Source organism: Schistocerca serialis, chromosome 1 (assembly GCF_023864345.2).
Source record: "Schistocerca serialis cubense isolate TAMUIC-IGC-003099 chromosome 1, iqSchSeri2.2, whole genome shotgun sequence".
In the NCBI taxonomy this organism is placed as follows: Eukaryota; Metazoa; Arthropoda; class Insecta; order Orthoptera; family Acrididae; genus Schistocerca; species Schistocerca serialis.
This window is the reverse complement of record NC_064638.1, coordinates 320,998,671-321,501,148: the sequence shown is the minus strand read 5'-3', so window position 1 is coordinate 321,501,148 and position 502,478 is coordinate 320,998,671. Positions and strand designations below refer to the sequence as shown.

Below are 502,478 nucleotides of genomic sequence, written 5' to 3'. Positions count from 1 at the left end.
CAAACCTACGTTTACTTCTCACTTAGTTTCAGAGAGACACAGTGCCATTCATATTGCCAACAAGCTCAGAATTTTTCTCAAAATGGAGAAATTTACCGGTATGGACATTTTTGAGGAAATCGAAATCTACAACATCGTGACCATATCTGTTGGACCCTAGACTATTGGAAAACAGTGGCCTGGTCAGATGAGTCTCGATTTCAGTCGATAAGGGCTAGTAGTGGGGTTCGAGTAGGCGCAGACCCCACGAAGCCATGGACTCAAGTTGTCAACAAGACACTGTGCAAGCTGGTGGCACCTCCACAATAGTGTGGGCTGTGATTACAAGGAATGGACTGGGTACTATAGTCCAACTGAACCAGCCATTGACGGGAAATTTTTATGTTCAGCTACCTGGAGACCATTTGCAGCCATTCATGGAATTTTTATGGATGACAATGCAATGTGGCACCGGGCCACACTTGTTTACATTTGTTTGAAGGACATCTGGACATTGCTAGCGAATGACTCGAACACCCAGATCGCCATACACGGGAATTAATCGAAACGTCACTTCGTGCACAAAATCCTGCACCGATAACACTTCCGCAGTTACGAACGGCTACAGAGACATCATGGCTAAATATTTCAGGAGGGGACTTCCAACGACTTGTTGAGTCCATGTCACGTCGAGTTGCTGCACTACCCTGGACAAAATGTCAGACACGGTAATAACAACTTAAACTGGAACACATAGAAAATGTTGTGGGGATGGCTAACCAAAGACTGCGTTTTATTGGCAGGACACTTAGAAAATGTAACAGACCTACTAACGAGACTGCCTACACTACGCTTGACCTTCCACTTTCAGAATACTGCTGCACCGTGTGGGATCCTGACCAGATAGGACTGACGGAGAACATCGAAAAAGTTCAAAAAAGGTGGCACGTTTTGGATTATCGCGAAATATGGGCGAGAGTGTCACAGAAATGATACAGGATTTGGGCTGGACATCATTAAAAGAAAGACCTTTTTCGTTGCAACGGAGTCTTCTCACGAAATTCCAATCACCAACTTTCTTCTCTGAATGTAAAAATATTTTGTTGACACCGACCTACATAGGGAGGAACGATCACCACGATAAAATAAGGGAAATCAGAGCTCGTACGGAAAGATTTCCGCGCGCTTTACGAAATTGGAATAATAGAGAATTGTGAAAGTGGTTCGATGAACCCTCTGCCAGGCACTTAAATGTGATTTCCAGAGTATCCATGTAGATGTAGATGAAGTGGTATTCCTCAGAATAAATTCTTTGTTTATTTGCAGATATACGCTGAAATCTTCACCCCATTCTACCGTTGCACGTCTACATCTACATCTACATTTATACTCCGCAAGCCACCCAACGGTGTGTGGCGGAGGGCACTTTACGTGCCACTGTCATTACCTCCCTTTCCTGTTCCAGTCGCGCATGGTTCGCGGGAAGAACGACTGTCTGAAAGCCTCCGTGTGCGTTCTAATCTCTCTAATTTTACATTCGTGATCTCCTCGGGAGGTATACGTAGGGGGAAGCAATATATTCGATACCTCATCCAGAAACGCACCCTCTCGAAACCTGGCGTGCAAGCTACACAGCGGTGCAGAGCGCCTCTCTTGCAGAGTCTGCCACTTGAGTTTGCTAAACAGCTCCGTAACGCTATCACGGTTACCAAATAACCCTGTGACGAAACGCGCCGCTCTTCTTTGGATCTTCTCTATCTCCTCCGTCAAACCGATCTGGTACGGATCCCACACTGATGAGCATTACTCAAGTATAGGTCGAACGAGTGTTTTGTAAGCCACCTCCTTTGTTGATGGACTACATTTTCTAAGCACTCTCCCAATGAATCTCAACCTGGTACCCGCCTTACCAACAATTAATTTTATATGATCATTCCACTTCAAATCGTTCCGCACGCATACTCCCAGGTATTTTGCAGAAGTAACTGCTACCAGTGTTTGTTCCGCTATCATATAATCATACAATAAAGGATCCTTCTTTCTATGTATTCGCAATACATTACATTTGTCTATGTTAAGGGACAGTTGCCACTCCCTGCACCAAGTGCCTATCCGCTGCAGATCTTCCTGCATTTCGCTACAATTTTCTAAAGCTGCAACTTCTCTGTATACTACAGCATCATCCGCGAGAAGCCGCATGGAACTTCCGACACTATCTACTAGGTCATTTATATATATTGTGAAAAGCAATGGTCCCATAACACTCCCCTGTGGCACGCCAGAGGTTACTTTAACGTCTGTAGACGTCTCTCCATTGATAACAACATGCTGTGTTCTGTTTGCTAAAAACTCTTCAATCCGGCCACACAGCTGGTCTGATATTCCATAGGCTCTTACTTTGTTTATCAGGCGACAGTGCGGAACTGTATCGAACGCCTTCCGGAAGTCAAGAAAAGTAGCATCTACCTGGGAGCCTGCATCTAATATTTTCTGGGTCTCATGAACAAATAAAGCGAGTTGGATCTCACACGATCGCTGTTTCCGGAATCCATGTTGATTCCTACATAGTAGATTCTGGGTTTCCAAAAACGATATGATACTCAAGCAAAAAACATGTTCTAAAATTCTACAACAGATCGACGTCAGAGATATAGGTCTATAGTTTTGCGCATCTGCTCGACGACCCTTCTTGAAGACTGGGACTACCTGTGCTCTTTTCCAATCATTTGGAACCCTCCGTTCCTCTAGAGACTTGCGGTACACGGCAGTTAGAAGGGGGGCAAGTTCTTTCGCGTACTCTGTGTAGAATCGAATTGGTATCCCGTCAGGTCCAGTGGACTTTCCTCTATTGAGTGATTCCAGTTGCTTTTCTATTCCTTGGACACTTATTTCGATGTCAGCCATTTTTCTGTTTGTGCGAGGATTTAGAGAAGGAACTGCAGTGCGGTCTTCCTCTGTGAAACAGCTTTGGAAAAAGGTGTTTAGTATTTCAGCTTTACGCGTGTCATCCTCTGTTTCAATGCCATAATCATCCCGGAGTGTCTGGATATGCTGTTTCGAGCGACTTACTGATTTAACGTAAGACCAGAACTTCCTAGGATTTTCTGTCAAGTCGGTACATAGAATTTTACTTTCCAATTCAATGAACGCTTCACGCATAGCCCTCCTTACGCTAACTTTGACATCGTTTAGCTTCTGTTTGTCTGAGAGGTTTTGGCAGCGTTTAAACTTGGAGTGAAACTCTCTTTTCTTTCGCAGTAGTTTCCTAACTTTGTTGTTGTACCACGGTGGATTTTTCCCGTCCCTCACAGTTTTACTCGGCACGTACCTGTCTAAAACGCATTTTACGATTGCCTTGAACTTTTTCCATAAACACTCAACATTGACAGTGTCGGAACAGAAATTTTTGTTTTGATCTGTTAGGTAGTCTGAAATCTGCCTTCTATTACTCTTGCTAAACAGATAAACCTTCCTCCCTTTTTTTTATATTCCTATTAACTTCCATATTCAGGGATGCTGCAACGGCCTTATGATCACTGATTCCCTGTTCTGTACATACAGAGTCGAAAAGTTCGGGTCTGTTTGTTATCAGTAGGTCCAGGATGTTATCTCCACGAGTCGGTTCTCTGTTTAATTGCTCGAGGTAATTTTCGGATAGAGCACTCAGTATAATGTCACTCGATGCTCTGTCCCTACCACCCGTCCTAAACATCTGAGTGTCCCAGTCTATATCTGGTAAATTGAAATCTCCACCTAAGACTATAACATGCTGAGAAAATTTATGTGAAATGTATTCCAAATTTTCTCTCAGTTGTTCTGCCACTAATGCTGCTGAGTCGGGAGGTCGGTAAAAGGAGCCAATTATTAACCTAGCTCGGTTGTTGAGTGTAACCTCCACCCATAATAATTCACAGGAACTATCCACTTCTACTACAATACAGGATAAACTACTACTAACAGCGTCGAACACTCCACCACCGGTTGCATGCAATCTATCCTTTCAAAACACCGTCTGTACCTTTGTAAAAATTTCGGCAGAATTTATCTCTGGCTTAGGCCAGCTTTCCGTACCTATAACGATTTCAGCTTCGGTGCTTTCTATCAGCGCTTGAGGTTCTGGTACTTTACCAACGCAGCTTCGACAGTTGACAATTACAATACCGATTGCTGCTTGGTCCCCGCATGTCCTGACTTTGCCCCGCACCCGTTGAGGCTGTTGCCCTTTCTGTACTTGCCCAAGGCCATCTAACCTAAAAAACCGCCCAGCCCACGCCACACAACCCCTGCTACCCGTGTAGCCGCTTGTTGCGTGTAGTGGACTCCTGACCTATCCAGCGGAACCCGAAACCCTACCACCCTATGGCGCAAGTCGAGGAATCTGCAGCCCACACGGTCGCAGAACCGTCTCAGCCTCTGATTCAGACCCTCCACTCGGCTCTGTACCAAAGGTCCGCAGTCAGTCCTGTCGACGATGCTGCAGATGGTGAGCTCTGCTTTCATCCCGCTAGCGAGACTGGCAGTCTTCACCAAATCGACAGAGGAGACTAAAGAAACTTTATCCATGTGTCCCGCCATTTTGTTTTGGCTCCTCTGTCGGTGTGGTACGATACTGGAGCGGGGATTTCAATGTGCACCAGAACTGCAGATACGTAATTGTAAACACACTAGTAATTTATTACGTAACTTTACTTTTTGGAGGAGTCGACAAAACTTTCACTAGTCTGCGTCATGAGCTGCAAACCCGAGACGAGCCGCAAATCGAAGGAAATAAAAGAAAATGTGTCCACGGCGTTGTACAAGGCGAGGTCCTCACGCTCTCTCCCCCGAATTCGTTTCGCATGCCGGACTGAAATCAGTCGCAGGCCCGCCAGTTGCACACCCATTTCATATGTGAATGGAGATAGAAAGTTGCTGTACAAACTTTAATGTACCCACGTAAACTAAAAGTTTCCCTTTGCGTCAATAGCAACCGGTGGCAGGCGAAGGTCGGTAGAGGTCTCCCTGAAGCAGCTATATCTAGTTGCTGCATTGTGACAGCATGAACACCTTGCCGGCGGCCGAAGTGTTGGGCCCATGGTTTTGCTACTCATAAACTGTGCCAGATTGCCTCAAAAAATGGCTACCATTCTTCCATAGTTGATAAGGTTCTTCATAACAAAGGCAACGTACTTACTGAGGATGTGTCAGAATAAATAAAATTCGTCACGTTTCCTTTTTTTTTGGGGGGGGGGGGCTGTTTCTTATAAACTCTGTACTTTCTTTCGCAGATTTCATGTTAGAATTACGTTCAAAACGATAACATATTATGCTAACTACATGTGCATAATATTAAAACTGTTGTTGTTGTGGTCTACAGTCCTGAGACTGGTTTGATGCAGCTCTCTGTGCTACTCTATCCTGTGCAAGCTTTTTCATCTCCCAGTACTTACTGCAACCTACATCCTTCTGAATCTGCTTAGTGTATTCATCTCTTGGTCTCCCTCTGCGATTTTTACCCTCCACGCTGCCCTCCAACACTAAATTGGTGATCCCTTGATGCCTCAGAACATGTCCTACCTACCGATCCCTTCTTATAGTCAAGTTGTGCCACAAACCTCTCTTCTCCCCATTTCTATTCAATACATCCTCATCAGTTATGTGATCTACCCATCTAATCTTCAGCATTCTTCTGTAGCACCACATTTCGAAAGCTTCTATTCTCTTCTTGTCTAAACTATTTATCGTCCACGTTTCACTTCCATACATGGCTACACTTCATACCAATACTTTCAGAAACGACTTCCTGACACTTAAATCTATACTCGATGTTAACAAATTTCTCTTCTTCAGAAACGCTTTCACGGCCATTGACAATCTTCATTTTATATCCTCTACGACCATCATCAGTTATTTTGCTCCACAAATAGCAAAATTCATTTACTACTTTAAGCGTCTCATTTCCTAATCTAATTCCCGCAGCATCACCCGATTTAATTCGACTACATTCCATTATCCTCGTTTTGCTTTTGTTGGTGTTCATCTTATATCCTCCTTTCAAGACACTGTCCATTCCGTTCAGCTGCTCTTCCAGGTCCTTTGCTGTCTCTGACAGAATTACAATGTCATCGGCGAACCTCAAAGTTATATTTCTTCTCCATAGATTTTAATTCCTACTCCAAATTTTTCCTTTGATTCCTTTACTGCCTGCTCAATATAAGATTGAGTAACATCGGGGATAGGCTACAACCCTGTCTCACTCCCTCCCCAACCACTGCTTCCCTTTCATGCCCCTCGAGTCTTATAACTGCTTATTAAAACTAACAACAACAAATTTACAGATGCAGGCGTTTATAAAATCTGCTGCGTTGATTGTAACACCTTTTATGTTGGCCTGATAGTCAGAAACTTTAAAAATAAATTCAAAAATAATGCAGAAGTAGGGAGGAAGAATGCCGAAGACAAATCTACGTTTGCTTCTCACTTAGTTTCAGAGTTACACAGTGCCACTCATATCGCTAACAAGCTCAGAATTTTGCACAAAATTTACCGGCATGGACATTTTTGAGTAAATTGAAATCTACAACTATGTGTAGCACAACAAGAGCGAGATTCATGACGTACAGAAGAGCCTGGAAACATTGTTTTTGTCGATGTCTTCCATACTGTGTTTGATGTATTATAAAGTCATTAATTTTGCCGCTATTACGTCTCATTACTTAGAACAGTAGGCCTCTTTATTTTAAACAGCAGTCTATGGTCAGTTCCTTACACCTACGTGTCGTGTTAGCATAGTGTTTGCATGCAGAGATATTCTTTGCTACTACCGTTGATTTCCAGATCGACATTTCGTTCATCATACGGCTTCTGAGCGACGTCTGCTGTGCTTCCACCTTACATAATAATACGATTTACACGTCTTTTTTTATGAGTCCTTTTTAGTCTCTTAAATTTCAACTTGTATTGTTTTTATTTAACTTTCATAGCATTTTATCAGCTTTTATCGCATCACTTTCCTCCATCTGCCTACGTAACTGCCCCCTATCGGCCCTAATCGTGACACGCCTCTCCCCTGATCAACTACCGCTTCTGGTACTCCTCCTGTATCCTCTCAGGGCGCTTGGCATGGCGTGTAAGAGACATATGTCGATTCTCTATTTGTAACAATATCTATGTTATCGCGGTGTTTTGTGATGTTTGTTAACAAGTTGGTTTTCAATATTATTTCCTTTAAGTAACATACAACTAAATTCTTCACCATTTGACTAATTCTATTGTGCTTTATTGTTTGCAGATACCACTAGATAATGGCTATGAGGATTGAAACCGGTCATGGTTTCAAGCGTAAAGGAAAAAAGTGCAACTGGTGCTGACATTTTCTTCAAAACTCATAAGTTCACCGCTCAGTATATTTGGCCGTTTATGGTAAAGAAACAAGCTCAACTTCCCTATTACTAAAGCCGAGCGCTCATTTCAAAGCGAATTTCTCGAATAATCAGAACCAAGAAAATTCAGTAATATCTGTCAAAAACTATCTTTTGTGACAAGATTCATCCAGTATAACATGATTACATCTTGCATGTGAATGAAGATAGAAATTTAGATTAAATTTTAAGTAGCGAAACTAAAAGTTTACCTTGCCGCCCGCCAACTGTAAAATGCAAGCTCATCTTGTGCCAGTAGGGGGTCCTTCCTGTTGCAGATCGCTCGCTCGGTCACTAGTTTATTGGACAATTGTAGGAGCAAGCGAAATTTGCATTTTTCAACAGGACGGACCGCCAATTCAGTGCCACCTACATGTAAGAACACTTCCTAATAATGAGTTTCCTCGGTGATGGATCAGCATTGCGTTATTGGCTTCCGAGGTCACCTGCTATCACTATATGTGATTTTTTTGTGTTCTTTGTGTGGGTTTGTGAAAGACTTCGTCAATTTGCTTCCCATTCCAACGCCTCTGAGTGAATTGCGACACCCAGAACAATAGCAGTAAATGAAGCGATGCCAGAGAAGCTCGCAAAAGTGTGGGGCGAGCGTGACTATCATTTGGATGTTTATCACGCGTCCGGTGGAGGGAATAAATCAGAAGTTTATTTTGGAAATAAAAAAGGTTGTAAGCCTATATGTAACTTAAATTCTCACCACGTTTTTATCATCATTCACGTATAAGATACAGTCTTATGAAATCGTATATATATTTTTGAAACATATTGTGCTTCTCGCATAGTCTTGAAGAAATCAAGAAATGAAAATTTACAATAGTTTCGTATTTCTTCTGCAAATGTCAATCACAAAACATTTTTCCAAAATAAAGCAACACACACAAATAAATGTAGCGTGAGACAGAGATCATTTCAAGCACAGTTTTCATATACGATCAGCTTAGAATGATCAAATAAACGATCCCACTTTACAGCAGCACGAATGCTTCTTAGTAAGACTACCTGATTTGATATAATTTTTGTCTTTATCGAGCGGGATGGCTCACTGAAAAAGACACTGTGGTACGCTGTCTCAAATGGTTCAAATGGCTCTGAGCACTATGCGACTTAACTTCTGAGGTCATCAGTCGCCTAGAACTTAGAACTAATTAAACCTAACTAACCTAAGGACATCACACACATCCATGCCCGAGGCAGGATTCGAACCTGCGACCGTAGCGGTCACGCGGTTCCAGACTGAAGCGCCTAGAACCGCACGGCCACACCGGCCGGCTACGCTGTCTCATTCACCCTCGTTTCCTTCGATGTGAAACAGTCTGTCTAGAGTCGCGTTATTAACGTTGTAAATACATAGACTTACGGCTATTAAAACTGCAACATTATGAAGGCAGTATGCAAAAACTGCAAAACTGGCATCCTTGGATATGAAAATGATTAGCATTTATTGCGCAACCTATGTACAGTACCTTATGGAAGCTCAGTCATCACACGCTATGTTTAAAAAGGAAGCAAAATGCGGAAAGTGAGATACTAGAAAACTAAAAGACAAACGAAACTAACTTCCTTACAATTAATAAAAGAAACATGGTTCGTAGCAGGTTCTAATATAGACGATCTTTATTTAAGTCGTGTGATTAGCCAATTTTCAAGAACATACGTAATATTACGTATTACATGTCGTAATTGCCGATTTTTTTCACTACAAATAATAAACAGACGTTACATTTCATCCTTACGTTGTGTGTATAATGTCTACTTTTTACATGATGTAAAAATAATTTGGCAATTGCGACTTGTAACTCATAATATTACATATGTTCTTGAAAACGATAGGTCGTGAAAATTAGCTAATCGCAGGATTTAAATAAAGATTGTCTACATTACAGCCTACTACGGACCATGTTTTATTTCATTAAGCATTTGGAGGCCGTGGATCCCCACAAAAACGAAATTCCAACTATTTTTTACGTACACACATATGTTCCGTAGTGACTCGTCGGATAAATTCTAATGTCCGATACCACTCTTCGACTATGAGCTATGACGTCATACCTAAGGCAAAGACGTTACGTAAAGGCAATCTAAGAAAGCAACGGATCATACTCGTAAACAAACGAATGTAGCACACGATAAAATTAGATTAGATTAGATTAATACTAGTTCCATGGATCATGAATACGATATTTCGTAATGATGTGGAACGAGTCAAATTTTCCAGTACATGACATAATTAAGTTAATTTACCAACATACTTTACCGAGCGAGGTGGCGCAGTGGTTCGACACTGGACTCGCATACGGGAGGACGACGGTTCAATCCCGCGCCCGGCCATCCTGATTTATGTTTTCCGTGATTTCCCTAAATCACTCCAGGCAAATGCCGGGATGGTTCCTCTGAAAGGGCACGGCCGACTTCCTTCCCCATCCTTCCCTAATCCGATGAGACGCTGTCTGGTCTCCTTCCCCAAAACCAACCAACCAACCAACAACATACTTAAGTTAATATAACAACTTTTTTATTTTATTTTTTTTCTTAATTAATATCTAAAAATTCCTCTATGGAGTAGAAGGAGTTGTCATTCAGAAATTCTTTTAATTTCTTCTTAAATACTTGTTGGTTATCTGCCAGACTTTTGATACTATTTGGTAAGTGACCAAAGACTTTAGTGGCAGAGTAATTCACCCCTTTCTGTGCCAACGTTAGATTTAATCTTGAATAGTGAAGATCATCCTTTCTCCTAGTATTGTAGTTATGCACACTGCTATTACTTTTGAATTGGGTTTGGTTGTTAATAACAAATTTCATAAGAGAGTATATATACTGAGAAGCTACTGTGAATATCCCCAGATCCTTAAATAAATGTCTGCAGGATGATCTTGGGTGGACTCCAGCTATTATTCTGATTACACGCTTTTGTCCAATAAATACTTTATTCCTCAGTGATGAATTACCCCAAAATATGATGCCATATGAAAGCAATGAGTGAAAATAGGTGTAGTAAGCTAATTTACTAAGATGTTTATCACCAAAATTTGCAATGACCCTTATTGCATAAGTAGCTGAACTCAAACGTTTCAGCAGATCATCAATGTGTTTCTTCCAATTTAATGTCTCATCAATGGACACACCTAAAAATTTGGAATATTCTACCTTAGCTATATGCTTCTGATTAAAGTCTATATTTATTAATGGCGTCATACCATTCACTGTACGAAACTGTATGTACTGTGTCTTATCAAAATTCAGTGAGAGTCCGTTTACAAGGAACCACTTAGTAATTTTCTGAAAGACAGTATTGACAATTTCGTCAGTTAATTCTTGTTTGTCAAGTGTGATTACTATACTTGTATCATCAGCAAAGAGAACTAACTTTGCCTCTTCATGAATATAGAATGGCAAGTCATTAATATATATTAAGAACAACAAAGGACCCAAGACTGACCCTTGTGGAACCACATTCTTGATAGTTCCCCAGTTTGAAGAATGTGCTGATCTTTGCATGTTATGAGAACTGCTTATTTCAACTTTCTGCACTCGTCGAGTTAGGTACAAATTGAACCATTTGTGCACTGTCCCACGCATGCCACAATATTTGAGCTTGTCTAGAAGAATTTCATGATTTACACAATCAAAAGCCTTTGAGAGATCACCAAAAATCCCAATGGGCGGTGTTCAGTTATTCGGATCATTCAAAATTTGATTGGTGAAAGCATATATGGCATTTTCTGTTGAAAAACCTTTCTGGAAACCAAACTGACATTTTGTTAGTACTTCATTTTTACAGATATGTGAAGCTTCTCTTGAATACATTACTTTCTCAAAAATTTTGGATAAAGCTGTTAGAAGGGAGATTGGATGGTAATTGTTGACATCAGATCTATCCCCCTTTTTATGCAAAGGTATAACAATAGCATATTTCAGTCTATCAGGGAAAATGCCCTGTCCCAGAGAGCTATTACACAGGTGGCTGAGAATCCTACTTATCTGTTGAGAACAAGCTTTTAGTATTTTGCTGGAAATGCCATCAATTCCATGTGAGTTTTTGCTTTTAAGCAAGTTTATTATTTTCCTAATTTCAGAGGGAGAGTGGGTGAGATTTCAATTGTATCAAATTGCATAGGCATGGCGTCTTCCATTAACAGCCTAGCATCTTCTAATGAACACCTGGATCCTACTATATCCACAACATTTAGAAAATGATTATTAAAAATATTTTCAACTTCTGACATTCTGTTCATAAAGTTTTCATTCAATTTGATGGTAATACTGTCTTCCTGTGCTCTTGGTTGACCTGTTTGTCTTTTAATAATATTCCAAATTGTTTTAATTTTATTATGAGAGTTGCTGATTTCAGACATGATACACATACTTCTGGATTTTTAATAACTTTTCTTAATATAACACAGTAGTTTTTATAATGTTTGATAGTTTCTGGGTCACTACTCTTTCTTGCTGTCAGATACATTTCTCTTTTCCGGTTACAAGATATTTTTATACCCTTAGTAAGCCATGGTTTGTTACAAGGTTTCTTACGAGCATATTTAACTATTTTCTTGGGGAAGCAGTTTTCAAATGCATTTACGAAAATTTCATGAAATAAATTATATTTTAAATTGGCATCAGGTTCACGGTACACCTCATCCCAGTCGAACTGCTGTAGGCTTTCGCCGAAATTTGCAATTGTTAAATCGTTGACTGAACCTACTACTTTGGAGGACTTGTTAGTATTGCTGAATGGAGCTGTGTCATATATTGTAACTAGCTGTGCACCATGATCAGAAAGACCATTCTCAACAGGCTGAGCATTTATCTGGTTAAACTTATCTTGGTCTATAAAGAAGTTATCTATCAGTGAGCTGCTATCCTTTACCACCCGAGTAGGAAAATCAACAATGAGTGTCAAATTGAAAGAACCGAGTAATACTTCAAGGTCATTTATCTTATTACCCTCTTTCAGAGAATCTACATTGAAGTCCCCACAAATAATAATTTGCTTCCCCCTGTCTGACAGATAGGACAACAAGGAGTCCAAATTTTTCAGAAATAGATGAAAATTTCCTGATGGGGACCTACATACAGTTACAATTATAAATGTGCCTTAATTTAATTTAAGCTTACAGGCACATGCTTCTATATGTTTCTCTACACAAAACTTTTTTGTTTCTATACTTTTTGCACAATGATAACTTTTGACATATATGGCAACTCCTCCTTTCTCCATACTTTCTCTCATTACATGCGCAGAGAGCTCATATCCACTTACATTTACCTTATCCATATCAGTAACAATGTGATGCTCAGACAGGCATAGTATATCTATTTCATCCTCAGCTTCTAAATCTTCTAAACAAACCAGAAGCTCATCTATTTTATTCTTTAAACTCCCAATATTTTGATGAAATACACTTACATTATTTTTAATTATACTTTTATGAGAACCTTTCCTTATTCTAACATTTGCAGTACTCTCCTGTCTGAGTTTCTCATTGTGCTTAGGCCTAGTTCCTATACCAGTGGTCACATGGTGTTCAGAGAGGCGGATTATGTCAACTGGGTTGGGTGACTTTAATTCATCAATGCAATTACCTAGGACTGAGATACAACTTGGTGGAGATAAAATTTCTGGTGATTGGTGAAAATTTATAATTGACAGCTGTGATTGGTGATCCAATGTGCTAGAATTGTGCTGTTAAATTTCTTTCCTAAACTGCGCTGTTTAATTTCTTTCCTAAACAATCATATTCACGCAGCTATTTGCTTGGTCATGAATTATATCCAAACGGATTGAAGATAATGAAAATAATTAAGAACAAGAATTAAAAACAAATTTTTATGTCTGATAAGAAGTATTCGCATAAGTTGTTCGAGTGGAAAAGCACAGAGAACCTTTAAATTGCATTATAGTAAAGCGCATGGTGAAATCATAGCTATAAAAGAGCATTAATTTTACTATTAATTACTGAACCTAACGGGAGAAGCTCACGAAAGTTGGGGTTTAGAGTGGGGAGAAACTAAAGTGTAACAAAAAAACTGAAAATGAAGTGAATGACATCAAATACAAAACAGTAGCATGAAATGTGGAGAAACCAACACACTAAATTTTAAAAGAAAAACCAGTACGTGGCTAACGAATATCTACAAAAAAATAAAGTATATTGGAATCGATAACTAGAATTAACCTATGTAGGTAACTTCCAGTTACAGACTCCATCCGCTCCATGATTCATATGTAAATTATTTTTGCTGTTGTACGCACTGTTGTATGCACTGAAAAGACGATCTAATAAATGCATCATCAAATGCCTCGAATCGGTAGCTAGAACTGACCTATATAGGAGGTCAATTCTAGTTAATGATTCCAACTATTAGATGGTTCATAATTCTGGACATATTTGCAGTAAATCTGTGGACTATGTTTTTGTGGGGTTTCTAGATTTCTTATTGATCTCAGAACTACTACGAAAAAGTAATAAATATTGTAGGTGCAGGTTTCAAATTTTTCTCTTTTTCAGAAATACCATATGTAGGAATCCTGTAACACTTTAGCGCACATTCTTGTTGTTAAAACGGTCTAAATAACGAACCGTGGACTTGTTGGAATCGGTAACTAGAATCTACCTGTTTAAGTCAATTCCAGTTACCGATTCCAGTATTTGATAGACCCTACTTTTGTCAATTTTCGTCACTTGTGTACTTGGCTGCGGAGGGGTAGAAGGTGTGGGAATCATCATTATGGATGGTAACACGGGAGGGACGGTGGGAGAGGAAGGAGGCAATCAGATGGACATAGTTGATAGGAAGAGCATAGGTCAGGAGACCGGGATGTCAGACATGGTCATAGGCCTTTTCGAGGTCGACACAAAAATGGTGGAGCAACAGGAGTTAAGCTGGAGGGAGAGGAGATTAGTGAGACAAGGGAGTTGGTCATCAATAGAGAAGGAAAGTCGAAAGCCACATTGGGTGTTGGGGAAGAGGTGGTGGCAGTGGAGGTGTGATGGATGCGCCGAGTAAGGATGGATTCCAAGAGCTTGCTGAACACCAAGGCGAGACATATATGGCCATAGGAAGAGGCATCAGATTGAGGCTTGTTGGATTTGGTGAACATCAGGATAATGGAGGTTTTCCACAGGTCAGGGTAGAAGCCGGTGGCAAGGATTACGTTGTAGAGGGTGGCAAGGACTACAAGGAAGGAGGGAGGGTAGTGTTTGAGATAGCGGTAGGTAACACATCATGGACAGGAGCAGTGTTGCGTTTAGTGCGGAGTGTAAGCTGATGTCCTGTGTAGTGATGGGAGTGTTAAGTTCAGATGGTGGCGTTTTGCCCAAGTACTGGAAGCTAGGAGAAAGGGGAGGAACAGAGGTATCTGTATGGTAAAATGACATCAGGGAAGAGGGAATAATCAAATTGGGGATCATCTGGGATGGGAAAAACATCGGCTGGGTGGAAGGCAAAGTGGTTGGCCTTACTGAGGTGGTCAGGAAAGGGGCAGTCATCAAGGAGGAGAGGGCACTGGGAGGTAGGGTGGTTCCCTGTAAGGTGGTGGAAACCAGACCAATACTTGGAAGAGTTTATTGGGAGCACGGTGTTGAGTTGTGTACATGTCTGTCGCCAAGCACGGCGCTTCTTTGCAGTAAGCATGTTGCGGACGTGTCGTTGTAATTGCCAGTGGCAAGTGAGTGTGTCCTGTTCACGAGTGTGGAGAAAGAGCAGTAGAGGCGGAGGGTTTCGAGAAGGAGAAGGACAGCCTGTGGGGGCAGGGCTGGGCGGTGAGGGTTAATGGCTTTGGTAGGGATATGGGTGGCGACAGCACAAGACAAGGTCTGGTGCAGGAAGGCAGCAGTGCGGGAGACGTCATCAGGAGATTGGAGGGTAAGGTCGTGGCGTTCGACCTGGGTGTGTATGGAGTCCCAGTAGCATCCCAGTTGGCGCAGGAGTAATCGTGAACAAGTTTAGGAGGGATGTCAGGGTGAGGAGCAGGTCATAGATGGCGACTGATATAGTGAGGACGGGAGCATGGTCACTGCCAATGAAGTCAAGTACATCCACGGCGATGCGCCCAAGGAGGTTGGGAGAGGCGAGGATCACGTCGAGAGTGGTGTTGGATACGGGTCGAGTGCTGGGGGGTGGGAGGGGCGGGGGAGGAAACCAGGCCTCCCTGGAGGGTGGTGATAAACTGAAGCCACAACTGGAGTTCGGCAGGAGCACGGCTGTGGATATTGAGGTCAGCGGCAATCACGTAGGTGGAGAAGGTGCAGTCAACGTTGGCCAGGAAATCTTATGGGATGGGGGTACTAGGGCGGACATAAATGGTTCAAATGGCTCTGAGCACTATAGGACTTAACTTCTGAGGTCATCAGTCCCCTAGAACTTAGAACTACTTAAACCTAACTAACCTAAGGACATGAGACACAGCCATCCCTGAGGCAGGATTCGAACCTGCGACCGTAGAGGTCGCGCGGTTCCAGACTGTAGCACCTATAACCGCTCGGCCACCCTGGCCGGCAGACATAAATGGTGGCACAGGTGACGGTAAGGATGGGGAAGAAGAGACTGAGGGTGAGATGTTCGGTAGGATTGTTGAAGAGTAATATTCGGCTAAATGATGCGCTACCCGTGGTTTACTGGCAAATTGCACTATGAGAACGAACCTCTTATGATTGTGAAACAAGTTTTCTTTTTCCGTAGAAACTTTACGACAACCAAGTAATTTTTAAAATGCGATGTTTATAGCGTGTGCAAGAATGTAATGACATGTGTGCAGGCAATAAACAGTGCGCTGGAGCCGCTATCTGTTCTATGTCTGAATGATAAGTGCACTCCAGTCGCAATGTACAGCCAGTGATGATACCTCGTAGTTCGCTATATGGCCACGGTGGCGCCTTGAGTAGTTTCCTGTCCGATATGTTGGAGCAATACAACATTGCGAATGGGGTTTCCAATTAGAAGTTATGAAATACTGGCCTGTTCTACCCTCGCAGGATTGAGGTGAGGTCCCACATACCATTGGATATTCAAGGGCCATTGAGTACAATGTCAGTTCGAGTTAGTATTCCGTTGTGAGCAGACGCGTGACGCTTGCGCTGCGATGATTATGGGCGGTAACTCGGCGAAGGGTGTGGCGGATCGCCGTCCGGCGAAGCTCGCTTCGTCGGCGGCCCCATTCGACCCCCCAATGATGACGAACAGGCGCCTTGAGTAGTTTCCTGTCCGATATGTTGGAGCAATACAACATTGCGAATGGGGTTTCCAATTAGAAGTTATGAAATACTGGCCTGTTCTACCCTCGCAGGATTGAGGTGAGGTCCCACATACCATTGGATATTCAAGGGCCATTGAGTACAATGTCAGTTCGAGTTAGTATTCCGTTGTGAGCAGACGCGTGACGCTTGCGCTGCGATGATTACGGGCGGTAACTCGGCGAAGGGTGTGGCGGATCGCCGTCCGGCGAAGCTCGCTTCGTCGGCGGCCCCATTCGACCCCCCAATGATGACGAACAGGCGCCTTGAGTAGTTTCCTGTCCGATATGTTGGAGTAATACAACATTGCGAATGGGGTTTCCAATTAGAAGTTATGAAATACTGGCCTGTTCTACCCTCGCAGGATTGAGGTGAGGTCCCACATACCATTGGATATTCAAGGGCCATTGAGTACAATGTCAGTTCGAGTTAGTATTCCGTTGTGAGCAGACGCGTGACGCTTGCGCTGCGATGATTATGGGCGGTAACTCGGCGAAGGGTGTGGCGGATCGCCGTCCGGCGAAGCTCGCTTCGTCGGCGGCCACATTCGACCCCCCAATGATGACGAACAGGCGCCTTGAGTAGTTTCCTGTCCGATATGTTGGAGTAATACAACATTGCGAATGGGGTTTCCAATTAGAAGTTATGAAATACTGGCCTGTTCTACCCTCGCAGGATTGAGGTGAGGTCCCACGTACCATTGGATATTCAAGGGCCATTGAGTACAATGTCAGTTCGAGTTAGTATTCCGTTCCGAGCAGACGCGTGACGCTTGCGCTGCGATGATTACGGGCGGTAACTCGGCGAAGGGTGTGGCGGATCGCCGTCCGGCGAAGCTCGCTTCGTCGGCGGCCCCATTCGACCCCCCAATGATGACGAACAGGCAAAGGAGGCGGGACAACGAGCATATGACGACACAGCAATCGACAAGGTCATCGTGCGGTAGCATTCTCGCTTCCCGCGCCCGGGTTCCCAGGTTCGATTCCCGGCGGGGTCAGGGATTTTCTCTGCCTCGTGATGACTGGGTGTTGTGTGATGTCCTTAGGTTAGCTAGGATTAAGTAGTTCTATGTTCTAGGGGACTGATGACCATAGATGTTAAGTCCCATAGTGCTCAGAGCCATTTGAACCACTTTTTTGACAAGGTCAAGAGCATGGCAACCGTTTCCGGAATTGTTTGTACCCGCGTAGACTGCATCTCAACAGCAAGAAGAACTGGCAGCATCTCAAATAGCTGAAGAGAGTATGGAGATTGAAGATGTTTCCATCACTCACAACACGTCGAACAGGGACGGCAGCATGACACAGCGGCCGACTCACGAAAAGTCATGAAACACGACAATGCAAATGGCGGCAGTTGCACGAGCCGCAAAAGAGGCGACTATAGCCGCCCCTCACAGCAGCAACCTTTGATGGACGACGGTCTCCGCAACCCGCCGAGGAAGCGGCAAGCTAAGCAGCAGGAATTGCCTACGCCGCCGCAAGGGCTCGAAACCAGCAACAGATACGACGTCATCGCGGACGCGACTACAGCAGCGGACGGCAGCATGACGTCACAGCCGCAGCAACCTCCACGACCGGTACAGAAAATTTCATCTATCGTGATGCAGTTCCCCGACACCTAAAGCAACTTTACGACTGGCTAAAGGAAAACATGAAGCAGTCGTTTTCTGCCAAACAGGCTGGAGAGGACAAATTGAAACTAACTGTCTCCTCTACTGAAGATTACGTCCGCGTGATGGAGCTTGTCGGCGCCAGGGGTATACCCATGTATGCCTTCCCAGCTGTTCAGTCACCCACACTGAAGGTGGTACTATGAGGAGTCGTCGCTTCACTCAAAAATGCGGAAGTCAAAGAAGAATTGCAGCGTCTGGGCTACACCGTTCACGTAGTAGACTTTCACAGGATGCCTGGCACCAATCAGAAGTCTGGCCTAAGGGTGGTCGCCCTTCCCGAATACCCAGACAGCTGAAAAATCTTCCAGATCAACAGACTCTTCGCTCTGGAAGTCTCTGAGGAAATTTTAGTGTTTCCGCTGTCAAGGCTTCAACCACGTCGCCAGACTATGCACAATGGACTGGGTGTGCGTTAAAAATGGCGGACCCCACGACAGCAGGCAGTGCACGGTTCCTAAGAAGCAACCTGCGAAATGTGGACTTTGCGGGGGTAACCGCCCTGCAAGCTACAAGTCTTGTCCGAAGCATAAAGATGCTAGTCGACAGATGAGAGTCCTGCCTCCACTCACCTCCAGGGAAAGAATCAGAAGAACAACTGTCGTCAGAGGCACCCCAGCCAGCCAGCCAGCGCTATGCAGAAGAACAGCAAAATGGAAAGCCACCTCTGACGCAACGACGCATCGCCTGTATGCAGCAACAACAGCAACGGCCTGCACCATGGGCACAACAAGGTACTAATAGATGGATGTCACGAGAGGAGGAGTCGCTTTCTTGTCCATGAGTATCTGGACACTAACTTTGGTAATTAACGGCCTTTACATACGACCAGATTTTCTTTGGTTTTTGTGGGGGATTCTTCGACAATATTCTGCTACGGTAGTCGTTGAAGGCTTTGTTCATTGCCCTCTTCGGACATAATGCGTTTTATTCAGCATCGCCCTATCCGTAGCCCTACGTTTTGTTTTACATCTATGATACAGTAGTCTCTGTTTCCTTGCAGTGACTGTATACAAAGGAGGGCCCCCTCCTTCATGAAGTGTTCTACCAGGTACATGTCTGTAAAGTGCATGGTCTTCTTCTAAATCTGAGCCTCAGTTCTACATACTCCTCCCCAGAGTCAAATGTTTCGAGTTCCTTGCTGAGATATGTCGTTATTGCCTCTTTATCTAGCTTACTGAACATATAAAACGTCCTACTTGTTTCAGTTGACCTTTGCACTTTAATAATCATTGTTGTCATAGTTATGCTCATATACCTCTACCGTTGTTGCCCGGTCACTGATATCAGTTTATATGCGGACAATCTCAAAGAGGTCAGGTCTGTTTGTTGATACTGGCTCCATTACACATCCATCTGTTCTAGCTGGTTCTGAGCGAACGTGTTCAGTAATGCTTCACGCGGCACCCACCACTTAAATAACTATAATTTTCCCAACTGATTGTTGGGCGATTATAGTTTCTTCCAATGATGGTCGTATGATTGGACAACTTCCTACTACTGACTAATCTTAGGTTTTCTCTAAAGTTCCGATTGCAACTAGAGGTGAGTCTGATGGTCGATGAAAGGATCCGATTGCTTATGCCCTCACTGAACAGTGAGTCTTGTCCAAGCAATCTCGCACGCAGTTTCAATTCCATCTCGATGGATTTGAGTTTCTTGCTTACTACGACAAATACACCACCCCCATTTACCATTAGCCTATCCTTTCCGTATACGAGTATACTTAAACTTTCCCCAAGTGTCTCACTGCTACCAATTTCGGGTTTTAACCGTCTTTCTGTGCCTCACACAAAGTGAGCTCCGCAGCCTTTTTAGGATCGCGGCACTCTGTTGCGAATCAGTCAGCAGTTAATTACTAGGATTTCGATACTCTTTATCAACTGGCTAATTACACCAGAAGCAGATATACAGGGTGTTACAAATAGGTACGGCCAAACTTTCAGGAAACATTCCTCACACACAAATAAAGAAAAAATGTTATGTGAACATGTGTCCAGAAACGCTTAATTTCTATGTTAGAGCTCATTTTAGTTTCGTCAGTATGTACTGTACTTCCTCGATTCACAGCCAGTTGGCCCAATTGAAGGAAGGTAATGTTGACTTCGGTGCTTGTGTTGACATGCGACTCATTGCTCTGTAGTACTAGCATCAAGCATATCAGTACGTAGCATCAACAGGTTAGTGTTAATCGCGAACGTGGTTTTGCAGTCAGTGCAATGTTTACAAATGCGGAGTTGGCAGATGCCCATTTGATGTATGGATTAGCACAGGGCAATAGTCGTGGCGCCGTACGTTTGTATCGAGACAGATTTCCAGAACGAAGGTGTCCCGACAGGAAGACGTTCGAAGCAATTGATCGGCGTCTTAGGGAGCACGGAACATTCCAGCCTATGACTCACGACTAGCGAAGACCTAGAACGACGAGGACACCTGCAATGGACGAGGGAATTCTTCGTGCAGTTGACGATAACCGTAATGTCAGCGTCAGAGAAGTTGCTGCTGTACAAGGTAACGTTGACCACGTCACTGTATGGAGAGTGCTACGGGAGAACCAATTGTTCCCGTACCATGTACAGCGTGTGCAGGCACTATCAGCAGCTGTTTGGCCTCCATGGGTACACTTCTCCGAATGGTTCATCCAACAATGTGTCAATCCTTATTTCAGTGCAAATGTTCTCTTTACGGATGAGGCTTCATTCCAACGTGATCAAATTGTAAATTTTCACAATCAACATGTGTTGGCTGACGAGAATCCGCACGCAATTGTGCAATCACATCATCAACACAGATTTTCTGTGAACCTTTGGGCAGGCATTGTTGGTGATGTCTTGATTGGGCCCCATGTTCTTCCGCCTACGCTCAATGGAGCACGTTATCTGTAGTGGTGGCAGAAGCGCCAACACTGTGTTGCTAGAGGAGGCCGAAATGCACGCGTTTAATTACACGCTGACTGGCGTGAGGTCTGGAACAGGACAATATCTTGAGAATTGCAAATAAAGTACGTAGATGATGTAATACTTAACTTAAATCCACAATTGAACATCGCTCATGATGATACGTGCTTCACATAATAAATATCAATTGAATACGGTGCCTTGCTAGGTCGTAGCAAATGTAGCTGAAGGCTGTGCTAACTATCGTCTCGGCAAATGAGAGCGTATTTGTCAGTGAACCATTGCTATGAACGTCGGCTGTACAACTGGGCCGAGTGCTAGTACGTCTCTCTAGACCTGCCGTGTGGTGGCGCTCGGTCTGCTATCACTGACAGTGGCGACACGCGGGTCCGACGTATACTAATGGACCGCGGCCGATTTAAAGGCTACCACCTAGCAAGTGTTGTGTCTGGCGGTGACACCACATTATCATTATTTCATACAGGATACTCTACCTGTGCTGCTAGAACATGTGCCTTTACAAGTACGACACAACATGTGGTTCATGCACGATGGAGCTCCTGCACATTTCAGTCGAAGTGTTCGTACGCTTCTCAACAACAGATTCGGTGACCGATGGATTGGTAGAGGCGGACCAATTCCATGGCCTCCACGCTCTCCTGACCTCAACCCTCTTGACTTTCATTTATGGGGGCATTTGAAAGCACTTGTCTACGCAACCCCGGTACCAAATGTAGAGACTCCTCGTGCTCGTATTGTGGACGGTTGTGATACAATACGCCATTCTCCAGGGCTGCATCAGCGCATCAGGGATTCCATGCGACGGAGGGTGGATGCATGTATCCTCGCTAACGGACGGCATTTTGAACATTTCCTGTAACGAAGTGTTTGAAGTCACGCTGGTACGTTCTGTTGCTCTGTGTTTCCATTCCATAATTAATGTGATTTGAAGAGAAGTAATAAAATGAGCTCTAACATGGAAAGTAAGCATTTCCGGACACATGTCCACATAACATATTTTCTTTCATTGTGTGTGAGGAATGTTTCCTGAAAGTTTGGCCGTACCTTTTTGTAACACCCTGTAGATTCAGATCAGAATTTAGTAATGATGAGGAGTCGACCGAAGTTTAAGAGAATCGACCGGAAAATCAATGTGGAAAGAAACGAGGTACTAAAGTAGTGAGCAGTGATGAGGCGGATTTCAAGTTCTGTAAAGTTGTCCGTTCTGCTACAACGAATATCACAGTAGGTTGTTCAACTGATAAGAAATAGACATCTCCGAAAAAGAGCAGAAGTTGGAAAGAAAACTGTGAAGAAACATTCGGTGAAAGAAGAAACGCGAAAGAAGGAAGCACAATTGATGTCTGGAAATCGGAAACGCTGAAAGTGCCAAAATTGTGCAATATCACATTTTAGTTGGAAACCGTTGCATGTCCCAAGGCGTGTTACATAGAAAACGTCGAAAGTATCGAAAAGGTTTCCTTTTAGTTCACAAGACGTCTGAGAGGTGCAGGAGAATGGATGTTCCATCGGCAGCGGCACGATGAATACTGAACGTGCCACGCGCCTAATGGCAGTGATTGTTGTAAGCCGTGCCTCTGTGAGCACCTACCGTAGCAGTACTTTGAATATTGTATAAACTCATTTTGTGGTGTGATAGCTGTGTCGGACAGAACAAAAATCGTATGTTGTTGATAGCTTTAATGTTTCTTGTTGCAGAAGTTATCTTTGACAGCGTTGAAATCACGTTTTTAATGTCTGTTCATAGTTACATTCTTTCGAGACTTTATTAATACAGAGAAAAGGAAAAAGAATGTCAAATTATGGTTTCTGAAGAACTGGAAAATATGGTGGCCACAACTAGAGTAAAAAAAGCTTTAGTGTGACCAATATGGCTCCTCTAGATACTACCTATGTTAACACCAGCAAACTAAAGATAACCAAAGCTTCATAATACATTTTACAGCAGTTTAGAAAGTCAAGCTTCTAATGAAAACTCATGTTGATGAAGCACAGATGTGAAGAAATCGAGAAAGAAGTGTTCTAGAAAAGTCAAAACAACCTCTGGTGAAATAAAGGATAAGTGGAAAGAGCACCCTGAAGTCCTTTACAAGGAGGGAGAAACTATAGACGAAGATGTGAGGCAATATAGGTTTATAGGTTCGATGAGGAATTCCGCATTTTGCAAGACACCTTTGGAGTTTTGCTATACCCAGGCTCGTTTCAACACTTTTTGTGCTATCTTCAGTGAGTTACTTTATTTCCTTTCTGTAAAATTATTATTGCATATTAACGTTTAGACAAAACATTTGATACAAAATACATTTGTCAATGAAATGATTGTTGTCAAGTATTGTACATGGTTTGTTTACAGCTCACAGTTGAGATAAGTATTGCTGGACTGATGCATTGTACGAGGGTAATCCCAAAAGTAAGGTCTTATTTTTTTATATATAAGTACAGAACTCCGTTTGTGTGGCAGTTGGTCACACTGTTATGAAGAGTGCTTCATGCGCTGTGTGCTACCTTGCGCACGCCCCGCGGGGGCGCTCAGTCTTGGCTTGGCAGCCGTTGAGAACGGAGCTCCCGTTGGATGTTACCGCCAAGTGTGAATTGTGCGCAGTTATTCGGTTTTTGACCGCAAAGGGCACTGCCCCGATTGAAATCCATCGCCAATTGACGGAAGTGTATGGTGAGTCGTGCATGGATGTCAAAAATGTTCGTAAATGGTGTAGAGAGTTTGCAGCTGATCGGACCGAATATTCACGACGAACAAAGGAGCGGGAGACCGTCAGTTCCTGAGGAGACAGTGTTGAAGGTTGAGCAAAGCATTCGTGAAGATCAGCGGATCACCCTGGATGATTTCTGCACGTTGCTTCCAAAGGCTTCTCGAAGCACCACTCACAGAATTTTAACGGAAACATTCAACTACCAGAAGGTGTGCGCAAGATAGGTGCCACGCATGCTGACTGAGGACCACATGCGGCAACGAGTTGATGCTTCCCGCGCATTTCTTCACCGCCTTGCAGCTGAACAGGACAACTTTCTGGACTCAATTGTCACGGGTGACTAAACCTGGGCATAACACTTTACACCTGAGACCAAGCAACAATCTCGCCAGTGGCGACATCCTTCTTCGCCAAAGCAGCGGAAATTCAAACAGAGTCTGCCGGTAAAGTCATGACAACCGTTTATTGGGATCGGAAAGGGGTATTGTTTGTCCACTTTATGCCCACTGGTACTACAATTAAAGCTGACAGGTGCTGTAAGACTCTGAAAAAACTCTAATGGGTTGTCTCCATGACAACGCTCGCCCACACATCGCTCGGCAAACCATTGCTATCCTGTAACCGTTTCGGTGGAACATAATCACCCACCCACCCTATAAGCCTGACTTGGTACCCAGTGACCATCACCTGTTCCGTAGGTTAAAAGAACATTTGGTCGGAAAGCGATTCAGCTCCGACGGTTGTTGTTGTTGTGGTCTTCAGTCCTGAGACTGGTTTGATGCAGCTCTCCATGCTACTCTATCCTGTGCAAGCTTCTTCATCTCCCAGTACCTACTGCAACCTACATCCTTCTGAATCTGCTTAGTGTATTCATCTCTTGGTCTACCTATACGATTTTTACCCTCCATGCTGCCCTCCAATGCTAAATTTGTGATCCCTTGATGCCTCAAAACATGTCCTACCAACCGACCTCTTCTTCTAATCAAGTTGTGCCACAAACTTCTCTTCTCCCCAATCCTATTCAATACCTCCTCATTAGTTACGTGATCTACCCACCTTATCTTCAGCATTCTTCTGTAGCACCACATTTCGAAAGCTTCTATTCTCATTCTATTGCTTCATGTAAGGTATGTAAACTAATGCGTAGATACACCTTCTTTTCCAAAGAAGCTAAAAAACCATAACTTTAGATATATTGAAATAACCAACATACAATGCATCAGCCCACAATACATATCTCAAAGCGAACTGTAAACAAACCATGTACAATATTTTTCAACAATCACTTCATTTACAAATATAAATATTTTGTGCCAAATGTTTACTCTAAATGTTAATGTGTAATAACAAATTTACAGAAAGGAAATAAAGTAACCCATTGAAGATAGTACAAAAAGTATTGAAAGAAGCCTGGGTACAACAAAACTTCAAAGGTGTCTTGCATAAGACGGAGTTCCTCATCAAATTTTCTTAGCAAGCACGGATATATGAAGAACTGCAACACCACAAGATGAATATTTATGGGTTGTTGTTTGTGTCGAAATCCACTCAAGCGAGTGATGAAACCAGCACTGCAGTGAATGACAAGAGAAAAAGATCGTCAACCATTTTTACTCGAGAGCAAATACTGACTTTGAGGGGCAGCACCTCGGGCAGTATACGCCCCCATCTTATTATTGACTTGTAATCTATTATGTAATGAGCCCCCAGTACACTAGCTATAGTAAGGGCGCGATAAGTTGACCTGTCTCCCCCCTCCCCTCTTTAAAAGTCGGCACTATGACTATTAGGAACATTTTGTGTCTACTGTTCCCTGTTTCAGATATTGCCAACCTCATCGACTTCAGAGCTGCGACATTGTAATTGCTTGACGAAGAGTTGTTGCCTGAGCGAGCACATGATTAACTGATTAATAACAGTAACTGCTCTTATATTTAAATGCAATGTCAGAGACAATCACTAATGTTTACCAAATATTTAGAATGCCATTTTTCTTCAACTCATTGCGTTTTATTACAACACCCTTAATTTAATTTCGTATTCCTCCCTATAAGTAAGTATCACATCTGCTAAAAAGGACATCAATCCACATATTAAAAACAAAGATGTAACAGTAGGTAACCCCAAAAAAAAATTAGCTGATTTTGTAAACTCATATTTTAGTAGTATTGCAAAAAAATTACAGCACAAATCTCCAGATACGTATGATTTACCTACTCAGAACCGGCCAACAAACTCAATGGTGCTCTTGCCAACTACAGAAAGGGAAGTGGCACTAGTAGTACACCAAATTAAAAATAAAACTTCATTAGGACTTGATGAAATCCAAGTCTGCGTAATTAAAGAATGTATAGACTCCATAAAGGGCCCATTAACAGACATAATTAATGAATCTTGCGAATCTGGATTCTTTCCAGAGTACCTAAAACAAGCAAAAGTTATATCTATCCTTAAAAACGGAGATGTGGAAAATGTAGAGAACTACAGGCCGATTTCTATACTGTCTATCATTTCTAAAATAATAGAAATACTAGTCAAAAAGAGACTGTTAAATTACCTGAATAAATATAACCTTCTTTCCAATGACCAATTTGGTTTTTGGAGCGGAAAAGGCACACAATCTACTATAGCACAATTCACTAAAGTAATTTTAGAAGCACTGGACAAAGGTGAAAATGTAAGTGGTATCTTTTTAGACTTGTCAAAGGCCTTTGATACAGTTGACCACAAAATCTTACTTCATAAATTAGGGCAAATAGGAATAAGAGGTGTGACAAAGAAGTGGTTCAAATCATACTTTGAAAACAGAGTTAAAAGAGTTGAGACATGACAAGTTTCAAACAATTCCCTTGTAAAACACCTGTCTGACCCAGAACATGTGAATATAGGCGTCCCACAGGGAAGTGTATTAGGCCCAATATTGTTTCTTATATACATTAACGACATCCCACAAAGTATAAGACATGGAGAAAAAATACTTTTTGCTGATGACAGCGCCATAGTAACAGGTGAAAATCCAGCACAACTGTCAGAAAGAGCAAATGAGGCTCTCAATGATGTCCACAACTGGTCATTAAAAAATAAAGTAACCCTAAATGTAAAGAAAACTAACTATATTAACTTCCAATTGAACAAAAAACACAATGCCACTAGAATAAAAGTTAATAATAATGAATCAGAATGTGTAACAAGTAGCAAATTCTTAGGGATGAATGTAGACAGCCAACTGAAATGGACAAACCATGCCAACATTTTGGCAAAGAAATTATCCACAGCACGCTACGCTCTTAGAATCCTTGCACCGGTATGCAATAATACCTGTCTTAAAGTAACATATTACGGATATCTACACCCGTCCTCAGCTATGGGATCATGTTTCGGGGAACAAGTGCCAGTAACATACAAACTGTGTTCAAAGTACAAAAAAGAGCAATAAGGATAATAACAAACAGCAACAACAGGGCCCACTGTCTAGAATTATTTAGAAAGCTAGACATTCTAACTGTTTCTTGTGAGTATATCTTTCAGAACATAATGTTCATTAAGAAAAGTCTCAATGTGGATAACACAAACAGACTAATACACGAGAATGAAACAAGATCTCGTCACCACCTCCATCTAGATAAAAAGAACAAGGCAAAGACGTAAAAAAGTATATTTTATAATGGGATAAAACTATATAACAAATTACCACAGGAAATTAAAGAAATAAATGAGCCCCTCACTTTCAGACAAAAGCTTAAAACCTTCTTAGTAAGTAAAAGTTGTTATGCTGTAAAAGAATATTTAACATAGATGTAGATTATTAGCAACATATGACATTATAACCAAATTACGATGTAATTATAAATGTGTGTATGACTAGTTATCAAAATTACACAAAATATGAGAAATCTCTTTCATTGTAAATGTAAATGTGTGCTCATGTATTATAAACTGATGGCATCCATACAATATATATTGTTACACGGATGAATAAATAAATAAATAATAAAAATATTAAAATAAATAGGTCGCTGTCCCAATGGCACGCATTCCAGGATCCATGTTATTTTCGTTTGAAATTTATAGAACAGCAGCAGATCGGTATGAAACACACATTCCCACGAACTATCAGCAGTGGAAGACAATCAAAAAACACTCCTCACCGCCCTCACCCTCCCCCCAACTCCCACATCTTCTGACCTCTCAGTTGGCTCAAGGTCGAGTTCACCAACATCAGATAAAATTAAGCACTTCACAAATATTATTGTTTCTATAAGTATTACTGAGCAGGAATACTACAATCTGAAGAAGCTTTTAATGTTAGTTGACTTTTATAGTTTCGGCTGTTAGTTGCTATGTCTGAATCAGATGACATTATTGGGTGCAGCTTTATATGTCCACAAAAGTATAACAGGAAATGTTAAAGAATGTAAACCCACCTCAGAAAGAGTAACTCTCCTATCAGTTAAATGCAAAAACAAGATATACACACTTGTTAATTGCCATGCACCAGTAAAAGAAGACAACCGGAAATCCCTCAAAAAAACTGAGAAACTAAAATACCTAAAATTCCAAAGATGAACACCATATTACTATTAGGCGTCTTCAATGCTCAAATAGGCAGAGGAAAGAAATTTAGAAATGTTGTAGGCCGCTATCCAGCTCTTGGAAGAACCGACACAAATGGTGTGAAGCTAATCAGCTTGTATCAAATCTCTCATCTGAAACTAATGCCAAACTTCTTTAGGAAGCTCCCAAGAAAAGCTAAAACGTGGCTATCTCCCAACCCAATGTTAGACAATTTAAGTTAGGTCACATGGCTATTTCGCAAAAAGTACATTGGAAATTATGACTGTGAAAGTAGTAAGGAATGATGAATTTGATTCAGATCATGACCTCTCTAAAATTAAAGTCAAACTCTTACCTAATAAAGAACAAAGAAAGTCACAAAGCTTAATAAAATATAATACAGATGGGATTACTATACGAAAAGAATGAGTTAAAAACTATCAAAACTAAATTAAAGTGGCTAAACATAGCAACAGGCAAGAAATACCCCAAACAATTAATAATGCTGCACAGAAAATATTTGGGCCAGTAAAAAAATAAAAGGAAAATATGGTGGAATGAAATATGTGAAGAAGCCATAGCACAAAGAACTAAAAATGGGGAACAATTGAAATGCTCAAAGAAAATTGAAGATTATGATCAGCTTAAACAACAAAGAAAGGAAACAGCCAGGTTAATCAGATATACCAAACAAGCCTTTGAAAAGGAGAAATTTTTGGATATATACAAAAAAATTAAGAATAAAAATAATACTTCTGACTTTTATCAAACTTTTAAGAACAAATTAAAGGAGTACCAACCTCCAAACATCTGTTTCAAAAATGAGAATCGCAATAATGAAAATTGTGAAATATTAGAAAGATATTTCCATCAGCCTCTGAACTGACTTTAATTTACATTAATTCCTTCCATTTCAGCATTTCTTCACAGTAGCTACTCTGTTCTTCATTTTAGTTTTCTACATCTTTCATTTTCTGACTCATGTATTGCTCACTGTCCCACCTCCCACCTCCGTTGCATACAATTCATTTAGCTTTTCACTTTTGTTAGCTCATGCATGATGTTTTAGTAGTAATCACTATCTAGCATATTACCCTGTCTTCCACCTTTAAGCTCACAGATTTTCAAATCACATATGGTTCAGTCCCCAACAATCCATCTTTCCTTCTCATTCCCTCTGATAAGTCCCACCTGACCTGGGATTCTGGGTGACTGTTCTGAGCTGTACTCCTTTCCCTAAACCTCTCCGGTCCTTTTCCTTCACACTTCTTCCTTCCTTTTCAACTCTTCTGCCAGATGAAGAAGCCATTGGTTCCGAAAGCTTGTAAGAGTTAAAACCTTTTGTATGTGTGTGGTGGGTGTGTTACTTTATATTATCAATAATAGATTGTTTTCATTGATATATATAGTTAGCAGTTCTAATGATATTTTTTAAGTATTTGGCATGTCCTTGGGTCCAAAATTACCTAAGGGCCTCGAACATGCATGTGTAGTTGCATATTAAGCATTTATGAATGCCTGTGACTTACTTACTTACAGGATTAGTTGAAGCTTTTGTGTAAAAAGAAAAACATAGATTGAAATCAAATGCTGTTGTTGCCACCAGTGTGGCCAAGTGGTTCTAGGCGCTTCCATCTGGAACCGCATGGCTGCTACGGTCGCAGGTTCGAATCCTGCCTCAGGCATGGATGTGAGTGATGTCCTTAGTTTAGTTAGGTTTAAGTAGTTCTAAGTTCTAGGGGACTGATGACCTCAGATGTTAAGTCCCATAGTGCTCAGAGCCATTTGAACCATTTTTTGCTGTTGTTAGTAAATGAAGAGCACAGGAAAAGAATGTGGTTTGTCCATACTATCAAATTGTTCAGGAGAATAATTTTAAAGTTTGAAACCAAATTTCATGAGTAGTAATGGATAAAATTATTAATATTAAAGTCATTTGGAAGTGATGTTAAACATATTAAATTTAATATAGACTGATAACTTAAATATTGAATTTGTAGTTTTATTGGCATGATATTTAAACTATTGTTATGTGTTACAAGTGAAAAATGCACTACTTTTATGTTATGGAATAGAAGATATTGTGAGTAAAACTGTACTTGTTGCTAATCTTTATGTGTCAGAGTATTTTGTAATGAAAACAGTGACTGAACCAATAAAAATACTTCTTGTTAAAAAAAATTTTCTTTGTTATTTTAACTTCATGTGATAAAGTGGCAAGAAAAATAAAACATGATATCACTTTTTACTAACATGCACTTCTCAGCCTAGTGTAAACACTTTGTGTCAAACTCTTGAGCTCTTTGTTCACAGTAATCTTTTAAAACCTAGAGGTCCTGACTTTTCTTTCAGTATTGCCAGAGAACATGTAAAAACTAATTATTATTATTATTATTATTATTATCTTTCCTTTCTCAGACCTTAGGTCTGGTTCGGAATGAAAGTGACGCGGACCTTGATCAAGCGTCACTTTCTTTTAACTGTACGGTATATGTTACATTGCGTTTAGGAACTTTCGGGTAATTGAACATGTATCAATAATTACGGATTTCTGAAGTTGTATATATAAGTTTGGATGTAGCTGTATTGCATTGATGTACTGGTGGATATTGTGTGGTATGACTCCTGTAGTTGAAAGTATAATTGGTATAATGTCAACTTTATCCTGATGCCACATGTCCTTGACTTCCTCAGCCAGTTGGATGTATTTTTCAATTTTTTCTCCTGTTTTCTTCTGTATATTTGCTGTATTGGGTATGGATATTTCAATTAGTTGTGTTAATTTCTTCTTTTTATTGGTGAGTATGATGTCAGGTTTATTATGTGGCGTTGTTTTATCTGTTATAATGGTTCTGTTCCAGTATAATTTGTATTCATCATTCTCCAGTACGTTTTGTGGTGTATACTTGTATGTAGGAACGTGTTGTTTTAAAAGTTTATGTTGTAAGGCAAGCTGTTGATGTATTATTTTTGCGACATTGTCATGTCTTCTGGGGTATTCTGTATTTGCTAGTATTGTACATCCGCTTGTGATGTGATCTACTGTTTCTATTTGTTGTTTGCAAAGTCTGCATTTATCTGTTGTGGTATTGGGATCTTTAATAATATGCTTGCTGTAATATCTGGTGTTTATTGTTTGATCCTGTATTGAAATCATGAATCCTTCTGTCTCACTGTATATATTGCCTCTTCTTAGCCATGTGTTGGATGCGTCTTGATCGATGTGTGGCTGTGTTAGATGATACGGGTGCTTGCCATGTAGTGTTTTCTTTTTCCAATTTACTTTCTTTGTATCTGTTGATGTTATGTGATCTAAAGGGTTGTAGAGGTGGTTATGAAATTGTAGTGGTGTAGCCGATGTATTTATGTGGGTGATTGCTTTGTGTATTTTGCTAGTTTCTGCTCGTTCTAGAAAGAATTTTCTTAAATTGTCTACCTGTCCATAATGTAGGTTTTTTATGTCGATAAATCCCCTTCCTCCTTCCTTTCTGCTTAATGTGAATCTTTCTGTTGCTGAATGTATGTGATGTATTCTATATTTGTGGCATTGTGATCGTGTAAGTGTATTGAGTGCTTCTAGGTCTGTGTTACTCCATTTCACTACTCCAAATGAGTAGGTCAATATTGGTATAGCATAGGTATTTATAGCTTTTGTCTTGTTTCTTGCTGTCAATTCTGTTTTCAGTATTTTTGTTAGTCTTTGTCTATATTTTTCTTTTAGCTCTTCCTTAATATTTCTATCATCTATTCCTATTTTTTGTCTGTATCCTAGATATTTATAGGCATCCGTTTTTTCCATCGCTTCTATGCAGTCGCTGTGGTTATCCAATATGTAATCTTCTTGTTTAGTGTGTTTTCCCTTGACTATGCTATTTTTCTTACATTTGTCTGTTCCAAAAGCCATATTTATATCATTGCTAAATACTTCTGTTATCTTTAGTAATTGGTTGAGTTGTTGATTTGTTGCTGCCAGTAGTTTCAGATCATCCATGTATAGCAAATGTGTGATTTTGTGTGGGTATGTTCCAGTAATATTGTAACCATAATTTGTATTATTTAGCATGTTGGATAGTGGGTTCAGAGCAAGGCAGAACCAGAAAGGACTTAATGAATCTCCTTGGTATATTCCACGCTTAATCTGTATTGGCTGTGATGTGATATTATTTGAATTTGTTTGGATGTTAAGTGTGGTTTTCCAGTTTTTCATTACTATGTTTAGGAACTGTATCAATTTAGGATCTACTTTATATATTTCCAATATTTGTAGTAACCATGAGTGGGGTACACTATCAAAAGCTTTTTGGTAATCGATGTATGCGTAGTGTAGCGACCTTTGTTTAGTTTTAGCTTGATATGTCACCTCTGCATCTATTATCAGTTGCTCTTTACATCCTCGTGCTCCTTTGCAACAGCCTTTTTGTTCTTCATTTATAATTTTGTTCTGTGTTGTATGTGTCACTAGTTTCTGTTTAATGACTGAAGTTAATATTTTGTATATTGTTGGTAGGCATGTTATGGGGCGATATTTAGCTGGGTTCGCTGTGTCTGCTTGATCTTTAGGTTTCAGATAAGTTATTCCATGTGTAAGTGTATCAGGGAATGTGTATGGGTCTGCAATGTAACTGTTAGATAATTTAGTTAGATGTGAATGTGTTGAGGTGAACTTCTTTAACCAGAAATTTGCTATTTTATCATTTCCAGGGGCTTTCCAATTGTGAGTAGAATTAATTGCTTGAATGACTTCATGTTGCAAAATTGTCACTTCAGGCATTTGTGGTATCATCTTGTATGTGTCTGTTTCTGCTTGTATCCACCGTGCATGCCTGTTATGTTGTACCTGGTTTGACCATATGTTGCTCCAGAAGTGTTCCATGTCTGTTATGTTTGGTGGATTGTTTATTTCAATGTGTGTGTTATCTATTGTCTGGTAAAATTTCTTTTGGTTTGTGTTGAATGTTTGGTTTTGTTTCCTTCTATTTTCACTTTTTTTGTATCTTCTGAGTTGTTTGGCGAATGCTTGTAATTTCTGCTTCTTTTCGTCTAATTGCTCTGTCGCTTCTTGTTGTGAGATTTTACCTAACATTTTTCGTTTTTTTTCGGAGATTTCATTTCTTATAAATTGTGTTAGCTGTCCGATGTCTTTTCTCAGTTTTTCTATTTTGATCTGTAGCCTGTGTTGTCGTGCTGGTTTTGTGGGTTTCTTCTGTGTGTTGGTTGGTTCTGATCTCTGGCTAGTGTGTATATTTAGTGTAGTGAGTGCTCCTATATATACCAGTAGTTGTAACTCTTCCATAGTTGTGTTTTCATTTATTTTGTTGTGTATGATTGTGTTGATAGTTTTTATTGTTGTTTCGACTTGTGGGTTATTTGGTGGTCTATGCAAGAATGGTCTAATGTCTGTATTTGTGTCTTTGTATTCTATATATGTTAGCTGAAATTTTTCTTCTATATCTAATATCTGTGTCACTTTGTGTTCTAATTGTGCTTGTTCTGGTGGCTGCCTTAAGATTTCGTTTTCCTCTGATTGTTTAATTGGTGCGTGTTGTTCTTTGTTTGTTTGCTCTGGGATGTTTGAGTCCATTACTGTATTTTCTTCTTCTTCTGATTGCACATTATTTTGTTCCAGTATTTGTTGTACTTGTTGTTTGATGTTATCTAATTCTGACTGGGATATCCTGTTATTTTTTATTATTACACAGATCTGATCAGCTAGTCGTTGTTCTGTTAAAAATTTTAATTCTGGGTATCTGGTAATAAATGTTGTGTATACTTGTGATCTGTATCCAGTTGTGTTGGTTCCTAGGTTTGTTGCTTGGTAATAATAATAATAATAATTATTATTATTATTATTATTATTATTATTATGTTTAGCAAGATATATTATTATTCAGAAATAATATTTTATTAAATTTTTATATTCTACCTTTGTAAGCAGGAGTTGAGTATTCTCCAGATTGCTGCTTTTCAAGTCACTGTGAAGCTCTCACCATCTGTGAAATGCAAGCTTCATTATAAGTTTTTTGATGGCTACCACTCTGGTGACCTTTGTTAGCAATGGACATTTCCTCTAATATTTCTTCTCCAGAAAAGACTCCAAATTTTGTATCATAAATTATCTTGATTGACCACCACAACATTAGAATCCTTAGGTTTGCATCAAACTTTAATCATGATCTACATGCAATCCATTGGAACTTCTGCTACTGCCTTTGTGTTAATCAGTCCCACATGCATATTACACTACATAAAAAGAGTGTATACTAATAGAGAATGTTCGTTACACTGTCTCTGAAAGTTTCAGTTCACTCACAGGATAATTAAGATACCTTACAATAGCGTAATTCTTGTTCTGGTCTGAACATGAATAATAAAACTTTCAAGATGTTTGGCTTTCTTGTTCAATACTTCCATGAAAGCACGATTTAAAAAGAAAACCATTGCACTGACTCTGTTTCTTCCAGAGTCTTCAGTGTAAGTGTAGAACACTGAAGTTGAATTTGAACCCTGATGAATATTGAAAGAGTAAACAGGCAACTGCCTTTTATAATAGACATCATTAGTACATGTGTTTGGGAAGTATAAATGTTTTTGGTAGTCCATGAGGACTGCTTCTTTTTCAGTAGACCTTTGGCTAAGTAAACAAGCATTTATTTTCCTGAAATAATACGTTATGGCTTTCACTTTGTGTACTTTGTGGTCAACAGTGATATTAATTTCTTTGAAGGCTTGTTTCTTCATGTCATCATCTAAATTTTCAGATAAACTTGCATTCAGTACTTTCATCTCAGCTGTGTACTTATCACAGGTTGAGCATATACCACTCCTTGGATACCCAAAAATCATATTGAATTTGGTGTTGAATGCTGTTGTATATGATCTATATGAACTGTCCAATTTCCGGTATATTTCCTGGAACATTTCATGCATTTTTTCATCAAAAGTTCCTCTAGGAGATGCAGCTTCTTTGTGTTGCTGTAATATGTTGATCTACCCTTAAATGAATCACTGTGATTGTAAATTACCTCTTCTACTTCTTGCATAACTTTCCATGGCCTATTTCCATGCTTATCTCTTTATAAATTTATCACCTATCATTAACCACTGTCTTATCATTTCATGTACTGCCACTAAGGCTTTTGTGCATATAGGAACGTTGTCACATTTGACCCTCACTCTGTAGTTGAAATTACACTCTCAAAGCTGTCTTTCATCTTCATTCTTGTTTGATCCAGAAGTATTGTAATGAGACTTGTCAAATACAATTGTTATTCATTCCAGTCTCCCATATCATTCAATTTTCTTATAATATATGATCATTCTTCAGCACTTACTTCCTCAAAGCACATTAACTTACTGTTGCAGTCTTCTCCTAATTCATATGACTAACTGTGTGCATTCACCCTTGTAGGAAGCATTAATTAGACATAATATAATTAATAATGATGTTATTAATACAAACATGATAGAATCCTTGAATGTAAAATATGGGTGGAACGGAATTTTTTTGATGTCTCCCTAACACAGTTAGAATCTGAAGGTATTAATCTTTCATCCTCAGATGAAGTACTCATCATCCAGTATAAATAACAAATTATTAAAACTGAAATTAATCACTTACAACACCTGCATTTCTAAATCAAATGCCTCAAACTAAAGCAAAGGTTTTCACTAGTAATAACAATGCACAATGAAGGAAAGTTCTCTGTTTCTTACTTTAATGTTGTTTGCCAACCCACAAGGAATTTAAAAATTAATACAAAACGTTGGACAAAGTACATTTATTCCCTGTAGTAAGAGACATTAGCGCATTCTTTCTCTGCATACCTAATCTAAAATGGATTGTAGAACATGGATTATTCGTATAATCACACTGGTCAGTTAACAATATTAAAGATCACAGAATCCTACATCTCATAGCACATGTAACTCATTTTTGAAAAAAACATAGTCAAAGAATGTTCCTTTCCTGTACTCTTCAAATATCAGTGTCTTCTGAGATGAAGTTGAATTATCTTGCCATCATTGTTACTTAAAGCCTGTGGTACCTTTTGAATTGTTAATTGTCTTTCTCCAGTGAAGTGTAGCTTTTTAACTGTTTGATGTAATAAATTTTATTTATCATATGTCCAGTCTGAGCACCAGAACATTCCATATACCATCCCCATGGTCTCTACCATTCCAAATACATTTTATAACAGTGCTGTCATTAAATTTTATCTGAATAGTATTAGCTGTTAACTACTCTGTAAATATCCATCAAGGCTCCTGACTTTTGAGAGCGGCACTGTAGCATACCAGGTGCCAGCGAGCGCCACTGTGAACATTTTGTGAAGAAATGTTACATTACAGTCAATATGGACATATGTAAAAGTGCACTATGTGACTGATGTAATGTCGCACAAGCTTTATGTTAATGTTTATGTAACCAGTAGTTAACTTTGAAATTCAACCAGGAAATGATGTTCCCATTGCTGAACATTTTCTCAAGCCATTGGCACATAAAAGTCAAGCAATGAAGTTGTGTTGTTTTATTCAGTTTCATACTAACCAATAAAACTACTACAAGTCTTATTTGTCTTTATTGAGGCAACTAAATTTGCATCATAAATTTTTGTACATATGTTCCATTTAACACTAAATAAATTTTCGACGATCTATTTAATGTGACACTCTTTTGCTTCACATTAATCAATTTTATACTTACCACTTTTGTTGTAGCGACTATCTGAGGGGATTCGAATGGTTTGTTAGTATCACAACCTTTTAACGAGGTTTCCAATAATCAACAAAATTTCAGTCACTTCTCTGATTCTAATCTGTTGATAATATTCCTGGTCTCTGAAGGCAATCTAGGTCATCTTTGTAGGTACCATGAATTGACCTACACAAGGAAAATTCACCAGGTGTTATTATAAATCACGCATCATGTTAGCTGACCTCAGTTGCATTACCACCATCTCCATGCTTCAACATGTCCATCCTATCAACAGACACTGCTCTTCCACTTTCATAGTTTCCATTGTTAATTACTGCTTTTTGTAAGTGTTGACTTTCATGCAAGAATGTTGACAAGCTACAGAAATAAACAAGTAAACTTATAATTTGTTTCTCACTGTTATACTATCAATGGGAAACCAAAGCTTATTTCCTGTGTCACCTCAGCCTGTCTCAGAAATTGTCACTCCTCAGATAAGAAAAAAATGTTTTGCTTCTCACACAAAGTGCTATGCTTGCTTTCCTTACCATGTATCAACCAACTCTTCCCCTGCGTTATGAGTTTCTGAAGTTATAGTATGAAATAACACACATCTTGCCAATTATACTCACTACACTGTACTCAAACAACTGCCATACCAAAATGGTTAGACACTGTTTCTCTTCAGCCTATTTTCTTTCAGTATGGTTCATAGTCTTCAGATTGTCCCCACTTGTCTTAGTTATCTTCTGAAAGTACCTATTCCATTTTCCTCATAACACAAACTCCATTAACTATGTAACCACTGCACTTCTTTTTTGCTTGACATAAGAACCTCTAAGTTATCATTTAGATCAAATGGACATATACAGCAAACTATTTATCGTGTGCTTGAAAAGTTCTCAGACATTTCTTCAAATAGTGTTGCAAAAACTAACAAGTACTGCTACAAGGCAGCTGCTCATCTTCATGTGTCACAGTCACACCTGAAATGACAAGTAACTGCCTCATAGATATATTGTGCAGTTTTCATAGCACCAGCCTTTGCAATGCCTGAGAAACTATTTAAGCAGCTATTACATTGGGAAAGCATGCAGCAGCATATTTATGAGCCATCACTGTATATGAATACAATATTATGAAAATAATAGTTGCTGCTCACCATATGGCAAAGATACTGAGTCACAAATAGGCATAATAAAAAGACTGTCACAAAATAAGCCTTCGGCCAACAAGATCTTTCTGAAAAATATAAGATTGACACACACACTCACTCACGCAAACTCAGTTCACGCACACGACTGTAGTCTCTGGGAGCTGAAGCGACGCTGCAAGCAGCAGCAGCAGCAGTGCATGATAGGAGAGGCAACAGGATGGGAGTAAGAAGGGGGCTGGGGCAGGGAAGGGGAAGGACAGCAGGGTAGGAGTGAGGGATGGTGAAGTGCTGTTGGGAAGCATCCAAGGATGAAGTGGAGATAGGATAGGGCAGCTAGGTGCAGTCAGGAGGTTAGATGGGGGGCAGGGGAGAGTTGGAGGGGGGGGGGGGGGGGTAGCAGTAAAGGAGAGAAGTAAAAAGACTGGATGCAATGGTGGAATAGATGGCTGTGTAGTGCCAGAATGGGAACAGGGAAAGGGCTGGATGGGTGAGGACAATGTTTAACGAAGATTGAGACTGGGAGGATTACAGGAACGTAGGATATATTGCAGGGAGAGTTCTCACCTGCATAATTTGGAAAAGCTGGTGTTGGTGAGAATGGAACAGGCTGTGAAGCAGTCATTGAAATGAAGAATGTCGTGTTGGGTGGAGTGTTTAGCAACGGGCTGGTTCAGATGTTTCCTGGCCACATTTTGTCGGTGGCTATTCATGTGGACAGACAGCTTGTTGGTTGTCATGCCCACATAGAGTGCAGCACAGTGGTTGCATCTTAGCTTATAAATCACATTACTGGTTTCACAGGCAGCCCTACCTTTGATGAGGATAAGTGATGTTTGTGCCAGACCGGAATAGGTGGCAGTGGGAGGATGTATGGGACAGATCTTGCATATAGGTCTGTTATAGGGATATGAGCCATGAGGTAAAGGATTGGGAGCAGGGGTGTGTAGGGATGGACAAGTATATTTTTTAGGTCAGATGGCCAATGGAATACCATTGTGGGAGGGGTGGGAAGGATGATGGGCAGGACATTTCTCATTTCAGGTCATGACGAGAGGTAGTCGAGAACCTGGCAGAGAATGTAATTAAGTTGCTCCAGTCCTGAGTCATACTGAATTATGAGGGAACTACTTCTCTGTGGCTGGACGGTGAGACTTTGGGAGGTGGTGGGAGACTGGAAAGATAAGGCACAGGAGATTCATTTTTGTACAAGGTTGGGAGGATCATTACAGTCTGTGAAGGCCTCAGAGAGACCCCCATTATATTTTAAGAGGATGCAGATGTGATGACCATGGGCGGCTAGGCCTTATAGAAGGGACTTCTTGGTATGTAATAGGTGGACGCTGTCGAAGTGGAGGTATTGCTGGTGGTTAGTAGGTTTGATTTGGACAGAGGTACTGATGTAATCATCTTTGAGGCGGAGGTCAACAACTAGGAAGGTGGCTTGTTGGTCTGAATAGGACCAGGTGAAGCAAGTGAGAGAGAAGCTGTGAGGTTCTGGAGGAATGTGAATAGGGCGTCCTCACCCTAGATCCAGATCGCGAAGATGTCATCAGTGAATCTGAACCAGGTGAGAGGTTTAGGATTATGGGTGTTTAGGAAGGATTCCTCTAGATGGCCCATGAGTAGGTTGGCAGATGATGATGCCATGCAGGTGCCCATTGCCAAATCCCGGATTTGTTTGTAGGTAGTTCTTTCAAAGGAGAAGTAATTGTGGGTGAGGATATAGTTTGTCATGATGATTAGGAAGTAGATTGTTGGTTTGGAATCCATTGAGCACTAGGAAAGGTAGTGTTCATAGTGATAATAAGGCCATGGGAATTATGAATGTTAGTGTAAAGGGAGATGACACCAACAGTGATGGGCAGGCACCATGTGGTAAAGGGACAGGAACTGGAAATTGGAAATTTGTGGTAAGGACTATGGGACCAAACTGTCGAGGACATTGGTCTCTAGGCTTACGCACTGCTTAATCTAACTTAAACTAACTTATGCTAAGGACAACACGCACCCCCATGCCCAAGGGAGCACTCGAATCTCCAACAGGAGAGCCACATGAACCGTGACAAGATGCCTCAACCACACGGCTACCCCATGCAGCCAACAGGAACTGTGGACAGTCTGTGGAGGAAACGATTGATATCGTTTGCATAGGGGAATAGATTCTGGGTAATAGGCTGAAGGTGATGATCTACAAGAGCAGAGATCCCCTCAGTGGGGCAGAGTAACTGTCCACAGTGGAGCATCCAGGGTGGTAGGGTTTATGGACCTTAGGAGTCATGTAGGAGGTCGGAGAGTGGGGAGTGGTAGAGCTGAGCAGAGAGATGAACTCTGTGGAGACATTCTGGGATGGGCCTAAGGATTTGAGGAGAGACTGGAGATCCTGCTAGATTTCTGGAATGGGGTCACTGTGGCAAGATTTGTAGGTGGGTGTATCTGATGGCTGGAGGAGTCCTTCTGCCAGGTAATCCTTGTGGTTCAAAACAACAGTGGTGGAGCCTTTGTACACAGGAAAGATTATAAGATCAAACAAGGTTTTAGATGGTGGACTGTAGTTCTTTCTGCAGATGTAAGGTTAGTTTGCATGTTGAGGGGTTTGGGGAATGATGGTGAGGTAAGATTTGAGGTTAAGAAATTTTGGAAAGTTAACAGGGGGTGGTTTGGGGGCAATGGGGTGGATCTCAGTTGGATGGAGGAGTGAACTAAGTCAGGCAGGGTTTGATGGTCTTTGGTTGAGTCTAATTGGTAGGTTTGGTGGCGACAAAGTGTTTCCACTGTAAGGACGGGAGGAAGGAGGGAAGGTCTTTAACAAGTCCTGCATGACTGAATTTGGGAGTGGGGCAAAAAGTGAATCCTTTGGAAAGGATTGATGTTTCTGTGGGGCTAAGGCTTCTGGAGGGAAGTTTCATGACTGTGGTTTGGGTCTTTTTAGGTTCTGGATTCTGTGTGGCTGTGGTAGAGAGTTTTGGAGGGCTAGGTAAATGTAGTAGGGCTGCAAGACAGGGCTTGTCAGCTATGAGGGGATGTGGGGGAGGTTTTGAGGTTGTTGTAGAGGTGGTGGACAATTGTACTGAAATGCAGAAGCAGGAAGCGAGCAGAGTGGAGAGTTTTTCAAGGTGACATTGTGCATGTTGCTCTAGTTCCTGGAGAGCAAGAATTTCAGTGTGTGCTATGGTTTCCAGGAATTTGGGATTGCATAGCAGGAGAATTTTACATGTGGAGAGAAGGTATTGCAAGGTGATTTGGGATTGGTTTATAAGCTTTTGCAGGACTATGTTGGTGAGGACTAAGGATTGGCAGAATATGAACAGATAGAGGTCGTTGTGGAATGAGCGGTGGCAGCTGGAGATGGCTAATTTGATGGTGAGGCCAATTGGGGGGATTCCATGAGCCAAGCAAAAACACAGGAACAGTGTGTGGGACTGAGTTCTAGCTAGGGATAAGGAAACTTTTTGATAATGATGCAGATGGAAGGAACAAGGACCCATGGTGGTGGAAAAACACAAGAAATTACATAAATAATGTAGAATTATGTCCGAAAATTTCGCAAAAATACACCCAAATGAATGGGAAAAATAATGAGAAGGCAGGACTACCTGTAACACCAGTCATGTGATCTATGAGCTAAGCTGCAACCACTGTGCTGCATTCTATGTGAGCATGACAACCAAAAAGCTGACTGTCTGCATGAATGGCCACTGGCAAACTGTGGTCAAGAAATAACTGGACCATCCCATTGCTGAGCTCACTATCCAACATGACATTCTTCATTTTAATGACTGCTTCACAGCCTGTGGGATATGGATCCTTCCCACCAACAACAGCTTTTCCAAATTGCACGGTGGGAAATCTCCCTGCAATAAGTCTTACATTCCCATAGCCCTCCTGGCCTCAACCTTCCTTAGTCATTGTCCTCATCCATCCAGTGCCTTCCCAGTTCCCATTTTGGCATTACACAGCCCTCTATTCCACCAATGCACCCAGTCTTTTTACTTCTCTCGTTTTCCACTATCCCCTCCCCCACTCACCTCTCCCCAGCCCTCTGTCTAATCTCCTGATCACACCTAGCTGCCCTACCCTCTCTTCACCTCATCTGTCCCCCACCCCTCCCCTACTATTCTTGCCTCTCCCCACTCCAGTCTCCTCCTGACTCCCGGCCAGTTGCCTCTCTCATTGTGCACTGCTGCTGCTCACAGTGTCGCTTCAGCTGCCAGAGACTGCAGACATATGTGTGTGTGTGTGTGTGTGTGTGTGTGTGTGTGTGTGTGTGTGTGTGTGTGTGTGTGTGTGTGATCTAATTTTGACAAAGGCTTGGTGGCCAAAAGCTTATTTTGTGACATTTTGTTTTGCCTATCTGTGTCTCATCATCTCCACTGTCCTTTTCATAATATTGTTACATTCCATCCCGGATTTCACATTGTTTGCATATGAAGCTATTGTGTTCTCGCTCTTGATCAAAAAGCTCATGTCATAACCAGGCATTACAATCATTTAAAGTATCCTGTATATTATGTATAAATTTAGTGACAAATATTGAGCCATGAAGGATGATGTAAGCTATAATTGTCTAATGTTAGCTTAGTATATTTCCCATCTCAGAGTTTGCTATTAACTAAGCCTATGTGTTTTTTATTAGACAGACACAATTCCATCAAAGCCTGGAGAGCAATTGGTCTCATAATGGTTGGTCCCCCAAATACTATTTCATTTTCAGCATAACTGAATGCCTTCATCGTATCCCAGGAATCCATGAAGGCAAATTATCTGGCTTACCTTGAAAAGACATTACTTACACAAGCACATTTTGATGATTATTCCAAAAGATTTTTACCCTTGACACTTATGATCTGTTCACATTTTGTACATGACTCTACTTAAGCGTAGTAATAAAATGAATATGTAGTTAGTAATTTTATAATGAAAAATTTTATTACAATCATTTCATTCCTTCGCATATTCATTAACATTACTAAAAATTAACACATTATCAGAAAGTTAACATACTGTATTACTCTTATTAATACTAAAGACTATATATATTATTGTCAGGTACATTCTAAATTAATAGCAATACATTGTAGTGACATAATACAACTGTTGTTCTAAATGTGTTACAATTTCTGTTATACACACTAAAATGCAGTTATTGTCACCACAACAGTGTCTATTGCAATCCTTTCTTTTTTTTTTTTTTTTTTTTTTTTTTTTTTACTTTGTTAGATGGTTTATTCTTCAGCTTCTCCTGTAAAAGAAAAATTATAAATGAAGCACTACAACATTTACTTTATTAGTGTTGAATAAACAATAAAATGAGATGTAGTCTCATGCTTTTGTAACATATAATGACATCTGGTATTAATTACCTTGATGCAATTTCATTTCAAATTACAAATAAATTGATACAACACTATGTGTCACTAAAGATGTGGCTATTCATATAAACGAATGAACAATAAAATGTTTTATCGTCAATCAAGATACACATGGCATTATGAATGGTAATTTTTAAAAACTGAGTGAAGTAGATGTTTTACTGCAAATATTAATTTTCCCCATTTCGCAGTCAAACATTAAAGCTACAAAAATTTCTGTAAAGAAACTTATTTTGCATTTTTACTTCTATTCAGTTCTCTTTTTTTGCTGTTTTTAACATTAATTCTTGTACAGGTGACTGCATATGTTCACTTTCACACAGTCATGAGCTTAGTATATATCTGGTAGCATTATACTCATAGACCTTAAATCTAAGCATGTGTATTGTGTTCCCTCATTTTTTTATAAAGTAATAACTAAATTTCTAAAGTTTTATCATTGCTTAAAACCAATTTATTAAAGAGAGTAATCTATTGTTAATTTCTGTAGTTAATGATGAGAGTAGATTAGCAGTAGTTGTAACTGGTTCCTAAGATGCTCAGAAGTAGCCTTTAATGGCTTCTTCTGCATGATAACATTTAACTTGAAGCTGCAGATAGACACATTTGAAAGCAAAAAAATGCATACGTTGGCAGTACTTTGAATTGAAGGCTAGTGAGGGCCAACCAATCTGGCATCTCATAATTGTAAAGTTTTCTCGAGCAAATTTTCCTTTTGATACAATTTTTAATCTCACTCATCACTCTTTACTCAGGCTTCTCTCCTGATGGTCACTGTGGAGGATGGTGTGTCTATAACTAATATGTTCATTACTTGAGTCTGAAGAGATACCAGTAAAGACAAAAGAATGTGTATCTAGTTTTCTGTATGTCATAGCACTTGAATCATGTTATCAGTTATGCATCTCTTTATTTTAGCATTTAGTTGAACAGATAATTTAATTTTCTAGTATTGCTATAAATATAAAGTGTCTGTTTGACTTGCACCAAACCCTTAAATACTATAATTTATTATGGCGAACAGTGGAAACTTCAGGTACGAATATCAACAGTGTAGGAAAAGACAGATTGCTAATTACCGTAAAGAAGGCATGTCAAGTTTCAGACAGGCATCATAAAAAGACACTTACCCATAGCTTTTGGTCAGAGCTTTCAAGCCTTTATCAGTAAAAGACACACACACACACACACACACACACACACACACACACACACACACACACACACACACACACACCTAAAGAAAGCAAAAAACTTCGGAATGTTAGGATCTGAACCCAGATCATTCAGACGACTGTCACAGATGATGGCCACACAGTAATGGATTGTTTGTGGTGGTCTAACAGGTAGAGAACTAGATTCAGGCCCTGGAAGACCCAAGTTCAATCTCAGACAGCAGAAGAGATTTTTCCTCATTTCAGTCCCTCCAGAGTGGCTCCCATTGCATTCATCCTGCTGCCAAATGTGTACAGGGGATTTTTCCCAGGATAAAGGGTGGCCAGGGTGATGGGCCCACCACCCACTCCTTCTTAGTGCCACAGCAAAAAAAGGTTGCACTCTACCTGCAGTCAGGTCAGTAGCCCCATTACTGGCTTTTACCACAGAGTTAGGCATTCAGTAATGGAGATAGACTGAACTAACTACAATTCATTACTCTTCTCTGACTCATTTATATATAAAGAAGCAGACATCAAGCAACAAAGTGTCAACTTATACACATACCCAGTGTATCCTTGTAATTGATGTCCCAATCTATAAGCACTGTAAGCTCTGACACATTTTTATATTCTGAGAATCAGCATTTCAAAACAGTTGACTCTAAAATACACACATTTTGCACATGAATTTAGCCGTCTCGTCACATCTGAGAACATCAGTGTACTTTTTGTCATAAGGTACAAGTGCCAAATTTCAAATTATGGAGCAACAAATAAAATAATTCCACTTAAGTAGTGAAATGCACCACAGTGATACAGTAAAGTCTATTCTAGATGTTTCAATTGTGGTACAGGCTTCTGTATACATTATCCAAGCCAGACTTCACTTCTACTATGTGCCACATATACTGAAAAATCAAAACATTTCGACTATCTTCTTAATAGTATGTTTGTCCAGTTTTGGGATATAACACAGTGGCAATTCCACATGGTGTGACATTAAATTAAAGGCTATTGTGTTGTGGGCTTGGATTTGGCACCAAGTGGCATCCCAGAAGTGTTCAGTTGGGTTCAGATCATGCAAATTTGGTAGCTAAGGCATCATGTAAGTTTAGTGTCACACTTTCTAAACCCCTATATCATGATTCTGCCCTTTTCACATGTAGATGGAGATGGCATTACTAGGGGGAACACATAAAACACGAAGGGATGCAGGTTGCCCATAATAATGTTCGTGTAGTCCACAGCAGTCATGGTGTCTTTGATTACTACTACAGATCCCATGGAACCCCAGGTAAATGTCCACCGTAGCTTAATACTGCCTCCATCAGACTGCAACCATGGCATGGAACATGTTTTGAGCATCTGTTTGTTGACCTGCTTTTTATTAAATCCACAGTCCAATCTCCATGTTCTCATGCCCAATGCAGTCATAACTGATGATACTATTGGGTCAGCATGAAGACATGCAGGGATTATCTGCTATGGAGCCCCAAGTTCAACACTGTGCACTGAAAGATGAACTCCAAAACACTCATGCCTGCACCTGCACTGTACTTTGTGATCAGATCTGCTATAGATCATCACCTGTCCTGGTTTACAGAGTGCACACACCTCTGTTGTATTGTGATGAGGCACGGATGTCTAACACTTTGTTGCTTACTTTTGGTTCTTCAGTCTTCAGCCACTTTTCGTATATGCTCACAACACTAGCACACAAACAGCCAACCAGATTCAACATTTATGAGATGCTTGTTTTGAGCTGCCAGTCCAGACTAATCTGTTCTTTGTCAAAATCACTTATGTCAATTGATTTACTCGTATGCAAATTGTGTCATTTCTAGAATGATTCCATAGTTATCTTTGTCCCACTTACATACTTTCCTGACTGTGCTATGTGTCATAGTGCCATCAGGTGGCAGTCAGTCTCATTGCAGATAGTAATTGTAATATTTTCACTCAGAGGTGTATTTAGTTTGATTTACTTTCTCATTAGCTACAGCCAATGAAGCTTGGCTTAAAATTTAAGATGCTATAACTTTTCTGTGTGTATACTACACGAATCTCCAATACTATTTCTGAAAGTCAAAATGAATGCCTCACAAAAAGATTTATATCAGTTGCACATCTGTAAAACTTTGTGGTTTTAGATTCTAGGAAAGCAGAAAATGAAAAAAATAAGCCTCATGAAACTGAAAATAGAACTTTACTGTGAACTAAAAAATTAAACAATAATCTAAATAAAGGCAACTAGTTCCAAAGTATACACTTCTACATAATTATGAAATGAAATCTGTTGCTACATTGCTTAACCCTGCACACTGAAAAATGCTTGGGTCTTCCTTGGCAAGTAATCATCAAGGTGATTGAGATGTTGCTGCTGATGCATGTTGCATCCTTTGACAGCAGCCCTTCTTAGGTGATCCAGTGTCTGAGGAAGATTCCTGCAGAAATCAACTGCTAGCTTCAACTGGTTCCAAGCATGCTCAATTTGTTTTATGACAGAAGATACGATAGGTCATTCTATTTAGTTGATCGCTTGAGGACGATATTGATGAGGTGGGCACAGTGTAATCAAGCATTTTCAACTTGAAAGGTGAACTCACCACTAAAATTTTGACTGCATCTCTGAACAGAACTTTGGAGGATACTTTCCCAGGACAGTACAGTTCTAAAATTATGCTTGATACCAATGAGAGGCATCTGACATTTGTACATGATACCAGCTCAAAGCATGGCTGGACCACATCCATACCAAAGAGTGGAACAACATTCCTGAGACATATATCAGTACAAGGATGACAGCACACTCTTTATGACAACCATCAGATGCCAGAAAAACCCTGCAATCGCTGGTGAAGAGATCCAAACACCAGAGCCAGTTTCCGTTACCCACTTTCTTCACACATCATGGCTCTGGGGAACTTGTATAGTGTCTTCTTCAATATCCCTAGCTCCATAAAGCAGATATTTCTTCCTTTTATTTGTTTTAAATGTTCATATACTTGTTCTGAGGAGTCATAGACTATATGTCTAATCTAGGAGTGCAAGAAGCAAATTAGCTAAAACATTCACAGAGAAAGAATGTTTAATAGCTTTTGATCTGTTAATAAAGGATGGTATGTGCCTCTAGATCTTGTGTTACATGTGTTTAAATTATTTACTTCTGCAACAATAATATTTTTGACACATTACTTGCATGTTCTCATATGATGGCTGAATATATCAAACTAATTCAAAATATGGGTGATATACTACCTTTCTTGTGTGTGTTAGTTGTGTTGGAGAGTACAGCTACTGCCCATGCTAAACTATTCAGCCTATTTACTAGATAGTTTTTGTGTGTGTGTGTGTGTGTGTGTGTGTGTGTGTGTGTGTGTGTGTGTGTGTGTCTTTTGTCCACAAACATGCCTAGGAATAATTTATTGTGATATGTGTCTGACAGTTCCAGGTTTTCATTAATAATTTGGAGGCAGTTTGTTAGTGTGTATTTAATCTTAAACTGCATAATTTAGATTTTCTTGAAGTTCAGCTTTAAGCTATTTAGATGAAACAAGGTACCCAAATTATTTGGAGGATTTATAAATTTATGTCACTAAGTACAGATATTTTGAAGAAGTAAAAGAGGAATGCCAATGAGGTATTATTTTACTTTGTTTTTAAATATCTTAGTATTTTCAGTTTCCTGCCCAATGTCTCCTAGAAACCTATTATAGACTTTGCCAGCAAAATATAAAACTCCATTCTGAACTACAACAGGGATTCATACTCAATATGTAATTTATTTTTGCCACTAGTCCTGTGGTTGTGAATTGAATAGTTCATCCTAAATTCATTCTATTTGTTAATTATAAACATCATTAGAGGTATATGTGTTGACATATAAGTTTCAACTAATGAGATATCCAAAAAATGGCCTAAAACACAATTTTTGTGCTAAAAAAAATGCAAATTGAGTGAAAAGATTTTTGCACCAGATGTTTCTTGAGTGTGTTCTTAAATTTTGGTGTTCCAAGAGCAAGAATATTTTGCCTGTAGTATGGCATTGAACACTTTCATGATTGAGTAATTTATTTGTTTCAGTGCAATTTAAATCTTGTTTGGATGATGTGCAAGTCCTATTTTGACTTCATATTGTGTGTGCTATTCATTTTGATGAGAGAGCAGATTTTATCAACAAAACATACAAGGTATAGGATATACTGTCATGTAATTGTCAGATCTGTAGTTTTCAGAAAAGATTAGTACAAGAGTGTTTTTGATGGACAAAACTCAAAATTTGGATTTCTCACTGCTGAGCAATTTACAGTTTGTCTTGACATGAGCTTGGAAGCCAAAAGTTGAAGCAATTTCTGTTTCTTAATTCATATTTTTTATAATAATCAGTTGAGTATACAAAGGAAGACTTGGTAAACAGATGTTCTTCCAGTGCAATTTTATTTTCTAACACCATGATTGATTTCAGCCACCAAGGCAATTTTCAAGTGGTTATGAGCCTACTGTCATGGCAGTACACAGACGGACTCAGAGTCAGTCAGTAAGCCTGCCTGTCTGTCTGTCTGTGTGCCACCATAATCTTAGGTTCATAAACAATTGAAAATAGCCTAGCAGGCTGAAACTGCTCCTGGTATTAAAAAACAAAATTGCAACTGCTGCTGTAATTTGTTTCTGAGATGATAAACTTGGTCTTGGTAATATAAAAGATTGGGAGGTCCTTTACTGATGTAAGAAACAGCAACGGTCTCTTCTGGAACTCCTATATCCACTGCACCTAGCTCTGATGTAGCTTGAATTCCATTATCAGTAACAATTAAAATAATTAATTTTGACCACATCATGTAACTGGACAGATAAAAAATCTACTCATCAAGTGATGGCAATAGAACACACATATAAAAAGATTTTACTTATGTAAGCTTCTGGAGCCAGTGGCTCCTTCTTCTGCAGAAGGGTTGAAGGGGAAGGAAGAGGGGTGAAGGGAAAGGAAGTGGAGAGGAGTAGGAATTGGGGTAGAGTTTGGGTAAGTCACCCAGGAGTCTGGGTCAGTGGAGACTTACCAGACGTAAGGCTGGTAAGTCTCAATTGGCCTGGTTTCTGGGTGACTTTTCTGAACTCTACCACTTTTCCTGATCACCTCCAGTTCATCTCCCTTCATCCTTCTTCCTTCCCCTTCAACCCTTCTATCAGAAAAAGGCGCCACTGGCTCTGAAATTTTTTATCTGTCCAGTTATCATCAGTATGTATTTCCTGCCTGTTAAATGAAACTTAGTCCATGCCCACACTATTCTGCTCAAACTATGGAATTATGCTCTCTTTAGAAGAATTTCATGGTTCATGCAGCAAAAGGCTTTGGACAGCTCACCCAGGATTCTGACTGGTACCATTTTGCTGTTTACAGATTTCAGAATACGATCACTAAAGGATAACATAATGTTATGTGTTAACAGCACTTGCTGAATACCTATACTGAGTAAGGTGGTGCAGTGGTTAGGCCACTGGACTCGGGTTTGGGGAAAAACAGTCAAATCTCCATCTGGACATCCGCATTTAGGATTCCATTATCTATCTAAATCACTCCAGACGAATTCTGAGATTAGAAACGGCATGGCCAATTTCGTTCCCCATCCTTGAATCAATGCATGTTGGTGCTCTGTTTCTGCTGACCTTGATGTCAATTTGACATTAAATCCTAACCTTCTTTTTTGGGAACCAAACTGAAATTGAGGTGACATTCAAGCAATCAACAGTTCTTCTGAACATCAGTTCTTCTGGGAACTTGGCAGAATTTGTTAGCTGAGGGAATGAGCATTGGGAATGAGCATTAGTTTGATATGTCAGCTGTATCACCCTTTCTTAGAAGTTTTTTTACACAAGCTTATTTTAATCTCTCTGTTATATTACTTTCTTGTGGAGATTAATTAAAAAACAACTGAAGGTAAAAAATTGCTGTAACCAGTATACAAGGGTCACCCCAAAAGAAATGCACACTACTTTTGTAAAAGTACGGTTTTCATTGTGCATGTGTGAAAGTTTTACAGTGTGTAGATACATCCTTCCTGCTTATTTTCAAACTTAGTTCAACCTGTTCCCATGAGTGGCATCATCACAGCATGTCTTCAAGATGCCTGCTGCACTTGACGTTCGTCAGATGGAACGTGCTGTCATATAATTCCTGTGCTGTGAAAAGGAGACAGTGGGAAACATCCACAAGAGATTGAAAATGGTGTATGGAGATGCTGCTGTCGATCGCAGTACAGTTAGTTAGTGGGCAAGAAGGTTATGTGATGTAAGCAGGCACGGCAATATTGAGGATAGTCCTCACAGCGGCTGGCCACGTACTTCACACAGTCCAGAAGATGCGCAGTGTGTTAACGAATTGGTCACTGCTGACAGACGCATCACAGTGAACAAATTATCATGCTACGTTGGGATAGGGGAAGAAAGTGTTTGCAGAATACTGAAAGTGTTGGCGTTAAAAAAGGTTTGTGCCAGGTGGGTTCCCAGGATGTTGACAGTGGCTCACAAAGAAACAAGAAAAACGGTATGCAGCAAACTTTTGGAACAGTATGAGAATGGTGGAGATTAATTTCTTGGAAGAATTGTGACAGGTGATGAAACATGGCTCCATCATTTTTCACCAGAGACAAAGAGGCAATCAATGGAGTGGCATCATGCAAATTCCTCCAAGAAAAAAAAATCAAAACTACACCTTCTGCTGGAAAAGTTATGGCTACAGTGTTTTTCGATTCTGAAGGACTCTTGCTTGTGGACATCATGCCAAGTGGAACCACCATAAATTCTGATGCATCTGTGACGACACTGAAGAAACTTCAAGCTCGACTGAGTCGTGTTCAACCACATCGGCAAAAGCAGGATGTTTTGCTATTGCACGACAATGCTTGGCCACATGTCAGTCAAAAAACCATGGAACCGATCACAAAACTCGGATGGACAACACTGAAACATCTGCCTTACAGTCCTGACCTAGCTCCATGTGACTATCATCTCTTTGGGAAACTGAAAGAGCCTCTTCATGGAACAAGGTTTGAAGATGATGACTCCCTTGTGCATGCTGCCAAACTGTGGTTCCAACAGGTTGGTCCAGAATTTTACTGTGTGGGTATACAGGTGCTGGTTCCAAGATGGCATAAGGCAGTTGAGAGGGATGGAAATTATGTGGAGAAGTGAAAATATTGTTCCTAAATGATGTATCTACACACTGTAAAGCTTTCAAACATGTAGAATAAAAGATGGATTTTTAAAAAAATAGTGTGCATTTCTTTTGGAGTAATCCTCATACATTATAATTTCTACTATGAGTTTTGGCAGATTATACATCCATCACTAGGTGGATTTATGTCAGTTGATAATGAGTGGACATACTAGATGCACAGCTTTTAGGTAACTTGTGGCACTGTCTTTCACTGGTTGCTGATGACCAATCCTTGTAGGATCCTAAATGTTCTGTTCTCTCTTTCTGTGTTTAATTTTATGTCTGTGACACGTCTATCAATAAAACACTCTGTTTTCTGTTATGAAGGTATGGCTCCTTCCATGTAAGAAGGATGTCTGTTTAGGAGAATTTTGTGATTCAAACACTCAAAGGTTTTGGCAAAATCACAGAACATACCAACAAGTTAATTTTTCTTGTTTAGCTCAGCCAGCACTTCATTTCTGAGATAATATATCACTTTCTCTGTGGATAATCCTTCTGAAAAACTCGGAGGCAGTTCACAACTTTTGCTCATTTAAATAAGTCAATATTCTATAAAAGACTCCTTCCTCAAGCACTTTTAAGAGCTCTGAAAGCAGTGAAGTAAGTCTATAATTGGAGGAAGTCTGCTTATATCACCTGTTTTACAGATGATTCTTTCTGTAGCATATTTAAGTCTCATTATAGGTAACCAGGGTTGCCACAAGTTCTGGAAATCAGGGAATATCAGGGAATTTAAAATGCTCCAGAGAAGGAAAGTATCAGGGATATTCAAAAAAAAAAATAAAAAAAAACACTGCAAATCTGTGTTTTTGTCTCAGTAGATGAAGAGGTTTGTTTACTGAGATATCATGCATCATTGCTGGCTGGGCACAGCTGAGTATGTGCACCATTTCCCTACTCCCTCATTCCTACTGATTCTCCCCCTCCTACCACTTCCCTCAGCTTGCAGTCAGTGCTGCCACCACTTCTTGCCACTAGCCTAGCAGCTGACAACAAGAGGTAGGGAGGCATGAGGAGCGGTTTGTTTGGATCTGATTCTCAGAGACTGTAGACGCAGTGGCAAGAGGCAGCATTCATGAGTGCATGACTTGTGTCTGGGTAATTGTGTGAAAGTGTGTGCGCTCTCTTTTTCTGACAAAGACTATGGCCAAAATTTTAGTTATGAGGGTGTGAATCTCTTTTCTAGATGTCTGCATATGGCTCAGTGATCATCTTCATGGTAAGTTGCTATCGATCCTCATTATTATTGATTCTCAGACTATATGCACAAGTTATCTATTATGTGGATTGATCACTGTGGTCTCATTTCATCAACATGCTGTCCATGACTCGTGAATAGAGGCCACATGAATGGATTTCCTTAGCGGGCCAAAACGACAGGCCATTTTCGTGGCTCTAATGGATCAGGCCTGCCAATTTGAAGCCTGTCTTTCCCCACTAATGTTCAGGCCCTGTCCACCAGACCTAGTGTCACCAATCTTCCCACAGACCGGGTCTGTTTGTGTGTAGGGTAATGCAGTGGATTTTCCATGGACCCAGGACTGCGGTGCTTTTTGGCAGTCCAGAGGCCATGGACAATGGATTTCAGGAATTGCAACTGTCTCACCACAAGTACATTGAACAGTGCAGCATTTTACAAACATTTTATTTATTCTGTATATTTTGGCACTTCAAAAGTAGATTATAAATTAGAAAGCATGAAAAATAAGGAAAAAAATTGTGTCAGTTGCTGGTAGCTTGTATGCTGTGTACTCATACATTTCTCAAAAGAAAAATCACACAATACCTGCAAAATAACAGACATTGGTCCAAACCCTTTATTATATTTGTAGCAACTAAAGCTTGCTGTCTCTTGAAAACCACTCACTCAAAAGTGGCACATTTCATGTAACAGCTACATTTCTCTCATTTCCTTGTTAAAATTTACTTTCTTTGGCAAAATAAAGTGGAATTTGCACAATGCCAACTCACTAACATCCCAATGCACTTGCAGTTGTGACAGACTCCTAAAACAGTGGATGTATTGTGTATGTTGTGTATGAATTTAGGCAGGTAAACTTCCGTTATTTGCTGAAAGTTAACTTCAAGTACAATTTTTAAATTTCCTACACCTGCACCTAATAAAACCTGTGATAGGCCTTGTATACAAAGGATGAAGAAATGTGCTGTAATTATTTTTATATGTATATATTGTTACATTACTTTAGCACTTGTACATAGTTGTTCCATTCGCTTAGCCCTCCATTCTCAGATGGAAATTATTGTGACTGCTGGTAATTATCAGGACTGCAGCCATGCAAAATTATAACACTATCATTTAAGACTGAATATAATGCCTGAATCATTTGACTGCTCATTTTATGCATACAGTGTGCTTTCTCACAGCTTACAATTTGTTCGAATTTTACATGAAAGGGCTGAAAGTGTGCCTAATTTGCTGAAAATTACTGCATTTTCACATATTGCAACACCTAATGAAAAGGCAAAACATCTGTTTAATTTTCATTTAATCATAAGATTGTCAGAGATGTAGATATAAAAGCAGTTTTCACAAACTTCAAATTTGTTATTGATTTTAATCTGATGAACAGTTTTCTGTTCCTATTAAATTCTTGCACTTTGATTCAAACAATTTGCATCATGACTTTATGCCATCACATATATTTAAAAGGTTTGATTCCATGTAAAACATGTTTTATCTTTAAAATCTTTCATGGAAGCGATCAGATGGTCTTAATAAAAACACAAAATTCAAGTATTCAACATAATGTATGACATTTTGGAGTGATAAACTGTAATTAAATACTGGGTTCTGCCAAAAGAGTTTCTTTTAAATGATGCTTTCCAAATATGTCACTGTCATAGCTTTTAGATGAAAAAAAATTTTAGCCGAGTAAAATTTTCTCTACACACTTTAATTCTTTGCCCTGATAAATTTGTGTTTTCAAGGATACATCATAGACATACAGATGTGTGTCAATATCTGTTCTGCAATTGAAGAGCACTGATATTTTTGTAGCATTTTTACCTTTACAATATAATGTTCACCATCTGTGTATTTAACTTTCTTGCCCTTGAGACAATATACCCTGTAAAGGGGATAATTTACTGTTCATTCAGAATGAGAGGCTTAATAATATGTTTAGAAATACAAAAGCCCTTACATTTTTTGTCAACTTACATCTTTATTTACGCTTAAGATCTAAAAATTTGTCAGGTAAAATGCATAATGCAAAAAATTGTCTGAAAATCAGGGAAATATCAGGGAATTTCACTTGGGGAAACTTCTGGCAACCCTGGTGACATTCATCATGAGATTGTGTTATAATGTATAGTTCTGAGAGCTGCATGATGGGTTGCTGTTCAAAGCAGCTACATACATTAGATGATGATCCAAAGAAATCAAAATTAGTTACATTGAAAAATATACAACTGAGACTGGAAAATAAATTACATAAATATTTTTTTATTACTAAGTCAGCCAGGAAATATCCCCCAGGTTATTGATTGGTTACAAAAATAGATGAAGGGTGATTCCGTTAAGTCAGCACAAGATTTTAATATTCTGTTAGAAACACCATTGTAGTTGGTAGATTGTTACAGTATAATGTCCCAATAAATTTTGTTATCCTCTCAAGGTTTTTATTTCTGAAACTAACATCTGTTGGTGATCCCTGCAGTATCTACACAAATAAATGTGATGCCTATGTATTTGGTTGTTTATTAATGTGTGCAATGTTTGCTGCCACTTTCAGGAAGTAATCACTGAACTTTGTGGCCAATTATTTGAAAATGTCATAATTTCTGTCAGAGCTATTCTCTGTGACTTAGTTTCATTTGGGACACTTTTTTGTTTGTATATTATTTAATAATGCTCCAGGCAGTTTCTACCTTATTCTTTGAGGGAAGGCTTGCACAGGGCATGTGTTGCATTTGCTTAATTACTGGGTTACACAATACTTGTTGTAATCAAGCTTGATTACAGCTTGTTCTCTGAATTAGGTAGAGTTCTCTCTTACAATCATAAGATACTTCAGTTCCAGGAGTTAAACAATGGCAACTCCAGGTAGGAATATCAACAATGTAGGAAAAGACATGTCAAGTTGCAGACAGGCGCAATTAAGACATTTACATAAAGCTTTTGGCCACAGCCTTTGTCAGTAAAAGAGAGACACACACACACGCCACTCTCTCTCTCTCTCTCTCTCTCTCTCTCTCTCTCTCTCTCTCTCTCTCTTACACACACACACACACACACACACACACACACACACACACACACACAGAAAGCACACCACACACACATGACCACCAACTCCAGCATATCGGGCTGGCCTGAGAAGCTGGAGTTGGCACTCATGTGTGCATGAGGGATGCTTGCTTGTGTGTGTGTGTGTGTGTGTGTGTGTGTGTGTGTGTGTGTGTGTGTGTGTGTGCACAAATGATGTGTGTGTCTCTCTCTTTTACTGATGAAGGCTGGGGGCAAAAGCTTTATATGAGTGTCTTTTAATTGTGCCAGTCTGCAACTTGACGTGTCTTCTTTACTGCAATTAGCAATCTATCTTTTCCTACATTGTTAATTGCAGAAGTCAATCATCCTTTATCCTTCTTGTATATCAACTATATCCCTACATACTGCTGCAGTAGACTAAAGCAAAGTGACAATAAACAATATCAATAGCAGTCGATTGAGACCACGCATAATCTGACAGACAGTTCATGCAGTGGCTTCAAGCAGTGCTGATGTTCCTCTGTTGTACCAACTTTGTGAAAGTAAATTGTGCACTTACTCAGATATAGATCATGTTGTTAGTCATTCTACATGCCATCTATAGCAGAGCACTACATTTATGACCTACAATGACCATTTTTGCTTTCAGTTTGCGACATCTACGATTATTGCACACTACAATGCTGTCATCATCCCATGATTGTGCTACACATTTCACACATTCAGACAGCAGTTCTCAAGTTATGATATCTGTGGTCATGGATAGACCCCCCACCCCCAGGCATCTCAGATTATCCACAGTGGTAGTAAAATATTTCATGATGGTGCTCAAGCAGTGAACAATGGAGTGCATCATACAACCTACTCGGTGATATCACAATAGATGCTGCTAAACTTACAAACTGGGCTACTTCAAAGCCACATTAATCCAATGGTCAGATTTGCATTCGCTCACTTTGGCTGAGAGGTCACCTGCAATGCAAACAAGATCATCTGCTCCAGGCCTAAGGCAGATGGCAGTATTGTCTTCCACTCACCTACTATGCATCAAGTTGTGCCACTTATGCTGTCTAATTGCACACCTGTTCTTGCTCTATGAACATGACAGTCACAACCTACTGGACAGGGTACACATCTTCAGCTGCCACCTTTTTGGCTGGATCAGCGAAGCCTGTGGTTTGCCACTGTGTAAAGCATTTTTGCTGCAGGTTATGTCATCAGTGACAACATGAAATTCTTCACAGTGCTTTGTCATTTGTTAATACAACCAGCAAAGTAATCCTCCCCCCAGTGCTGGACAAGAAATACAAGACTGTAAAAACTGAAGTCCTCCATCGCCACACCCACTCCCAGGAGAATTGTTGCACCACATCTTCTAAGATGAACATTTAAAGTGCAACTATGGCATCAGTTACATATTCAGATTGACTTGCACCTCATGCCAAATCATACACCATAGACATTATTGACTGTCAAGCTTTGCCTTCAAGTTTAACTGGCCACCAGTCTCCTGTGAGTAAGACTCACTAGAGGCTCACCACAAACTAGTGGACAGAACATTTTCCATCAGTCAACATTGACAATGTGTAAATAATGCAGACAAAAATGGCATTGAATGGTACCTCCTGCCCAATATGAGCCAAGCTGATCTTGCCCGACTTCTGCCAACCATGATGTCACCACTGCTGGCTGGAGGGATGACCTACATGCTACCACAACAAACCCCTACACACTCACCAACTGCACTGCACCTGTGCCTGCACAGAACTGCTTCTGTTGGTACCACACATGATTCAATGACTCTGCCTACAACTGTCATTCACCTTGTGACTTCCTAAACTCAGTGTATGTTTTGCAGGAGACACACTAAACCATGCAGTATATCTAAGCTGCCTAGACACAATGATGACATCGGCCTTGCCCCCAAGGCAGTCTGGTGCAATGGAGTCACCCACTTTACACAACGTTCCCACCACTCACCAGGAAGTCACACAGCCATCAATACCTTCAGGAGTGACTTCCCAACACTGATCACTGTCAGACAGAAAGAACTCCAACTGGCATGGTGACATTTTGACCAGCTTCGTCAATTGCCTCGACCCAATTTTAGTGTACCCTCTGTCCTCCTTCACTGACCTGACCCCAAAGTCATCTTGTCATCTGCGGATACACCTACAGTATCACCACTATCTGCTGATACAAAGTACAAAGGTCAGTACCATGCTTTTCACTTGCCCTTCCCCAGACATGTCTTTTGGCTTTCCCTACAAGACCAGTTTGTGCAGTGAGCTACTAAAATGAAACAATTCATAAGATAATCACTGGTGCATCACAGACCATGTAGACTACTCCCATATCTACTCAGGGTCACAAGGCAGTAGTAGATAAAGTACGCCACTCTGACAGTTCCTGGACTTCACTCATCAAATTAGTTCCCACAAAAGATGGTTCTGTGGCAATTACATAGTTCTCAATGTTTGTACTGTACTGGACAGTTATCCAGTTCCAAACATCCAGGATTTCACTTGTTATCTGGTGGATGTCTCCTTCTTCACAACTTGCCCATGAATCTATGGATCAAACTTCAGCCTATTCCTGGTGCAACCCGTCCCATCACTTGTGACATCACACAATAACAGCCATTCCTGCTTGTTCCTTGACCATTTCACCATGTCATCTTCGACCAGTTACATAAATTGGCATGACCCAGCATGCATCTGACTTCATTCCTGGTGCCAGACCATTTTGTATGGCCTAATGTGAAGGACTGTAAGCTTTGGACTCATACATGCATTCTGTGCCAAAGGAGCAAGGTATCACACCATGCTCAGCCACCACTGGTTTGCTTTGAAGTCCCAAAAGAACGTTTTTGGCGTTACATGTCTACCTTGTAGGGCCACTACCCACGTCTTACAACTATTGGTACATCCTGTCGGTGATCAAGCACATCACTCAATGAGTAGAAGCTGTACCACTTATATTATGGCTGAATCCACAGCCATAACTTTTGTGAACACATGGATTTCATGCTTCAGTTGTCTCATATCCATTATGACTGACCAAGGTCAGCACTCTGAACCGGCTCCATTCCTTGATTTGTGCAACCTGCTGAGCAGCAGTCAATTTAGAATGACAGTGTGTCATCCACAGAGTAACAGGCTCATCAAGCAGTGGCATCACACCTTAAAGGTGGCTCTAATATGCCATATCACACTCTGGACAGAGGCTTACCATGGGTACTCCTGGGAGTGTGTGCAGACCATAAATGTGACCTTTGTTCACTGAAATTTTGTATGGTGTAGTGCTCTCCCTGAACGGTGACTTTGTGTTCCAAAAACCTTTGATTCCTGATCTGCCTGGCCTGGCTTCATGAGTAAAATGCTGTATCGCCCAGCTCCACATTTCTACCCTTTTCCTTACACAGCACCTAAAGTATTCCTTCACGTGACTCTAAAAGATTATAAGTTTGTGATGTTGTGTAATGATACAATCTGACCAGCTTTGCAGCCCCCATACTCAGGTCCACACAAGATACTTTGATGGGCTGACTGTGCCTTTGACATACTGTTACATAGGAAACCTACAACAGTTACTGTCAGTCACCTTAAGCCAGTGGGATTGTACAAGAAGATTTACCTAGAAATGATCCCTGATAATCTCACTCCACTGCTCTGTTAGGTGGCCTGGTGATGGATGTACCACTGACTTTTCAGTTGTGCCTCAATGTCCATGACTTTCTTCCTGAAGGCCTTGACATCAGATTGATCTATAATGACCTCCTAATTGAGAGGCAGCATGCACATTGCAGATGGCTCTATTACCTGTTGCTTGAAGGAAACCTTTAAGATACCACATGAGATCAATACCACCACTCTCCCTTTCTGCTTCTCTGCTATGGTCTTCTCACCATTATGCTTCCCCACCTGCCCTCTTCTGATCATGCAGCCGCACCAGTGCCATATCTCCCCATTGACCTTTCCACTACCCCTCCAAACTTTGATATCACCACACAGTCATGCTTCAACTAGCTTCACCATGTACCAGCACAACTTCATGACTACCACCTGTATGCTGTTTAGAATACACTGCCTCTCCTCCCCAAACCAACTTGCAGAGATGACAATACTCCTGTCCTGCCACACAGTGCCCTGATGACCTCTCTACTGCCATTCTGTCTCTTCGCCTCTACACTCTTCATATCTATGCTCACAGTCCTCTGCACTATGGGGAGAGGGAGCTTCTATGGGAACTCCGTGATGATAAATAATATCACTGGTGGTCAACTGAGACTGTGTACAAGTTATTTGTCTCAGACAGTTCATGTAATAGCTTCAAACAGTGCAGATGTATCCCTGTTGTACCATCTTTGTGAGAATAACATTTGCACTTATACAGATACAGATCATGTTATTATATATTCTACAGACCTACTATGGTAGAGCACTACAGTATAAATTACCTCCAGATATTCAAAAATAAGAACCATTTCCCTGTATTATAGTGGCTTGGAAATGATGATAGGTAGTTTTCAGAATGAAATAATGTCACTCAAATGCAGTCAACATGATCAGTCCCTCAAATATCACATCTGGTACTTGAATTCATGGTAGTACCAAAACATTAGCTGTCTTCAACTATAAGCTCAAACCATCCTATCATTTCACAGGTATATTACGTGTGGCATTATTATACCTTAACATCTTCACAATGTGTATAGTACCGAGTTTAATACACTATTTTATTTTATGAAGTGACCAATGCAGCTAAGACATCTGTGTTACTAAGCGTTTCAGACTTCTAATGAGCTCAAAACTACTTCCACAACTTATATATATACTCACCTATCCATGAATTGTAACTTTTGCTGAAGCACTGGCCATTCCTTCAGAATTGACTGCAATGCAGGTGTATGTCCCAGCATCTGATTTACGTAGATCAACAATTTGTACCCAAGATGTTTCCATGTAAGATTCTGGACCACCACGTACTTGTACTGCTACATACAGGTCATCACCTATAATGTAAGGATTTTTGTAAAAAAGGAATATCCAAAAATTAAATTATAACAAAAGGAAACTAGAAAAGAAATATCAGACTAAGGTGACAGCAACCTGATAGTCATATACAAAAGGTGGTCTATCTTCAGTTCTTGTAATACAGAGTTCCTTTGATAAAAAAAGGATTGGAGATAATGAAATTTTAGGACTATGCACAGAAGTCACTGAGTACTACAGGTCAAAGAATAAATAAAGTAAGAGTATGAGACATTAATTAATCAGGAGATTTCAGAAAACAATCAAGTTACAAAATATCGAAAAGTTAAAAGTGATGATAACTAAATCAGAGATAACAGAAGAGACTTCAGTATTCAAATAACAGTTCATTCAAACATGGACACAGATGAAGAAAAGAACAACAGTCATATAATAAAATAACAAAAGGAAACAATAGGAAAGAAAATACAGCAATAAATATTATAAGTCATTAATTGTGTTACACTGATCTGACTGTGAAGGAGACCTTTCTAGGATGTAGAAAAAGTCAGAGAATCCATAAACAATGCGAAGCTGATTTTATAATCAGCATTACTAATTAACTATTTTTAAATTGTTATGAAATATTTAGTCTTACTCAAACTAAATTTAAATAGGAAAAAGAAAGCTTAAGTTGTACTAGTACTGACTGACTGGAAGAGGGAGTTTTCTTAAATTTTATAAGCTGGTTAATTAATTCATTTATCAGAAAACTGATTTATAGGAAGTGAGGTAAAGAAACACTAAAATACAGTTCAGAAGCAGACTGAAGATTAAGGTTCAACACAGTGGCATGCTGTTCTCTTGATCACCAAATTGAAGGGTGAGGGGGAGGGATGGGGGCAGGGAGATTTCCAGAGGTGAGGGATGGAGTGAGGTGGTGCAGCAGTTAGCATTCTGATCCAGTATTTGGGAGGATGATGGTTCAAGTCCATGTTCAGCCATTCAGGTTTAGGTTTTCTCTAATTTTCCGAAATCTCTCAGGGCAGGTGCTGGAATGGTCCCTTTGAAAGCACATGGCTGATTTCCTTCCCCATTCTGGAAACATTCTTAACTTGTGCTCATTCTCTAATGACCTTGATATTGACAGGACATTAAACCCTAATCTTCCTTCCTTCCAGGGGACAGTCTGTAAAAGTTATGCTGAGCTCCTCTCAGTAGGGTTTGTGAGGAGAGAGGAAGAAGCATAGTGATTTCTACAGGAAGGGCACTGCTGGGGGTGGGGGGAAGAGACAATCACTCCCCTACAATGATTAGAAGAAACCGTAAAAAAAACTGGCTTTCTTAACAAATTATATTTTGGACAGTGAGCCTGCTCTGTGGCCTTTTTTTTTTCAGTAACTATTTCATAAACCAGATTAGTCTCTTTGGCTACTAGGAATGGACAATAAGTCACACGCTCTTCTGTGAGTAAGGCTTTATAAGTTTGAAGCTCTGACAGTTCAGCTGTATTAGTCATGATGCATCTCATGCCCCAATTGTTATCTCCATTATCCCTGCTGCAGCCCCTGCAATGATTTGCAAGTACTTTGCAATGACATTGCAACTTCTCCTTGCTTCAACAGTGCCTGTTAATCCATTGACATGTGGTAATTACATATGAATTCCAGTTAACTTGCTTGCTATTTTGTGTATTAGCCATAATGTTCACAAAAATTATTTTTGAAAGAAAATGTATTATGAGACTGTTGTAACTACCAATTTTGTGTGTCTGTCACTTCCTAGTTCAGCAGCAATAGCGTGCACAGCCTGCCAGCTGTGCTTCCTGTTGGAACTAATTAGTACATAGGCCAGAGTTCCAGGCTCTGCTGGCCACTTGTATATTGTTAATTATAGTGTACCTTGCCCTCCATGTGTGTGTGTACTGTTCGAGCAATAAATTACAGTGTTGTTGGGTTAGAACAGAACCATCAGCACTTTTTAAATGTAAATTATTAGTCAGATTGTTTAGTTATATTTTTAAAGTTAACTTTCTTTTAAGTAAGTTTTTTAATAGCAAAAACAGTTTTATTTCATTTAGTTGAAAACAAATACCAAATAATAAATTCTTTTAGCAAATAACCACATTTCGGGATAGAAGTTAAAAAGCATACACTTTGAGAACTGGCATCTACCATTAAAATGAGGATTGTGTTGCAGAAGGATGGTGAAAGAAATTGCTCATCCCCTTCAAAGCGCCCAGTCTGACATTCACCTTAAGTGATTTAGGAAAATCACAGAAAACCTAGATCTGGATGGCCAAATTAAGTTGTGACCACATTCCTCCCCACTATGAATCCAGTGTCTTACCACTGCACCACTCATTCACTGTGAAGTGGTACAGTACCTCTTTAAAATTCATGCTAATGGAAAAGAAGCAGTAATCTTATGTACAAATACTCAACACTTCTCACACAGATAAATGCATGGTTTGTTATAGATTGTAACAGTACAAGTGTATTCTTTCAGATGTTTTAGTATCAAATTATCCTTTCTTCCTTTCTTCCAAGTTTACTTTATTACAGTCTTCTATAATAATACATCAGCTTCCAGTATGGTAGCAGTGAAAACATTGACAAAAATCATGAAATAATTAATTTGAACATCACACCTGTGTGAGCTTACTCCTTTTACCCATTAATTTATAATAAACATTTCTCTCACACAGAAAACGACACCTTCCTTTTTTTCATGTAACTTATACAGAATATAATTCAGTATTAGCTCCTTCTAGAATTTATAAAAATACATTTAATATACACAAAACAAGTATTGTACTGCTGGAATGGAATATCATACGGGTAGTGGGGTATAACTACGACCTAACGACCTAAACGGACATTTACTGTTAGCAGCACTTGCAGTTTAAAATCATGTTTGATAGACCCCATCAAGGAGGAGAATCTTCATTTATGTGGAGTCAAGATATACATTCACAAAAGACAAAGACATCATTAATACTTAATCTATATACTGTATTAACAACATATTATCACTACACTTCCTAATGCTGCTCACACTAATGCCATCTAAGGAAACCAAGTAAATTAGAAATGAAATTCGTACTTTGGGAACAGCTGCTGGTTTCTGAGTTTTAGAACACAGTTGCTGTTTACCTCCCATTGGTATGTTAATATATACTTAATTACAATGGTATCTTACAAACAAAATATTTTTTGCATGCATAAATACTGAGGCCTATTTATAGTATGTTACTGCTTGTCATTCATCTTTATAAAACAAACATTTCTGATTGTCATGTAGCTAACAGAACCTTTCAGTCCTTGAATCCACATATTCAGATAGTTTGTAAAAAGAATGAGTAATAAGTTATGTTTTTAACTTTCTTTTGTGTTGCTAAGGATTACTAATCTCTTGCTTTATGTTAGATAGGATCTTATTGAATGTCTTACCACTAGACTGCATAACTCCATTGCAAATAGTCTGCTGAAATATGAAATGAGGAGGTTCTCCACAGAATCAGTGAGAAAGGAATAGGTGGGAAGCTAAAAGAAGTGACTGGGAGATAGGATATGTATTAAAACAGTGGGGAGCAATTTCCATGGTACTAGACCAGGGCTGGCCACAGCATGGAAAATTTCATACATGCAGAATGTGCAGACCACAGGCAGGCCATTTGTTGTTCTGTCTTGGCTTCTCTCATTTCTTCCTAGAAGTAATCATTACAACATTTCATTTGGTATTTTCGTGCGACATTTTTCAGCCAACACGACTCTCTTCAGTTCACATCACTGTTTGTTCATCATATGAAAGACATTCACAGGTCCATAGGCTGTTTTCACAGAAAGAGGCAGTCTACAATTTTACTGTCATAAACCTTAAAAATGAATGTGAATGACAGAAGAGAGGGCTGAGAATTCTCAATAACTATAATGCACTTGCATAATTGACATGTACTACAAATTTACTATGAAATGACATTCTAACACTGTGCAGAAAAAATTAAAAGACTTATTTCATAATGAAAGAGCAAAAATTTGCCATTATAAACAGATGGGGTTTATTGTTCTGTACCTCAAGAAGCACTTTGTGCTAAATTTGCAGGCAGGGAGCATGTGTCGAAATTGAACTGAATTTCTGAAGTTACATTCATCATTCTATTGTCTGTTGCAACAGTTTTTGATGGAACAGAATGAAGAGTATGGAGACTTTACATACAACTATAAAGTATGTTGCTTAAGTCAAGGGGCAGGCTGGAATGATTCTTCAATATAAAGCCTGCTATTATTGGATTTGTGAAGGAAAAAAGTGTGCAGGAATGAAAATTAGAACATGTGGAATGGATTGCAGACCTCGCATTTTATATGGACTAGGCTGCACACTGCCCACGGTAAGACACTGTAAGGGGAGAAACAACTTATTTCTGATTGATGTGGATGCATTTACAAAGAAAAATCGCATTGTAAAAGGGACAAATTGTAACAAAAGGCAGAGTCCAGTCCCTTAAGCTCACAGATGTTAAAGAAGATGTGAGATTTCAAGAATTCGTAGTTGACTTGAAAGAATTACAAGGATAACTTAAACATTTTTGAGGATGCTGCCAATCCTATGTCTGTTTTCAAGACCACTTTCAGTTCAAAGTGCCCCTATGCATATGCAAATGTAACTGATTGATCTGCAGTTTAAGTCCCATTTTAAAGACAAATCCTTTTTCATTAATAATGCCTGGCATATCTAACGTGTTTTCTTCAGGGAGAGTTTCCACATCTTCAAATGAGTTTGCATATGTGATAAAATAATTCAGTCAGAATATGTGTGTGGAAGGCTTTTTTTCTATTATGAAACTAAATAAGTCAAGATTATATGGATACCTGAGTGCAAAAACTTGTGAAATAGTCTCTGTCTGTCTGTATTCCAACAGTTTGTACCAAATAAAAATTGTACTATGTCATCAGTGTGACAAAAATAATTAAGTAATACTGATGATTTGTTCCGTTTGTGATCTATGTTGTTAAGAGATATGAAACCAAGTCATATGCAGTACAACTGCATTGCCAAATATAGTATGTCCACAATGTATCCCTCCTCCCACTCATAGAATGTGGCATGTTGGTGGAAGAAACATGCAGTTTCACTTAGGACTATGGCATACAGCCCATTGCTTGGCCTGTGAGCTGAATTCTTAGCCACCCTTGTACTTGATGGAGATATAAAACCTGGGAGACAGAAATTGAAATACATTCAACAAATGACTGTTGAATGTAAGTGTTGCTCTCAGATGTAGAGATTAGCACAGTGGAGGAAATCATGGTGAACCACATTAGATCAGTCATAAGACTGAACAGGATTACCTTTTATTGGACCTTTCCAGGCTTGGGTCACACAAATCATTATTATTTCTTCTAATCCTCATCAGATTTGCATACGATTCCACTCTGTATTTTTAAGAGCATGCTTCACATATACAATTTTTTTTCACAAGACTTCACAGTTCTTACTTCAACTACAGAATAACTTGTCATTGAGTGGTACAGTTTGTGGTAACTCTGGTACCACATAAACATCCACTTCTTTGTTTGATATTAAATACTGGGTTGGCCTACAGGGTGTATGTAATTCTATCAAACATATATTCAATAACCCATGATCTAGTGGTGGCACCCTTGACTAGTAAAAAAAATGCCCTGAGTCCTAACCCAAGCACTGCTTAAATTATGAGTAATGGCATGATAGGATAGTTCTCATCAGCAATTAGAGCCAAGAACTTCTGGTTTATGAAGTCACCCCTATTCTGTCTACAGCCTTCTCAAGTAGGGCAGAGGAGCAGGGCAATCTCTTGCCCTTGGTATGGGAAACTGCCCCTAAAAGGTGGAAGAATCACCAACGATCAATAAAATGAATACTCAGAAGACATTTTAAATCACTGCATTAAAGGCACACAATGTGTATCTACAGGATATGTTGCCGGTAACTGAAAAAGTGTCATGATGATCTCCCCATTGGCAAAAGATTCCAGATAAGCCTCCAATCTGGATCGCTGGGAAGGGCCTGCCAAGAGACATCTCTAAAAAAGACAGTCACACGTTGGACTGACAAACACAGGTACAAGGCAGATAACTGAGAAGAAATTCTGGGAAACAGAAGGAAAACTTCATTTGACCTGCAAAGGAAGGAAGTACAAAAATGTTCAGGGAAAGACAGGAATACAGCAATATAAGCTCCTTAGGAATGCAATAAATAGTAAGAGCAGGACAGCCAAGGTGAAATGGTTGCAGAAAAGACATGGACAAATTGAAAAAGCAAGGACTGGCTCAACACATAGAAAACTCAGAACACCCTTTGGGGAAATTAAGAGCAAAACTGATAATATTAGGAGTGCAGTGACAATTCCTTTGTTAGTCACAGAGGAGAATGGATGGAAAGAGTAAATTGAAGGCTTATATGAGGAGAAGGGCATGTCTGGTGATGTTATAGAAGAAGAAATTGGAGTCTATATGGAAGACATAAGGTTTCCAGAGTCAGAAGTTAAAAGAGCTCTGGAAGACTTGAGATCAAATAAGGCAGAAATGATAGCTAACATCTAACAGAATTTCTAAAATGAATAGGGGAAGTGAGAACTTAACAACTATTCAAGCTGGTGGGTAGAATATACGAGACTGGCAATATATGATTAGACTTTTGGAAAAATGCCATCTACACAATTCCAAAGATAACAAGGACGGATAAGTGTGGGAGTATCACACAATCAGCTTAACAGCTCATGCGTTCAAGTTGCTGACAAGAATAATATAAAGAAGAATGGAAAAGCTAATTGTGGAACTATTAGATGATGATCAGTTCTGACATTGCACTTGATTAACAAGAGGAAGACTAAAGGAAAATCAAGACACATTCATAGGACCTGTCAACTCAGAAAAAGCACTTGACAAGTCAAATGGTGAGATATGTTCGAAATTCTGAGAAAATAGGAGTAAACCATAGAGGAAGATGGTTGATATACATTATGTAACAGAACCAGGGTGCAACTATAAGACAGGAAAACTAAGAATGAAACAGGACACAGATGCAGCCTTTCATCCCTACTGTTCAATCTATACAGTGATGAAGCAATGATAGGAATAAAAGAAAGATTGAAGAGTGGGATTAAAATTCAGGGTGAAGGATATCAATGACAAGATTTGCGGATGATGTCATTGCCATCCTCACTGAAAGTTATGAAGGATTACGGGATCTGTTGGATGGAATGAACAGTGTAATGAGTACAGAATATGGATTGGGACTAAACCAGAAAAGGATAAAAGTAATGAGAAGTAGCAAAAATGGGAACAGTGAAAAACTTAACATTAAAATTGGTGATCATGAAGTAAACTAAGTGAAGGAATTCTGCTACCTTAGAAGCAAAGTAACTTTTGACATACAAAGCAAAGAGGACATAGAAAGCAGGCTAACACAGGCAAAGTGGGTATTATTGGCCAAGAGAAGTCTACTGGTATCATACACAGGACTTTTTTGAGAAAAAAATCCTGAGAATGTATGTTTGAAGCACAGCGCTGTATGGAAGTGAATCACAGATACTGGGAAGGCTGGAATATAAGATAACTGAAGCATATCAGACATGGTGCTATGGAGAAATGTTAAAATTTTGGTGGATTGATAAAATAAGGGATGACAAAGTTCACCACAGACTGAGCTAAGAAAGGAGCATATGGAAAACATTAACAAGATGAAGGAACAGGATGAACATGTGTTCAGACATCATTACTTACACTTGTACCTTTTCATATTTTCTTCTTTAGTGCATTAACTGGTGCATTTTTCATTAAATTTGACATTTTCATCATTTATAAGCTAAATAATTTTATTTTGATCTAATCTGCATTCTGTCAGGCAGGGTACTACCAGTCATCAATTCTGAATTTTGCACAACTTCGTGTCCCTCATGAGTTTCTCGTGATACACAGTATATATTCCAATTTCTTAGTCTCTTTTACACTCACAAACAAATTTCTCTGCTTGATTTGCCTTCTATTCAGATAATTTCTCTCATTTTTTTATACTTATAAAGTAAAATTGCTGACAGATACCTATAGATACATTATTATCCACTCTATGCAAACGTAACGGTATACTCTTTTATGACTGACTTGAGCTGCCATTTTGACTGCATTCTGTTCTATTAACAGCTTCATTTCTTTTGCCCAAACCTTGAATTAATCCATGATAGCCTCTACTGTACTTGGTGATATATTTTCTTTTTCTCCCGATTCTGAAGCATGTGTTCTGGTTATACTTAGCAGTGTCTATTTCTGTTGGTGATATTGTAACTCTATAAAGTATCTGTCTTACACTCATTTAACTCCCATTTATATTTCCAGTGCCCTCAACTTTTAGGTTGCTCTGCACATATCTGCTGCAAAGTCCTGAATGACCAACACCTAAAAGACTGTGCTCTCCAGTGGCAGTAGACCACTACCTACTGTGCCACAAGCATCAGTATGTGTGCAGTTGTTGGAAGTACGTTACATGAAATAGCCAGTATTTCATTAATAGTGCATGTGGTAGTAGTTGTACACTTCAAATAAAAATGTAAAAAAAAGAAGGGGGGGGGGGGGGGGGGGTAGCGTTTCATAATCAAAACGTCTTCAGTCCTGGGTTCGATCCCCGCCACTGCCTAAATTTTGATAAATAATCAGCATTGGCGGCCGAAGACTTCCGGCATAAGAAGTCAGCCTCATTCTGCCAACGGCCTTACCAAAGAGAGCGGAGGAGCGGACAGAGGTTCGGGGCACTCTCTTGTCTATGGGTGGGAAATTGCCCCTAAAGGTGGAAGAATCAGCAATGATCAACGACATGAGGATGCAGAAGGCAATGGAAACCACTGCATTAAAGACACGTAACGTGTATCCACAGGACATGTGGCCTGTAATTGAAGAAGTGTCATGATGATCTCTCCATTGGCAAAAGATTCTGGAATAGTCCCCCATTCGGATCTCCGGGAGGGGACTGCCAGGGGGGAGGTTACCATGAGAAAAAGATTGAATAATCAACGAAAGGATAAAGTTCTATGAGTCGGGGCATGGAATGTCACAAGCTTGAACATGGTAGGGAAACTAGAAAATCTGAAAAGGGAAATGCAAAGGCTCAATCTAGATATAGTAGGGGTCAGTGAAGTGAAGTGGAAGGATGACAAGGATTTCTGGTCAGATGAGTATCGGGTAATATCAACAGTAATATCAACAGCAGCAGAAAATGGTATAACAGGTGTAGGATTCGTTATGAATAGGAAGGTAGGGCAGAAGGTGTGTTACTGTGAACAGTTCAGTGACAGGGTTGCTCTAATCAGAATCGGCAGCAGACCAACACTGACAACAATAGTTCAGGTATACATGCCGACGTCTCAAACTGAAGATGAACAGATAGAGAAAGTGTATGAGGATATTGAAAGGGTAATGCAATATGTAAAGGGGGACGAAAATCTAATAGTCATGGGCGACTGGAATGCAGTTGTAGGGGAAGGAGTAGAAGAAAAGGTTACAGGAGAATATGGGCTTGGGACAAGGAATGAAAGAGGAGAAAGACTAATGGAGTTCTGTAACAAGTTTCAGCTAGTAATAGCGAATACCCTGTTCAAGAATCACAAGAGGAGGAGGTATACTTGGAAAAGGCCGGGAGATATGGGAAGATTTCAATTAGATTACATCATGGTCAGACAGAGATTCCGAAATCAGATACTGGATTGTAAGGCGTACCCAGGAGCAGATATAGACTCAGATCACAATATAGTAGTGATGAAGAGTAGGCTGAAGTTCAAGACATTAGTCAGGAAGAATCAATACACAAAGAAGTGGGATATGGAAGTACTAAGGAATGACGAGATACGTTTGAAGTTCTCTAACGCTATAGATACAGCAATAAGGAATAGCGCAGTAGGCAGTACAGTTGAAGAGGAATGGACATCTCTAAAAAGGGCCATCACAGAAGTTGGGAAGGAAAACATAGGTACAAAGAAGGTAGCTGCGAAGAAACCATGGGTAACAGAAGAAATACTTCAGTTGATTGATGAAAGGAGGAAGTACAAACATGTTCCGGGAAAACCAGGAATACAGAAATACAAGTCACTGAGGAATGAAATAAATAGGAAGTGCAGGGAAGCTAAGACGAAATGGCTGCAGGAAAAATGTGAAGACATCGAAAAAGATATGACTGTCGGAAGGACAGACTCAGCATACAGGAAAGTAAAAACAACCTTTGGTGACATTAAAAGCAATGGAGGTAACACTAAGAGTGCAGCGGGAATTCCACTGTTAAATGCAGAGGATAGAGCAGATAGATGGAAAGAATACATTGAAAGCCACTATGAGGGGGAAGATTTGTCTGATGTGATAGAAGAAGAAACAGGAGTCGATTTAGAAGAGATAGGGGATCCAGTATTAGAATCGGAATTTAAAAGAGCTTTGGAGGACTTACAGTCAAATAAGGCAGAAGGGATAGATAACATTCCATCAGAATTTCTAAAATCATTGGGGGAAGTGGCAACAAAACGACTATTCACGTTGGTGTGTAGAATATATGAGTCTGGTGATATACCATCTGACTTTCGGAAAAGCATCATCCACACAATTTTGAAGACGGCAAGAGCTGACAAGTGCGAGAATTATCGCACAATCAGCTTAACAGCTCATGCATCGAAGCTGCTTACAAGAATAATATACAGAAGAATGGAAAAGAAAATTGAGAATGCGCTAGGTGATGATCGGTTTGGCTTTAGGAAAAGTAAAGGGACGAGAGAGGCAATTCTGACGTTACGGCTAATAATGGAAGCAAGGCTAAAGAAAAATCAAGACACTTTCATAGGATTTGTTGACCTGGAAAAAGCATTTGACAATATAAAATGGTGCAAGCTGTTCAAGATTCTGAAAAAAGTAGGGGTAAGCTATAGGGAGAGACGGGTCATATACAATATGTACAACAACCAAATGGGGATAATAAGAGTGGACGATCAAGAATGAAGTGCTCATATTAAGAAGGGTGTAAGACAAGGCTGTAGCCTTTCGCCCCTACTCTTCAATCTGTACGTCGAGGAAGCAATGATGAAAATAAAAGAAAGGTTCAGGAGTGGAATTAAAATACAAGGTGAAAGGATATCAATGATACAATTCGCTGATGACATTGCTATCCTGAGTGAAAGTGAAGAAGAATTAAATGATCTGCTGAACGGAGTGAACAGACTAATGAGTACACAGTATGGTCTGAGAGTAAATCAGAGAAAGACGAAGGTAATGAGAAGTGGTAGAAATGAGAACAGTGAGAAACTTAACATCAGGATTGATGGTCACGAAGTCGATGAAGTTAAGGAATTCTGCTACCTAGGCAGTAAAATAACCAATGACGGACGGAGCAAGGAGGACATCAAAAGCAGACTCGCTATGGCAAATAAGGCATTTCTAGCCAAGAGAAGTCTACTAATATCAAATACTGGCCTTAATTTGAGGAAGAAATTTCTGAGGATGTACGTCTGGAGTACAGCATTGTACAGTAGTGAAACATGGACTGTGGGAAAACCGGAACAGAAGAGAATCGAAGCATTTGAGATGTGGTGCTATAGACGAATGTTGAAAATTAGGTGGACTGATAAGGTAAGGAATGAGGAGGTTCTACGCAGAATCGGAGAGGAAAGGAATATGTGGAAAACACTGATAAGGAGAAGGGACAGGCTGATAGGACATCTGCTAAGACATAGGGGAATGACTTCCATGGTACTAGAGGGAGCTGTAGAGGACAAAAACTGTAGAGGAAGACAGAGATTGGAATATGTCAAGCAAATAATTGAAGACGTAGGTTGCAAGTGCTACTCTGAGATGAAGAGGTTAGCACAGGAAAGGGATTCGTGGCGGGCCACATCAAACCAGTCAGTAGACTGATGACAAAAAAAAGAAAGTACTGACAAAATGATGTATTGTGGAACATTTACAACAATAAGAACAGATGTAACATCTACAGCAACAATTACAGTACCAGCAGCAACTGATACAACAGCAGTAGCAGCTACTGTCTGATCAGCAGTGGCAGCACGTGGAAAAGATGGCTGTGCTGCAACAGCAATACCAGCAGCAGCTACAAACATGGCTGGAAGCAGAGGGCTATCTGCAGTGGAACAACAGATGTTGCCACATTCACACAAACCTGAAAGTGAATGACCAGGCACTAGACTGCCAACCACAGCAGGTGCATCTTCCCATTACCAGATTGGGATATGTGTTTTTACCACCATCATTTTTACAACAGAGTAAGTAGGTGTTCCTGGACAGGAAACACAAATTGAAGCTTCCCACATCTGGCAGGCAGGCAATTGCTATGGAACAATTACTACATACAAATTATGACATAGTAGCTGTAAATACAAGCTTTGGTTTCTGAAGTATTGGTTTCTGAAGGCCATTCAATTGGTGATTTATCATTGCAGACGGACCCACACCATCATTGAGCAGAATTAGCTGTCCTCCTATGACCTTATCCTACATGAGAGGAATACTTCCATTTTGAACCAGGTCAAATATGACTGAAGGCCGTATGCAAGCCTACACAGCACATTGAACCATTGGTATGCTTCCTCACTGTAAGCTGCCACCACTGGCGTCCCTACTAAACCAGTTCTCATTGATCGTGTAACCTGCCAGAATGCTGTCATCACCTCACCAGTTAACAGTTCATCACATCAGGATCATTCCAGGATCCTCATGTTTTCCTGCAGCCCAGCCATTTACTGCCCCATAAACTTTGCCTTGTAAAACATAATTCCATGTAGTGATCCAAGCAGGCACAGTATAACCCTCATAAAGAAACTGGGATCCCCTCCCCCCCTCTTCATCTGGTACCAAAGAAACTAGACAGTTTGCACCCCTTTAGTGATTGTAGAGGACTCTTAGCTTGGACAGTTGCCAACCGGCATGTCACATTAGATATTTTGCTTGTCACTTGGTGTGACACACTGTTCTCTCAAAGTGTGACAATAGAGTACCTCCAGAAAACTGAAATAACTATGCCCTTTGGACTGTTTGAATTCCCATACTCACTGTATAATGTATAGAATGTGGCAAAAACTTTTCAATACTTTATCAATGAAGTTTTGTGGGAACTGGACTCCTTCTTTGGTATATTGGTGAGATGTTGCTGGCATCATTGTCATCAGAAGAATGCAAAAGACATCTGTGCATACTTTTCTAAAGGTTTGATGACTACATAATCCACCTACATCTAGCTAAATTTGTCATCAGTGTTAACTAAATGAAATTTCTGGGTTTCATGTTTCTGTGACTGGTACACATCCAGCAGCTGAACTGAACACATTACCTCTCCTACAACATACCAATCCTGAAAATAGTATGCAATGAGGCATCAGTACCTGGGGTGGTTAAGCTCTTACCACAGTTTGTTAACTCAAGCTGCTGAATCCCATGTGCCACTCCATTCTGTCCTCACAGGTTCCAAAGTGCATGGTTGCACATCTATCATAGGACTGACAAACTACAGGCAGCATCTGGAGCACTCCAGACAAGCCTCATGCTAACCATCCTCCTTGTATACCTATTTGCCAACACCCCATTACATACTATCTGGACTCAGTCATCTGGGAACCTGTGTTATGTGAGCCATTACTGTGACCCCTCCAACTATCATTCTCTGAGAAATATTGCGGCTAGCACTGGAATCAGCAAGCAATTTCTTTGACCAATGGCTAAGCAAGGCATGTGCATCAAGCTGGTGGACAATGAGGAATGAGCCAACAAGAAAGCAAGACAGTGGAGTGGGAACAGGGACAGTTATTGTTTGCTGGTCATTGGTCATACAGCATTGGATCCTCTCTCTCTCTCTCTCTCTCTCTCTCTCTCTCTCTCTTTCTTTCTCTGGGCTGTGTACCAAGCACGGCATGCTACTGCAGGCAACATTGGTGAATTCCGATAAGGTTCCATGTAATTTGTCTAGAATAACTCCAGCACTTGCCACATACCATACCATAACCACTACAATCTCACTGTGGAGGCACTACTAATGCTGCATTTGTGTGATCCAATATACAGGACTGCCATACATGGTCTCAGATCTGCATGTCCTGCCAGATGTGCAAAGTAGCACAGCACATACAAGTTCCACTTAGAAGTTTTGACATCCCAGAAGCACAATTCTCGCTCCAGGTCACACAAATCTACCGGTACCACCCCACGATGATTGACGTTTATATCAGATGATGAGATATTCTCACTAAAAAAACAAACTTCTGAGAAAGTGTGTGTTCACTTTGAAGTTGGATTTCATGTTTTGGCAGCCCGAGCAAGTGACTTTCAACCAGCGTCAGCAGTGGAGGCAGAAATATTTTGCACAGTGGCCTGACACTATGGAATACACATGAAAAAACTTCATGATTTCATGCAGTTGTAAATGTCACTGGGGAATGCTTAAAATATTCCTTGAATGCCTCTGTAATAGGCCACATGACAAATTTGTGTATATGCCTTCCCAGTAGTGCTGCTGGAACTGCACAGTGCATTAAAAGTAGGTGTGAAGGCCTCCCCAGCAGAGCTGGTGTATGGCAAACCTTTCTGTCTACCAGAAAAGTTTTTTCAAACCGAATCTCACCCCCTTGTCTTCTACTCAAAATTACACAGCAAAACTCTAGAGGCAAACTGGAGCTATTCAACTAGTGGAAGTACATGGCACATAAAGTAGACCAGTTTGGTTTCCAGAGTCTTGGCAATGATGAAGGACATCTTCCTCCAATGCAACCCACTGTGCAGATCATTGGAATTTCCCTTCAAAAACTCATACACAATTATGGGACAAAATGATAGGACACTCACTCTCTGCAGATACAGTAGTGTATCAACCACAGCAAGCCAGCCTACCAAAGTGCAGAAGTTGCCATGGAAACACAATGCATCAACTGGACACAGAACACCCACCACACCACAGCCACCTGCATTGCAGTATCGTTCAGAGCAATGCCACTCACCTGGAAATTGACTTACTGCTGCCCACCCAGATGAGCTGACGCACCAGCATCCAGCCCCAGTGGAAACTCATTATGAATAAAAGTTTTGATCCAGCATATATTCCCTAGCTCACACCAGTTAAATTTATTATTATTATTATTATTATTATTTGTGTGTGTGTGTGTGTGTGTGTGTGTGTGTGTGTGTGTGTGTGTGTGTGTGTGTGTGTGATATGTAGTGACCTCAGCTTGCAGGTAACTCCAGGTAGGACACTCTGTTGGCAGTGTCATGAATAAATGTCATGAATAATCGACACTGGAAATACCACATGCTCTCGTTGTGGTAGCTCATCTATGTCTACATCATATTTTGCAAGCCACCTAACAGTGTGTGGCAGAAGGTACTTTTGTACCACTAATTGATCCCCCCTTCCTTGTTCCACTCGTGAATGGTACATGGGAAGAATGATTGTCTGTAAGCCTCCACATTAGCTCCAATTTCTAGTCGTGGTCATTCCACAGGATGTATGTGGGAGGAAGTAATATGTTGTCTCATTCTTCCTGGAAAGTGTTCTCTTGAAATTTTTATAGTAAACCTTTATGGAGCACAACATGTCTGTCACAAAATCTGTCTCTGGAGCTTGTTATGCATCTCAGTAATGCTCTCATGCTGACCACACAGTCGCGCCTCTTTTCATTGGGTCTTCCCGAGCTCTTTCATCAGTCCTACCTGGTGAGGTTCCCATATTGATTAACAGTATTCAATAATCAGTTGAACAAATGCCTTACAAGCCACTCCCTTCATGGATGAGTTTCTTTAAGATTCTTTCTATGAATCTCAGTCTGGTGTCTGATTTTCCTGCTATTTGTTTTATGTGGTTGTTCCACTTAAGTTCACTCTGGATAGTTACTCCTAGATATTATACAGTGATACTGTTTCCAGCATTTTCTCATAAATAGTCTAGTTACACAGCACTGGATTTCTTTTCATATGTATGCATTATATGTTGCATTTACATACATCAGAGCCTGCACCATTCATCAATCATCTGCAGGTTATTCTATGATTCAGTGCTGTGTTCTGGTATTGTTAATTTTCTACAGACAATAGTCTTAAAGAGCTTTTAATACTTTCTACTAGATCATTTACATACATTCTAAAGAGTATCTAATCTAATCTGTAATCTATTCTAAAGAGTAATGGCCTATCACACTTCTTTGGGGTAATCTGTAAATTACCTTTATGTCCACCAATTTTTTTCTGTTAAGACCAACATGTTGAGTTTTATCTGAAAGTAGGTCTTGAATTCAGTCACAAATCTCATCTGGCATTTGATAAGCTTCTATTTTTTTCAGTAATTATTAGTGCGGTATGGTGTCAAATGCACCACTGTCTACAGTGCTATGGATATCATGGAGGAACAGAGAAAACTGTGTTTGGCAAGATCTCTGTTTGCAGAACCTATGTTGATTTTTATATAGGAGACTTTTGTTCTCTGAAAACATCATAATTCTTGAGCATAAAATATGTTCTATAACTCTACAATAGATGTCAGTGATATAGGCCTGTAATTATCTGCATCTATCTTATGACCCTTCTTGAATATTGAATGACCTGCACTTTTTTCCAATCACTAGGTACCCTTCATTGCTTGAGTGATCTCTGATAATCTTCTGTTAGACAGGGGGCAAGTTCTTTTGCATAATCTTTGTAGAATCTTATAGGTATCTCATCTGCTCCTGATACCATTCCATTAGTAAGTAATTTTAGTTGCTTTTCTGTGCAACTATCAGTTATCAATATCTTCCATTTTGACATTGGTACAGTGATTAGAAGGAGGGACTGTGCTACAATATTCTGTGGTGAAACAATTTCGGAATGCTGATTTCAGTACTTTGGCCTTCTATCTATTATCTTCCATTTTGGTGCCAGTATGGTCCCTAAGTAAACAAATAGAGGATTTTGAACCACTTAGTGATTTTACATAAGACCAAAACCTCTTAAGGTCTTTATACAGATTGGTTGAAAAAAATTTACTTTCAAAGTCATTGAACACTTCTCCCATTGCTCTCCTTACACTTGTTTTCATGTCATTCAGCTTTTGTTTGTCAGCTATGTTTTGACTTTTCTGGAATATGTGATGAAGTTCTTTTTGTTTATGTAACTGTTTTCTAACATGGCTATTAAATCACAGTGGGTCTTTCTCATCCCTTAATACCTTCCTCTGAACTTACATTTCTAATGTGTATTGAACAGTGTTTTCAAAATGTTTCCAGTTGTGCTCCACATCTTTGTCCTCAGCATTGAATATTTGACTTTGACTATTCAGGTACTCTGCAATTAGTATTCTGTCACTATTGCTAAGCAAAAATGTCTTCCTACTTTTCTTAACACCCCTTGTAACACCCATGGTCATAGCTGCTATCACAGCCTTATGATCATTCATACATTCCTCTATGTTAAATGATCCGATAAGCTCAGATCTGTTAGTTGTTAGGAAGAATAAGATGTTACCTTCACAAGTTGGTTCTCTAACCATCTGCTCAAAATAAATCAAACAATAGAAAATCCAGGATGGAATAGTGCCAATATTATTATCAAAGGATAGATTGGTACTCACCATATAGGAAAGATGTTGAGTTGCAGACAGACACAAAAAAAGATTCCATTCCAGAAATCGAACAGAATCTCCAGTCTCCCCTCACATCCTTAGGCCCATCCCAGAACCTATCCCTGGAGTCTCTCTCTCTCTCTTCTCACCGAGCGAGGTGGCGCAGTGGTTAGCACACTGGACTCGCATTCGGGAGGACGACGGTTCAATCCTACGTCCGGCCATCCTGATTTAGGTTTTCCATGATTTTCCTAAATCGATCCAAGCAAATGCTGGGATGGTACCTTTGAAAGGGCACGGCCGACTTCCTTCCCCATCCTTCCCTCATCCGATGAGACCGATGACCTCGCTGTTTGGTCTCTTCCCTCCAAACAAACAACAAACAATCTCTCTTCTCACCCCCTACCACTCCATGCACTTCTACCTTCTAAATGCTTCCTAAAGTCTATAAATCCAGCTGATGAGAATTCTTCCGGGTTATATGGCTATGGTCCATGGAACTCTTCAATCCCTAACACTTCATCCAAGGCTACGCTGGACATCTTCGCAGGTGCTCCTAGTTGTGCTGAGTCTTGCACAACCAGGAGCACCTCCGAAGATGTCCAACATAGTTTTGGACAAAACATTAGGGATTGAAGAGTTCCATGGAACATGAGCATACAACCCAGAAGAATTCTCAGCAGCTGAAACATCTGGTCATGAAAGCCTTCATTGTATCTATAAACCCAACCATACAGGACACTGTGCCCCTACTGAGAGGATCTCTGCTGTCACAGACCAACACCATCAGACTGTAATCCACAACCTACCCTCCTATACAAAATATACCAACCATTTCCTCCACTGACTCTCCACAGTTCCTGTTCCTTTACCACATGGTGCCTTGCTCATCCCTAATGCTGCTATTGAACACTATCCTCCCAAGCACCCAACTGATTTCAAACCAACAACTTCCTTCCTGGTCACTATGACCATCTATATCCTCACCCACAATTACTTCTCCTTTCAAGACATCACCTACAAACAAATCCATGGTATGACAACAGGCACCTGCATAACTACATCCAGTGCCAACCTACTCATGGGCCATCTAGAGGAATGCCAGAATCCCAAACCTCTCACCTGGCTGAGATTCACTGATGACATCTTTGTCATCTGGATCAAGGGCGAGGACATCTTATCCACATTCCTACAGAGCCCTAACACCTTCTCCCCCCTTCACTTACCTGATTGTCCTCAGCCCACCAAGTCACCTTCCTTGATGTTGAGCTCCACCTCACAGATGGCTACATCAGTACCTCTGTCCATACTGAACTTACCAACCACCCCCAATACCTTCACTTTGACAGCTGCCAGCCACACCAAAAAGTTCCTTCCACACAGCCTAGCTACCCGTGGTCTTTGGACCTGTAGTGATGAGCATCCCCTCTCAAAATACACCAAGAGTCTCACTGAGGCCTTCACATATTGAAATTACCCTTCCAACCTTGTATGGAAACAGATTTTCCATGCCTTATCTCTCCAGTCATCCATTACCTACTGAAGTGTCACCATGCAGCCACAAAGGAAAATTCATTTCATGAATAAGTACCAACAAGGACATAAGTAATTGAATCACATTCTCTGCTAGGGTTTCAACTATCTCTCATCATACCCTGAAATGAGGAATGTTACATACTATCCTCCCCACCCTGCTCTTACCCCATGGTAGTATTCTGCCACCCACCGAACCTACACAATATCCTCATCCATCCCTACTCCACCTCTGCTCCCAACTGTAATGTAACGGACTACTGAAACTACCGATACCACCGGTTGGCGAGGTGTGCGGTGCTATCAATCAACTTGAAGGAGCCAGTGAACTTTAACTACATAAACTGAAATATTATTATTGTGTTACAAAACTGTTAATATGAGGACAAACATGAGGTATATTGCCACAGAGCTATATTATTAACACTTTTCATTTTTCATACTATGTTCTTCATATATGTATATGTGCGATGTGTAAAATATCGATATACAACCAAGGTTGGCAGTACTGCACAGTTTGTAAGCTCTGTGAACAGAAGCCGGTGGTTGGCGGGTGTAGAGACAATGGGCAGTTGGTGTTGAGATGTCTTGTAATAAGCTTGATTTGAGAAGGTCAAGGATAGAGAGAACGAAATGATGTATTGGAAAAGCTGTTACATTGAAAATTATTGAATATCATCACGATCAGCATTTATAAAATAAAAGCTGGAAGTTTAAATATGAGTCAGTTCTTACACAGCAGAATACACACCCTGGACCTCAAATTGATTTAACAAACAGTGGATGGCGAGATTCATCACTGGACCACGAGCGTGCAACAACGACCAATAAAGGTAAGAAAGTTATATTACTCTAAATTTAAATTGTGATGATACCTTATTTTCTCCATGTCTTCAACCCTGTATGTACTCTGTTGTTAAAGTGAACAGCGTGACAGGGACTTGTGGTTGTCTAGGCACACCAGGGAGACCACACAGGTTTAAAATGATAATTTGTAGCTTAATATACTACTACTGATAATAATTAATATTTGTCTCGCAGAGAAAGAGGTGCATTACACAACCCATTGCCTCACGGCTCAAATTCCTGTAATAGACTTAGATGCAAGACCTGTCACATACATCCTCCCACCACCACTTACTCCATTCTGGTCACAACCATCATCTATACCATTAAATGCAGGGCCACCTGTGAAAGTAGTCATGTGTTCTACAAGCTATGCTGTAACCACTGTGTTGCGTTATGTGGGTGTGACAGCCAACAAACTGTCTGTCTGCATGAATGTCCATTGACTAACTGTGTCTAAGGAAAAGCTGGACCAACCAGTTGCTGAGCTCACTGCCCAACACAATATTCTTCACTTCAATGGCTGCTTCACAGTCTGCACCATCTGGATCCTTCCTACCAACACCAGCTTTTCTGAATTGCACAGGTAGGAACTCTCCCTGCTACCTTGCAGAGTAGCCAAGTGGACCTTAGAATAAAATGATAGGGCTGTTCAAATTATCATCAAATCCCTGTCATACTTCACTCTTGGGATGTAAACTGAGACATAAGTTGGAAACAGTGTGGATCAAGACTCATCCAACCAAATGACTTCCTTCCATTGCTCCATAGTCCAAGTTTTATGGCTTCAGCAGCTTGTTTTCCTGTTATCATAATTTACATAATTGAAAACTGGTTTTGTAACTCATGCTCACCCTGCAATTTCCTGCCTATGGAACTCACATCATGTTGTTTTGGTGCTAAAAGAGTTCATGAGTGTGGCAATCAGTTCTGCAATGACTTTTGCAGCTGTTGGCCCCTTATTTTTTGTCACAGTCCTCTTCAGTGAACATAGGTCATGATCATTCAGCACCCACTTTCACTCATGCTCTGACTTAGTGAATGACATTTTTCTGTGTTTCCTGTATGTGCAGTATAAACCTTAGATACAATGCCTCTTCCAACATCAAACACTTTGGCTACTTATGTTATAGAAGCAACCACCATACAAGCACCAACAATTTGCCCACAACGGAATTTACTTAGCTCCAGCATAATGCACTCGTAACTGTGCAGAATACTGTTCTGACCATGACTAACACTTACAACATATTGAGGATGTTGCATAGGTGCCATTAGCAGTCAAATACAATAGCCTGTAGGGTTGTCTAGCATTTGTATTTATGGTTAAGCAGGCATCCCTTGCAGTGGCTCTGTATTTTTGTCCAACCCCTGTGTGTGTGTATACAAATATGTTAGGAGGAAAGCAAATACTTTGAAAAAAAGCTATTGTTTTTCCTTAAAGTGTTGTATTTAGCTGTTCTTACATTTTATCTTTGAGAATAAAATGCATCAGTGACAGTTATAACATTTTTTTAAAAAAATCAGCTGAAGAGCACCAAACGAATATACCTGAGTACAGAGTGAGGGCACTGAGTAATCATTTTCAATCTTTTCCTGCCCTTGTTTCTTATGTAAAGTACTTTTAATTAAATTAAGTTTATGTGACATAGGAATATCTTAATACACATTTAGATGACACACTGGAACTGTTCCATAACATCATCATCTGATAATGAGTAACTGTTAACTACAAGCCGTAGCAGTCATAATTTTATGTACATTAAAATGAAGAAACTACTTACTTGGCAGTAGCCTGACCGAGCCATTTTCAGCCTTGAATTCCCAGTGGATAGATGGTACCGGATAACCTTTAGCTTCACAGTCAAGTGATAAGCCAGAGTTTAATGGCACTACTACATCTTCAGGTCCTGAAGTGATCCATGGAGCTGAAATTGAGACAAAAGAAAAAAATGTTGTAATTTGTATCTACTTTGAGAATATAAAAATCAGTAAGTCACTTTTAATTGTATAAATTAACTAAACTCCAAGCACTTTTAGCAGTAGTTGCGATAGGGTCGTCCACTTACAAGTCCTGAAACAGGAAAACCTGAAGTATAGTGACAGATGCATAAACTCAGAAATTGCTCTTTTGTCTGAGATGTTTCCATTATATTTAAGAGTATTTTAATTCATTCTGACTTTCATTTCTTATTTCTTCTGTACTACAGGTGACTTCCATTTCATTGATGCACAATAAAACAGATATACTAAAATATCAAATAAAATTTGTATTCTATTGGTGATGAGATAAAGGTAATTGCAGTGTTAATATCTTGCTCTAGAGAATTAGCTCATGTTTTATTAGCATTAACGCTTGTAAGTGGATTTAATTGAACCTTGAAAATATGTTTAACAGTAAAATTACATCATGAGATAAATTATACAATACAATGAATTGGCATACTCTATTCCTTCAAGAGTGTGGTACATATGCTACTAATAAAATCTTACTTTAAGTGAGCTGTATCAGTTTTCATACATTACAATGCAGTACTATTTCTGAAAACTTTATAGTTAAAATTTATTGTATATGACACTACTTCAAGGTGCCTAAAATGTATGAGCTATAGATAGTATTAACGTTATTTAATTTTGTAGTATTTTTTACATCAAGCCCAAATGCCTTCAGAAAAAATTGTATAAAATTTCTTTTTGCAATACGACACACAGTAATGCACTTGATGATAGCTAATGAATGATATTTGCACTGTCAGTTTTTCACTTGCCAGAAAAGACACAGCAGTCTTACTTGGAAGAAATCAAATGCTTAGTATGGGTGATGAACTGGTAACTAACAAACTTAAATGGTTTTGTTGACTTGTGAAGAACTTCTGCTGAAAAGTTAGTAGCCAGTAATTAAATTTTCCACTGGAGTCGACAGTTTCCTAATATAATGTGCTCTTTCCCAAACCTCTATAGCACCATGATCAGACCCGGCAATCCTCTTCATGCCAAAGCCTTCACTCATGGTTTCCATCCTTGTTTTATTGCTTTACGCTTTATTTTAAGAAATACAGCAATCAGCCATTTTTTGTATATTTTTATTTATGCCAATGGGTGTTTCAGGCTTTTGTTCATCTTTGACTGTCCTAACTCATATTTATTCTTCAGTTAGCACATCATTAAAAACATTGAGTGTAATTTGGATGTGCAGCTGCCTTTCTGTTCTGCTTGTTTGTTGTTCCAGTTTTTGCACAATGCACTGGGTTTGTGCAGCATATGAATGAAAAAGTGCTTGTGCCATGAATATAAATGTGAAAATTGGTACAACAACAATAATTACAGAAAGACAGCTATAGAATCCAAGTTTCAGTCAGTGTTTCTGACAATGAGCTAACTGAGGATTAAATACTCATATGTATTATGCCTTCTCCCAATCCCTACAATAGAAGCACTTCTTTGCCACCAATCCCTCCAACAAAAACCACCGTAACTCCAAAATTGAACCCTGCCTCTTCCAGTTCATAGCACCATCCAACTGTGATCCTCCCCCCCCCCCCCCCCATCCCACATAACCACCTGCTGGTCACCTTTCAGGAATTCCTTTCCTCCAACTTAGCCTCACCATCCTTCACCAAGTCCTTTCATCAGAACACCAACCTTTCAGTAGAAGAAAGAAAAGCCATAAGCAACCTCAAAACAAATCCTGACCTAATCATCCTACCTGCAGACAAAGGTCTCACCAACGTTATTATGAATTGTCGTGACTGCCTAGCAGAAGGCCTCCGTCCACTATCTAACTCATCCACCTACAAACTCTGCCAAGTGATCCCATCCCAGAAGCCCAACAAAAACTCCAATCCCCATTTAAAGCCTTAGGCTGAACTGGTTCCAGCTGCCATCTGGTGAGCCCAGAGTTGAACTGAGGCCCTCCTAGTCTCCGAACTGATTGGTCACTCACCAGTGCCGGTCATTGCCAGCCAAATGCAGGTCTGAGATTCATATGCAGAAGCCTCTTTCCTCCCAACAGGCTGACTGCCAGCTAGCCTCACATGCAGCTGATCACTGCCTTACCACTTCATGCTGCAGCTGACCTAGCATTGCCCACCACCTGAAGCATGCAGACCTCATAAGATCCAAGCACCGATGTGGCCAGAGGGAATGCTGCACTAGCCTCAGCTAACCACTAGCTACTGCCTCAACTCCCAGTGGGTCAGTCCTACAGAATCACTGCACTGTCACCCAGCAGCAGTCCAGCATCACTTCACATGAGTCAGAGACCACCTGACTATACCTATTGAACACAAATGCTGTGGGTCAGTGTCAGAAAAATGTGTCGCCTGAGGAGTGTGCATACATGTAGCTGCTCTCAGCTTGTTGGAACAGTGAAGAGTTTTCATGAGTAGCATCCATCTTACTGCAGCGAAGTCACTGCTCTGACAGTACCGTGTAGCCCTCATGAATCTATCAAAGCCTCCAGTACACAGGTGGGAGAGCTGAATGTCATCTTGACAGACCAGAGGAACAGATCACCAACAAACTGTAGCAATTTTTGCCCACAGGTCCATTACATTTCTGTGTCAACATCTTTTGCTCCCCACTTTAGTCTTTCTTTCCTTTTTCCCCTTTGTTACTGTTCATTTTAGTATCACCCATGGTTCTGTTTTCTGCCTTCCCCTTCCTCCCTCTCTATCTTTTTCAATTTGCACTTTCCAAGTGCTTATACTTTCTTTTTACTCAGGTTATCAGAATTTAGATATTCCCAGTATCTATCTCAGTCTCAAATCACAGAGAATTTTTATAATTATTCTCTGATTTGTCTCCATTTCGTAATCATTTTCTTACTAGAGGAAGAAGTTTTTGTTTCTGAAATCCTTCGGTGATGTGTTTGTGCATGCCTGAGATAGAAAACCAAGTCCCATTCCTTCTCTATAAAAACTGGAACATTTGGTATCAAATGCAAAGTGTATGATACAATATTGTTTTTAATTTCATCCTTATATTTGTCCTTTGCAAACATTTTCCACTAATTTGTTTTAGACTGTTTGCCAAATTTGTTAGTGTTGTTACCTGTGTCATCAGTGTTCTACAGAGCCATATCGACACTTTAAGTGTATGTTATTGTTGTTGCAGTCTTCAATCCAAAGACTGGGGTGAAGCAGCTCTCCATGCTACTCTAGTCTGTGCAAGCCTGCCTGATGTCACAGAATACATCCTACCAACATATCCCTTCTTTTAGTCAAGTTGTGCCACAGATTTCTTGTCTCCCCAATTCCACACAGTACCTGCTCATTAGTTACATGAGCTACCTGTCTAATCTTCTGCATTCTTCTGTAGCACCACATTTCAAAAGCTTCTGTTTTCTTCTTGGCTGAAATGTTTATCATCTACATTTCACTTCCATGCATGTCTACACAAATACCTTCAGAAAAGTCATCCTAACACTTAAGCATATATTAAACCTTAAGAAATTTCTCTTCTCCAGAAATGCTCTTCTTTCCATTGGATTTTATATCCTCTCTACTTTGAATATCATCAGTTATTTTGCTGCCCAAATAAGCAAAACCGATCTACTACTTTAGCTGTCCCATTTTCTAATCTAATTTCCTCAGCTTCATCTGATTCTTGTCATGTTTTGTTGATTTTCCTCTTTATCCTTCTTTCGAGACACTGCCCACTCTGTTCAGCAGCTCTTCCAAGTCTTTTGCTGTCTCTGACAGAATTACAATGTCATCAGCAGACCTCAAGGTTTCTATTTCTTTTCCCTGAACTTCAAGACCTACTCCTTTTTTGTGCTTGCTCAGGATACAGATTGAATAAAATAGGGGATATTCTGTAACTCTGTCTCACTCCCTCCCCAACAACTGAATCCCTTTCATATCCCTTGAATATTATAAGTGTTTACTCCTACTATCTTCAGAATTTCAAAGAGTATTCCAGTTAACAATGTCAAAAGCTTTCTCTTAGTCTACCAATGCTATGAATGTAGATTTGCCTTTCCTTAACCTATCTTACAAGATAGATATTGCTCATGTGTTCCTACATTTCTCTGAAAATCTTACTGATTTTCTGTGATGTTCACTTCTACCAGTTTTTCCATTCTTCTGTAAAGAATTTGTGTTAGTATTTTGCAACTATGACTTATTAACTGACAGTTTGGTAATTGCCACACTTGTCAGCAACTGCTTTCTTTGGAATTGGAATTACTGCATTCTTTTTGAAGTCTGAGAGTATTTCGCACATCTCATGTATCTTTCAGACCAGATGGAAGAGTTTTCTCATGGCTAGCTCTCCCAGGGCTATCAGTAGTTCTGGTGTAGTCTTGTCTACTCCAGGGGCCTTGTGTGATCTTAGCACTTTCAGTGCTTTCTCAAATTCGTTTTGCAGTATCATATCTTCCATCGCATCTTCATCTATGTCCTCTTCCATTTCTATAATCCATTCATGTTCATCTTCCCTTTATAGATCCTCTACATACTCCTTCCACCTTTCAGCTTTCCCTTCTTTGCTTATTATTAGTTTCCCATCTGAGCTCTTGATATTGATATACTACTTCTCTGTTCTCCAAAAGTCTGTTTAATTTTTCTGTATATGTTATCTATTTTTCACCTAGTGAAATATGCTTCTAAATCCTCACATTTGTCCTCTAGCCACTCCTGCTAAGCCATTTTGCCCTTCCTATCAGTCTCATTTTTTAGACATTTGTATTCCCTTTCATCTGTTTCACTTGCTGCATTTTTATATTCTCTCCTTTCATCAGTTAAATTCAGTATCTGCTATGTTATCAAAAGATTTCTAGTAGGCCTCATCTTTTTACCTTTTTGATCTTTTGCTGCATTAACTATTTCATCTCTTAAAGCTACCCATTCATCTTCTACTACATTCCTTTTCCCACTTGTAGTCAACCATTGCCTAATGCAAACTCCCAACAACCTCTGGTTCTTTCAACTTATCCACATCCCATCTCCTTAATTTCCTGCCTTTTTGCAATGTTTTCAGTTTTAATCTACAGTTCATAACCAATAAATTGTAGTCAAGAGTCCACATATGCCCCTAGAAATGTCTTACAATTTAAAATCTGGTTCAGAAATCTCTGTCTTACCATTATATCATCAATCTGAAATCTTCTGGTGTCTCCATGTCTTACATGTATACAGCATTTTTTCATGATTCCTAAAACAAGTGTCAGTAATGATTAAATTACGTTCTGAGCAAAATTCTACCAGGCAGCTTTCTCTTTCATTAATTTTCTCCAGTCCATATTGACCTACTATTTTTCCTTCTCTTCCTTTTCCTACTATCATATTCCAGTCCCTCACTGATATAAAAGTTTTGTTTCTCTTAACAATCTGAATAATTTCTTTTATCTAATCATATATTTCTTTACTTTCTTCATAGTCTATGGAGCTAATTGACATATAAACTTGTGCTACTGTGGTGGGTGTGGGCTTCATGTCTATCTTTGCTACAATAATGTGTTCACTATGCTGTTTACAGTAGCTTAACCCACATTCCTATTTTATTATTCATTGTTAAACCCATTCATGCATTATCTGTTTGTGACTTTGTATTTATGGCCCTGTATTCACCTGGCCCGACGTCCTGTTCCTCCTGCCACTGAACTTCACTAATTCCCACTACATCTAACTTGAACCTATCAATTATGCTTTTCAAATTAAGTGATCCAGCTGATCAGTAGAATGCCAGTTTTGTTTCACCTGATGACAACATCCTCCTGGACACTCCCCTCCAGGAGATCCAAATGGGGAACTATTGTACTTTCAGCATATTTTACCCAATGGGATGCCATCATTTAACCTAAAGTAGAGCTGCTTGCCCTTGGAAAAAATTATGGCTGTAGTTTCCCCTCGCTTTCTGCCATTCACAGTACCAACATAGAAAGGATGTTTTGGTTGGTGTTACGAGGCCAAATTAGTCAATTATCGAGACACTTGCTTCTGCAACTACTGAAAAGGCTGCTTCCTCTCTTCAGGAACCACACTTTTGTTTGGCCTCTCAACAGATACCCCTTTGCTGTGGTAGCACCTATGGTACAGCTATCTGTATCACTGAGGTACACAAGCAATACCACCAATGGCAAGGCCTGAGATTCAGTGTACATCACACTTCTATTGGAAAATTCTGAAACAATTAGAAAACAGCCTGGAACATCAGATTTCATTGAATCAATTGCCCACCAATACAGTTCACTGCACATGTTATTCCCCCTCTGAATGTCATTCACTAGAATGATGCCTGATTCTGTCAGTCTGTGTCAGATCTCACTTATCAACATATTCTTCCACAGTCCTAGAGACCAATGTTTGCAAAGCTGAAAAGATGTCACACATAAGCAAGATCAGTGGCTTCTTCATAGCTGTAAGGCCAAGCATTTACTCCTGGGATTGTCCTTGGGAGCAACATTAGTTGTAATACAGTCCCTTGCTGCTGTTGAAGATACTTTCTAATCAGTTAACTAACGCAACATGATATAGACTGACTTTGCCTACTTACAGGCGCTGGTATACTTAAGTGATGGCTGATTTTACTGAGTTCCTGGCATTTCTTATTAACAGTAACAACAACAACAACATCAAATTGAGTTCATATTGATAACTGATTAATTTGCCTTTTTGTGCCTACCTACTTGGCACACAACTTACATGTAATACTGTCACACTGAGCAAATGGAACTGAAAGTCATAACTTCTAGCAACATAGTCTGTGTATTTGTGACACTCAGTGTGTAAAACAAAAAGAGATCCCTCTCAACATAAACAGATAAGTTTCACAAATTTTCAGTATGTAATTGACTTGCAGGCAGGTTTTTTTCAAATTTCTGTTGTTACAGGTAGTTAATTACATATATATGACGTGGATCTAATAGAGGTCTTTCTAATGAGGCATGAGTCTGTATGCAACACACTTTCTCAGTGAACCATCTTCATGATTGTCATAAATTAATATACTTAATGTTTTACATGCAATGATTTATACTTAACTACATTCAATCTCACAAATACATTTTGTTATATTATTACGCTTTCAGAAATTATTTTACTGCATAAAAGTGTTCTTGAGCTCTTACCACTTTCACAAGGTCCCCAGTGTTTTAGTCGAATTGAGGGTTGCTCTTCAAATTTACTAGCATCTGCTTTCAACTGACAAATGGAGTCATATGTCCTGTTATTTGTCCCGCATGCTTCACGTGAATCTTTACACATGCACAGAGACTCAGGCTCATCCTGTGAAAAGAATTTTGTAATTATAAATCAGATCTTTTATCCAGTGAAAGCCAATAGATGATTTAGAAAATTTAACAGAAAAGTCATATGCATTGCTAAGTGTACCTTTTTACAAAAGGCATTTTTAGTTCATTGTCAAGGTACAATAGAAGTGCTTGAGCAAAGACAGAAAGAATGAGTATTTATATCAATGTTTTAGCACTTAATAGCATGAAAGCATAAATCTCTGAGTTTCACTTTCTTCTTAGGAGAGATACAAAAGAATTTAATTAATGAATGGCAATCCTGCAGATTGACGTCATCATGCTGACAGATTTTCTATGTGAAATGTTTTTCAATTGTGTTTCCACATGATCAAAATAATAATTGACAGTTACTTCAAATATACACACATGTGACTGCACAGAATGTCTTTAGCAGAACATTGAGACAAAATCTCATGGCTGTTCAAACTGTCTCAGCCCCATTTCTTTCCAGACTTTTGGCAAACTGTTATTCTCTCTTACCTTTTTAGTCAAGATTAGCCACAATGATAAATCATAATGCAATTCAGAAGTTGTCATAGGAAGTTCATCAGGACATTAATTTAAAAACACTGAAATTGCAGTTCATGATAGAGAGCTGAGACTACGAACATACAGGAAATAAATTGAGGAGGAAAAGTGACAGTAAGAGATGAAGAGAAAGGTACAACAAAAGGTTGTGTATCAATACTGAAAATAATTAAACATTTATGATATTAAGGAAAAAAATGAATGAAAATCAGAGACAAATGGAGATGTTTGCCTAGACCTAGTGACACCATTTATTAATTGGACAGGATGATGATGGCTAAAATAAAATATTAAAATATTGTGAAATTTTCGGTGTAAAATTATTGTGTAGCAGAAACAAAACGTGTCTCATTAGATTTATTGCACAAGGTCTTTTGCATAACTTCCCAAAAAAGGCAGCTGAGATAATCAAGTCTTTCTCCCCTCTCACTAGATGAGCATTCTCGACAAGAGTCAAGAAACATTTTAGGACAGTGATTCAGGATTAAATTTGTGCACAGTAACTACAAAATAAATCATGAGCTTATTGAAAACTTGAGAATTCATTTATTGTTTTTCTTTTGATCTGGCTTTCAGTCAGTCTACACTGTGGAAGCTGCTGGTCTGATAGCACATTCCAAATGTGCAAGGCTCATCTTTTCTTCATTTCTCCACTTGTAGTGGTATTACCATGACTTAGGCTTTTGATGTGGAGTCATTAGCACTTCTTATTGCAAAAATTAATTGAATAAATTCTAGGCTCTACTTGTTCCTTCTCAGTGATGATTCATACTAGCCTCTTTATATTGCCATGCTACTGCAAATTTTCGGCAGTTGCTATCCTTTATGTGTTGATCACAGTTCTACTTTGCACTGCACATCATTTCAGCTTTTCTGTGACTTTTTAAATATGGAACTGGTCTGTACAAAATAATTGTATAACACTGTTTTACAAATTTTATGTACGGAAACCATTTGTATACTGATTATGTTTCATGTAAGAATAAAATCTGTGGCCTCGTATATTTGAATTATCAACTTTCTCAAAAAGGCAAATGTTTACAAACAAGGATGGTAGATTTGTCAGTTTGTTTATTGCAGCTGCTCTTGAAAGCCAATGTACAGCAGCCTTACAATGCATCACAAAAAAGTAATAATACAATTTTTGAGAAGAAAGTAGAAATTATAGTCTTCTGTTACATTCTGTAACTCAAACAGCTGTTGGTGTAGTTAATCTTGAATCAAATATCTGAATGTCTGTAAACATTATTGCCAGCATAAGCCAATCGTTATTCACATTAATATTATAATCCAGTTCTATGCTTTTTTACAGTTCTTAAACATCTTCATGTTTCTTCATCTTTCTTCTTTTAGTTTTGGTCATCTGAGAACCACGTTAACACTCCTTTACATGCGTCACCCAACACCGGTACATGCCTTGTGTCTGTGAGATACACATTTAGTTAACTGAAGAAAGTTATGTTTCTGATTTCCCAGGTGAAAAAGTACACATACATCAAATTAAGAACGTTATTAATTAGGTAAATTAGGTACAAACTTTTAGTATAATCTAGTTCATAGAAATTCAGTCCAAAGAGTTAAACCTGGCTAGTACTACTAGGACTAGTAAAAAAGAAACAAACAGAAAAAATGTCCCTAACAACACCTACTTTTAAGAAATGTCAACCTGTATTACTTTCATCATCGTCATGATGAATTTTACAGTAACTTGTACAAAAATAGTCACAGTGTTGTAGGCATAAATATTGGCCACATCATTTGCTTGCATATTTGGTTTTAGTTTCATCGCCCCAGCATGGTTGGCAGTGCTTTCATTTGTCGGCTTCTGTATCTGATGTTGCAGAGTTGCTTGAAGTTTGTGGTACTTGATCTTGAAGAAGCTCTCGAAGATGTAAGACCATAGGGCATGACAAGCGTGTGAGCTGTGATCACCTAATCTAGTGATTCGTTATGAGGTTGTGGGGATGTAGAATCACTGGTTCTTCCCCCCAATAATATCACTGCCCTACTGCAACAAGAACAACTGTATCTTTGCCAGATCAGTTCTCTTAGTAAGTGCTCTATGCTACACACATTGTGGATACTCTGTGAGAATAAAAGTATTCATAGTAAGTGCAACTGATTATTCATCGTCGCAATTACCATGCCCACTCCCCTCTACCTAAAAGCTCTTTTCCCAGCGCACTCAGGGAGTTGGCACGTTTTGTCCATTCCCCAGGCAAATGACTAGGCTGTTTGTACCAGCTACGTATAGAATGATGTGAAAACACGGCCATCGGCCATCTTCTCGTGCCTCTTTGGACACTGTAAGCAGAACATATTTTGTCAAACGATGTCCATACCAAGTTTATGTTACTATAATATGTAATCATGTCTGGTTTTCTTTTCTCCCCACTTCCTTCATCAATTGCTTCCTCCAAATCTATATTGGACATCAAGAGTACATTCGTTTTCTTATGTGGCACATATGAAACCATAGTGCACTCTTTATTGAAAGTGGAGGTTTGCGTCCTCCCTCGGGCATGGGTGTGTGTGTTTGTCCTTAGGATAATTTAGGTTAAGTAGTGTGTAAGCTTAGGGACTGATGACCATAGCAGTTAAGTCCCATAAGATTTCACACATATTTTTTTATTGAAAGCAAAAACTAATGGAGAATGCCTCTCTCTTTCTCAAATCCTTATTTCTCTTGGAATTTGCATTTGTTCTTTTTCAAAGTCCCCACATAGGATAGGCCGTATTTTGTCAACAAGGTATAAAGCAGAGTAACATCACTGAACCAGTTGTTAGCTGACATACACTGAAGCACCAAAGAAACTGTGTATAGGCTCGTTTCAAATTCTATCGGGCAGATGGATGTGTACGGGTATGGAGACAACCTCGTGAATCCATGGACCCTGCATATCAGCAGGGGACAGTTCAGGCTGGTGGAGGCTCTGTAATGGTGTGGGGCGTGTGCAGATGGAGTGATATGGGACCCCTGATGTATCTAGATATGACTGACAGGTGACACGTACGTAAGCACCCTGTCTGATCACCTGCATCCATTGATGTCCATTGTGCATTCCGATGGACTTGAGCAATTCCAGCAGGACAACGCAACACCCCAAACATCCAGAATTGCTATAGAGTGGCTTCACGAACACTTCCACTGGCAACCAAACTTCCCAGTCATGAACATGACAGAGCCTATCTGGGATGCCTTGCAACATGCTGTTCAGGACTGATCTCCACTCCCTAGTATCCTTACGGATTTATGGACAGCCCTGCAGGATTCACGGTGTCAGTTCCCTCCAATACTATTTCAGACATTAGTAGAGTCCATGCCACATCGTGTTGCAGCACTTCTGCGTGCTCATTTGCGCCCTACACAATATTAAGCAAGTGCACCCGTTTCTTTGGCTCTTCAGCGTATCGCGTCTTGACTTACTAAGTGGGGCAACCAGGCATTGAACAAAATCCACAGACCTGGGAAGGGCCATAAGGTTGCGTGCTTGCGTAGATTTTGATGTAAAATACACGCTTGAATCGACATCAGCAAATATTTTATCTCCATATTTAGCTGGCTTCGAACAGATGTATTGAATAAAGTTGTACCTACCTCTAAAGGCCTACAATTTCTCATCTATGGCGACATCTTCTACTACTTGATAACTCACTTTCCGTCCTTGACGAATTTTTCAAAAATGTCGCTGATAGTGGCAAGGCGATGGAGTGTCTTTCGCTCTTCCCAGTTTGCCTGTCATGGAATCTTAGAGTTTGAAGTCAGAAACGAAACCTTTTGATGCCCATGGTGAAACGGAATATCTCAATCTCGAATCCATCACCAGCCCAATAAATATTAAAGTTACAGTTTCCCTGCTTTATAAATTACAGCAACGTAGAGAAGTCTCATAAATGCTTTTATCTCGGGTTCGTCGGTGTTTGTAGCGTCTCTGATACGTCAATAATTGTGTCAGATGCTATTAGTATATTGGTTAGTGAGTATTACAACTATTTCTAACATGCCGCCATCGTATCAACAGAGTCTGTTTTCCAGTATGGTCTGTGACTCTTTTTGCCTTTGCTACTGGACCTGGGAGCTGTCTTATCAGATTGTGTTTACCTGTCCTCTTTTGTGGGTAAGATGTATTTCTCCATGTAACTGAATCCAGTGTTTATCTTTCTTGGTTTTTGAGGTAAGCATAAGAGGTCTCATCGTCTTCACAATCAGGTGACGTGTTTGAATCACTTTGTTCAGTGTCAAGAGTTCTCCTCGCGTTCTTGAACGCCTTCTTTGGCATCAGTGTCGGCTTCCTTTTGTGGAACCTCTGGAATGAGGTTTCATTTTTCTTCAGGAAATGAAGCTAAAGAAGGTAGACTTACTTCGTCATCACTCTGGTCAAAGTCATCAAACAGATGTTGGTGAATTTGCCAGATGTCTGCGGGGTTACTGAAAGCATACTGTACTGATTTGTCGCCATTTTGAACCTAAAAATGAAAAATACTGGGTTTCGGAAAAACGAATTATGTGCGAGTAGCTTGGAGAAAATAGGAGCGTAATATTTAAAAGCACTTACTTAAAAACACACGAAGTATCTGTCACATACAGAAGTAAATTAATCGCCTTTCGTGGGTGAAACGCAAGGCAGCGCTTGACTAACTAGTTGAGGAACAAATGCTTGAGGAATAGGAAAGAGGAAGACAACGTCGCCCTCGCGCGGCTAAACCTGTAATCAGACACGCTCAGCCGTGTAGTGAGATCCATAGCGTGTAATGGAGCGTTAATTTGGATCTCCTTTTTTCTGATATTCACCCCTTTCCAATATTATTTCATTTTCATTCACTGCAGCCTTCTTCACTATTATTTTTTTGTGGCAGGCTCACTTTTTTATTTAAACGTTGTCCTGTCGTAAATCTCTGTTCTTTATTCCCATCTAGTGTAGTTCCCATTACAGCTCGTGGGTCCAGTGTACTTAGGTTCTCTTGTTCACTAGCAAATTAAGTACCAGTACCTGATAGTCAACTTCCAATGGTCTATTCTAATGAGGTAGTGCAAGACTTTCTTTTCCTGACTGTGTGTGAGATCCTCCCTGTCTGGCTGCGTAGTTCCTGGTTCACCCATTTTCTATACTGATGGTCTTCTGTTCTTTGAGGTCCCAATATCCTTGTGAAAATCTTTCATTCCATGTGTTGCAGTGACTTTATGTAATGCTGTTATTATAAGTTTCAGACTTCCTTCTGTGTATAAGGCCTCAAGGTGGATCATTGTCTGGTCATGTCTTAATTTTGCATTGATCACAAGATTCTTCTTACTTTATTTGTTCATAAAATGTTACAAAATTAGTGACCTAAAATAATGTTATTGTATACTACCATTAAGCTTCTTGAAGTAGTATCCTCTGGACTCCCGGATTCAAATTTGTGTCTTGAAGAGTTTGTGCAATACAGTACATCTTTAAAAAAGTTTGGATTCCTATCCATGAAGTCTTAAGATCAAAACGAAGTTAACTGTTTATGCTGAATAACGATACAAATAAGAATATTTTTCAACATACAAGTGAAGGTATTGTATCTATCAGCCGTTAGCAGCAATTCTGTGTGTTGTGTAACATACGAGTGAAAAAGTGCTTGTGCCACGATTATAAATGCGAAAATTGGAACAAGGAGCAGAATAAAAAGGCAGCTGCAGCATCCAAATTACAGTCAATGTTTTTAACGATTTACTAACTAAAGATCAAATATGTGTTATGATGTGTTGGCAAATGTGCCAACACCTTGTAGATAGAGGACGCCGAAATCTAACGCAGACGGGCGTGAATTCTAGAACAGGATAAGTAGTGAATTCTCATAAGAAAAGTATGCAGCTCCTCGAATACTTAACTTTTATTTATCCTTGTTGTGAATACAGCATTCTGGATGAGACATTTCATACGATAACTATCAAACTATGTATGGCTAATGGCGCCTTGCTAGGTCGTAGCCATGGACGTAGCTGAAGGCTATTCTAACTGTCTCTCGGCAAATGAGAGAAAGGCTTCGTCAGTGTAGTCGCTAGCAAAGTCGTGGTACAACTGGGGCGAGTGCTAGTCCGTATCTCGAGACCTGCCTTGTGGTGGCGCTCGGTCTGCGATCACACAGTGGCGACACGCGGGTCCGACATGTACTAAATGGACCGCGGCCGATTTAAGCTACCACCTAGCAAGCGTGGTGTCTGGCGGTGACACCACATGTTAGGCCAGTCGAAACTGGACTAAAGCCCCGAAATGCCTGTTGTCATAAACAAAAATATATATTAGCTGAGGAAGCTGAGTGGTACACAAAATAAGAAACGAGCTACTGAACGATAAAAGGAAGATGTCGTTCAAGCTATATCAGGTAAGGAACATTTTGTTAAGTCTGGAAATGCAGATCTGAACCAGCCGATCGCCAGCAGTAAAATTAACAGTCAGGATAAAATTTTAACACAATTTATTGAAAGCGTTAACAAGGGTGAATCGTGTGGCGACAGTGGTGGTAGTATTAGAAATGGAAGTGACATTGTCGTTGGTGTTGATGCTGAAGTCGCATTAACCCTTTCAGACCCTCAAGCCGTAATCGCGATAGGCTACAATCCGACCTTTATCAAAGTCGGAAACGTGATGGTACGCATTTCTCCTCCTTACACGAGGCATCACAACAACGTTTCACAAGGCAACGCCGGTCAACTGCTGTTTGTGTACGAGAAATCGGTTGGAAACTTTCCTCATATCGGCACGTTGTAGGTGTCACAACCGGCGCCAGCCTTGTATGAATGCTCTGAAAAGCTAATCATTTGCATATCACAGCATCTTCTTCCTGTCGGTTAAATTTCGCGTCTGTAGCACATCTTCGTGGTGTAGCGATTTTAATGGCCAGTAGTGTACATAAACGATCTGGCAGAAAGGTTGGGGAGCAATCTGCCGTTGTTTGCTAATGATCCTGTGGTATACTGGAAGACATCTTCGTTGAGTGACTGTAGGAGGATACAAGATGACACAGACAAAATTTCTGTTTGTTTTGATAAATGGCAGCTAGCTCTAAAACCAAAAAAATGTAATTTAATGCGGGTGATTATGACAAACCACCTGTAACATTAGGATACAACTTTAGTAGTGTCCTGCTCGATACAGTCACGTCGGTTAAATATCTGGGAGTAGCGCTGCAAAGCGATATGAGATGGAACAAGCATGTCAGGACTGTGGTTGGGAAGGTGAATGGTCGACTTTCGTTTATTGGCAGAATGTTAGGAAAACGTAGTTCATCTATAAAGCACAACGTACACAGGACTCTAGTGCGCCCTATTATTTAGAACTACTCGAGTGTTTGGGATCTGCTCCAGGTCGCATTAGAGAAAGCATCGAGGCTATTCAGAGGCTGACTGCGAAATTTTTTCGGTAGGTTCGAACAACACGCAACTATACATATATGCTTCGGGAATCCCTCGAGGGAACGCGACGTTCTTTTCGAGGAATACTACTGAGAAAATTTAGAGTACCAGCGTATGAAGCTGACTGGAGAACGATTCTACTGCCACCAACATACATTTCTCATATGGATCACGAAGATAGGATATGAGAAATTATGGGTCATACGGGGGCATATACAGAGGGGTCCAAAAAAGTGTATCCACTGTTTAAAAGTCCATAACTGGCAAACTAATTAACGGAGTTGTCTCATCTTTGGTAGTGTAATAGTTTGTAGTTCCGGCAATCGCCACACAAGCGTTGTACTGCGTTGTTTTGTTTTGTCAGATGACAGTCGCCAGATACTGTTTTGTTCTTAGTTGCACCTAGTTACTCGAGTAAACGTGGCTAGCGCAAGGCTTACATTCGATGAAAGGAAGTCTGTTTTGAAGTGGTATTTTACGTACGAAAACATTAATGAGATTCAACGGCAATGGCGAAATGAGTATCAAACAGAGCCACCGTCACGTTTAACGATTCGTCGCATTGGAGACAAATTTGAGGCCGAAGGCTGTGTTAAAGATGTACACGAACAAAGATCTGGACGACCTGTTACAGTAACAAGTCCAGCTAACTCCCGTCGTGTGTTACAGCAATTCACTCGCTCGCCACAGAAGTCTGTGAGACAGTGTACCCGTGAAACTGGAGTGAGTCGCTCAAGTGTTCGGCGAATTTTGAAGAGAGCAAAGTGGAAGTGGGACCGATGACCGTAGCAGTCTGGTCCCTTCAATCCCACAAACCAACCAACCAAAGTGCAAGTGCTACATCCCACGATTGCTACACGCAGTGAACGAGGACGACCCAGATCGTAGAATGGGGTACTGCGAGTGGTTTACTAACATGGTGTACAACGAACAAGAGTTTGCAGAGATGATTGTGTGGTCTGATGAGGCACAGTTCATACTCAATGGTACAGTAAATCGCCACAATTGCATCTACTGGGCCGCCGAAAATCCGAACGTCCATGTAGACAAAGCCGTGAATTTGCCAAGAGTAAATGTGTGGTGTGGATTGTCTTACCGGGGCTCGATTGGGCCATTCTTCTTTGACGGCACAGTTACCGGTGAGGTGTACCTTCAGAAGCTTCAGATATCCATTTTACCTGCCATGCGAGACTTGTATGGAGACTGAAGAGTTTACTTTCAACAAGATGGTGTCCCAGCCCACTACCAAAATCGTGTTAGGACGTATCTCGGCGAAAAACTACCAGGAAGATGGATAGGCCGTAGAGTTGCTGTGGAGTATCCACCACGTTCCCCAGACCTAACTCCTCTGGAATTTTACCTGTGGGGAACACTAAAGGACGTCGTTTATCGACAAAAGCCACGCACATTGGATGAACTTCGAGAATCCATCGTACATTCATGTGCAAATATCCAACTGAACACGTTGCAGTCAGTAGTTCGTGCTGCAGTTCGGCGGCATCGTTTGTGTATGGATGTTAATGCTGACCATTTCGAACACCTACAGTGATATCTTTAAGTTGGACTTTAAGCTACACTTTCACCAAAAATGAGACAACTCCGTCAATTATTTTACAAGTTATGGACTTTTAAACAGTGGATACATTTTTTTGGACCCCTCTGTCGATAGTCGTTTTTTCCTCGCTGTCTTTGCCAGTGGAACAGGAAAGTTAACGACTAGTAGTGATAAGGGGTACCCTCCGCCAAGCACCGTATGGCTGCATACGGCGTATGTATGTAGTTGTAGATGGGCTTTGTATGCAATTTCGTTTACAGGTGCACTGCGCTTTCCCAAACCCTTCCCACAAACTTAAGTCTTCCACAAACGACGTCGGCACCACAGAATGCGTGAACCGATTGCCGGCAGCTAAATTGTCGCTGACGTAAGCTCCCACCTGCTATTTCCGCCCACGACAGTGGCGCGCCGTTTTGAGACGCACTCTCCGCTTTTAACTGGAGTCGAGCGAATGGGTTTGTCGGAAGTGGGCGGAGCATGCGCGCCAAGTCACCAGGCGTGGACTGGAAGCAGCTGGCACCAGTGTTGCATATAGCTCCTCCAACACGTTTCTTTACGCATCATTTTCTTTCTCGACTATACTATGTATACTTTCACGCCAGGCATTTTCTTCACATGTAACTGCCATTTATTGAGTAGTGTCTCATAAATTTACAGTGGTTGTCTCCCGAAGCAGCAGACATAAAGTCTTATGTTTGTGTGTAATCAAACCGTGGTCAAAAATTCAACTATCACATTTGCCAGAAAAACCTGAACTGTTATACGCTTGAAGATGGACGTCATCTGTCCCACGAACGTCTAGTTAAGAAGTTTAAAGAATCAGTATTAAATGAGGAATCTACGAATATACACTACTGGCCATTAAAATTACTACACCGCGAAGATGACGTGCTACAGACGCGAAATTTAACCGACAGGAAGAAGATGCTGTGATATGCAAATGATTAGCTTTTCAGAGTATTCACACTAGGTTGGCGCCGGTGGCGACACCTACAACCCGCTGACATGAGGAAAGTTTCCAACCGATTTCTCATACACAAACAGCAGTTGACCGGCGTTGCCTCGTGAAACGTTGTTGTGATGCCTCATGTAAGGAGGAGAAACAAGTACCATCACGTTTCCGACTTTGATAAAGCCGGCCGGTGTGGCCGAGCGGTTCTAGGCGCTTCAGTTTGCAACCGCGCGACCGGAACGGTCGCAGGTTCGAATCCTGCCTCGGGAATGGATGTGTGGGATGTCCTTAGGTTAGTTAGGTTTAAGTAGTTCTAAGTTCTAGGGGACTGATGACCTCAGATGTTAAGTCCCATAGTGCTCAGAACCATTTTATTTCGACTTTGATACAGGTCGGATTGTAGCCTATCGCGATTGCAGTTTATCGTATCGCGACATTGCTGCACGCGTTGGTCGAGATCCAATGACTGTTAGCAGAATATGGAGTCAGTGGGTTCAGGAGGCTAATACAGAACGCCGTGCTGGATCCCAGCGGCCTCGTATCACTACCAGTCGAGATGACAGGCATCTTATCCACATGGCTGTAACGGATCGTGCAGCCACGTCTCGATCCCTGAGTCAACAGATGGGGACGTTTGCAAGACAACAACCATCTCCACGAACAGTTCGACGACGTTTGCAGCAGCATGGACTATCAGCTCGGAGACCATGGCTGCGGTTACCCTTGACGCTGCATCACAGACAGGAGCGCCTGCGATGGTGTACTCAACGACGAACCTGCCTCCACGAATGGCAAAACGTCACTTTTTCGGATGAATGCAGGTTCTGTTTACAGAATCATGATTGTCGCACCAGTGTTTGGTGGCATCGCGGTGACCGCACATTGGGAGCGTATATTCGTCATCGCCATACTGGCGTATCACCTCTTGTTCGCATTGACGGCACTTTGAACAGTGGACGTGACATTTCAGATGTGCTACGACCCGTGGCTCTACCCTTCATTCGATCCCTGCGAAACCCTACATTTCAGCAGGATAATGCACGACCGCATGTTGCAGGTCCTGTACGGGCCTTTCTGGATACAGAAAATGTTCGAGTGCTGCCCTGGCCAGCACATTCTCCAGATTTCTCACCAACAGAAAACGTCTGGTCAATGGTGGCCGAGCAACTGGCCCCTCACAATACGCCAGTCACTACTCTTGATGAACTGTGGTATCGTGTTGAAGTTGCATAGGCAGCTGTACCTGTACACGCCATCCAAGCGTATCAAGGCCGTTATTACGGCCAGAGGTGGTTGTTCTGGGTATTGATTTCTCAGGATCTATGCACCCAAATTGCGTGAAAATTTTATCACATGTCAGTTCTAGAATAACATATTTTTCCAATGAATACCCGTATATCATCTGCATTTCTTCTTGGTGTAGCAATTTTAATGGCCAGGAGTGTATTACAGTTCCCAACGCATCGCTCCCGTAGGGAGAAAGGACGAAACTAGGCTAATTACAGCTCGCTTAGAGGCGTTTAAGGTATCACTCTTCCCGCTTTCCATAGGGAAGAAAGCCTGAGTCACAGAAATATCTTCTGCCATGCATTTTACAGTGGTTTGCGCAGTATAGAGGAAGATACTCTTTTTAAGGCAGTCTTCTTTGTACAGTTTTCTTTCCTTTTTATATTACCCCTGTTGAAAAAAATACTGATATACCGAATTACATTGTATGCCAAAGCAAACTGCCTGGAGCTATCGTGTCCTTCGTGTTCATTTTTGATCAGCTCGCGCATCAGAAAAAGGACAGCAAATGACTTTACTCGGTTTTATGTTATTTTGAAGCCAAAAAATGTCCCATCCAGCCGGCATACTGCCTTTTCTCAGTCTTTGAGTCATACTTCATTACGTGCTCTAGGCTCCGGCCGAGGTTGCTGTATGAGGCGTTTACGAGGAAACACATGCAGCTCCGTTAACATGAGACATGAAATGACATACACGTAGACTGTAGAGTGTAATACAGAGGTTAGATTAGACTCAGTTTTCGTTCTATAGATCCAAAAATGAGATGATTCTCGTGGGTGTGGAACGAGTCAGAAAGTATGACATAAAAACATACAACATTTGAATATACCTCCCTCGGGTATGGGTGTCTGTGTTGTTTTTAGCGTAAGTTAGTTTAAGTAGTGTGTAAGTCTAGGGACCGATGACCTCAGCAGTTTGATTCCTTAGGAATTCACACACATTTGAATAGAATACTCACTTACCCGATCATTTGTCAGGAGATTGACAAAATATGTGAGTACATAACAGTAAACTGGAACTGGTGATATTTACAGAATTAATACACTGTCAGAATGAAACATCGATTTGCTGTTTTAATAAAATTATCATACTCAAAATTCCGTATCTTGACTGTTGTGACCTAGTGCTGTCAAAGCTGAAATCCAGCAGCCCTCAGCAGTTTGATCCCTTAGGAATTCACACACGTTTGAATAGAATACTCACTTACCCGATCATTTGTCAGGAGATTGACAAAATATGTGAGTACATAACAGTAAACTGGAACTGGTAATATTTACAGAATTAACACACTGTCAGAATGAAACATCGCTTTGCTGTTTCAATAAAATTATCATACTCAAAATTCCGTATCTTGACTGTTGTGACCTAGTGCTGTCAAAGCTGAAATCTAGCAGATATTTTTACTTAAGTTGGTGTAGCAGTCCTAGTTAATATACTCATCTATAGAGTAGAAGGAGGTGCCTATCAAAAAACCTTTAAGACTCTGTTTAAACTGTACTTTATCTGAAACCAATTTTTTAATAATTGCTGGAAGAAGCAGAAACCTCTAACAGTCGTCTTAACTTTCTAATTGCACTCGATTGCGTTTGTCACCTGTAGTCCTACATCAAATTACGATTTCGTCTCAAAACCTTATGTGTAGAGCATTCAAAAGGAATTTTCAGAGTAGCAGACGGGAGACATTTCTAAAATTCTGTAAAGCAATGGCAACGCCATTATTTGTTTATGGAAGTGAATACTAAAGAAATTACAGACCAGAGTAGAAAGTGCAGAAAAGATAGTTCTTTAGAAACATGGCCCAAGGGCGTGCCCAGTAGGGAGCAAACCCCCGGTATATATACGATGAAGGGCCAAAGAAACTTGTATAGGTATGCGTATTCAAACACAGATATATGTAAACAGGCAGCATACGGCGCTGTGGTCGCCAATGACTTTGAAAGACAACAAGTGTCTGGCGCAGTTGTTAGATTGGTCACTGCTGCTACAATTGCAGGGTATCAAGATTTAAGTGTGCTTGAACGTGGTATTACAGCCAGCGCACGAGCGGTGGAATACAGCATCTCCAAGGTAGCGATGAAGTGGGATTTTCCCGTACGACCATTTCACGAGTGTACCGTGAATATCAGGAATCCGGTAAAACATCAAATCTCCGACATCGCTGCTGCCGGAAAAAGATCCTGCAAGAACGGAACCAACAGCGAGAGAAGAGAACCGTTCAACGTGACAGAAATGCAACCCTTCCGCAAATTGCTACAGATTTCAGTGATGGGCCATCAACAAGTATCTGCGTACGAACTATTCTACGAAACATCATCGATATGGGCTTTCGGAGCGGAAGGCCCACTCGTGTACCCTTGGTGGCTGTACGACACAAAGCTTTGCGACTCTCCTGGGCCCGTCAACATCAACACTGGACTTCTGATGACTGGAAATATGTTGCCTAGTCGAATGAGTCTTGTTTCAAATTGTATCGAGTGGACGGACGTGTACGGGTATGGAGATAACCTCATAAATCCATAGACTCTGCATGTCAGTAGGGCCGCGCGCGGTAGCCGCGTGGTCTTAGGCGCCTTGCCACGGTTCTCGCGGCTCTCCCCGTCAGAGGCTCGAGTCCTCTCTCCTGCATGGGTGTGTGTGTTGTCCTTAGCGTAAGATAGTTTAAATTAAATAGTGTATAAGCCTAGAGACCGAGAACCTCAGCTTTTGGTCCCATAGAAACTTACCACCGCCATGTCAGCAGGGGACTGTTCAAGCTGGTGTAACGGTGTGCGGCGTGTGCAGTTGGAGTGATATGGAATCCCTGATATGTCTAGATACGACTCTGACAGGTGACTCGTTCGTAAGCATCGTGTCTGATCAACTGCATCCATTCATGTCCACTGTGCGTTCCTGAACAATTCCAGCAGGACACTGCGACACCCCACACGTCCACAATTGCTACAGAGTGGCTTCTGAGTTTAAACACTCCCGCTGGTCACCAAACTCCTCAGACATGAACATTATTGAGCATATCTGGGATGCCTTGCAACGTGCTGTTCAGAAGAGATCTCCACCCCCTCATACTGTTACGGATTTATGGACATCCCTGCAGGATTCATGGTGTCAGTTCCCTCCAGCACTACTTTAGACATTAGTCGAGTCCATGCCATGTCGTGTTGCGGCACTTCTGCGTGCTCGCGGGGGTCCTACACGATTTTAGGCAGGTGTACCGGTTTCTTTGGCTCTTCAGTGTATATGAATGATCTTCGCATACTGAGTTCGCATCCTGAGCCCCACTACACACACACACACACACACACACACACACACACACACACACACACACACACACCAATCAATTACTGCATCAGAAGAAAACAAGGACACGTAATTTATCATGACTAGTGGCAAGTACGAGGGTTGGAACTTAAATAGTGGCAACTATTTATTCACAACCGACACAAAAGAGTTACATGTTTGCACCTGTTACTGTCCTTCAAAGTAGTCACCAGCGTTGTGTATAACCCATTGCCAGCGATGTGGAAGGCGTAGTATACCGTTAGCAGAGCCTGTTCTGTTGATGGTGCGAATGGAGCGGTCTAAAGTTATGGTGATTCTCGTGTACGACTGTGATGGTGTTATAGTAACGTATTAGTTCCTCCACGGCAGACCGTCAGTGCACAGTATTACTGTTTGTTTTTGCTAATTCATGATAGAAATCTGCCAAGGACAGTACTTCTACTTATGGCATGTATCGGTTACAAAAATGCACCGATGACGACTGACATCAGTCGAAATCGATTTGCAACAAGATAAATAAATTATGTTTCCGCGACTGGTTGCTACATCCTTTATAATATTAATTGGTATTCAGCTGGACTGGAAGACTTGCTTTTATTAAGTGATTTAAGTTACTTCACTAATCCGGGTATATCTACTTCTAAGTTACTGATGGTGTTCTGGGTTCGAATTCCGGCATATTTACTTCGTCTTCTTTGGTGAAGGAATTTCGGAATGCTTTGGTTAGTAACTTTGCTTTAGTAGCACTGTCATCGACCGCAGCGCCATTGATATCGCGCAGAGAAGGCACTGATTATTTCTTGCCGCTACCATACTTTACATACGACCAGACTCTCTTTGGTTTTTCTGCCAGGTTTCGAGACAAAGTTTCTCTGTGGAAACTATTATAATCAACGCACATTGACGTCGGCGCTAAATTTCGAGCTTCCAACGCCATTCTTGAAGATTCTACGTTCGTTTAAATTTGGCATGCTTTTTCGTTATTTCTGAAATAGTGTTTTGACCCATTTTATGTACCATGGGGGATCAGCTCGGTCGTTTGTTAATTTATTTAGTATAAAACTCTCAATTTCTATCGGTAATATTTCTTTGATTTCAAACTACATCTGGTTTACACTTACGGGACATTGTTAATTTGGAAGAAATCGAGATTGTCACTCAAGAAGACATCAAGCGAATTTTTATCTTATTTTTTGAATAGGTATATTTTTCTTTTATTCTTGGAGGATTTTGGAGTTACAACATTCAGTCTCGCTGCGACAACACTGTGGTCACTAAACCTTATACGTTTTGATGCTCCAAAGATGTTGGTAAACTAAATGCCGAAACACTGAATAAGGAACGTAAGACGGCCGAGGAAAGATGACCAACCCAGACTTTTGAGGTCGAAACTAACAACGAATTGCTTACTGTTTGGTGATGTTGATGACGATGCTGACGATTATGACATTCCATGACCTGCAAGAGTAAGGCAAAGCGTTCTCGTTGTGGAAGTGAAAGATGGGATTTTAATTCAAGAATGTACCTATTTTTATCATATTCTGACGCTGAGTCGTTGCAGTATTACCAACGCTTTTTTCGCCAGTAGTAAATTCCATCTCTGCATTACGAACGTGACATGTCTTCAAAATATCAGTCTATAGATGCCATTACATTTTCAGTGGTCTCAGAACATTTTCTCAGCACTAATTTCTTTCGCTATTAGGGATATTTGGGAACATCACAATTAAATTTCCAATTTTTAGATTTGTTGATTAAAACACTTCGATTACCTGAGTATCCTACAGCTAAATGTTTTTTAACGACAAAGACAATACATTTGGAAACTCCTCTTCGTTCTGTCGTCTGGGCACCACTTGTCATAATCAGTCAAAAACTACGCCCGTCCCACCACGAAACAGAAAATATTGCCAAGTCATGTGTGAAGTATCATCTAAGAATTGCTCGCAACAACCTCTCTAAGTTTATATATATTCTGAATTCTAAATAGTTAATTTGTGTTGTATCCAGGAATGAGCTAAATCCCATCTATGTATAACTTGTGGACACACAAAAATAAAATTTATTTACTCCTTAAGCCACTGCAGTGAATGTCAGTGTTTAGGGGAGGGATATAGAGGAGCAGAGAGTACATCTTCTTTTCCTTCAACATTTGTCCCCTACTAATGGGTAGCAAACATCTATCCTTAATCTGAAAATTATTTTACTTTAATTTTGGGGGTGATATGATGTCTTTTCTGTAGTCGCACAAGTCACTTACCTAATATAGGGTGTCGTGAGTGCCTTCTCTCTGTGAATGTGGTATACTTCGTTTTGTTTTTCTTTTCTTTTTCGTGTTTATGAAGCGAAGGCGGGTAAGTATCTCAAGATTTGCGCAGAAAAGTCGCCCAAAAACCCCTTCATGCATACCAGACCAACGATGGTTAATCCAGATGTCTATTCGACCTGGAAAGGCTGACATCTCTGGTTCCACAAGCTAATTTGCTTCGCGAGAAGGTCTGACGGAAGGCAGTTGGGGTTCCAACGAGATTACCCTGTCGCCTGTTTTGTTCACGGTAGATCGGCTGTTCGTATGTGTCGATATAAGCCCGAGTTCTCTAATTTACCACCTGATCATCACGCCAGATATTAGTGGGAGGAAGTAATACGTTTCTCGATTCATCTTGGGACAGACGCTATCTGCATTTCTAACAGTAAACATTTTCGAAATGAATTTCATCCATCTTGTAGCGTCTCCCACTTGAGTGTTTTGGTTGTTCTATGATGCTCCTGCAGTGACTTAAATACCTGACGAATATTCGCAGCCGGCCAGGGTGGCCGAGCGGTTCTAGGCGCTTCAGTCAGGAACCGCGCGGCCGCTACGGTCGCAGGTTCGAATGCTGCCTCGGGCATGGATGTGTGTGATGTCCTTAGGTTAGTTAGGTTTAAGTAGTTCTAAGTTCTAGGGGACTGATGACCTCAGATGTTAAGTCCCATAGTGCTCAGAGCCATTTGAACCATTTGAATATTCGCAACTCTTCATTAAGCCTTCTCTATATCATCCTTTAGTCCAACTTTGTAAGGATGGCAGCTTCATAAGTAATATTCATGAATCGAGCGGATGAGTTTCACAGCGTCCATCCAAAAATTTCTGGGACTGATTTTACTCCTGAGTTATAGCGCAGTAACTATGGTGGCAGCTTGAACTAACAAGTGTAAGCAGCAGATGTAAAGTCGACTAGTCAGTTGTGGTCAGGTAGTGTTAGCAGGGAACATGCTGGCATCGTGAACCAGCGTTCTTGTCTCACAAATCACAATGGGGCAACTTCTCTAAATGGAGTGTTCAAGGCATTCTCCAGAATGTTCTGAAGAAGAGAAAAGTATGTGCAAAGTTTTTCGTGCACAACTTGACTCCCGAACACAAATGACGACGCTTGTACGCCTGCTGCGCCTTTATCGAAATACAGAGTGCAGACAATTCTTTTCTCGAAAAAAATCATCACCGGTTATCAATACGAACCTGCCACGAAACGACAAAGTGCAAAACGTCTTTCGCGATATAACCGTCATTGAAGCTAACGTGACGCGCGAGTTCAACAACATCCCAAAGAAGGATTTCTGTGACAGTTTCCACATGGTTGTATGAACCTTCAGTGGGTTGTATTCAAGTAAGGGTACGCTTTATAAAACACCTAAAGCAGTAAAACCACCATCGTAACTTTTCTCTACTTTTTAGTAATTCGGAATAAACCTTATGGACCGACGGTGTATATGGTCGTCAACAACCCACTTTTGACGTTCTGTTTTAAAAGTAAAAAATACGGTCTACCTCTGTATTTGGAACGTCATGGAATGACGCGATTATAGCTCTATGAAGCTCCTATTGCGTCAATGTTTCACAAAGAAATGCACAATGGTGTCAATACCCCATCACAATGTGCAATGAAATTACCTCCAGAGAATGTGTGTGGTTCTGTGGTTTTCGCTTTTATGCCAAAGTAGTAAAAAAGGTGTCTGTTTATTTCCATTGACATAATTATACTGCAGCGATCGAAAGCTGGTTAGCGAGGCCAGGAGGGAACTTCAATTTCTCTACAAGAGCCGTATCATTGATGGTGTGGTGGTTTTATTGAAAGTTACTGGCAGATTAAAACTGCGTAGTGTGACTCGGACCCGGCAACTTGCCGTTGGCGACCAACGCTCGCACTTACTGAGCTGCCCAGATGCGACCCACGATCTGCTAGGACCTCTCTGCTCATTTCCAGATTTCACAGTTCTTTGCAATGCCTTATTAGCACTCCTGGAAAAAGGACATTGCGGAGAAGAGGCATAATTACAGCATAGAGGATTGTTTCCAGAAAGAATATTTCGATCTGCAGGGGAGAGCGCTCTGTTATGAAATTTTCTGGAAGATAACGTATCGGTCGTGAACATGGGAATTCTACAACAGCCCTCACACCACTGCAGAGTGAAAGATTCGTTTCGGAAACAATCCTCAAACTTTGAGCCGTGGGTACGCCATTCTCCGCGGTACCCTTTCCTTCAGGAGACCAAGAGCGGTACGGAGTGTTGAAGCTGTGGCTTATGAGTCGCAGTTCTATTATTCAATAAGTAAAAACATTGGCGGAAAAGGGCAAAGGCATGAGCTCGAGTCCCTATTCGGTCCACAGTTCTAATTTCTCAGAAAGTTAGCCATCTTTAAATTTTTGTGCAGGACCCGCACAGAGCATTGCAACGTACTGGCGGACAGATGTAAATACCAACATAAACTGGAAGGAACATTCTACGGGAAGGATTGAAGTGCATCCCGGATAACCTGAAGCAGATACACAAACTGCTGCCTAATGTTTCCCTAAAGAGTTATGTGTACAGTGAAAAATTTATTCTTATTCTCGAATAACGTTAGGGCGTCCAGAGTGAACCACTATGAGTTGTAACATTTCATGTATCTGTAAAAGTCAGTAGCTACAATGCTCCGATGCAGTGTTGGGAAAAACCGCACGCTGTCATTGACATCGAACGTGACAGCAAATGTGTTTTGCGCCTTTTCTCCACAACATCGTATCTTCCAGGAGTTCTATTCCTGCGAGGTACGCATAATTCCTTCAGTGAAATTGGGAAGCGGGAGAGAGGTAGTGGCACAGGTGAAGTTCTGGGAGGAGGGAGATCGTCCTTGGATAGATCAGTTAGTAAGAGTATCGGCTGCGATAGGTAAAGTTTCAGTTACGAATCTCGGTCCGTCACACAGTTTTAATCTGTCGGGAAGTTTCGTGACAGCACACACTCGACTACAGAACGAAAGATTCATTTTTGATGACTGTTATTCCTTATCATTATGCTTGGTGCTTTACCCAATACGTATATCTATTGAGTACCGCACGGCAAAGTTTTGACTGAAAGCGGACAAAGCAGTCACAATGAAAAACTGTATGTAAACTGAAGGGGGATCACTGCTATCAGCTGCAGCGGAACATAAAGCGGAATCAGCGGCGACGAGCGAAAATGTGTATCGGACCGGGATTCGAACCCGGGATATCTTGCCTACTAGTACCTGGCGTTCGGTGGGAGTATGCATTGCCCGTGAGGCATACCGGGGTAGTCCATGCAGTTGCAATAACACTGTGTCTAGGATGACGCAGTGGTTACCGCACCTGCCTAGTAAGCAGGAGATCCTGTGTTCGAATTCTGGTCCGGTACACATTTTTGCTCGTCGCCGTTGTTTCTTCTTAATTTGCCGCTGTAGCTGACAGCAGTGATCCCCCTTCTGTTTACATATAGTGTTTCACAGCTGCGGAATCTGCGTGGTGTCTGTTCTTTCGAAGGAACAGACACCAAATAACAGTGAGAAACCTCTTAAGAGAGGAAATACATGCCCTGACAAAACTCAAAACCTGGCCAGTGAATTTATGGCAAAAGGAGTGGTGCAGCTGCAAAAAGTTTCGTGAGATATGCATTCTGCCTCAGCATCGGGGAGTGATTGAGAATGAAACATATCAACGGCAGCCGGCACTTGATTCATTTATTAACCGGCTATGGGCTATACCCCACTTGTTTTCTCCGTGTAAATCTCGGTCAGAAGACTGATTGTGCCTGCGGGGAGAGAGAGAGAGAGAGAGAGAGAGAGAGAGAGAGAGAGAGAGAGAGGAGCCCCCCCCCCCCTTGGAACACATACTTTTTACTACTATCGTTTGTCGCAGGTAAGGCGACTAACACGCTCACACAACGATATAATACAACCATTTAGCGATGAGATCTTGTGGACTAACGTCAACGACTGTGCGGACAAAATATATAGAGCGCTGCATAATGAGTATTTTCAGCGATGAGAGTACAGGCGGCAAGGCAATAAGCATAGACGGCGAATGACTTTCCTAAAATACTAGCGAGACAGAAGAAAGCTGCAGTGGTGGTAGATCGGATGACGGACTAAATGTACTAGGGCAGTTCAATAAGTAATGCAACACATTTTTTTTTCTGAAACAGGGGTTGTTTTATTCAGCATTGAAATACACCAGGTTATTCCCCAATCTTTTAGCTACACAACACTATTTTTCAACGTAATCTCCATTCAATGCTACAGCCTTACGCCACCTTGAAATGAGGGCCTGTATGCCTGCACGGTACCATTCCACTGGTCGATGTCGGAGCCAACGTCGTACTGCATCAATAACTTCTTCATCATCCGCGTAGTGCCTCCCACGGATTGCGTCCTTCATTGGGCCAAACATATGGAAATCCGACGGTGCGAGATCGGGGCTGTAGGGTGCATGAGGAAGAACAGTCCACTGAAGTTTTGTGAGCTCCTCTCGGGTGCGAAGACTTGTGTGAGGTCTTGCGTTGTCATGAAGAAGGAGAAGTTCGTTCAGATTTTTGTGCCTACGAACACGCTGAAGTCGTTTCTTCAATTTCTGAAGAGTAGCACAATACACTTCAGAGTTGATCGTTTGACCATGGGGAAGGACATCGAACAGAATAACCCCTTCAGCATCCCAGAAGACTGTAACCATGACTTTACCGGCTGAGGGTATGGCTTTAAACTTTTTCTTGGTAGGGGAGTGGGTGTGGCGCCACTCCATTGATTGCCGTTTTGTTTCAGGTTCGAAGTGATGAACCCATGTTTCATCGCCTGTAACAATCTTTGAAAAGAAATTGTCACCCTCAGCCACATGACGAGCAAGCAATTCCGCACAGATGGTTCTCCTTTGCTCTTTATGGTGTTCGGTTAGACAACGAGGGACCCAGCGGGAACAAACCTTTGAATATCCCAACTGGTGAACAATTGTGACAGCACTACCAACAGAGACGTCAAGTTGAGCACTGAGTTGTTTGGTGGTGATCCGTCGATCATCTCGAACGAGTGTGTTCGCACGCTCCCCCATTGCAGGAGTCACAGCTGTGCACGGCCGGCCCGCACGCGGGAGATCAGACAGTCTTGCTTGACCTTGCGGCGATGATGACACACGCTTTGCCCAACGACTCACCGTGCTTTTGTCCACTGCCAGATCACCGTAGACATTCTGCAAGCGCCTATGAATATCTGAGATGCCCTGGTTTTCCGCTAAAAGAAACTCGATCACTGCCCGTTGTTTGCAACGCACATCCGTTACAGACGCCATTTTAACAGCTCCGTACAGCGCTGCCACCTGTCGGAAGCCAGTGAAACTATACGAGACGAAGCGGGAATGTTTGAAAATATTCCACAAGAAATTTCCAGTTTTTTCAACCAAAACTGGCCGAGAAAAAAAATGTGTTGCATTACTTATTGAACTGCCCTCGTACTATCATCGGAGTGTCACGAAAACAAGTGTCCGTGAGACGTAATATGAGATTGTAAGAGAACTGTAGAAACAGAGGACTGCACACGCTGCTATGTACAGTAACCTAATCTAGACGCAGGATCACGCCATCTAAGGGTGAGAGGCTCTAAGTATTGCTGAGATCCTCGCCCTCAGATGACAAGCAGTGTTGGAACGGGCGGTGCCTGGAGGTAGAGACTCATCGTCCTTCGAAGGTTCTTTTACGTGGACGACATCGTTTGTGGCATCCCATAAACTCTTTCATGTTTACTTAATAAGGAAATCGTTAATTTTAAGCAATTCTGTTTCCTCATTAGGTTTTAGTGCAGAAATACTTATAGCTGCAACACTGTTAGAACTTTGTTCAAATAATGAGAAATCAAATAAGCTTCACGTTATGCATATCTAAAATTTAATACTGTTAGTCACTAGGTGGCCGGTCATTTGTGACTGGTAGCAAATGAAATAAAAATTGAAAAAATCATCATTCCGCTGTGACGGTTGCGGTTAATCTTGTGCATAATTATCTCTGTTGTGTACCTCTTCCTTCACTCAAGTGCTGCAAGCGTTGTGTCATACGCGCGAGAATGTTTTGTTGCTGCAGCATAAGGCAGGATGCGAATGCCCTAGGGGCGCTGACTCAGCCTGCGTCTGCTGACAGACGCCCTGCCCCTTCCTGACAGATGCGCGTCTGTGTGTACACCACACCGCCGGCTTCTGCGCAGTTCTCGGCGACTCACTGAAATTCGCAGGCAGCTGTTTCTGTCTCGCACGCAGATGCATAGTTCCCAGCACAGATCGTTTCTTAGCGTTTAAGGTCCACTATGCCAACAGGGAAATGCAGAGGCTTAATCTAGATACAGTAGGGGTCAGTGAAGTGAAATGGAAAGAAGATAAGTACTTCCGGTCAGATGAGTATAGAGCAATATCAACAGCAACAGAAAATAGTACAACGGGAGTAGAATTCGTAATGAACAGGAAAGTAGGGCAGAGATTGTGTTACTGTGAACAGTTAAGTGATAGGGTTGTTCTTGCCAGAATCGACAACGATAGTACAGGTATACATGCCGACGTCGCAAGCTGAAGATGAACAGATAGAGACAGTATATCAGGTTACTGAAAGGGTAACAGTACGTAAAGGGAGATGAAAATCTAATAACCGTGGATGACTGGTATGCAGTAGTAGGTGAAGGAGCAGAAGAAAAGGTTACAGGAGGATATGGGCTTGGAACAAGGAATAAGAGAGGAGAAAGACCAATTGAGTTCTGTAAGAGATTTTAGCGAGTAATGGCGAATACTCTGTTCAAGAATCACATGCCGACGTCGCAAGCTGAAGATGAACAGATAGAGACAGTATATCAGGTTACTGAAAGGGTAACACAGTACGTAAAGGGAGATGAAAATCTAATAACCGTGGATGACTGGTATGCAGTAGTAGGTGAAGGAGCAGAAGAAAAGGTTACAGGAGGATATGGGCTTGGAACAAGGAATAAGAGAGGAGAAAGACCAATTGAGTTCTGTAAGAGATTTTAGCGAGTAATGGCGAATACTCCGTTCAAGAATCACAAGAGGAGGAGATATACTTGGAAAAGGCCCGAGTGATACGGGAAGGTTTCAGTTGGATTACATCGTGGTCAGACAGAGATTGAGAAATCTGATACTAGATTGTAAGGTGTACCTAGGAGCAGATATAGACTCAGATCAAAATATAATAATGATAGAAAGTATGCTGTAGTTTGCCGGCCGGGGTGGCCGAGCGGTTCTAGGCGCTACAGTCTGGAACCGCGCGACTGCTACGGTCGCAGGTTTCAATCCTGCCTCGGGCATGTATGTGTGTGATGTCCTTAGGTTAGTTAGGTTTAAATAGTTCTAAGTTCTAGGGGACTGATGACCTCAGATGTTAAGTCCCATAGTGCTCAGAGCCATTTGAACCATTTTTTGTAATAGAAGAAGAAACAGAAGAGAAGACGTAGGCGATCCAGTATAAGAATCATAATTTAAAAGAGGTTTGGAGGACTTAATACCAAATAAGGCAGAAGAGATAGATAACACTCTGTCAGAATTTCTAAAATCAGAACTTCTAAAGGGGAAGTGGCAACAAACCGATTATTCACGCTGGTGTGTAGAATGAATGAGTCTGGCGAGAGTCCATCTGACTTTCAGAAAAATATCATCCGCACAATTTCGAAGACTGCAAGAGCCGAGAAGTGCAATAATTATCACACCATCAGCGTAACAGCTCATGCATCCAAATTACTGACAAGAATATACAGAAGAATGAAAAAGAAAACTGAGGATGAGCTAGATGACGATCAGTTGGGCTTTAGAAAAGGTAAAGGCACGAGAGATGCAATTCTGACGTTGCAATTGATAACGGTAGCAAGATTAAAGAAAAATCAAGACACGTTCAAAGGATTTGTCGACCTGAAAAAAGTGTTCAACAATGTAAAATGGTCCAAAATGTTCGAAATTCTGAGAAAAATAGGGGTAAGCTATAGGGAGAGACGAATAATATACTATATATACAAGAGCTAAGAGGGAATAATAAGAGTGGACGACCAAGTACGAAGTGCTCGTATTAGAAAGGTTATAAGACAGGGATGTAGTCTTTCGCCCCTACTGCTCAATCTGTACATCTAATAAGCAATGATGGAAATAAAAGAAAGGTTTAGTAGTGAAATTACAATTCAAGGTGACAGCATATAAATGATACGATTTGCTGATGACATTGGTATCCTGAGTGAAAGTGAAGAATTGTATGATATGATGAATGGAATGAACAGTTTAATGAGTACAGAATATGGATTGAGAGTAGATCGAAGAAAGTCGAAAAGTAATGAGAAGCAGCAGAAATGAGAGCAGGGAGAAACTTAACATCAGGATTGATGATCACGAAGTAGATGAAGTTAAGGGATTCTGCTACCTAGGCAGTAAAATAACCAATGACGGACAGAGCAAGGACGACATCAAAAGCAGACTAGCACTGGAAAAAAGGGCATTCCTGGCCAAGAGAAACCAGTACCAAACAGAGGCCTTAACTTGAGGAATAAATTTCTGAGAATGTACATCTGACGTACAGCAACGTATGGTAGTGAAACATGGGCTGTGGGAAAGCTTCAACAGAAGAGAATAGAAGCATTTGAGATGTGGTGCTACAGACGAATATTGAGGGTTAGGAATGAGCAGGTTCTACGCAGAATCGGAGAGGAAACGAGTATGTGGAAAACACTGATAAGGAGAAGGGACAGGATGATAGGGCATCTGTTAAGCCATGAGGGAATGACTTCCGCGGTACTAGAGGGAGCTGTAGAGGCCAAAAATTGCAGAGGAAGACCGAGATTGGAATACATCCAGCAGATAATTGAGGACATAGGTTGTAAGTGCTACTCGGAAATGAAGAGGTTTGCACAGGAGAGAAATTCGTGGCGGGCCGCATCAAACCAGTCTAAAGACTGATGACCCCCACCAAAAAAAATGTCAACATCACAATCAAAAAATCAGCCCATATTTATACTTTTCCTGCCAAGAAAATTTTGGGTTTAGACTATGATGAAAAATAAGAAAATTTGTTAAACCCTCGCATACCATTAGGATCAAGATCATTCGAGACAAGGCAGCTGGGATTGGACAAAAAGTGAGAAGGAAACTAGCTGTGAATTTTTCAAAGGAACTGTCCGATAATTTGTCTCAACTGATTTAGGGAAACCTAAATGAGTGTTGGTGGACAGATATTACACATAGTAGATTTTTTCTTTTTCTGAGTAACATTACTGAATTCACTCTGTTGACGTATGATATTTCCTATTTGCTGCCAACCTTGATTTCATCCGTGAGTTCCCGGCCTTGCCGTCCACTTCACTTTCTTCACTCCATCGTTCCTTCGATCAGACAGTGAACTGACATGAATGGCACTGGAGTAGATGGATATCCAGTCTCCCTAGGGTTGGCTGTGTCGAGGGCGCTCCTGGTCTCTTCCACGCTTTTCAGCGCTTCTGCGAGACACTGACTCCGTGATCTCAAGCATTCTCCTCTAACTTGGCATCTCGAAAGTCTGAATGTTTATCACTGTCCTCGGTGACCATGTGTATCTGTTTACGAAACGTTTCGTAGTGTATGGTGAAGTAGTTGCACCACATTCCTTTTAAATGTGAAACCAGTGTTATAAACTGGAGGAAACAATTGGAGTACTTCTAACAACTCTTCGGGACGGAACGAAATTGATGCTCCACATGACAGGCAGTGATAAAAGTAAATGAATAAAATTTGAGAATAACGTGGTCACATCACTGCCACCGATTAATTAATTCGAGAAGTCTGTCTCTTTACTCATTCGCAAATGTCCTGATTGTATTTGATGTATTTTAATTGACCATATTTCTGGGAGTCGAAGTTGGGATCAATTTTATATCAGCACACTGTTCAGTATGCAGCAATGCTCTGTAACTGTTATACATTATCAAAGCTTACAGTAAAATGAGTATAGGCACCAAATGATAATATGACAGACCCATTCTTAGCTAGCGTATAATTATAGTACAATTAAATCTTAAAAGTCGTAACCAGGACACAACACTTGCTTGGGTAACTACAAAAAGCTTTTAACATTCAGCTGTTTATGCCCCCCTACTTCTGTGACGACTGAGTTTGATTCAGCAGATGTTTGCTCCCCTTTATGTTTAAGACGTCATGGAATTCCGAACGACTGTACTTGAGAATTGACTTCCACCACCAGTATTTCTTTCGAAGTCTCTAGTTTCATATGAATGTGTTCTACGTCCTCCAGTACTCACGCCAACGTAATCACGCGAAGGAATTAGCGTCACCGGTTAAAATATCCAGTTCAGTAATAGCATCTTCAGCGCAAGAATTATTGAAGATCTCGAACTTGAACGCATCGTCAGGTAGGCTGTGTGAACGCATTTAATAATACTGTCTATCGTGATATGTTAAGTTATGGATAAGATATGGAAATATAGTATAGATACTTTTATAAATAAATGTAAAAAGTTATGTGCTGAAACCTCTCAAGACCAAGAATTTGATTTGGTTTTTAAAAACCAGAACATTTAGGCGCCCCGGTAGACTTCATGGGAACAAAAGGACTGAACTCCAAAAATCAAAACTGTCCCAGCCATACCAGGACGTTTGAGCAGTTTATGTGTGCATAATTGGTAACTAGTGTATTTATAACAGTTAAATAGTATCGACTCTAATGAGTCACCATCAAAACCATTGTGTTGTTACGAAAGCAGCACGTCAAGTCGTCGTTTGTCACTCGTCGTAATCACTTACTATCAACTTGACTGTAACTGACTTTGATGAGCGCTAAACTCTATAGTTATTGCCTCCAAACCTTTAGGAATGATATCCCTTACACTACAGAAAACATCTTCGTCGTGAGAGAATTCAGCAACAGTACTGATGGTTTTAAAAAGTTCTTTGTGTCGATTATTTTCCAGTCTCAGTTACATACTTTTATGGTGTGACTACTTTCGATCTACCTGGATCATCTTCAGCTCTATGTAGTCTAAAGTAATCACACCATAAATATATGCAACTGAGATTGGCAAATAATCAATTCTGGCACATAATTTTTTTTCAGATACCTCGTCACTATATTAATACAACGAGCGGTCAAAAGTCATGAGAGAGAATTTGATCTGATGTCAGTGATAGGGTGCTGGAGCCTATGAGCTATATTTGTCTCCGTACAGTCCTGACGCCAAACAATCAAATTGGCAGCAGCATGACTCACACTATTGCGTATATTGCATTGCACAGTACATCTTCAAATGGGCTCACCGTTTCTGTAACATTTGACCATTCAGTTTTGCATGCGAATTAACCGTTACAAGAAATCACATAAACAAGATATAGGGTTAGAATAACGAAAATGTTATTCATACACTATGTGATCAAAAGTACTTGGAAACAGCCAAAAACACACATTTTTCATATTAGATGCAGTGTGCTGCCACCTACTGCCAGGTAGTCCATATCAGCAACCTCAGTAGTCATTAGACGTCGTGAGAGAGCAGAATGGAGCGCTCCGCGGAACTCACGGACTTCGAACGTGGTCAAGTGTTTGGGTGTAACTTGCCACATACGTCTGTAAGCGAGATTTGCACTCTCCTAAACATACCTATGTCCACTGTTTCCGATGTGATAGTGAATTGGAAACTTGAAGGGACACGTTCAGCACAAAAGCGTACAGGCCGTCCTCGTCTATTGACTGACGACTGTTGAATAGGGTCGTAATGTGTAATAGGCTGGCATCTTTCGAGACCATCACACAGGAATTCCAAACTACATCAAGATTCACTGCAAGTACTATGACAGTTAGGCGGGAGGCGAGAAAACTTGGATTTCATGGTGGAGCGGCTGCTCATAAGCCTTACATAACGCTGGTAATTGCCATACGAAGCCTCACTTGGTGTAAGGAGCAGAAACATTGGACGATTGAACAGTGGAAAAACGCTGTGAGGAGTGACGAATCACGGTACACAATGTGGCAATCCGATGGCAGGGCGTGGGTATGACGAATGTCCGGTGAACATCATCTGCCAGCGGTGGTGTTATGGCGTGGTCGTGTTTGTCATGGAGGGGGCTTCCACCCCATGTTGTTTTGCGTAGCACTATCACAGCACAGGCTTACATTGATGTTTTAAGCACCTTCTTGCTTCCCACTGCAAGCAATTCGGGCATGGCGACTGCATCTATCAACATGATCGAGCACCTGTTCGTAAAGCACGGCCTGTGGCGGAGTGGTTACACGACAACAACATGCCTGTAATGGACTGGCCTGCACAGAATCCTGGCGTGAGTCCTATGGAACCCTTTTGGGATGTTTTGTAACGCCGACTTCGTGCCAGGCCTCACCGACCGACATCGACACCTCTACTCAGTGCAGCATCCCGTAAAGAATGGGCTACCATTCCCCAAGAAACGTTCCAGCACCTGATTGAACGTATGCCTGCGAGAGTGGAAACTGTCATCAAGGCTAAGGGTGGGCCAACAAAATACTGAATTTCAGCATTACCGATTGGGGGGGGGGGGGGGGGGGGGAAGCCACGAACTTGTAAGTCATTTTCAGCCAGGTGTCCTGATACTTTTGATCACATGATGTACTTTTATCTTAGCGTATCTATGGCATTCGTTCAACCTGCTTCAGACTTGAAAAAGGACTGCGGTGATGCAATGACTGAGGCAGCAGTCTGGTGTTCGGAGAAAGTGGGACTCGGTCCCTGTCCAGCCTCCAAGGTTTGCGCTTTCCGTTGACATTATAAATGGCTTAAGGCGAATTACGGGTAGCGGACTTTGAAAACAACATGGCTGGTCAACTTCCTTCAAGAAGATCAAATAGAGTCTCAGACTGGCAAAGAACAACTGTCGAGAGTATACCGTATACCGTGTACACGTCGAAAAGTCATTTTCTGGAATGACTGTACAATCCATCACTCTCAGGATCATCTAACAAAAATAATGTTGCGCGCGTGTATTGTGTATGGAACCGGGGACCTAGAAACAACGTAGAGACTTCGTCCTGCCATAGCCCTCAGTGGCCCACAATCCCACAGTAGGCCACAGCAGTCCACCCACCCTGCCGCCGTCCCACGCAGAACCCAGGGTTATTGCGTGGTTCGTTCCCCAGTGGACCTACCGCCACCCCCCCCCCTTCCCCCTCCGGGGGATATCTCATACCAGGTAAGTGTAACCCCTGTTCGAGGGTAGAGTAATGATGGCGTACACGTACGTGGAGTAACAAAATGGTTCAAATGGCTCTGAGCACTATGGGACTCAACATCTTAGGTCATAAGTCCCCTAGAACTTAGAACTACTTAAACCTAACTAACCTAAGGACATCACACACACCCATGCCCGAGGCAGGATTCGAACCTGCGACCGTAGCAATCCCGCGGTTCCGGACTGCAGCGCCAGAACCGCTAGACCACCGCGGCCGGCCGTGGAGTAACAGTGTTGGCGCAGTGTTACATAGTGTAACTGAGGCGTAATAAGGGGAACCAGCCCGCATTCGCCGAGGGAGATGGAAAACAGCCTTAAAAACCATCCACAGGCTATCCAGCACACTAGACCTCGACACCAATCCGCCGGGCGGATCTGTGCTGTGGACCTGCACGCCTTCCCGCTCTGGAAGCAGCACGTTAGACCGTGCGGCTAGCCAGGCGGGCATGTTGCATGTACTTATATTATCTAGCCACCGCCACAACTCGAGTTCGTATCCAGCAGTGGAGGCAGAATCTTTGACAATGTCAGCCATTCGTACTGGCTAAACGTCAGGGAAAGTGTTAAACAAACGTCGGTCAAAGATCCCTAAACAAAAGTCAACAGACAATATAACAAGTATATACGTGAGGCGCCTGTTCTTTCGGACATGATCCAGCGGCCACTATGAATTGAGACGCAAAGTAATTACGAGCAATGGCTCTGAGCGGAAACTGATTGAAATCAATGGGAAAATTTGTGCCAGACCGGGATTCGAAACCAGGTCTCCTGCTTAATAGGCAGGTGCTCTGAACTCTTAGCCTTCCGGACAGAGTGGTCATTACAACTGCACTGACTACCCCCTAGCACGCCTCCTGTCAGACCCAAGTTCTCAACTGATCCACACACTACTAACGTAGTGCCCCTTGCCCGTTAACATTACTGGTGTCATTTCGCCATTCCCATTCGGAAAGAAAGACACCACATAACAAGTAGCCATGAAAGCTTAGTCCTGTCTCAGCTTGTGATCAGTTTCCAATTACTTCATCGTCGACAGAGTCCGCCCCCGGTAGCTGAGTGGTCAGCGTGACAGAATGTCGCTCCTAAGGGCCCGGGTTCGATTCCCGGCTGGATCGGAGATTTTCTCCGCTCAGGGACTGGGTGTTGTGTTGTCCTAATCATCATCATTTCATCCCCATCAACGCGAAGTCGCCGAAGTGGCGTCAAATGTAAAGACGTGCACCCGGCAAACCCGACGGGTGGCCCTAGTCGCACGATCCTTCTTCCAGTTCATTTTCACTTAATGTGAGGAGCAAGAACAGGTTCCCAGTGACTTATAACCCATTCCCACTCTGAACTTCTGCTTCCTGGTGCGGAGCTTCTAGCTGTGTGGCGAATGACGTCTGCCGGAAGACGCTGCTAGCCATAAATATTACAACACCATGAAGACGTCATGCAGCAAACAGAAAATTGTCCTGAAGAGTACTATACACAAAAGATTTGCATTTCAGCACAACTTCACGAAGTGTTTAGAAGTTGTGCCATCTAGATTCTGGAAATATGGAAAGATTACGTAGCGGGTTTCTCGTGCGGAAATTTCATTTGAATGTTAGAAGTTTCTGAGAAGTTTTTATACCTCATCTAAGAAGGTGAAACATCTTCCAGTACGCGTCTGAATTCAAGAGCGGTGGGACTGTGGCGTATTAGGACTTTGGTTTATCGTTCCCCAACATCGCTGCTCTAGTTGATCGAAATCCCAAAGTTGTCGAGTGAACATGGAATCAATAGAATCAGGAGAGTCATAATCGGCACATGGTAGACCGCAACGGCACTATGTCTCTAGCGCCCGAGGGGGCAGACATATTGCTCGCTCAGTTTTGCAGGATCGTGCAGGAACGTCGCGTGCCTGACGCAGGAAATGGACTCGTTTGCTGCAAGACAAGTAAGCACACGACCACTACGATGCCATATGGAGCACCATTGGCTGTTAGCAAAGGATGGCACTGTGGTTCACCGAGAAATAACACTGGACACAGAAGGGTCTTTTCATATGAGTCTCGATTCTACATGTAGTATCATGATGGGCATATCTTTACGTGGCGGCTCCGAGGAGAACGAACGTTGCCAAACTGTATTCGCCATTGTCATTAGCGCCTAGTAGTTGGCGTGGATAGGAGTTGGACTGAGCACACAAGATGTTCATCCGGAAATTTGCTCAGCAGCCGCTACATTTCTGACGTGTTAAGGCCAGATCTTTGGAGGTCTCAAGGACGTTATCTGTAAAGAAGATATGTCAAGACCGTACGTTGGCTGTGTTGTTCCTAGCCATTATACACTTCAGAACTCTCACTCATTGGGAACAACTGGCCATGGATTAGCCGATAGAGTAGCTCGCCATCACTCGTTAACCAGTACGAGTGATGAGCTCTGGCACAGTAGTGAATGATGTACCCATAGCTGCCATTCAACCTCATTTCGCCTCGATGCGTAACAGATTACAACCATTGTTTCCACTGGGGATGGCAGCCCTGTTTACTGAATTTCACACTCTTATATGCCCCAAAAATCACGTAAAAAGTAATAATGTATTGTTCCTCCTATTTTGCATACAAATAATAACTAAAATTTCAAATGTTTAAATGTGTGTGTATTCCTAAGGGACCGAGGTCATCGGTCCCTAGACTTTCACACTACTTAATCTAAATTATCCTAAGGACAAACACACACACCCATGCCCGAGGGAGGACTCGAACCTCCGGCGGGAGGGCCCGCGCAATCCGTGACATGGCGCAGCAACTAAAATTTCATTGTTCACCGTACTCACTGGTGTTACGATTATAACAACCATCAGTGCAGGTTACTTGAACAAGTCTACATCTTCGTCTGTACCTCGTAAGCAACCTTACGGTCGCCGGCCGCGGTGGTCTCGCGGTTCTAGGCGCGCAGTCCGGAACCGTGCGACTGCTACGGTCGCAGGTTCGAATCCTGCCTCGGGCATGGATGTGTGTGATGTCCTTAGGTTAGTTAGGTTTAATTAGTTCTAAGTTCTAGGCGACTGATGACCTCAGTAGTTAAGTCGCATAGTGCTCACAGCCATTTGAACCATTTTGAACCTTACGGTCGAGGATATTTCGGATACCACCTAAATTTCCCTTCTTCCCTGTTCCATTCGTCAACGATGCGCTACAAGAGCAATTGTCGGTAAGATCCGTATGATCTCAAATATCTCTGATTTTCCCGTCGTGGACATTTCGCAAGTTGTATAAGGGAGGAAGTAATATTTTTCCAGGCAATACGTTGTCATGCTCCAAACCTCTCCGGGATGCACGAGGCTTCTCTGTAGCGTCTGCCAGTGGAGTCTGTTGACCATCTCCGTAACACTCTGAGTTTATCACGCAAACCTATGAAGAAATGCGGCGCTCTTCTTTTAATTTTCTCTATCCCATCTGTTAATACAAGCTTGTAAGGATCACAGACCAACGATAAACAGTGAAAAACTGGTGAAAAAAGGATTTTCCGAGGCACTCCTTTCATAAGGAGATTACATTTTGTCACTACTCTTTCAATGAATCTCAGTCTGGAATTTGCGTTTCTAGGAAGTACTTTTACGTTGTCGTTCCCTTTAAATAGCTGCAGACGCATACCTCTACATTTCAACGCACTGTTTCGACGAACGATTGCATATGTAGATAGTAGCGGTCCGTTTAATCATCTAGGTATATTTGAAACAAATTGAATGTAAATAAATTATAACGTTTCCAAAACCGATTTATGCTCTCCGAGTCGATCAAATATCAAATACTCAAATACATCGAGATAGATATTAATTATTTTCGCAGGAAATTATCCCCTACCGTTAATTCTTTCATCGCATGTGCAACTTTAATATCTGTGTATACAATATGCAACTGCTAACAATTCATATGTTCACTATAAGCGTGATACTCCCTGCCGTGTTTCGCTTCCTAAAAACTTAAGCGTTATGAAACCCTGTGTGCATATCCGGTCGACGAGACGCAACATACATTTCCTCTTAAATATATACGGACAAATAACCGAGAAATATTTTCATAATACTATTTTACTTTGTCAAATAATCTCGTCGTGAGCGGTTAAACTTGAGATGCCTTTTTTTCCGTTTTTACTATTGTTGAATGCTTACTCTTTACTTACTTCGCCAAGATCATTTTATCTCTAAATTGTTTATATTTCCTTACTTCAAGAAATATACCGTTTAGTCTACATCTGCAATACACTTTACTTGTTAATGCTTCGTATCTCACGCTATGGCATGTATTTTGCAAATAGAGCATTTCTCTGTGTCTGATTCCACAATGCTATGAAATAATTCCTGTCAGCATAGTGATGGCAACTATCAAGAAATCAAGAGCACTTGGCTGACAGCTTGTCTGCTTGTTGTGTTTCCGAGACGCTTTCTCAGCGAAAATTCTGAAAAATTGTGTGGTCTTTGCTCATGTCATCCGACTTCTGGAGATCCAGTTCCGTTCAGATAGATCCTGACAAACTGAGGCACGACTGCCATTTTACGAATGCCCCTTGAAAAGCTATGTATTGATATTGTACTTGGAAGGCATAGGCAGTGATTACCCTCTTGATGAGTTGATATTTAATATTCTGTTAATTACAAATACATGATGACATTATAATGCCCGGAAACTTTTGGGAAATATCGTAACATTGATACTTTTGTTGTTTTGGACAGATTCGTTGACCAGAAACAGATTGCGGAGTGGCCTCTGGCACGATGAGCCTATGGTCAGGGAGGACAAGGACGCGGTATAGCCAGATAGCACTACTTCGGTTTCAAAACAATCCCTGCCGAGATGTGGCACGAAAAAAACTGAGAGCCAGTTATAAAACAAACAGGCAGATTTTATGCTTCACATCTACTACGCAGTTCAACTACACCTGATGTTTATGTCACCAAAACTGGGATAATCATGAACTGATTTTAGCACGCTCTGAAGACTATTCCAGACTTGGAGAACTGTCACGACTGACTTATTGATTTGGATAGTTAAGGTCATGTCATCGTTTCATCGCCTTAATGAAATGACAAGGCTTGCACAAGACAGAGAAGCCCACTTTTTCAGGTTGCATGGAACTGAATTTTGTTGACTTTTGTTTCACATAAAGATGAAGTTTCAATGACATGTTACTTCTACGTAGAAAGATTCTGAAGCGCTTCGTGAGACACGCACACAGCAGTTCTTTGTCGGGCGAAGCGGTGTGCTTTCACGGTAGTGGCGACAGTCTCCTGGGAGCGAATCGGCGTCCCTTGTCCCCAACGCTGTTTCCTCCACGTGTCGATTGCGCCGCTGGCTGTCAATTTGTTTAAGTGACCGCCGCTGTCAGGGACCACCCAAGGTGCGGCAGAGAAGCAGCGCGTTTATCCCGCGTGGCAAGTCCATATCAGTACCACGTTCAGTTGCTAGATCTACAACTCGTCCGTAATCCATCGACTGGAAGATTCCAAGCTAACTTGGGGCGGTGCGGAACTGTGAGTATTTGTGCGGAAATATATATGGCAAAATTTACGGTTGAGACAATCTACACGTGCCATTGTTACATGCTACGCTATTCAGCTCACTTTTTTAAAACAAGCTGGAATACAGTAATTGTTATAACTATGTCCTCTTTTATTTACGCCTGTTCTGCGAAGTATATTAAGTTATACAGAATTTTTCTTTTGCACTGTTTTTTTCCTTTTTTGTGACTTTCCTGTTTGTGTATTATTCCGAATATATGTAGTACTTCAGTATTTTTAACACTATTCATTCCGTGACCTAATGGTCAGTTAGGGGTGTTTCAGGATTCGGTCCACTGTTTGTGTGTTTTATTGTGTATTAAACCGGAGACCTAGGAGGCTTCGTCCCGCCGGAGCCTTCAGTGGTTTACAACCCCACAACAGGTCACAGCAGTCCCCCCCCCCCCGTACTCCCCCACCCCCCCCATCCCACCAGTGGACCCCCCTCCAGCGAACGCCTCATACCAGACGACTGTAGCCCCAAATGTTTGCATGGTAGAATAATTATGGTGTACGCATACGTGGAGACAGTGTCTACGCAGCAATGACCGACATAGGTAACTGAGGCGGAATAAGGGGAAACCCGCTAGCATTCGCCGAGGAAGATGGAAAACAGCCTTAAGAACTATCAACAGGCTGGCCGGGAAGATGGAAAACAGCCTTAAGAACTATCAACAGGCTGGCCGGGAACCCGGACCTCGACACTAATACGCCGGGCGGATTCGTGCCGGGGACCGCACACCTTCCCGCTCGGGAAGCAGCGCTTTAGACCGCGTGGCTAGCCGTAGGGGATTTCGAATTGGAAATATTTATGAGGATATTTCCAATTCTGACATTTGTGTCACAACCAAAGAAAACTACCAAACCCCAGTAGGAAACGACAGACTGAAAATATTTTGGTGGAACATTATCATTCTAATCAAAACTGTGCAGTAGCTGATCGTGTACCTTAAGCTCTGAAATCCATGATTTGCTCGACGTGTTCTGCCCTTTACTTGATGCATGTTTTCATTTCTTTTTTGGTTTTGTCCGTCCGTACCATGAAGGATGGAATGGTATGTTCGATATCCGACCTATTGTAGAGTCCTGTCCTTTTTAGCGAATACTAGACCACCTGTAAGTGGGGCACATGGAGTCCTAATTTGGAATATGTGATATTAGAATACCATTTCCGCCATTTTCTATCTTTAATTTATTTTAGGACAGTAAGTCCAGTGAAAGATGAGACCCGGTGCACATTTGAGTAGTAGTTTAAGTGCATGACGTAGTAAGGTCGATGTGTCCATTGTACCTACCCACCCCATGGACTGCGCACATCGAGTGCGATGTTGAATATTAATATTTTTGGCCTAAAATACATAGTATCTTCCAGAATACGTTACTGTTGTTGTTGTTAATGCCTTTCAACAACAAATAAACATGTATGCTTTAACTTTCTAAACAGACTGTGCTGAATGACACCATGAAATACTCTGTTTTCTCGTCCAAAATGATTTTCTTTGACAGAGACACACGTGTTCCTGACATACAAGTTCAATGTTCAAGAAACTGCGTAGTATCAGACTGTCTTGGTGGAACGACTGAACAGCAGCAACGTGGAAGCAGTTGTGTTTGCCTATGACCGTAGTATATTCGTCATTTCTTGGTGTTTGTTGATGACGTCTCTGTCATAGTTAAGTGAAACAGGCAGGTCCGGCAGTTAGGCACTCCGTCTTCAGGCGACAAGTGGCCCATCGGGACCATCCGACCGCCGTGTCATCCTCAGTGGGGATGTGTATAGGAGGGCGTGTGGTCAGCACATCTTTCTCCCAGTCGTTACGATGGTTCTCTTTGACCGGAGCCGCTACTGTTCGGTCGAGTAGCTCCTCAATTGGCATCACGAGGCTGACGGCACCTCGGAAAATGGCAACAGCGCATGGCGGCCCGGATGATCACCCATCCAAGTGTCGGCCATGCCCGACAGAGGTTAACTTCTGTGATCTGATGGGAACTGTTGTACCCACTGCGGCCAGGCCGTTTATGTGAAACACCGAACAGGAAAATATTTTTCACAACAAGAAAATAAGGAAATGCACAGACAACAAAGCAAGTGATTATATTGTGGCAAAAAGTACAGTCGGGCCTCCTAGTATAGCGGCAGTGTGCGTGCCTGGAAAGCGAGAGGTAGCAGGACCGAATCCCGACTGCGTAACGGAAATTTTCAGTCTGACTTTATTCAAGACTTGAAGTCTGAACGACGTGAGGAGTCGCCACGATCAACGCGTGGTTCCAAGTCGAACGGCAGATCCCCGTTCTCTGGTTGCATAACAGATAGATTAGTTAGCTCTAAGCACTATGGGACTTAACTGCTGAGGTCATCAGTCCCCTAGACTTAGAACTACTTAAACCTAACTAAGGACATCACACACATCCATTCCCGAGGCACGATTCGAATCTGCGACCGTAGCAGCAGCGCGGTGCCGGACTGAAGCGCCTTGAACCGCTCGGTCGCAGGGGCCGGCGATAGATTAGTGACACATGATTTGCCGAAGTGACGGCCAGTTTTAAGACTTGCACCCGGCTATTGAGTCAGGCGCAATAGTAATAAAATGGTAAAAACTACTAATAATTCAGTCATAAAACTTTTAGTTATCTTCTTTTCTGAGGGGAAGAAACACTATTCCATCGCTATTTTAGCGGTGACTAGATGTGAGTTCTTACATTCCACCACAGAATATCATCCTGTACGTCAAAATATAAATGCGACGAATTATCGTAAACGACAGAGAAATAGGGTCGTATCTAATAATTCGTATGCAGTAGATATTAACGAGCGAAATGAGATTAAACGCTCAGTATTTTTACAGCAGTTCGTCACTACAGAAGGCTTCAAAACGTTTCCAGAAGACTAAAAGTAATAAAATAGTTTTCAAAAGGCAGATTTCCAACAAAAAAAGAGAGGAATTATACAGGTACGAAAAAAATAAAATTCTGGACATCATAGACTTATAGAGAACTAAGGAACCGCTAACTACGGCTTAGAGTTGGGTCCTGTCGTGAAGGTTTTGTTTCTCTCTGATCTTTGTGCTTTGTGTTTCAAATTTAAATCTATGGATTAAGTGGCTACTCTGAATTAGCTGTGCATTTGTCGAAAAGATGTTGGTTTACAGGATGGGTAAAGATGATTGGTGTTAACATTAATGAAAACATTATCATTTTATTCCTAGTCATCCAACTGCACTTTTAAAAGTCTTTCTTTCCTGTTTCGCTAGCTATCAGATATTTATTGCTTCATTTTGAACTGCTCTCTGAGCTACCGACAGCTTTAATACTGGGGAGTCAAGGTCATTTTCCCTCTAGTATTTTCCATACGTACATCACTGTTCTTTTCAAGTTCTGATGGGATATTTATGGCGAATTTCACTACCGAAGCCGACCGCGGTGGTCTCGCGGTTCTAGGCGCTCAGTCAGGAACCGCGCGACTGCTACGGTCGCAGGTTCGAATCCTGCCTCGGGCATGGATGTGTGTGATGTCCTTAGGTTAGTTAGGTTTAAGTAGTTCTAAGTTCTAGGGGACTTATGACCACAGATGTTGAGTCCCATAGTGCTCAGACCCATTTGAACCATTTTTTTCACTACCGAAAATGCAAGGAGATATGCAGTAATCTCTTGGATTGTAAGAGGCTATACGAATCAACAATTACTCCTTGTATCTAACACTTTCTGGAAAGAGGTTTAAATTTTAGGATGGTATACTGGTCATGAAATTACGAATCAGGTATTTCAGTCTGGCATGTTGTCGATAAAGTCCGTCAGGCATCACAGTAACCTTATTTTCCCATTGGATTTCACAATACCAGCTTCAATCGAGTCTTGTGGTGTGGCTCTGGCAAGCAAACTATATCAGTTAACTTGAATTTTCTCTAACGCCATAGTGTCTATCCGAAGAAATACGCTACCGACCCAGTCATTGCCGGCCGCGGTGACCGAGCGGTTCTAGGCGCTTCAGTCCGGAAACGCGCGACTGCTACGGTCGCAGGTTCGAATCCTGCCTCGGGAATGGATGTGTGTGTTGTCATTAGGCTAGTTAGGTTTAAGTAGTTCTAAGTTCTAGGTGACTGATGACCTCAGATGTTAAGTCCTATAGTGCTCAGAGCCATTTGAACCATTTGAACCCAGTCATTGCGTAAGGTTATCGTTGTGTGAGTTTGTGGATTTAGGGCGCTCAGGAGTAAGATTGTTAGCGTCCTAGGAATACACATAGCAAAAAAATATTTACTGTTATCTTCCACGACAGAAGGAGCCTGCAACTAAGTGAATTGTGTTTGTATCTCAAATTAATTCTGTCGATTGCCGGTATGAACTGTGCAACAAAGTCATGGCCGATTCCTTCAGCCTTCCTTGGTCAGCCCACCAAATAGTCGAACTCTTATGGCATCGATATCAACGGGACATTTAAATTCTGAAACTCCCTTGCTTCCTCCCTTCCTTCCTTCCTTCCTTCACTTCCTTCTTCTGCTCCACGGAACAGAGCGGGATGTCTGAGTGAAGGGGACTTCCATTTCCGGAAACCTTTGTCGGAACTGGAAGATTGAGGTTACTTTAATTTACATCTGGGAAAATGTTATCAATTGTTCCATACAAAAATTAAAATTTATTGTACATGTTTGTTGTGTGTGTGAATGCGTGTCAGTGTGAGTTGTTTCCTTTCTTTTGCAACTAGCGCACATTTGGAGCTAAGACTGGCTGTAGGCGCACGCCTGTGCGAGTCAACAGAACTATTTGTAACCGAAGTCCTTACTGGACATCGTCTCGGTAATTACTGTAATTGTTAAGTGGCATCCTAGGCTTTCTTGTGACTCCCCAATTGAAGAGACGCATTTAAGTTGCGGCCCACACAGCAAGTACCACATGGACATCATGAAGAAAGCAGAATCACAAGAGAGATGCTTGAAGCAATCAATACAGGTAAGTGGCTAGAATGCATTCCCTGATCGCAAACCAAGTACAGTATCTCTCGATGCACATGAACCACGTTGACGAGTGGGCCGGGATACGAACGTGGATGTCACAAAATTTCCGGTTTTACAATCTCCCAATCAAAAACGAAGCCTAAAGCACCAAGTTACAACATTAGTATACAATCTCGCCATTCACTGTAAATGTGAAATGCGGGGTGATCCCAGTGGTGCAAGTGGAGTGTTGGAGTTGCGTGGGAACCAGTACTCTTTCAGGTTGCGATCATCACATAACACGCCACCTTGTTACTCAGGCATTGTGCGAGGTGGTGTGTCGGTTTTGGCCGAGATGTTAAGGGAGAGACAGGAATAGAGCAATATATATTACCCAAGAATGAAATAAATGGAAAGTGCAAGCAAGCCAAGGCGAAATGGCTATAGAAAAATGTGAAAAAAATCGAGAAACAAATGACCGTCGGACTCAGAATACAGATAAGTCAAAACAATCTTAGCCGAAATCAAAACCAAGGGCGGCAACACTTAAGAGTGCAAAGGGAATGACACTATTAAATGCAGAGGAGAGAGCGGATAGGTGGAGAGAGTACGTTGAAGGTCCCTGTGACTATGAGAATTTACCTGATGACGTAATAGATGAAGAAATTGGAGTCGATATGGAAGAGATACGAGATCCAGTATTAGAGTCAGAATTTAAGATCGCTCTGGAACACATGAGACAAAATAAGGCAAAATGGATAGACAACATTTCATCGGAATTCGTAAAATCATTGGGGGAATGGCAAACAAAAGATTATTCAAGTTGGTGAATAGAATCTATAAGACTGGCGACGTACCCGTTTTCTCGAAAAAATATTATCCGTTCAATTTCGAAGATAGCAAGAGCCGACAAGTGCGAGAATTACACACAATCAGCTTGACAGCTCACGCATCCAAGTTACTGGCAAGAATAATATACAGAAGAATGGAAAACACAACTGGGGCACTGTTAGATGGCGATTAGTTTGACTTTAGGAAAGGTAAAGGCATCAAAGAGGCAGTTCTGACGTTGCACACATGATAATGGAAGCATGACATCCATGGGATTTGTCAACCTGGAAAGAGCGTTCATAGTTTAAAATTGTGCAAGATATTGGAAATTCTGAGAAAAGCAGGAGTAAGATTTAGGAAAAGAAGAGTATTATACAATATGTAGAAGAAACATGAGGAAGCAATAAGATTGGAAAACCAAGAACGAAGTGCTCGAATTAAAAAGGGAGTAAGACAGGAGCGCAGTCTTTCGTCCTACTGTTCACTCTGTATTTCGCAGAAGCAATGAAAGAAATAAAAGTAAGGTTCAAGAGTGGGATGAAAATTTAAGGTGAATAGATATCACTGATAAGATTCCCTGACGACATTGCAAACCTCAGTGAAGATAAAGAAGAATTACAACATCTATTGAATGGAATGAACAGTCCAATAAGTATAGAATATGGACTGAGAGTAAACCGAAGAAAGATGGAATTAATGAGAATAACGATAAACTTAACATCAAAATTGGTGGCCATGATGTAGACGAAGTTAAGGAATTGTGCTACCTAGGAAGCAAAACAACCCATGACAGACGAAGCAAAGAGGACCTTAGCATAAGCCAAGAGTGCATTCCTGGCCAAAATAATTCGATTAATATTAAGCAAAGGCATTAATTTCGGGAAGAAATTTCTGAGAATGTACGTATGGAGCACCACACTTTACCGTAGTTAATCACGGACAGTCGGAAAAACGAAACAGAATAGGGTGGAAGCTTTTGAGATAAGGTGCTAAGAGGGATGTTAAAAACAGGTAGCTTGTTACAGTAAGGAACGAGGAAGTTCTTCACATAATCGGCGAAGAAAAGAACACAGGGAAAACGCTGACAAGAAGAAGGGAGAGGATGATAGGACATGTGTTTAGACAGAATATTGATTACCTTCTTATCTTCTTTCTGCGTAATTTATGACTGGTAAAGTCACTTTGATAATTGCCAGTACTATTTTGTTTTTATCCTCAATCAATTCACGATACAGAGATATCGTAAAGAAACTCTTTTTCGCTGAACATGCTCGGCGAACATCAATACAAACAACGTTCGCCGTCTTGCCAGACCTAGCGAGGTGGCGCAGTGGTTAGCACACTGGACTCGCATTCTCGCATTCGGGAGGACGACTGTTCAATTCCGTATCCGACCATCCTGATTCAGGTTTTCCATGACTTCCCTAAATGGCTTCAGGCATATGCCGGGATGGTTCCTTTCAAAGGGCATTGCCGACTTCCTTTCCCATCCTTCCCTAATCCGATGAGATCGATGACCTCGCTGTTTGGTCTCTTCCACCTAATCAACCCCCCCCCCCCCCCAAACCCTATCTTGTCAAATCGGCAAACATACAAAACTTCTCTCAAACTTATCAGACACAGCCTATTTTGACAAACACGTGAAATAAAGCTGCACACTGCCAAATGATTTGAGAAACTAGTAAAGTTTGACAAATTGTTTGACCTTCTAGAGTGGCGTTGAGACTCCAGTTTGAGTTTGTGCACAACTCTGTCAGCAGATGTCACCGACATACTAGTCTGCTGAAGTGCAGAAAGCCGCAGCCATTTTCTCCGAATTCTCAAGTCCACATCCAACTGGTCTTGTGTATTCTCGCTTAAAACTTACACACCTCCTGCTTCAGTCAGAGGGGAGAGCCAAAGCGTCGTGCGGTGATGACAGCCTGCCTACAGCGCTTGCGTCGTACGTGAAGCATCCTGTAGAACCCATCTGCAGTGAACTACAAGACCTGTTATAGACGATAAAGATTATTCTCTTATTACTTTGTCTCCACTCAGCTATTTGTATTGGTTTTTGTTTATTTGTTATAGGTTTCTAAGCTTTACGGCTTCATCTTCAAATAATTTATCTCTTTGATCGATGTTATAATACGTGACAGGTACATCTGATGAATGTAATCCAGCGTCATCAAGTGTGTTGTCCTAACTACACCCAAAGGATGCTGGAGGTGGTGGTGGTGGTGGTTAGTGTTTAACACCCCGTCGACAACGAGGTCATTAGAGACGGAGCGCAAGCTCGGGTTAGGAAAGGATTGGGAAGGAAATCGGCCGTGCCCTTTCAAAGGAACCATCCCGGCATTTGCCTGAAACGATTTAGGGAAATCACGGAAAACCTAAATCAGGATGGTTGGAGACAGGATTGAACCGTCCTCCTCCCGAATGCGAATCCAGTGTGCTAACCACTGCGCCACTTCGCTCGGTAAGGACGCTGGATTCCATTAATCAGATGTACTAGCGGTGGCATATGACGTCGATCAAAGAGTTAAAGTACTTGAACATGAAGTTGTGACGCTTAGAAATCTATACCACATACACAAGACACAATAAATATGACTGAGCGGAGATCAACTAAGAAGAGAATGGTCTTTATTGTGCATAATAAAACACTGAACACCTGTCCTCACAGTTCCCAACACTGTGGAGACACCGACAGTAGAAGTTTAACAACGGTGTAATGTTACACTTCAGGTATTGTTCTACTAAATAAAACGCTTTAAGGCGTTACGAATTTAGTACTACTGGGTGTGACTTTGTACGAGGAATTGCTTGCCTACGGTATCCTTTCTCCCTTGATCTTCTCAAAGAATACCTAATCTTGAGAGGGAAAGACAGTTTCGCAAGTCCAGATCATAACGTATTTGCTTGCTTTGCATCTGAGACGTGCAGCCGTTTGACCCCTTTCAGCCAAAAGTGTGCAAGATGTGGTAAGTGCATCTAGTTAAACACTGGAGAGAACAACCGCAGCCACTCATCTGGTTTATTTAGGAGGTCGCGTCAGCAGAGGCGCGGCTGCGTTGGGGTGACGCAACGCCAATCGACCTCAAACGCTGCACGTAGCGTTCTGCAGCCTAGTGGCGCCGTCTTTCCCCATTAATGGTAATGACATTGGTAACGTTACTGTTGCATCCTCTGAAAAACGCTCTGTTCAAAAAATGGTTCAAATGGCTCTGAGCACTATGGGACTTAACTACTGAGGTCATCAGTCCCCTAGAACTTAGAACTACTTAAACCTAACTAACCTAAGGACATCACACACATCCATGCCCGAGGCAGGATTCGAACCTGCGACCGTAGCGGTCACGCGGTTCCAAACTGACGCGCTTAGAACCGCACGGCCACACCGGCCGGCAAACGCTCTGTTACTCGAGATCTCTTACGTAATCAAACATTTTCCATTTTTCAGTTTCAAACCATCGACAAATTTGCGACGATCCACCCGTTGCTTCATCCACGAACGCACAAATTTGTGCACAAAGTCTCAATACCAAAAAGATGTCACGCATAATTTTCAAGAATGAAATCCATTCCGAGGCCGAATTCGAACCCACAATATCGACTTTGTGTGACATCAAAGCTTGCAATGCAATGTAAAATTGTAATCGTACACCAATAGGCAATACGAGTCGTGGCATTTTATCGCGAGCTTATCAGCCGTGCTAGACGCACGTAAGGTGCTGGTCGTTACAGTTATGAAACCTTAACCAGCTACCACGTGAAATCATCTCTTTACAGATGAAATTGCTGCTACAATGCTCAAGAACAAGTAGATCCAAGGTTCAACGTCGGCTAACTCGGATTGCAAGAATGGACTACAGCGCAGCGGATCTTAGGCATCCGCAAGAGAGGTGGGAGTGACGGAGGAGGGAGGGGTTGGGGGCAATTCTCAGACTCTTCTAGAAGTGAGTGGACAAGCATCACCTTTCTGGGATATAATAAGTTCTGAGTACCCTATAAAATATCGCTCTTGTCGAATGACATCTCTCGTAACTGACCAACTCGTTTTTGTACTATCGCGAAATAGGGAAGGGAGTTCCACGGATATGATACGAGAATTGGAGTGGCAATCACCAAAACAAAAACGTTTTTTTTTTTTTTTTTGGCCACAGGATCTTCTTATGAAATGTCAATCACCAAGTTTCGCCTCATAGAGCGAAAATATTTTGTTGACGCCCACTACATACGGAGAAATGGTTCAAATGGCTCTAAGCACTATGGGACTTAACATCTCAGGTCATCAGTCCCTTAGAAATACTTAAACCTAACTAACCTAATGACATCACACACATACATGACCGAGGCAGGATTCGAACCTGCGACCGTAGCAGCAGCGCGGTTCCGGACTAAAACGCCTAGAACCGCTCGGCCACAGCGGCCGGCTACGGAGAAATGATCATTATTGTTGTTGTGGTCTTCAGACCAGAGACTGGTTTGATGCATCTCTCCATGCTACTCTATCCTGTGCAAGCTTCTTCATCTCCCAGTACCGACTGCAGCCTACATCCTTCTGAATCTGTGTAGTGTATTCATCTCTTGGTCTCCCTCTACGATTTTTATCCTGCGCGCTGCCCTCCAATTCTAAATTGGTGATCCCTTGATGTCTCAGAATATGTCCTACCAACCGTTCCCTTCTTCTAGTCAAGTTGTGCCACAAATTTCTCTTCTCCCTAACTCTATTCAATACCTCCTCATTAGTTGTGTGATCTACCCATCTAATCTTCAGCATTCTTCTGTAGCACCACATTTCTAAAGCTTCTATTCTCTTTTTGTCTAAACTATTTATCGTCCACATTTCAGTTCCATACATGGCTACACTCCATACAATACTATCTGACACTTAAAACTATACTCGATGTTAACAAATTTCTCTTCTTCAGAAATACTTTCCTTGCCATTGCCAGTCTACATTTTATATCCCCTCTACTTCGACCATCATCAGTTATTTTGCTCCCCAAATAGCTAAACTCCTTTACTACTTTAAGTGTCTCATTTCATAATCTAATTCCCTCAGCGTCACCCGACTTAATTCAACTACATTCCATTATCCTCGTTTTGCTTTTGTTGATGTTCATCTTATATCCTCCTTTCAAGACCATGTCCATTCCGTTCAGCTGCTCTTCCAGGTCCTTTGCTGTCTCTGACAGAATTACAGTGTCATCAGCGAACCTCAAAGTTTTTATTTCTTCTCCATGGATTTTGATTCCTACTCCAAATTTTTCTTTTGTTTCCTTTACTGCTTGCTCAATATACTAATTGAATAACATCGGGGACAGGCTACAGCCCTGTCTCACTCCCTTCCCAACCACTGTTTCCCTTTCATGCCCCTCGACTCTGATACCTGACATATAGTTTCTGTACAAATTGTAAATAGGCTTTCGCTCTCTGTATTTTACCCCTGCCACCTTCAAAATTTGAAAGAGAGTATTCCAGTCAACATTGTCAAAAGCTTTCTCTAAGTCTACAAATGTTAGAAACGTATGTTTGCCTTTCCTTAGTCTATTTTCTGAGATAAGTCGTAGGGTCAGTATTGCCTCACGTGTTCCAACATTTCTACGGAATCCAAACTGATCTTCCCCGAGGTCGGCTTCTACCCGTTTTTCCATTCGTCTGTAAAGAATTCGTGTTAGTATTTTGCAGCTGTGGCTTATTAAATTGATAGTTCGGTAATTTTCACATGTGTCAACACCTGCTTTCTTTGGGATTGGAATTATTATATTCTTCTTGAAGTCTGAGGGTATTTCGCCTGTCTCATACATCTTGCTTACCAGGTGGTAGAGTTTTGTCAGGACTGGCTCTCCCAAGGCTGTCAGCAGTTCTAATGGAATGTTGTCTACTCCCGAGGCCTTGTTTCGACTTAGGTCTTTCAGTACTCTGTCAAACTCTTCACGCAGTATCATATCTCCCATTTCATATTCATCTACATTCTCTTCCATTTCTATAATATTGTCCTTAAGAACATCGCCCTTGTATAGACCCTCAATATACTCCTTCCACCTTTCTGCTTTCCCTTCTTTGCTTAGAACTGGGTTTCCATCTGAGCTCTTGATATTCATGCAAGTGGTTCTATTTTCTCCAAAGGTCTCTTTAATTTTCCTGTAGGCAGTATCTAGTGAGATAAGCCTCTATATCCTTACATTTGTTCTCTAGCCATCCCTGCTTTGCCATTTTGGACATCCTGTCGATCTCATTTTTGAGACGTTTGTATTTCTTTTTGCCTGCTTCATTTACCGCATTTTTATATTTTCTCCTTTCGTCAATTAAATTCATTATTTCTTCTGTTACCCAAGGATTTCTATTAGCCCTCGTCTTTTACCTACTTGATCCTCTGCTACCATCACTATTTCGTCTCTCAAAGCTACTCATTCTTCTACTACTGTATTTCTCTCCCCCATTCTTGTCAAAAAAATAAATCAGAGCTCGTACCAAAAGATTTAAGCGTTCGTTTTTTCGAGCGCTGTTAGACGGCGGAACGGTAGAGAAATAGCTTGAAATTGGTTCAATTAACCCTCTTCCAGACAATTAACTGTGAAATGTAGAGTAATCACGTAAACGTAGATTTAGATACAGAAATGGCACTTATAGAGTCTCGCCCCCCTCTGGATAAATTTCCGCGGACGCCCATTCAGCAAATCACTCGTTATTCCAACGTTGAATATCAACATGCGACTAGTGTTGTCATCCAGAATCCTTTACTTTCTGTGGTCACTGTTTCATACTGTGATCGCTCTTACTACATTGGGAAGAGAAATACATCGTTGGTGCACGAATATTACCACTGATCGTTCAAGATATAGAAAATTGTTACCTGGAATAATGACTACATATCATTATTTGTTGATAACACGGTAAGAACGTTTGGACACACGCACGATAGGTATCATCACTCGGTGGCAGTGCCCTCATATACAGAATCCTTTAGCAGCATGAAGTGGGATATTTGGTACCATTTTCATCATTACATAAGTAGAGGGTTAGTCATAAGTAAGTCCTGGATTTCACAAGACTACTACGTAAAAACTACAAGACAGACAGAAAACAGACAAACGTCAGTGGATAGAGCATCTCTCCACATTTCCAACTCAAATTACGGGTGTTCAGCGTGGGTACCATTAATGATGTGAGAAATGGCAATCCCGCTAACACGAATCGCCTAGAAAGACTCGACAGCAGCCCACTTTGGAAATCTCTCGATTGGATTGCTTATCTTCAGGCACGACTAATTCGATGCGACAGTACAGAGTGGGTGGTATGTCTACATGTTCAGCTACACCATGTCCCAAAGCCACGGCACACATTACGATTTGAAACTTGGACAGATGCTATGTTCACTGATATGTGTCATTTTTCTGTATGCCTCGTAGCTTTCTTCCAGTCGTCTTCTGAGACCCCGGACATAATTATGAATAATCCTATACTTGCTTACAATACACACTGCACAACGGAATTAAAGGATAGCTTTTCCGAAATCTTGAAATTATTTCCCGTTTCACGCATGTAACCCATATTTCACCCCTTCTTTTGATGCGTCCGCAAGGGATATTTGAATTGCCGAGCGTTGGAATTCCCGGTATTCTTATTTGTACCCAAGGAAAACGTTTCAGACACACCGCCGCTCGGAATCCACATGAAAACGTCTCAGGGGGTGGCATAGAGGGCGTCAATTAAACCACCAGTTCCCTTTAGGTGTTGCTTTCCTCACTTTTGCAGTCGAAAACGACAGTTCAAGATCGATCAGCAACAAGACGACGTTCTTGACAACGATTGACACTGCTGACAACCCACAGACGCTTCAACCATTCTCTAAAGACGTCGTGGGCCAGCAAACGCATTGAGCACGGTAGCATCTCTTTGGAGTGCAGCATCCCTTTGGATTACAGTACAACCGCAATTTTTTTCTCTGGTGTACAGCGTGGAACCACAGGGCACCGTTGAAAACCATTAGACGGAATCTGAACGTGATCCGAAACGGTAAAGGGTGATTATGCCTTTTCAGCCCTCCTGATTCTGCGCCTTCCAGCTGCGTGAGCATTGAGGGGTATCATGTCGATACATGCGTAAATGAAACAGGAAAGGCTCCCTCTGAGACCCTCCAGTTCGGCAACACCCTCAGTTTACTGAGCACTTTAAAAATGTACCTGTACAGAAAGACTGGAAATGAGCGTATGGCATCGTTGGCTGGGAGGCCCCTATTCGGGGAAGTTCACCCGCCAAGTGCAAGTCTTACTTCATTCGACTCCACAATGGGTGACTTGCGCGCCGGTGATGAGGATGAAATGATGATAAGGACAACGTAACACCCGGTCCACGAGCGGAGAAAATCTCCAACCCGGCCGGGAATCTAACCCGGGCCCTCTTGCATGGGAGGCGAGCACGTTCCCACCCAGCCAATCAGGTGGACACCTGTACAGACAAAAAATGAGACGAGAGTCCTAGGTGCCTGCAGATAGGCAACCACTCGACATCTATCCGTTCGTAGAGGGGCACTTTGCCGTGTTATTCATGCATGCGTTAATGTCTCACCCCTTCAGGATCACACCACAGGACGGCGCAAAATAGGAAGTCTGAAAATGCATAAGCACCCTTCGCTGCTTCGGATCGCGTTCAGAGCGAAAATTGTGGTCGCACTGCACTCCAAAGGAGTGATATTCAGTATCGTTGCTAGTCCACTATGTCCTACCAGAAAGGCTGAAGCGTCTGTGGGGTGTCAGCAGTGCGTCTGAAACGTTTTCCTCCGTCACACATAAGAAAAACGCGTGAATTAAACGCTGGGAGCAGCGGTTCTAATCTCATCGTGGAAGAGTTTAAAAAAGGGGTAAATCGTGGGTAAGATGTGACAAGTTCACGGTGGAGTTGGGCTGAATTGTCGTGACGTTTTGTGCCAATGTGACCTTACGGCTCTCTTGCACCTCCAAGCTGTGGCCTTTCTTTCGCATGTATCGACACCTTACAGTTGAGGCGTCATCTTGCCCAACAGTGACGTCGCAGCGTGACACGCTATTGCACCATTACAGAGGAAATTGTAGACATATTTGAGGCAGATTTCAATGGGAAATAATTACGGGGTGTTGAAAATTAATTGTGTTACGGAATGCGTTACCAACAAAGTTAGCAAACTGGTATAACTGTAGTCAGGAGTACTGAAATGTTCGTCAAATACACTAACTTTAGCCCAGTACTAAAAAATTTCCGACACGTTTCAGTAAAAGTTAAAGAAGTACACTACTGGCCATTAAAATTACTACACCAAGAAGAAATGCAGATGATAAACGAGTATTCGGGGACAAATACATTATACTAGAACTGACATGTGATTACATTTTCACGCAATTTGGGTGCATAGATCCTGAGAAATCAGTACCCAGAACAACGACCTCTGGCCGTAATAACGGCCTTGATACGCCTGGGCATTGAGTCAAACAGAGCTTGGATGGCGTGTACAGGTACAGCTGCCCATGCAGCTTCAACACGATACCACAGTTCATCAAGAGTAGTGACTGGCGTATTGTGACGAGCCAGTTGCTCGGCCACCATTAACCAGACATTTTCAGTTGGTGAGAGATCTGAAGAATGTGGTGGCCAGGGCAGCAGTCGAACATTTTCTGTATCCAGAAACGCCCGTACAGAACCTGCAACATGTGGTCGTGCATTATCCTGCTGAAATGTAGGGTTTCGCAGGGATCGAATGAAGGGTAGAGCCACGGGTCGTAACACATCTGAAATGTGACGTCCACTGTTCAAAGTGCCGTCAATGCGAACAAGAGGTGACCGAGACGTATAACCAATGGCACCCCATACCATCACGCCGAGTGATAACGCCAGTATGGCGATGACGAATACACGCTTCCAATATGCGGTCACCGCGATGTTGCCAAACACGGATGCGACCATCATCATGCTGTAAACAGAACCTGGATTCATCCGAAAAAATGACGTTTTTCCATTCGTACACCCAGGTTCGTCGTTGAGTACGCCATCACAGGCGCTCCTGTCTGTGATGCAGCTTCAAGGGTAACTGCAGCCATGGTCTCCGAGCTGAAGGTCCATGCTGCTGCATACGTCGTCGAACTGTTCGTGCAGATGGTTGTTGTCTTGCAAACGTCCCCATCTGTTGACCCAGGGACCGAGACGTGGCTGAACGATCCGTTACAGCCATGCGGATAAGATGCCCGTTGGGATCCAGCACGTCGTTCCGTATTACCCTCCTGAACCCACCGACTCCAAATTCTGCTAACAGTCATTGGAGCTAGACCAACGCGAGCAGCAATGTCGCGATACGATAAACCGCAATCGCGATAGACTACAATCCGACCTTTATCAAAGTTGGAAACGTAATGGTACGCATTTCTCCTCCTTACACGAGGCATCACAACAACGTTTCACCAGGGAACGCCGATCAACTGCTGTTTGTGTATGAGAAATCGGTTGGAAACTATCCTCAAGTCAGCACGTTGTAGGTGTCGCTCTGAAAAGCTAATCATTTGCATATCACAGCTTCTTCCTATCGGTTAAATTTCGCGTCTGTAGCACGTCATCTTCGTGGTGCAGCAATTTTAATGGCCAGTAGTGTATTAAAGGAAGTGACAAAACTGTTTAGACAGTAGCGGCGTGGTGGTAGTAATACAACAATGAAAGCTATGCGGCTGAGTGTTTTCGAAAGGTGCATTTCGGGTTTATGCTGAGGTGTCCCTTTAGATTTCCAACTGCTTGCAATCCCCTGGGACGCCATATTCTAAATTTCGTGGTTACTTCTATCGATGCTTTCAGAGATTCATTTCAGAACTTTGACATACATACTCGACCATTTTTGAAGTGAATACGCATTTTATTCCAGTTACCAGTGGCCAAATGTCAGGATATAAGGCATGACACATAAGGTACACGCGGGAAGCGTCATGACAATCCTAAAAATCGGGATATCCCGCAAAAAAACCGGACCATCTGGCCATACTAGCTGCAAGTGACGCTGTCATGACGAACTGTAAATGCAGCTCGAAAGCCATAACAGGGTATCGGAGTACACACATCTCGGGTTAACTTACAAGCGCCTGCGAGTTGTGCGGGCCAGAGGCAGACACTGCGGCGGCCAGCGGCTGCGCGTGTCTGGCGATCCGTGATTTACGCGCCTGACGCAGAACCCGGCCGGCCCGTGTGCCGTGGTGTGCGTGTAGTGCAGCGCAGGCGCCGCGTGCACTGAGCACCCGCCAGCCACAAAGGCCGGATTAATCTCCCGCGAAGAGGACCGTGGCGGAGGGGAGCCCAGCCACGCCGAGCGGCCGCATTTGCATCACAATTGCACATCCTGCCCGCTAGATAATAGGCCTGATGTAATGCCGATCGCTCTCGATCTACTACGAAATTACTCGCAGCCCTGCCCGTGTCTTTCCTCCCGAAAAAATGATATCCGACGTTCGCTCTCATTGTCTTCTGACGTCTGAATAGCTCTGTTTGTACGGTGTGTGAGCATTACATTGCAGAAATGGATGTTATTGCGCTGCAGAACGTAGCAGTACTGTCATTCTAACTGGCTTCGTTGTCGTATTTTAGTCACAACAATTCAGCCACCTGTCAGTACCATTCCAGTAAGCTGCAATAACCATAATACCTCTCTCGAATGAAAACATTGGCTGAGCGTTCGGCTCATTGACCGCCTTCGTGTCTGAGTAACCATCGTGTTCCAGCATCGCAAAAAAAGGTTCAGATGGCTCTGAGCACTATGGTACCTAACATCTGAGGTCACCAGTCCCCTAGAACTTAGAACTACTTAAACCTAACAAACCTCAGAACATCACACACATCCATGCCCAAGGCAGGATTCGAACCTGCGATCGTAGCGGTCTCGCGGTTCCAGACCGAAGCGCCTAGGGCCGCTCGGCCACACCAGCCGGCACAACATCGCAATAATATCTTTAACTGCGTGATTAACTTCTGTCTTACACCACCCCTAGAGATTCTGACGGTATCAAAGATACTGGTAGTGCACGCCAGTTGTCTCCATCGGAAATTCTGATTTCTTAGGCATTGTGAACGCCATACTTCCCACACGCAAACCATTATTGAAATTGGATAGAAAATAATAACTGTATTTCTAAAATAAGTTGTAAGTAGGCTGTTTAGGTTTTTATGTTGGTGACGCCACGTAGCGCTCTGTATTAAAATCGCTGACTTTGCTGTGTGTAGTCTCTGGCTGGTTGGATTCATTGTTGGATTATTCGTTAGTGTAGTGTTGGTCAGCTGGATGTGAACAGCGCGTAGCGTTGGGCTGTCGGATGTGAGCTGGCAGCAGTGGTGGATGTGGGGAGAGAGACGCCAGAGTTTTGAGATGTTAATATGAGCGGACGATCTGGACGTGTGTCCGTCAGAAAAAGGAAATTTGTCAAGATAGATGCCAAGTGAACACTATTAAGGTACATACATTGTTTGTTCTCTTTCAAAATCTTTCATTTGCTAACTATATGCCTATCAGTAGTTAGTGCCTTCAGTAGTTAGAATCTTTTATTTAGCTGGCAGTATTTCCGATCGCTGTATTGCAGTAGTTCGAGTAACGAAGATTTCTGTGAGGTAAGTGATTCATGAAGGGTATAGGTTATTGTTAGTCAGGACTATTCTTTTTCTAGGGATTATTAAAAGGCAGATTGCGTTTCGCTAAAATGTTGTGTGTCAGTTAATAAATGATCAGAATAAGTAAACAGAAAACTGTCTCAGTACGTTCAGTTTTACTCAGCTGTTTCTGTTATAACGTAGAAGTTTACCAGCACAGTCATTCATTACATTCAAAGGGAAAGTTTCAGAGTTTTAGATTTAGCATTTATGATAAATCTTAAAAAGCCAGAATGTGTGAAAATTGTACGTTAATTGTATTTCGTAGGAAAACAATTTCTGTAACTTAACAGCGCAAGTAGCGTGGGTTTGGAGGAAAGTAGGCACATGCTGTTCGTGGTCTTTCAACTGTAAGCAGTCCAGAAGCGTTATCGTGATAGAAATAAAGTATTTATTTTAACAATGATTTTCTTTTTGCCAGGCTAGCTGCATGGGCACAAAAAAGCGTGAAGCAACTCGATAACTGATACCGAACATTTGATCATTTCTTAGACAACATGAATCTGAGTCAGTGAACCTATCACTTTTTTTCTTTTATGTGGAAGTTCACCGGTAGATTGCTGCAGGTAGCGCTGTGATGGCTGCTAAATGATGGACTTATGTTCTGCCGTCAGTACTTTCGGGTATTTTTCATTGCCTGAAAGACTGGAAATGAGTTCACTCTGTTTCGCAAAAATAAATAAAGAGGTAGTTGTAGAACAAGTAACAGTCCCCGCTTCAAAAGTCGACTTTAACGGACGAGAGATCAATTTTTTCATCACAGCTAAGGATTCACCTATTGTCATTCATAAAATAAGAATAATACATAAAATCTTAGCAAGTGGCAGTTGTCGTATATGCACCACTAGGACCTCGTAAAGAACACAATATTGAAGCTCAGTATTATTGTCACATAGATTAATGAGTTGAAGAATATAGTCAATCATTTCTTCAAAGAATGGTACGACTTTGGCCAGACATTACGCTTAACGCTGTAATGGAATGTCGATTCTTGCACATGATGATTGACAAAATGTATAAGATAACGAAAAATAATTAGGTGGGGACTTCAAAAGTAAGTTATACATTATTATAGTGGGCGAAGTTACTTTTACTGAATACTGCGCTAACTTCAAAGCGACACAAATGACACTATTTTTCAACATAGTTCAAAATGGTTCAAATGGCTCTGAGCACTATGGGACTTCACTTCTGAAGTCATCAGTCCCCTAGAACTTAGAACTACTTAAACCTAACTAACCCAAGGACATCACACACATCCATGCCCGAAGCAGGATTCGAACCTTCGACCTTAGCGGTCACACGGTTCCAGACTGTAGCACCTAGAACCGCTCGGCCACTCCGGCCGGCTTTCAACATAGTCACCAGTTTTCTGTATACAACGATCGGCGGGTTCTACAAACCTCAGAGACCCTCAATGACAGACATTCGCTCCTTCCTCAGAGGGCCATTCGAGAACCGCGTGTGAATCTGCGATTGCTGCGAATCAATTCCTCGAGTGCCTGGATATCGTCGTCTGTGATCGATATCGACAGCCTTCCTTCCCGAATAGCATCACCCAAGTCTGTGCGGCCTTAGTGAAACTGTTGGTACCATTTCGCTACGGCTGGACGCGACACTGTATAGGGATCACACACTGCCAGAATTTCACGGGGAATCTGTGTGCAGCTTCGACGTTTTGCCCACAATAATCGTACTTCCTGCGATTTCAAGTTTGGAGTAAGTTACCAGTCGCTGCGGCATTTCACTCCCACAATGTGATGTGTTATCCGTACCGCAGCAGAACTGCGTCTGTAGGAAATCCAGAACGTGTACCCTCTTCCGACAATGCGCCACTCTCCTTGCGTTATGGTTTTAACGTGGGACGACATGTATAACTTACATTTGGAACCCCCCCCCCCCCCCCACCGCCTCTTAAGTATTTCATGTCACAAAAAGTTACACGTAATGTACCGTTAAAGCGCGGCTTGAAGATGGCCACGGTATTCAACAGCTTCCATGATGCAGTTCTTCGAATTTATGTAATTTGGGCTGGAGCATATTCAGGTAATATACTTACACAAGGTGAAAGATTTTCGGCCTGATATAGCTATGCCATCGGTCAGCATTAAATTTTATTTTTTGTAGTATTAATGCATGTTGCGGGATACAGTAAACCAAAAGAGAACTTCAGCCGGTGGAAGTTTATAGTATTTTTAAAGTGTTATGTCTGTCCTTTTAAAAACTGGGCAAACTGGGCTTCGTGTTTTCAAATCATTTGGGGCTTTCTTTCGCCAGCCGAGACTTGCCAAAATTAGTGTACCCTGCAGACGAGGCCGTTAAGAGACGAAGCACTATTCTGGATTGCGGTAGGATCGGCAAGGAAATCGCACGTATCCTTCCCAAAGGAAACATCCCAGAATTTGCTTTAACCGGTTTACGGAAATCACTGAAAACTTAAATCTATGCAGGTAGACGGCGACTGCAACCCTGATCCTCCCAAATATCGAACTCCGTGCTGTTCGCAGCCATACACAGCGAGGGCGCCACATGATGGGGTCAACGTCAAGAGGCGCAGCATAGTTATGGCGAGACGCCATAGGGAGCACACACAGTACGTTGTATTATGTTTCTGTGTATCTATCCTTTTGACTGGAGGTCTTTGGGACCACGGCCGTTCGATATTGTAAGAAAATGAAGCACCTACAGCCGTCCTGTGATCTTATTTATTGTGCAGCTACCAGTTTCGGCCCTTCGATGGGCCATGTTCAGGCCTTAGTTGATATAGAAGGCAGTTCATGGTTGGACTGCTGACGTCACAGTTACAGATAGTCTGCATAAACCAGTTATATTGGCCACTGATGCAGCGTATACATGGATCGTGATAACCTCTTCAGCATCAACTAAGGCCTGAAGATGGCGCACTGAAGCGCCAAAAACGGTAGCAACAGAACAAATAAGATCCTAAGGACTGCTGTCCGGGTTTCGTTGACTTACAATATTATGTTTCCTCTTTACGTCAATCAAACGTTTCCGAAGTTGGCATCCATCCACCAAACATGAATATAAGCGGACACACGGCTCCACTCGTCCATTTAAGGGTTGGAACCCCTCTTCCCTTTGGAAATAAGAAATGCCTGGGCTGCTCTGAAGTTTGGAATCTCAATAGGGAAAAGTTTCCAGCCGTCGTCCTATATGTCGTCACCCTTACTAGCAGTCCTTGCTACCCATCATTCTAAACGTCATCAACTCCACCGTCAGTCCTTGTCTTATCTGCCAGTCCTCGCTACCAGTCATCATCACATTCGCTACCAGACCTCGCCCTCGCCGTTTATATCGACAGTCGTCACCAGCCCACGTCATCGCTGCCAGTCTTTCCTCCATCAGCTAGTCACCACCATTTCATTGCCTGCTTGCATCACCATCGCTATCCTCATACAACAATGTATCAAACTAGAGCTGCTCTTCCCTCTTTTCCCTCCTTTCCCACTACTCGGATTTCATCCATCTCCCCACTCTCACACACTGCAGCCTCAGACTCAATTAACTCTTCATCTTCATATGTCAAAATTCCAACATGCACTGCACATCCGTTGCCACCGCCGCTGCGGCCACCACCGCCATCCCCGCCACCATTGTCAGAACGGCACCAACTAGTAGCACCATCAGCCCCTACTGCTTCTCAAGTGCCAAGACTATCATCACTACTTTTGGGTACAGAAGTACAAGCACCAGCCTCACCTTCAGCAACAACTCGACCTACACCAACATATGTTACAGCTGTGATCACATCAGCCATATCTGCATCAGCTGCAGTCCATACCCCATCCCCCCCCCCGCCCCCACCCCCCACCCCGCTCCAGGTAAAAAAAAAAAAGAAACCTCATCCCTCGACCACCGTCAATTTTACTCTGACACATCCTCAAACGATCCTTGCAACCCATCTAGAACACAGATACCACAGTTATTTCTGACAACCAACTTCCCTACCCCCTCCGCCACTGTCCCCACACACCAAAACCTATGGAGTTCTCTTCCTCCCCCTTCCCCCTCATATCTCCTCCAACACATTCCTTCATCTTATCACATCCCAACACCAGATTCCTCAGTCCTAAAACACTTTCCCTCGAAATAAAAAAGTACCTTCCAGACCTCAACATATCACAACTCACACCCCACAAAGAATATGTAATCATCAAATCATCTGATCCTGATCTCCAAACCCTCATTCTGCAACAAATATCTTCCAACAGCTATGGTCTACATGCCTACCTACTCCCACTCAGTCCACCACGACACAGACAACCCCACCATCCCCTCCCCCCTCCACAGATGTCGACTCTTTCTCCCGTGATCAAGGGGGGGGGGGGGGGGGCGGACCCTGAGATCTCACTGGGAGAAGTTGGGTGAGAGCTTAATTCCAATACTGACTCTAAAATCTGGTCCTGCATTCCTCATTCACGTCTTTCTGAAGATCCCTCAGCCATAGATCACCTTCTTCAGAATGGGCCTTCATCTATTACCTTAAACAAAAAGCTGAGCCTTCCCAATCCCAGGCCCATGTCTCATCTGCAATGATTATTTAATTCTTGACTGCAAAAACTTTCCTTCTTGCTACCACTTCAAAGCCAGCCACCTGAACCAACGCTGTTCCAATCTCCAGTCCCCACCCACCTGCAACATTTGCAACCAATCCCATCCCACCTCTTCCTATAAGAGTACAGTTAACTGAACTGGCCGTCCCAATCCGCCCCATCGACAGACCACTTCACTAAAACAACTCCCTATGTCCTACTCCTATAACTGAAGACATCATCAGCTTCATTACCACTGCCCTCAAAAACATACACCCATTCAGGTGTTCACACACCCACTATCAGGTCACCCTGGCGGCCCATTCCATCTTTCATTTAAATGCCATTACCACGTAATTCCAAACCCATTCCCACTTCTTCATTCCACAAATAGACACTTTCGTCTAGTACATTACCACGCAACTTTGAGCAGCCCCTCCAACCCTAAAGCACCCTCTTCTCTTCCGCCACCCTCCCTCTGACAACCACACCAACAAACTTTTCTTCTTCTCCTCAGCTTCAGTGCCAACTCTGTGTCCACATCTTTTGTTTCACTTTCTACCATACTACTGCGATCTCTTCCATCTACCTCTTACCTGGAGCTGGTTATCAAGCAGATGACACACCAGCATTACCGCCTACAACTCACCACGCCTTAGCAGCTCTCCATGAAACGCCAACTCCACTGCATCAACATCGCCAAGAAATATTGAATACTCACATTTTTTTCACGTTTCTAAATTTTAATACAACTAATATGTTTCAAAACTTCAGGCTGAATATCGGCTACATCTGTGCTGTCAGCCCGCCCTCGTAAGGGGGAATGAAACGACAAGAAAGGCAATCAATTCCACTCATCAGTTAGTATCAGCGACAGCGTATCAGATTCAGGACCGTGTCTTTAGTAGCTGCCAAGAAGAGCCCAACTGGACATTCTGCTCCTTCTGTTAGGCGTCGTTCACTGGATTCAGGACTATACCACTGTTCAAATGAACATTTAATTATTGCCACATATCATCTTCACGCTCAACTTAAGTAATGTGTAATTTATTTTAATGAACTGTTGTACGTTGCTGCTAATATTTGCTGTCAAATATTTTTGTTTAACGCTTTCCTGGCTAACATAGTCATATAGAGAAGCGTGGCTGTTGCACAGTTATATGATTTATATTTTAAACAACAACCAGCCGCAAGTATGGTTTAAAAAGGATTATTTACAGCAAACCATTACTGGTGTCAGATTTATTACAAATCCATCTTCAGGCGACTTCTGCAGATTTCCATGCTGTCCTGCTGGGATCTTGTTTTGTACTCGTTACTGGTTTTGCGCTCTAACAACAAGATAAACTAAAAGTTTTTCCTACATGCATGTCTGAAAAAACAGACATTGTTAGCGAAACACAGCTGTATGAAACCCTTCCAATCCGCTGAGTAAGAATTCCCCGACACCATCTCTGTTAGGTCTAGATCTACTACCCAATTAGATACATACGAAAATTTGTGCCGGGTCGGGATTCGAAACCAGATTTCCTGCATAACCACTTCGGCTGCCCATGAACGCTCTTCGGACCAACCAACTCTTCCATATGTCGTATTGACCACATCCTCATATCGTAGTCCCCTAAATTCATCACGTAATGCTTGCAACATTACTTGGACTCCACCAACTGGGATAATCGAGACCAGTGTTGTTTTCGTCGTATGACCGCCTAGGGTTGCAATACTTACATGCATATGTGAAAGGACAGACACTGTAATGACGTAGAAAGTGCGATCTATAGAAGTCTGGCTCAGTTCCAGGAGCTTACAAGGATAACTGAAATAGTTAAGACAATTGCCCGCGATAAGAGGGAAATCCGCGTTCAGGTTCCCCTCCGGCACACTGCTGTGTAGCAGACCCATACCTAATACGGCTGATGTCTACGAATACGCAGTCAGTGAATGAATTTCGACAGAGTTCTTCGTTCAAGATTAGATAAACTCACACGAGTATTTTTATCCTCACATGAACATTCTTGAAATGGTTTTAAACGTCACATCTCATATTTTATTACCTTTAAAATCGTTTCAAGAATGTTTCTCTGAAGGTAGAAAACAGTAATTTTACCGAATCTTGAAGAACAAACGTGTTGTTCATCTTAGATCACAAAATCAGTAGTTAGTACAAAGCTAGGTCTCATAAGGACAGCAGGGAAATCAGCAAGAGCCATCTGAAAATGGATTTGTAATAAATCCGAAGCCGGTAATGGTTAGATTTAAATAAATTTTTTAAACCATACTTGCGAGTTAGCCGGCCGGAGTGGCCGAGCGGTTCTAGCCACTACAGTCTGGAACCGCGCGACTGCTACGGTCGCAGGTTCGAATCCTGCCTCTGGCATGGATGTGTGTGATGTCTTTAGGTTAGTTAGGTTTAAGTAGTTCTAAGTTCTAGGGAACTGATGACTTCAGAAGTCCCATAGTGCTCAGAGCCATTTGAACCATTTTGAACTTGTGAGTCGTTGCTGCTTAAATTATAAACCTTATATTTTTATTTAGCTGTTGCCTGATCGTATTGCACCCTGTAACGAAGCTGTAAGGTTGCTGCGTGCAAGCAAACCAATTCGTAAAGGCAATAATTTCGGTTGTTAGGTGGTTCTTTTCCTGTCATCGATTTATGTTTGACATCAGGTATTGGGAAGAAGCTAACACTCTCCCCTTGCCCCTTTGATAATGCAAACTTTTGCTCTTTCTAGAAACATCCCTCAACAGGATAGTTAAAGGTGGAAACCATTGGAATAAGTGAGTGATTTGAATTCTGTTTAATAGATATGGGATCCCCTAATTTCAACCTCACTTGGATGGGTGACCATCCAGGCTGCCATGCGCTGTTCCCTTTTTCTGGGGTGCACTCAGCCTCATGATGACACTTGAGGAGCTACACGAACGAATAGTAGCGGCTTCGGTCAAGAATATCATCATAACGACCGGGAGAGCGGTGTGCTGACCCCACGCCCCTCCTATCCGCATCCTCCACTGAGGATGACACGGCGGTCGGATGGTCCCGGTAAGTCACTCGTGGCCTGAAGATGAAGTGCTTTTAATTTGAACCTACTCGGGCATCTAAGAAAATTGATGAGTCGAAAACGTTTTGGGTCAAATTGTGTGGTTTTGGCAACTGCAGGTTTGCATGTTTAGGCTTTCCAGGATTGGACTACATGGATGGAATCAACCCGCTAGAAACTCTTTGGATGGAGTGCACTGACCTAAAAGAAGGAACGCTAGAGTTCAATTCTGACAAATAAAAACTGTGTATCGCTGCCGGGTGGAGAATTATTAACTTGCGGAGGCGTCACAAGTAACAAGAAGAGCAGTGGTATCGACAAGTTGTTACTGACGAGCAGTGATATCGTTAGTCCTTCCTGTGTTGGGTGTCATGAAATGTCAGCGACTCCTATCGGCAACAGCGCGTCGCTCTGGACGCCAAGACAAATTTAAATCTGTCCGACGGCTGTTGCAAAAAAGAAGGTGACGGCGGACGACATGCTAGAGCAGACAAAGAAGCGGTGCCTGCGGCCGACACGCCGGCCAGCCGTAAGTCAGGGGGGCGCTAATGGCCGCCACTCCAGATAGCCGGCGCTCGCAGACAGGCGCGCACGGCACGCGTGTGCTGGCTGCAGCCGTGGCGCCATTGCGGGTGCGCGCACAACTTTCTGCGCCTCCCAACCTCCATTAGCTACAGACTTTTCAGCAAAATCTGCCAGAATAGCAGCCCACAGGAAGACCGACTCACAAGAATCAAAGCGCGAGAGATACGTACTGGATGAATCATAATTAATGGCGGAAACTGACACAGTGAATGTAAAGCAGAGCAACAGTTACCCGTACTAGTCAGGAACAGCACCATGGCTACGTTTCATGATTAAACATAAATACAGGGTGGTCCATTGACCATGACCGGGCCAAATATCTCACGAAATAAGCGTCAAACGAAAAAACTACAAAGGACGAAACTTGTCTAGCTTGAAGAGGGAAACCAGATGGCGCTATGGTTGCCCTGCTAGATGGCGCTGTCATACGTCAAACGGATATCACATGCGGGTTTTTTTTTAATAGGAACCCCCTATTTTTATTGCATATTCGAGTAGTACGTAAAGAAAAATGATTCTTTTAGTTGGACCACTTTTTTCGCTTTGTGATAGATAGCGCTGTAATAGTCACTCTCTCTCCCACCGTGTCTGTTGACTACTGGAGTACCGGGCACTAGGTGGCAGCGCAATGCATCTAATATGAAAAACGTATGTTTTTGTGGGCGTCTGGATGCTTTTGGTCACATAGTGTACATACTCTAGTTTCAAAAGTTAAAAACAGGCATTAATGTAGGGCTACAATTTAGGGGAAGTATCCCAAAATTTGTTTTAGCCTGAGAGTTGAGACTACTTTCTTTTTGACACTAAATCTCGCAAACGTTTTCAAGGCAGCGATTGGACAACACCACACGTTCTTCTTCTTATTCTAAGTACTTCATAGCCATCCCAATGCTCTGTAAAGCTGGATAGTTCCTAAGGAACTTCTTGGCAGATTGAAAGTGTGTGTCGAATTGAGAATCGAACTCGGAACCTTTGCCTTCCGCAGGCAAGTGCCCCACCACTTTTTTTTTCCCCCTTAAGCCCCTTTCCACTGAGCTCCGCTAGCACGACTCATGAATCGTCCTCGCAGCGGTACTTCCGCCAGTACCTAATCGCCTACCTTCCAAAATTTTGTGAAGTTTCCCGCGGGAGGTAAAGGTCCGGAGTTTCAGTCTCTCTCCGGTACACAGTTATAATCTGCCGGGAAGTTTCATATCAGCGCGCGCTCGGCTGCAGAGGGAAAATATAATTCCGCATAGGTCTTTATCAGCATAATAGTCGTCACTACAGCCATCCTCGTCGTCGCAAGCGAAGGCCCAGATGTCAACACGCAACACGACTAATGACGGTTGATTGGTACGAGAAAATCGCTGAAACTGTCAGTCCATGCCAACGGAACTTTTGCATGGTGCACGAGCAAATTTGAATTTGACGACAGGAATGCTTTTGGTCAATTCACGTTTCAGGCTGATCGGCATTCAAATAATCCATATTATTCTGTAAATGATAACAGAAGAATGAACGCTCTAGTAAACAAGGAGCTGCAAACGAGTGATGGATGTGTGGTTACGAGCCGCCACTGACTTCAGTACAACATATTGCCCTATCAAGTACAAATGTAACTGAAATGTAAATTTTTCGATTAAATCCCAAACTAACTGGGCTCCAGTATCAGCTATGGCCTTTGGTTGGGGAATGTGGTACATTCGTCACAGGACACCGGCACATTTTGCCAATGATTTAGACGACATCTAACACGCCGGTATGGTGCAAGATATATAGTCCTCCAAGATGACCCGACCTGATCTTACAAGTGAATTGCACAGCATTTCGTTTGATACGGTTGAAGAAGTGGAGCCTTGCAAAGTACTGTCAAGATTAATAGATGATCCATGTGTCTTTGAAACAATTCAAATTCACCGCAGAAATGAGCACAGTATTACGTCAAAATGCCACAACGACAGACTGAACTGCTCTCGTAACAGGTATTAGTGTAAAGTAAATTGTAAGATGTAACGTGCTGAAGCACTCTTTCATTTCTTGTTAAGGTAGAGCACGTGTGAAATTTGAGCCCGATTAGGTGGTTAGTCAGTCGACAAGCTTAAATTTTATTTTAAGTAGAACGATATTTCAATCAATGCTTGAAATAAGAATAATTCTCATAAAGATTGAAAATCATTTATTTTACACCAGAGTGATGTCCGTTATTCAGGAACACACATTTTCATTAACTTTCCAGCAACCATAATACCTTTAACTGTTCAGCGTAAGAGGTGCCTAAAGGATTTATTAGTTAGTAGAACCGACTGATGTGTACATATTACGAATAATATCAAGCAGTGTGCGTATTACGTAGAGTAATGTGACCATTGTAAATGAGTCTTGTAAAGTAATTTTTCTTTTTGACCACTCGTGGCTGCAATAGCCTAAGAATTATCATATTCACCTCAATGTATTCTACGTGTAACTGTTTTACGACAGATTTGTTATTACCTCTTAAATGAAAATATGTTTAAATCTTTTTTACTTATTCCACAATTACGACGACCATTTCACTTGGGATCTGTGGAAGGTGCATTAGCATATCGTTCAAATGGCTCTAAGCACTATGGGACTTAACATCTGAGGTCATCAGTCCCGTAGACTTAGAACCACTTAAACCTAACCAACCTAAGGACGTCACACACACATCAGTGCCCGAGGCAGGATGCAAACCAGCGACCGTAGCAGCAGCGCGGTTCCGGGCTGAAGCGGCCGGCTGCATTAGCATATCTATTTTTCTTGTTGTATGTATATGTACTGTGTATTCTTGTTTTATGACACAACAATTTGGAGGATCTACTCACTAAGGATCAATGGAACGAAAAGCACATCCAATCTGATCTGATGGCATGCTGAAGTCAGCGGCCGCTCGCAACCACACACAGTCGTTTATGGGCTCATATTTAGTGGCACTTTTCTGCTTCTCCTATCGTATATTTTCACCCATGTCTACTTTCAATATTAATGATGATACACCCTATACGTGCTAACACATTGTTTATTTTGCAGCATCGTTAGCCATCCACACCAACCCATATCTACGCCTCTTTACTTGTTGAAGAATTTGTCAACTGTCTTTCCTGCGTAGCCTCTGCAGCTCCTGCGTTGCGGTGCTTTCTAGGTCTCCATCTCCACTCTTCCTGAGGCATTCTGTTTCGCAGTTCTAGTTGTTTTTCATCTGTCCACTGTATCAAAGTTGCAGTCATATCCAGTATTCGCTTCATGTCTCCATTCCTTGTCCTATCCATTACTGTGGACTCAAATATCTTCTCCAAAATATTTTCATTGCTTGCAGTATTTCTTTCAGTTCCTTCCTCAGTGGCCGTACTTCTGAACTAAATGACACAGTGCTTTCCAAAATACCCTTAGGCAGTCTCTTTTTTGTAACCTTGATAAAACTATCATTCCATAGTACTGGGCGTAGCTCTTTAAGTATGAAACTGGATTTTCTTATATCATCAAGGCATCAAGGTTACAAAGACATGGCGGACACGACATGTCAGCTGCGTCCTTTCTTGTGTAATAAGGAAGATCTAGGCTACGTCCCGTTCGCGATCACTACAAGATCGGTACGAAGGGAGCTGTAGTGTACTCTTAGGTTCCTAACTTAATACTGGTGACTGATACGTTGTGAGCACTCTTTCGTGAGATAGTTTTCGTCTAACATAAAGCATTTTCCAGTTTAGGTTTGACTGCATCCTCTCAATGAGTCCGCTATACTGAGGCAATAATGTCTTGAGAATTAAAAGTGATGATTTTAAACCGCACATATTTCAGCAGTTTTAGGACGCAAAGCTGCTTGAGACAGAGGGCATAAAGATCATCATACCCCTTCGTGATGGGTAACACTAGGTGTAATAATGTTCCGAAATTAATTCCTCTCTTTCTTTCGTTAGAATATCAACACGAAAATCAACAAGTAGAAGATATAGTATATGAAGTAAATGTGGATAAAAACTGACGAAATATTATCTCAGACTGAGTAAGCATACGAATTGCTCTTCAAGAAAAATTACTTTAATAACTTTTGGTCGCATCTTCATACCTTAAATTACTCTGGCTCAATAATGTTTAAAATACACCGGAAAATTTGTTAGGAAATTTGCAACTGTCTGAAGGACTGCTATGGATTATTTTTCAAGGTTGTTAGAAATGGGATAGGTATCTGCAGTGAGGACGATCTACATTCAATGGGTGCGTCCGTACCTCTCTTTCTCTCTCGTCGCGTGAACCATACACCGTTATTGGCATCAGATAACGCATAGAACATAGTTTTTGCTTCACACACTGCAAGTAATCCAGTCAACTTGCGATGTAAACAGTCCCAGGGTAAAGGTTATCGTAGAGAAGCGAGATGCCTGGCAGACCAGCGAACAGCGATGTGCCATGAGCGAGGCTGCGGCGTGAACGTACCCTCAAAATAGCGGTCACCAACGTGTTAGACATTGCCGTAGTGACATATACCCGGTAGCCTGCACTGTCGAGTGGCGAAGCTAGCGACGTCAAATGTAAATCTTTGAGGGTTACTGGAGAGAGCGTCAGATTCCGATTTCTGCGTATTGACGGCACCTAAATTACAATTCTTCCACCGGTGATGTTTTGGAGCACACAGTACTGTTCGTTTTTAGACAAACCTGTGTCCAATGTTTTAGTTGGACAACGATCAGCCACATGAGCACATCGATATGTACCACTTTTTCCTTGAAATTCCATCATTTGCGTGTGATCCATCAAACATTGCTGGGATATGGTTAATCTGCAATTTGTTCATCACTGTGCTCCAGCAGCTGACAGCGTTGAGCCTTTTTGGCGTCGTAAACATATCACGTGGGATTTCTCATAAGTATATCCACGCACTCTTTTGAGTCCACGCCACGTACAGCAAAGGGGAGCTTCTCATCTCAGGTACCTATAATTTACTATGGTCAGTTCTGTAATATTAATCGTTTGTTTACAGTCGTGAATTATTGGTGCTGCACTTTTAACAAATGTCTTTGTACATAGATAGCTACCAAATCGGTATGCCTGATGCACTGTTGTTAGCATGGTTTGTTTGATAAGAGCCAGAAGCGTTAGAGGTCGGACTGAGCCCCTTCTATTTTTTTAACTGGTATTTAACACAACATTACCGTTGTTTCTAGCATCCTAGCCTCCGAAATCTCATTTCTTTTCAATCTTCTGTCTGCAAATTCTTCTCTGATGTAGTTCTTCCGACTCCCTCTTCCCATGTTGTTCTCGGACGCCCTCTGTTCTCCTCGTCTTCTCCTTCTTTTTCTTCTAAAGTTGGAATCCATTCCATTATATCCCTAGGATCTATGGTCAACCAAACGACCCACATGCCTATACCGTCTCAATTGTTATGCTTCGACTGTATCCACTACGTAATACCCAGATTCATTCTCTTATGTGTGTCTTCATTTTTAACTTTAGCCTACAGCAACACTTCCAAAGCCGGCCGCGGTGGCCGTGCGGTTCTAGGCGCTACAGTCCGGAACCGCGGGACTGCTACGGTCGCGGGTTCGAATCCTGCCTCGGTCATGGATGTGTGTGATGTCCTTAGGTTAGTTAGGTTTAAGCAGTTCTACGTTCTAGGGGACTGATGACCTCAGATGTTAAGTCCCATAGTGCTCAGAGCCATTTGAACCATTTGAACACTTCCAAAATCCCCTCTCCATTGAGAAGAAGTTCCTCTTCACTATTTCCGTTATTTCCCATGGTACTGTTCCATACGTTGCTATACCTTCTACAGTATTTTTAAATGCCCTAATCTTCGCTTCTGATCTGTTTGCTACACAAAACTTAATTTAAATGTTTAGTTGATTGTCTACCTTGGCCAATGCAGTTATTAATTTCGCTTTTACTCGATACAACTTTGTTAATAATGGCTCCCAAATATCAATTCCTGTTTTTACGAGGTGAAATACACATTTGGCATCACGGGACTGTCTAGTCTACACTGAAGCCGTGGCGGGCAACGATGGTAGTAGAATTCGACAATGACAGCACCATCTTAAGAGCAGATGGAAGTAGTGCTGGTGAATATCAAAATTAATGTGGGTGGGTAGGTTTCCAACCCAGTTTCATTCCGTTTCGAATTCAGTGCTTAACCGTTTCGACATTCCACTCTTTTAAGAAGGAAGCTGTCTAGAACTTATGACTGCAGGATGCGACTGGCAGAGTGTTATAGCTATGCGACGGACATGGCCCTGATTTAGAGTATTAGGTGCTTGTGACTGTATTTGTTTTCAGTAAGCAGCAACACCCCCACGCAACTGACTAGTGAAGTTATTGTTACAGCCCTACTGGCTGTCATACTACCGGAAACATTTCCTGTAAGAACCATTTCGTCTTTATGTCAACACTAAAGTAGCAGTAGACGTGTGTTACAATACTCAACGCTCATCACTTTGAGTATACTCTGATTAAAATCATTGCACATTTTTTTCTATTGCCTAAATAACAAACAGTGACTGCTTATAATATTCCTCTAATGCGCCATTATAACGTTTATCCCGTTTAATCTTTAGAAAACCAGATTTGTTGCATTGCTCTTGTATATGTTAATTTCTTTGATACAGAATAGAAGTTTCTCACAGGAGTGCGACTCTTGGCGGAAGACCAAATGCGCACCTCCGCACTGAAGGACCCTTGAGTTTTCGCAGCTTCGGCCATCACGATAGTTGGCACGTTTCCCTGGCTTCTGTGATTCAGGTTTCTGGGCTTGTCATTAACTTGGTCATTAGGGTTGTCTATAGTCGACCGAGCGATAAATCGCTTCCTTATTCCAAATGCTGGCGTACCTCCAACGGACGAAGTTAAAAAAATACTATACAATTCAACATTAAACGACAGACAGCGGGCAGACACACGGTGCTTTAAAAGATACTCAAGACGAAACAGTTTCGGTAATGGAATTTCTTTGAGAGGTATGCTGGCAAGTTTAGGTGCATCAGAGGAAATTTAGGTCAGCTTTCTGCGATTCTGCGTCGTCCATAGAACAGATATTATAAGAATCATTTAGCCCGTGTTGTGGCAGATCACAACAAGAGCCAAGTTAATAAAATGGTTCAAATGGCTCTGAGCACTATGGGACTTAACATCTATGGTCATCAGTCCCCTAGAACTTGGAACTAGTTAAACCTAACTAACCTGAGGACATCACACTCATCCATGCCCGAGGCAGGATTCGAACCTGCGACCGTAGTGGCCGCGCGGCTCCGGACTGAGCGCCTAGAACCGCTAGACCACCGCGGCCGGCCTAAGTTAATACAGCAGTTATGAAACCAAAGGAAATTGGTAGATTTCAAAACTAACTTTCTACGCTTTTTAAATACTTTTGTCTAGCAAAAGGACAGTAGAGAGATATACTTTCTACATTTTTCGTAATTTAGAAATCTGCAGCGTGTTATCTCGTTGAGAACAATATCATTTAACAACATCAAACACCACGAACTTCCAGACAAAATTCGAGGCACATATTCCTTGTGTTACTACAGTGGAACAGCTAATCTCCATGTTGTGTGAGCAGGCGAGAAGTATCTGCCTGTCTGACTGCGTGTCACAGGTCACTGTGCCACTGGCCGTGTTGTTTGGTGGGATTATAAACACTTCGTTCAGATTATTCCTCCAAAGGCCTTCGCTTCAAACTGTTACTCGTTCTACACGTTCTCGCTAGCCAGAGCAGCCTGAATACATGGAACGAAATTATCTCATCTACAATTTGAACAGAATTAAATGCCTTATAACATTTAGTTTCGTAAGCTGCATTTGAACACAGTTAAACTTGAATCGAAAGTGCTTTAACCAACATTATCGATTTTGAAGTATTTAAAACAAATGACGACGCGATATTAATTCACATATTTGTTCGAAAGAAACATTAGAAATGAAGGAAACATGCAGTTAGTGGAAACGAAATTTATGGTGGATCTGTTTTTGAAAAACAGTTGGTCGGCATGCAATCGAAACTCTCTACTCATAGACCGAAGGAGTGTAGACAGAGAAGCTTTGTACGAGGAGACTTGAAAAACTAACCTACAGATGTCGTTCCACGCTACGACCATTCCGCAACAATAATGTCCCATTATCATAAGAGAGTACACGTCCTGGGGTTCCTGCAGATACATTTGTGCTGAGGTACGGACAGAAGATGCATCACAGAGGGCGAGCGAAATGATCCGGCAACTGGAAACGTACTACGAAGTTGAAATAGGCAGGACAGTGTGATACTTGTAGGATACTTGTAGGCAAGGCGTCTAAATTGCTTACAGGCTTATGAGACATACGCAATGTCGCGTTCAGCCGTACTCAAATGCAGTCTGGTGAAGATGGCACCTCATTTTCGAGAAACAAATATTTTTTCACAGTTCTTGATAGGCATACCATAGATATAGAGCTCTCTGTACAAAATTTCAATAGATCCGCAGAATTTCGTGAAGGAAACAATAATAGCTGGAAAAATTTTAATCTTGAAGAAAAAACAATGGCCGCATTTACGAAAGCAAAATAATAATCAAAATTCTGAACGACGCTCCAAGAGTTCTGCAGAAAACACTAATGATATTTTTGTGTAGATAATTCTATATGAAATAAATGCAATAATTAGGTACCCATTTCCACTACAGAAAATGTACGAAATCCCACTAGGGTTCTGGTGACACTTCCGATCGCAGTTCTAGGTAACACCCCAAGAGTTTTAACGACAACCTTAATGCAGTTTCTTGTGAAGATACTCGCTTATAACGGTAATAACGAGGGATCCACTTCACTAACATATAAATTTTCGATCGGAAGCTGAGCTTCGCTACCCTTGTTGGGAATAAAGCATGTAGGTACAAGTCGGCACATATCGTGCCGACTGTCGTTATATACCCGAGTGTTGACAACTGAGCACTCTAACGGTAGTAGCCATTTTTGCGTCTACTTATTGGTAACATTAAGAATGCAATGGGCACTCCATTGTTAAGTGCAGAGGAGAGAGCGGATAGGTGGAAAGAGTACATTGAAGGCCTTTATATGACAGGAAAGATTTGTCTGATGTGATAGAAGAAGAAACAGGGGTCGATTTAGAAGATATAATGGATCCAGTGCTAGAATCAGAATTCAAGACAGCTTTGGATGACTTACGATCAAATAAGGCAGAAGCGATAGACCAAATTCTGTCACAATTTCTAAAATCACTGCGGGAAGTGGAAACAAAACGACTATTCCGGTTGGTGTGTAGAATGTATGAGTCTAGCGACGTATCATCTGGCTTTCGGAAAAATATCATCCACACAGTTTCGAAGACTGTAAGAGCCGACAAGTGCGAGAATTCTCGCACAATCAGATTAACAGCTCTTGCATCCAAGTTACTGACAAGAATAATATACATAAGATTGAAAAAGAAAATTTAGTATGTGTTAAATGAGATCTGTTTGGCTTTAGGAAAGGTAAAGGCACTTGAGACGCAATTCTAACGATGACGTTGATAATGGAAGTAAGACTAAGGGAAAAATCAAGACATGTTCATAGGATTTGTCGGCCTGGAAAAAGCGCTCACAGTGTAAAATGGTGCAAGATGTTCGAAATTCGGAGAGAAATAGGCGTAAGCTGTAGGGAGAGACGGATAATACACAATATGTACAAGAGCCAAAAGGGAATAATAAGAGTGACGACCAAGAAAGGTCTTATAAAAAAGGTTGTAAGTTAGGGATTTAGTCTTTCACCCCTATTGTTCAATCTGTACAGCGAAGAAGCAATGATGGAAATAAAAGGAAGTTCAGGAGTGGAATTAAAATTCAAAGTAAAATGATATCAATGATACGATTCGCTGATGACATTGCTACCCTGAGTGAAATTGCAGAAAAATTGCATAATCTACTGAATGAAATGAACAATCTAATGAGAGCAGAATATGGATTGAGATTAAAAGAAAGACGAAAGTAATGAGAACTAGCAGAAATGAGAACCGCGAGGAATTTAACGTTAGGATTGATGGTCACGAAGTAAATGAAGTTAAGGAATTCTGCTACCAAGGTAGCAAAATAACCGATGACGCAAGGAGAAAGGAGGACATCAAAAGCAGACTAGCACTGGCAAAAAGAGCATTACTGGCCGAGAGAAGTCTACTACTAACAAATATAGGCCTTAATTTGAGGAAGAAATTTCCGAGAATGTACATTTGGAGCACAGCCTTTGTACGATAGTGAAACATGGACTGTGGGAAAACCGGAATAGAAAAGAATCGAAACATTTAAGATGTGTTCTGCAGATAAATGTTGAATGTTAGATGGATTGATAAGGTAAGGAATGAGGAGAGGAAAGGAATGTGTGGAAAACACGGACAAGGAGAAGGGACAGGGTGATAGAACATCTGTTAAGACTTCAGTTAATGCCTTCCATGGTACTAGAGGGAACTGTAGAGAGCAAAAACCATAGAGGAAGACGCAGATCGGAATACATCCAGCAAATAATTGGGAATGTTGGTTGCAACTGCTACTCTGAGATGAAGAGGTTGGCACAGGAGAGGAATTCGTGGCGGGCCGCATCAAACCAGTCAGAAGAATAATGACTCAAACAAAATTGCATTGCATTACAACAACTTTAATTTAATTTGATATTCTTTGCTACAAAATTTAATTTGGTATTCTTTGCTACAAGTAAGTACCGGATTTGAAGACAGCTGTCTCCATAATGTGTTTTCATGAACTCCTGTCACTTCATTGTTGGATACTTACGGGATTTTTCAACATTTAGCAAGACGAAGACACTTTTTTTTTCATGGAGGAGTTCAGATACGTCATACAATTCAAGCACCTTTTGTACCTTCATACGTCGATTGACGGGATTGGAAAACAGAGATAGGGATAGGATCTTGTTCGCTTAGTGCTACTACAAGAATAACTGACCCACTCATTTAAATCAGTTAATGCCAGTTCAGAACACATACGCCTAATGGAGCATGTTCGTAGACCTAATTAAAGTTTTTAAAATATTTAATTAATGTATTTAAACAACATATGTTACGGGACAGGAACATTACATACCATGCGCAAATGTTCTTACTTCTAGAAAATGTTCACTACATAATGAATGCAAGAAATTAATTATGGCAGAATCATTTTGATGTAAAAACGCTTGTCAGATTCCGTTTTCAACAATGAAATTATTTTTAAACTAAACAGCTCTATTACTTTGTCACTAGAAATCTGCATCAGAGCTTTCTCACTAATTGAAAATGGGTTTTTAATTTGTGAAAACAACTTTCAAATGACCGTTGTAATATTTACGTTTTTAAATGTGCTTGCTAATATTGCTGTTACCCGCAGTACATTCACTCTTTTCTTTCAGTTATGGAAATTGACTCAAATCTTCGTTTTTACTTGAGAGACGATCAGTTTTAATATGATTTTGAATGGACTGATGCTTTTGACTTCTAGTTTTAAATTTAGGCTTTGAGATGCCAGCTAACTGCAACTAAAAATGCCAAATCAAACTGGTAGTTGTCACTTCATAGGATTCTTTTTCAGGTAGTGTATATTCTGTTCTAAAAGTATCAGAAACAGCGTTTTTTATTTACAAAATGTATTCACAAACTTTCCTTTAAACATACTGGGCCTCAAAATGTACGACAAGTGCACGATACTCCAAATCCAACAATTCACAGTGCCCTCAGAATTCTCGTGGAGTTGTGCCATAGTTCTAGATTTACTCACATGTTTTAGGTTTCAAGGATTTTCCACACATTAACACTTAGTGTTTAATGCAGTGTTATTTTAGTACACGGTGATTTAAAAGGTTTTCGAGCAAACTTGCAGTGACATTCATCCCACCTATAACTAAGGGCTCTCTGTCAGTACACACATCGGTGACTTTACTATAATCTGCTTTTAAATTTTATAGGTATAATTTTACTTTTTAGAATACTTCTGATCCCCTTGTTTTAGCATGCAGTGCATCCAGACTGGCGAGCTCTTCAAAGACATTAAAACTAACATCAGTTCCAGTTAAAAAATTGGTAAACTGGGCAACATCGCGTACGTCCATTGATCCATCCAAAGAAAAGGAAGTACAAGACTGGACAAGGTCTTCAGTTGCTGAGTTACGTCCTGAGAGTTCCTCGTCTCGTCTCATAATTGTCTGTCTTGATATAGCATTTTATTTCGCTTTCATTTCAATACCCTTATTACTAAGATAGCGTGCAAACATTTGGAGACCGAGTATAACAGTCGAGAGGTGATATCCGTCTATCAATTACTGGTACTCCAATAAGCATGTATCTTCTGAACTGACGTAAATTAATTGATTTAAATGCATGAATCAGTTATTCCGCCTCGACAGCTGAGTGGTCAGCGCGACGAAATGCCACGCGCGGGGCAGGGTTCTATTCCAGGCTGGGTAGGACTTTTACTCCACTCAGGGACTGGGTGTTGTGTTGTCCTCATTATCATGTCATCCCCATCGACACGCAAGTCGCCAGACGATCGGCCTACCCGACGGGAGGCCCTAGTCACGCGACATTTCATTTCATTCCTGTACCACGTCTAAGCGAACAAGATCCTACCCCTAACTCTGTTTTCCAACCCCGGCAATGAACGTTTGATATAGAAAAGTGCTTGAATTGTATGATGCATCTGAACTCGTCTCTGAAAAAAAAGTAGTGTACGTCTTGCTAAATGTTGGAAAATCCTAGTATGCGTATGTATCCAACACTGAAGTAAGAGAAGTTCGTGAAAGCACTTTATAGAGACATCTATCTTCAAATCCGGTTCTTAATTGTAGCAAAGAATATCAAATTAAATTAAAGTTGGGTAATACAGCGCAATAAGTAGACGAAAAACTGGCAACCACCGTTAGATTGCTGAGGTTGTCAGCACTCGGATACATAACGACAGTCGGCACGATGTGTGCCGACTTGTACCTACAAGTATCGTTCACAACTGGGACAGTTCCTGTCATATAGAGGCCTTCAATGTACTCTTTCCACCTATCCGCTCTCTCCTCTGCACTTATCAATGGAGTGCCCATTGCATTCTTAATGTTACCAATAAGTAGACGCAAAAATGGCTACTACCGTTAGAGTGCTGAGTTGTCAACACTCGGGTATATAACGACAGTCGGCACGATATGTGCCGACTTGTACTTACATGCTTTATTCCCAACAAGGGCAGCGAAGCTCAGCTTTCGATCGAAAATTTATCTGTTAGTGAAGTGGGTTCCGCGCTATTGCCGTTATAAATCATTATCTTCAAAAAAATTACGTTAAGTCTTTCTATAAAACTCTTGGGGTTGCTGTCCAGAACTGTGAACGGAACTGTCATCAGAACTCAAGTGCGATTTCGTATATTTTCGGTAGTGAAAATGGGTCCCCCATTATTTCAGTTATCTCATATACTAGTACCTGCACGAAAAATTTCATTGGAGTTTTCTGTAGAACTCTTGGAGAACTATTGAGAATTGTGATGAAAAATTTACTTTCGCAATCTGATAAATAATTTTTTACGGCATTAAAATTTCACGATTACTAGCATTTTTTCGTGAAATTCTGCTGAACTATTCAAAATTTGCACAGAGAACTCTAGAATTATGATATACCTATCAAGAACTCTGAAAAAAATTATATTTCTCGAAAGTTGAGTGCCAACTTCACATGACTTTGAAATGGTGCCAAGAATTCGATGCAGGTCGCACGTACGTGGGTGACGTTGATCGGGAATGAAAGACACCAACGTGGACCACAGATATTATGTCCAAGCAATCGAGGAACTGAATCGGAGCAATCGTAGACTTCGCGATAGATTTTTCGACGCTGAGGTCGTTCACACAGCGATTCTCGGATATCACTGTGAGCAAGAAGTGGATTCCTACCATCGAGGAACCAAACGACTGGTTGAACATTCCGATCCGATAGAGAATTTGTGACTATGATGAAAAGTAGTATATGTAAATGTGTCAGTGTGAAGCGTTGTGCAGTATTCAGTGAACATCACTTGGCTTTCCATAATAATGTGTAACGTACTTTTTGAAGTCTCCTCGTATTTACTCGACGGTATTTTAAGTTGCTCTCATGAATGGCAACGGGTAACACTCTGTGATGCGACTTTTACTCTGTGATGCAACTTTTACTCGTGTATGGTAGTTATTGGCATTAGAACAGAACATGACGGAAAATGCGAAATGGGGTTTGTTTGACGACGACAGTATATGCAGATTTCTGTGACATATTTGACATATGTTGAGGGATTGTATATTCAACTTGACAATGGCTCCAAAGCCAAAACTGCAGTGCTTGCATAATAAACTTAACGAAAACTCCATCCAAAAGCGCTGGCGGGCCCAGCGGCACCGACCGACCGCCGTGTCATCCTCCGCCAATGACTTCACTGGATGCGGTATGGAGGGACGTGGGGTCAGCACACCGCTCTCGGTCGCTGTCAGTTTTCGTGACCGGAACCGCTACTACTCGGTCAAGTAGCTCCTCAACTTACATCACGAGGCTAATTACACCCCGTTCCAGTCCTCACGCCAGATCCCTGGCAGTACTGGGAATCCAACCCGGGTCCTGCGCATGACAGTCAGCCGCGCAGACCACTCAGCTATGGAGGCGGCCCGCGTAATCAACATAATTACCGTCAAATGTCGAAAATTCTGTAATTTAGAAATTTGTGGCACTGTTACCGCCGTCTAGTGGACAGTGTGAGTCTGTCTGGCTCCCCTCAACATCTGTAGCATTGCGCCAAATAACCTTCTCTGATTGAGAAACTTCTCGGAGCTCGTTTAGGCAGGAAGAAGGAAGAGAAAGCGAGGTTCCACATCTAACCCACAACGATATTATTAGAGGCGAAACACAAGCTCTGACTGTGGAAGCAAATGAACTGTTTCCTTTTTCGGAGGAACTATTGCGACATATGCCGTAAGTGATTTAGAGAAACCACGGGAAACCTAAATCTGAGTTGTATGAATGAAATCAAATCAATCTTCGGGCCTCCAACGAAAATCCGTCAATTACTGAGACCAGTTAAAGACGCAGTAGGTCTCAGAACACTTGGAGTCTACGAAATACCTTGTGAGTGTGGCCAGAAGTACATCGGACGAACAGTGCGCACTGTGGAACGCAGGAAAGAACATGAGAGGTATTATCGCCTACGCTATCCAGAGAAATCTGCGTTAGCTGAGCATGCGTTAGAAAACGGTCACCACATTAAATTTGACGATACCTCTGTCGTGGCTCGCACTAGCGGCTTCTGGGACAGTTTAATGAAGGAAGCTATTGAAATAAAAATTACCGCAAACACCCTGAATAGAGACGGTGGCTTACAGCTCAGCGCTGCGTGTGATCCAGCTATGGCACGGTTGAAGAGGGGACACCGAACGCCGACTCAAAACATGCCCATATATGGCAATGTCACGGGCACCAGTGACGTCACAGCCGGCAGCTAGCGTATATAAGGGCACACCAACAGCCCACTGGCAGTCATAACACTTGTCAATGGCCAAGGAGTGCTTGGTCGAAAGCTCGTGTAGTTTTAAGCAATTGGCGCGGTTGGAAACCCGAGAACATTTTATTAAATCTGGGTTGCCGGACGGGGATTTGAACTTCCGTCCTCCGAAATGCATGGCTACTGTCCTAACCAGTGCATCACCTCGATCAGTCTGGCTGGCCTTGATGTTTCATTCGGCGCAAAGGGCAGTTACAACGGAAACGCTCACACGGCTACTTTTCTGTAAGAATAACTGCAATGCCTGAAGTAACTGCGTTTGCGACGACGCTGATTATGGGGCTCTGCATGGGAAAGAATTGCGCAGAAAGAGAACGTGGAGCGTCGTGTGAAGAGCACGGGCAGCGCAGCCGGAACACGCGGCTCGGTATTGTGCGCGGCGTCAGCGTGGCGCCCACGTGTGCAGCAGGACATTCCGCGCGTGCTGCGTCCACTAGCGCGCCGGCCCACAGAGTCACTGACCCAGGCGTCGCGGGACTGCAGAGCGCGCGCACAGTGCAAAGGGCGGCCACCGAGCAGCCGCACACTTCCCGCTTCAGAAGTGGACGTAACGGAGTGCACAGTCCTATGCCTTATCATCGACTGAATTACGTTGGCGCAACAAGTCAAGGAAAGATCTCAAGAGTCACTAAACCAAAAAACTGTGAGTCGAATAATGTGGAACATTGCCCTGACATAGAACACATCTACATCCATACTCTGCAAGGCAGCTCACGGTGTGCGGCGGAAGGTATTTCTGCTGTCATTAAAGTTTCTTTCGCTTCCTCATTCCATTAGCGAATGGTAGGGCGGAATGTCGACTGTCGGTGAGCCTCCGCATTAGCTGTAATTTCTCGAATTTTCTCATTGTGCCCATTTCGCGAGACGTATGTGAGAGGAAGTGATATGACGTGGCCCCTTCCTCTCGAAAGCTACTCTCTCGGAATTTCAACAGTGAGTCTCTCCGTGGTGCAAACTCGCCTCTTGTAGCGTCTACCTACGGCGTTCGTTGAGGATCTTCGTAACGCTCTTGCGCCGACTACACCATCCCGTGACAAGCTGTGCCGCTCGTCTTCGGATGGTCCGCATCTCTTCTATTAATCCACCCAGTAGATCGTCACAAAATGAATGCCAGTACTCAAGAATGTGTCTTACAAGCGTCAGTACTCAAAAACCAGCGTTACGACCGTTTTGTAAGCCACTTATTTCGTGGATAAATTACATTTCCTTAAGAGTCTTCTAATGAATTTCAGACATCTGCAATTCCTGCAGTCTGGTTTATGTAATCGTTCCCCTGTAAGTTCTAGGAACACTATGTGATCAAAAGTATCCGGACACCACCAAAAACATACGTTTTTCATATTAGGGGCATTTTGCTGCTACTTACTGCCAGGTGCTCCATATCAGCGACCTCACTAGTCATTAGACATCGTGAGAGAGCAGAATGGGGCGCATCGCGGAACTCACGGACTTCGAACGTGGTCAGGTGATCCGGTGTCACTTGTGCCATACGAGATTTCCACACTCCTAAACATCCCTAGGTCAACTGTTTTCGATATGATAGTGAAGTAGAAACGTGAAGGGACACGCACAGCACAAAAGCGTACAGGCCGACCTCTTCTGTTCACTGACAGAGGCCACCGACGATTGAAGACTGTCGTAATGTCTAATAGGCAGACATCTATCCGCACAATCATACAGGAATTCCAAACCGCATCATGATCCACTGCCAGTACTATGACAGTTAGGTGGGACGTGAGAAAATTTGGATTTCATGGTCGAGCGCCTGCTCATAAGCCACACATCACGCCTGTAAGTGCAAAACGACACCTCGCTTGGTGTAAGGAGCGTAAACATTGGACGATTGAACAGTGGGAAAACGTTGTGTGGAGTGACGAATCACGCTACACAATGTGGCGATCCGATTGCAGGGTTTGGGATATGGCGAATGCCCGGTGAACGTCATCTGCCAGCGTGTGTAGTGCCAACAGTAAAATTCGGAGGCGGTGGTGTTATGGTGTGGTCGTGTTTCTCATGGAGGTTTCCTGCACCCCTTGTTGTTTTGCGTGGCACTATTACAGCACAGGCTTACATTGATGTTTTAAGCACCTTCTTGCTTCCCACTGTTGAAGAGCAATTAGAGGATGGCGATTGTATCTTTCAACACGATCGAGCACCTATTCATAATGCACGGCCTGTAGTGTAGTGCTTACACGACAATAACGTCCCTGTAATGAACTGTCCTGCACAGAGTCCTGGCCTGAATCACACAGAACACCTTTGGGATGTTTTGGAACGCCGACTTCGTGCCAGGCCTCACCGACCGACATCGATACCTGTCCTCAGTTCAGCACTCCGTGAAGAATGGGCTGTCATTCCCCAAGGAACCTTCCAGCACCCGATTGAACGTATGCCTACGAGAGTAGAAGCTGTCATCATGACCAAGGGTAGGTCAACACCATATTGCATTCCAGTATTACCGATCGAGGGCGCCACGAACTTGTAAGTCATTTTCAGCCAGGTGTCCGGATACTTTTGATCACACAGTATATGATTTCCATCCTTGACTCGTACATAACGTCTGTTTTACTGATTATCGTTCCTCCAACAGACAGTGAAAAAGGAGACTTCTGCAAGAAAACATTATGCAGAATGTGTATAAGATAGTGTTATTCAAAAAGTGCTAGAAACCAAAGGATCACTAATGTCTCAGAACCAGTCATATCTGAAACTAAACCGGTTCTCACTTCTTAACTACCATCACATCATACCAGCGATTGGAATGAAATAGCTGCGCCGAGTGGCCGCGTGGTTAGAGGCGCCATGTCACGGATTGCGCGCCCCCTCTCGCCGGAGGTTCGACTCCTTCCCGGGCACGGGTGTCTGTGTGTGTTGTTCTTGTCATAAGTTAGTTTAAGTAGTGTGTAAGCCTAGGGACCGATGACCTCAGCAGTCTGGTCTCTTAGGAATTCACACAGATTTGAGCATTTTTTGAAATGAAATAACGAACACGCATAATTATTGCTAGCATGTGGCTACAACTTTCTAAAAATAAGATGAAAGAAAAATTTCATGCATTAAATCTGCTCCATTATAGAGTGAAAGTGATAGTAGGGTCATAGTCAGAGCCTAAATTTGTTTCTCACGTCCAGCCGTAACGTCCAAGTTACTGTGTGCCACCAAGGCCAAAAATAAACGTTTATCTCTGAACGCCTGATAGTGCTGTATTCTACAAAAGCGAAAAATTTGTCATAATGCAGTTTGCTTCAAAATGCGTAATGTCTAAATAATCGCAGGTGAGAATTTGCCATTCCACGAAGCGCTGATCTAAATAACTGAGAAAAATCGCAAAAAAGCCTTCGTGATTTTGATCGGCAAATCTGGAGGCAAATCACAATCAAATGAGAACGAAACTGACCGGAAAAAGTGAGTAAAACGTTTATTATTTCAAAAATAATCGCCATAACTACTCATACCTTTATTGCACTGTGAGACAACATGATCAATACGTTTATGAAAAACGTTTATGGTTGCCTAAGGAACCATAATTCTAGCGAGATGTGAACCGCTTGATCCGATGTAAATAGGCGTCACTGCCGTCTTTCTTTAGGGCTCTAAAAATATGGAAATCGCATGAGGAGAGATGGAAACTGTATAAACGATATGTAAGGGCTTCCCTACTTAATGTATGCAGCTTAATCGAAACAATCTTGGCAACATGTGGGCGGGGATTATCTTGCAACAGAACGATGGCATCCGTCAACATTCTTGGGCGTTTGGACTTCATGGCGCTCTTCAGTTTTTGCAAAATGTACACCGTCTTCCAGAAATTCAGTGAACAACGGGCCCTTGTAGTCAAAGAGAAAGGTCATCACGACTTTCCCGGAGATGGGGTGCCTGTTGTTTCGACTACACTGCAGAAGTTTCTCGGGAAATCCCTTACACATCCTCCACATTTTCAGAGCCCTGAAGAAAGTCATTCGTGGCCGTCGATTTGTGTCAGACGAAGAGGTGCGCGCCTGGATGCAATCATGGTTCCGTAGGCATCTGCAGACATTTTTGCATGAATTCATCCACCATCTTGGCTCACAGTTATGATATGAAATGAAATGATCGTATGGCATTGTTGGCCGGGATGCCCTATTTGGGGCAGTTCGGCCGCCGTATTGCAAGTTCTTTTTAGTTGACGTGATGAAGGACAGAAACACCCAATCCCCTGCCTGGAATCGAACCCGGGCCCTCTGCGTGGTAAGTGGTAACGCTACCACTACGCTACGGAGGCGGACACATTTATGGTGATTACTTTTGAAATTTTAGTAATAAACAGTTTATTTATTTTCTTGTCTGTCTCGTTTTCATTTAACTACCCCTTACGCATATACGAGGGTGAGTCAAATGAAAATCTTAAATGTTTTTTTTTAAATATTACTTATTGTGCAGAAGTGGTACAAAGCTGAATCACTTTTCAACATAATCTCCCCCACGCTCAATGCAAATCCTCCAACGCTTACAAAGTGCATAAATTCCTTTAGAAAAAAATTCTTTTGGTAGTCCGCGCAACCACTCATGCACCGCGTGGCGTAACTCTTCATCAGAACGGAATTTCTTTCCCCCCATTGCGCCTTTGAGTGGTCCAAACATATGAAAATCACTTGGGGCAAGGTCTGGTGAGTATGGTGGATGAGGAAGACACTCAAAATGCATGCCTGTGATTGTTGCAACTGTTGTAGGGGCAGTGTGGGGCCTTGCATTGTCATGTTGCAAAAGGACACCTGCTGACAGCAATCCACATCGCTTTGATTTGATTGCAAGCCGTAGATGATTTTTTAGGAGCTCTGTGTATGATGCACTGGTAACAGTGGTCCCTCTAGGCATGTAATGCTCCAAAATGACGCCTTTTTCGTCCCAAAAGAGAGTCAGTATAACCTTCCCTGCTGATGGTTCTGTTCGAAACGTCTTTGGTTTCGGTGATGAGGAATGGCGCCATTCCTTGCTCGCTCTCTTAGTTCCCGGTTGATGGAAGTGAAGCCATCACCCTCTCTTTGGAGGCGCCGAAGAAGTTCTTCACAAGCATCAACACGTCGTTCTCTCATTTCAGTAGTCAGCTGCCGTGGCATCCATCTTGTAGACACTTTGTGAAACTGAATCACATCATGCACACTGCGGTGTACTGACCCATGACTAATCTGTAAACATGCTGCAATGTCATTCAGTGACACTCGGCGGTTTTCCTTCACTATTGCTTCAACTGCTGCAATGTTCTGTGGAGTCACAACTCGTTGTGCCTGACCTGGACGAGGAGCATCTTCCACTGAAGTCACAGCATTTGCGAACTTCCTGCTCCATTCGTAGACTTGCTGCTGTGACAAACATGCATCGCCGTATTGAACCTTCATTCGTCGATGGATTTCACACCTTCACCACGCAAAAACCGAATAACAAACACTGTTCTTCCCTGGTGCAAGTCGCAAGTGGGGCGGCCATCCTTATACTGATACTGCGACGGTATGTGTGCATCTGCACTATGCTGCCACCTACAGGCCATTCTGCACGCTGTTTGTACCATGCTTACCAACGTACAGGATAACGGCGCGAAATTTCGATTTGTTATTACAAATTTAAGGTTTTTATTTGACTCACCCTCGTAGATGTTCGAATCTTGGACCAGCACACAATTTCAGCTTGTCACATATAATGAAAGCACCAAATGCCATTCATAGAATAAAACAATTCATTCTCCATGCTTTAACTAGTTTGTAGGTTACTATATTTGCGTAGATAACATTCTAGAATTTCACAGGATGTCATTTGTTTTAAATGAAACAATATACACTGTTGATATTTGTCATTTTGCTAGAGAGCTCATTATGCGAGTAACCTTCAACGGCGTCTGACGGCTGTTGATCGGTAATCCAGTCTTGCGTTTTTTTCCAAATAAGGAATTTACCCCTGTGGGTTTTTGTGTCGCGAGGCACTGGAAGACAGATGGCAGCGTTGACGGACAACTGAACAGCAGAACATTTATATTCAGCTTTCCGGGTGAGATAAAATGTCCTGGCCCGGATATCTGGTGCCGTAAAAAGATGACCTCTCCGCCATGTTTACAGATGTGTCGGCGAGTTTTAAAGCTTCTCTGACTAATCGATACAAAAACGCCCGAGTTGCAACCACGTGGCTGCAAAACAGACTTGAAATGAAGGAGTGAAAGTGAAAAAAAAGAATATTCGTGCTAATGGAGAATGACATAACAAGAACTTTTCGCTACGTTCTCGCGTGGCCGTCCCGTGTCATTAGCTTGCCTTCTTGACGAGTTCCTTTCACATCTGGTGCTTGCAAAACGTCCATTAGTGGGATGGCACTAGCTTTGTCCTAATGCAAGACTGTTTTTCGTTGACCATTGTCAGATACACAAGCGATACTGCTCTCCCGCATACGTGCCGTAAAAAACTGTATTGCATTACTCCGAGCAGCACGGAAAGCGGGAGTGTCGAGTATTTTAGCGTTTAATGGTATTACGAGGGAGTGAAGCGTCTCTCAGGCATAAAGTCTGTCTTTCGCGTCTCAGGCTATTAGGTTTAACTTAATAACGTTAACATGTATCACCTCAAGCATCAACGAAGCTTTAAATTTTCCCGCTTCGTTAATGTAGTGAAGTTATAAATTAAAGAGAGGTGTTATTTCTTATGTTAACGAGGATAGACCGTAAAGCAACAAAAATACGTTAAACTAAAGAAAATTGTTACTGGAGACGCCATGCATGCGCAGTGTATGTATGCGTGTGTGTGCGTGTGTACTATTCGTGTGCGAGAGAGAGAGAAAGAGAAAGAGATACAGAGACAGAGAGAGACAGATAGAGAGGATGGGGGGAGAGGGGATGGAGGCAGATAGTTGGAGGGCGGGGTTATGTAAACGGTAAGGGTTCTGAGTAGATCCGGTCTAGTGTTTATGTCCACGAATGGTTGAACGAAGACGAAGTAAAATGTACCAATCCAAAAAGAGGAACCGGTCAATCTAATTTTTTTTTTTTTTTTAGATTGGATAGATAAACTTTGGAAGTATACCTAAAGATACCTGTACAGTATGTAGATTGGTAAAGATTGGAGGCACAGTTGTAGCCAACGAACTGGTACGGTAAAGAAAATGATTTCATCCGAAACGTAGTGTTTGAGAGATGAGGTGTAGAAATTCACGGTTTGTAGTGCACAAATGATTCAACAGTGTGCAATTTGTCTTAATTTTATGAAGAACGTGCAGAACATGTATACTGCACCTGAAGCGAAACTATTGTACAAACTAAACCCCTTCCAGCTGCAAATGTACATAATACCATGAAGATGCGGGATACTAATTCCGTACGACCTACGCTTTGAGATACAAATAGTCTCTAACGAAATTACTTTTAGACAGAAGTGTGTGATGAAATCAAAGAGGTTCCAGTTTAATGCTAAAACAACACTGAAACCCGAGAATGACTTACACAAACAACGAACACCCACACTGTAACCAAATGAAAGTCATTTGAGTGCTCATTTGATCACTAGCCACACTGTTATGGATCTGGAATAGCACAGTCAGATATGATTAATTTAACGCTTATGACGCTGTAGAAGATACCTGAATGGGTCAAATTTTCAAGAAAGAGAAAATCTTTGAAAGTAATGACCCATCACGAACGAACACTGGCCTGCATTCTTTCAAAGGAAACCGCAAAAATCTTCTCAGTATGATCAGATCTGTAGTTGAAGTCCATTCTTACCGAAAACGATTGCCCTCTCTCTCTCTCCGTGAACGACCTAAAAGCACGCGCGTAATGCCCGCTGAAGCCACTTTCGGTCCTGCATAATTTTCCGCCGACACAGAAGTCTGATCAATAGCTAAAAGCCCACCTTCCATCATTTACAGTGTATAATGTCGGGGAACTGGAAATGATAAATAAGTTGAAACTGTATTCAGCCACTTAGACTTAACTCTTCAACAGATTTACGTGACTGAAATATTGCACATCGCCCTTAGAATTGTTTGGTTCCTTCTACCACAAGCATCATGGCAATGAATTTCGCTAGTTATATACCTCATTTATTTATTTATTACATTGTAGCATGTTTCCTGTAATTTAAACACAGCTGTATTCATTCTCACACAAATCATTCCTATCAACGTCCGCCTGCTTAGTTGGGTGGTAACGCACTTGCCTCCCATGCTCTGGGCCCGAGTTCGATTCCAGGCCGGCTTGGAGATTTTATCCGCACATGGACTGGGTGCTGTGTTGTCCTCCTCATTATTTCATCATCGGCCGCAAGTCGCCCAATATGGCGCCGACTACGTAAAGTAAGACTTGCACTAGCGGCCGAACCCAAATGGGACTTCCCGGCCAAAAATCCCATACGATCATTTCATTTCATTATTATCAACAACACTTTTTCCTACACATCGACAGCAAAAGATTCAACATAACATACAACGCAGTATTTCGTCTCATCACCATAAATATTCCTATTATTAATAAGAGCTACACCCACTTCCAAATCTATGTCTATCACTAATTATTGCCTTACAACTCCTGTCGCTCCTATCCATTACTAATGTGCACTATAACTAACTGAAACAGATTAAAAATAACATCAGTTCCTATCTGCACGTTCCACAATGCACTCCATCGCTCACTGGTCCAAAGGCATGTACATCTCATTTTAGAAAGATATTTACTTTTAATTTTCCGTCACCGAAACGTTGACCTCAAAGAAAATTACCAACGACAAAAATGAAATCTCTTTTTTTTCGCGAATACTGCCGTCTAGATCGCGTAATATACTTTCCATTTTTTTTAAATTTTTGGCACGTTTCGCCTATAGCCATACCAGATCAAAACTTAGGGCTCTTAATGGTAAGTTCAGTGTCAGCTGCAATAAAACCTTTACCCAAACGTTGCCTGAACATCATAATAAGTGACAATATATTACACAATCTGGATGGATTTATTCCCAAAAATGCATAGTAATAGCATGCTCATTTGCCGTGTGCATTTGCTTGAATTAAAAATGAAAACTTTCCGCTGCACGGATGTGGCAAATTGTACAGCGGCAAATATCTTCTAAAGTACCGAACTGATTGGTGAAATAAATGAGACACTGGATTCTGGACACATACTCGAAAAGAGTGGAGTAAATCCTCATTCAGGACCGTAGTTTTGTGTACCTCACGGTTTGATTAAATCACGAGGCGAACATCAAGAGGGTATCATAAAAAAGGCCACAAGTTTTCTTGCCCATCATTATCGAAAAACGATTTCGTGTTCCATCCCTATTGAGAATGACATCAGCTTGCCTTTCCCGATTTTGCGTTCCATCCCTATTGAGAATGACATCAGCTTGCCTTTCCATCGTCTTAGGAACAATGGAACCCAAATCCTCGTCCCACCATTTCGCATTACATTTACACTGTGTTTTCTAAACACCTCGGGGGAGTGACGGGCATTCCGAAAAACCGAAAGCGAGCACTTCTTAGTTCCTGAGTGATCACGGTTTTCTCGAGAGTCGATGTCTGAATGGCACATAAGAAGTTACTGAACCTGCCGGACACAGTGAAGCGACGCCAACCAACATTTCGATGATCAAACCAATGGGGTGGCGGACGTTTCGCGTCCACTGTCCGTCCAGGGGGAGACGACAGAAGCGACGTCACGGTCCCGGGCCACTAGCAAATCGCGGCGGATCAGCAAACCGTTGGCAGCACTTCTCTGCCCAACAGCAGCCATCAACAGGCAGTTCAGTTCCTGCTCTCGTGACGCTGCAATCTCTGAGCTTCCTGTTACGCAGTGCAATCAGCGACGCGTGCCTACCACTCGGACTTTTCTTCTGGACAGCCTTGCTATCTGTGTTGAATGCCCTACCTCGAATGTTAAACTGGCCACCGGACGGCCCAGCTGTATGCTATCGTATTAACTATTGCACGTTGTACGCGTGCTCACGCTACGCCAATGAAGTGTCAGTTGCCCGCACACATCTGCGAAGGGCATTCTTAAAGCCTTAATTATCTCCTCCAGAATCTATATTCTGTAATTAGTACCTTTTTGTTTGCAGTTTCATGTCTGCAGTTCTGGTGCACATTGAAATACCAGCACCAGGGTAACATAGCACCCCTCTACAGCAGCCAAAACAAACTGGCGCAGCCCATCTCAAACTTCAGCAACAGGCGTTTTGTTTCGACTTCTCTATCGGCGTGCTACGATAATTTCATGAGGGATTTTCATATGATTTCGCGCACCCAGATAAACAATAGTGCGAGGAAGTCAACACAATCTGGGTCTACCTGTTCTCTGTAGCCGGCCGCGGTGGCCGAGCGATTCTAGGCGCTTCAGTCTGGAAACACGCGGCTGCAGGTTAGTTAGGTTTAAGTCGAACCTGCGACCGTAGCGGTCGCGCGGTTCTCGACTGTAGCGCCTAAAACCGCTCGGCCACTGTTGTCGGTTCCAACCGACAGTTGCGGTAGGTGCGTTTGAAGAAAGCATGTATCCTGCAAATTATTCCTCCCGCGTCCTTCTATAGAATTTGTCTCTTACAACCACCGTCAGCCAGGACAACTCGCAACAAATGGAATAAAAGTTCACAGAATATCTCGATACGGTCACGTTTAATGCTTGCATTTGGTATGACGTTCACAGCAGGGCGCCCAGAACACTACTGAATGCTCATTGGCTGTCGGAGAATGCGTAAACTAGGTGCGCAGAATAAGCCTAAACTCGACCGCCATCGTTCGTAACTCTAGCTATAACAAGAAACACTAAGGCAAGAAGAAGTGGTGGGGATGGACAAATGAGAGGGCAGCATCGTGCGCCGGGAGTTTCAAATTGAAAGTATGTAGTTTGTTATAATTTACATATACGTAATTTTACTTTTTTCTTTTTACTTATCGTGTGATACATGCTCATTTCTTGGGTCGCATTGATATTTATTGATACTTGCTTTGGGCCGCTGCCCCCTGGGGCCGCGGGTTGGAGACCCTTGCTGCAAAGGATGCGTGGTTTTCCTTAGGGTAAGCTCCTATTGGACAGACAGCTAACGAAATCATCAGATTGCACCAAAATGCAAGTAACGGTTCCTCTGTCCCTCGGGTAGATGAAATGAAATGAGCGTGTGGCATTGATGACCGGGAGGCCCCACCTGGGGAAGTTCGGCAGCAGACTGCAACGCTTATTTCATTCAACCCCACGTTGGGCGATTCGAGTGCTGGTGATGAGGATGAAACGATGATGAGGACGTAACAGCCATCAACAGAGGCTGGTCTTGCAGGACCAGTGCTTGAGACAGGCAGTCTGTGAAAGTAACGGGCCGGTTGCTGAGGTGTGCCGATGAGTTGGGTAACGCGAGGGAGGTGGGCAGGAGCCGTGGGTGCAGTAGCCACCGCCGACAGAACGGAGACCAGTTCGCCCACCAGTACAGCTGCAACGCTGTATCCTTCGTTTCCTTCATATCGCCAGGTGACTGGCGATTCAGTAATATTGGTTTGAAGAACTGTGTGATGACCGTGTATTCAGTGATTTCTCCAGCACTGGACAAACAGACATGATATTTAGCATCATCTGAAATAGGGATGTTCCGAAGTAAGTATTTCTACATCTACATCTATGATCTGCAAGCCTCCTTACGGTGTGTGGCGGAGGGTACTTTTGGTAGTGGATCTCTTGCCCTATTTATGCCCCGTGTGTTATTACTACCAGTCCCTGCCCCAATAGTCGCTCCCCTGCAGCTCTTCCTCCTGCAATTCGCTGCAGTCTTCTTTGATTGCTTATGTCAGTCTAGTGGAAATTGTTGTGTTATTGTCAGATCCGATGTCTGTTACAGACCGATCGTAGCTGAAGTACACTATGTGATAAAAAGTATCCTAACACTTGGCTGAAAATGACTTACAAGTTCGTGGCGCCTTCCATCGGTAATGCTGGAATGACAACTTCCACTCTCTCAGGCATACGTTCAATCCGATGTTGGAAGGTGTCTTGGGGAATGGCAGCCCATTCTTCACTGAGTGCTGCTCTGAGTGGAGGTATCGATGTCAGACGGTGAGGCCTCGCATGAAACATCCCAAAGGTTTTCTATAGTATACAGGTCAGGACTCTGTGCAGGCCAGTCTATTACAGGGATGTTATTGTCGAGTAACCTCTCCGCTACAGGTCGTGCATTATGAGCAGGTGGTCGATCGTGTTGAAAGATACAATCGCCATCCACGAATTGCTCTTCTACAGTGGGAAGCAAGAAGGTGCTTAAAACATTAAAGCCGGCCGGGGTGGCCGAGCGGTTCTAGGCGCTACAGTCTGGAACCGCGCGACCGCTACGGTCGCAGGTTTGAATCCTGCCTTGGGCATGGATGTGTGTGATGTCCTTAGGTTAGTTAGGTTTAATTAGTTCTAAGTTCTAGGGGACTGCTGACCTTAGATGCCCCATAGTGCTCAGAACCATTTGAACCAAACATTAAAGTAGGCCCTTGCTCTGATAGTGCCACGCAAAACAACAAGGGTGCAAGCCCCGTCCATGAAAAACGCCACCACACCGTAGCACACCGCCTCTGCATTTTACAGTTGCCACCGCCGTGTCATCCTCAGCTCGTAGGCGGCACTGGATGTGGATATAGAGGGGCATGTGGTCAGCACACCGCTCTCCCGGCCGTATGTCAGTTTCCGAGACCGGAGCCGCTACTTTTCAGTCAAGTAGTTCCTCATTTTGCCACACAAGGGACCCCCGCTTGGCAACAGCGCTCGGTAGACTGTATGGTCACCCATCCAAGTGCTAGCCCAGCCCAACCACGCTTAACTGCGGTGATCTGACGTGAGCCGGTGTTACCACTGCGGCAAGACCGTTGGCCTTTCTGTAAAATATTTCAATAGAAATTTTATTTAAACATTAAGGCATGCTGTATAACACGCGAGTTATTTATGATCTTTGTGTTGCTGAAATTTCCATATGGTCTGATGCTACCGTAGCTCGACGCATGTGAGCAGCCCATAGTGGCTTGCCTTTTATGTATTCTATTTTACCTATTTTGTGACTAAAGCTTTATCGCTTGATTTTTAGTTTACAAGTGACATGCAAATTTGAGAATTCTATTTCTGATGAAGGCACTCATAGACGCGTCGAAACCTAGGTCAAAAACTCCTTTTTTGCGACGGAGTGCTGCTTTCACTGTTTATTTACTTTGTAAACGGTCGCTGACCACGCAGCCATGTTCAAAACTTTAAGCTGTAGGTATCTTTAGAAACCTGACGAACAGTGTAAACAAAATGTGAAAGTTAACTTCAGTGGGTGATGTTATGCACAAAATGAATCAGCAAAATTCACAGATACACTGTACCGAGTAAAATGGGGTAAAGCGGATCACAGGGGGTAAAGTGGATGCATGATACGTTAGTGTACTGAATCACTGACTGAATCACTGCCACCTGATTGACAGGAGAGAGAAACACGAAAATTGACTTATTTAGAAAGCTATGATCTGTACGTTCGTTATCTGTGTCATCAGTAACACGAGAAACGAAAATTGTGGCAACCATCAGCTGTTATTATCAAGGGTGCCTTTAAAGCTTTGTGATATCGACGAAAACAGACTGGCACAGTGCCCATAGGTGAGAAGCTACACCTTTCTTTTAGCTAATTGCATCAAAGCACTACTGTACCTGCAATATATGTGAAACTCACTTTTTAACGTACTTTTTTCTTTTTGGTATTGTGCCAAAAATGACTTCCTTTGTAATTTCAGGGATAAAGTGGATCAAGCCCCAGAAACAAATACGGAAGTGTGGAGCACAGGAAAAAAATATTATAGTAAACTTCATTTTCGCGAAGCATGAGAAAAGTAAAGAACAATAAATGGCTTTACCAAATGCTTCTGAATTTCATTATGACAAATGAAGCCATGTCTTCGCTTGCTTCAATACTGACGAAAAAGGTAGATGTCAGGTAGGAAAAGTTATGGAGGCGTATAAAGACATTGCGCTGATCAATTTTTAAGAAAAAAAATATGGCAAGAAACAGATATTTTGTGCATCCAATGTTGCTGACATTCGAACATTTTCGATATCAAACATTATTTGTAAGGTAAAGGTGAAAGATTTCAGGACGGGCCCATATGATGTCGCAGACATTAATGTGAACAAAGTGGAATAATAGAATTGCGATATCTGATTTTATTACATTGCCATGTAGTTTTGTGTTTAAATTCTCAAAAATATTGGTAATTTAAGTGTTTTTCCGATTGTAATTTGAATGTTAAAGTTATTTTTACTTAAAGATGTACGATTATTTTTTCTATAAAATCTTACAGTGATTCACTTTCCTCCTCGAATGGGTTAACTTGGCTTAAGTACACTACTGACAATTAAAATTGCTATACCACGAAGATGACGTGCTACAGACGCGAAATTTAACCGACAGGAAGAAGATGCTGGGATATGGAAATGATTAGCTTTTCAGAGCATTCACACAAGGTTGGCGCCGGTTGCGACACCTACAGCGTGCTGCCATTAGAAAAGTTTCCAACCGATTTCTCATACACAAACAGCAGTTGACCGGCGTTGCTTGGTGAAACGTTGTTGTGATGCCTCGTGTAAGGAGGAGAAATGCGTACCATAACGTTTCCGACTTTGATAAAGGTCGGATTGTGGCCTATCGCGATTGCGGTTTATCGTATCGCGACATTGCTGCTCGCGTTGGTCGAGATCCAATGACTATTAGCAGAACATGGAATCGGAGGGTTCAGGAGGGTAATACGGAACGCCGTACTGAATCCCAATGGCCTCGTTTCACTAGCAGTCGAGATGACAGGCATCTTATCTGCATGGCTGTAACGGATCGTGCAGCCACGTCTCGATCCCTGAATCAGCAAATGGGGACGTTTGCAAGACAACAACCATCTGCACGAACAGTTCGACGACGTTTGCAGCAGCATTGACTATCAGCTCGGAGACCATGGCTGCGGTGACCCATGACGCTGCATCACAGACAGCGCCTGCCGCGGTGGTCTAGCGGTTCTGGCGCTGCTGTCCGGAACCGCGGGACTGCTACGGTCGCAGGTTCGAATCCTGCCTCGGGCATGGGTGTGTGTGATGTCCTTAGGTTAGTTAGGTTTAAATAGTTCTAAGTTCTAGGGGACTTATGACCTAAGATGTTGAGTCCCATAGTGCTCAGAGCCATTTGAACCATCACAGACAGGAGCGCCTGCGATGGTGTACTCAACGACGAACCTTAGTGCACAAATGGCAAAACGTCATTTTTTCGGATGAATGCAGGTTCTGTTTGCAGCATCATGATGGTCGCATCCGTGTTTGGCGACATCGCGGTGAACGCACATTGGAAGCGTGTATTCGTCATCGTCATACTGGCGTATCACCCGGTGTGATGGTATGGAGTGCCATTGGCTACACGTCTCGGTCACCTCTTGTTCGCATTGACGGCACTTTGAGCGGTGGACGTTACATTTCAGATGTGTTACGACCCGTGGCACTACCCCTCATTCGATCCCTGCGAAACCCTACATTTCAGCAGGATAATGCACGATCGCATGTTGCAGATCCTGTACTGGCCTTTCTGGATACAGAAAATGTTCGACTGCTGCCCTGGCCAGCACATTCTCCAGATCTCTCACCAATTTAAAACGTCTGGTCATTGGTGGCCGAGCATACTAGCTCGTCACAATACGCCAGTCACTACTCTTGATGAACTGTGGTATCGTGTTGAAGCTGCATCGGCAGCTGTACTTGTGCACGCCATTCAAGCTCTGTTTGACTCAATGCCCAGGAGTATGAAGGCCGTTATTACGGCCAGAGGTGGTTGTCCTGGGTACTGATTTCTCAGGATCTATGCACCCAAATTGCGTGAAAATGTAATCACATGTCAGTTCTAGTATAATATATTTGTCCAATGAATACCCGTTTATCATCTGCATTTCTTCTTGGTGTAGCAATTTTAATGGCCAGTAGTGTACGAAAATATATAGATGTTCCCCTTTACCGAAAGTAGTAGGTTACAGCGGATCAGAATTTTCTGTATGCTGGTAACCGTGTACAGTAAAAAGAATGTTAGTGGCATCTGAAAGATCCTAAATGTAAAGTACCAGCAAATATTTTTGCTGAGTCTCATTAACCGTCGAAGACCTTATTTCTTAAGAAAACTTGAAATTTTGATTTACTTTACCCTGTTTTACGATAAATACTCTACATATATTTCACTGTAACTGTGTGTAGGTTCTATGAGAACTTGTAAAATTTCAGGTAAGATAGAACTGTAGGTTGTTCGATAAGCAACAGAAGTCCTGATGATGAAGCTGCACTTGAGAATGTGCACTGTCGAAGTAAAAATGCTGTTGAAAAGCCAGTAAACCGACTTGTTTACTAACTATGCACATCGCTGTGACAAGGAGCGCATGTCAAAAAAATGTTCAAATATGTGCGAAATCTTATGGGACTTAACTGTTAAGGTCATCAGTCCCTAAGCTTACACACTACTTAACCTAAATTATCCTGAGGACAAACACACACACCCATGCCCGAGGGAGGACTCGAACCTCCGCCGTGACCAGCCGCACAGTCCGTGACTGCAGCGCCCTAGACCGCTCGGCTAATCACGCGCGGCGAGCGCATGTCTGCGCTGCTGACAGACAGCGCCGCCTGCTCCCGTACCTCGCAGCAGCCAACCGTCAACAGATCGAGTGTCGGCGATGACACAACGCGCACTTCGCTTCTCACGCCTGGCGCTCCCGAGGTCACGCTGGCGAGCTTCCTCGTGGGGTGGGCGCTGTACCGCGTGGTACACTACAGTGCGGAGGATAGCGACTGCCGTCTGATGCAGTCGTAAGAGGCGTCAGTCTGCACTCATAACAAACTTGTTTTACAAATCTGATTATGTATTAGCTTCGTTCATTCAAGTAACTGTACGTGCATCACGTACAGGCGATGAATTCCTAAGAAGCGTGCTGGAGAAGTGAGGTAGCTTTCCGTTAATGTTAATCGTCTCTTCCCTCATTTTCTATACAAATGTATGCACGCCCCCAGGATCCGCTCCGTCACCGCTCTTAGAGAAGCCTAAATGATTTATTGGTGGCCAACTCCTTCTACTCCATTGATGAATTTCTCAGTAGAACCAACTGATTTGTATAAGTGCAATATAACTTCTGCGCAATTTCAGTGCAGTTCAAATGGTTCAAATGGCTCTATGGGACTTAACATCTGTGCTCATCAGTTCCCTAGAACTTAGAACTACTTAAACCTAACTAACCTAAGGACATCACACACATCCATGCCCGAGGCAGGATTCGAACCTGCGACCGTAGCAGTCGCGCGGTTCCAGACTGTAGCGCCTAGAACCGCTCGGCCGGCTTTCAGTGCAGTAATGTGTTCATTGTAAATAAGTGTGTGTGTGTGTGTGTGTGTGTGTGTGTGTGTGAGTGAGTGAGTGTGTGTGTGAAAGTACAATCTAACTTCTGCACCATTTCAGTGCAGTAATGTGTTCATTGTAAGTAAGTATTATAGTAGTTCCATTCAATATTTATTACTTTATAAATAAAAAAATACTTATTTTATTTTAAATTCAGTGCATTAGTGTTTGTAAAATGATTCTTTCATATAGTGTTCATTAAAAAAAAAGTGACCATCATTCCACTTCAGACCTGTGGAAGGTACATTAGCTTATTTGTTTCAGCTGTAAATATTTGTCATGTATTATTGTTTTCTGATATGTTCTACATCCTGGAGGATCACCTCACCACGGATCAATTGGAATAAAAGTAAATCTAATCTTATCTAATCTATGTCCTAAACGCAGCCCGTGTTCCTAAACCACCTGTCCGCAGCTCGTGGTCGTGCGGTAGCGTTCTCGCTTCCCGCGCCCGGGTTCCCGGGTTCGATTCCCGGCGGGGTCAGGGATTTTCTCTGCCTCGTGATGACTGGGTGTTGTGTGATGTCCTTAGGTTAGTTAGGTTTAAGTAGTTCTCAGTTCTAGGGGACTGATGACCATAGTGCTCAGAGCCATTTGAACCATTTGAACCATCATCGAGATCAGCAAATGTATCAACTTGAGCAGGGGATCCCTGATCGGTAAGTGACTGAGTAGGATGCAATATGTGAAATGAAAAATGTTATATTTACTATTCGTCTGCTGACGGTGATAAAAATTCAAAAATCCTTTTTTGTAATAATTTTATTTATCGGAACATTTACATAAGTACTATATTCGCAACGCTTCAGAGTAATGTTCCCTAGCTTCTATGCAAGCTTGACATTCTCGCACAGACTTCCTCTGTATCCATTCGAACAATGAGCTGGTCTCGAAACAAATCCTCTACTTTCTACACATATTTCAACGAAATCGTGACGTAGGTGTTCGCGAGCGAGATGTACAAATTAAGCTGGAGCCCCATCACGATGAAACCACGAAGAATGAGTGGGATATCGTCCAATAACAAAGTATGCCTCTCAGAAACACAGAGTGCACCACTGAATTTACATGAGAGCAGGTAGTCGCTATTTTGTTAATGAATCATTGACAGAATCCACTCGTATGTTCATTGTAACTCTGTGTTAACAACTCCACCAAGCTGTAGCGTGGTAATCCTCAGAACCTCATACACGACTATTAGCATTACTGAGCATCCCGTTTCTGGGGTCGATATAATTTCATTCCTGAAATGTTTGTAACTACATGATAAATCATTTTATTACGTCACCTTCGGCATTCCAGGGACATAATTAACCCACAACACGTTTGGATTTGTAACCTTTGACTTTCTCGTTTGTGGATCGGGCTCCTTTATTTCAAACTGATACATTTGCCCTTCTCTACCATCGCTGAAAGTTTCTCTCTTCGCGAGGGGAACGCCCTTTGAAAAGGAAGTGTCTGTGGCTGCCTCTAAACTAAGTGAACATGGTCTACCTGACGTGTTCTGCAGGGTACGCTACAATGTGCGTAACACCAAGATTACGACCGAGCGAGGTGGTTAGTACAACAGATACGCATCCGGGAGGATGACTGTTCAAACCCGCGACCGGTCGTTCCGATTTCGGTTTTCCGTGATTTCCCTAAATCGGTTCAGGCATATATCTGGATCGTTCCTTTGACTTCCTTCCCCATCCTTCCCTAATCCGATGGGACCGGTGACCTCGCTGTTTGGTCCCCTTCCCAAACCAACCAATCCAGGATTACGTGTCGGGCGAGAGAGTTGATTTACAGAAAAATTGTGCTCACTCCAAGATTTGAACAGCAGTGTGTCGGTGACACATTATTGACTCTCCCAGTTGCGTGAATGTTAAGTGCCTGACCGAAACTCGAACTTACACATATTTTCCCGCAATACACTAATATTTTTGAGATACAAATCAGACACATCTCCAAACAAACAAATATACAATTCTACATTCACGACTGTGGCATCTGTGGTGGTAAACGTATCAATTGGTTGTCAAGTCGTCACTGAAGTGTTCATAGCAAACAAAGTACAGAGAACAAGGCATCATAACGACAAGACAACAATATGAAAGGAAATATGCCGAAGATATAACCAAATAAAGGACAGTAGCGACCTTCGTCAGTACACCTAAAAATTACTGGAAGTACAATATCACGCCATGTAAAAAAACGAAGGAAGTGCACTTTTTTAGAACTGTAATTAATATGTGTAACGCCAAAACTACATCACATTTCAGAATATCCACTGAAGATGCCCCTCACATAGTAGACGAATCGCATCTGGGATAATAACTATCAACATTAGAGCACGCTAAGGAGTTTTTGTTGTAAACGAGTATTTGCGTAAATGCTGCGGAAAATGAGAACTGCCACAAAATATTTTTGAGTTAATTACACATTTTATAGGATTTTAATTGAATATCGTAAATTATTATCATCAACTGAAATATTATCAAAATGAGTTATTTGGGTATGTTTTTATGCTCATGGACCATAAACTTCTATAAACAGGTCTATTTGCTAGACATCTGTAAACAGACGTAATAACACTGTCCAACAGTACAACGGCGTGAAACACAAATGTTGAAGTACTCGTCATATTATTTTTAATAGCACAAAAAGAAAACTTTCAAACAAAAATAAGTTTTCTAATGCTAATAGGGAATTTATCTCAAAAAGTATTTCAGGCCATATTATCAACGATGAGCTCCATCACGAATCAGACTTGTCCGACTAAAGCCAGTTGGAGTTTGTGACAAATACATTCCAACCATAATTATTTAAAATGAGCAGTTCATTCGACATCTATATGTAACCTATAGGGCAACGTCCGTCTCTTGAGGTATTGTGTGTAGTTACAGTTATCAAATTCTGGAAACGGGAGCCGTCGTGATGTTCAAGGACTTTTCAGGATAACCTACAAAGTAATGTTTGCTGCTCTCAGTGTTATGAACAAACGATTCGTCCATTATCTTTCAGTGAGTTTCTTCATGTAACTGAACAGTCGACAACACCATAACAACAACCAACGAGCACAAATGTATTTTTCAAAAAATGACGGGAAGTAGAATTGCTGGAACGAAGATGTTACATTCTATGCCTCTCGCTCCTCCTCTCAACCTCAAATCCCTGTCCCCCGAACTTATTCCCACCTTCGATCAAATGACAGTATCGTCTCATCTTATTTAAGTAGAATTACAAAAAGTTACTTGTATTATTTTTGAGTTATAACTGAGGAGACAGCAGCCTCTGTCATATTAGACGTTGTACACAACACGTTCAATGAATTCCTGAAGAGAGTAGGAATTCTGAACTTCCCATATAGCACATTCTTGAAAAGACCGGAAACATACGTTGACAACTTGTTTGAATCAATGTGCGAGAAAATACAAACTGTGTTTCTTATCACTATTATTTAACTACGTGAACTATCAAACGGTCACAAACAAAGAAAATTTTTAATGAAATTTTGAGACGCTGTTGTATATTAAGGAAATTCTAAATCATTATGAAGGTAATTACCTATTTGCTACGATTCAGAGACTTGTGCACAATACAATTACTGCCACTTTTATTGTATACCTCAAACATGTTTCAATACAGCTGTAGCATCGTCCCGTTGGTGTGCTACACGCAGGTAACTGAAATTTTGTTCGAAAAAGTTATTTAACAATGTAACTTACATTTTATTAATGCGAGAAATACTTTGGAGGCTCATTGAGAGATACATTACACAGACTAGTGAAAGATAAATCTCATAACCGACTTCAAATTGTAAGCTAAAAATACTTGCCTTTATCTTACAAACCATTTTCGAACAAATTTTTAGATCATTGAATAAAGAGCACACACTGTGGGTGACGAATTGCATTGAATGTGTATAAATGTTAGGACACAATTTACGGATAAATGACTGTTAAAGTAAGATAGAATTAACTTGAAAATCATAATTTGCCTGTTCATTATTCGATTTGATACGGTAACTAGAACTGACTGATGTGGGCTCCATGAAGAATTGCACTGTTAGTAGTTTTATCACTTGTAAATCTATTAATTATTTCGCTACATGTAAAGTGTAACTTATATTAGGTTTTTGGTCTCGTCTATCCCTCGTTCTTTATAACTGACCAGCGATGGACTATAAATGTCTGGTTCAGAACCTTAGTTCTTGCTCGTTGTATTTCATCATGTAGCTAACCAAAATGTATATACAATCCGCAAAGAATATTTTGGAATGAAATACTAAGGACTCAAGATTCTATGTAGATTGGTAGAAATCTAAAGGCCAATAAATAAATTTTAAAGAATAATTACACCGAAATATGTTTTAGGCATAAAAATAATAAATTATTGTGTTTTGCAAGGGTGAACGTTCACCAATATATTTCTCTTTCGTGATTAGCGCAAATGAGAAATACCTACCCTGTCTTGTGCTGAAGCGACGCATTTTACTCATATCCATTAGAAATGCTTGCCGCTGTAAAAAGAAGTTTTGTTTGTTACAAAATAACATCTACTGGTACTAATCACAATACGTTTCGGGAAATAATTCTCGTTCTCAAGGACGTTGTTCTTTGTACGAGGATACTTTCAAATGTGATGTTTGCTATGTATGAACTCCTGCATTTCGCTGGTGTCTTTATTGTAATGTAAACGCGCACAGTTTTGTAATTACTGGCGTATCTTTATAGACACATTTGAAAATAAATCTTTACTTATGAATGAACCTGTCAGGAACGTTGTAAACATGTTCCATAGGATTCAGTTCGAGAGGTCGAGCTTTGAGATCCATTCTATAAGTTTGTTACTGACGAATATGTTCGTCCACTCCCAACGTTTCTGTCACTATTTCCCATAATCGAGACTATGCCTCGAAAAAAGTCTTACACACGTCTCGCCTTCTGCAGAAGCGATGTACCTTCCCAGAAAATTGCCAACATACTCTGTGAGATTCACACCGGGAAATTTGTTGAATATATTCGTCCACCATACCAGTGTATACATTTGCTACTTCCACAGCATGATTTTCTCCATAAAAACCATGCTTTGGAAGTAGGAAATTTATCTGGAATATGACCAGACAGCAGAGATAACCCCCAGAGAATCGCCCTCACCTCGGTGGCATTTGGCAAACTCGGTTCATTCTCCGCCATAAATCCAAACAGGCTTATGACACATGCATCCTGCCAGTAACAACATAATTGCTCGAAAAAATGACACAACAAACAGCGCAGATCGTCTCCGGGTTCGTCAAAGGGCAATTGAGCGAGCAATGCTCGGATTGAATCTGCGAGGAAGGATCAAGATAAAGAGAAGAATAGCAGTCCACGAATTTCTCGAGAGGGCAGGAAACTGAAGTGGCTTTGGGCAGGAAATATGTCCAGGAGCAACTTCAGATGGAGCAAAAACACTGATACAGTGGCGTCCGAGAGAGTCAAAGAGAAATGTCGGACGTCCTCTGGCGAGATGGGGGACGACGTCCACCGACATGCAGGAAGAAACTGAATCCAAACAGTCCATCAAAGATCGACACGGAAGTCTTTGAAAGGGGCCTGTGTCCACTAGTGGATATCTAGGGGCTGAAAAGGAAGATGTTTAGCAGAAAATGGTTCAAATGGCTCTGAGCAGTTGGGACATAACATCTGAGGTCATCAGTCCCCTAGAACTTAGAACTACTTAAACCTAAGTAACCTAAGGACATCACACACATCCATGCCCGAGGCAGGATTCGAACCTGCGACCGTAGCGGTCGCGCAGTTCCAGACTGAAGCGCCTTGAACCGCTCGGCCACACCGGCCGGCGATGTTTAGCAAGGGTCTTGTCATGTGCAGAAGTGATTCTCTTCCGAAATAGAAAATGGAAATGAGCGTTTGTCGTCATTGGCCGGGAGGCCCCTTACTGGGCAGGTCCGGCCGCCTTGATGTAGGTCTTATACATTCGACGACACCTTGGGCGACCTGCGCACCGGATGGGGAAGAAATGGTGATGAAAACAACAACCAGTCCCTGAGCGACGGAAATCCCCGACCCAGCCGAGAATCGAATCCTGGCCCCTTAAGACAGCACTCCGTTATGTTACCGCTCAGCTATCGGGGCGGACATTCTATTTCGACAACATGGCAATCATACTCTATGAGATTCGCACTGAGAGATCTTGTCACTATACCAACGACTATCGGGTCGGATTGAGGGAGGACATAGAAGCAATTCAGAGGCGGGCTGCTAGATTTGTTACTGGTAGGTTTGATCATCACGCGAGTATTACGGAAATGCTTCAGGAACTCGGGTGGGAGTCACTACAGGAAGGAGGCGTTCTTTTCGTGAATTGCTGCTGAGGAAATTTAGAGAACGAGCATTTGAGGCTGACTGCAGTACAATTTTACTGCCGCCAACTTACATTTCGCGGAAAGACCACAAAGATAAGATAAGAGACATTAGGGCTCGTACAGAGGCATATAGGCAGTCATTTTTCCCTCGTTCTGCTTGGGAGTGGAACTGGGAGAGAAGATGCTAGTTGTGGTATGAGGTACCCTCCGCCACGCACCGTATGGTGGATTGCGGAGTATGTATGTAGATGTAGACTCCCAACATTGCTGAAGCTGTAACCCACGAGCAAGACTACATGTCAGCCAATGCCCCCAGCAAAGTTTAGCACGCGTCCTGCCTTCTACAGCTGCAGCAGACGCCGAGGTACTCACCCGGAAGGTGAGGTCGTGGCGGGACTTGCAGACGAGCCCGTCGCCGCACTGGCCGAACCTGTCGAACTTCTTTGGCGTGACCCGAGGGTCGAAGCAGCGCTCGCCCTCCTCGAGGCCGCAGAGCCCGGAGGGGCAGCAGGCGCACGGGTCGGGCACCAGCCCCCGGGGGCAGGCCGCCTCCGACCGGGGGCACAGCGCCGTGTCGCATTTGTCCGGGCAGCGGTCGCCGTCGTGCACCGGCGCCGCCCCCGCCCCCGCCGTGGCCACCAGGAGCACCACCAGCGCCGTCGCCTTCACCAGGAGCTGCATCGTCGGTGCGTCGCGCGTGCTGCTGCTGCTGCTGCTGTTGCCGCTGCTGCTGCCGGCGCCCGTCTGTCGCGTGGGCGCGCCCGCCTCGTATATATAGCGGCGCGGCTCGGGCTGTGTGTGTGTGTGTGTGTGTGTGTGTGCGAGGGAGGGCGCGTGGGGGCCGCCTCTCGTCGGCGCGCTGACAGCCGAGCGGTAGCGTTTTTCCCTCGCCGCTCCGCCACGGATTCCGTATTTACGTCGCGGAGGCTTCACTCCGGGGAGATCCGTCTTTTCTGTTGCGACGCGGCAACTGCGCCGCTTGTTTATAGCGACGAACGCAGGATCTGTTCGGACAGTTTCCAAGAGGCAGAGAGAGAGAAAAAAAAAACGATTTCCTATGCCGGCGCTGTAGTCGAGTTCTCCAGCGATACAGCCACAGTGGATTACCACATAGAGGCAACCCTTCTGCTTCTCTTGTTGCAGAGTAGCGTCTCGTTCGGTTCAAATCCGGATAGCTACCACCTTTCCACCAAGTAATACACAAAATTCAATGTGTTTTCCACAGATGTCCTCTTCTAATCTAAACCATTTCCCTCTGGAATTTACAGTAGAAGAGCAAGACGTGAGATATTACTACTGTGAAAACTTTTTCCAGTACGTCACGGAAATAAAAAATTTTTTTCACGGTAAATGATGACAGCCAAAACAGTTGCAGCATAAAGATTTATTAAAATTCATGACCACGGTTTCGGTATATCTATATATACCTTCATCAGAAGTACAATACACTAAAATCACGTCCTGCGGTGGAGATTCGTAAAACAATTGTGCCAAAGGCGTCGTCAGTAGTTAAAATATCATCTCCATTTATACAAGATAATTGTGGACAGGGGGTCGATGCGAACACAAAGGTATATTCAGATATACCGAAACCGCGGTCAAGAATTTCAATAAATCTTTATCCTGCAACTGTTTTGGCTGTCATCTTTTACCGTGAAGAATTTCAACAGTTGCTGTTTCAGCCATGTTTAAAATCTTGAAATAAAAATATTGATTACTATGCATTTGCGTGACGGGTGAGAGAAACATTCAAAGACGGCAAACTTGAAACGAAAACATATATAAATTAAACCACGTATTTGCGTAATTATGCGTATACCGACTATTAATATCGTGAGGCACTATACATCAAACGATTCAAGCGACTGCCGATGTCATTGATAGAAGGTAACTGACCTACCAATCTAACATGATTCTTACTAAGAAATACGCCTAAGTAATGGAAATAAAAGGTCGGCAATTCGATCTCAGGGTGGTTCTGTTTAGTGATATTCGTGACATTTCTGTTTAAGTCTTATATGTGTCACGGCAAGAAAGTAAGAAACAGTGTCGTATTGTTAAAATATGGTGAAGTGTGAAGCGTAAGCCAATACAGTGCATCCACAACATATAAAACATATGAAGAATAGCAGATGACAATGTTTGCTTTTTGATAAACTCATCACACTCTCTGGCGTAATAAGCATATAATGCACCGACAGAGAGAAAATTGACTAACTCTTGTCTCGCTGTACAAGAAGGACGCTGTTGTATAATACCACCTCCGATGCTTACTACTTGTAAAACGAAAACGTATGTATTGTAAATGTATTACTTTGTGCTTAATTTCAGAATATAATACGATAGTTAAAATATTAACCTACTTTGTTCCTTTCCGAAAAGCTCCTATACTCTAATTAGTAAGTAAGTACGTAAGAGTTTTCTAATGGCCATAAGCCATTGCAGATCATTGGTAGATCGCAGCTATAAACCGCTAATAGCTTCATATTTATGTAATAATTTGCGGGCTTCACCTGTCTTCTTGAATAATATTACGGGTCTTCTTGAATAATATTACAGGAATAAAAATCAGTAGAATATTTAGTCTTTTAATTATACCAAAAAATGTGACTACTCGGGAATAATTCTTTCTTCGTCTTTTTGCTTACATGATAAAATCCTCTGACTTCATCGATTTCCTTCACGAAATCTGATGGCAGTGAATGTTTTATTAAGGAAATAAGTTCAAGACAAATACTGAAAGGATAATCGAAGTCGAGTTTTTTTCATTCCGGATGCTCAAATAATAAGGATTACTTCATCAGAATTATTTTTCGTTACTTGAGTATTTGTATTGGCAATCCCTGTCGATAGTGTACCTTGTATGCCGGGTAAACCTAAACAGTTTCATATTGTTGACGTCATGTTAACGAAGCTTTATCAGATATATCGGTCCGAAAGATTAATTTTAACAACATCTCAAAACATTTTGTTCAGGTAATGTGAAATCATTAGCAGTGACAAACGCAAAGCAATTTTCTGTGCTTTGTCGTTGTATTCATTTCATTGTTCTCACACGCCCAGCAGCTGCGGCGCGCGTCTATGTAAATCATTAAGGCAATTCCCATCGCGTAACCGCCGACCAAGTAAGATCAATACGATCTTCCATTCTTAAAAATTACATGCAAAAAAATCAAATAAAAATGCGCACTGAGAGAGGGAAGATTGAATCGGTAACGAAAGACAACACAACGTGTTCGATCGTTCAACCCTCGAACAATTCGTCGTCAATCCTTACTTTACGGCCTCTGAAAAGAAAGATGCAAATATTGTCACAAATTTATGGTTATTATGATTGGGTACTGTAATACTATACTATAATTAAATTTGATACTATAATTCTAGTTTCACATTTAAAAAAAATATATGTTTTATCTAATAACAAAGCACACAGAAACGTTGCTTGCTCTGCAACAGCCAGGCAAAAAAGACGCCACAGAATGCCGAGAAGAAATAAAGCCCATTGCATTAGTTTTGCAGCATGAGATATACAGATTTCGTTTCAGTTTGGCCTTTTTTCGTAAGTCCCTGACCAAATGATTTTATTGGGATTTTAATTACAAAACGTGTTTTTAAATAGAAAAACAAAAATAGAAGTCACATGGGGACAATGTATATACGGTACGTAAATCACCGCTGGCATAAAGAACGTTACAGATCTTCTTACCAAGTCCCGTCACACCTAATCTGCTTACAAACTCGAAGAAGATACTAGCTTCATAACTCTTGCATGAATCATTGAAATAAGGGTACCTCAGTAGGATGTCAAGCTTAATAATCAGCTAAAATGCAGAACACGTAACATGGTATATAAATAAAACGAAAAGGTATGTTTACAAGCAAAGAATGAATGTTCCATTTTCGAAGATATTTTAGGTTTGCAGTGGATTTATTAGTGTAGTACTAGTAAACCCTCCAATCCTGATTCTTTAAAGAATCTAATTCCCATGTATAAAATGTTGTATCTACCTAACTATGTGTCGTAAAATGATATAATTTTGGAGACACATTGAATTGTATATGTGAGTCCTATCTGCAAAGTGTGTTGCTAATGGAATTAGTAGTATGGAAATAATAAATTACTTTAGGCCTGATTCTGGCTGGACAGCGAAAAAGTGGCAAGGGATAAGCTTTTTCCTTTCATCATTTTGGGGGGTAGGAGCAGGGGGGGGGGGGTCAAAGAATAAAAGTTAATAAAAGTTTTAAATTATGTGTAAAGTTTGTTGGAAGTGACTAAGTATTCTCAAATTCTGGATGGATATGGTCTGGGTAACGAGTTTGTTTGCGTGGCCATTCTCAGCAGCAAGAACAGAAATATTTGTTTTGTAAATAAAAAATACGCCTTCTCTTGGTGCAGTGCATTTTATTCTCCCAGACGCATTTCGACTTTTTTTCAGTTTAAGGCATCTAGTGAGATCTACACAGAAGTGGCAAAGAAACTGGTATAGGCATGCGTATACAAATACAGAGATATAGAAACAGCTAGAACACGACGCTGCGGTCGGCAACGCCTATATAAGACAACAAGTGTCGGTGCAGATGTTAGATTGGCTACTGCTGCTACAGTGGCAGGTTATCGAGATTTAAGTGAGTTTAAACGTGGTGTTATAGTCAGCGCACGAGCGATGGGACACAGCATATCCGAGGCAACGATAAAGTGGGGATTTTCCCGTACGACCATTTCACGAGTATGCCATGAATATCAGGAAGCCAGTAAAATACCAAATCTCCGACATCGCTGCTACCGGAAAAAGATCCTGCTAGGACGGGACCAACTACGACTGACGAGAATCGTTCAATGTGACAGAAGTGCAACCCTCCCGCAAATTGCTGCAGATTTCAATGCTGGGCCATCGACAGGTGTCAGAGTGTGAACCATTCAACGAAACATCATCGATATTGGCTTTCTGAGCCGATTGCCCTCTCGTGTACCCTTGATGAATGCACTACACAAAACTTTACGCCTTGCCTGGGCCCGTCAACACCATTAGATTGTTCATGACTGGAAACGTGTTGCCTGGTCGGACGAGTCTCGTTTCAAATTGTATCAAGCGGAAGGACGTGTACGGGTATGGAGACAACCTCATGAATCCATGGACCTTGCACGCTAGTGGCAAATTCGGCTGGAAGTTGGAAACAGTGTGAAACAAATGTCATCCGACCAAATGACTCTTGTATTGCTCCACAATCCTAAAGTTTATGGTTTCGACATCAAGTTTTCCTGTTACGAACATTTCAGTCATTGGTGAGTAGTTTGGAGTCCCAGATTATCCGGCGGTTTCCTGCTCATGAAACGCTATTCGTGTCTTTTTGGTGCTGATAAGGTTCGCAAGAGCGACATTCAGTTATGCAGTGACTTTTGCAGCTGTTGCCCCTTTATTTTTCTCATACCCCCATTCCGTGACCGTCTGTCACGATCACTCAAAACAGGCTTGCGTTATGCAGCGGATGATGTTATTCAGCTTCCCCCTTATGGGATATATCACTTCGCTACGTTGACTCTGGAAAAACCAAACGCTTCGACTCCCTTGGTTGCAGAAGTATCCACCATACGAGCACCAGCAGTTCACTTTGCTCCAATATAATGCAATCACAACTACACATAACACAGTTGTGACCACGACTGACACTCACAACGCATTGAGAACATTGCACAGGTGGCGTTGGTGGTCAAGTACAACAGGACCACTTGCAGGTGTGGCTATCCTCTGCGTTTATGTAAGTCTGCAGGCTTTCGTGGCCGTTGTCACTGAAGTTAAAATCTTCTGGGTTGTTAGACCGCGCCATATTTCTTCAAAAAAATGTTCAAATATGTATGGGAATTAACTGCTAAGGTCATCAGTCGCTAAGCTTACACACTACTTAACCTAAATTATCCTAATGACAGACACACACATCCATGCTTGAGGGATGACTCGAACCTCCGCCGGGACCAGCCGCACAGTCCATGACTGCAGCGTCCCAGACGGCTCGGCTAATCCCGCGTGGCATTTCTTCAAACAAATGATGTTTCAACCCCTCTGCTGGAATCTTCTTCAGGATCATGTGGTGTCATCTGTAGATTGTCCACAGAATTGTGAAACGACTACGGTTTGAAGAAATGTGGTAAGGCCTAAGAACCCAGAAGATTTTAACTTCAGCTGCCTCGCGGGATTGGCCGAGCGGTCTCAGGCTCTGCAGTCATGGACTTGTGGCTGGACCCATTGGAGGTTCGAGTTCCCCCTCGGGCATGGGTGTGTGTTTTTGTCCTTAGGATAATTTAGGTTAAGTAGTGTGTAAGCTTAGGGACTGGCGACCTTAGCAGTTAAGTCCCGTAAGATTTCACACACATTTGAACTTTTTTTTTTTTTTAACTTCAACTGCATTTATGTACAAGCCTGCATTTCTCGCAGTGTTTCCATATTTTTGTCCGAGACCAACATAACTGGGACTCTGCACCATGATCCATGAACCAGAACCGGGTTAGGCGTTTAGCTCATAGATAAGTCATTACGAACAGTGACTCCCCAGAAGGCAGTACATCTAGGGGAAGGTAGGGTAGTACAGGACAGCAGAATGTATCGGATAAGATCTGTTTCTAAACTCTGGCGCTAGTGACAGCGCCTATCACGCTAGTGCAGCGTGAAGTATAGAAGAACAAAGCCACATACCTCATTTTGAATCAATATAACAGTACATTTCGGAGAGCAGAAAGTTATCTGTTCCAAGTCAATTTCTCGACCCATGAAATTAATTTTCCAGAGTTTGATCTTTGTTGCAAGTAAGTAATAAAACATTTTTAATATTCTCTATATTGTATGTTAAGGCAATACCTAGCCCAAGTAGTAACAAAAGGAATGTTAAATTACCACAATAGTACGTACCCCTTGTACACTATGTGATAAAAAATATCCGGAGACCTGACTGAAAATGACTTACAAGTTGGTGGCGCCCTCCATCAGTAATGCTGGAATTCAATATAGTGTTGGCCCACCCTTAGCCTTGATGACAGCTTCCACTCTCGCAGGCATACGTTCAATCAGGTGGTGGAAGGTTTCTTGGGGAATGGCAGCCCATTCTTCACTGAGTGGTACACTAAGGAGAGGTATCGATGTCGGTCGGTGAGGCCTGGCACTAAGTCGGCGTTGCAAAACAAAACACCCCAAATGTGTTCTTTAGGGTTCAGGTCAGGACTCTATGCAGGCCAGTCCATTATAGGGAAGTTATTGCCGTGAAACCACTCCGCCACAGGCCATGTATTATGAACAGGTGCTAGATCGTGTTGAAAGATGTAGTCGCCATCCCCTAATTGCTCTTCAACAATAGGAAACAAGAAGGTGCTTAAAACATCAATGTAGGCCTGTGCTGTGATAGTGTCACGCAAAACAACAAGGGGTGTAAGCCCCCTCCATGAAAAACACGACCACACCGTAACAAGATCACCTCCGAATTTTCCTGTTGGCACTTCACATGCTGGCAGACGACGTTCCCCGGGCATTCTCCATGCCCACACCCTGCCATCGGATCGCCACATTGTGTACATTCGTCACTACACACAACGTTTTTCCACTGTTCAATCGTCCAATGCTTACGCTCCTTACACCAAGCGAGGCGTCGTTTGACATTTACCGGCGTGATGCGTGGCTTTTGAGCAGCCTCTCGACCATGAAATCCAAGTTCTCACCTCCCGCCTGACTTTCATAGCATTTGCAGTAGATCCTGATGCAGCCTGAAATTCTTGTGTGATAGTCTCGATAGCTGTCTGCCTATCACACATAACGACCGTCTTCAACTGTCAGCGGTCTCTGTCAGTGAACAGACGAGATCGGCCTATACGCTTTTGTGCTGTACGTGAACCTTTACGTTTCCACTTCACTATCACATTGGAAACAGTGCACCTAGGGATGTTTAGGAGTGTGGAAATCTCGCGTGCAGACGTATGACCTAAGTTGAACCCAATCACCTGAAGTCCGTGAGTTCCGCGGAGCGCCCCATTGTCATCTCTCACAATGTCTAATGACTACTCAGGTCGCTGATATGCGGTACCTGGCAGTAGGTGGCAGCACAGGGCACCTCATATGAAAAACGTGTGTTTTGGGGGGGGAGGTGTTCGGGTACTTTTGATCATATAGTGTATCAGACAAATCATTTGGCGTAGACACATTTTTGCAGTGTTTTTTTAACAACAAAAGATGGAAAATTCATGAAGGAAAATTTATGTAGGAAGTAGTAGGATAAGTCAGGCTTCTTGAGATGACAATATGAGAAGCGAGTTCAGCCGGTTCAAATGGCTCTAAGCACTATGGGACTTAACATCTGAGGTCATCAGTCCCCGAGGCTTAGAACTACTTAAACCTAACTGACCTAAGGACATCACACACATCCGCGCCCGAGCAGGATTCGATCCTGCGACCGTAGCAGCAGCGCGGTTCCGGACTGAAGCGCCTAGAACCGCTTTTATTTTTCATTTTGTTCGTTGGTGATCGTTGTGTTTGGTCGTTGTGGACGTCACATGACATACGGTCAAGTTCGTTTGTTGATCCTTGGACTCAGTTTTTTTATTCCAGAGGCCAAACAGTTCTCTGACCGAACACGCTGAGGTACCGTGCCGGCTAGAACCGCTCGGCTACAGTCGCCAGCGAGAAGCGAGTGAAAAATAATCAGTTTGAAGAAGTACAGGGGAACTGTAAATGATTTCTTCGGTTTCAAAACTCTATATTTTCCAAAGTATCACATGTACAAATATGACTGGTGCAGGAATAGTACCGTAAACCAATGCAAAAATATGATTGACTAATAAACAGAACTGTAAACTCTCGGAGTTTGCATTGCATCCACCAGCTGTCGTTACGAATGCAGTACCTTGACATAATGACGACAGATCCAGAAAAGAGTTTTTGTATTTTGGAATATGCGAGATGTTTATTTGCTCTTTTCATTTATGTGGAAAGGGTAATCGTCAGAATGTGAGAGTGCGTGGTGAAGATGATGTAGGTCTATTCCCTTGGATCCCAGATCAACTAATCTATAGTAAAGACCGTGTCTGTGTACTTCCACTGCCAAGAAAACTGGAGCAGCTCAGAGAACACATCAATGCTGCTGTGCTGGCCACTGATAGACAGTTACTACAAACGGTATGAAACGAACTTAGCTACCGCTTGGACGTGTGTCGTGTTGCCAGAAGAGCACACATACAGCAGTTGTGGTATGCAAAACGCAAACTTGATGTACATTTTCTCAGCTCTAAACTTGATGAGTTTTCGGTTCTATTCCCGCATTAGTCATATTTGTACATATTATACTTTGTAAAATACGTATTTTTGAAAACGAGTGAATCATTTATAGAAACCTGATACTATGAAAAGGGTAGATTGCTATTAACCAATAAGGCAGAGATGTTGAGTAGCAGGCGGGCACAACAAAAAGACTACTAAACGCTTAAGCTTTCGGCCAGAAGGCCTTCTTCTGAAACAGACAAAACACAAACACACATTCACCCAAACGCAGCACACACACACATGACCACCGTCGCTGCGTTAGTGTGAATGTGTGTGTGTGTGTGTGTGTGTGTGTGTTTCAGAAGAAGGCCTTCTGGCCGAAAGCTTAAGCGTTTAGTAGTCTTTTTGTTGTGCCCGGCTGCTACTCAACATCTCCGCTATATGGCGAGTAGCAATCTATCCTTTTCATAATATTGTCATTATACCATCCAGAATTTTTCATTGTTTGATTTATGGAATACCCGTATGTTAGGTAACAACTTTACGAGAAAACAGCGAGGAAGCCATGAATCCTGCTTCAGTAAATAATAATTAATTTCCGAGAACATTCAGTGATGAACTGGAAACAGTATCGTGTGATCATGTTAAAAGTTTACTTAACCAGCTTATGCTTTTGAGTAAAAATTGGATCTTATTTCTACTATAGAAATATGGAGAGCAACTGCAAATAAACATCGGTTAAATAAGACAAAATGATAGCGGGTAAAGATTTTACTACTGTTTGATGAAATGTAGTCTTAAGGCTAAAGACATCTGAATCCGCAATTTGTAACGAGCAAGGGGACTTAGCAAGAAACAAGTCGGCAGATTCTTTGACATTTGTAAGAAGATGAAACACATACAGCCGTCTTTGTGATGCCATTTATTGTGTAGCTACCAATTTCGGCGCTTCAGTGCACCATCTTCAGGCCTTAGTTAATGATCAAGGAGTTATCAATATCCACATATTTACGATGCATCAGTGGCCGTCATAACTAGTTTACGCAGACTATCTGTAACTGATGTCGTCTCTTCGGCCATCAACTGTCAACTTTTTGCCGGCCGGTGTGGCCGAGCGGTTCTAGGCACTACAGTCTGGAACCACGCGACCGCTACGGTCGCAGGTTCGAATCCTGCCTCGGGCATGGATGTGTGTGATGTCCGTAGGTTAGTTAGGTTTAAGTAGTTTTAAGTTCTAGGGGACTGATGACCGCAGAAGTTAAGTCCCATAGTACTCAGAGCCATTTGTCAACTTGTTGCCAAGCTGGGTGAGCTGATGGGCAAGTTTTTCACCATTTACGATTCAATTAAAACTTTTTTGCAACAAAAATTTCATTTTTGCACATTACAATTTAACGTCGGAGAACCCTCCAAAAATTTAAATGACCAAATTGCAAAATGAGGAAAAAATATTAAATTCAATGAACGTGTATTTTTATGGCATAGGAGTTCTGTAATTCTGCTGAGTAACGTATCACAGAATTTTTTTTAATGTGAAGAATGTTCCAATAGAGCCTTCAGAAAATAATATAATTTCGAAAAAGCTTTCGTGGCCGATACTAACCGACCTTCCCCTACATCTATACTCTGCAAATCACTGTAAAGTGCATGGCAAAGTGTACATCCCTTTTTGTCATGTATCGGGGTTTCTTCAGATGCCAATCGCGTATGCAGAGCGGGAAGAACGATTGCGGAAATACTTCCGTGCGCGCCGTTACTCATCTTGCCCTCGCGGTCCTTCGGGAGCGAAAGTAGGCTTTCAAGGGACTGTTGGCTTTAGCTCCAAACGTTTCCGCTTCAGATTTCTCAGCTTTTCCGTGAATGCCCTTCCATGATGCAAACAAGTCTGTGACTATTCGTTCTGCCCTTCTGTGCATATGTCCAGTGTCCCCTATTTATCCTATTTGGTATGCAGCCCATCTCCTAAGCAATATTCTGGTATGAGTCGTACTAGTTTTTTTCCAAACGATCTCCTTTATAGGCTGACTGCAACTTTGCGGCATCTCACCAGCGAACCGAAATTTACACCTGCTTTATCTACGACTGAGCCTATCTCATCATTTCATTTCATATCCCAGCAAATTGTTATAGCTCCGTATTCGTACGAATTGCCACCGTAGACATAGGCTATCACATTTTTCCGTTTTCTGAAGTACATAATTGTACATTTCTAAACTTTTGAACCAAGTTATCACTCTTTGAACCACTCTGAAATCTTTTCAACAACTGTCTCCATTTTTATTTTTTCAGATAGTACTTCGTTACGGATAACTGCATCAAGGTCTGGTACTATTAGTACAGTGTGACATGTCATTAGTGCAAAACTTGAATATAAGTTTCCTTTGGCACACGTGAAGACAATTCTACATCTGTCGACGACTCCCCAACAAAGAAAATAAGCTGTGTTCTCCCTGTCTAGGAATCCACAGTACAGTCACAGATTTCATTTGATGTCTTATATGATCGTACGTTTCTTAATAAATTTTTGTGTTCTATCGAGTTAAATGCTCTACAGAAGTCAAGAAATACTGCATCTACCGGATTACCTTGAATGATTGTTTTCAAGTTCGATGTACGACAGTACTGTAAGAAGCGATACATCTGCCGAGAACAGCTCGGATCGAGTTATCGAGCTGGCCACTCGAATCGTTTTTTACTGGTGAAGGCAAGGGAAGATGAGTGGTTCTCAACCTTTCTGGACCGTCACCCAAGAACTAGACTAGATGTCATCCAGTGCATCATCTCCAACAATGTTTGGCACTAAATTTGCTTTTGTACTGAAAATAAAGATCTATTATTTTAAAATAACTTACGACAAATAATTTTTCGTTACTGTTCAAACACTCAAGAGATAATGCGATAATGAGACGGTTGCTACCGCTGATTTTTGACAATGTTTTATTCTGCATTTTCTGGCTATTAAAACTGTTCGCTGAATAGGGAATCGAATCTGGGTCATTCGCCTTTCGAGGACACGTGTTCTATCGCCTGATGCATCCAAGCATGATTCACCACCCGCCGTCACAGTTTTTCTTCCTCGAGATTTCATTTCCTAACTTCCAAACGTCACAGACGCTCTGCTACATACCTTACGGGATTAGTACTCCTGGAAGAATGGTCCCAGGTTTCAGTACCGGTATGGCACACATTTTTAATAAGTCAGAAAGTTTCAGATCAGCGCACTCTCCAATGCAGAGTGAAAACTGTCTTTGGAAAATAACTCTGACATTCGTTTTGGTCTCGATCAGTGCACATATTACGTCGTGATAGAAGTCCACTTTGTTCCTTGCTTTTGCTTGCATTGATACCACAGTCTAAAATCTACATTCACAGTGTCGCCAAAATGTCGGCACTTTTGGTTTATCAAAACCTTCCGTGAGTTGAGTTCGAGGTGTCCAAGAAATTGTGTTTTGACTGGAATATCACTATCTTAAAATATTCCTTCCTTAACTGGAAAGAAATTTACTTGTCGATTTACAAAATCAGAAAAACAGTTGCTAACATAATTTATTACTGATTACAAGTGCTGACTTACCTCAGCCGTGAAAAATCATTGCACATTGCTTGCGTTGGGCATAATTGGCAGTTCTGAGGCCATCGAAACGTACTCGGCTTCAGTCCTGCTCTTCTGAAGCTTTAATTTCAAAAACCAGTGGCAACTCTGTCTTGTACCGACAAAATCTTTACCATAATTCCTTGAAAACCGAGGTTCAGAGAATTTATTCAGCAAAGAAATCGTCAGGGCAAGTTCACTGTGGTAATAAATGCATTATCTGTTATTTTGGCTCGGTCCGCGAGAGAAGAGCTGATCGGCGAAACGCTGGAGACAAAAACTCGGTCGAAGCACCGTTGCAGTAAAATGTGGTGTAGCTGAATGCTGCGGCATCGAGCAACCACTAACCGCCCACACCACCACCGCTACAAACACACACACACACACACACACACACACACACACACACACACACACACATAAATACAAACATGGTTATGGTCAACGACAACTGCTCGCGAACTGGAAATAACGTCGTTCGTATGTTTGTTTCACATGCTGTGGCTTTTGTTAATGCTTGTATTTGAAAATTATATGCAGTAAATATTAGAGTGCAACTAAAATTTTTTTGAAAAAAATTCAGTGGGCGAACCTTTATCGGACAGTTTTGTTCTTTTACCAGTCAGAAAATTTTATTTCCGTCCCAGTGCTCCCAGCCCCCATCCAGGAATAATCAACCCCAGGTTGTGAACCAATCTATCATATAAATCAAATATCAGATAAATGAAATATGGCAGTGTGTTGTCAACAAGTTAGACAAAAAATCATAAAAAATTATCAGCTGTTTAAGATTTGTAATGAAGAATGTAAGCATCTAAGATTCTATAGCTCAGCATAGCCACCGTTCCCCATGGAAAGAAAACTACCACTTGGAGCCCAGCTAAAGATACACTGGTGTGCCGAAGCAATATGACCACTTTCAATAAAATTCTTGTGGGTTTGAGGCCGCATTGCCAACTATAAAATTTCGACGTTTCGGCGACTGTTGCAAGGCGCCTTCCTCAGGCGGAACGTCGGAATTTTATAGTTGACAATGTGGCCTCAAACCCAAAAGAATTTTATTGACTGTGACAACGGCCGCGGAAGCCTACGTTTACAATATGACCACTTGTTTAATAGTGTGTATGTCAACCTTTGAAATGCATTAGAGTAGAGATTCTGCGTGGTTTGGGTTCGAGAAGCCCTTACTAGGTTTTCGGAGGTATGTGGCGTCTAATGTCCTGCGCACGGGTAATGCAATTCACGTAAATTACGGGCCGGTATTGTGGGCGCGGAGCTGGCTCCAGATGTGCTCCACCTCAGGGTCAGGCGAATTCGGAGGCCTAGAGATCAGCTTGAGTTCACTATCAAATACCTCAAACCACTGTAGCACAATTTTTGCCTTCTGACACGGACAGTTAACGTAGTGGAAAATGCTGTCGCCTTCGGGAAAGACATCCAGCATGGAGGGATGCAGGTCTGGGTAGCCCACAGCTTCCTTCGATTACTGCGGCAGGTTCCATGGAAGCACAGGGCACGGTTAGCCGTAGCATGATACTGCCTCCAATTGACTGCGTGGATGGTGCGGTGCGTACAAGGAGCAACCATTCACCTGGATGAGGTGAATCCGGACCCAGTGTAACAAGAAACGTGATTCATCGGATCAGGCGTCCCGTTTCCATTGATCGACGATCGAATCTCTATGAGCCCATGTTCACTACAGTCGTAATTGACGATGTAGCTGTGTCAAAACAGGAACATTAGGGGTCGACTGCTACGGACATCCATGCACGCTGAACGGCCCCTGCACCGGTAGTGTTCTCTGTTGTCAGTTCTGCCACAGACTGACTCCTATCCTGCATCCGGCCTCCACGTTCTGAGATGAGGCGTGAACTCCTTGTCGCCTTCTCGTGCTTTCACAGTCCTTTAACTACTTTACATAGATGCTCACACCAGTAACATGCGACCATCCGATCACCTACACTCATCATGCTCACATGCTCATTCCCAGACGCCGATCCATAACAATCGGCCCGTATCGTCGCTAGAATGATTCCGCATTCACCTCTGATCCACTTTCCAGACCGCGTCTGGTGCTCACAACGCCACCAAGCCGTATTCACTCTCTTGTGAGCAGTGGTCATAATGTGTTGACTCATTCGTATACACCATCCAAGACGATGACGCTGCTAAGTTTGAAGACATCCCTTTCACAAATGTTTAACAGCACTCCGGCTTATCGTCAAGTAAAAACATGTCTACTGAAATGGGATTAATTAGACAAGTGGACATTACTCCATTGGTCTACAGACCATCGTACAAGTTTCTGTCTCCATAGCAAATGATTCCTCCTGCGCCACCTGCTGGCCATTACACATAAGTCTGATAGTCCCGCATACGTACGATGAACCTGTGGCCTACGATGAAAGATCTACATCACCTATCGTGTGGCTGCAGTGAGGCAGAGTAGTCGCAGTTTTTCCTGTTGAGTCGATAACAGCAAACAACTACCCATCGATGTAGCCATCGGCCAGCTGAAAGTGACTGATGCCGTACCTGCAGCTAGAAGCCCTTGCCACAGTTCATAAACAAGACAAGGACAAAGTGACTGATACTCATCTAAATTGCCAAAGACCAACCATCACAATTCGTGCGTTAAATAAACCAGGCTGGCTTTCCGGATATAATTTTGGAGATACATTCAATGGTATATACGAGGGCAGTTCAATAAGTAATGCAACACATTTTTTTTCTGAAACAGGGGTTGTTTTATTCAGCATTGAAATACACCAGGTTATTCCCCAATCTTTTAGCTACACAACACTATTTTTCAACGTAATCTCCATTCAATGCTACGGCCTTACGCCACCTTGAAATGAGGGCCTGTATGCCTGCGCGGTACCATTCCACTGGTCGATGTCGGAGCCAACGTCGTACTGCATCAATAACTTCTTCATCATCCGCGTAGTGCCTCCCACGGATTGCGTCCTTCATTGGGCCAAACATATGGAAATCCGACGGTGCTAGATCGGGGCTGTAGGGTGCATGAGGAAGGACAGTCCACTGAAGTTTTGTGAGCTCCTCTCGGGTGCGAAGACTTGTGTGAGGTCTTGCGTTGTCATGAAGAAGGAGAAGTTCGTTCAGATTTTTGTGCCTACGAACACGCTGAAGTCGTTTCTTCAATTTCTGAAGAGTAGCACAATACACTTCAGAGTTGATCGTTCGACCATGGGGAAGGACATCGAACAGAATAACCCCTTCAGCGTCCCAGAAGACTGTAACCATGACTTTACCGGCTGAGAGTATGGCTTTAAACTTTTTCTTGGTAGGGGAGTGGGTGTGGCGCCACTCCATTGATTGCCGTTTTGTTTCAGGTTCGAAATGATGAACCCATGTTTCATCGCCTGTAACAATCTTTGACAAGAAATTGTCACCCTCAGCCACATGACGAGCAAGCAATTCCGCACAGATGGTTCTCCTTTGCTCTTTATGGTGTTCCGTTAGACAACGAGGGACGCAGCGGGAACAAACCTTCGAATATCCCAACTGGTGAACAATTGTGACTGCACTACCAACAGAGATGTCAAGTTGAGCACTCAGTTGTTTGATGGTGATCCGTCGATCATCTCGAACGAGTGTGTTCGCACGCTCGGCCATTGCAGGAGTCACAATGTGCACGGCCGGCCCGCACGCAGGAGATCAGACAGTCATGCTTGACCTTGCGGCGATGATGACACACGCTTTGCCCAACGACTCACCGTGCTTTTGTCCACTGCCAGATCACCGCGGACATTCTGCAAGCGCCTATGAATATCTGAGATGCCCTGGTTTTCCGCCAAAAGAAACTCGATCACTGCCCGTTGTTTGCAACGCACATCCGTTACAGACGCCATTTTAACAGCTCCGTACGGCGCTGCCACCTGTCGGAAGTCAATGAAACTATACGAGATGAAGCGGGAGTGTTTGAAAATATTCCACAAGAAATTTCCGGTTTTTTCAACCAAAATTGGCCGAGAAAAAAGATGTGTTGCATTACTTATTGAACTGCCCTCGTATGAATGCCATCTGCAAAGTGTGTTGGGAATGGAATTATTAGTATGCTGTATGCAATAATGCCTGTAGACCTTCCCCTCAAACATGTATGTTTTGTTTATTTATGTAGATAAAGCAAGATAATAGCAGCGCTGCTTGTTTGCACATGATGATTCAGTGGCTCGCTACTGCTGTTAGACACAATTTATGCTTCTATTGCTTTATGTTTTCCACAGTCGTGACTGCTTTTTTACATTTATCTAGCTTACAGCAGAAACGTGAATGTGTGCATCTGCAACATAGCATTATAGCCATATATTTAAAACAAAAGGCAGCTACCGCCGGAATGCGGTTAGTGACTCTGTGAAGTGCTGATGGGTTATCATAAGTACTAGCACGCACGCTGCGCACATCATGTAATAGCTGTTAATTGGTGCGGTGGAAATTTTGAACGGAACGATGGTATGAACATAATGGACTTGCCTTTTTTGCGTGGAATCCGATACGGACCCGAGGAATACAATCAGCGTGGATAGCAGTACGCAGTTACTAAGAAACTGATAAGAATACTTAGTTCTTAGGGTTCTGTCGATATCGGGGTCATCGAGGATGTAGGACGACCGCGGATTGTAGGGCAGAATTTCTATTTACTTTCACCATAGTTTCATTGTAATTTGATGTTAGCAGCCATTAGTCATATGGCTGAACTTGATTACGTGAGCCTAACAATTGTGTGACTTACTGAATGCTTCTGAAATGATAGGGGGCTGGTTGGGGGCTGGTAAGGTGCTGGTTAACAAAGTTGCTTATACTTAAACACTGTTTATAATCAAAAAACAATTGTACACTTGATAATAAATACAGAATTTAATAACGGTAGCACTTACGAATAGTAAATAAGGCAGTTAAACCAAAGGCTCACCACTTCATTGAATACAATCCTAAACGCACATTGGTGCTAGGTGATAACAAAAGAAACAATATAACAAAGATAGAAGCACATTTCTTTCCTTATCAAAATATTTAAAGTACTAAGCAACCACAACAAAAGAGATTGACTGCCAGAAGACGTTGCTGGTTAACAGACAGTTACAGATCACGAACTTCAACTGATCAAGACAAGTAACTACACTTAGGAAACTTCACAGACGGCTTAAGGCCCAGTGACATATACCCACCACGGCGAAGCCCTTTCACGTAATTAAATTTTATGTACAAATTTCAATAAAGAACAAGATTTCTCCCCAGTAAAAACCAGCGTTTGGCAAGTCTCACCAGCCATAAGTGAACAAAGTTTCACTACTCAAAAACCTTAATAACATTTGAAAGAGGTATACGGTAACGGAACCAGCAGCTGGCGGCCATGCGAAAAGGATTTACAATGGACGAAGATGCTTTAGGATTTACACGAAATCTGTTAACAATACAAGATGCTCATTAGTAATTATTTTTAAGGGTACTTAAGCTTACGGCGAAACACGCATCCACGGGCAGGTAGGCTTTCAGGCTTATGAAGACAGTGAGCCTTGCGGCGCTATGACCGACCAGAAACGCCACGTACAAGCCGCGAAGTTCGTGACACCTTCACGGCAAATACCTAGAACATATAAATCATAAGGGAAACTAATTATAAATATGAATGTTCCCCGGGCGATGTCATATATAATTGAAATACGGAACGCCAAACTAAGGCAAACACTTAATCTCGGGAGGTTTCAGGCAAGCAAACGACGCAGCATCCAATCAAATGTACAGAAAGAATTAGCTAAGCCTGGCAGGCAGAAAAGGCAAACAAATAAATCGCAATAGAATTATGACACAGTTGGTTAGTCCGGCAAATAGCTTATAACAAGTAATACAGATTTACTAGAATCAGCTTGTCAGCTGTCTTACAAAAATGGATACCTTTCCCATAGATTTACAAGGAATTTACGATAAATGATCTGATGAAAGCCACCAGACCAACTATAGCATACAGTGATACCCGATTCTGGGATCGCTGTCGAATTCAATAAATAAGATATTAAATAATGGCTAATCTGTTTTGCAACACACACACATGTAAGCAGGATTAAACACCGTTCTAAGGAAATACAAAAATCAATAAATAAAACAATGCTGGCAAGCACTGAATCGTTAATATGCGAGACAAGTAGCTCACAGAAAAATTTTAATAGTAACCACAGTCAACCAAGCCGTGCTACTCAGTAACATGGGACGCAGGGATCAAAATCCAAACTACAATCCACATTCGCTACAAATCGCGTATACATGCCCAGAAAATCGACTGAACACTGCCTGGTAGAAAAATACAAACGAGCACCTTCGCTCAAAATAAATAATGGAACAACGACCACAAATCCCACCTAGATCCGAAAGAAAGCAGGATGCAGTAGGTCAGACGCCAATTAACAACAACATTATTGTCTGTTACAGAAAAGGGCTCTCCTTGAAATCCACAATATAGGCACGCAATGGTTCCCCAAACTGGTGCGCATCTATCAATGGTCCAGTAGCTGACAGTTGAACTCCAACCGGCGAGATGGCTCCTATAACACTCCTGAAGCTATGCCGTCACGTTCCAACAGAGCATTCACACAACCGAGATAAAACCGGACCTCTAACCTCCAACTCTCCACACTGATGGCAGTATGTGCCCCTACTTCTGCTTGTTGCACACGCCCCGATACCCACCCCCCCCCCACCCCCTCCCTCCCCGCCAATGCTCAGCTCATGCGTCCTGTTGCTGATAGGCGTCCTCCAGTTTCTCAGCAACGGGGCAGAGACATACACAGCACAGATACTATTGATAACTGAGCACACATGATGTTGCGCATGCATGACACAAGTTCAGGAAACAATTAAAAACCGTCTAATAGTAGGACAACTTCCTTAAGTTTATGTAGGATGACATTGCTCTAAGAACAAATTCTAATTTTATCCATAATCAATTAACGTAAACAATAAATATTGCACCATAAAGTTAACACCACTGTGCATTGTGGCTCACTTACTCCGAAGGTGAGAGGAAGAAAAGCAATTTGTTTAGGATGTACGGAAAGATCATTAGGATTTAACATTCTGTCGAAATGGGACACAAGCTCGGATACGACAAGAGCGGTAGAGACAGCCAATCGTCTCCTTTTCAAACCAGTTATCCTTGCGTTCACTGTAACAGATATAGGACACCCACACAAAACTAAATCTGATTCCTCATTAATTTGAATCCTGTTCCTCATTAAATCGACTCTTAGTGCGTCACTCAGTCAAAAACCAGAGTTCCCCCGCGAGTTCAACGCATGTAATGAATCCCCTCATGGTGCCGTCTGTTTTTATTGTAATCCATTGTGGCATAGTGGTACAGCAACCTTGTATTGTAATAAACATTAAAAACAGTCCTAGGTTGCATAATATTGTTTACTGATTCAAAACCGGCACGTTTCACACGGACAGTGCATCATCAAGTTATCTCGTGTGATGTGATTCATTATTCATAGCAGCATAGAACAAGACCACGCTCATAGACTGTAAACATTGCCCCGGAAAAAACTGCCGGGGGCCGATCCAAGCTCACTTAGTGTATACACAGTACACATATAATGAAGCTATGTACACAGTGCTCGTATAAATTGTTTACACTGTGTAAGCGCTGATTGGCCCTCGGCACTTTGTTCTGGGGCCATGGTCTTGTTCTACGCTGCTGTGAATGACTCACTTCACACGAGACAACCTGATACCCTACCTGGATGAAACGCGGCGTTTTTGAACCTCTTTTTGATAAAATGGGCACCTACCTGCCTTACAGCTTCCTGTCCTAATCGGGACACAAGTAATCAACTCCCTTTGATACTTGCAGACATAGTTAATCTTGGCCTCATGGTTAATCACTGTGCTTATGATCAACCTACTAATAGAAACGGAAGACAGGTGAACATATGAATGGGAGTTGTAGTGAGAGCGGAAGAAATAAATAATAGAATAAAGCCTTCAGTGAGAGATACAAGAAGCCTACTTAATCAGTTAATGTGATATTCCTGAAATGGGTGGCAAAGTGTGCTGGACTGTCCACGTTTTACAGGTTATTGGTCGAGAAATTACTGCTCGGTCAACACGAGAAAATCACCCTCAATAATCATCGAAATACACAAGAAAATAAAGGCGAGTGCCAGAGAGAGATTCTGCGATGCCAGCAGACATTTGCTGTTAGCTGAGAGGCAGCAACGATGACTGAGTGGTTTGGCTGTTATCCTACTTTCGAGCTGTCATCTTCATACCTGTCAAAAGAGTTTTCGAAACTAGCAAGCAACAAAGTGCTTAAAAGATTGTTTGTCGAAAACTGACATTCTTCACCAGAAGTCTAAGGCTTCAGCACCCGGGAAGACATTCACCACACTGCGCCGAAACTGTAGGTCTAAGTGGTTGGGAGGCTGACTGTACCTATAGTAAAAGCGCATGTTGACCTCTCGAAGGCAGTACAAAAAGTGAGAGCCACGGCTGTTTTTGGGTGCTATTTAAAATATCTGTTCCCAGGCAAAACTGTCGACAAACCAAAGTTGCATTACTTTTTTGGCCTCTTGTGTCTCTTGCACTGGTTCTGGAATGACCAAGCTGGAATAGTAAGTAGCCAGGTATTCGCATGAGAGTGTTCAAGTTCGTACCGACTGTTTGTTTATTATAAAACGCCAATATAGCGATAGTAACTTTTTAACACAACTGAAACTCGCATCAAAAAAAATCAGGACGAATATACGTCTATACCTCTCGATCATCTTTGCATAATACACGAAACTGATATACAAAGTTTTACACTCATTTTCCGTGTAACATTTGTTTCATGGTGTAGTTGAGTTCCCACCTTGGTCATCAGATCGCACCAGCACGGGTCAGGCGACCCAGTCGCACCAGAGGGTGTGGGGATCAGCAAGCTGGTGGATGTAGCACCATGCCAAGGTTTGCTGTGGTAGTGAGGAACAGCGAAGGGCAGCCTGATGTCTGAGGTACAGATCTGGAGCGGCAACTTGGTCTGGGAAACTATGTCTGGCCGCTATAGGCAGTGGCTGAAAAATCTGAGGCCTTGCATAGTACGCTGACCTAGTTTGTTTTGCATCAGCGCGGCTGGACCAGGAAGTTGCTCTAATGAACGCAGCTCGATGTCAAGTTGCACAACGGGAAAGGAATAGACCATATCTTCCTGAGGTCAGTGCTGAGTCACCGTGGTAAGTGCCTCACAGGTCTGCAGTTCGTAGCCAGGGCCTCGGCATCAACGCGACTGCCGAGCTTGTTTGGTATCAGTGGGGCCACTCCAGGATGTGCCGGTGATTGGACGGCTACAGGTGACCACTGGCAGGGGTGAGGCAGCCGTCGCAGAACAACAGTTAAACCCGCTGACGAAAGTGAAGACGTTGAACCGTGATTCATTTTCAAAGAATATTCTTAAGAATTTATTTTATTTACTAGCAATTCATCAAGAACATTAACACATTTAATCAAAAAATGGTTCAAATGGCTCTGAGCACTATGGGACTCAACTGCTGAGGTCATTAGTCCCCTAGAACTTAGAACTAGTTAAACCTAACTAACCTAAGGACATCACAAACATCCATGCCCGAGGCAGGATTCGAACCTGCGACCGTAGCGGTCTTGCGGTTCCAGACTGCAGCGCCTTTAACCGCACGGCCACTTCAGCCGGCACATTTAATCACACTATGTAAGCACGGAAGTAGTTGCCAGGGAGTAACTGATGAAATCATAACCAAATTCCTTTTAACAAATGGGAATTTTATTCACTTTAATAGTGCCTAAAAGCATTTTTTAAAAGAAACAGATTTAAAATTATAATCAGAAAGCACTCTCTAAATATCAAAGTTACAATTTATTCAGAGGCAGAAAGAAACAAGTTTTGACTGTATGAGCTTTCGGGCAGAGAACCTTGCCGCTCCCTTTTGACACGGCCGTAGTTACGACCGCACACAACAGCCTGTGAAAGACTACACTGGTGCAAATCTGCAACTCACCAGATTACTTTAAACTAAGAGCGTTAACAATTTACACAAGCACACAAACTATGCGCCCTCCGTAGGATGGATGGAAATGGTACAAAACACTAACAATAAAATTATTAACCTTACCACCGAAGGTGCAACTTGATTTTAACTTCTAAGAAAAGTCTTACGGTGAAAGGGTGGCAACTTTATATACTAAAATGATCATTTAAATAAAAGCCCATGAAATGTAATCTTATATAAAATTCTACAAGGTTGGCCAAACAATAGATAAGATGCTCTACAGTACACAGATACCGCCTCTCAAGATCATGGGCAATAATATCAAAGTTTCCAAAGATCAAAACATATTACAGGTATTAGGCCAGTGCACTCCAAGCAACACACCATATCTGAACAAACATGACAGAGGCATCTACTAACGTACGGTAGATTAATAGGGAGATTACCGAACAACCCGAACCGCAGGTTGCTCTAACCCGCCCCTACTCCACAAGGGAAAAACGGACCACCCAGTTTATTAACAACCACCTTCCCGCGGGTGGGCAAACGGAGAAGAACAGTTGGACGACCCCAAAGCAAAACAAGCAAAGAAAACAAGTGGAATTTAACAAGAGTAAATAAAACAAGATATCACCAATCACTTAACTTCTAATAAACTGTGATTTCTCGAGAACACCTGGCGCAGCACCCCCAAATCGCTCTCTCGAACCGTCCGCTGCCAGCCGCTTCAACGGACGCGGGAAGGCGCGCCGCTCTCCCGTCTCATGGCGTCGCAGCTCGCACCCGCCAGACCAACGTCGTGGTTTGACTCCTGTTGCTCTCGTGTCGACCGCGAAGCCACCACCCCTCTCTATACGCCGCGGCCCACTGGACTCACGTGGCGACCTCACATGCGCCGACGCTCAAGACGGACAAGTCATCTTGCGCCTCAGTGCGCGACGGACCAACCGATCGATCCAACCGCCAATGACCATTGCCTGAGCAAACTCGAGCAGACTGGCGGCCTAACGCGCAGACTCAGATGCAGGAACTAAGTCCCGACCGGGTGACCACTCGCTGAGTTCTCTTACTGGCGGAGTGGAAAGACTCTCATTTTGCCGGCTTTGAAGGTTGATCCGAACGACACTCATACCAGCATTCCGAACGACAGACAGACACTAACTGCCTAAAAATGCAGACAAGAGACAGACTAGCAAGCTGGGAACGAGAGACTGACCCAGACTGACCGACTGGAGAGCTCATAGCGCCCCTTAAATGCACGTGAACAGGCAACCTTTCCCCTTGCCCACCAGAGGGAGACACCAAAGCTGCGATTGCCACAGCGGCGCCACCGCCAGAAACGGAGGGCGACTGCTTCACACTACGCGCTACGGCGCGCTCTTCAAAACAGAAATTTTTACCACGGCTCAGACGTCTTGGAAGAAGTTCAACAATACCGCCAAGAGTCAGAACGGATAGTGAGGAGTTAGCAAGGCGGCGTAATGGCTGACCGTCAACACTAGGGGTGGACTGGTGCCAAAGCGAGGCGTCGTTCTTCTGGAGCAGCAAATGGTGTTTTCCTCCGCACGTCCAGTGAATACTGCAGGTGGGGGGGGGGGGGGGGGGGGGGGGCAGGAAACGTTTGCGAAGGAAAGATTTTCTTTGTGACGAGTGGAGGGCTGGAGTGGCTTGTGCCATTTTGCTGTGCTGGCTTTTGAGTCTGTGGTGGCATTAGTGCATTGCCAAGGTATCGAATTGATGAACTGGCCAGGTCGCTCTTGGGTCTGTAGTTTTATGTACAGTGACTTGTATAAGTTTATTGTATTCTAATGAAACGTAGTGAGGCCATCTGGAGGCTGGATATTGAGAAGCAGTGAATTATGTGTGGATTTGTATTTTAGCAACAAGCTTTTAGTGCTTCAAGTTACGTTTCTGTGATCCATGATATTTGAGGACCTACTTTTCGTTATTGTGTGACTATAAATGGTGTATATTGTCCAGGTTGTCTGTCTGTCTTGGTTTAAAGTGTTTTTCATAGTAATGTGTCATTGTGTTGCCTTGTTGACAATTGTACTTTGCAGCAGGTTACACTGAGAGTATGGGGGAAGAACTGTATTGGGTAATATATGAGGGTATGCTGAAAACTGATACCTCCGAATTATTTGCGTGAAATCTGTTAAGGCTTTTTAACAATAAATTTTATTAACATTCTACATCTTTATTCTTCATGTCTATGTATTTGTTTCTCAACAAAGTGACCCTGGCGACAATGACTTTTCTCCCAACGAGGGACAAGTTTGTTGTTGGCGCCACTGTAGAATGTTTGACTTTGTTGACGGACCTACACCCTTACCTCTGCTTCCGCCGCTTCATCACGGTCAACTTGAAGTCCTTTGCGGTGTTTTTTACGTTTTGGAAAGAGATGAAAATTGGATGAAGCCAAGTCGCGGCTATGTTTCTCCAGGTGCGGACGAACTCTTCGAATTCGCTCTTTCACTTTTCTGAGGGCCTCGCAGTACTTGGCAGAGATTTTATATAATTTATTTTTACTTTAGCGTTACTTTAACTGGTGATGGTATGGCCTTGAAATTTTTGGAGTCGGCGATCCTTCCGCTCCCGGTAGCTGAGTGCTCAGCGCGACAGAATGTCAATCCTAAGGGCCCGGATTCGATTCCCGGCTGGGTCGGAGATTTTCTCCGCTCAGGGACTGGGTTTTGTGTTGTTCTAATCATCATCATTTCATCCCCATCGACGCGCAAGTCGCCGAAGTGGTGTCAAATCGAAAGACTTGCACCCGGCGAACGGTCTACCCGACGGGAGGCCCTAGTCATACGACATTTACATTTACCCTCAAAACGCAAAAGAAATTGTTGAAAAGTGTTCGATATCCTCTGGCTCACGCCAGGTATGAGCATTCGAGGTACCTACGGTGCATACAGTTTAATGTACCGCAGTTTTGCAGTGATGGCCTGTACACGTTCTCGTGATATGTCAAACTGACAAGGGGAGGCCGCCAATTGTGAAATTCATATTCGATTCATACTGCGCATAATAAAAGCTCATGGCCAGAGGCGTAATGTGGCAAAGCACCAAGATGCACTTCTCAGCCGTTGTCGAGAAAATCGACAGTTAAAAGAAGCCGTTGCGGTGAAATACTCTCTACGATTGGTAATTTTCTACAGCGTCGTGGCGCAGCGGTAAGCGCTCGGGTTTGTAATCCGAAGGTCGCCGGATCGAATCTCGCGCCATGTAACTTTTTTTTTTTAGTAATTCAAATGTGTGTGTGTGTATATATATTTTTTAGTATTTGTTTTTTGTAATTCATATATATATATATATATATATATATATATATATATATATATATATATATATATATATATAATTCCCGGCAATCAGTTGCAACAATTATGCATATAATAAGTTGTTGAAAGTCGTTTGTCGTGGAAAAACTGGCGACTTCGAACATCATTATGTTTTCCGCAAACAAAGTTGTATTTCACAAATGTTATTAATTGTCTTCATAATGTTAACCACGTATAGTTAACGGAAGACGTAGAGACGATATTCCGAAATGAATACTTATAGCGTAAGTTCGAATTAGAATAGAGACCCCACGAACACAAATTTGCCGTGGCGGGTATGAAATATAAACTCCGTTACTCGCTCGTTACACTTGAAGGACAGATGTTGAATGGGCCGAAACGAGCCGCCGCATAACAGCGTAGTTACCTGCTAGCTTCGAAAGAAGGTAGATGCGGTCCCCAGCGCAACTTATAACATCGTCGAAAATCAGTGCGGACGGGAGAGCTTTGGTACAACCTATTAAAAAACGTAAAACTGGAGGCGGTACAATTGGAGAGCGATCCGCCTTCACCGACATGCATAAGCAATTCATTAATATATATATATATATATATATATATATATATATATATATATATATATATATATATATGAATTACAAAAAACTAATAATAAAAAAAAATTGCATGACGTGAGATTCGATCCGGCGACCTTCGTATTACAAACCCGAGCGCTTACCACTGCGCCACGACGCTGTAGAAGATTATTAATAGTAGAGAGTATTTCACCGCAACGGTTTCTTTTAGCTATCGATTTTCTCGACATCGGCTGAGAAGTGCATCTTGGTGCTTTGCCACATTACACCTCTGGCCATGAGCTTTTATTATGCGCAGTATGAATCGAATCTGAATTTCACAATTGGCGGCCTCCCCTTTTGAGCTGAGTCTGCGTTATCCGATGCGTTCATCAACCCGATTCCGATGACTCTTGTCGGTTGCGACATGCGGTCATCCACTCCGAGCTCTATCACAAACGTTGAAGTTTACAAATTCGGGTCAAATTTAGAAAGCAAATGGCAGCAAGAGTCTACTAATCAGTATGACATAGCCCGCTCCCGTGGCTGAATGCACACACTGATTCGGTTGGAAAGGGTCTTTAAAGCCGTTGTGAGTGGTCCGTGATATCTGGGATATTGGCACTGGGAAAGAATTGACGTTCGAGCTGGTCCAACACATGTTTTATCGCGGACATATCTGAATGTCATGCTGGCCACAGGAGTACCTCATCAAGCAGACAGTTCACAGAGACACTAGCTATGTGTGACCGAGAATTTGCTTGTTGGACGCGATGCTGTAGCGTGAGGAGTATCACACGAGGACGCAGGATGACCCTGGCGTACCGTTATGCCATCAGAGGTCCCTCAAGCACTACCAGCCATGACCTAGTCATACCAGATGTCTTCCAACATCATACCTCTCCAAAACATCGAAAAAATATAACCTCTCTCCATGTTGCCGCCATACTCGCCAACGATGGTCATCCGAGTAGTCCAGAATCTCGATTCATCACTGAACACGATTTATCTGCAGCCCACGCTTCCCAGTCATGGCACCACTCTAAACCCGCTTGTGATAGTGCTTCACCTTTTGTCAGGCTGTGTAAATAATTATGATTTTTTATCTTGTTGTCTCCGTCCCTTGAGGATTTGGTACCGTAGCCTCTGCATGAGAATTCCGGCGAAGGATGTCGCAAGATACGTGTCATTTGTGTAATAAACCCTAATTCAAGCCAAACCAGCAGCAAGAAGTACCAACTGTAGGACGAAAACTGCAAGCAACTGTCGCCTAACTCACCCCAGAAAGGCGTAAGCTTCAGCGATCCTCTGAAAAAGTCAACAATAGGGCCATAGACAGAAAGCCCCCATTCCTCCCTCTGTCTCGCTCACGTATACATGGACCCTATTCCTAGACGCGAGAAATGACATCCAGCAGATTACGCTACTTAGGAAGATTCTCAGTCGCTGTAAAAAATGAAGGATCCTCAGTGTTACCTACAGGAAAGTGTCTACATACTTAAGCATATTCAGACTGGGAATAAGTTAGCGACGTGTGGGTAAATGAGGAATCACCGAATAACGTGGCTACGGGAAAGAATTGCGATTGTTTTTCGAAAAAACCTTACTGTCGTTGGAACTACAGAAAACTTGTAACAAATGGAAAAAAATCATGACACAGGTACTTGAAACAATACAGAAGAGTGGAACCTAAACAGTTAAAAGGAAGGGAGCTTTGTGGGTCTCGTTCCTTTGGCATTCATTACGTCAGATGACAGTTATTGAGCAGATCCTCAGATGCATCTGGTACGATGATCACCTTGGGCAGCCACCAATTCTTTCCGCTGCAGTCATCTATTCATCAAGGATGCTCTATTATACAGAGGCCAGTTCCTGACAGCACAACTGCAGATTTGTTGAAGCTGAATCTGCAATGGCTACCAGTTCTGACGCAGTTTGAATGTCGCTGACTGATACTGTCATATGCCAAGGAATCACAGTTCCCTAACAATGACGCATTGCATACAGTCATGAGACAGCTACCTGATTCATCATGTATCATAACAATACTTCTGCTACTCCAGACTGTTTGACATCAAAGTAACCAAGGCACACAGCCAGTAACGCTCAACCCCTAATAGCACATAACCAACAATGTCACACGATCATTTCATTTCGTATAAATAATGTAGTCCTGTGTGTGATATCGATAGCTACGATGCCACGGCATAACGCTGCTCCAGATTCTACCCATTTGATTCAAAGTAGAAGACCAAGCAACATTGTTTCTATTTCATAGTGGGCGAGCCACTACAGATTTTGCCTTTGTAACTCCTAGCCGATGTTAGATTTGATTGACGTACAGCTTCAGACCTACGTGCTCATCTCAGCCAAAGTTAAGTTGCAATTTATGTATTCCTATTCTTCCTATAGTAAAGGTGCTTTAAATTTACACGAAGTACCGAAGTACTTCACCTTTTCCTGCTCCTACTCGCGTCCTTCACTCTCGGCCTACTCTGCAGAAGCAGTTCACAGGAGCAGAGCCAAGCGCCGCTTACCAGGCGAGATATAAAACTATGCATAGTCACCCTAATATTACTTTGCTTGCAATGTTCAACTTTGAGTTTTCGTTTTTGTTTGATTTCATTTTCATCTCTAATTCTTACAATATATACGAGATTACTACATTATACAATAAATGCTTCTGTGCGAAGTCGAGTACTCCGCTGCAAAGTTCTTTGTTTGGGCATAGAAGTTAACAAATGTAACAACGACTGTTCGAAAATTGGGTCAAATGAGAATACGATTTAGACTCTTCTAAAAATGTAATTCATCGTCTAGATAATGGTGTCATCTTGCTTGGTAAGCGCTTTAAGGAGCACCCTATCACCATTCTGGCCTAAGGTGTCCTCCTCTGAAGACAGCAAACGAAATTTTGGTCCAAGTTTATGTAAACAGAAAGTAAGCTAAGAGGATCATCCAGAAGCAACACTTTCATCTGTAACCTTTCTTTACCCCCAGAGCTACGCTGCTACAATCAGTTTGCAGATTATATAACATTGTTGTGAAACCGAACAAAGAAGCACCAACTAGGAAAACGGCAAATTACGAGTTTGTGAAAGTTATCGACTGGTAATAAACAATAAACATGATAGCTTTGTCTTAAGTTCTTAGATCTTAGTTGTGCATATTGATGAACATTTAAATGGATAAACCATATAGTAGCCCTGCTAAAACGTTTCTGTTCGGCTTCTTTTACCGTAACAGTAATTGCTAACACTGGGAATAAAGAAGTCTGTAAGTTAACGTATTTTGCACGTTATCATTCGCTGTTGTCTTATATGATAATATTTAAGCAAAAAGGATTTATTGCACGACACTAAGTAACAAGAATTATGTATGGGGTTCACACACGTACACCTCGCAGGCATCTCTTTAAGCGACTGGGAGCATTAATTACAGCCGCACAGGACACTGCTAATCAGGTGCTCTCCCCATTGCAGCCTGCCATGTCCCTCGCCGATGGAGTGGAAGGTAGTAAAAAAAGATAGAAAAGAAACACGAAATTTGTTATAATGAATCCGTCTCAGTCTAAGAACAACAGAGATTTCTCAAGTGCAACTCTAAAAGGAAGAAGGATTGTCACTCTTTTATGAATCTAACTTTGGTACGGGAAGGGGTGAAATACGCAGCTGTAAAAATAATTGAAATGTACGCATGGAAATAAAATGTCTGATAGGTAGAGGACAGATTAAGTACAGTTCTCCTTACCAACTACTACACCAAAGAGGAATTCTTTAGTGGGAATAAGTACACATTTCTACAGAAAATACTTCCAATGGCAATAAATAATTTGTTCATCTTAACATACATTATTCGATCACAAGCAACCGGCCACCCCTACGTAATGCGAAACTGATCACTAGATGTCATGAGAGGCGGTCGCGCCGGTGTAATAGCAGCGAGGGAGTTTTCTGTTGTCAGCAGAGAACCAATAACAGTAGCATGATTCGGTCGGGAGAGGTCAGCGACTTCGAACGTGGTTTAGTCGTTGGATGTCCGTCACAGACATTTCAACTCTTGTAACGTTACCTAGAACGACTGTCGTTAATGCGCTTGTGAAATGGAAATGGGAAGGAAGAACCATAGCTAAAGTAAAATGAAGCAGACCTCATGTACTGAAGGACGGGGACCGTCGAGCATTGCGGGAAATAGCTGCAACACTTTGTGCGCACTAAGCGTGAGATCCAAAGCGTTGCCAGCACTCCAGCAAGCACAGCGATTTTGCGTAGGGAATTAAAAAGAATAGTGTACAGTAGAATGAGATTTCCACTCTGCAGCGGAGTGTGCGCTGATATGAAACTTCCTGGCAGATTAAAACTGTGTGCCCGACCGAGACTCGAACTCAGGACCTTTGCCCTTCGCGGGCAAGTGCTCTACCATCTGAGCTACCGAAGCACGACTCACGCCCCGTACTCACAGCTTCACTTCTGCCAGTATCTCGTCTCCTACCTTCCAAACTATACAGAAGCTCTCCTGCGAACCTCGCAGAACTAGCACTCCTGAAAGAAAGGATATAGCGGAGACATGGCTTAGCCACAGCCTAGGGGATGTTTCCAGAATGAGATTTTCACTCTGCAGCGGAGTTTGTGGTGATATGAAACTTCCTGGCAGATTAAAACTGTGTGCCCGACCGAGACTCGAACTCGGGACCTTTGCTTTTACTGGCAGAAGTGAAGCTGTGAGTACCGGGCGTGAGTCGTGCTTCGGTAGCTCAGATGGTAGAGCACTTGCCCGCGAAAGGCAAAGGTCTCGAGTTCGAGTCTCGGTCGGGCACACAGTTTTAATCTGCCAGGAAGTTTCATATCAGCGCACACTCCGCTGCAGAGTGAAAATCTCATTCTGGAAACATCCCCCAGGCTGTGGCTAAGCCATGTCTCCGTTCTATCCTTTCTTTCAGGAGTGCTAGTTCTGCAAGGTTCGCAGGAGAGCTTCTGTAAAGTTTGGAAGGTAGGAGACGAGATACTGGCAGAAGTGAAGCTGTGAGTACCGGGCGTGAGTCGTGCTTCAGTAGCTCAGATGGTAGAGCACTTGCCCGCTAAAGGCAAAGGTCCCGAGTTCGAGTCTCGGTCGGGCACATAGTTTTAATCTGCCAGGAAGTTTCATATCAGCGCACACTCCGCTGCAGAGTGAAAATCTCATTCTGGAAACATCCCTTAGGCTGTGGCTAAGCCATGTCTCCGCTATATCCTTTCTTTCAGGAGTGCTAGTTCTGCAAGGTTCGCAGGAGAGCTTCTGTAAAGTTTGGAAGGTAGGAGACGAGATACTGGCAGAAGTGAAGCTGTGAGTACCGGGCGTGAGTCGTGCTTCGGTAGCTCAGATGGTAGAGCACTTGCCCGCGAAAGGCAAAGGTCCCGAGTTCGAGTCTCGGTCGGGCACACAGTTTTAATCTGCCAGGAAGTTTCAATAGTGTACAGTAGTTGAGCAGCTCCTCATGAGTCACACATTTCTGTGCACAGACACTGGACAGTGGACAACTGGAAACAAGTGATTTGGAGTGACGAATCACGCTATACCCTGTGGCAGTGCGATAGAAAAGCTTGTGAATGACGAATGCCTAGACAACGTTACTTGCCATCATGCGTGGTGACAGCAATGAAGTACAGAAGAGGTGGTGTTACGGTATAGCGATATTTTTCATTAGTGGCTCATTCCCATACTGCGCTTAAGAAAACGCTAAATGCGGGTGGATATGATCGCATTCTACAAAATGGCTCTGAGCACTATGGAACTTAACGGCTGAGGTCATCAGTCCCCTAGAACTTAGAACTACTTAAACCTAACTAACCTAAGGACATCACGCACATCCATGCCCGAGGCAGGGTTCGAACCTGCGACAGTAGCGGTTGCGCTGTTCCAGACTGTAGCACCTAGAACCGCTCGGCCACTCTGGCCGGCTCGCATTGTACAGCCTTGTGAGCCGGCCGGTGTGATCGAGCGGTTCTCGGCGCTTCAGTCTGGACCCGCACGACCGGTACGGTCGCAGGTTCGAATCCTGCCTCGGACATGGATGTGTGTGATGTCCTTAAGTTAGTTAGGTTTAAGTAGTTCTAAGTTCTAGGGGACTGATGACATCAGATGCTAACTCCCACAGTGATCAGAGCCATTTGAACCATTTGAACAGCCTTGTGTGCTGCGTACAGTAGAGAAACAGTTCGTAACAGAATGACAGTGCAACATGCCGTAAAACAACATCTGCGAAGCAATGATTTGTGGACAATAACGTTCCTGTACGGGATTGGCCTGCCTACAGTCCCAACCTGAACCCAATGGAACACCTTAGGGATAAATTAGAAAGTCTGCTTCGCTCCAGACTCCAGCGTCCTATATCGCCACCTTCTTTGGTTTTGGCTCTGGAGGAAGAATGGACTGCTGTTCCTCCACCGACATTCTGACAGATCACTGAAAGCGTGCCCGGCACAGCTCAGTCCAATAATAAAGGCGAAGGGTGCAACACACGCCTCGTGAAAGTCCACCAATAGGTGGACTACTGCTAGACGAGGTGTCTCTCCTAAGAATCGCCACGCGCATTTTCTCTCGTATTTAATCAGATATTTGCAGTTTCGTTCTTGCATTGTGTATCTGGAGTCAGCCCAAACAAATACTCCTTGTCACGTCTTTCATGCGACGCACAGTGTCGACGGAAAGCGTCGTTTTGTTATCCGTTGTAAAAAAAATGATTTTTTCAAGCGGAATTTGAAGTGCCCGTTCAATAGAGAGGTCCCTGATTAGTCTAGTCCGATATCCGTTTTATCGGCATGTATTAACTCGAATAATAACCAGTACTGCAATAGCGGCAGCGCTGGCCCGGTCCACGCCCACTGCTACCGCCAAGCTTACAGCTCTATTGAGTCGTGTATTTGTGTGTGTGTGAGTGTGTTGTATGTGTGTGCGTGCCTTGTATGTTTGTTCTATCGTCACAGTGAATATGATCTATGGAACAAGTAACTCACTTACTACACACATGCTCATAAATTGAGGATAATGCTGATACATGGTGAAACAACGCTCTGGTGGGCGGTTTGCGGGTTTAAATCACCTCGAGGTATGACCATGCGGTGCATTTGAGCTGCGGTCTACGCACGGTGGCTCTGGCACAGTCCACATACGCAGAGGTGTGTTGGTGCATTTCAGAGTACAGTGCAGCGAGTAAGTGTGCAGACGTTTTCACACGTGCTAATGACCGAGCGAGGTGGCGCAGTGGTTCCACACTGGACTCGCATTCGGGAGGACGACGGTTCAATCCCGCGTCCGGCCATCCTGATTTAGGTTTTCCGTGATTTCCCTAAATCATTCCAGGCAAATGCCGGGATGGTTCCTCTGAAAGGGCACGGCCGACTTCCTTCCCCATCCTTCCCTAATCCGATGAGACCGATGACCACGCTGTCTGGTCTCCTTCCCCAAGCAACCAACCAACGTGCTAATGGTGACTGTGTGTTGAAAATGGCTCAAAGAAGACACATTAATGACGTTATGAGGGGTAGAACACTAGAGCGACTGGAGGCTGGCCGAACACAGCAGGTCGTAGCACGGGCCCTCCGTGTGCCACAAAGTGTGACCTCAAGATTATGACAACGATTCCAGCAGGCAGGAAACGTGTGCAGGCGCTACAGTACGGGACGTCCACAGTGTACAACACCACAAGAAGACAGATATCTCACCGTCAGTGCCAGCAGACGGCCACGGAGTACTGCAGGTACCTTACCGCAGCCACTGGAACAATTGGCTGCAGACACACAGTCTACAGACGACTGAACAGATACGGTTTATCGCCCGGAGACCTGCAAGGTGCATTCCACTAACCCCTGGTCACAGGAGAGCCCGTAAAGCCTGGTGTCAAGAACACAGTACATGGTCATTGGAACAGTGGTCACAGGTTATGTTCACGGACGAGTCCAGGCATAGTCTGAGCAGTGATTCTCGCCGGGTTTTCATCTGGCGTGAACGAGGAGCCAGATACCAACCCCTTAATGTCCTTGAGAGGGGCCTGTATGGAGGTCGTGGTTTGATGGTGTGGTGTGGGCTTATGATTGATGCACGTACACCCTTGCATGTCCTTGACAGAGGAACTGTAACAGGTCAGGTGTGTCGGGACGTCATTTTGCACCAGTATGCCCGCCTTTTCACGGGTGCAGTGAGTCCCACCTTCCTCCTGATGGATGATAACGCATGGCCCCACCGAGCTGCCATCGTGGAGGAGTACCTTGAAACAGAAGATATCAAGCGAATGGAGTGGCCTGCCTGCTCTCCAGACCTAAACCCCATCGAGCACGTCTGGGATGCTCTCGCTCGACGTATCGCTGCACGTCATCAAACCCCTAGGACACTTCAGGAGCTCCGACAGGCACTGGTGCAAGAATGGGAGACTATACCCCAACAGCTGCTCGACCACCTGATCAAGAGTATGCCAACCCGTTGTGCGGCCTGTGTACATGTGCATGGTGATCATATCCCATATTGCTGTCGCGGTACATGCGCAGAAAATAGTGGCGTTTTGTAGCACATGTGTTTCGGGACGGTTTTCTCAATTTATGACCAATACCGTCCACTTACAGATCTGTGTCGTGTGTGTTCCCTATGTGGCTATGCCATTAGCACCAGTTTTGTGTAGTGCCACGTGGTGTGGCACCACATTCTGCAATTATCCTTAATTTATGAGCATGAGTGTAGATTCATCTGAGTTCAAAGTCACTGAACTGTAACCTAAAATGGACGCCGCGTGAATTTTGCGAGACGCGATGAAAACAGGCTTCCGAAGCTATTCAGCGCAACAGCACAAAACCAGTATCATCGTGGTCAGGCAAAGGTTTGAGAACTGTCTCTTTACATGATTAGTTGAATATCTTAACTAATGCGCTATCTCGTTTGATATAAACGAAACTGATATTTTCCGGGCATTTTTTTTTCAGGGTGACGTGCCCACTAAACCTCAGAAGTCAAGCGCATTAGTAAAATATGTGAACTAGATGGTGATAGCTTATGATGTGAGATATTTGAATGATTTCAATAAACCTTGCAGCAAAAACTACAGAATTTATATTACAAAATTGTCTTTTAATTGTTTCCTTTGCATTGATAATAATGATCGAATTCGTTAGAAAGAAACTCTTCTCGTGTTTTAAAACAACGGCAGAAAAATGTCAGTTATTTTCTTAAACAGTAATCTCGTCAACTGGTATGTACCAAACAACAAACGATTCAAATTACAAAGACTGAATAACACATATTATTTGTATGGCGAATCAGACATAAGCGTTCAATATGCACCTTCTGGTCCATGTAGTGCAGGGAAATGGTTAAACAGTATCTGCTGCCCACTGCTAAAAAGTCATGCGAGTTTGTGTTATTACTGTTCATTCTATCCAGTTGCTCCCACTTTAAACTGAATGATTTTCCTCGCCGTTAATAATTTCGAGAGTATGATGAAGTGAACCCTAGCAGTGCAAAACAAGCAATTTCCCAGAAACTCATTCAAATTCGAAGTTAGTTTAATTAATTTCCGTTGCATACCGGGGCTCTATCGTTATCCGATATTCCGTTATTAATGCCTGTTTAAGTCGCCTGCTGCGCACGGGCGCTTATATGGGATCAACTTCTCCACGTTCCGAGCGCCAATATATTGACTAACATACAGCGAGATGGTACAGTTTCATTCCCAGGATAACGTCATTAGTAGCAACTACCGCGAAAAATACATTTGTGAAAAATGGCTCCCAACGAATAGTAAGCGCACAATGTAAGACCGCAAAAAATCAACTCCCAACGAATAGGAAGCGCACAATATAAGACCACAAAAAATTTCTCTCGTGTTTGCGGAGAGAGACTGTACTGCGTTTTCCCGCCTATAGTTCATCAATGACGGACGCTCAGTCCTACAGCTTGGTCGTCTTGTGAATAATTTAACTGATCACATTGCAAAAATTCGTATTGCTATTTCTAAAAAAATACTATAACTACTTAGATTTTCGTGTGCAAATTACCCTTCGAAGAATACTACATTTCTAATCTATCTTTTTCTTGTTAGTTACAGTAGAATATGTCACAAGAATATAGGAATGAAAATGTACGGTTACAAAGAGTTAACACATCGATCTGTTTACCTGGCATGCTGACACGATCTGCATGAATTACCACATGTAGATGGCTGTGAGAGAGCATGCGTATGAATTTTCTGTTCTTTTTCTTCTATTTTCGCCAACAGCAAAACTTCCAATCAGGAAATGAGCGCAAGCTGACACCAACATGACAGAACAATAAAGCTGTGTGCCAGTTTCTAGAATCTTAATTTCACAAGTAAATTGTTAGCATCTGAAGCATCCAGGTTGCTTAAAGGCGATTATTTTTCATTTGTACGACCCTATAAAATTTATGATGAAGGCCCAGCTCCACCGAAAGTAGATTTATCGAATTTTTGTTAATTTTTTGGAATTTATTTCGTTGGATCTTATTACTTATTCCCTTACCTTTGTCTTTCTGCTCATTTTTCAATATTTTGTTTTACAAGGAAAAAAGAAGATTATTGAGAGGAGAATAAATAATTGAATCGTGCCAGAGAAAGGTTTTAGAGTGAAATTTTTAGAAAAGCGCACAATGTAAGACCGCAAAAAATCAACTCCCAACGAACAGGAAGCGCACAATATAAGACCACAAAAAATTTCTCTCGTGTTTGCGGAGAGAGACTGTACTGCGTTTTCCCGCCTGTAGTTCATCAATGACGGACGCTCAGTCCTACAGCTTGGTCGTCTTGTGAATAATTTAACTGATCACATTGCAAAAATTCGTATTGCTTATTTCTAAAAAAATACTATAACTACTTAGATTTTCGTGTGCAAATTACCCTTCGAAGAATACTACATTTCTAATCTATCTTTTTCTTGTTAGTTACAGTAGAATATGTCACAAGAATATAGGAATGAAAATGTACGAGTACAAAGAGTTAACACATCGATCAGTTTACCTGGCATGCTGACACGATCTGCATGAATTACCACATGTAGATGGCTGTGAGAGAGCGTGCGTATGAATTTTCTGTTCTTTTTCTTCTATTTTCGCCAACAGCAAAACTTCCAATCAGGAAATGAACGCAAGCTGACACCAACATGACAGAACAATAAAGCTGTGTGCCAGTTTCTAGAATCTTAATTTCACAAGTAAATTGTTAGCATCTGAAGCATCCAAGTTGCTTAAAGACGATTATTTTTCATTTGTACGACCCTATAAAATTTATGATGAAGGCCCAGCTCCGCCCAAAGTAGATTTATCGAATTTTTGTTAATTTTTTGGAAATTATTTCGTTGGATCTTATTACTTATGCCCAGTTCGTTTGATTATTCCCTTACCTTTGTCTTTCTGCTCATTTTTCAATGTTTTGTTTTACAAGGATAAAAGAAGATTATTGAGAGGAGAATAAATAATTGAATCGTGCCAGAGAAAGGTTTTAGAGTGAAATTTTTAGAAAACTGTTTGCATTTGAAAATTCCGTTGATGAAGTTTCATCTACTGATTTTCTTATTCATATTTTACTGACAACGTAGCGAATTAATAATAATTTAAGCTTTGTAGTTTCAGATATGAATTATTGACCAGGAAAACTTTCTAAAGACGAAATTGTCTTTCATTAGTTAATAAACTTGGTTTCTTCCGCTACATTCTTGAGGGACGGAAGTGGAAGGCCGTTCAGGAAACGCTGTTATATTAAAGAAATGGAATTTTAATCTGTTGTCTTCACTTAAAAGACACTGTAAAGCAGTTTGATAGTTTCGATAATTTACTGATGTAGAAAGTAATTTGGTGTAACATCAGTACGTTAGTTAGAAAGACGAAAGACAACGTTGAATGTCGTGCTGTTAAATACAACTACAGAGACTGAAGTATAACTGTTTCCAGTGATAACTGGTCTCTCCACCTGCTTACATGTCTTCACTTACAGTTAGATGACAAGGTCATGTGGCAAGGTTCGTAATGACATGCAGAACGAAAATTTTGCTTCACAAAGTGCTAGAGTGATGGCATAAATGTGTTTGCTGAATGTAGGTGCCTGTACTGAGGGTTATTTATTTATTTATAGCGTAGTGACTGCTGTACCGAGGCTTAACACCTATGATGCCTGCAGCCTATGTGCTTTGAAGATGCCTAGCACACAGGGGACTATTTACCGTAAGAAAGAGGTCCATGCTCCGACGGTTCATCGGGAGGCGACCCGAGGAGAGCGTGGACCGCATGGACGCATGACAGGAAATAGACGCGACTGTATCCGGCACTGAGCGGTACTTAGAGCAGCGCTTGGGCCAGACCAGACCAGTCGGCTCCGAGTGAGATTCCTGGGCCAGGCACCGATTCTGGAAGCATTCCGTCCATCAGGAGTCTCACTCGAGAGCCGCCTCCACGACGTCAGTGCCATTCACATCTGACTTCGTAACCCTAGGAGCTGCCAGCTATGGACTTAAGAACGTTCTTGGTCTCCTCGCCACAGACGCCAGGGACTCTGTCGTCGTGGCAGACTTGTGGACTTGAAAATTTGTTCCTGTTTGACTTGCAAATGGCTACACGTCGGACATAGACACGGTTTTTTTTGTCACCAGTCTTTTGACTCGTTTGGTGTAGCCCGCCACGAATTCCTCTCCTGTGCTAACCTCTTCATCTCAGAGGAGCACTTGCAACCTACGTCCTCAATTATTTGCTGGACGTATTCCAATCTCTGTCTTCCTCTACAATTTCCTCTACAGCTCCCTGTAGTACCATGGAAGTCATTCCCTCATGTCTTAACAGATATCCTGTTATCCTGTCCCTTCTCCTTCTCTGTGTTTTCCACATATTTCTTTCCGATTCTGCGTAGAAATTCCTCATTCATTGCCTTATCAGTGCACCTAATTTTCAACATTCGTCTGTAGCAACACATCTCAAATACTTCGATTCTCTTCTGTTCCGGTTTTTCCACAGTACACGTTTCACTATCATACAATGCTGTACTCCAGACGTACATTCTCAGAAATTTCTTCCTCAAATTAAGGCCAGTATTTGATATTAGTAGACTTCTCTTGGCCAGGAATGCCTTTTTTGTCATATCTAGTCTGTTTTTGAGGTCCTCCTGGTTCCGTCCATCATTGGTTATTTTACTGCCTAGGTAGCAGAATTCCTTAACTTCATCTACTTCGTGACCGTCAATCCCGTTGTCAAGTGTCTCGCTGTTCTCATTTCTAGTACTTCTCATTACCTTCGTCTTTCTTAGATTTACTCTCAGTCCATACTGTGTACTCATTAGACTATTCATTGCGTTCAGCAGATCACGTAATTCTTCTTCACTTTCACTCAGGATAGCAATGTCAACAGCAAATCGTATCATTGATATCCTGTCACCTTGAATTTTTATTCCACTCCTGAACTTTTCTTTTATTTTCATCATTGTTTCCTCGATGTACAGATTGAACAGTAGGGGACAGAGGCTACATCGTTGTCTTACACCCTTTCTAATACGAGCACTTCGTTCTTGGCCGTCCAGTCTTATTATTCCCTCATTGCTGTTGTACTTGTTGTGTATGACCCGTCTTTCCCTATAGCTTATCCCTACTTTTTTCAGAATTGCGAACATCTTGCACCATTTTACATTGTCGAACGCTTTTTCCAAGTCGACAACTCTTACGAACGTGTCTTAATTTTTCTTTAGTCTCGCTTCCATTATTAACCGCAACGTCAGAATTTCCTCTCTCGTGCCTTTACCTTTCCTAAAGCCAAACTGATTGTCATCTAGCGCATCCTTAATTTTCTTTTCCATTCTTCTGTACATTATTCTTGTAAGAAACTTGAATGCATGAGCTGTTAAGCTGATTTGCGATAATTCTCTCACTTTTCAGCTCTTGCCGTCTTCGGAATTGTGTGGATGACGCTTTTCCGAAAGTCAGATGGTATGTCGCCAGACTCATACATTCTACACACCAAAGCGAAGTTGCCACTTCCCCCAATGATTTTAGAAATTCTGATGGAATCACATTTTTCCAGCAGTCATTTCGTCTTAGCTTCCTTGCAGTTGCTATTTATTTCATTGCTCAGTCACTTTTATTACTGTATTCTTGAGTTTCCCAGAACATTTTTGTACTACCTCCTTTCGTCAATCAACTGAAGTATTTCTTCTTTTACGCATCGTTTCTTCACAGTTACTTTCTTTGTATCTATGTTTTCCTTCCCAACTTCTGTGATGGCCCTTTTAAGAGATGTCCATTCCTCTTCAACTGTGCTGCCTACTGAGCTATTCCTTAATGCTGTATCTATAGCCTTAGAGAAGTTAAAGCGCATCTCGTCATTCCTTAGTACTTCCGTATCCCACTTCTTTGCGTATTCGTTTTCCTGACTTATGTCTCAAGCTTCAGCCTACTCTTCATCACTACTATTTTGTGATCTCTGTCTGTATCTGCTCCAGGGTACGCCTTACAATCCAGTATCTGATTTCAGTATATCTGCCTGACCCTGATGTAATCCAGCTTTCCTATGGGAATTAATCGTTGTTTACTCAATTTGTACTTCAGCACGGAGCGTTCTATCGGACTCGAACTTTTACAGAGTGTGTGTTTAATGAAGTTAGTCTCAGTGACGATCTAACCAGCCTTCAACCACCAAAAGTGTTGGTGTACTAATTCAAGTAGTGACTTATTTTTGTTTACTTTATTTGTCTTTCCTAAATAAATTGGTTCAATCATTGCTATTTGGATATTTGTGCTCCCATCGAGACACATATCAGTGCAGTGTTTTTGTTGTATGATGATAAAAGAAGACAGTGGGCGAAACCAAATGCCGTAACATGCCTCTCCTCTCTCACAGCACCAAGGGAATGGTCGAACTTAACGTCCCCATCCGAAAGACGGAACACCATCGATAACATCAGTTCACTCTATGAAGCACCGCAAGAGAGATTTGTAATTTATTTCAGGAAATTGTCGCTATGACTGTTTATGTGGTATTTGAAGCTGTACGCGACCACCTCACTTCACTTTGGGGATCAAATACTGGACATGGAAATTTCTTTCTGTACCAGGATTTGAACCAGCTACCTCCGAGCCGTGTGACAGCCCACAAGCGTGCATTAGCTGCCTCGGCTACGGAAGCGGGTTTCAACGTGTTAATCAATGTTAACAGGTGACAATACCACCTAGAACATTTGTCCAAGAACTGTGGTGTTCTGCTGTTGCTACCTGTAACAAGCTTACAGAAAATCCCGACATCAGACGGTTAGGTAATATTTACCGTTGAAGTCTGCTGGCGCGGCGGAATCTCAGTTTAACGTAAAATGCATCGCTCCGTAACATTAAACTTCAATTGCATGTAACAGTGGCCAGTTACGGCCAACGCTCTCCCGCGAACTGCTCGTAGAAATGCGGGCGTGGAATAATCAAAGTGAGTGCGTGCGAGCGTTGTGGTTGCCATTTGCTGGACTGTATCCCCAACAGCGGTCTGAAACCAAGATGCTCTTAATGCAGTTGCCCGCAGACAGGCGTATAACTTACCTAGCATTTCAGAAGCGATCATTTGCAAAGGGCTGCATCACAAACGAACTGAAATCGTCGTAGATGAAATCCTTTTTATTTTTTCATACATGGAGTTTACTGAAGGCAACTCAACTTCATGGAGCAGAAACTCGTTACGACTCATTATCACAACGGCACTACGCAGAGTTCGCGGACCGATCTCTGTTGCAGGACGCAAGGAACTACATGTTGCTCAGACACGCAGGGATGACATCTAGAAAAATACTTTTAACTGATTCGCACCGGCGCGTAGAAAATTTCTACTCTTCGAGATGACGACTGGTGATGACTGGTATCCATAAAGAGCTAATGTCCATGTCGCTGACGGAAAGAGCACCACGTTCCCTTTTGTACTTCAACTCTATGTCTTACTGAACACCTTTGTAATGCCCTCTGCTGGCTTCTGATTAGCCTCGTTCTCTCAGACAACTCTATAAGCTTCGCAGAGCGCAATCCAAACAGAATATAATAGACATCAACTGAGAGAGTAAAAACCGTCGTTGTGAAGTCGTTAATTGTACCTTCAAAAAGGATATTCGAGGAAAATTTTACTGCAGTATTTCCTTTGATTCGTGTACACATTTCTACACAGATGTGAGATTAGCAAGAACCATCTTGTCCCTGAAAATAACATTGTGTAGTATTTTATTGAGACATTCTGTATTATTTATAAACTACTGAGCAACAGACTTTTCTGTTTCTCATTCTATAGTTTCTATTCATTCCTTTCCTTGTGTGCCCTTGTAACAGAAAAATAATTTCGCTGGAGAGCCAAAGAAACTGGTACACATGTCTAATATCGTGTAGGGCCATTGCGAGCACGCAGAAGAGCGGCAACACGATGTGGCATGGAGTCGACTAATGTCTGAAGTAGTGCTGGAGGAAACTGACACCATGAGTCCTGCAGGGCTGTCCATAAATCCATAAGAGTAACGCGGTGGAGACCTCTTCTGAGCAGCACGTTGCAAGGCATCCCAGATATGCTCTATAATGTTCATATCTGGGGAGTCTGGTCGCCAGCGGAAGTGTTTAAACTCAGGAGAGTGTTCCTGGAGCCACTCTGTAGCAATCCTGGACTTGCGGATTGTCGCATTGTCCTGCTGGAAAGTACAATGAACATGAATGGATGCAGGTGATCATACAGGATGCTTACATACGTGTCACCTGTCAGAGTCGTATCTAGACGTATCACTGGCCCCATATCACTCCAACTGCACATGGCCGACACCAGTATAGAGCCTCCACCAGTTTGAAAAAATGGCTCTGAGCACTATGGGACTCAACTGCTGAGGTCATTAGTCCCCTAGAACTTAGAACTAGTTAAACCTAACTAACCTAAGTACATCACAAACATCCATGCCCGAGGTAGGATTCGAACCTGCGACCGTAGCGGTCTTGCGGTTCCAGACTGCAGCGCCTTTAACCGCACGGCCACTTCGGCCGGCTCCACCAGTTTGAACAGTCCCCTACTGACATACAGAGTCCATGCATTCATGAGGTTGTCTCCATACCCATACACGTCCATCCGCTCAATACAATTTGAAACGAGATTCGTCCGACCAGCAACATTTTTCCGGTCATCAACAGTACAATGTCGATGTTGACGGGCCCAGGAGAGCGTAAAGCTTTGAGTCGTGCAGTCATTAAGGGTTTGCACGCTGACACTTTTTGCTGGCCCAGCATTGAAATCTGCAGCAGTTTGCGGAATGGTTGCATTTCTGTGTCGCCTTGAACGAATCTCTTCAGTCGTCGTTGGTCCCGTTCTTCTTTTTCCGGCCACACCGATGTGCCTGATTTCATGTTTCACCGGATTCCTGATATTCACGGTACACTCGTGAAATGGTCATGGGGGAAATCTCCACTACATCGCTGCCTCGGGGATGCTGTGTCCCATCGCTCGTGCGCCGACTGTAACACCAAGTTCAAACTCACTTAAATCTCGATAACACGCCATTGTAGCAGCAGTACCCGATATAACAACTGCGCCAAACACACGTTGTGTTATGTAGGCGTTGTGGACCGCAGCGCCATATTCTGCCAGTTTACATATCTCTGTATTTGCATGCCTGTACCAGTTTCTTTGGCGTTTTAGAGTAAATGTGAGTGGAGATTCAAATTTCCTTACATACTACATTTCACTGTGGACATTTTCTTAGTTCCTTTGTTCAGCTCGTCTACTCGATATTCTAACCGTTACTTTCCTGTTTTTCTAGAGAGATATTTAGATAAAAGTTTTTATAGCGTTTCTTACCTAGTCCGCTCAAACGATTTCCACAAAAATTATCCCCTAGCGCTATGAACTTTCGCTCTTCTCAGTCCGCTAACCACCGGATACCTCCAGTAAACCAAGCACAAAATGGAGGTCCCAGGAGCATACCAGCTTTAGAACATGAGTCACGTTGTATGAAATATTATCTGGGAATTTCTGGCAGTCCAGAACCGACGTGCACGTTAACCGTCATTACAGATCCAACCTGAGCTAGAACTGGACAAAGATCTGTGTAGAGACTAGTTGTGCCCTTTTAAAAGGAAGTATCTAGATATTCGCCATAAGAAACTTAAATATGTTGGTCTGGTGGAGCGCTTAGCCCCGCTTCTCACATAATGTTATTCCATTCCCAGCAAATAAAAGAAAAGACGGTAACTGCTAAGTTTACCACAACATCTTCATGCAATTACTTAGCGGTATTATGAAATCATATTACTGTACAGTGTATGCACATTTCGCATACGTGGTTTATGCTTTGTATTGCAGCATTCTGTGCTTCATTGCTGTACGTTTCTTAAGAACCCTTCAGATTCAAGACGATTACCTGTCATGTGATGAGTGGTTCAGTTTTTCCTCTAAAAATTTTTGGCTCAATCTAAGGGCTTCAGTCGTTTAGTTATTTCATGAACTATGTGTAGAGTGTGTAGTTGATACCAGTACAGAAACAAACGGAAAGAATGCAGTAACGCCGTTTTACAATACGGTACACTGCGAATAGCCAACGAATCTTTGAATGCACCGCAGCGGCGAAATTGTGGTACCAAAAAAAAAAAAAAAATGGTTCAAATGGCTCTGAGCACTATGGGACTTAACATCTATGGCCATCAGTCCCCTAGAACTTAGAACTACTTAAACCTAACTAACCTAAGGACATCACACAACACCCAGTCATCACGAGGCAGAGAAAATCCCTAACCCCGCCGGCAATCGAACCCGGGAACCCGGGCGCGGGAAGCGAAAACGCTACCGTACGAAATTGTGGTACCGAAAGATGTATTAATATTCGTATTACTTGTAACAGTCCTGCCTCAATTTTTTCCTTCATCTGGTGGTGGTGGTGGTTAGTGTTTAACGTCCCGTCGACAACGAGGTCATTAGAGACGGAGCGCAAGCTCGGGTTAGGGAAGGATTGGGAAGGAAATCGGCCGTGCCCTTTCAAAGGAACCATCCCGGCATTTACCTGAAACGATTTAGGGAAATCACGGAAAACCTAAATCAGGATGGCTGGAGACGGGATTGAACCGTCGTCCTCCCGAATGCGAGTCCAGTGTGCTAACCACTGCGCCACCTCGCTCGGTCCCTTCATCTGGAACCAAAGTTATATAAAACTTACGGAAAGATATACACGTATTTGAATGTATGAAATACTTTATTGTACGATCTAGATTTCAGACTTAGGCCATTTTCAAGTGTTACGACTGGAGTGAAAAAATACACATTAAAAGCATGAGTTGTAGAAAAATAAGGCTAAAATATAATTAATGTATAGATTATACGATTTGTTTTTTTACTTACATGTCGAATATCATCTTACTTTTGTGGAACACGTCATCGTTAAACTTCTTTTTCCTTCTTCATTGTTGTTTCAGCGGTACAAATAACCCGTTCTTCAGCCACTAGAACTTAAGGCTAACTTAAACGCTAAAACAAAAACAACAAGGAGACATATACACTATGAATTTAAAATTATTTGAGAAGGTGACATAAATGATAGAAATATAAATAATACAATGCAGGCTTCATGAATTGTTTAAAAACAGTGATAAAAATATGGACAGACACCACAATTAAATATACTTGGTAAACACTTGAAGAACAATAAGCACTTGAAGAAACGCTGAAAAAGACGCTAGATAACAGACCAGTAAAAACGGAGCACCATGCATTTTCACTAAAACTGGAAAACGACCTGACCTGGGACAGTAGATTGTAGAGGGAAAGAAGGGTGGGTATGGAAGGAGATGGGAGAGTGGTGATGAAGAGGACTGAGGACTAGTAAGAGGTGGTGACGAGGCAGGAGGGGCTGTGGGAGACATGGAGAGAGCGGTAATTGGTATCGGTCTGCAGATTCCTGGGGGGAGGGAGGGGGGGGGCTGTGGAGGAGGAGGGGGAGTCCTTGGGAGGGGATTGGGAGGGGGGTGTTGGTGGGGTAGGATGGATTCAGAGTTGGTAGTAGGGCGGATAGATGTCAGTGTCTAGTTCGTTGTCCGGGAGAGGGAGACGCTTGAAATTTCTTTGGAGAATAATTGTTAATTTTTTTAATTTATTATATTTCAATTCCTTATTGGGGCGGGCTGTCAGCAGCAGTCGTTAAAATATTTATCTTTGGTTATATAAACCTGATATTTCGAAAGTGACAGTGAGAACATTTTTATGATATATGAATGGGCTGGCGACTGGCATGATTTATTAACGTGACAAAGCTGTGAAATAAAACGAATGACCAGATTCTAGATATACATTTCGTTTCATTGTGTCTAAGCAGCACCCAACACACGATAAATGAAACGATTGTCACAGAAACACCACAGTCTAAACAGCATAATCTGTGATATGTCAGGTAGTGGAACTGTTTATTTAACATTATCTTTGCAGTAGGTACAAGATGAAAGTATTTACAATACATGGCGTCCACAATCAACTTCACAGTAAAGATCGCAACATATACCATTGTAATTTAAGTGACATAAAAGTTCAACCTTGTGAAATCGTTAAATATTTGATACAAGGTCCGTCACAAAAATAAATACTTGTAAACATCGTTAAATATTACAAGCACCATACACAAGAGCATGTTTGATACATGGTCCATGACATAAAATAAATGGTTATGAATATCGATAAAAGTTACAGCCCGTTTTATATAAAACCTTTAAAGAATCGTATAAAAGACGAAATATTCAAGCGTGGGTCATAGTGGACGAGGGTAAGGCGCAGATTGGAAATGACAAAATTAAATCAGAAAAAAAGGTTGGAGAATGGGTGGAGGGTTGTGTGTGGTGTAGGAGGGGAGGTAAGGTGAGTAGGCCGACTATGTACTTGGAGAAGAAAGGGAAAGAGAGAAAGAGAGAGAGAGAGAGAGAGAGGGAACCAATGAACACTAAGTTCACAGTGTTACCCATACATTCAATCTATACTGCAACGTTACTTAACCATGTGTTTAAGATAGAAGGTAAGCCTCTCACTGTATGAGAGTTAGCCGGCCGCTGTGGCCGAGCGGTTCTAGGCGCTTCAGTCTGGAACCGCGCGACCGCTACGATCGCAGGTTCGAATCGTGCCTCGGGCATGGATGTGTGTGATGTCCTTAGGTTAGTTAGGTTTAAGTAGTTCTAAGTTCTAGGGGACTGATGACCTCAGATGTTAAGTCCCATATTGCTCAGAGCCATTTGAACCATTTTGTATGAGAGTTAACAAAATTAGTAAATGTTCTAAAAGCTGAAAACATAAAATGCATGGGACAAGTCATCATTTATAAATATAGTAATGTAGTAAGAAACACGAATGGTGTTTACACATTTACCAGTTATCTGAAACATATGCTTAAATAATAATGCAGTAATTTTATTAACAATAGATAGGTTGTATATATGGGTGACAGACCATGTATCACGTATTTACCGACCTCACAAGGATGAACTTCCATGGGTCTTAACTTATAATGGTGTACGCCGCGATCTTTACTCTGAAATTGGCTCTCCATGTCATGTCACGTAAACACTCACATCTTGTACCTACTGCAACAATAATGTAAATAGGATATTCGGGAATCCAGCCGGATAATCGCGTCGTTCCCGCACGATATTTTAACAGCGTGCCCCGCTGTCGTCTTCAGGTGCTACCTGAGACTGTCTCAGGTAGCACCTGAAGAAGACAGCGAGGCACGCTGTTGAAATATCGTGTGGGAACGACGCGAATATCCGGCTGCATTCCCGAATGTCTAAGATGTCAACAAATCGCCGGGAAAGCATGAAGAATTACAATAATGTAACTAGCTTGTTAAATAAACAGTTCCACTACCTGACATACATTACATTACATAGTTCAGATTGTGGTGTTTCTGTGACGATCTTTGACGACTGTTTCAATCATGTTTATGGTGGGTGCTGCTTAAACACAGTGGAACGAAGTGTAAACCTGCGTTCTGGTCATCCGTTTTATTTCACAACTTTATCCTGTTAATAAGTCCTACAAGTCGTCAGCCAACTGTCATAACACAAACGTTCTCACCTTTAATTCCGAAACACCAGGTTTATGTAACCGAAGCTATATATTTCATGAGCCGCTTTCTGCGATGTTGAATGGATATCTGATTTATGTACTGTATGGTAGTTACAATTTTATTAACAATAGATCTGTAATATATTTTCAGTTTCAGTATTCGTTTTGCAGTATACTGTATTATGCTGGTCACGTAACGCTTCGTCACTGGATCTAGCGTTGATAACCAACAGGACGCCGCAGCGTGGTGATCACACGTCAGCCCCTTTCACGATTATAAAAAGCACTGCTTTGCTGGCCTGCATCAACAACAGCACCGTTAACGGTGTGGCAATGAAGAACAATGCTCCCCAGATTTACTTTCATCAGCGGACACGACTCCTCAATTAATGGGGGCACGGTCAATGCCGCTTATGAGGTTCAGGTCCAGTCGCCAAAGTAGCGTCAGCTACGATATTAAGGGAGAATTATTACTCGCTCTTACCGTGAACAAATGATTTTTAAGTAAAAAATTTATTTACATTTCGATACAGTCTTCTTCTACGTCAGTGTGCTTTTTTCCAATCTTTCTTTTAGAGTGTGATTCCAGAAGGTCTGAAAACTGTCCAAGGGTGACATAATTACGTTTTCCAATCACAAATTTATTTTGATGTGGAAACACATGGAAACCAGAGGGTGTCAAATCGGGTGAATAGGGAGAATAATCACAAAAGTCCTATTTCAAAACCTCAGTTTTCTCAATGCCAAAATGCATTTATGGTTATATGTCCGACCGTGATGAAACATGATTTTATTTTATTTTGCAAACCATGCCTATTCTGATTATTTTTCTCGGCCAGTTAATCTTGAAAATTGTTTGATATTAAGCAAGCGTTACTTTAATAATTGTCAGAAATGCATAAAGAAGAACCCCTTTTCGTCTTTCAACATGTGTGCAGCATAACCTCTTGAATTCTTTCTAACAACGTTGGACTAATTGTCAAGTAAACAGTACTTATTGGTTATCTATTAATATAAATGCTACTTGTGGAATAAATTGCATTAAGTAGTAAAATCAAATGAAAAAATCGGATGGCATTGTTGAGCGGGATGTTCCATTCGAGTTCTGCCGCCAAGTGCATTTCATTCGGCACCACATTGGTCGACTTGCGGGCGATGATGAGGATGAAATGATGCTAACACAACACCCAGTCCACGAAAATCTCCTATCCGTCCGAGAATCGAACCCGGGCCGAGTGCATGGGTGGCATGCACGTTACTACCCAGCTAAGCAGGCGGACCACTAGGTGGTGATCTTGTTTGCTATGGACAACTATTGAAAAGACTAACGGGAGTGAAACACATTCGACACGAAACTCGTCTGCAGAAATATGCTTTACTTACAACGTATCAACACTTTATCGAAGCATTAAAACGTGAACTACTTCGATGCACACTACTTACACCGTACACATTCAAATTTTAATAGATTTTGTCGCTGCATCGAGAGAATTACGAGGGTGGTTTGAAAAGTTCTCGGATCGGATGAGAAAAAAGTACCTACATCACCGAAACATTTTTTTTTATTTTTCGATGTAGTTTCCTTGTAGATTAATGCACTTGGTCCAACGATGTTCCATTGCCTTGATCCCATCTCGAAAATGAGTTTCCTCCAGGCCTGCAAAATAGTTATGAACTCCAGCTATCAATTCTTCGTGTGCATTGAATCTTCGTACATCAAGAAAAATTTTAAAGGTTGGCAAGAGATGGAAGTCTGGCGGAGCCACATCAAGTTAATAAGGCGGGTGTGGCAACAATTCATACCTTAGTTCGTGTAATTTTGCCATGGCGACGGCACACATGTACAGGCGCGCATTGTCTTGATGGACGATGACTTTCTTCCTTGCTAAACCTGTCCTTTTTTCGTGTATCTTTCGTTGCAGTTTGTCCAGGAGGTTAGCATAGTATTCTCCAGTAATTGTTTGCCCAGTGGGGAGGTAATCTACAAACAGAATCCCATTCGCATCCCAGAACGCTGATGCCATGACATTTCCCGCAGAAGAAACTGTCTTTTCTGTCTTTGGCGGCGGAGAATCAGCATGTTAGGTATAGTAGTGCACCCAAGTTTCATCTGTGGTCACAACCGGGGCAAAATAACTTGTTCGTTTCTCCTAAAACGGGCCAACATTGTTCCGATATGTCCAGTATCATGCGTTTTTGATCCAGCGTCAAGAGTCGCGGCACCCATCTTGCAGATAATTTATTCATTTGTAATTCTTCAGTTAAAATGTGATATACCCTTTTAGATAAGATCTAGCAACCATGAGCAATTTCACGGACTTTCTATCGGCGATCCTGCATGACAATTTTGTGCACTTTTGCAAAGATTTCTTGAGTAGTGACACATCTTGGCCGACCACTACGCCGATCATCGTCTAAGCACTCCCGACCAAATTTAAATTCATTTGTCCACGGTTGAATATGAAGGAGCAGAGTCCCCCAGTGTATTCTGTAAATTGGCATGAATGTCCTTTGCTTTCATACCTTTCTTTACGAAGCACTTAATCTCGATTTTTTCGATCTTCGCAAATCACTACGCGGGAACAACAACAGAGCCACGTCACCGCCACAGCTGTCTTCCGAGAGCAATGACGTGGCACATGTGTGTGTGCGAATTCATAATGGACCAAACTGCTGAGGTCATCAGTCCCTACACTTGCACGCCACTTAAACTAACTTATGCTACCAACAACACACACACCCATGCCCAAGGGAAGACTCGAACCTCCGGCGGGAGCGGCCGCGCAATCCGTGACAAGGTGTCTCAAACAACGCAGCACGTGTTTACAGACAACAATCCAATGAATGTCACGTGAACAACTCGTTGCGCTAGCGCTGACCTCTCATGGTGATTCCGAGAACTTTTCAAACCACCCTCGGAATTTCATTTCACTTGATGAGGCAAAGACAGATACAGTATAGCAACACTGCAGTAAAATTTCTCAGACTTCCAGTGAAAGGCTGTGTTTTATTAGGTCAAAAAATTGTTATTTCATAACAGTAGAAAGAGAGAATTCGCTTTTGCATGCCGCAAAAAGAAGGTCTTAAGCTTTCCCCCTGACGACTTCCCTTTTTGCTTTGATTGCTATTTCGCTTCGACCTGGTGGACGACGATGCACAGACTACTTGGATCCTTCGTAAACGGTGTAAACACTGCAAATAAATTCGTACTTGCTTTAGCTTTTTACCAGAACTCAGCAGATTACTTTTTGAGGAGGCGATGATTTACAGATTTTAAAAGTTGTTGGAAAATAATGCTTTCACGCAGCTTCATTCAGCAGTTTATTACACACTCAGTTTCAGGCATAAACAGACCATCTTCAGGTGTACTGTGACTTCCTACTCAAATGTATGACAACCCATAACTACTGTCAAACATTATGTCAGAAGCCAACATCTCCAACTATAAATCAGGAGCACATATAGCATGCAGGAAGTCTTTGCTTATCCGTACGATCGCAACCAGTGTGTGAAGAAGAGGTCACAATCGTACTGGAACATGTTCGCTACTCCATTTCCCTTGTAACTACCACATATTCACTGTTTTTGCATCTGATTTTAACTTTCACCAAGCCATTTTTTATTTGTAATTTGTCGATATTGTCTTTTATCTTACCCTATAAATAAGAAGCCTTGTATTATTACATATATACATTGCCTGATAAAAAAGTGAAGCACTCAAAACACATGGCGTGATGTTAACGTGACTTCGTACACGTACGTGTACCGTGATCTGGTGTATGTAAATAATTAGAGTTGCAAATTTTTTGTGATACACGGGCCACCAGAGTGCAGTACTGTAGTTGGTGTTTATTGCTGTCGGCGTGAACAGCTTCAGATGTTGAATGATCCATCGACACGTAAATGTCAAATATTCATGTGAGAGAGTGTTATCAGGACCTCACAGAGAGTGAAAGGTGTATCACTGTGGCTCTAAATTTGGCTAGTTAGATGACAGATGCAGCATCCAGACTTGTAGGCAACTGGATTTAACAGTGGCTCGATGTCGGATTGCATCAGGACAGGAATTCTAGCCGTCAAGCTTATGGTGGCGTAACCCCTTCACGTTGCGTTAGCCATCCGAGAACATCCCATGCGCAGCCTGCCGGTAAGACCGTAACACAAACGGCTGTGTCTGGTGTGGTACCGTGCTCGGGAAATATGGTTTGCTGATGAATTGTGTTCGGCGATAAATTGCGGCTCTGCCCTACCACCGAGGTCACCGTTGACGACTATGGCGGTGACGTAAGGAGAAGTCCCATTCTTCCAACATTTTAGAAAAGCACAGTGCTGTTAACTCATGACGTCATGGTGTGGAGAGATATCGAGTACGACTTAAGGCCACGGCTCGCAGTTATTGAGGGATCTCTGAGGGCACAGTGGTAGTCATGGACATCCGGCGTCCTCAAGTATTACCTCTCATGCGACAGTATCGCGGTGCCATTTTCCAACAGGCCAATGCTCGTCCACACAAGACACACATTTTTACGAGCTGTCTGCACGACGTTGAGGTACCCCCTTGACCCCTCCCCCCATGATCCCCAAATCTGTCCCCAATAGAATATATGTCGGAAGGGTGTAAGTAGGCTGTTTAGGTTTTCTTATTGGTAACGCCACGTAGCGCTCTGTATGAAAATCACTGGCTGTGCTGTGTGCAGTCTGTGGCTAGTTCGCATTGTTGTCTGCCATTGTAGTGTTGGGCAGCTGCATGTTAACAGCGCGTAGCGTTGCGCAGTTGGAGGTGAGCCGCCAGCAGTGGTGGATGTGGGGAGAGAGATGGCGGAATTTTGAGAGCGGACGATCTGGACGTGTCTCATTAAGAAAGAGTAAATTTGTAAGACTGGATGTCATGAACTGATATATATAATATGACTTTTGAACAATATTAAGGTAAATACATTGTTTGTTCTCTATCAAAATCTTTCTTTTGCTAACTGTGCCTACCAGTAGTCAGTGCCTTCAGTAGTTTGAATCTTTTATTTAGCTGGCAGTAGTGGCGCTCGCTGTATTGCAGTAGTTCGAGTAACGAAGATTTTTGTGAGGTAAGTGATTTGTGAAACGTATAGGTTAATGTTAGTCAGGGCCATTCTTTTGTAGGGATTTTTGGAAGCCAGATTGCGTTGCGCTAAAAATATTGTGTGTCAGTTTAGTGTTGGTCAGAATAAGTAAAGAGCGAAATGTCTGAGTAAGGGGTTAACAAGCATAGTAATTCATAAATTTTTCCAAGGGGACGTTTCAAGGGCTCGAACTCCAAAGACCAGTTACAATAGTTGTGGACCTGATTGCGTCAGGAGACGATACAACGGCTTTATGAAACCCCTCCTAACCGACTCAGTGCATTCGTCCAGGCCCGAGGGGTGCAACGTATACTGATGAGTGGGGTTATGGTGCCAACTTCTTTGTAAATTTTTCTCGATTTTGTAGTCACTGAAAAACGTCATAAACTGCCTCAACGGGTGAAGTTTCATTTCATTTCCTCTTCCCATTCTTGATGCTTCACTTCTTTTGTGGGGCAATATATATTTACTTTAATTTTATGCGTATTTCGCAACTTCAGACGTGACTGTATTCAGTACAATGGAGGTATGAATTAAAAACGCATTCTGTCACAACTTTTCGTGTTTAGTTAAGTGCACGAAGCATTTCGGACCCTGTAGGTCCCTTATCAGGTGTAATTTGTCTTAATACATGCTTTATTTTTTCTATGGAATGCATATTCCTATCCATAACATAAAATCAAATACGCAAACATACAACAACAGCGGAGTGTACAAAGTATCATGCCCCAGTTGTCCTGTCTACTATGTAGGGAAAACAGGCAGAAGTTTCAAACCCGTTTTCAAGAACACGTAACTGCTTTAAGGCTCAACCACGTCGAAAAATCAGTCAATGCACAACTTATGTTGGAAACGAAACATGTCATCAACAGTCTTGAAAACAATTTGATAGTAGTACATAATGAAGCCGATGGTAAGACCCTAAATTCATTACAGTAAGTAGAGATATACCTACACAAAATCAAAACACAGAATCTGTGTTAAATGAACAAACAGATTTCTCAAGCCACACTTATTCCAGTAATTTTAAAGATCTATTCTAAAGTTATTTCCTGCATATGACGACTGTGCGTTCTTGGTCAAGGTGTTGACACCATTTCACTGGGGCTGGACGCGACGTTGTATTCGGCCCATGTACCGCCAGAATTTCACAGTGAATCTGTGTGAAATTTAGACGTTTTGGCCACAAGAATCGTGTCTTTTCGCACACGTCAGTCTTGTTTTTCATTATGGATGGCTGTAGCGATAATATGGCTCAATATTTCTGCAGGGGACTTCTGACTCGTTGAGTCCATACCACGTCTAGTTGCTGTACTAAGGCAAAAGAAGGTCCGACACGATATTAGGATATGTCTCCTGACCTCATGAATCCATGAACCCTGCATGTCAGCAAGACTGCTCAAGCTGGTGGAGGCTCTGAAATGGTGTGGAACGTGTGCATTTGGAGTGAATCATCACCCCTCATAAGTCTAGATACAACAATGACAGGTGACACGTATGTAAGCATCCTGTCTGGTCACCTGCATCCATTCATGTTGATTGTGGATTCCGAAGGACTTTGGCAATTCCAATAGGACAATGCGACACCCCACACTTCCAAAATTGCTACAGATTGGCTCCAGGAACATTCTTCTGATTCTGAACACTTCCTCTGGCCACCAAACTCCCCAGACATGAACATTATTGAGCATATCTTGGATGCCTTGCAACGTGCTGCTCAGAAGAGATCTCCACCCCCTCGTACTCTTACGGATTTATGGACAATCCTGCAGGCTTCATGGTGTCTGTTCCCTCCAGTCCATGCAGCGTCGTGTTGCGGCACTTCTGCGTGCTCGCGGGCACCCTACACGATATTTCCTTGACTCTTCAGAATATAACTAGGAGAAAGGCAGATAGCGCCTATATTTCAATTAAAGAGACCTTTGGAGAAAAGGGAAGTGGGAGTCTGAATATTAAGAACACAGATGGAAAATCAGTACCTAGCAAAGAAGATAAAACTGGAAGGAGGAAGGAATATACACTGATTAGCCAGGACATTATAACCAACTACCCAATAGCTGGTGTGTCCACCTCTGGCAACGAGAACAGCGGCGACTCATCGTGACATGGAAGCAATGAGGCCGTGGTAAGTTGCTGGAGGGAGCTGAGACCACATCTGCACGCACATCACCTGATTCCGGTAAATTCCGAAGAGGAGGACGTTGAGCTCTGACGCCAGGGTCAGTCACATGAGAGATGTGTTCGACCGGGTTCAGATATGGTGAGTTGGAGGGCCAGCACATCAACTGGAACTCGTTACTGTGTTCCTCGAACCACTACAACACACTTCTGGTCTTGTGACATGGCTCATTAGCTTTTTGAAAAGTACCACTGATGTCGGGAAACATAATCGTCGTGAAGGGATGTACGTGGTCTACAACCAGTGTACGATGTTCCTTGGCCGTCACGGTGCGTTGCTGATCTCCACTGTACTCATGGATGCCCAAGAGAATGTTCCCCAGAGCATAACTGAGTCGCCCCTAACTTGGCTCCGCCCCACAGTACAGGTGTCAAGGAGCTGTTGCCCTGGAAGGCGACGGATTCGTGCTCTCCCACTGGCATGATGAAGCAGCTATCGTGATTCATCAGACCATCCAATATTCTTTCACTGCGCCAACGGCCTGTGCCGATGGTCACGTGCCCATTTCAGTCGTAGTTACCGATATTGTGGAGTTAACATGCACACGCATGGGTCGTTAGCTATGGACGTCTATTGGCGCACTGTGTGTTAAGACAGTCTTGTACTCTGCCCTACATTAAGGTCTGATGTTAGTTCGCCACAATTCGGCGCCTGTCCTTTTTTACTCGTGTGCCCAGCCTACGACCTCCGATATCTGTAATGAGGGGTTGCCGCCCAACTTCACGACGTCTGATCGTGATTTCACCTGCAGTCATTCCTCGCCAGGTGACGCTGCTATCACCTAGATTGGTTCATATTGATAGTAGGCCGTTGGTCATAATGTTCTGGCTTATCAGTGTATACAGGGATTATACAAGCGAAATGAGCTTAAAGGTAACATCATAAACATGGAAGAGTGGGAGATACGATACTGCGAGAAGAATTTGACAGAGCACTGAAAGACCTAAGTCGAAGCCGGGAGACTTTCCCTCAAAACTGTCGATACCCTTTGGAGAGACAACCGTGACCAAACAGTTTCCCCTGGTGCGCAAGATCTATGAAACAGGTGAAATACCCACAGACTTCAAGAGGTTTGTAATAATTCCAATTACAAAAGAAAAGGTGCTGACAGTAAGAATATTACCGAACTATCACTTCAATAGTGGTTGAACAGAGACCAGACATCAATGAGGATCACTGGTGGAACAGGAAGTGAGACAGGACTGTAGCCTATCACCGATGTTATTCAATTTGTACACTGAGCAAAAAGTAAAGGAAGCCAAAGAAAAATTCTGAAAAGGAACGAAACTTGAGGGAGAACTACTGAGGAAGTACTTAATACAGTTGTGGTAGAGACATCTGTGGCAGAACTTGACTAAAAGAAGGGTCCTGTTGATAGGACATATTCTAAGACCTCCAGAGAGCATCATTTTAGTGTTAGACGCAACTGTGGGGTGTAATCAGAGGTAGACGAAGAAACGAATACAGCAGGCAGGATCAAATGGATGTACGTTGCAGTAGCGATTCGGAGATGAAGAAGTTTGCATAGGATAGCGTGGAGAATCAGTCTTCGTACTAAAGACCAAACAACAACGAGAAGGCCATTTCATACAGAGCACAAGCTGCTGTTGGAGAAGAATTGAGAAGAAATTCGGCAGTGGCCTTTCCGAAAAGGACTGTCTATACCAGTGGTTGCCAGCCTTTCTGAGACCATTACCCCTGATTTCAATGAGATATAAGCAAGTAATCCCTCCTCTCCCCACGTCCCCCACCCAACCCCACACACGATCATCAGCATGAGGCCTGCATAAACTTTAGAATTAAAAAACAATTTCTTTGAACGTTACCGTTTTTAAAATGATGAAAGATAAATTTTATTTCAATTTTATAGCTGTTTTATATTTCTTTTGTGTCTTTTTTTAATTTTTTACCCATGAACTACTGATCAATGAGACAACTGGAACTGTTTATTTCTAACAATCCTTTTTATACGACGATGAAGCAATTCTCAGTGCATCGTGAGTGCTACAAGGACTCCCTTCCGGAAAAGGAAACTGACTATCCACATGTTACAAAATATGATTTCTCTACACCATTCCTCTTCTTACTGACAGCTGCTTCACTCACACCCCGCATACCCATGTAAAATCAATCAAATTAAAATTTATGCACTACATTTGTCGCATGTGAATCATTTTATTGCAAGACTCCTTACTTCTGAACTGGCAGAAACTGGAAGTCTGCAAGCTGCGAATGCTTTGTGTCAGACCACTGCCACTAATAATAATAATGTGTAGGTGCTACTCTAGTGTAGTAGCCATTATATACACTGGGACACCTCCTAGTATCGTGTCGGACCTTGTTTTGCCTTAGTGCAGCAACTCGACATTGTATGCACCCAACAAGTCGGAAGTCACCTGTAGAAATATTGAGCCGTATTGCCTCTAAATCCATCCATAAAGTGTTGCCGGTGCAGGGTTTTGTGCACGACCTGACCTCTCGATTACGTCCCATAAATTTAGATGCTATTCAAGTCGGCCTATCTGGGTGGGCAAATCATTCGCTTGAATTGTCCAGCATGTTAGTCAAACCAATCGCGAACTATTGTCACCCGGTGACATGGTGCATTGCCATCCACAATAATTCCATCGTTGTTTGGGAACATGAAGTCGCCAAATGGCTGCAAATGGTCTCCAAGTGACCGAATATAATCGTTTCCAGTTAGTGATCTGTTTAGTTGGACCAAACGACCCAGTCCATTCCATGTAAACACAGCCCACACCAGCTTGCACAGTGGCTAATTGGCTACATTGGTCCATGACTTCGTGGGTCTACTCGAACCCTACCATCAGCTCTTACCAAGTCAAATCGGGGCTTATCTGATCAGGCCACTGTTTTCCAGTCGTCTATGGTCCAATCGTTATGGTCACGAGCCGAGAGACGCTACAGGCAATGTCGTGCTGTTAACAAAAGCACGTGCGTCGGCCGTCTGCTGTCATAGCACATTAACTCCAAACGTCGCCACACTGTCCTAAGGGATATGTTCGTCGTAGATAACACATTGATTTCTGAGCTTATTTCACGCACTTTTGCATGTCTGTCAGCACTGACAACTACACGCAAACGCCTCTACTCTCGATCGTTAAGTGAAGGCCGTCGGTCACTGCGTTGTTCGCGATGAGAGATAAAGCCTGAAATTTGGTATTCTCGACACGCTATTGATACTGTAGATCTCGGAAAAATTAATTCCCTAATGATTTCCGAAATGGAATGATCCATGCGTCTAGCTCTTACTACCATTCCACGTTCGAAGTCTGTGAATTGCCGTCGTGTGGTCACAATCATGTCGGAAACCTTTTCACATGAATCACCTGAGGACAAATGACAGCTCCGCCAAGTCACTGCCGTTTTATACCTTGTGTACGCGACACTGCCGCTATATGTGCACATCGCTGTTCCATGGTTTTGACAACCCCAGTGGATTTACTCTTGTGCTATCAATTAGTTCTTTTATTGTAGCGAAATGCATAATGAAGTAATTTGTGGTCTATTCAGGAAACTACCAACAACTGTGAAAACGTACTTTACTAAGATATTTCTGTATATATGATCAATAGCACAAAGAACAAAGTATGTGTTTCTCAATGTCAATGAAATTCACCAACAGCTGTATAAATTAAGATGTTATTTTTATTTTGAATGCCATCAGTTTCAGCATTTCACTATGCTATCAACAGGCCCCATACGCTTCTCTCCAACTGGTAGCCATCAAAATAAAATAAAATAACATCATAAGTTACACGGCTGTTGGTGAATGTCATTGACATTGACAGTTATTTAACCAGCCGATGTCCCCTGTCCTGGATGGACCAACAGAGAATTAAGTGTTTAGCGGGTGGACTATGTGAGGAAAATGTTGATAGTAAATTCTATGACAAGAATAACTTCCTTCACACCGTGTCAGGTGTTAACGCTAATATTTTGAAATAAATTGGACTTGTTGGAAACTTTTAATCAGTATTACAGTCTTACCAAATTGTGATAACAATAATGGTCTTAAAAGATTATTTAGCTCCTTGACCGAAACGTAAGTGCACCATTATGTTTTTCCCCCTCAGAAAATTTCATTTTATCCCTTAGTGGGTAATTACCCCCAGGTTGAGTATCACTGACCTACACATTTACCAAAACTGAGTTGTGGAAACCGCGGGAAACCTGAAACTGGATGGCTGCAGCGGTATCTGAACCGCCATCCTCCTGAATACGACTCCAGATAACTGCATCTACTCGCTCGGTGTTGATGTGGAAGAAACATGTTATCCAGTCTACCAGTCAGAATAGGACAGAGCTATGTATGATCTGAGCTCAAAGTACTCAGATTCGAAGACGTATTTCTGGAGTGGCTAAATTTATTTGAAGATATAGGAACATATTTTACATTTAGTGTTAAAACTGTAGATAACCAGGTATGTATTATCATATTTTTTACAAGAGCGTCATAATCATACCGTGTAAAAAGACAAGTGCAGATGAATGTACAAGCTGTCGGAATATCTGTTTGACATTTCAAGTTTGTAAATGGGTCTCTAGAATGATTTGCAGGAGAACAGAAAAGAAAATTGAAGAGTTACTGCATGGAGTTTAATTTGGTTTTAGAAAAAAATAAGTGGGACATATTTGTATTCTATGGTATACAGACGACACAGGCATTGTCTACGAAAGTAAGGGAGACTTCGAAGATATACTGGAATTAATGGAAAGCGTACTCAGCTCCAGTTATGGTGTAAATATAACCAAAGTAGGAAAAAGAAAATGTAGAGTAGAAGAAAGGTAAATTGCTACATGTTCAGCTTTATAACTGAGAGACACAGCAGTAGGATAAGTTAAATCATTCTCCCTCCCTGAAAGGAAGATCATTCAACGCTGCCAAAGTAAGGAAGATATCAGAAGTATATGACAGAGCAAACAGTTTTCTGTAACAAAAGAGATCTGCTGGTATCAAGTATGAAAACGAGGAAAGTGTCCATGAAAAACTTAGCCTACCTTAAAATATTTTCTTAATCTTCGTATTTACCCATTCCTAAAAGCGCCCAGTTTTGAGGGCAAAATTTAAAATTAGTCGACAATAAAATATGACCTTTTTAGTTGGTATGCTTTGTTCTACACCAAATACTAAAATTTACAATATTTCTCGTATTAATTACGCTACATTTCTTTTACTTCTGTAACTATCAGCCTACTTTCACCTTACTGTAGCTTTTATTGGTATTATTCTCCGTTCCTAGTTGGCTGTTTCTTCTTTTTCTTTTTCCAGTCACAGAGTCTCAACCTCGGATTTGCATTATTTCCGATCCCTCTTTTATATTTAATGTTGTCGATGCTACCACTGGTGCTAATGCAATTATACTCCACTTCATCTACTATTAGAACTAACTTCTGAATTCCCTGTTACTATTACCAATACTTTGATTTTACTAGTAATATTTATACGAACGGCGCTAATATTACAGTCCTACTACGACTACTATTCCCTTTTCTTTTTATGTCGGTTTGCCCACCGATTCTGACCGTACATTTCAGGAGATGTCAGTCTTGTCACCTATAGTCGTATTTTTCCCATTTTAGTTTGAAGAAGAGGCATATATTTTACTGTTATATTACTGTGAGGAGTTTTTCTATACGTTATGTACCAGACTGTCATGTCGTTGAGCACATCAAAATGTTTTCCGTCCAGATCACGTGATGACAGTCTAGAACGCGTAACTTCAGTTTATACGGCTCATTCGCCACGTACCAAATGTGCCTGCTTTCTTCCACTATTCCATTGCTCGCTCAAGCAATTGTATAGATGTTGGAGCTGCTTTCTTGTTCCCTGCGCTCGTCTACTGGACTTGCTTGAATTTTCTGTGGTGTCTGCCTCGTGGACACTTTTGCCCTTCAACACTCGCGTTTCTGTCTGTCTCTTCAGCTAGGGTATAGCCCTGTAAGACATTATATGGTGTTCCCTTTTTACTATCTGTTCGCTGTCTCCTATCAATTCTTTTCAAATATGTAGGATATGGTCTATGTCGAGGAAGGTAGTAGAAGGAAGGAAAATCAGGATTTAACGTCCCGTCGGCGACGATGTCTTAGAAAGCAAAGCTATCGTCTGGGAAGGAAATGGAGGGAAATCAACCGTGACCGTTTCAGCGGGACCATTCTGGCATTTACCTTAAGAGATTTAGGGAAATCACGGAAAACCTAAATCTGGATGACTGAAATATGAACTGCCGTATTCCTGAATCCACTTCATACCTCTGCCGCAGAGAGGTGGTTCAGTCTTCTACTTACGAAGTTGTAAATGAAGCCTCCGTTTTACATAAAGAAATAAGTGAAATGTCCTCCATCCCACGTCTTGGGACTACACCTTTGCTACCTTTCTGCGAATATTAAATTGTTTATTTCTGTTGGATTTGTTATGTTTCTTCGAGAATTTATTGCTCTTTTCCGCACCGTTTCTTCGAGGCATTTGAGCTCCTTCCCGGCGGTAGCCTGAGCAATACTCAAGTCGGCCAGACCTTGTCAGCGGAGTCAAACGAAGTGTGTCCTTCTTCACAGCGTAGAGGCCGCTCTGGAGACGCGGTTAAAGCACCATCCGTAATGTACTGAGCCTTGATATCAAACGCCGTCGCCTCAAAACCAGAACCAGTACTGGGTTCATCCTGCAGTGCGTTCATAAAACTGTCAAGGATATTTTTCAGTCATTTAGAAGCAGAGAATTCTAGCAGAGACAAACTAAGCGAATAAAGAGACATACGATTACGTATTAAGTGCAAACTCAGTTGCCATGTAGAATGTAGCAAAGGGCAAGACCTAAATGGCAAGTTAAAGAAACGGTACATAAAATACTGGTTAGGTGCGAGCAGAGCTCGCGAACTGAGGGTTCCCTACAAGCTTAAGTGTAAATATGGAGAGTTCATCGATTCCGGGAATCGAGGATTACGACGATTTTTGCCTGTTATCGACATCGATATTGGCAATCTACGGGCCCAGGGATTCCATTACTTTCGAGAAAGTTTAAAGCCGATTAACAAACGAAAAAAGAAATATTTTTTCGTGACATATATTATAAATTAGCATGTTCTAAAACTTCCTGACAGATTAAAACTGTGTGCTGTCCGCACAGCTTCAATTCTTCCAGTACCTCGTCTCCTACCTTCCAGACTTCACAGAAGCTCTTCTGCAAAGACATGGGGACGGATCGTGAGTCGTGCTTGGTTAGCTCAGATGGTAGAGCACTTGCCCGCGAAAGGCGAAGGTTCCGAGTTCGAGTTTCGGTCCGGTACACGGTGTTAATCCGTCACGAAGTTTCATATCAGCGCACACTCCGCTGCAGAGTGGAAATCTCATTCTGGTAGCATGTTCTAATGTTTTCCTTTCCTTCAGCTGTGAAATCACTGTTCTTGCCAAATTTAATGATTCCACGTCAGAGGGAAGAAGGCTACCTTATAGGTTCCAGTGAGTGAGTTTGCGAGTATCAAGATATGTGAATAAATTGCGTATCTTTTAACTGCGTTGCCTTAGATACTTTAACGTTTTTGCACCACCAAAGAACTATAGACCTGAGTACGTAACTTAAGTTTCAAATTGATAGGTATTCCCGTTCCTGAAAAATGTCTTCACATACAGAGGACGGAGTGTCAGCTAAAAAAATGCCAATTTTTTTTCTTTTGATATAATTACAAATTAACAATTTCGGATTTTTTCCTTTACTTGAACCACGAAACATTTCTTCATGGCAAAGTTCATGATTGTACGTGAGTCCAAAGTATTCAGTAGGTTTCGATGAGTACGTTTGCGAGTATCAAAGTATGTGACAAAAATGGCCCGTACCTTTCGGTAGCTTGACTTTGAAGCTTATATATATTATACCACCAAGTGCCTATAGACCTTAATATGTGACATAAGTTTCAAAGTGATATGGCTACCGTTCCTGAGAAAAAGGGTTTTGAACAGTTGAACGGACAGACAGCTGGACAGACGGACAACAGAGTGATTCTATAATGTTCAGTTTTTATGTATTGAAGTACGGAACTCTAATAAGTGAGACAAAAAAGAAACTTAAGGGAATCGAGGATTCCGATGATTGCACCATCACGAGTTCTGGAGTGCATCAGAGTAGAAGAGTGTATTGTGCTGTAGTAACTCCAGCACTTAAAAAATCGTCACCGAAGACAGTAAGCTATTGTTACGGAAATAAATGAATTGTGACACTGAGACAGAGATTAGCTAGAAGTCGTCTTTATGTTGCAGGTTTTATGCTCTGTAAGAACTCAGCAACGAAGAAACTACAAATTTCAATGCAAATCTTCATAAAGTTGTCTTCTGTACTAACTAGTTTCTTCACAATCAAGGATGAACTAAAAACACCACTAGGGAACGTGCCATCTGTGTACCTAGAACTGTAGGCACTCTTAAGTGGATCAACAGCGCAAAAAGACTAAAACTGGAAAATAGGTTCCGCATTTTTTAGCGAAGATTAGTGGTTAAAAATATAAAAGTATAGGTACCATTTCACTAAAACGTTTCGCGTGGTATGATATACCTTAATCATGAATCTCATCTAGTTACAACTGGCATAGATCGTAAGTACATTTGAATAGAATTCACATAATTGTATAATGCATGTCGCAAGCTTACCACACACTTTCGTCACTCTCACTGAGAAGAAAAGTCCGAATCCGCTAACGGTAAACAAAACTCTTCGGAAACGTATCATAACAAATCTGTTGTTAGACTGCACAGGTTTTAATCACTTCCTCAGCTAACTACAAAATTCTTCAATGTTGTATTGACTTCCTGCACTTTTTTTGTACTGACTTCTTCACTACACCGCGACGTATTTCATAACACAACAGTGTCAAAGTTTTTTATAACTGGTAATCACACCACTGATAATACGTCCAGCTGCTTAGTCGCAGTACAAGCTCGTCGGGGAATCCCGAACTTCTCTCCGGTTTTCACTTACGCAGTACAATTTCGCAACATTGATAATTATACCGCAGCATAGCTCCTTTTTAGCGCATGCAACTTAAGCTCCTTAAAACCCGACAAAAAGCTAATGTCAACAACCATGGCTAGAAGTAAAACACACCTTTATCATAACAGCTTTAATTCAGAATTATAAAGTAAGTTAGCAAAGAGCTTCCGTCTAAGAGACATTTATAAGCAATATCAGTCGTAATCATAACTTCTTACGAAGGATATCATTTCGCTTATCTAGCATTTTCCTCCGAAATCCGATCTCTGCTGATGACTGTTCAGAAAAAATGAGTAAATCTACAGAAAAACAGCGGGTCACTTCACGCTACACTGATTTATTTCAGCTGTCCTTCCACGTTGTCTTACTATCTCATTGGTACTCATGAAACCCATTACTGGAATGACGCTTCAGGCTTACGTAGTCCATGTTCGTATAGAAAAATTGTGGACGCACCGATAAAAATTTTTTCGGTCGTGCCATCAGCAAGTCCCTCTGAGTTCAAAGCCAAAGATGTAGCCCGTATCGTCAGCAAGTGCTTCTCGGTTTCATTTTTATCGTAATTATCGCTGACATTAATTAATTTTTCCTGTCATCTATCAAAGAAATAGTAGTGCCGAGGGATCTCGTTAACCAGAACTTTTCTTCGACTTCAAAAGAACATCCGCTGCGTTCGTTTGCCAAAGTCCTTGGTCCGTCCTGTTGTGCAGTAATCTTCTAATTGAAAAGCTATCAGACAATATGGAAGCGTCGGCCCGCTTTCGGCTGAATTGTTCTCTGGAGCTATCTGCGCCGCTTTCATCATCTGGTGCCGCATCTTTTTTGTCTGTCAGTCTGCGTCTAGTAGCGACCGCAAAAGGCAGAGCAGAAAAGAGGGCGGCAAACAGCTGAGAACGGGGACGGATTCGTAGCGCGTAGGCTGTAGTTGACATACAGTAACTCCAATATGAAAGTGGCTCACGGCAATAATACGCACGGTTAGTGGTATAAAAATATAATCAGAAAGTACTTTTAAACTACCATTGTTGAAAACAGTCGCTCTCCATTTTTGTGCTCGGTTTGTTACAGTCAAACTCACTTCACGCAGAGCTTTAACATCCATTGTTTCAGTACTGCGGCTTATGTTTCCCTTCAACTGATCTGCCGTTTTAGGGTTATTTTCGGCCTCTTTTACTTTCAAATGTTCTCATAGACAATAATCAAAAACAGACAGATCCGACGAACGTGGCTTATCGAGTCTCCTTCTGCGAGGCTTCATAAACTAGAGAGCAACTAACGAGATACGTGGCACGTAGTCTCCTCTTGCTGCAAAAAGCAGAGTGCCTTTCATGTTCCTTTACCTGAGACTAGAGGTACTCGACAATTTGAAGATAAACGTCTATATTGACAGCGGTTTCATAGAACTTCGAGCCGGTAATTTGACTGCCAGAAACCGCACACCAAACTTCAATCATTTCCATCGTGAAGCGTAATTTGTTGCACAATGTGAGGGTTCGAACTGACCAGTAACAATTAGTATGCCTGTTCACACAGCGCGAAAGATGAAATCAAGCTTCACCACTCGCCATCCAAAATCTTTTTAAGCGACAACTCGCCATACGTTACGTTATTTTCTTTATCACCTCGAAGTAATGCCTGAACAACTGAAACGTGTCTCCAGAATGAAATTTTTCACTCTGCAACGGAGAGTACGTTGGTATGAAACTTCCTAGCGGATGAGATAATGCGGAACCGATTTATACTGGCAAAAATTACACTACTGGCCATTAAAATTGCTACACCACGAAGATGACGTGCTACAGACGCGAAATTTAACCGACAGGAAGAACATGCTGTGATATGCAAATGATTAGCTTTTCAGAGCATTCACACAAGGTTGGCGCCGGTGGCGACACCTACAACGTGCTGACATGAGGAACGTTTCCAACCGATTTCTCATACCCAAACAGCAGTTGACCGGCGTTGCCTGGTGAAACGTTGTTGTGATGCCTCGCGTAAGGAGGAGAAATTAGTACCATCACGTTTCCGACTTTGATAAAGGTCGGATTGTAGCCTATCGCGACTGCGGTTTATCGTATCTCGACATTGCTGCTCGCGCTGGTCGAGATCCAATGACTGTTAGCAGAATATGGAATCGGTGGGTTCAAGAGGGTAATACGGAATGCCATGCTGGATCCCAACGACCTCGTATCACTAGCAGTCGAGATGACAGGCATCATATCCGCATGACTGTAACTGATCGTGCAGCCACGTCTCGATCCCTGAGTAAACAAGTGGGGACGTTTGCAAGACAACAACCATCTGCATAAACAGTTCGACGACGTTTGCAGCAGTACGGACTATTAGCTCGGAGACCATGGCTGCGGTTACCCTTGACGCTGCATCACAGACAGGAGCGCCTGCGATGGTGTACTCAACGACGAACCTGGGTGCACGAATGGCAAAACGTCATTTTTTTCGGATGAATCTCGGTTCTGTTTACAGCATCATGATGGTCGCATCCGTGTTTGTCGACATCGCGGTGAACGCACATTGGAAGCGCGTATCTCCTGGCGTGATGGTATGGGGTGCCATTGGTTACATGTCTCGGTCACCTCTTGTTCGCATTGACGGCACTTTGAACAGTGGACGTTACATTTCACATGTGTTACGACCCGTGGCTCTACCCTTCACTCGATCCCTGTGAAACCCTACATTTCAGCAGGATAATGCACGACCGCATGTTGAAGGTCCTGTACTGGCCTTTCTGGATACAGAAAATGTTCGACTGATGCCCTGGCCAGCACTTTCTCCAGATCTCTCACCAACTGAAAACATCTGGTCAATGGTGGCCGAGCAACTGGCTCGTCACAATACGCCAGTCACTACTCTTGATGAACTGTGGTATCGTGTCGGAGCTGCATGGGCAGCTGTACCTCTATACGCCATCCAAGCTCTGTTTGACTCAATGCCCAGGCCTATCAAGGCCGTTATTACGGCCAGAGGTGTTTGTTCTGGTACCGATTTCTCAGGATCTATGCATCCAAATTGCTTGAAAATGTAATCACATGTCTGTTCTAGTATAATATATTTGTACAATGAATACCCGTTTATCATCTGCATTTCTTCTTGGTGTAGCAATTTTAATGGCCAGTAGTGTAGTTCCGATTTTGGCCACCAGGTGCAAATCTGGCGCTGTGAATGCAAGAAAGACATATAGAAATGCTCCATTTGTGATATATTACGAATAGGATGTGGGCAGAAAAGATAAAACAAGTAAGAAAGGCATAATGTAGATTATGCCACTGATTACACAATTTGTTCAGTTTGAGCCCCGGAGACGTTAACGAGATGCTGTCAACACCAGATATGCACCTGGTGGACCACCGTGAGAATCTGCACTTTTATAATGACCACCCGGTACCACAGACCTAGGCAGGCACACGATGATAACAACATTTGTCCCGACTTTTCATTGTTTCATTTTTCCTGTTGCAGGTACCCAAGTAATGTTGTGAGCATTAGGTGATGAATTTAGTAGACTGCGATATAAGGAAGTAGTCAGTGTGGCATAAGGAAGTTTGGGTCGATCTGGGGAGTGTACAGAGATAACCGAAGTGGTTAAGGCGACTGCTTGTGATAAGTGAGAAATCTGGGTTAGAAGCCCTGTCCGCCATAAATTTTCGTACGTCTCTCTTGGGTAGCAGATCTATGCCTACTATAGCTGATGTCGTGAAATTCACCGTCGGACAACAAAGTTCGAAATAATTAGGTCTACATTACGACCACTTCCTTAACAAAACCACGGACTTTAACGAAACTGTGTATTCTTCAGGGAAAGACTAGCGCATTCACACCGGAAACTCCGCAGCTGAGTACGGCTAGTATGGGATTCCTCATCTGATAGCCATTAGAAATTTAAAAATTCCTACACACGAAGTCCGGGCTGATTATAATGACCATCATTCATCGTTCAATCGTGAGCCGTGTGGCGTACGTGATGATGGTCAATGTCACCGCTTGCAGCAGGATTTTTAATGCGACGCGAGATGGTCTTGAATTTCGACATTCGGACAGACGTATAAGTAATGTCCAGATGGAACATGTGGGGTTCAGACAGACGACTATTCGGGTCTTTGAATGACCGTTTGAAGTTCCCGACGACATAGTAGTTACAGCGTTGAGCACCTACAGGAAAGTGATTAGCAATACGGCTGAAAATGGGCGCACTTCACCACATAGTTCGTTCTTAATGGGGTGCGACAGATCTGCACTGAACTTTCCAAACATGTACCGTCCCATTTGTACATTGGCGGCTGTCGTCCCATCATCATCTATGACCGTCAACCGAAGACACTTTCGAAATGCATTCAAGAAGGTCATGTACGTTCTAACTGTCTGCAACGTCGAATTACCCAGTTACCGCCAGGGGAGCAGCAGAGATGCCTACACCAACTGTGTTCCCATTGACGTACGCTCTTTTTGTCGACCACCGCTCACCGACCGCGTCGTCGTCTTTATCACGACCATCGTCGCCTCTCGAGCAGCAGCAGGACGACGCAGAAGCAATGAAAATGTCGACTGAGTCCTCTCCAGCAGCACCTTCATCACGAGACGGTGGGTGACAGGCGTTGGGGACAGAAGACGCGTCCACGGTTGAGCCAACCAAAGCCTTCGTCCCTGGCGGACATTCAGGGGTCTTCGGACACTGACACCCATGTGTGCAAACAAACCTCTTCAAAGCGAAGGAAGAAACACCGGCTGGGTCCAGCGGATTCCCACCGGATACTGTCTCAGGAAGAAGATGACCCCAATGGCAGCATCCTTATTTGCAGGACGAAATAGTCACAGAACCTCCAGTCCGTCCCCTGGTGGCGACTGCATTGGCAACACACACATACAGCGAAATGCCAATAGATGTAGGACAACAACAGAGCTATCCTACGACTCCACAGCAGATAAAACACTGACCACTATAGGCAGAGTGCCTCAACAGGACGACAGCCAATCCTCCTGTTGTCCGACGATGTCGATGAAGGCCCATACTATGGGGCGGTTGTGCCGACTGCAACTACGCCACTCTGCGAATTTTGACTGATGAAGGACTTATGAAAGGGTGTGCTGGCGGAGGCAGAGTCGTTCCGAAATATTGCGGCTCTTCATACACTCATGAGCGCTTCTAATTCCTCCGTTCAGCGACAACCTTATCGGATAGACGCTGTTGCTCTCTGTACCATCGGTACACGCGTCAAGCTCCAGATGTTCTGTAACATGCTGAGGGTGGCAGATCTTGATGTGGCTCTCCTGCAAGAAGCTTCGCTTGATCTGCTCTCACCTATTTATGTGTGCGACATCCACCATACACTGTGCGTGGAGAATGGCCATTGGACAGCCATATTCCTGAAGAAAGGTATTGAGATGGACAACGTGATCTAGCTCCAATCAACTCGTCACTTTTCGGGACGTCAGGATCCTCAACTTATAATTTGCTTCTTCTGGTACTGATGAACGAAGAGAATGGGTCCAATTTAATATGGAAGAGATAGCGCCACTGTTTGGTCGTTACGACCACATCGTCCTTGGGAGTGACTTTAACTGCATCTTATCCCAGAAGGACTAAATACCACACTTCACTAAATACGCAGAACTGAGCCAGCTTGTAAATGAACTGCACCTCATAGATACCTGGCTACGCATACACGGCAACCAGCGAGGATTCACTTGTGTAACCAGCCACTCGGCGAGCCGCCTTGATCGTGTCTACATCCCCACAGGACGCTTGATGTGAAACCATTTCCGACGGCATTCACTGACTATGTTGCTTATGTCTGCACGTTATCCCTACCGTGGCAGAAGGCGCAACGTGAGCGGGACTGAATGTTGTGCTCCTCAACGAACCACAGTGCCGACATTTGATAACAGAGAAGCCGAGGGAATGTGAGAGATGCCTACCATCACATCCGACCACGCTTAGGTGGTGGCTCGAATGCACCATGCCCGCCCTCCAACGCACACTGATCCAATACGGCTGCGAAACAATGCGTTGGCATCACCAAACAATGGCGAACTATTTCATGCTGCTATGGGAGATCCCCGCCCAAGTGCTGTCTGAAGCAGGACAGATGGAATCACGGCGGATAAAGGCGAATATCATCACCCTCACACGACGCCGTCTGGAGCGTACACTCGTACGTGCGCGCATTGTCAGGATTGGATCGGAGGCGAACCTACATCCATGCACCGTATCATCCACGACAAACAGCGGTGCCGGAGGACGTTAGTATATGCCCTCGACATGCCGGCTGGCCGACGCCTGTAGAATCATTTCTGGAACATCGACGGCGCTTCTAATAGCAGAGAACCACGATGCCTCAGCGAGTGACGATCTTCTGCATTAGCTGGCTGGTGTTCTCGATGGAGAGGCGACGTTAAGAGCCTGAACCCGACCGATCACATTGAAATTGCTCTTCTTAAGGGGCTAATAACAAATCACCAGATGTGGATGGTTTTCCGCTGCGCTTTAAACGACCTTATGGCTGCTCACTACTACCTGAATTCGTCGGAAGCCTCCTTCGTCCGATCCCCACGACATCGAGCGGCAGTGGCGTTGCACGTTATCGCCCTCTCAATATGCTTAATAGTGACTTCAGACTCTTTATCCGGTTTCTAACCACTCGCATTCGGTGTGTCCTGCCCGAATTGTTTCCTTGGCTGAACAGTAACAGAAATACACAGACAGCACTCGAAGATCGTAGGGTCGCCATCGCCCTGGCAGAGGCTTGTCGCTTCAGTGGAGTTATGTTGTCGATGGACTTCGACCACGCCTTTAATAGAATGAATTATGACCACCTGAGGGCCGTGTTGTGACGAATGGCCTTCCCCCTGGCCTTCATCTACACAATCATGCGTCTACTCCCAAATGCTACATCACAAGTGATAATCAATGAACGAACACATGGCAGCCTCAGAGGTCATCTCCCGATCGGTACAGCAAGGATGCCCACTATCAGTAATTCCGTATGCCATAGCCCTCGAACCACTGTTACATGGGGCGCGATGCTGGCTGACGGGAACTGCATTGAAAGGTCGTGCCTTCATCTGCCGAGCATATGCGGACGATCTGGTGTTTCTGCGCCATCGGGTGACGAAGTGCAAGGGACGCAGGAATGGACTGCCACATACGGACCTGCTGCAGATAACCATATGAATTTAATGAAGTCCTAAGCAGTGGTGATAGGCAGGGTCTCCAAGAAGGATGTGTGACCCCGTTCTGATTACAACATACTCTTAAATGTTCAGAGACTGCCTTCATACCCAACATCAGGAACGCGGCGGTGATTAATTATACCCGACTGCTTGAAGGGATACGAGCGAGTGTCCGAGGCAATCTACTCAACACTAAACACGATTCAAACGGTTGCTTATGTCAACGTTCATTTGGCTTCCAGAATACCCCATTTGGCTACCATCTTATCGATGCCATTGATCATGCTACACACAAATTGATGGCGGTCTTTGTCTACTTCATTCTGCAGGACTGATACTAAACGGTCGATACGATACACTCACCCTTCCTATCAGCGACAGCGGCCTAGATCTCGTCATCGTCGAATTACGAGCGGCTGCCCTCTACAAAAGAACGATGATCAAGTTGTAGATCCGATGCCAGCCCAGCTTAATAGGCATCCTGTTCGAAGAGCAGGCTCCTACCTCCAGCTTACCGCCCACGGCAGTGGCGCGTCATACACTCCTGGCCATTAAAACTGCTACACCAAGAGGAAATGCAGATTATAAACGGGTATTCATTGGACAAATATATTAATTATCCTAGAACTGACATGTGATTACATTTTCATGTAATTTGGGTGCATAGATCCTGAGAAATCAGAACCCAGAATAACCACCTCTTGCCGTAATAACGGCCTTGATACGCCTGGGCATTGAGTCAAACAGAGCTTGGATGGCGTGTACAGGTACAGCTGCCCATGCAGCTCCGACACGATACCACAGTTCATCAAGAGTAGTGACTGGCGCATTGTGACGGGCCAGTTGTTCGGCCACCATTGACCAGACGTTTTCAATTGGTGAGAGATCTGGAGAATGTGCTGGCCAGGACAGCAGTCGAACATTTTCTGTATCCATCAATGCCCGTACAGGACCTGCAACATGCGCTCGTGCGTTATTCTGCTGAAATGTAGGGTTTCGCAGGGATCGAATGAAGGGTAGAGCCACGGGTCGTAACACATCTGAAATGTAACGTCCACTGTTCAAAGTGCCGTCAGTGCGAACAAGAGGTGACCGAGACGTGTAACCAATGGCACCCCATACCATCACGCCGGGTGATACGCCCGTATGGCGATGACGATACACGCTTCCAATGTGCGTTCACCGAGATGTCGCCAAACACGGATGCGATCATCATGATGCTGTAAACATAACCTGGATTCATCCGAAAAATGACTTTTTGCCATTCGTGCACCCAGGTTCGTCGTTGAGTACTCCATCGCAGGCGTTCCTGTCTGTGACGCAGCGTCAAGGGTAACCGCAGCCATGGACTCCGAGCTGATAGTCCATGCTGCTGCAAACGTCGTCGAACTGTTCGTGCAGATGGTTCTTGTCTTGCAAACGATCCCATCTGTTGACTCAGGGATCGAGACGTGGCTGCACGATCCGTTACAGCCATGCGGATAAGATGCCTGTCATCTCGACTGCTAGTGATACGAGGCCTTTGGAATCCAGCACGGCGTTCCGTATTACCCTCCTGCACCCACCGATCCATATTCTGCTAACAGTCATTGGATCTTGACCAACACGAGCAGCAATGTCGCGATACGATAAAGCGCTATCACGATAGGCTACAATCCGACCTTTATCAAAGTCGGAAACGTGATGGTACCTTACACGAGACACCTTAGCAACGTTTCACCAGGCAACGCCGGTCAACCGCTGTTTGTGTATGATAAATCGGTTGGAAACTTTCCTCATGTCACCACGTTGTAGGTGTTTCCACCGGCGCCAACCTTGTGTGAATGCTCTGAAAAGCTAATCATTTGCCAATAGTGCGCAAAGTTATATGGATAACCTACTGCCCGCCACCATGTTTTATAATATCAATAACATTTTCTATACCGATTTTGCCTATAGTCACCCTCGGAATGAGTAATATGTTCTACTCATTGACGAAACCCCAATGTAAAACGCTTTCTGCGTTTCAGCGTTAATGGTTAAACATGGATCCAGGGGCTATCAGTGTAATATGAAGTCCGCAACTCCACAGTGAAATTGTTACGTAGCAAAAGCGTACTTTCTGTTAAAAAATGAATCCCAACATCTCCAAAGTGCAACTGTTATGTAGCTAGAGCGTACGTTGTTTAAAAACAGTGAATCTCAACATCTCGACTTATTCAGTTACAGTGTACTTTGTTTAACATAACGAACCAGAACACCTACACAGTATAACTGTTACACAGCAAGAATGTAATTTGTTTAAAGACATGAACCGCAACAACCTCACAGTGTAATAGTTACACAGCAAGAGTATAACTTGTTTAAAGAAATTAACTCCAACATGTCCAAAGTGTAAATGTCGCATAGCAAGTGTGTACTTCGTCTAAAACAGTCTCTTACATATAGAAGTGACGGAACCAAACGATAAACAGCCACGAATAGAGGGGAGAGGGAGTGAAAGAGAGGGGGAGTGGGAGGTAATAAATTATCCTAGTGATAAGGATAGCACGGGAATAAATTATCCTAATTGGAGCTTTATAGAAGCAAACTATACAGAAGCCTGAATTATGTGTTAAAAAAGTCTTTCTCATTTCATCAGAAACCTAAGGATATAAACTGCTGTCATGTAAATTGCTAACATTCGAGTATGGAACACAACTTTAATCGATTGATTTTTTATTTTCTTGTATTATTATCATTATTATTTTTATTTTATTTTTTTCTAAATCTGGTCCAGTTTCCCTGTAAGCTTCCACTTGCCTTCCCTAATAATGATTCTACATGATCGTTCCATTTAATAGTATTACATATGAATACGTGTATGATGTTCAGTGGTAATCTTATAATTATGTACTGTAAGTTCCTTCCTCTACGCTATAGCCATTATTGTGTATTTAAAGTTAACATCCTTCATCATACCCAGAGGAAATTTTGTCCTTGGTTTTACACAATTCTTTATGACTGTGCAAGGATGATACCTCTACACAGCAGTATCGTCACCGAGCAGTTGAGAGATTGCAGAGCACTCTCACTTCCAATTCGGTGTTATGCCACTTCATGTTCTTAGGGAATACGATCTTTATTGTGTTTTTGACTTCATACATCATGATGAAATGGTGGGCAGTAGTTAATGCTCTTGCTTGCCTGCTCTAGGGAAAGAATAAAGACAAGCTTTACCCGCGTTCAGAGGAATAGCGTGCCGATTCAAACGACTGCATTAAAAGTGCACGGCGACGGTGGGCCGAGGGAAGCGCGTTTTTTTCTGCGGAACCTGGTGGGAACATTTCCGGACGGCCGAGTTCCATAGTCTCATTGTACAGGCACATTGGATGGCGCCGGTCAGGAGGCAGCCGAGTCCAGGTACACTGGCTAGCGCCGAGAAGTCGCCGCTGCAATGGCTAGCGCATTGTAGACCGGCAATAAAGCAGACGATGGGCCCTTGTTAGGCAGGGAGCCGGCAAAACAACTGTGAGCATTCTGCGAATTTCCGTGGGACAGGGCCACTGGTGCCGAGACGTCCAGACTCTGTTACAAAACATATTTGTGAAAGCATGAGGCTTTTAGCGAGTTTATGGCCGTTCCGTGGAAACTTTGAAATGGACGCAACAGGGGAGATAACAAGCTTTTTATGAAGGGTTGTAGTTCCATCCTGGTCATGTTGTTAGCAAAAGACATGGCAAACGCGTGGGAAAGAGGCCGCGTAGCCGAATCTTATTTCCTTTTCTCCCAATTAACTTTAAAGTCTCTGATTGGTCAAATCGGTGTTGCAGAGCAAATGCCTCTCTCCCCGCTTCGAATGCTGGGCTCCAGCACATGATTGACTTGTGCTAAAGTGGGGGAAGTCTGAGATGTAAATGTGCTTTGCTACCGAGCTGAGTAGGAAGCAGACAGAAAGAGAAGATGGCTCTGAGCACTATGGGACTCAACATCTTAGGTCATAAGTCCCCTAGAACTTGGAACTACTTAAACCTAACTAACCTAAGGACATCACACACATCCATGCCCGAGGCAGGATTCGAACCTGCGACCGTAGCAGTCCCGCAGTTCCGGACAGCAGCGCCAGAGCCGCACGGCCACCGCGGCCGGCAGAAAGAGAAGAGATCTCACTCTTGTACTAGCACTTCACTAGTAAAGAACTGCAGGTCTCTACCCAAACGGTGAGACTTGTGTCCATTGCTAGTGTGCCACGTAGAGCCTGTGCTAGTCACCTTCTGAACTGTCAGAGGTACTGCTTCTAGCATCAAGCGCACAGTGAGTGATGAGTGGGTGTACTTATTTGTTTTGAGAAGGGCGTCTAAACATTTGACATATTCTGTCATGCATAGTCATGGCATGGAGTCAAATTGGTTTGGCAGACCAGCAAACGGGTCCACCTGCACACTGGTATCCACTGGGGTTTCAGACGCTCATAGGAAAGTACCTGCATTCCGAATTAACTGAAAGCGAGACCGCGTACTTGTATTTTTCGGGCACGCACCATTAATAACAGATTGCAGTCGTCCATACTTCAGTCGCCGAACGCATCATGGTGTGCCGCCCTGACCAGCAGGAGGGTAACGTATTCGCAGCTATGGCATAGGGCTCCAACATATATTTCTCAGCACCCTGTTCTTTCGATCCATATTTTTCTTTTTGGAATGGTAGAATATAGATACTTGATGGTGGTGTAGTTTTTGGGCCATAACCTGTATTCACGTTTATGAACTCAGATAAAGCGATTAGCGTTCCGGCTAGTGCTGTGTGTCGATCCCCAGCTGTTCACTTTGTCCACCATAGAACCCATGTTAGTGAAAGCATTTGTCAAATAAAAATGTTTGTGTGATGTTCATTTAGTCATTTTTGTTGTCTTGTGATGTTAAGGATGAATAAATCTATTGTCATTTAGATCCCAACTTCTCCCTGAATTCTGATTAACAGTAAATTCCCATTTAATTATTAAAGTCGAAATTTGAAAAGTAAATAGAAGGCTTTCACAGTCTTATAGTGCTGCTGATCCTGTCTACTAAATCGTTTAAATATACTGAAATATGAGACACCCGCTATAGTGCACTGGTTCTATTAGTTCATTAGTTAAGTATTCCTCGACTAAAGACTTAAAAATGTTTCAAATATGATGATTTTAGTGTGACTCAGACTCGTTCTGTACGCTGAATACACGAAACTGTAATAACATATTTGGTATTTTGGACCGTACTATAAAATTTTTTGAACAGATAATTCTTTCCACACGGCTTCTTATTCTATTACGATGACCATTTCTCCTTATGTAGACAGGAGTCAACAAAATGTTTCCGTACAGAACTTCAAATCTGACGGTAAGCTGTAATGACATATTCACGCTGAGCCCAGGCAGAACAAAATAGTGACTATTTTATCTTATTTCTATTCCCGTAGCCTCACGCAAACGAGACAAGCCACTGCAGTGACCCACAGAGCACTGTGGCTGGTACTATTGATACTGCTTTAGTTCAACACTGACAGATCTACCTGTATTTGTGTGCGCAGTACGTTACATTTATTTAAGTTCGGTGTTGACTCTCAGTCGTCACACTTCTCTTTCTTTTTTATTCTTTGCCTGTCGGCGCACGTACGTGCGTTGTGTTTACGGGTATAGGAAATCCTGCATGGCTGTGTATTTTATTCGTTTGAATATTTAGCATTTTATTTTTTCATTGTTATAGTGGTCTACACAGTGAGTGACAGGTTGGGCGAAGACAGCTTTCTACCTAAAGAGATGTTACTATTGCACTGCGACATGATTACGGGAGAATTACCAGGAATATTACTCTACAGTTCCTCGAAATGAAACACCTAAAACGCACAGAATATTATTTATAATTCAGAGATGAAAAAACATCCCGAGATTTGCATATGCGGATATCCAAAACCATCCAAAACAAGTCTCAGGCTGGTCTTTGTACTGAACAAACGGTCGCAAATCCCGAACACATGTCTCAGCCTTGTCAAAGGCTATCTTCTTGTCTCGAAAGATGATGAGCTGGATAAAGAATTATACCAGTAGGTAAAAAGAGACTAGAAAAAACATCGAGCACATACTGTTTTCCACATTTTTTTAATCTTTTCAGCTTCTTCTGTATGCAGTTTCTGTGATCGAAGAGGTAATCATTGAACCATGACACTCTAATTCTCGTAATATCTCCTCTCAGCAAGCTATCACATGCTGCTTTCAGCAAACCTTAGCTGCAATCTAGAGACTCTAACCTACAATTTGTTAAATAGTTAGATTTTGTTCTGTATATCCCACAGCGCACTATAAGTAACTAAGAAGTACGGCAAGTTCTCGCATGCATAATGACCAAGTGGCAGGAGGTATATGTCTACCATCTAGCCAAAAAATGGTTTCAAAACCAGTCATATCGGCCACTTTGCTCTCGACTAGCATTTGGGAAAAAATTAACTGTGTATATAACAGACATCTAAATACGAGGGTCATTTCAAAAGTCCTGCACACTGCACATGCGCGGCCGTTATAGTGGCATCGTGAAGTTGAAATTCATGTCAATTGTGAGCGAGACTTTAGGCGAGACGATCGTGAAATTATTTGTTTGCTTGTGACGGCGTCGCAAGTAAATGTTCATATGTGTGTGAAATCTTATGGGACTTAACTGCTAAGGTCATCAGTCCCTAAGCTTACACACTACTTAACCTAAATTATCCTAAGGACAAACACACACACCCATGCCCGAGCGAGGACTCGAACCTCCACCGGGACCAGCCGCACAGTCCATCACTGCAGCGCCTAAGACCGCTCGGCTAATCCCGCGCGGCTGTCGTGAGTAATTCAATTTTAAAATGGAAGCTGAAATCGAGGCAGATCGTATTGCACATAATGACCAGCGTACCTACATCAAAATCGAATCCCCTCGTGGAAAGAAAGCGACAGAAATTTACAACGCTTTGAGAGAGGTGCGTGGGAGTAGTGTAGTGGATCGCAGCACAGTATCACGGTGGTCTACACGTTTCCGTGAAAGTCGGGTAGGCACTGAGGACAACCCAAGATGTGGAAGGCCATCAACTGCAACAAACTACGTCTCACAGGTTATCGTTAACGACGTTTTGAAAGAGGATCGACGAAAAACTTGTGAAGAAATTGCGCATGAGGCCACAATATCTATCACTTCAGTTTACTGAATCATAACTGGAAAGTTAAAGATGAGGAAAGTTGTGCCAGATGGATTCCGCATGATCCAAGTGAAGAATAGAAAGCAACTAGCAAAATAACCGCAGAAGAACTGCTGCAAAGTTGTCGAACGTTCCTGATAAGGACTATTGCACTTCATGAAAACTAAATACGAGATTTTGAGTCAGAACTGAAGTCTCAGTCTGACAATGGAAAAGCTCCGACTCTCCACGTCCGAAAAAACTACGTCGCCAGCAACAAAGGTGAAACTGGTGATGATCTTTGCATATGTCATGAATGGAATCATAACTATAGAATGCCCCGATGGACGTCTTTAATAAACGCGCACTAGAAGCTGTTTCTGAAAAATGTTTTGGGCCCGAAAATTCGGCTGACATGCTTGCAGCTGGTGTCCTCATTTCGCACAATAAGGCAAGCCCTCGTATTGCCCTACCTGTGAGAGAAACACTCGACAAATACGGATCGGAAATACTTTCCCACTCACCAAACAGACCTGATATGAGTCCACCAGACTATGATTTGTTTTCCAAGCAGAAGGAACAACTGCGTGGAAAGCGTTTTGATATAACTGAAGAAGCTTTCAGTAAGGTGATCCTAGCCCGGCCGGTTGGCAGTTCGGTCTAACGCACGGCTTTCCGGGAGGGAAGGAGCGCCTGGTCCCCGGCACGAATCGGCCCGGCGGATTAGTGTCGAGGTCCAATGAGCTGGCCAGTCGGTGGATGGTTTTTAGGCGGTTTTCCATCTACCTCGGGAAATGCGGGCTGGTTCCCCTTACTCCGCCTCAGCTACACTATGCGGGCGATTGCTGCGCAAACAAGTTCTCCACGTACGCGTACCCACCATTACTCTACCACGCAAACATAGGGGTTACACTCGTCTGGTGTGACACGTTCCCTGGGGGAGGGGTCCACAGGTGGCCGAACCGCACATTAACCCTGGGTTCGCTGTGGGGCGGCGGAGGGGTGAATTGGACTGCGGTAGTCGTCGTGGGGTTGTGGACAACTGCGGCTGCGGTGGGGACGGAGCTTCTCCGTCGTTTCTAGGTCCCCGGTTAACGTAACATAAGAAAAGGTGATCCTAGTAATCAGGCAGCTCAAGAAGGAAGGTGCGCTATCCAGAATACAGAAGTTGCCCAAACGTTGGGAAGCTGTCATATGCACGTATGGAGATTATATTGAAGGACTGCAAAGGTATTTTGTAAAACGAATTATTTTCTATAATTCTGTCTTACAATATGCAGAACTTTTGAAATCACACTCGCATTTCTGAGCTCTTAAAGGTCTCTTCGCTGTGCTGCCCCCTCGACTGAAGACGAAGATGTATTAAGTAATGCTGGCCAGCTGATACGATAGTATGCGCTATAGAATTGTTACTAAGCTAAATGAAGTATCTTGCTATAAAAGTCACAACTGACGACAGGACATAGCCTCAATGGAAGGGTAGAAATCTGTGTTAGATATCTGGCCGCATTCGGTACCTTGCCGCCAGTGTTGGCCACTGGATGCAATAAAAATTTAATATTACTACAGCTGAAAAATCTGTCTGCATCTGTGTGGAAAAAAAACACGCGATATTGATGCCGTGTGGCACTAGCTGTAATGGCTAAGCCTGTGCGGTAACTGCTATAGACCGTATCGCGTTTAATTAAAGTGTGGACATAACACCCATCTTCCTTAGGTACACGTACATTATAACAAGACAGGTGACTCGCAGAACGGCGCGTCGATGTGCTCAGTGCAGCGCAGCGCGTGACTGCCTGCGTTAAGTCCGCCGTCTCATAGCTCTGTAAAAGCGCATCAGACGTGAACTGAGCCCCTGCCGTAATGCGGTCATGGGAAGTTAAATTTTTAACAGTATTTTCAGGCGAAACATACTTGCCTCTGTTGGCTGTACTGCTCCAATAATAAAATTTTTTAATTGTTTCCTTCCTTCCTACTATACTGGGCAGTACAGTGCGAACACATAAAAAAAATGCCTGCGATAATTGTTAAACGTGGAACCTGGTGCTACTTCCTCGACTGCTGCTGCCTTACCGTGCAGAGGAGGTTTGCGCTCCCTGCTATGACCCAGACAGCTATGCTGGAAGGACCACCCGAACAGACAGGTCTTTTGGGCAGGAGTCAGACGAATAGCAGTCCACAACACATGGAGCTCGTGGTCGTGGTGTGTGGTGTGTGTGCGTGGGGGAGGGCGGGGAGGGGGGGGGGGGAGGGCTCCTAGTCGTAGTGATGCCGAACCTCCTAAAGGAGATAACCTTAATTCAAAACAGGAAAGGACGCCTTACAAAACCTGGAGAGGTGAATCCATAGCCGTAGTGAAGGTTATGAGGAGACAACTCCAAGAGAAATCAAGTGAACTGGGATACCTAAAATAGGCATCCCCACCATCCAGCTACTTCGGCTACAAGTTGGTACCCTGTAATGAGGGAATTACAACATTACTCGCAAAAATCAAGTAGAAAAACTAACTGATCTTTTAATGACGACCAAAGCAAGGAAAAAAGGTTGAGAATAAACTGAGTGGGAAAATTTTGATTATAGCCACATGCAATGTGAGAGGAATGGGAACTAAAGACGAACAACTAACCAGGGAATTAAACACTGCAAAATCTGATATTGCTGTAATATGAGAAACAAAGAGGAAGCCACAACGCTCGAAGGAAATTAATGACACTCTCTCTCTCTCTCTCTCTCTCTATATATATATATATATATATATATATATATATATATATATATATATATATATATAGTGGAGTAAGTAGAAATGAACAGCTAAGAGTTGCAGTCGCAGCTCTGATCAAATGTACCGACACAAAATGGTTGCATTCATATGATTTCATAAATGAAAGACTGATGAGAGAAGAAACGCATCCAATCTACGATGCATTAAGAAGACGGTTAATGGAATACCTGAAACACAATATTTAATAACTGCTGGAGATTTCAATGTGGGAATAAGTAAATATACCATTAAAGGAATAGTGGGACACATGGAGAAAATCCTAAAAACTACAATGGAGGTCAGTTAAGAGATTTTTCCGCCTTCAGCCACTTAAGAATAGCAAAGAACTTTTTCCCCCATAAAGATATTCGTAAATTTACATGGAGTGCTAGGGTTACTAGATCTACAATAGACTAAGTTATTACAAATGAGAAAACGATCCCCTTAATAGAAGACACCATAATCTGCAGAGGATATGATTACTATTTCCTAGTAATATCAATCCTAAGAATCCCACTGTACAGTAATAAAAGCACAATCGAAAAACAAACACAAGAAGAAGCTTACAGAATACATTTGCTACGAGAATCAATCATTTGATGATTATACAGAAAACAAAATGATGCGTTAAAGACACCCAAAAACAGAATATCACTAGGGCAAAGACAGCCTCACTGGTGAATTATGTAAACATGCTTCAAAATCACTATGCTTAAAACTATTGAACTTTGTGAACACTTGGAAATACAGCAACATACCAGCAGATTAGCAAACTGCAGTTGTTACCCCGTTATATTTTTTTAAAAAAAAGGATATCAAATGACATGTGGTAGTTATCAAGATATTAATCTACAGAACTGTGGGTACAAGATATATACGAAACTAACAATAAATAGACTAAAAGTACTTTCGGAAACGTTTCTTAGAGATAAACAGGATGGCTTTCAGATGGGAAGATCTTTCTTAAGCAGTGTTCTTTCAGCCTGCCAAAATACTGAAAAACACAGAGAATAAAATCATCCCACATACGTAGCTTTTATTAATTCTGAGAAAGCTTTTGATGAAGTTAACAGAGTTGAGTTATGGGAAATTTTACAGAATAATGGTGTACTCCAGCATCTAATAAGTGTTATTCAAAATGTGTATCACACCACAAAATCAAATCAAAAAAAGGAATTCTGTTTGCAAGTACCTTCTGTGAAGGAGGGAGACAACGTGCCCTTTATTACCAACATTATTTAATACAGACTTAGGCGACGTATAAATCTATGACACAATTAAGTACTGCACCATTATAAGCTTAATAATAAAGTTATAAATACACTCCTGTTTGCAGATGATCAAATAATCTTAGTGGAATGAGAAGACAAATTACAGAGATCAACTTAGTCCTTGCACAAGGCAGCAAATGGTTATCATATGACAATATCTAAAATAAAACTAAAATAAAATCATTCCATGGTAAGGAGCATTTAAGAGCAAAAATAATAAATGATGACAAATAGCTACGATAAATAAATGCTATTAAATACCTGGGATGTGAAATCTCATGTATTAAGGCGCGTGTCACCTAACAAGTAAACTTCCGCAAGTCGCTTGCAGAAGCTACTTCTGCAAGTTCCTTGCATGTGGAAACACCCGCAGCAAGTTGACTTCCGCAAGTTTCGTCAACTTGGAGAAGTAGCTTCCGCAAGCTAGTGTAAACGGTTCTCCGTAGCTTGCTGCAATTATTTGCTGGACTTGCCAGTTGCGGGAAGTTTTTTTGGAACTTGCAGAAGTGTATACAGCACGAAATGTCAGTCTTGAAGTTCGTGTGGACGAGTGAACAAACACAATGACTTATTCAGCGAGTGGAGTGTTTTCCCGTGTTGTGGGACACACAACACACGGACTTTAAAAATCGGTTAAAAAAACAAGAGGCATTGGAAATTACTGCGCCAGAATTCGATATTACAGAGCCAGAAATACGGAAAAAATCCACAATTTGCGTACGCAGTATAATCAAGAACTAAATAAATCGAAGAAAAGAAAAAGTGGACAAAGTTCAGACGACTTATATAAAAGTAAATGGGAATTCTTTGATTCCAAGAAATTTGTGTTTCGTTCCTACACACCAAAAGAAACCGCTGATAATATGGTAAGTGAAACAAATTTAATATTCTGAATACAGTATTTATTACTTTTATTACAGATGTATTTATGTTTACTCTCTCATCAGAAATCAGTTGAAGTTTAAAGGCGTCTGTATTGCCAGGCTACTTCCCCTTCTAGTGAAACAAAGTAGTTTGTGGATTTGTTTCCGACTTGGCCATCTGTGACCAATTACATATGTTTATTGGTTCCAGCGATATATTCGTTTCTGTCCATACGTCTTTGCGCCATTCTCCCTGCGTCTGTAAATCTTGAGAATCAAATGTGCCAGGTGGGGCATAAATGGAATTTCTACTCTCTTCTGTGAGTAAAAAGTTGTGAAGAGCACAAATAGCTTTCACAATTTGCCTCGATTTCTCTTGGTTTAGAAGAATTTGCGTTCGTAATACTCGAAAATGTGTGCATATAAGCCCAAAAAAGGTTTCAGATACATTTCTTGCTATAGAGAGCCGATAGTTAAACACACGATTTTGCACTGGTTGGCATCTAAAAGGGTAGGGCTTCATAATACAGCTTTTTAGAGCAAATGCATTATCAGCAACAATGACGTAAGGTATCTGCACAGTTCTACCAGGTAAATGTCAAGGAACTGGTACATTCGAAGAATTAGACTCATGACATTCTGACATTCTACGATTATTAAAAACTCCCCCATCAGATATTCTACCATTACTGCCCACATCGAAGTATATAACTCTGTAGCCAGGTCCAATCAGTGCCAATAGCGCAATACTGTGGTTCCCTTTATAATTGAAGTACACACTGCCTTCTTTCTTGGGAGCCTGTATGACTATATCTTTTCCATCCATAGCGCCAATACAGTTTGGAAAATCCCATCTGTTCTCAAAACCAGTAGCGATTTGTAACCGTTCTTCTTCTGTTGAAAGTACCTAAAATTATAGAAAACAAAATCATATCTGAAATTTATTGCTTTGAAGATAAACATTACATTACAATGTTTACTTTAGGGATCAGAGAACGCCAGGGAAGATAATGAGTGTGAGACATATACAGTCCAGGAAAAATCACAGGAAAGAAGAATTAAAAAAAAAAAAACGAGGAAAATTCAGACACTATTCTAAACAAGGCAATAGAAGCGATGCACAAAACTGTTGATGAACATCAGGTGTTTGGAGACTATGTGGCTTCGGAATTAAGGTTATTAACACTGACGTCAAGTCGAAAAAAATTAAATTGGATAATACAAAAGGCAACACTCGAAGTATCTGAGGAAGATGAAACTATAACTAATTCTTGGATGACAGGTGAAAGCAGTTTCAACAGCACACCATCATAGAAAGTAATTATTATTTCTGATACTGCCCATGTTCATCATCCACAATGTAACTGTTTCGTACATTTTCTGATTAAGCGAATTATTTGTCTTTTCAAACATTCATGTAGAGCCACACAGCAGTCCGTAACAACTCGAGAGATTGTGCAAACCGGTACTCGGAAATGGTACATCAAAGAGTGAAAAATATCGCCTAAAAATTAAAAAAAAGTAATTCAGTGAAATAAATATAAATGTACGACTGTTGACAATAAATATTTATTTGACATTTACCTGTTTTATTCTCTTACCTGTGGCTAAACATCGAAGAGTAATTAAAAGACGAACTCTTGGTGATACAGCTTGCCGCATATTTGTATCCAGTTTCCGAATATTAGATTCTACAATTGACAAGAGGTGTTCGAAACTTGCAAAAGACATTCTCAGAAAGTTTGTAATCTGAGCAAAGTCCTCTGATTTCAGTTCGTTCAATAGTGCTTCTTGGAAAGTTAAGCATGAACGCCTCTGTGCCCATTTCTTTACCCAAACACTTCTCTTTTTCTTAACTTTTCGTTTTTCTTTAACAATAACAATACAACAACACTGGCGGCTGCTCTGGTTTGTGCACACGACACTGTAATCTACAACATGCCTGTCCCACAACGCGAACTGTAGTGGATACACTTCCGCAAGTACTTGCAGCAAGTTCGTGAAATTAATTTGCCGAAGCGACTTGCAGAAGTCAACTTGGGCAAGTTTTTGTACTAATGTAAACACCTCACCAAGTACTTACAGAAGTTACTTTCGTAAGTTACTTGCTAGTGGACACGCGCCTTCATATTTAATGAGCGAGAATACTGACAGTTGGTAGGTACTACAAATTACTCTCTCCTCAAAATATTTAGGAAAGAGACAGCTCTAAAATTTTATACTGTGATGGCAAATCCATTTCTAATTTATGAGACTTGGATTCTAAGCGGCAGCTAAAGGAAAAAGATGCAAGCAGCAGATGAGATTCCCGCGACCTATAGTTGGTTACAAACTCATAGACTGGATAAATAGAAGTGAAATAAAAAATTAACTTTGTCTCAAAGGCATAAGAGGAATACAGAAATAAATGGCAAGAAGACATTCAGAGGACGTCAGAAGAATAAATACCTAAATTAATATACAAATATACACTTCAAGGGGAAAAAATGTTGGGTATGAAAATAAGAAATGGAAAGATCAGCTGCTTTCTCCTTGAAACAGAAACAGGCGACGATGCCTGAAGCAAAAATGTACATGATACGATGATGGAACGAGGGACTGTCATTGTAATTTGTTTCGGAAAATAAGGCCTCCAACTCCACGGTTTAATCCATATGTCGGAAGAGTGTACTTTGTTTAAAAAAATTGGCCCTAGTACCTCTACAGTATAATTATTAAGTAGTAAAACTGTACTTTTTTTAAATAAAAACGAATCTCAATACATTCACAATGTAGTTGCTATGCAGCAAGAGTGAATTTGTAAATAACAAACAATCCCAACACCTCCACACTATAACTGTTACACGGCAAGAACGTTATAATTCTTTAAAAAAGAAACTGAACACCACCACTTCCACAATGTAACTGTTACATAGCAAGAGTGTAATTTGCTTAATGAAATGAACCACAACACCTCCACACTGTAACAGTAATATAGAAAGATGTACATTGTTTAAAAAATGAACCCCAACACTTCTGCAGTATAGTTGTTACGTAGGAAGCTGGTTCTTTGTTTCAAAAAGTCTCTTACACATACTAGCGAGGCAACCAGTAGAATACCAAAGTTGAATAGAGTAGAGGGGAGAAAGAGGGAGGGGGGTGGTGGCGCTAAAAAATGATCCAAGTGATAAGAATAACAAGGTAATGAATTATGATACTTGGATAACACACTCGAATTTAAAAACATGATGCGTCAGAAAGGAATTATCAGAACGGGACGGAAATCGGCAGGTGCGATGCAATCGTACAGGCAAACAAATGATTGACATCTCAGAAAACCTGCATGATTTATTCAAGAGAAAGAACTTCAAAAACTGAGCAAGCCAATAATGCGTTCGTTGACCTCTGATCCTCATGCAAGTAATTATTCGGTTTGACATTGATAGAATTGTTGGTTGTCCTCATGAGGGACATCGAGCCAAATTCTGTCCAACTGGCTCGTTGGATCGTTAAAATCCGGAAATGGTTGGAGGGTCCTGCCCAAAATGCTGCTAACATTACCATCTGAGGCAACAGCCGGCCAGTTTGCTGGCCAAGCACGAAGACAAGTACGAATAGTAGAAACTCTCGTCGTGTACTGGCGGAAATTATCTTGTTGAAATGTAAGGCCAGGGTGGCTTGCCATGAAGGGCAACAGAACGAGGTATATAACATCGTCGACGTACCGCTATATTGTAAGAGTGCGGATGACAATCAACGGGGTCCTGCTATGAAATGAAAGGGCACCCCAGACCATCACTCTTGGTTGTCGGGCGGTAAGGCGGGCAAAACTCGGCTTGGTATCCCAACACTGACTGCGGCGCCTCCAGACACGACCTCGCCCTAGACTCGCATTGACTGGAGTACAGTTGTCTTCAGTGACGAGCCTGGCCACCAAATATATGTTAGGAAATGCCCCAGCGGTGGGATACCAATCTGATTGTCACCCACTATAAGCCCGATAACCAGGAGTGATAGTCTGTTGCGCCATTTCTTGTCATTGCAGAATACCTTTGATTGCCATCCGTGGCGCAGCACAGTGGTACGTCGACGATATCTACACCCCTTCATGCCAAGCCATTCGGGGCTTACATTGCAGCAAGATAATGCCCGCCCACAAACGATGAGACTTTCTACTGCTTGTCTTCTTGGTTGCCAAATCGCACCTTGGCCAGCAAGGTTGCTCCATCTGTCTCCAACTGAGAATGTTTGGAGCGTTGTGAGCAGAGCCTTCCAACCAGTTCGGGATTTTGATGACCTGCCTGCCAATTGGACAGAATGAGGCACGATATCCCTCACGAGGACATCCAAATACTCTGTTAATCAATGCCAAGCCGAAGAACTGCTTTCGTAAGAGCCATGGTAGGACAAATGCTTTACTGAGCAGCTCAGTTTATAAAGTTCTTTCTCTTGAAAAAATCATCCATTTTTTCTGAAATTTTAATCATGTAAATAAACATCCTTGTCTGCTATCCAACAAATTGTTAATAAAACAGTAGCAATAAGTATACAAAATAAACACCCTTATCTGCCAACCAACCAATAGGATAACAGCCAACCACAACCTACCCTTCACAATCACCCTAGATGGCTGAGGGGGGAGAGGGGAGAGGGGCGATGGGTACCGTGAATCTAGAGAAGAGGATCATAAATCGAGGAAGGGGAAGGTAAAGATGTCATAAATCATTCTGCTCATATAAGCTTAGCCACCATACTGGGAGATCCATTGGCTGAGGATGCTATCAAGGACCTTCTGAAGACAGACATGAAGTTCATGAATCAATAGGGTGGGGCCTGAAAGGATATTTTATATGTTTGGCTTACCAGTTTCTTGGAGAAGTAGGGTCCTCGAAGTTTTCCACTAATGGTCTTGTTTTGTAGCGGATGGCAAAAACGTAGTGGTAGGATCAGGGACATTCTCTGGACTATCGACAGTAATGCTATCATGATTGAGCCCATTGTTTCACTTCTTTTAGCGAATGCCTGTTATGTCTTTAACATTTGTTGGTGTTTTCAATTCTGCAAAATAACTAAGTGTAAACGTCTTCAGCCTAAATGGCTGAGCACAACAATGTAAAATTGATCCCAGAAAAGGCACATGAGAGATAAATTCGCTGGAACAATCGTAAGAAAAGTATTTCATCCACAAATGAAGTGGCTTATAACCTCTACATTCGTTTTTTTGTTTAGTATTACTTGTTAGTCTGGAGTTCTTACAAGGTAGGTTGAGTATTAGAAGCAAAAATGGTCCACTGACTAGCACCATGTCATGGGTTTGTACAGGAAGCCTCTTCATCTCTGCATAACTGCTGCTACCTACATTCACTCTGTGCTGGCGTTAAGTGTCGCCAGCGCACCGGTCAGCAAAGATGTACTGCGAAGATCGACAGTAGGCGCTAGATCACGCGCGCCTATCCCGAGAGAGGCCAGAGACACACAGACAAGCAACATGCCGCCAACACCCTCTCGACAGGAAGTCTTTAGGCCGCCGCTGCCGACCGGAGGGCCTCAATGACTCACTATCCCAGTTGGCATCTGTCAATATATTGCTGAGCGGGCTCAGTTCGCGTCACAGGCTACGACAGTACGTAGCGACCAGATTAGTGACTATAGCAGGGTTGCCGATATTGTCTGCAAGAGAGCTATTATTGATGAGCTTGCACCACAACACCTGGACTCTATCTAAGTAAATATTCGTGTAAATAAAGAACTGTATGAATACACGTGTACATTTGTGTTGTAGAAAGAGCATATCATCCATCCATAACAACATCCTGTTCCTTGCGGTACAAGACGCTACACACTCAAATGCGCTTAACGTTCTCAAGCTTTGGTCTCCCTCTACAATGTTCACATCTCACACTTCGTTACTAAATTAATTATTTGTTGGTGGCTCAGGATGTGTTCTATCAATCGATACCTTCTTTCAGTCAATTCATGCCATAAATGTCTTTTTTCTCTAATAGATTCAATGCCTCTTCATTATTTGTCCGATTTACCCCTCTAATCTTCAGCAGTCTTCTGTAACAGCAAGTACAAAACATACTCTCCTCTTCTTGACTATAATGTTTACCGATGATGTTTCATTTCTACAGAATCTTTCCATCCAGACAAATACGTTAAAAAAACTTCCTAAAACTTAAATTTATACACACATCAAAAAACCTTTTGCATCACCTCGGTTCCGAGAGTTCCGGAACCTGTACAGAAATTTGGAATAGAGATCAACATAAACATCATTTCCGCCCTTTTTTTTTGTTCATGAAAACGAAACATTGCAAGCTGTACCACCATACAGTGAGACCTTCAGAGGTGGTGGTCTAGATTGCTGCACACACCGTACCTCTAATACCCAGTAGCACGTCCTCTTGCATTGATGCATGCCTGTATTCATCGTGGCATACTATCCACAAGTTCATCAAGGCACCGTTTGTCCAGATTGTCCCACTCCTTACCGCGAATCGGCGCAGATACCTCAGAGTGGTTGGTGGGTCACGTCGTCCATAAACAGCCCTCTCACTGTATCCCAGGCATGTTCGATAGGGTTTATGTCTGGAGAACATGCTGGTCACTCCAGTTCGTTAACGCCCACGCCCTATTTCAATAGGGCAACTCTCATTCTACACCTACATCTTCATCTACATCTATGTGGATACTCTGCAAATTACACGCAAGTGCCTGGCAGAGGGTTCATCGAACCATCTTCACAACAACTCTATTATTTCAATCTCGAACAGCGCGAGAAAAAAAACAAACACCTTATCTTTCCGTGCAAGCTGTGATTTCCATTATTTTATTGTGATGCTTGTTTCTCCCTATGTAGGTCGGCATCAACAAAATATTGTCGATTTCGGAGGAGAAAGTTGGTGACTGAAATTGCGTGAGAACATTCCGCCGAAACGAAAAACGCCTTTGTTCTAGAGATGTCCACCCCAAATCCTGTAACATTTCAGTGACTCTCTCACTTATTTTGCGATAATACAAAACATGCCACTCTTCTAACTTTCTCGATGCAGTCCGTTAATCCAATCTGGTAAGGACCCCACACTACAAAGCAGTACTCCAAAAGAGGAAAGACAAACGTAGTGTAGGCAGTCTCTTTAGTAGATCTGTTACATTTTCTGAGTGTTCTGCCAGTCTTTGGTTTGCCTTCCCCAGTACATTTTCTATGTGTTCTTTCCAATTTAAGTTTTTCGTAATTGTAATTCCTAGATATTTAACTGAATTTACGGCCTTTAGATTTGACTGATTTATCGTGTAACCGAAGTTAAGCGTAGTCGTTTTAGCACTCATGTGGATGACCGCACACTTTTATTTATTTAAGCCCAATGGCCAATTTTCGCACCATACAGATATCGTCTCTAAGCCGCTTTACGATTTGTTTTGATCTTCTGATGACTTTACTAGACGATAAACGCCAGCATCGTCTGCAAACAAACTAAGACGGCTGCTCAGGTTGTCTCCTAAATCGTTTATATAGATAAGGAACAGCAGAGGGCCTTGAGGAACACAAGAAATCACTTCTGTTTTACTCGATGGCTTTCGGTCAGTTACTACGAACTGTGACCTCTCTGACAGGAAATCACGAATCCAGTCAGATAACTAAGACAATATACCATAAGCATGCAGTTTAACTAGAAACCGCTTGTGAGGCACAGTTTGAAATCCCTTGTCAACAGCACTCAACACTTCGTGTGGGTAAGGTTGTGTTTCACATGAACGATCTTTTCTAAATCCGTGTCGACTGTATGTCAGTATACCGTTCTCTTAGATGTCATTCACAATGTTCGAATACAATATATGTTCCAAAATCCTGCTGCATATCGACGTTAATAATACGAGCCTGTGATTTAGCGGATTACTCCTACTACCTTTCTTGAATATTGGTGTGACCTGTGCAACTTTCCAGTCACTGGGTACGGATCCATCGTTGAGCGAGCGGTTGTATATGATTGTTACGTATGGAGCTATTGCGTCAGCATACTCTGAAAGAACCAAATTGGTGTGCAGTCCGGACCAGAAAACTTGCTTTTATTAAGTGATTTAAGTTGCTTCACTACTCCGAGGATATCTTCTTCTAAGTTTCTCATGTTGGCAGCTGTTCTTGATTGCCGGCGGTTTGGCCGAACGGTTCTAGGCGCTTCAGTCTGGAACCACGCGACCGCTACGATCGCAGGTTCGAATTCTGCTTCTGTCATGGATGTGTGTGATGTTCTTAGGTTAGTTAGGTTTAAGTAGTTTTAAGTTATAGGGGACTGATGACCTCAAATTTTAAATCCCATAGTGCTCAGAGCCATTTGAACAATTTGTTCTTGATTCTGGAGTATTTACTTCGTCTTCTTTGATGAAGGAATTTCGGAGAGCTGTGTTCAGTAACACTGCTTTGGCACGACTGCAATGAATAATATTTCCATTGCTGTCGCGCAGAGAAGGCATTGACTGTGTTTTGCCGCTAGCATACTTTACGTACGACCAGAATCTCATTGCATTTTCTGCCAGGTTTAGAGGCAAAGCTTCGTTGTGGAAACTGTTATAAGCATCTCATATTGAAGTCCGCGCTAAATTATGAGCTTCTTTAAAACATCGCCAATCTTGGGGATTTTGCTTTCGTTGAAATTTGGCATGCCTCTTTCGTTGTTTCTGCAACAGTGTTTTGGACCATTTTGTGTACGAAGGGGGATCAGCTTCGTCGTTTGTTAATTTATGTAGTATAAATCTCTCAATTTCTGTCGATACTATTTTCTTGAATTCAAGCCACATCTGGGCTACACTTGCATTATCAGTTTGGAAGGAGTGGACATTGTCTTTCAGGAAAGCGTCAAGTGAATTTTTATCTCTTTTTTGAAAGAGTATATTTTCCGTTTATTTTTGGAGGATTGATGCGTTACAATATTCACTCTCGCTACGACAACCCTTTGTTCACTTATCCATGTATCCGGTTTGTAACCTGTTATTAGCTTAGGATAATTTGTTGCTAAGGGGTCAAGTGCGTTTCACAACCGTTTACTATTTGCGTGGGCTCATGAACTAACTGTTCGAAATAATTTTCAGAGAAAGTGTTTACTCAATTTCGGATGGTGTTTTATGCGTACCTCCGCATTTAAACATGTATTTTCGCCAAGATATCGAGGATAAATTAAATTCAGCACCAGTATAATTGTATGAGTCGGATACATGTTTGAAATTAAACTCAAATTTTCTTTGAACCTTTCAGCAATTGTGTTATCTGAGTTGGGAAGTCGGTAAAAGGCTTCGATTATTATTTTATTCCTTTTGCCAAGAATTATCTCTGCCCATACTACCTCACATTAACTATCCACTTCCTCGTCACAAGATAAACTACTTCTAGCTGCAACAGACACACTATCCCCAACTGTGTTTAACCTATCCTTTCGGAATATCGTTAGGTTCTTCGCAAAAATTTGGTCTGAATTTATCTCTGTCTGTAGCCAGCTTTCAGTATCTATAACGATTTGAGCATCAGTGTTTCTATCAGCGCTAGGAGCTCTGGTACTTTCTCAACTCAGTTATGACAGTTTGCAGCTGTTATACCGATGGTTCCTGTATCTACGTTCTTCCTGTGTTCGACCTGCGCCCTTTGCGACTGAAGCCTTTTTTGCGTTTCCCCGGGACACTCTAACCTAAAAAACCGCCAAGCCACACAGTCACTTCCACTCGCGTAACCGCCTCCTGTGTGTAGTGGGCTCCTAACCTACTCAGCGGAACTCGAAGCCCAACCACGCTATGGCTGTAAGTCGAGAAATCTGCAGCCTGCACGTCGCAGAACCGTCTAAGCCTGTGATTCAGACCCTCCACTCGGCTCTATACCAGAGGTCCGCAATCGGTCGTGTCGACTATGCTGCATATGGTGAGCTCTGCTTTCATATCGCAAGCAAGACTGGCAGCCTTTACCACTTCTGTTAGCTGCTCAGAACCAGAGAAAATCTCTTCCGATCCAAAGCGACATACATCATTGGTTCCAACGTGAATTTGGCTGCTCCGTGTGTTCTTCATGGCATACAAAAGGACCCGTTCCACACCTGTAATGACTCCACCCAGTATCCACACGGAATGCTCAATGGCTTTCTTTCTCTTCTTGGCTGTCACATCCTAAGGGGCCCCATAACGCGCCTAACGTTGGAGCTCCCAACTATCAATAATCCCACCCTCTGTATATTGTCCGGATCTTGCAGGTTGAGAGGTTTCCTCTGAAAAGGCACAAGCGACTGCATCTGGCTGAGGGACAGTGTCAGCCGAGTATTTGTCAGACTAACCGGGGAGGCATTATGTGCAGCCCCCTGGGAAGTCTTTCGCCACCTGCCACGCCCTAAGGCGATCTCCAAATCATGCACAGGTGAGGGGTCAACCACAGTTCAATCAGTAACCAGGCCAGGCTGGCCACCAGTGTGGAGCGATTGGGCGACTCAGATGTGCCGGACGTCCGTTGGATCCGCACAGCCGGCCCACCACAGTGTTGCCCATCCTCTGCAAAAAATGGTTCAAATGGCTCTGAGCACTATGGGACGTAACTTCTGAGGTCATCAGTCCCCTAGAACTTAGAACTACTTAAACCTAACTAACCTAAGGACGTCACACATATCCATGCCCGAGGCAGGTTCGAACCTGCGACCGCAGAGGTCGCGCGATTCCAGACTGCAGCGCCTAGAACCGCTCGGCCACCCCGGCCGGCCCATCCTCTGCAGCTTCAAGCTGTGAAACCGAAGCCATCACAGCCTGGAGCTGGCAACGAAGTGTCACCAACTTTAGATCGCATCCATACACAGCAATCACAATCCCTATCCATACTAAAGACCGTGGTAAACTACATTACACAGACAAACAAGGGCACTCGACACACGCTATGGACCTCTACTGTAGACATGGAGAAAAACGCGAGATCTGTATCTACTAAATATTAAATTAACACACAGAAAGTCAAGTAATTAAACTAATAAAGTACACAGATTAAACTATACAATTCGCTCCAGGTTAGGAACTTGTAAAATGGCACAAATTTGGTTGCTTCCCTGTTGCTGCTTGTGTCTCAGCCGGCTGCTGCTACCATCTCCAAAAAAATGATTCAAATGGTTCTGAGCACTATGGGACTTAACATCTGTGGTCATCAGTCCCCTAGAACTTAGAACTACTTAAACCTAACTAACCTAAGGACATCACACACATCCATGCCCGAGGCAGGATTCGAACCTGCGACCGTAGCAGTCGCGCGGTTCCGGACTGCGCGCCTAGAACCGCTAGACCACCGCGTCCGGCTACCATCTCCCGAGCGTGCCTTAAAACTATGGATACTCTGCTACGGGCGTCGCCCACCCTCTCCTCGATCGAGAATGTAGGGGGCGTCTTGAAGCGTCGCAGCTGGGCTTCACCTGCACCTACCAGTCTGAGGAAAATGCGCGCCCAGGAGTAAGCGGCATGGGATGGGGTTTGACAGGACTACGTGTGAAACATGTGTAACGTCACCCATGGCGAATGGACACTCGTATTCGTAACCATGGTGGCTCAACGCCACATGTGCGTTTTGTGGCGTGTAGCTGAACAAATGTTCGCCCTTCAAAGTTCAAAGTGTACTCATTTCGTATGTACAGAACCGTCCGCCTGCCTACTAACAATTATTGCAATCTGCTTTGTCCTTCTGTGTACAGGTCTTTTTAAGGCTATCAGTGTTATGAGCGAAGATTTTGAATCATCTTTTAAGTACGTCAAAATTTAATGTAGTGCTCTTCACACGGTAATTAGAGAGATATTCGATACCAGCTGCGCCCCGCATCGTTACCTGCGTTTAAACAGTTGTTTATAAAGAAATGTTAACGCCGAAACTTACTATCCAATAGTATGCGCCATCGCAAAAGCGAATTGCGGCCAAGCAAACCGCGCGATATCGAAAAAAAACACCGCATTTTAAAACGATGGGAGAGGCTCACAGAATACATATCGCTCACAACTCATTCATGTACTTCTGGAACAAATTTTACGTGGCCGAGTAGCGAATTACAAAATGTGTAGCCGGCCGAAGTGGCCGTGCGGTTAAAGGCGCTGCAGTCTGGAACCGCAAGACCGCTACGGTCGCAGGTTTGAATCCTGCCTCGGGCATGGATGTTTGTGCTGTCCTTAGGTTAGTTAGGTTTAAGTAGTTCTAAGTTCTAGGGGACTGATGACCTCAGATGTTAAGTCCCATAGTGCCCAGAGCCATTTGAACCATTTTTTTGAACAAAATGTGTCAGAAAAGTGAGTAAACAATGTCACGACTGTTTGCGATGTGTCTAGCTCGGAAAAGATCGTGATTGTAGTGATGAGTATAGAGAGCCAGAAATCTACTGTAATACGTCTCTGTAAATAACGTTCCGAGATTTCTTGTTCTCTGCATAGGTTTAGAGAGTTACGGCTCTCAATACATGCTAGCTGCCAACGCAGAGCTGTCCGTGAAAGAAACGTGATGTGCCCAGATAAAAACCTGCCACTTTTAACGTTTAATCAAATGGTTCAAATGGCTCTAAGCACTATGGGGCTTACCATTTGAGGTCATCTGTCCCCTAGACTTAGAACTACTTAAACCTAACTAATCTAAGGGCATCACACACATCCATGCCCGAGGCAGGATTCGAACCTGCGACCGTAGCAGCAGCGCGGTTCCGGACTGAAGTGCCTAGAACCGCTCGGCCACAGCGGCCGGCTAACGTTTATTGTTGACTCTTTATTTATAGTGATCGAGAAGCCTGCCTTCTTCAAAGGAAACTGCAAGTATTAGAACTGGAAAGGCATGTTTGTTGGGATGATAAGAATTCTTGGTATCAGTATCGTCTCTCATTTGGCTCCACCTATGATGTAAGTGCTCGGCTCGACATGCCTTCTCAGCCCGGTGGTGCGTAACCTGGTGCCATTGCACAGTCTTGGAGCACACAGGTTAGACATCAGTATGACAGGTACACCCAGCTTTAGTTGCAACTTGTGGGACGGCACCCCGACAGGTCTAAATAATTCAGAAACTCTACAGGGTATGTAGTATCGTCGTCTCTTGTCAACACTGTATCATTTGGCATGAAGGTGGTTACCTCATCAGGTACTTGATGAATACTTTTTTTTACTGATGTTTGCCAGCCGGAGTGGCCGAGCGGTTCTAGGCGCTACAGTCTGGAATCGCGCGACCGCTACGGTCGCAGGTTCGAATCCTGCCACAGGCATGGATGTGTGTGATGTCCTTAGGTTAGTTAGGTTTAAGTAGTTCTGAGTTCTAGGGGACTGATGACCTCAGTAGTTAGGTCCTATAGTGCTCAGAGCCATTTGAACCATTTTTTAGTGATGTTTCCTTCGGATTCATTCTTGGGCGCAAGTACTGCTCTTTCACGTAACAACTTACCGTTGCTAAAATTTTTCTGCAAGCTCGGGAAAACCTCATTAATTAGCTTATCTTCTGAACTTACAACAGTTCAGACGCGGCTCTCAGAATTTATTAAGGCTTCCGCATCCATTGCCGGGCGGCCGTCAGCTATCTCGAGGACTTATTGTGCAAAGAAGTCAGACTCACGGTTGCTGTAAAGCTGTATACTCATTTTAGTTGTGAGATGCAATCTTTCTACGTTTGTCTATGGCAGCGAAAACTTAGTCACGTTACGCATCCCACGGGAACTGTGGTTACGTTGACCATCCGACGAGAATAGTTTTTTTTCTTTTTTTTTCAGAATAAAAGGTATCCCGTGTGTTAGTTCAGGGTATAGACTGTCGCCATTCCACAGTTCGTCGAAATCCGTCCAGCGCATCAGGGAAAGGAGTAACATTCTACCTAGATGTAGAAAGAACGAAGATAGAACATAAGCAACTTCTAGTTCTGTACAGCGCCAATTTTATAATATTTGTACGTGCGACAACGTTATCTGCACACACGTGTGTGCCTGTTACCAGTGGATACGTTCGCATATCATAATGACGTTCTATATGTAAAGGCACGACGTTACTCTGTCGTTGTGAGTCTTCAAGAGTGTCATAAACTAGGAGATACGCCTGGTGCTCAGCAGCTAAAATGTAACGGAGTTGTAAGTATGGATTAAACAATTTGAGGATTGTAAAAGCATTGTATTCATTACGTTGAATCGTATTATGCAGGACATATTAAAAGTATTTTCGCAACTACGATAAAACTCAAAATTTAAAGAGTAAATAGCTTCTTGTAAGAGAAATTATTGTTCCACACATCGCGGTGTATTTTTCGAATCAATTAATGTCTTGAACTAACACTTTTAAAAGTAGTATATGTGATAATTAAGGGTATAAGCTAATTGCATTCCAGATTTCTTCTAAATCTGGCCAGCAGTATCAGCGTGAAGGAGTGTCAAACATACAAACTTTCGCGTTTGTAACACATATGGGATAATTGGACAGAAGCGTTCTCTTTGGTAGGCGCGAAAGACTCTTCCTAAATCGTTTGTCAAAAATACTTTTTTTGTTGGGGCCGGTCCAGACTCCCTCTCGTGGCTCCGCTTATTAAAAGCAGCTGTAGGGCTCCGCGAAGCAAGGTCATCCGTGGCATCGCAGTCCGTCTGCTGGTTGGTTCCCCTGTGTGAGGTTGGAGTCTTTGAGCTGCCGAGGCCGCTGGCAGCCTACAGGGCTGGCACTGAACTTGGCGGCTGTTCGCATCATTAGCTGGCCACTGGTCCGCGCTTGTCCACTGCTCCCGCGCGTCGGGTTGTGTTCGCGGGGGAAACCACATCTGTGTCTCTAAGGACGGATGGCGCAATGGCCACTATACGTCCGGGAAAGCTGCCAGAACAGTCTTGTCCTTGCAGCTGGTAAACACTTTCAGCTGTCACACCGCAAATTAGTTGTTCGGAGAGTTTAACAATTTCTAAAGTAACGTTAGCGACAGCCCCGGACGGTGTACAAGTCCCGCCCATTCACCCCCCTCCACACCAATCCATATCCTAAGCTCTGCCCATGGTCTGCCACATGTTCCAACATCAAAGTTGTTCGTATCACAGATATGCCAGTCATAACAAGGGAGAAAATCAGTAGTTAGTACGAAATACAGTTTTTCCGGTACCATTGTGAAAAGAATTAGAAATATGTACATTGAATACGCGAGTTGAAAAATCATCAATAAGAAAGAAAAATAAAAATGGTATCCACACTGTCTTTTTTATTTCATGAGCTTTCATCTGCAGTATATCAAAAAATCTGATATTTGTTAACTGCAGTGAGCGCAAATTTCCGTCACCTCGCGTAGTGTAAGAAATTCTGTTGGGAAATATTAATTGGTAGTATCGCCAAGGATGCTGTCCATTATCTCGGTTGTCTAAAGTCAATGTTGTGCATAAACAAGGTAAAGTTGATGTCTTGGTTTGTTTCTGATTACCTCATAAAAGTTACATTTCCACAAATTTCACACTTAAAACTACTCATTTTAAACACTTTTAATTACACAAACTCCTAAGAAGTACTAACAGCACAACACTGCTAGTATGGACAACCGCAGTAAAACAAAAAACGACGAACAAAAACACGTGGACTGCAAAAAGTGGGGAACAAGCAAATTCTCACTCAACAAAAAACGACGAACAAACGCTCACACTGCGAGAAACGGCGAACACACTGTGAGAAAAGGCGAATAAACAAACGCTCACTCTGCAAATCACTACATGGGGACTACCAAAGATCATATTGATGCGCTCTTGGTTGGTGTGGCGGGGGGTATGTGTGGAGAGGGTAAATGGGCGGGACTTTTGCAAATGTCCAGGCTGTCGATAACGTTTCCTCAATTTCTATCAAGGGCGGTGCACTAGTAGTTTCTTCATTGAGTTAGCTAATTTTTCCACTAGCTACATGTGCGATAATTCGTTGGAATGTCGATTTCTCATATTTTTATGAAGTTTAATGAGCAACTGCTATCCAGGAAATGCTGATTTTGGATTCTCTTTCAATCAAGTCCTCGACTGCAAACTTACTTTAAATATCGGTCTGCAATTACCATCTTCAGGTTCTTAAGAATAGTCTCTGTTAAGTCTTATCTCTCCTCTTACAGGGCAGTATTGTTTTTCTGTTTATGTGAAACTTCCCCTTTGTATGTAAAGAATCTCAGTGCTGGAAAAACTCTTACGTTATTTGATTTTCAAACAGCTGAGCAAAACTTCATGTACTCAGATACTTCTCTCTTTACTTATTCTGATCATCACTAAACTGACACGCAATATTTTTAGCACAACGTCATCTGACTTTCAATAATCCCTACAAAAGAAAGGCCCTGATTAACAATTACCTATACCTTTCATGAATCACTTACCTCACAAAAATCTTCGTTACTCGAACTACTGCAATACAGCGAGCGTCAATACTGCCAGCTAAATAAAAGATTCTAACTAATGAATGCACTAACTACTGATAGGCATAGTTAGCAAATGAAAGATTTTGATAGAGAACAAACAATGTATTTACCTTAATAGTGTTCAAAAGACACACGTCCAGATCGTCTGCTCATAGTAACCTCTGGCATCTCTCTCCCCACATCCACCACTGCTGGCGCCTCACCTCCAACTGCCAAACGCTACGCACTGTTCTCATCCAACTGCCCAACACTACACTAGCGAATATTCGAACAGTGAGTCACCAGCCACAAACAGCACGCAGTCAGCAATTTTCATACAGAGCGCCACGTGGAGTCACCAACATAAAAACCTTAACAGCCTACTTACAAATGTACAATAGCTTCTTCCTGCTTAACATTTTAATATACTGTATTATTATTTTGTACAAACATACTGTCTGTATGTCCTCACTCCACATATGATAAAATATTCGTTACAGTAGAGGTTGCTTATTGTATTGTACCAGTTCTTTGCCAACTTACCTTTACGTAATTCTTCAGTCTCCCTTTTTTTGCATTTTAGCAACTGATTAATATTTTTAATATTTTACGTACCAGACTTTATTGTTTTATAGATATCTTAATTCTTACTGTATTTTTTTTAAAATCGGGTTCTGTAATCTCTGCGTGCAGTTACAACGCCTGTCGCAAGTATGACTGTCATCTACTTCGGTGATTCCACCGCAGCTCCGTCAGTCGGTAACTTGTGTATAAAATCCCAATACGCTGCTTCTCATACCATGGCTTTTATTTCTGGACGCGCTGGATGGAATGTCAAATTGGTATTCCACCACTGTCTGGGGCTTCTCCAGACACATCTTCGTCCTGGAATCTCACTGACTGGAGTAGAACTGTCTTCAGTGATGAGTCCCCCTTCGAACTGTGACCCGATGGCCACCGATGACATGTCTGGAAACATCCAGACAGTGGTTGGATACCAACCTGAATGTCGCCCGTTATACAGCCCTACAACCAGGAGTTATGGTCTCTTGTACAATTTCTTGTCGTAGCAGGACAACCAAAGTGGTTGTCATCCGCTCCACCCTTACAGTACAGCAATGCGCAGACGATATTCAGTGCCCCTTATTGTCGCCCTTCATGACAAGGCATCGTGGCCTTACCTATTTCAGCAAGATAATGACCGCCCGACGCTGCAGGAGTTTCTACTGATTGTCTTCGTGCTTGGTCAAACTTACAGTGGCCAGCAAGGTTAACGGATATCTCTCCAGATGAAAATCTTTGGGGCATTATGGACAGCGCCCTCCAACAGCTCGGGATTTTGACGATATAAAGCGCCGGTCGGACATCCAACAACTCTGTCAATCAATTCCAAGCTGAATTATTCCTTGGATAAGGGACATCCAACAACTCTGTGAATCAATTCCAAGCCAAATTACTCCTTGGATAAGGGACATCCAACAACTCTGTCAATCAATTCCAAGCCGAATTACTCCTAGGATAATGGCCAGAGGTGGACAACGTGTTATTGGCTAGCTCAATTTGTGAAGCTCTTTCTCTTGAGTACACCATTCAGTTTTTTTTGAAACTGTACTCAGTTGTTTGTAAATGTACCTCACATCTACCAATTTGCATCCCATTCGGATAACTCCGTTGTTCGCCCTTTTTTTGTTTTTTTTTTTATTTATTTAATTTTGCTTGCAGTGTATGTATAGCTTTTCAAGCCACAATTATCACCAAATTTGTTTTATTATACAACATTTGTAAAATAAGTGAAAATGTGGCTGAAGAGCACTTTGATCCGTTGCCAGTCCGCAACAACGAACAAACAAGTCATAGGCTAAGTTTTTTTTTTAACTCCAGAAGCAAAAGCAACTTAAGGCGTAACACAGGAGTGACTCGTAGGACTATTATGCCTACTCTTCACTATACATGGAAGGGACATACTAGAGAACATCGGGAGCTGTTGGCGGATGATGCTGTTGTGTACAGAGACAGTTCAAAAAATTGTAGCGGGTTGCAGGAGGATCTGCAAACGATAGATGCTTTGTGCAAGGATTGGCAGTTGACTGTCAACAAAACAAATGTAACGTCTTGCCGATGAATAAGGGGAGAGCCTCGTTCTGGACTCGCATTCGGGAGGACGACGGTTCAATCCCGTCTCCAGCCATCCTGATTTAGGTTTTCCGTGATTTCCCTAAATCGTTTCAGGCAAATGCCGGGATGGTTCCTTTGAAAGGGCACGGCCGATTTCCTTCCCCATCCTTCCCTAACCCGAGCTTGTGCTCCGCCTCTAACGACCTCGTTGTCGACGGGACGTTAAAAAAAAACACACACACACACACACACAGAGAGCCTCGTCAGTCTATGAGTACATATTTTCTGTGCAAGATCTGGAAGCAGTGACATCCATTAAGTATCTGCATACGGAGTGATTGAGAGTGGTACGACCACCTAAAACTGATCCAAATAAAGACAGATGCGAGAACAAGATTCGTTGGAAGAATTCTCAGGAATTTTGGCACCGACGAACGAGGCAGTTTACAAAACCCTTTTTCTAACCGATACTTAAATAATGATCGTCAGTCTGGGATACATACTACGAAGAATTGATAGTGGAAACTGAGAAGGTCCAAACAAGAGCAGCGTTAGTCACGGAGACGCTTAGCCAACTTCTGTGATTAGCGATAAAAGAAAGGCGTTGTGGAGCACGGTGCGGTTTACTGTTAAAGTTCGCTGAGCTTGCTTCCCTAGATGACTCAACTGATACATTGTTTCCTCCTGCGTATATCTCGCGAAAACACCGCAAAGGTAAAATCAGAGAGCCGAGGTCCGACGGATATGTACCAACAATCGTTCTTTCCGCGAACCATTCGCGACTGGAACAGGGAAAGGATACGCAACGTACCCTCCGCCACACTCCATAAGGTAGCTTGGAGAGTACAGATGCACATTTAGCTTTCTTTACTCAAACTGCTGGTCTCGAATACGCCCTAACTGACTCTTGTCTACGATGACTTCTGCAGTTTCTCTCCAAGTAAGATCATTTGTGAATGGACTATCTACACGCTGATTATCTATATGGGGAGGACTAGTGTTTTTCTGCCGACGTACAAACTGTGGTCATTCTTATTTGTGCCTTGTCGTTTTGTATACCAAACTGTAATGCAGTAAACAGCTGCGTAATGTAACAACACCCAGTCCCTGAGCGGAGAAAATCTCCGACACAGCCTGGAATCGAACTCCGGGCTGACGACTCAGCTACCGGGGGTGGACAGCTGCGTAATGTTAGCAGAACTACTTCGCTTAATTCCATGATGAAGCTCTCTTTGCTTCCATAGCAGGACCGTGGATCGAGGCAGCTCTTTCGCATCTGCCATAATTTTGCTCATCACTTATCTAATAGATGACGAATATATGATAGTGATAACTTAGGTACTAAGTATAAATATATTCTGTCTTTCTTAATGTTCTTCTTAACACCTACTGGCTTTGATTTAACTTCCGTATTCTTATCGATTCCATACTTTACATTAAAGAAATCGAATAACTTGAGTCTGCAATTATTTTCCCTAGCGCGTCTAACATTGGAACGGTGGTCTGATCATTTAATATTAAAAGACTACGACCAAGGTGTGGACGGTGCCAAGGAATTGACATATCAGAAGTGATTTAACACATAAATAATTTATTCACAACATACAATACATAACACCAACTACGTAAATCCTGCTTCGATGCTTACAATTGCCCAAAATGGGAGGGCCACCACTTTCGAAATGGAAAGGCTTTAATTTAAGAAACTAAAACGCCTATTATAATTTTTTTAAAAAAAATAATAACACAACACATAAGTAAGCGCTAAGTGAACGCACTCTTAAATATTTAATTATTAATCACAGTGCGTGGGTTTACCACATTTAAATTCTCATTGCAACATAAAACATAAATGCATGAATTCACAACACAGCATGGCTGGTCCTAAAACTTTCGTATTACATTCCAGCCAATAGCATTAATAACTTAAAGCAGGGTCGGTAAAATACAAACGTTTGCACTATAATGAATTTTAATAATCCACAATCACTCAAAAAAACAAGGTCAGAAGTTCGATACGGAGCATGTAAGCCTGTTTATACAATCTTTCGGACCAAAATAGGCACGAGGGCCACCATAACAGAAGTGCACTAGTTGCTTTTAGGATAGGTGCTCCCATTAGCTTAATCACTGAGCAGATATTTACTTAAGCGACAGGTAAGATAGTTAATGCAAATAGAAGGTACTTCTAAATTTTTTTTCCTCCCTCTCTTTTAACAAGAGGGTAAGGTGGAAATTACACTTTGAGGAGACGCAATAGCAATCTAGCGGGCACGCCTTCACGAGGACGGCATGCCACTACACACGTACTAAACTAACCGCGTATCCACTGTTCAAGCCAGACATTAACAACACAGTTCCATATTCCTGACACCTAAATAGTCTGCATCAAAACAAAACCAAAAATCCCAAGAGCGCAAGATCCAGCATAGCTATAGAACAGATCTTACTTCATGGGGTTGCCTTCACAAATGCAGGTATCGAAATGAAAACAAGAACGTGTAACAATATTCCCTAATCAGCACAATGTTCTTCTTTAGGTCCCGGTAGCGCTAGACAACGCTGACATGCCAATGTTAACAAACCTCTAAGGCAACCCCCTCCAACTGAAAAGCCGAAACCAATGTGACCCCTTATCAGCTCCGTGACAGGACTCGAACCCCCAATTACTGTCAGTGCAACTAACTTAGAATAAATACAGCACAAATACACTCCTGGAAATTGAAATAAGAACACCGTGAATTCATTGTCCCAGGAAGGGGAAACTTTATTGACACATTCCTGGGGTCAGATACATCACATGATCACACTGACAGAACCACAGGCACATAGACACAGGCAACAGAGCATGCACAATGTCGGCACTAGTACAGTGTATATCCACCTTTCGCAGCAATGCAGGCTGCTATTCTCCCATGGAGACGATCGTAGAGATGCTGGATGTAGTTCTGTGGAACGGCTTGCCATGCCATTTCCACCTGGCGCCTCAGTTGGACCAGCGTTCGTGCTGGACGTGCAGACCGCGTGAGACGACGCTTCATCCAGTCCCAAACATGCTCAATGGGGGACAGATCCGGAGATCTTGCTGGCCAGGGTAGTTGACTTACACCTTCTAGAGCACGTTGGGTGGCACGGGATACATGCGGACGTGCATTGTCCTGTTGGAACAGCACGTTCCCTTGCCGGTCTAGGAATGGTAGAACGATGGGTTCGATGACGGTTTGGATGTACCGTGCACTATTCAGTGTCCCCTCGACGATCACCAGTGGCGTACGGCCAGTGTAGGAGATCGCTCCCCACACCATGATGCCAGGTGTTGGCCCTGTGTGCCTCGGTCGTATGCAGTCCTGATTGTGGCGCTCACCTGCACGGCGCCAAACACGCATACGACCATCATTGGCACCAAGGCAGAAGCGACTCTCATCGCTGAAGACGACACGTCTCCATTCGTCCCTCCATTCACGCCTGTCGCGACACCACTGGAGGCGGGCTGCACGATGTTGGGGCGTGAGCGGAAGACGGCCTAACGGTGTGCGGGACCGTAGCCCAGCTTCATGGAGACGGTTGCGAATGGTCCTCGCCGATACCCCAGGAGCAACAGTGTCCCTAATTTGCTGGGAAGTGGCGGTGCGGTCCCCTACGGCACTGCGTAGGATCCTACGGTCTTGGCGTGCATCCGTGCGTCGCTGCGGTCCGGTCCCAGGTCGACGGGCACGTGCACCTTCCGCCGACCACTGGCGACAACATCGATGTACTGTGGAGACCTCACGCCCCAAGTGTTGAGCAATTCGGCGGTACGTCCACCCGGCCTCCCGCATGCCCACTATACGCCCTCGCTCAAAGTCCGTCAACTGCACATACGGTTCACGTCCACGCTGTCGTGGCATGCTACCAGTGTTAAAGACTGCGATGGAGCTCCGTATGCCACGGCAAACTGGCTGACACTGACGGCGGCGGTGCACAAATGCTGCGCAGCTAGCGCCATTCGACGGCCAACACCGCGGTTCCTGGCGTGTCCGCTGTGCCGTGCGTGTGATCATTGCTTGTACAGCCCTCTCGCAGTGTCCGGAGCAAGTATGGTGGGTCTGACACACCGGTGTCAATGTGTTCTTTTTTCCATTTCCAGGAGTGTAGTATGGCGGACACATATACCCAGGGATTAACAGAACACTAAACTGAACTAGAATTAACCTTAATAATACAGCACTAGATCTTGGGAGACAAGGAACTAACTCCCCACCCGAAATTCTGCAACCAGAGGGCGGGAGGGTGAACTACCAAAACATAGAAGCGCAAACGTACACAAATAACTACAAAAGTACACCACTACACACCGGTTAGCAACGATGCGTGGAGGAATCTGTACTGTCAGAATTGCGCCAGTGAACAGAACAGAGGATTGCCACGGCGGTGGCCACAAGGCGGGAAAGATGACTGGATGAACTCAATCCCAAAGCACGATCAACTTGAAACATTCAAATTAACTTCTTTTCTCCTTTCCCTCAGCGCACTTCGTCGTTTGTCCGGGACTGCTGTGCACAATTCTGAGCCGTCCCCAGTCGTCCAGGCAGACACCGACCCAGCCAAACTGCTCCCGGACTCAAACCCTCGCCGAACGGCGGCTCCACCGCCCCATGATGATTACTGTTTGTTTATCTTCGTCGACGCAGGCGATGATTAGACTGCGGACAACCAGTGAAGAGCGGACAGACGGGCCTCAACCAGGCCGACGTTCCTCCACGTGCAGAAGTGCGGGTTCGATAACACCCGTACGCGGAAGGCTGGATGTCGACGTCACCAGAGCAGACACGAAGGCCACTGCGCGACAACCTCCTCCAGCGTTTTTTTCTTTTTTTTCCTTTATTGTAATTTTAAACACCTATACAGGCGGGCTGTCAGCAGCATAGTACGCTGCTCTTCAGCCTTAAGTGGAACAATAAACAGGACAGAGAGGTGATATATACAATACAAAAAACGGCGGGCAAAAAACGGAGATACAAAAAACAATAAACAAGAAGCCGTTCATGTTGGATGAAAAAAAAAAACACTAACACTTGGAGACACGGCGCACAAAACACGGAGAACGGCGACGGCACATGTGAACAGTTGAGTTGTAACTGCACGAAACACAAAACGATGCACACACACTAAACACTGATGGCGATGATCTCCGGCGCGCGAATGTTCACCGAGTGTGTACGAGTCCGGGGACCTGCCAAGAGAGGAGGTGGAAGAGGAGGAAGGGGAAATGGGAGAGGGGAGAGCAGAGATGCCATGGGCAAAGGAGAGAGGGGGAGGGAGGTAGGGGGAGGGGAAGCCCGGGGGGGTAGGAGGGAGGGGGGGAAAGGAAAGAGAAGGGAAGGGAAAGGGGGGAGGGAGGGTGCCTAAAGGAAAGGACACAGGAGGTGGGGGGGGGGGAGGATCAAAGTTGACAGGAGGGGTAGGTGCAGGGGAGGAGGACATCATCATGGAAGGGGAGCTGGCAGAAGCCACCTTGGGAGAGGGTAAGGAGGGTTGAGAGATGGAGACTGGGTGGGACATGGGAACACAGGCGCGGCAGCGGGCGGGGGTGGGTGAGGATCGGGGAGACGAGCGGGTGAGGAGGGTCGAGTTTACGGGAGGTGTACAGGATCCGTATCCTTTCAAGGAAAAGGAGGAGGTGAGGGAAGGGGATGAGATCATACAGGATCCGCGTGGGGGAGGGGTGACGGATGCGATAGGCGAGGCGGAGAGCATGGCGTTCAAGGATTTGGAGGGATTTATAAAAGGGAGGGGGGGCGGAGATCCAAGCCGGATGGGCATAACAAAGGATAGGGCGGATGAGGGATTTATAGGTGTGGAGGATGGTGGAGGGGTCCAGACCCCACGTACGGCCGGAGAGGAGCTTGAGGAGACTGAGGCAGGGGCGTGCCTTGGCTTGGATTGTCCGGAGATGGGGAGTCCAGGAGAGGCGACGGTCGAGGGTGACGCCAAGGTACTTAAGGGTGGGAGTGAGGGCGATAGGACGGCCATAGATGGTGATGTAGAAATCAAGGAGGCGGAAGGAAGGGGTGGTTTTGCCTACAATGATCGCCTGGGTTTTGGAGGGATTGACCTTGAGCAACCACTGGTTGCACCAAGCGGTGAACCGGTCAAGATGGGATTGGAGAAGGCGTTGGGAGCGCTGTAGGGTGGGGGCAAGGGCAAGGAAGGCGGTGTCATCGGCAAACTGGAGAAGGTGGACGGGGGCTGACGGCGGCGGCATGTCTGCCGTGTACAAAAGGTACAGAAGGGGGGAGAGGACAGAGCCTTGGGGCACACCGGCAGAGGGGAAAAAGGTGTAGGAATCTGAGTTATGGACGGTGACATAGGAAGGACGGCGGGAGAGAAAGGAGCCGATCAGACGGACGTAGTTAATGGGAAGGGCGAAGGTTTGGAGCTTGAAGAGGAGACCGGAATGCCATACGCGGTCATAGGCACGTTCGAGGTCCAGGGAGAGGAAGATTGCGGAGCAACGGGAATTAAGCTGTTCGGAAAGGAGATGAGTGAGGTGAAGGAGAAGGTCGTCGGAAGAGAAGGACGGCCGAAAGCCACACTGGGTGACGGGAAGGAGGCGGTGCTGGCGGAGATGCTGGTGGATGCAGCGGGTGAGGATAGATTCCAGGACCTTGCTGAAGACCGAGGTAAGGCTGATGGGGCGGTAGGAGGAGACGGCGGATGGTGGTTTGCCGGGTTTAAGGAACATGAGGATACGGGAGGTTTTCCACAGGTTGGGGTAGTAACCGGTGGACAGGACTACATTGTAGAGCCTGGCCAGGGTGGAGAGGAAAGAGACAGGAGCTTCACGAAGGTGACGGTAGGTGACACGATCGTGACCAGGAGCGGTGTTGCGTTTTGTGCGGAGTGTAGCAATGAGATCCTGTGTAGTGATAGGGGCATTGAGTTCCGTGTGTGCAATGCTGTCCAAGTACTGGAAACCAGGAGCGAGGGGAGGGGAAGAGGTGTCAGTTCGATCGCGGATATCCGGGAAGAGGGAGTAATCGAACTGGGGATCATCGGGGATGGAAAATACATCGGAGAGGTAGGAGGCAAAGTGATTGGCCTTACTAAGGGAGTCAGGGAAAGGGTGATCATCATGGAGAAGGGGATAATAGGGGGAGGGTTTAGTTCCGGTAAGGCGACGGAAGGCCGACCAGAACTTGGACGAGTTGATTGGTAGGGTAGCATTTAAACGGGTGCATGTCTGTCGCCAGTCCCGGCGTTTCTTAGCCGCGAGCAAATTACGAATGTGTCGCTGGAGTTGCCGGTGGCGTCGTAGTGTGTCCGGGTCACGCGTGCGGAGGAAGGCACGGTAGAGACGACGGGATTCACGGAGGAGGAGAACGGCCTGTGGGGGTAAGGTAGGACGGTGGGGGTGGATGGCGACAGTAGGGACGTGGGCCTCCATGGCCTCAGAGAAGGTCTGCTGGAGAAAGGAGGCGGCATGGGTGACATCGTCAGGGTGGTGGTAGGTGAGAGGGTGGCTATCGACCTGGGTGGAAAGGGTATCCCGGTAGGCATTCCAGTCGGCTCGGGAATAGTCGTGGACATACTTAGGGGGAGGGTCAGTACGAGGGTCGGGGCGAGGGCGACGACCGTCTGAAACGGTGAGGAGGACAGGGAGATGGTCGCTACCAATAGGCTCCAGGACATCCACCGTTACGCGGCCAAGGAGGTTGGGGGAGGAGAGGATAACATCAGGAGTGGAGTTGGATTCGGGACAGGTGTGCTGGGGGATGGGAATGAGGTCGCCTTGAAGGGAGGAGAGGAACCGATGCCACCGCCGTAACTGGGCGGCGGAACGACTATGGATGTTGAGGTCGGCGGCGATCACGTAGGAGGAGAAGGTACGGTCAATGTGGGAGAGGAAGTCGAAGGGAATAGGGGCGTTAGGGCGGACATAGATGGTGGCGCAGGTAACGGTAAGGCCAGGGAAGAAGAGACTAAGGATCAGGTGTTCGATGGGGTCGGGAAGGAGAGGTTGGAGCCGAACGGGGATCTGGCGATGGTGCCCAATGGCAACCCCGCGATGTGCAATTGGGAGGGGGTTATCGGAGCGGTGGAGGAGGTAGGGCGAAGTGTGGACGGTGTGGTGGGGTTGGAGGAAGGTTTCATTAAGGAGGAAGGCGTCCACGCGGTGGGAGGCAAGGGTATGGAGAAAGAGGTTCTTGTTGGCAGGAAGGGAGCGGATGTTGTTGAAAAGGATACGTTGCTGTCGCGCCATGACAGGGATTTAAACGAGGGTGTCAAGACGGGAGAAGGTGAAATGGGCCTGGTTGTTAGAGTAGGTGGCGTACATTTTGAGGTGGAAAACGGATCGGGCGGCGAGGGAGCTCCTCCAGCGTGACCGCGCTCGCCTATAAATAGTACAGGCCAAAGAGTCTGCTGCAGTAAACACGTGAGTTGGTCGTGTTACCAACGTACGGTTTCTAAGTACACCAAAGACAGAACTCGCAATCGATAGTGGGTACACTATGGGCGGGAGTTCAAACGAAAGAGCTTCATAAAAGACCAACCCTGAACAACGGCGTAAAAACGAAATAGAAGCGAAGCAATAAAAGACAGCAACGAGATGCTAGAGCCCGATCGCGCCCAAACACTGTCGATTACCAAAAATATTGGCTCCACACGACGGTCAGGAAACGAGCCGTGGAAAGATGGAAGTACACACGGCTCAAACATGATAGCCTTTAATACCGGTCCTCTAACTCCTCAATGTAATATACACATTGTAATGCATCATCTCATGAATCTATGTTCCTTCCAACCGTACCAGTCACGTGAGTCCCCTAGTCTGTAGCTGACAGGCCGGCATCCCCCACCCTCGCTTTTACCATAGCATAATAGAGGAATATATCCACAACAATCTGCATCTTCTCTGAAGCGTTCTGCCATTACAGTTTCTAAGACAGGTGTTCAATCCCCTGTCATAAATTGTCCTTCGTTCCTCCCCAAGATTCGAAGAGTTCCTCGACCATCCCTCAATTCCCGCACTGACACCGATGAGCCAGAACATTGTAACCACTACCCAACGTGAGACTGAAAGTCGCCTGGTGGGGTTAAGGGCACGTGACGCGATCAGGAAACATATATAAAAACGGAGCAGAGACGAATGGGGAATTATTCTAGTGACAATAAGGGAGCAAATTGGAAATCCCACTGATGTAAGATTGTTATGGCCTTGCGCCTTGAAACGAGCACTACAGAAACGGCGAAGCTGGTCAGTTGTTCGCATCTGGCTGTCGTGAGTATCAATGGAAAGTGGTTGAGGACGATGAAATCACGAGTAGGCGACAAGGTGTTGGGCATTCATGCCTCGTCACAGAACGTCGAAGTCCGAGGATTGCCAGCTCTGTAAAGCCGAATTGGCAGCGATCTGTGACAGATCTGTTAACAGAGTGCTGTGCTTTAGAGGTCACAAATGTCTCTGGGCACGCAGTTCAGTGCACATTCTTGAGCGTGGGACTCTGCAGCATACGACCCCTACGCTTCCCATACTGACCAGAGGACATCTTCAGTTAAGATTGCAGTTCAGCGAGATTGGACCATGGATCAGTAGAAACAAGTCGGCTAGTCGGAAGAATCAAGTTTCTTGTTGCACCAGGTCTGTATTCGTTTCCGAATACGAAGTCGCCCGGGCGAACGTCTCCTCGAAACGCGGACTGCGCCACGGACGCAGGCCGGTGGAGGCAGTATTATGCTGTGGAGGACATTCACCATGGATCCTGTGGTACGTAGTAATCGAAGACAGGCACCCTGACCTGAACCTCTGGATCGCTTTGTGCTTGTGTCCTCCCCGACAACGAAGGCATCATCCAACAGGCTAACTATCTATATCACAAGGTCGAATCATGTTACTTCGGCTTGAAGAGCATGCTAAGGAAGTCACGTTCATGTCTTGGCCATCAAATGCGTTTGATATGAACCTGATGCAGCACATCTTGGATGCTATCGGATGACACCTCCTCTCCCGCAGACCACAGGAATTGCGTGACCGCCCCAGCCGGAGTGGCCGAGCGGTTCTAGGCGCTTCCGTCTGGAACCGCGAGACCGCTACGGTCGCGGGTTCGAATGCTGCCTCGGGCATGGATGTGTGTGATGTCCTTAGGTTAGTTAGGTTTAAGTAGTTCTAAGTTCTGCGGGACTGATGACCTTAGACGTTGAGTCCCATAGTGCTCAGAGCCATTTGAACCACTTGCATTGCGTGACCTTTGCATAAACATCTGCCGCCACACCTCCGTAAACCTACCAAGGGCCTCGAATCCAGGTGATCCAAGATGACAGTTGGATTCTGTTCCATAGGTGACCCTATATACTATTAAGCAGATCGTCATTATGTTTTTGCTCATCAGTGTAGCTTTGGAAGCAATCACCTCCAGTCCACAGTCCATCAACACCAGAACTATCATGAACATCAGCGGCAATACCACCGACAAAACCACTTTATGATAGTTCTGCATGTTTCGTTTTGTGGTGGTACTGGTTCAAATGCCTCTGAGCACTATGGGACGTAACATTTGAGGTCATCAGTCCCCTAAAACTTAGAACTACGTAAACCTAACTAACCTAAGGACATCACACACAGCCATGCCCGAGGCAAGATTCGAACCTGCGACCGTAGTGGTCACGCGGTTCCAGACTGAAGCGCCTAGAACCGCTCGGCCACACCGGCCGGCGTGCTGGTACTGCCTTCCACCTTATACCAAAGAGTTTTCGTAGCTGAGAGCTACACAGAACAATCAGAACATCATGTTCACCGACCTACTACCGATAAAGCCCATACAGACAATAGCAGAGTCACCTGACGAGAATGACTGCTAGACACGCGCACGGCGTGTGTAGTATCAGTAAGCGTGTTGTCCATTTGTAGAATGGTGAAGGCGCGCGATCTCTCTGCGTCTGACCGAGTGCAGATTTTGACGGCCCGGAGGAAACTGCACGACTTGTCGGGGATTCAAGGAGTGGTGTAGTGAGAGCCTTCATCACGTGGCGAAATCAAGGTGAAACCACGTCCAGACGTCGTGGTGTTGGACGGTCACCACTCATTGCAGGCGTCGGACGTCGTAGGCTGGACAGACTGGCAAAAAAGGACAGGTGGCGAACTGTGGCAGAACTAACATCAAACTTTAACGCTGGACAGAGCACAAGTGTGTCTGAACACACAGTGCACCGATCACTGCAAACGACGGGCCTCCGTAGCCGACGACACACGTATGTCCCAATGTTAACACCATAACAGCAGCCACGACAGAAATGGGCACGTGACCATAGGCACTGAACGTTGGCCCAGTGGCAGAGCGTTGCATAGTCTGATAAATCCCGATACCTTCTTCTTCATGCCAATGGGAGACAAGTTGACGGCAGCACCATTCGGCCCTGGGGAACATATTATGGGCTTCCATGGGTCCAGTGTGGTTCGTGCAAGGCATTATGATGGCCAAGGTCGCAGGTTCACCCACTCATTACGACCATGTTTCCAGATGGTAGTGGCGTTTTTCCAAAAGATAATGCGCCATATCACAAGGGCTGGGTTGTTGTGGAGGGGTTCGAGGCACACAGTGGCGATTACCAACTGATGTGCTGGCCCCCCAACTCCCCAGATCTTTTTCCAAGAGTTCATTTTTGCTGAGAACTGTATTAAATCTGGCTAGTAACTAGCGATCTTAGTTCGTACAAAACCATTTAATTATTCTTCAGTTATGACAATTAAGTCAAGATCCTAAGCTGCCGACAGGCGTTGATATACAACAACGGTGACAGTTGACAGTCCCCTACCGGGATTTGAACCCAAGATCTCCTGCTTACACGTCAGACACTCTACCCATCTGAGCCACCGGGGGCGCAGCAGATAGTGCGACTGTAGGGATTTATCCCTTGCACGCTCCTCGTGAAATCCACATTCCCAACTTATTGTCCACACACTACATTCGTAGTGCCCCTGCCCATTACACTCATTACTCGCGGCAGACAATCTTACCGAGTCCCGTAAGAGTTCCGGCACTACGAATGTAGTGTGTGGACATTAAGCTGGGAATGTGGGTCTCACGGGGAGCGTGCAAGGGATAAATCCTTGCAGTCGCAGAAACCTCTGTGCGCTCGGTGGCTCAGATGGATAGAGCGTCTGCCATGTCAGCAGGAGATCCTGGGTTCGAGTCCCGGTCAGGGCTCACATTTTCAGCTGTCCCCGTTGATGTATATCAACGCCTGTTGGCAGCTTAGGGTCTTGATTTAATAATCATTTCATTCTAGAGAGCTGCATGGTCACCGATGGTATCTGCTCTTTCGGACATGTATACAGATATAGATAATCTTCAGTTAGTTCAGACAGACAACTGAAGGCTGATTACAGTAATTAACTCGCATTATTGGACCAAAAAATTGTGATTTCTTGGCACAGTCTTTGGTGACGGATGCTTTCCTTCTGGAACCAACATCCAAAATTCAATAGTTGAACGATCACCTCCTTTCAGTCCTATTAGTGGTTCATCTTACACTAGTAGCTGCAACTCCACAACTGCTGAATCCATGATGAAATGGGACAGCCATCCCCAACATCGAATCAAGATTTAAGTGTCTTGGTATCAGTAAACCTGCCATTTATTTCTTTAACTACGTCATTACGCGTAATCTTTAATTCATTAATTTTCTTCAAACATGGTGACGTGAACGATTGTCTTAGTCTCAATGGTTTACAAAAGAGAGTAATTTGTTATAAAACCCAAACATACTCTGCGCAAAATCAGGAATAAGTTTTCCGCTCGCTTGGAATGATACGATTAGCGTTTGCAAATGCTGAACAAATATGTAATAAAAGTCACATGTAACAAACACTATGGGTTATCAGGTTAAGTGAAAGATTTTCCTTTTCCTTTTTTGCAGAAATTTTTCGACTGGACCCAGTAATATGAAAAAATCTGCCTAGAACATTGCTACTGATAGCCATCTCAATTAGCAATACCAATATACATCATCAGAAAGCTCGTCGTTTTCATTTCTCCTGCGAATAGTTTGAACTCTCGTGGGTTTTAGAATATGAGAGTGTGTAGCTCATAGTTTTTACAATTGCCGGCGTAATATGTGAGTACTGAAAGTATCTGCCGTGAGCAGCATATCGAGGTGAAAAAATAGTTGCTCGTGTACAGCACTGGAAAGTCGACAAGAGCCGCGCTGGAGTAAGGGCAGAACCGTATGCAGCCCTCCTGTGGGCATCTCTAGTCTATAGAGACAATCTTTCCCCGTGTCCTGAGATGTGCGTCTTCTGATACCTCCGTTTACTATGTAGCCAACAGAGCCCTCGACCTGAACGAAGCACACGAACGCTCCCATGCAGCAGTGAAGATGACCTCGATAAGACGGTGATCCCCTGGAGGATACTGTGCGTTGCCGGACCCAAAACAAGATATCTGCATTTGTGTGTGTTGTGTTCCATTTGAGACGGCCTGCCTTACGGCCGTACTGAAAGCATCGGCTTTGAATTGGCTCTCACTTACAGGTGGTTTAAATGATGTTTAAGATTTGTATCAGGACAATAAGCTTAATTTGGCGAGCAAAATCTGTTCAGCAACAGCTGTGACTAAAATTTGTCTCACTTACTATATGTGACGATCAAAACGTTTCTCGTTTGAGGGCGTTGATGCAGCGCACCTGCAACATAGCACGAGTCCAAGGCGGATGTGTAAGCACTGATATGTAGACAAGGGATCAGTGGTGTGGCATTCGTGTCTTTTCGACTTGTATGCAGTAAATGCGGAAATGTGAACTGTGGTGACATTATTGCCAAATGCGTTCAAACAGGAAAAGCGTGTTGTTATTCTTTTCTTGGCTGCCGAAGGACAAACACCGGCGGACATCTATCGGAGAATGAAGAACGTGTATGGGGTAATCATTCGTGTAGAAAACCACCCTTGTGGAATGGTGCCCCGAGAGGGGCTGCTCCTGCTCCATGATAACGCACGTCGCCATATCGCAAATGTAGAGACGCAGAAGATGCGCCAAGCATAGCGGGAGACATTCGAGCACATTCCCTATAGTCTTGATCTCAACTCATGCGATTATCAGAGCTTCTGACCCTCAAAAAAGATCTTGAAGGTCGACGATTCCTGTCGGACGAGAATGTGCGAGAGGAAGCTACGGACTTCGTCATACAGCAGGACCGCCCCTTCGACCTGTTGCGCCGGCCAGTGTGGCCGAGCGGTTCTAGGCGCTTCAGTCTGGAACCGCGCGACCGCTACGGTCGCAGGTTCGAAACCTGCCTCGGGCATAGCTGTGTGTGATGTCCTTAAGTTAGTTAGGTTTAAGTAGTTCTAAGTTCTAGGGGACTGATGAGTTCAGATGTTAAGCCCCATAGTGCTCAGAACAATTTGAACCATTTTCTCAACCTGGTGCTTCGGTTGGATGACTGCCGCAGTGATCACTGCGATTTCGCCTGGTTGGCATACCGATTCTGGCCTGTAGGAACTTCGAACGGAAACTTTTTTATCGCCCCTTGTATAATTCGAGCCTGCTACACATGGATACAATGCAGTGGTTAAGATCTGATGGAAGTCAGAAATACTGAGTTTCAGTATAACTTTTCTTCGAAAAATGCTTATTGTTCTGTGAAACCAAACTAACAACTTCTGACATTTTAAAAGGAAAGAAGAAATATTGGTTTTATGTTCCGTCGACGATTGGGGAAAGGATGTGGAAGGATATTTATTGCCTGTATTCTTTCCAAATGAATCTTCCCAGCTTTTCTGGCACTCGAATATGTAGATCGTTGTCAGTATGCTAGTTCACACAAAGAAAAAGCGTCTAAGCGGCCATCACTTCTGTCGGTTTACTTGAGGATGTGCTGGGAACAGTAGACTGTCTACTGAGTCAGGGCTCAGTCAGGGTATCTATCTTTTAAGGACAGTCATCTACCAACTGAAGCATCCGAAGCACGACTCAGGGACAAACACAAAACTGTGTGTTGCTTACCACTGATTATGTCGTACAGCCGGAAATGGAAAGGAAGATCAATCCGCAGAACAAAACAGGAAGAACGGAAACGGTCAACCGCCTTAAAATCATAAACATAGGTGGGAAGAGAGAGGACATCCCGGCTACAGTAACAGTAATAATAATTACAATAACAAACGTCGAAATGAAGGTCAATGGCCGCAACAAAGCAGTAGTGCCAACAACCGCACTTACCCGGTGCAGTGGATGCAAACTTCTATGCCACTGCCACCGCCTCCTAACGGTAAACAGTACCAGTGTGACAATAGGGATTCTATGCAGAATACTAATGCAATACCACAAACATGGACAGACTCGAATAGCAGCGTAAGGATAGTAGAAATGCCCACTGACGGAAACCACCATAGTGCAAGAACGTCAAACGAACAACGGCCACAATAAGCTCCCAATTGATGGTCGGCGAAAAAACAGGGGGCACATCTAGAAACAATACGTAAGATAATATATTATTACTGAGATACCAAGATGAAAAAGTACACAACATGATTTACTTATGGAATCAAACCAATGTAACAAAAAAGAAATAACTGAAGTACAGACCATCATGAAAGCTAGAATTAATGAATTGCCAGTAGAAATATACATAGATACAGGTGCCACTACTAATGTTATGAGCTATGATCTATTCAAAACCTTGAGCCAAAACCGCAACTTACTGACATTTCCTGTACAAAACTGCTGTGTCATTGGAGCCATGGGAGCACAAGCACAAAACGTCCAGTATCAGATGCTGGTAGATTTGTGCCTAGGGGAAGATAACGTAAAATGTATCTTTCTCGTAGTCAAAGGATTGAGAGTAACCTGTGAAACGTCTGACTTTCAATATTCCCTACAAAAGAATGGCCCCGACTAACATTAACCTATACCTTTCACAAATCACTTACCTCACAAAAATCTTCGTTACTCGAACTACTGCAACACAGCGACCGCCACTACTGCCAGCTAAATAAAAGATTCGAACTACTGAAGGCACTAACTACTGATAGGCATAGTTAGCAAATGAAAGATTTTGATAGAGAACAAACAATGTATTTACCTCAATAGTGTTCAAAAGTCATAATGTATATAGCAGTTCATGACATCCAGTCTTACAAATTTCAAAACTCCGCCATCTCTCTCCCCACATCCACCACTGCTGGCGGCTCACCTCCAACTGCACAAAGCTACGAGCTGTTAACATCCAGCTGCCCAACACTACAATGGCAGACAACAATGCAAACTAGCCACAGACTGCACACAGCACAGCCAGTGATTTTCATACAGAGCGCTACGTGGCGTTACCAGTAAGAACACCTAAACAGCCTACTTACATAGCCCCCATGCTCAACACAAAAAATTTTACAAATTGTTTTGGACAGTGGCCAATAATGATTTGATAAAATTGTTCATAATTACAATAACAAAGATATCAAATGCACACACTTATTGATACAATGTTGGTCAAAAGCTAAAATTTTCTCACAGTCCATAAAGGCAGTCCTGATCATTTATCACAGTAACATTGCAGTGTTTTTCTCAAAGTCTGAGCAGTAAAAGAAAATGCACACGGAAGTAGTGGATTTCCATGCAGTCTTGAAGAAGTAGTGTTGTCCTTCCAACGGAAAGACAGTGCTGACTCTTGACATGCTGACAGGTAATGGGCCACAACAGAGCAAACCCACAGGGAGTCATTCGACGTTTTGAAGAATATTGGTAGTTAGGTCATCACAGAGCAGACCCACTGTAGTCCTGGTAGAGATTATGGTATTGGTGGGCCACCAGAGGTGCAGACCCACTGCAGTCCTTGTAGAAAAAATGGTATTGGTGGATCATCAAAGATGCAGACCCACTGTAGTCCTTGTAGAGATGGCCAGCAGCCATCTGTTGCGACTGTGCAGGTGCACAATCACCATTGAAGAGTGTTGCAGATAATATAGCAAGTCCATAACCACCACCTGTGCACTCACAAAGTTTTTGGCATTGTCCTTAGAACCAGCAATGCTGTTATCCAGTCCCTTGCTGAATTATTAACACACGTGCAAACACTAACAGTCCCAACTTCTCACATACTGTGCATATACTATGACCAAAAGAAATGTGTGCAGTGAAATGTAACTTACAAGTTACTTAATTTGATGAACTGGTGTCAATTACAATTTTATAACATAAGAATACAATAACAAAGGTATAAAATGCATCATTAAAGACATAATAATACAGATAACATTTGTAGTAATACAGGCTTTACAAAACAATAGAAATAAACATATACATCAGTGTTACAGGAATTATGAGATAAGTAGATACATAAAAGATCAGAATAAATTTTGAAACATCAACTTCACACATGAGCATTAAAACAAAACAGAATAAATAACGTCTAAACATCTTTACAAAGTAAATAGCATATTATTAATGCCAGTTATATTTGAGGATAACAGTATTCCTCATCATAGTGAAAGTAGCTTAGTATTAGAAGAGAAAAAAATTCTATGAAACAGTACACAGAGACAGCAAGAAAACAAATACACAAGGGTACACAAACGCATAGTGGGATACCACAAAAGGAAAGGACAGGGTTCGTTTTCAGTGTAACATTTGGTACTGCAGTCCAACCCAAAATTTCATTCCATAGATTTTTTTTTTATTTCAACATTTGTTTCCACCAAAACAATCCTATCCAAGCATGCTTGCTGTATTCTGTTCACATCCTCTTTCAAAAATACTTTTTCTCCACTGTACACTACTTTTTTGGCCAAACCATTTTCTTATAGCGAGGATAATGGCCTCTTTTTTTTTTCTTCTCCACCTGTGCCTCCAAAAGGCACACACTAACGGTTTTTTTCCAGGCGTCAGTCATGCAGCTGGGTGCCCACGACGCATTATGTAAAGGTGGTCACTTAGCTTTCTTATCGAAATACTTACGACAGCAGTTTCCGCTACAGTAACAGTCTCATATAAAAATATTTCACAGGTCAAGAATTTGCGTTACAAATCTGTAGAAACAAAATCCTATTGATATAACAGTGTCCAAAAAATTTTCGTCGACATTGTAATACATTCACGCATTTACATACATTTCATAACTCTTAAAGTACGATTCCTGGTTTCCAACAACCTTTTTCACAAACCAGAGTCCCTAACCATTACGCATTATTCCTTACCTTTTTACACATATACATATTCGTCGACACTTCTTCAATATTTCATCATAACAGATACATAGCATAATAAAATATCGCATATAGCATCAGCTTATTAATCATAAACATACCTCAGCAGCATAATACACATCGTCGTCGTAATAATAACATCATAACACCTCAGTCAAATCTCAAAAACGTCGTAGCTTTCTGCAATAATTTCAAAACCTAAAAAAATTCTCTGTTCATTTAAATAGTGTCATCTACCTCAAACGTACTATAAAAACCATGATCCCATAACAAATATATCATTCAAAGCTCTCATAGTATCACAATGGTTCTGAAAAAATATGAACAGTTCACAAAGTACAGACAAAATACAATTTCATAAGTGTGAAGTTATCCAACTGTGTAATTGCGTAAACATGTCACTGATGTAGTAAAAATATGTTTGTTTCTCTGTTAGATAATCAGATAGCTGTGTAATTCTGTGTTAGAGAAATATGGTACCGATGTGTAAAGTTGTATAAGCAAATACCATATTAGCTAGGGCTCCTTGTGCTTGCTACACACATGGTACACAAAGTAAGCGTGTACCCCCCTGAGGATTAATGTAATTATACCCTCAGGTGTTACAGATTACAGCAATGGAATGAAATGTATCACGGAAAACCTTTGTATCATTGTACTTCAAATATCTTTAAAAATAAATGTTTTTAAGTACAAAATTAATCACTCAAGTACGTGTACTGTAGCGCTAAACTGTGCGTCTTATTGTAAGATAATCTCTGTGGAAGTGTCGTAGGTATCGTCCTCTGAAAGCAAAGTTCTGCTGAAGTCAATGTACTTACCTCATGATACACAAAAGTGAAATGCTTTGCGTATAGATATCTTAGTCATTACGCTTATTGCCGTGATGAAGAAAGTACTGGGCTGTAACGTATTGTTGTGCTACGGAAAAGGCTGTCTTATTGTAGCTATACCACAAAAGTTACTACTAAAACATGTTTTACTTTACAGAAGAATTCAGAAGAACTGTGCAGATATAAAACAGATACACTGCAAAAGCAACATTGTAAATTGTCACTCATTAGTAGCGTCGTGATAAAATCGTGTAGCTGTCACATAAACTAACCACTGTGTCATCTGGTATTTCACAGAAAGTACTTTAAATCCAGAATGTATTTTCAAGTAAACCAAAACGTTGCATTAAAATCTCATTATCAGTACTGGTAAATGTTCTAAGTATGTGAGCCTTATATTCGTTACGTAATCGTGCAACAAACAAGCAAGAATGTACACACACAATAACACTGTGTCGTCTGTTCACAATAACAATGCATTCGTAATTTCTGTTTAAGTAAGTTCTCTTGGTTCTTGACTGGGTATTTAACTTCAAAAATTGTTGCATGTTAACAGATTCTAAGTCTGACGAAGCATACCAGTAATGCAGAGTGAAAAAATTTTATAGCAAAGACTAAGTTAAAAAGCAGATTATCTCTGAGTAAACGGTTTTACATGTGAAATGTGGTGTAAACCTTTACTCTTCCTAGTACGCAGAGTTTCAACTTAAACGCAATCATCGTGTGGTATACGTCGGTAAGGAATGCTAAAATTTTTCTCAAGGTTAGCGTCTACGTTATTTTTCTCGGAGCCAGCCGGCGCACGTGTCTGCCTGCGGTGCTAGTCATTGTCTGTGTCTTTGTTGCTGCGCGTCGTTACTGGGATTTGGAGGTCTAATTTCTACAAATTCGCCTTGTCGAGAGGGCCCTGCCCTGTTTGAAACCCTCCAGTTCTGATTAAATTTTGGTCTGTTGTTACGATTATATCGTCTGTCGTCATAACGGTAGATTCCGTAATTTCTTTCTTGTTGGTCACATGGTCTAGAATGTCCCCCTGAATCGTAAATGCGCTCTGAACTGTTGTGTCTGAAGTTATTCTGTCTCCCATGATAATAATTGTTTTGGTTACCACATTGTCTGTTTCTGTGGTTATCCATGTCATATTCATTACTACGGAGAGGTGATCTTTCCCCGTAATTATTACTACTCTGCCTACGGTTGTCATACATGTGGTGTCTGTTTTGGTCACGATTTGCGTTGTAAGAATAGCCTTGTCGTGTCCAGTTATTATTTCTTTCATTGCGGAATTGCGACGGATGAGGCCTGTAATTGTTGTGTTCCTGTTTTCGCGTTCCGCGATTGTCAGTGTCAATTTCAAATTCTTGTAAGAGTCCCTGAAAAGCTTCAATGTCGTCTTTGCAACGTCCTGCCAAAATAATATGTCGTAAATGTTCAGGTAGTTTGATTAAGCAAATTCGGATGAGTTCCGAGGGGCTGTATGGGTTTGACAGGTACTGATTCTTGTGCAACATGGCTTCAAAATATTTCACAAGACCGGAAAATTCAGATTGTTCGAAATGTTTCATCATTATGATGCTATGTTTTACTCGGTCTTGTGTAGCTTGAGACCAATATGCTGAGAGGAAGGCATGATAAAAATCTCCTTCACTGTGACAATCGTGAATGACCGATCACATTCTTACAGCTGGTCCATTCTCCAAGTAGCCACACATAAATTCTAACCTGTGCTCCAATGACCAGTTGGGAGGAAAACAATGAGAGAATTGATGGAGCCACGCTTGTGGATGAATGTCGTTGGCAGAATTCTTAAATGTTTTGAATTTACGTGTAGTAATGAACAGCTTATAGTCAAAATCATCGTGTCGACGAGTAGCATATCGGTCATTGTTACGTCGTGTCGGCGGTTCCATCTCAAAATTCGGTGCACCTTGCCATTTTTCTTTCATAATTTCCGAAATGCGCTGTGTTATTATTTTGTGGCTTTTCCGTATTTCTAAGTCCCTCTTCCTGTGTTGGAGCGCGAGTGTCCTCTGAAATATGAAATTTTTGTATTACTTATAAATAAATATAAAACTTTTTTATTTTAAATTCAGTGCAATAGTATTTGTAAAATGACTCTTAGTGTTCATTAAAAAATGACGATCATTCCACTTGGGACCTGTGGAATGGTACATTAGCTTATTTGTTTTAGTTTAAATATTTGTCATGTATTGTTGTTTTTCTGACATGTTCCACATCCTGGAGGACCTCCTCACTACGGATCAATTGGAATGAAAGTAAATCTAATCTAATCTAATCTAATCTAATCTAATCTAATCCAACTGATCTTGTACTTCTCGGATTTCTCTTTTGTATTGAGTATTAATTTGATTCTGATTTTGTTTGAATTTCTTAATTTGTTCATACTCTTCTGTGTCAGTGATGGCTACAGGTCTTGTGTCATTCAGATCATCATCTACCTTTGCAGATAAGTTAGTGAACTGATCCGAAAGTTCGGCTACTTTCTCCGATAGTGTACTTATTTCCTCAGTGTGTTTTTCTGAACCAAGTTTCAGAGTGTCCATTTGTGTTGAAATCGTATCTACTGTGTCCTTTAAGCTTTCCTGAGTTTTTGCAAGTTGCGTAACCGAATCGGTAGATGCAACTGAGTCAGTTTTAGCTTGCAGGGTGTCGTGATTTTCAGGAACAATAGTTTGCAGTTCTTTTATGGCTGCTTCGTGATTCTGTAATGCATTTTCATGACGCGAAAAAATAGGTTGGAAATCCTCACAAATTTGTGTTTTTACGTCATTACAGACTTTTTGACATTTCGATTCGATGTTATGAAACTCAGTAGTTAAATCTTCACGTGTTTGTTCAAGCGTGGTGTCTAACTTTTGAAGATTTTGTTCCATAGTGTCTAACTTTTTAAGATTTTGTTCCACTGTGTCTAACTTTTGAAGATTTTGTTCCATTTGTTGCATTAACTGTAATAACAGTGCACTGGAGTCTGAAACATGTTCCTCAGTGCTTTTCGGCAGTGAATTTGCACCGGCAACATTCACATTTTGACAAGCAGAAAATGTGTCTTGACTTATTTGAGAAAACGGTGAGGACCCAAAACCTGAATCTACAGTATTTGCGAAATTGTGTCCTGTCACTTCGGATTCCTGAGGCGAGCTATTGCCGACCGACCGATCGATAATGCTTCCCTGTTCACTAATTGTTTCACTGCCTACACCATTATTTGCAGCCCGCTTCATTTCCCTATGCACAATTACCAAATTACTACTTTGAACATTAGTTAATTCATTACTCGACGGCGCTGATAAGCTACGCTCGTCGTCACTATTATTTCTCAATTTACTTTGGAGCCTAGTGTTACGTTTTTCACGCGCCATTATTGTCTCAATATTCCACACAATAACACAGAAAGCACAATTTGAAGAGCAAAAATAAGAGAACACATTGACATAGCACTGAAAATAATATCTAACTAATTGCAAGCGCAGCTGCGAAATACTTGGTGCAAATCTACACGCATGCCACAACAACAATGAAAGACTGCAACTACAAAGGAGATTCTCTCTACCATTACGCACTAGCAATAAACAAAATCTACACTAATTACACAAACTAGAAGAAAAAATCAGAAGATTCCAGTGAGGTATCCTCGGCTAAGGGTCGACATATGAAACGTCCCCTTTCAACAATTATACATGACTGTGTTTAAACTGACACACAATATTTTTAGCGCAACGCAATCTGACTTTCAATAATCCCTACAAAAGAATGGCCCCGACTAAGATTAACCTATACCTTTCACAAATCACTTACCTCACAAAAATCTTCGTTACTCGAACTACTGCAACACAGCGAGCGCCACTACTGCCAGCTAAATAAAAGATTCAAACTACTGAAGGCACTAACTACTGATAGGCATAGTTAGCAAATGAAAGGTTTTGATAGAGAACAAACAATGTATTTACCTCAATAGTGTTCAAAAGTCATAATGTATATAGCAGTTCATCACATCCAGTCTTACAAATTTCAAAACTCCGCCATCTCTCTCCCCACATCCACCACTGCTGGCGGTTCACCTCCAACTGCGCAACGCTACGCGCTGTTAACATCCAGCTGCCCAACACTACAATGGCAGACAACAATGCAAACTAGCCACAGACTGCACACAGCACAGCCAGTGATTTTCATACAGAGCGCTACTTGGCTTTACCAATAAGAAAACCTAAACAGCCTACTTACACCTGCATCCTGGGGGGAGGTTTCCTGAGCGAGAATAAAGCAAAAATTGATTTCGCCAGCGGGAAGATCTCCCTACTGAATCAAAATAAGCAGATTATACTGGATTTAATACGAACAGTACACCCAGTAAAGATTACCCGAGCGTACGAGTAAAAAGCGAAGAGATGCGCATATTTCAATTAAGCAGCAATTTAAGGGGCCAGGGAGAATATTATTCGGACGTAGCTCACAACGAAACGCTTCGCTGGACCGAAACCCTTAACAACAAAGCACAAGAATCATGTTATCTAACTGAATCCCAACGAAAGCAGCTCGCACAGTTATTGAATAACTACAGTGATGTTTTCTCTGAAAAACCTGGAATCATCAAAGGGTATATGTATAATATAGACGTGTTTCCCATGCGATATTCTGCCAACCATCATATTCAGTACCGTGGACGAAAAGGGAGGCAGATAACAAAGAAATACAAAAAATGCTGCAATTGGGTATAATAGAACCATCCCCTTAGCCGTACAGCAGTCCGCTGGTAGTTGTAACCAAGCCAGATGGAAAAATCAGACTTGTCTTAGACGCCAAGAACCTTAATAAAATTATAGTACCCGTTAGGACGAGACCGGTGGAATTAGAAGAATAAATACAGAAATTCTATGGAGTCAAATATCTCACCTCGATAGATACGCGAAGTAGTTACTGGCAAATCCCGCTAACCAAGGAATCTAGAAAATTCACCGCCTTCATTTTCAATGGAAGGAGTTATCAATTCAAACAATTCAAAGTGTTACCATTTGGACTCTACGTAAGCGCAGGCGTATTCGTTACGGCATTGGACCAAGCGCTAGGCGCAGACTTATTAGAAAAAGTTGCTCTTTACGTGGATGACCTTCTAGTGGCCACAAGCACATGGTAAGAACATATAGAAATCCTGGAAAGAGTGTTGAATAAGCTAGCAGAAGCAGGAATAACTGCAAATCTTGAAAAATCAAAATTTGGGAGGGATCAGCTTAAATTCCTTGGACACATCACAACTCCTTCCGGAATAATGCCTGATACCAAGAAGATACAAGCGATCAAAGAATTCCCACAGCCCACAAACAAAAAACAGTTAAAATCATTTATCGGACTAGTCTCCTTTTTCCGACGTTTTGTGCGAATCAGCTGCTCAACAATGAAACCTTGCTCACCTTATTGCGAAAAAATGTCACATGGAACTGGTCCGCAGAGTGTCAGCAAGCTTATGAAGAGCTCAAAGGAACCTTAGTGAATGCGCAAATGCTCTACCATCCGGATGTGACCCGGGATTTTTGTATAGCCACCGACTCTTCATCCTATGGTTTAGGAGCATGTCTGTTTCAAGTAGAAGAAACCAATGGGAACAGGGAAATAAGAGTTGTAGCTTTTTCCAGCCGAGTGCTTACTAAATGTGAAAGAGCATATTCAGTGACCGAAATAGAAGCACTCAGTGTTGTGTGGGCTCTGCAAAAATTTCATTATTATGTTTATGGCAAGTCAATTAAATTGTTCTGTGATCACCAAGCCTTAAGCTTCCTATTAACCTGCAAACTATTACATGCCAGACTAGCCCGTTGGGCATTAGTACTACAGGAATACAATTTAAAAATTATGTACATAAAAGGGAAAGATAATGTCATTGCGGGCACTTAATCACGTCTACCAGTAGGCATTTCACAGCTAGATGAAACGATCGAGCGAGCGTCAGAATATAAAGTTTTACTAATGACGTCGCAACCATACCGTCGCGAATATTTGCACCTGTGCAAGAATGTAGGACAGCTGCAAGACGAAGATCATACCTGGACGAAAGTGAAACGATCACTAATATTAGAGCAAGCTAACAGCGAAAATTCGCGGTACAAAGTGGAGAACAACATATTGTACCACAGAAATGACACCGCCTCAGAAAACTGGTGCGTGTGTATCCCACACAAATACACTCCTGGAAATTGAAATAAGAACACCGTGAATTCATTGTCCCAGGAAGGGGAAACTTTATTGACACATTCCTGGGGTCAGATACATCACATGATCACACTGACAGAACCACAGGCACATAGACACAGGCAACAGAGCATGCACAATGTCGGCACTAGTACAGTGTATATCCACCTTTCGCAGCAATGCAGGCTGCTATTCTCCCATGGAGACGATCGTAGAGATGCTGGATGTAGTCCTGTGGAACGGCTTGCCATGCCATTTCCACCTGGCGCCTCAGTTGGACCAGCGTTCCTGCTGGACGTGCAGACCGCGTGAGACGACGCTTCATCCAGTCCCAAACATGCTCAATGGGGGACAGATCCGGAGATCTTGCTGGCCAGGGTAGTTGACTTACACCTTCTAGAGCACGTTGGGTGGCACGGGATACATGCGGACGTGCATTGTCCTGTTGGAACAGCAAGTTCCCTTGCCGGTCTAGGAATGGTAGAACGATGGGTTCGATGACGGTTTGGATGTACCGTGCACTATTCAGTGTCCCCTCGACGATCACCAGTGGTGTACGGCCAGTGTAGGAGATCGCTCCCCACGCCATGATGCCGGGTGTTGGCCTGTGTGCCTCGGTCGTATGCAGTCCTGATTGTGGCGCTCACCTGCACGGCGCCAAACACGCACACGACCATCATTGGCACCAAGGCAGAAGCGACTCTCATCGCTGAAGACGACACGTCTCCATTCGTCCCTCCATTCACGCCTGTCGCGACACCACTGGAGGCGGGCTGCACGATGTTGGGGCGTGAGCGGAAGACGGCCTAACGGTGTGCGGGACCGTAGCCCAGCTTCATGGAGACGGTTGCGAATGGTCCTCGCCGATACCCCAGGAGCAACAGTGTCCCTAATTTTCTGGGAAGTGGCGGTGCGGTCCCCTACGGCACTGCGTAGGATCCTACGGTCTTGGCGTGCATCCGTGCGTCGCTGCGGTCCGGTCCCAGGTCGACGGGCACGTGCACCTTCCGCCGACCACTGGCGACAACATCGATGTACTGTGGAGACCTCACGCCCCACGTGTTGAGCAATTCGGCGGTACGTCCACCCGGCCTCCCGCATGCCCACTATACGCCCTCGCTCAAAGTCCGTCAACTGCACATACGGTTCACGTCCACGCTGTCGCGGCATGCTACCAGTGTTAAAGACTGTGATGGAGCTCCGTATGCCACGGCAAACTGGCTGACACTGACGGCGGCGGTGCACAAATGCTATGCAGCTAGCGCCATTCGACGGCCAACACCGCGGTTCCTGGTGTGTCCGCTGTGCCGTGCGTGTGGTCATTGCTTGCACAGCCCTCTCGCAGTGTCCGGAGCAAGTATGGTGGGTCTGACACACGGGTGTCAATGCGTTCTTTTTTCCATTTCCAGGAGTGTACATACAAAATTTTATCTGGTACACGCATTACGCAAGGGGACGTGTAGGAATACAGAAGTGTGTAGCAATAATACAAAGATATTGTTACATCCCGAATAGTAAACGTGTGGTCCAAAAGATATTACGAACGTGTGACGTTTGTCAGAAAGCTAAAGCCAACAATAGAAGCAACAAAACAGAACTGCATCCTGTTATTCCGATACAGCCACTTCAAATTGTGTCAATGGACATCGCAGGACCATTACCTACGGCTCGCGATGGAATGAAATGTACGATACCTGTTTACGATACCTTTACTAAGTATGTGAAATTGTTTCCAGTGAAAACCACTACTGCCAAACAGATGATACAACGCATATCAAAAGAATTCATACCGAAAACAGGAAATCCACTAAACGTTCTAACAGACAATGCTAGATATTTCACTGGTCAACTGTGGAGGGAGTTTCTACGTGACCAAAACAAAAAGCATATTTTAGTTGCACATTTCCACCCGGAAGCAAGTCCCGTAGAGAGAATTTTTCGGGAGCTCAATAGATTTATCCGAACATATACTCATCAGCAACATAAAAAGTGGCCGGAATTGTTACCCTTCTTTGAAAATATACACAACAATCTACCTCATTCAGCTACCGGATACACGCCCAATGAGTTATTATTTAGTACTGCAGAACTAAATGAATGGATTACGCCACTACCAAAATTGCCGCACACAGATAAAAGGCAAGAGGATAAAATAAAGGACGCCATCAGCAACATGACGAGCTGCGCTAGTCAACAAAAGAGTCGATATGATAATTCAATAAAACGGACAGTCCCATATCAGATAAACGACTTAGTTTTGATAAGAAACCATCCAAAGTCGTCACTCATAACAAAGAAGAAGAAGAAATGGCAAATGCTGTATATGGACCTTTTAAAATTGTACAAATACCGCACGGTTATAGAAGATGTGATGAGCGGGAAGATCAAAGGATTGTATACCTATAAGGACTTAAAGAAACTTGTGGTACCTGACAATTGGACATGAATGGTTTACCGTATTTTTGTGTAATATGTAGGTTTTGCACAGACTTCAATATATATTTTTGTGTAGTTGTAAGAATTTGATGTTTTGTTTGTGCTTAGTATGTAAGATGTTTTGTCTTTATGTCAAGGAATGATTTACACATCAGCCTTCAAAAATGAGTGAAAAAGAAGCTAAAGGACCATCAGCCCAATGATAGAATTTGTTTAGAAACATAATCAGTAAATGTAAGATGTTTTTCAGTGGTTATTAGAGTTAGTAACTATAAATTTCATTATGCTGTGTGACAAATGTTTATTTAAAGAATGCACTAAATATTCTAATCTGTCACATGAAAAATGAATAGAAAAGGTGTATGCAAAAGACTGTGCACATGCCATGTGACATCTGTTATGCTGTGCTTTGACCATAAAAGAGAAAGTATAAGCATCTAACCACAATATTTGAGATTAAATGAGAGCTCCGCTTTAGAGCCTGTTTTTGACAGTTGCAAACCTTTTATAGGATACGCGATTACGCTAACAGCTTATGGAGCAAGCACATGCGCAGCGGTCCTAATTCCCAATTGAATATACCCTATGACAAATTTATTAATGCTTGAATATAAAAGTATTGCAAGTCAGGCTAGAATCCGTTGAATGTATGATGTAACACTTAATTATATGCAATAACAGAACAAAAGTGCTTTTGATCTGTAAAGTTTCATTGTAACATATTGTGTAAATGAACAGACATCTATATCACTACGTGATATAAAAAAAACAGTAATCATGTAATACAATTGTATCAAAGTCATGCTGTAAGCAATACTAACAGGAACTTTAATAGTGTGTTGGTATTCGCGGAGGAAGTGTGAACTTTGAGAACTGTATTAGTGATCAACTTGGACAGTGAACACTTACGTGCTGTACAACTGAAAAAAAACGCGAGGTACAAACATTAACAAAACATATCTGTGTGCAGTGACCGAAAACACGATACTGTGATCAGTGCGTGTTCGAAACTGTACAGACAACATTTTTAGTTTGGACGCTACCTCCTGTGCGCCAACAATATGACGTCACGGACCACGTAGTAGGACGTTACTGCAACGGCAACTACGGTGGAACGCCGTGAAACAAAAATTGTGAAACGTAACTATTCCGTACGAAGTGATGACAACAGGGATGTGCAGTGCTTACTTCAGCATCATATCTCCTGCATCATTCAGCACCAGTACGTGCAAACGAACACGAAAATACCAAGTAACTGAGCCTGTGCCTCGATGAGGCAATAATGTTCACCAATCAATTCTTACCCATAGCCATAACATCTTACAATATCCGTTCTATAACATATGTGCATTTGTTTCATGATTTGTACGAGTCAACATCCTCTCCCGTGCTGAAAACTCGAACGAGCGGTGCGCAACAGTGCAGACGCGCCATGCAGACAAAATAATGTCGATCCGCACTCCACATCCTGACCGCCGGCTACGGACAAGAAAGAAGACAACAGTTTCCAGCCGACGCTCCATGGCAACGGGCACGAGGCATCGCGGTAGCGACATACAGCGTCATCCACACTACACGACGAGAAATTCGGCGACAAAAATAAAAAAAAACTCAAAATATTACAAACACAGTAAAAAAATTTGATGAACACTTTCATATAAAAACTATATGTTTGTTTCTTTTTCAGAAAATTTTATATTTGAGGTATATACTTCTAATACCAAAACATGTAGAACCAACTTATGTAAGTAACGCAAAGGGTTAAATCTATCAGCTCTGCCGAGGTTTTTCTGGGGTTTCCCTGCGGCCCTCGTCCAACTGGAAGAGCTTGTTATGTTGTAACTGTCCCCAGCCATGTTATGTAAAAAGACTCAAAATGAATGTGTACCCATGACCTAATACACGGTAAAGTGAACTGAAAGCGACCAACGAACAAAGAAAAGTGACACTCGTGGTCTATAAGGACCAAACATTAAGTAGTGTGTTCCTAGTGGCCCAGGGGGCCGTGTAGTGTCCCTTTTGCAATATTCACCATCATCGAGGTGAAACGTAAATAAAAATGACTGCATGTGACTCAAAATGAACTAGCAAACATCGATTTATCAGCGAAAGGCAATAACACTAACTGTAAAAATATGCAATATAGATCGATAGGTGCAGAAAAGACATTATTTTTATTGTATGAGATTATAATGTGTAAGTAATTAAAAAGAAGTATTATTATCTTTGTAAGAGTATAAAACACAATGCAATGCTCATTCTTCAGCCTCGTCTGTTTTGTTCTGTTCGTTCTGGTGTTAGCTGGAATAAGGTACGCAGGCTATTGTGCTGTGCTAGCATTTGTTTCTGTCGTAACGTAATTGCAAATATTTAATGGTGTTAACTGTGTCCTAGTAAGAATATATTAGTATAAAGTGATCTCCGTGTGTTATTTCAAGAACCTACGCCACATTTATCTTATGAAAGGAATATTTAATGAAAATTATTTAGCATGTTTCCAGCTGCTGCGGAGCGCGTAACAGTGATCTCTGACTGTTAACAATTAGCCGCCATTACGCGGTACATTTAAAAATATTTTATTTTTTCATAGCACAATGTCTGATAGCCGGAGCGAAAGAAATTATGTAAAAATATTCAGTGAGATTAATTGAAGGAATCCAGTGACATAATTTTATTAAAACTTGTCTATTTTCTGTGATAGTAATAATTTCAGATCAGTGAACTGGAGCTGAGTAATACTACGCTATTGCATTTACAGTAATCTGTAGGGAGCCTGGCGCTCGATAAAACCAGATATAATACGTAATTGGCAACCTACCAAGTTCATTATTTTGCTTATTATATCTCTTTTGTATTTTTTCGAAAACTAAACGTAAAAACTAACTTCACTAAACATCAGTAACAGATCACGATAAATCAAAGCACAAACAAATTTACTAGGAGAGTGTTTCCTCTAAATAAATAGTTACAATATTTTTTTAAGAGATATAATAATGGGGATGTCGAAATTATGTAAAAAATTTATTTAAGATAGTTACTTTTTATTTAGAACGCAATTAATGGAACTTGTTGCGGCAGGAATAGTTGGTACACCAATTTTTTCGGAAGATTTCGCCTTTTACAGCAAGTCTTCTCTTTTACATATTTACAAAACTTCTTGCAATTAAACTGGCGTTGTAAGACTGATTTCACAGTCCCTATCAGCTATCAATTTCTTTCATTAGGGCACTGGGTCGACATCAACGAAAATACTCTCCCACAGTGGCGTTGTGTGCGGAAATAGTTGTAGAAAACAAATACTCGCATAATTTTAGCAGTTAGCGTTTGCGTTCAAGATTTTAGATTTCAAAAATGGTTCAAATGGCTCTGAGCACTATGGGACTTAACTACTGTGGTCGTCAGTCCCCTAGAACTTAGAACTACTTAAACCTAACCAACCGAAGGACATCACACACATCCATGCCCGAGGCAGGATTCGAACCTACGACCGTAGCAGTCGCGCGGTTCCGGACTGCGCGCCTAGAACCGCTAGACCACCGCGGCCGGCCTTTTAGGTTTCCTTAAGAAAGTAAATCCACCTTTCTTCCACAGAGCCCGAAATATTCGCACCATTTTTAGTCAGGTATATAATAGTGTTTTCAATTCTCGCCTAATCTTGGGTTTCAGATAACGTCATCCAATCAAATACTCGATATTTATTAAAAGAAGTAGCCCACTTCTCTAAGAAATCAAATGTTATGGTATAGGAAACCGTTGTCTCTTCCTAAAATTTCGAAATCAAATTAATTATTTATTGGTTGTGGTTATCACTCTTTAATTTCTTCAAATTCATCTTGGTTTGCACGCTAATAAAACTGGCAGTCTTCCTTTCATTCAAACATCTTTGTGTGTCGATTGTTATATTTCTTATTTCAATTATCGAGACTTTATTCTTCTCCACAGTGAAACACGTATGTTGCATGGCGGCGATGGCGAGGCATTGCAGAGTCTCTGACCAGAGAGCTATTTGTCGTGGCTAGTCTGCGCTTGACCGCCCGAGTGTTGCGAGCAGTAGTCTGTCGGTAGTAGCAGCCGAGTGCAGTTGTCTGTTGCACTCTGTCGGTAGCAGTAGTCGAGTTCAGTTGCGAATGGCAGTCTGTTAGCACTAGTAGTCGAGTACGGTCGCGAGCGGTACGCAGTCGCAGGCGTCGACATGGGTCTCTGGTCAAGATGCTGAATGAGGTATATTGTTAATTAAGGTAACCAAGCTGCATTGCGCACATCAGATAATGTAAAGTTTGTTCATTGTAATTAATTTTCAACAACTGCCCCAATAATAATTTTGATTTCAAAGCAATTTTTTTAACAAAAGAACTATTTAATTGAACGAACGATTTCCTTCCATTTCCTTTAAAGAAAAGTTTCAGTTAAATTAAAAAAAAAAAAAATATTACTTGCGATGCATTTCCTCCAAGCCGTGGCCAACAATAAGAGCAGAAATTTGACATGCAGTTTCAATGAGGTAAGAAATTAATTCTGATTTTTTTTTGCACAGGGCCAAAGACCGATATTTCGGTTTAATTGAGTTTACATTGTCACTGAAGTCTCATTAGCATTTAATTGTTTTTCATTATTTTTGTGAGAGCTTACACCTTGAGTCAGATTGCGATTTTTACATTTAATTGTCATTGTCAGTAGATTTCATTGCTGGGAGGTTACGCTAGGCTCCCATTCATTTATTATTGTGCTTTTCTAAATTTCGGTGGGGAGGTTACACTTAGCTCAATGTCCATTTGCATTTAAAATATTATCAATAAAATTTCGGTGGGGAGGTTACAACAGTTATTTTCAAACAGTTTGACCGTAGAAACATGAAGTAAATTTTACTGATCAGGCTACAGAAAAAATCTAGCATTCTTTTAGGCGGCCTGCCCTCGGCATCAAAAATTTGTTTCAGTGGAATCCAAAGCTTAAGAATTCTCTAAGCTTAAGAATTCTCTGGCGCTAACGGCAGTCATCTTGTTTATGATTGATGATTGATATAAATTATAAGCAGATTTCTTTCAGCTTCTCTGTCCTTACCGTGTATACTAAAAAATAATTAAATACTTTGATGACGATTATTTCAGTGTCAACAGTTAATACGCGAGCAGAGCTTAATATAGTATTGTGGTGAATATGGGCAGGGCATCCAATTCCTTCTACATTTTTTCGTAGTTCTTCTTTAATTTGGCGAAACACATTCCGCTGGCCGCGTCGATGAAGCCCTCCGAAGTTAGTATTGGTATTCTCTCCATAAAAGGCGATTAATTCATCTAATGAAATTTGTAGTTGTCTTGAAGTTCCTAGGCAAAGCTTTACAATTGTCTCCGAACTTACGTCATTCAGCGAATAAAACTTCAACAGCTTCTCTTGGATTCCGTCTGTTTCAGTAAAGTATTGAACAACTTTGAAGGAAACATCTTTTCAGCCTTGTGGTTCGGCGCCTATGCCGTAAGATGAAAGTTCATGCGGTTGACTTATACATTTGGACACGAAGTGTGGCGCGGGAATATTTTTAGCAATCGCTGTAGCTATGGCCCTGGCTGTAGACAGCTTTGCGGCGACTTTTGGAGTCTTGATACATTGTGGCATTCAGTTTTACGGAACAGTCAAGAGCACTGAGGAACTGATGATGCTCGACAACTTTATAAGCTGTTGTTAGTTCAGCTGCAGCAACGAGGAATTCTTCCTAGATATTTTCTTTAATCATGAATGTAGAAACAGGCTTTGATGTCGATGCTACCGCGAATGTATTTGCATGATTCTTCGTAGAAATGTTATGCTTCACATCTGCCTATCTCCGTGAGTTACTGAGATGCAACAACCACAAATCTTACACAACGCTTCCTGATCCGTATGTCCTTTTTTGACTAAAGACCACTCACTTGTGTAATCATCAGAGAAGTGACTCTTTCTTTTTTCATCCTTAGGCATTTTCGTTTAAGCTATGATTAGACATGTTTTATCGACGATAAACACTCGACAATAACACTTTAGTCGTTGAAGTACTCGTCACTATACACTTCACGCCCTGTATACCCGCAGTAAACACTTCGTTGATCGTATTACGTTTGGAAAGAATCGTCTTATTAGAAAGCTATTCAAATGGGGATGGTCCGATTCTTGCGCGTGGCGCTGCTTAAACAGTTCCAGCCCTGTACTACTGGAAAAGTCTGGTATTTTCTCCAATAATGGCGCTAGATCTAGAAGGTGTTGGGATCATCGATACAGGATAAGCAACATCAACGCCATCTGTGAGAGGACCATCTCACCATAAACTTTTGACATAAATAAAACTAATTGAGGCGCATTTACATGTTGCGCTAACAGATGGTGCTGCTTCAATACTTGATCCAAGCTCGTAACAGTATTCTGCAAAATTGTATCTTGTCGGGATATCTTGTCGGGAAGGTCGATAGCGGTGATGGTCCCGACATATCGATACGGATGGCAGCCCTAAGTGAGAGATGACTTGCACATTAAAAAGAGAGCGAATATGTTCGATGGCAAATATTATTGGGAACCGTACACTATGCTTCAAACAACACCTTCTTAACTTAGCTCAAAAGTTGAGAGCTCGAAACAACATCCTACATAAGCTATGCAGAACTACCAGTGGATCTTCAGTAACCACCCTGCAACCTTCAGCCCTGAGTTGGGTGGACTCAAGTGCTGAGTATTGTGCACCTGTTTGCATGAACAGTCATCGTACAAGCCATGTTGACTCCCAGCTAAAGACGACAATTCACATAATATCTGGCGCAGTCAGATCTACTCCAGTGTAATGGCTTCCATTGTTGACCGGTATCATGCCTCCTCGTCTACGCAGATGTACTGCCCATATGACGGAACTCCACAAGACTTCCAGGAATTCTAACACACCCGTGCATAGCAACCTGTCACTTTTAACTCGTAAGTGAGTGAAATCACGCCATCCAACTCTGTGCGATGTCGCTGACATGGTTGCTAAGGGATTTCAAACCCCTTGAAGAATGGAAAGGTCGGTGGGAAGCAGTGACAGATGTGCGCCTGCATAACATGTTCTCAGGTGCTAAACTTCCAAGTGGATTCGACGTACCACGCAAGACCTGGACTACTCTCAACAGAATCCGTAACGGCTGTGGCCACTGCAGGAATGCTCTCTTTAAGTGGAAGAAGCTACCTGATCCAGCCTGTGACTGCGGGGCCCCATAAAAGACTGTTCACCACATTGTCAGTGAATGCAGGATTCGAGCCTATCACGGTGCTGATTGCTGAAGAGGACTTCCTGCTAGCAACTCCAGATGCAGTGCGCTGGATTCAAGGACTGGATATTCAGTTGAAAAGCCAAACTTAAGTTTCTTGTGTGTAAATATGTACATATGTATATTTCATTTAATTTTATATGTCTGTATTAGCCATATCCTGAATAAATAAATAAATAAAATAATTGGGAACATTTTTTAAGGTGTTCAGGAAGGTTTAATGAGGCAACTGGTACACCAGTTTTCATTCACTGTTTACATAAACAGTGGCATATTCGCCTTTTTTTGCTCTGATAGGAGGATTTTTCCGCTCCTTTATTTACCCTGTACCACTAGGCCCCACTAGTCACATCCTTTCCTGTCACACTTGCTAACAGAGCGAGAGAAAAACGACTGTCTACAAGAGGTGTGCAATAAGTAACAGAACACTTTTTCGGCCAGTTTCGGTAAAAAAAAATGCAGGATTTGTTGTGAGACATCGTGGAACATTCCCACTTCAGCCCCTATAGTTCCATGAAGTACCGGTAGGTGGTAGTGATATCCGTATATACATTACATCTGTCGATTTCCGTCCCATTCGGATAATTCCTTCGTGCTGCGTCATTTCTTTTGCCTTAGAGTGTATATCGCTTATTTAAATAATGTGATGAAATAGAACGTATGTCATTGGACTCAATGTGCTAAAGTAATTTGGTGTATTTTCGATTTTATCTAAAACAAAACAAAAAATAAAACAAGGGACGCTGACTGAGAGTGCTTCTTGCACTCGAGCTGATTTATTCTCTTTCCGCTGTCTAGATCCATGTAAGAAGGAAAACATACTTGCAATTTTAAGTCAACTGCGAATAATGAATTTTCTTATGAGTTAAGTGGCTTATTGTTAATAGAATATATTCCCTGTCACTAACTGTCTGTGCAAGCTTATTACATATTGCCGATGATAAATCCCGCTGGGATACAGAAGTTTGGCGATGTGACGATTTCGCGTTATCCACGTGATATCAGATGCATATTTACAAAAAAAAATGGCTCTGAGCACTATGGGACTCAACATCTTAGGTCATAAGTCCCCTAGAACTTAGAACTACTTAAACCCAACTAACCTAAGGACATCACACACATCCATGCCCGAGGCAGGATTCGAACCTGCGACCGTAGCAGTCGCGCGGCTCCGGACTGCGCGCCTAGAACCACGAGGCCACCGCGGCCGGTGCATATTTACAGCTTCTCTTTCAGAACCTGCCGTCTAATGTTGTCTGTAATATGAAATACAATTAATTTTGATGAGGACTGCGACATATTTCATCGCATTGTGCTAAATTTTTAACACGACCAATCATCATCTAATATATCGCTCTCCTACAGCGATTTCTGCGCCTGGTTTCGTCTGAGCAGAAAAAAATCTAGGGTACCTTAGCGCTTATTCCAGCTAAGGGGGAAGTTCTGTTTGAATCTATCATTAACTTCAAATTAAGCCTGAGCAGTATTACTTCCACTGTAGCCTTTTGATACGTCCCGTCACAGAATTATTAACATTCTATCTTGGATGCAGAACTTATTTTACGTGGAGCATCACAGTTTGTTAATTTTTCACGTGCCAAATTTAAACAGAATAAACCGTTATATCTAAGTGAGAGTCACACAGTTATTTTCGTAAAATGAAAATTAGATGCTGTTTGTTTTCTGTTTACAATTTACTTCAGTCACACCATATTATAATGGCCAACTGTAATCTGGAACATCCTAGAAAAACGCACTGTTGAATGAAGTGTAGTATGTTAAGCAGATGCTTACTTTCATCGTGCAGCTAAAAGAAATTAGCCTCCTGCGAGTAGGATTCCGTAACAACTTAGTTACGTATGTGACAGTTCATCCACTCCGAGAATCGAGAATCTCCATCATATCTGCATGTTATCGGCAGTAATGCTGGCAAGATATCGGTCCCAAGGATTCCAAGATTTTCTAGAAAGTTTTATTTCAATAACATAAATGTATCATAAAGTCATGTAGGAGGCAGGCTATAATAATCAGTAGTTCTGCATTCGGGATGGTTGAGTCGCAATGGTAAAAGTCAAAGACCACACATGGAATGATTTTATTGCTCTTATGAAGCGCTTAGAAATTTGTCCATCATCAGATAGATACCCAGGAGCGATTACTGCACGCAGACATGGAGTTTCAAGTTGTATGTGAAACAAACATTCCCAGATTAATCTGCGAATGTTTGTTTCACATACAACTTGAAAGGCCATACCTCGTAGATGCCTGTGATGGCTACATTCCTAAGCGCGTCATATGGGCCAAAAAGTCATTCCTTGCCTAATGTTTGACTTATAATATTGCGATCCAGTCAGCCTGAATGCAGAACTGCTGAGTGATCTAGTTTCAAGTTTCACATCAGATAACAAATGACAAAAGATAAAAAAAGTTTCGTCTGACGTAATTACAATTCAACAATTTTCGGATTTGTTCTTTATTTGTACTGCGAAATCTTATTTCTTGCCATATTTAATCATCGTAAATCAACGGAAATTACCCTATGTGTTTTGATGAATGAGTTTGCGAATATCAAAATATGTGACATAAATTGCTGTACCTATACACTGCACTGACTTAGAAGCTAACGTTTATTATAACGCCAAGGGACCGTAGACCTTAGAATGGGACATAAATTTCAACTTGATATGAGTGGCGTTTGAAAAGTCCGTGCAAAGTCCGAGAGATGGCACCACCGGCGCGTATTGAGGTCATGTTTAGTTAGCAACTTTGGAAAGAACGCACACCAAGTTTCAGCCATATTGGTCTATTTCTTTGTGTTTGGCTTTCGTGTGAATCAAGTGGAGTAATTGTCAAAAACTGGACGAAAAAGAATTTTCTGTGGTGATTAAACATTACTTTATGAAAGGCAAAACGCCTGAGGAGACAAAAGAGAAGCTTGATAAACATTACGGTGATTCTGCACCTTCGATTAGAACAGTTTATAAGTGGTTTCAAAATTTTCGGAGTGGTCATATGGGCACAAGTGATGCTGAACGTTCTGGACGCCCTGTGGAGGTTACGACTCCAGAAATCATTGATAAAATCCATGATATGATGATGGATGACAGAAGAGTTAAGGTGCGTGAGATTACTAGCGCTGTGGGCATGTCAAATGAACGGGTACATAATATTTTGCACAAACATTTGGACATGAGAAAGCTAACAGCAAGATGGGTTCAGCGATTGCTCGCGCTTGAGCAAAAGCGGAATCGTGTGAAGTGTTGCAAGGATGGTTTGCAGCTATTCAGGAAGAATCTGCAGGACTTTAAGCGTCGTTTCGTCACTGTGGTTGAAACATGGATATTACTGTACTCCTGAGAGCAAACAACAATCTAAACAATGTGTCACCAAGGGAGAATCTGCACCAAAAAAGGCGAAGACCATTCCTTCGGCTAGAAAGGTTATGGCGACTGTCTTTTCTGAATCGCATGGGATAGTCCTCATCGACTATCTGGAAAAGGGTAAAACTATTACAAGTGAATATTATTCATCGTTATTGGACCGTTTGAAAACCGAGCTGCAAGAAAAACACCGGCGATTGGACCGCAAAAAAGTCCTTTTCTATCACGACAATGCACCAGCACACACTGTGGTGTCACCGCCAGACCCCACACTTGCTAGGTGGTAGCCTTTAAATCGGCCGCGGTCCGTTAGTATACGTCGGACCCGCGTGTCGCCACTATCAGTGATTGCAGACCGAGCGCCGCCACACGGCAGGTCTAGAGAGTCTTCCTAGCACTCGCCCCAGTTGTACAGCCGACTTTGCTAGCGATGGTTCACTGACAAATTACGCTCTCATTTGCCGAGGCGATAGTTAGCATAGCCTTCAGCTACGTCATTTGCTACGACCTAGCAAGGCGCCATTATCAATTGCTATTTATCTTGTGATGCATGTACCGTCCGACCGATGTTCACCAATTATGGATTAAAGTTAAGTATTCCAGAAGCTACGTACTATTTTAGCTACTATAAAAACCTTGTCCTGTTCCAGACCTCACGCCATCCTGCGTGAGCTTAAACGCGTGCCTTTCAGCTACCTGTCATAGTGGTTGGCTGTCTTGCCAGTCCACAACAGTTGACGACGAGGATTTTGCATTCGAATTGATATTGCCCTGATTTCATTGTGTCATGGCTTCGCCGCAATCTCCAGATGTACTGTCCAAATTTTATCGCTTGCAGAATCAGCAGACGCAGGCCTTATTGGATGCCCTTGGACAGCTCGCCCAGGGTCAACGTGCAATGCAAAACGATGCGGCAGCCGCCGCTCCACCGCTACCGCAGCCACAACACGCTGTTGCACCAACTTTTCGTCCTTTCGATGCGGCACTGGAAAGCTGGACGGAGTGGTCACGCCAGTTTGGATTCCATCTCGCCGCCTACAGAATTCAAGGTAACAAGCGGCAGCCTTTTTTGTTAGCATCCGTAGGCGTCCAAACGTACCGTGTGATAGCGAAATTATTTCCCCAACGTGACGTAGCAACTCTGTCCTACGACGAAATTTTGTCTGCATTAGATGCATATTTCAAAGATTCAGTCAATGTAGTTGCAAAAAGGTATACCTTCTTTCGTACAAAACGTACGGCCCGTCAAACTAATTGGGAGTGGGTTGCAACCTTGCAAGTCCTTACTAGGGATTGTGCTTTTGAGTGTAAATGTGTACTCCCTTATTCAGATACTATGGTACGTGATGCAATTGCACAGAACGTTTCTGATGTTTGTATAAGGGAACAGATTTTGAAACTAGTCAATCCCTCCCTTCAACAAGTGATGGACATATTGGATCGGCACGACACACTTGACTTTGCTCAGGAATCATTTGAAACTTCACCGGCCATGTGTCACATTAACCGGCCTGCCGGGCGCGCTGCACGGAACAGTAAACAGTCCTCGCGCCCGGCCGCACAGCAGCCACCATGCTCTCAGCCACGTGTGCCGCACAAGCAAGCAAATGCAGTGCTAAAATCATGCCCGTGGTGTGCTACTAGACATTCGTGTGAGAATTGCCCATCATGCCAGGCTATTTGCTTTTTCTGTAATAAAAAAGGCCATGTTATAAGTGTTTGCCAGAAAAAGCTCAGACTGGAGACTCACAACCATTCCAGGCTCTTTGCTTTGCGACGGAATCGGAATCGAACCAAGGATACTCTGGCTCGTGAACCTTCGCCCATGGAAATTCATGTAGTTAATTCCACTCCGCCCAGTGCCACTCTCTCTAACAGTGACTGTGTTCATCCCACAAGTAGTGTGCGTCGACGTCGCCGGAAATCCCATCAAGTCACAAGTGATTCTGCACCAGTGTCAGTTCACGTTGCACGAGACAATCGCTCTTGTCGTCAGCAGGACAATAAACTTTTTGTAGATTTGGACATTAACGGCAAAGTGATCCCATTCCAGCTCGATACCGGAGCTGCAGTTTCACTGATCAATCACGACACGTACAAACAGCTGGGCACACCGCCATTGCGTGCCGCAAATGTTAAGTAGTTATTCAGGACAAGCGATCCCTGTGTTCGGACAGTGCAGCCTTCTTGCAACGTACAAGGGACAAACAAAACTAGTGTCATTTTACGTCCTTCATTCTTCTTCTGCAGTGAACTTGTTTGGTTTCGATTTGTTTCAGTTGTTTAACTTGTCTGTAGTAAATCAGGTCCTATCAGTGAACCAGACTGTGCCTTCAGCCAGTGTTTCTCGTCTATGTGAAGAATTTGCAGACATTTTTGCACTGGGCCTCGGTTGCACTAAGAACTATAAAGCACATTTGGAACTGAAAGTCAACACGCAACCGAAATTTTTAAGAGCGTGCAATGTTCCCCACGCATTGCGTGCTGAGATCGCAAGAACATTATACGATTTGGAATCACAAGGTGTAATTGAACGTATGCAGGCTTCTCTCTGGGCATCACCCTTAGTAATTTTGCAAAAACCTTCTGGAAAATTGAGACTTTGTGTGGACTTCAAGGCAACAGTGAATCCACAACTAGTGATTGCAACTTTTCCTTTACCCCGCCCGGAAGATCTTTTTGACAAACAGTGCCCGGGTAAAAATTTTTCTAAGTTGGACCTAGCAGATGCGTATTTGCAAATACCGGTGGACGAAGAATTCCAGCGTGTTTTGGTGGTTAACACGCATCTTGGTTTGCATCGATTCAAACGACTGCCATTCGGGTGTGCATCCGCCCCTGCATTGTTTCAGCAGTATCTACAAACTGTTTGTGCGTCGGTCCCTACTGCAGCAAACTATCTGGACGATATTGTGATCTCCAGAAACACGGAAGAAGAACATTTAGCCAATCTCAGAACATTATTTCAGGTCTTGCGACAAAATGGTCTTCGCTTGCGGAAGGACAAATGTGTTTTTTTTGCTCGTGTCTTACCCTATCTGGGCAATGTACTCAATGCCCAAGGCATACATCCCAGTCCAGAGCCCCTCCGTGCCATACAAGACTTTCCTTCGCCGCGGAATTTGAAGCAGCTACAGAGTGTGCTTGGCAAAATTAACTATTACCATCGCTATGTGCGCCACGCCTCTTCCATTTCAGCTCCGCTTCATCGCTTACGCCGTAAAGGTGTTCCGTTCGTCTGGACGACGGAATGCGAACGCGCCTTTCGCCAGTTGAAATCGGCGTTGCTTTCCAATAGTTGCCTTACGCCATTCGATCCCCAGAAACCCCTTTTGTTGATGGTGGATGCATCGGATTTCGGGATCGGTGCTGTGCTTGCGCACACAGATGGATCGCACGATCGCCCTATTGCCTTTGCGTCCAAATTGCTCTCGTCTACGCAAAGAAATTATTCACAGATCGAGAAAGAAGCATTGGCTCTCGTATTTGGTGTTACAAAGTTTCATGATTTCTTGTATGGTCGTCACTTTACCATCATCACAGACCACAAACCTTTGACATCGCTTTTTCATCCGAACAAGCCTGTACCTCCACGTACAGCGCAGAAATTCATTCGCTGGTCTATTTTCCTCTCGCAGTACCGCTACGATATCTTGTATCGGTCCACTGCTAAGCACGGAAACGCCGATGCGTTGTCCCGTTTGCCTGTTGCTGAGGATAGAGCATTCGATTCTTCCGAACTTGCTTGCATGTTCATTGATGCGGAAACCGATGACGTGATCGAATCGTTTCCGATTGATTTTCGTCGTGTAGCTACAGCCACGGCTGCTGACCCTGTCCTTGCTACCGTTTTGCGTTTTGTTACTACGCAATGGCCCTTGTCAAAGTCACGGAACGAGGATCCGTTGGTTTGCCGATTTTTGCTCACAAGGAGAGACTTTTTGTACGACGTAGTGTTTTGCTGTTGCGTTCTGATAATGATCAGTCCAGGGTCGTGGTCCCACGTTCGTTACAGTCCTCTGTCTTATGGCTTCTCCACCAAGGACATTGGGGTATAGTGCGAACGAAACAACTTGCTCGTCAGCACTGTACTTGGTTCGGGATCGATGCCGCGATTACGAATATGTGCTCTTCTTGCATGGCGTGTGCCGAACAACAGTCCGCACCACCTTGGAAATTCTTTGCATGGCCAAAAGCCACTTTCCCTTGGCAACGCTTACACATCGATTTTGCTGGTCCATTCAGGAATGCTCGATGGTTGGTTGTGGTAGATTCATTCAGTAATTTCCTTTTGTTGTCCGGATGTCTTCCACGACGTCATATGCCACCATCCAAGCGTTATCTGCTATTTTTTGCATTGAAGGTCTTCCACAGACTATAGTTTCCGACAATGGCCCACAATTCATGTCCGCAGAATTTCAGTCATTCTGCAAGGCCAATGGTATTCAACATCTGACGTCCGCGCCGTTTTCGCCACAGTCAAACGGTGCCGCTGAACGATTGGTCAGGACTTTCAAGTCACAGATGTTGAAGTTAAAAGAGTCGCATTCTCGAGAGGACGCGATATTGCTCTTTTTGTCCTCGTATCGCTCTCAGCCCCGAGATGGTCGTTCGCCGGCTGAGTTGCTCCACGGTCATCCTCATCGAACCTTGATGTCTTTACTACATCCGCCGCATCAGGTTCCTGTGCAGCGACAGACACCTGCTTTTGCTCCGGGCGACGTTGTCAATTATCGTAACTATCGAGGTTCACGGCGTTGGCTCGAAGGGCGCATTCTTCGCTGCCTCGGCCGCGCTATGTATTTGGTTTTGGGGGCCTCTGGTGAGGTGCGCCGGCATCTCATCCAGCTGCGCCTCTGTCGTCGCCTGAGTTCTGCCGCTCCCCGTCTGCTTTCAGCGACGGTGCCGTCCGGTCAGCGCCCTGGGGACCCATCTACTGGCTCGCCTCAGCCCCAGGTGTTACCGACGCTGCCTTCCATTTTGCCCCATGGCGACGCGCCGCCGCCACCGCCGCCGCCTGTTCTCCCGCCGGCGACGCCCGCAGTGGACGCGTCGCTGCAACCGCCGGGCGCCTCCCTGGGTCACGCGCCGCCGATCGCTTCCGGTGACCAGCTATCCTCCGACATGGAACTCTTGCCCGCTCCGGACCACATGGCGTCTTCGCCCGTCGGGTGCCCCGACCCGATGGTGGTCGACCCTTCGGCCCCTCCTGTCTCTCTACGGGCGCGTACACCGCATGTTGGCGTGCACCCTGGACTAGGTTTTCAGGCATTTCCTAGCTCCCCTCGGACCGAATGGCAGGTTGCGGGTGGCACAGCGTCGCCTGTTGTTAGGCTCCCCACCTCGTCGCATACGTCAACATGGGGTCCTCCCCACGGCGGGCGGAAGCCTTATAACACAACCGTACGCCGATTTGCGGGGGAGGAATGTGGTGTCACCGCCAGACACCACACTTACTAGGTGGTAGCCTTTAAATCGGCCGCTGTCCGTTAATATACGTCGGACCCGCGTGTCGCCACTATCAGTGATTGCAGACCGAGTGCCGCCACACGGCAGGTCTAGAGAGTCTTCCTAGCACTCGCTCCAGTTGTACAGCCGACTTTGCTAGCGATGGTTCACTGACAAATTACGCTCTCATTTGCCGAGACGATAGTTAGCATAGCCTTCAGCTACGTCATTTGTTACGACCTAGCAAGGCGCCATTATCAATTGCTATTTATCTTGTGATGCATGTACCGTCCGACCGATGTTCACCAATTATGGATTAAAGTTAAGTATTCCAGAAGCTACGTACTATTTTTGCTACTATAAAGACCTTGTCCTGTTCCAGGCCTCACGCCATCCTGCGTGAGCTTAAACGCTTGCCTTTCGGCTACCTGTCATAGTGGATTGGCTGTCTTGCCAGTCCACAACACACACCTCAGCAGTTGTGGTCGCAAAATTAATGGAAATAGGATTCCAACTCGTTTCACATGCCCCCTATTCTCCAGACTTGGCTCCCTCAGGCTACTGTTTGTTCCCCAATTTGAAGAAATGGCTGGCGGGACAAAGATTTTATTCCAACGAGGAGGTGATTGCAGCAACTAATAGCTATTTTGCAGACTTGAACATTTCCTATTATTCGGAAGGGATCAAAAATTAGATCAGCGTTGGACGAAGTGTATAAGTCTAAAAGGAGACTATGTCGAAAAATAAAATAGGCTTATTCCAAACACGTAAGTAGTTTTTATTTTTGCACAGACTTTCCAAACGCCCCTCGTATGAGCACCCGTACCTGAGAAAAAGGGTTTTTAACAGCCTGACAAACAGAAAGAGAGACAGACAAGGCAATACTACAAGGATTCGGTTTTTTATTGACTGAGGCGAGGAAACCTAAAAAGGGATAGAGAGACAAGAGAACCTTGGACTATGGCGAATATTCAAAACGGATGTCTCATTTTAGATCCGTAGCAGATGTGGAAAAACTTGTATGCAGGGCGCCTTTTGCTATTTCAAGCTCTCGTGTGGATAAGATTAAGAGGTTTTTCGTGCTCGGCAATTGGAGCTTTGACGTCAGATATTGCGTAAACATCAAAGAAGCCACATTTAAATTCGAGGGCTGCAACCGAGAGGTATACTGGTGGAAAATCTGGAACAGCACTGCACAAGTGTGTCAAGTCCGTCCTCGAAATGTCCGTATCTTCTTCCTGTATTTATTTATTTCGGAGCGACAAGACGTAATGCCAAGAACCGTTTAATAGCTTCCGGACCACGAAGTTTTCTAGATGACTACCAGTCGTGTTACATTTGGCGAATCAGACCTTTGATTTTGAGTTGTGACCTACATAGTTACAGCCGTGTAACGACACCATAATTTCGGTACGTAGGCACACCCGTAATAAAGTGAGAGGAAATATATTACCTAGCGTTCTGCTTACTCCACGCACATGAACTTACAAAGTGCGCTGAAATAAGCAACATGCTTAGAAGAATATAATTTGTGTTTCGATCTATTTTGGTTGCAACTATTGTTCAATCGCAGCTCTCTTCTCTAGCTTACCTCGACTTTTCTGACACAGTTAAGGGAATCTGCTCAGTAGTCAAACAAATTTTTACTTTTTGCTTGTACACATTGCTTATTGAGTCACACTTCCGTTTTCCTTTGCGAGATGCATCCATATCAGTCCTATTACGAACAGACTTCCGAAATCTACCCTTTCTTTTTGCTACTGAAAAAGTAATGAATCTCTTAAATCAGTAATTCGAAGCCTTACTTCCATTCCGAATTACACACAAAGCAGGGTACATCAAACATACCAATATACGGGGAGATTATTATTAAAGTTAAACTTTCAAACAGCTGTAGAAATAACAGCACTAGTCATAACGACATCAAATTGCAACGGAATATTATCGGAGAAGGGGGAAAATCTGTGGCAGAAGAAAAATAAATAGTTACAAAATGCAGCAATAGATGTCGCTGTAAGCATCATAATTTAATAGGGGTCGACTACAAATGACAAATGATTCATACAACAATGCCTAAGGTGTACGTTTGACTTAAACTGTACTACTCAGTGTGCATGGATGTACAGTCGTGATACTGTTAGTTATGTAAGCCCATCCACTTCGGCAAGGTCATATCACATCGGGTCGGAAAAATCGGTTTTTAATTGTCCAGAGGCCATAAACCGCATAAAAAGCATTACTCACATCGGTTTTTAATCGTCCTGAGGCCAAAAACTGCATAAAAAGCATCAATCACGTCGGTTTTTAATTTTCTTGAGGCCAAAAATCGCATAAAAAGCATCAATCAAAATCAAATTTGATTGTAACTGGCGTGTAACTGGCGCAAAACGTGTTCAATATGCTGGCCACCGTTTTCTGCAGCAAGTTGAAATCGAGAAACAGCATGTTCCACAACTGGTCGAAGTGTTTCCAGGGGCAAGTTCAGAATGTGGTGCAGAAGGTGTGCCTTCACTGCAGCTAAGTTTGCAATTGGAATACTGAACACAACATCTTTCATATAGCCCCACAGCCGGAAGTAACAGGGATTAAGATCACGTGATCTGGATGGCCAGGCTCTAGGGAAATGGCGGCTGATAATTCTAGCATTTCCGAAATGGCGCTTCAGCAGCTACTTATCTGGATTTGTAATGTGTGAAGGTGCGCCATCTTGCATAAAAATGATCCCATCCACATATCCATGCTGTTGGATAGCTGGAATGACTTGGTTGCGCGAAAGACACTCATAGTGCTTAACAATGACGGTACAGGTAACAGGACTGAAAGCACCTGTCTTTTCGAAAAAATATGACCCTATGATAAAGGATGCCATAAACCTGCACCACACAGTGTCCTTTCCAGGATGAAGTGGTACTGGTTGATTTATGTGTGTATTTCCCATTGCCCATATTCGACAATTCTGTGTATTTGCATATCCTGTCAGATGGAAGTGGGCTTCGTCTGTCCACAAAATCTCCCACAGCCTATCATTGTCCGCTTCGATGTGCGCAAGAAATTCTAAAGCAAAGATATCTTATGCTGGCAGGTCAACAGGAAGAAACTCGTGCACATGGGTAATTTTGAATGGATAGCAAAGAAGGATGTTTCATAGGATTTTACGCACCGTGCTCACGGGTGTGTCCAATGTTCGGGAAATTCTCCGTGCACTACACGTTTGCACACCACCACATGTCTCTTCCTGCATTGCTGTGGCCACTGCTTCCACTGACGCCGAATCAATTCGTTTCCTCCCTCTACCAGGTGACACCCCAAAAGAACCTGTCTTTTCGAATTTTCGAATCATTTTCTCCAGACCCACGGCAGTCATCGGACCAACGCCTTTTTTCAAACACTTTAGTGTCCGGAACTTCTGCAGAGCGACGTGTGCACAGTCATTCTTGTAATACAGCTTTATACGCAAAGCGCGAGCCTGCATTGAGACAGTCTTGGCGAACGCCGCAGACGCAAAAGGAGGAAAAGCTGTGTACCCGGCGTGTTTATACTAACTTCAGTGGATCGTGCGCATGACAGGTGTTTCATTTACGTATTTTGATGTATATAGCGCCATCTATTGATCAATTTTCACACGACTTTTTTTCTTCTGCCAAACGTTTTCCCCTTTCTCTGATAACATTTCGTTGCAATTTGACGTCATCCTGACCATGTGGTGTTATTTCTACAGCGTTTTCATAGTTTAATTAGAATCACCCTGCATACAGTATGCAGCAAATAATGTTCTTGATGTAGTCTCTAGATCAAAAAATAAGAATTAATGCTCTTATCAAACCACTTGACATTTCACTCATAATTTTTTAATCTCTTTGCTATATACAGTTTGTATTTTATTGTAGTTGCAAACACATATTACGTGCTTTAAATTCTCGACTAATGGCATACAAGGTGTGTTCAAAAGGAAACCGAACTTCTGGAATGGCGCGCGAAACAGCAGAGAGAGGGCGCTGCGGCTGCTGAGCGCTCCTAGCGGCAGGCTTAGGCAACATGTAAGTAGGCTATTTATGTTTTCTCTATGTAAGTAGGCTGTTTATGTTTTCTCTATGTAAGTAGGCTGTTTATGTTTCTATGTAAGTAGGCTGTTTATGTTTTCTCTATGTAAGTAGGCTGTTTAGGTTTTTTTATTGGTAACGCCACCTCTGTATGAAAATCACTGGCTGTGCTGTGTGCAGTCTGTGGCTGCTTTGCATTGTTGTAATACTCGCCATTGTAGTGTTAGGCAGCTGGCTGTGAACAGCGCGTAGCGTTGCGCAGTTGGAGGTGAGCCGCCAGCAGTGGTGGATGTGGGGAGAGAGATGGCGGAGATTTGTAATTTGTCATGAACTGCTATATTTATATATGATGATATCAAGGTAAATACATTGTTTGTTCTCTATTAATATCTTTCATTTGCTAACTATCCCTATCAGTAGTTAGTGCCTTCCATAGTTTGAATCTTTTATTTGGCTGGCAGTAGTGGCGCTCGCTGTATTGCAATAGCTTGAGCAGCGAAGATTTTTGTGAGGTAAGTGATTTGTGAAAGGTATAGTTTAATGTTAGTCAGGGCCATTCTTTTGCAGGGAATTTTGAAAGTCAGATTGCGTTGCGCTAACAAAATATTGTGTGTCAGGTTAAGCACAGTTATATATAAATTGTTCAAAGGGGACGTTTCATATGTCGACCCTTAGCCTAGGATACCTCACTGGAATCTTCTGATTTTTTTCTTGTAGTTTGTGTAATTAGTGTAGCTATTGTTTATTGCTAGCGCGTAATTATAGAGAGAATTTCCTTTGTAGTTGTAGTTTTTCATTGTTGTACAGTAAAACAGTTGTGGCATGCATGTAGATTTGCACCAAGTATTTCGCAGCTGCAATTAACTAGATATTATATTCAGTGCTATGTTAATGTGTTCTCTTATTTTTGATCTTCAAATTGTGTTTTTCTGTGTTATCGTGTGAAATATTGTGACAATAATAGCGTGTGAAAAACGTAACACTAGGCTCCAAAGTAAACTGAGAAATAATAGTGACGACGAGCGTAGCTTAGCAGCACCACTGTGTAATGAAGTAACAGACATTCAAAGTAGTAATTTGGTAATTGTGCATAGGGAAATGGAGCGGGCTGCAAACAATGGTGTAGACAGTGAAACAGGTAGTGAACAGGGAAGCGTTATCGATCGATTGGTCGGCAACAGCTCGCCTCAGGAATCCGAAATGACAGGACACAATTTCGCAAATACTGTAGATTCAGGTTTTGGGTCATCACCGTTTTCTCAAATAAGTCAAGACACATTTTCTGCTTGTCAAAATGTGAATGTTGCCGGTGCAAATGCACTGCCGAAAAGCGTAGAGAAACAGATTCCAGACACTAATACATTATTATTGCAGTTAATGCAACAAATGGAACAAAATCAGAGACAAATGGGAGAAAATCTTAAAAAGTTAGACACAGTGGAACAAAATCTTAAAAAGTTAGACACAATGGAACAACACCAGAGACAAACACAGCAACAGTTAGACACAATGGAGCAAAATCTTCACACCACACTTGAACAAACATGCGAAGATTTAACTACTGAGTTACATAACATTGAATCGAAATGTCAAAAAGTCTGTAATGACGTAAAAACACAAATTTGTGAGCATTTTCAACCTATTTTTTCGCGGCATGAAAATGCATTACAGAATCACGAAGCAGCCATAAAAGAACTGCAAATTATTGTTCATGAAAATCGTGAGACCTTGCAAGCTAAATTTGACTCAGTTGCATCTACCGATTCGGTTACGCAACTTGCAAAAACTCAGGAAAACTTTAAGGACACAGTAGATACTCTGAAACTTGGTTCTGAAAAACACACTGAAGAAATAAGGACACTATCGGAGAAAGTAGCCGAACTTTCGGATCAGGTCACTAACTTATCTACAAAGGTAGATGATGATCTGAATGACACAAGACCCGTAGCCTTCACTGACACAGAAGAGTATGAACAAATAAGAAAATTCAAACAAAATCAGAATCAAATTCATACACAACACCAAAGAGAAATCCGGGAAGTACAAGATCAGCTGACACAGGTAATACAAGAATTACGTATTTCAGAGGACACTGGCGCTCCAACACGGGAAGAGGGACTTAGAAACACGGAAAAGCCGCAAAATAATAACACAGGGCATTTCGAAAGTTATGAAAGAAATTGGCAATGTGCACCGAATTTTGAGATGGAACGGCCGACACGACCTAACAATGACCGATATGCGACTCGCCGACATGATGATTTTGACTATAAGCTGTTCATTACTACACGTAAATTCAAAACATTTAAGAATTCTGGCAACGACATTCATCCACAAGCATGGCTCCATCAATTCTCTCATTGTTTTCCTCCCAACTGGTCGTTGGAACACAGATTAGAATTTATGTGTGGCTACTTAGAGAATGAACCAGCTGTAAGAATGCGATCGGTCATTCACGATTGCCACAGTGAAGGAGAATTTTACCATGCCTTCCTCTCAGCGTATTGGTCTCAAGCCACACAAGACCGCGTAAAACATGGTATCATAATGATGAAACATTTCGAACAATCTGAATTCTCCAGTCTTGTGAAATATTTTGAAGACATGTTGCACAAGAATCAGTACCTGTCAAACCCATACAGCCCCTCAGAACTCATTCGCATTTGCTTAATCAAATTACCTGAACATTTACGGCATATTATTTTAGCAGGACGTTGCAAAGACGACATTGAAGCTTTTCAGGGACTGTTACAAGAACTGGAAATTGACACTGACAATCGCGGAATGCGGAAACAGGAACACAACAATTACAGATCACATCCGTCGCAATTCCGCGATGAAAGAAATAATAACTGGAAACGACAAAGCTATTCTCACAACACATATCGTGACCAAAACAGACACCACCCGTACGACAACCGTTGGCAGAGTAGTAATAATTACAGGGAAAGATCACCTCTCCGCGGTAGTGACTATCACAGAGACAATCAGAGAAACAGACAATATGGGAACCAAAATAATTATTATCAAGGGAGACAGAATAACTTCAGACGCAACAGTTCAGCGCGCAGTTACGATTCAGGGAGAAATTCTCCACCACTTAACCGACAAGAAAGAAACTACAGGAACTACCGACATGACGACAGACGATGTGATCGTAACGACAGACCTGAATTGCATCAGAACTGGCGGGATTCAAACAGAGCAGGGCCCTCTCGAGGAGGTGAATTTGTAGAAGTTAGGTCTCCAAATCCCAATAACGATGCGCGCCAACAAAGAGACAATAGGCAATGACTCACACCACTGGCAGCCACAAAACGTTCTTATGACACTAACGACGCAGCTGCCGTAGCTAGTAATTACGTAAAAATGGAAGACATTAGGGACATCTTACTCCAGGAACACGACGTAAAACATAACAACATTGCATATCCTGTGATTCACATTACTGTAAATGACGTAAAATTTACGGCAGTACTTGACTCTGGCAGTCCCATTTCAGTAATCAGTGAAACAGCCTTTAGCAAATGCAACAAATCGAACGATTGCCCCACACTTCCGTTACGTAAGATTAAATTACAAGGTGCAATCTTTGGAAAAAGTGTAGATGTACGCCAACAAACCAATTTAGAATTCTTTTGTCAAAGCCACAGCTTCTCTATGAACTTTCTCATTGTTCCATTATTGTCGACGGAAATTATATTGGGAGTAGACTTTTTGAATGAATACAAAGCAATCTTAAACTTTCACGATGCTGAAATAAGTTTAGAGAAAGAAGGTAAGTCAATAGCTTTGAAATTTGAAGATTGGCTCTCAAACCATGACGAGGAAATTAATCGGCTTTACCTTCTGTTAGACAACAGTTCTGACTTTTCTACGGAACTAGACACTAACAATCACTCTGCAAGTACTGACAGGGATGATATCGACGGCGCATTTGACACTAATAAGTTAATTCAGAATAAAATTCAAACAATTGAGAATTGTAATGACACTGATAGGCAGGACCTTTTTGAGATTTTACAAGCACATTCCACAGTTTTTACTCATAAAACAGGAACAATCAAGGGATTTCAATACCAATTTCGTGTTCGTGAGCATACTAAATTTTGTGTTAGACCATACGTAATTCCGGCGCATTATAGGGACCGTGTTAGAACAGAAGTACAATCTATGCTTGATGAGGGCATTATTGAGCCTGCAGTAAGCTCATACAACAATCCATTACATGTTGTTGAGAAGAAAAATGGATCGATCAGGCTTGTCTTAGATTCGAGACAAATCAATACGATCATTATTCCTGAAACAGACAGGCCGCAAACGTTAGAAGAACTTCTTCAAAATTTTAATGGTGTAAAAGTGTTGTCTTCCATTTATCTCAGATCCAGCTTTTATCAGATCGAACTTCATCCAGAATGTAGAAAATACACAGCTTTCTTTTGTTTCGGCGTTTGTTATCAGTTTCGGAAACTTCCTTTTGGTTTGAACATTTCTTCAGCAGCATTCATTCGTGGGTTAAATTCCATATTACCTGAGTTCTTAAAACGTCACATCACCTTATATGTGGACGATATTCTGATAGCAGAAGCTTCATGGGAACAACATAATCGCATCCTCAACAGTTTGTTACGTATTTTTGCAGAATCTGGAATTACAGTTAACTTGGAAAAGTCTGAATTCGGTAGGACAAAGGTGAAGTTTTTGGGACATATTATTTCTTCTGAAGGGATTCAGCCGGATCCTGAAAAGTTAGAAGCAATCAGAGCCATTCCAGTGCCATCCACAAAAAGACAAGTCCGCAGTTTTCTAGGTCTCGTAAATTTTTACCGTCGTTTTCTGAATATGCAAATTCTTGTTACACCAAAACTTTGTTCTCTCACTGGAAAAAATACTATTTGGAACTGGGACGAACAAGCACAGTTGGAATTCAATTCTTTGAAAGAAGCGTTACTTCACGCGCCAATCTTAGCTCATCCAGATCTGTCACAAGATTTCTGCCTTAGCACGGATTCTTCTAAAGTCGGTCTTGGTGCCCATTTATTTCAAGAAGCCATAGAAAATGACACTACCGTTCAGAAAACCATTGCTTTTGCTAGCCGAGTGCTAACAAAATCTGAAAAAAATTATTCCGTTACTGAATTAGAAGCTTTAGCTATCGTTTGGGCATTTAACAAATTCCGTTTCTTTCTTTCTGGTAAGCACGTAAAAGTATACAGTGATCATCGTGCATTACAATTTCTTATGTCTTCAAAATTAAATCATGACAGGTTAAAACGTTGGGCATTGTTTCTGCAAGAATTCCGCTTCACAATAGTCTACATTCCCGGCAAGGAGAACATTGTTGCGGACGCACTGTCACGCGCACCGGCTGGGCTTGAGAAAAGTACCACAGAAGGCAACCTCGAGAAAAATTTCAGTATTCTTTACATTCAGAAAGTCGCCTTTGAAAACTTCATCACCACATCCTTAAAGGACATTGCTCATGAACAAGATAAAGATCCGATTTGGAAAGACATCAAGAGCAAATGGCATGAAAAGACACACACACAGATTCGGCATTATTATCTGGTTAGAAACAACATACTGTTCAAACGCTGCACTGTTGATGACAAGCTATGGGTACTTTGCATTCCTGACGATTTTGTTAATAAGCTCATTTGGTACATTCATTTCAGCTACGCACATTTTGGTCCACGAAAATGTTATCATATTCTTCGAACGACTTGTTATTTTAACAATATGGAAAAGAGAATTCGAAGAGTCTTGTCTATTTGTAAACTTTGTCAAAAGGCGAAACCATCTACTGTCTCACATCGTGCTCCGTTGTTTCCTATCATTCCTTCTAAATTAAAAGAATTTGCTGCTGTTGATCTCTTGGGACCGCTTGTCAGAACATCTAATGGATTTTCGTACGTTCTAGTCGCTGTTGAACTTACTTCAAAATTTGTTTCTTTCACACCGTTACGTAAAGCCACTGGACGGTCTGTATCCAACGCCTTTGTTAAAAATTTCTTAAGTGAAGTTGGCCACGTTGCTAAAGTCATTTCAGACAACGGACCGCAATTTAGATCTGCTGTTTGGTCACGCATGCTTCGCAACCATAAAATCAAACCTGTTTTTATTTCATTGTACTCACCACATTGTAACCCCTCCGAACGGATTATGAAAGAAATCAATAAGCTTTGCAGGCTTTATTGTCACAGAAAGCATCAGCATTGGGACAGATATTTACACTTATTTCAAAACGTGCTGAATGAAATGCCTCATGATTCCACTGCTTTACCACCTACTCTTGTACTGAAGAATGAAGAACCACCGAACAGAATCAGAGAGCTTGTACCTTTCCCGAATGCACGTAAACTTCGACACAAAGACATAATTGATTTGGCTCTTAAAAATATAAAATCTGCAGCAGACAAAAGGAGAAAACTACACGGTAAAGCAAATGCAAAGAAATTGTATATTGGTCAGAAAGTTCTCATTAAAGCTCATTCATTGTCACATAAGAAGAAACACTTGAGTCACAAATTCTTTCTAGTTTACAATGGACCATACAGAATCCGACGTATACCACATGATAATTGCGTTGAAGTTGAAACTCTGCGTACTAGGAAGAGTAAAGGTTTACACCACATTTCACATGTAAAACCATTTATTGAAAGATAATCTGCTTTTTAACTTTGTCTTTGCCATAAAACTTTTCACTTCACATTTCTAGTATGCTTTGTCAGAATTAAGAAACTGTTAACATGCAACAATGTTTGAAGTTAAATATCCAGTCTAGAACCTAGGGAACATTTTTAAACAGAAATTACGAATGCATTGTTATAGTGAACAGACGACACGGTGTTGTATTTGTACATTCTTGCTTGTTAGTTGCACGATTACGTAACGACTATCAGGCTTACATACTTAGGACACATACCAGTACTGCTAATGAGATTTTAATGCAACATTTTGGTTTATTTGAAAATACATTCTGCATTTAAAGTGCTTTCTGAGAGATACCAGATGACACAGAGGTTAGTTTATGTGACAGCTACACGATTTTTATCACGACGCTACTAATGAGTGACAATTTACAATGTTGCTTTTGCGGTGTATCTGTTTTATATCTGCACAGTTTTCTGAATTCTTCTGGAAAGAAAAACATGTTTTAGTAGTAACTTTTGTGGTATAGCAACAATGAGACAGCCTTTTTCGTGGCACAACATTACGTTACAGTACAGTACTTTCTTCATCACGGCAATAAGCGTAATAACTAAGACATTTATACGCAAAGCATTTCACTTTTGTGTATTATGAGGTAAGTACATTGACTTCTGCAGAACTTAGCTTTCGGAGAACGATAACTACGACACTTCCACAGAGATTATGTTGCAACAAGACGCACATTTAGCGCTACAGGACACGCATTTGAGTGATTAATTTTGTACTTTAAAAATTTATTTTTTAAGATATTTGAAGTACAATGATACGAAGTTTTTCCATGATACATTTCATTCCATTGCTGTAATCTGTAACACCTGAGAGTATAATTACATTAATCCTCAGGGGGGTACACACCTACTTTGTGTACCATGTGTTTGGCAAGCACAAGGAACCCTAGCTAATATGGTATTTGCTTATACAACTTTACACATCGGTACCATATTTCTCTAACACACAAATTACACAGCTATCTGATCATTTAACTGAGAGAGACAAACATTTATTTTACTACATCAGTGACACATGTTTACGCAATTACACAGTTGGATAACTTCACACTTATGAAACTGTATTTTGTCTGTACTTCGTAAACTGTTCATATTTTTCGGAACCATTGTGATACTATGAGAGCTTTGAATGATGTATTTGGTATGAGATCATGATTTTTAAAGTACGTTTGAGGTAGATGACACTATTTAAATGAGCAGAGAATTCTTTTTAGGCTTAGAAATTATTGGAGGAAGTTACGACGATTTTGAGATTTGACTGAAGTTTTATGATGTTATTATTACGACGACGATGTGTATTATGTTGTTGAGGAATGTTTATTATGCTACGTATTTCTCACGATGAAATATTGAAGAAGTGTCGACGAATATGTATATGTATAATGAGGTAAGGAATAATGAGTAGTGTTTAGGGACTCTGATTTATGAAAAGGATGTTGGAAACCAAGAAACGTACTTTAAGAGTTATGAAATGTGTGACTGTATCACAATGCTGACGAATATTCTTTTTGGACACTTATATTTATAGGATTTTGTTTCTACAGATTTGCAACGCTAATTCTTGACCTGTGAAATATTTTTATATGAGACTGCAACGGTAGCAGAAACTGCTGTCGTAAATATTTCCGTACGAAAGTTAAGTGACCACTTGCACGTAATGCGTCGCGGGCACCCAGCTGTGTCAGACGCCTGGAGAAAAAGCCATTATTGCGAGCCCTTTTCAGCGGCACACGTAGAACAAAAAAAAAAAGGGAGGCCATTATCCTGGCCATTGCCATTCCTTTAGAGAAAGCATCGCAAATCCGACACACTCATTACTTGGAAACATATCGTACTTTCTGATATTTACTGAAATGCCTAATAAAATGACAAGAAATATTTTTACATCTGCACACCTGATTATGACAAGCGTCTTTCTATGAGAGTTGAGAGAATTTCTACTAACTTATGAAATGTCACATGACTACTGAATGATATTATTATGCTTTGCTTTTCATAGTTGCTTATTTCATTTGATATCTGGTTTCCAGCTGTGTTGCAGCATTGCTTTTATAAAATGAAATGCATTTGCTAATGTGAACACTTTCTGTCAACAGATCTATTAAATAATTATTTTATAATCCACATTCTTTAAAAAAGGAGCACTTGGAAAGGAAAGAACAATAAGAAGGAACTAGTAACAGTAACACATAATTTTCTTTTCAAGTACATGGTAATATTTCTTTTACAATCAGTTGTTGTGGTGCACCACTTTAATTACATAGACATTAAGATGTGAATATACATTTCCCTTATCTGCATTGTTATCTTTAGTGTACTATTTTTCTGCTTGAGGTATGTCATGTTTAGATATAAGCTGCTGTTTGCCAGGCATAGTGCTACTGAACTTTAATTTGTGTTACTCTGCTAAGCCAGATTTATTTTTTGTTTGCTGCATTGCCTCATATTAGTTGTAATGTTGAATTGCTTGGTAATTTATATTTACTGTAGCTTGCTTTGCGATTTTCCATTTTTTTTATTGCTGTTTATATTAATTTTTTTATGTGCTGCTGCATTGCCTCGTTCCTTAGTTTAGTATCTGAGCTCAGTAGATTTAAGTTAGCTTAAGAGGGGGTAGACTATATAAGAACCTAACTATGGAGAATAGGGAAAGAATGCTTTGAAAGTTATATGAAAACGATTTGGGCCTAAATAAGTATTGCACAATGAGCCATATTTCTTTTGAAAGAAATATGGTTTGAATACAGAAAACAGGTTTAGGTAGGATTTTCTTGGAAATAAATGTTGAGGTGAGAAATGTGTGAACATATAAATACAGAAAGCATGCTTAGATAGAATTTTTTTGGTGGAAACAAAGGATGAAATAAGAGGAAAGATATATGAAGTTTTGGGTTGGACTGCAGTACCAAATGTGACACTGAAAACGAACCCTGTCCTTTCCTATTTGTGTTATCCCACTATGTGTTTGTGTACCCTTGTGTATTTGTTTTCTTCCTGTCTCTGTGTAGTTTCATAGAATTTTTTCTTCTTTTAATATTAAGCTACATTCACTATGATGAGGAATACTGTTATCCTCGAATATAATTGGCATTAATAATATGTTATTTACTTTGTAAAGATGTTAGACATTATTAATTCTGTTCTGTTCAATGCTCATGTGTGAAGTTGATGTTTCAAAAGTTATTGTGATCCTTTATGTATGTACTCATGTCATAATTCCACTGATGTATATGTTTATTTCTATTCTTTTGTAAAGCCTGTGTTACTACAAATGTTATCTGTATTGTTATGTTCTTTAATGATGTATTTCGTACCTTTGTAATTGTATTTTCATGTTGTAAATTTATAATTGTACAGACACCAGTTCTTCCAATTAAGTTACATTTCACTGCACACGTTTCTGTTGGTCATAGTATATGGACAATATGTGAGAAGTAGGGACTGTTAGTGTTTGCACGTGTGTTAATAATTCAGCAAGGGACTGGATAACAGCATTGCTGGTTCTAAGGACAATTCCAAAAACTTTGTGAGTGCACAAGTGGTGGTTTATGGACTTGCTATATTCTCCGCAAGACTCTTTGATGGTGAGTGTGCACCTGCACAATCGCAACAGATGGCTGCTGGCCATCTCTACAAGGACTACAGTGGGTCTGCATCTTTGATGGCCCACCATTACCATTATCTCTACAAGGACTACAGTGGGTCTGCATCTTTGATGGCCCACCATTACCATTATCTCTACAAGGACTACAGTGGGTCTGCACCTCTGGTGGCCCACCAATACCGTAATCTCTACCAGGACTACAGTGGGTCTGCTCTGTGATGACCTACCTACCAATATTCTTCCAAACTTCGAATGACTCTGCTGTGGGTTTGCTCTGTTGTGGCCCATTACCTGTATGCATGTCAAGAGTCAGCACTGTCTTTCCGTTGGAAGGACAACACTACTTCTTCAAGACTGCATGGAAATCCACTACTTCTGTGTGCAATTTCTTTTACTAATGAGACTTTGTGAAAACAACCCTGTAATTACTGCTATGATGAATGATCAGGACTGTCTTTATGGACTGTGACAAAATTTTAGCTTTTGACCAACGTTGTATCAATAAGTGTGTGCATTTGATATCTTTGTTATTGTAATTATTAAAAATTTTTTTCAAATCTGTATTGGGCACTGCCCAGACCAATTTGTAAAATTTTTTGTGGGGAGCATGGGGGCTATGTAAGTAGGCTATTTATGTTTTCTAGGCTGTTTATGTTTTCTCTATGTAAGTAGGCTGTTTAGGTTTTTTTATTGGTAACGCCACCTCTGTATGAAAATCACTGGCTGTGCTGTGTGCAGTCTGTGGCTGCTTTGCATTGTTGTAATACTCGCCATTGTAGTGTTAGGCAGCTGGCTGTGAACAGCGCGTAGCGTTGCGCAGTTGGAGGTGAGCCGCCAGCAGTGGTGGATGTGGGGAGAGAGATGGCGGAGATTTGTAATTTGTCATGAACTGCTATATTTATATATGATGATATCAAGGTAAATACATTGTTTGTTCTCTATTAATATCTTTCATTTGCTAACTATCCCTATCAGTAGTTAGTGCCTTCCATAGTTTGAATCTTTTATTTGGCTGGCAGTAGTGGCGCTCGCTGTATTGCAGTAGCTTGAGCAGCGAAGATTTTTGTGAGGTAAGTGATTTGCGAAAGGTATAGTTTAATGTTAGTCAGGGCCATTCTTTTGCAGGGAATTTTGAAAGTCAGATTGCGTTGCGCTAACAAAATATTGTGTGTCAGGTTAAGCACAGTTATATATAAATTGTTCAAAGGGGACGTTTCAAACAAACTGCCATTTTCCTCGTGTCGCTCGGACAATTAGCAAGCGAACGGCAGCTGCTGAAGTAAGAACATGTACAGTCTACTCGTCGGATTAGTGCAATGAAGGAGCTTGAAGAACAATGTGTGTGTGTGAAATTCTGCTACAAACTTGGCAAAACTTTCACAGAAACATTTCAAATGCTTAGCCAAGCATACGGAGGACTGTATGAGTCGCATGCAGTACTAAAAGTGATTTAAACGATTTCAACAGGGCGGAATGTCGGTCTGTGACGATTCCACGGCTGGACGATATTCCATAGCGACAGATGATGGCAATGCGGATAGCGTTCGTGCTGTGATTCGCGGAAATCGTCATTTAACTGTTCAGGAAGTTGGTGAGGGGGTGGGCATCAGTGTAGAGTGTAGGATCATGCCATCAAATTTTGAGTGAAAAACTTGAGATGCTTCGTACCACGTTTGTTGACTGAAGATCAGAAATAGACCGGTGCTGAAATGCGCGAGGAGCTGCTCGCCGCTGTTAATGACAATGGAAACTTTCTTAAGAACATAATAACAGGCTATGAGATGTGTGTGTACGGCTAAGATGCTGAAACGAAAATGCAGTCGTTGCAGTGGGTGTGCAAAAAAAGAGCACGCATGAGTAGGCCAAAGATCAAGTTGATGTTGGTTGTGTTTTTTGACTAAAAAGGCAAATTAATGTATAGTGCCCCACACAGCCTTAGATTAAAGTGACGTACACAAAGCAGAGCACATGATGCAGTAGCGGATAAACGCAGTATCGACATCTCAGGCTCACCCTCCCACCACACCTTCAAACACAGCCAATCAAGGTCACCCTTTAAGGTCTGCTTTAATAAGTGTTTATATACCACAATTGCAGGCATTATGGGAGTAAGAAATATTCTCTAGATTCACACAGTCTCTCTCTCTTAATCATATGTTTTATTACTTTTAAGGCCAGCAAAGCAAAAAGACTTATCATACACAGTACGTGTGTGTGTGTGTGTGTGTGTGTGTGTGTGTTAAATTATAATTACTGTACTGAGGTATGGTACGCCCTTTTTATATCAATGTTTTTGTGTAACGTTCATATTGTTAACCCAGAGCAACCATAAACTTCAGACACACACACACACATATATGCTGAAGCGCCAAAGAAACTGTTATAGACATGACAAAATAAGGTGCAGTTGTTAGATCAGTTACTGTTGTTACAGTGGCAGATTATCAAGATTTAAGTGAGTTTGAATGTGGTTTTATAGTCGGTGCACGAGCGATGAGACAAAGCACCTCTGAGGTACCGATGAAGAGAGGAGTTTCCCATACGACCATTTCATGACTGTACCGTGAATATCAGGAATCCAGTAAAACATCAAATCTCCAACATCGCTGCAGCCGGAAAAAGATCCTGCAAGAAGGGGAAAAACGACAATTGAAGAGAATCATTCAACGTGACAGAAGTACAACCCTTCCACAAATTGTTGCAGATTTCAATGCAGGGGTATCAACAAGTGTTAGCTTGCAAACCATTCAATGAAACATCATCGATGTGGGCTTTTGGAGCTGAAAGCCTACTTGTGTACCCTTGATGACAGCATCACACAAAGTTATGCCCCACCGACATTGGACTGTTGATGACTGGAAACATGTTGCCTGGTCGGACGAGTCAGTTTCAAATTCTATCGAGCAAATGAACATGTACGGGTATGGAGACAACCTCAAGAATTCATGGACCCTGCATGTCAGCAGGGGACTATTGAAGCTGGTGAATGCTCTGTAATGATGTGGGACGTGTGTAGGTGGAGTGATACGGGTCCCTTGATACGACTCTGACAGGTGACACGTACATAAGCATCCTGTCTGATCACCTGCATCCATTCATGTACATTGTGCATTCCGACGGACTTGGGCAATTCCAGCAAGGCAATACAACACCCCACACGTCCAGAATCGCTACATAGTTGCTTCAGGAACATTCTTCTGAGTACAAATACTTCCGCTGGCCTGCAAACCCCCCACACATGAACATTATTGATAGTATCTGGGATGCCTTGCAACGTGCTGTTCGGAAGAGATCTCCATCCCCTCGTACTCTTACGGATTTATGAGCAGCCCTGCAGGATATGAGCAGCTCTGCAGCATTCATGGTGTAAATTCCCTCCAGCACTACTTCAGACATTAGTCGAGTTCATACTAAGTTGGGTTGCGGCACTTCTGCGTGCTCATGGGGGCCCTACACGATATTCGGCAGGTGTACCAGTTTCTTTGGGTCTCCAGTGCATATATACAAAGGGTGTTTATAATTGAAGCCCATTTTCAAAGTGCTGTAGAAAGAGAACTACTGCTAAGAATGACATCAAATTTGAACAGCATGTTTTTGAATTATTGACAAAAGATGAAATGTCATAAAATAAAAAAATTAACGAAAATTTTACCAATAGATGGCGCTGTAAGCGCGAAAAAATAAGGTCGGCTCCCAAAGATGGATAAACCGAAATGTGACATCCATGGTCTGAGTCACACATTACGTACTCTCTACTGTGCAGTGTGCATGACTGCTGAAGTCCGGCAGTCAAAAGTTGTCGCACTGTTAGTTAGGTAAGCATATCCATCAGGGCAAGGTCGTGTCACATCAGATGGAGAAAATCAGTTTTTAATTCTCCTGGGGCCAAAACCCACAAAAAAGCAAAATGACATCTGTTTTTAATTGTACTGGAGCCAAAAACACATAAAAACATAAATGACGTTGGTTTTTATTTCTCATGGGGCAAAAAACTGCATAAAAGCAAAATGACATTGGTTTCTAATCGTTGTGAGAATGATGCAGGACATGTTCAATATGCTGTCCATCGTTTTCTGCCACAGACTGAAGTTGGGAAGCAGCATGTTCCACAACAGGCTGGATTGTCTCGAGTATAACACTACAGAATGCGTGTCTTCAATTCGGCTATATTCGTAATTGGAGCACTGAAGGCCACATCTTTCAAATAACTCCACACCCAGAAGGCATACGAATTAAGATCAGGTGATCTGGACAGCCAGGCTGTAGGGAATTGACGACTGATAATTCTAGCATTCTTGAAGTGCCTCTGCAGCAGCCGCTTTGCTGGCTGTACAATGTGCTTGGGAGCGCCATGTTGCATATCAATAATCGTACTGTTACGACTTTTGCACCACTTGTTAGCAGCAGACACAGTGGCTGCGCCGAAGACTGAGACGGCGTGCTGTTTTACAATAATTTATTGTACTTTCTTTACAATTTCTCCCTCATCGTCGCTGCCCAGCCCTGCGGATCCCTCCGCCTGGCTGCTGGTGTGTAGATTCTCCAACAATACGCGCAACGCGCGCCGCTGATCGCACTCGGGAGCCTCAGGCCACCAGTGCTCCGCTGAAGCCAGGATGCCCTGTGGTTGAGATGAACTCGTCGCCACTCAGCGCCCCAGTACGGGCACGCCCACGGAGCCGCGTCGCCATGATGTCAGCTGCTGACGCCTGCTGCACCGGCGGCTGGGAAGCTGTCAGTCGCGATGTCCGCGACGTCCCGTCATGGACGGACCATGGACCATGGGATCGGGTTGCCGTGAAGTCCGGGCGTCAGTTCCCAGCGGGGCCTGTGTCCTAGACAGCGCTACGGCTGATCCTGCTGGAAGTTCTCACTGTAGTTAGTCATCCATGGTGCCGACCGAACTCAGTCGACCTCCAGAGCTGAAGTTAACATCTGGCGGCGAACAGATGACTCCTGCGAGCTGGAACAGACTTCCGGAATCGACACCTACGAAGACTGAACATTCGGACACGGACCAAGTCCGTCCTCAGATCCGAACTGCTTCCTAATGGCTTCTGTCTGTTACTGCCTATGCTCCGCTATTTATATCCGGCAGGACTTTTCTACCCTCGGTGGTAGCTTTTTGTTATTACTCTCGCAGTATATTGCAGCGTAACTTGGCGTGCTGGCCTCACTTCCACTTACTCAGTACTCTACAGGCTTCGCTCGGCGCTCGGTCTGTGTGCGTCCTTGCGTCCACCTGTTGGTAGACTGCTGCTGTCAGCAAGGCTATCTGTGCCTCCTGCCTACTTCGCAACGCCTTGGTCACCGGCGTGCCATTCTCCACTACGTGAAGCAATGCTTACTACATGTGGCCGCAACAGTACCCATACATCCACTCTTGAAGGGTTGTAATAATGTTAGTGTACAAAAGACTCTCATAGAGTTTACTAGTGATGATACAGGTAACAGAACTCGCCTGCCTCATCTTCTCGAAAAAATACGGCTGTACGGTAAACGATGCCGCCAACTGGCACCACACAGTCACTTTTGCAGATTCAAGTGGTAGCAGTTGATGTTCGTACGGATTTTTCATGGCCCATCTTCTTCACTTCTGTGTATTGACATGTCCTTGGAGATGGAAATACGCTTCGTGTGTCCACAAAATGTTCCATGACAATTCAATGCCCATTTCCATGCGAGCAAGAAGTCTCAGAGCGAATGTTTGTCTTGCTGGCAGATCAGCAGGAAATAACTCCTGAACATGGGTGAATTTGTATGGATAGCGACTCAGGATGTTTCGTAGAATTTTATGCACCGTACTCGCACGCATATCCAACGTTCGGGCGATTCCATGTGCACTGCATGTTTGCACACCACCACTCGACGGCTCCTGTAGTGCTGCGACCACACCTTTGACAGACGTCGGATCAACTTCTTTTCTTCCTCTCCCACATTGCTCATCAAAAGAATCTGTCGTTTAAAACTCTGTAATCATTTTCTCCAAACCCATAGCCGACATCAGACAATGCCTTTTCTCACTTCTGAAGAGCTACTGGCTAACGGTCTGTGTTCCTGGAAAGAGTTGTACAAGCAAAACGCGATCCTTCATGGACACAACTTGTTGGGCATCTCGGGACGCAAACTGAGGTACAGCCATATGCCGTATATATCGTTGTATTAGACTGGTCTTCTGACTGTTGTGTTTATAAGGGTTAAGTTTGGATCGAATTGTCAGGGCAATCAGTTTTAACGTAATGTTTACAAAAGTCGTTTCTCTTTCATTACCCTCACGAGTATGTTTAAATTAATAATGTTATCGAAATAGCCGACTACACTGGTGAAGCAATAGTCCAAACAATAGGGACCCAAAAGAGAACGAATATCGAGAATAATTCGCATAGTCAGAAACTTTTTTACAGTCAGAAGAGAGAGTGCCATGGACAACATACTAGAAATCCTGACTGGTGAGGTTGGTTGGTTGGTTGGTTTGGGGAAGCAGACCAGACAGCGTGGTCATCGGTCTCATCGGATTAGGGAAGGATGGTGAAGGAAGTCGGCCGTGCCCTTTCAGAGGAACCATCCCGGCATTTGCCTGGAGTGATTTAGGGAAATCACGGAAAACCTAAATCAGGATGGCCGGACGCGGGATTGAACCGTCGTCCTCCCGAATGCGAGTCCAGTGTCTAACCACTGCGCCACCTCGCTCGGTTGACTGGTGAGGAATGAGTGTGGGGTTGAAGGTGCTTTTGAAGGTCACTTTTGTGCGTTTTTCTTGAATAACGCGAAAACAGTGGTTCAAGCAAAAATGTACCTCCAGTATAAAATTAAACTGCATTAAAGTTTTTTGAAAAAGATTCTGTTCGTTTTTCTGTAGTATTAATAGTCTACATATAGAGAGCAAGAGAATATGAAAGTCTTACATGTGGTTTTTGAAGGCCTGTTATAACATTGTGGATTGCATTAAATAACAGCAGTAGAGGCTGCTGAATAATTCTGTGTTATATAAAGCAGAGTGTATGTGTATGTCCTGGATCTCCTCCCAAACCCTTGGATTCATTCCAAGAAAATTTGGCACCGAAGCAGCAGTCATCACTAGTGTCAACACTGTGGAGTTTACAACCTTCTAGCCCCAATAGGAGCAGAGATCTAGGTAAAACGTGCTTTTTCTGGCCCCTGGGATATAGGCTGCCCTGTTCAACTGGCTGATTGTGTGAGCATAGTTACAGCTTGCCTTACTGGCCTGCTTTGCAATGCAAGCTACACATCAGGTGCAAGAAACAGTTTACCAGCCCCCAACATATAGGTTTCCCTGCATGACAAGTACATTGTGTTTGAGTAGTATCGGCTTGCTTTATCGACCTCCTTTGTAGGGGTTGAATGTGCAGCTGGGCACAGCTGAGCAGAGATATGGGTGAGTGGAGGAGATGGACAGTGAGAGAGGGGGTGGATGATATGAAAAGAGAAAAGTGGACACAGGTGATGGGCAGAGACAGGGTGGAGGGGACAGACTGTTGTGCTTGTAACATTGGCATTCATTGCAGACGCTTCACCTGTGGATAGGCTTGCTCAAACAGAGAATGAGGGCAGATGGAGAGGCAGACTGCTTTATTTATCAAAAAAAAAGTGGAGGACCAAGATTAGGACAAGGAAATGAAATGAAACCGCATGGACTGAGAGGGTATAAGATGTTATTTCAATGATCGAAAGTTTGAGTCAAAATTACAAAGAATCTTGGAGTATGACACTGCAACCCTCTGTCCTGGAAGCATACCCTCTTTCAGACGAGAAAGGTGTCATGAAACCATTGTGTTCTTCCCTGAAGCAAGCTGGTCCATAACTGTTGTAACTGGTCCTTGATATCCTGGGTACCGGCAGGAGGTCTGAGCTGGTCCCACACAAGTTCTACTGGGGACAGATACGGAGATTTTGCTGTCCATGGGAGTACCTCAGCATCAGTCAGACTGCACATAGATACACATGTCATGTGTGACAAGTATTTTCCTGCTGAAGAAGGGTATAATGATGCTGTCACATGAAAGGCATAATATGAGGACTCAGCAGGTCCATGATACATAACAGTGCCGTCAGAGGGCCCTCAGTCACTACCAGCATGACCTGAAGTCATACCAGAAGGCTATGTACATTATGGTGCTAGGAGTAACACCTCTGTCCCTCTCAAAAACGTTGGAATGATATGATCTCCTGCAGGTCACCATCATAATCACTGAAGATGGTAATATAATATGGCGAAGAATAGTGATTCATTGCAGAACACAATTTTATGTCATTCATCACCAACCATGTTTGCCATTCACAGCACCACTCCACCCACAGCCATTGGTGTTGTATGGTATTGGTAACCTTCACATGGGACGGTAAGTCCCTAGTCTGGCTGATGCTAATCTCCACCAATGGCACAGAGTGACTTAAAATGTAACAGGGAGTCTGTTACTTGGACTCAGATGGCAGGTGGAGATATGAAGGGTTTACGAAGTGCTTAGTGCACAGCATGGTGATCCACCATTTGGTGGTCAGATGTGGTCGACCAGAATTCTGATGATGAATGTACTTGTCTTCACATTCCCATGCAGTCCAATATCACACTAGAGACACATACAAATGTCCCACAAATCGGGATACTGCATCATTCAACCAGCCATTCAAAGGGAGACCCACAGTGACACTGTTTTCAAGCTCATACAGATGCTGATAATTCTGTCTCAGACAAGTACACATCTCCATGACCTTCATAGTGATCACTTCAACGTAGTTCACACATATACCCTATCAGACATGGTAACAACACCAAAAATGGACAACACTAATGCACTCTAGTAGCTGTTCTATCAGTCACAGAGAATTATAGCTCCAGTAATTCATATACCTTCCAGTTTTGTGTACATGGACTATGTTACATCGATCACTAAAGACGTCTTCTGAGGGCTTCATATTTTTAAGTAAGGCCCACACATGTAAATGTGTGTGTGTGTGTGCAGAAGTCTATGGTTGCTTTAGATCAACAATATGAATGCCGCAATGGAAGCTATTGACCTATAGACTGTATGTTATGCCTCAATATGCGCTCTAAGAAAAAAAGAGAAACGGCACCACGAAGGAATTTTCTAAATGGGATGGAAATTGATAGACATGATGGATATGTGCAAATGATTACAATTTCAGAAAAAAATGTGATTTATTCAAGAGAAAGACCTTCACAAATTGAGCAAGTCATTAGCTTGTTGCTCCACCTCTGGCCCTTACGCAAGCAGTTTTTCGGCTCGTCATTAATTGGCAAAGTTGTTAGATGTCCTCTTAAGGTATATTGTGCCACAATTCAGTCCTATTGGCACGTTAGGTCGTCAAAACCCTGAGATGGCTTGAGATCCCTGCCCATAAAGCTCCAGACGATCTCAAATTGGGGACAGATTAGGCAGCCTTGCTGGCCAAGGTAGGGGTTGGCTACGAAGACAAGCAGTAGAAACTCTCACCGTCTGCAGGCGGGCATTATGTTGCTGAAATATACCGCTGTGCTGCGAGGGTGCCGCAGATGACAACCAAAGAGATCTTGCTACGAAATGAAATGTCATCCCAGACCATCACTTCTGGTTGTTGAGCCATATGGCAGGTGACAGTCAGATTGGTATCCCACCATTGTCCAGAGCGCTTCCAGACACATCTTCGCTGTTCATTGGGGCTCACTTCATACTGTGACTGAAGACTAATGCGTTCCACTTCGAACTGAGCCCTGATGACCAGTGAAGATGTGTCTAGAGTCGCCCTGGACAAGGGTGGGGTATCTACCTGAGTGTTGCCCACCATGTGTTGTCTGTCATCCATGGCACCTTCACAGCACAGAAGTACATCATCAGTATTCTACACTCAATTTTGTTGCCCTTCACAGCAAGCCATCCTGGGCTTACATTTCAACAAGATGATTCCCGCCCACACACGTGAGAATTTCCACCACTTGTCTTTGTGCGTGCCAAATCCTACCTTGGCCAGTCAGTTTCCCAGATCTCTCCCAATTGAGAAAGTTTGAAGCATTTTGAGCTTCCTCTTGAATAAAACATCCTTTTTTTAAAAATTTTAGTCATTTGCACATATGCATCGCATCTACTGGTTTCCATCCCATTTGGATAATTCCTTCATTGTGAGTTTGCTTTCTTTCTCTTAGTGTGACACACACATGGTATAATTCAGGTTTTTTTCTAGTTGTATCTCACCTCACATGTGATTAACAGATAGGGACTGTATGCATCTGGAGAATGTTTCTTCTGTTTATAATTTCGCTAATTGTATTTTATACTTATTGATTAATACAGAATTTGATTAATGCAGGTGCTAAAACTGTAACTATAAAAACAAGTGGACATGAAACAAACTACACTGTTGTCCTTTCATGTATTGCTGACTGTGCTTAACTTAGTTCAATGATCGTTTTCAACAGCAAAACAACGCCAAAAATGATGATGCTATTATATATTGATGCTATTATGCTAATGATGATGCTATTATATAAAACGCAGATAAAGGATATACTCTAGTCGTACTTTATGTAAACGAAAATATCACCAAAGCAAATGAGTTTTCTGCAATGAATGGAATTTTCAAAATCAAACATGATCAAAAGACGTATTTTGCAAAACAAATTAGAAACTGTTTGAGAAATAGCTCCTCTTCATTTGATGAGAAAACGGCTAAGACATTGAGGTTATGAACCCACAAGCCCCACATCTGAAGACTCAAGCAAAGGCACATCCATTGGATAGACCGATGAGACCAGTGGTTAATTGTATAGGGTGCCCACCGTATAAACTATGCTGGGAACTCAATGAGATATTGGTTAAATATTATGTTTACAATAGAAGGCTTTCGATAAACAATACATACGAACTGGTTTCCAAAATAAAATACATCAGCATCCCGGATGGGTACAGATGGATGTCACTAGATGTAAAGAATTTATACACTAATGTTCCAGTTAAAGGGACCATTGGAATCATTAGAGCGAATTTTCTCAAGGAAAAGCGCCTGTCAGTAGAGGCTCTGGAAGAGTTTTTACAATCTTTAGAGCCAGTTCTCTCGTACAATCACTTTCTCTCTAATGGAGAGATGTATTAATTGCCAAATGGTCTGGCCATGGACTCGAGTTTATCTGGGACATTAGCTGATATATTTCTGAACTTCATCGAAGAAACCATTTTTAAACAACACCCAGAACTGAACGAGATCATAAAATAATATTACCGCTATGTAGATGATACAATTATGTTGTTTAACTAAAGCAATGACGGTTTGAGTAAGATCGTGGGGATATTCAATAACGCACATCCGAAAATATATTTCACCTATGCACAGCAAGTAGGGAACAAAATACATTTCTTAGACGTATCAGTTCTGAATGACAATGGTTCCCCCGGTTTCGCCGTTTTTAGGAAACAGGCAGCATCGGATGCCATCAATCCGCATGGCTCAATGCATTTTGATAGACATAAATATTCGTTTCTCTGTAGTCAGACCAGTAGGTTGTCTATATTACCACTGGATGAAAATAAAGTTTTAAAGAACAAAACATGCTTAGGGACATTGGTGTCAAAAATGGCTATCATCTTCATGTCGTGGATAGAATCCACAAGAAAATCACAATAAAGAGTGTTAATCTACTTAATCATGTTACCCTTAGTCGCCTATCTACTAATAAGAAGATACGCGCTAGCATGAAGTATAAAGGTCTTATTACTGATAAGATTGCACGGATATTTCGTAAGGTCAACATCAATGAAGGCTTTACGAACTCTTAACACAGTCCCCTTGTTGCTACGTCGCTCAGTCGAGGAGCATGACCATTTACTAAGGTATGTATAGGCTGAAACGTGGTGGCAGTGAGTCATATATGTGAGCCAGACAGGACGATCTTTTCAGGAGAGGTTCAGGAAACGTATTAATCTACACGCCATTCAACATTAGACGCTTAAGGTTCATTAAAAAGTACTAGATATACTACTGGCGACATTAAAGAATGCCTGGAAGTTTTGTATTTCGTTGACAAAGGGAGAACAATGAACCTACTTGAAGATATTGAAATTTATATACATGCCGAAAATGTACCAACATCTTTATTGAACGGACAGACAGAGTCCAAGAATAGGAGTATCTTTGACAGTTTTCGTAATCATTCACTTTGATGGGAAAATGCGTAATGGTCATAAGTGGGACCTTCTTATGAGTTCGTTCTTCCTTCTTCTTATGCTTTGATGGACACTCCATTATTGTTGGGTGTCCTCTGTATGTTACTGTCACTGATCGTTGTGTGCTAAATAAGCTTTTAATAGCTCGTTCTCTGAGTTTACGATTACTATTACTATGTTTTTACAGATTGTGTTATGAAAACCACGATCTGCTTCCATTCAGTGCTAGGTGGTTTCCTGACCATCGAACAATAAGTGATCGGAATTTGTTTCGTTACTTGTGGGTGCTCCTTTGAAAGGGCACGGCCGATTTCCTTCCCCATCCTTCCCTAATCCGATGAGACCGATGACCTCGCAGTTTGGTCTCTTCCCCCAAACAACCCAACCCAACTCGTGGGTGCGCTCATTCAGGCTACAACTACTTTATCTTCGTCTTTGTCTTATTTAGTGTACGTTCCAGACCGTCCTTGAGCCCAAAGATCGTACCTTGTTTCAGTTTAGGATGAGATTTGACTCTTCAATTTTCCGTGTGTTATTTTTAGTCTTTAACTCCGACACTGAGGCTGTTTCATTTTAATAGATGAAATTGTTTGCTTTTCGTGTGTTATTCTTAATTTACCGCAGCTCGTGCTAATTATGATTTGTAGCAAAGATTTGGAGTCGATTAGTATTCGACGCATTACTTTTTGGCGACTGTAAGATGCTGATAGACAGTACATACTTTCTTTATGCGTCCAATGTGGCATCTTTGGATGTTCTTTTTGTGGGCACACTGCGTACATGATTGCATTGGAGACAACACGGCGTCGAGTAAAGACTACTAAGGAAAGCTAGCCAACATCTAGTAGTAACGAGGAGTCCCCAGTACATGCGCCAAGGATATCCAATATTCTTTTGGCATTGACGGGGCCTGAGGATGGCAATAATGTGCCTCCGAAAGTAGTGGTGTGCGACAATAAAGTCATTCTCAATACACAGCTGTGATGATACTTTTTCTCATATATATGATCAGCTGAAGTTTTTCTTCCATGCAGTAGGATGGACATCCATAAAATATAAGTAACCTTTTCCGTCGCTGGAGAGTACAACTTTTTTCCGAAAAACATTGTCTCGTAACAAGCAAAAATGTGTCGTTTTCTCTTGTCTGTTGGCACCTGAAAATTAACATTAAGCTCCTGAGAGTTGTTTTTATATGTTATACATCCATACTTTTACTAGTTTCTATTCAAGTATCACTCAGCGGACAAACTGTATTTACAATACATAAATAAATAGAAAACATTGATACCAGACTCGCTTGACACTAGACAGCAGCGACATCACCGTACATTGTTTTGGTCCGATCCACGCTCTGTCGTTCTCTTCGCAATTGAATATGCGATCAGCCAAATTACCTCTGCGGTTCAAATGATGTGTTACTAGGCGAACTACTGTCCTGAACTGCCAGAAAGCGGGTGGTCAACCGCGGCTGTGCGGTAAACATTAGCAAAAGCTGCGCCACAAGAAGCGACAGGAAAGACTCGTCCCAAAATACATCCCACTGCGTCAGTAACAGACGTGCGCAAACTTCCGCTGGTAATTTCGAACAGCTTTTTCAATACCACTTGACGTAGTAACCCTCTAAAGAGACACGTTTTCTGTCCCCCTCCCCGCCCATCTACACACACACACACACACACACACACACACACACATGAGCGCACACACACTCAGACAAACACACAAAAAACTTCACGTATTTACCCTCTAATTTAGTCGGCAACAAATCTTTCTTCACATCCCCGACTTTTCAACGCTAACAAAAGAAAGTTTTAGATAACTTTACGTAAAACGTGTCCTACAGTTCGTTACAGAAAGTAGTGAGTAAGAGGTAAACTATAACAATTTCCAACGTTACTCATATCTCGTGTACTGAACATAAATTTCTTCATTTATGGTTGTTTAATGACGCTTCTTTCGGTTGTCAAGCCTAAGCTCGCGCCTTTGACCCTTTTGTCCATTTCCATCGTATTTCAGCTTCCCCTTTCATTACAGCATCACTATAATATCTTACATCATCTATGAACTGTTAACTGGGCCTGCGCCTGAGATTGTTTCATTCCACCATTCCTTCAAGATCACTATACAGTTCGGTGCATTTGCTCAAGCGGTCTTTCTCTTCTGTTCATTACAGCCTGTTTTCTCATTGACTCATTTCTCGATCAATGCATTTGATATATAACTGTCTCCTGTAAGACCACATTTCTAAGGCTTTTAATCGCTTCATTTCTGTTTATCTTGTAGTCCACGTTTTCACCCATACAGTTTTGTGCTTCAAGCACAGATTTTCGTGATTCTTTTTCTAGCCTCAAGGTCTGCAGTTTGGTATGTTAGCACCTTTCTTCTGATATGGAAAGGCTTTTAGCGTTGTACAGTCTTCCGTCTTCGTTGTGAAAAATGGCCGTTCTGGCGCGATGGTCACGCGTGAGAGAAGTTTTATTCACACATTATACTGATGTACACAATGTGTGGTTATAAGCGCAGGCCCATATCCCTGTGAGTACACTGTCAAGAATGACAATTTCAGTAGCTAATCTTGATCATTCTGTGCCTCCACACCCGGATAATGCAAATGTTAATAAAAATACCATAGCTCAATTTCAGGTACGTTTATTACGCTCTAAATGAACATCTTCAGGTAGCAAAAATTCACCAACTGGCTTTGTAACTAATTCTCACAAAATGAATAGAAATGCGCCAGTGTTATTACTCACACGTGTCTAACTGCCATACATACCGCTAAAAGACACGTTCAGAAGCACGGTGAGCGCACTGAAACACTTCGCCGACAGCCTTGTACCAGCACAGCCAGCCGTACATACAGGCCTTGAGGATCAGCAACTGGTGAAGGGCGGGGCCTCTACTCCAAGTGAACCACACTGAAGGGGAGGAGCAAAAGAAGTGAAACTTCACATGTTGAGGGGGTATGTGATGTTATTTCAGTGATTACAAACTCGAACCAAATTTACATAAAACTTGGCAGTATGAGGTTGCACGTCCTCTGACCAGGATGTATGCACTGATTCAATCGAGATAAAGCCTTTGTTTTCTTTCTTAGGTAAGGTGACCCGCAGCTGTTGTAACTGGCCCTTGACATCCTGAATACTGACAGTGGGATGGAGTCGACGCCTGACCTCGTCCCATACGTGTTCAGTCGTGGACGGCTGTGGGATCTCGCTGGCCACGGGAGTAACTCAATTTTATGGAGGCAGTTCACAGAGGCATGTGCCCTGTGTGGACGAGGATTGTCGTACTGGAAAATGACACCACGATATGGCCGCTTAAGAGGTAACACATGAGGACGCAGGATGTCCGTGACGGGCCACTGCATCGTCAGAGTTCTCTCAATCAGTACCATCTGTGACCTGAAGTCATATCTGGTGGCTCCCCTCGTCATGACGCCAGGACTGTCATCTCTGTGCCTCTTTGAACATTTGGAAGAGTAGTACTGACACGCAGTCCGACTGCTGTCAGTCTCCGACAAACGTCTGGGATGACACAGAACGTTTCAGGGAATCCTTTACTTGTTTTCAGACGGCAGGCGCAGATTTGAATGGTTTAAGATGTTGTTGATGCACAATATGGCAATCCTCCCTTGTGGCGGTCAGGCGTGATTGAGTGGAACCTTAACGAAGAGTATGCATTTGCATGCAGTCCAACATTGGACCGCTGTCATATCCGATTGTCCCACACATCTGGATGTTGCGTGATACGACCTGCCGACCACAAGGAGACCCACAGCGGGTTCCTTTTCAAACTCTGTCATGTGCTGATAACGCTGTCTCACACGAGTACGTGGCATCTCCAGCTCCGTCACAGCCATCACTCATCATGTGAGGCTGTTCACGCCTCTTACATGCGCGCCGACTACGTGGCCGTGCTGGGGGTCAAACACCCACAAGCATAATCTTGTGGGTGCACCAAACCCTTAAAATTTCTAGTTTGATAAAAACAAAATAAAATATATCTCACTTACCTTTATCAAAAAGTAATGAACTGTTAAAATACTGAGATGAAAGTTACAATTTCTGACCTCTAAAACATATCTGTTTGTTTCAGATGTCTTTGTACAAAGGCAACCAAGTAACACACACCTGCGTTTCTTGCCTTCCTCTGGCCAAGTCAAAGGCACTCCCCAGAATAACAGTGGCACTATACTATGAATGGAATCCCATCTTTCCGACTTGCTTTCATGTTCCTTACAAGTGACATGTTACAATACGTCCACTCCATTATTCAACAATTGTTTTAAAATATCTGCTTGCCAGTGTTGACCAGCAATGAAGAATAATACGAGATAGGAGGAAGCCGACTGTTACAGACGACTTCTGGTTCATATGCAGCATCGACACAATTTTTAAGAAGCAGTGTCATCAGCTACATTTTTGGTAAAGAAATGGGACACTTCAATGGCTGTTTGGACATCATTGTAGCCAAGTAAAACAGCAAATTTGAGGGTATGAGTAATGTTAACCATTTCTTCAAAATTATTTTCCCATAATTCATAAATTCTGCTTCCGACGAAAAGATTCACAATGCAACAGCAAATCTTTGAAATGAATATGAGGAGGACTTATCCAGTAAATTCCCAGACCAAAAAACCTCTTAAAAAAGAAATAGCCTCATTAATGTAGGTAGTTGATTAACAAAACTACTAGCAACAGAGAATTCAATTATAGCCGTAGCGTTTCAGATTAATGCACAAATTTTTACCTGTTTTTAACTACTTCTGAAAAAAGGAATAACCTCATTAACGTCAGTAGATGATTAACAAAAATACTAGTAACAGGGAATTCAATTGTAGCCGTAGCGTTTCAAACTAATGCATAAATTTTTACCTGTTTTTAACCACTTCTGTTACCGTTCCTTAGAGTTAGCGACAAGATTTCCAACTGTAGTTTTAGGAAGGACAGTCCGGTTTTTAAGTAAAAACTGTGGTATCCCTCAAACGTTCCGACCAAACGTCAAAAGACCGGTTTTCAGGACCCTTTAAATTATGCTAAATTCATATTTACTAAATATTTTAAAATTTTTTTTACAGAAGATAAATAATGAAGATGGAGTCAGGTAAACTTTCCAATTTGATTATTCTTTGGTTTCAATGTTTTGTACCAGATTGCGTCACAAGTTGGGTGCATTGTGGATTTGTCGCAGCTAATTCCAATGTATTTTAATGTAAGTTGGAGTGTTAATTTGTTCGACAAGAGGTCAAAGAGCCTTTGTATTTTCATTGCACCGCGGTGTCTATCGTCGTCCATTGTCGTCAAGGCCGCTCCAATAAGAACGAACTAGGAAAGACAGGCAGCTTGTATTTCATATCACAGGTGCATATCACTTACACATGGACAATAAGGCATAGTTACAATATCAGTTTATGTCTGTTTGTTCTTCTGCACAGTTATATTACATATCGGCGAAAAACAACAAACAAGAAAAGCTGTGACAGTCACATTCACCTTTTATTATCAGTGCTTGCAATAAACACAGTCAAACAAATGAACGCGCCAAGTAAACTCATCATCGTTGCGCGCGGCTGATTGATGTACCGTGATGTACTGTGAATGTATTAGGTGAAGAGGAAGTGTCAGCAGCGGACCTAGTATTAACATGCCATGAAGTGAAACATCATCACAGTTATCTTTCACAAGACTGTGCAAATGCTCTCCTATCTCACCTTTTGTTTCAAGATTCGAAACTATCATCCAAAATTCACTGTGGACAGTCTAAAGCTGAAGCTATAGCAGAGAATGTATTGGCTCCACATTCTCTGCAAAAACTCCATTGTCGATCGCATGTGATGTTTCAGATAAAGGGAATATGAAATTATTTCCATTTGACATCCGCTACTTCGGCCAAAAAATGGGAACGGCTTCCGCTGTTACAGATTACGAAGACGCTGACGAAACATCAGTGTCTACAGCCAATAAGCTTAAATTGAGCATCATTCAGATTGGTCTTTCAGGATCACAACTAGTTGCTTATCGTGCGAACAACTGTTCCGTCAATTACGGGAAAAACCAATCTGTATTCGTGGAGTTGAAAAAAGGACCATGTCTTATTGCAGGACATTGTCACATGCATATACTGCACAATACTGCAAAATATGGACCAAAACTAGTTACACATTGTTGAATCGTTAGTGGGTAAGGTATTTACTGTCCGCCCACGGTAGCTGAGTGGACACAGTCTGCCGCCGGCAGTGGTGAGAGGCGGTCACGCGCCAGAGCGCTGCGGGCGAGGCGCGCACCGTGTGATTGTGTTTACTTCGGCCTCTGTAAGTTCCGTTTTCCTTCTAGACCGCCATGGCACACAACTATCGGAAGAAGACATTACGTTTCAACTTTTGTTCCGACTTCGCCCGACCCAAGGCCCTGGAGGTAGAACGATTTATTCGCGATGAAGTTAAAATACCACCATCGGACCTAATTGGTATCCACTTGTCCATCGTTAGCAGTACCGTCTACGTCAATATGATCAACGATGCGGCGTGCGAAAACGTGTTTCAAGAGGTAAAACGTGGACTGCGCTTCTGTCATTCCGACGGCAACGCCGGACCCGTTACCGTCGATCACGCAGTTCTCGGCACACGGTCGATAACGATCTTCGAACTGCCGTTCGAACTACCTGCAGACGTCGTCATCGAGGCGCTCCGTCCCTATGGCAACGTTCTGGAACATATTGCCGAACGATGGGTACAATTTCAAACCTATCCCGTTTTAAACGGTGTTAGACAGGTCCGCATCGAGTTGCAGAAACAAGTGCCTTCCAATCTACGTATCGGAGGATGCCGTGTCATTATAATGTGCGACGGCCAACCTCGGACCTGTTCCGGTTGCGGGAAAGAAGGTCATCTACGGTCTGAATGCATTCAACGACGTGTCGCGCAGCTCCCGTTGTCGGAAGCGTCCGTCACGCCCACGATGACCGCCCTACCGGTCACTTACGCAGCGGCTCTTGCCACGTCTACAGTTTCGTCCAGTCCGTCGCCCGGTCCTTCCGATCGGCACGTCCCACCGTCCCAGTCACCTACGGACGGTGCAGACGTCCCACCTGACAACCTCGCCGCCGAACAGGCTCCCGCACCGGACGCTGAGGAGACCAGTACATCTTCACAACACCTGTTTGACAATTTCATTGTACCCACCGACGCCTTCGAACCAGGTCGACGCTCCTCCTTGCCGTCGTCCGACACTGAAGAACACGTGCGCAAACAACGCTCGCCACGTAGGCGCAAACGCCGTCGCCGTTCACCCACGGGCTCTCAAAGCGTCGCCACCCGCGACGACGAAGACGACACCCAACCAGCCGACATTTCCACGCAGAGGTCGGCGGACAACTTTCACGATGAACAAGACGTTTCGCAGGACGGGACCACCATGGAGGTCGCCACGCACAATATAAAGATCGGTGCGCAGGTTGAGACGCCTGTCTCCCCGCCGACAACTCCAGATCTCTCTCACCACGACGCAATTCCCATGGACAATGGACAGACCCACGGCACAGGAGCATGGGCCGACGACATTGAGGAAGATATGCCCCCTCCTCCAGATGAATTGCCTCCGCCGGACGAGGCTGCCTGTTAACATCAAAAGCGAGGCACTGCAGCTGATGGGACGGGACTTCCTGTCGGTGCCCTCCTCATACTTCCCTTGGTGATGGTAGATGCGCGTCCACCACCACTGAAACAAACGTACCGGTTCGCCACACTGAACATCAACATGATCGGCTCTGCACCCAGGCTGCAACTCCTATGTGACATGCTTCGGGCCTCTGACGTCGACGTCGCCCTTCTTCAGGAAGTACGCGTTGCCACACTACCATCAGTCTACGGCTACGACTCACACACGTCCACATGTGATCAATCAGGGTGTGGAGTGGCTTTCTACATACGCAAAGGAATCCCACTCAAGGACACGACAATCCTTCCCTGTGGAAGGGGCATGGCTGTTACCATCTTCGACACGCGCGTCATCAATATCTACGCTTCGTCTGGCTCCACGCACAGTCGGCAGCGGTCCACTTTCTTCGGACATGATGTGGCGCCCCTGTTTTCTGGACGCTATGATCGCCTTATCATGGGAGGCGATTTCACCTGCGTCCTCCATCCGCAGGACCAAATGCCTGGTTGGTTATTCGCCATACCCGGCGCTGCTCAACTTAATCGAAGATTTTCATCTAGTGGACGTTTGGGAGAAAATTCATGGCAATACCCCCGGTTTTACCCATTATACAGCACATTCTGCTAGCAGACTGGACCGGTTTTTGCCTCTGCCTACCTTGGCAATGAAGTCGCCCAAGCTGAACGATGGCCCCTTGCTTTTTGGGACCACTGCGCCGTCATTTGCTCCCTGGCTCTGCCACCTCAGTCAGTGTGGCGCAGCAGAGGTTACTAGAAGCTTAATACCTCCCTCCTTAATGATCCACACTGCCGACAATGTATTGCCACTACATGGGCGTCTTGCGAAAGACGCCTCCCGCAGTACACATCCACGTTCCATTAGTGGCTCAAATGTGCCAAACCTGCGATCAGAAAGGTCTTGATACAATGTGGCAAGGAAGAAGCAGCATGGCATCGAGACACCACAAATTTTCACTACGCCGTCCTCCGTGAGCTCGATACGCTCCCTCCATCACCTGACACCCATAGGGAACGACAGCGTACTAAAGCTCGTCTCCTCTCTCTCCAACGTGCAGGACTGCATGGTGTCGTGGTGCGTTCCCGACGACAAGACCTCCTCCACGACGAAACCCCATCCACAATCCATGCCGCATCCGATCATAGTCGTCGACGTCGATTTTTCGTCCCCACCATCACGACCGCCGACGGCGTTCACCACACAACACAGGCGGCAGTGGTGTCTGCCTTTGCTGAACATTATCGCCAATTTTACGATGATGAACCGATGGCAACGCCAATTCCTGATGATCTCCGTCCTTCCCCTGATCGGACCCTCACTGTAGCGGAGTCAACGTCCATGATGTCTGCGATCACCGCAGAAGAGGTGGTAGATGCGATCAACAAAGGGGCTAAGAACAAATCACCAGGACCAGATGGTCTCCCAGTGGAGTTTTACCGGGCGTTCACCACGTCACTGCTTCCTCGCTGGATGGAAATGATTCAGGAACTCTTTACTCCGTCCTTCTCAATTCCACCTGAATTCGTCACTGGCATTCTTCTACCCGTGCCTAAGCCGAAGGGAGGGTCTCATGTCACTGCATATCGCCTCCTTACACTACTGAATACAGACTACAAAATCTATGCACGCCTCTTAGCAGCGCGCATACGCACCGTCTTATCTACGGTCCTTTCACCGGAGCAGACTGCACGTCGTTGTGGGGCCACCTTACAAATAGCCCTAGGAGAATGCCGTGACCTCATCGCACTGGCATCGTTTTGTCGCCTTCGTGCAGCACTGGTATCATCGATTTCACGAGTGCCTTTGATCGCGTTCGCCACCCATTCCTCCTCATGGTGGCGACACGTATGGGGTTCCCATTACTTTTTGTCGATGGCATTCGCCGGTTACTACTTCCCGCGGTCTCGATGGTACATGTCAATGGGAGGCTTGTAGGACCGATTCCTATACGCCGCTCTGTGCGTCAAGGATGCCCTATGTCTACTTTATGCCATTGCACTTGAGCCCCTCGTCACTGGTCTTACCTCTAGACTGCAGGGTCTCACTTTGCGTGATTACACCTTTCACTGCAGGGCTTATGCGGACGACCTCCTCTTTCTCACCTGCTCCTCCACGGAATTCAATGACGCCATCCAATGGATCCACCAGTATGGACGTCTTTCTGGTAGCATTCTTAATGTCCGTAAATCGACTATGATGCACATTGGGCGCGGCCTCCCGGCTATGGTGCCGACCCCATTCCCATTCAGTGCCACCCTTCGTTACTTGGGTATCGAATTTACGAGCTCCACACACCACACAGTGGCCCTCGCTTACTGGCGGCTTTTGCAGTCGATTCGGCACCGTGTCCGCGGTCAAGTGCACCGTAACTTAAACCAACTCCAACGTGTGTCCTATGTCAACATGTATGTCGCCCCTAAACTGGTACACGTCGCCCAGATCCTCCCAATGCCGTTACTACTTGGCCGCCGCATCCAATCAGCCTTTAGACATTTCGTGTCAGCAGGGGCACTTTTCAAAGTCCGCTACAACACTCTAACACTGCCTCCCGCAAAAGGTGGCCTCGGACTCGTCAACGTGCGGGCACGATCTTCTGCACTCTTTGTCCACACTATGTTGCGGCACTGGCAGGGGCCGGTCCCGTCCTTAACACGCAGTCTCTTAGATATCCTCCGACCAGCTTCTCTCGATCCACCGATCAATGTGGCACCTATTTCTCCATTATTGTACCACGTCGCCAGTTGTTTCATAGAACTCAGCTACGTTCGGGCCGATCTTCCAGTCACCCGTCCTCTCCGTACAAAAGATTATTATCGTCTGTTTATGCTATCCAACCCTTGCGACCCCATGGTGCTACGGCATCCTGACATTAACTGGCGAACGGTTTGGGGGTGTGTGCATGCACCCTTTTTACCGTCGTCTGTGTCTGCACTCTGGTATGTTTTAGTCTATGGCAAATTCCCGACTAGTAGTCGACTTTATCGCATAGGACTGGCCACCTCCCCACTCTGCCCTGATTGTCAGCTCGAAGACACCGACGAGCACCGTCTTACGTGGCCCCTGAAACGAAACGTGTGGCTCCTCATCCAACGAATCGTGGGCTTTTTTACCTCCGTGCCCCGCCAACGACGGAAACCCCGGATTTCTTGTTGTTGCCCCAGACATTTCACTACCCTCTTGCTAAGCACCATACCCTAATCTGGTTTCGAGGACAGGCTTTAGAATATCTCTTTCAGAGTGGTCCGCATACAGTCCTTGACTTCTGGTACAAAGTTGTGACCGCGCATAGCACCCTCACCCGAAAACCATCTTACTGACATACTTTTGCCGGTTATCTTCGCAGCGTCTTCCTTGACCCCCCTCAAAGTTGGGGTGTGCCTTGCCTACCTGTCACATGATGCAACACCCTTATCCACGTTCTCACGCATCGACCAAAAAACAAATAAAAAAAGGAAGAAGACAGAATATATTATATTTTGTTGTATTTAATGTTTTTCTAATATTTTTTGTTTAACTAACAGTCATTTGTATGTGTTTAAATGGTACCTTGAAGAACTCTTGCATAGTATATATATATATATATATATATATATATATATATATATATATATATATATATATATATATACTCCTGGAAATTGAAATAAGAACACCGTGAATTCATTGTCCCAGGAAGGGGAAACTTTATTGACACATTCCTGGGGTCAGATACATCACATGATCACACTGACAGAACCACAGGCACATTGACACAGGCAACAGAGCATGCACAATGTCGGCACTAGTACAGTGTATATCCACCTTCCGCAGCAATGCAGGCTGCTATTCTCCCATGGAGACGATCGTAGAGATGCTGGGTGTAGTCCTGTGGAACGGCTTGCCATGCCATTTCCACCTGGCGCCTCAGTTGGACCAGCGTTCGTGCTGGACGTGCAGACCGCGTGAGACGACGCTTCATCCAGTCCCAAACATGCTCAATGGGGGACAGATCCGGAGATCTTGCTGGCCAGGGTAGTTGACTTACACCTTCTAGAGCACGTTGGGTGGCACGGGATACATGCGGACGTGCATTGTCCTGTTGGAACAGCAAGTTCCCTTGCCGGTCTAGGAATGGTAGAACGATGGGTTCGATGACGGTTTGGATGTACCGTGCACTATTCAGTGTCCCCTCGACGATAACCAGTGGTGTGCGGCCAGTGTAGGAGATCGCTCCCCACACCATGATGCCGGGTGTTGGCCCTGTGTGCCTCGGTCGTATGCAGTCCTGATTGTGGCGCTCACCTGCACGGCGCCAAACACGCATACGACCATCATTGGCACCAAGGCAGAAGCGACTCTCATCGCTGAAGACGACACGTCTTCATTCGTCCCTCCATTCACGCCTGTCGCGACACCACTGGAGGCGGGCTGCACGATGTTGGGGCGTGAGCGGAAGACGGCCTAACGGTGTGCGGGACCGTAGCCCAGCTTCATGGAGACGGTTGCGAATGGTCCTCGCCGATACCCCAGGAGCAACAGTGTCCCTAATTTGCTGGGAAGTGGCGGTGCGGTCCCCTACGGCACTGCGTAGGATCCTACGGTCTTGGCGTGCATCCGTGCGTCGCTGCGGTCCGGTCCCAGGTCGACGGGCACGTGCACCTTCCGCCGACCACTGGCGACAACATTGATGTACGGTGGAGACCTCACGCCCCACGTGTTGAGCAATTCGGCGGTACGTCCACCCGGCCTCCCGCATGCCCACTATACGCCCTCGCTCAAAGTCCGTCAACTGCACATACGGTTCACGTCCACGCTGTCGCGGCATGCTACCAGTGTTAAAGACTGCGATGGAGCTCCGTATGCCACGGCAAACTGGCTGACACTGACGGCGGCGGTGCACAAATGCTGCGCAGCTAGCGCCATTCGACGGCCAACACTGCGGTTCCTGGTGTGTCCGCTGTGCAGTGCGTGTGATCATTGCTTGTACAGCCCTCTCGCAGTGTCCGGAGCAAGTATGGTGGGTCTGACACACCAGTGTCAATGTGTTCTTTTTTCCATTTCGAGGTGTATATATATATACTTTTAGTTTGTTCAATAAAGATTATTATAAAAAAAGGAAGAAGACAGAATATGTTATGTTTTGTTGTATTTAATGTTATTCAAATAATTTGTTTACCTAACACTCATTTGTATATGTTAAACTGGTACCTTGAAGAACTGTTGCTTTGTGTATATATATGTTTGTTCAATAAAGAGTATACATATAAAAAATAAAGATGGTAGAGCACTTGCCTACGAAAGGGAAAAAAAAGTGGTCAGCGCGACAGAATGTCAATCCTAAGGGCCCGAGTTCGATTCCCGGCTGGGTCGGAGATTTTCTCCGCTCAGTGAGTGGGTGTTGTGTTGTTCTAATCACCATTATTTTATCCCCATCGACGTGCAAGTGGCCGAAGTGGCGTCAAATCGAAACTCTTGCACCAGGCGAACGGTCTACCCGACGGGAGGCCCTAGTCAAGCGACTTTTAAGGTATTTGATGAGTTTTCTTCAAGCGCGAAGAACGTGAGTAAGCTGAAGAACTTTTTTGAGTTCCTACAATCAGAGCACTCCATACTACTCCGACTGTTCCTACAGTTTTTGACTCTTTTTTTCTGCTGCGGATAGATTGGCCATTGTGAAGACAATACTGCCAAACTTATTTGGGTATTCGTAACCCATGAAAACAACAGTGAAGTTGACGATGAAGTAACACACCTAGAGATTGACATTTATTTTGTCCACAACGTTATGCGTTTATTTAACGCAGCGATAAAACCCATGGAACATGGAAAGTGATTATATACCGATAACTGAAATATATTGGGTATTCCTGAACTTGCGTACGGAAATTATTAATAGAAGAGAAATAATTTCTTTGGATTCAAGGCACTACAAGAGAGCTGCATCAAACCAGTCTCAGGACTGAAGACTACAACAACAACAACAAGAGCTGAAAAAGTGTCCGCAATATGAATAATCAAAATTTATCAGAGAACCTCACCAAGTCCATACTAGGTTTCTGGAATACCTAGAAACATGGTTTGACTTCAGTAAAGATTCAATTTTCAAGCTTAACTCTCAGTTAAATATTGAAGAGCCTCTTAAAATGGAGAACATAATGAAACTTATAGATTATTTCAACATAAATATAAATGATGACGAATTATTTTCTGAAATGTTTGCACTGAATGAGGTCTTGCCATTCATTGAGGACTTACCAGACTCAAACATTTCAAACAAGTGGGTGACATTTTTTAAGAGATGCAAAGCACACATTTTCTGAAAGTTGTTCAACATGTGCTAGCTGTGCCACCATCCAATTCGTTTCTAGAGCTGATTCTCAGTGTGATGCTAAATATCTGGAGCAATGAAAGAAACAGATTGAAAATGGAAATGGTGGAAGCTGAGCAATTTCTGAATTTTAACTACCATATGAAATGTGCTGAATCTGATAAATTTGTCAAATGTGACTTGTTAAAGCTGTGAAGTCAGAAATGAAGTATGACTTCAAAATATAACTAGCAAAGAAACTAGAGATTCCCAAAAATGTCTGGATTCGCAGTATTAATAGTGAGTATACTGTTAACTAAATGCATGCTTCCTGTTATAGTGTCTATAATGTATGTATTGTGTAAAGTGCTGTGGATAATAATAATACTAATAATAATAACAATAATATAATAATAAGACATACAGTAGAAGATGAATGGGTAGCTTTGAGGAGTGAAATAGTGAAGGCAGCAGAGGATCAAATAGGTAAAAAGACGAGGGCTAGTAGAAACCCCTGGGTAACAGAAGAGATACTGAATTTAATTGATGAAAGGGGAAAATACAAAAATGCAGTAAGTGAAGCAGGCAAAAAGGAATACAAAAGTCTCAAAAATGATATCGACAGGAAGTGCAAAGTGGCTAAGCAGGGATGGCTAGAGGACAAATGTAAGGATGTAGAGGCTTATCTCACTAGGGGTAAGATAGATATTGCCGACAGGAAAATTAAAGAGACCTTTGGAGAAAAGAGAACCACTTGGATGAATATCAAGAGCTCAGATGGAAACCCAATTCTAAGCTAAGAAGGGAATGCAGAAAGGGGGAAGGAGTATATAGAGGGTCTATACAAGGGCGATGTACTTGAGGACAAAATTACGGAAATGGAAGAGAAGGTAGATGAAATGGGAGATATGATACTGCGTGAAGAGTCTGACAGAGCACTGCAACACCTGAGTCGAAACAAGGCCCCGGTAGTAGACAACATTCCATTAGAACTACTGACGGCCTTGGGAGAGCCATTCCTGACAAAACTCTACCATCTGGTGAGCAAGATGTACGAGACAGGCAAAATATCCTCAGACTTCAAGAAGAATATAATAATTCCAATCCCAAAGAAAGCAGGTGTTGACAGATGTGAAAATTACCGAACTATCAGTTTAATAAGTCACAGCTGCAAAATACTAACGCGAATTCTTTACAGACGAATGGAAAAACTGGTAGAAGCCGACCTCGGGGAAGATCAGTTTGGATTCCATAGAAATGTTGGAACACGTGAGGCAATACTGACCCTACGACATATCTTAGAAGAAAGATTAAGGAAAGGCAAACCTATGTTTCTAACATTTGTAGACTTAGAGCAAGCTATTGACAATGTTGATTGGAATACTCTCTTTCAAATTCTGAAGGAGGCAGGGGTAAAATACAGAGAGCGAAAAGCTATTTACATTTTGTACACAAACCAGATGGCACTTACAAGAGTCGAGGGGCATGAAAGGGAAGCAGTGGTTGGGAAGGGAGTGAGACAGGGTTGTAGCCTCTCCCCGATGCTGTTCAACCTGTATATTGAGCAGGCAGTAAAGGAAACGAAAGAAAAGTTTGGAGTAGGTATTAAAATACATGGAGAAGAAATAAAAACTTTGAGGTTCGCCGTTGACATTGTAATTCTGTCAGAGACAGCAAAGGACTTGGAGGAGCAGTTGGACAGAATGGACAGTGTCTTGAAAGGAGGGTATAAGATGAATATCAACAAAAGCAAAATGAGGATAATTGAATTTAGTCGAATTAAGTCGGGTGATGCTGAGGGAATTAGATTAGGAAATGAGACACTTAAAGTAGTAAAGGAGTTCTGCTATTTGGGGAGCAAAATAACTGATGATGGTCGAAGTAGAGAGGATATAAAATGTAGACTGGCAATGGCAAGGAAAGCGTTTCTGAAGAAGAAAAATTTGTTAACATCGAGAATAGATTTAAATGTCAGGAAGTCGTTTACGAAAGTATTTGTATGGAATGTAGCCATGAATGGAAGTGAAACGTGGACGATAAATAGTTCGGACAAGAAGAGAACAGAAGCTTTCGAAATTTGGTGCTACAGAAGAATGCTGAAGATTAGATGGGTAGATCACATAACTAATGAGGAGGTATTGAATAGAATTGGGGAGGAGAGGAGCTTGTGGCACAACTTGACTAGAAGAAGGGATCGGTTGGTAGGACATGTTCTGAGTCATCGAGGGATCACCAATGTAGTATTGGAGGGCAGCGTGGAGGATAAAAATCGTAGAGGGAGACCAAGAGATGAATACCCTAAGCAGATTCAGAAGGATGTAGGCACCAGTAGGTACTGGGAGATGAAGAAGCTTGCACAGGATAGAGTAGCATGGAGAGCTGAATCAAACCAGTCTCAGAACTGAAGACCACAACAACAACATAATAATAATAATGATACAATTTTGAGTTGTCCGGTTTTGGTTCCAATTAAAGTTTGCAACCGCAGTTAGTGAACTCAACCTCCACAGTATCCAAATAGATCTACTGATGCTAGTGAAATAACCAAAACCTTCCTTCACAGGAAGTACGCCACTGGTTTCACTAGAGGTCAAGGTGGGAACAGTGGAGTTTTATAAGTACAAATCAATCAAACAACAGATAAAACTATAGGCCTATGCTTATTGATATTGCTGTCAATCACTGTAGTGTGTTTAATTTTTAATAGCATTTAATGGTATTAATAATTTTTGTTTACTACTTTAATTATAGTAAACGAGCGATCTTTCTGTTTATATTACATGGGATTTTACAATACATTCCATTAAATTTATATTTCTACCTGCTGTAATGAAAGTTACGTTAGTTAATGATGGGTTATACATTTTATGTTACGTGGTCAGGATTTCTATTTTTGCAGACAGGGCCATATCGCGTACGTTACGCCTCTGGGTCTGTGAGTACGACTAAGTACATTTGAACCCGAGTTTGATCTCACTTCTGTTGCCTTTAAGTCAGCTGTGTTATCGACTGAGCTAGGACAGTCTCAACGTATGCCTGTAAGACTATAAATTAAAGATAACTATTTTAAAAAATATCAAGACTCTCCAAAAAATATATATTACATTCCGCAATGATAAGCACCCACAGAAACTTTGGAAAGTCGGCGAGCTCTTCTATGCCCCACTGGGCCAGGTAACAACGAAAAACATGAACATCTCTAATGCACTATGACGGCTATTCTGCTTGAAACAGAGAACTGCATCTCTTAATTATCTCCATAGCCGCCAAAGAGGTGTACGTGTACGATGTCACATTGACCATGTCTTCTGGGCGCTTCGGTTTTTTGTCAGACGCCGTTCGTCTTTATTTTTAAATGTACTTACACATAACCTGTTAAGGCAACGTCTAATAAAATTTTATTTCAAGAACTAAAGCACTAACGGATATTACGCACTTTCATTTTTAAACAACAACCTGAACAACATAATCAAGACGCTAAAACTATCAGTCACAGTTGACCCTTATTAGCTTCATCCGCATAGCATCACTGTTTACTTATAATAAGACTTTTATCATAACAATGAAATACAATTTTTGAGTGCAGTCGTTTTTCATTAACTGGGAAGGATAAGGTAACGACTGTTCTGGATTTTTTACCATCTCTGGTCTAGAGTCACCGGCAAGCTGAATTGAAAGTCTGACCGCCGTTGCGGGTGCTGATTCGCTCACACTGTATCTAAATTATTCCAACTCACGTCAAATGTAGAAAGCTTCATGTTATAAATGTATCAAGTAGAAGCAGAACAGAAATTTGAGCTAGATTATCACTAATCTTAATTCAAACGAACAAATGTCAGCCTTTGTTTGCTGTCCGACTGTTTCACTGAGCTGCCCACGTTATATGGTGCTAGAGCACGCCTATGATAAATTCCAGGAGAGCTTTATTAATAAAACTGTCTCTCTGGTTCGTAATATCTCAGGTGATGACGAGATATTAGCTGAGATGTGGAAACTGGGACAGAAGTGGGAGAAAGGAAGAATTCTGGACGACTGGAAATAGAACTATAATACATCTGCTACATAAGAAGGGAGAACAGACACCGACAGTCACGAAGGCGTACTCTATTTCCAGTAACCTACAAAATTATATCCAAAGCTCAACCGTATAACCGTCAGTCAACAGACGACGTCGGCCTCTACGATTTTGTGCTGTACGTGTCTCTTCACGTTTCCACTTCACTATCACATCCGAAACAGTGGACCTAGGGATGTTCAGGAGTGTGGAAATCTCGCGTACAGACGTATGACACAAATGACACCGAATCACCGGACCACGTTCGAAGTCCTTGAGTTCCGCGGAGCGCCCCATTCTGCTCTCTCATGATGTCTAATGACTCATGAGGTCGCTGATATGGAGTACCTGGCATTAGGTGGCAGCACAATGCATCTAATATGAAAAACGTATGTTTTTGGGGGTGTCCGAATACTTTTCATCACGTAGTGTATGTAAACATGCAAAATACGGCGCTGCGATCGACAACGCCTATATAAGACAATACATGTCTGGCGCAGTTGTTAGATCGATTACTGATGCTACAATGGCAGGTTATCAAGATTTAAGTGAGTTTGAACGTTGTGTATTAGACGGCGCACGAGCGATGGGACACAGCATCTCCGAGGTAGCGATGAAGTGGGGATTTTCCCGCACGACCATTTCACGAGCGTACTGTGAATATCAGGAATTAGTAAAACGCCATATCTACGACATCGCTGCGGCCGGAAAAAGATCGTGCAAGAATGAAACCAACGACGACTGAGAAGAGTCGTTCAACGTAACAGAAGTGCAGCCCTTCCGCAAACTGCTGCAGATTTCAATGCTGGGTCATCAGTAAGAATCAGCGTGTGAACTATTCAATGAAACATCATCGACATGGAATTTCGGAGCCGAAGGCCCGCTCGTGTACCTTCGATGATTCCACGACACAAAGGTTTACACCTCCCTGAGCCTGTCAACACTGACATTGGGCTGTTGATGACTGAAACGTTGCCTGATCGGACGAGTCTCGTTTCAATTTGTATCGAGCGGATGGACATGTAAGGGTATAGAAACAACCACATGAATCCGTGGACTCTGCATGTCAGCAGGGGACTATTCAAGCTGATGGAGGCTCTGTAACGATGTGGAGCGTGTGCAGTTGGAGTGATATGGGACCCTGATACGTCCACGTAGATACGACTGTGACAAGTGACATGGACGTAAGCATCCTGTCTGATCACCTGCATTCGTGTCCATTGTGCATTCCGATGGACTTTGGCGATTCTAGCAGGACAATGCGACATCCCACACGTCCAGAATGGCTACAGAATGACTCCAGGAACACTCTTCCGATTTTAAACACTTCCGCTGACCACCAAATTCCCCACACATGAACAATATTAAGCATATCTGGGATACCTTGCAACGTGCTGTTCAGAAGATATCGCCACCCCCTCGTACTGTTACGGATTTATGGACAGCCCTACAGGATTTATGATGTCAATTTCCTCTAGCAGTACTTCAGACATTAGTCGAGTCCATACCATGTCGTGTTGCGGCACTTCTGCGTGCTCGCGGCTGTCTTACACGATATTAGACAGGTGGATCACTTTCTTTGGTTCTTCAGTATATTTTGAACATTATGTTCCAGTTCATTCACTTACTGGGAGTAATACGTAATTTTCTTATTGTTTTAGTTTCCGTGGAAAACAAGTGAACGGCAGGAAGTTGCAAAGGAATTTCAAGAGCAGTGAAACTTCCCATACTTCCTGGGAACAATAGATGGAAAACGTTACAGAGTTACTGCACCCGCAAATAATCGAACGGAAATTTTTAATTACGAATGACTTTTAGTAATGTACTGTTATGACTTATACATGCTGATTCTTACTTTCTACATCCAAATGTAGGTGCACAGGAACACATATCAGATGGAGTATTCTCAGTTTACGCATCGGTCTGGAAAATAGTAGAGGGCAATGTATTGAATATGCCAGATGAGATATCACCACTAGGCACCAACCATTATGTGCCTTATGCGTTCATAGGAGATCATGCATTTGCCCTGCATAAATATGTATTTAAATTATATCCTCGTGACCATGCAAAGTGTTGGGATAAACATGTATTCAACTACATACTCAGCACAACGAGAAGGGTAGCTGAGAACACCTTTGGCGTTAAGTCTTCCGTTTTGAGAGTTCTAATGAACCAGAAGAGCGCTAAATGTTGACAACTGTGCAACTGTTGTGCAAGCATGAGCATATCTGTACAATTTTCTAAGCTGAAGCCAAAGTTCGAGGCACTTGAATACACTCCTGGAAATGGAAAAAAGAACACATTGACACCGGTGTGTCAGACCCACCATACTTGCTCCGGACACTGCGAGAGGGCTGTACAAGCAATGATCACACGCACGGCACAGCGGACACACCAGGAACCGCGGTGTTGGCCGTCGAATGGCGCTAGCTGCGCAGCATTTGTGCACCGCCGCCGTCAGTGTCAGCCAGTTTGCCGTGGCATACGGAGCTCCATCGCAGTCTTTAACACTGGTAGCATGCCGCGACAGCGTGGACGTGAACCGTATGTGCAGTTGACGGACTTTGAGCGAGGGCGTATAGTGGGCATGCGGGAGGCCGGGTGGACGTACCGCCGAATTGCTCAACACGTGGGGCGTGAGGTCTCCACAGTACATCGATGTTGTCGCCAGTGGTCGGCGGAAGGTGCACGTGCCCGTCGACCTGGGACCGGACCGCAGCGACGCACGGATGCACGCCAAGACCGTAGGATCCTACGCAGTGCCGTAGGGGACCGCACCGCCACTTCCCAGCAAATTAGGGACATTGTTGCTCCTGGGGTATCGGCGAGGACCATTCGCAACCGTCTCCATGAAGCTGGGCTACGGTCCCGCACACCGTTAGGCCGTCTTCCGCTCACGCCCCAACATCGTGCAGCCTGCCTCCAGTGGTGTCGCGACAGGCGTGAATGGAGGGACGAATGGAGACGTGTCGTCTTCAGCGATGAGAGTCGCTTCTGCCTTGGTGCCAATGATGGTCGTATGCGTGTTTGGCGCCGTGCAGGTGAGCGCCACAATCAGGACTGCATACGACCGAGGCACACAGGGCCAACACCCGGCATCATGGTGTGGGGAGCGATCTCCTACACTAGCCGTACACCACTGGTGATCGTCGAGGGGACACTGAATAGTGCACGGTACATCCAAACCGTCATCGAACCCATCGTTCTACCATTCCTAGACCGGCAAGGGAACTTGCTGTTCCAACAGGACAATGCACGTCCGCATGTATCCCGTGCCACCCAACGTGCTCTAGAAGGTGTAAGTCAACTACCTTGGCCAGCAAGATCTCCGGATCTGTCCCCCATTGAGCGTGTTTGGGACTGGATGAAGCGTCGTCTCACGCGGTCTGCACGTCCAGCACGAACGCTGGTCCAACTGAGGCGCCAGGTGGAAATGGCATGGCAAGCCGTTCCACAGGACTACATCCAGCATCTCTACGATCGTCTCCATGGGAGAATAGCAGCGTGCATTGCTGCGAAAGGTGGATATACACTGTACTAGTGCCGACATTGTGCATGCTCTGTTGCCTGTGTCTATGTGCCTGTGGTTCTGTCAGTGTGATCATGTGATGTATCTGACCCCAGGAATGTGTCAATAAAGTTTCCCCTTCCTGGGACAATGAATTCACGGTGTTCTTATTTCAATTTCCAGGAGTGTAGATCAAGGGGAGTACTAGATACAGAGAATGATGATGGACGTTTGGTTCCTGGTAGCTAGCGGCAAGACAACCGAAGCAACTCGTCATTTTTGCCTCTGAGATTTGTGTTCCGAAAATCTTCGAATAAATTTTCGAAAATACGACATGAATTTGCTGAATACAGGGTATATCAAGAAAGAATCATCCGATTTTTAAAAAATCTTAACTATCATGTTATTTGGGGCATATGTGTTAACAATGTACTGTTGGAAAGAGCAAACTCTCGAGTTTTACATGGCTCCCGCTAGGTAGCAGCAGTGTGCGCCCACTTCAGTTCTAGTAAAAATGATGTCGGGACAACATAAAGAGTTTTAGTGTTCTACGTTTTGCGCACTGCGGGTCAGTAATAACTTTTCAACGTGACTTTCGTACTAAGTGTGGTGTGGATCCTCCTACACCACAGAGCATTAAACGATGGCGTGAACAATTCCGAGAATCAGGTTGTTTGTGTAAAGGCAAATCGCCAGGTCGTCCCCGCATGTCTGACACAGACGTCGAACGTATCCGTTATAGTTTCACAAGGAGTCCTCAGAAATCCGTTCACCATGCAGCTCGACAGCTCAACATACCCCCGATGACCGTCTGGCGTGTGTTGCGTCAACGTTTACGCATGAAACCATACAAAATTCAGATACTGCAACCTCTACGTCGACGTGAGAAGCAACAATGTGTGGAGTTCTGTAATTTAGATCTTGACGAGATGGAGGATAACAGTTTTCTTCCACACTTTGTGTTTAGTGACGAGGCAACATTCCATTTAAATGGAAATGTGAACCATCATAATGTGAGAATGTGGGGTACGGAACAACCATTTGAAATTGTACAACATGAGAGGGACTCTCCAAACTCTATTCAGTTTTGTGCAGTTTCACGGGAGAATGTGTATCGTCCATTTTTCTTTTCAGAGAACACTGTTGCAGAAAACACATATCTCGATATGTTTGAGAACTATCTTTTCCCACAGTTAGAGACTGATCCGAACGACTACATTCACCAACAGGACGGGGCACCGCCACACTGGCCTCTGGAAGTGTGGGGATTTTTAAATCAAAGAATTACTGAACGATGGATCGATCGCACTTGACCAAATGATTCAGCCTTACATTACTGACCTCCAAGGCTTCCGGACCTGACTGTGTGATTATTTCTTGTGGAGGTTTATAAAAGATTCTGTTTTTGTGCCTCCGTTACCATCAACAGTGAATGAACTGCTACATCACATAACAGCAGCTGTGGAAACTGTAACAAGACATGCTCGCTACAGTTCAAATGGCTCTGAGCACTATGGGACTTAACTGCAGAAGTCATCAGTCCCCTAGAACTTAGAACTACTTAAACCTAACTAACCTAAGGACATCACACACATCCTTGCCCGAGGCAGGATTCGAACCTGCGACCGTAGCGGTCGCGCGGTTCCAGACTGCAGCGCCTAGAACCGCTCGGCCACTTCGGCCGGCACTCGCTGCAGTATGGAAACAATTTGAGTGCTGCTTTGACATATGCCGTGCATCTCAGGGGGGCAAATTGAAGGCCTATGCAAAGGTATGAAAAAAAATTTTTGAATCTCTTATTCAACAAAAAACAAGGTTCATTGTATATGCTTATTAGTTTCAAAAATATAGACACGCCAAATGCGATGATTCTTTTTGCTACACCCTGTGTTTTAAATCTACTGAAGGGTAGACCACCTGACAAGATGACTACTATTAAGCCTAATATCTAGGAACTTAATGCCATTCACATATGTTACTGCCTATTGTACTGTCAAACTGTTATTTTAATGATTATGTATCTACATTTAGAAATAAATACTTTATTGTCAGGAAACTGACTGAATTTTTTCTTCATTTTCGACAGACTTTTTTAGTTCCTTTGTACCAAGGTGCATAACTTTTATTAACTCATAATTAAAGAACAGCAGAACAAAATCAAAGCTAAAAGAACCGGAACAAGCTAGGTTGGCATGAGCAATCTTGTTGTTGGAAGAATACTATCAAAAAGCCAATAAGTCCTCACAAAGTCGTTATCAGTACAGCAGTTAATAATTGGTATAGCAATCCATGTACTGCAACCACGGCCTTTTACTGCTTATCGAAAACGCCTGGGGTACCATGTTCGAAACCAGCCACTGCCTTTATTCTGAATAAAAATCATCAATAGCGACAGCCTAAGACTTCCAGTATGAATCAATCTCGATCTGTGGACGGCCTTGTCAAAGAGAGCAAAGGAATGGACGATGCTTCAGGTATCTTCCTCCGCTTGGGGCGGGAAACTGACCCTAAAATGCGGCAACGACGTGAGGATGCAAAGGCTATGGGAATCACTACATTAAAGACACATAATTTGTATCCACATGAGGCAATTAATGTAAATGATCTCTCCACTGGCAAAAAATTCCATATCAGTCCTCCATTCAGTTCTATGGGAGAGGACTGCCAAGCAAGAGATAACCATGATAAAAAGATTGAATAGTCAACAGAAGGGTAATAGTCTAAAAGTCGGAGTGTGGGATGTCAGAAGTCTGAATGTCGTAGGACAGCTAAATAATCTGAAAAGGGAAATTTACAGGCTCAATATATGTATAGTGCAGTCTAGTGAAGTGAAATGCAAAGTAGACAAGCATTTCTGGTCAGCTGAATGTCAGCAGTAATCAACAGCAAAGAAAATAGTGTAATGGAAGTAGAGTTCGTTATGAACTGGAAGATATTGCAGGCATTGTATTATTGTGAACAGTTCAGTGGCAAAATTGTTCTCATCAGAATCGACAGCAAGTCAACGCTAACAACAATAGTACGAGTGTACATGGCTATGCCACAAGCAGAAGACAAAGAGATAGAGCAGGTTTATGAGGATATTGAACAAATAATTCAGTATGTAAAGGAAGATGGTAATTTGAGGAACTGAGAATACAAGTAACAGTAAATTACTGCCATAGTTAAATGGTTATTTATAAATTTGTGAGTTACTACCGAAATATCAGATATTTCCCCTAATGGTCAGTTAGACTGTGTATAACAGTAGGTATGGTTCGAGACTGCAGTACTTCTGTATTGTTTTTATAATACATTAAAAGTACTTATACTCCTTTCATCTTAAAACTTCTTAGAATACAACAAGTGCAAGTGCAAAAAGATTTTCTGTACCGTGCTTTATTCTGAAGATTTTTTGGCATGACAGACTTGTTACTCTTGCTACAATATATGTTATATAGTGGTTCTGTTCTAACATGCACACGATATTATTCATTGTCACTTTCTATAATCCTTTCAGAGTCGGTACATCAACATAAAATCATAAAATTTCCATTTGTTGAAGTTCTTGAATAATGTCCTTCCTGGGCAACACTCTTGGGGGGTGTACCATTGTGTTGTACATTTCTCAGCCTTCCTTGTCCCCTTCTTTGATCTTGTCCTCTTCTTTCTCCACTCCCTCTTCTTACACCTATGGTAACTGCCATCTGGGAACAGGATATATTTTATAAAACCATTGAAAAATAGGAGGGATGTAATTCTTTATTTCCTGAAGATTCTTCCACTTCTCGAATTTTCTTTTATACTCATCTTTATACAAAGGGTACAGAAGAGATATTGATCGATGACCAATATTGTATGTCTTAAAAAGTGCTTCAATAAACTGAAGATCACGTTTCAGTGAATATTTAAACTGCACTGTTAGAGGATTTTAGTTGCTGATTCTGACCCTACTAATATGCCTCCATTGTATTTTGTTTCTTTGAGTGTCTTTAGCAACTTTGTCCTTTGTTTCGGCATCCTTGGCCTTAATTAAAAAGAATATATTCCATTTCCATTCCCACTACATAAAACTTTAGGGTGACCTTCTTCACAGCCTCAGTCCTGCCTTGGGGGAACAAATATATATTACAAGTGTTTCTTTGCCTTATCACAATCTGTGTACATATGGCCAGTTCCAAGTAACTTGTTATTTAGGTGTGTTAATATACTAATTTTGTCTAAAGATGTATATCCACTATTTCAAAACAGGGCCTATTTAAAATGTATTAAATACAACTGTAAGTAATCTTAAAAGCATACACATTAGGCTATTGTATTACTTCAAAAAATGCATACCTGAACTTTCATTAAAGATAGCAGCAATTCTCTTTCTGTCCGCCATTTCAGTTGTACTACTTGTATTCTAAATGCAGTCAAGGCATTGGCTTAGAGCCTAAACATTATAGCAGAGTGCAGAACTATGCAGGAAATTACCCTTACTTCTTTTACTCTGAAGAGATCCACACTTCAGCTTAATAAATGTGTGCTGAAATCATTTTCTTGGGAAATGTCGCTTTACCATTTGTGCTCTCAGCTTCTCATTTAATAATAATAATGACTGACTGGAACAGTTGGAACGCGGTACTAGGGGAAGAAATAGAAGATAAAGTTAGCAGAGAAAATGGGCTCGGTATTGGGGACGAAAGACTGAATAAGTCCTGAAATAAATTTCCGGCAGTAATAGCGACAACAGTGTTCAGAAAACGGAACAGGAGAGATGTACCTGGAAAAGACCTGGAGATTCAGGAAGATTCCAGCTGGATTACCTCATGATCAGAGCCGGCCGGAGTGGCCGAGCGGTTCTAGGTGCTTCAGTCTGGAACCACGCGACCGCTATGATCGCAGGTTCGAATCCTGCCTCGGGCTTGGATGTGTTTGATGCGCTTAGGTTAGTTAGGTTTAAGTAGTTCTAAGTTTTAGGGGACTGATGACCTCAGAAGTTAAGTCCCATACTGCTCAGAGCCATTTTTTGAATCTCATGATCAGACGTAGATTCTGAACTTAGTTATTGGGTTGTAAACCGAACCCAGATCACAATTTAGTAATGATGAAGAGTAGATTGAAGTTTAAGAGACTCTTCTGGAAGACTCAGTGTGTAAAGAAGTGGGATGACATGCGTTTGAAGTTCTCTAAGGCTATAGATACTGTGATAATGAATTCACAGTAGGCATCTCTGTTAAAGAGGAGTACACGACTTTAACTAGGGTAGTCAAAGAAGTTGACAAAACAAATACAAGTGCAGGAAAGGTAACTGCTTAGAAACCTTGGATAACAAAAGAAATATTTCAGTTAATCGACGAAAGGAGGAAGTACAAAAATGTTCTGGGAGAAAAAGGAATTTAAAGTGTTGGGAAGCCAGGTGAAATGCCTGCAGGAAAAAGAAATGGTCATGGGAAGGACTCGTTCAGCATGTAGAAAATTCTACAAAACTTTCAGCGAAATTAAAAGCATGGCCGTCAACATTAAGAATGACATAAGAAATCCGCTGTTAAACGCAGGGAAGACAGCAGACGGGTGAAAAAAGTACTTTGAAGACCTCTGTGAGTCGGAGGAACTCTCTGATGGCTTGACAGAGGAAGAAATGGTAGGTGATATGGAAGAAATCGGAAATCTGTTATTAGAGACAGAGTTCAACAGAGGTGCAGAAGACTCGAGGACAGTTATGAAAAAAGGGGTAGATAACATTCCTCTGCAATTTCTAAAATCATTTGGGGGAGAGCCAGGCAAGGGCTATTCAAGTTGGCTAGTCGAATCTATGAGAGTGGAGACACAATCAGACTTTGGGGAAAATATCATCCAGACAATCCTGAAGATAGAAAGGGCAGTTAAGTGTTAGGACTATCATACAATCAATTAAAGACTAGTGCAGCCAGAGAATAATATACAGAATAACAGAAAAGAAAATCAAGGATCAATTAGATGAAGATCAGTTTGTCTTTCGGAAAGGTAAAGGCACTGGAGAGACAGCTTTGACGTTCACTTGTTAATGGAAGTAAGACTTAAGTGAACTCAAAAACTTTCGACAGTGAGAAATTGTACAAGATATTTGAAATTCTGAGAAAAATAGGAGTAATCTATAGGGGAAGAGTGGTAATATACACTATGTACATTTAGAATGGATCTGCCTCAGAAAATGTTTTGCAGTTTAAAATCTGGTTTAGAAATCTCTATTTTATCTTTATGTACTCTGTCTGAAACCTTATTGTGTCTCCAGGTCTCTTCCACGTGTAAAACCTTCTTTCCTGATTAGTGATGTTTACTTTATACTTTTTGCAACATTCGACAGGCAGCTTCCACTTTCATTCCTTTTCTCTAGTTTATGGTATCCTACTATTTTTTCTTCTCTCCCTTTCCTACTGTCGAATTCCAGTTCCCCATTACAATCAAATTTTCGTCTCGTCTAACGATATGAACAATTTACTTTATCTGATCATACCATTCTTTCAGTCAGCTCATACTATTGTGGTGGCTGTTGGCGTTATGTTTTTGTTGGCTACGATAATGTGTTTACTACACTGTTCTTATTCATTATTAGAACAAATTCCTGCTTTACTCACTGTTTAATTTTGTATGTATAACCTTGAACTCACTTCACCAATTCCGTTCTTCCTGCCATCACACCACATTAATTCCCGGTATATTTAACGTTATGCTACCCATTTTCATTTGTCTATAGCTTACTTACCCGATTAAGGGATCTAATACTCCAAGCTCCGACCTATTTTTTGCTGTTGTTTTTTTCCTGATGACGACATCCTTCTGAGCAGTCCCTGCCTGGAGATCCAAATACGGGACTCTTCACGTCACTCGCTTAGTAAAAGATCTGATGAATGCGACCTTCCATGAGCATGCTCTCTCCAGAGTTTTCCAGATGCATGGCCTGCAAGATCACGTGATCTGACTCGTGGCATTTGACTCTGGGGCTATCTAAAATAACACTTTTACCTGGGACACTTCGGTCTCTACCTGATCTGAGGGCCAGTAGCATACAGGAACTCGTTGTTCATATTCCACTGGAACTCCTGCAAGCAACTTTGACCACGTCGTTTTACGGATGCAGCGTCTCATCGACGTCTTTGATGGTCATACTGAACAAATGGTGTGAACAGCGATTAATAATTAAATCAGTATTATGTCTTTCTCATTTGTTTGACGTTTTCAGCCCACGTCTCGTTCTTAATCCGTTACATTTGGAAATATTTGTATACGTCTTTCTTGCATTCACAACACCAGATTTGCACCTGGTGGCCAAAATTGAAAGTAATTTTTTTCCAGAGACAATCGGTTCTGCATTAACGCATTGAAACATCAACTAAGTTTCGATGCCATACGATAATTGCAGCCCACACGATGTAAAACAGGCGTACTGATATGGAGAAGGACATTATAACGCTACGACCACAGCTGGAGACATTAGTGGTGTTTAGGGACGCATTTTCGACAAAAAACCCAAATAGTGTTTGCACCATGTAACAATCACTCACGTATTCGTCCTTGAGTACATGCAACTCCGTCGCAACAAAATAAGTGACATTTTTTGTACAGTCTCCCTCCTTGTGACGGACACCTTGCACACAAAATAGCGTAACTGGGCTAGGGGTTTTGTATAGTGTAAGGCTGAGAATTACATGACCGGAAGTGCCGCCATCTTCGATCTTTAGATAGAAAAGGAGGCCTGAGAGCCGCAACTGATTAGTTTTCCTTGTTAGTTTTAGAGATACAGGCAAGTCCAACAGAAGAACGCTTCTGGGATGTTGTAATGAAAGAGCAGCATGGAATATTGCAACAGCTACGTGTAAACGACTATTACCTTTTAGGTTTGGACATAACGCAGCACTTTGCTGGGATTTTTAACAAAATGGAAATGCGCTACTACTTAATACCAACCCACGATTTCTGCATGGAAGGAGATCGCCAGGGAAACAGCAATGTGATTGTGGACAACGATAAGACAGTTGGAATAAACTGTCTAAAGTGGTTAAGCTCCAATTGGAGACCAAAGATATACAACAAATTTATGTCAGATCAAAAGTCTGGGAGTGCAAAGATATTGATAACCACATTATAGGTTTTACAGAGTATCCAGACACGCGACTACGAGAAACTTTAAGGTATTCCTTGAGTAACCAGCGTGGCATTAGCAGGCTGGAGGCTACAGTATACAACTACAGAATGGATCGTATATTCGGCCCTTCCATGTAACGGCAGTTAATGAATAACTTATAGAACAACTGTTGAGTTGGGTTTAATAACGTTCTGCAGTTTGTGTACTCGAGTAATAGATTCGAAAACTGACAGATGTACATGTAAGTCTTCCAGAGAAAGTCAGAACCGAGAAAAACTTATCAGCTGTGTTCTGTCTGCATACAGTTTTAATTATCTACCTATAAACTACGTTGACTATAAACTACGTGGATATTCTTAACTCTGACTCCAATGTTGTAAGTATTATACAGAAGTGTTAGGTTAAAGCTGGAGAAACTTACTTTTCAAGTCCAGAACATTGTTCTCCATATTACTGTCCGATATACATATTGCAGAATTTGGATTGGTTGACACGAGATATGTTATTCTAGAAGCCCTAAAAATAGTAAAAGTATAATATAGACTTAAACCATCCCTCATTACAGAAATTATCCTTTGAGTAATGAGTAATGGGTTAATGAGTTATGTGCGCAGTGAAGTAAACTGAAAATGGAGGACATTGAAGGAAAGAAAAGAAAACTGGAGTATATGGAGAAGACAACTGCCATAAAAGAAGACTATAAGTTGTAAATGGGAAAGGATGAGGCTATTGTCGATGTGCAGGCCAGGTTTACATATGGCTTTAAACACAGTATAGGGAGAAATCTGTCTACGACTGATATAAGATAACAACAAGATAATAACATTAACTATAAAGAGCAGTGGTAAGCGGCCATATATTGGGGTCCCGATCGGATATGGAGCACGTTTACTGTGTTACAGGACGCAAGGAGAATCTGTTTATCAAACTACATTTCTCCTTAGATATGCTTAAAAGGATGGTTGCATTATATCGAAATGTGCTGGGCTTCATGTCATACACTTAGCAACAGAACACGTGTTTGCAGATCTCAAAAACAACGGAATAACAATCTTTAATGGCATTTCGTTTGCAAAAATTGTAAACTTAAAGATCTATACCGAAATTCCGTAAAAATGTGCAGCATAGGAAGTGGCAGTTTATACCCAAGAAGATGTGGAGTGTTATTACAACAGTGTTATGGAGGAAATAAGAGGAAAAAGTTAAAATCCCTGAATGCTCTCATCTAGAAAAACTGCTGGAAGGAACAGAACTCATTGGTAAAACCATAAAAGTAATTTATAGGAAAAAATGAGATATATACTGGAATTCGAGAACGTATCTTCTCTGTATTTACTCTAAAAAATGCTGATTCAGATGTGTATGTAAGTCATAAGTTAAAAATTAATTTGGACATTATTATTGTTGTTGTTGTTGTGGTCTTCAGTCCTGAGACTGGTTTGATGCAGCTCTCCATGCTACTCTATCCTGTGCAAGCTTCTGCATCTCCCAGTACCTACTGCAGCCTACATCCTTCTGAATCTGCTTAGTGTATTCATCTCTTGGTCTCCCTCTACGATTTTTACCCTCCACGCTGTCCTCCAATGCTAAATTTTTGATCCCCTGATTCCTCAGAACATGTCCTACCAAACGATCCCTTCTTCTAGTCAAGTTGTGCCACAAGCTCCTCTTCTCCCCAATTCTATTCAATAGCTCCTCATTAGTTATGTGATCTACCCATCTAATCTTCAGCATTCTTCTTTAGCAACAAATTTCGAAAGCTTCTATTCTCTTCTTGTCTAAACTATTGATCGTCCACGTTTCACTTCCATACATGGCTACACTCCATACAAATACTTTCAGAAACGACTTCCTGACATTTAAATCTATACTCGATGTTAACAAATTTTTCTTCTTCAGAAACGCTTTCCTTGCCATTGCCAGTCTACATTTTATATCCTCTGTACTTCGACCATCATCAGTTATTTTGCTCCCCAAATAGCAAAACTCCTTTACTACTTTAAGTATCTCATTTCCTACTCTAATTCCCTTAAAATTCCCTTAGAATTATTAGAATGTTATTATCGCTAACCTACCACAAATCCTTCCTATATACAATGATCCGTATACATGTATTTCGGGTGGGGTAAATGGGTAGTCAGGGAGCCTTGAAAAGTAGTTGAATCGTGGTAGTTCAAAGTACAGTAAATCTCTTTTCTTACCTATATAAGGATATTCAGTGAATTATTATGAAAACTAAACAGGAACTTATTCCGGTACGGAGTGCAATGGACAGCAACTTGTACACTCGAGGAGACCAAGAGGGGAATCATATCACCATCAATAGAATTATATTGAGAATCCAAACATCACTTCGGCAGATGAGAAGAGTATGAAGCTTTTAAAAGTTCTGAATATCACTACATATTTGCCATTAACTTTCCGCTCATGAGAGCTTTTTGGGTATCCAGTGTTACCGAAAACAAACACACAAATACGGACTATTGAACCAGCTGCAGGCCCTAAGATACACAATATTTGCATTTCGGACCAATAGAAGGGGAAATTTAGCAAATGATTCCACCGTATTTGACAATTTTAATGTAACTAATGCCAGAGTATACTTGAATTCAGAAGTCTATCCATATGACAATTACTGCTACAGTGGGATCATAATGTACACAATCTAGCATTTGACATGCATGTAAGGTTCCGTGCTTCTTACTATGAAGGTGTTGAAGAAGAAGCATCCCTAATCAGTCAACAGAAATTCAAGGAACTGGCACCAATCATCGTAATAGACTGTTCTAAGCAGAAAGAAATAGTTAAATCAGGATCAATAGATGTACACATCGAATTTGAACCCTCAGCAAATTTTCCAGAACACACTGCAGCTTATGCTCTAGTTCTACATGACGGTGTGATGAACTATTGCCCACCTACTGGTGTCGTGCAGCTTGCTGTATCATACCGAGAGCCTTTTCCTAAGGGCACTTTAAAATCGTCAGTACCATCATTAATTTTCCAGCAGGTATTCATAAAATGATTTTGATTCAGGAATATTTCATCAACGTAATACATTGAAGAACTACCACCTCCTCTTTTATCGTGCTTCCTTATAACGGACGTGCTTCGTGCTGCTTCCACGTCACTTCTTTCAATTAAAACCTCTTCTTAACATGTTTAAAACCAATGTATTTTAAAATTCTTTACACTAACGAAGCGCTGCCTTTGGAGCCAATTTGCTCAGGCATAATTGTAACAAGTTTTTGTAATGTTGGGTATTCCCTTCTCATATAAGTTTCAAACACGAAGCGCTTTAAAACCTCGTTGTCAAAACCATCTATTTGAGTTACAGGTTTCTTGCGATTTCGATGATTTTCAGGTGACACGAAAAGAAATTTTCCTTCGGTTTCTACAGCTCTGACACTTTTGTTTACTATTCTCTGTAGGCCTACAGTTCTCTTGCCGACACGTGCTTCTGCAGTTCGTTCTTGAGTCTTCAAAATGTCCAAAATAGAAGTATCGGTATCAAATTCGCCTTTGAAAAAGTTATAAATGCGGGAGATAAACCTTCTCGACTACTTGTGAAGCACCTAAATCTACTTGATTACTCTGCCATCCACAACTAAATCCCTGGTTCATAGAAGCACCTTCAAGCTATTTCTTTACCGTTCCCCTCTCGAACAGCGCGCGTGAAACACGAACGCTCTTATCTTTCCTTGCGAGCTCTAATTTCTCTTATTTTATGATGCTGAATATTCTTCCCGATGTAGATTGGTGCCATCAAAGTAATTTCACACTCTGAGGGGAAAGTCGGCGACTGAAATTTGATGAGGAAATACTGCCGCAACGAAAAACGCCTCTGTTTTGGTGATTGCCACCTCAATCAACGTATCATATCTGTAGCAGCCTCTCCCCTGTTTCACGAAAATACAAAACGAGCTGCCCTTCTTTGAACTTTTTCTATCAATTCTATCTGCTGTGGATCCCACACCTGACAGAGGTACTCTAGAAGAGGTCGAAAAGCGTAGTGTAAGTAGTGTCTTTAGTAGACCAGTTGCATTTTCGCAGTCTTTGGTTTGCTTTCCACACAAGTTATCCATGTGATAGTGGCATTTGAAGTTATTCGTAATTCTAATCCGTAAGTATTTAGTTGAATTTATAGCCTTTAGAATCATGTGTTTTATCCTGTAAACGGAATTTAGCGGATTCCTTTTAGTACTCATGTGGATGACTTCAGATTTTTCATTATTTAGAGTCAATTGCCATTTTTCTCACCATGCAGATATCTTATCTAAGTAGTTTTCTAATTTGTTTTAATCTCTGATGACTTTATAAGACTGTAAATCACAGCATCATTTGCAAACAATCTAAGAGGGCTGTTCAGATTATCTTCTAAATCATTTATTAGATCAGAATAGAGGAGCCCTATAACATTTCCTTGCAAACACCAGATATCACTTCTATCGCTTCTGTTTTATTCGATGATTTTACATCGATTACTCCATACATTACTCTTTCTGATAGGAAATTACGAAACCAGCCGCATGACTAAGACACTTCTCCATAGGCAAGCAATTTAATTGAAGATGCCTGTGACGAATTTCACGATTATTGCCGTCACATGACATTTTCATTTGAAAATCACACTAAAACGTTAACAGAAAGACATTCACAGGTATCCTGCTACAAGCTGAGTGAATAAATCGGTAGCTCTCTGAATGAAACTGTATTGTCGCAAAATACGGCAACAGCGCAGCATGTGGGAGAGAGATTCTCCCAGTATAGTCTGTAACTCCTCCGTACGTCAAGAGAAGACAGCTGGCAGCGCAGTTGCCAGTAATCTTCGACACGGAAGGACGGAGAGCCTTCGGCCCATGGCAACACTCAGCTTCTTCAGAACCTGACAATGACGCGTCATTCATTGCAGCGTTCCTGTAGGGGCAGCATTCTGCTGACCTATGTGTACCTTGCTGCAATATATTTTCACGTGCGCTACCAGTGTTTGTCACCTTACACAGACACACACATAAATATTTTCTTTAATACATATGTTTTTGGATAGGGTCCGTCTTTAGCAAAACACAAGTTTGTTTTTTAATCCAAACATGTTTCACTGCAGTTGCAGCATTTTCAGTGGATTTTTATTTTATGGCTGTTGAAGATAAAGAATGTTCTGTACTGTTTGTATATATGTAACTATTAATTTTTAAATCGTAATTACAGATATTTGAAAAACAAATAAAATTATGAATTCATACCTTTTTACTACATGGTGTGGTTTTGCTGATGTATTGTGTTTCTACTGTGACTGTTTTGTTTCACATTTTGTCTTTTGCAACCACTTACACCTTAAAGTAGATAAATTGCTTAAGCCAAAATTACGATTTGAAAATTGTTATTTCTATTCCTCAAATTAATTAATTCTGTGTGTGTGTGTGTGTGTGTGTGTGTGTGTGTGTGTGTGCGCGTGTGTGTCTGTTTAGATTATGTTTCACTTACGTTTTCTTTTCCCTGATCTTCATGACTGTCAAACACTATATATTGGGCTGTCACTGTCACTTTCACTGTTTCACTGCTGTAAAAACAATCAAATAGCAACAATCAGACAAAAAGCAGTTTTAATCTACCAGGAAGTTTCATAATAGTTACACGTATACAAACAGTAAAGAACATTCTTTAACAGCCATAAAATAAAAGCCCACTGAAGATGTTGCACCTGCAGTGAAACATGTTTGGGTTAAAAAACAAAACTGTGATTTGCTAAAGGAGGAACCTATCCAAAAACATAGGTATTGTGAAAGCAAACACGGAAATAAGAGCTTCAACCCCAAGATGATTATTTTCTTTAATAATGTTGCAGCCATTTGACTGCAACAACTTTTATTTTATTGTTACACAGTTCACATTTCGCTGTATTTCATACGAGTCTGATATCCTTTGACACGTAAATAACTTACTGTACTTGAAAATGGCCTATGGAAGAACTCTGGATCGTATAACAATAAAATAAAAATTAATACCGTCAGATGGCGGTAACATCATTAAAAACAATTACCATGACTATGGTTCCAACCGAAATAAAAATTACACAAAATCAGATTTTCAACATTAACAAGGTAAAGCAAATTGCACAAATGTTAAGTGTAAAATATCTAATAAAGACGTTACTTCTATTTTTCGTGTGGGAGAACGGAAACCGCAAGATCAACGTCATCTGACTGGTCATCTCTCGTCACGATCACATAGTCTTCCGTATCTTCGCTGCTGCTGTCCTCGTCGTCTGATAAAGAAATTACAAAATTATGAATGGATTCTTCTCTTACCCCTTCTTCTACGTTTGACCTCGTAATCTCTTTCCACACTAAGTTCACGACGTTCTTCCAATTTTCTGGCGTTATTCGTGTGACAGTCTCATTTACCAGCCTCTCTGTGTCTCGCAACGTAAAGGTTTTGTTTCGCTCCGTAACATCTGCTTTTATTTGAGCCCAGATGAGTTCAATTGCGTTGTAATGGCAGTGGTACGGTGGAAGACGTATAACTTTGTGGCCGTGGTTCTCTCCTAATGTATCAATCACAAAATGCGTCTTCTGTGGCTTGCATCATTTCACTAATTCTAGAAGCTCCGCATAATCTGTTCAAAGCCTATTTTATCATCTTTCAACCAGCCGACTTTTTCGTCTCCTCCTGCAGCAGCTGTTGGTGCCTTATTTAATTGTACAGAATGGTACGGTGCATTGTCCATTACAAGAACACTACCAGAACTGACGTTTGGTAGCAAACGAGTAACGAACCGGTCTTTGAATGCATTCATCTCCTCGTAGTAGTCGACAGTTTTTTTGACTGAAACATCATCATAGCACCGGGCACAAAACCGTTTATAGAGCCAACCTGAACTATAATTAGTCCCCCTCCCTTACCGGTTGGCACATTCATAGTTCCGTGGCGCGTGTCGTCTGTCCATGCGACGGAACGTGCATGACGCACGTTGACCCATGTTTCATCAGTCCATATTACATTTTCCGGATTCACTGCTACCAACTCGCGCAGGAAACGACATCTCCATGCTACAATGTCTCCGCGTTCCATTAATACTTTCGTCTTGAGAACTTTTCCCGGTCCTGGCGGAGGTTCTAGTCCTCCCTCGGGCACGGGTGTGTGTGTTTGTCCTTAGGATAAATTAGGTTAAGTAGTGTGTAAGCTTAGGGATTGATGACAGCAGTTAAGTCTTATAAGATTTCACACACATTTGAACATTTTCTGAACATTTTGAACTTTTTCCAACAGAAGCCGATTTTTTTCAAAACAATGGAGAGACTTGTCGTTCTGCCTGTGAACAAACCAATGTCCGACATGGATGCCATCAACTTTTTAAGTGTCGGATACTCCTTTCTGCTGTAGTATGTGTATATGTGTTGCCTGATAGCCCTTTCGTCAAAGTTGTCTGTTCCCGTCACACGACACAGTCTCTTCCTTGACTTTCCAGGCATCGCAATAACAAGATTCGCAGCTGTATTGGCAGCCTCTTTACCATTTGTAACTCTCTTCACTGTCGCTGTAGAGATGTTCAGACTCACTGATATCAAAGGCCCACCATTGTCCCTTTCCCTTTCAAAGTAAACACGAAATCTGTATATAAATTCGCGTGCTTGAGATTTCAGCATAGCTCCTTTCCCAAAAGCCCTCTTCTCTGCACTACAGGCAGCCATTTTCCACTTATACACACTTTTCCATTTATACAAGAAAGTCATAGAAGTAGCGGAATGCACACATATACACACAAACCTGAACATAGTTTGTGGCGCAACTGACTGAAACCAGTGGTCTCCCAGCACCATGGCAACACTGGAGAATTTCCAAGGTACCGTAAACAAAAGCTGACGTTCTGATTGGCCGTCGTGGATGCGTGAAGCAAGTGCACCAAGGCCGCGTCAACTGTCAGAGCTCTTATCTCGCTGTATGGAGTATAGCCGCTCGGAAAGAGAACGAATCTTATTGGTTACTAGCAGCTAATGATGGGGCATGGGTGTAACGGCTGGAAATGGGGCCCTCTTCCAACATGATGAGAGCTATAGTTGTCTGTATGCGCTGCAACCGTTAGTTTGCACACTTTTGACATGTTTTTTGCATTTTCGAAACTACCATTTTTCTGGTTTTTCGTTGTACTGAAAAGAGAAGTGATTTCTGACGTTCCCCAAGATAGTGTTATAGGTTCTCTTCTGTTGCTTATCTATATAAACGATTTAGGAGCACCTGTCTTAGTTTGGTTGCAGATGATCCTGCCGTTTATCGTCTAGTAAAGTCATCAGAAGGTCAAAACAAATTGTAACGCGATTTAGGAAAGATATCTGTATGGCGCGTAAATTGGCAATTGATTATAAATAATGAAAAATGTGACGTGATCCACATGAGTGCTAAAAGGACTCTGTTAGACTTTGGTTACATAAAAAATCAATCAAATATAAAGGCTGTAAATTCAACTAAATAAGTAGGAATTACAATTACGAACAACTTAAGTCAGAAATAAAAAGTTGTGAGGAAGGCGAACCAAAGACTGAAGTTTACTGGCAGAACACTTACAAGATGCAACACATGAACAAAGCAGACTGCCTACACTACCTACGCTTGTCCTCTTTTGGAGTACTGCTGCGCACTGTGGAGTTCTTACCAAATCGGATTAACGGAGTACATCGAGAAAGTTCAAAGCCCATTTTGTATCATCGAGATATAAGGAAGAGAGCGACACGAATATGATACGGGATTTGGAGTGGGCATCATTTAAACAAAGGCGTTTATCGTTGTGGCGAGATCTTCTCACGAAATTTCGATCACTAACTTTCTCCTCCGAAAGTGAAAATATTTTGTTGGGACCGACCTACATAGAAAGAAACGATCATCACAATAATATAAGGAAAATCAGAGCTTGAACGGTAAGATGTAGGTGATCTTCTTTCTGCTTGCTCTTCCAGAATGGAATAATAGAGAACTGTTGTGAACGCGGGTCAATGAATCCTCCGCAGGCACTTAAGAGTTTCCATGTACAGTAGAGCGTCGATTATCCGAAGTAATTGGGGGACATGGGTGTTCGGAAAACTGGTTTGTTCGGATAATCGAACTGTACATGTTTATTTGCCAAAAAGAAGTACTGTACAGTACATTTATTCATAAAAACAGGCATCTCTTTTAGTATTACAAAGTGACATACAAAGGCAACTTCAGTAGGAATATATAGTGTTATATCCTAGCCAGTAATGCCACCCGAGCCCGCTGCCAAAAGGTTGGCAGCATCAAAGTCCGGACGCCGTCCGCATAAGCAGCGCCAGCGAGACAGGAAATCGCCGCAAGTCTGCGCGCGCCACGGCTGGCTTCGGGCTTCTTAAGCGCTGGAGTCGCGAGCGCTAGGACAGTTCTGTATTCGCCGCTCAGTTGTATACTCGCCACCGAATTGTGTACTTGCTAGTCAGTTGTGTGTTCATCGCAGCAGAGTTGTTGTTTGTCGTCAGCCGACGCTGACCTAGCCGCTCCGACTCGAGCTAGACAGATTTCTGTAGACACGGAGTTCACTTCTGTGTTACTGTATCTTCGTTAATAAAGATAAGTACCGACTTTTATTTAATCAGAGTGTTTGGGTTTTCATCTTTCTGTTCACTGTTCCAGCGGACCGGTCGGCCCGCTATTAAAAGTGTGGCGGTGACTTCGTAAGCCGTTTCTACAGCGAATTGCTTGTCGCTACGAACGCCGCCACAAAATACAGTATGTGGCACAGTCTATTAAACAAAAATATATACATATTACATACGCATTTTGCATGAACAATACACACAGTATACAAAATTAACGTTTAAAAAAATCCTTTATTTTGGTCTGTCTAAGCAAGCCTACACGCTTACGAGCAGCTAAGTAATGCACTTTTTTCATTTTTTCATTACAGATATCTGAAACTGGTCACTTTCATCTTGGGCTTCAAACCATCGCAAGGCAGTATCTAAACAAGTGAACGCCTCAGAAGCTGTTGGTATACTTTCATCTTCACTTTCTGGAGCACAGATTGATGAGATGCTGGCGGCGTCATCTTTATCAGTGACGACGTTTACAATCTCGCTGTCCTGCATGATTTGGTGTCCTGGATCTGCATCATCGATATTCATCCATTCATGAACGTCTTCTTCATCACATTCGTGGCAATCTATTTCTTTTAGCATACCGAGAATTTCGGACATATCATTCTGTTAGTCATTTTCAACCACACCTTGTGAATTTTCTTCTGTGTCCAAAATTTTATTCCAAGCTTTCTTCAAATTCTCTTTCTTTACACTATTCCACGCTGCACTGATCATGTAAGAGGCGTCTTTCAAGTCAATATTCTTATGATTTCTTACGAGACTTTCTTCTCCATCCTCTTCTCTTTCTAACAATAACTTACGCAACAATTCTTTCCTGTAATATCGTTTGAAAGTCTCAATAACGCCTTGTTCCATGGGCTGTAATAAGGAGGTTACGTTAGGTGGAAGAAATATTACCTTCATGAACTCGTCTTTTTCGTTTAAAATATCACATGACGGATGAGTTGGTGCATTGTCAAGGAGAAGTAGTGTTTTCTTCCTCTTCTCATTCTTTAGCTGATGAGCTTTTACAGAGGGTACGAAAACATCCAGAAACCACTTCATAAAAATCGTACTATCCATCCAGGTTCTCTTTTGTGACGTGTACACAACAGGCAAGGCTGACAAATTAACATGCTTGAAACAACGCTCTTTTTTACTTTTACCAATGACGAACATAGGGTGGGAGACTAACACGTGCAAGCGAGTACACAGTTCGGTTAAGCGGTCGTTCGGTTGACCGACGTTCAGATAATCGACGCTCTACTGTAGTTGTAGATGTAGAAATTAACTAATAAATAACATAAATGTAGGTCTTCAGCAGAAGTGCTGTTGGTAATTTCGATCGCATACCACTTTATTCATATTTCGTGTTTACAAGCTTGAAAACATTGACTGGATTCCACATTACTATGAAACTCTGGAACCTGCACAGATACAGACGCTATTAGCAGGGATATATGAAGAAATCCCAAAGAAAACTAATTTAGTTTCAACTCCATTGTTAACACTCAGCGATACGGCAAGAACGACTGCCAATTATTCCCATCTCATTAGTCGTTTTACTCTTTGCTGAGTGTCATGACCTCATTTCCCCATTCATCCTTAAGTAGTTGAAACTTCAGACAGATGTCTCCATCCACAGCTATCTTCGGCCTTTCTTAATATGGTGTGAAGAGGCAGGCTCGTAATCTTCTTCGCTTGATCCAACCATCTGTTTGCTGCTCCCCCACATGGTCTTCTGCCCTCAAATGGTTCAAAAATGGCTCTGAGCACTATGGGACTTAACTTCTATGGTCATCAGTCCCCTCTTCTGCCCTCAATTTTCCCTGCACGATGGTCTTCTCTAAAGTACACCCTTACCTTCACAAGATATACCCAAGGAACTGAAGGTATCTTTGGCTGACACGAGGAGATAACCTTCTCGTGATTTTAAGTTCTTCTATTATTGAAACATTTGTTCTTTTATGTGTCCAGGGTACACGTAGCATCCTCCGCCAACACCACATCTCGAAGGCATCAATGCGGCTCTTATCACTACCTTTCACGGTCCAGGTCTCGCATACGTATAAGAACACAGGAAACACCAATGCTTCTACCAAGCCATCATCGTTGTCTTACATATTGCTCGATTCTGCCATATCTTAGTGAGTTTGACCATTGTGGCTTGGCCAAGAATGATTCGTCGTCTTACCTCTTTATCACACTTTTCTGTGAAATTGATCAAAGAGCCTAGATATACGTAATCACTCACTGTCTCCACATTCCTTAAGCATCCTGTATGTTGGGAATTTATCGATGCCTTGGTGCTTTATAACCATTGGTTTGGTTTTTTCATGTTTATCTCTAGGCCAAGGTTTAGACCGATATCTTTAACTCTTGAGAACAATGGTTCCAATGGCTCTGAGCACTATGGGACTTAACATCTGAGGTCATCAGTCCCCTAGAACTTAGAACTACTTAAACCTAACTAACCTAAGGACATCACACACATCCACGCCCGATGCAGGATTCGAACCTGCGGCCGTAGCGGTCGCGCGGTTCCAGACTGTAGCGCCTAGAACCGCTCGGCCACTCCGACCGGCCTCTTGAGAACAGTTTACCAAGTTCTTCCTCACTTCCTGCTATGAATGTAGTATCATATGAGAAGCGTAAATTGTTGATTTTCCTGCCGTCATTTAAAATCCCACCGTCCCAGCCATTCAGCATTTTCCTGATTACACGCTCTGCATAGATATTGTAGAGATGAGGCGACAGCAAGCAACCTTGTCTGACGCCATTTGTCACATCGAAAAATTCCGAGTATTCACCATCTTCGTATGCTTCTTCATCTTGAGTGGTTTGCATATTATGTTTCTTTAGTGTGCTCCGTTTTTCGATGAGTAATAGAGTATTGTTTGAAACCCAGGGATTCTTCGCTTGAGGGGTCGTAGTAACCTGTTCAGAGAGAGATGAACTGATCATTTCTTTCATTTTGTCCCATATTTTGAGAGCTAATCCTTCCTCTGTTAATTTTTGGAGTTTGGGTCTTACTCGTCTCCTAATTCTTTGACACTAGTTTCACCTGTCAAGCGAATCTGCCTTACTCTTCACGTTTTGGTCACTTTCAGTTTTATCTTCATTTTCATATACAGCATGATATGGTCACTGCCACAGTCTGCTCCTGGATAGGTCTTGCAATCTGGGAGCAAAGTATGCCGGCGTTGTTTACCCAAAATGAAATCAATCTGATTTCTAACCCTATCCCCTGGACAAATCCAATTGTCTCGACGCCGTTGATAGTGTTGAAAGAGGGTATTACAGACAGATAAGTTGTTATTCACGCAAAATTCCATTAGCCGCTCCCCACGTTCATTTCGCACTCCAAAGCCGCGAAGTCCAACCACACATCTCATGGAATGAAATTAGATTGAAATCTAAACTTTTAGCCGGCCGCGGTGGGCGAGCGGTTCTAGGGGCTTCAGTCCGGAACCGCGCGACTGCTACGGTCGCAGGTTCGAATACTGCCTCGGGCATGGATGTGTGTGATGTCCTTAGGTTAGTTAGGTTTAAGTAGTTCTAAGTTCTAGGGGACTGATGACCTCAGATGTTAAGTCCCATAGTGCTCAGAGTGATTTGAACCATTTCAACCAGACTTTTAGCTGCTTACAGGCGTCGATAAATATCAATGTCGACAGTTGAAAATGTGTACCCCGACCGAGACTCGAACCCAGGCTCTCCTGTTTACAGGGCAGACGCTCTATCCGATTGAGGCTTTTTTTTTTTTTTTTTTTTGCATTTTGTTCATTGCGGACGTCACATGACATCCATTCAAGTTCGTTGTTGATCCTTCCACTCAGTTTATTTATTACAGAGGCCAACCAGCTCCCTGACCGAACACGCTGAGCACCGTGCCGGCATTAATTTTGTTCGTTTTCGTTCGTTGCAGTTGCTCGTGGCGGACGTCGCAAAACACCCATTTCAGTTCGTCGTTGATCCATTAACTCAGTTTTTTTATTGTTATTATTATTACAGAGGGCTGCTAATCCTCTGACCGAACACGCTGAGTTACAGTGCCGGCATCCATCGAGGACAATGAGGATAGTGGGACTGCAGGTACTTATCTATATGAAGATGGAATCTGTTCTTTCGGACATGTCCGAAAGATATCGACGCCTGTAAGCAGCTAAAGGTCTGGATTTCATTGTAATTTCATTCTGCGAGAGCTGCAAAAACGCCAATGGTATCTGTTCTTTCGGATATGTCCGAAAGACCAGATTCCATCTTCTATAGATAAGGCTTAACGGCCAATGATCTTCTTCAGTGCGGATGCACTCACAGTGCCCGAACCCTTACGGGAATCGGTAGACTGCCTGCCGCGAGTAATGAGCATACTGGGCAGGGGAACTACAAATGTAGTATGTGGACAGTAAGTTGGAAGTGTGGGTCTCACGGGGAGCGTGCCAGAGATACGTCTCTGCAGTAGCACTATGCTCTGTGTTCCTGATGGCTCAGTCGGATCCTCGAACGCACGCGTAGATACCGTACGCTCTTCGCAAATTATTTACGCGCAGTGTTTTCGTTAAGCCCTCAGTTGGAGAGTGCCAAGCCACGGTTAAATGTTCTGTGTCGCATCACACTTACGGCTGAGCGTCCTGCCAGCTATGAGAGGAGTATTGCTGTTTTCCTTGAGGCACTAGCGAAGCAGAATGCCTCCGTTGCAGATACCCTTCAAAGGCACTGTTGGAGATATCAGATAACGATGGCCTGTTGGAGATATCAGATAACGATGGCGAAGTACCAAATGGAACCAGTTACGTTTATTGAAGAACTTTTTTTTAGTTGGAATTGCATTAGTGATTTACATTTTTATTTTTTTTTTGTTTGCTCTTTGAATGCCACCTTTGTTGCTGTAACACTCAGTTATTAGAATTATCATTTGTACACGTTTCCTAAACGTAATCATGTACAAAAACAAATTAATTAATAAATAAAAATTAAAAAGTGAAGGAATAGTTAGGGGCAACACTTGAAAAGGGTTAGTTCATTTCTTTTATTAAAAAAAAAAAACCAGAAGAAGAAGAAGAAGAAGACGAGAGAGCGCGAGAGGATAGAGCGTCTGCAATCTAAGTAGAAGATCCCGGGTTCGAGACCCGGGCGGGCCACACATTTTCAACTCTCCCCGTTGATTATTTATCGACGCCTGTAAGCAGCTAAAGGTCTGAATTTTATTGTAATTTCATTCCTACAGAGCTGCAAGATCACCAATGGTATCTGTTCTTTCGAACATGTCTGTATTGTTTGCTTGAGTCATGAAGTTGCCACATCCTCTCCAGTGTGTCTCGCTGAGTCCAAGTGTGTCTAGCTCATGAAGATCCATTTCTCTCTCCACGATAGCAAGACCTCGCACATTCCAGGTGGCTATCGTTTTAAAACTTCGCAAGGATAGTTTAAATTGATCTTTGCATTCCGAGGCTCCTCTGAACCCTGTCCTCCCCCCCCCCCTCCCCCCCTCCCCCCCCCCCCCCCCCCCCCGGAAATCTGACTGTGGGACTAAATACAATTTAAGATTGAGCAAAGCTGGGAAAGGAAGCTTTAGCCACAGTTTACGGTGTCACAAAACCTCATCAATATCTGCATGGTAGAAAATTATTTCTTATGGCTGACCACAAGCCGCTGACTACTCGTTTTCACATGGCAAAGATTAATCTGACAGTACACTAAACAAGCTGCAATGTTGGTCGCTACTGCGCTCCATTTATCAATACGAAATTCACTATTGTGACACAGTACGCAAACGCAGACACTCTGTTTTGCTCACCTATGGGAAAAGATCCGGAATTCGACGCATCAGAAGTTTCTTGTCTTCAAACTCATAACTCTGATTCGCAAGCACTGCAAGCTTTTCGCATTGGTTCACGGAGATTTGCATAGGCTACTGAGCATGATCAATCACTCTGATTATTTAAATACTACATTCGGATGGGTTAACCTCATAATCTGAAATCATATCATATGCAATAGTTCGCACGTACCATGCACAACGCAACAGGCTTCCTCTTCAGAGTGCTGTAATTTTACTGGATTGTCATAACGAACGAACGCGAGTCCTGGTCCTCACATCTTTGCAATTATATTCTGTTGAAATTATTAAACAAGGACGTTGAGGAATCGTTAAAACTGAGCAGCTAGCGCGCCAGTATTTTTCGTGGCTCGGGCTTTAGCGATGGTGGTATGATAAGTCTGATAAATTTCCATTAAAGAATGGAACATTTTTGTTGCACCTTCATTGTTGCTAAGCTTGAGCATTTCAAGGATCGAATAAAGAATTTCAACGTATGTCATACAGTTTATTGTTGACAGTCCTCTAAATTGGTCAGTCTGTCGATCCGAATTCAAAATGGAGAAAACCAAGTTTCGTGCTGTTATTGAACATTTTCATTTAAAGGATTCGACTACCACACAAATTAAAACTGAATTTCATGAAGTTCACCAGGGCTTCTTACATTTGGATTAATTAATTTGAACGTGGCCGGAGAAGGAGCGAGGACGAAGCGCACTCCGGCTGTCCAGGTCAGGTCGCTACAGAGGAAACCACTGACAAAATTATGGTAATGCAAGACCGACGTATAAAAATTTGTGAGATTGCTGAGGCTGTAGGCATCTCAACCAAGCTCATGCATAACGTAACATTACTGGTAGGAATGTGAGCAAATATAATTATCTAAAACTGCTGAATAGTAACGTTTACTTGGCAGTCTCATTGAGTAGCCTCACCAAAAATGAATAATAAAGGATTTTCCTCCACCAGGTACGGAACACGATGTGCTTCTACCAAAAATTTAGACTGAAACTAATAAGAATGAAAATATCAAAAAAGTTCTTGGACGATGTAAACTCGCCTGTACAATTTAATATTCAGCTTTTAGATCTTTATATCTGCTTTGCTGCTGATATCCATTTGTCCGTAACGTGTTGTTGTAGTGAACTGTAGCGATGTAGCCACATCGTAGAAATCATCATCTAAAGTTCAGGAGCTGCAGTGAATTCTTTTATTACTGCGTAGGTAGTGTGCAGCAATGAACAGTTGGCGTTACAAACTGACGACATCTTGACTCTCTGAAATCTAACTACAATCTTCGAAATGACAGTGCTGCTGCACGTACAGTATGTTTATACTTTTAGTAACAATTAGTGGCATTGTTTACAAACCAAATTTACAAAATTACAATACAAAAGTAATACACAGAGATAAACTGTGGACAGCATAATTTAAGTACTTTATTTCCTGATGAGTATGTGTAGGTAGTTTGCGAAATAAACAAGTTAGAAACATGAAGTAAAATAATATACAGAAATTAATAATGCGAATTTCATTTATTAAATCCCTGTATAAGCAAATTATAATCTGTGTCGTTTTCCTAACATAAATTGAAGTTACAAATTAGATATACTTTTATTTAATAGTAGCCACATAATTCAAAATGACTGCTAGGGATGAAAATCAGTATATGGTTCATTTGTAATAAAGAACTGCATAATTCTACGTAATTACAAACGATGTTCCACGTATTTTTCATGATGACGTATTATACTGCAAACTTTGATGAAATAATGTAAACAGTGCGACCAAAATATGAGGCAAATATACACACATCAAAAAAGGTTTTGCATCACATCGGTTCCGAGAATTCCGAAACCTGTACAGAAAATTGGAATACAGATCAAGATAAACATCATTTCCGCTCTTTTTATTGCTAATGAAAACCGAGCATCGCATGTTGTACCACCATACGGGCGAGACCTTCAGAGGTGGTGGTCCAGAATGCTATACACACCGATACCTCTAATACCCAATAGCACATCCTCTTGCACTAATGCGTATCTGTATTCGTCGTGGCATACTATCCACAAGTTAATCAAGGCACTGTTGGTCCAGATTGTCCCACTCCTCAACGGCGATTCGACGTAGATCCCTCAGAGTGGCTGGTGGAACACGTCGTCCATAAACAGCCCTTTTCAGTCTATCCCAGGCATGTTCGATAGGGTTCATGTCTGGAGAACATGTTGGCCACTCTAGTCGAGCGATGTCGTTATCTTGAACGAACTCATCTACAAGATGTGCACGATAGAGGCGCGAGTTGTCGTCCATGAAGAAGAATGCCTCGCCAATGTGCTGCCAATATGGTTGCACTATCGGTCGGAGGATGGCATTCACGTATCGTACAGCCGCTACGGCGCCTTCCATGACCACCAGCGGCGTACGTCGGTCGCACATAATGCCACCCCAAAATAGCAGGAAACCACTTTGCTGCACTCGCTGGGCAGTGTGTCTAAGACGTTCAGCCTGACTGGGTTGCCTCCAAACACATCTCTGACGATTGTCTGGTTGAAGGCATTTGCGACACTAATCGGTGAAGAGAACTTGATGCCAATCCTGAACAGTCCATTTGGCATGTTGTTGGACCCATCTGTACTACGCTGCATGGTGTCGTGGTTGCAAAGATGGACTTCTCCATGGACGTCGGGAGTGAAGTCGAGCGTCATGCAGCCTACTGGGCCCAGTTTGAGTCGTAACACGACGTCCTGCGCCTGCACGAAAAGCATTATTCAAAATGGTGGCATTGCTGTCAGGGTTCCTCCGAGCCATAATCCGTAGGCAGCGGTCATCTACTGCAGTAGTAGCTCTGTGGCGGCCTGAACGAGACATGTCGTCGAAGGTTCCTGTCTCTCTGTATCTCCTCCATCGATCTGGTTCACTCAGAGACGCCTGGACAATTCCCTTGTTAACCTTTAACTGCTGACGTGCGGTCTGTGAGACCTCGCGCGTTTTCCATCACGTGATTTAAACACTTTCCCGCTCTCACCATCGCGCCACCGTTTCAGTAGCTTCTGAGAAGTGCAAGACGAGTCACGTAACTGCGAGTCAAACAGCTTTTCCGCTAGACAGGTGAGTTAGAACTAATTGACGGCGGTCTGTCAGACCGCACGTCAGCGTTTGTGTAATTATTTACAACGAAGGGGTTACTTTGTCATTCTTCTTTATAGGTATTGTACACATAAATAAATGGAAGTAGCCGGTCCGTCTGGCAGTAAAAGGTCGAAAAAGGGCCAACAGCAACACAAATGTGTTACTAATTAACATTTTGAAACAACTGTGCAACGTTGGTTAGAGGAAACCGAAGATTCGGTTTCAAATAGTTTTTATGGCAAGAACCGGTACAAGTGGTCAAAAAATCCACCGAACAGAGCAGTTAGAGCTCCTGCGCATAATATTAATGTAAAATTACCACCTTCCAAGTTGCCTAAAACTGAAAAGCTTGATCCTGGTGCAAGTTGATAGCTACTGAAGTGACGAATGAAATTTTGAAATGGACGAATGAAAAACTTATAAAAATAAATTGTTACGCGAAAATCGGCCTAAACTCGCTGAATTAGACTCTATAGAACTGAGAGCGTTTTTTGGTATATTATTCTATTCGGCAGTTTTCAAATCAATTCATGAAAATCCTGACTACAATTTCGCGTCTCATGGTTCTGGCCGTGAAATTTTCAGGTGTATTATGAGCAAAACTAGATTTCTTGTACTACTGCACTGTTTACGATTCGACGCTGCAACAGACAGGAGTAAAAGATTGTTGAGTGATAAGCTTGCAGCTGTATCGTTCATATTTGAAAAATTTGTTTCCAATTCCCAAAGCTTGTACAATTTAGGAGAAAGTGTCAGTGTGGATGAAATGTTGGTGCCTTTCCGAGGCCGTTCTTATTTTGTTCAGTACATGCCACAAAAACCTGCCAAATACGGCATCAAAATTATGAGTATGTGCTACAGCAAAAGCAGCTACTTCTATTGTGGAAAAGGCTCCGATAGTCAAAATTTATCTTCTGAAGAACAAAAATTTTTGATACCAACTCAATCTGTTATCCGCTTATGTAAACCAATTTATGGCTCACATCGCAATGTTACTGCTGACATTTGGTTTTCATCTACTGAATTGGTCGATTATTTGATAAATAAGGACCTTACGTATGTTGGAACCATGAAAAAAAAAAAAAAAAAAGAATTACCTAATGAATTTCTTCCAAACAAAAGCCGTGAAGAAGGGTCTGCGTTATTTGATTTGGCTCAAATGGCTCTGAGCACTATGGGACTTAACATCTGTGGTCATCATTCCCCTAGAACTTAGAACTACTTAAACCTAACCTAAGGACATCACACACATCCATGCCCGAGTCAGGATTCGAACCTGCGGCCGTAGCGGTCAGGCGGTTCCAGACTGAAGCGCCTAGAACCGCACGGCCACACCGGCCGGCTTATTTGGTTTCATGGGTACAAAAACGTTATTTTCATATGTGCCTAAAAAAAACTGTGGTGTTAGTTTCATCAATGCACCATTCTAATGAAATAGATAGGCATACAAACAAACCTGAAATTATTGCCTATTACAATTCCACGAAGGGAGGTGTGGATGAGCTCGACAAGAAACGCGCAATTTACTCGACGAGTCTAAGGGCAATGGCCGATGGCAATTTTTTACAGAATTTTCGATCTGAGTGGGGTAAATGCGTATATGATCTACAACACACAATTTACCAAGCCAATAGAAAGAGGAGTTTTTCTGAAAATGTTAGCACGACCTTTAGCGTTGCCTCAAATGAAACGACGCGCTTTGGACAAGTTACCACGGGAATTAAGAGCGACCACCATCAGAGTTCTTGGACCCGATGCACCGGAAGAACAAGCACCAGACCCTGGAGAAGGAGGTAAAAATAGGCGAACCTGCTACACCTGCCCTTCAAAATTAAAGAGAAAACCGGTTATTCGTGTAACACGTGCAAAAAGGCTATTTGTCTACAATGTGCAACATTTGTATGTAAAAATTGCAGCTAATGTTGTGCTATTGCAATTTTTTTTATTATAAGACTGAAATACGTCATTAGTATGTTATTTTACTCAGAGCGCCTTATAATTTATTGTTTTAAACAGTGTTTGGTTAAATAAAAAAATGTTGTAGTTTTTTAATTCTTATTTCGTTGTTCCTTCTCCGCTCATGTTTGTAACACATAATCATGGAATATGTCAAAAAATGGTTCAAATGGTTCTGAGCACTACGCGACTACGTCATCAGTCCCCTAGAACTTAGAACTAATTAAACCTAACTAACCTAAGGACAGCACACACATCCATGCCCGAGGCAGGATTCGAACCTGCGACCGGAGCGGTCGCGCGGTTCCGGACTGAAGCGCCTAGAACCGCACGGCCACTCCGGCCGGCTGGAATATGTCAAAAAACCTTTATAAACAGTATGTTTCTTAAGTAAATTTACATGCCTTTCAATTGTTACACATGTATTTGAAGTATATATATATATATATATATATATATATATATATATATATATATATATATATGTATGTATAAACACATCGAATTGTTGCCTGTACGACGCCAACAATACAGCGGTCTGAGAGACCGCACGTCAGCGGTAGTGTGACAAGATCGGCACGTCGTCAGATAAAGGTTAAGAGCCCTTCCTGGCACAAAGTAACAATGCGGACGCGATCGAACCGCGGTATTGACCATCTAGGCGTGTTTGCGTTAAAGACAACACGAGCTGTGTACCTCCTTCCTGGTGGAATGACTGGCACTGATCGGCTGTCGGACCCCCTCCGTCTAATAGGCACTGCTCATGCATGGTTGTTTACATCTTTGGACGGCTATAGGCCGGCCGGGGTGGCCGAGCGGTTCTTGGCTGCTAATCAGAACACCCTTATTAACTACTGTGAAATTCACATAGTAATTAGTATCAAATTTAATATTCGAATGTTTGCAGTATTTTATATACGTATCTGTGGCTTAAATGGCTCTTCAAGGGTCATTCTGTAACAACAGTATACTGCATGGAGAATTGACTACGAAGAAGCTGTGTGCGAGGTTGATGCTATGATTGCTGTAGTTGGAGTCACGAATGATGGCTGTCGAATTTGGAGTTGTTCTGCGAACCTAAGTCAAGCATTCTCCGACAGCAATGAGTGTTCAGTAGTGTTCTGAGCAATTTGCCATGAATATCGTAGCCAATGCGAGCATTAAATGTGATCGTAGCGAATTATTTAGTGACTTGTTATTCCATTTGTTGCGAGTTGTTATGGCTGATGGTGGTGGTAAGCGACAAAGTCTAAACAAGCAAGCGAGAGATATAATTTGCAAGAAACACGCATTCATGAAGCTCAAACCACGTGTATACATGTACCTCAATTGTCGCTTGGGACTGGCAACAACGCAATCCCCGTCTCTGTCTTCATCTGCGCGAACCGCCATCGTTCGTGGATCGGACTATAACAGCTGACCGTAAGCGCATCAACCACAACGTTCAACACAATGTCTACCGATGTTTAGTCGCAATCCGCAAGACTTTTTGCTGCGATTTGGGATCGTTGATGAAATCTGTAGCCATCATTACGCACCAGAGTCAAAACAGCAGTCACAACAACCAAAGGATGCAAAGACCATTTTGTTAGCTGGTAAGGAGATAGTCACTATTTTTTAGGACTTACAAGGAAAAGTCCTCACAGATTATTTGGAAAAATGCAAGACTATAACTGGCCCTTATTATGCTTCATTGCTGGATGGTTTGAAGCTTGCGCTGGCTGGAAAAGACCGAGATGGGCATACAAAAAAGTGCTGTTTTTCCAGGCTAATGCACCATCACGCACATCAACGATTACAATGGCGAAAGTGCATGAAGTGGACTTTGAATTGGTTTTTCATCAACCCTATTCACCAGACGTAGCCCCAAGTGACTTCTTTCTGTTCATTAACTTCAGACTTTGGCTTTCTAGGGAGAAAGTGATAGCTGCAGTCAACGAGTGTTTTGCAGAGTCTGACAGAACCTATTTTTCAGATGGGATGAAAAAGCTGGAGGATTCCTGAACCAAGTGTATCCCCCCCAAAGGAGACTGTGTCGAGCAGTAACGCGAACTGCTTACAAAACAAACATTTTTTCTGCTTTTTTACCAAATTTATCAAACCATCCTCATAAACAGATTGAAAATATGATAGCCCGTTGCTGCACATACGAGGATAAGCAGGCAGTGCCACGCCATGCGTTTTTCAGTTGGTCAGGGCCTGAAGACCCTTGGCTGGTCCTTTCTGGAACACAAGATAGCTTATTATCATTGATTCATACAGCAAATATGCTTTTGTCACTCCAATTCATTCAACTACTACCACTAGCACTATAAAAAAATTCGCTTCTGTTTTTTTCTTAGAAGGTTTGCTACAAACAACTGTTTCGGACAATGATCCACAATTTTCTTCGTTGGAATTTCAAGAGTTTTGCCAACAGAATGGAATTCAACATATCTGAACAAACATTTCTCTCATCAGTCAAATGGTGAAGTGAACATTTCGTTCACACTTTCAGGACTCAGATGTCCGAACTTCATGCTTTGCACTCGAGGGATAATGTTTTGTTGTTGTTTCTGAGAATGTATCACACTATGCCTGCTCACAACGCTTCACTAGCAGAACTCGCTACTCTGCTCCCGGCGCTAACGGCGCAACGAAATTCCGCACGAAGGACTAAGTTTTCCATTATGCGTATAACAAGCCTCTTTTTCATTTTTAGACTTTCTCCCTGCGCCCGCAGCCTCCAGCTCTCCCTCAACCCCACCCCCACCCGCCGAGCAGCCCTTGCTCGCGCCTGACATCTGGGCGCATGTGACTTCCGACGACTCTGCCACGGAGATCGACCTCTGCTGCCTCCGCTGCCACAGCGCCGCACCCGCTGCCGTTGGTAGCGACGGCAGTCACAGACATAGAGCCTGCATTAGCTATACTGTGCTCAGCAGCGACAAGTGTTGTACCTCGAGCGCTGTAAGGGAAATGCAGTTCAAAACTGAAGCTTATGTACATTTTTTGTAAATATTAAGTGGGGCCCTTCCACACCCACACTTGCATGGTGACTATTCAAAAAGGTCTACTGTCCCCTCTGCTTTTTGTTAGTATCGGAAAAGAATTCCGCCGAAAATGCAGCCATTTATTTTCGCCTGGCTTAAAAACCTACTCATTTATCTGGCTGCCACGTAAAAGTTTGCTTCTTTTGCCAAAAAATATCGGAGTTTACTCAGTCTCACCTCACTAACGTGTTGTGCAGAACCAGTTGTGAGAGAATTCTGAAACAGCGTTTTAATACACTACTAGCCATTAAAATTGCTACACCAAGAATAAATGCAGATGATAAACGGGTATTATACCTTGGACAAATACATTATACTTGAACTAACATGTGATTACATTTTCACGCAATTTGGGTGCATAGATCCTGAGAAATCAGTACCCAGAACAACCACCTCTGGCCTTAATAACGGCCTTGATACGCCTGGGAATTGAGTCAAACAGAGCTTGGATGGCGTACACAAGTACAGCTGCCCATGCAGCTTCAACACGATACCTCAGTTCATCAAGAGTAGTGACAGGTGTATTGTGACGAGCCAGTTGCTCGGCCATCATTGACCAGACGTTTTCAATTGGTGAGAGATATGAAGAATGTTCTGGCCAGGGCAGCAGTCGAACATTTTCTGTATCCTGAAATGCCCGTACAGAACCTGCAGCATGCGGTCGTGCATTATTCTGCTGAAATGTAAGATTTCGCAGGGATCGAATGAAGGGTAGAGCCACGGGTAGTAACACATCTGAAATGTGACGTCCACTGCTCAAAGTGCCGCCAGTGCGAACAAGAGGTGACCGAGACGTGTAACCAATGGCACCCCATACCATCACGCCGGGTGATACGCCAGTATGGCGATGACGAATACACGCTTCCAATGTGCGTTCACCAAGATGTCGCCAAACACGGATGCGACCATCATGATGCTGTAAACAGAACCTGGATTCATCCGAAAAAATGACGTTTTGCCATTCGTGCACCCAGGTTCGTCGTTGAGTACACCATCGCAGGCGCTCCTGTCTGTGATGCAGCGTCAAGGGTAACCGCGGCCATGGTCTCCGAGCTGATAGTCCATGCTGCTGCAAACGTCGTCGAACTGTTTGTGCAGATGGTTGTGTCTTGCAAACGTCCCCATCTGTTGACTCAGGGATCGAGACGTGGTTGCACGATCCGTTACAGCCATGCGGATAAGATGTCTGTCATCTCGACTGCTAGTGATACGAGGCCGTTGGGATCCAGCACGGCGTTCCGTATTACCCCCCTGAACCCACCGATTCCATATTCTGCTAACAGTCATTGGATCTCGACCAACGCGAGCAGCAATGTCGCGATACGATAAGTCGCAATCGCGATAGGCTAAAATCCGACCTTTATCAAAGTCGGAAAGGTGATGGTACGCATTTCTCCTCCTTACACGAGGCATTACAACAACGTTTCACCAGGCAACGCCGGTCAACTGCTATTTGTGTATGAGAAATCGGTTGGAAACTTTCCTCATGTCAGCACGTTGTATGTGTCGCCACCGGCGCCAACCTTGCGTGAATGCTCTGAAAAGCTAATCATTTGCATATCACAGCATCTTCTTCCTGTCGGTTAAATTTCGCGTCTGTAGCACGTCATCCTCGTGGTGTAGCAATTTTAATGGCCGTATGTTAGCTAAATTTCATACGCGGCAACATGTTATGTAATATGCACCATACGCAAATCATAGCGACCTGTATTTTTCATGACACACTTTTATGAATTTCGCTGCGTCTTGCTTTCACGTAAATATCACAGTAAGTACACTATGTGATGAAAGGTATCCGGACACCTGGCTGAAAATGACTTACAAGTTTGTGCGCTCACCATTGGTAATGCTGGAATTCAATATGGTGTTAGCCCACCCTTAGCCTTGATGACAGCTTCCAATCTCGCAGGCATACGTTCAGTCAGGTGGTGCAAGGTTTCATGGGGAATGGCTGGCCCATCCTTCACGGTGTGCTACACTGAGGAGAGGTATCGATGTCGGTCGGTGAGGCTTCGCACGAAGTCGACGTTCCAAAACGTCACAAAGGTGTTCTATAGGATTAAGGTCAGGGCTCTGTGCAGGCAGGGACGTTATTGTCGTGTAACCACTCCGCCATCGGCCGTCTCCGCCATAGTCCGTGCATTATGAACAGGTGCTTGATCGTGGTGAAAGATGCAATCGCCATCCCAGAATGGCTCTTCAACAGTGGGAAGCAAGAAGGTGCTTTACTCTGGCAGATGACGTTCACCGACATTCGCCATACTCACACCGCCCGCATCTCGTGGTCGTGCGGTAGCGTTCTCGCTTCTCACGCCCGGGTTCCCGGATTCGATTCCCGGCGGGGTCAGGGATTTGCTCTGCCTCGTGATGGCTGGGTGTTGTGTGATGTCCTTAGGTTAGTTAGGTTTAAGTAGTTCTAAGTTCTAGGGGACTGATGACCATAGATGTTAAGTCCCATAGTGCTCAGAGCCATACTCACACCCCCATCGGGTCGCCACATTGTGTACAGTGATTCGTCACTCCACACAACGTTTTTCCACTGTTCAATCGTCGGATGTTTACGCTCCTTACACCAAGCGAGGCGTGGTTTGGAATGAAACGGCGTGATGTGTGGCTTATGAGCATCCACTCGACCATGAAATCCGAGTTTTCTCACTTCCCACCCAACTATCATAGTACTTGCAGTGTATCCTGATGCAGTTTGGAATTCCTGTGTTATGGTCTGGATAGATGTCTGCCTATTACACATTACGACCCTCTTTAACTGTCGGCGGTCTCTGTCAGCCAACAGATGCGGTCGGCCTTTACGCTTTTGTGCTGTACATATTCCTTCATCTTTCCGCTTCACTATCACATCGGAAACAGTGAACCTAGGGATGTTTAAGAGTGTGAAAATCTCGCTTACAAACGTATGAGACAAGTGACACCCAGTCGCCTGACCACTTTCGAAGTCCATGAGTTCCTCGGAGTGCCCCATTCTGCTCTCTCACGATGTCTGCTTACTAGTGAGGTCGCTGATATGGAGCACCTGGCAGTAAGTAGCAGCAAAATGCCCCTAATATGAAAAACGTATGTTTTTGTGGGGTGTCCACATCCTTTTGATCACATGACCATTTGCAAAATGAAGAGCACATCGTCATGAACCTGTCATATAAAGCTGTAAGTAAACCAAAAATGACTTTTTTTAGCGAATAGTTTCTGTAAAATTATTTGAGAAAGACTGCAGTGTGCGCAGCTCCATTCTGACAGCTGACTGACAGAAAGGTGGGAAACACTAAACGGCCTCCCCTTCCGAACAAACGAATGAACTCTCCCAGTGCTTTACAAGAAAACTGGACACCGCGCATCTACAACAGTATCCACTGCGAACTATATATAAACTCAGCACCATAGAAGCACTCACAGCACTTCAAAGTTATATATGTCCTCACCAGCAAGTGAATATCTGTAAATAAATACATTAATGTGTTATCTTTTTGTAGACATATTATATTGTATATTGTAGACGTATAATAAAATCCAACTCTTCTGCTTAAACATCATCCACAATTCCGACAAGATACAAAACATCGATGTTGACATGCGATATAACCAGAAAATGAGGTAAAAGCCAGGGATCAATCATTATTAAATGATTAATAGTTATTATGCTGCTCTTGGTAAATTACTACCATGTGGAGTACCGTTCCGTGTTCCAGTGGATTGAGGATAAGGAAAGCAATTTACTGCATGAAAACGTTTGCTCCGTGATGAATCTGAATTATCACCACAAGAAGAGAACGAAATTTGTGAGTTTTTTTGTTTGCCTTGTGAATGTGTGTGTCGAAACCTACAGTGACGGTAAGTAACGGAGTAAAAGTAAGTGAATTATATGTAACAATTACTTTTCATGTAAGTTTTCCTTGTAATCGATACATTTTGGAAAATGTAATGTGTACTTGTTACTTACTTATTCCAATAGAATAGCAAACGTTACAACACTGGAATCGTTACTCTGTAACAGTTGTAAGTAGCTCTCTTTTGCACGTGTCTCGCAATTGGCGAAAGATGTGCCACCTCTATATTCTTTGGTGGAATTTTCATTCGTTCATCGTTAAAGCTGTATGTCATGAGCGAAGTCGCGATTTGCTTCTTGTTTGTTTCTTGCTCTGATATACAGCATGCCCTGCGAAATAGAAAAAAGTGAGAGTATTTCCGTTTCCTTACTGAAGGAATTATTTTGAGTTAAATGGTGCACAAAGCAAGGAAAATATGCTCGTAAAATGTAAGCTCTGTCCGGGAAATAAATTTTTGATGTCTGCCTGGAGTACGGCGTCGGAACTTCAGAAAGCATATATAGATAAGCAATTACAGTTTGAAACTTCAATGTGTAGTATTAAAGTTACAACCTGAAAGATATGTACATTCGAGTGCCAAGCGATACCACAGTTTTTCAATAATACTTCACTAATCAAGGGATCACAAATTTAGCATTGGAGGGCAGCGTGGATGGTAAAAATCGTAGAGGGAGACCAAGAGATGAATACACTAAGCAGATTCAGAAGGATGTAGGTTGCAGTAGGTACTGGGAGATGAAGAAGCTTGCACAGGATAGAGTAGCATGGAGAGCTGCATCAAACCAGTCTCAGGATTGAAGACCACAACAACAACAACCTAACGAAACAGTATAACTGTAAATGGTGCAAATACAACAAAAAGGCAAAATATATCCATTTTACGAATAATCGGACAATCTTTGTTTCCATTTCAGAGGATTCACGCAACAAAGTTAACTGAAATGCAACAATCCCTGCAGCGAAGGAAGAAAAGAAAGCAATATCTTCAAACTGGAAGTATAGGCGCAAAGAAAACACCATCTATACTTTCCTTCACAAATAGCACTATCAGCCAAAGCACTGTCGACCCTTTGCAGTGGTAGAAGAAGAGTCGTTCATAAATGTAATAAAGGGTTTGGCGCCAAACAGGACAGTGATGCGTAGAAAGACTGTTGCAGCACGACTGAAGAAAAGGCACAATTACCAAAAAATGAAACTCATAGAAGAGCTATCAAGAGTTGATGCAGTTACAACCACCGCAGATTGTTGGACACATTTCAGTAGGGCTTTTCTTGGGGTTTCCGTGCACTGGCTCGATGTCGGGACATTAGATAGAAAATCTGCTATGCTCGCTATAACGAGGCTTGTGGAACATCGTACATACGATGTTCTGTTGTTGTTTCTGGGGGAGGAGACCAGACAGCGAGGTCATCGGTCTCATCGGATTAGGGAAGGAAGGGGAAGGAAGTCGACCATACCCTTTCAAAGGAACCATCCCCATTTAGGGAAAGCACGGAAAATCTAAATCAGGAAGACCGGACGCGGGATTGAACCGTCGTCCTCCCGAATGCGAGTCCAGTGTGCTAGCCACTGCGCCACCTCGCTCGGTACGATGGTCTGGCTGCTGCTGTTGAGAGCATACATCGCGGTTATAATATTCATAACAAAGTGATGTCTTGTATAACAGACAATGGCAGCAGTTTCGTCAAAGCTTTCACTTAAGTTAATGTAATGTATCTTTTGTTAGAGTTCTCCATTGGAGAACCTTCACAGATATCAACTTTCTAATTATTTCTTTTGAGAACATTTGGAATGAAACCTGGTGAAGGTGAAGTTGAGGCGACAATGAACCAGAAGGGACGAAGTTTTTTCAAGTAGCACCCATTCTTGACGAGTGTGTGAATGAATCAAGTATAAGTTGCCGCCACATCTCCTGTGTGCTGCGCATACACTTAATCTGATAGCAGCAGAGATAAACAGGAATTCTGTTCTTTATAAATTAATCGCTTTTGCCAACAGTCTCGTTGCGTTTTACATGCTCACATTTGTTTTCATTGTAAGACAGCCAAAAAGCAAAAGGCGATCCTCATTATCAACATTTGCACGTTGCCAAGCTTTATGGAATAAACAAAGAAGTGCTGTAATTACCGATTCTATCCACACGATGATCCATAAGTTGCTTGTGACTCCTGCTGCTACAAGATGGAACAGCACATACGACAGTGTATGTCTGGTGTCTGCAATAGAAAAGTGTGGCCCAGATGCGCTAGATGACGTCGTGGACAGCATTGGGCTAGCACGTTTTCGGCCGGAAGATGTTACTTTTCTGAATCAATATATTGCGGTAAGTTTTAAATGTGTTATAATACAGAGTGTCGTTAGGTTAACAGGAAATTTTTTTAGTTTTAACTTTCTGCGTTTTCATTTTTAATGACAAGTAAATGTTCATCACATCAGTGATTTGGTTGCTATGTACGGAATGTTTGAAAAATACATTAAGAACCTAATCTAAATATTAACAAAAGCAGGTACCAAAATACAACACACAGTTGCAAATAGTCCACTTAACACGCTGCAGAAGGTTAGCGAGTCTTTGTCACTAACCGTTACAGATTCAGAAACAAAATCACATCATAGTAGCCAGTCGCTGCACCCTGTGGAATACAGTAGTGAAACACAAACAATAATTTATACGAGAATTGTAGAATCACAACAGCATCCAAAGGACTAAAAAAAGAATAGCGCAACAAGAAGTTACTCAAATCACAATTAAAAGAGAACATATTTTCACACCAGTCTGATCTTAATTGAAATGGTTTAGGTAATTTCAGTACATCAGTCTCTTATACAAAACTTCTTTTATCTGTTTGCATAAATTTCATTGTTCCAGGCCGGGTGTCACTTCTAAGAGTCGTCAGACGCATTTTCCCTGTTGCTTCCGCAGATATTTGCAATTTCTTTTTTGTAGTACGTAGCTGGAGTCAGCCCAAGGAAATATTTTTTTTCCTTTATTGAATTTCGATCCCCCCCCGAAGGGGGCGGGCTGGCAGCAGCTTAGTACGCTGCTCTGCAGCCTACAGACTTTTTAAAACATAAGAAGAAGAGAAGAAACAATAAAAGCAGGCGATAAAAGGGTGACTTAAATTGTAAAACGGCGGAAAATTGCGGAAAGTTAAAACATAAAGCAAAGGGCTAAAAATGGTTCAAATAACTCTGAGCACTATGGGACTTAACATCTGTGGTCATCAGTCCCCTAGAACTTAGAACTACTTAAACCTAACTAACCTAAGGACATCACACACATCCATGCCCGAGGCACGATTCGAACCTGCGACCGTAGCAGTTGCGCGGCTCCGGACTGAGCGCCTAGAACCGCTAGACCACTGCGGCCGGCAAAGCAAAGGGTTGGTAATGCTAATAAAATACACAGGAATCAGACAAGTAACATAGTAGACAGACAATTAAAAAACATGGCGACAGTCTGGTTTCTGTTCGCAAGAGATATAACAATCACACCCAGCGACAGTATGATGTCCGTTCTGGTATGATTTTTTTTTTCTAGTAATTTAATTGAAAGCTTTGTTGCTTTGGTAAAAATAAAATTGTTTCTTTTTGTCGTGACAGAATAAATTACTATTAATCACACCAGATTTGTCGAAGAACAGCAGCAACATGCGTAATTGATCCAGCTTTAAGAAATTCTATTACCTTTTAGCGGAAAATTCGTGCGGTACTCTCCGACGTTAGAAAAGTCGTGGTGTTCCGTTCGGAGCAGGAGGCGGCTGTCTTTTCTCATTCGCGATATCGAAAATTACTAAAAAATGAACAGAAATTTTTTTTTTTTTCGGAGGAAGGTCGCGCGGAGAAAACAGACAGAAGTTACATGAAAGAAACCTAAGGGACCAACTAATTGGATTTGTACGAACATATAAACGGAACTGAAAGAACTTGGAATAAATACTATAACGATGTCGTCACGACAGCCTCCTGTTCCGACAGAACACACGCTGGATCATAAGCTGCATAAATCTTTTAAACAGGAAAGATTATCACAAGTATAATTAATGAAAATAAGGTTGAGAGATTGTCTTTGAAATTAAATAAACTTCAAGGCTTCAAGTATTATATTATGAAACGGAAACTTACATTAACATGGCCACCCATTGTGGTGGTGGAGCGAATTTTTCACGATATACATTCTCGCTTGTTTGTGGCTACATATATTTTTAATCACTTAAACTCTTAAATTTACAATAAAATGGTTATATCAGTATGGAGCACAATACTTTTGCATCCGACTCGCAACACATTCACAGAAGAACAGCTAGACAGCGGCGCGGCTCCCTGCAGAAGTAAAAACTGGCAATTGTTATTTTGAAACATAGGTGCATCGGTTTTTTTTTTTACTGATCGATAGCAGCGTATAACAGTTTATAGCTATCGTGATATTCTGCGCTTTTCAGGAGCGCGGCAAAGATCTGGTTACAACATTCATTGGTATATGTTAGAAGTTCGCACATACTGACGCAAATACAGAAAAAAAAGCTTTTACATGTTAAAAATCGCAGTGATAAAGGCTGTAATGTCACAATGCCTCCCATGTGAGGCATGATGATTCCGGAAGGATCATCAGGACTCACATGTAGTTTCAAGACATTACTGGGTTTTATCATCTGTTTACTTTAGTTCTAACATAAAATTGGAATGAGTTTGTCATCTAGTTATTTTATGCTTCCAGTACAGTTATGAAAACAAATAGTCTTCCAGTGTCTTTTGTGCACTTTGGCACTTCTCTCAGTTCATTGTAAGGTGTCCTTGCACTGTTATCTTAATTACTGTTACTGCGAAACAAAATATGACAAAAAACAATCTTAAGTCTAACACACACAAAGATAAATGAATAATACTCTATATAGGAAACAAAACATGTCAGTAGACAAACATACACAGATACATTGAAATAATTATTTAAACAGTCCTCTAATATTGTCTGTGACCTGTTTGGTCTCGTAATGTTTTTTTTTTTTTATCCGTTTCATTAGATTCTTTTAGAATGTCGCTGTTAATCAGGACGTTTCACTTGACACTACACTGTACACTTTTATTTGTTACACGCTCACTTAACCGGAGTCTGCAACGTCTATTCTCGTTCGGTGAGCGGCGTCGTCCGAGAGGTCACGACCCTGGGTAGCGTCTTTTTTGTGTTCGCTCGTGTTGCCTCTCTAGTGTCTCGCATCAAGCGTCATGTCGTTTACATGCAAATAAACAGAAAGAAACCTGTGTTAGGTTCATGCTATAATGTAGACTTACAGGTAAAGGTTTTATAGGACTTTTTTTTCTAGTAATTTAATTGAAAGCTTTGTTGCTTTGGTAAAAATAAAATTGTTTCTTTTTGTCGTGACAGAATAAATTACTATTAATCACACCAGATTTGTCGAAGAACAGCAGCAACATGCGTAATTGATCCAGCTTTAAGAAATTCTATTACCTTTTAGCGGAAAATTCGTGCGGTACTCTCCGACGTTAGAAAAGTCGTGGTGTTCCGTTCGGAGCAGGAGGCGGCTGTCTTTTCTCATTCGCGATATCGAAAATTACTAAAAAATGAACAGAAATTTTTTTTTTTCGGAGGAAGGTCGCGCGGAGAAAACAGACAGAAGTTACATGAAAGAAACCTAAGGGACCAACTAATTGGGTTTGTACGAACATATAAACGGAACTGAAAGAACTTGGAATAAATACTATAACGATGTCGTCACGACAGCCTCCTGTTCCGACAGAACACACGCTGGATCATAAGCTGCATAAATCTTTCAAACAGAAAAGATTATCACAAGTATAATTAATGAAAATAAGGTTGAGAGATTGTCTTTGAAATTAAATAAACTTCAAGGCTTCAAGTATTATATTATGAAACGGAAACTTACATTAACATGGCCACCCATTGTGGTGGTGGAGCGAATTTTTCACGATATACATTCTCGCTTGTTTGTGGCTACATATATTTTTAATCACTTAAACTCTTAAATTTACAATAAAATGGTTATATCAGTATGGAGCACAATACTTTTGCATCCGACTCGCAACACATTCACAGAAGAACAGCTAGACAGCGGCGCGGCTCCCTGCAGAAGTAAAAACTGGCAATTGTTATTTTGAAACATAGGTGCATCGGTTTTTTTTTTTTTTTTACTGATCGATAGCAGCGTATAACAGTTTATAGCTATCGTGATATTCTGCGCTTTTCAGGAGCGCGGCAAAGATCTGGTTACAACATTCATTGGTATATGTTAGAAGTTCGCACATACTGACGCAAATACAGAAAAAAAAGTTTTACATGTTAAAAATCGCAGTGATAAAGGCTGTAATGTCACACCGTTCGCAACACTTCCGAAAAGACACACAACAATGAACACTCACTGTAAACACTGCACGAAAATGTCAGCACAAAGATGACACACCCTAGCCAAGGGCCGATTGGGGGGGGGGGGGGGGGGGGTGACCTGGACTGATAGGGAAAACAAGGAGGAAGGAGAGGAAAAACGAAAGGGAGGGAACCAAAGGAGGGAGAGGACTCATAAGGGGGGGGCAGGGGCAGGGCAGATGCGAGAGGGAATGGGAAAAGGCAGAGGAAGGAAATGCAAAAGGACTCGGGGGAGAGAAGGGGGGGCAGAGAGAGGGTAGGTTGGGAAAAATGAGGAAGGAAGGGAGGGAGAGGGAGCCCAGGAAAAGGTACAGAGGAAAGGAGGGGGAGTAAGGATAAGAGTTGATGGAGGGATAAATGGAGGGAGAGAGGGCATCATCCGGGAGGGGGAGTTGATGAAAGCCACCTTGGGAAAGAAGATGAAAAGTGTAAGAGATGGAGGGTAAGGGAGACACAACAGTGAAAACGTGGCAGGTGGCGGGGATGGGAGAGGAGAAGAGCAACTAGGCAATGAGGGGATCAAGGTGGCGGGAGGTGAAGAATATGCGGATATGTTCGAGCCCAAGCAAATATTTTTTTTCTTTTTTTTTCCTTCATTGAGTTTCAATTCCCCCCAAAGGGGGTGGGGTGGCAGCAGCTTAGTACGCTGCTCTACAGCCCACAGACTTTTATTTTAAAAACGGAAGAAGAAAAGAAACAAGAAAAACAGGCGATAAAATGGTGACGTAAAGTGTAAAATCGCGGAAAAATGCGGAAAGTTAAAACAGAAAGCAAAAGGGGTTGGCAATGTTAATAAAAGACACAGGAATTAGACAAGTAACATAGTACACACACAATTAAAAAACACGGAGACAGTCTGGTTTCTGTTCGCAAGAGATAAAAAGCACACCCAGCGACAGTATGATGGCCGTTCGCAACGCTTCCCAAAAAACACAACACGGAACATTCACTGTAAAACACTGTAAAATACTGCACGAAAAGGGTGGCACAAAGATGACACTCCTGAGCCAAAGGCAGATGGGGAGGGGGGACCTGGAGGAGGGGGGAGAACAAGGAGGGAGGAAGGAAAAAAACGAAACAGGGGGGGGACCAAGGAGGGAGAGGACTAATAAAAGGGGAGAGGGGCAGGGCAGACACGAGAATGAATAAGAGGAGGCAGAGGAGGGAAATGCAAATGGACTCGTGGGAGAGAAGAGGGCAGAGAGAGGGGAGGTGGGGAAAAAAGAGGATGGAAGGGGGGGAGAGGGAGCCTGGGAAAAGGACAGAGGAAAGGAGGGGGAGTGAGGATTGGAGTTGATAGGAGGGATAAATGGAGGGAGAGAGGGCATCATCCGGGAGGGGGAGTTGATGGAAAACACCTTGGGAAAGGAGATGAAGGGTGTAGAGATGGAGGGGAGGGGGGACACAACAGTGAAGACGTGGCAGGGGGTGGGGATGGGAGAGGAGAGGAGCAACCAGGGGGTGAGGGGGATCAAGGTGGCGGGAGGTGTAGAGGATGCGGATATGTTCCAGGAATAGGAGCAGATGGGGGAAGGCGAGGTGGAGTGCATGACACTCAAGGATCTGGATGGACTTATAGAATTTGGGGGGGGGGGCAGATATCCAGGCAGGACTGGCATAACAGAGGATGGGACGGATTAAGGATTTGTAGGTGTGGAGGATGGTAGAGGGGTGCAACCCCCATGTCCGGCCAGAGAGGAGTTCGAGGAGTCGGAGGCGGTTGTGGGCTTTGGATTGGATGGAGCGGAGATGAGGGATCCAGGTGAGGTGACGGTCAATAGTGAGGCCAAGGTAGGTGAGGGTGGGGGTGAGACGGACAGGACGGGCGCAGACAGTAAGGGAGAAATCCAGGAGCCGGAAGGAGCGAGTGATATGACCTACGATGATTGCCTGGGTCTTGGAAGGATTGATTTTCAGGAGCCACTGGTTACACCATGCAGCAAAAAGGTCAAGGTGATTCTGGAGAAGGCGTTGGGACCGTTGGAGGGTAGGAGCGAGGGCGAGGAATGCGGTGTCATCAGCATATTGCAAGAGGTGTACTGGAGGGGGGGGGGGGGGGGTTGGTTGGGGCATATCAACCGTGTACAGGAGGTAGAGGAGAGGGGAGAGGACAGAGCCCTGGGGCACACCTGCAGAGGGGTAGAAGGTGTGGGAATTGGCATTATGGATGGTAACATAGGAGGGGCGGTGGGAGAGGAAGGAGGCCATCAGACGGATGTAGTTGATAGGAAGGGCGTAGGTTTTGAGTTTAAACAGGAGACCGGGATGCCAGACATGGTCGTAGGCCTTTTCAAGGTCAATGGAGACAGAAATGGCGGAGTGACGGGAGTTAAGCTGGAGGGAGAGGAGATGAGTGAGGTGGAGGAGTTGGTCATCAGCAGAGAAGGAAGGTCGAAAGCCACATTGGGTGTTGGGGAGGAGGTGGTTTTGGCAGAGGTGGTGATGGATGCGCCGGGAAAGGATGGATTCCAAGAGCTTGCTGAACACTGATGTGAGACAGATAGGACGATAGGAAGAGGCATCAGATGGAGGCTTGTTGGGTTTGGAGAACATCAGGATATGGGAGGTTTTCCACAGGTCGGGATAGAAGCCAGTGGCAAGGATGACATTGTAGAGGGTGGCAAGGACTGAAAGGAAGGAGGGAGGGCAGTGTTCGAGGTGGCGGTAGGTAATGCAGTCGTGGCCGGGAGCAGTGTTGCGTTTAGTGCGGAGTGTGAGGTTGATGTCCTGTGTAGTGATGGGAGTGTTAAGTTCAGATGGTGGTGTGTGGCCCAAGTACTGGAAGCTAGGAGCAAGGGGAGGAACAGAGGTATTTGTATGGTCTGTGACGTCAGGGAAGAGGGAATAATCAAAGTGGGGATCATCTGGGATGGAAAAAACATTGGAGAGGTGAGAGGCAAAGTGGTTGGCCTTACTGAGGTTGTCAGGAAAGGGACGGTCATTAAGGACGAGTGGGTACTGGGGGGTGGGGCGGTGGAAAGCAGACCAATACTTGGAAGAGTTTATGGGGAGCGTGGTGTTGAGTTGTGTACATGTCTGACGCCAGGCATGGCGTTTCTTCACAGTAAGCAGGTTGCGGATGTATCGTTGTAATTGCTGGTGGCGGGTAAGTGTATCCCGGTCACGAGTGCGGAGAAAAGAGCGGTAGAGGCGGCGGGACTCTTGAAGGAGAAGGACGGCCTGTGGAGGCAGGGCGGGGCGGTGAGGGTGGATGGCTTTGGTGGGGATATGGGTGGCGACGGCGTCAGACAAGGTCTGGTGCAGGAAGGCAGTAGTGCGAGAGATGTCATCAGGAGATTGGAGGGAAAGGTTGTGGCCGTCAACCTGGGTGTGAATGGAGTCCCGGTAGGCCTCCCAGTTGGCACGGGAGTAATCATGGACAAGTTTAGGAGGGACGTCGGGGCGAGGAGCATTGCAGGGATGGCGACCATTAGAGATAGTGAAGAGAACAGAAGCATGGTCACTGCCAATGAGGTCAAGGACATCTGCGGTGATGCGCCCAAGGAGGTTGGGAGAGGCAAGGACCACATCGGGAGTGGTGATGGATTTGGGTCGGGTGTGCTGAGGCAGAGGAACCAGGTCTCCCTGGAGGGTGGTGAGAAACTGATGCCACGGCTGGAGGTCGGCAGGATCACGGCTGTGGATATTGAGGTCAGCGGCAATCACGTAGGTGGAGAAGGTGCGGTCAATGTGGGCCAGGAAATCGTATGGGATGGGGGTGTGAGGGTGGACATAAATGGTGGCACAGGTGATGGTAAGGGTGGGGAAGAAGAGGCTGAGGGTGAGATGCTCGGCAGGATTGTTAAGGAGAGGTTGGGGCCGGACAGGGAGGTGCCTGAGGTGGCCTATAGCAACTCTGCCACGCGCCAGAGGGTACGGGTTATCGGTGCGGTGAAGGGTGTAAGGAGCCATGGAGATGGAGATACGGGGTTGAAGGAAGATTTCATTTAGGACGAAGGCATCCACGCGGTGCTGATGGAGGGTGTGGAGGAAGAGGAGTTTGTGGGTGGGCAGGGAGCGAATGTTGTGGTACAAGATACAATAGGGTTGTTGTACCATGGAAGGGGACAGTTAGACGAGGGGGATGCCGGTGAAGTGGGCCTGGTTATGGGAGTATGTGGCATAGGTGGTAAGATGGAAGATGGAACGGGCAGCAAGGGCGATTTGGGAAAGGGTGTGGGAGTGCTGGAAGGGGTGGATGTTATGGAGCACAATGGTGATGAAACAGATGATGTCCTCTGCGGAAGGTGGAGGGCAGAGCGAGTTGTTGGGATGGATGGGGTCATAAACAGGACAGACAGGGATGGTGAGCTCAGGGGTGACCGGAGGAGGTTTCGCTTTACACTTCGAGGAGTAGGTAGGATGTGGTTCGTTACAGGTGTTGCAGGAGGGGGGAGAGGTGAGGTTGGGGCAATTCTTGAGGAAGTGTGAAGCTTTGCAGTGGGGACAAGTAGAGGGGTTCTTGCAGGCAGAGGTAATGTGGTCATTGTATGTGAGACAGCGTTGGCAGCGGTAGGATTGGACTGGGGAACGGAAGGGGTCCACCTTATGACGGCGATTGTAGATGAGGGCTCCCTCGGTGAGGAGGCGGTCAATGGAGGAGAAGGATTCGGTGAATATGCGCATGAAAAAAGTCGGCCCGGAATCATTGAAGATGCGACAGGCCAAGCGGATTTCAATGTCGGGCTGGGAGTTGAGTTCCGCCAACACCTCAGCCTCTGTGATCACAGGGCTAAGCTTCATGATCACAGCGGTGAAGGTTGGCGGACATCAGGAAGGTTGAGGCTGACGGAGAGAGGACGGGGTGTGGTAGGGGGTGAGGGTTGCACGTTGGCCAAATTGGATATGGAGGATGCGGGAGAGGAGATCGGTATGGAAGGAAGCATTGGGGGATTTAATGAGGACCGAGTCCTTGCGAGGAATCAGAAAGGAGATGGGGGCATGGGGGTAGTATAGCTGGATGGCGAGGGTGAGGGAGCGGGCATCAAGGAATTGAGGGTCAGGATTGGAGAGGATAAAGGTGTGGGTGGCAGGTGTGGTGGGGGCGGGGGTCGGGGTTGCGTCCATGGGGGTGGGTGGGTCACGGGGATCGGGGGTTTTTGAGGAGATTTCGGGGGAAGGGTCAACATTCGCGCGCTTTGAAGGTTTCGTGGTCACGACTGGGTGGAGAGGGGGCTGGGGGATGGGTTGCAGGGGGAGATGGTGGGGGCAGTACCACCCTGAGCGGCGGATGACGCAGAGGGAGGGGGGTGGGTGTCACAGAGACTGTGGAACGTCGAGCCGAAATCCGTGCTGGCTGCCCAAGCAAATACAACTCACACGTCTTTTATACGACACCCAGCGTCGATGAAAGGTGTGAGTTTGTTCCCATTACAAACAAAATGTTTTTTTAAACAGGAATTTTACGTGTTCATACGATAGCGGATAGGCACTTGGTGCAGGGAGTGGCAACTGACCCTTAACATAGACAAATGTAATGTATTGCGAATACATAGAAAGAAGGATCCTTTATTGTATGATTATATGATAGCGGAACAAACACTGGTAGCAGTTACTTCTGTAAAATATCTGGGAGTGTGCGTGCGGAACGATTTGAAGTGGAATGATCATATAAAATTAATTGTTGGTAAGGCGGGTACCAGGTTGAGATTCATTGGGAGAGTGCTTAGAAAATGTAGTCCATCAACAAAGGAGGTGGCTTACAAAACACTCGTTCGACCTATACTTGAGTATTGCTCATCAGTGTGGGATCCGTACCAGATCGGTCTGACGGAGGAGATAGAGAAGATCCAAAGAAGAGCGGCGCGTTTCGTCACAGGGTTATTTGGTAACCGTGATAGCGTTACAGAGATGTTTAATAAACTCAAGTGGCAGACTCTGCAAGAGAGGCGCTCTGCATCGCGGTGTAGCTTGCTCGCCAGGTTTCGAGAGGGTGCGTTTCTGGATGAGGTATCGAATATATTGCTTCCCCCTACTTATACCTCCCGAGGAGATCACGAATGTAAAATTAGAGAGATTAGAGCGCGCACGGAGGCTTTCAGACAGTCGTTCTTCCCGCGAACCATACGCGACTGGAACAGGAAAGGGAGGTAATGACAGTGGCACGTAAAGTGCCCTCCGCCACACACCGTTGGGTGGCTTGCGGAGTATCATTGTAGATGTAGGTGTAGATGTAGATAGTTCGGTCCCAGATTAGCCTAGTGCGATATTTATTTTATCAATATGAATTAGCAGGGACAGTAAAACACTAAGAATAACTCGTAGTCCAGAAGCGACTGAACAACAGCGCTATTGCGTGGCGCTAGCAGTCAGCATGGGCCAAGGGGGTGCTGTCGCTGCTAGAATACTGGTTGTACTTCGTGTTTTATTGTCCCTGTTAATTCATAATCGATAAAATAAATATTGCACTAGGCTAATTCGGTGCCGCTCTGTCGAATGAGCAAGTAAAATTCCTCCTGAAAAATAATTTTGTTTGTAACAAGAAACAAAGAGAAACTTTCCTACGACACCAGGCGCCGAAAGAAAGATGTAGTGAGCAGCATTTGTTTGGGCTGAATCCAGCTACACATTGCAAAAACGATATTGCAAATATCTGCCAAAACACCAGAGAAATTGCGCCTGATGACGCTTAGGCATGGCGCTCTTTGTGCGTAAAATAGCACCTGAACTGCATGTTTTACTAGCTGAAAAACCTTAGCAACATCACATCAGAAAGTTGGTAGATTCTTTGCCATTAACAGCTACAGTCACGAAATTTCCAGGAGAATACACCACGCTTTCTTCATTTGAAGAAAGACTCACTGCTGGGAATGAGTTGCCTTGGGCAACAGATCAGATCCTTCAACCTCTTCTGATTCTTCAGAGTCAAATACTTTTCTCTTTAAATTTTTATACCCTCCGTTGTTAGACTATTTTCCTATAGGCCAATTACATTTCTTCAGTTTCTTTTTGTTCTGTTAATCTAACTCCTTCATTACGAGAGCTTTTGATGGGAATGTGTGTCCGAATCATTGGTTTAGTTTTCATAATTTGTTTTATTCCTGAAAGAGAGGCTTTAGGATAAGGGAGAACGTCTTCTGGAGATACTGCCTTACTTCTTTTGCCATTGGCCTTGACATCTTCAAAGGCTAAGAAATGTTCACATCTGCAGTTATTGTCATGTTAGAATCACCAACAGTTGAAGTAGATGTTAAATACATTCTTTGGGTAAACAAGTTGATAAGTATCAACTAGTCAAATAAGCTGGCAGATAATCTTCATTTCCAATAATATCTGTGTTCAGTTGTTCACTACCACATGCCTTGAACTGATGCATATATTTCCGCTGGTGACGGCAAGGAGTAATGCTCTGCCCAGTAGTCCATCAACATCACAGGTCATGACTGACACCTCTGTGCTTGCTATAAGAAAAAAGTGCTACATTATGGAATTTCTTGAAAGAAACAAAACTCCGATCAAGATGATGTAACTTGACTTGTGTGAGGTAGCAGAATAAGTAAAATAATACCATTGTCTTTTGCATATGATACTGCTAGTACGCTTGTGTAGCTTCTGTGATTGTTCAGAATCATGAGTTTATGGTTTTTTTTGTGTTTGACTGATGTAGAACTGCTAAAAACAATTCGCTATACCCCCAAAGTGAAACTGTGACTCCACCCACAGAGCAATGTGGGACACTGTGCGAATATGATCATTAATGTGCACCTTAGGAAATGCAAGCAATGTGGTTACAGGGGTAGTTATTCTAACCATTGTCGCAGCTGAACTTCTTCCAGCAGACGAAGCTTGTCCAACCGGTCTGCCGCCAGACTGACGCAACACTTTCAGTGGCTTCTGCACAGTGGTCGCTGCTGTCTTATCCAGACGCAACATGTCTTGCAGTTAAAATTGTATTTTCTTTGAAGGAAAACCTTATTGTTGCCTAACACTTCAACATTTACGTCTGTATAATTAGGGGCCACTCATACACTTGTCTGTTCTGCTAAACGTTATGAAAGTCTGTCTAGTTTAATAAATGCCCCGAGCCACCCTGTTCCAGTTACGTTCTCTCTTCCCCAGTTCTTTGGTACAGATTTTCCATCTTCCTTAGCAAATCCACATGCAAGATTTCATGTAGTTCTTGGTGATAAGAAATATCGTGTGCATAAGTGATATAGTCAGATACTGTTTTCCCACCTTTCTGAAAAAATTTAAATGTTCATTTGACAGCCAGTTTCTAGAATAAAAGACATTTCTGTATAACGTTTAAGCGTTGACATAGGAATGCTCAAGCTTCTTTCTAATTTCCAAAATGAAACTTTTCATGGATTTGTTGACTAACTGCGTCTTTCAGCGACTCAATGATTGACTGTCTTATCCTTGGCATTATGAATCCTGTAATTCACAGCATGCCTACTTCTGAAGCTTAATAATTCTTCTATTGGTGTGTGCCAGTGAGTGTAGGAATACGTACGATGCATGTTTTTAGTGGCCTTAACTGAACCACTGACTAGTTTACCCCAAAACATATGTTTCACTTAACCCCAAACGCATTAGCGAAATATATTTTGCAACAGTATAACTTAAAGCAAAATATTGTTTGAAAATGAGGTATGGAATGAAACTGGTAAAGCGTATTTTTAAAGGCCATCATCGTGAACATAACTGATAGACGGCGACTTAACACAGAACGAAAAAAAGTTCAAAAAATTTACTTCGAATCGTATTAACTCTTCAGTGGTTATTAACACAGCAGCTACCTATTTTATCCAGAGAGTTGATGAAGGTCTGTGAACTCAAGATACCTAATTTTCTAGTAGATTCCTCTGTTCCTTCATTTTTAATAGAGTGATTCAGTTAATTTCTACAGCCAGTTAACCTCACTTTATGATAAAACATAAACAATTTAAATATTAGTAAGTTACCATATTAATGAATTTTTATTTAATAATTTTCTTTTTAGGTCATGAAGTCTATTGCAGTGGAACTGATGATTTTGCAAGCTGAAAAGAATATGTACTTAGGGTACGTACTTCTTACTATCAAATGTTTTCTGCAGGAACTCTCAAAAAAAGTTAATGACAGTTCCTTATTGTATTCCAGACCTTTGGCAAGAGCCTTAATGAAAGGTCTACGAAAATATTTGGACCTCTCATGCTAGATAAGAACCTAATCATAGTAGCAGGTTTGATACCTGTACTAAAATTTTCCTGATTGGGAGGACATGAGAGGGAAGAAGCTATTTGTTTCTTAAAGGAGGAACTGCTTACAACCCGTAAGATGGAGTACGGTGAAACATTTTCTCTAAAAAATGAAGAAACCTTTGAAGGAAATGACGAACAAGCTTTGTTTTTCAACACTGTTTCTTCAGCAACACACAAGGAGAGTTGAATAAGGCAGCTTCATACCTCTCCCATTAGTTCAACTGAAGTGAACTTCTCATGCAGTATAGTACATCAAAACGTTTATTTTTAAAACTAAATGCAGGGATACCCACTAATACTCCTGTGGAGCAAAGAGATTCTTTCAACCAAGAGGGCCAGGCTCAGCGATAAAAAAACTTCGAAACGCAGCTGTTTTGCAAAGTCAGTGGTAATCTAAAACTGTAAATGGATACTGAATATGTTCGTGAAATTTATATTCATTCTTGTATCATTTTTTTAAAAACAAAGAAATATATATCGTTTTATTACATGTGGAGTTTGGTGTCTGTTTCATGAATGATGATCCTCCCTGTCTTCCTCTAACAGTGATGGTTGTTATAATGCCCATTATTTCTCAGACCACAGATCTTGAAGGTATAGGGTGAGCGGCTTCGCTTTTCCTTTGGGCACAATAGAATCGGTAACTTAATGAAGCCTGCTGAACAATGTTAGATGTAAGAGAAGGGGTTGACTAAGGCGGTAGTGAAGTTGACATGAATGGATTGGGGTAGGGGATGTTGGATTCTTTTGTTCTATAAGTTAATCAATGTATTCTTTTATTGTGTTTTATGTTTGACCCATGCAGCCTTTCTATTATTAGTTTTTATTTTGTTTTGTCGTTAATCCACCATACTTAAAATTGATTGTAATTATACCAATTACTTTTTGAAAATGTAATTAGTAATTGTAATTGAATGCATCTTTTTTCGTGTAGTTTGAAACACGTATGTAACATAGCAGCGATGGCGAGGCATTGTAGCATCTGTGACCAGAGAGTATGCGCTTGACCGCGCGAGTGTTGCGAGCGGTTCTCAGTCTGTCAGTCAGTCGTTGCGAGTCTGTAGCTCTGTCTAGTTGAGTGCAGTACTCTAGTAGTAGTCGTGCACTGAAGTATGCTAATAGTCGTCATGCAGAGCGGTCGGTCAGTAGTAGCAGCCCAGTGCGGTTGTGTGATGTAGGCGGTCGGCAACACTGGTCAAGATGGTGAATAAGGTATACTATTAATTAATATAATCATTAGATAATGAAAAAATTTATTTATTGTAATCATTCTCCAACAAGTCCCCCAATAATAATTTTTTATTTCAAAAGCATTTTCTCAAAAATTTAATTTTTTATTGAACTCAAGATTTCGTTGCACTTCCCATTTCATTCCACTTCTTTTGAAGAAAAATTCCACTAAAATCACAAAAAAAAGAGAATATTATTATTTGCAATGCAGTTCCTCCAAGCGGTGTGCAACAACAAGAGCAGAAATGTGACATCCATTTATTCTGAGGTAAGACTTTAATTCTGATTGTTTTACACAGGGCCAAAGACCGATATTTCGGTTTAATTAAATTTTCTTATCACTGAATGGACTTTATTTTTTCATGAGGAATTTATATTTGAGTCAGATTGCGAATTTCACATTTTTGTTGCCATTGTCAGTACATTTCATTGTGGGCAGGTTACGCTTAGCGCAGTGTCCATTAGCATTCATAATTAAATATTGTCATGTTTCTTTCTTTCAAATTTTTGTGGGGAGGTTACACTCGGCTCCCATTTCTATATAATATTGTCATTACATTTCTTTTAAATTTCGGTGGGGAGGTTACACTTGGCGACACCCAGTCCAGGATCGAATTTCGTTGAGAGTCTTTTGAAAAACAGTCACATATCTGCTCTTATTTGCTTAGATATAATTAGGATTTGGCGCTACGCTTTTATTAACTTGTGACTTTCTTTCTACAGGTCAACGGCAATTCGTTGCTCTGTTGTATTTGTGTGTTGCTTTTGCATTGTGCTTATTTGTTTTGTGAATAATTGTGACTATTGCAAAAATGCCGCGAAAGACTGTGAATAGTGTATCGCGAAGTATTGTGAATGAAATTACCGACTTAAACAACGTGACCGATAGTAATTGTGACACGCAGTGTAATGATGACAATACTGCGTTCACTGACAATCAATGCATTCCAACCACTAGTGACGACTTTTACCCTGATAATGAACAAACAAACTCAATTGTCTCGTCTGTTAATTTGACGACAATTGATGACGCGGGACGCTCTATTGTAATGAGCGCTGCCCAGCTTAACACACCCGATTTGGAAAATTCAAGTAACATACAAACAAATTTTTCGAATGAAAATGGTCAGTGTAGTGAAAGTACGACGGATTTATTTAATTCCGAAATAGGGTCTGACAGTGTATGTTTAACTGGCAAACCTTTTTGTAAATTACAGAATGACCAAATGGTCACGCAAAACGAGACAATTCCAGATCGACCATTGAACAGCAAAGAGAATAGAAATGCTAATTTTGAATCGGATCCAATTATGGCATTTTTGCGGCAAAATTTCAAACAGTTTAATGAAAAATTTAATAAAATTGATGAAAATTTCAAACAACAGAACGAAAAACTTGACAATAATGACAAAAAACAAGACAAACTTAGTGAACAGGTGCGACAACAGAGTGAAAATTTCAAACAACTTAGGGAACAGAACAGACAGCTTAGTGAACAAATTAGAGACGTTGCCGCGCAGTGCCATGACACTAAGGAACAGTTGCGCACGGAAATTGAGGCTTGTTCACAAAAAAATAGCGAAGAAATTAAGTCTGTTGCGCAAGAATTAAGGGAAATGCAAACAGCCGCAACAGAAACACTCAGAGACGAAATTAGCGGAGTCGCCAAACAGTGCTCTGAAAAAGCTACACAATTACGGGACGAGTTTAAAGCAATGACGGTAGAACTTTCGCGCACAGTGGACGCAAAGATAGACGCGAAATTCGAACAGCAGAACACTCAGATAAACGAGCGCTTTAATCAGCACATACAAAACAGTGATACGCGTTTCCGCAGATTTATTCAAGATCAAAACAAAGTAAAACGACAAGTCATGGAAACAATCACTGCACAAAGACAAGAGGACAAACGTAAAATGTTCGCGAAAGCGAAGACGTATGTAGACAATAATATTACTACAGTGTCCGACAAAATTAACACCATAGAACAGTTGAACGCGGAATTACGGGATGAAATTTCTGATCTTAAATCAAAAACAGATACACACACAGTAAATATTCAAACAGTGACAGATAGATTCGAACAATTAGATCTAACACAGGATTGTGATGTTATCAAAGCTGATGTTAAAAAACTGAGCGAAACTACGCGCAAGTTGCAAAAACAGATTAATGCGTCTGATTCTAAAACCGATGATCAGGTTAAAATACTGACTGAAAAATATGATGAATTGGCCAGTCGTATTGATGTTATCGAAAACACTAATGACAATAAATCAGACGATACTGCACCGGTTTCATTTATCCAAACACCTGAATTTCAAAATTTACAGCAGACAATTAATGAGATCGATTCATCTAACAACACGTTACGTAGGAAGTTATCAAATTTACAACAAGAAGTAACAGAGATGAAAAACACTTCAGTTAATAACACATCACAGCAGACGCCACTTCGCGAACATCCGTCAGACTCGCGCAACACGTATAATGTGAGCAATTTACAGAGACTACGCGACTTAAAATCCGAAAAGCCACGCGACTTAAAATATGAAAAGCTACGCAACTTGAAATCCGTAATTACACAGACGAACAGACTTTCACACAAACCTGAACGTGTTCTCAAATTCAGTGACGAGAGCGTTGATAATAAGCAATTTGTATTTGTAAGAAAATGTAAAGAATTTAATAATGACAGAACACAGGTACACGCTTTGAGGTGTATACGACAATTTGTTTTTATGCTTTCACCGCTATTGCGTGTAATGCAGAAACTAGCTTTGAACCAGATGCGACAATTTATTTTTGTATTTACAACAGCATTGCCTGTAATGAGGAAACTTGAATTAACATGGATACAACTATTTGCTTTTGGATTTATACCGCAATTGCCTGTAACGCAAAAGCCAAAATTTATTTGCAGTGCGTAAAAGACCTCAGGGGATTCATTACGCTTTAATGAATATGTGCCGTAGCGAGCATAGGGCCCCGAGCTGTAGTAGTGCTGTTTCATCTTTAGTTTTCTGCACTGCTGCCTTCTCTTCTACTATCCTTTATATCTATCAAAACTGCTCTTTAACTATTGCTCTATCTAGAATTAAGAATTTGTAATGAAAACCCGATATGACAAAACTTTTACCGAATGTGACAATTTTCCGTAGGCACTCCCGTAATGACAACTACCGCCGTAATTTTAATAACAGATAAAATCGTAGTCATCAGTGTGTGTAAAATTATTAGTAACAGGAACTACATTTTGGTAACAATAGATGTTTTTCACTACAATAGCATGAAAGTCAGCCGCTTAGCATACCTAACCAACAATGCAGTCTACAAGGTCAACCAAACTTTAATGTTTCGCCGCGTGCACGTATAGTCCCACCCCCAACAAATAGTAACGCATGGCAGCAAAGAAATAACTACGTACAGGCAACACACCATTTCAATTCGTATCGCAATACGCCGTATAGAAATTACTATCTTGACAGACGTAAAAATAACGAGCACAATTTTCAGCGTACATTTAATAACAATCGATCTTTTCAGCAGCAACAACCTTGGCAACAACATATTATGATGAATGAAACAGACAATAGGTGTCATCCATAGCGTAACACGTCAATAAGAAATAAAAGAACAGTTCGTATAGTGGATATGCCACAACATTCTCCCGTAAATAATAACACGTACGATAAATTTTAACCAGATACAGCACAGATTGCATATTACAGTAACGCAAACATTACTTTTGACACGCAGAATTTTGTTCACGTACATAAACCCGCTGCATATCGTTAAGAAAAAAGATGGCTCACTTCGCCTCGTACTTGATTCACGCCACATTAATGACATTATTATTAATGAAACAGATCGACCACAGACATTAGAGGAACTTCTACAGAAATTTCACGGTACAGCTATTTATTCTACACTAGATTTGAAATCGGGATTTTGGCAAATTCAACTTCATCCGAACTGCAGAAAATACACAGCTTTTCTCTGTTTCGGCGACTGTTATCAATTTTGCAAATTACCGTTCGGCTTAACTATTTCTTCTGCAGCTTTTATTCGCAGTTTGAACACCATACTTCCGACAGAACTAAAGGACAGAATTACGACGTACGTAGACGATATTCTTATCGCAGAAGCTAACTGGTCTGAACACAATCTGATTCTTGAACAACTGTTACAAACTTTCCATGCACAAGGACTTACAGTTAACCTCAGTAAATCGCACTTTGGTAAAACTTCTATAAAATTTCTTGGACACGTAATTTCAGCAGAAGGCATTGCACCTGATCCGGAAAAACTTCAGGCTCTACGTGACATTACTGTTCCTACGACGAAGAAGCAATTACGCAGTTTTTTGGGCTTAATTAACTTTTTTCGCAAATTTATTCATCACTCTGCTTTAGACACACCCAGATTGTGCCAATTAACAGGTAAAAACACTATTTGGTCTTGGGATAAGCAAGCACATTCTGAATTTGTGAACCTGAAACATGCTTTGTTGAATGCTCCACTTTTATCGCACCCAGATCTTACCAGAAATTTTTCCATTGCCACCGACAGTTCTAACACCGCTTTAGGCGTACATATTTTCCAAGAAATCGAAGAAAACGGTTCTACAGTAATCAAAAACATCGCATTTGCAAGCCGCATTCTGTCACCTGCTGAACGAAATTATTCTGTTACAGAACTTGAAACATTATGTGTTGTATGGGCTTTCACGAGATTTCGGCATTTTCTTTATGGCAGACATACCACTGTTTACACAGATCACAGAGCGATACAATTTTTACTTTCAGCTAAATTTACTCACGACAGATTAAGCAGATGGAAACTTTATTTACAGGAATTTAATTTTACAATTGTTCACATTCCCAGCACACAAAATGTTATAGCAGACGCACTATCGCGTTCTCTCGGCAACAATCAGCAAGACGTAGCAACCAACTTCTGCAAAACAAATTTCAGTGTCATGTACATTCAGCAAGTTGCATTTGAAAACTTTATTTCATCGTCATTACAGGACATAGCAAAGGAGCAAAATAAAGACAATGTGTGGAAAGAAATTAAACACCTTTGGCAAGATAGAAAAAATGTTACGATTAGAAACCATTACACTGTACGCAATGACGTTCTGTTTCGCCGCTCTCATCCTGACAGCAACAATTGGTTATTATGCATTCCTGACGAACTGGTCAACAAATTAATTTGGTACACTCATTTAAGCTACCCACATTACGGAGCACGAAAATGTTTTCTTGTATTGAGACAGAACTGTTATTTTACTAACATGGAGAAACGTATACGACGAGTTTTAGCGTCTTGCAAAATTTGCCAGAAAGCTAAATCAGACACCACTTCACATATTCCTCCATTATATCCCATTATACCTGTTAAATTAAGACACATGGCCGCTGTAGATATTTTTGGTCCGATTCCCAGAACTAACAGAGGTTTTTGCTACATATTTGTCGCTGTTGAGCTTACTTCAAAATTTGTTACTTTCACTCCATTACGCAAAGCTACTGCTAAAACTGTTTCGAAAGCATTTGTAAAACATTTTCTATCTCATGTAGGGCATGTAATGAAAGTAATTTCTGACAATGGATCTCAATTTCGTAGTAGCGTATGGACACGCATGTTACGAGCCAGAAACATTTTTCCGATCTATATATCCAAGTATCACGCTTCTTCGAACCCCTGTGAAAGATTAATGAAAGAAATTGGTAAACTGTGCCGAATATACTGCCACAAAAGATATATTGATTGGGACACACACATGTTCTCATTCCAAGATGTAATTAATTCCATTCCAAATGAATCCACTATGCTATCTCCGTCTGTTATACTGAAAAATGCTGAACCACCTAACAAAATTAAAGAATTAATAACATTTCCTACATCTCGTCGATTACGACACCACGAAATAATTGACATTGCGCTGAACAACATCAAACGTGCCGCAGAGCGCCGGAGAAGACAGCAAAAACAGGTCTGTACACGCCGCGACTTTCACGTTGGTCAGAAGATACTAGTACGTACACACTATTTATCCAGTAAATTAAAAGGTAAGTGCAGTAAATTTGAACTTCTATACGCAGGTCCATATCGGATTCGCAGCATCCCTCACCCCAATGTTGTACACGTCGAAACTTTGAGAACCAGAAAATCGAAAGGCAATCACCATATCTCAAACATTAAACCGTTTATTGAATGAAGACACTTTATGATTCAACACACTATGATGCCATTTACTAATGCAATTATATTCACCTGACTAATTACTGATGATTATCGTATTTTTTTCTTAGCAAGTGCCCGGCAAGGTAAGGTTAGCAGGTCGCTTTTCTTGTCGTTATACATCAGACCGTGCACATTTTCCACTTTTTTTTGTGTGTATGATTGTACTCCAGTTTTGTTTGTATGTATTATGAAATAGTTAAGATATAACACACACCAGTCGACTTTGACATTTTTTTTTTGCCCTATGATATCTCAACATCGTGACTGTTTTACATTTTTCCTTTTGCTGCTGCATTGTATTATTCTGTGTATATTTTTGCATTTGAACACTGTCAATGTTTTTGACATATTACGTTTTCTGTCATGTTATGCTGTATGGTTAATTATGTCACCATAAACCAGTCATTATTTAGTGGGTATATGATTTAAATGCAGGACATTAATCTCTGTCATCAATTTCAGAAAGAAATGATGCATGTAAGAAATAAATTCAACAGAAATGGGAATTTCACCTACGGAATAAACGAAAGAAGATGCAACAGCTTTATGGGGAAGAGTAAATGGATCAGGATTAACAAACATTAACAAGAATATACTATACTCATCACAGAATAGCAGTCTTAACTAATTTTTTCTTTCAGAATACAAGGTGATTGATGCAGGCTGTCAGACTGAACTACACATCTTAGTTTTAGTGATGAAATATGCTAGAGATAAGGAATAGTTATGTAATGAGTAATGAAGTGATTTTTTGCAGATGATAATGAATACTGATGAATAATGATGAAGGATGTGATGTTATGAATAATGAAGTTTTTCTTTACAGGTGATGATAATAGTGAAGTTATGATGATATGGATAATGAAGTTTTCTTTACAGATGAGGATAATGTTGAAGTTATGTATTTATGTTATGTAGTTATTTAAGTATTTGTTGCAGTTTGCTTTGACAGCAGGTGTTACATTGCATAGTAGGATGACAGAAAGTTTTGGAAAGGACAGCTATGGAACACATTTTATACACATTTCACTACCTGTTAATTCGAAGTTCACTACTTTTCAGCATAGTGTGCGTTTCTTCTTTCAGGTCAATAATCCGTTTTTGTAATTTTTCCAGGAGAAGTTTTTCATGATACTTACTAAACCTGTTACTTATTATACCTGTTCTAGTACTTGCATTTTTATATTTTTACCCATTTGTGTCTATCGTTTATAAATGTGATCACATATACTGCCTTGTTACATAACCTTGCTACAGCTGACTCATGACGAATGACGTTACCTATCCTCATTTGCTGCAATAGGTCAAAAGCAAATAGTGTTATGTTTCAGCAATTAATTATCGATTCCAACGCAATGCATTGCTACCAAAAAAAATGTATTACCAGTCCCACATAATGTCACTAGTTTATGATAATTCTGAATAATACTGATCAACTCTGAATAGCATGTCACTTGAGTAATGACCTCTTAATGAGACTATATTCAAAATAATGCTTTGTCACTAGCTAATAACTGCCACTGTTTATTGTAATGATACTACTTATAATGCCTGTGATTATTAATGATTTGACTGTAATTAACTGATTTTAATAATGACTTTGTAATGATCTGAATACTACTGAAGGAAGAACACTGTTTATTGTAATGATACTACTTATAATGCCTGTGATTATTAATGATTTGACTGTAATTAACTGATTTTAATAATGACTTTGTAATGATCTGAATACTACTGAAGGAGGAACACTGTTTATTGTAATGATACTACTTATAATGCCTGTGATTACTAATGATTTGACTGTAATTAACTGATTTTTAATAATGACTTCATAATAATCTGAATAATACTGAATGATGATTCTATTCAATACTTGCTGGCCACTGAGTGCCAGTAATTAATGTCACTTGAAGAATTGTTATTAATTATGCCATTAATTAGCCCTTTTTTTCCCCATGTTGAGTTTTCATGTTTTGGTTAATGGCCAATGAGTGCCAATAATTTGTATCACTCAATGTATTATGTTAATGCTAGGCCAATAATTGACTCTCCTTTTCAATTAAGGCTTCTGATGAACATTATTCTGTCTTACTAAATATACTTTGTAACTGGCCAAGGACTACCACTGTTTATTGTAATACGATTACCCATGATGCCAGCTAGTGATTCTTAATAGATTGTAATGACACATAATTAATTAACTATGGTACTGTTTAATAATGCTTTGTAATTAATTAAGGCTAATAATTCTTACTATATTGGAATGACAAATGATTAATTAATTATCTGTAGTTAGACAAATGATTAATTAACGACAAATGATTAATCAACTGTAATTAGGAAAAGGCTAATGATTTTTATTGGAATGACAAATGATTAATTAACTGTAATTAGGAGAAGGTTAATGATTCTTAATTATACTGTGACAAAAAAGAATGCGATTATTTCATAATGCTTTGTAACCAGGAAAAGAAGGCTACTGATTCTATGTAAAACAATTAATGAACATTTTTCTGTAATACTACATACTTGGTACAGAAATGTTCAATAACTAGGCTATGAATGCCACAAACTATCAATGAAGACTGTAATTGTCAATATTATGTGACTTGATGTCCTTCACCTCATAAGCTGACTACCCTAAATTACTGCAATGTCCATTTGTCCTGTTTATCCTAGTGATCATGGAGCACTATATTTGGTTTTTGCACTAATTCTACGTTGGTGTGCCTTGTAAGAGCGTGGTGTTGACACGACATGCTGTCCACCACCGTGAGCAATGAAGACGTTATTATGGTCCCACTGTTTGGTGTACCTAATGTACTGCCAAAATGAAAACATGGAACATTACTACGACAGTTCAGTGTCTTGGCTACACTGATAAATTCTGATGGGAAAAGAACTTCAAGTTGTGTCACTTGGTGTTGTACTTCTGTGGAAAGATATGGACTTTCAGAACAGCTGTGTGCAATCTAAAGTGCTACAACCATGATGCAATCCTTCCCTTTCCTATCCTGATTCTTGTCACATAAAGAAAATTTTTTTTTGGTAACATCATTTATGTTCATAGGTTATACATTTTTTCGATTCCTGAACTCCAGTGCGAGTACACTTATGGCACTGGTCGACATGATTTTTTTTGCCATTATGTTTATTTGTTGTCAAATTCTAAAGACATTTTTCAGTGCGTGTGCACTTTGGACATGATTTTTTGCCATTATATTTATTTATTGCGAAAATGCTAAAGACATTTATTTTTTCGATTTGTTCTGAAGTACAGTATATGTACACTTTTGTCTTTTATATTGTATATACATTTTTATTTTTATGATATGTTCTGAACTACAGTGCATGTGCACTTCTGTTAGGTGTTAATATGTTTTCTACTGAACTTCAGTGCCTGTACACTTATCTCATTTTTCAATATGTTTTCTACTATTCTGTATATTCAATACTTTAATGCGAATGCACTTATGCCATTTGTTACTAATTGTACATACATTTCATCAATTACTGATATGTTCTCAACTGCAGTGCATGTGCACTCATGTCACCTGTCAACATAATATTTTTTGCCAGTCTGTTTATTTGTTCTGAATATGCTAAAGAATTTTTTCAGTGCCTGTGCACTTTGTTATCTGTCAAATAATTTGTATATACAGTTTTCTGATTTGCTACTATGTTTTGTACTCACATTTTGTCTTTGTCTGATATATTTTGTACTTAGTGCGTGTGCACAACATTTAAATATTCTGTAAGTTGTAGAATTTTGTTAATTAAAGAAAAATTTTGCCGCGCTTGGCAAGTCCAAATGACTCACCATCGCTGCCAAATTTTTGCCCCCCCCCAGTGGAGGGTTATGAAACACGTATGTAACATAGCAGCGATGGCGAGGCATTGTAGCATCTGTGACCAGAGAGTATGCGCTTGACCGCGCGAGTGTTGCGAGCGGTTCTCAGTCTGTCAGTCAGTCGTTGCGAGTCTGTAGCTCTGTCTAGTTGAGTGCAGTACTCTAGTAGTAGTCGTGCACTGAAGTATGCTAATAGTCGTCATGCAGAGCGGTCGGTCAGTAGTAGCAGCCCAGTGCGGTTGTGTGATGTAGGCGGTCGGCAACACTGGTCAAGATGGTGAATAAGGTATACTATTAATTAATATAATCATTAGATAATGAAAAAATTTATTTATTGTAATCATTCTCCAACAAGTCCCCCAATAATAATTTTTTATTTCAAAAGCATTTTCTCAAAAATTTAATTTTTTATTGAACTCAAGATTTCGTTGCACTTCCCATTTCATTCCACTTCTTTTGAAGAAAAATTCCACTAAAATCACAAAAAAAAGAGAATATTATTATTTGCAATGCAGTTCCTCCAAGCGGTGCGCAACAACAAGAGCAGAAATGTGACATCCATTTATTCTGAGGTAAGACTTTAATTCTGATTGTTTTACACAGGGCCAAAGACCGATATTTCGGTTTAATTAAATTTTCTTATCACTGAATGGACTTTATTTTTTCATGAGGAATTTATATTTGAGTCAGATTGCGAATTTCACATTTTTGTTGCCATTGTCAGTACATTTCATTGTGGGCAGGTTACGCTTAGCGCAGTGTCCATTAGCATTCATAATTAAATATTGTCATGTTTCTTTCTTTCAAATTTTTGTGGGGAGGTTACACTCGGCTCCCATTTCTATATAATATTGTCATTACATTTCTTTTAAATTTCGGTGGGGAGGTTACAAGTTGTAATTGAATCCAATTACTAGTACTTTTGCCAACACTGGGAACCTGATTCTGTGCTCCTTCTGCAGCCGAAGCACCGCATTTCAAGTTCAGCAATCTTTCGAAACTTTATAAATATCATGGTGCCTATCTGCTCATTATGTTTCCTTAGCGTTCATTGATTCTAACTGGATTTCTGAATCAGGTCTAAAAATCGTCACTTGTATCATGAGGTAAAAATGTGAGACGAAAAGATTAAATGGGTCGCGCAGTAATTGATTATAGCCTAGAAATTCTTAGTAATGGGACTGAAAACATTTGACTTGAGTGACGAGGTCGTTCGGACGGTTTCTACGCTGTGGCTTAAAAGTGAAGGGTACAGCAGCGCTCTACATGTACTTAAAAACTGAAAATTGTAAATGATAAATAGCTGGCTGGAGGCGGCAAGCTTATGGGGAATTACTATAAATTACAAAGAATAACGGAAACATAAACAGAATGTTGTATCTGATTGAAGTCGTAAATTTCCAGGGCACGAAAAAGAATAAGACTTTTTAAGACAAGTGATTTTCTCATCGCATTTGTCTCACAAGCGACGCACAACTTGTAGATTGTATTACTTAAGTTAATACAGCAATAGTAATAATGAAGTTGAAAGTAATAAATTAATTGGTTGATCAGATACTTCTGTGCAAACTTTTTTTGAGACAAAGAGGGTTTTATGTGGTTTTTTTGGGTTCCTTTCTCATCTCCCGAAATGTGCAAAATAAAAACCAGCCTTCAGGACACGGTTTCAAGATTAATAAGGTTCGAGTCGGCAGCGACGGGACGTTGTGGCATCATTGTCGAGATGCGAACATGACGTATTCTAACGTTCGCGTATGGCACTATTTCGCTCTACCGAAAATTAATTTACGCAAACTGAAGGGCATTGTATTGAGTTTTGGGTATGATAGAAACATACATAGATAAGAACTTACGTAAATACATCCTGCCGACTTGAAATTCATAACCTGCTTTCCTTGTACCCAATGGTGCCCATAATACAGATTGTAGGGGATGGGGATGGGAGGGGGGCTACACTTGGGAGTACGGAGTACTTCTAATAGTTTGGAAGACGAATGGCGACTTGTTAGCAGCCATAAAAAGTTCCATTCCGACCAGCGTAATACCGACTTTTAAAAGGAAGAAAATCAGCTAGCTACACTGTATATTTTCCTTTCCCTGATATTAACTATACATTCGATTACTCAGTTTTTCTATTAGATAACTGTTGTCCCTCAATTTCAATAGTACTGCATGCACAACAATCGTAGTAGTTTTTGATGTAATAATCACGTCTTGTGAGCCACAAAAACCGCTATCGGTAACAGCGTTGAACATCTTTTTCATGCAAATGTGAAGTAACAAGAACACGCCGTAATTGCAGTTACTTGACGAACGCGCATAATTGAGATTAAAAGACATACATTAATGAAAACTCCAGGATGGCCAAAAAGAATAAGATACCCATGTTTTTAACGTTGAAAATTCGGGTAATGGTATTCTCATCGTGTTTCTTACATAAATTTGAGTTTCCCTGGACAAAGAGCGTAAAAGTAAGGTTTTGCTTGTATCTTTCCTACCCCAAGGGTCTTCTTCTTGCATTTGACGTGACATTTAATTTGTGCGACCGTAAAGACTTTTTGTAATATGAAATGTACTTCAGTCATTAGTTTAGCACTGTGTCAAAAAATGAAAGCTTTGTGCACTGGTTCCTATGTCTGTGTAAAGCACGAGTCGGTATTTGTTTTCTCGGCGTCTTTTTTTTCTGTTATTAAACGCTGATTTTTTTCCCTTCAGTAGTGTTAGTTCTTTCTCAAATTTCTCAATTCCACCCTCGATACGATTTTTTTCTGTTTCAGCGATTTGCTCCAATTTTCTTCTTCTTCGGAGACGGTAGGGCTAGTGTCTTGACTGTACGTTTACGTGTTTCACGAGCATTCCTTCAATAATTTCTTTGTGATAACTGTTGGCAAGAGAAAGAGTAGCAGAAGTGGCTTTAATAAGATGCGTTATAGGCACTGCAGTTGACGTTAAGATTTTCTTTTCGGTCAGTTTCATAATTCTGCCTGAATCGACCACATAAAAATGTGTCCTTCAGATGGCAGCATTTTTAACGTTAATGCCATCACTTCTGTAAAGTCGAAGGACTGAACTAGAAACTTCGAAGGTTGTGTGATAAGCTAGGCCGCGACTTCCTGGAATTGCGCCATAGGGCTGAGAACCGTAGGGGCCCCTAAATGGGTCAGTTGTGCACTACACAGACATCTCAGGCTGCTACCCAGGTAGGTAGCTGTGTGTGGGTACAAACAACGGTTTTTAGATTAGGCAACTGTCCATCCATTTCAGATAATGATAGCTGTAGGAAACCGAGATGTTCAAAATGGCTCTGAGCACTATGCGACTTAACATCTGAGGTCATCAGTCACCTATAACTGAGAAAGAATTAAACCTAACTAACCTAAGGACACCACACACATCCATGCCAGAGGCAGGATTCGAACCTGCCACCGTAGCAGTCGCTCGCCTCCAGACTGAAGCGCCTAGAACCGCACGGCCACTCCGGCCGGCAAACCGAGAAGTATCAGCGTAAAATAGAAAGAAATTGTTCCTGCGGGTGACAGTATTAAAATCCTACTGGTTAACTGACGAATCATTCGCAACCAAAGTGTCCGGGTTCGAAGTGCCCCTGAATAGCAGTGGAGCTCGTATAATACTAGGTACAGAAACCTGATTGAAACCTGAAATTTTGGGGGATAATTGAGGTGTACATCGAAAGATAGGCTAATGGGAAATTAAGATGGTGGATTTGTCACAGTAGACAAGAAACTCAGACCATCCGAGACAGAACTGAAGCTGCATGTAAGATTGTTTGGGCAAGACTCGGTTTCAGCAGTGGCCATAAAATTGGGACTGGATCTTTCTATCGCCCATCAGGCTCATCTCATGATATAACCGAAAGCTTTAGACCAGGTCTCAGTTCACTTACATGTAAGTTCCCCAGTCATACTGTAATCATCGGTAGAGACTACAATCATTCAAAGATCAATCGGGAAAATTACATTTTTGTTAGTGGTGCGCATGATAAAGCATCCTGTTAAGCATTACTAAATGCCTACTCTAAAAACTAATTAGAACAGATAGTTCCAACCCCCCCCTGCCCCCCCCCCCCCACATGCTGTTGGTGGGGAGGCTTGCGTGCCTCAGCGATACAGATAGCTGTACCGTAGGTGCAACCACAACAGAGGGGTATCAGTTGTGAGGCCAGACAGACGTATGGTTCCTGAAGAGGGGCAGCAGCCTTTTCAGTAGTTGCAGGGGCAACAGTCTGGATGATTGACTGAACTGGCCTTTTAAACTAACCAAAACGGCCTTGCTGTGCTGGTACTTCGAACGGCTGAAAGCAAGGGGAAACTACAGCCGTAATTTTTCCCGAGGGCATGCAGCTTTACCGCATGGTTAAATCATGATGGCGTCCTCTTTGGTAAAATATTCCGGAGGTAAATTAGTCCCCCATTCGGATCTCCGGGCGGGGACTTCTCAAGAGGACGTCGTTATCAGGAGAAAGAAAACTGGCGTTCTACGGATCGGAGGGTGGAATATCAGATCCCTTAATCGGGCAGGTACGTTAGAAAATTTAAAAAGGGAAATGGATAGGTTAAAGTTAGATATAGTGGTAATTAGCGAAGTTCGGAGGTGAATACAGCGTTATAAATACAAAATCAAATAGGGGTAATGCAGGTGTAGGTTTAATAATGAATAAAAAATAGGAGTGCGGGTAAACTACCACAAACAGTATAGTGAACGCCTTATTACGGCCAAGATAGACACGAAGCCCACGCCTACTACAGTAGTACAAGTTTATATGCCAACTAGCTCTGCAGATGACGAAGAAATTGAAGAAATGTATGATGAGATAAAAGAAATTATTCAGACAAGGAAGGGAGAGGAAAATTTAATAGTCATGGGTGGCTGGAATTCGATAGTATGAAAAGGAAGAGAAGGAAACGTAGTAGGTGAATATGGATTGGGGGGAAGAAATGAAAGAGGAAGCCGCTTTGTTCAAGAATCATAAAAGAAGGTTGTATACATGGAAGAAGCCTGGAGATACTGACTGGTTTCAGATAGATTATATAATGATAAGACAGAGATTTAGGAACCAGGTTTTAAATTGTAAGACATTTCCAGGGGCGGATGTGGACTCTGACCACAATCTATTGGTTATGAGCCATAGATTAAAACTGAAGAAACTGCAAAAAGGCGGCAATTTAAGGAGATGGGACCTAGATAAACTGACTAAACGATAGGTTGTACAGAGTTTCAAGGAGAGCATAAGGGAACAATTGACAAGAATGGGGGAATGAAATACAGTAGAAGAAGAATGGGTAGCTTTGAGGGATGAAGTAGTGATGGTAGCAGAGGATCAAGTAGGTAAAAAGACGAAGGCTAGTAGAAATCCTTGGGTAACAGAAGAAATATTGAATTTAATTGATAAAACGAGAAAATATAAAAATGCAGTAAATGAAGCAGGCAAAAAGGAATACAAATGTCTCAAAAATGAGATCGACAGGAAGTGCAAAATGGCTAAGCATGGATGGCTAGAGGAAAAATGTAAGGATGTAGAAGCTTATCTCACTAGGGGTAAGATAGATACTGCCTACAGGAAAATTAAAGAGGCCTTTGGAGAAAAGAGAACCACTTGTATGAATGTCAAGAGCTCAGATGGAAACCCAGTTCTAAGCAGAGAAGGGAAAGCAGAAAGGTGGAAGGAGTATATAGAGGGTCTATACAAGGGCGATGTACTTGAGGGCAATATTATGGAAATGGAAGAGGATGTAGATGAAGATGAAATGGGAGATATGATACTGCCTGAAGAGTTCGACAGAGCACTGAAAGACCTAAGTCGGAACATGGCCCCGGGAGAACTACTGACAGCCTTGGGAGAGCCAGTCCTGACAAATGTCTACCATCTGGTGAGCAAAATGTATGAGACACACGAAATACTCTCAGACTTCAAGAAGAATATAATAATTCCAATCCCAAAAAAAAGGGGTTGACAGATGTGAAAATTACCGAACTATCAGTTTAATAAGTCACGGCTGCAAAATACAACGCGAATTCTTTACAGACGAATGGAAAAACTGGTGGAAGCCGACTTCGGGGAAGATCAGTTTGGATTCCATAGAAATGTTGGAACACGTGAGGCAATACTGACCTTACGACTTATCTTACAAGAAAGATTAAGGAAAGGCAAACCTACGTTTCTAGCATTTGTAGGCTTAGAGAAAACTTTTGACAATGTTGACTGGAATACTCTCTTTCAGATTCTGAAGGTGGCAGGGGTAAAATACAGGGAGCGAAAGGCTATTTACAATTTGTACAGAAACTAGATGGCAGTTATAAGAGTCGTGGGATATGAAAGGGAAGCAGTGGTTGGGAAGGGAGTGAGACAGGGTTGTAGCCTCTCCCCGATGTTATTCAATCTGTATATTGAGCAAGCAGTAAACAAGCAAAAGAAAAATTCGGAGTAGGTATTAAAATCCATGGAGAAAAAATAAAAACTTTAAGGTTCGCTGATAACATTGTAATTCTGTCAGAGACAGCAAACGACTTGGAAGGACAGTTGAACGGAATGGACAGTGTCTTGAAAGGAGGATATAAGATGATCACCAACAAAAGCAAAACGAGAATAATGGAATGTAGTCGAGTTTACTCGGGTGATGCTGGGGGGAATTAGATTACGAAATGAGACACTTAAAGTAGTAAAGGAGTTTTGCTATTTGGGGAGCAAAATAACTGATGATGGTCGAAGTAGAGAAGATATCAAATGTAGTCGGCAATGGCAAGGAAAGCGTTTCTGAAGAAGAGAAAGTTGTTAACATCGAGTATAGATTTAAGTGTCAGGAAGTCGTTTCTGAAAGTATTTGTATGGAGTGTAGCCATGTATGGAAGTGAATCATGGACGATAAATAGTTTGGACAAGAAGAGAATAGAAGCTTTTGAAATGTGGTGCTACAGAAGAATGCTGAAGATTAGATGGGTAGATCACATAACTAATGAGGAGGTATTGAATAGAAATGGGGAGAAGAGGAGTTTATGCGACAACTTGACAAGAAGAAGGGATCGGTTGGTAGGACATGTTCTGAGGCATCAAGGGATTACCAATTTAGTACTGGAGGGCAGCGTGGAGGGTAAAAATCGTAGAGGGAGACTAAGAGATGAATACACTAAGCGGATTCAGAAGGATGTAGGGTGCAGTACGTACTGGGAGATGAAGCAGCTTGCACAGGATAGAGTAGCATGGAGAGCTGCGTCAAACGAGTCTCAGGATTGAAGACCACAACAACAACAACAACAACAGCAACAGTTCAAAACCCCACTTGCGATGGAAATATATTGGATCCAATGGCAACAAATAGACCTGACCTCTTTAAGGATGTCCACATCGAAAGTGGTATCAGTGGTCATGACGTGGTCGTGCCAACAATGATTTACGAAGTACAAAGGACACTATTTATATACAGGATGGTCCATTGATAGTGACCGGGCCTAATATCTCACGAAATAAGCATCAAGCGAAAAAACTACAAAGAACTAAACTCGTCTAGCTTGAAGGGGAAAACGAGATGGCGCTGTGGTTGGCCACCTAGATGGCGCTGCCATAGGTCAAGCGGATATCAACTGTGTTTTTTTAAAAATAGGACCCCCATTTTTCTTACATATTCGTGTAGTACGTAAAGAAACATGGATGTTTTAGTTGGACCACTTTTTTCGCTTTGTGATAGATGGCGCTGTAGTAGTCACAAACGTGTAAGTACGTGGTATCACGAAACATTCCGCCAGTGCGGATGGTATTTGCTTCGTGATACATTACCCGTGTTAAAATGGACCGTTTACCAATTGCGGAAAAGGTCGATATCGTGTTGGTGTATGGCTATTGTGATCAAAATGCCCAACGGGCGTGTGCTATGTATCCTGCTCGGTATCCCGGACGACATCACCCAAGTGTCCGGACCGTTCGCCGGATAGTTACGTTATTTAAGGAAACATGAAGTGTTCAGTCACATGTGAAACGTCAACCACGACCTGCAACAAATGATGATGCCCAAGTAGGCGCTTTAGCTTCTGTCGCAGCTAATCCGCACACCAGTAGCAGAGAAATTGCGCGAGAATCGGGAATCTCAAAAACGGCGGTGTTGAGAATGCTACATCAACATCGATTGCACCCGTACCATATTTCTATGCACCAGGAATTGCATGGCGACGACTTTGAACGTCGTGTACAGTTCTGCCACTGGACACGAGAGAAATTACGGGACGATGACAGATTTTTTGCACGCGTTCTATTTAGCGACGAAGCGTCATTCACCAACAGCGGTAACGCAAACCGGCATCTGCTGCGACTGTGCAGGTGCACAATCACCATCGAAGAGTCTTGTACTATATAGCAAGTCCATTAACCACCACTTGTGCACTCACAAACTTTTTTGGGATTGTTCTTAGAACCAGCAATACTGTTAATCAGTCCCTTGCTGAATTATTACCACACGTGCAAACACTAACAGTCCCAACTTCTCATCTATTCTGCATATACTATGGCCAACAGAAACGTGTGCAGTGAAATGTAACTTAATTTGAAGAAATGTGTCTATACAATTATAAATTTACAACATAGGAATACAATTACAAAGGTACAAAATACGAGGGCAATTCAATAAGTAATGCAACACATTTTTTTTTTCTCGACCAATTTTGGTTGAAAAAACCGGAAATTTCTTGTGGAATATTTTCAAGCATTCCCGCTTCGTCTCGTATAGTTTCATTAACTTCCGACAGGTGGCAGCGCTGTACGGAGCTGTTAAAATGGTGTCTGTAACGGATGTGTGTTGCAAACAACGGGCAGTGATCGAGTTTCTTTTGGCGGAAAACCAGGGCATCTCAGATATTCATAGGCGCTTGCAGAATGTCTACGGTGATCTGGCAGTGGACAAAAGCACGGTGAGTCGTTGGGCAAAGCGTGTGTCATCATCGCCGCAAGGTCAAGCAAGACTGTCTGATCTCCCGCGTGCGGGCCGGCCGTGCACAGCTGTGACTCCTGCGATGGCGGAGCGTGTGGACACACTCGTTCGAGATGATCGACGGATCACCATCAAACAACTCAGTACTCAACTTGACATCTCTGTTGGTAGTGCTGTCACAATGGTTCACCAGTTGGGATATTCAAAGGTTTGTTCCCGCTGGGTCCCTCGTTGTGTAACTGAACACCATAAAGAGCAAAGGAGAACCATCTGTGCGGAATTGCTTGCTCGTCATGTGGCTGAGGGTGATAATTTCTTGTCAAAGATTGTTACAGGCGATGAAACATGGGTTCATCACTTCGAACCTGAAACAAAACGGCAATCAATGGAGTGGCGCCACACCCACTCCCCTACCAAGAAAAAGTTTAACGCCATACCCTCAGCCAGTAAAGTCATGGTTACAGTCTTCTGGGACGCTGAAGGGGTTATTCTGTTCGATGTCCTTCCCCATGGTCAAACGATCAACTCTGAAGTGTATTGTGCTACTCTTCAGAAATTGAAGAAACGACTTCAGCGTGTTCGTAGGCACAAAAATCTGAACGAACTTCTCCTTCTTCATGACAACGCAAGACCTCACACAAGTCTTCGCACCCGAGAGGAGCTCACAAAACTTCAGTGGACTGTTCTTCCTCATGCACCCTACAGCCCCGATCTCGCACCGTCGGATTTCCATATGTTTGGCCCAATGAAGGACGCAATATGTGGGAGGCACTACGCGGATGATGAAGAAGTTATTGATGCAGTACGACGTTGGCTCTGACATCGACCAGTGGAATGGTACCGTGCAGGCATACAGGCCCTCATTTCAAGGTGGTGTAAGGCCATAGCATTGAATGGAGATTACGTTGAAAAAAAGTGTTGTGTAGCTAAAAGATTGGGGAATAACCTGGTGTATTTCAATGCTGAATAAAACAACCCCTGTTTCAGAAAAAAAAATGTGTTGCATTACTTATTGAACTGCCCTCATACATCATTAAAGGACATAACAATATAGATAACATTGGTAGTAATACGGGCTTTACAAAAGAATCGAAATAACATAAACATCAGTGTCACAGGAATTATGATATAAGTAAATACATGAAAGATCAGAATAGCTTTCGAAACATCAGTTTCACACATGAGCAACAAAACAGAATAAATAATGTCTAACCATCTTTACAAAGTAAATAACATTCCTCTTTCAAAATACTTTTTTGGCCAAACCCTTTTCTTATAGCTTCTCAATGCATTTCTTCCAATTCATCACAACTCGTTCTCTTATATAGCCTACCCCATCTTAAGCTAACTTAAATCTACTGAGCTCAGATGCATAAACTAAGGGACGAGGCAATGCAGCAGCACAAAACAACTAACATAAACCGCAATGACAAAAAAAATGCAAAGTGGCAAAGTTAGCAGCAATAAAGATAAATCAGCAAAGCAAATGCAACGTTATAACTAATATGAGCCAATGTGCAGCAATAAGAAAAATAAATCAGTAGTAAAACTGGCTTAACAGAGTAATACAAAGTGAAATTTAGTAGCATTATGCCCGGCAAACAGCAGCATCAAATGCAATAACTAATATCTAAACATGACAAAGCTCAAGCAGAAAAAATATTACAGTAAAGATCGTCATGTCTAATACCTATGTCACATCTTAACACTAGAGCAATGCATCTCGAGAACTTACTCTAGCAGACAAGTTACCAAGTCATTGACAAAAATTATGTATGCAATTCCTGTGAGCAGAAATGTCTTTTTGTGCTCCCTCGTTCTTTTTTGGAAGTAGAACATAAAATTATTATTTCCTTACCAAAATATTTACGACATCAGTTTCCGATAGAGTGACGGTTTGATAGAAATAAAATTTCACAGGTCGAAATATTTGCGTTACAAATCTGTAGAAACAAAATCTTATAAATATAACAGTGTCCAAAAAATGTTCGCCGGCATTGTGATACATTCACGCATATACACACATTTCATAACTCTTAAATTACGATTCTTGGTTTCCAACATCCTTTTTCACAAACCAGACTCCCTAACCACTACTCATTATTCCTTACTTTATTACACATATACATATTCATCGACATTTCTTCAATATTTCATCATAATAAATTCCTCATATAGCATCAGCTTATTGATCATAAACATACCTCAACAGCATAATACACATCGCCATCGTAATAATAACATCATAATAGATCAATCACATCTCAAAATCGTCGCAGCTTCTTTCAATAATTTCAAGACCTAAGAAAAATTCTCTGCTCATTTCAATAGTGTCATCTACCTCAAAAGTACTTTAAAAGTCATGATCCCATGCCAAATACATCATTCAAAGCTCTTATAATATCATAATGGTTCCAAAAAAATATGAAATGTTCACAAAGTACAGACAAAATACAATTTCATAAGTGTGAAGTTATCCAACTGTGTAATTACGCAAACATCTGTCACTGATGTAGTAAAATAAATGTTTGTCTCTCTCAGTTAAATGATCTGATAGCTGTGTAATTTATGTGTTAGAGAAATATGGTACCGATGTGTAAAGTTGTATAAGCAAATACCATATTAGCTAGGGCTCCTTGTGCTTGCCAGACACATGGTACACAAAGTAAGCGTGTACCCCCTGAGGATTAATGTAATTATACCCTCAGGTGTTACAGATTACAGCAATGGAATGAAATGTATCACGGAAAACTTTCTTTGTAATTAAAAAATCTTTAAAAATAAATGTTTTAAGTACAAAATTAATCACTCAAATATTTGTACTGTAGCGCTAAACTGTGCATCTTGTTGTAAGATAATCTCTGTCATTACTTGACGGTAAAAATGTGCCAAATGTAGTAATTATCGTCGTCCGTAAGCAAAGTTCTGTAGAAGTCAATGTACTTACCTCAGAATAAACAAAAGTGAAATTCTATGTGTATAGATATCGTAGTTATTACGTACAGTACCATAATCAAGAAAGTACTATACTGTAATGTATTGTTGTGCTATGAAAAAGGCTGTCTCATTGTAGCTATACCACAAAAGTTACTACTAAAACATCTTTTACTTTCCAGAATAATACAGAAAAACTGTGCAGATATAAAACAGATACACCGCAAAAGCAACAATGTACATTGTGTCACACATTAGTAGCTTTGTAATATAATCATGTAGCTGTCACATAAACTAACCACTGTGTCGTCTGGTATCTCTCAGAAAGTACTTTAAATCCAGAACGTATTTTCAAGTAAACCAAAATGTTGCATTAAAATCTCATTAGCAGTACCTGTATATGTTCGAAGTATGTAAGCCTTATAGTCATTACGTAATCGTGCAACTAACAAGCAAGAATGTACACACACAATAACACTGTGTTGTCTGTTCACTATAACAATGCATTCGTAATTACTGTCTAAATAAGTTCTCTTGGTTCTTGACTGGATATTTAACTTCAGACATTGATGCATGTTAACAGTTTCCAAGTCTGACAAAGCATACTAGTAACGTGAAGTGAAAAATTTTATAGCAAAGACTAAGTTAAAAACAGATTATCTCTCAATAAACGGTTTTACATGTGAAATGTGGTGCAATCCTTTACTCTTCCTAGTACGCAGAGTTTCAACTTCAACACAATTATCATGTGGTATACGTCGGTAAAGAATACTGGAATTTTTCTCGAGATTAGCGTCTATGTTATTTTTCTCTGAGCCAGCCGGCGCACGTGGCTGCCTGCGCTGCGAGTCATTGTCTATTTCTTTGTTGGCGCGCGTTGTTATTGGGACTTGGAGGTCTAGCTTCTACAAATTCACCTTGGCGAGAGGGCCCTGTCCTGTTTGAATCCCACCAGTTCTGATGAAATTCAGGTCTGTCGTTACGAATATATCGTCTGTCGTCATGTCGGTAGATTCCGTAGTTTCTTTCTTGTTGGTCACATAGAGGAGAATTTCTCCCTGAATCGTAACAGCGCGCTGAACTGTTGCGTCTGAAGTTATTCTGTCTCCCTTGATAAAAATTGTTTTGGTTCCCATATTCTTTGTTTCTATGGTTATCTCTGTGATAGTCATTACTGCGGAGAGGTGATCTTTCCCTGTAATTATTACTACACTGCCAACGGTTGTCATACGGGTGGTGTCTGTTTTGGTCACGATTTACGTTGTAAGAACAGCCTTCTCGTGTCCATTTATTATTTCTGTCATCGCGGAATTGTGACGGATGTGACCTGTAATTGTTGTGCTCCTGTTTTCGCGTTCCAAGATTGTCAATGTCAATTTACAATTCTTGCAACAGTCCTTGAAAAGCTTCAATGTCATCTTTGCAACGTCCTGCCAAATAATATGTCGTAAATGTTCAGGCAATTTGATTAAGCAAATGCGGATGAGTTCTGAGGGACTGTAAGGGTTTGACAGGTACTGAATCTTGTGCAACATGTCTTCAAAATATTTCACAAGACTGGAAAATTCAGATTGTTCGAAATGTTTCATCATTATGATGCTATGTTTTACTCGGTCTTGAGACCAATATGCTGAGAGGAAGGCATGATGAAATTCTCCTTCACTGTGACAATCGTGAAAGACCGATCGCATTCTTACAGCTGCTTCATTCTCTAAGTAGCCACACATAAATTCTAACCTGTGCTCCAGTGACCAGTTGGGAGGAAAACAATGAGAGAATTAATGGAGTCACGCTTGTGGATAAATGTCGTTGCCAGAATTCTTAAATGTTTTGAATTTACGTGTAGTAATGAACAGCTTATAGTCAAAATCATCGTGTCGGCGAGTCGCATATCGGTCATTGTTACGTCGTGTGGGCGGTTCCATCTCAAAATTCGGTGCACCTTGCCAATTTCTTTCATAATTTTCGAAATGCTCTGTGTTATTATTTTGCGGCTTTTCCGTATTTCTAAGTCCCTCTTCCCGTGTTGGAGCGCGAGTGTCCTCTGAAATATGTAATTTATGTATTACTTGTGCCAACTGATCTTGTACTTCCCGGATTTCTCTTTTGTGTTGCGTATTAGTTTGATTCTGATTTTGTTTGAATTTCTTAATTTGTTCATACTCTTCTGTGACAGTGATGGCTACAGGTCTTGTGTCATTCAGATCATCATCTACCTTTATAGATAAGTTAGTGAACTGATCCGAAAGGTCGGCTACTTTATCCGATAGTGAACTTATTTCCTCAGTGTGTTTTTCTGAACCAAGTTTCAGAGTTTCCATTTGTGTTGAAATCGTATCTACTGTGTCCTTGAAGTTTTCCTGATTTTTTGCAAGTTGCGTTACCAAATCGGTAGATGCAACTGAGTCTATTTTAGCTTGCAAGGTGTCGTGATTTTGATGAACAATAGTTTGCAGTTCTTTTATGGCTGCTTCGTGATTCTGTAATGTATTTTCATGCCGCGAAAAAATAGGTTGGAAATGCTCACAAATTTGTCTTTTTACGTCATTACAGACTTTTTGACATTTTGATTCGATTTTATGTAACTCAGTAGTTAAATCTTCGCGTGTTCGTTCAAGTGTGGTGTCTAACTTTTGAAGATTTTGTTCCATTGCGTCTAACTGTTGCTGTGTTTGTCTCTGGTTTTGTTCCATTGTGTCTACCTTTTGAAGATTTCGTTCCATTGTGTCTAACTTTTGAAGATTTTGTTCCATTGTGTCTAACTTTTAAAGATTTTGTCCCATTTTTTCTGATTTTGTTCAAGCGTTGTGTCTAACTTTTATAGCCTTTGTCCCATTTGTTGCATTAACTGTAATAACAATGCACTGGTGTCTGAAACATGTTCCTCAGTGCTATTCGGCAGTGCATTTGAACCGGCAATATTCGCATTTTGAAAAGCAGAAAATGTGTCTTGACTTATTTGAGAAAACGGTGAGGACGCAAAACCTGAATCTGCAGTATTTGCAAGATTGTTTCCTGTCATTTCGGATTCCTGAGGCGAGCTGTTGCCGACCGATCGATCGAGAATGCTTCCCTGTTCACTAATTGTTTCACTGCCTACACCATTATTTGCAGCCCACTCCATTTCCCTATGCACAATTACCAAATTACTACTTTGTACATTAGGTAATTCGTTACACGGTGGAGCTAACACACTGCTTTCGTCTTCACTGTCATTTCTCAGTTTACTTTGGAGCCTAGTATTACGTTTTTCACAATCCATTATTGTCACAATATTTCACACAATAACACAGAAAAGCACAATTTGAAGAGCAAAAATAAGAAAACACATTAGCATAGTGCTGAAAATAATATCTAGCTAATTGCAAGCGCAGCTGCAAAATACTTGGTGCAAATCTGCATGCATGCCACAACTGTTTTACTGTACAACAATGAAAAACTACAACTAAAAAGGAAATTCTCTCTATAATTATGCGCTTGCAATAAACAATAGCTACACTAATTACACAAACTACAAGAAAAAATCAGAAGATTCCAGTGAGGTATCCTCGGCTAAGGGTCGACATATGAAACGTCCCCTTAGAAAATTTATAAAGGACTGTGCTTAAACTGACACACAATATTTTCTAGCGCAACGCAGTCTGACTTTTAATAATTCCAACAAAAGAATGGCCCTTACTAACAATAACCTGTAACTTTCACAAATCACTTACCTCACAAAAATCTTTGTTACTCGAACTACTGCAATACAGCGAGCGCCACTACTGGCAGCTAAATAAAAGATTCAAACTACTGAAGGCACTAACAACTGATAGGCATAGTTAGCAAATGAAAGATTTTGATGGAGAACAAACTATGTATTTACCTTGAAAGTGTTCAAAAGTCATAATATATATAGCAGTTCATGACATCCATTCTTACAAATGTACTGTCTCTGATGGACACACGTCCAGATCACCCGCTCTCAAAACTGCGCCATTTCTCTCCCCACATCCACCACTGCTGGCAGCTCACCTCCAACTGCGCATCGCTACGCGCTGTTAACACCCAACTGCCCAATACGACAATAGCGACTATTGCAACAATGCCGACCAGCCTCAGACTGCACACAGCACGGCCAGTGATTTTCATACAGAGCGTTACGTGACGTTACCAATAAAAAAAACCTAAACAGCCTACTTACACTTTCACTTAAGTTAAAGAATGTATATTTTGTTTGAGTACTCCAAAATATCAGTTCTGTTTTATTTTTACAAATATCAACTTTCTAATTACTTATTTTAAGGACATTTGGCATGAAACCTGGTGAAGGTGAAGTTGAGGCAGCGATGAACCAGAAGAGATGGCGTTTGTTCAAGTAGCACCCATTCTTGACGAGGATGGAATATGTAATTCCAGTGTAACCTGCCGCCACATCTCCGGTGTGCTGCGCATACGCTAAATCTGGTAGCAGTAGAGGTAAACAGAAATTCTGTTCTTTATAAATTAATTGCTTTTGCCAACAGTCTCGCTGCGTTTTACGTGCTTACATTTGTATTCATTGTAAAACAGCCAAACAGTAAAGGACGATCGTCATTTTAAGAAGGTATCAACATTTGCACATTGCCAAGCTTCACGGAATAAACAAAGAAATACTGTAATTTCCGATTCCATCCACTCGATGATCCATAAGTTGCTTGTGACTCCTGAAAATGAGCGTACGGCATTGTGTGTCGAGAGTCCCCCATTCAGGGAAGTTCGGCCGCCGAGGGCAAGTACTTATTGCTTTCGACGCCACGTTGGGCGACTTGCGCGCCGGAGATGGGGATGAAATGATGATGAGGACAACACAACACCCAGTCCCTGAGCGGAGAAAATCTCCTGCCACAGCCGGGAATCGAACCCGGGCTCCTTGGGGTGGTATTCCGCGATGAGCACTTTTTTTTTTTTTTTTTTGTTCTATATTGTTCGTGGAATTTGTTATGGACGGACGTCCGATGACACCCGTTCAGGTTCTTCGTTGATCCATTCACTCAGTTTTTTTATTACAGAGTGGTAACTAACCCACTGACCGAACATGCTGAGCTACCGTGCCGGCAAACTCAGATCCACTAGATGTCCTCATGGAGAGCATTGGGCTAGCACGCTTCGACCGGTAGATGTTACATTTCTGTATGAATACATTGCGGTAAGTTTTAAATGTATTATACTTATAATACAGAGTAACATTAGGTTAACGGGAACGGTTTTTTTTAGTTTTAACTTTCTGCATTTTTATTTTTAACGACACATCAGTGACTTGGTTGCTATATAAGGACTGTTTGAAAAATATATTAAGAGCCTAATCTAAATATTAACAAACGCAGATACTAAAACACAACACAGTTGCAAGTAGTTCACTTAACACGCTGCAGGAGATTACCGTGTCGTTGTCATTAACTGTTACACATTCAGAAACAAAGTCACATCATAGCAGCCAATCGCTGCACCCCATGGAACACAACAGTGAGATTTATACGAGAATCGTAGAATCACAACAGCCTCCAAAGGGCTAGGACAACACAACGTCACTCAAATCACAATTAAAAGACAACATATTTTCACACCTATTCGATCTTAATTGAAATGGGTTAGGTAATTTCAGTACATCAGTCTCTTGTACAAAACTTCTTTTGTATGTTTGCATAAATTTCATTGTTCCAGTCACACACCGGGTGTCACTTCTAAGAGTCGTCAGGCCCATTTTCCCTGTTGCTTCAGCAGATATTTGCGATTTCTTTTTTGTAATACGTAGCTGGGGTCAGCCAAGTGTCCATGGAAGGAGTAACTTTGTTTCCCGTTACAAACAAAATGATTTTAAAGAGAAATTTTACGTGTTCATACTATAGTACGGTCCCAAATTAGCCTAGTGTAATATATATTTTATCGATATGAATTAACAGAGACGGTAAAACACGAAGAATAACTTGGGAGTTCAGAAACGACTGAACAACAGCGCTATTGCGTGGCGCTAGCAGTCAGCACGGGCCAAGAAGGGTGCTGCCGCTGCTGGAATACTGGTTGTACTTCGTGTTTTATTGTCCCTGTTAATTCATAATCGATAAATATTGCACTAGGCTAATTCGGTGCCGCTCTGTCGAATGAGGGAGTAAAATTCCTCCTTAAAAGTAATTTTGTTTGTAACAAGAAACAAAGAGATACTTTCCTACAACACCAGGCGCCGAAAGAAAGGTGTAGTGAGCAGCATTTGTTTGGACTGAATCCAGCTACACATTGCAAAAACGATATTGCAAACATCTGACTAAACACCAGAGAATATGACGCTCAGGCAAGGCGCTCTTTGTGCGAAAAATAACACCTGAACTGCATGTATTACGAGCTGAAAAAAACATAGCAACATCACAGCAGAAAGTTGGTAGATTTTTGCCATTGACAGCTACAGTCACGAAATTTCCTGGAGAATACACCACGCTTTCTTCATTTGAAGAAAGACTCACTGCCGGGAATGAGTTGCCTTACGCGACAGATCGGATCCTTCAACCTCTTCTGATTCTTCAAAGTCAAATACTTTCCTCTTTAAATTTTTATGCCTTCCGTTGTTAGACTATTTTCCTACAGGCCAATTACATTTCTTCAGTTTTTTTTGTTCTGTTAATCTAACTCCTTCATTACGACTGTTTTTGATGGGAGTGTGCATCAGAATCATTGGTTTAGTTTTCATAATTTGTTTTATTCCTGGAAGGGAGGCGTTAGGATAAGGGAGAACGTCTTCTGGAGATAGTGCCTTACTTCTTTTGCCATTGGCCTTGACATCTTCAAAGGCTAAGAAATGTTCACATCTGTAGTTATTGTCATGTTAGAATCACCAACAGTTAAAGTAGATGGTAAATACATTCTTTGGGTAAACAAGTTGGTAAATATCAGCTGGTCAAATAAGCTGGCAGATAATCTTCATTTCCAATAATATCTGTGTTCAGTTGTTCACTACCACATGCCTTAAACTGATGCATATATATCCGCTGGTGACGGCAAGGAGTAATGCTCTGTCCAGTAGTCCATCAACATCACAGGTCGTGACTGATACCTCTGTGCTTGCTATAAGAAAAAAGTGCTACATTATGGAATTTCTTCAAAGAAACAAAACTCCCAGATCAAGATGATGTAACTTGACTTGTGTGAGGTAGCAAAGTAAAATAATACCATTGTCTTTTGCACATGATACTGCTAGTACGCTTGTGTAACTTCCGTGATTGTTCAGAATCATGAGTTTATGGTGTTTTTTGTGTTTGACTGATGTAGAACTGGTAAAAACAATGCTCTATACATCCAAAGTGAAACTGTAGCTCCACCCACAGAGCAGTGTGGGACACTGTGCGAAAATGATCATTAATGTGCAGCTTAGGAAACGCGAGCACTGTGGTTAGAGGGGTAGTTATTCTAACCTTTGTCACAAATGAACTTCTTCCAGCAGACGTAGCTTGTCCAACCGGTCTGCCGCCAGACTGACACAATACTTTCAGTGATCGCTGCTGTCTAATCCAGACACAACATGTCTTGCAGTTAAAGTTTGTATTTTCTTTGAAGGAAAACCTTATTGTCTGCAGTTATTGTCTATTGTCTAACACTTCAACATTTACATCTGTATAATTAGTGGACATTCATACACTTGTCTGTCCTATTAAACGTCATGAAAGTCTGTCTAGTTTAATGAATGCCCCGAGCCACTCTGTTCCAGTTAAGTTCTCTCTTTCCCAGGTCTTTGGTACAGATTTTCCATCCTCCTTAGCAAATCCACATGCAAGATTTCATATAGTTTTCGGTGATAATAAATATCGTGTGCAGAAGTAATATAGTCAGATACTGTTTTCCCACTTTTCTGAAAAAATTTAAATGTTCATTTGACAGCCAGTTTCTAGAATAAAGGACATCTCTGTATATCGTTTAAGTGTTGACCTAGGAATGTTCAAACATCTTTCTAATTTCCAATATGAAACTTTTCATGGATATGTTAACTAATTGCGTCTTTCAGCAATTCAGTGATTGACTATCTTATCCTTGGCATTATGAACCCTGTAATTCACAGTATGCCTACTTCTAAAGCTTAATAATGCTTCTACTGGTGTGTGCCAGTGAGTGTAGGAATACGTACAATGCATGTTTCTAGTGGCCTTAATTGAACCATTGCCTATTTTACCCCAAAACATATTTTTCACTTAACCCCAAACGCATTAGCGAAATATATTTTGCAACAGTATAGCTTAAAGCAAAAATTGTTTGAAAATGAGGTATGGAATGAAACACGTAAAACATATTTTTAAAGGCTATGATCGTGAACCTAACTGATAGACAGTGACTTAACACAGAACGAGAAAAAAAGTTTAAAAAAAATACTTTGAATCGTATAAACTATTCATTGGTTAATTACACAGCAGCCACCTATTTTATCCAGAGAGGTGATGAAGGTTCGTGAACTTAAGATAATTGCCAAGTCAATAGTAATCTAAAACTGTAAATGGATATTGAATATGTTCGTGAAATCTATATTCATTCTTGTATCTTTTTTTAAAAACAAAGAAATATACCAGATTTGTCCGGAAAATACGTATAAAAGTTGAATAATGTCTTTATGTCACAAGTTGCAGTCACCGCCAGGTGGGACTACTGCTGTAATCAATCCCATCAACGCTCAGTTCGAGTCAGAGCACTCTGCGTGGAGGTGGGAGTGTGCGGCAGCTTGTTGACAGTTGCCCTTTTTCACCTGCCGTCGGCATGGAGCTCTCTCTGATTGAGGAACAGCGCGTCAACATCAAGTTTCTTGCAAAGCTAGGCAAGAATGGCCGTCAGATTTTTGAGCGTTTGAAACAGGTTTACGGAGACAATTCTTTGAAGGAACCAACCGTTAACAAGTGTTTAAAAAGGTTCCGGGATGGCCGAGAAGAACTGAACGATTACCCTCGCCCAGGCCGCCCGTCGACATCGAGTTCCGATGCAAATGTTGAACGAATTCGGGCTTGTGTTCTTAAAGACCGTAGATTGACAGTCAGAATGATTGCTGACGAGCTGTCAATCCCCAAAACAATCGTTCACGAAATCCTGACACAAAAACTTGAAATGAAGAAATTGTGTGCGAAAATCGTACCGAAGCTCTTGACGCCAGAACAGAAAGCAAAGAGGGTTGAGTGCTGTTAGGATTCGTTGGAAGCCGAGGAACGAGGGGACTTTCTCAACCGAGTCATCACTGGAGACGAGTCAGTCATCACTGGAGACGAGTCCTAGTTTTACGAGCTCAGATCTCAAAGCAAGGAATGGAAACTAGCAGTAGAACCGAGAACAAAAAAGTCGCGGAAATCAAGGTCCAATGTGAAGACAATGTTGATTGTTTTCTTTGGTTCTAGGAACATTGTTCACAAGGAATTTGTCCCTCCCGGCCAGAGAGTGAACGGAAATTTTTACGTTGATGTTCTGACACGTCTCAGAGCTCGTGTGGCCCGAGTTCGACCGGAGTTGGCAGGTGGATACTTCATCACGACAATGCGCCCGCTCACACCTCGCTCGTTGTGCGCGAGTTTTTGGCCCGAAGCTCAATCACCGTGACAGACCACCCGCCTTATTCACCCGATTTAGCCCCGTGTGACTTCTTCATGTTCCCGAAATGCAAAATGATGCTTCGGGGGCGGCATTTGGGAGATGTGGAAGCCATCAAGGCGGAAACGACACGGCAACTGAACAACAACTGAAGACTTTCAGCAATGTTATCAACAGTGGAAACGGCGTTGGCAGAAGTTTATCGCGTCTCAGGGCGAGTGCTTTGAAGGAGACCATATTGTAATACCTGAATAATTGTAAAATAAAGTTATTATTCAACTTTTATGCGTATTTTCCGGACAAACCTCGTATATCGTTTTATTAACTGTTGTGTTCGGTGTCTGCTTCATGAATGATGATCCTCCCTGTCTTCCTCTGCCAGTGATGGTTGCCATACGCCCATTATTTCTCAGACCACTGATGCTGAAGTGCAGGGTTAGCGGCTTCACTTTTCCTTTGGGCACAATAGACTGCTGAACAATGTTAGATGTAAGAGAAGGGTTTGACTCAGGCGGTACTGAAGTTGACATGAATGGGTTGGAGTAGGGGATGTTGGATTCTTTTGTTCTATTAGTTAATCAATGTATTCTTTTATTGTGTTTTACGTTTGAGCCATGTAGCCTTTCTATTATTTAAGTTATGTCGTTAAGCCACCGTACTTAAAATTGATTGTAATTATACCAATTACTTTTTGAAAATGTAATTAGTAACTGTAATTTAGTGCATATTTTTTCGTGTAATTGTAATTGAATCCAATTGCTAGTACTTTTGCCAACACTGGGAACCTGATTCTGTGCTCCTTCTGCAGCCAAAGCACCGCATCTCAAGTTCAGCAATCTTTCGAAATTTTATAAATATCATTTTGCCTGTCTGCTCATTATGTTTCCTTGGCGTTCATTGATTCTAACTGGACTTCTGAATCAGGTCTAAAAATGGTCACTTGTATCATGAGGTAAAAATGTGAGACGAAAATATGAAATGGGTCGCGCAATAATTGATTATAGCCTAGAAATTCTTAGTAATGGGACTGAAAACATTTGACTTGAGTGACGAGGTCCTTCGGACGGTTTCTACGCCGTGGCTTAAAAGTGTAGGGTACTTCAGCGCTTTACATGTACTTCAAAACTGAAAATTGTAAATGATAAATAGCTGGACGGAGGCGGCAAGCTTATGGGGAATTACTATAAATTACAAAGAATAACGGAAACATAAACAGAATGTTGTATCTGATTAAAGTCGTAAATTTCCAGGGCACGAAAAAGAATAAGACTTTTTAAGACAAGTGATTTTCTCATCGCATTTGTCTCACAAACGACGCACAACTTGTAGATTGTATTACTTAAGTTAATACAGCAATAGTAATAATGAAGTTGAAAGTAATAACTGGTTGATCAGATACTTCTGTGTAAACTTTTTTTGAGACAAAGGTGGTTTTATGTGGTTTTTTGGGTTCCTTTCTCATCTCCCGAAATGAGCAAAATAAAAACCAGCCTTCAGGACACGGTTTCAGGATTAATAAGGTTCGAGTCGGCAGCGACGGGACGTTGTGGCATCATTGTCGAGATGCGACCATGACATATTCTAACGTTCGCGTATGGCACTATTTCGCTCTACCGAAAATTAATTTACGCGAACTGAAGGGCATTGTAGTGAGTTTTGGGTATGATATAAACATACATACACAAGGACTTACGTAAATACATCCTACCGACTTGAAATTCGTAAGCTGCTTTCCTTGTAACCATGGTGCCCATAATATAGATTGTAGGAGATGGGGATGGGAGGGGGGCTACACTTGGGAGTACGGAGTACTTCTAAAGGTTTGGAAGACGAATGGCGACTTGTTAGCAGCCATAAAAAGTTCCATTCCGACCAGCGTGATACCGACTTTTAAAAGGAAGAAAATCAGCTAGCTACACTGCATATTTTCCTTTCTCTAAGAGCTATTAGATAACTGTTGTCAAATGGTTCAAATGGCTCTGAGCACTATGGGACTCAACTGCTGTGGTCATCAGTCCCCTAGAACTTAGAACTACTTAAACCTAACTAACCGAAGGACATCACACACAGCCATGCCCGAGGCAGGATTCGAACCTGCGACCGTAGCAGTCGCACGGTTCCGGACTGCGCGCCTAGAACCTCGAGACCACCGCAGCCGGCGATAACTGCTATCCCTCAATTTCAATAGTACTGCATGCACAACAATCGTAGTAGTTTTCGATGTAATAATCACGTCTTGTGAGCCACAAAAACCGCTATCGGTAACAGCGTTGAACATCTTTTTCATGCAAATGTGAAGTAACAAGAACACGCCGTAATTGCAGTTACTTGACGAACGCGCATAATTGAGATTAAAAGACACACATTAATGAAAACTCTAGGATGACCAAAAAGAATAAGATACCCATGTTTTTAACGTTGAAAATCCGAGTAATGGTATTCTCATCATGTTTCTTACATAAATTTGAGTTTCCCTGGACAAAGAGCGTAAAAGTAAGGTTTTCCTTGTATCTTTCCTACTCCAAAGGCCTTCTTCTTGCACTTGACGTGACATTTAATTTGTGCGACCGTAAAGACTTTTTGTAATATGAAATGTACTTCAGTCATTAGTTTAGCACTGTGTCAAAAAATGAAAGCTTTGTGCACTGGTTCCTATGTCTGTGTAAAGCACGAGTCGGTATTTGTTTTCTCGGCGTATTTTTTTCTGTTATTAAGCGCTGATTTTTTTCCCTTCAGTAGTGTTAGTTCTTTCTCAAATTTCTCAATTCCACCCTCGATACGATTTTTTTCTGTTTCAGCGATTTGCTCCAATTTTCTTCTTCTTCGGAGACGGTAGGGCTAGTGTCTTGACTGTACGTTTACGTGTTTCACGAGCATTCCTTCAATGATTTCTTTGTGATAACTGTTGGCAAGAGAAAGAGTAGCAGAAGTGGCTTTAATAAGATGCGTTATAGGCACTGCAGTTGACGTTAAGATTTTCTTTTCGGTCAGTTTCATAATTCTGCCTGAATTTATAGTAAATAATCGACCACATAAAAATGTGTCCTTCAGATGGCAGCATTTTTAACGTTAATGCCATCACTTCTGTAAAGTCGAAGGACTGAATTAGAAACTTCGAAGGTTGTGTGATAAGCTAGGCCGCGACTTCCTGGAATTGCGCCATAGGGCTGAGAACCGTAGGGGCCCCTAAATGGGTCAGTTGTGCACTACACAGACATCTCAGGCTGCTACCCAGGTAGCTAGCTGTGTGTGGGTACAAACAACGGTTTTTAGATTAGGCAACTGTCCATCCATTTCAGATAATGATAGCTGTAGGAAACCGAGATGTTCAAAATGGCTCTGAGCACTATGCGACTTAACATCTGAGGTCATCAGTCACCTATAACTGAGAAAGAATTAAACCTAACTAACCTAAGGACATCACACACATCCATGCCAGAGGCAGGATTCGAACCTGCGACCGTAGCGGTCGCTCGGCTCCAGACTGTAGCGCCTAGAACCGCACGGCCACTCCGGCCGGCAAACCGAGAAGTATCAGCGTAAAATAGAAAGAAATTGTTCCTGCGGGTGACAGTATTAAAATCCTACTGGTTAACTGACGGACCATTCGCAACCCAAGTGTCCGGGTTCGAAGTGTCCCTGAATAGCAGTGGAGCTCGTATAATACTAGGTACAGAAAACTGATTGAAACCTGAAATTTTGGGGGATAATTGAGGTGTACATCGAAAGATAGGCTAATGGGAAATTAAGATGGTGGATTTGTCGCAGTAGACAAGAAACTCAGACCAGCCGAGACAGAATTGAAGCTGCATGTTGTGATATTCGCTATTTTTGACTTCATTAAAACAGCAAATACGAGTAGTTAATACTTTCAGCGAGAAGGCAAATACTTGTTTATAAATAATGATTAATGTATAATGAGGCGTCGCATGCGACGGTGGAATTTTCTAAATAATGTAATTCGTCGTCTTTGGGCGGCGATATAAACACAAAAATACGGATAGATATGCGATCCTTCACTATTTTGTTCGCTGGAGAACAAATGAAGCCTTGAGCGCTAAAAAGACGTACTGTTTTTCTCAAGTAAGACGGACGCAGATTTGTGGCAGTCTGATCTAATTTTTACTAAATGTATAAAAACGTGTTATGTCTAAGTTTGAGCGAAGTGTAAAGAACTGTTATAACTTACCGTGACGACGCACGAGCGACTCAAAGAAGACAATGGCTATATAAAAGAGCGCTCAATGGACATGATACGGACATAAAAATCTACCGTCATTGTAGTATTAAGCTTAAGGTACGATATATGTTTTAGTTATAATAAATATTTGTTCTGGGAATACTGAATCATTTAGCAGTGCTCATTCCTACTATCTCCTCAGTATTATTTTCATTTTAATTATGCATTTTGCTAATATTACAGACACCAAGATCAGCAGTCCAATGTGCGTGTTACATTGATAAAAAAAAAACTGTTTTATCGTCTTCTTGCATCAGTTTTAATATCGAATTTCCCTTTTGTGTGATGTTACAGTTGTTTATGCGCCCTTAAGAACTTTCTGGTCCCTTAGGAAATTGTTTTGTCATAACAATAACTTCACAACCGGGTATGATCGTATCTACGATCATGAAGTAATTAGAAAGACGATAACGCAATTTCTTAATCAATAGCACGCTAGTTGAGACTGCCTCAAGCCACGCGAAACTGCAAGTAGAAACTATTCACATCTCATAATGCAATATTTTATGACAATGGTCAATCCATGATTCTTACGCCAATTGCGATTGATAAAACAGTAAGCTAAATCTCAATTTCCAACTTTCCATTGAATAACAACATCACTTTTATTTTGTAACATCACACTTGGTGCCCGAACAAGGACTTGACCAAAAATTAGTTCAAATGCTTGGAAAATTTTCTATGTGCTTGTGTTAATAAATGTTCTGTCGTTTCATGTTCACATCATCTCTCTGTGAGAAAAACGGAAAATATCCTGGTCAATAACGCAGTTTAATTACCGAGAGAAAAGAAAAGAAAAGAGACGCGAATTTTCTGAGACAACATAGTGCTAATCAAGCCATCAAAAAGTAAGTCAGAATTTTGCATACGCAGTGTAGTGCTTCAGTAGCAACGTTGCTTTTCCAGGTCGATCCACATCCTTTCTATCTCCTTCCCGCTATAGAAAATCTGCTTTATTTTATCTTTCAAAGTAAAATTCTTCGTAGTCTGATAATAGAAATTATTTCTCCCCATTGTTAGTATAGCTGTATTACATTTTCAACATGGTGGATAGTGTGTGCAATTTGCAGTGAAGAGCATCTTCATTCATTTGTCTGAAACGTTTAGGTTCCATCTTGTCTTCTCGCCAGATAGAATTTCATTTGTTGCTCACGCGAGAGCGGTGCTCTTAGCGGACTCACCACGTCACTGACAAACGACGAAAGCCTTCGTAGCACGTGGTTTACTGACGAAAATGGCAGATAGTAAACAGAGACAGGTGACAACAGGAGTCGGGAGTGAAGACGTTAATAGTATTCCATACCCTTTACGATCGCGAACGGTAGGTTCCCGTGTGGAAACTAAACTAACCATGTCTGTAACAGGGGAAAGTGACCCTAAAGTCCAAATTCTTCCAGCTGCAGCTACAAATGACCTCGGTGCGTTAATGGAAATGCTGAAACAACAGTTTGACGCAGTAAATGAGACTATAGAAACACAAAATGAGACTGTTAACGCCCGATTAGATGCAGTAAAAACACAAAATGAGACTATAAAAACACAAAATGAGACTGTTAACGCCCGATTAGATGCTGTAAGCGAATCAGTAAAAACACAAAATGAGACTGTTAACGCCCGATTCGATGCTGTAAGCGAATCAGTAAAAACACAAATTGAGGCTGTTAACGTCCGATTAGATGGTGTAAGCGAATCATTAAAAACACAGCTAGGCACAATCAAAACAGATCTGCATAAAGAAATTACGGCTGAATTAAATACCCATTTGGGTGAGGTGCAAACTAAGATCAGTGATCAAATTCAGAAAATGCAGAAACAGGTGAAAAGTGAAATAGCTGAAGTATCTAGAACATTAAACACAAAAATTCAGGCAGCTACCAAAGAAATAAACTCAGTTAGAAATGCAGTATCTGACATTGAAGGTGTAGTGGAGGATCTGTCGAGGCAGATAGACTCAATCAATATTGAAGAACAGGTTAAGAGCACCGTGAAAGCACACGGGGAGGCATTGTCGGAACACTACGGTGAATGGATAAAGGGTAAAGATATTTTTATCGAAAAGAAGGTCAGGGAGGAGCTTAGGGAGACTGTCAAGGATGTAACTTATGAAATCTTAGCTGCTCCTGGTAAGTCTGGAGACACAGTGGTTTCTGAATTGGGACAGATTCGGAGGACACTTACACGGGATCTTCCCGAGTGGAAGCAGCAAGTAGTGGACGAAGTCAGAATGCTGAGAAACTGGGTAGAAAATCCGCACACGCATACGCAAACTATAGGGAACAACTCTTTAGACGGTGACGAATGTCAGTCAACTCCTTATCGTTCACCGCCTGAGTACCTGCAAAACAACAGTCCTGTTGAGTCCCGGGTAGGGAAAATAAATGATCCGCCCACAATCGTGAGTTTAATGCAAGAGGAAAGTGTGATTAAGCATCGCACTTTTCCTGTTTTTCATCCGCAGAAGCGAGAAATACACCCCATCGTGTTCCTAAAGAATTTTTCCGGCATATTTCCCAGGAGCTGGACAGACAGACAGCGTATTCAGTTCGTCACTGGTTTTATTTCTGGTGATGCAGCATTATGGGAAACGGAAATGGTAGACACGTGTAGGAATTATGAAGAGTTTGAGAAAATGTTCTTGGCAAAATTTTGGAGTAATGGGGTACAGCAGAGATTAAGGAAGGAGGTGTATAGTGCGGAAATTTTCAATGAGAAGCATGGAAGTCTCCGGCGATACTTCGAGAAGTATCTAGCAAAAATTAAATTCTGGGATTCTCCGATTTCTTCCAAGGACGTAATTATGATTCTCAAAAGCAAACTCCCTGTGTCTATTAGAGAGAAACTAGTAAATGTGTCCGAAGAAGACACGGATGCATTCCTTTCTGTGCTGGATTCCTTTGATTTAATTAGCGAGGATGTGCGCTCCAAGGTTGGCAGTGGCAAATTCTTCCCTGGCAGCCAGCAGAATGCATCGCACGCGGACAACAATGCGCCGAAGGAGAGAGCGACCTACTGCGACCGCTGTTGCCAACCTGCCAGCCGTTATGAAAACGCAAACGGCAATAACTTTAAATGGAAGCAGAAAACCAATTACAGTAATCAGCAGAGATACCACCCAATTTACAACCACCAGGTACAACATCAGTACGGAAACCCACCCTTTAATTCTGCGCCTGAGCAGTATGGAAATTCTCCACAAACGATTGGTAATTTTTCGAATGGGCCAGTGTACAATCAAAGTTATAGGTCGAAAAATAGCAAGTGGCATGGGCAAGGCAGAGGCCACCCAGCACATCAGAACAACTTTTCACAGAATAGAGGACCGCAGAACAATTTTCAAACGGTACCAAATGCGAACTTTCCTTCACAAGGAAATGGTTCTGCCGGCAACCAAAAGATCGGGCGACAGCAGCCGTCTCAAGTATTTTATTCACAAGTGAATGTACCCAGTGGATTTTACCCCTTTACACCGGCATTTGTACCACATAACCAGCACCAATATGAAACGGAACAAACACTTAAGGCCATGAATGACAAACAGGTTAAAAATCCTGCGGAAAATTAGAGGCAGCGCCTTTCAGCCTCCTAGAGGTCGCTGCCGGTTCCAGTGGGGGTACTAACGAATACTCTGATTCTGAGTATGTTAATGCGATACGGTACGACCATGAGACCGACTTACGAGATGACCTTGCACCTGACCTAGAAGCTCAAGACATTAATGACATTTATGATGAACAGGTCCAGGCTTCGATTAAGATTTCTATTGCCAACATTCCTGTCACAGCCATTGTTGATACAGGAGCAAACATCAATGTGATGTCATCATGTCACTTCAGACAGGTGTCTTCTGTTTCACAAGTTTTATCATTGCCGATTCAGGGCTGCTCCATATCGGGAGCGACTGGTCCATTGAAACAAAGAGTTAGTTTACAGACACAGCTCCAACTGCAGATAAAATCTGTTTCGGTTTCTTACCTCTTGCGTACTGGAAATTTCCTTGTGTGAACTGTTAATGATAAGTACTGTGTTGAACAGCACACTGACTACATGGTAACGGCTACTACATGTAAACTTTAAGTATTAAATGTTAAGTATGGAAACATTGTTTATAGTGATGGACATGAACTGATATTTCTTCAACAAGCTGAAGCAAGAAATTTGGGTTGCAGAAAGAATTTCAATTTAGCTTTAAGTTAGTATAAAAAAAAATGTGCTTGCGAGGCGATTGCCCGGAGCTATATAAATATGTAAAAGTGAGAAATGGAGGAGGATGCGTAAATAAGCACTTCTCTCAAGGTACAAGAAGATTTATAGATTTATTTTTAGTAATGTAAGTACTTGAAGTTCTGTTGTAAAAGCCCAAATTAGCTGCTTAAAAAAAAAAGGTACATGTTCAAACAGTCCAGATAGTGGACAGGAGTAGAAGAAATAGCTTAAGTTCAGTTAAAGCGTGCTGTTAAATGGAAAAACAAGTGGTAACCCACATGTGTTCACGCAAGGAGACAATAAGCTGTAGTAAACTAAGTTAGGTGAAATACAGTACAAATAGAGGCAAACCATGAAGCATCAATAATGTAGCGTAAGTACTCCACGAGGCCATTAATTGCTATGAAGGTAAACTATTTCCCTGTGATCTGAGCCCAATGTAAAGAGTATATGAGGAATGTTAGCTGACGAATTGATTTCAGTGGAATCAAGGTACTAAATAACCACACAGCAAGCCCCCTGTATCATAAATAAGTCCAAGTAAAGATCTTCAGAAGATTTGTAGTGTAATCTAGCGACCATCAATACCCTAATTGAAGGCTAATCAAAAGAACAAGCAATGCAGTGATATTTAAACTTAATACTGACTATAACCAGAGTAAGACGTAGAAGTAGCAAAGCATGCTGTAATGAAAGACGTTGAAATTTATATATGTGCCTATGTTTATTATGATAATTTTATTTACGTGCAGATTTAATTGCAAAAATGTCTCCTAAGACACTCCTCTTATGAAATCCATTTTCCTTGTGCCCGTTCCTTTTGATCCTGTGCCCGTTCCTTTTGATCCTGGTTCATTAATCCAGACCAAGGGTCGACTTGTAAAAGGCACGTGTGCTTCGAGGCAAAGCAGTGCTTATGAGAAATGAGACACGTAGCGTGATGAACTTCGCTAGCTTTGGTAATGTTTGTTATGGACCGGTTGCGTAAACCCAGTGAACTGTCGGTAATTCCATTCATGCGAAAAATAGTAGACACGCGTTACCCTATTTTTTTTAACAGAGAACGATTGCTGAGTACATGAAGCGAAGAGGGAGACCTATTGTTATCCAGTCTGCCCTCAAAAAAAAAATAAAAATAAAAATAAAAAAAAAAATTGGCAAGCACAAAGGAAAGCACAAAAAAAAAAGATTCAGCGTTAAATGCGTACTCGTTAAGTAGTAGATATGCTGCGTGGCAGTAGAAAATGATCTTGGGTGCACTAAAGAATAAATGCAACGAGTGTTGCGAAACCTGTAGTTTTCATAATGAGGAGATGAGCCCTTAAAAGAAAGTTTGAAAGAATATTTTTAGGTTCACTAGTGAAAGTAAACCTTGAGATATAAAGAGTCCATTCATAAAGCAGTTGTTCACTGGACTTAACAAAAGGAGTGACCATTAATTGTAAATATTAGCTCGTAAGTGATCTTTTGTAAATAGTAGAATATAAGTCTTTCTGTACCAATGGAGGAAACCTGCAAAATTGATTGTTTTGTAAATGAACTGCATCGGCGAAGGAACTAAGCACGAATGCTGTGTGAAGATGCACACTAAAGTGCGACGTGCATAATAAAAATAACTGTTCACTGTATCTTCGTGGTAGTGTTGCGCTGCAAGTGTAAAAAGAAGTCAAGGCTACGACAACAGGTGCAACGCAAAGTTCAGTGTTGTTCTAAGTGCAGCGACAGCTAAAACATTCGTCGTCACTTACCTGTGAGCCTCATGGGAGGCAGTTGACAGAGAAGTATGGAGGCAGCCTCAGTGTCCGGCTCCTCCGACGGAAAACGCGCGAGAGGTGTTTGTATCGATGCACTCGTGTGATACGAGGTTCACAAAAAAAAAAGGAGCAATCGACGACCAGCAGCTCTATCACAGCCTGAGCGCGAACGGATACTGAGTATTGGAGCTCACGCAACACTGTGCAGCCGCTGTGAGTGGCTGACGTGTGGGTGACGAAACAATCCAAACTTTAAACGGCTAACCGCCATGACTTCCATCGTACATACTGGAGGAAAGACATTTGTACACTTAAGTGACTACATCTTCATATGTAAATTAAGCGATTTTCTTGAGTTGAAGTTAAGATGAGTAAGAAGTAGATTGTTAGATTACTCACACCTTAAAGCCATTAATACCGGCACTCCTGAACCCTGCTAAAATGATTTATAATCCTGTCTCTTGATGGACAAAGAAAATGAATGTGCACTATAGGAAGACCCTAAACTCCAGACCAGTCCCGATCCTTAACAAATGTACCCAATAGGTTGTAAGTTATACTAATAATTTTCCACTTCTTCTGTTTCATATTGTAAATAAAAACCCGGGAAGCCACTCGAATTCCTGGCACCACAGTGGAAAGGACAGATGTACTGCATGATGAACGCCGCAGACAGCTAACACAGAAAGTGAAAGCATCACGAAGTGTAGTGCTACGTTATTAAACTGTAATTGAACCACAATGAGTCAACAGATGCTCGAACATTGTCCACTCTAGTTTAGTGAAAATAAGCACTCACTGTACTCATGTATTAGTTGTTAAGCTCAAGAGAAAGTAATTTCTGAATTCTATACCCTAAAGAGCGAAATGAACATTCACTTATTGTTATAAGCAAATATGAACCAAACTTAAATATGCACATAAATGTTAATCTTGGTATTATGGAAAGAAGTGACTGATGAACAAAGAATGAAAACTTTATTTTGAAAAATGATAAATATCTGATATATGTTTATAAATGTAATTTCAATTTATGTACATAGTACGCCAGTAACATTATGTAAATGTCACACCAAAAATCACGAATATCTCATGAGGACATGAGGATCGAGGTAATCCTTCGGCATTCCCTCTCTCCTCATGGGAGGCAATGTGATATTCGCTATTTTTGACTTCATTAAAACAGCAAATACGAGTAGTTAATACTTTCAGCGAGAAGGCAAATACTTGTTCATAAATAATGATTAATGTATAATGAGGCGTCGCATGCGACGGTGGAATTTTCTAAATAATGTAATTCGTCGTCTTTGGGCGGCGATATAAACACAAAAATACGGATAGATATGCGATCCTTCACTATTTTGTTCGCTGGAGAACAAATGAAGCCTTGAGCGCTAAAAAGACGTACTGTTTTTCTCAGGTAAGACGGACGCAGATTTGTGGCAGTCTGATCTAATTTTTACTAAATGTATAAAAACGTGTTATGTCTAAGTTTGAGCGAAGTGTAAAGAACTGTTATAACTTACCGTGACGACGCACGAGCGACTCAAAGAAGACAATGGCTATATAAAAGAGCGCTCAATGGACATGATACGGACATAAAAATCTACCGTCATTGTAGTATTAAGCTTAAGGTACGATATATGTTTTAGTTATAATAAATATTTGTTCTGGGAATACTGAATCATTTAGCAGTGCTCATTCCTACTATCTCCTCAGTATTATTTTCATTTTAATTATGCATTTTGCTAATATTACAGACACCAAGATCAGCAGTCCAATGTGCGTGTTACATTGATAAAAAAAAAACTGTTTTATCGTCTTCTTGCATCAGTTTTAATATCGAATTTCCCTTTTGTGTGATGTTACAGTTGTTTATGCGCCCTTAAGAACTTTCTGGTCCCTTAGGAAATTGTTTTGTCATAACAATAACTTCACAACCGGGTATGATCGTATCTACGATCATGAAGTAATTAGAAAGACGATAACGCAATTTCTTAATCAATAGCACGCTAGTTGAGACTGCCTCAAGCCACGCGAAACTGCAAGTAGAAACTATTCACATCTCATAATGCAATATTTTATGACAATGGTCAATCCATGATTCTTACGCCAATTGCGATTGATAAAACAGTAAGCTAAATCTCAATTTCCAACTTTCCATTGAATAACAACATCACTTTTATTTTGTAACATCACAATGTAAGATTGTTTGGGCAAGACTCGGTTTCAGCAGTAGCCATAAAATTGGGACTGGATCTTTCTATCGCCCATCAGGCTTATCTCATGATATAACCGAAAGCTTTAGACAAGGTCTCAGTTCACTTACATGTAAGTTCCGCAGTCATACTGTAATCATCGGTAGAGACTACAAACATTCAAAGATCAATCGGGAAAATTACATTTTTGTTAGTGGTGCGCGTGATAAAGCATCCTGTGAAGCATTAATAAACGCCTACTCTAAAAACTAATTAGAACAGATAGTTCCAACCCCCCCCCCCCCTCCCCCACATGCTGTTGGTGGGGAGGCTTGCGTGCCTCAGCGATACAGATAGCTGTACCGTAGGTGCAACCACAACGGAGGGGTATCAGTTGTGAGGCCAGACAGACGTATGGTTCCTGAAGAGGGGCAGCAGCCTTTTCAGTAGTTGCAGGGGCAACAGTCTGGATGATTGGCTGAACTGGCCTTTTAAACTAACCAAAACGGCCTTGCTGTGCTGGTACTTCGAACGGCTGAAAGCAAGGGGAAACTACAGCCGTAATTTTTCCCGAGGGCATGCAGCTTTACCGCATGGTTAAATCACGATGGCCTCCTCTTTGGTAAAATATTCCGGAGGTAAAATAGTCCCCCATTCGGATCTCCGGGCGGGGACTTCTCAAGAGGACGTCGTTATCAGGAGAAAGAAAACTGGCGTTCTACGGATCGGAGGGTGGAATATCAGATCCCTTAATCGGGCAGGTACGTTAGAAAATTCAAAAAGGGAAATGGATAGGTTAAAGTTAGATATAGTGGTAATTAGCGAAGTTCGGTGGCAGGAGGAACAAGACTTTTGGTCAGGTGAATACAGGGTTATAAATACAAAATCAAATAGGGGTAATGCAGGTGTAGGTTTGATAATGAATAAAAAATAGGAGTGCGGGTAAACTACCACAAACAGTATAGTGAACGCCTTATTACGGCCAAGATAGACACGAAGCCCACGCCTACTACAGTAGTACAAGTTTATATGCCAACTAGCTCTGCAGATGACGAAGAAATTGAAGAAATGTATGATGAGATAAAAGAAATTATTCAGACAAGGAAGGGAGACGAAAATTTAATAGTCATGGGTGACTGGAATTCGATAGTATAAAAAGGAAGAGAAGGAAACGTAGTAGGTGAATATGGATTGGGGGGAAGAAATGAAAGAGGAAGCCGCTTGGTTCAAGAATCATAAAAGAAGGTTGTATACATGGAAGAAGTCTGGAGATACTGACTGGTTTCAGATAGATTATATAATGATAAGACAGAGATTTAGGAACCAGGTTTTAAATTGTAAGACATTTCCAGGGGCGGATGTGGATTCTGGCCACAATCTATTGGTTATGAGCCATAGATTAAAATTGAAGAAACTGCAAAAAGGTGGCAATTTAAGGAGATGGGACCTGGATAAACTGACTAAACCAGAGGTTGTACAGAGTTTCAAGGAGAGCATAAGGGAACAATTGACAAGAATGGGGGAATGAAATGCAGTAGAAGAAGAATGGGTAGCTTTGAGGGATGAAGTAGTGATGGTAGCAGAGGATCAAGTAGGTAAAAAGACGAAGGCTAGTAGAAATCCTTGGGTAATAGAAGAAATATTGAATTTAATTGATAAAACGAGAAAATATAAAAATGCAGTAAATGAAGCAGGCAAAAAGGAATACAAATGTCTCAAAAATGAGATCCACAGGAAGTGCAAAATGGCTAAGCATGGATGGCTAGAGGACAAATGTAAGGATGTAGAAGCTTATCTCACTAGGGGTAAGATAGATACTGCCTACAGGAAAATTAAAGAGGCCTTTGGAGAAAAGAGAACCACTTGTATGAATGTCAAGAGCTCAGATGGAAACTCAGTTCTAAGCAGAGAAGGGAAAGTAGAAAGGTGGAAGGAGTATATAGAGGGTCTATACAAGGGCGATGTACTTGAGGGCAATATTATGGAAATGGAAGAGGATGTAGATGAAGATGAAATGGGAGATATGATACTGCCTGAAGAGTTTGACAGAGCACTGAAAGACCTAAGTCGGAACATGGCCCCGGGAGTAGACAACATTCCATTAGAACTACTGACAGCCTTGGGAGAGCCAATCCTGACAAATGCCTACCATCTGGTGAGCAAAATGTATGAGACAGGCGAAATACTCTCAGACTTCAAGAAGAATATAATAATTCCAATCCCAAAGAAAGCAGGTGTTGACAGATGTGAAAATTACCGAACTATCAGTTTAATAAGTCACGGCTGCAAAATACTAACGCGTATTCTTTACAGACGAATGGAAAAACTGGTGGAAGCCGACTTCGGGGAAGATCAGTTTGGATTCCATAGAAATGTTGGAACACGTGAGGCAATACTGACCTTACGACTTATCTTACAAGAAAGATTAAGGAAAGGCAAACCTACGTTTCTAGCATTTGTAGGCTTAGAGAAAACTTTTGACAATGTTGACTGGAATACTCTCTTTCAGATTCTATTCAATCTGTATATTGAGCAAGCAGTAAATAAACAAAAGAAAAATTCGGAGTAGGTATTAAAATCCATGGAGAAAAAATAAAAACTTTAAGGTTCGCTGATAACATTGTAATTCTGTCAGAGACAGCAAACGACTTGGAAGGACAGTTGAACGGAATGGACAGTGTCTTGAAAGGAGGATATAAGATGATCACCAACAAAAGCAAAACGAGAATAATGGAATGTAGTCGAGTTTACTCGGGTGATGCTGGGGGAATTAGATTACGAAATGAGACACTTAAAGTAGTAAAGGAGTTTTGCTATTTGGGGAGCAAAATAACTGATGATGGTCGAAGTAGAGCAGATATCAAATGTAGACCGGCAATGGCAAGGAAAGTGTTTCTGAAGAAGAGAAATTTGTTAACATCGAGTATAGATTTAAGTGTCAGGAAGTCGTTTCTGAAAGTATTTGTATGGAGTGTAGCCATGTATGGAAGTGAATCATGAACGATAAATAGTTTGGACAAGAAGAGAATAGAAGCTTTTGAAATGTGGTGCTACAGAAGAATACTGAAGATTAGATGGGTAGATCACATAACTAATGAGGAGGTATTGAATAGAATTGGGGAGAAGAGGAGTTTGTGGGACAACTTGACAAGAAGAAGGGATCGGTTGGTAGGACATGTTCTGAGGCATCAAGGGATCACCAATTTAGTACTGGAGGGCAGCGTGGAGGGTAAAAATCGTAGAGGGAGACTAAGAGATGAATACACTAAGCAGATTCAGAAGGATGTAGGGTGCAGTACGTACTGGGAGATGAAGCAGCTTGCACAGGATAGAGTAGCATGGAGAGCTGCATCAAACGAGTCTCAGGATTGAAGACCACAACAACAACAACAGCAACAGTTCGAAACCCCACTTGCGATGGAAATATATTGGATCCAATGGCAACAAATAGACCTGACCTCTTTAAGGATGTCCACATCGAAAGTGGTATCAGTGGTCATGACTCGGTTGTGCCAACTATGATTTACGAAGTACAAAGGACACTATTTATATACAGGATGGTCCATTGATAGTGACCGGACCTAATATCTCACGAAATAAGCATCAAACGAAAAAACTACAAAGAACGAAACTCGTCTAACTTGAAGGAGAAAACGAGATGGCGCTGTGGTTGGCCACCTAGATGGCGCTGCCATAGGTCAAGCAGATATCAACTGTGTTTTTTTAAAAATAGGACCCCCATTTTTCTTACATATTCGTGTAGTACGTAAAGAAACATGAATGTTTTAGTTGGACTACTTTTTTCGTTTTGTGATAGATGGCGCTGTAGTAGTCACAAACGTGTAAGTACGTGGTATCACGTAACATTCCGCCAGTGCGGACGGTATTTGCTTCGTGATACATTACCCGTGTTAAAATGGACCGTTTACCAATTGCGGAAAAGGTCGATATCGTGTTGGTGTACGGCTATTGTAATCAAAATGCCCAGCGGGCGTGTGCTATGTATCCTGCTCGGTATCCCGGACGACATCACCCAAGTGTCCGGACCGTTCGCCGGATAGTTACGTTATTTAAGGAAACATGAAGCGTTCAGTCACATGTGAAACGTCAACCACGACCTGCAACAAATGATGATGCCCAAGTAGGCGCTTTAGCTTCTGTCGCAGCTAATCCGCACACCAGTAGCAGAGAAATTGCGCGAGAATCGGGAATCTCAAAAACGGCGGTGTTGAGAATGCTACATCAACATCGATTGCACCCGTACCATATTTCTATGCACCAGGAATTGCATGGCGACGACTTTGAACGTCGTGTACAGTTCTGCCACTGGACACGAGAGAAATTACGAGACGGTGACAGATTTTTTGCACGCGTTCTATTTAGCGACGAAGCGTCATTCACCAACAGCGGTAACGCAAACCGGCATAAAGGTCAGGACACAAATGTCCGGACCTTGTCCGTGCAGAGACACGTCCGAGTATCGGCCGTCACCCGGACAACGAAATACATCATTAAAACAAATGTAGCGGGCCCCACTTGACCGGGCCGTGCACGGGGAACGTCAACGGGCCGGGGCCGGGCCGGGCGGGATTCGCCGTGTTTAATTTTTCACGTGACGGCCACGGCCTGACAGTAGAATTGTCTTGTGAGCTGTGCAAATGCGCAAGACTGTTCTGTGTACAAAACATGGATGTGGAACGACTAATGGAAGAAGTTCGTAAGTTTCCTGTTCTTTACGATCAGGGAAGTGAAAACTACAGGAATATCGAGTACAAAGACAGAGTTTGGAAGAAAATTGCAACAGATCTACAAGCCAAAGTTAAGATAAAAACTATACAAGTTTTAATACCCGAAAGATATTTATTTACTTTTTATTTTACAAACAGATGTTTGGTTTATGTCATCGTTATATCGCCAAGGCGACATGTTCTTGCCATTCCACAGTCCCTTGTGGAGAATTCAGGAATTTTTCGAGTTGTTCTCGTACAGAAAATGCAGCATCTGTTGATCTCCCACGAATTCGAGGTAGGTTTCGAAGATTTGATGTTCTTCAGAATCCATCAGCATTTTCCTTTTGATCCATCCTCTTTTCGGGCATCCTATAACCTTCCATTTTTCGAATAAAGTTGTACGGTACACACGCAGCCGTCACAATCATTGTAAGGTTATTAGGATCTCCCTGAAGGATTCTTCTAAATATTCGAAATTTCTGTTGCAATATACCGAATGCACTTTCGGATATTCTTCTTGCCCGACTCAAACCATAATTAAATATAGCCTTGTCATTTGTTAAGTTCCTACAAGGATATGGTTGCAACAAGTATGTTTTGACAGGAAAAGCTTCATCGCCTACAATTACTACTGGAAGTTCAACATCAGTTCCGGGTAAAGTTTTAAAAGGTCGGGACACACATGTCAGGACCGTGTCCGTGCCGAGACACGTCCGAGTATCGGCCGTCACCCGGACTACGAAATACAACATTAAAACAAATGCAGCGGGCCCCACTTGACTGGGCCGTGCACGGGGAACGTCAACGGGCCGGGGCCGGGCCGGGCGGGATTCGCCGTGTTTAAATTTTAACGTGACGGACACGGCCTGACGGTGGGGTTGTCTTGTGAGCTGTGCAACTGCGCAAAACTGTTCTGTGTACAAAACATGGGTGTGGAACGACTAATAGAGGAAGTTCGTAAGTTTCCTGTTCTTTACGATCAGGGAAGTGAAAATTACAGGAATATCGAGTACAAAGACAGAGTTTGGAAGACAATTGCAACAGATCTACAAGCCAAAGGTAAGATAAAAACTATACAAGTTTTAATACCCGAAAGATATTTATTTACTTTTTATTTTACAAACAGATGTTTGGTTTATGTCATCGTTATATCGCCAAGGCGACATGTTCTTGCCATTCCACAGTCCCTTGTGCAGAGTTCAGGAATTTTTCGAGTTGTTCTCGTACAGCAAATGCAGCATCTGTTGATCTCCCACGAATTCGAGGTAGGTTTCGAAGATTTGATGAACTTCCGGATCCCTCAGCAGTTTCCGTTTGATCCATCCTCTGTTCGGGCACCCTATAACCTTCCATTTTTCGAATAAAGTTGTACAGTACACACGCAGCCGTCACAATCATTGTAAGGTTATTAGGATCTCCCTGAAGGATTCTTCTAAATATTCGAAATTTCTGTTGCAATATACCGAATGCATTTTCGGATATTCTTCTTGCCCGACTCAAACGATAATTAAATATAGCCTTGTCATTTGTTAAGTTCCTGCCAGGATATGGTCGCATCAAGTATGTTTTGAGAGGGAAAGCTTCATCGCCTACAATTACCATTGGAAGTTCAACATCAGTTCCGGGTAAAGTTTTACTCTTTGGGACGCTAAGCGTATTGTTTTCCAATGACTTTCCAAGATTTGAATTTACTAGAATGCCTCCATCAGAGTTTTTGCCGTACGCTCCCACGTCTATTGCAATAAAATTATAACATGGGTCAACCAGAGCAAGAAGCACAATGGAATATGTTTTTTTTGTAATTCCAATAGAGACTTCCTGAGTTGTTTGGAGCCTGTATTGTTACGTGCTTTCCATCTAAAGATCCAATGCAGTTTGGAAACTGCCATTTTGTCCAAAACTCCTCAGCTATAGCATTCCATTTTTCTTCATTCGGCACAGGCATCACCTCTTCTAACAATAAATCGATAACTGTTCTAGAGGTGTCATGGACGATAGCTGCAACTGTGGATTTTCCCAACCTGTAGCTGAAGGAAATAGTTTTAAAGGAATCTCCTGTAGCAAGGAACCTGAAAAAAATTGAATGTATAAGATGAGAAATACTGTATAATCTATAAAATATTTGCAGCATTTTAAACATTGTAATATAAATACGCGATTTAAAATATTTTTGCTACAGGTGGAATAGAGGAATGCAAAAAAAAAATGGGCATCTGTTCGTGACCAACTAAGGAAGACCTTGCAGAAAAGGAAAACTGTTTCAGGACAAGCTGCTGTTCATCAACATAAATACAAATATGAAGATCTCTTAACGTTCCTGCTACCTTACATGGTAGAACGAGAAACAGTTTCCAATGTTCCTTACACGCAAGACAATAATGAGCATAAACAAGAATCAAATACAGATTCCCAAGAGGAGCAGTCGATTGTTGAAAACGAAAAAGTGTCTACACAAGAAGACAATGCAGATGAAGAATGGATCATTAAAACCCAGGATAGTGAAACAGAGAATTTGATAGAGCGCACTCGGCATTCCCAGACGCCCTCAGCTCATTCGTCCGTCACTTCAAAGAAGAACACGTTTATGAAACCACCACTGAAACGAAAATTTCAGCGTGAGGTTAAACCACAAGAATCTGCATCAAGCCAGCTCATGGCTTACATTTTGGCAGAAAAAAAAGCTGAAAAACAGAGAGATATACAAAACCCAGTTGATGCTTTTTTGGCTGGTATAGCACCAGCCCTAAAATCGTTGCATCCACTACTGTTTCATCAAGCTAAAAGTAGGATTTTTTCAATTGTACAAGACTTTGAACTGAAGCAACTCATGAATGACGTATCAGTCCATCAATTCACTCCATCATCCTCCAATTCCTCAGCAAAATCTGTTTCAACACCATATCCTTCACCTGTGGGAAACGAGTCAACAGAACCTACACAGCAGCTTTTGGACCTGCAAAGGGATTCGCACAATTCGTATATAAATAACCAAAGCCATCATCCTCCAAGTTCCCCTGCATCCTCATCAGCTTCAGAAACTAATTCACTGAATAGTCCTCATTTGTTTTTCTTAGGGTACTAGAAATTTAACTGCATTATTTACTAACTTATGTATTTATCTTTCAGTTACTAAAGTAATAAAATAAAAATGCTGTCCTTAAAACTTCTTATTTATTTGTGTTCTGTGTACTTTTCTTTAACCTACCGCAAAAAAACAGCCAGTCGTTCTTTGGGTGAAACTGATACTCTCCAGAACGTGTCATTTTTTCTCAGCCTTGGTTCTAGTTTCTTTAAAAGTTCACAGAAGGTGTACTGCGTCATCCTAAAATATTCATAAAACTTAGTCTCATCATCTAAGAGGTGAGAAAATAGTGTTCGAAACTCTCCCTGTACTGGTCTTGTTTTCCAGGCACTGTGGATCCATAATTTTCTTCTTCTTGTTTGCCTTCGTTCGTTTTCCTCTTCGTCTAAAGCAAGTGCTATAAGTCCTAATTCACTATAACGAAAATTAGTGAACATGTTTTACAGCTTTCACAAACAGAAACACAGCTCACCGCGTCCGAGTCACTACAAGGAACAACAGAGACACGGACGTACCCCGGTCATGTGTGGCCCCTGCAGGAACGGACCGGAGCACGGCCGTCACTCGTCCGACGCTCGGCCCTGACACGGCCCGGACGTGTGTGTCCCGACCTTATTGGGCAACGGAAAATCCACGATGGCTTTGACAAGAGGAACATCAGCGACCTTGGCGGGCTAATGTATGGTGCAGTATTATGGGAGGAAGGATAATTTTATCGATGGCAATCTAACTGGTACAATGTATGCTGATTTCCTACGTAATGTTCTACCGATGTTATTACAAGATGTTTCTCTGCATAACAGAATGGCGATGTACTTCCAACTTGATGGATGTCCTTCACATAGCTCGCGTGCGGTTGAAGCGGTATTGAATAGCGTATTTCATGACAGATGTATTGGTCGTCGAAGCACGTTAACCGGATCTGACGTCCCCGGATTTCTTTCTGTGGGGAAAGTTGAAGGATATTTGCTATCGTGGTCTACCGACAAAGCCTGACAACATGCGTCAGCGCATTGTCAATGCATGTGCGAACGTTACGGAAAGCGAACTACTCGCTGTTCAGATGAATGTCGTTACACGTTTTGCCAAACGCATTGAGGTTGACGGACATCATTTTGGGCATTTATTGCATTAATGTGGTATTTACAGGTAATCACGCTGTAACAGCATGCATTCTCAGAAATGATAAGTTCACCAAGGTATATGTATCACATTGGAGCAACCGAAATAACCTACCTGTTTCCAACTGTTCGTCTAAAATTGTGAGCCATATGTTTGTGACTATTATAGAGCCATATATCACAAAGCGAAAAAAGTTTTCCAACTAAAACATTCATATTTCTTTACGTACTACACGAATATATAATAAAAAATGGGGATTCTTATTTTAAAAAACTCAGTTAATATCCGTTTGACCTATGGCAGCGCCATCTAGCGGGCCAACCATAGCGCTATCTGGTTTCCCCCTTCAAGCTCGACAAGTTTCGCTCTTTGTAGTTTTTTCGTTTGACGCTTATTTCGTGATATGTTTGGCCCGGTCACGATCAATACGATCAATGGACCACCCTATATATATATATATATATATATATATATATATATATATATATATATATATGTGTGTGTGTGTGTGTGTGTGTGTGTGTGTGTGTGTGTGTGTTTTCAGTAAACTCGGAAAATAAATCAGGAATCTCAGCGAGGAACTTGAAACTCTCAGGACAGCTATGGCTCAAGTTTTAAAAGAATAGATGACCGTGAGCTGGACAGATATGTACTCAATAGAACAGTTCGTAATGGTAGTGAGTCTCCGTGGTATACAGTCACTGCAAAAAAGCTCCTAAAAAAACGGAGACTACTGCATAGTAAGCTAGTAAGTGTAAAACAAAGTGGAGATGCTGAATGAATCGGCGTTGTTTCTCAAGAGACCAGTGCATGAAACCTTCAACGACTATCGTAGCAGAAAAGTATCAAATGATCTTTCACAAAACCCAGAGAAACTCTGGTCGTATGTAAAGACTGTTAGTGGCACCAAAATTAGCGTTCAGTCCCTAGCGAATGAGACAGGAACTGAAATTGAGGGTAGCAAAATAACAGCTGAAATGCTTAACTCGGTTTTCAAATGTTCTTTTACGAAGGAAAACCAGGGAAAATTGCCCCAATTTAATTCTCGTACCACTGGAAAGATGAGTGAAATAAGTGTCAGTAGCATTGATAAACAGCTGAAATCGTTAGTCGACAAAGCTCCAGGACCCGATGGGATCCCTATCAGATTCTGTAGCAGTGTGGTTTCAGTTGCCTGAGACTGCAGTCGTGTGTGTGAGTTGCGTTTGCGTGCGTGTCTACGGTTGACGAAGGCCTTAATGGCCGAAAGCTATAATTGTGATTCTTTTTGTTGTGCCTATCTGTGACTCAGTAAACCGCTATACGGTGACTAGCAACTTTCCTTCTTGTTACATTCTAGTTAGCCCCTCTTCTTACTATATATAATGTATCGTACATGTGTCGAACAAAAAGCCGTGCCAATTAGTTGGAAAACGCTATAGCTGAACATAGCATCAAAGAAAACCACACCTTTGATTTCGAAAACACCAGGGTGCTGTGCCGAGCCGGGAGCTATTGGGATAGCGTCATTAAAGAATCAATAGAAATACGGGTCCACGAGAATCTTGTGAACAGGGACGAAGGCCATCAACTGAGCGCGGCCTGGAATCCAGCATTAGCCGCAGTACGCCAGGAACGCAACAAGAAGCGTCCAGCTCACGAGATGCGATCAGAATGCTCTGACGGAGACACGAACGGCGCACCCGCTTCCCCCTCCACCCCGCCCGCCGGCTCCAATGGACCCAGCCTCCCGCTGCCAGGTGGTGGGGGGCACACCGCAGGTATAAAGGGACCGGCATCCGCAAAGTCTCGGCCGCTGGCGCTCTACTACTGCGGGAGAGCAAGAGAGGAGATCGTACTGCGCGCGGGTGGCAAATTGTCGTGTTGCTGTTTTAACGGCAAAAAGCAAATTGTCATAACCCTAGCGCACAGTATGGTTAAGATGAGCAGCGTGGGACGTGATGTCGCGAGAGGCGGCAACTCGGCGACAGAAGAAGCAGTTTCCCCCGCTCCCGCCCTGTACATCAAGTGCAGGGAGGTCGAGTGGGTGGAACTCTTCGATGAGATGGGGCAGAGCTGCGAGAAGGAGGTCGTCGTTGAGTCCATCGACTCCGACGCCACCATCAAGCTCCAGGCCGCTGACTGGAACGACTACCGGGCCCTGAGTGCCCTTGTGGCCGCTCACACGGTGGACGCCCCGGGAAGAGGTGCGATGGGTCCAAAGACTCGTCGCAAAGACGTCACCAAGGCGCTCCTGAGGGGACTGCCTTGGATCCTCTCGGAGAGGGCGGTGAAAGAAGGACTGCGCCGCCAAGGTTTTGTTGAGGCAACCGTCAGGTTGCACAACAAAACCAATAGGAAGAAACCGCCTCTGTTTATCGTCGCCACACCAGCGGCGGACAATGGCGGGGGCATTCTTGACATCCGGAAGCTCTTGGGCTTCCACGTGCAGCCGGAGACTCTCCCCCCCCCCCCCCCCCACCTGGACACGAAGCCACAGTGCTTCAAGTGCCAGGAGGAAGGACATGTGGCAAAGCACTGCCGCAACGCCGCCAGGTGCGTCAAGTGCGGACGTCACCATGACACCCGCACTTGTACCAGCACCAGAGATGTCAAACCGACGTGCGCCCGCTGCGGCGGTGAACACGTCGCCAACTGGCGCGGATGTCAGGCCTTCAACGGCCGAAATCACGCCACTACAAAGGAGACTGCGCCCCAGGCAAAGAAGCGACGCCACAGGAGAAGGCGACGACAACGTCCTGCAGCTGCGGCGAGCCGCGGAGGGACAGTGGAATCAGCGAGAGGAGGAGGCAACGCCGCGGGAACAACGGCGGCGCCCGGAGGTGATTCGACGGCGGCCACCGCTCACGTGCGGCCGCCTTCCCCCGCCGCCTGTGGCGGCGCGACGCAGCGAGTGGGAAGACGGCGACGACAGCTGGTCCCGACATCGAGTCGGCCCTCCAGGAGGCGGAAACACGATTCCGTTCTCCATGCGGAGATGGAGGCCGCCTGCCTCACTCTACGTGAATCCCTTAGCCGCAACACCAACAAGAAGGAGGCGCAGCACCAAGACGACAGGCTGGCAACAACAGCAGCACAGCCCAGTCGCGACCAGGCCACACAAACGGCCTGGCCTAAGAAGATGACAATTAGTCGAGCCGCACAGGCCTCGTTAGAAGGCAAGGGAGAAGCGGTTGCACGTCAGGACTCTAGCGTCCAAACCAAGGAGTTCGTCAACCACCTGGCGGAACTTGTGGACAGCGAACTCCTGGACGACGCCAGCCCACGAGACGAGTACCAGATGAGCTTCCTGCAAGGCAGGGAGCTCAGAAGAATAATGGAGGAAGCCCTGAACGAGCAGTTCAGAAGACAGAGAGAGGAGCAAGAGGCGGAGCGTGACAGAAGACGCGAAGCCGCCATTGCCCGCCGTGAACGCCAGCGTCAACGCTGGCAACACGGAAAATAAAGAGAAGGCAAGACACAAGCAGTTCTGGCCGGGTTTTGCAGGTTTTCCTTGGCCGCTAAGGTAAATACCGGAACTGTCCCCTACAAACTCCTGCAAATAAATTCTCAATTGGGAGATATCCACCCCTTTCCCCGCACCCCAGCAACAAAAATAATAAACGGTGACAAAACAGAATAACTAAAACCCATGGCTGAAAAGAGCCCAACGCATGCTCTATAACAGCCCGCGTATGTCACTCGTCGAAGTTTGAAGACATCGCCACCCGGCTGGAAGCCCGAGAACTCTTGGCCATAATGAGTTATCTTGAACAGAATGACCTCCGCCATGCTAACCAACATGGATTCCGAAAACATCGAACATGTGAACCCAGCTTACACTTTTCTTACATTGACGTACTGAAAGTTTTGGATCAAAGTAGGCAGGTAGATGCAGCATTTCTTTACTTCCGAAAAGCATATGACACAATTCTACAGCTATGCTTAGTGCCAAAAATTCGACCATATGGAGTGTCAAGTGAAATTTGTGACTGGAATGAGGACATTTTGGTAGGGAGGACGCTGCATGTTATCTTGGATGAAGAATCATAGTCAGATGTCAAATTAAATTCAGGTGTGCCCCAGGGAAGTTCGCACGGACCCTTGCTGTTCATATTGTGTATTAATGACCTTGCAGACAATATTAATAGCAACCTCAGACTTTCTGCGGATGATGCTGTTATCTGTAATGAAGTACTGGCTGAAAGAAGCTGCATAAATGTTCAGTCAGCTCTTGATAAGATTTCAAAGTGGTGCACAGACTGGTAACCAGCTTTAAATGTTCAGAAATGTAAAACTGTGCACTTCACAAAACGAATAAATCTAGTATCCTGTGACTATAGTATCAACGGGTCACTCGTGGAATTGGCCAACCTAAAAAAAAAAAAATGACTGGGCGTAACACTTTATAGGGATACGAAATAGAATTACATAGGCTCAGTAGTGGGTAAAGCAGATGGTAGACTTCGGTTTAGCGGTAGAATAATGGATAAGTGCTGCTGTCAGCTTACAAAGGAGTTTGCCTACAAATCACTCGTGCGATCCATTCTAGAATATTGCTCAGCTGTTTGGGATCCGTACCAAACAGGGCTTATGGGGAATATTGAACGTATATAGAGAAGGGCAGCACGAATGGTCAAGGTTTGTTTGACCCGTGGGAGAGTGTCACAGATCTGCTGAAGAAACTGAACTGGAAGACTCTTGAGGATATAAGTAAACTATCCCGAGAAGGTCTACTAACAAAGTTTCAAGAACCGGCTTTAAATGATGACTCTAGGAATATACTGGAACCCTCTAGGTATTGCTCATGTAGGGATCGTGAGCACACGATTAGAATAATTACTGCACGCCCACAGACATTCAAACAGTCCTTCCTGCGCTCCATACTTGAATGGAACGGGAAATGTTGGGCATACTCTCTGCCACGAACTTCACTGTGGTTTCCAGAGTATAGATGTAGATGTATAACTGAACACACAGATCAAATGTTTCTGGATCACTGGAAAAGTTATGATAGGTAATACTGCTATTTTAGGTTTTCGGATTTCAGTTTTCATACACCAAGTCGGAATTATTACTAAGAGCAGCAATACAAAAGTCACATGAACTCGAATGTGCGCGCGCAAAATGAGCGAACTTCTCGAAAGCACGTAGCGCGCAGAACAGCAAAATCTAGGATCTGCGCACATACATGGACCACTCGCCCCTGGCGAATGGTATTCCCCGCTCCGTTAGTGAAGAAGTGTTCTTCGGGATTGATTGTTGCTTGAATAAAAGAGTTGTTACAAGGTAAAAAATGTTTTGCGTTGATACGTTAGCTTTTCAATCTAGTGTTGCCGATTCAATCTTTGTACAATTAAAAAATTGTTTACCAACTTTGGAATAAATGGGAAATCAGTTTTGAAGGACTATTCGCCACTGCGTAACTTGGGAGTAGGTGAGTGGCTCTGAATATTTGTCGTTATTATTATGTTTATGAAGACGCATGTTAATGCTTCAGGTTGAAGACACGTTTTCACTTGCCATAGTATACCGTAACGCATTTTATTCTGCAAGTTTCCATCGAGAATTGCAGTACCCTGGGACGTAGTTTGACTGACACCGTAAAAGAAATTAAAAAAATTATTAGCTGTGTTAATAGACAGATACGGCGAGTTACATATTCATTCAGTATTGTAAGTAGGTCTCAATAGCCAGAGGGTAGTTTGTGACAATACTTTCTTAGACAGGTATGTACTGCAAAAATACATTAACTCACTATTTTAACGTAACAAATACATTGACATCTATATACCTTGCGGGGAACAAAATAGTTTAGTTTCCATATAGATTGTATTGGGTAGTAAATAAATGTTTAAGCAGGTGTCAATCATGGTGTAGTGCTTGATACAAATCGTATTTCAACACTCACTTGCTTGAAAAATTATAAAATGTATTTGGCGTACGGAATTTAAAGTTTTAATGCAAGTGAAGAGTACTGCGGATAACTTATTCAGTGAGTTAATAATTCATTTTAGTAATTTGCAAATGAAATCTGATAAAAATAGTCCACGCAGTGACAGTGTATTGCATTTTTCAAACGGAATTCGATAAAAATAAGCCCCGCCGTGACAGTGTTTCACCACTGCCGTGACCAGGATTCGAACCTGGGTTATTGCGGCCACAACGCAATGTCCTAACCACTAGACGATCACGGCTAATCGGGGCACATGTTATATAGCACTCGCATTTTGTATTATATATGGTAATCTGTGCAGTCTATATCGTTTAGTTACTTAATTTTTTAAGTGATTTTGAACTATAATTACAAAGCTTTGACATATTTTTTTGTCAAATATTACATGTAGAAACGTAAGCGACGCCTTCCTGCGAACATTAGTAGCAGCGACCTCGTGCTGCTGCGTCGCGAACTGTAAACACAGTTGTTAGGTAACAAATGAAGTTCGGAAGTGTTTAACAAGAAGAGTTGAAAATGCAAAATTCAAAGTCAGAATCAAGAGAAGAGCCCGAACCGACTTTTGATTGGTTACAGTTGCAAAAGGATGTCCGCGCAACAAACACACAGGAAACGACAAGGGAAAAATTCGCACGGAAAGTGTCAGAAAATCCCTTAGTTCCAATTGGTACGATTTTTGTTTTTGATGTTAGCGATTTGATTTGAAGTGATAAGTTCTTGCATGTGTCATATGCTGCTGTGCTACATTATAGCTACCTAACGGAACAGTGATCGCTTTGCTTAATAAGCTTTTTCCGTTTGATTGTATGTTATATAACTTAGCCATATAGAGCGAGGCTGTGTGTAGGTCATAAATCTGTAAATTTTGTCCTTCAAACACCATACATGCTAGCAGAAGGCGTTGATATATCCAAGATGTTTATGATGATGCACATTAGATTTTGGAGACTTTATAATATTTCGTATGATGCATGACGGTGTCGTGTTCCTTTAAAATACTTTGTTGTTATCGAGTGGATGGCGGATGTCACATCATGATTGTATCTTGGTATCCATCAGCAAGTACAGTACAGAAGGCAGAGTTTGATATAGACACGTTATTTTGGCCGCTTATAAACTGTTGACAAAGAATACTGGTATGTTCGTGTTTTACAACAAAAAAGGGGCGTTGCCTCATTAACGAATATATAATTTGTAGTTTACACCTAAAGTAGGAAAAAAACATACAATTCAAACTAATAGACCTGTTGCAGAGATGTCTTAAGTACTTTACAGTACACACGTGATTTCTAACTGCAGGAAATTCTTATTTTACCAAATGTAAACTTAAATGTGCCAAAGTTTTGTTGAATTGTAACATCACATGACCATTCTTTACCTCACAGTAGTCATAATGAATTGTAGATGAATGTGGCCCATAATTGTTTGTGAGAATAGTGCACTTCAAAACTAGTCTGTCCATCCTGGTACCTGTGACACAAGCTTCTACCTAAATCATATCAGGTGACATGTCAACATTGGCATAGGTGCTCTACTCTACCTGACCAGTTATTCTTTCAACCTGCAATTTCCTTCATATGGTGAAACATAAATTATGGGCTTTGCCTTATTACTTGCTTACAGAAAGATAGTTTTCAACTGTCTACTCTAAATACATAGGCCTACACACAGGTTGCTTGGGAATATTATTCCATCTAACAAGGTTATTTCATTGTTTAAGCATCCAGAAGAACTAGTTGTCAGCATACAGTTTTCACAAGATTTTATGTGTAGACAACGTACACAATGCTTTTTTTATGTTTCAGTTGTACTGTAGAGTGGGAGTGGGTGGTTTTTTAATTCTCCAGTTCTGTTCTGAATAGTTTGACAGTGGCCTTTCATTTGGATAACCATTTGGTTGGTCATCTCCATATAAAGTGCTGTACAAAAATTAGAGATTCAGAGTAGCAGGCGTCTGGCATGGCGAAATGGGCAAAGTGGTATCCTTTAAAGCCTTCTGTCTGCTAATCTACCTGTTCTTGTCTAATCTTGGACACTGGTATCCCATTATCTTCCTAATAAATTGAAGCATAATGTTTGACTTACATATAACTGAACCTGTGCGATTTCCCGTGTCACATTAATAAACACTGAAAAGTCAGGTGTTTGTGACTCAGTAGTATAATTAACAACTGCCATGTTTGCTATTTTGTTAATAACACAGCATTACATTTCTGTACATTGAAGAATTAGTTGTTAGTCCATGCAGCATGTGAATATTTTATTAACATGTGACTGGATATTGACACTGATTTCATTCATTTATTAAACAACACATTTTCATAAATAAGTCTAATTTGCAAAAAAGCTGGAGACTGCTGCTAATTCACTCCACATAGCCATCAAAATATAATATCAACAGAAATCAGTTCAGCACACTAGGGACTCCTGAAAGCTCTTACACATTTTTGAATGATTCTCCGTACAGTAAAATGTATTGTTTGTGCTATTGGGATGTTTTCAACACGGTTGCATGTCTGAGTGGATATCCTATGAGAATATATTAAGCATGTGTTGTAGCTCTGAATTGAAAGCTTTATGAAAGTCTAAAAACATGGAAGTTCACATAATTTACTCCATGTATTATGTTGTCCACACAAATGCTCCAATGTTGCTTCTGTATCTGTTGTAATGTCATCCACGGAGTGTACATAAAGTAATTAGCACAGCATTTTCTTATATTTTAGAATCCATCAACTATTTTTGATCCATCTACCATCCATTCTCCTGATTACGAATGTTGCCATCTCAATTTAATTTTCATTAATTATAATTAGGTCTTTTACTTCAGTCTATTCCCTGATTCATATTGTCATTGTCTTCAACTCTCCAGAATAGAGTAACTCATCTCTTGAGTCTATGGCTTTGTTGTTAACTGTACAACTGTCTTATCGCTGTGTTACTAATGCTTATATTTAGTGAGATTAGTAAAAAAACTAGTAAACCCCCAGTTCCTTACATAATCGAACTCCCATGTATAAAACAGCTTCAAATGTGCGATTACTTTAATGTGTCAAATATTTGACATTAAGTGTGTAAGCCAGAAGAAGTTTAGAAAAGTTTTGAAATTATGCTTAAAGTTTTGTTGCAAGTTGCTAAGTATTCTTATTGTGAAACATTGGATGAATGTAGTCTGGGTAATTTGCACTTCGTTTTAAGCAAAAGCAAGTTTTTCACACGTCTGAATGCCAATGACTTCAATGATATAATTTTGCAGGTACATTAAGTGGTATACATGGACGCTGTCTGCAAAGTTTGTTGTGAATAAGGTTGGAAGTAAAGAAGTAATAAACTAAACCTCATGTCTGATGCTTAAGGTTTGCTGTACAAACATCAAAAATGCGTAGTAAGCGAGAAACTTTTTTCCTTTCATCATTTTGTGGAGATGTCAGTGAGATGTAGCTCCATAAATGTTTTAAATTATGGGTGAAGTTTGCTAGGAAAAGGCTAAGTGCTCTCATTCTCAAATACGGGATGAATATAGTCCAAGCATTTGCATACCATCAATTATGCTGATGCAAGATAAACACACAGTTTCTAACAATAATAATGGTCTTATCATGTGAAACTCTTAACACAAAAGATTATAACTCATAATAAGTAAATTATGATAGCTTTTAATATTTTTAAATTTGGTCAATAACCACACAAAATATTGGAAATCAAATCTTGTTGCCCTTGTAAGCTATTAGATAGGCAGCTTGCTACTCGTATTGGGTTTCAGGCAGGGCAGTCGTTCAGTAATATTTGTGTGGTACCATGCTGACAGCTTGTTGACGATGATTAAGAAATGACCAGTGAAAGACCATGCTAACAAAACAAAAACTGGCAAACTTAACACCTGCACGAGAATAAGGGTTTTGAGTGTTTTGAATGTGGATGTCCTTGTTATTAATTCTTCAGGACTAGTTAATGAATGGAAAGTGCCAACTCACAATCTGTCATCTTCCAACTTATCCTAGACTTCAGCATGTGCTGCAGTACCATCTGTCACCGCTATTAGCTGTTGAAACTTGTCTGCACTAGAGGCAAAACATACAGTGTCATCAGCAAAACAAAGATGGTTCAGATGTGATACATTAACAGAGATTCTTTCTTTTTCCCAGTTGAGAAATTCGGAGACCTCCTCTAGGGCTGGTGAGAACAGTTTTGGTGTCTTGGGGTCTCTTTGACCAACACACCAGTCAGTCCAGAATTGCCCAATGTTTTGATGAAATGTATGGTCATCAGGAATGGATTGTGGGACATCTTGAGCAGAAGAGAATTGAACCACTTGAGGTGTGGCACCATAGAAGAGGGTTGAAAATTAGGTGAGCTGATGAGATAAAGACTGAGGAGGTTCTCTGCAAAATCAGTCAGCAAATGAACATATCAAGGACACTGACAAGAAGAAGGGACAGAGTGATAAGACATCAGGGAATAACTTCCATGGTACTAAAGGGAGCTGTACAGGGTGGAAATTGTAGAGCAAGACAGAGGTTCTAATACATCCAGCAAATAATTGAGAACATAGGTTGCAAGTGCTTCTCTGAGATAAATAGGTT

General features: G+C 42.3%; 3 protein-coding genes, 1 long non-coding RNA gene and 1 other non-coding gene across 5 annotated transcripts in view; 1 reads left to right on the top strand and 4 right to left on the bottom strand.

Moving 5' to 3' along the window:
* Positions 1-61,143: 61,143 nt before the first annotated feature.
* LOC126470486 (insulin-like growth factor-binding protein-related protein 1) lies at positions 61,144-261,965 on the bottom strand. Its single transcript, XM_050098398.1, has 5 exons — positions 261,833-261,965; positions 192,734-193,365; positions 90,327-90,483; positions 83,041-83,184; positions 61,144-61,320 (listed from the first exon to the last, which is right to left on the bottom strand). Exons 1-5 carry the CDS (start codon positions 261,963-261,965, stop codon positions 61,148-61,150), a joined length of 1,239 nt encoding a protein of 412 aa, XP_049954355.1. The 3' UTR covers positions 61,144-61,147.
* Positions 261,966-274,108: 12,143 nt separating this feature from the next.
* On the bottom strand, positions 274,109-293,150 carry LOC126469785 (uncharacterized). Its single transcript, XR_007586077.1, has 3 exons — positions 293,060-293,150; positions 292,908-292,965; positions 274,109-274,161 (listed from the first exon to the last, which is right to left on the bottom strand). It is a non-coding gene; the product is annotated as an uncharacterized LOC126469785 (long non-coding RNA).
* On the bottom strand, positions 276,692-281,543 carry LOC126469779 (uncharacterized). Its single transcript, XM_050097019.1, has 2 exons — positions 281,447-281,543; positions 276,692-277,511 (listed from the first exon to the last, which is right to left on the bottom strand). Exons 1-2 carry the CDS (start codon positions 281,537-281,539, stop codon positions 277,203-277,205), a joined length of 402 nt encoding a protein of 133 aa, XP_049952976.1. The 5' UTR covers positions 281,540-281,543; the 3' UTR covers positions 276,692-277,202.
* Positions 293,151-498,064: 204,914 nt separating the features above from the next.
* On the bottom strand, positions 498,065-498,136 carry Trnah-gug (transfer RNA histidin (anticodon GUG)). The gene has a single exon. It is a non-coding gene; the product is annotated as a tRNA-His (tRNA).
* Positions 498,137-498,338: 202 nt separating this feature from the next.
* LOC126469773 (HIG1 domain family member 2A, mitochondrial) overlaps positions 498,339-502,478 on the top strand; it is a 10,125-nt gene continuing 5,985 nt past the window's right edge. Inside the window, exon 1 of the mRNA XM_050097007.1 lies at positions 498,339-498,562. Coding sequence (XP_049952964.1) covers positions 498,412-498,562 — 151 coding nt within the window. The 5' untranslated portion in view covers positions 498,339-498,411. The remainder of the gene's footprint in view (positions 498,563-502,478) is intronic.

Bases quoted from the DNA above. Each gene is read 5' to 3' on its own strand.
- LOC126470486 (XM_050098398.1), bottom strand. From the start codon at position 261,965: ATGAAGGTGCTGCTGGAGAGGACTCAGTCGACATTTTCATTGCTTCTG. The intron at 193,366-261,832 runs GTACGTCAATGG...CTGTCCGAACAG, and splicing joins CGGTGGTCGACAAAAAGAGC to ATCCTGCGTTCGTCGCTATA. The intron at 61,321-83,040 runs GTAAGTAGTTTC...CTTACATTATAG, and splicing joins CTCGGTCAGGCTACTGCCAA to GTGATGACCTGTATGTAGCA.
- LOC126469779 (XM_050097019.1), bottom strand. From the start codon at position 281,539: ATGTCCCTGATCCTACCACTACGTTTTTGCCATCCGCTACAAAACAAG. The intron at 277,512-281,446 runs GTAAGCCAAACA...CTATAATTTTAG, and splicing joins CCTACTTCTCCAAGAAACTG to GTACTTTCAACAGAAGAAGA.